Genomic DNA, 489,586 nt, shown 5'->3' on the forward strand with positions numbered 1-489,586 from the left:
CAAAGGAAAAATGGTCAATAACAACATAGGCAATTAACAAAAGGGAACCTAAAAGATAACAAGCAAATGAAGCTCAACTTTACTAGATTTTAAAGAAATGCAAATTAAAGCAGATTTGCAAATAGTAGAAGGTTGGTCAATATCAAGTGCTTGTGGGGAATATGGACATCTTCACTCCTAGTAAGAGGCTAACCTGTAATGGCAATTTGGCAGAGTAATCTTGCACTTCAGCACTCACATATGTCCACTGATTTCTATCTGTGTTCATCGATACCTTGTTTGAGATAGCAAGGAATTGGTGACAACCTAGATATCGCTCACTAAGGAATGATAGAAAGTGACAGAATACCATGCAGGTAAAAAAAATGGTCTAAATGTGTATATACCAATGCAGAATGCTTGCACAAACTTAGTGTCATGTGAAAAAGAAAGAAATATAATAACTTTTATAGCTCAATAAAGTTATATATATTAAACACAAGCATACAGACAGTTTCAGTCTACTGTCAAGATACATATACATACACAAGCATATGAACTGTGCAGGCACATTGCTCAGCCTCAGGGTTAAAATTCACACAGTTTTCCATGCAAATGGTGCCCTCTGGGGAAAGATGCCAGAATACAACATGAAAGGTGCCCCCTGAGGGTATGCAATATGGCAGGCTTGACTACTGAAGGTTGTAGATTAATGTCAGAATAGGTGCCTATGATGAGAGCAAGGAGGGAAAAGGGAGTGGGAATGGGAGCTGCCATGTTGTACACTGTGTGCTGCTTACACTCCAGGTATGAGTGTGACTAGTGCAGAGTGTGCAACATGGCAGCCTTGAATATATAAGATGGTTTGGAAGGTTGTAGATTAATGCATTGGAATAGGTGCCTATCATAAGAGCAAGGAGGGAAATGGGAGTGGGAATGGAGAGGAAGGAGAACATGAAGTAAAGTGAATATAGAAAAGGGTACATGCATAAAAAGGAGGATGATAGTGTGCCCGAAATGAAGAAATAGAATCAACTCAATTCCGTGGTCTTAAGTGGAGGAGGCTGGACCCAAAAGAGGGATCTTGAGCTGGAAAACCAACACCTTCTCAATCCTGCTAAGAAATGTGGATTTTATCTTGAAAGCTATGGGAAATCCTAGAAGTGTCTGAAACAGGAAAGATTTGCATGGGAATGGATGAGAAGGGGAGAGGCTGGGGGGCAACAGGCCTTCAAAGCAACCCATGCAAGGTCTCCATGAGCACAATGGGGTCAATGTGGCCAAAGATGCACTGAGCCAGGTGTGCATACCTAATGCCACACACAAAGATCCTTGGAAAGCCTGGCACTCCCTCCTTCAACTCCTCCCTCATTCTTATGTACCCAGAGGCTCAAACAGAAACAAGGCCTGTTAAAAGTGCTAGGAACAGCTCCCACCAGCACGGCCATGGTTGATACCACCTTCCAGATATGAGTGTGATTAGCACACAGCCGTCTTCCCATTTTCACAATGGAAATTTCACAGATTGTCATAATCAAATCTTCTCTTTTCAAGATATTAAGAACAACCTCAAGCGTGTATCATATGTAGAAAGAAATTCCTAGAAAAATCTAAACTTAATTACAGATTCCTTATAAACAACTTGGTTTATGTGTTTATTTTGATGTAATTTTTGATAGAGGTTGGTATGGAGAAGTACAAAATCAAATATGTTTTATGGCATCACTTTCTAAGAATAGCCTTTTCCGCTAGACTCAAGATGAAAAAGATCATGAATATTTTCTTTTTATAACTCTGATTCAATTTGTTATCTCCTTAGTCCTGCTTATATAGAGTTTCTGTCCCTTCCGTTCTCAGATCATTGACCAATTCTGATATGAGATAAAATTCTATTAATATTACCTTAAGCAAGTACTCAGAGAAGGAAAAAACAAAATGGGAAGGAGAGAAAACACCACACCCTCTTGACTAACACTTCTGACCCACCGGCCCACCCTTGCTGTTGTAAGAACATTTTAAGTCAGTGATTGTCAGCTTTGGCTTCCTGAGGCAACAAAGAATTAATTAGTACATTTTGATTAAAATATTTTCCTAACAAAATATAATACCTAATGAAAGTTAAGCGGTAGTGAAACAGGCACGCTCATGCATAGCTGATTGTAATTAGAACAAATCTTTTGAAAAGCAATTTGGCAGTATCAAGCCTCTAAATGTGTGTACTCTGACCTGGGAATTCTCTTTCTGGAAACCTATCTTATTGTGGGGAGGGTGGGAATCTAATTAGGTAAACAGATACATGCACAAAGAAACTTATTATGGTGTTATTTTATAACAATAAAAAAAAGTATGAGAAACAAACTGATAACATGCCCAGTTCTGTAAACTATGGTATATCCACCAATTTGGGTGGATCTGTTTAGAGGGAGTCTGTCAAAACCTGAGTATAAACATGTATATACAATCTTATCAAAATTATATATTTTTAAATACAGAAGCAAATATGAAATCTGCACAATTCAAAAGGTTTGGAAGTAAATATACTAATCTTGGTAGTGACAGGTTTTTGGTACAGAGATTTAGAGTGACTTTTCTTGCCTTTTTATTTATGTTATTTTCAGGTTCATCATAAGGACTATAGTGTACACAACTTTTCTAATCAGAAAAAAATAAACACACTTTATAAGGAAATAAACAAACATAGAGATGCCATATGGAATCTTTTGGTTTGAGAGATGGCTGAGACTGGGATAACTCAGATCAAAAATACAATAAATTATCTCAATTCCAAAAAAAAAAAAAGGTGGGGCTGGCTGGTAAGGGACCTACATTTCATACCCTTCTTAAGTTTGCTGGTTTCTGCCCAGGATTTCCATTAGGACTGGAGAATAGGAGCTGAGTTAATTTTCCCAGGGGCCCTGAAATCCTGATATTGGTACATTCCCTGTCATGCATTTACTCTCCTTCTTAGGGCCATGGTGACCATAAATGTGAATGAAAATTTAAAGTATTTAGCATTTATTAAGCACTTCCTATGCACAGGCACTGCTTTTTATAACTGTATTTCACCTTTCTCAGGCTTACAAAAGCTCTTAGTAAAAAGAACCATTGTCTCCTTCCTCCTCACTCCCCCACGCCAGCGTGTTCTACACACTCCTTTCTTCTACTCACCAAGAGAGCCTTTTAGGAATATAATTGATCTGGATAAGAGAAAAAAAATGGGCCAACTAGGCTGCCATTTGTTATCAATAAAGCCTCACAGCTGTCTGAACAGCTGACTAAAGAAGCACCTTCAAATGGTCAAGACAGGGAAGGTTCTAGAAATAGGGCACCAGAAAATCCCACAGGCCTTCTCCTTGTGATGTGGCTTGTTTGCTTTACAGGTGTCAAGCATATTTGCTGACGTCAGCAGCCCATCAAAGTTTAAAATAATAATAGTGAAAAGGAAAACAGCCCCTTTCTGCCAGGCAGTCCTGTTCTGCCAGCTTCTGCGTTCTTTTTGAGTTAATAAACGTCCAAGAATCACCTCTCCTACCACCCTGAGTGGGAAAAACAGCACAATAATTTTAAAACCACCAGGTCAGCCCATTGTCAGCATAAACCATTCAGACAAGTAGCATTTTGTCACACTCTAATGAGGATTTTACCTCTGCCTCAAAACGAAAGCTATCATTAGGTTTCGTGTTTATGGGATCAAATGATTGTCTGGGGATGGTGGGTTTCTTTCAGTCCCTTCCTCATTTTAATCACGTTCAAGACCAAATGCATAGACATTTCCTGCATCAGATGAAACTAAAAAACCATAGCTATGCCAGCTAATGTCTTTTGAAAACATCAATTAAGAAAATGGCCTTTAAATTCCCATTTTTACTTGAAAATCTGCGAACAGGTACACAAGTTTTAATACCAGGGCAGTGGTGGTGGCAGTGAGGGGCGGGTGGGGGGTGCTGTCTCTAAAAAGGAGACAGCACAAACAGTGGTTTGAGGAGGTCAGAAGGGCAGGCTCCCATTGGCAACAAGCAGATAGAGAATCTCTGCAAGGGAAGGAACTTCTGTATAAAGCAAAGGCCTCTTAAGTTATCTTCACATGTAGTGTTGAAACTGGAGCCAGCCCCTCAAGAGTAGGTTGATAAGAGGTTTCTGCACCATGCTGGTACCACACACAGGACCCATTGTTAATACCTCCTGAGGACAGATTAGATCCCACATTCCTCAGAAGTACTGAGCTGCAGAGGGAAATCGGCCAGCAGGCTCCTTCCGCAGGGCCAACCACTAGCTACAACTGATAAGTTTTAATTGAAATAACTGGAACAATTACATGGAGTCCCCACCACTTCTGTCGCCAGCTACTGAGATGGTGGTGTACTTGCATCTCCTGGCATGTGCATAGGCGTGTGCCAGAAAAGAGTAATTCAAGTTCTTAACTCATTTTTTATCTTTTTTTCCATGGCTATGTGCCATCGTTAATCAAATTGTTCACCCAAGGAGTACTATGAGATTGTTTTGTTTTATTTTTTCTTTTCTGGCCTTATCTAGGAAACCCTGATATTTACTCTATCTGAGTTTGAACAAGTAACTAATTAATCTCTGACAAAAGATACTGAAGTTAGACAAGTTTGGGTAAAATCCGTTGAGGTCATGGTTGGTTTTAATCACATAGCTCAATTTAAAAGCTGAACACTAACATACCTTTGCTTTCAAAGAGTGCTTGTTAAACAGCAAGTTTTGTTGTGCGTAACTTGAATTCTGCCACTTCCTTTTATTTTTTTCTGAAATAACAGTGATTGAGTCAATGAAGTGGCAATATGAATTAAAGGACAACACACCTGCCTTTGCAGGGACAGACCCCAAAGGGCCCAGATTAAATTTTAACCAGGATTATGTTTGCCAGGATTTTATATCTCAAATGATTATGTTTGGCTTTTGTAATAATAAAAGGTTATTTTGGGAAAAGAATTCCCTTTTAACATCTACTCTGTTTACTAGGAGGAAATACAGAGTTAGACTTCGATACAGTTTAGCCTTTGAAAGAAAATAAAAGACAAATGATTTAGCAGATGGGTAATTCCCAAATCTGCAGAAATGTAAACAGCCAGGATTTTGGTGCCTATGGGTTTTATCAAAGATGTAAGAAAGGCTGAGACCGACACCAGTGTGTCCTCTTTGGCTAGTTTTAACACGTTTACAGTCACAATTAACATTCAAGGAATTTCCTTTTCATCCAAGTGTTTCTTTTAAAAGCACTTCATACCACACACTAAAGTTCTAGCTGCCATCAGTCCTTCCCATACAGAAGAGTAGTGAAATCTCCATAATACTTCCTTACTTTGAAAATGGGCTCGGACCACGTCAATTTCCTTGGGGTGTTTGTTTTCCAATATAGGTGGTTCTCGCCTCCTCCCTCCTTCCCTCTCTTTAAAGAACTTGTACTGGGGACCCTACTTCTTCGTCTCCCACCCTCCTCCGCACTCACCCCGGAGCCAGATGAGCGCGAGGCTGGGCAGGCGTCCTAAGCCCTCCCCCGGCCCAACAGCCTGGTTTCAAGTCCCTGAGCCGGCCGGCCCACTGCATTCTGCAAGAAAAAAGAGATCCCTGTTTCCCCCTCTCCCCCGCTACCCCTAGACAAGGGATTCGCACATAGGCACGGAGTCCGAGTCTTGGCTATGCATAGAGCTCAGCCCCGTATCCGAGTCTTCGTCGTTGCCAGGACCGCTCTTGGCCAGTCCACGGGCCTGGTCCACCCACATGTCGGCGCAGGCTTGAGGCCCGGGTTCCCGCGAGGGACCGCCGGAGCCAGGAGCCCCATCCGGCACCACTGTCAGCTCCAAAGTGTGCAAAGTTTGCAGAAGGCCCTGTAGCTCGCGTTCCTTGCTGTCCCATTGCTGCTGGCTGTAATCCAAGTCCGACTTGACGGCCTCCAGGTCCGTGTTGAGCCGGAGCCCGATGTAAAGGCTAGTACTGAGCTGCGTCCTGACCCGTTCCTGCTCCAGCAGCAGCTCGCCCTCGGGGCCTCCATCGGGCTCCGGGGGCTCCTCCCGCGCCGCCAGCTCCTCCTGGCGCCGCCGCATCCACCTCTGGTTGAGTTCCTCCTGAATCTCGGCTGAAAGGCGCTCCAGCAACTCCTCCTGCTGAACCCGTTGCTCCTGAAGCCTCAGTAAGTCGTCGCAGCGCCGGGCCAGCTCCTCCAGCGCCGCCGCCTGCGCCTCGCCGTCTAGAGGGGGCGGCGCCGCCGCCGCCGCCGCCTCTGCCTCCGCCGCCACCTCTTCTGGCTCCTCTCCTGGGCTGGACCCGTCGAGCTCGATGCCTGCCCCAACCAAGTAAGTGTCCTGCACGTAGTTGACCCCGTGACGCCGCATGCGGTCCAGGTGCACCTTGGCCTCGTAGCGGTCGATCTCGCGGTCCAGCTCGTGGAGCCGCTGCACCTGCTGGCGAATGGTGTGGTCCTGGGAGAGCACCAGATGCACCAGCGTCTCCATGCGCTCCACCGACGCGCTCTCGTGGGCCCGCGGCGACGAAGAGCAGGACGAGGCAGTGGACGACGAAGTGGACGAACAGGACGACGGAGGCTGCTGCTGGCGCCGCCGGTTAAGCTTGGCCAGTTTGCGAAAGGCCTTGCGCACCACTCGCCGCTGTTTCTCCTGGGTCATGGCCAGGCTGGGCCGCGCGGGGGCCCCGCGGGCCGGACAGGGGCGCTCTCGGCTGAGCACTACGCGCGCCTCGGCGCTGCGGGGGCCGGCGTTAGGCAGCGATGCCTCGCTGCGCACTAGCACGAAGCGCACATTCTCTTGCTCTTCGCCCCAGGCAGCCCAGAGGCGCAAGATGCGAGTCTTGTTAGGGAGGATGCGCTCAAAGCCGCGCCACTTCTCCACGATGCAATAGCACTGCGGGGGCCCACACAGCATGCCCTGCGGCAGCGCCTCGTCGTCCTCGTCGTCCTCGTCTGGAGGTTCGGGAAGCTCTCCCGGGCCAGGCGGGTCGCCGGCCGACCCCCGCCGCCGGCTCCGCCGCTGTCTCCGTCGCCGCCGGCAGCCGTCCTCCAAAAGCACTCGCACAACGTCCGAGCAAGTAGTGCGGCGGGAGAGACCGGACACCAGCTTCTCTTCCTGGCAGATCCACACCGATATCTTCTTTTCCGAAGGATCCATGGCGCAACCAGGGCGCAGGTGGCAGGTCCGGCCGGGCTCTGCTGGGGCAGAAAGGACAGCAAGGGCAGCCCAGTAGCTCTAGGATGGGAGAGGAGCCCGTGCCCCCTCCTGCGGCTGCACTAGCCCTGCTTCCCCACTGCGCACCGAAGGCAGGCTGGAAAGCGACTGCGGCTGTGGTCGCGGTTGCAGCTGCGCTCTGCCCGGACGACGGGCGCTCCCGGGGCAACGCGCCCGGGACCGGCTCCCGCCGCTCTGGCTCTACCCAAGGTGCCCGGGACCTCCGGGTTTTGCTCCTCCCCATGTGGCTCCACCCCTTCCCGCCCCCAGCGCCCAGAGCTGTGGCTGGAAGTACAGGAGGCTCAGGGCCCAGGCCCGCCCCTTGCAGCCTTGCCGCGCGGCGTGCGCCCCGTCCGCCCCTCGCTCGCGTTGCGGGCATCCTGAGTCTGGGCCTTTTTCGCCAAATCGCTGCTCTGCCGCGCGCCTACGCAAGGGAAGATTCAAGGGCCCCTCCACTTCAGGGAGTGGAGCCCGCGCCTTGGCACGGATCAGCTGTGCGTCTCCCTTGGCCTACTGGCTCTTCTCCTTGTGTCTATAGCTAGCCGGACGCATCTTGACTTTTATCTTCTCATCTTTCCTGGCGCCTCCAGACGCATTTCCTGGTCCCTCAAGGCAGCGGTGCTTGGGGAGTGCACTTTGCACAGACAGGGAAACCGAGGCACTCAGCGGTCTCCAATGGAGACGCTCTAATCACATTCCACGTCCAGCTAGCGCTATGAAGAGCTGCCTCTAACGCGGAAGGCCTCCCAGTCTTCCTCGACAGGAAGCAGTATTTGCATATCTAAGGAGAACAAGATTCAGCAATGTGCTCCGGGAGCAAGTGCAGGCATGGAACGGTCTGGGCTGGAGGGGGACAGACGTTCAGAGGCGGCTGCCGGTTTTCTGTAGTGTCACGTAAGTGGGTCTCCACGTCATCTTCACCTCAGCTTCCCACAGCCTTCTTGGGAGAGGGGCTTCTCATTCTAGTGGGAGTTCAGGGCCCAGACCCGAGTCACAAGCTATTTTTATGCTTTCCACATCCATAAGGGGAAACCGTGAAGGCTTCTGGCATTTTCTAATATTCAGACGTGGTCCAGAAGAGATAACAGCCAAGCTTTACAGCGCAAGAAACCCAAGGCCACAATGCAAGTGAACTTGTTTCATCCTTAACTGCTGATGAGGATAGTCTATTGCGTGCAAGCCTCGCACTTAGCTTGTCCTTGTGAGCACAGGTCTAATAATAAGCTCACTCCCTTTCTTCAAGACCTTGGATGGCTCCCCATTGCCTCTTGGCTAAAGCACTTTTGTTCATTCAATGATTCACTCAGCAAATATTTATTGAGTACCTACTGTGCTCCAGGTCCTATCGCTAGGGCTTTGACAATGAATGAATCGCCAGTTCTGGCTTGCAAGGAGTTCACAATTTAGTGGGAGAGCACAGCCAAGTAAACATTTCCAACACAATGTCTTGTGTCCTCTGATAAGGGAGAGCATGAGGTTTTGGGGGAACCTGGAGTGGCATCCAACCCATCTTGGAGGGGCAAGGAAGGCTTTCCCCCAGAGGAGGTGTCTTAAGCAAGACCCAAAGGACCATTAGAGTCTGCCAAAAGGAAAGTAGATGGAGGGGAGGGACAAGCAGTATTCTAGAAGGAATTGTAGTGCAGTCAGGAATCAAGAGCGTGTTAGTTACTGGGGCTGTCAGGAATTTGAGAGGAGTGTCTAAAATTGAGGTTGAATGATTGAACAGGAACAGGATCAGGAAGGGCCTTTAATTCCATGCTTATGTATTTGGATTTGTCATTAAGACAGTGAGAACCCATAGGGTGCAAATCTGGAGTGAGAACAGTCAAGTAAAAATCTCAGCAGCACTTACTAGCTCTATAACCTTAGGAAAAGTATTAATCTCTCTGAGCTTCAGTTTTCTTATCTGTGAAATGTTGATAATAAAAAAAATACCTCCCTAATAGAACTGGTGTAAGGATTAACTGCCTGGGCCTGGTAAATCCCCAATAGTTTTATTGGGGGGTTGGAAAGCTGGGAGGTATATTAGTTTTCTATTGCTGTGTAACAAATTATCACAAACTTAGTGACTTAAAACAACACCCATCTATTACTCTACTGTTCTGTAGATCACAAGTCCAAGTTGGCATGGCTGCTGCATACTTTGCTCAGGATGTCCCAGGCAAAAGGCAAGGTATAGGCTGGTTCAAGTTCCTGTCTGAAGGCTCTGGGGGAATACCCACTTCCAAATCCATTCAGGTTGTTTGCATGATCTGGTTCCTCTCAGTTGTAGGTCTGAGGTCCCCATTCTCCTGTTGGCTGTCCTCCAGGGTCACTCTCAGCTCCTACAGGACTCTCTCAGATCCTTTCTATAGGATATCCACCCCCCTCCCTGCAACTTAAAAGTCAGCAACCACATGTCAAATCCATCCATTCCTCCTTTGCTTTTAATCAATCTACCATCCTCTTCTGCCACTAGCTAGAGAAAACTCTCTGCTTTTAAAGTGCTTGATTAGTCAAACCCACCTGGATAATTTCTCTGTCTTAAGGTTGACTGATTAATAACCTTAACTATATCTGAAAAACCCCTTTTGCTGTGTACTGTAATATAATCACCAAAGTCGCCCCCAGGGAGATGGAGATTATGGGGCTGTCTTAGAATTCTGCCTACCATAGGGCATAACATGAACAGATTTTGATTTTTTAAAGATCAGTCTGTTTGCATTGAGGACAATGGGTGGGGGTGGGGGGTGAGAGGCAAGAAAGCCTTTTAGAACACTATCACATTCATTCGAGGAAGAGATGATGACCTATGCTGAGAATAGTGGGGGTGAGAAGACTGGACACAATTGACAGCTATCAAGGAGGTGGGAGAGGCAGGATGTGGTGATAGATTGACGAAGGATTTCTTTCTCCCTAGAATGGCGTCAAAGGTCTCTTGCAATCTGGACCAGCCCACTTCTCCAACTTCTCACTTACATGTGGGCTATCCCTTCTTCCTTTCCTCTCACATAGGATTGCTAGCTTTGTAGTCAACTGCCATCCCTGCTGGATTCTAAGCTCCACAAGGGTAGGGATCATATATCTGTTTTGCTCACTTTTGAATCCTTTACATTTAGTGCAATCCCTACCACATTCTAGGTTTACTCAGTAGCTGTCGAATACATTGATGAATCAATGAAGGAATCCTACATTTTAGCAATCCAACACCTCATCCATCCAAAAGAACTCCTGCATCTTATGTATCCACACTTTTGTACATGCTTTTCCCACAATTAAGATTCCTCTTAAACAACTGGAGAACTTCTACTCACTCTTCAGAAGCTCAGATACAGGTCACCTGCTCTGGGAGTCCTTTCTTTCCTCCTCCAGAAAGAACTGGTTCCCCGCTCTTCTTCTGCGTCTATTAATGCAGAGATTACATTGTGCTGTGATGTGTTTTTTATGTCTGTTTACTCCCACAAGAATAGAGCTTTTCAAAAGAAAAAAGATTGTCCTATTTACAGTTTAGTCCTTAGTGCCTAGGGTGCCTGGCACATGGCAGGTTCTCCATCTTCTCCTATGTTTTAAGGAACACCCAGATAAATAATGTCTAAGATATTGTGCTACCCTCAAGATAACTTCTTTCTAGAAGCAGACAAATACATGGAATCCCTGTTGTAGTAATGATATATATGAAATTTGTGTCGGACTAATTAAAGGATAGAGTGATTGTATGGGTGCTAGGAAGGATGCAGAAGGCAGGCTTCAACAAATGCGGAGGAGGGGTTGAGAGCATTCTTGGTGGGAGAAGATACATTAGTTATAATGCTAAAATGAGTATGCATGTGGTCATGTACCAGTGTTTCAGAGTGTGTGTTTTGGAGTTACCCTGCCTCATTTCAAATACCAGCTATAAGCTTTCCAACCCTCAGTCTTCTCACCAGGAACAAAGTATAATAGTGGAACCTTCCTTATAGAGTTGTCATTACATGAAATGAAATAATGCACAATATATAAAAGATCTAGCACAGTGTCTGGCACATAAAACATGCTCAATAAAACCCAGCTAGCATTGTCAAGAAATTGTATTAAGTACCTACTGCATGCTATGTCCTGGGCTATGTGTTGAGGATCCGTGAAATAACTGGACAGACATGGTCCCTGACCTTAGAGATGTCACGGCCAGGATTAGTGTGGTTTAGCAATGGATTTCTCAAGTTAGGCTAGGCTGTAGTAACAAACAGGGCCAAATGTGTATAGTGGCTCAAAAGTAACAAAGGTTTATTTTTCACTCAGATAATAGTCAAAAGAAGATGTCCTGGTTGGGAGGTGACCTTATTCCAGATAAAGATACAGAAACCCTGGTTCCTTCCATCTCGTGACTCCAAAATCCTCTAGACTTCATCATCATGTACATAGAGCCAGAGGAAGAGGAGAGAGTATGGAGGGTCACACCCTCTTCTTCAAGGCGTTGGCTGGAAATTGAGCTCATACCCCTTTGACTAGAACCCAGTCATGGCCACTGGTAATGGCAAGGAAGCTAGAAACTGCAATGAGTGCCTCAGAAGAGGAAATGGGTTATCATGAACAGCTAGCTGCCTACCATAAAAATATTTATTTGAAAAGTAAGACAAGAGGCATAGAAAGAAGTTCCAAAAGTATAGGAATTGCAAACTGGTGGCCTACCAGCCAAATCTTGCTGCCTTAGACAGAATATACTCTTTCTGTTTAGCCACAAAAACAACACTCTATTTAACATATGTCCCAATTCACATATATTCATGACTCACCTGAGTCCTGTAATCATTTGAGTTGTAACTCTTGCTTCCATACATCCTCCCAGGGTTATCTCATTCACTCCCAGGAATTTTATACAATTGATACGCCATGGCTCCCACATCTATTCCAGAATTCTCCAAATATGCATATCCAACAGCTTGCTGGGTAGTTCCACTTGAGTATCCGCCAAACATCCAAACCTTTGCCAAATAGATAAAGTTGAACCAATCATTTCTCCCCAAGCCTGTTCTGCCTCTTGGAATGTCTGTTTCAGAAAATGGTCCCATCATTCACCAAGCAAGACCTGAAACTTGAGGATCACCCTTGTTCATCACCATCCACCTCCTTTCCCCACAGGATGTTGAAGTTCTGTGAGGGCAGAGGGTTTTGCGTGCTTTTTTTCCTACTTAACCTCCAGTACCTGAGACATCAATTCTCACACAGTAGACAATAAGTATTCGTAGAGTGAATTAATTAATGAACGCATGCATTGCCTTAGCTTAGGCCCTCATTTATTTTTAACCTGGATCTTGCACTTTCCTTCAAACTAGTTTCCTTGCCTCAAATCCTGCCTCTCCCCCATACTCTCTACTGCATATGTTTGATGACTCCATTATCTTCAGAATCCATTTCAAGTTCTCAGCAGGACCTATACATCTCTGTAGGATCTGAGGTCTGCTTGACTCTCAGCCTGTACACTGCAGCCACATCCTCAATCACACAGTTCCCTCTGACCTCTGGCTAATTGCTGCCCACCTTCCAAGTTTCCGCTTAACTTCACCTCCTCCTAAAAGTCTTCTTTGGCAGCAACATCCTCTCCAGGAAAGAATCCAAACAAAACTGCTTTAGGAAGATTAGTCTACATCAGTAGGTGGGATCAATTGAAGTTATAATACACTTGTGTTAGGAGAACAAAGGATAGGGGGAGGGTGAAGGATGTACTAAAAATTCAGACTGGTTGCTTAATCACTTTCATATAAATAGAGAAGATGCCTTTCAGCACATCATAGATCTTTTGCAATCTTAATCCTTAGGGCTGCTCTGTCCAATACAGTAGCCACTAGGCAAATGGGGCTGTTGAATACTTGAAATGTGGCTCTCTGAATTGATATGGGCTTTGAGCAGAAATACACAGCAAATGTCAAAGACTTCATACAAAAAAAGGAATGTAAAATATGTTATTAATATGTAATCTTGATTACATGTTGAAGTGATACTATTTTGGATATATTGGGTTAAACCATTAAAATTAGTTTACCTATTTCTTTTTACTTATTTTTTAATGTGGCTACTAGAAGTCTTAAAATACTTATGCAGCTTGAGTTATATTTCCATTACACAGTGCTGCCGGTGGGAAGGCCCAGTAAGTTGTAGCAGATCATTTGAACCTTCTCAAGTGTGGACTTACCCTAAATATCCTAAGATAATAAATCCATCTGGGTTTTGGCTATCTCCAAAGAAAGTCATTCCATACCTTTTCTGGATTTGTGGTTTAAATGTTTCTGTTTGATGATGGCCCTCAAAAGCTTCTTGCTACAGCCTAAGCCAGTCCCCTTAGGCTGCCTAAGAATCATAGTCCTGAGGACCACCCTGCAGCTGAATCCAATTGAAAGTTAAAGTATAAATGGTTGCTCCCCAGACAGGATGTCAGTTGACTTGCTCATGCAGCAGCCCTGAGCCTGATAGAAGGTACGTAGATTCATGCTGTGCCCTGGCCAGAAGAATACATGGGCTTCATGATAGAAAAAATATGTTTATGACCTGGGGATAGAGGAGGCATTCATAGACAGAACATATATTAAAATTCATAAAAGAAAAGCTCAATAGTATATGATCATATCAAAATTAGAAACTTCTATTTGAAAACACACACGCACACACACACAGAGAGAGAGAGAGAGAGAGAGAGAGAGAGAAATACACTATAATGTTAAGATGTCAAGTAATCCAGGAGAAAATAGATCCTAAAAGGTTAAGATTCAGGATGAATAAAGAACTCCAAAAATTTAGCAAGAAAAAAAAGCCGTGCAACACTATGGAAAACTGGTAAAAAGTAGATAAAAGAAGAAACATAAAGAGCCAACAAACATATAAAATAATGCCCAACCTCACCAGTAATCAGGAAAATGTAAATTTAAGTGAAAGATCATGCTCTTTTTTGCCAGCAGATTGGCAACTGTTTTTTAAATTGATGGTATATCAATATTGGCCAAGAAAACAGGCAAAATATCCTCTCAGACACCACTGGTGTAAATACATGTATCTATTTTGGAGACAATTCTACTAAAAAATAAAACTGGGCATACCTGCATACCATGAAGCGATCCAACTTCATGGAATCTACTTTAGAAAGACACATGTGCACAAAGAGGTGTGTATGGGGTGTTCACTACATTTGTTTTAGCAAACAATGAGAATAATCAAAATGTCCACCAATAAGAGAATGACTGAGTAAGCTGGGGATACTCAAAGCTTGGAAGCTTCAGCAGCAGTTAAATCAAGTGAAGTAGAGTGACATGTACAGGTAATAACAAATCCTCCAGAGGTATTGTTCAGTGCAAAAGGCAAGTTGCAGAGTGATGTATATGATGTGGTTCCATTTCTACTTTAAAAACACATACACAGAACATGGGTACATATGCATAAAATCACTCCATAGGTTTTCCAGGGGTACAGATGTGCGTGCATAACACAAGGTCTTTAAAATATTCAGCAAACCTAAAGCAGTGAATCCTCCTGGAAGAATGTGGACATTTACAGAAGGAGAGACAAAGAGGAATTTAACTCCATCTTGGATGAATTTGCAAGAGGAATTGAGTCACATGTTACTTCATTATGCAATTACAACGTGTAACTTTTTAAAAGTGAAAGGGCTTGGGTTGGGATCCCTAAATCTTGGTTCTCCCTTAGACCAGCGGCCCCCATTTTTGACATCAGGGACTGGTTTCATGGAAGACAATTTTTCAATGAACTGGGTGGAGGGGTGGTCCCAGATGCTTCAAGCGTGTTACATTTATTGTGCACTTTATTTCTATTATTATTTCATTGTAACATATAATAAAATAATCATACAACTCACCATGATGTGGAATCAGTGGGAGTGCTGAGTTTGTTTTCCTGCAACTAGACAGTTCCATCTGGGGGTGATAGGAGGCAGTGACAAATCATCTGGCATTAGATTCTCATAAGGAGCACGCAAGCTAGGTCCCTCGCATGCGCAGTTCATTATAGGGTTCACACTCCCATGAGAATCTAAAGCCATCACTGATCTGATGGGAGGTGGAGCTCAGCTTCAGTCACCCACCTGCTGCTCACCTCCTGCCATGTGGCCCAGTTCCTAACAGGCCGTAGACCCATATCAGTCCGCAGCCCGGGGATTGGAGACCCCTGCTCTAGACCTTTCATTTACCTGCCTGTGTCTCTTTTCTGTGGACCAAGCCCCAGGGTAACATTTGCAAATCTCTGTTCCCTGTACCCTGGTGGAACTTAAGTAATCCACTACTGTATCCCAAGGGGTTATGAAGATTAAGGAGGAATCTAATGGGGCATCTGGTTCAAAGTATGTGCTTTACACTGGATTCTTTCTTTCTCTTCCAGATAAGATTTTTAGAAGACAGCAGTTTTTACCGTGGTGGCAGAGCCCTCTGCTAAATCCTCATATTGGATCTCAAAGGTGGCATGTCATTCGACCCAATGGTTTTTTTAGTCATTTATCTTCCTAACACCTATGAGAGGTAAGACGTAGCTCCCTTACCCATGAGCAAACTGAGGCCAAGGAAAAGGAATTGGCCAGTTTCCCAGCTCACAAAGCTCCGAGGGAGCTGGTGTTTTGTTTGGAACTTCTGCCTGTCCAATCTGTCAGTCACGGTTCATGGCCACCATGGAACACCCAACACAGGAACTTCCGCCCTTAATTATATTGAGCCATGAAAAAGTGTGACTAAAACCTACTGTCTGAATCAGATCCTTGTAATGATTAACCCCAGAAAATGGATCTGCAAAATGTATTTACAGAAACATGCAGCTGCTCTCAAACACACTGGAGGAAATTTGGGAACTGCTGCTCTTGTCCAAGGGCACTAACCCATCCCTGATGAGACTGAGCTCCAGGCTGGGGCAGAGATGCTGGGCTGTCATACTCAGAGACATGGCTTCTCAAAGTGAGGTCAAGAGGTCACCTATCCAGAAGTGCCTGTGGTGCTTATTAAAATGCAGATTCCTGGGTCTCATCCTAGAACTAGTAAATCAGAATCCCCGGGAGTGGTCCAGGAATCTGCATTTAAAGCAGGGAGATTCTTATGCACACTAAAGGTTGGCCCTAACTATGAGGAGGGAAGAACCAGAGACAAGAATGCTCATAGCACAAATGCTCTTTAGCCATCTTGACCCCATAGATGGCAGTGATACATATATCATATGTGTACACAAGAGGATAATGCCAACATATGACAGGTGAGAAAGAGTTGCCCCTGGGAGGAAGGAGAAAGAAACACAGGGCAGAGTTGAGAAGGAGCTACTCAGTCATTATCGTCCTTAGAATCTTGTAACTTTGGTGGAAGCATAGGTTACTAAGATGATAATGCAGAAATGTTTACGTAAGAGAGTCTAAGGTAGCAGTGACTTCAGTCTCCTGAAAGACATTCTGCAAGATATTTAGCATTCTTAGTTTTTTTTTTTTTTTTTTTTTTTGAGAGGGAGTCTCGCTTTGTCACCCAGGCTGGAGTGCAGTGGCGCAATCTCAGCTCACTGCAACCTCTGCCTCCTGGGTTCAAGTGATTCTCACTGCCTCAGCCCCCCAAGTAGTTGGGATTACAGGCATGCACCACCACACTCAGCTAATTTTTTTTTTTTTTTTTTTTTTTTTAAGTAGAGACAGGGTTTCACCATGTTGGCCAGCCTGGTCTCAAACTCCAGGGCGCAAGTGATCTGCCCGCCTCAGCCTCCCAAAGTGCTGGGATTACAGGCATGAGCCATGTCTTTGTTTCAGCAAAACCAACCTAGTCCCTGATTCACAAATCATCCTGGGAGTGTATAGCACTTACAGCCAGAAAGAAGTCTCTGGAGCAAAAAGCATTGCGTATTCAATGGTCTATGACATCACCATTGAAGACTCTGTCAAAAGGGGTTTTGTTTGATTAATTTTCATTATCTGTTGTTACCCAACTAATGAAAGGTGATACTATTAATGAGTGTGTGAACGAGACAGTGTCTTCGTTACCACCTCTGAAGCATTCCCAGCTTTTTCAGGGACGAATAGCCCTGACCCAAAGTGTGTCTTTTCTTCATTGTAGGGAGATAGAAACTCTGTCTCTCCAAGTACTCCAACACCAGTTATTGTGTGTCACAACCAGAACACAATATGAGGCTTGTGCTTGAGTTATTGCTGTTTTATGTGCCAAAAAAAATGCTAGCTTTCTTTTTTCACTGAAGTTGGTAAGAGTTGGAAGACGTTTTAATACCACATTTATTGGTTTGAAAGCATGATTGTTTTAGTAGCTGGTGCAAACTTCAAGGAACACATAACTCCCTTTAAGAAATTTTGTTTCTAAGAAATTACATTTGACTAAATTTGGAAGCTTTAATGCAAATAACTTTCAAACAATGAAACCATATTCACAAGGAGATGCTTTTATTTTCTCCACTGAGGAAGAAATGGAGACATGTTTCCTATTGTCGTTATGTCCATCTGGACAGAAAAGAAAGTCTGTGGGCTAGACAAGTGAAAATCGGTTACATCTGGGTAGCCCAGCAGTCTCTCCCTGACTGCTGAAGAAGCTCCTCTTTGTTTCATTCCTGAAGCACCGTGTTGTTTTCTTGGACCCGTGCATCAAGTTAAACCTGAGTTAGACTATGGATCCCTTACACTTGATTTTATGATTGTAAGACTTACACAAATGCAAGCCTACAACACAATCGCACTCTTATTTGCTTACATCTCCATGAACAGGAAAGAAGCCACTTGATCTTATAAAAGTTCTGCCTGGTTGCTTTCTCTTTTATACCTATTGTTAAGCTATAAAATGAAATCACCAAATTATCAATCTGCGAGTATTTGCTACTTCACAATATATATTTAAGAATTTTACAAAACAAAACTGTGCCATAAAAAGTATTTCATCCATATGATCTTGCAGTTCCACTTCTAAGAATGCATATACCCAAAAGAATTGAAGGCAAGATCTCAGAGATATTTGTATACCTGTGTTCATAGCAGATTATCCACAACAGCTAAAGGTGGAAGCAACCCAAGCGCCCATCCATGTATGAATGGATAAATACAACGTGGTATATACAAACAATGAATTGTCATTCAGCCTTCAAAAGGAAGGATCTTCTGGGCTAGTGGCTCAAGCCTGTAATCTTAGCACTTTGGGAGGCCGATAGAAGTGGATTGCCTGAAGTCAGGAGTTCAAGACCAGCCTGACCAACGTGGTGAAACCCTGTCTCTACTAAAAATACCAAAAAAAAAAAAAAAAAAGTAGCCAGGTGTGGTGGCAGGCACCTGTAATCCCAGCTACTCAGGTGGCTGAGGCCAGAGAATCGCTTGAACCTGGAAGGTGGAGGTTGCAGCAAGCCAAGATTGCACCACTGCACTTTAGTCTGGGTGACAGAGCAAGACTCTGCCTCAAAAAAAAAAAAAAAAAAAAAAAAAAGACAGAAAGAAAAAAATGAAAGAGGGAGATTCTGACACATGCTGTAACATGTATGAACCTCGAGGACATTATGGTAAGTGAAATAACCCATTCAAAAATAGACAAAATCTATATGACTCTACTTATATGAGATATCTAGATCAAATTCAAGAGACAGAAAGTAGAATGATGGTAATCGGGGCTGGAGGGAAGGAGGAATGTTACTGTTTAATGGCATAAAGTTTCAGTTTTGTGAGGTGAAAAGAGTTCTAGAGATGGACTGTGGTATTGGTTGCACAGCAATGTAAACATACTTAATGCCATTGAAAGTGTCACTTAAAAAATAGTTAAGATGGTAAGTTTTATGTTATTTGTATTTTACCATAATTTAAAATAATAATTTTTGAAAGTATTTCAAATTTTATGCCAAAGTTCTTATTAAGGGAACTTTCAATTTTTTCAAAAAAGTTTAAAATGCTTTCCACCTAACTTTCAAAGTAAATACAATATTTAATTAATTCCCTGGGACTTTCAGAAAACCAAACTTCTGATCACTGTTTATTTGAAGAAAGACTTCCTTTTTCTCTCTCCTTTCACATAATTTTTCCCTAGTGCTGTATGCTAGTCAGCTTTGTTAGCTATTTGTGCTAGTCTGTGGCTTTATTGCTCTGGTCTTTATCAGAAACTTAGGTAAATATTTGCAACTTGACAAATGATGCTTGGATACTGATAAGTCTTTACATTAAAAAGGATATTCTTAATAAAATTAATGTTCTACTTAGTTCACAAAGCTGTACACAGGATAAATAGCACAAAGCCTGCCAAAGTGCCTGGAGACAGAAGACATGAACACACGTTGTCTTAGTAGATATTTGCTTATCAAGCAATAGCAAACAATAGAGCTGGAGGGACCCAAAGAGAGCCTAATCCCTGTCCTCTAAAGCACTAGGTTTCTAAGCAGATCATTTAAAAGTGAGAGAAGACATGGCTATAAACCCCCATTTCTGTATCAGCTAGTAAAGCATTTGCACGTATTTATATATTGGGACTCTGTTCACCCCAAAAAAGATTTAAATCCCATTGACCATGAAAATTGGTTGCTTATGACTTCAAACTATACTACAGGGCTACAGTAACCAAAATGGCATGGCATTGGTACATAAACAGACACACAGACCAATGGAACAGAATAGAGAACCCAGAAGTAAGACTGCACACCAACAACTATCTGATCTTTGACAAACCTAATGAAAACAAGCAATGGAGAAAGGTTCAACAAATGGTGCTGGGATAACTGGATACCCATATACAAAAGATTTAAACTGGACCTTTTCCTTAACCTTATACAAAAATTACTTCAAGGTGGATTAAGGACTTAAACGTAAAACTCAAAACTATAAAAACCTGGAAGACAACCTAGGCAATACCATTCAGGACATAGACACAGACAAAGATTTCATGACAAAAATGCCAAAACCATTGCAACAAAAGCAAAAATTGACAAATGGAACCTAATTAAACTAAAGAGCTTCTGCACAGCAAAAGAAATTATCAACAGAGTAAACAGACAACCTACAGAATGGGAGAAATTTTTTGCAAGCTCTGCATTGACAAAGGTCTAATATCTAGCGTCTATAAAGAACTTAAACAAACTTGCAAGAAAAAAACAAATCACCCTATCAAAAAGTGGGCAAAGGACAGGACATGAACAGACACTTTTCAAAAGAAGACATACATGTGGCCCACAATCATATGAAAAAAGCTCAGCATCACTGATCATTAGAGAAATGCAAATCAAGCCACAATGAGATAACATCTCACACCAGTCAGAATGGCTATTATGAAAAAGTCCAAAAATGACAGATGCTGGTGAGGTTGTGGAGAAAAGGGAACACTTATACACTGTTGGTGGGAGTGTAAATTAGTTCAACCATTGTGGAAGACAGTGTGGTGATTCTTCAAAGACCTAAATATAGAAATACCATTCAACTCAGCAATCCCATTACTGGGTAATATACCCAAAGGAATATAAATCATTCTATCATAAAGATGTGTGTGTGCATGTTCACTGAAGCACTATTCACAATAGCAAAGACATGGAATTGACCTAAATGCCCATCAGTGGTAGACTGGATGAAGAAAATGTGGTACATACACACTATGGAGTACTATGCAGTCATAAAAAAGAACAAGATCATGTACTTTGCAGGGGCATTGACGGAGCTGGAGGCCATATCCTTAGCAAGCTAATTCAGGAACAGAAAACCAAATATTACATGTTCTCACTTATAAGTGGGAGTCAAATGATGAGAACACATAGAGGGAAACAACACATACTGAGGCCTACTGGAGGGTAGAGGGTGGGAGGAGGGAGAGGATCAGGAAAAAGAACTAATGGGTACTGGGCTTAAATAACTGGGTGATGAAATAATCTGTACAACAAACCCCCATGACATGAGTTTACCTATATAACAAACCTGCACATATACCCTTGAACTTAAAATAAAAATTTTAAAAAAGAAAGAAAGAAAATGGGTTGCTCGACTCTGCACCTTTCCTTCTCTCCTTCTCACTTCCCAACCGTCCTAATTTTGTATGGGAATCCATGCATTTATGGAGAATCCACCTTCAGCAATGGGAATGAACCTATGACCACATGACCTAGGGTGGATCAATCATCACATTCTATCCCCGACCCAGTGATTGGTTCAGGGATGGACATGTGACCTAAGAAGGTGTGGTTAGAGTAAACTTCGGGACTTCTGCTGATAACATTGGCAAAAAAGTTTTTTTTTTTTTTTTTTTTTTTTTAATGAATGAGGGCATGTAACCTCACAGAACAGCTGGAAGCCATTTTGCAACCAGGGAGATCTGCCAAAGTCTCCTTAATGAAGAAACACTGAGATAGCAGAGCCAGGAAATAGTGAGGGGAATGTTGGTCCCTGATCAAGTTGTTTGAGCTAGCCCTGAAGTTTTTTGAATCTCTGTGGGCTTTTCAATTACATGAGCTAGTAATTTCCCTTTATTACTTAAGCCAATATGAACCAGCTTTTCTGTCACTTAGAACCAAAAACATTCTGCTTACACCAGTGATCCATGTCAAACACTTCCTTCACTTTACAGAAGAAAAGACTAAGTCTTGCGCATGCTACGTGACTAGTTAGGAGGAATTGCCTTCCCAGTTCCAGGCCTTTCTCCTTTTACTATTCTAGCCACTTGTGATGGGTTTGGTAACAATGAGTAAAATGTGCATTATCCTTATTTCTAACCACAGATTGGATATGTTCGGAAATATTAAAACTGATTTTCCTCAAGTGTATCTTCTGGCAATTAATGTCATTGCTTTATAGCCACTCTCTGTACTACGGGCCCTTGTGATTTATTAGAAAAAACAAAGGATCAAATAGTTAGAGATGGTGTAAGGATCTCATTTAAGAATTTTTATTTAATTACAGCTAGTTTACCAGCAACTTAGGCTCAACCATGTATGCTGCTTTGCTATTTTCTTTGAAACTTGTCATGCACTTTCATTTCTTGGTAATCACCCTTCATTACCATTTCTTATATTTCAAAAACACAGCCTCACCACACTGTATTCTTACCTTTGGTGCCTCCCTCTACAGCTAGAATTTCCAGTTTCTGTGGGCTTTTCCTCTGTAAACTCTAAAAATTCTTCCATTTTTATCTATACATAGTATTTCCCCCACTCTAATGGATCTTATCTATCCCCGACCCTAAAATTACGTAACAAAATGCTCGTCACATCTTCAAGGAAATGTCCCACAGCGGGAGAAAAGAGAAAGGAACCTGTGTTTATTGTGCTAGGAAGATACTAGATACTTTACAGACATTAACTCATTTAATTTTCACAACCACACCATGGTAAGTAGGTAGTAGTATCTCAGTCTAAAAATAAGGAAACTGAGGTTGGGTGAGTCATAGGGTTGAATTCCAAACATAGGTGTGTACAGTTCTTTTTTTTTTTTTTTTTTTTGAGACGGAGTCTTGCTCTGTCACCCAGGCTGGAGTGCAGTGGCCGGATCTCAGCTCACTGCAAGCTCCTCCTCTCGGGTTCACGCCATTCTCCTGCCTCAGCCTCCCAAGTAGCTGGGACTACAGGCACCCGCCACTTCGCCCGGCTAGTTTTTTGTATTTTTTAGTAGAGACGGGGTTTCACCGTATTAGCCAGGATGGTCTCGATCTCCTGACCTCATGATCCGCCCGTCTCGGCCTCCCAAAGTGCTGGGATTACAGGCTTGAGCCACCGCGCCCGGCAGGTGTGTACAGTTCTAAAGATACTTTCTTCCACTGCTTCTGTTGGACAATAGGTTTTGCCCCTGTTGTACTGGCTCCAAAGGATAGTGACCACTTGGATCTCATGTTGAGAAGACTGAAGCCTCATCCAGGTTGACAGGGAAAGACAAAAGAGATGTCTTGCCGAAGCTTGCCAAAGGGGAAAGTGGGAATCCACACACCACTTATTTCACATTTCTTCAGGCCTTTGCCTCAGGCAGTTCTAGAGGTTTCCCTGGAGAAGGACAGGTGCACCAGGGAGTCTGGCTATAAAATTTGTACACTAGAATCTGTTGGCAGATTCTGTTGCTTAAAGTGGAGTTTGCATTCGTACTTTATATCTGGAGAAATGGGAAGTCAGGGAGTTAACCACTGTCTATTGGGAGGTGATTCATGAATCAGAGCAGGTGAGAATGTCAGGCTCTGAAATGACCAGCAGACTTGTGTATGGAATGTGCTGGGGCAGCATAACTGCATTCTTTCTCAGAGCAATGTTGACACACTTAAATTTGTGAATAAGGCCTTCTTGTTTTGTTTAGGAAGAACCAGTTCGCATGCTGGTATCTAGTCTGACTCCTAGGGGCTTTTTGTCAAAGCATACAGTGTGGTATATAAACAAGCAGTGAGAAATCATCAGTGTTCTCTCTCTGAAGAGAGAGACACCAGGAAAGAGAGAGGGTAGCAAGTGAACAGGCATGGAAAGCTGCCGCTTTGCAGATGGGTTCATCAGGCATAAACCTTAGCTGGATGTTAGACAGTACCAGAAGTTGCATGGGGACTTGTCTGATGGTTGCAAAGATATTGATCCTCATGTGGGATTATTCGAGATATTCAGAAGGGAAGAGGCTGAATCTGGTTACAAAAGGTGTTCCTTAAATACGTAATGAATGAATGAATAATTCAATGGAAATTGGGGCAAATTAAGGATTCAGTAGACGTGAGCTGTATTTGTCTCATGTCCTCATCTGATGAACATCTGCCATATTCAGTTGTCTGGGGAGGACTCTTTTAGTGTAGCAACCAAGGAGGCAGATTTGGGGTTCATTTAGAGATGGGGTATTTGGGTTTGGGGGGAAGCCAGCATATGAATGATGGGCTTCACCAGAAGACAAAGGGCACTTGTCTAAGGATGGATGCTGAGGGTGGACCTGGGAGGCTGAGCAGGTAAAACTCTTCCATTGGAGCAGACTGTGGGTTTATCTGGGTTTAAGAAAAGGAGATCATTCTCAAGAATGAATAACAGTGGATTTTAGACTTTGAAATTAACAAATCAAAGACACCAGATCTCTGTGGAGAACTTAGTATGATCTCTAGATTCTGAAGCTCCAATTCTCAGCCCTGGCTGCACCCTAGAATCCCCTGGGAGCTTTTCAACCCTACCATTGCCAGGGTTTCTCCCCCAGAGATTTGGATTCAAGCAGTTCAGAGTGAGGTCTTGGAATCAATATTTTCAAAAAGACCTCCAAGTGACTCTAAGAACGTCACTGCAGTTGAGACTCTCCACTCTAGACATAACTCAATGCAGGCAAATTTTCAGGATACCATGGCTAGACCATGACATGTCCAAGAACCTCAAGAGAGACATTTTAGGATTATTGATTCACACTGTGTGCATTCTTGGTTTCTCACTAGCCCCTGTTCTTAAAGCCTGGCAGATTCCCAGGTGACTTCCATCCATGAGAGTGTCCCTAGAAGGGCCACTGGGAAACACACTTATGGAGAGTTTGGATTATGATCCCAAAAGACATATTCCTGAACGCCATCATCCCCGAGGTTGAAATCCTGAAAGACCAAACTTTCTAAAGACTAAACCCCTAAAATCCTGAAAATCACAATCATAGGATAGTTGCAACATGTTAGGTGAAACTATTACCTTGTTGTGGTCTACGTTTGGAAATTAAGTATGGTTTAAGGAGATGCATATAGGTGCCAGGTTGACAGGGATGGATTTGTTGACTTAATTTGAGGTGTCAACTTGACTGATTAAGGAATGCCTGAAACCCTGGTAAAGCATTACTTTGGGTGCGTGTGAAGGTGTTTCCAGAGGACTGAGTGGACTTGGTGAGGAAGATCTCCCCTTGATATTGGTGGACACCATTCAGTTGGCCAAGGAACTGGAGATAACAAATATAGAAGGCCAATTGGTCTCTCTCTGAGAGCTGAGACAGACTTTTCTTCTGCTGCCTTGGACATCAGAACTCCAGGCTCACCAGCCTTTGCACTCCAGTACTTAACACCAGTGGCCCCCTGGGTCCTGAGGACTTTTGGCCTCAGAGTAACACCATGGGCTGCCCTGGTTCTCAATATAAAAATATTGAAACCTCCTCAATAAATGAAGGTATTTCCTTTTTGTATATCTGCATTTGTGTAAGACAAAATTTCTTGAGATCTTGCCTTTTTGGGCAACTGCATATGCAGTTGTGATCTTTAGAGGTTTTTGATTGATCTTGTCAAAAGACAGGTTGTCGGTCATGGTATTTCAGATGACTGCAGTTATAAAGCTGGGTGCACACAACTACCAACCATAATGATATGCATTTATACACTTTGTTTTTGGCCTGTTGCCTTATGAATACAGTTCTTCTGCTTGTAATTGTTATAACCATGTGACTTGTTAGAATAGCTGAGTGCTTATGTTTGCAAAGATATATATGTTATTATTACCTATTTTACTGTGTAAATTGGCCTCTGAAGTGCTCTGTCATGTTTTTATATGGTTTTCAAATAAATCTCCCTTTAAAAATGTAAATAAATGTTTTAAAGATAATTTCTTCTTATTTTTCCAGAATTATACTTTTGGGGTTTTGATCTTTCAGGATTTCAATATTTGGGATGGGTCTTTCAAGATTATGATCGACCCCCTACATGGAACCATTCTGGGGAAACTATGACCAAGAATAAAATCTCAGAAGCCTGGGATTTTGACGTTGGAGGCAAAGGAAAATCACATCAGAGGGCCCTGCTCAGTGGAAAGAGCACTAGGCCAGGTGCTGGAAGTCCTGACTTTCACTCATGACTGCAGCTGCCCCACTGTGATCCTGGGGAGGTGACCTCACCACTGTGGGTTTGAGTACTGTCATCTCTTCACTTCCATGTCCTTCCACTACTGTGACTGTGGGCCTAACTCTATTTCTTTTTTGTTTGTTTGTTTGTTTTTGTTTGAGACGGAGTCTCATTCTGTCGCCCAGGCTGGAGTGCAGTAGTGCGATCTCGGCTCACTGCAACCTCCGCCTCCTGGGTTCAAGCAATTCTCCTGCCTCAGCCTCCTGAGTAGCTGGGACTACAGGTGCACACCACCACACCTGGCTAATTTTTGTGTTTTTAGTAGAGACAGGATTTCACCATGTTGGCCAGGCTAGTCTTGAATTCCTGACTTCAGGTGATCCACCTCGCCTTTGGCCCCCCACAGTGCTGGGATTATAGGCATGAGCCACTGCACCCGGTCACCTAACTCTATTTCTAACAGCCCTGCCAGTTGGAGACTTCTCTAGGCCACTGGAGTTTCTGGCTTTGGGGGACAGGGAGGGAAGGAAGGGGAAGCTGTGTTATTAGAAGAAAGTAAAAAAAGTAAGCATAAATTATTTGAGCTTTTAAGAGACATTGACAAGGTACTATACTGAGGGTATTAAAAGCACTAAAATTTATTTGGCTCTGGATAGAGAAGCTACTGAAATTGAAGAAGAAAAGATGGGACTGAATGAGCACTCCTTGGGTTGGAGGAAAAAACAACATTATCATTATATAATCATCATCATAATAATGATAATGGGCATTTGTGTAGCACTTGGCAGTTTACAAGGTACTTTTATATAATAATAATTACTGCTATATGATACATTACAGTAACAAATACTTTTTAGGGCTTTACCCCATGCCACTGTAAAAGTTGGTATTAGTGGAAGATGTAAATGGACTATCTACATGATTGTTAAGGAACTAAGAGGGGTGGAGGTTCAATACCAGCAGTTGGACAGCAAACGTCTTAGAAGACCAGGCACATCTTCAGCCACACCCTTGGGTTCAACCTTGTGGTCTCCTGGTTGGGGTCAGGAGCAGAAGTGGGGCCGTGGCCTCCACTTCCCTTCCTGGGTAATGTGCCTTTCTTTCATCACCATGGAGTCCTTGCCTTTGTTTTGTTTCTCCTTGTCATTTATTTACATTAACATGCAGTGGTTTTGTCCTTTCTCTTCCCGACTGTCACTTTCCTCACCTAGATGGAGAAGAACCTCACCTAGCGCACTAGTCTGTATCAGGCTTAAATGAGGTGATATATGTAAAAAGGTTTTGAGATATTAAAAAGCACAGTTCAAAAAGACCTGAAAGCATGTAAGCTGTTATGATTTGGGGGCTTAGCAGGACCAGGAATTTGATCTCATTGCCTCCAGGTTGTATTGTGACCCTCTAGGGTCCCTCCTCCCTGTCACACAGCCCTCTATGGGCACATTGATCCCAGGATTTCCAGAGTACATCAGGGCTGAGCCGACCTTATGGCCACTCCTGGATCGTCTCTGATATGGTTTGGCTCTGCGTCCCTACCCAAATCTCATCTTGAATTATAATCCCCATGTGTTAGGGAGGGACCTGGTGGGAGGTGTCTCAATCATGGTGCAGTTTGCCCCATGCTGTTCTCGTGATGATGAGTGAGTTCTCATGAGATCTGATGGCTTAAAAGTGTTGCACTTCCTACCTCACTCTCTCTCTCTCCTGCTGCATTGTGAAGAAACTGCTTGGTTCCCTTTCACCCTCTACCATGATTGTAAGTTTCCTGAGGCCTCCCCAACCATGCGGAACTGTGAGTTAATTAAACCTCCTTTCTTTATAAACTACCCCGTATCAGGTAGTTTGTTTTTTTTTGTTTTTTTTGTTTTTTTTGTTTTTTTTTGAGACAGAGTCTCACTCTGTTGCCCAGGCTGGAGTGCAGCGGCGCGATCTCAGTGTACTGCAACCTCCGCCTTCTGAGTTCAAGTGATTCTCCTGCCTCAGCCTCCCAAGGAGCTGGGATTACAGGCGCCTGCCACCACGCCCAGCTAATTTTTGTATTTTTAGTAGAGATGGGGTTTCACCAGTTTGGCCAGGCTGGTCTCCAATTCCTGACCTCAGGTGGTCCACCTGCCTCAGCCTCCCAAAGTAATGAGATTACAGGCATAAGCCAACATGACTGGCCCTCAGGTAGACCTTTATAGCTGTGTGAAAACGGATTAATACGGTCTCCCTGGTTTCCCACAGTTTTCTTCCGTTTCATTGCTCTGCCCTTGTCTCACCTGAGTTGGGTATTTCCTCAGAGAATATTAAATATTTTTGCTGTCAATCTAGAATTGCAATTAGAAAGATAAGTTGGCAGCCAAAAGAAAAGAAACTTCATGTATTATAAAGCCTAATATTAAATGAATTTTTTGAACATTTGGTAAAGTTTATATCTTGTCTGGCTTCTTTGTTCCTTTCTCAAAACAATGATTTTCTCTTTCAAATATCTTATTCTCTGTTAAATTTTCATTTACAACTCAAAATGTGGCTTTTCTTCCTAGTCTGAGAGTCCTGACATCATCTTAACTAGGGAGTCTGTGGTTATTTGTAGCCAAGGACTAATGATCAACAACAACAAAATGTCAGAAGTACTTAGAAGATGAAACAGATTATTAAATTCTATTTTGTTACTAGAATGTCCATAAATTAATCTACCACCAATTTTAGCCATACATTGAAAGTCGGTAACCTTGTCAAATCCATGTAACTGAGTTTTCCAGAGAAAAAGATAGTGTTTAATAAATCAATCACTGTTATTTATTTATTTATTTTAGGCCAGATGCAGTGCCTCAAGCCTGTAATCCCAGCACTTTGGGAGGCCAAGGAGGGAGGATTGCTTGAGATAAGGAGTTCGAGACCAGCCTGGGCAATACAGAGAAAAAAAGACAAAAGACACAAAATCCGAAAAGTAATTGTGTTCATTTCCAGGTGACAGTCACAGTATCTGTCTCTGGGTGATGTGATTATCAGTCTTGTCTGAACATTTAATTAAAGTCCCATCTGAATGTTCTGTGATCTAGAGGCTAAATTTTAATTTTGTATACAATGTTTATATCAATAGTATTTACCTTAGTGAAAAATAAGAAACAAATCAAGTATGAGGCAATGAAAAACAGGACATTGGCTCATACAGACCTGGTTTAGATCAAATAGCACCACAGATATTAAACTTGAGTGTGTGTCTTCAATACTGTAAACCTCAGCTCTTGAATGTGCAAATTGGAGTCACAATTCCTATCTCACAGAGAAATTGAAGAGTATTCTGCTGAATGGAATTATGCCTGTGAAGTACTTAAGAAAGTCCTCAGTCAAGGGTAGCTTTGGCTGGCTAGTAAAGTTGCTGGTCAAAGAATGTCAAAAGAGCTTCCCAGACAAGGGGATTCTTGAGCCCCTCAGCAGGTGTGGAAATGAAGAAAGCACTTTTAACCCAGTTGACCGTCCCCATCTTCCTCCAGACTTTCTTCATTTGGCCTTTGATGTTTTGCTCTACTAAAGACTATATGTTAAAGTTAAGTTAACCACCACCAATGCGTAAATAAATTGTAAATCATAAATAATTGTACGATAAATACAATAAATATTTATCGTAAATAATTGTAAATCATAAGGAAAGGAAGAAATAAAAAGAAGGCATAAGTATGTGTGTAATAATACATGTGTAAATAACACGTAAGGAAAAAACCATGCATAGTTTTTAACAGTCCTTGTTTCTGTAACTGATCACCAGCAAAGTTGATATTTATAACTTCCTTCCTCTGCTACTCTTTCCACATTTCCTTCCTTTGTCCTCTGCCAGGACGTCAGCTGATGTGGGTTCTTTACCTGGCAGAATGATCACAGCTTTCACTTCTAAAGGGTTGGGGTCTTTCGGATTCTGCCTGTTTTTCCGTTAAGTATTACTGTTGGACATGGAAGTACTAACAGGCATCCCTAAGCATCCCCTGGGTTCCAGACAGTCCTCCATGCCCTCCTTGTATGACAGCAATCCAATTTCTCCTTGGTAATCAAAACTAACCACCCCAGCAGGTAGAATAACTTCCTTCTTTGCCTTTTAATTTAGTGGCCTGAGGAGGCCATAATGTTTCAGTTGAATGGGTTGTGTCCCCTGGTGGAAGCATTCTTCCTTTGGGTACTCAGACCACCAAGACATCAGAACAAAGTTCTATAAGTGAGTTATTAGGTCAATAAGTGAGAGGAGCCATTTCTGCTTTTACCCCTTGATACTTGGACCTCTGCATTTTGTCTATGGGTAAAACAGCAACATACATCATATGCTGATTCAAAGTGTATACTGCATCCTGTAAAATAGCACCCTGAATTTTCACAGCATTGTCTCTCAGCTGGTGCCACGAATAGGTCTTCAGCGGGCTGTTCCATTCCACCATTCTATCTGGCCCACTGCTTCTTACAAGATTAAGAGAGCAGATCCCATGGGTATGGGTGAGACCCATTGCCTCACTTATTTTGCTGTGAAACGTGTTCCTTGATCAGAAGTAGTGTTAAGAAAACCATGATGGTCAATAATGTATTTTGCAATTTCATGGAACTGAGACAATAACCTAGTATAGGGCATAATTTGCATCATCTGGAAGGGATTAGCACCCCTAGGCATGAAAGGACAAGGGGAAGAAAGATTGTTTCTGGGCCAAGTAAGAGCTAGAGACTCAGAGGAGGTACCTCCCTCCCACCAACCCTGGCAGGAGCTATGGCTAGCAGGGACACAAATATTGCCTGAGACATGGCACGGAAGCAGAGAGGAATCAAGAAAGAAGAAATACTTCAATCTCCTTCTCCTGCTGCCCTTTGATCTCTAGCTAGTGCCTCACTTTGTCTGAACCCAAAGGGAACCAGCGGGCAAAAAAGCTGTGGTGATGCTTCAGAGGGGCCAGGCTCCTAGAGCACAGAGTAGAGCAAAGGAAGGCAGGGAGTGGACATGGGTAGGGGTGGGGACCAACCTGCAAAAGAATTATTCAGGCAAATGAGATCTGGAAGGACTTCCTGGTAACTGTGAAGTCCTAAGTAGAAAACTGAAGGGGTTAGGGTTTCAATTAATATGCTCATTTCTTCTTTGTTGGAAAGTGGACTGGAGCCAGGAGTGAATGACTGGCTGCACAGTTAATGTGGAAACCAAAGATCTGAAGGGGCCCTGTCACCCTTTGGACAAACACCTGCAGACAGGCGTGCATGTCTCCCTAGGACAAGGGGCATGACTGGGAGTGATGTGCCAATCTGCAGTAAGGTGATCGCATTCTAGGAATAAAACTAAATTTAAACAATATTTACATTGGCAACTTGTCATTTTCGAAAGGGCTCAAGATCCAGAGTCAGAAATTTCTGTAATAAATAAGGAGCCTTATGTTTCCAAGATGGAGAAGGGATGGTGAGAAAGGTAATACCTACTTTGCAGGAATGGCAGAGGGATGACATGAACATACTCTGACATGAAGCTAGTACTCAAGAATTGGTGGTTGTTAGTAATAAAACTGCATTTCAAGCAAAGTGAAGACATATCCAGATAAAATACAAAAATGATGATATGAAGCAACACTAGGGTTCTAAAGGGCTATGTCTCTGTTTTCTTTATCTCAGCATCATTGGCACTGAGCCTAGGCCCTAACAAGGAGCAACCACTCACAGCTGACAAATGAATGAAAATGACACAAAAACCATTCCAATGGGGATGAGGCCCCAAGGTCTGAAGCAGATGACCACATGTGGGATGGAGTTAACAAACAAGCTAAACTTGGAGTGTTAATTTAAGGATGCAAATATGATCTCATTCACATCTTTGGGATCTGGAGGAATGGGATTGAAGCTTAATATCATTAGGGAAGTCTGAGATTGTGCACAGAAAAACAGTTCATGAAGGAGATGGACATAGAGGCCATATATTTGAAGGTCTAAACACTTGTGAATCTAAGAGTGAGTACCCAGGTGGAGAGTAATGTAAGATAAGAACATTATAGGACTGTATGGGAGCACCCCTGGGGCCACTGGCCCAGGGAGTCTGTGAACTGTTATCAACATAGTAATTGCTAGCATTTATTAAATGCTCACTACCCGCCAAGTGCTTAATGTAAATCATGTTTTTAGGTTCAACATCAACCCCGTCAGGTCAATCCTATCATTCAGATTTTACAGATGTGGAAATCAGGGCTCAGAGAGGTTAAGTAACTTACCTGTGGTCCACCAGCAAATAAGTGATGGAACCAAAATTTGAGCCCGGGTCTTGTGAATTTTGAGTGATGATCCTGGCCTCTTGGTATTCACACCACGTGGTCTCCCACCCCATTGTTTGTTGGACCAATCGAACATGGTAAAATTGACAACACGGCACTTCTAAATCTAGGTCCTGAAAGACATGATGGTTCCTGCCTGTCTCTCTTGGGTCACTCTCTCTGGAGAAGATGACTGCCCTGTCATGAGAAAAGTCCTAATTGGTAAGGGACTTGCTTCCAGCCAACAGCCAAGCAAGGAACTGAGGTCTCTTGCTAAGCCACATTAGTGAGCTTAGAATTGGATCCTCTAGTACCAGTCAAGCCTTTAGATGACTGCAGTTCCTGCTGTTATTCCACTTAAAACTTCATGGGATACTGTAAGCCAGCACCACCAGCTAAACCACTCCCAAATTCCGGACCTACAGAAACTGTGAGCTAATAAATGTTTGTTGTTTTAAGCCACTAAATTTTTATGCAACTCATTATATTGAAATAGATAAGCAATACAATATTACAATAGCAACACAATCCCAGAAGCCTAATGTGTTTCTCAAAGTTCCAAAGTTTCTAATCTGGGCCTTGAAGGCTGAATAGGAGCTCATCTAGAAAGAAGAGCAAAGGACATAATTGCAACAACTAGAGACTGCAGTTCAGCATTTGAGACCCTTTAAATAGAGTGCTTCAGCTGTGAGAAGAGTATCTGCAGGAGGCAGAAAGAAACGAGTAGACAGGTGTTGCTTATGTCATGTTAAGATGTTTGGACCCTGTACTGTAGGTAATAAGGAGCTGCTGACCAACATAATAATAAGCCAAGACAGTGAAGAGGATAGACTTAAAAAAAAAACCCATATAAAAGCACAGAGATGAATGCTTGTTAGGAGGCTGATGGCACTAGTGGGAGATGTTGAAAGTGTGGATAGGGATGGTAGGGGCAGAGAGGAGGGGGACAATACATGGAATAGAATGGGCAGAAATACAGTGGGTTCAACACAGAGCAGAAGCCAGGCACAGTGGCTCAGGCCTGTAGTTCCAGCGCTTTGGGAGGCCGAGATGGGAGGATTGCTGGAGCCCAGGAGTTTAAAACCATCTTAGGCAACATAGTGAGACCCTGTCTTTACAAAAAAAGAAAAAATTAGCTGGGTGTGGTGGCACACACCTGTAGTCCCAGCTACTTGGGAGGCTGAGGCAGGAGGATCACTTGAGCCCAGGGAGTTGAGGCTGCAGTGAGCTGTGACAGAGCCAATGCACTCCACCTGGGTGACAGAGACCCTGTCTCAAAACAAAACAAGCAAAACAAAACACAGAGGGCGTGGGGAAGACATGTGAGAGAGACAACAGAGACAGGGACAGACAGAGGTGTGGCAGAGATCGAGAGAAGTCCTTCACAAGGGACACTGATTTGTTGGTATTTTTATTCTCAAACTGTAGACCAAGACCTGGAATTAACACATCGAAAGATTCTATGAGGAGATCCATTTAAAAACAGGATCCACTTTTTTCTTTTCTGCACAGGGAGAAAGTTTAAGCTCTCCTCACTATGAGTTTTCAAGTATAAAAGACTTTTTCTTCCACGATGTTAGAACAACTGTGGACTGCTGTGACCAGGACACCAGGGAAGCTTGCAGCATGAGAACTCCAGGTTGGATTCATGCTTGGCACCCCAAAGGCTGCCAGCCAGAGAGGAGGAGGAGCAATCACTCCTGCAGTTTCTGAACACTACACAGACGCCAGGTGGCTTCTCCAGGAGAACAGCCCTCTGAGGAGGCAGGAAGAGGAGGCTTCTCTTTCAGCATCTGGAGCTGTTGAGATCTCTGGGCAGATTAAGCTCTCTCTAATGGTTGGGCTCCAACCTGGCACACTCAGCGGAGAGGGATCCACTCATCCGTCATCAACATAATGTGGTCCTCCCTGCACTTCACAGCATCCTCTTGCTATTGAAAAGGCTTTTTTGCCTTCTCAAGTTTCTTTGTCAACAGTCTACAGGAAGAAGCTCAGGCTACCACCGGCAGAGGTGAATGCAAGCTCACGTTTTATTTCTGACTGCTTAATCACTGCCTCGATCACTGCTCAAGCTCTGCCTTTGTTTCCAAAGGTTACATGTGGGAAAACTTCTTTTTCTATGCTGAAATTAATAGGGAGGCTAAGATGAGTCCACTGATAGGCAGACCCTTAAAACTCACATAGAGAAAGAACTTTGCTGGAGTGTGTGTGAGTGAACCACTAAGGAATCAGATAGTGTGATGGCAGTTATCAGTGCAGGTTAAGACATTTCTACAAATATTTCAACACCTCTATATACTCACTCCTCCCTCCCTGAGTCAACAGACTCAGCTACCAAGAGAGGAAGCTCAAAAAAAAAAAAAAAAAAAAAAAAAACCAGAAGCTTAAAACAAACAAATAAAAAAAACTGTGGGTTCCTCAGAGGTGGGAAGACAGAAACATGGGAGGAGCAGCTGGGCGTGGTGGCTCAAGCCTGTAATCCCAGCACTTTGGTAGGCCGAGGTGGGTGGATCACCTGAGGTCAGGAGTTTGAGACCAGCCTGGCCAACATGGTGAAACCCCGTCTCTACTAAAAATACAAAAAAGTAGCCCAGTGTGGTGGTGCGCACCTGTAATCCCAGCTGTTCAGGAGGCTGAGGCAGGAGAATTGCTTGAACCCAGGAGGCAGAAGTTGCAATGAGCTGAGATCGCGCCATTGCACTCCAGCCTAGACAACAAGACCAAAACTCCATCTCAAAAACAAAAAACAAAAAACAAAAAACAAACAAACAAAAAAAACACGGGGGAAGCAATAAAAAGGAATCCATGCTTTGATTTTTTTTTAAATGAGAGGAAGGGAGGGCTGCTCCCTCTTACTTCTCCCTGTTTTGTTGTTCTTTTAAGTAGCATGTATCACTCTGCATATATCCTGTCCATGTGTTTTCTTTTATTATTATTTGTCCATTTACCTAGAATGAAAACTCCATAGGAGCATGGCTATAGTGTCTTGTTTACTGCTGCCTCTCCAGGGCCTGAAACAGAAGTAGGTAGACAGAGCCTAAAAAAAGTAGGCAGTCCATACACTTTGCTGAAGGAATGAGTGAATGAATGAAGACCCCAAGGATGGACCTCAGGAAGGTGAGCCTGGGCAAAGGTTTTCAGTCCTAGTCCATCATGACCACATAGCTGGAATACATTTATTTCACTTTGTCACAAGAATTAGAGATTCATTTGGGGAAACAAGCATCCTTTAGAGTTACAGACATCTCTGAGGGGTAAATGGCTGTTCATATCTTACATCTTACCCTGATCCTCACTCTATTTGCTTTCCAAGAACATGGAGCTAAGATCCCAGCACTGAGAAGATGGGCATTCAGAGCAGGGGGGCATTTAGGTGTAGACAGCCTCAGTGACTCCGGGGTTTAGGATCAGTGAGATAATCTCCAGTATCTACAATGGGCAGGTGGAAGAGTGTCTGATGCAAACTGTATCTATTCAGAAGCTTTCCAGACAGCTGGGCTTGTGCCTTGGAAATACAGTAATATTTTGTTTCTCCTCCTTCCTCTTCACTCCTTGGCCTCGTGTTCTGCGGTACTGGAACTTGTGTCAGATTTAGCTACCTCATTCATTCATTTATGAATTCATTTAGCCAGTGATTATGGAGCACAAATTTGTGCTGGAAACTGTGCCTCGGTGTCCTCAAGAGGTTCTGACCTGTGAATTCCAAAAGCTTTTGTGATCTACTGGGTAAAACATTGTTTTCTAAGGAAAATGACATTCTGATTGCTGAACAGCATATTCTAATTACCTTGTGGAACCTGGGCCATTCTTAAATTGGGTTTTGTCTGTATTGCTTTAGACTGTTAATGAATTGTTTCCCAGTCTGATTGAATGCTCCTTGAAGACAGACCCGGGTCCAACCACTGCAGTAAATATTGCTAACTTGGGGGTCTAATTCTGCTGCTTTTGTGGTTGCTGCTTTGCTTATTTTTTTTTTATGTCTGCTGTTTCCTGTGAGATTGTTTCTATGTGTGTTTCACAGTTTTGGTGTGTGGGTTGATGTTCGATGAGGTTTATGGAATTTCTGTGCAGCTTGGGTTAAGAGTATCTCTTCAAAAAGGTTTTCTCATTTGCTTCTGCTAACCTTGTTATCAGCTCAAGTTGTTTCTTATGTTGAATTATTGGGGATGACCTCCCCCACACTCAAGTAATATAAATTAGAACCTCCCTGGGTGTGGTGGCTCATGGCTGTAATCCCAACACCTTGGGAGGCCAAGGTGGGCAGATCACTTGAATCCAGGAGTTCGAGACCAGCCTGGGCAACATGGCAAAACCTTGTCTCTAGAAAAATTGCAAAAAATAGCCAGGCATGATGGCACATGCTTGTAGTCCCAGCTATTCGGGAAGCTGAGGTAGGAGGATTGCTTGAGCCCAGGAGGAGGAGGTTGCAGTGAGCTTTGATTGTGCCACTGCACTCCAGTCTGGGCAATAGAGACTCTGTCCCCCAGAATATTTTTTGAACCTCAAACCCTTATGGTATAAGACCCGCTGTGGGTATAATCCTTTAGTTACAATTGGATGTTTGCTATGATTTTTCAGAAGGAAAACATTTTTTCCTACCCAGAGCCCTTTACAGCAAAGCAGAATTTCCCCAAATGTGCCTTTGAAAGGTATTGGCTTATGCAGGCTTCTCAGTTTGAGGTCTTGTTCCTGAATGAGCAATGAAACCCCAAATGGACAACCTTGCCCCCAAGGACAGCCGAAATATCAGATACTCCTTGCAACTCCTTTTATCAGCTCACGCTCCATTTGTGGACACGGAGCATTTCCTTCCTTTTTTCTTTTCCTTTTGCAAATCCAGTTATGCATTTAAAAGGATACAATGTACCCATTATTTCTAGGTGTTTTGTGGCACTAATGTATATGGCAGAAATGGGTGTTCTCTAATTGTTCATAATTCAAGGTAATTATAGACATATTGTTTCAAAATTAAATCAATAGATTTTCAAGCCATGCTATGTATAAAGCTCCATGTGGGACACGAAAAGGGAAAAAACGCTATGTACCATGCACCTTAAGCAATTTCACACATGCTATCTTATCTGATTTTCACAACAGTCTTTTGAGGTACTTATTATCCCCATTTTATAGATGAGGAAGCTGAGGCTGCATAAATGGCTTGCTCAAAGTCACATATCTAATCGATAAGACAGCTGGCATACAACCCATATCTCACTCCAAAGTCTGTGCTTTCCCACTGCACAGGTTCATGACATAGCCCAAAGGAGAAGACATAGCTGACAAAAGGATCAATAGCAGTATAAGAGTAGGAAAATAAAACAATAAGGACTACATTGCAAGAGATGTTATGAAGAGGGATGGACATGACTCATTGCTAGTGAATATAGGCCAAAGGGCTGTAACTTCAGAGTAGGCAGAGATTTGTGGGCCACAGTGGGCAAGATGGAGGAGAAAGTTAGCTTGGGCCTTGAAGATATTGTCTCAGTGAATGAAGGGGAGAAGAGCATGCCCGGCGGTGGAGAGAGCAGAAGAGGAAGGTGGGAAAGGGTGTGCAGGTTGTGGGCTCCGTGCGTAGATAGGTCATGGCTATATACAAGTATGCTGGGAGATAAGAAGGGAAAGTTTGAGTCCAAGTATGGAGGGCCTTGATTGGTAATGACTATGAATTTTATCTGGTAGTCAATAAAGAACCCTGGAAGACTTTTGCCTGAAGAATGATGTAGCCAGGGCAGTACTTTAAAAAAATGTGTATGGAAAACCATGTACAAATTAGACTGTCGGGAGAGAAAGAAGGAAAGGAGAGAACTTGGATTAAGGGGAAGCAGTGAAAATCAGATGGAACAGATGGATACCTAGATATTTCTCATACTAAGGGTGCCAAGGCCAATTGTTCTTAATTAAGCACCAACCTGGTTAATTCCATGGGAATTTGAGATGTCATCAAGGTATATTGCTATCGTCATCTTCCACGGACTGAGCACCAGTCAGGCCACTGGGTCTGAGTCTGTGGGGCTGGAGCAGGTACAGTGGGCAATTTGTTAAAAGTTACCAGGAGAAGAAGGGTGAATGCAGGCCAATCCTGGGAAACACACACTGAACGTCAGTGCTGGAGAATTCTGAGTTCTACCTCTAAGCTCATGGATGAGCATAATACAAGGAAGAGAAGGCAAAAATAAAAGTAGAAAGACAAGTACTGAAGTATTGTAAATGAATGGGTCCGGTATTTGTGAATGGAACCCAAGACTTGTTTTAATTAGCTTTAAGGTGTTTAGTACATTGTGGGTCAGCTTAGCTTAAAGATATAGGACTAAGGCGAGCAGCTTTAACATCTGAGCTGAAAGGGATATAAAGATGACATACCGTCTTCTAAACTTCCGTGACTCTACCACAGCACTTATCATAATGCATTATGATTATCAAGTTTTATATCTGTCTTCTCACTAGACTGTGTACGCTCTGTGGGCAGGGACTGTGTCCTGTTTATCTACATTCCTGGCATCTGGCACAAAGCCCAGCACAGGGTAGATGCCCAGCTAAGAGTTAATGATGGCTTAGACCAGGGTGATATAGTAGTAGGAGTGGTGAGAATTGATCAGTCTTTAAATACATTTTGAAGATAAAGCCAAATGCGTTTCCTAATGGAATGGCCATGGAGTACGTAAGCAAGAGAGGCGTGAAGAATGAGGCAAGGATTTGGTTTTGAGGAATTAGAAGGTAAAGTTGCAATCATCTAAGATGGAGAAGGCTGCAAGCAGAACAGGTTTTAGAGAAAAGACCGTAGGTTCACATTTGAACATGCTGATGCTGGGTGTCTATTATGTTCAAGTGGAGATGGCAAGTGGCAGCTGTTTCTTACATTTGAAATCTGAGAGAGAGGTTTGGGCCAAAGACACAAGTTTGGGAGTCATCCGCATAAAGATGATATTAAAGAGTTCTAAACTGGGTGCTATCACCAAGGGAGTCAGTGTAGACAAAGAAGAGGGCCAAGTCCTGGAATATTACAACGCTAAGAATCTATGAGAAAGGAAACACCATCAAATAAGACTGATAAAGAGCAACCAAGGAGATAGGAAAGAAACTAAGAGAAAGGGGAAGTCCTAGAAGCCAAGTGAAGAGAAAATATAGCAAGGAGAAAGGGGATCAACTGTGTCAAATGCCACTGATACTCAAGTAAGATGAGGAGTGGGAGTTACCCATTAGATTTAGTGTGTGAAGATCCTTGATGTCCATGATAAGACCTGGGTGTGTGGTGGGGGCAAAAGCCTGAGTGGGGTGAGTTTAAGAGAAAATAGGACAGGCATTGGAGACAAGCAGTACAGACAACTCATAGGAGCGCTGCAATGAGAAGCATCTAAATGGGGTGGAAGCTGGTGGGAAAAGTGGGATTGAGAGAAGCCATTTGTTCATTTAGATGGAAGAAACATCAGCATGTTTGTATTCTGATCCAGTGCATTGAAAAGGCTAAGAGCTTAGACCTGCCTAAGCTCACATACTCAGGCTTCCGTCTTCTAGTTATGACTCCTATTGTGAGTTCATTGAGGATGAGGGCTAAATGTCAACCCTTAACTCTTGACATAAGATACATAGAAGATGCTTAGTAAATATTTATCAAATAAATGACTATGCATAAAATATTTTGCAAACTCTCTGAGCCACAGTTTCCTCTGTTAAATGAAATATCACCTACCTCAGATAATTAAATAAGATAAAGTACATACAGTATATAGCAAAGAGCTTAGTACTTAGTATATGCTCAGTAAATGGTTAGTTTTATTGTTAGTTCAATGCTTTCATTTTACAGATAAGGTGTAGAAAATACACCTTATTTTCTACACCTTATCTGTATTTTATACACCTTATCTTGCTCAAGATTGCACAGTTAATGACAGAGCTAATAGTTTCCTAGACTCTTATTCCTTAACTTTTCCCACATAACCAGAGAAATTACCTAAAATTCCCAGGCAACACAGATGTGGGTGTGTTCAGGCCTCTGTAAATTGACTAAGTTGGTGAGAAACCTGGATATTAGTAATTAATGGCAGATCTGAAATCTCTCTAGAACCTTCCTTTATGGCCAACATATGTCTTCCTGTCTAATTTGTCAGGATACTCTGCAAATCCAGTCCTGGCAAAATGATCCATATTCTTCTTGAAGCTTTTTCCTGTTTTACCAGAATTCTGGTTTTAATTTTTTGAGTAGCAGTCCATGTTACTCTTTACAAACCCAAGTCAAGGGACAAAGCTAGGCCACATGCTTGCTTTGTTCATTATTCAATATTGTGTAAGTCTAGATGACTGACTCCATTAATTCAACTCCAGGTAACAATGTATAGATCCAAAATACATTTCTGGACAATATTAATAGAAATTTTTATGACCTTGGAACACACCCTCCCTCACTGTACTTGCAATAGATGAATAACCTGCTCTTGCTGGGATGAGTGAAGAATGTTTACCTTTGTCAACATTTATTAGTGGAGTACTATATGTAGCTATTCCTTTAATAAAACAGTAAATCTTCAGCAGAGTTTATAGGTTGTCTTTCATCCAAAGACCTCAAAGAAACTTTGCTAACACTGTGTCATTATTAATCATACAACTTGCCAAGGGAGGCAAGTGGTGATTGTTTCAAAGAGAGAAACTGAGCTTCCAGGAAGGTTTCTGTGACTTCTAAGGGTCATGAACAGGGGGGAAAAAAAAGAGAGAGAAAGAGAGAGAGATCTGGGCACTGAGCCCAAATTCCTGTTGCTCAGGCCAAAGACCCAGCCCTCCTCCTAGAGCTCTCTAAACACTTCTTTCTGATAGAAAATACAATTTACTACCTTGATCTGTTAAGCAGAAATGAACTCTGAACCTGTCTTCAATGACAGAGAAAGCCAACCTTTATTTCTGAAGTTACTTCAAGTCATAAAATGCTTGATTCACTGTATTAAATAATACTGTATTAAAATAAGTAAATAGCTTTGTAGTTATAATAATAGCTTGGATTTAAATGGTGCTTGTGCTCTGAAAAGCAGTGTAGTTCACAGGCTTCTGCAGACCTTTGGTCTCATTTGGCTACCCTTCTTCCTCATTTATTTTTTTTCAGATGAAGTCTCGCTCTTGTCCCCCAGGCTGGAGTGTGATGGTGTGATCTCAGCTCACTGCAACCTCTGCCTCCCAGGTTCAAGCAATTCTCCTGCCTCAGCTTCCTAAGTAGCTGGGATTACAGGCGCCTGCCACCACGCCTGGCTAATTTTTGTATTTTTAGTAGAGACAGGGTTTCACCATATTGGCCAGGCTGGTCTCAAACTCCTGACCTCAGGTGATCCACCCTCCTCGACCTTCCAGTGGCTACCCTTCTTCTTGACTTCAAGTATCCCTTTCCTTCTCACAGGTCTTTACTTGAGCAACCTGCTTTCTTCACTCGCACCCTTATCCTTTATTCAATTATTTTTTCCTATGCACTAGGAGCTCTCAAGTTAAAAGAAACTCCCTGTGTTAGCTGTGTATGAAAAAAGACCTCCAGGCCTTCTGGAAGAGCTGTGGAAGGCCATCCCATGTGAATCCTCCAAGAGGCTCTTACAGGAATGAGTTACGATCCCGTCTTGTTTGGAGGTAAATGATCATAGAACTCATCAAACATTAAGTGTTCTTCTAAATTTCTCAGCCCCTCTTCTATTTAGATCTGGGACTTATAACTAGTTCTGGCCAATAAAAGGAAAGGCAGTTGAGAATTATATTCTTCCTGTATCTCCCTCTTAACTTGCTACAGTGACCCTGGAGGTCACATCTTCCAAGACAGTATAGCTACAAGATGGAGGATGGTTGCCCACCCGACTTCTGACTTTGCATGAGCAGTAAACAAACTGTCATCCGCTTACCTGGAGATCAAAACCCCTGAGATCTTGATTGTAGCAGCTGCTGTCAATTATCCTGACTAACAGCAGGAGTGAAATATTGCAATAGTTTTAAAAAATCTAAGAGATGTGGCATTAGCTTACCAGTTAGGCTGGATAGATGGAAATCCATGATATGCAGTGGCAAAAAGTTTAATGAAGTAAGACTGGTGATAACTTGGAAGGCAGACCATGAGCCAACTGAGTTTATACATTTAACACAGAGGCCAGCCAACTTTTCCATAAAAAGCCAGATAATGAATATTTTCAGCTTTATTGGACATACAGACTCTTTTGCAACTACTCGACTCTACCATTGTAGCATGAAAACAGCCATAAACAATATGTAAACAAATGAACATGGTTGTGTTCAAATAAAACTTTATTTACAAAAACAGATAGTACTCTGGATTTGGTCTGTTGGCTATTTGCTGACCCCTAGTCTAGGGGAAGAGTTTAGATAATATGTTGCCATTGGCTGCATTTGACAAGGAATTAAAGTCAAGAGATGAGTTTAGAAAGCATTGGTTGGCTTGCAGGCAGAAATTGAAGAGAGAAATCAGGAATTTGGATTCTCAACTTTCCACAGCTGTAAGTAGTCTAAAAATGCTGTACAGACCCCAATATCCACTTAGATGGGGAGAAGGAGGATAAATGCACAAAAAGAAACCTCCTGGTGAGCAGAGCAGACACGGAGGAGCATGAATGTAGGGGGAGCAGGTTAATATTTGAACAAAGACCTGAAAAAAGTAAGGGACAAGCCAGGTGACTATATAGGGAAAGAGCAGAATTATAGCAAGTGCAAAGGCCCTGGGGCAGCAGTGCACCTAACACCTGCAAGGAACCACAAGGATGCCAGTATTGCTGGAACCGTGGCACAAAGGGTGGGAAGGGAGGCAGTAGGAAAAGGTAATATCAGAGGAAGGGCAGATGGGCATGGGGCAGTCTCCAAAGGTAAATCATACAGGGCCTTGTAGGTCATTTTGAAGATGTTGGCTCTTATTCTGAATTAGTGGGAAAACCATAGAGGTTATTGAGGTGAACAGGGACACACTCTGACTTATATTCTTGAAAAGATAATTCTATAATATGGCAAAACCCCATCTCTACAAAAAAAAAAAAAAAAAGGAAATACAAAAATTAGCCAGGCATGATGGTTCATGCTACTTGGGAGGCTGGGGTGAGAGGATCATTTGAGCCCAAGGAGGTCAAGACTGTGGTGAGCCATGATCACACTGAACTGTAGCCTTGGTGACAGAGTGAGACTCTGTCTCAAAAAGAAAAAAAGTCATTCTGGTTGCTGGACTGAGACAAAACAAAGTGGGTGAAGAGTAAGCAGTAAGACCAGCCAAAAGTCTTTTGCAGTAATCCAAGTGAGAAATAATCATTCATTTATACATTCATTTATTTACACTACAAGCATTTGTTGGCCACCTCCTAAGAAGACATTACCAAGAATAGTGTTTCTCACATCACAAAGTTGATGTGGGTTACTTTCCTCAAACAAAAGTGCTCCACATGGCTGGGGAGGCCTCTGGAAACTTACAATTGTGGCAGAAGGTGAAGGGGAAGCAAGATATGTCTTATATGGTGGCAAGAGAGAGAAAGAGAGAAGCGGGGACCCGACAAACACTTTTAAAACCATCAGATCTCATGAGAACTCCCACACTATTATGAGAACAGCATGGGGGAAACTGCCCTCATGATCCAATCACCTCCCACCAGGTCCTTCTCTCAACACATGGGGATTACAATTTGAGATGAGATTTAGGTGGGGACACAGAGCCAAACCATATCAACTTTTGAGGACATTTTTAATTGAAAACTTTGCCTTATAAATTTTGGGAATGATGAATAATATATTTAAGATCAGATGACATCTTTCTGATGTTACTTGCTGTATTATATAGTAAGAAATTTTAAGTGTAAATCTCTCTTCTCTACCATGAAGTTTAAGCTGTTAACAAAATGCAATGTGTAATTCTGGATTGAACCCCGAACTGGAAAAAAAAAAAACCCATAAAAGATACTATTGAAATAATTGGTAATATTGAAATACGGACTGTAGATAATAATAGTGTATCAATGTCAAATTTCCTGGATTTTATAAGTGTAGTATATTTATATAAGATAATATCCTTGAGCTTAGGAAACATACACCAACATAGTAAAAATAAAGGGGCACATATGCTTAGAGAAGGGGCATGATGTATGTAAGTTATCCTTGAACGGTTCAGAAAAAAACATGTACAATATGTACATATGTGTGTATATGTACATGATTTTATTTTTAATGTATATGTATGCATGTGTATATGGAGAGATACCTATGTATACGTGTGTGTGTATATAAGGGGTCTTCAAAAAGTTCATGGAAAATCCATATTATGAAAAAACTATGCATGAAGTTCAAAACGTTTTTGCATCACAATAAACTCATATTAGCTTGTTATGACATGTCTGAACAGGATCTAGTTTAAGGCACTGAAAAGGATAAGATACCAGTTTGGGCTGGGCACAGTGGCTCACGCCTGTAGTCCCAGCACTTTGGGAGGCCAAGACGGGGAGATCACAAGGTCAGGAGATTGAGACCATCCTGGCTAACACCGTGAAACCCCGTCTCTACTAAAAACACAAAAAATTAGCCAGGCATGGTGGTGGGCGCCTGTAGTCCCAGCTACTCAGGAGGCTGAGGCAGGAGAATGGCCTGAACCCAGGAGGCGGAGCTTGCAGTGAGCTGAGATTGCACTATTGCACTCCAGCCTGGGTGACAGAGCAAGACTCTATCTCAAAAAAAAAAAAAAAAAGATATCAGTTTGAAAAAGAGCCTATCAGAGCAACATGAATTTTGCTAAAATTGAAGCAAGAACCAACATCAAATGTATGGTGAAGCTTGGGTGAAGGAATGGTGAAATTATTGATGCTTTATGAAAAGTTTATGGGGCCAATGTCCCGAAGAAATCAGCAGTTTACAAATAGATAACTTGTTTTAAGAAGAGACAAGATGATGTTGAAAATGAAGCCTGCAGAGGGAGACCACCTACATCAATTTGCAAGGAAAATATTCATCTTGTTTGGGCCTAGTTGAAGAGGACCAACAATTAACAGCACAAATAATAGCCAGCACCATAAACATCTCAATTGGTTCAATTTACACAATTTTTTTTTTCTTTTTGAGATGGAGTCTCGCTCTGTCACCCAGGCTGGAGTGCAGTGGTGTGATCTCAGCTCACTGCCACCTCCACCTCCTGGGTTCAAGTGATTCTCCTGCCTCAGCCTCCTGAGTGGCTGGGACTACAGGTGCACACCACCACACAAGGCTAATTTTTTGTATTTTTGGTCGAGACAGGGTTTCACCGTGTTGGTCAGGCTGGTCTTGAACTCCTGACCTCAAATTATCTGCCAGCCTCAGCCTCCCAAAGTGCTGGGATTACACTGGTGAGCAACCACGCCCAGCCCAGTTTACATAATTTTAACTGAAAAATCAAAATTGAGCAACTTTTCCCATCAATGGGTGCCAAACAACTGTGCCCAGATGAGCTTGTTTCAAAAACAAGTGGGGTCAAGATCTTAATAATTTCTTTGAAAAATTGTGACAGGAGATGAAACATGGCTTTTCCAATACAATCCTGACAATAGAGCACACTCAAAGCAGTGGCTACCAAGAGGTCAAAGTGGTCCGGTTGAAGCCAAAGCAGACAATCAAGAGCAAAGGTCATTGCAACACTATTTTGGAATGCTCACGGCATTTTGTTTGTTGATTTTCTGAAGGGCCAAAGAATGATAGCATCTGCTAATTATTAGAGTGTTTTGAGAAAGTTAGCCAAAACTTTAGTAGAAAAATGTTTGAGAAAGCTTTACCAGTGAGTCCTTCTTCATTACCACAGTGTTTTTGTTCATTCCTCTCCTCAAACAAGAGCAATTTTCCAGAGGTTCAACAGAAAATCATTGGGCATCCACCTTAAAGTCCTGATTTTAGTGACTTCTGACTTCTTTTTGTTTGTTTCCTAATTTTAAAAAGTCTTTAAAGGACACCCATTTTTCTTAGTTAGTAATGTTAAAAAGGCTGCATTGACATGGTTAAGTTCCCAGGACTTTCAGTTCTTTAGGGATGGACTAAATGGCTGGTATCATTGCTTACAAAACTGCCTTGAACTTAATGAACTTATATTGAGAAATAAAGCTTATATTTTTTATTTTTATCTTTAATTCAATTTTTCCATGAACTTTTTAAAGTCCCCTTATATATGTGTGTGCATATACATAGAGATATTATATATGTGAATGTATGTACTTATTTATAGAAATATATATCACCATTTTCATAGGAAGGAGGATTCTGAGCCTTCTCTGCTTGAACACTTTCTTTTCCAAGCAGAAGATGATAACCCTTCTTCTATTCCCAGAGTCTCTGAATCATCTCAACCATTTTGCATCTAGTTCTCAACTACTCGCAACTAGTTCTAAAACTTGGCTGCACATTAGAATCACTTGAGAACTGTGAAGATGACTGCTCCTAGGGTTCTACCTCGAGAGATTCTGGTTTCTTGAGTATAGACCTTGGCTGGGGTGGGGTTGGAGTAGATATTGTGTGGCCCGGCATCAGGATTTTTAAAGCTCCCCAGGTGATTTTCTTGTGCAACCCATTTGGAGAACCTCTGATCTATATAATAACCCTCTTTGAGCTGAGCTCAGAGCCTGATGGGGTTCCCAGTGTTCAATAATCTTCCAGGTCTCTGGCCTCATTTTTTGACTGCAGGGAGCATCTTCCCTCTATTGACAGCTTTGCAGTCCCCCTCTGGGGTGCAAGAGACTACAGAGTGCTTGGAAGTGTCCATCCTGGAGACATCATCAAAACCACCTACTCATTTTGGGGATTTTTCCAACTTTTAGTTTAGGTTCGAGGGTACATGTGGAGGTTTGTTACATGGGTAAATTGGACATTGTGGGGGTTTAATGTACAGATTATTTCATCACCCAGTAATCACTATAGTACTTGATAGGTGGTTTTTCTATCTTCACCCTCCTTCCATCCTCCACCCTCCTTCCATCCTCCACCCTCAAGTAGGCCCTGGTGTCTGTTTTTCCTTTCTTTGTGTCCATGTGTACTCAATGTTTAACTCCCACTAATAAGTGAGAATATGTGATATTTGGTTTTATGTTCACTGTGATGTGTTTAGGATAATGGCTTCCAGCTCCACCCATGTTGCTGCAAAAGACATGGTCTCATCCTTTTTTATGGATGCACAATATTCCATGGTGAATATGTACAACATTTTGTTTATCAAGTCCACCGTTGATAGGCATTTAGGTTGATTCCATGTCTTTACTATTGTGAATAGTGCTGTGATGAACATATGTGTGTGTGTGTTTTTAGGGTAGCATGATTTATGTTCCTTTGGGCATATACCCAGTAATGGAATTGCTGGGTCAAATGGTTGTTCTGTTGTACGTTCTTTGAGAAATCTCCAGACTGCTTTCCATAGTGGCTGAACTAATTTTTCTAATGAACTAATTACATTCCCACCAGCAGGGTATAGGGATTTCCTTTTCTCTGCAGCCTCACCAGCATCTGTTAGTGTTTGGCTTTTTAATAATAGCCATTCTGACTGGTATGAGATAGTATCTCATTGTGGTTTTGATTTGCATTTCTCTAATGATTAGTGATATTGAGCAATTTTTTATATTCTTCTTGGCCACATATATATCTTCTTTTGAGAAGTAGAAATATCTATTTTTTCCACAGTTTCTATAGCTTAGCTTAACACTAGGGAAGTGGGTGGGGACTGCTGGGTGTGCTGTGGGAAGGTGACCTTCCATAAAAAAGAGTAGGGTGGAAAAGGCCCTGTGTTTTCAGAATATATATATATATTTATATATATTCTGAAAATATATTTATATATATTCTGAAAACACACACACACACATATATATATTTTTATTTTATATATATATAATATTATATATATATATATTTTTTTTTTTTTTAGTCGACATCCTTGTTCTATCCCAAAAGCCTAGGCCTGTTTCTCTAGCAGCCTGGAAAATCCAAATATAGCAAGAAACACTTGTCTGCATCTGAAACTGGCCATCAGAGAACAGGTCCCTGACTCACAAGCACAGAGTGATCTTTCCTACAGTTCAGACATGCCCTTTGCTCCTTCCCCCTGTAAGTCACCCTCCTTCTATGTTTTCCTAAAGAAAGTTATTTTTACCCACTTGGAATGCCAGTTCGGAACAGCCTCTGGCATCTCGGAAGGCAATGTACAGGTACTTTCCATCTCTAATTGCTCCTGCTTCTCCGTTTAAAAGAAACATTTTCAAAGCAATGGGAGCAAGTTACTCATTCAAATGCTGTTAACAAATAACAGGACTTAAGTGTGTAATCTGAAGTTGCTCAGCTTTGAAAAGTTGCCCTGAGGAGTTAAAATTTCTGCTTCACTGGAAATTAGAAGGGAGGATGGTGGGGGGATGTCCGTATGTGAGGAATTTTCAGCCCCTGGAATTTTATGTCTGATCTCCCTCACATCTGAGCTGGAACGTGAGATCCAGCGCAAGATTGCAGGAGGGGGCGGGCTGGGGACAGTTCTGGGGCCCGCAGGTGTTCTGTTTCTGTGCCAGCCAACAAGGGGCTGCTCCCCCTGCGCCAGCAAACACCCGCCAGTAGGCCCTGGTGTCTGTTTTTCCTTGTCAGTGGAGTCAGCTTATAAATTACTCGGGATCATCATTCCGTGTTGGATCGAATCATAGAGGGTGGAGTGTAGAGGTGCTGCAGCCTGGGCTTCAGTTGGAGGGCTTTCTGGAGGAACTCCACAAGCAAAGGCTGACAACGCAGCCATGACAAGCCACAGCCTCCCAGCGAACTCAGCCCCAAGCCTACACCTTCTCTCGCGCCTCAAGAGCAACTGAGCCAAAAGCTGGGAGCCTGGGCCCCTTCTCCCATTTCTGTTTTAATTACTGCTTTTTCTTTTAATATCTATTTCCCGGCATCCTGTGCCATGAGAAGTAGGGACAGCAATGCCCTCCAGGAGGCTGCACATAGTGAGTGTTCACTATAGTTGGGTGTGAATAAATGTCAGTTCCCTTCTGTGGTTTAAGAAAATATGCAGGCCCCAGGGTGGTATGGAAGACATGTGACCAGTGAGTCCTAACATGGGGTCAGTAATAAGGGAAGGAAAATGTTAAGGAGGTCAAGACTCCTCATTAGGGAAGAAAAGGGACTTCACCTGTGCTTGCCAATCACCAAGAACTCTCAGGCTTGGCTCTTCTGTGGACAGGTCCAAGCTTAAAAGAGGACTCATGGTGTAGGAATTCTGAAAATATTTATTAAGGAGAGAAAGGATGATTCAATGAGAGGTGGGAGGGAGGGGCCATGACTGAAGGAGGAGACAGAAGAAAAGGACTTCAAGTTTCCACTTGAAGGTGGCTCCTGATCCTGTTGGCAGAGTTCTGAGGAGGAAAAGGTATATATGGAATGCCACTTACTCCCCTTTGGAACTTCAAAGAGGGTGTGGGGAGGCAGAAGGAAAAGAGGCTGAAGGAGAAAGAACAGGAAGGGAAGAGTCAAGGGTGAAGTGCTCAAGTTCTCCCATTCTGTACTAAGAATAGCAGGCTCTCTTCAGGGGAAATTCAGTCCCTCTTCCCACCATGGACTTGACCTCATCAGGCTCTCCAGCCTGCCCCAGACCATCCACCAACAGGGACTCATGATGGTAGTTTGAGAGTGAATACATTCAAGGCCCAACCCCAGTACTTTACATATCTCCTCTCCAAATCTAGAAACCAATGCCTTGGCTCCCTATGATCCTACAACTTGGCTTTTTCTGCATAAATCCCCTTTCAAAGTTCTTGTCTTAGATCTAGTTGATACTGATCAACACTTATATTTTAATTAAATTTGCATTTACTTATTGATTTTCATACCCAGCCTCATTCCAAAAAGGATTGGAAGCAGCTTCTAACATTTCAACGTGATAATCACTTTGATAAATCTGCCTTACCACCCCTGTTCACAAACACCTGTATCCACACCCACGAAATATAGATGATCTTCATAGTTTAATTGTAAAACAACACACAAAACACCTTTGAAACCTGGCTCCAAGTTTTAAAATAGGTGCATTGTACTTTGTATGCTAAGAAGTTTCAGACAGGATTGGGTGTCCTGGCCCCAGAAATATAGTCTTATGGGAGACCCCCAGTTTGGATTCAGAGTTTGGGAAGCCAGAAGTATAACTGCTTTGATTTTCTTTCCTTGTTTGGTCTAGAGAAAAAGAGGTACACAGGTTGTGTTGAAGAGCAGCGTTTCGTCCAAACCAGGTATTTGGAGCATTGGAGGAGAGAAATAATTTTCCTCCCTTCCAGGAGCCCCTGCAGCATCCCAGATCTTGCCAACCCAGGCCCTTTCGCAGACAAACTTGCCTCTCATCCCTCAGGGAGCGAATTGATCTCAGCTGGAACTGTCATCCTTTACTAAAAGGCCTCTTGGCTGAAGCCCAGCTCAGCAGGGAAGGGTTCAGCTTTGTCCTTGGGGGGCTTCTGCAGGAGGTCCCATTCTTGGGGACTCTGACACTGTGGGAATCTGGCAGGTGCCCCTTCCCACATTCACAGAGGTTGCTTTGGGGGGTTGCAACAGGACTTGCTTCTCTGGTGTTTATTTCAGTGAAATTCAAGGAAGTTCATGTGCAGTTTCACCCTGGGATAAAGGAGGGTCTTCTCTTCCTACCAGCAATTCCAGGCAAGATCCTCTCCTCAGCCCAAAGGGCTAAAGAGAAAGCAAAGGAAACAAAGGAAAGCCATTTTACTCATTGCTGTTGTTGAACTTAAAATGTAATTATCTTCTGAAAACATCTGAAGGGCTTATGTAAAGCATGACACAGGAGAAGGTACTTAAACATGAAACAAAGCAGCGTCTTTTACCGGAGCAGAATATTTGCTTTCCAAACTCCAAATTTGGAGGAGGAGAATAGCACGACGGCCTCCAAGTGTGAGTCCTGTCAACACTTAGCATCCACCTTCCCATTCACTTTTCACAACACTGTATGGTAAACCATTTCACAGATAAAGAAATGGAGGCTCAGAGAACTGGAGTAAATTGCCCAGAGATGTACAGCTACTAAGTGGTAGAACCTGAATTTGAACCTAGGCTGGGTAATTCTAGAGCCCTCAGCCTTAGCCACTACACTGTGCTCCTTCCCATACTGTCACTACCCATAGTCATTCAGCCATGCATTCCCTGGCCACTAAGGCAAAGCAAAAGATGCATGGGCTCGATGAACCTCACCCCTCACATGGGCTAAGTCTCACGGCACTTTTGTTTTCATTGTGAATGCCCATCAGCGAGGCACATACTGCCTGTTACAGCTGATCTGCTTCGCGCATTTGTAAGTTTTGCCTGACCCTGGTGTGCATTTGAGTTTGCGACTCCAGGACTACAACATTTCTAATAGGAAAAATGTCAGCTCTGTCTTATTTTGATATTGATATGCTTTGGGGATAGCTAGGAAGCCTTCTAAGTAGCTTTGAATTTAACACATTTCTATAGAACTGTTACAAGCTGTTCGGGAACGTGGAAGCATGCTCACCAAAGATGGTTTTCGTTAGGCTCAAATCAATGATGAGCTTTTCCTTAGAACTTGAGGCTTTAGGAGACAGTAGCATGGGCCGTTGGATTATTATAACAACAACAACAAAAATATTTTAACACATTTTTCTCTCATTGTTTTGCCTGATGACAGATGCAATCCCAAATCACAGGCATTTGGTGCATGAGAGCTTTTCTGTTTACAGGAGTCCACTGTGCCTTGGAAAGGGCTGGGGCACCGCCCTAGGGATTGTTATTTCAGACAAGAATTTCACCCTACAAAGTAAAGGCAAAACAAACTGTCATTGTCCTTTTTATCTGTCACAGAGGCACATTGGACTTGTAGAAGGAGCATGCCTTTTAGACACTAGGTGGACTAGTGAAAACCTGGATTTGAATCCAGCTTTTTCTACTTCACAGTTGTAGGACCTAGGACAAGGAACATCAAGTTACATTTTTGAGTCCAGTTTCCTCATCAGGAAAATGCAGGCAAAAATACAGACTTAGTTGGGGTACCGTAAGGATTAGAGGCGGTATGTGGAAGACCCCATGCAGGCCCCTGGAAGGCTCTTTGTAGTAGGTCTAGCTATCATCAGGAGCAGCGTGGGGCATGTGGCACTGCACACGCTGGCCGCTGGCTTGCACAGCAGGTCCTCAAATAATGTCTTTTTTTTTTTGAGACAGGGTCTCGCTCTGTCACCCAGGCTGGAGTGCAGTGACACAGTCCTGGCTCAACCTCCTGGGCTCAAGAGATCCTCCCACTTCAGCCTCCTGAGTAGCTGGGATCACAGGCACACACCACCACACCCAGCTAATTTTTAAATTTTTTGTGGAGATGGGGGTCTCACTACATTGTCCAGGCTACACCATTCCATTGGAACATGGATGAGAAAAAAACAAAATCCATGCCTGCTGGGCTCACAGTCTGTGTGGAGTCTGCACTCTCTCCATGTCTGCACAGGTTTTCTCCAGGCACTACCACTTCCTCCCACATCCCAGCAAAGTGCACGTTAGGTGAACTGGTGTGTCTACATCGTCCCAGTCTGAGCGAGCGTGGGTGTGGTTGAGTGTGCCCTGTGAGAGAATGGCATCCTATCCAGGACTGGGTCCCACCTTATGCCCTGAGCTGCCAGGAAAGGCTCCGACCACTCATGACCCTGAACTGGAATCACTAAGTAAATAATGATCTTACTTGTTTTTAATAATCAAATGCACGTATAGCTCACATTTATTTCAGTGTTCAATATTAGAAGTGTTTTCAGTCTTTACCTAGAAGTTTGCTGATGTTTTTGTGACCTGAAATATACTGTAGGAACTCAACTCTTGCTTATAGCCATTAGCCTATGGTAAAATTGGTTTCCCTTTAAGCTGCAGTTCCCAAGACCCTATGGACAACGGTAACTTACTGTACTGTCAAGGTCAAAGGAACTGCTCTATTTCAAAATGGATGGTTAGACCTCACAAGGGTAGAAAATGCCACACAGCACGTCGCCCGAAGTGGTGCTCAGAGTGTCGGGTTTCTGGTTTTCAATTATTAAAAACACGCAAACAACTAACACCACCCTCCTCCCACCCCTCTCACCTCACGTTGACAAAGCCAGCTTCAAACCCCTGGGTCGTCCTGGGTGAGAAGCCCTCAAATGGCAGTTTGCTGCCCTCTGCTGTCCATATCGAGAAGTCCTGGGGAGGATGCTCTGGGCAGCAGCACCGCCAGCCTTCACAATCCGAGGAGCTTGGGCGCCCCCAGAGGGAGGGAGGGCCGGAAAAGCCACATAATTGGAGGGGTGTGGTGAAAAATGAAATGTGGGACAACGTCTTAAAAACAGTGAGAATTTCAAGACAGCGAACAGAGTATTAAGCTAAGCTGTGGACATTTTTGAGGGTGGGACCTGTGCCACCATGTCCCACACTCTGAAGCTGGCCTCATTATTACCTGCTCCTGACATTACACTTCAGGGCTATGACAGTCTCGGTGGTTCCCTGAAAGAATCTAAGTTTAGGAGAATATGTGGGGAGAGGAGTTGCAGGTAAGGTTCTCCCTAATACGCCAGGCTGAGGGGAATCAGTTTCTCTTAGCTATGATGCAGTGGTATTGAAAGTCTAATTTGGTTTTTTTGTTTTTTTGGGTTTTTTTTTTTTTGAGATGGAGTTTCACTCTGTGGCCCAGGCTGGAGTGCAGTGGTGCGATCTCTGCTCACTGCAAGCTCCGCTTCTCGGGTTCACGCCATTCTCCTGCCTCAGCCTCCCGAGTAGCTGGGACTACAGGCACCCGCCACCACGCCCGGCTAATTTTTTGTATTTTTAATAGAGACGGGGTTTCACCGTGTTAGCCAGGATGGTCTAGATCTCCTGACCTCGTGATCCGCCTGCCTTGGCCTCCCAAAGTGCTGGGATTACAGGCGTGAGCCACCGCACCTGGCTGAAAGTCTAATCTTTTTTCCATTTCCTTGCTATTGGAGTTTGAGAAAGAAAAAAAAAACACAAAAAACAAACAAAAAAACAGGACTCCTTGTTCCAGCCTCAGGAACCAATTCAGACTCTGGAGTTAGACAGATGGAGATTGAAACATCACCTGCATTACAGAACAGACTACCCTGGAGGACAGAGCTTGGCAATGATGAGAGTGCTAAAATGCACTCCCCAGTTCCACCAGGAGAGATCCATGCAGATGAGAGTGTGGGCCGAATGCTGTCACCCACTAGGCAGGTAACTCAGCACACTTTCATAGGGAGAATGGAATGTACTTAATGCCACTTAAAAATGGTCAAGATGGTAAATTTTACATTATGTGTATTGTACCACAATTTTTTTTACAAGATCTCAAGTTGGATGTTAAAATGCCAGGCAGTTAAAAGTATTTATGTTTAAAACTTAATTTAAAAAATAATTGACAAATACATTCTAAAATTTGTATGAGAAGGCAGAGGACCTAGAATAGCAAAAATACTCTTAAGAAAGGAAAACAAGGTTGGAAGGACTTAAACTACCTGAATTCAAGACTTACCATTAAGACACAATAATCACAACTGTGTTATTGGCATAAAGATAGACCATATAAGATCAATGGAACAAAATAAAAACTTTAAAACGTACCAATACTTACATGGTCAATTGATCTTCACCAATGATGCCAAGGTAATTTAATGGGGAAAAGATAGTCTTTTCAAGAAAAAGTGTTAGAACAACTGGATATAAATATAAATATATATATCTCCATTATATATATATACACACACACTCATATATACATCACATACATGTATATATCATATATATGTATGTATATAGCCTCAACTCATATCATATACAAATATTTGAATTGATTATAGACCTAAATGAAGGAGCTAAAGCTATTAAACTTTTAGAAAACAGCATAAAAGAATTTCCCTCCTTCCTTCCATCTTGTCTTGTCTTGTAACAGAGTCTCACTCTGTCACTCAGGCTGGAGTGCAGTGGCGTGATCTCAGCTCACTGAAGTCTCAATTACCTGGGCTCAAGTCATCCTCTTGCCTCAGCCTCCTGAGTAGTTTGGACTAGAGGTGTGCACCACCACACTTGGCTAATTTTAGTTTTGGGGTTTTTTTGTTTGTTTGTTTTGTTTTGTTTTTTGTTGTTGTTTTGTAGAGACAAAGTTTCATTATGTTACCCAGGCTGGTCTCAAACTTCTGGACTCAAGTAATCCTCTCTCCTTGGCCTGTAATTATTTCTTAAACAGGACACAAAAAGCACAAATCACATAAGAAAAAAAGATAAAACAGACTTCATCAAGATTTAAAGCTTTTCCTCCTCAAATAACGAGTTGAGAAAATAAAAAGACAAGCCACAGATTGGGAGAAAACATTGGCAAAACAGCTATTAAAAAAGGCTTCTATCCAGATTATATAAAGTACTCTTAAAACTCAGTAATAAAAAGAAATACATAGCAAGTAATGGGCAAATGATTTGAACAATCACTTTATAAAAGTAGATAAATGAATAGCCAGCAAACACATAAAAAATGCTTAACATGACAAGTTATTCAAGGAAGTGCAAATTAAAATAATAATAAAATACTGGCCTAGGCAACATGGTGAAACCCTGTCTTTATAAAAAATACAAAAATTAGCCTGGAGCACACATACAGTCCCAGCTACTCAGGAGGCTGAGGTGGGAGGATCGCTTGAGCCTTGGGAGGCAAGTCTGCAGTGAGCTTAGATCATGCCACTGCACTCCAGCCTGGGTGACAGAGCAAGACATTGTCAAAAAGAAAAAAAAAAAGAAAACACCCAAAAGAATAAAAATGTGAGAAACTCTCACACATTTACACATTGCTGAAGGCAATGCAAAGTGGTGCAGTCAGGCTGGAAAACAGAGTGGCAAAGCCCTATAAGGGAGTGGTCCCAACCTTTTGGGCACCAGGGACCAGTTTCATAGGAGACAATTTTTCCATGGACAGTGGGAGAGGGGGATGGTTTTAGGATGATCTAAGCTCATTATATTTACTGTGCACTTTATTTCTATTATTATTACATTGTAATATATAATGAAGTAATTATACATCTCACCATAATGTAGAATCAGTAGGAGCCCTGAGCTTGTTCTCCTGCAACTAGATGATCTCATCTGGGGGTGATGTGAAACAGTGACAGATCATGAGGCATTAGATTCTCATAAGGAACACACAATCTGGATCCCTCGCATGCGTAGTTCACAATAGGGTTCGTGCTCCTACGATAATCTAATGCCTTCGCTGATCTGACAGGAGGCAGAGCTCAGGCAGTAATGCGATTGATGGCAGGTGGCTGTAAAGACAGATGATGCTTCATTCACTTTCCTGCTGCACAACTGCTGTTGTGGTACTGGTCCAATAAAGTGAAAAATGTCATTACCAGTAACCCAACAATCCCCGCTCCTAGAGAAATGGAAATACATGTTTTCACAAAGACAAGTATACAAATGCACATAGCAGCATTATTCATTGTAGCCAAAATTTGAAAATAACCCAGATGTCCATCAACTGGTGAATAGATTCATTGTGGTACATCTATACTAGGGGATACTACTCAGCACTAAAAGGGAATGAACTATTGATACACAATACATTATAGATGAATTTCAAACACATTATGCTAAGTGAAAGGAATCAAATACAAAAGACTACATGCTGTATGACTAAATTTATATGAAATTTTAGAAAAGGCAATGTTACAGGGAAGGGAAGCAGATCAGCGCATACCCGAGGCTGTGAGCCAGGTGAAGGGTGGGTTGCAAAGAGATATGAGAGGCTTTTAGCAAGTGATGGCTGTGTTCTGTATCTTGATTGTGGTGATGTTTACATGACTGTATACAATTACCCAAAGCCATTAAATTATACAATTAAAATACATGAATTTTACTGTATTGTAAATTATACCTCAATACAGCTGGAGAAAAAGTCAACAACAAACACAAAATCACAGCCAATGGGCTCTTCTCCATGGCTGAAAGATACTGGGTCCACATATTCCAGAGTCCCTTGTACTCATATCATGGTCCATTATATAAATAAATCATAATTTATTTTTAAAGTTAACCATTGCTGAACATTTGTAATGTTTATAATTTCTTTCTTTTTTGAGTAGACCAATGGAGGGGTGTAACATTCTTGTATTGGTCCCTGGAGAACTTCTGCAAGTAATTCTACATATAAAATGTATTGGGTTGTAGATTATAAATGTACTTATCTTTCTTTTTCATATGATTTTATTCTTTTTTAGAATTTCATATAAATAGAATCCTACCTTATGTAGTCTTTCTTATTAATACATAACAGTATATATTTGGGGGTTACGTCTGTTATACTGATACTTTCATATAACGTGTAATGGTAAAATCACCATAATTGGGATATCCATCACCTTGGACATTTATCTTTTCTTTATGCTAGGAACATTTGAATTATTCTCTTTTAGTCACATATTTATCTTTTATGCTGGGAACATTTGAATTATTATCTTCTAGTTATTGTGAAATATGCAATAGATGTATTATTAATTGTAGTCACCCTACTGATCTATTGAACAGGTCTTATTTCTTCTACCTAACTGTATTTTGGTACCCATTAATCAACCTCTCTTTATATCCCCCTCCCTTCCACAGTTCCTGGCCTCTAGGAACCACCAATCTACTCTCCATCTTCATGAGATTCACTTTATTAGCTCCCACGTATGAGTGATAACATGTGGTATTTGTCTTTCTGTGCCAGGCTTGTTTCACTTAAGACAATGACCACTTTGTTGAAAGTGACAGGATTTCATTCTTTTCTTTGATTGAATAATATTCCATTGTGTATATATACCACGTTTTCTTTATCCAATCATCCATTGATGGATACTTAGGTTGGTTCCATATTTTGGCTATTGTGAGTAGTTCTGCAATAAACATAGGATTTCAGTTATCTTTTCAATATATTGATTTACTTTTTTTTGGATATATACCCAGTAGTAGGATTGCTGGATCAAATGGTAGTCCTATTTTTAAATTTTGGAGGAACCTCCATACTGTTTTCCATAGTGGCTGTACTAACTTACATACCCATCAACAGTGTACAAGTGTTCCCTTTTTCCCCACACCCTTGCCAACATCCAATATTCCCTATTTTTTAAATAAAAGCCATTTTAACTTGGATGAAATCTCATTATGGTTTTGATTTGCATTTCTCTGATGATTGGTGATGATGAGCATTTTTTTCATATACCTATTAAATATTTGTATGTCTTGAGAAATGTCTATTCAGATATTTTGTCCATTTTTATTGGGTTATGTTTTTTTGCTATTGAATTGTTTGAGTTCCTTATGTATTCTAGCTATTGATCCCTTGTCAGATGGAGAGTTTACAAATATTTTCACTCATTCTGTGGGTTGTAGCTTTACTTTATTGATTGTTTCTTTTGCTGTGCAGAAGCTTTTTAGTTTGACATAATTCTGTTTGTCTAATTTTTCTTTTGGTGCCTGTGCTTTTGAGGTCTTACTCAAAAAATCTTTGCACAGACCAATGTCCTACAGCATTTCTCCAGTATTTTCTTCTAGTAGTTTCATAGTTTCAGGACTTACAATTAAGTATTTATTTATTTATTTAGAGATGGAGTCTCACTGTGCCGCCCAGGCTGGAGTACAGTGGCACAATATCATCTCACTGCAACCTCTGCCTCCTGGGTTCAAGCGATTCTCCTCCCTCAGCCTACTGAGTAACTGGGATTACTGGTGCACACCACCACACCCATTGTTTGTATTTTAGTAGACACAGGGTTTCACCATGTTGGCCAGGCTGGTCTCGAACTCCTGACCTCAAGTAATCCACCTGCCTTGGCCTCCCAAAGCTGGGATTATAGGTGTGAGCCACTGCACCTGGCCACATTTAAGTCTTTAATCCATTTTGGGTTGATTTGTTTTCATATGGTGAGAGAGAGGTGTCTAGTTTTATTCTTCTGCATATGGTTATCCAGTTTTCCCAGCACTATTTATTGAAGAGATTGTCCTTTCCCCGTTGTATATTCTTGTCACCTTTGTTAAAAATGTGTTGGCTGTAAATGTGTGAATTGATTTCTAGGTTCTCTATTCAGTTCCATTGGTCTATGTATCTGTTTGTATATCAGTATCGTGCTACTTAGGTTACTGTGGCTTTGTAGTATATTGTGAAGACAGGGTGGTGTGATGCTTCCAGTTTTGTTTTGCTCTGGATTGCTTTGGTTATTTGAGTCTTTTGTGGTTCCATATACATTTTAACATCGTTCTTTTCTATTTCTGTGAAGAATGTAATTGGAAAATTCATTGTGAAAGGGATTGCATTGAATCTGTAAGTAGCTTTGGGTAGCATTGACATTTTAACAATATTATTTCAATCCATGAGCATGGAATAGTTTTTCAATTTTTGTGTGTTCTCTTCAATTTCTTTCATCAGTGTTTTATAGATTTCCTTATGGAGATCTTTCACTTCTTTGGTTAAATTTATTCGTAGGTCTTGTATGTTTTTGGTAGCTATTGTAAATGGGATTGCTTTCTTGATTTCTTTTTCAGATTGTTCACTGCCAGCATATGTAAATAATACTAATTTTTGTGTGCTAATTTTGTATCTTGCAATTTTACTAAATTCATTTATCAATTTTAACCATTTTTGGTGGAGTCATCAGGTTTTTCACATTATAAGATTATGTCATTTGCAAACAAAGATACTTTGAAATTTTTCTCTCCAATTTTTCCGTCTCTTACTCTTGCCTAATTGCTCTGGCTAGGACTTCCAGTGTTACGTTGAAAAAAAGTGGTGAAAGTGGGCATCCTTGTCTTGTTCCAGATCTTTGAGGAAAGACTTTCGATTTTTTTCTCATTTGGTATAATGCTATCTGTGGATTTGTCATATATGGCCTTTATTGTTTGAGGGATATTCCTTCTACACCCAGTTTGTGGAAAGTTTTTATCATAAAAGGATATTGAATTTTCTCAAATGCTTTTTCAGCATCTATTGAAATGATCATATGGATTTTGTCCTCGATTTTATTAATGTGATATATTATATTACTGATTTGTGAATGCTGAACCAGCCTTGCATCGCTGGGATGAAACCCACTGGATGATGGCAAATTATCTTTTTAATGTGCTGTTGAATTCAGTTTGCTAGTATTCTGTTAAGGATTTTTGCATCTGTGTTCATCAGGGATATTGGCCTGTATCTTTCTTTTTGTTGTGTCCTTGTCTGGTTTTGGCATCAGGGTAATGCTGGCCTTTTAGAATGAGGTTGGTCCTTACTCCTCAATTTTTTTGAATAGTTGGAATAGAATTGGTATTACTTCTTCTTTAAATATATGCTAGAATTCAACAGTGAAGCCATCAAGTTCTGGATTTTCTTTGGTGGAAAACTTTCTATCGTGGCTTTGATCTCATTATTCATTATTGGTTTGTTCAGGTCTTCCATTTCTTTATGGTTTAATCTTGGAAGATTGCATGTGTTCAGAAATGTATTCTTCTGTTTTCCAGTTTGTTGGTGTATAGTTGTTCATAATAGTCTCTGATTCTTTGCATTTCTGTGCTGCCTGTAATTATGTCTTCATTTCCCTTTCTAATTTTATTTGGGCCTTCTATGATTTTTTTCTTAGTGTAGCTAAAAGTTTGTCAATTTTGTTTATCTTTTCAAATAACCAATTTTTAATTTCATTGATTTTTTGTATTTTTTTAGTCTCAATTTCATTTGTTTCTGTTCTGGTCTTTATTATCTCTTTCCTGCTAATAATTTTGGGTTTGGTTTGTTTTTGCTTTTCTAGTTCCTTGAGGTACATCATTAGGCTGTTTATTTGGAATCTTTTTTTTTTATACATACGCATTTATTATTATAAACTTCCTCTTAGTCTTGCTTTTGCTGTATCCCATAGATTTTGGTATGTTGTATTTCCATTTTTATTTGTTTCAATAAATTTTTAAACCACTTTCCTAATTTTGTCATCGACCCATTGATTGTTCAGGAGTATGTTGTTTAATTTCCATGCGTTTGTGTGGTTTCCAGGTTACTCTTGTTTTTGGTTTCTAGTTTTATTCCACTGCAATCAGAAAATATATTTAATATAATTTCAACATTTTTGAATTTGCTGAGACTTGTTTTGTGGCCTAAGATATGGTCTATTCTGGACAATGCTCTGAAGAGAAGAATGTATGTTCTGCAGCAGTTGAGTGAAATGTTCTGTAAATGTCAGATAGGCCTATTTGGTCTAGTGTGTAGTTTAACCCCAATGTTTCTTTCTTCAATGATCTATCCATTACTGAGAGTCGGATGTTGAAGTCTCCCACTATTATTATATTGCAGTCTCTCTCTTTAAATCTATTAGTGTTTGCTTCATACACTTGGGTGCTCCAGTATTGAGTGTATAGATATTTATAACTGTAATATTGTCTTGCTGAGCTGACCCCTTTGTCATTATATAGTTACCTTGTCTCTTTTTACAGTTTTTAACTTGTAGTCTATTTTAACTAAGTATAGCTAATCTTGCAATTTTTTGGTCTCTATTTGCATGGAATATCTTTTTCCATCCCCTATTTCAGTCTATGTGTGTCTTTGTAGGTGAAGTAGGTTTTTTTATAGGCAGCACATAGTTGGATGTTTATTTATTCAGCCTCTGTATGTCCTTTACTTGGAGAATTTAGTCCATTTACTTTTTTTTTATTATTATACTTTAAGTTCTAGGGTACATGTGCACAATGTGCAGGTTTGTTACATATATATACATGTGCCATGTTGGTGTGCTGCACCCATTAACTCATCATTTACATTAGGTATATCTCCTAATGCTATCCCTCCCCCCTACCCTCTCCCCACAATAGGACCCAGTGTGTGATGCTCCCCTTCCTGTGTCCAAGTGATCTTATTGTTCAATTCCCACCTATGAGTGAGAACATGCGGTATTTGGTTTTCTGTTCTTGTGATAGTTTGCTGAGAATTATGGTTTCCAGCTGCATCCATGTCCCTATAAAGGACACAAACTCATCCTTTTTTATGGCTGCATAGTATTCCATGGTGTATATGTGCCACATTTTCTTAATCCAGTCTGTCACTGATGAACATTTGGGTTGATTCCACGTCTTTGCTATTGTGAATAGTGCCACAATAAACATATGTGTGCATGTGTCTTTATAGCAGCATGACTTATAATCCTTTGGATATATCCCCAGTAATGGGATGGCTGCGTTGAATGGTATTTCTAGTTCTAGATCCTTGAGTAATCGCCACACTGTTTTCCACAATGGTTGAACTAGTTTCCAGTCCCACCAACAGTGTAAAAGTGTTCCTGTTTCTCCACATCCTCTCCAGCACCTGTTGTTTCCTGATTTTTTAATGATTGCCATTCTAACTGGTGTGAGATGGTATCTCATTGTGGTTTTGATTTGCATTTCTCTGATGGCAAGTGATGATGAGCATTTTTTCATGTGTCTGTTGGCTGTATGAATGTCTTCTTTTGAGAAGTGTCTGTTCATATCCTTTGCCCACTTTTTGATGGGGTTGTTTGTTTTTTTCTTGTAAATTTGATTGAGTTCTTTATAGGTTCTGGATATTAGCCCTTTGTCAGATGAGTAGATTGCAAAAATTTTCTCCCATTCTGTAGGTTGCCTGTTCACTCTGATGGTAGTTTCTTTTGCTGTGCAGAAGCTCTTTAGTTTAATTAGATCCCATTTGTCAATTTTGGCTTTTGTTGCCGTTGCTTTTGGTGTTTTAGACATGAAGTCCTTGCCCATGCCTAGGTCCTGAATGGTGTTACCTAGGTTTTCTTTAGAGTTTTTATGGTTTTAGGTCTAACATTTAAGTCTCTAATCCATCTTGAATTAATTTTCGTATAAGGAGTAAGGAAAGGATCCAGTTTCAGCTTTCTACTTATGGCTAGCCAGTTTTCCCAGCACCATTTATTAAATAGGGAATCCTTTCCCCATTTCTTGTTTTTGTCAGGTTTGTCAAAGATCAGATGGCTGTAGATGTGTGGTATTATTTCTGAGGGCTCTGTTCTGTTCCATTGGTCTGTATCTCTGTTTTGGTACCAGTATCATGCTGTTTTGGTTACTGTAGCCTTGTAGTATAGTTTGAAGTCAGGTAGCGTGATGCCTCCAGTTTTGTTCTTTTGGCTTAGGATTGTCTTGGCAATGCGGGGTCTTTTTTGGTTCCATATGAACTTTAAAGCAGTTTTTTTCAATTCTGTGAAGAAAGTCATTGGTAGCTTAATGGGGATGGCATTGAATCTATAAATAACCTTGGGCAGTATGGCCATTTTCACAATATTGATTCTTCCTATCCATGAGCATGGTATGTTCTTCCATTTGTTTGTGTCCTCTTTTATTTCACTGAGCAGTGGTTTGTAGTTCTCCTTGAAGAGGTCCTTTACATCCCTTGTAAGTTGGATTCCCTAGGTATCTTATTCTCTTTGAAGCTATTGTGAATGGGAGTTCATTCATGATTTGGCTCTCTGTCTGCTACTGGTGTATAAGAATGCTTGTGATTTTTGCACATTGATTTTGTATCCTGAGACTTTGCTGAAGTTGCTTATCAGCTTAAGGTGATTTTGGGCTGAGATGATGGGGTTTTCTAAATATACGATCATGTCATCTGCAAACAGGGACAATTTGACTTCTTCTTTTCCTAACTGAATACCCTTTATTTCTTTCTCTTGCCTGATTGCCCTAGCCAGAACTTCCAACACTATGTTGAATAGGAGTGGTGAGAGAGGGCATCCCTGTCTTATGCCAGTTTTCAAAGGGAATGCTTCCAGTTTTTGCCCATTCAGTATGATATTGGCTGTGGGTTTGTCATAAATAGCTGTTATTATTTTGAGATACATTCCATCAATACCGAATTTATTGAGAGTTTTTAGCATGAAGGGCTGTTGAATTTTGTCGAAGGCCTTTTCTGCATCTATTGAGATAATCATGTGGTTTTTGTCTTTGGTTCTGTTTATATGCTGGATTACGTTTATTGATTTGCATAAGATGAACCAGTCTTGCATCCCAGGGATGAAGCCCACTTGATCATGGTGGATAAGTTTTTTGATGTGCTGCTGGATTCGGTTTGCCAGTATTTTATTGAGGATTTTTGCACTGATGTTCACCAGGGATATTGGTCTAAAATTCTCTTTTTTTGTTGTATCTCTGTCAGGCTTTGGTATCAGGATGATGTTGGCCTCGTAAAATGAGTTAGGGAGGATTCCCTCTTTTTCTATTGATTGGAATAGTTTCAGAAGGAATGGTACCAGCTCCTCCTTGTACCTCTGGTAGAATTCGGCTGTGAATCCATCTGGTCCTGGACTTTTTTTGGTTAGTAGGCTACTAATTATTGCTTCAATTTCAGAGCCTGCTATTGGTCTATTCAGGGATTCAACTTCTTCCTTGTTTAGTCTCGGGAGAGTGTAAGTGTTCAGGAAATTATCCATTTCTTCTAGGTTTTCTAGTTTATTTGCGTAGAGGTGTTTATAGTATTCTCTGATGATAGTTTGTATTTCTGTGGGGTCGGTGGTGATATCCCCTTTATCATTTTTTATTGTGTCTATTTGATTCTTCTCTCTTTTCTTCTTTATTAGTCTTGCTAGTGGTCTATCAATTTTGTTGATCTTTTCAAAAAACCAGCTCCTGGATTCATTGATTTTTTTGGAGGGTTTTTTGTGTCTCTAACTCCTTCAGTTCTGCTCTGATCTTAGTTATTTCTTGCCTTCTGCTAGCTTTTGAATGTGTTTGCTCTTGCTTCTCTAGTTCTTTTAATTGTGATGTTAGAGTGTCAATTTTAGATCTTTCCTGCTTTCTCTTGTAGGCATTTAGTGCTATAAATTGCCCTCTACACACTGCTTTAAATGTGTCCCAGAGATTCTGGTATGTTGTATCTTTGTTCTCATTGGTTTCAAAGAACATCTTTATTTCTGTCTTCATTTTGTTATGTACCCAGTAGTCATTCAGGAGTAGGTTGTTTAGTTTCCATGTAGTTGAGCGGTTTTGATTGAGTTTCTTAGTCCTGAGTTCTAGTTTAATTGCACTGTGGTCTGAGAGACAGTTTGTTATAATTTCTGTTCTTTTACATTTGCTGAGGAGTGCTTTACTTCCAACTATGTGGTCCATTTTGGAATAAGTGCGATGTGGTGCTGAGAAGAATGTATGTTCTGTTGATTTGGGGTGGAGATTTCTGTAGATGCCTATTAGGTCCGCTTGGTGCAGAGTTGAGTTCAATTCCTGGATATCCTTGTTAACTTTCTGTCTCATTGATCCATCTAATGTTGACAGTGGGGTGGTTAAAGTTTCCCATTATTATTGTATGGGAGTCTAAGTCTCTTTGTAAGTCTCTAAGGACTTGCTTTATGAATCTGTGTGCTCCTGTATTGGGTACATATATATTTAGGATAGTTAGCTCTTCCTGTTGAATTCATCCCTTTATAATTATGTAATGGCCTTCTTTGTCTCTTTTGATCTTTGATGGTTTAAAGTCTGTTTCATCAGAGACTAGGATTGCAACCCCTGTTTTTTTTTGTTTTCCATTTGCTTGGTAGATCTTCCTCCATCCCTTTATTTTGAGCCTATGTGTGCTCTGCATGTGAGATGGGTCTCCTGAATACAGCAAACTGATGGGTCTTGACTCTTTATCCAATTTGCCAGTCTGTCTTTTAATTGGACCATTTAGTCCATTTACATTTAAGATTAATATTGTTATGTGTGAACTTGATCCTGTCATTATGATATTAGCTGGTCATTTTGCTCGCTAGTTGATGCAGTTTCTTCCTAGCATCAATGGACTTTACATTTTGACATGTTTTTGCAATGGCTAGTACCTGTTGTTCCTTTCCATGTTTAGTGCTTCCTTCAGGATCTCTTGTAGGGCAGGCCTGGTGGTGACAAAATCTCTAAGCATTTGCTTGTCTGTAAAGGATTTTATTTCTCCTTCACTTATGAAACTTAGTTTGGCTGGATATTAAATTCTGGGTTAAAAATTCTTTTCTTTAAGAATGTTGAATGTTGGCCCCCATTCTCTTCTGGCTTGGAGAGTTTCTGCTGAGAGATCCGCTGTTATTCTGATGGGCTTCCCTTTTTGTGTAACCAGACCTTTCTCTCTGGCTGCCCTTAACATTTTTTCCTTCATTTCAACTTTGGTGAATCTGACAATTACGTGTCTTGGAGTTGCTCTTCTCAAGGAGTATCTTTGTGGTGTTCTCTGTATTTCCTGAATTTGAATGTTGGCCTGCCTTACTAGGTTGGGGAAGTTCTCCTGGATGATATCCTGCAGAGTGTTTTCCAACTTGGTTCCATTTTCCCCGTCACTTTCAGGCACACTAATCAGATGTAGATTTGATCTTTTCACATAATCCCATACTTCTTGGAGGTTTTATTCATTTCTTTTTACTCTTTTTTCTCCACACTTCTCTTCTCGCTTCATTTCATTCATTTGATCTTCAATCGCTGATACTCTTTCTTCCAGTTGATCGAGTCGGTTACTGAAGCTTATGCATTTGTCACATATTTCTCGTGTTATGGTTTTCATCTCTATCAGTTCTTTTAAGGTCTTCTCTGCATTGATTATTCTAGTTATCCATTCATCCATTCTTTTTTCAAGGTTTTTAGTTTCTTTGCGCTGGTTATGTAGTTCCTCCTTTAGCTCTGAGAAGTTTGATCGACTGCAGCGTTCTTCTCTCAACTCATCAAAGTCATTCTCCATCCAGCTTTGTTCCGTTGCTGGTGATGAGCTGCGTTCTTTTGGAGGGGGAGATGTGCTCTGATTTTTTGTATTTCCAGCTTTTCTGCACTGCTTTTTCCCCATCTTTGTGGTTTTATCTGCCTTTGGTCTTTGATGATGGTGACGTACTGATGGGGTTTTGGTGTGGGTGTCCTTTCTGTTTGTTAGTTTTCCTTCTAACAGTCAGGACCCTCAGCTGTAGGTCTGTTGGAGTTTGCTTGAGGTCCACTCCAGACCCTGCTTGCCTGGGTATCAGCAGCAGAGGCTGCAGAAGATAGAATATTGCTGCACAGCGAGTGTTGCTGTCTGATTCTTGCTCTGGAAGCTTCGTCTCAGGGGTGTACCCTGCCGTGTGAGGTGTGAGGTGTCAGTCTGCACCTAGTGGGGGATGTCTCCCAGTTAGGCTACTCAGGGGTCAGCGACCCACTTGAGCAGGCAATCTGTCGGTTGTCAGATCTCAACCTCCATGCTGGGAGATCCACTGCTCTCTTCAAAGCTATCAGACAGGGGCATTTACCTCTACCAAGGTTTCTGCTGCTTTTTGTTTAGCTATGCCCTGTCCCCAGAGGAGGAGTCTACAGAGACAAGCCATCCTCCTTAAGCTGCGGTGGGCTCCACCCAATTCGAGCTTCCTGGTGGCTTTGTTTACCCACTTAAGCCTCAGCAATGGCGGGCGCCCCTCCCCCACCCTGGCTGCTGCCTTGCGGTTAGATCTCAGACTGCTGTGCTAGAAATGAGGGAGGCTTCGTGGGCGTGGGATCCTCTGGGCCAGGTGTGGGATATAATCTCCTGGTGTGTCCTTTTGCTAAGACCCTTGGTAAAGCACAGTATTAGGGTGGGAGTTACCTGATTTTCCAGGTGTTGTGTCTCAGTTTCCCTTGGCTAGGAAGAGGGATTCCCTTCCCCCGTGCGCTTCCCAGGTGAGGCAATGCCTCGCCCTGCTTCGACTCTCACTGGTCAGGTTGCACCAGCTGACCAGCACCAATTGTCCGGCACTCCCCAGTGAGATGAACCCAGTACCTCAGTTGAAAATGCAGAAATCACCCGTCTTCTGTGTCACTCACGCTTGGAACTGGAGGCTGGAGCTGTTCCTATTCGGCCATCTTGGGTGCGCCCCCCAGTCCATTTACTTTTTGTGTTATTATTGATAGGGAAGGACTTACTACTGCCATTTTGTTACTTGTTTTCTAGTTGTTTTGTAACTCCTCTCTTCCTTTCTAACTGTTGTCCCGTGTTGTTAAGTGATTTTCTATTGTAGTATGTTTTAATTTGTTGTTTTTTAGTCAATCTATTACAGGTTTTTGCTTTGTGGTTACCATGAGGCTTAGAAAAAACCATTGTATTACTACTAAAAGTTATTTAAACAGATGACAACTTATCTTTGATCATAAAAAATGTACAAAGGAAAAACTGAAAAAAAAATCTACACTTTATCACTACTCCCACCCTGCCCCATTTTAACATTTGGATTTTCTACATAAAGAAGTTTATCATCTAAGAATAATGACAGATTGAATTTCCATCTTTATGTAGTTTCTTTTTCTTGCCTTACTACACTGTTTATAACCTTGGTATGTTGAGTAGATGTCTTAATCTGGCATTCTTGTCTCATTCGCAACATCAAAAGAAATGTTTTTATTGTAAGCTGATTTAGATACTCTTTATCAGTTCGGAAAGGTTTCTTTTAGTCCTAATTTGCTAAGAAGTTTTTTAAAATCATGAATGGACATAAACAACATTTATTTCTCACAATTCTGAAGGCTGAGAGATTCAGGATCAAGGTGCTGACAGATTCTGTGTCTTGTGAGCACCATTTTCTGAGTTTGAAAATGGCCTCCTTCTCGCCGTATCCTCATATGGTGAACAGAAAGGGAGGGCTCTAGCCTTTTCTTCTTATAAGGGCACTAATCCTATCATAGGGTCCTTAACCCCATGACCTCATCTAACCTTAATTACCTCCCAGAGACTCCACCTCCAAATAGCACATTGGGATTTAGAGATTCAACATATGAATTTGGGAAAGGAAGGACACAAATATTAATTCCACAGCAGACATTGAATTTTATCAGGTGCATGTGTCTTCATCTATTGAAATGATCTATGATTTTTCTTTCATCTTTTAATGTGAATTACATGGGTTGATTTTCTAATGTTAAATTAACCTTGCATTCTTAAAATGAACCCCATTTTTGCCATCATTCATTATGCTTTACATTGTTACTCTTAAATTGCTAATATTTTGTCAATTTCTATTATGCATGAGATTAGCCTATAATTTTCCTTTTTCATATTGTCCTTGTTGGTATTTCAGCTTTATCAAATAAATGGGAAAGCATATTTAGAAACACACTTTGTGTACCTTCAAAGATTCCCTTAATTGCCTCCCTCTTTCCTTCCCTTGGTTGGCACCCCACACATGCCAGGTTTCCCCTTCATTTTTGAACTTTAATAAAACACCACCATCATAGTACATGGATCTCAATTCCTGAACAGCTGCTAAGTCGGGATGATGCAACACAGATGAAACGGCAGTAATATCCGTGTTGGGTAAATGTTACTCAATGAGAACTGGGAGATGGGAGCTTACCTGACAGGAAGATTACGCCCTTTTCTCTCTTCCACTGACTACTCCAAGATATTGTTCCTCCTTGCAACCTTTCCAAAAACATCCACATTCCAAGAATCTCACATACTGAGTAACATAACATGTCCATTTTGACTTACTATGAAGAGGTAGTCAATATAGTAATGCATCACACCACATTTCATTGGATTTCCCTTGCTTTGTTTCTACTTTTCTCTCATTCATACTGTGCTGAATTTGCATTTCCCAAATAAAATATTAGCATCTTTTTCAAGATGGAGTCTCACTCTGTCGTTCAGGCTGGAGTGCAGTGGCGTGGTATCAGTTCATTGCAACCTCTGCCTCCCGGCTTCAAGTGATTCTCCTGCCTCAGCCTCCTGAGTAGCTGGGATTACAGGCAAGCACCACCACACCCAGCTAATTTTTGTATATTTAGTAGAGATGGGGTTTCACCACGTTGGTCAGGCTGGTCTCAAACTCCTGACTTCAAGTGATCTGCCCACCTCGGCCTCCCAACGTGCTGGAATTACAGTCATGAGCCACTGCACCTGGCCAAATATTAGCATCTTAATCCTTGCCTCAGGCTCTGTTTTCTAGAAGACCTAAACTAAGACAAAAATTGTCTCCTTTGTTCTATGCACTGGAGTATTTATTTTATGTAAGATTCCACAATTTTGTTCCTTTAAAGTTTGATAGAGCTTATAAACCATCTAGGCTTGGGTTTTTCTGTGTGGAAATATTGGGAAGTACTGTTATTTTTAATGATTTTAAGACTATTGAGTTTTTCTACATCTTCATGAGACAATTTTCATAAGTTATAGTAGTTAAGGAATTCACTCTTTTATCTATACTTACAAATTTATTGGCATAAAGTTTATAGTATACTTTTATTACCTATTTTATTACACTTTTATTAATCTTTATATGACCTGTAGGAATGCTCATATTTTCATTCTTATCGTTTTGCTTCTCTCTGATCTTTCAGTCTTGCCAGGGTTTCATATATTTTATGAGTATTTTTGAAGAACCAGCTGCTGACTTTGTTGATCTCTATTGTTTTCTACTTTCGAGGTTGCTCTTACCTTTAGTAGTTCCCTTTTGTTGTTGTTCCTTTTGTTATTGTTTAACTTCATGTTTTGAATGACTCATTTTAGTCTCTCTTTCCTAATATGCACATTTCTAGGCATGTCTGCCTATATGTTCTCTAAATACTGCTCTAGCTGCATTCCACATATTTTAATAGGACTTGACAGTTTTAAATAATTTCCATGACTTTTTCCCATGACTAATTAGAAATGTTTATTAATTCTCAAATATATGGAGCTTTCCTAAAGATGCCTTTTATACTGATTTCTATCTTAAATCCATTGTGGTCAGAGAATACTGTGTGTATTGTAGCAATTCCTTGAAATACATTGAGACTTGCTTAATTTGCAAGTACAAGGTTTTCATATTTTTCCATATGTGATTGGAAAAATACTGATAATTTGGGGATATAGTATACACACAGTGCACACAAACATGTATTTCCAGTACTTCAAAATTTCTACATATTTCCTGGTATTTGTCTGCTTGCTTCATTAATTACTGAGTGATGTATGATTTTGAATTGCACTTTCTTTTGTTGCTCATTTTTCTTTCATATCCTTATGGCGATTGTTTTAAGTGCATACCAATTTAAAATTATTTCACCTTCATGAATAACCTTTTATTACACAAAGTGATATTTTCTATTAATGCTCCTAAATAAACTTTACACTTGAGTCCTTTTTTAGGGTCTGCTTCTTGGGGGAAATCTAAACTACGACAGTTTATCTCCCCTGGTATGTTGTAGCACCACAAAGCTAAGACTCCCACGTGTGGTAAAGTATTATTGGGCCCATGAGGAAGGGGATACACTCACTTACGTAATCTCTAGAATGATAGAGAGATGGGGTGGTGTTAATTATAAGGATTGTGGAATGGGTTGGTTGCTGCTAAGTGCAATCAGTGCAAGGATGGAAGGCAACATCAGGCTCAACTTAGGGCATGGTGTCAAAGGATTCCCTGGCATCTAAAGTGATCCTCAGCTCATGCAGCTAGAGGAGACTGCTAAAAACCAAGCTAGAAGTTACAAATAATACTGAATTGACAGCCCTCACAAGTATCCTGTTAAAGTCAGGCACTAATAGTTAAGGGGTGGGATCCTAGACATGGGGAGGGAACATCTGGATAGAAATGCTGAGAACTCTGAACTTCATATACTTCTGAACCCTCTGAGTTAGTGGTCCACTCCCTCCTGCAGATGGATAACAGGCTTCCTTGCTTGGAGACCATGTCAAGGCCTCAAATGAAATGAATGCCCCCCAAGATGAAGTGCTTTCCTCCTCCAAGGCCTGCCCCACCTCCTGTTGTTGCATCTAGACCAATTACTAGGGTAAAGCCTCAGCATGGTCCAACTGTGGAGCTGGGTCCTTGCTTCAGGAGGAAAGGGATCATCATCAAGACAGCTGCAGGATTTGGCTACTCTTCTCAGCAGGAATTGGGAGAACATGCCTGGGAATGAATCTTGAGGACATGACACTAGACTAGATTAGGGATGGTTTATCAGTATGTGGGATACTCTTCTACAATTCAGGATTTAACGTCCCAGCAGAAACCTGAAGCTGATACTAACATGCTGCTGGATAGCTCCTTGAAGTTTGGAGGGAATAATGGTCTACAGTAAATGAGGTGGAGATGCTGGAACTGCCCTGCAGAACAGAGGCAGGGCTCAGAAAGTTCAAAGTGGCAACGCTCCTGAGATGGATTTCTAATTTCTGACCAGAACACCCACTACCTATGTGCCAAAGACATTTCCTTCACTAAAACCAGAGTGAATGCACTAGTGAGTGGGCTGTGCTGTTGGGAAACAGAGTTGAAAGGTTTCCCTTGTGTGAATGGACGACAGGAGTCTGGAACAGCAGAGGCCAGGTGACAGCACTTAGCTGTCAGAGGCAAGATAGTTATTACCATAATAGGTAGCAGGGAATGGCAACCAAGGATGCAATCCCACAGGGATCTGTGGAGATGACAAGATAGGGATAAGGTAGATGGGCAGCTTGACTGTTCTAATAAAATATTAAGATCAGGTGAGATGTTAGCTGTCAGCTGCTGCAGCAAACATATATATATATATAAAATCACCATTTCTCATTCATCCTTTCAAGATCTAAGCCTATTCTCGGACCCACAGACCACGATCAAAGGAGAGGCTGGGGCACTTGAAGAATGATACTAGGATGCCACATGAGGGTATTAAAGGGATCTTTAACCATTTGCCAGTGTCTATACACTGAAGAAAGGGAATCATGAGTATCTTTTTAGGACTACTGGATGTAGAACCTTGCTTTTTGGCTTAAGATGGGAACTTTTTTCTGTAAAGGTACAGATAGTAACTATTTTAGGTTTTGTGAGTTATAGGATTTTTCTGCAAAAAAAAAATCCACTGTGCCATTGTCATGTGACAGCAGCCACAGACAATAAGTAAACAAATGGCTGTGTTCCAATAAAACTTCATTTACAAAAATAGGCAATGGGCAAGATTTGGCCCATGGGCCATAGTTTCCTGGCCTTTGGCCTTGGACATGATCAATTTTTATAACAATTCTGTATGCACTTGAAAATAATGGAGTCTCCAATTTCAGGGTTCGTTACTTTGTATTTTGTATTAGAACAGCACATTAAATTATGCTGTTCAAATTCTCTTGGGGTCTGCTTTATCTGTAAGTAACTGAATGAGTTTAGAAAACTCCCACTATGGTCATTTGTCAAATTTTGCTTTATATAATTTGAAGCTATGTTATTAGGTGCCTACAAGTTTAACATCTTTATTCTTCCTGGTCAACTGAAACCTGTGTCTTCTTGAAGTAATCTTCATTAACTCTAGTAGTAATTTTTCCCTTGAGCTATACTAGTTTGAGGTTAATATGGCTACATCAGCTTTATTTTGGTGTTTTGATAGTATACATTTTTCATTCTTTCATTCTGTGCCTTTATATTTTAGTTAGTTCGTTATTAATAGCACAGGGCACAAATTAAAAATCTGAGCTTCTTGGAAACCTAAGCAATTGGGAAAATATTTGCTGAAAAGATGCAGTCAGATAATCAGCAGCCTATCTGCTACTTGTGATAACCTACTTAAAATCAGGTGTATGGGGCGTTATGGGGCATCACACGGTACAATGGAGGCTTTGAAGGCAATTTTACCCACTAACACCCCAGAGGCTCACACATTATTGGAATTTTATCAGTTGCTCACACTGATTACTTTATATCTATATGGCTTCCAATAAGTAGTAGCTATTTATATTAGTACCCTGAAGCAATAAGGCAGGAAGAATTCAATAGTACCCTGGAACATATTAGTACCCTGAAGCAATATGGCAGGAAGAAATGACTAGGGGTTTCCAGCAAAGTTGCTTGTTCCTTGATCATACCAGAACCTTCTTGTTTGCTCCTCTAGTCTCTTTACTCAATGATGTTGTTTTACCTAACGGGTCCCTCTCTCTGCTGAACTCAAGGTGACTGGAATCCTAGGCACTAACAAAGGATGTTTTTGAGGTATTAAAGTACCCTGTTTTAGGGGAGGAGGTAGAAAGGTGTCATGAGCAGCTGCACCAGAACTGCAAGGAAGGAGGTGCTTTCACCTCTAAATTCTTGCCACTTACCAGCTTGTATGACCTTAACAAGGGTCTCTAAGGCTTCAATTTCCTTATGGAAAAATTAGAAATGATTCCTCTTTTCAAGAGTATTTGCGTTAAAGAAAACGGTGAAGATGCTTGGCATAGGACTTCAACAAAATGCTAAATAATTTCCTTCCCTCTGCTCTGAGCAATTCACTGGACCATGGCATTCCTCTCAAATGGTGGCTTGCTGAAAATCATCCCTTTTCAAAGGGGCAGGCAAGTTATTTCTCTGTTCATGTTCCCCTCCAGAGCATGCTTCTTGGGATTTCAGGCAGGCTTTGCCTCAGACTTCAAGGAAATAAGGAGAAGCAAGACTTTCTGAGATCTAGTTCACATAAATGAAGGATCCCAAGGCACATTTGAGTCTCACTATCAGAAGTCCAAGATAATCATTGTTTAAGAAAGTTCTTTGCCCCCAAGCCAGATTTCTCCTCTAGTCTTGAGCTGCTTCCACAGTGCAGTGAGCCAAGATGCAGGGGCCAAGAGTGCAGGCTGAACTATCAGAGTGACCTTCTTTAAGGCTCCACAACATACTAGTCATGACTTTTAATAAGCTATCCTTTCCTTCCTGGGCCTCAGTTTGGGGGAATGATGTCACTGGAACTATAGCGAGAATTTTAAAGTACAATGTATATATACATTGTACCAACACACTTGGCATAGAGCCCAGCATACAGTAAACACTTGGGGAATCCAAAGTTTTGTTAGGCACCTGTGCTGCATACCCCTGAATCATGAACCCCATGGTGATGCTGAGGACAGGGGTCGGGAGGAGTTATTGCTCAATATGCAATCCAACTCCTGAGAATTTAAGTACTGTGTGGGAAAGAGCCATGCTGTACAGAGATGTACAGCCATCTCTGTACCCCATCCTCTGCTCTATCCCTCATTCCTGGCATGTGCCCAACAAGTTGGGTTAACAACGACAAAAAACACTCTGGTTGGGCTGGTGTGCTGAGGCCCATGGGACTTGGCTTCTCAGGGTAAGTCTGGGATCCACAGACAAGCCATTCTGCAAAACTTATGTCAATTTTAATGAAGCACTAAAGAGTGAGACAGGCAGGGGGATTGATTGACTTGTGGGTATTTTTTAAGAAACCCTGTTAGATATAACACCTAAAGTTCCAATTATCAAGCTTGGTGGACACCTTCAAAAGGATGAAAGCTGCAACCTCCTTTACTCTGTCCTTCATATCATCACTCAAAATACATAAAGCACATTTCATTCCTAACAACATACACTTTGGCAGATAAAAAAGGTGACCCACACTTTCATTTTCTTTATTTTTCATTGATACCGTATGAATACAAAGTTTCTAGAAAGCTACAAAATGTCTACCACTTTATCAAGAAGGCATCAAAATGTGTCACTTTGCAAAGACATGAAAACACCTGCAGGAACTGACACAAAAATAGCATTTTTAGAGTGATGAAATAATTGCACTTAACTGTCATGGGTATTAAAGTTATCACACATATGTACCGCAAAAGCTAGAATACATTTTTTTTTTTACAAAGCACTTTATAAAAAAATTCTCTGCACACAAATCCTATAATTTTCATATAACTATCATACTAAAGATAAATTCACTTTAAAGCCAACACTTAGAACATTTTAAAACAAAAAGGTACCAGTACCTAAACACAGACGTTAACAAATACGAGAATACTGTACTGCCAAGAGGTTTAATCAAATGCCTTTTGAAAGTTTCTGCAAATAGGTTAAGAAAACATGTGTGAGAATTTGCCCACGCCCACCCCCATCTCTCCAATCTACCCATGAGGAACCCGGTTACCCGAAGGCAGGTTCCACAGCCCACTCCCAGCAGCAGTACAATATCAAAGGAACCACTGACCAGATGAAACGCTTACGTCACAAGCCCATTTTATACACGTGACACGAAGACACAGACCGTGAGAATCCCATTAAGTCACTTAGAATGTGAACAAACACACGTGGCAAAAACCGATTTACATAAAATTTAAGTGTATTATTAAAGAATTAAAGGCTATTCAGGTTTCTTTTTTAAATGTTACAAATTTTTTTTTTTTGTCATTTTCAGGCACGTACTGTTTTTTACTTTTTTTTTTTTCTTGTCTGCAGTCATGAGCCTATTGAAAAAGGCCTACAGAAGTAAATCTTTCAAGGAGGTAATAGGGAGATGTATTTTTTTTTAAGAAGTGCAGTTGATATCTAATTTACACAGTAAAACTAATGGCAGAAAATGACTAATGAAAAAAAAATCAGAGACTGGTTTCCAACTGATTGACACCTAGATCTGTCAGCCTCTCTTAGAGAAAGGGGAAGGAGAAAAAATCTCATCATGGAAGGCAGACAAGAGTCCACCTGACAGAGGTGGAATCTGATGGAATCTGACCCCATTTCATGATAAACGAGAGGAAACATAAATGCCATCTCAAATACTAAAGCGATGTAGTGTAGCATGAGTGACTCAATGCAAATTCACAGAGTAAAAGAAGTTACGGCTTAGGAAGTAGGACAATAAATACAAATATTTCATCTTATTTAACGGTGCATGACTTCAGTGAAACTACCCTTTGCAATGCAATAAATTTTAAACACAAACCTTCATTCTTAACAATATAAGCAATGACTTTAAGAGAGAAAACTACTGTCAAACAAAGCACAGTAACAGTTGAAAAGAGAAGCAGGAAAACAAGCATTTGACTAATCTCTTCCACACTGTGGTATAGTGCTGGCAGGGAGGAGTTGAGAATTCCAGCAGCTAACTATAACTTAGATTGAGTACATTTTCTTTTCGTTTGATAGTTTTTGTTTGTTTGCACAAATTTCTATAAATACTCACAACTTGGAGTGGATAAGAATCACTCCTAAAATTTCAGAGCCCAGAGAGGATATTCTTAAAGACACCAGGTAGAGACACACAGAACATATGTATGAAGAGTTTCGAGGCTAATTTTCAAAGATGTCTGATGTTATTTTTACATCTATATTAGCAAAGAAAAATCTTTTTTTCCTGGCTTCTTTTTGGCTGGTGTTTGGCCTTGTCCTTTTCACTCATCTTTCTTACCTCTATCAGCTTTCCCAATTTCTACAAGGTTTGATAAAAGCCAACAAGGACTTTAAAGAGTTGCCCCTTTGAGGGCTGGAACATGCTTTGAAAATGCCAAATTGTGAATGGTGCTCTTTGGAAGTTCCTCGTAGCACATTCATACACACTACTCGGAGTCAACATGTTTGCCCTAAGAAGAACACTTCAATTGTAACGACCCTAACTCACTTTTGTTTTGTTCTGCACTGTCGTCTCAGTTTGAGGCTTCCAACTTTCAAAATGGTATCATTGTGTAAACCAGATAAGTGCGCACTGTCATTTGAATGGAAAAGAAAGTCTCCACAGAGACTGAACACGAACACAAGGAGGAGGAGAAAGCTGTAATATCTGTCCACCGGCCAAGATTCTGTCGTTTGTGCGGAAGTCCCCTCATCCGGACGCAGGGCTGGGTGACGAGGTGAAATGACACACTGGGTCATCAGCATACACAAACACAACAGTTTCTGGGGTCCTTCCGCTGCAGTGTGCTATGGATGTTGGAAGGCCCCCACTGGCAGACAGACTAGCAGCAGGCGGGGACCACGTCGTGCTCTTGTGAACAGAGGCCTGTGGTTGGTTACTCATCCCCGTAAACCAAAGGCATTATGGTGATCTCAAAATATTTTTGGTCTCTCTACAAATTATCGTTATTATGGCAGCACTTTTCTAAGCTGGAATCTCAAACCAAAGGCACTTTCATGCTAGAGTGCAGAAGATTCACAAATAGCTAAGTATTTGGTCATAAATTTAAAAGGCAACATTAAAAAGTACAATTTGCTTTTCATAGTAAACTATGAAGTTGCAACCTTTTGTTTTGGTATATACATTTGAGAGTGTGGTGAAAGAACTGACTTGTGTCCAGTTTCAGATTTTAGACCAACTAGTCAGTTTCCTATAGAACTGGAGAAAAAATGGGCTTACAAACAAAAATGAAGACAATTTTTGCTTGTTTTGTTTCCAATATTGGGCCAATTAGTAAATGAACATTAGGAATCGGTGTAAGAAAAGGCTGGCGGCATGACTAAGGTATTACTAAGGCACTGCTTACGGGAACGCTTTGGCAGCTCTGAATTGAAAACTTCCTACAAAAGTAACAGTAGTAAGAGAAATGCTTCCAGCTTACAAAAGGGCTCACAGTTCCGAGGCAGCCTTTTGCACTGCATACCCTACATGCAACATCTTAAAGATTTAAGGCTTTTCAGAAATGCCATGTGCAGGGCTTTGCCACAGAAACACCAACATAAAGAAATAAGCAATGCAGACATATCCTCCTAATGTCACAGGTGTGAACACCGACAAACAGAATTAGTTCTACCCTTCGTTAGTTCAGGTATAGTGTACCAGAGCATATACAAAATTATACAAATTAATATGTACCTGGTTTGTAAAATTGACTGTCATCTCATATGATTTAAATAATTTATAGTTGCACAAAAACAACTGCTAAAGCCACCACAGTACTGAAACCTTAAGAAGACTTGGGTTTAAAAGTCATTCGGGGACTTTTGACACCAAGTACTTGGAACGGGGGCTGTTTTTTGGCTGGTCTGAGTGCAGGACTTTGCTGCTAGGATGCTTACCAAATAGAAATTTGACTCAGAGCCTGAGGCTGGGGAATTGTTCTCAGGAAGTAAAATGGCTCACCAGCTCTCCTACCTGCTTGTGGATGCCTCAGACAGCAACAGTCAGACAGGACACTTCAGTGTGGGAAGCAGCATCCTGTGAGGCTGTGCTCCAGCACAGGGAGATCCTCAATCTCCCAGTCTCTTCTAAGCTGACCTGTCCACACACTCTGAGGGCTTGTTTAAGCTTAGAGCAGCGAAGAAAAGCAGCCTCTCCCAGGAGAGGCCAAGGATCAAACTGGCAGGAACCCTAGACAAGTCTCACCCTTTTTCTGTCACTAACCAGCTGGGTGACTCTAAACATGTCACCTCCCCTCTGGGCCTCAACTTTCTCATTGACAAAATGAAGGAGAGTAGACTGTGCTTTCAGCTCGAGAGAGAAAATTTCTCTAAGTCCTCTTCCTCCATCTCTAAAGGTGAAATGTTCCAGAGGTTTCAATAAATTTACAAAACAGCATTGATTGTAAGGCAGAAACTGGAAGAAGCCCAGAGGAAATATGCTGAAGTAAAGGTTTGATAATGAGATCCATGAGAAATAATGAAAATTGCTGAGACCTTTTTTTTTTTTTAACCCCAGTAAACTAAGGATGAGGGTCAAATCAGAAACACTCTTTAAACAGGTGTGAGGTGATTAAAGGGATGATGGTGACCAGCTGTCACCAACTTCCCCACTGCTGAGTGAAAGAATACTTGTAGCGAGAGAAATTGTTGGGAAACAAAAGTTTTGAAACAGGAAGAAATATGGACACAATGTCACTTAATAGTCCTACCTGCCTCTTGCAAGGCTCTGGGAGAGATGCTTTCACGGGGTAAAATGGAAGGGAAAACAATTTCAAATGTGGTCATTGTGACCTGTAACATCTTAGGCAACAGGTCTTGACTGGGGATCATTTTGTACCTGATGGGATATTTGGCAATGTCTGAAGACACGCTGAGTGGGGAAGAGGTGTTAATGGTACTACTGGGTAGAGGCCAGGGATATTAGTAAATCTCCTACAGTGGAAAGGACAGCTCTGCAGAACAAAGAATTACCCAGTCCAAAATGTCAATGGTGTCAAGGTTGAGAAACCCTGGTCTCAGGTAGCTTGCACATTCTGAGGTTCTAGGACATGTGTAAAGAAGTCCTTGTTTTATTCTCAGCCTCTCTCTATGATGGAAATGAACACCCACAGACCAGACCCCCATTCTGCAGCTCCTCCCTGTTTAGGCTGTGGAAAACTGGCCTCCAAACTCTGCAGTGAAAGAAAGCACAAGATGGCCGTGAAGCAAGCCTGGCACCAGAGGGTCTTGAGGGGATAGAGCATCTGGAAGAGAAGTGAGACAGGGATCTGCGAAGGCTTCTTTAGTATGCTTTAGAAAGCTTTTATAAACAAAGGGAGACTGCCATACAGAATGAAGGACAAAAGACAGACTCAGATTAGATGTTGTGATGCCAATCTCACCCAAAGGTCTAATCTGAGAGAGACAAAGAGAAGCCCACTGGGGTGACTGGACCAGTGGTTAAGATAGGGAAAATATCTGTCCTGGAGAAGGCTTTAGAAGACGACGACAAGAAGTAAACTTTTAAAAATCTTTAGAAATGTTGTAAGAGCAAGGAGTAAACCTCAAGGTCAACCACAGAAACCCAGAAAACTCAAATGCAAAGGCATTCTGAGCAAGAGGATGCAGGTGGTGAAGCACCAGGGGCCCCGCTGACCCTGTTAGGTCAGCAGACTGGGCTGTGTCCGTCTCTGCGCCAACAGAGTTGTCCTCTAGCTGGTCTTCCTGGGTCCCAGTATTTTTGTGCTTTGGAAAGTAAATCCCAAGAGCCCTCCTGGCTGCAATGAAAAGTCCCATTCCTGGGTAGAATATGAAACAGATATCTCTCCCACTGAGGTTCTAGGATAGCTTGGCTTTTAGCCATTTGTGCTCACCTGGTCATATACTCCTGGTCCTGGGAGAGGATGGGGCTTCCCTTAAGGAAAGATGCAGGAAATAAGAGCAAAAGAAACATCCCTAAGAGGAGTGTTCAACAGAAGTCATTGTAAATGTGGCGACCGTGAAAGGGGACACCTGGCACAATCCTTCACAGGCCAGCCTGGAATCAGGGAACCAACAGTAGTCTCTTTATGAAGGGCAGAGTAGCACTGTCCAACTGGTTTCTAGAAGGAATGGGCATTCCAAATGGGGACAGTTTTGCACTTTCTCCTCTTGTCTTCCCAATGACCAGGGATGCATTTGGGAGAGGTCAGTGTTTTGCTGTTTCCCACAAGCCAGCCACACCCTCATGTTTGGAACCACGAGATGCTGACCGATGTATTAATACAAGCAGGGTCAAAGCAGGTGTTGACACAGGGAAGGGGGCATGTAAGTTAACTGGATGTGGTAGAACTAAGTTTATTTTCTAGCTTGGTGAAAAAATCTTGACAAGTTTTACAAGTTAAAAAACTTGTTTCATGTTCTATTGTGTGCACATGTTCCTACCACTTATAAAAACATATTTCTTTGGGAAGTTGGAGGAGTACTCCTTGTTCTCTCCCAGTGAAACACTTATGGGAAATAACTCAAAACATCTGGCCACATCAAACCAACTCTGCCTGGGCAATGCTCTGGAATTCTTAGACCGGAAAGTTGAATTTCTCCTGGCAAGAGAATCTCCCAAATGAGCCTATTTGAAAAGGTCAGAGATAGGTAGCTGGGCCTCTTAAACCTAGGCCAAACAAGAACTGTAACTTACTGAGAGAGGCTAAGGAAATGGATGTGCTTCGAGAGGATGTATCTAAGTCTACAGACACATTAAGATATACATACGTATCAGCACCTAGCAAACTGAGTGACACTAAACAAGTGTTCACTAAATGTGTTGAGTAATTCTATATGTGCATTTGTGTTTATGTATACACATACATACACATATAGCTCTAGTTATAGGTTAATATGCATATTGGGTCATTAGAAATAATGTGTCCACAGGCTGCTGAGGATGCTTACAATTTTCTGGGGAGCAGAGATGCTAAAACTGATGAGCCTTTTACTTGTCTGTTTGATGAAATTTTCTCCCAGCCACAGGATTCTGTATACTTTGCATCGCACAGTGCAGTATTCAGTATTGACGCCAATTTAAAAATTTTGTTATTAAAATTCAGTGGTTCAAATATTTACTCATCTTAATAAAAAATTTGGTTGTCCATATAAAATATAACTGCACAAACAAGACTATAAACATTGTAAGTTTAGATTTTTCAGTATCTACTTATTGCAAAAAGAGCCATCTTTTCTTTTTCATTAAATAATCAATCATCACATTAGTACAATACAATTGTATATTTTTTAAATATACTATATATGTTAAGGATAAGGGGTGAAGTTTTCTTCCTTTGTAATACCTGTTCAAGAGTTTAATGGATTAGGAGATTAGTGTTAACCTTGAGGAAAAAAGTACAAATTTGTCTCATTAGGACACTTCTACCAAGCATTTCTTAAGGCTATAGTTTAACATTTGGTTTCAGAAAGAAAAAAAAGGTTTCATTTAAAAAATAATTTAGTGAATTACATTCTTTCATAACTTCCACCCTAATTAGTTACAAAGATAAGTCTAAAGATTCTTAGTTTTGTGTACTAATTTACATTTATATTTAAAGATTAATTTTACTTGTATCTTAAAACAAGAATTTTATGTTGGAAAAAAGAGAACTAAATACATTTGTATAAAGGCTGTAAATGTCCCATGGCAAATGCTCTGTCTCAATATTTTCTACCACAATTAGAAACAGGGCTCTGCAGAGAGAGACTTGGGTTGTTCAGGTTCACCTTTCCCGAGGAATTGTGGGCTGCACATCTGAAGAACATATAGAAACAACTCAATTTCTCTTTTTACAACTGTACCAGAACTTCACAGCTACAATGATAGTATGAACACATGAAAAAATGACTTCACTCAAACAAGATTTAGAAAAGTTGGGGTGACCTCGGGGCCAGGGCACCACCCTGTGTGGTGAGGTTTACAGTCAGTCGTTTGATAATGGAGAGAGAGTGTGTGTGTGTACATATGTGTGTGTGTATATACAGATATCTATATATATAAATAACCATGTTCAGTCCTTTACAAGCCTGTAAATATGATGTTGTGCTCCGTGTTCACTATTTGAAACTTCAAACACACAGGCCATGCAGAGGAGAGTTTCTTGTGTATCCCTGTTTGTTACCACCTGTTAAAATAAAAAAAAGGTATGTAAGTGTAGTACTACACGGATGAAAACATATTTGGACTATGGATGACTATGACTTAATTGGAGAAGAACGAGTCTTAAGTCCAACAGAGATTTGTTCAGCCTCGCTCTGTGTCCTCTAACACAAATTGTATTTTATTTGAATTTTTTAAATTGACGAGTAATAATTCCAGTCCCTACTTAAAAGAATAAAGTCTTGCAGTACATACATTTATAGGCTACAATGTGATGATAGATGTATATACATTGCGGAACGATTACATTAGGCTAACTGACATACCAAGCACTTCATATACTTCTTTGTGATGAGAACATTTAAAATCTACTTTTTCCCATCCTAGTCTTAAACTTGCGCTAAATCTTGTTTCACAATAGTCAATAACAGACAGAAACTGCAGAAGTGCCTCCCTCACCACCATATTAACTAGCAGTGCCTGGACCCAGCAAAGTATCTGCTGAATCAAGGAACAGTGGGATAGGGAGAATCCTGTGGAATGACATTCTTTCCATGGACACGGGCTTTGTCTCTCAAAATGTACTGTGAAATACTCACGTTTCCCCTCGAGTCTCCTGAATCCCTCTAATTCTCCTTCAGATTTTGAGTTCTCCAGCCCAAATCATTGCAGCTTCCTCCACACCAGACAGACCCTGACTCCTTCCTGTCCTCACTCTGGTCTCAATTCCCCATGCTATTCTCAGAAGGAACTTTCTAAGAGCAAATCTAATCAAGTACAAACACCACCAAACGCTTCAGTGACTGTTACTTTTGTACTTGATTACACCAAAGCATTGTTTGAATGAAAACATTCTGAACTTGAGAGCCTCATCCAGTTTGTCATAGGCCTAATTTCCCTCTAAGTATCAGGCTGCTTCACCTGTTTAGTTTCCCTTGCCCTTAAAGGCATCCTTGCTTCCTCCAGTCCCTACCTAAAGAATAAAGTCTTGCAGTACATCTCATTTTCCCATCACAGCATGCTATACAGTTGGTAAACACATATAGGTGTGAACAATTTTTTTTCTAATGTCCATCTCATCCAGCGGAATATAAGTTCCTAAGGAACAGGGGCCCTGTTTCCCAGCAACTAGTTTGAAGACATGGCACACAACAGTCATTTAATAAATATCTGCTGGGCTGGGCGTGGTGGCTCATGCCTGTAATCCCAGCCCTTCGGGAGCTCGAGGTGGGTGGATCACAAGGTCAGGAGTTCGAGACCCACCTGGCCAACACAGTGAAAACCCGTCTCTACTGAAAATATAAAAATTGGCTGGGCACAGTGGTGGGAGCCTGTAATCCCAGCTACTCAGGAGGGTGAGGCAGGAGAATCACTTGAGTCTGGGAGGCAGAGGTTGCAGTGAGCCGAGATTGCACCACTGCACTTTAGCCTGGACAACAGAGCAAGACTCTACCTCAAAAATAAATGAGTAAATAATTGATGAATGAATGAAAATTCACATCAGAATAGCCAACAAATATTGACTGCTTACTATCCATCTACTCAGTATCAAATGCTTTACACAGATTGTCTCATATGATATTATAATACCTCTAGGAGTAGGTGCTCTTTGACAGGGAAGGAGCTGAGAGGTTTGTTTGGTCATGGTTGTGTATTCACCATGCAGATAGCTCTCAATTGTTTCTTCCTCAGGAAGCCTTACTCAGCTTCCTCCTGAACTAGGTCAAATTCTCCTGTTCTATAAATGCCCCGTGTCCCTCTGCCAGGTAGCAAGAGCTACAGTTTTCATTTATTTTGTGATGACTTGATGCATGCCTGCCTCCTGCATCAGACCCCAGGATGGCAGCCAACCTGCCTAATTCACCACAGCACCCCAGCCCTGGCACCTAAGTATGCACCCATGGGATACCCCTATTCTTAGTAATCAGAAAGATGTCTGCTTATCTATCGAGGCAACATCCCTGAGAAGCCCTACCTCATCACTCTGCACTTGAGAGGTACCTGTTTCATGAGTACACTACAGCCATCATTTCCTTGCAATGGTTTATTTACCTGCCTCTTTCGTCCTGAAGCACCATGAATTACTATATGACAAGTACTGGGTTTTATTTGCATTGTATCCCAGAAGGCGGTACCATCTGTCATAGCTTAGCTGAATTAAAATATTTCAATGATAACCTTTGAGGTAGAAAGTGCAGACTTGAGTGTTCTGTTTATAAATGAAGGTGAAACTGATGTCTGAAGATTAAGTGACCAAGGCCATAAAGTCTTAAACTCAAGTCTTTTCATTTCATGACCATAAGATACCTTGCAAAGTCTTTTCTATCCATTCAAGTCTTAATTTATTTCTATCACTGGCTCTGTGACCTTGGGGTGGCCTGACATTCTTTATCCATAAAATGAGAATAAAAATGACCTCATAGTCTGAAAGTGAGATTTGCATAACATTTACAAAGGGTCTAGCACAGCACCTGGCACTTCTACAATCTATGCAAACTTCTTGCAAGCTTTCTATAAAAGAATACAGTTGGCCCTCCCTATCTGCGATTCCACACTTGCAGATCCAATCAGTATCAGACTGAAAACACTTGGGGAGGAAAAAAGACATAATAAAAATAATATAACAATAAAAAGAATAAAAATTTTAGATAAAACAACTATTTATATAGCATTTACATTGTATTTGGTATTATAAGTAATCTAGAGATGATTTAAAGTATAAGAGACGATTTGTATAAGTTATCTGCAAATACTATGTCATTTTATATAAGGTACAATTTCTCCTGTTCATCAATTAGATGATTTTATTTTCATAATCCAAGAGTGCTGGCTTAATTTCAGTTTTTCTAAAACTAAACTATTAATTCTAACATATACTTATTGATAGGTATTAATTCTCCATATTAAAGGAATTTATTTAGTTGCTTAATGACACATTTTGAAATTAACCTGCTAAGTTATCTGGATGGCTGTATTGGTTGAAGTCATTTGTTTCAAGAGAGCGTTAATGATATATAGTGACGAGTTGTTTAACAATGAGGACACTTTCTAATGTGTAATCAGGTGGTTTTGTCATGCGAACCAACAGCATAGAGTGTACCTACTCCGACCTAGATAGTACAGCCTACTACGACACCTAGGCTATATGGTGTAGCCTATTGCTCCTAGGTTACAAATCTGTATAGCATGTTACTGTACTGATTACTGTAGGCTATTACAACACAATGGTAAGTATTTTTGTATCTAAACATACCTACACATAAAGTACAGTAAAAATATGGTGTAAAAGGTAAAAAGTGGTTCACCTATATAGGGCACTTACCACGAATGGAGCTTACAGGCCTGAAATTTGCTCTAGGCGAGTCAGTAAGTGATGAGTGAATGGGAAGGCCTAGGGCATTACTGTACACTACTGTAAACGTTTGTACTGTACACTTAGGGCTAAGCTAAATTTATTTTTTTAAATAATTATGCTATATTATATAATAGCTGCATCATCACTAGGTGACAGGAATTTTTCAGCTCCATTATAATCTTATGGGAGCACTATCATACGTGCGGTCTGTTCTTCACGCTGCTATGCAGTGCACAACTGTAGTCAGGTTCTATGGGTAACAGGGGCTTTAACACTTTTCCAGGCCACATTTATCTTAGCTGTGCTCTCTGAGGTAGAGTTTTAGGGACTGAGGACATGCATCCTTAGCATGCATAAACAGAATTAGAAGTGATTTTTAATAAACAGTTAAGACTCCCCCCAGGAGAGGCAGGGAAGCCATTCATTCAGGGTTTTTGTTAATTCCTGAGGCTACCTGAGATCCTCAACATATGTCACACTCACCTTCTACTCATCTGACTGCTAAAGTGATGCATCTATTCTTAGATAGCAACAGGGAGCACCTATATGGCAAGCACCTACTACCTGCCAGTCCTGCAAACCTTGAACTGCTCTATTTTCACCAAAGGGCCATTAAAGAAAGGAATACTGATCAATGTTATTGAAGAGCATGTATTCCAAACTTCCCCTGAGTGCTGGCTTCTATGTTTTAGAGGGACATGAGCACATCTGAGAATCCATTAAGATTCTCTTCTTGATACAAACAAAAATTATATACAAAATTATCTGTTTGGTAGTTGTATGCCAATCATGTGTCTGTGAACTCTGAGAGTCCTTGCGGCTCATTTCCCAATCTCTTACAGCAATGGGTCTCTACCTGGTTGCACACTACAACTACATGCAGAGCTTTAAAAATAAACAAACAAAAACCAGGATGCTGGGCCCCATCTCCAGGGATTCATTTTATTCATCTGGGGTGGGGCCTAGGCCTTAGATGTTTTAAAGCTTCCTGGATGAATCTAATATGCACAGGGTTTTTTATTTTTAAATGTTACTTTTTTTTTTTTTTTTTTTACAATGGTGTACAGAAGCTGGCTCCTACTGGCTCATAGAAGTTATTGTTAAATATTAAGAAATTTGATGAGCTGAATAGCTATCAGGAACTTCAAATTGCCCATGGAGAGCATATTTACACCACAGATATAGGCAAAAGGTATAAACTAGGGTTTTGGGAAATTGGGAAAGAGCCTTTAAAAAAAAAAAGAACACTGCTGATTGAAAGCCACTGTCCCAATGGAACCAAAAACACCAAGTAAAGAATTCCTGCTCTATGTATTCTTCTTAATCCTAGTAACAAAAAGGAATAAAGTAGGCTTTCAGAGGAGTATTTGGTCACAGTATAGCCTTGTTGCCCCTCTTTTGCTAAGATTGTTTCCATCAAGTTTTGTTTTGGCATTTTCCCTTTAATCAAGTAATGTTATTTTTTTTAATGAGTCTTATGAAACCTATTACTGAATATTTTCTATTTTGAGCATGACACTGTTCCTAATAGCTTCCGAAGTCCCCAAATAAAGCTCCCAGAAGAAATTTGTTTTAAAGTTCAGTATTAGGGGAAAACACAGAACCATCCAGGGGCACTGTGAGTTTTCCCATCATGGACCTTGAGCACTATTTTCCCTTTCCTTTAGCTGCCCATTAAGTTTGTTTTGTCTGTTTTGAGATGGGGTGTCACTATGTCACCCAGGCTGGTCTCGAACTCCTGGGCTCGGGGGACCCTCCCACCTTGGCCTCCCAAAGTGTTGAGATTAGAGGCCTAAGTCACTGCACTCAGCCTAGCCAGATTTTTTAGCCTATGAAGAACATTTTCCTCCTCCTGGTCATTGCATTCCATGCATTCTATTCTAATCTCTATTTCTTCTGGTACTGAGAGCTTCTATTTTCTTGCTTTAATGCATGTAACTTCTTAGAAGGCCTTGGAAGTCCATCATGGAAATGTGTCAAGGTATGTCTGAAGTACAAACCTACCAACTCAGCTTTTGTCTGATTTGCATACCATGTTGCTGTTGAGACTAAAACTTGGCTAACGTTGAAATTACCTGTGGAACTTAAAAAAATACACATGCCTGGGTCCCATTCTCAGAGATCCTGATTTAATTGATCTAGGATACAGCCTGAGTATCTGGATTTTTAAAAGTTCTCTAGGCCTTTCTACTCTGCAGCCACAGATAAAAACACATCACTTTTTATTACCCAACTGAATTCCAGTTCTGTGAACCTTAGAAACCCCAGCCACATAAAACCCCTTCTCTTCTACAGACTCAAGCCCAAGTTTTCCCTATGGATGCTGCAAATTCAACTGCTGACTGACCACCAGGAGCCCAATCCAACAGCCTGGTCAGTTCCCTCGGCACAGGCCCAGCACCTCCCAGGACCACCTTCCTCACTTCTGTCAAGCCTCGTGGCAGCATCTGCCCACACAGGAAAGAGATAAAACCATTACCAATAAAATTGTGAAGTTTTCCAAAACACTGTTCATCATATATTTCTCTGGTAAGTGTTTGAGCTTGTGGATGAAGTTGATCATATATTCACACATTGGGGAGCGGTTTATTCGGTATACAAATCGGCCATTCTCAAACCTTGCATACTCCGTCTGTGAGGAAAAAAAGATTTGAGTATTTTTACACTTTTGACTTCAAAACACATGAAACAGATATTACTGCCTATAAAAAAGCCTTTTTTCAACATGAATCATCTTCTATATGCTATACTACTTACGTAATTTACTTAATTAAAAAGAAAACTATCTCCAAATTTACTGCTATACATAGAATCCATTATTTTTCTGAAAGTTTAAAAAAAAATTAGTTGGAAAGATGATAGCTTTAAGAAGAGTTGATAGATCCTTTTAGCAAAGGTCAGAAAAAAATATAACTGCCTAATTATGATGCATTACCTGGAGGAGATCTGTAAAAGCAGGCACCAGCTAGTTACAATTCTTCAAAGAAAATCTCTCTTTATTGTGATAAAGCCTCACAGGTTAACAACCAATACAGCTAATCTCTCTACTTTAGAAAAAACTGATTATTTCTCACAGATCATGAGCCCCTGAATGTCAGCTGTTTATGAAAGGAAGAAATTAAGAAAATACTAGTATATATGCTGTTTCAAGAACTCAGAAATAAGAAACAAGGTTTCCTAGATAACCTTGGATCAAAAGGAATTAAGAAAATTACAAACTAAAGAGCAATGAAAAGGGAGATATTTTACATCAAAACGTATCAGCCACGATGAAGCTGCACTTGAAGGAAACTTAATGAAGCAGCCTCATATGTCTTCATCATTAAAGATAAAAATTTACAGAATAAAATACACATCCTTAAAAAATAAAAAATAAAAAAACCCAAACCACAAAGAAATCAAAGGAAGCCAGGAAAAGGAAATTAATAAAGATAAAAGCTCAAATCAATGAAATAGAAATGTAAAATGTAGACAGAATTAAAAACTGGTCCTTTAGACAGACAAAATAAACTCTTCACATAAGTAAAAAGGAGAAAAAAGAAGTGGCAAAACCACAATTACAGTAAAAATTACAAGATACATAAAAGATTTCACATAACCCTAAAGCAGACACACACACACACACACACACACACACACACACACACACACACACACGGCGAAGCAAAGAAAACCCAGCGGATAGACATGCTTTCCCAGAAAAATAAAAATATAACTTGCTAACACTGAATCAAAAAGAATGGGAAATTGTCAACAAATAGATCAGTCATTGTGGAAATGACCACAACTAACAAGTTTAGCTATTTACCATTGAAAAAAGGGGAAGCCACAATGGATATAAAATTTCAATTAGGAGAAATAAGCTCGAGATATCTACTGTACAACAAGGTGACTATAGTTAATACCAAAAATTTATTCTCAAAATTTTATTCTCAAAAATTGCTAAGAGAAGATTTAAGTGCTCTCACCACAAAAAATTGGTAAGCTATGTGAGGTAATATATATGTTAATTAGCTCGATTCAACCATTCTACTGTGTATACAGATTTCAAAACATCATGTTATATACCATAAATGTATAAAATTTTTATTTATCAATTAAAAATAAATAATTAAAAGTAGATGCTAAAAAACATATGAAGACCAAACAGTTTCAGGCCTAAGTTTTATGTAATCTTAAAAGAATAGTTATTTCCAGTGTTAATCTTTTTATGAAACTAGTGTACATTCAAGACTGAAATTTGGCAAAGAGGTTATTGAAAAAAGTATGTAACTGGGTATTGGCAGCTCATGCCTTTAATCCTAGCACTTTGGTAGGCTGAGGTAGGCAGATCGCTTGAGCCCAGGAGTTTGAGACCAGCGAAACCACATTTCTACAAAACAATACAAAAAATTAGCCAGGCATGGTGGCATATGCCTGTAGTTCCAGCTACTCAGGAGGCTGAGATGGGAGGATTGCTCGAGACCAGTGAGGCTGAGGCTGCAGTGAGCCAAGATCATGCCACTGCACTCCAGTGTGGGTGACAGAGTGAGACCCCATCTCAAAAGAAAAAGAAAAAAAGAAAAAGTATAGACGAATATTACTTATGAAATGTAATGTGAAAATTCTGTGTAAAATACCAGCAAATAGAATCCAACCATACATCCAAAGTAGGACTGTTTCAGGAATGCTGTGGTTGTTTCATATACATTGAGGAAATGTATTAACTTGTTATGTCAACAACTTGGAAGAAAAATCATATAGCAACAGTTGCTGAAAAGCATCTGATAATGTATTGCAGCTGTAACTAATAAAAATCCTAAGTAAAACAGGAATAAAAAGAAAACACTTAAATTAGTAATAAATACCATTAATAAAAGCCTACAGTAAATATAATCCTAAAGGGCAAAACACCAAAACTTTTTCAACTAACATCAGTTAACTATACAAGGGTAACCCAGGAATCCGGGGGAAAAACTAAAGTAAAGTATGAGAATTTGCTAAAATGGCCATATTGAAGACAGAGATGCAAAACTAAGAGCTTTTCTCTATTCTATTAATTCAAATCTAGAAATAGCAAATTACAACATATTATATAATATTTAGAAATATATTTAACGAGAAAGACAAATCTGTATGATGAAAATGATAAAATCTTATTGAAATATATAAAATGAAATGAGAATGCAAATACGTTCTTGATTGGAAAGATTTAGTATCAAATTCTCCCAAAAGGACATCTAAATCTGATGCAATTACAATTAGATTGCTCAAACAAGGTTTTCTTCTTTATATGTTTTAAGTGATTGAATTAATTGGAAGAATAAATGTTGGTTACTAGCTTAGAAAATATATGCAAAAGAAGAACAGTGAGACTGACTTGCCTCATCAAATATCAGAATATACTATAAAGCCACTGTAATCAAATCAACATAGTACTGGGATACGTAGAGACAAATAGTGGGTGGAATAGAACAGTGGGACTCCAGGAAGAGCTCTCAGAATATATGGTAATTTAAAGCGGGCAGATCTGTTTAACTGGAAAAGAATGAATCATTTCATAAGTGGTTTTGATACAAATGCCTATTTGGAAGAAAATATTAAGTGGACTACTACTTCACACCAAATGCAGACATACATTCTAAATAGATAAAAGGCTTAAGTGTAAAACCCCACCTACCACACACACCACCTTCTCCATAAAAATTCCTAATCTTTCCCTGCTCCCTGAATTTGCAAAGAGCTTTGGATGTATCATCTGAGGACACCAGTAATTTGACATTTGGGAAACTGAGTAAGCTGTCTGGTTCATCTTTTCTCAAATGCACCTGTCCAGGCAGGGAATTCCAACTACAGAGAACATCCCTGACAACTTAGCTATTGACTAACATTGCCTAACACACATCTTCCACACTCCCAATCACCCACAGGTAATTTTGCTTCCTCCTTCTTAGAGGAGAGGAGGTCATCTGGTTCCAGGTGTCCCAGCCATGTTTCATGATACAGCCACCTTCTCACCTCCTGGGCTTTCCAGACACTATGTTGAGCCAATTCCCCTCCTCCCAACTCATTTTTGTCCTCTGCTCTTCTGTTTATGTCTCCCTCTACTTATCCTAGGGCTGGTGGCTGCTCCCCAAATTTAATCCTCATTCCTGTGCCCTTTCTATTCCCTCTCTGCAGCTAGGTCTCCATTCCTAATCCTTAATGCTCAGGATTCCCAATTCATATTTCCAGTCTTTACCTGTCATCCAAGTTCTAGCCTTGCATCTATAATCATTACCTATACCCTCTTGAACACCTTATTTCCTTATCTCTACTAGTGGCAGTACCATCCTTCCAAGCATAAAATGTGAGTGTGACTTTTGACTCTTCCTCCTCGTTAACATCCAGTTAGTTTCTAAGTTCCATTCAAAACGTCTTACTGGATTCCCACTGCCACCACCGTGGGAAATCTCATGACCCCTAAGCTTAAATTGTCCATCTAAGTCAACTCCCCTGGATCCTCTTCTGCCAGCATAACCTTTCTTCAACCACATTCTCATAAGGCCTGTCCAGTGCTCAGGGGGTTGGTGCTATTGCTATGAGGGCCTGCAGCATACCAAATCCTCATTGCTTAGCCCAGGGTCTTAAGAAATAAACCCTTCTCCCTCTCTCCCTCCTTAGCACAAAGCCTTTGTACAGCTAAGGTGGGCTCTTGTACCTGAAAGGTCCAGGGCCACTGGCTTACTGAACATGGATCAATTAATTGGGTGATGGGTAGAAGACACTAAAAAACACAACCTTTAAGAAATGCCAACAACAAACATTATTCTACAGAGCAACTCACCCTGATCAAACAAATATACATCTTTTTAAAGGGAGGAAGGTATGAAACATAAAAGCCGTAAAAAGATATTGGATCCTAATATATAATAAACTCTATCTAAAACAATTAAAAGCAAAGGCAGTGGAAATGGCAAAAGCAACAATATCCAACTCAAGCTGTCATGGTTTCAGAGGGCAGGTGCCAATCAGCTGAGGACCACCTTGGCGTCTATCTACAATGCCTGGGAGTGTCCTTGGACCTAGGGGTTGGGTGTAGAGAGGGCATCATTCTGAGTGGCAGGGCCTATCTCCACCCAGCTTTCATGCCAGGCTACCCCACAAGGCCTCACGCAGAGGTGCACAGCACTGGCTCAGCAGGGCACAGCCGACTTCAGACACAGAGGACTGGCACGGGACCTCCTATTTGCTTCCTTTCAGGTGCTTCCAAATCACTTTACCTTTTTAGAAGTAACAGGAGAAAGAAGTGGGAGAAAGGAGGAGAGTGATATGGTTTGGCTGCGTCCCCAACCGAATCTCACCTCAAATTGTAATCCCCACATGTCAGAGCAGGGGCCTGGTGCCAGGTGATTGGATCATAGGGGCAGTTTCTCCCATGCTGTTCCTGTGATACTGTGGGAGTTCTCACCAGATCTGATGGGTTAAAAGTGTGTGGTGGTTCCCACCCACCTTTCTCCTGCCGCCATGAGAAGATATGCCTTGCTTTCCCTTCACCTTCTGCCACCATGATTCTAAGTTTCCTAAGACCCCCAAATCATGCTTCCTGTTAAGCCTGTGGAACTGTGAGTCAATGAAACCTCTTTTCTTCATAAATTACCCATTTGCAAGTAGTTCTTCATAGTAGTGTGAGGTAATACAGAAGGTAAGAAGGAGACATCCAAAAAAGTACAACTCTCTGCCCCAAGGAAGGCTTAAAGGAAGGCAACAGTCTGCCCTTGAATGAAGTTTCCAGTATACAGAGGCCAACTTACCTCTACTTTTTCTACTACTTGCTTCCCAAAGGAGCAAACTTTGGTGGAACAGGTGACTGTCATATTTTCAGAACTCTCGTACTGACTGGTTACACCATAAAAAGCCCCAGCATCATCTTGAATATTGCAGTTTAAATCAGCCTGTTGGAAAGGAAATGGAGGTGTGGGTTATTCTCTCATCCCAGGAGTCACGGCACCGAGCAGTAACTTTCAGGGTAAGACATCCGCTTGGCTGAATGAAGCCGGCTGGCTTGGGAAGGTGATGCTCATCTAGAAACAAGTTCAATACTCATCTGTCATTTTTTAAAGAGGTTGCTGATTTGGGCAGTCCTCTCTTGAAATGACAAGCTACATGTATCAATTTTGTTTTACTTTCTTGCATTCAGTATCAGAATAACACTATGTCCTTGCAATAAAAGATCCACAAGGTCTTTGAAATATGCACAGAAAGCAGGATATTAATTGGATTCATATTCACTCATCTTTAAAGATATTAAAAAAAACCAGGAGACTGCAGCTGACTAGCCATTTGTCATACATGTACAAACAGAAACTTTCTTAAAAATTAGAATATCTGGAGGGGAAATGGTTCCTATTAAAGATTGACTTACAAAGATGTTAAATAATGAGCATAAGTTGCCATTCATTTAACACATTTTTATTAAGTACCTACATGAGAGGTTCATGCTAGACAATGTACAGGTTTTGCCTATAACTGGTTACATAAAATAACTATCATTCAGATAGAAAATAAGTATCATGTCAAAGGTACTTAGAGTTCCAGCAATGGAAGGTATGACTTTCCACAGGGGGTCTCAGGTCCATTGGAGAGGAGAAACTGGCTGCTGCAGCGTTTGATCACTGCAGTGGTCTGAATGTGCCCCCACTAAATTCATGCATTGGAAACTTAATCCCCAGTGCAAGAGTGTTGGGAGGTGAGGCCTTTTGGGATGGGTTTAGGTGTTGAGCCTCTGCTCTTGCATATGGGTTAATGCTGCTATAAGTAGGGCTTTCAGAAGTAAGCTGGCTCTCTTTGGCCCTTCATCTGCCTTCCTCCACCAGATGCTGCAGACTTGCTCTTGGACTTCCCAGCCTCCAGAAATGTGAGAAATTAATTTCTGTTCTTTATAAATTACCCCAGGCTGTGGCATTCTGTTGTAGCAGCACAAAACAGGCCAAAGACAGCCACAGAGTAATAGCTGCCTTCCCTCAAATATCTACCAACCCCCTGCTCCGCATCAGGCACAATGCTCAGAGCTGGGGATAGAACAAGCAAAATCTGAGCCAGGACCTGCTCTCGTGAGCTTACAATTAAGCGAGGAACACACCACACAGAGCTAAGCACCAGGAAGAGAGGTACGGGGGGACATGAGCACAAATGGTGAGGAGTGGGCTCCCAGGGTCAGAGGCGCCTCTAATGATGATGCAGCTCAGATCCCAAGAAGAAGACGAGGCTTAGGCAAGAGAAGCATTCCATAAGAGAGAAGAGGGTGTTCAAAGGGCACACAGCCAGAAAGAAGGACTAAAGAGAAAGCAAGAGACAGAGGATGGCAGGAGAGCTGGAGAGGTGGGAGGGCTTGGGTCTAATATCCTGAGACCAAAGGACACAGTGAGCAGACAGTCCTGGAACAGTGACAGGGCACAACCAGCTCTGCTTTCCAAGAAGGCACCTCTGACCACAGCTCGAAGAAGACTCCAGAAGAGAGCAGAGAGGATGTATATATATACTAGGAGGCCATTATAGCAGTCCAAGCGAGAGATGATAAATGTGGGCTGCTGTGGTGGGTGTTGAAGCAGAGGTGCGTGGATCTGACACTCAAATGAGATTTTATATTTTGTGAGGTTTGGCACTATTTTTTTTTTTTTTTTTTTTTTTTTTGAGACAAGGTCTGGCTCTGTCACCTAGGCTGGAATGCAGTGGTGCGAGGCTCACTGCAACCTCCGCCTCCCAGGTTCAATGGATTCTCCCGCCTCAGCCTCCCGAGTAGCTGAGATTACAGGCATGTGCCACCACGCCCAACTAATTTCTGTATGTCTAGTAGTGACAGGGTTTTGCCTTGGTGCCCAGGCTGGTCTCGAACTCCTGGCCTCAAGTGATCTGCCCACCTCAGCCACTCTAAGTGCTGAGATTACAGGTGTGAGGCACCATATCGCACCAGATTTGGCAGATTCTGACTGGCTAATTTTTATACCTTGACAGGCACTAACCACTAAGACCTGAGTCATCATATACTTAAAAATAAATATCTACATTTAAATTTCCTTTTTGAATTGGTTATTAGGAAAATGTCCATCTCCTTAGGCAAAACTTCCTACTTTCTGTCTACAAATAAAGAGAACCATGTACTCCACATTCCCCTTTTCACCTTATGTGCCAAGAAATTCAAAGCTAAATTCAGAGTTCAACTACAGTAATTAACTTGCCTCAGGTGCTTCTAATAGCTACTAACAGTCAAGGTACAGCTCCTTTTACTGGTTTCCAACCTGCTTTAACTTGTACTTATCCGGTTTTACGTTACCCATAAATGTAGTGAGCTTTCTCACATTCTGCTTTTTGTATTTTATGGGATATAAATCATAAATAAATAAAAATACCCAGGTGTGCATTTTTCTCACATTCAAAGGTTTTAACATTTGGCTCCACAAAAGAGCAGCTCAGCAAGAAATCATGCATGTCTTTCCCTAACTGAGATCAGCATCTGAACTCCCAAGGCTGAAGGGGCCCCTGGGTCTAACTGAGCTCCAGCCTCCAGGGAAGAAGGGCTACCATACACCTCAGGCACACAGGGGCTCTGAACACTGGAATTCCCATCGAGCTTTCAACATGGTGGTGTTACCTTTAAGAACTGCCACTGGCTTGCTTTGCTACCACCTCAGAATACTTTGCTGTGAAAAGCAGCTCAGGTGCTTTATGGTGGCAGGATTAACGCTGTTACTATTATGATGGAGCTTGTGCCAAAACGTTCCAGATTTTTTTTTTTTTTTTGAGATGGAGTTCTGCTCTTGTTGCACAGGCTGGAGTGCAGTGGCGCGATCTCGGCTCACTGCAACCACTGCCTCCTGGGTTCAAGCGACTCTCCTGCCTCAGCCTCCTGAGTAGCTAGGATTACAGGCAGGCACCACCGTGCCCAGCTAATTTTTTTGTATTTTTAGTAGAGACAGGGTTTCTCCATGTTGGTCAGGCTGGTCTCGAACTCCCATTCTCAGGTGATCCGCCCACCTTGGCCTCCCAAAGTGCTGGGATTACAGGCGTAAGCCACCGGCCTGGCCCAGCATTTTTTTAAAAAGTAAAAACATGCATGTGGTAAAGAGGGGGGAAAAATAAAACTATAAAATGGGCATGAACCCAAAAATTTGCCAACCTCCCTAAGGGTAACCAACGTTATCCCTTTCTCAAGTATCCTTTCAGAGACATTCAGCACTTAGGCATTCAAGCATTCCAATTCCTCCTTTATCACACAAATAGTAGCACATTATATTAATTTTTCTAAAACCTGGCATTAAACATATATACCTAGGCATCTTAGAACTCATATAGTACTAATATGGAATTTCAGTATTATAAAGTACAGCCATTTAAAATAATGAACAGCCACACTTTCTAGTGGCTGTGCATACTGTTCTATGGCACAGATACACCATAATTTAATACACGCTCTACTGATGAATATCTACGATGCTTCCCAATGATGCTGCAGTAAGTTTATGTTGAGCAGAAAAGGTGTATTCAAAATTATTATTTTTCTTTCCTTCAACTTTAAATTCCCAGCTTTGAAAAAGAGTCTTCATGTGCTATAAATACACTGTGAGCTAATGTTGTACTAGTTGATTTTGATTAATCAAGTTGTTCTGAAAGACTAGTAAATAATCAAATGTAGTCTAGCAAGCTGGGTGTGGCAGAATACCTGTAGTCCCAATTACTCGGGAGGCTGAGGCAGGAGGCTTGCTTAAGCCCAGGAGTTTGAGACCAACCTGGGCAACATAGCAAGACCCTATCTCTAAGCAGGGGGGAAAGCAGCCTAGTGGTTTTGGTGTACAGAGTGGACTATGGAAGGGAACACAGTGAAATAAGCCATTGTGTGTGGGGGACGGGGGGGTCACTGGGAGAGTAAATAGATTTTTTAAAACTGTCAACCTTAACTTAAAACATACAAAATAATCTGTCAATATATGTAATTTTAAAATGTTAACTAAGTTTAGAATGGTATTATTCACCATGATGTTAGTAAAACTGCTGAATACGTTCACAACTGTTACGGTTCTGTCTGTGTGAGGTTCCATGCTTAAGTAATGCTGGTGAAGGCAGCTGTCCCACAGCAGCGGCACACCTAGCAGATCTGACACATTTTTAAGACTGCCTACCTTTATTTGACAAATGATTTTCAATAATAACCAGCACTCTACTTCAGCTATTTAAAATTTTAAACATAAAATTTTTAAACATAAAAATTCCCACAGAGACTGAGGGAAGGGAAAAAAAAGTTCTGTTTCCTCATCTTCATAATCATTCTACTATTGTTGCTCATTGACAAATCTGTTTAACTACTGGAACAAGTAGCACCATGGGGACTGTGGACTCAGACTGCACCCGAAATGAGTACAAGGCTGGGTCCGCATGTGTTACTAAAGGAGAATATAATGGATAATGTGCATGGTAATTTGAAGCATATAGATGTTTTATATATAAAATAAAAATTCACCATTATATATGTTGTATACGTACATATATAAAAAATAAAAATTCAGCTGGGTACCGTGGTTCACACCTATAATCCCAGCACTTTCAGAGGTTGAGGCAGTAGGATCGCTTGAGCCCAGGAGTTCAAGACCAGCCTGGGCAACATAGGGAGATGCCATCTCTACAAATAATTTTTTTTTTTAATTAGTCGGGCATGGTGGCATGTGCTGGTAGTCCCAGCTACCTGGGAGGCTACAAAAGGAAGCTTCCTAGAGCCCAGGGGTTTGAGGCTGCAGTGAGCCACATGATTTGTACCACCGCACTCCAGCCTGGGCAATAGAACTAGATGCTGTCTCAAAAAAAAAAAATTAATTAAAAAAATTGAACACTAACTTTCACCAATTATTTAGGACTCAGGCCAACAAAGGAGGTTTTGTCGGTTAATATGGTGATAATAAAAAGAAAACTGATTTTTTAGACGGTTTTGTCACTGTCGTAAATTCCTTACAGCCAAGCAACGTCCTTATTGTTTGCAGCTGGGGCAGACCGTGCCTACCACCTCACCATTGGTTTACCATTATCTCTTAGAACTCCCCAAACGACTTTAATATAGCTTTCATTTGGAATGGATGATCTGTAGTTACAATGACAGAATTATTCAAAACAAAGTTATTAAAGAATACCCAACCTACCCTCAGAAACCATCCCAACAAATTACGTGTTTTAAAGTCGTCAAAGTTACTATTTTTACATAAAATTAAAACATAACATACATTCAGAGAAGTAAACAAATTGGAAGTTTACAGCTCGATTAATTTTCATCAAGTGATCCAGCACCCAGATGAAGAAATGGAAGTCCCTCTCTCCCCCAAATATCCTTCCTTCCAGGCACAATAATCCATACACCTTGCCAGTGTAACCATGATCCTGAAACATTACACATTAGTTTTGTCTGCTTTCTGAACTTTAAGCAAGTGGAACTAAACAGGGTTTACGCTTGTGTTTAGTTTGTTTACTCAGCATTTGATTTGTGAGATTCAACCACATTGCTGTATATAGTTCATTTATCCTCATTACTGCAGAATATTCCACTGAATGAAAAATGCCACAATCTATCCACCCTATTACTTAGGGACATCTGCAAGGCTTCCAAATGGACCTATTACGAAGAGTGCTACTATGAACGTTCTTGAATATGCTTTTGATGAACATACGGATGTGCTTCTATTGGGTGTTCCTAGGAGTACAATTGCTCAGTCATAGAGTCTATGTGCATTTTATCCTTCATTTAGATAAGTAAGGAGAAACAGTCTGAGAAAATTCTCTATTTAATTATTAGTGTAAATTTAAGAGATTAGATTTTTTTTTTTTTTTTTTTTTTTTGAGACGGAGTCTTGCTCTGTCACCCAGGCTGGAGTGCAGTGGCCGGATCTCAGCTCACTGCAAGCTCCTCCTTCTCGGGTTCACGCCATTCTCCTGCCTCTGCCTCCCGAGTAGCTGGGACTACAGGCACCCGCCACTTCGCCCGGCTAGTTTTTTGTATTTTTAATAGAGACGGGGTTTCACCTATGTTAACCAGGATGGTCTCGATCTCCTGACCTCGTGATCCGCCCGTCTCGGCCTCCCAAAGTGCTGGGATTACAGGCTTGAGCCACCGCGCCCGGCCAAGAGATTAGATTTTAAAAGGCTTCCCAACTAACAGTAAATAACCAATTTGCCATTATAACTGCTTTGTAATTACCCTTGAACATAGAAAATAATTATGTAGCTATCCAACCATATCACAAATGCTCCTCAGGAATTTTCTAGGAGGAAGTAATGATGTAAAATATAATTATCTGTCAGCTGATAGTGTTACGGCTATTCCAGAAAGAAATGCAGTCACTGAACTCCCATGAAGCAAAGACTAATATCAAAGAATGTTAGCATTAAGTCAACAACAAAGGAGTCTGGGATTTGCAGAGTTCATTATCTACCCTACTGACACGTCCCCCTCCCAAATGAAAATCACTTCAGGTGGAAAGCAAACCTATTTCATGTAGTTCTGAAAGCAAGAAAATGAGTTTAAAAAAATGTACCACTATCAGAGATACAAACTATTTCTGCCTAAGCAGCTTTTACCTAACCACAGGATATTTTCTAAAAGTAAATAAAAACAAAAATCCAAGAAGCAGTTGAAAACTAGTAAAACTTATCTTTCCAATAAATTCCAAAGTCAAACCATATCCCATCTTCTGGGCACAAGCTGGCCAAAAAGGCTGGTCACGGGCCAGGTTCTGCAGTGTTAAAAAACAACACTTAAAAATATGGCTGGGGAAGTCCAGGCAAATGAGCGCTTCTAAGAAATCTTCTTCCTGTTTGCTCTAGAAACAGAGACCCTAAACTCTAAGCTGAAACTTAGTTCAGAGGTCAACTCTCTCCTACTTCCAAAAGCAGAAATCCTTTCCACAGCATCCTGATCTGCACTGCCTTAAAGCTAAATACTGTCAGACACAGGAAAACCACTTCAATAACGCTGCTGGGCCAGGCACAGTGGCCACTTACGCCCAGGAGTTTGAGACCAGCCTGGGCAACATAGCAAGACCCCATCTCTATTTATAAATAATTTTTTTTCTATTTATAAATAATAATAATAATAATGTTGCTGGACAGTCTTAACTGTTAGATAATTCTTTTTTCTGTTATATTAATTTTCTCTGCTACAAATTATCACAAATTTAGTTGCTTAAAACAAGACAAGCTAATTATTTTATATTCCTGTAGGTCAGAAATTTAATTCAGCTCTCAGCCAGCTAAGATCAAGAACTAGAAGGGATGCAACTCCTTACTAGACAGAGGCTCTGAAGAGGGTTCTGTTTCCTTGCCTCTTCCAGCTTCTGAGACCACCCACATTCCTTGTCCAGGAGCCCCTTGCTCCATTTTCAAAGCTGGAAACACCAGCCGAATCCTTCTCACATGTCAACTGTCATCTCTCTGGATGTCTTCTTTTGTCTCCCTCTTCTGCTTTTAAGGGACCTTGGGACCACACTAGGCCCACTTAGATAATCCAAGATATTCTATCTGCTAATTAACAACTTTTAATTCCCCTTTGCCATGTAATGTACCATTATCCACAGATTCCATGGCTACAGATGAGGCATCTCTGGGGATCCATGATGCTGCCTATTACATCTCTTAAGTTGAAATGAGCTCCTCTGTAACTTCCATCCAGAACTTCAGGTACCACAGACCTAAGAACACTTCTGTAACAATTCTGCAGTTCTCTTTCCTTTCCTCCTTAACTTCACCATTCCTCTCCTCCTCCTCACCCACATAGTTCTTCAGGTTCTGTTTGCTTCCCAAGATTCAAGTTTTACATTTACTTTTTTAAACTCTGCCCAAAGTTCAGTCCTCCATTCATCCCATCCAGTCTGACACTGGTCCAGGCGTCTGTGAATGCTGCCTCTCATCTGTCATCTCATCTCAGACACTGGACTGACAGCACAGGCAGCAGAAGTGAGGGATTTGGAATCACTTTTTGGGTCTCGCTTTTCTCATCTTTAACCACAGGGAAGATGACCTGTTTCCAAAGGCCATGGTGGTAATATGAGGAGATAATGCATATGAAATTCATCTGCAATCTATAATGTACTATAAAAATTACAGTCATTAACAATACCTATAATCACTCCTGTTCACTTGTCAATTTGAAATATTGACCACGATAGAGATGAAGACAGAGCCTCAAGTCACATCTACAGATACCTTACCTCAACGAGACAAGAGTTTGTGATCAATAAACACAATAAAGACTGTCACCACGGAGCCAGTCTTGGCCCCAACCCACATTTGTCGGGTGTGTGGCACAGATGCAACACTGGCTTTTTCCAAACAGAAAAATTAGGACTTTTTCTAGTTTGTGTTTATGATGGGTCTTATGTATTGAGTACAACAGCTCAAACAGGTACAAAATTATCTTTCTCACAAAGGCATGATTAGACATGTTATAGAATTCTTTCTGGGAATAAAAAAGGCACCATTAACACGTGTGTTGAATGAATTAAAGACTTTAAGGTCTATTTGTGGGCAAGTCCTGAAAAACAACAAAAAGTCGAAGCAGAAGCAGGTTTGAATGATGGGCAGAGGAAGCGGACAGCAACAGAAAACAAAAATACACCCCATCAAAAGCTTCCAAATTCTTTCCCAAATCATCCTTCTCTTACACCCATTACTTCCATAACTGAAACAGTTTAAGTCCCCAGATAAGAGTCTGGATTGGTTTCTCCTCTATCACCTCTTACTCAGTAAGCCCATTTATTCATATATCTGTTCTTTTTTTTTTTTGAGACGGAGTCTCACTGTGCTGTCCAGGCTGGAGTGCAGTGGCACAATGTCGGCTCACTGCAACCTCGACCTTCAGGGTTCAAGTGATTCTACTGCCTCAGCCTCCCAAGTAGCTGGGATTACAGATGCACGTCACCATACTAATTTTTGTATCTTTTAGTAGAGAATGGGTTTCACTATGTTGGCCAGGCTGGTCTCGAACTCCTGACATGAAGTGATCCACCTGCCTCGGCCTCCCAAAGTGCTGGGATTATAGGTGTGGGCCACCATGCCCAGTCATCCTGGAGCTGTTTGGTTTAATTTCATGTTTTTGTCTTTTGGGAGTAAATATGAAAAATGCAACACTCTCCAAAGATTGACCCTTCCCATTTCAAGGGTAAGGAAGAATGAGGCCTCGCCCAAGTATGTGGGACCTGAAGTCCTTGGAGGCGGGTGTTAGGCCAAGGGACAGAGTGGATCATCCCTGCAAAACCTCTGTCCTCTGGAGACCTGGTTGTGGGGGCAGAAGGATTAGGAAGTGAAGGCTGCTTCTGCCCAGTGAAGAATGGGAGTGAGCAGCTCACACGGCAGCAGCATTTGGCAGATGACAACAACTTTGTCACAAGCTTCACTGGGGAAAAGCCTGTTGGAACAAAGGCAAAGAGATAACCTCTAAGGCATGAGGCCGGGGCACAGCAGGGGCACAGGGTCAGGAGAAGGCTGTGGACCTTCCTTTCCTATCCAGAGGGCTTGGAAGAGCTGCAGAGAATGACATGATTGCAAAAATGAAAACATCAAGAGGACGGTCCCCAACCAGAGACAGTCTAATAGGCACTGATGGTTGCAACAAGACGCTGGCATTTTAAAACACTACTTTGAACCTCTCCTCTTCATCCTCTCTGAGCAATGATCAAAGAACCAAGATTTCAAATTGTGAAGCAATTTTTTCCAATGGTAGCATCTGGCTCCTTGGCAGGCAGTGCTGGGAGCTGGGCCCTGTGATGGGCAGCCGTCCAGGCCTGCCACATGGTGAGGCTCGACCAGGCAGGGCATGCAGTGCGGCATTGCAGCTGCTCCCACAGGCACCAAAGGACAATCACTCTGCACTGGGCCTGGAGCTGTGGGGCAAAAGTGCCCCTAGAGGCAGCACTGTCATGCGGGGGTCTGGAGAAAGCTGGCTGCTCTCAAAGGCTCCTCACCCTCTCATTTGCATGCATCTGCATCCTGGCTAAGATGCTTGAAGTCCGTCCCATTGACATTCAGAGGCTTGGGGTGGGTAGGGAAGCTGGGCCAACTGTGAGACAGCTCCCCAGCAAGGAAGCCTGCATTTAGGGGGAGTGAAGGAGCTGCCCTCAGAAAAGAGAGTCTTTGAGTGTGTTCACTTCGGCCCTTATGCCCTGCCCAACCCAATGATGAGACAGCAGCTGTAGCCTGCCTGCCACAGCTGTTTTAAATAAGAATAATAGGAATAAACTCAGCCGCGGCTCTTCAAGTTACTTCCCGCTAATTATGGCATATATTTACATCTACAAAATAGAAGATTTTTAAAAACACCACCAAGGCCCCCTTTATTGTGCAGATTGGCACCCCTATTTGAATTTCATAAACATTTAGTACTTCAAAGAATCTTAAAAGCTTGCTCTAATTATGATATGCAGTAGTTGAAAGGCTGCCTGTCTGCACTGCAAATTCCTACAAATACCAGCATTCGGTTTTTCAAAAATTCAATTAATATCACCCACACAACTTCAGGTGACCGCCAGTGGCAACTTCACATAGTGGCTAGGATGAAAGAGTCGGGTCTCAGCTCCAACTACAAAGCAGCTACACGGGCCAGTTCTTTCCAATAGAGGCAAGTAATGAGTTCTGGGTGCCCAGCTGAGCTGGCCCGAAACCCTTCTCATTCATCAGGTGTGTGAACACTGGCCCAGACACCACCTTTCCCAGGAAACAGGACCTTTTTATGGTTTCAAGGTTTTGTGCATGAAAAGTTTTTCATAGAAAAACAATAACAACTCCAAACCAATGATACGTAAGTGAACTAACAAGTGCAGAGTTGCCAGATAAAATAGGGAACCCAGTTCACTCGCATCTCAAATGAACAGCTAATACTTTTTCAGTACATATGAACATATATGCCAAATATTCTATAGGACATGCACACCAAAAAAGTATTCATTGTTTACTTGAAATGCAAAGTTAACTGGGCAACCTGCTAAATCTGACAACTCTACTATCAAGAAACCTTTACTACGAAGAATAAAAACTGAGACTTACCCTCAAATTTTCATTGCTGTAAAAGGCATCATATGTCCAAGATACTTTAGGTAGGGAAAATGAAGTTGCAGGAAACACTTGGAGCATAATCCTTTTTTAGTAAAAACAAGTGATGTATATGTGTATGTATAATGTTTGTAGAAACATATGTAAAAGTCTAAAAGGATGCGTTCCAAATTTTGGGATCTGGCTGACCACAGGCATGCATGTGTGCAAGGAGGATCTCACTTTTTATTCTATATTCCTTTCAACTGCTCAAACTATTCATAACAAACCTACATTACATTTTTAATTTAAGAAGTAAATTAAAATGGGGTGGACTTGGGGGTAGGAGGTACCGTGGATCTTCACCTGCACACGGAGAGGTGATCTCTCACACCACCAAGGGCCTAGGTTCAGTTTTATGCAACTGACTGAGATCCCTGAAGTGTCCAGTTAATTCAACTATGCCTTGCAAAACTGGGTCTGAAAATATGCAGCTACCCCGACTATGCCACATCAATTCTTTCCTTCTCAGGTTTTTCTTGAGGTGAAATGGTAACAGTGACAGCATGAATCAAGCTAATCATGGCAGCAGCTCAGGTGGGATCGTGGCTTAGCATCTCAGTCTGTAGTCACAGAAGGGAGTGGAATTAAATGGCCCCAGAAGGAAGGGACAGACCCCTGACCTGGGCTTTCTTAGCAACCACAGAGCCGAAGGACCCAGGACAGAAAGTCTCGTAGGAATAGCTATTGGAATGAATTCCTCCACGAGGTCACGACAACTCCCGATGCAAGAGATTCTGCCCAGAAGCCCTGAAGATTTAAGAGTTGAAGGTTGAAAAAAAAGAAGGTTCTGTGGTTTATCAGAAGAGGATGGGAGGAAAAGTAATGTAAGCTTTTGTGCTCATTTTCCAAGCTATCCTATCCTGTGAAATCCATGATTTCATTCCTACCATGTTTTAGGCTTTCAGAGGATTCAGGTATGGTCTTTTGAAGTGAATCCCCCATGACCAGTGTTTCCACCCACATCTCTCCCTATTCTCCAAGTTCGGTAAGCCCCAGTGGCCATGGGGACCCCTCACCACCTCCCAGTAAGACTCCTTGTCTGTACATGAGTATTCACTGCCCTGAAAACTCCTTCTCACTCCCCTTGCATTGACCAAATTCTATCAAGATTCTGTTTAAATGCCATGTCTTTGTGAGCCTTTCCAGAATGTTCTCAGGGAAAAAGGGTTCCACCTCTGTGCTTCCACAGCAACTTCTGCCCACTTCCACTACAGCTGCTACCCCTCGGTGCTGTCGTTTACCTGCCCACATGTCTGCCATCCCTCACCAGACCCTGAGCCATGAAATCAGAACTTCTCAATCACATCTGCTTCTCAGTTTTCCAGAAGCAAAGTCGAGACTGGCAAATGTTTGTTGAATGACTTTCTGGCAATGAAGTGGCCCAGAAAAGCTTTCGAGTGAGTCTCCTGAGGTCTCCTCCTCCTCCTACGAATTGCTTGCGGATGATTCTTCACAAACTCTCAGGTGGTAATGTGAGCTGGCAATGTGGCAGAGTGCCCTGTGCACAGCAATTGCTTTAGGACCATTTACTGACTGAAATAAAATCACTTTCCAGGTAACTTAAAAAAAAAAACCTTGAAAATCTATTATACACATTGCAGCACTGAACAAAGGCCACAGACAGGGTACACTCCCTTGGAAAGGCCTACAAAGAAGTTTGGCATCCAGGGCTCGGGAACCAGGAAGGAACAATCCTAAGCAGCAGTCAACACAGAAAGTGCTCACAAGCTCCAGATATTTTTCTTATGAAAACAAACCAAAATGGGCAGATACACAAATGTATTGATTTCCCTATTCCTGTACTTACAATAGCAGGGCCTGCTTACCAAGAGATTAAAAAAAAAAAAAAAAAAAGCTCATATAACTACAGTCTAGCCCCCAAGTACCTCTAAATATCATGATACTTCTCACTAATCTTTCTTCTACTTAAATCATTTCATAACTTAATATTCAGTTAACTTTAAAACTTAACACATTTTGAGATGAGACAGAAGTAGAGAGAAATGGAAAACTTATTGAGCTGAAAGGCCCCTCCTTCCTGATAGCAGTTCAAAACATGTGGAAAGCAAACGATTTCATATTGTTAACTTCCTCTTCCATGAATAGCAACAAAACGTTTGGTTCCAAATGACAGACTCAGGTCTACAATTCCAACCTAAACCATGCAGAATACAATTAGAAACAGGCTGAGACTCCAATGGGGGCAGGGTCTGTTTTGCTGGGTTACTGTTTCTTCTCTTTAAATAAAACCTGGTTTTATGCAGAGTGACTGTCATTTTGTTGAACAAACGTGATTTCATTTCTACCAAGACAAAAGAATCTTCTGAAGGCTGTCCTCTTTCCAGGTAACTTGCTTCCCCTTTTTTTTTTGGAGACGGAGTCTTGGTCTGTCACCCAGGCTGGAGTGCAGTGGCCGGATCTCAGCTCACTGCAAGCTCCGCCTCCTGGGTTTATGCCATTCTCCTGCCTCAGCCTCCCGAGTAGCTGGGACTACAGGCGCCCGCCACCTCACCCGGCTAGTTTTTTTTTGTATTTTTAGTAGAGACGGGGTTTCACTGTGTTAGCCAGGATGGTCTCGATCTCCTGACCTCGTGATCCGCCCGTCTCGGCCTCCCAACGTGCTGGGATTACAGGCTTGAGCCACCGTGCCCGGCCTCCCTTTTTTTGTTTTATAAAATATTCTCACATCTGCTATCGTTAGTAAAAGTAGGCTTGCTTTTTCTTCCTTTAAAAATAATAGATTAAGAAAGTAAATTGGCCAGGCACGGTGGTTCATGCCTATAATCCCAGCACTTTGGGAGGCCAAGGCGGGTGGATCACCTGAGGTCAGGAGTTCGAGACCAGCCTGGCCAACATGGCAAAACTCCATCTCTACCAAAAATACAAAAATTAGCTGGGTGCAGTGGCAGGCACCTGTAATCCCAGTTACTCAGAAGGCTGAGGCAGGACAATCACTTGAACCCAAGAGGCAGAGGTTGCAGTGAGCTGAGATTGTACCACTGCACTCCAGCCTGGGGGACAGAGCGAGACTCCATCTCAGAAAAAAAAAAAAGAAGGAAAGTAAATTAAGTAACTATGCAGACAGTATTGTCTACACTGAATGATCATAATTCCAAGAATTTTAAAATACAAAACATTTTTAAATAAGTATAGGGTAACATCATATATCCTGGTTTCTAGATATGACTAATTTGATAATGATTAGAGAGAAAGAATTATATTAAATGTGTATTTAAAAATTTGTTATAACCTGGCAACATGATACAAATCCATAAGATTTCACTTTTATATTGCTTTCTTCTTTATTATTCCAATCAAAGTTTAAGACTAAGCCTTTATCGTACTAATTATTATTATGAATGGTTTTGGGTTGTAACGTTTATGAATAGAATGTTAAAAGCATATAGCTTTCTTTAGACCAGTGTTTCCAATCTTGACGCCCTTGAGCATTAGGACAGGGAATAGAGTTCTGAGGCCCCTCCAAAGGTATTAGTCTCAACTGCATGTCTTACTTTGCAAAAAACATAATTTTATTTCCTTAAGTAAACTTCATGTAGCTGGAAATTAACTGCTTTTGACAGTCAGCTGTGAGCTACACTTGGGTTTTTGGCCTTCAGGATGCATGACTGAATCATACGTCCTCTAGTTCTGGGAATTCAATCTATGATCAATTCCCAAGGCTGTTGACATTTTCTTACATTAATTGCACTGTCTGCCACGTCACTGGCAATCCATCTGCCTGAATCTCAATGCTGCAGTGAAGCACAGCTTCATCCACTTGGGGGTGGACAGCCTTCTTTCCTAGAGCCTACACAGCACCTGATCATGTTTTGCAAGGAAAAAAGAAGTATGATTATCTGCCAGTGACAAGTGTTTGCCTCACGTATAACAAAGCTGGTTCCAAAACTCCTCTTGAACCATAATAACAATTTCAATGCCACATCAATGTGTAATTTTCTGAGATGGTTTAATTAGGGATTTAAATTTAAGCTAAAATTGAACTGCTATGGTCCTATAAAGTGCAAATAACTCAACTAAGGTGTCCATGGAATGGCAAGATGTCTTCTACGCTGGCCAGGGTCAGGTGATAATAACCAATCACAACCTATTCCTCTGCCTAGGGGTGGAGAAGATGCTTTTTTTGTTTATTTGTTTAATTCTACTTCAATTTCTGGGATACACGTGCAGAATGTGCTGGTTTGTTACATAGGAATACGTGTGCCATGGTGGTTTGTGGCACCTACTGACCTGTCCGCTAAGTTCCCTCCGCTCACCCACTACCCCGCAATAGGCCCTGGTGTGTGTTGTTCCCCTCCCTGTGTCCCCATGTTCTCACTGTTCAACTCCCACTTATGAGTGAGAACATGTCACCGGTGTTTGGTTTTCTGTTCCTGTATTAGTTTGCTGAGGATGATGGCTTCCAGCTTCATCCATGTCCCTGCAAAGGACATGATCTCATTCCTCCCTATGGCTGCATAGTATTCAATAATAGACTGGATATAAAGAAAATGTGGCAAAGCACTTTGGACATCAACTGACAGAAGCATCCCAACTTTAGAACTGTTGAAATGGGAACAAGTCCATGTCTTAGAATTGAAGAAATACGGTGCTTCAACCTTAATAGTAATAATTGCTTCTACAGAGGATGAGGAAGAATCAAAGACTTTTGAATAAGAAGAAAAAATGAAAGCAGATGTAGAGGAACTCAAATAACAAGTGACAATAGAAGATTGCTTTTTGTTTTGTTTTAAATTCCGCCAGGCAAGGCTGATGAAGATGCCTGGTCTACTCATGCATGGCCTGAGAGAGTAACTGCTACAACTATTTTAGAAAGCAACATGGTTATTTACACACATAACCATGTGTGTAAATCACACCACTGCACTTCAGCCTGGGCAGCAGCACAACACTGTCTCAAAAAAAAAAAAAGATAATTTGAAGTATAATGACATATGGCTAACATGATATTTCATAAAGAATAAAAGTGGAGTGTCAGATTGCACATATTCCTTGATCAAAACTACATAAACACGCATCACATTAGGTTATATTCATGATGCATTTAGGACTGAATTAAAAATTATATATTCCCAACTGTCTAGAATGTTATACCTTCATAATCATAATATAAAAACAATGCTGCTTTCTCCTTCTAATGGTAGTTGCAGGATCTCACTGACTTGTCTAGTAAGACTTAGACTTGAACTTGAATTTCCTGGTAATGGTAGTTGATTCACCTTACGTTTTGTATTCTTTTACGTGACGGTCAGTCAGGTGCGGCCACAGGACAAAGGAGGAGTTCAGGAAAAAAATTTACTACACTCAAAGGTCCCCAAGACAGGAAACATGGCAGGCTATGAAGGGCCACATGGAAAGATACTGGGGTGGTCAGGAGGCAGAAAACAAGGGGCTAGCTTAGACCAGAGCCTTTCCTGAGCTTTCCATGGACATGGCAGGGGAAACAGAGTGACCAATTAAGGACTGACTAGTTTGAATAACTCCAGCTGGCTCTAAGCTGCAGAGGTGGTCCCTAGCTGTCTGGTACCATTCCAGGGAATGATTAGGGCAGAGGAACACTGCATCTTGGGGTTGGACCAGATAGAGGAGGTCTGGTTCTGGACTGGTTCATGTGCATTTGAAAAGCAGGCTCCTGGACTATCCTGTTGGACAGAATCATTTTCCTACTCTAAGAAGTGGCTAGACCCAGAAAGGCCAGTCTTTTCCCAGCAAGAAAGGCTTTTTTAAAAAAATCAGAACATAGTAATATACAGAATACGTATATGAAAATACACCTTAGCTCCCATGTAAACATACACCAGAGCATCCCATAATGACAGGACTTCAGACAGAAACTACCAAGGCTGCTATCCTTCAGCAATTACCATTGGCTTCCATTTAAGTGAAGCTGTGTTGGGATGGTTTCTAGTGACAGAACTGTGCTCCCTGAAGAGGCCATACGCAGGTTTACAGAAAGAGCATGGATTCTGGACTCTAGCAGATCTGGCATTTACTAGCAATACGATGTCACAGAAGTCACTTTGCCTTTGTATGATTCGGTTTCTTCATGTGTAAAGTGGGACTCATCACATGTTCTCATAAGGATTAAATAATATCAAGTATGTGCTTAGCCCTGGCACAGTGCTTGGCTTAAAGAAGGTACCAGTTAAGCGTCAGGTTCAGGTACTGCTGAAAAAGAGAGGCACCTCTTCCCTTCCCTTCCATTCCTGCAAAATCACCTTTTCTCTCTTTGTAATTAAGTATGTTGTAGAATTAAAACACGTAGGAGTAAATAAAAAGAAGGCAAAAGAAATAGAAAGAAATGAATAAGAAGCTGTCATGAAAAGGAAAACATAATAAAACTAGAAAAGGCAAACTGCAGAGTCTGTAACACTCAGTAAAAAGAATCCCATTACTCTCTTGACTGAAAAATTGTTAAAACACCGACTATTCCCTACTGCTGCCACAACTAAATTCTGATTCCTTCTCTTTCCAAATTTTTCTACCCACCTATCTTTCCATTACCAGTGAAGACTCAGCTGCAACACACCTCAATGCACCTGAAACATACGTTACACACATCCTGTCTCAGTGCCTTTGCTTACCAGCCCATCTAAGATGTCCCCTGTAATCTGTACCCCAATACTCGCAGACATAATGGCTGAAGGAGAGGCACCCCTAAGATCTTACTGGTGAGAATATAAAATGGTACAACCACATAAAAAAGAAGTTTAGCAGTATCTTAAAATGTTAAACATAGAGTCACCATAGGACCCAGCAATTCCACTCCTAGGTAGCTCCCCAAGAAAGATGAAACAGTATATCCACACAGAATTGTCTACAAAGACTCCATAGCAATTACTCATAATAGCCTGAAGTGGAAATGATCCACATGCCTATCAACCAGTGAATGAACAAAGCAAAATGTGGTATATACATCTGATGGGACACTAATTCTACAATAAAAAGGATGCACCTCAAACACAACACAAGTAAAATGAGCCAGCTGCGAAAGATAATACACTGAATGATTTCATTCATATGAAATGTCTAGAAAAGACAAACCGATCTAGACAGAAAGTGGATCCATAGTTACCTGGGGCTGGGGGTGGAAATAAGAACTGACTACAAATGGGCACAGGAGATCCTTGTGGGGTGACAGACAAATTCCAACACTGGATTTTAGTATGATTACACAACTCTGTAAATTTTTCTAAAAATCACTAAATTGTACTTTCTCTTTTTTTTTTTTTCTTTTTCTTTTCTTTTTTTTTTTTTTTGAGAACGTGTCTCACTCTGTCGCCCAGGCTGGAGTGCAATGGCGCGATCTTGGCTCACTGCAAGCTCCGCCTCCCAGGTTCACACCATTCTCTTGCCTCAGCCTCCCGAGTAGCTGGGACTACAGGCGCCCGCCGCCACACCCAGCGAATTTTTTGTATTTTTAGTAGAGATAGGGTTTAACCATGTTAGCCAGGATGGTCTTGATCTCCTGACCTCATGATCTGCCTGCCTCGGCCTCCCAAAGTGCTGGGATTACAGGTGTGAGCCACCGTGCCCAGCCTAAACTGTACATTTAACATGAGTGATTTTTATAGTATGTAAATTATACCTCAATAAGGCTCTTAAAAAAGATCTTAACAGATAAACAGCCATTCACAGGGGCTTTTAAGGGGTCCCACACCATGAAGGCATGGACAATGTAAAGCTTATATGGTAGAGGGGTGCTCATGCTGGCATCCTTGACTCTGTTATTCATTTATGCTTTGGGGCCTGGGATGCCAGTAGAGTCTTCCACCCTAAAATCAGTGGAGTGACTGCTACTTGGCTCATCGCCATCCCATTTGCCTCAAAGTGTCAACTGGCAGAGCTGAAGTGCCTGCATCTGGGGCTTAAGTGCAGGTACTTTAGGTAACACATAGTATTTTTCCATAGCAAACCCCTCACATGGTCTAGCCTGACCAAGCCCAGGTTGGACGTAGCAGACATTCTGAAAACCGAATTCAGGAACAACCAAATGAACAAGTAAGAGTCAGGCTGATACTGACAGCCTAGAGACTTTAGGCCATTTGAAAAAGAGAGAAAAAAAGGACTAGGTATAGAGCCTCTGTTGTAACAAAAATAAGCACATCTGCTAAGCATACTGCTAAAAGATATTTTGAAGGGGGTGTGAAACGTACTTCAGAAACACCCACTGGAAGCACCTACTGATATCCAATGATAGATATTCTAAATGAAATTCATTCTTACTGAGTCATTAGAGGAAGCCAATGACATTTCAAATTGCAAACCAAATTTAAATTGCCTTCCCTCCTTCATTTTACCATAGTTATGACTGAATTTCTTTATGAAGGTTAAGTGTTCCTAACAACTGTACTGAAGGAGTGATGTTTTCTATCACATTCATGGAAGTTCTCCACTTTAATTCTACAAATCTTAACAAACAAGTATCTGATCTCAGAGTAATTGTTTCTAAATTTGCACATCTCCCATCAGCTACCATACGCTAAACATCTGCAATCTAGACTTCATTATTTGAGGATTTATGACTGAAGGGCTCCACCATGGAAAATATTTATTAAAATCATCCACTGGGTAAAATAAGGGCAATTTTGGAGGCAAAACCAAAAAACACTTTCTAAGCACTCTCTATACTACTTTATATTCAAACAATATGCTAATTATCAGAAATCTTACTTAAAAACAGTTTAATTTGAAATTACTGAAAATGGTTTCTTTTCATAACATTCTATAATTTCTAATTAGCTTTCATTCACATGGATAAACAACCTCTTTTTATACCCTTTAAAATAGTGGCTCTCAAACTTTTTGATCACAGGACCCCCTTAAACTCATAAATAAATTATTGATGCACCAGACAGCCTGACCCTGACCCAAAGTAAATTCCCAGGAGTCGTCTTTCCTGGGTTTTGAATTTGCCGTAACAGGCGTAAACATTCTAGCAGCAGTTTGGTGATCATGTATGATACTGCAAACAGGACCAAAAAAATTATTGAGGACCTCAAAGACCTTTGCTTACTGTAGGTTACACCTATATTTTCTTTATTGGAAATTAAAACTGAGAAAATTTTAAAATATTACTTCATTTTAAGAAATAATAAGCTAACAGGCCGGCGCAGTTGCTCACACCTGTAATTCCCAGCACTTTGGGAGGCTGAGACAGGTGGGTCACCTGAGGTCAGGAGTTCGAGACCAGCCTCGCCAACATGTTGAAACCCCGTCTCTATGAAAAATACAAAAATTAGCTGGGCATGTAATCCCAGCTACTTGGGAGGCTGAGGCAAGAGAATCATTTGAACCCGGGAGGTGGAGGTTGCAGTGAGCTGAGATCGTGCCATCGCACTCCAGCCTAGGGGACAAGAGTGAGACTTCATCTCAAACAAAAAAAAGAAATAATAAGCTAATTACATGTTGATACACATTTTAAAAAAACATTTAACATGCCTGTATTTTTAAAAAATTAATGAGACAGGTAGTTCTGCTTTACATTATGTGACAGACTCCTCAGATAATAGTGGTCATTTTCCTTTGATACTACATCAAAAGTCAACAAGGAGTAGTAGTTTCTTAATAGTAGGCTGGAATGTGGAATCTGAAACCATCTCAATGAATTTTTCCAACTCTGTTACATTTAAATCCATTGCTCTAACACTGTATCAGATTACATTTGTCAATATCATGGTGGATCTTATCAGAAAAGTATTTAAATATTGAGAAGTTCACTAAGGTAGACACAAATTTCCCAATATTCTAATTTTCATTTGAAAGCCCAAATTTTATGCCAGGCGCGGTGGCTCAAGCCTGTAATCCCAGCACTTTGGGAGGCCAAGACGGGCGGATCACAAGGTCAGGAGATCGAGACCATCCTGGCTAACAGGGTGAAACCCCGTTTCTACTAAAAATTACAAAAAACTAGCCGGGTGAGGTGGCGGGCGCCTGTAGTCCCATCTACTCGGGAGGCTGAGGCAGGAGAATGGCGTAAACCCGGGAGGCGGAGCTCGCAGTGAGCTGAGATCCAGCCACTGCACTCCAGCCTGGGAGACAGAGCAAGACTCCGTCTCAAAAAAAAAAAAAAAAAAAAAAAGAAAGCCCAAATTTTATCTTTAGCAACAAATAATGTCATTTGTTTTCCTTGATGTGATAGACTCATGTGTTCATTTTCAATGTGTACTCTAGGTTGTAATAAAATTCATGAAGGACTTTTTTTTTCAACTGCATGAATTTTAGCAGCAGAGCCACTGCTCTGATTCATACTAAAGCAGTTCTATCCCACTGCTTTTGTATCATCAGTGTGAATATAAGCAGAATGCAAAAGGCAAATCATGTTTTGGTATTACAACAAAAATAGTTTTGACCTTGTCAACCCATTAAAATGATATCAAGGAACTCCCTAGGGGTTCACAGGCCACATTTTGAAAGCTACTCTGTTACCATATAACTGATCTCCAACCACCAGCCAAATTACTAGAAGGCAGCCACCAATTCAGAAAAGGAAAATGTGACTGTGATCGCTTTTTCAGGTTGTCCATGTGTATTACTGACCCAACATCCATTATTATAAGTAGAAGGCTACATCTACTATCCAAATTTATTTTTTTGGAACAGGGTCTTGCTCTGTTACTTACGCGGGAGTGCAGGGGCACAATCATAGCTCAGTGCAGCCTCGACTTCCTGGGCTCAAGCTTTCCTCCCACCTCAGCCTCCTGAGTAGCTCAGACTACAGGTGTGCACCACCACATCTGGCTAATTTTGTATTTTTCATAGACAGGGTTTTGCTATTTGGCGCAGGCTGGTCTCAAACTCCTGAGCTCATGTAATAACCCTGCCTCAGCCTCCCAAAGTGCTGGGATTACAGGCGTGAGCTACTGTGCCTGGCCTACTAACCAAATTTCAATATGGAAGCACAAAATGATAAAAGATACAAAACAAGCTAATTTAATATGCAAATTTCCTTCCAAGGAACCTAAAACATAAATTTTTCTTTAATTCATCCATTTGTTCTCACATCTGTTGGGCTTTTTTGTGTAGGGTTCTTGCTTGGTATAGAGATACGAAGAGGCTTAGGTTGACAGATCAAGGGATTAAGCAACAAGGAAAGAGAGCAGGGACACTGAAGTCACATAGATCTGATGTCAAGCTCCAGGTACCCAACCCACAAGCCTGTCTCTGGTGATCTGTGAGCCTTTTTTCCTAGGTGGAGCTGAGGCAAATTCCACCTAAACCTTGGAGGATGAAATGAAATGCACGTAAAGCATTCAGCACAGCTCCTAGCACAAAGCAAGCATATAAATGGAAGCCACTATATGAATAAGGCCCCCTGTGGCAGAGTCCAGAGGAAGGGGGACACATCCAAACAATCATGACACAGCGTGGGAAGTGATGACCAAATGCAATGGGAGTAGAAGAGAAATCAATGGTCTGCTTACATGGGGAAGGTTCTATTATAGTGGAGCTATTGTCTCACGGAAGAGAAGGAGCTGGCCCAGTGGTACAGGCAGAAAGGAGCAGAAAGTCCATCTAGACAAACAGAAGGCGGAGCATAGACTGGGCAGGTGGGGCAGCAGGGGTTTGGCAGGATACAAGAGGAAGCTACCCTGGAACCATGTCGCTAAGGGCCTTTAATGCCATGCTAAGGAGCACAAACATTTACAATAGTTTAAAAAAAAAATGTGTGTAAAGGCTGAGGAATCATAAACTCGCAGTGCTAGCAGGTTATCTGGTCTACTGGTGCGCCTAATGCCTCAGCACACACACATTATCCTTATGCCCATTCTGACCCATTAGCATTCCCCTGGCCCAAGCCTCACTAGTGCCGAAGGAGTGGCAAAGCTCCTCTCAGAGGCTCTGGAACATCAGCAAAGCTGCAGCAGCCAGGGGAATTTGCCCATCATTTTAAAGCACAAATAAAGTATACACTGGGCAAAGCAATTCTATTTCCTCTCTGATGCTTACAAAATCTTGAAGCGTGTAACTTTATCTTCATCCCAGCTCCGGGTCCTGCACACCAATGGAATTTATAGATTGCTCTGATTAATGGAGAAGAAACAGAAAGAGGGTACAGTGCCTCACATTTTCAATTATTACTCCAGCCATCTGTGAGTAAGTGAAGTCCAAAGAGGCTGCTTGTCCCTCCTGCCCTTTGGCAGGGACAGAGAATGTCACCCAGGTGTGCCATGTGGATGCACAAGGCCAGCATGAGGACCATTCACAGGTGTGAGTCCATGCTCCCGTGGCAATTGTGCAGAAGCACATGAAGGTGCACTCAGTGTAAATCCACAGCCAGCTGTGCTGCACTGTGCTCACTTAAGAGATGTGACCATTCAGACAAAAACCACGGAAATCACAGCAATGTCTTACTCACCCAGAATTTTACGAGGAAGAAGGCATTTTGAGGGCCCTTTCCAAACAGTTCCTTTAAGCCACCTTTCTTTTCAGGAAATTTGTCATAAATCTGACGAATGTCCACTGATTCAAGCAACGGGTCACTGTAAGAATGGTTGGCATGCCCAATGTGCACGAAGAGGTGTTTGTTGTACTGTAAGAAATCAAAAGAAACATTCCCATTACAAACTCTTTGATCAACCTGGGACTCATCCATCTTGAACTGGATAAAGAGCAGTAGTACCAAAATTCTGGAATTAGGCTTTTGAGCCTAGGATCAATGCTTCTGAAATGATGAGCATGTTTAGAAAAGCGATTATAGCTTAGGGTGGAGACAATCATTGTTTTTTACTGACAAGGACATGTATTTTCTGAAATACCTAAAAAAGGCTTTTTTTGCAGACACATTAATTACAACAGCTTAAGTTACCCAGCTATCAAACCAAGAAACAATTATATTACCCAATTTCACCTGACAAAACTGAAAATGACAGTGATACTCTTTGGAGTCCAATAAGAAATCTGTGTGCAGTTAGCTCATGTCATAACCCAGAATGCACTTCTTGTCTCAGCTCTCCTGGAACAGCGTGGATACAGTGATCTTAGCAATGGTACCCACTTCCTTCTTCCAGTAGGAGTAAGAGTGCTGAGCCTCTTTGTCACCAGTCCCCTTAGTAACCAATCCAAAACTTCTGCATAAGGACTGCTCAATATGTCACTGTCAGTGCAAAGTTAGGATTGGGGTATAGATCACAGAGAAAATCTACGAGGCCATACATGGCTGATGAAAAAGAACATAGGTCACTCATTCATGACAAAACAAACAAAAACCTCTAAACCACGTTAAGTCATTTCACTCACAAAGTGAACCCTTTTCTTCCCCTTGCTTTGGGATAAGACATGGTAACTGGACCACAAAGGAGTGTGTCCAAACCAATGGGTCTCAACCCAGGCTACATCAGAATAACCAAGGAGCATTTAAACATCACAAAGGCCTGAGCACAATCTAGATTAAACTGGAATGTCTGAGAATGAGGTCAAACATCAGTAATTTTTAAAGCTTCTTCAGCGAATTCCAATATACAGCCAAATTTGAGAACCACTGGTCTAGACGCTATACTCCAGAGACCCTTCAGGCATGCCTCTCCCACTGCATAGGCAGTAACACCAACATAATGTGACACAGACCAAGAAACCTGGGGATGCAAGGGCTCCATGGGCCTCAGAACCAAAGAGATTTCAATGAGAAACTCCATCTGCCTTCTTTATCTAGCAGTCCAAGTCCGCTCACATTCCAAATTAAACTGGCAATTCTCCAACTACTATACCGAGTACTAATCTATTCCACAGGAGGTCCCAAGTAACAGAAGGCTTGGGCAAAGCTGAGTATTATACATGGGTTAAGAATATACAGTCCCTGGAACCTAATCATCGGGGCCTGCTTTAAAAAAAACAACAAAACAAGATTGTGTGGTAGACTCATCCTGCTCAAGTACAAAACACTGTGCCTAAGGCAAATTAGCTATGATACTGGGCAAGTGCCTCTCAAGTCTCTAAAATGGGGACCGTGATAGCATTCACTTCACTGGATTGTTACAGGGTTTAAATAAGACACTCCACAGACTTCACCAGGGATCCTAGATCTAACAAGAATAAGCACTCAATAAAATCTAGCTATTATTGTTTTAATAAGACTTCTCCTCTTAGAGATTCAAAGTAAATATTAGAGTATTAAAAGCAGTGCCACTGACTGGGCGTGGTGGCTCATGCCTTTAATATCAGCACCTTGGAAGGCCAAGGAGGGAGAATCATTTGAGCTCAAGAGTTCGAGAACAGCCTGGACAACACAGTGAGACCTCAGCTCTACCAGAAAAAAAAAAAAAAAATTCACCAGGTGTGGCAGTGCATGCCTGTAGTCCCAGCTACTTGGAGGCTAAGGCAGGAGGATCACTTGAGCCTGGAAAATCAAAGGTGCAATGGAGCTATGATCATGCCACTGCACTTCAGCCTGGGCAACAGAGTAAGACCTTATCTCTTAAAAAGGCACTTCCATAAAAAAACATTTCTAAACATATAATCTAGAGTTTCTCAAACTCGGTCACAAAATCCTGTGAAATATATCCTGAAGGAGTACTGGTTTAAATCTATAACCTGCTACCCACATTTGGATCTCTGGCCACCATGCCAAAAGACAGGAGGCTGGACACTCCATCTGATGCCAGTGTTGCATATAGAGGCAGTGCAACTGGGGCCAGTATCTTTTGGAAGAGGACCAGGTCCCTCTCCTATTCAACATCAGAGTGGTATCTTTTCCAAAGCTTCAAAAATCCTAAAAGATATCAAGTGAAGTGAAAAAGAGGACCCTATCAAGCTCTGACATGGATGCAGCTGCATGGACTAGCTGCCTGGCATTAAGACAGAAGCTGGGAGATACTATAAAACAATAGTGTATGCCTGAGAAGTAAGAAAATATTTTTAAAAAGGTTAAAAGTAAAAGTGGGAAGAAATTATTTTTAAACAGGTTAAAAGTAAAAGCTACTATGTTAGGGAAGTGAGACTTGGGGGTGGGAAGAGGTGAGATTATAAGGGTAGGAGGGAATATCTTTGAGCTTTTTATACATTTTCTCAAATGTTGCCACATCACTTTTTCCAATTATAAACAACAGCTCATGGAAATGTATGCGGCACAGTCATAGCTGCTAAGAAACTTCTGGTCTTTCCAGTCTCAGTGGGCAAAAGTGAAAAAAGAAAAAAAAAAAACACACAGGCAAAGGTGTGGGCATAGACACTGGTATAAAGGCAATCAGAAACACAAAGTGGAACGTGGAGTACACAGCAAAAGGCACTGTTTCTTTATTACCTAGACAACTGGCTATGTATCCATCCATCCAACCCTGATTTATAACTTCTGCTTACAGCTAGCTCTCAGACCTCCCCAGTTCTGGAAGGCACCGTTTCTGTCTATTCTAGTGCCTTCTGCAGGGAGTGAATTTACGGGAGGCATGAGACACAAGCCTTGGGGACCCACTGAGCTGAATCTGAGTCTCCCTTCAGGCTCCTCACTCCTAGCTGTTCTGCCTCACTAGCTGCCCCAGGCCAAGTCAGAGCTGGGATAAAGTTGAGAAGCTGGGAAACTTGAAGTCTTTGCGCTTAACATCAAAATGTCCCTTGCACTGCACTGCACTGCTGGAAATGGGGACCATGGCCCTGACATCCACAGGTCAAGAAGGTGAATGGGGGTAAAATCTACCACATACTGATGGGGACCATGAAGGTGCACCTGAAAAGCAAGATGCTGAGTGTAAAGCACAAAAGCCTTGGAGCCAGACACAAACCTGAAACCTCAGACTTCTCATCTGTGCAATGGGGACATAATAGCTGAAAGTGCTCGGCATAGGACCTGGCATATAAGAAATGTTTGACAGGGGCTGGGATTGGTGGCTCACACCTCTAATCCCAGAACTTGGGAGGCCGAGGAAGGTGGATCACTTGAGGTCAGGAGTTCGAGACCAGCCTGGCCAACATGGAGAAACCTCGTCTCTACTAAAAATACAAAAATTAGCTGAGTGTGGTGGCACGCACCTGTAATCCCAGCTACTTGGGAGGCTGAGGCAGGAGAATTGCTTGAACCCAGGAGGCAGAGACTGCAGTGAGCCAAGATCACACCACTACACTCCAGCCTGAGCATAAGAGAGAGACTCCATCTCAAAACAAAATAAAACAAAAAAAAGAAGCGTTCATGTTCAATAAATTATAGCTAAAATGACCATTGTTATAGTTTATTATCATGTGAGATTCACTAGATCCTGAGGTAGAAGCAAAAGAACTTTCCTGCTTTTGCTATCCCTCCTGCCTAGTAAAAAAAAAAAAAAAAAGAAAGAAACACAAATAAGCCAAGAGCTGGGAACAAGCAGTGAAGCCAAGTGACTGTTCAAATCCCTGATCATGGCCGCCTCATAACCAGCTGCTCAGGGTGTGGGCCTCTCACCTGTGCCTGAAGGAAGGCAGAGAACTTGTGTCCACTGGGCACTGTGAGCAATGGTGTTGCTTATAGATGTGATCTCAGGTAATCTTTGCCTCATGATGCTGCTGGAGGTGGATTTAATTTAAATCATTTCACAGACAAGGAAATAGAAGCTTAGAGATGAACTGACTTGCCTGAGGTCATACATCCAGGAATAGTCCTGGAGTTAATAAAACTTGGATCTGTCAACACCACAGCCCTTGCGTTTGCTGCAAACATCAATCACACTGTCCCCCAGAAGAAAATGTCTAAGCCTTTCCAACACCATTAAACCAACGTTTTTTGAAAGTTGATTTGGGAAAGGAACAACAACAAAAAAACTAAACCATGTTTTAAAGCTTCTATGAAGTTAAATTGGAATTATGGACAAACATGATTCACAAACGCATCAGACAGAGTCCACAAAGGTTTCTATTTTGACGAATTTACCTCTGTGTTCAAGGCTGAAATGAACAGAGAAGGGCAGGCTGTCTTTGCCAAAGGAAATTGGGCACTGTCTCTACAAGGCTGGTGACTTGAAACCAAACTCTGACCATTGGCATCTGAGTGGCTTCACTGCTGCCAAGAGGTGGTGACTCTGTTTCTAAGAATACAAAGTACTACAGAAGGTGCCCTGGAGACCACAGCATTGAAACAAACAGACCACCCTCTCTACTTCATTCAACCTGGGTAGGTCAGGAATCCTTCTGTCCCCAAATCCAGAAGGCTGAAAGGAAGATATCTATATGTTGGGTTCAAGTTTTAATGAAATTAACCTAAAAATCATTTGGTGAGGCTCTATTTCCAGTCTTGCCAGTTGTCCTTATAAGGGAAGTGTGCTAAGGTGGATTATTTATTTGCTTCCCTCCTTCCCAAATAAATCCCATTTCTTCTCCAGCAATGGTGGTTTCCCCAAAAGTGAAGGTGGCACATAAAACAAAAAAGGGCAATTCTGTTCTATAGGGCACAAAACAAACACTCATAAAAGAAAACAGGCATTTGGAAGCAAGATATGAGCAGAAAAAAGGTGAATGTCAATGACTCACATATACAAGGCCCAAGACTAGATTTCCTCAATATCCAAAGCAGAGGCTAATTTTGACTTCTTCTCCAAAAGAGTCCCCTAGTCACTCAGTAGAGGCACAACTGATAATCAACATCTCGAGGTCAACGATGGAAAAGGTACTCACTCTGCCTGTTTCTTCTACAGATTTTAGTAGAATGAACCAGCACACCTATCATCCATCATATATGCCAGGCACTGTGCTAGGCACCAGGCATCCATGAGCTAACAACGAAGTGCTCATCTTCGTAGAACCTAGAGTGATTGTACAGAGCAAGCTTATTGCCTCTAAGAATTGTATCTTTCCCAAATAAATATATGTTCTCATAAATTCCTACAGAGAAGATGGGGATAATAAATACAGTCAATACCACTTCTACATATCACATTAACTAAATCAGCATTTATCTGCTCTTTTTATACGAATGACCTTATTCTCCAACATTAAACATACAGTATTGTTCATTAGCAAGGAGAAAACATATGGAAATCACCTAGAAAACATGAATAAAGTTTCACAAGTCCAAGGCAAAAACCGTAATGAACACCAAGTTACCCACTGTACACGAAAGCAGAACACTCTTTCAGATATTTAAGGTATCAGAAAACTGACCTTCCTTGCAACTTGTTCCCAGGGAGCTAGAGAAGGATATGTTCTACAAAATGAGGGAATAAATTTTAAAAAGAGATGGGGCCTAACATAGAAGAAAGGTGAAGAAACCAGCCAGGTCAGCAACCAGTCCAGAGTGGATCCATGCAGCTGAGAACTCCTGGCAGGATGTCACCAAGAGAATAGACCTGATTTATATCTCACCATCTGGAGAAGAACATAAGAGTTCTCCTGGAAACTTTGAGGATGAATTGGTGTAGGTATGTAAAACTGAACAATTTTTTTAAAAGACAACCATATACCCCAGGAAAAAAAAAAAAAAGTTTTACAATTAAGAAAATGGTTCCAATATATAACATTAACCACGCTGTGTGCAAAATTTATATGGGTTTGTAAAATTAACTGAATGTTAATTTTTTTTAACGTGATATAAGTACATAAGGGGACTGAAAGGAAGATGGGTGGGGGGGCATATACTAAATTTGGAGAACTAAATCGTAGTCTTCTATGTTAAGAAGTCAATAGATGAGGCCTAAAATCAATGGAATAAGATATACAATATAAGCATGTTATTTAGAAAGGTGGAGGTAAATATATTAATACAAAGACATGGCTGAAAAAGCTGCAAACAATGGTCCCCAAAAAGTAGAACTGGGAGGGGAGGAGTCATGAAGCAGCAGAATACTGCTTTTCCTATGGGCCACATGCACTTCAATTTGGCTTACACAATTATTTTATTAAATAAACCACCAATCAAAAACTATCTTGAAAGATTATGGAGTTTTTCTGAGGAAGGGAAAGAACCGTAAAAGGAAGCAAAAAACACTACTTCAGGATGTTTATTCTGTGTTGGCCACAAGTTCCTTGGGCTCTAAAGGAGCTCGGGTCAGCCTGCAAAGCTTTCCTACAGCTCAAATGCTCAGGACAGCTGGACAGGAGCTGGGATGCTTATCTGCTGGTAGGGTCCACCAAAAGGACAGATGTTGCACCAGTAAAACCCTACATGGATCAAGGATGCCATGCGGTACCTGATGCCATCTGAATATGTGGATTTCTATTTTGACTTGGAGAAATGTCCATTTTCTCTTTCTATTGCCATCATCCCTCCAGTTACTCTTCATAGCAGTTGCAAACAAAAATAAAGGTGAATGCAACCCTCGAAACTCAACCATTCACTTGCAAAGGGCTTCTGAGATACCCTGGGGGTTTAATAAAGGACTTCGTCTTCCTTCAAAGCTGCTCTATGACGTCACTTTGTTTTCTGGTCCTTGCTGTTCTTTGCTGCTTAGTGAGCCTGCAGTGAGGAGTGATGAGCACCTGGACTGTGGAGTCAGGAGGGATCTGGGTTTGAATTCAAACAGTGGCACCACTTCCCAACTGAGTCATCCAGGGCAAGTGATTATAGCCCTCTCTGCTGCAGTTTCCACATCCATAGTGGAAATACGTATACTTAGTAGAAATATAATGCAGGAATAATAATAGTACCTACTGTATCAGAGTGTCAAGAATATTAAATGAGATAATGCAAGGAACACATAACACCATACATAGCACATAATTTGTTGTTGTTACTTTCTGGAAGAATCATGATGTTTCTTTACTTTGGACGAAATAATGTGAAATTAATACTGTCCCTCTGATAACAAAAAAACTGGACATATTAAAACTTAAAGCAGAAATGAAGAGAGGGAAAGTTTCAGACACATTAAGGCGATTCCTACTGTTCTGATGTTACCATCGGTGCTAGGGTGAAGGGTAGCGGCAGTGCAGGGAAGTCTTGTGGGGTCTGGCCCCCGCATTTCCCTCAGGCACACAGTACCCTTTCCAGATACCTGCTTCCTACCTTCCTCTAAGGCATGCAAAGTCTGTTCCCAAAAGTGGCGTGGGGGCAGCCTAGGAGGTTGCCCATCACTGTAGATGAAACAAATCACAACGTACAACTTCCAACAGTGGTCACTGGGGCTTTTTTCTCTTTTTAAAAGGACTGCCAATACATTCTAGCGATCTCTGATGAAGGCAGTTCAATCTTTGTGGAAAAGGAAGAAAAAGCCCTACACTACAAACCTGCTAGTTCTCAGCATCCGCGAGGTGCCCTCAGACACACTGGGCCCTGCACTGCACCGTCCAACCTGAAGATGGCAGTCTTTTCCTAAACTTGTTCCAAAAATTCTAAGTATTTAAAGAACGTAGTGAAACCTTGAAAAATGACTGCTGTCAAATAATACCAAGAGAAAAATTATAATCCACTTAGGAATTTAAAGAAATCAAGACAAATAACTCATGTCAAGGGATGCTAATGTACAAGCTGGAACAGAACAAGGACAAATCGCCTACATTTACTTCTTGTCACGGTCCTGCCGGGAATGTCTGTACAGCTACCCCCAAGGCAGGCTGGGCAGCCTGCGGTGGCCCCTGGGGGGATAAGGAACGGCTGCGGAGCCAAGCCAAGAAAGGTTCCCGCACATTCAGCCCAGGAGCTTGCCTATCTGTGCTCAAGGTTCCTGCCCAGGAGAAAGTGATTCTGAAGTGAGTTCTCTCCTCAGCTCACTGTTCAGGGCACCAGCCCTGTTCTGGCCACCTGGCCCTGACATGCCACTTCATCCTATGCCCCTCGCTCTTTCCAGAGAGAAACATGAGAAACAAGCAACAAGTGAATCTCTCCTTCCAGGATCTCACACCAAGATGCATCCTTCCCACCTCCCACTCCCAGCACCATCTCCACAGAGGGGCTACTGCTTCCTTAGACAAGAGTATGTCTTCCCCACAGAAGTGCAGCTGAAAGGCCCACCAGCTGAGTGAGCAACCAGGAAGGCAGGTGCATGGGGTGCCGACCTGCCAAAGAAAGCAGAGGGGGCCTGGCTGGGGCCTCTGCAAAATGTCTATAGAACCCGGATTTTCAGATGCTTTCAGTGGCCTCCTTCCCAAAGGGTAATGAAGAAAGAGAGGGAGTGGCCAGAGCATCTCAGAAACACTGTGTACAAAGCACCAGCAGACAGGCTGCCGCCACAAGAGGGTGTGCCCTGGGCCTGGAGGGGCTCACAGGTGGCTCGGCAAGGGCTCAGGTTTGTGAGGGGCACCGGGGAGCTCCACACTGAGCCATCGTCCCCTTCCCCGGGAGACACTCCATCTCCTATGTCCTACTGGAAAACCAGGCTTAGAAAAACATGAGAAAAACCTGAGATAAATTCAAGGACTGAGCACAGCCAACTGTCAGACCAGCTGCAGCCTTCCTCCCCAAACCTGGAAGGACAAATGTACTTTCCAATCACTTATTCCAAAGCATGAGATGGGCACATTAATGACACCTGGGTTAGAATATCTAGGCTCTGCTATTTTTGAGCTGAGTGGCTTGAGGCAAGTTGCTTAACCTTTCTGGGCCTTGGCTTCCTCATCTGAGCAGTGATGAACCCTAGCCTGTATCCAAGATCAAATGAAACAGTCAATGTGAAAGTTCTGCCCAGGCCACACAGAGTCGCATAGATGCTGGTGACCTGGCTTACTGGCATGAGATCACTTCCAAGCCCTGAACTACGGGAGAGAAGGAGCCTCTTTTCTGAAGGACCAGAAACCAGATTTGTTCAAACAGCCGTTCTCCACACCAAGATGGAGCAACTGCCTCGGCAGCCACTATAAAACTAGGAAGCTTCTCCAGGGACACCGGTGCCCTTCTCCGTCCTGCCCAGGATAAAGGCAAGAACCCTCCTGGCAACCGGAAATTGAAACCTTGCTGCTGCTTCTTTTTTATTTATTTATATTTTAGAGACAGAGTCTCTTCTGTCACCCACGCTGGAGTGCAATGGCACGATCTCAGCTCACTGCAACCTCTTCCTCCCACGTTCAAGCGAATCTCCCACCTCAGCCTCTGCCATCATGCCCAGCTAAGTTTTGTATTTCTGTAGAAGCGGGGGGTTTCACCATGTTGGCCAGGCTGGTCTTGAACTCCTGACCTCAGGTGACCCACACACCTTGGCCTCCCAAAGTGCTGGGATTACAGGCAAGAACCACCGAGCCCAGCCAAAACCTTGTTTCTTATCTTGTGTCTCCAACCTAACCCCCATGCACAGTCATCCCCTCTTCTTTCTTCCACAGGCCTCATCAATGTCATATGTCTTTAGAGCTGTCCTGATCACATTTTCCAAACCAAGACAGGATCTGTGTTCTGACAAAGGAATTTTAGTTATCTGTGAATTTAGGCCATTGAAAGAAGTATACAAATGTGAAATTAAATCATCCTTGGGCTCACATTTGACCAACTGCCTTTAGGAAAAAGAATCATGTTATCTGCAGGATATATCTGCAGACCTTCCATGCGGGCTCCACCACAGGCCTGCCAGTCCCCCAGAGGGGAGATCTTGGGCTCCCTCTGACTATGAAGACTGCTAACTCCCACCTCCACATCCAGGAGGTCCAGCCCCTTAGAAATAAAGGTAAGGGCCAGGACACCAGGCAGCAACACTCACTTCCTTCTGGCTGAGGGGGCTGCCATCACTAAGCCCAGTGCCCCTTCAGGAACTCTCTCCTCTCCTGGAGCCCAAATGAAATGTCCATCTGTGGATGGAGAACCATCCCTGCCCTTCCCATTTTCCGTTTTCCAGATAATGGGGTGTCACTTTCTCATACACTGTGAAATTCAGACAAAGTTCAAATAGTCAACCCTGCCATCTATTAGCCAGGTCCCAGGTGAAGTTACTTAAACTCTCTGAGCTTTCCTGTCTCCAATACATATTTCAACAAGCTTATTTTGAGAATGAAAGGCAAAAGCGTTATTACCAAGTCAGTTCTTAGCAGTCCTGCTTCCTACTCTGTTGCAGGACTCTTGAAATTATATCGGCATCCTTGGTCTCAAACACCCAGTCATTACCATTTATCCTCCTCTTCTCACAGCTCATTAATCCACAAGGCTTTTTAATTTTATCTCCGTAACATCTCTCCCCTCTGCCATTTCCTCAGCCACGGTCCCTGCCCTGGTTTGGTCCTCATCAGCCACCAGCTGGCCAACAGTACAGTTTCCTCCAGCCCTGGCTCTCTCCTGAAGCACAAATCAGATCACATCCTCGCTTTAAAAAGCAGGGTGAGGTAGGAGAATACATATTCATCTTAGACTGTATGTGCATTAAAATCTACAAAGCCTCATAAGAGAATAGTAACAGTGGCTATCTACTTAAGGGTAGGATAGGAATGAGAAGGAAGAGACGTCTCCCTTCCATTCTCTTATGCTTGGAGATTTTTTGACCACATAAATTTACTACCTCTATGAAAAGTTTAATTGATTTTAAAAATTAACTGAGGCCGTGCATGGTGGTTCACACCTGTAATCCCAGCACTTTGGGAGGCTGAGGCAGGCAAATCACTTGAGGTCAGGAGTTTGAGACCAGTCTGGACAATATGACAAAACCTTGTCTCTACTAAAAGTTCAAAAATTAGCCAGGCATGGTGCCTCACGCCTGTAATCCCAGCTACTTGGGAGGCTGAGGCAGGGGAATTGCTTGAACCCGAGAGGTGGAGGTTGCAGTGAGTCATGGTTGCGCCACTGCACTCCAGCCTGGGTGACAGAGCAAGACTCCTTCTCAAAAGTAATTGAAAAATATTGACTCCTGTTAGAATTTCAGTAGAGTCCAAAGCACCTAGTGAGCACATTCTCGCAAGCTTGATCCCTGTCCAGATCTCTGGCTCAATTTCCTTTCACATTACTGTAAGACATTCAGGTTCAGAAGCATTTGTGGAGTGCTCAGTATGTTCAGAGATATTACTAAATGTAATTATCACAGTGAGCGTGGCAGCGATCCTGTTATGTCCACTTAAGACAGACTGGAAACTGAGGCTGAGCTGTGAGGTAATTTGCCCCAAATCTCAAACAGCTGCTAAGAATTCTAGTATCAGTCACCTCTTTGCTGCAACTAGAGCATGATGAAAGATAGGCTCTAAAGCAGCGGTCCCCAGCCTTTTTGGCACCAGAGACTGGTTTTGTGGAAGACAATTTTCTATGGGTTGGAAAAGGAACTCAGAGGAAACCCAGAGTAACCATCTACCCAGTGTGGAAGGCCCTCAGAGGTCTGGCCTTGCTTGGGGAGCTCCTACTTTACAGACAGCTATTTTTAACTTTCGAACTTTGTCTTTATTTCTTCAAAAGTACAGTGATGTGGTTAAGAATACAGAGTGGTGGTAAACCTTGGCACAGTCACTGTTCTTGGAGATAGATCTTGATAACTTTATTTAGCGTTTCTGAGCTACGGTTCCTTTATGTATAGACTGGACATAATGCTCAGCATACTAAAACAGAGCTCATAAATGCTGGTGATCATTATTGACATAATATATAAATAAGTTTCTTGGTTGGGTATGGTGGCTCACACCTGTAATCCCAGCACTTTGGGAGGCTGACGTGGGTGGATCGCTTGAGCCCAGGAGTTCAAGACCAGCTTGGGCAACATGGTAAAACCCCATCTCTACTAAAAATACAGAAATCAGCTGGGCGTGGTGGCGCATGCCTATAGTCCCAGCTACTTGGGAGGCTGAGATGGGACGATCCCTTGAGCCTGGGAGGTCGAGGCTGCAGTCAGCTGTGATTGTGCCACTACATTCAAGCCTGAGCAATGCAGTGAGACCCTGTCTCAATTAAAACAATAAAAATAAAAATAAATCAGTTTCATATGTTGAGCGAATGTGTGCCTTCCCTGATTGGGTTTGTTCCTGTACTGTGTCACGGAACTTCTCTTCTGCAAGGCAGTGAGTGCTTCCTCAAAATCGAAAGAGAACAATCTCTTTGCCTCGTTCTCCACCCCCAACTCTTCCCTCCTCTGGTTGTGTAACTCCGCCTAAGTAAATCCCTTCTGTGCTCCCTTCCTGGCTCCTGCTCACTGTGGCATCCAGACCAAAACAGACAGGAGACACATAGCCTGGTGCCCGGGCAGTTTGAGCAGGCAGGGCTTTGCCAGCTGCTGCCCTGTGGAGGGCTGGAGGAACCCACCGTGCCCCAGAATTGAGGTGGAGGAATCACTCCAGGCTTTATCAGGAAAACCACTCCCTATGTACTTTCAGGATTTAGCTGACAGCTCAGCCAGGCCAGGTTTTCATCTACCTAACTTGGCCTCCAGAAACTGGACCCTGATTTCAGGGAGGCCCCTTTTAAATAGCCCACCCTGGGTGGAGGATATCACACTTAACACTTGAGGTCCTTTGATATGCAACACTGAAATCATGTAGAAAGTGTATTTCCAACTCAAATAGTCTCTGTTTTTTACACTCTGCCTTCCTTTCTTCACCCTCTGCTGTTTTTCTCTTAGCTTCTAGTAGAGCCAAAGGTAACAGAGGGACTGATTCGCTGGTTCTCCTCCAACATAAACCACCACCAACTTGGGGAAGCTGCTGTCTGGTTTACACACAACACGGAGCCAGCAGGGGGCGATCATCCCCCTAATTATTCTCCCATTGGCTCCTTATAGCCCTGGACTACAAAAACAGACTACTCATCAGATACAAATGGACCGTACAGCCTTTTGGTCACAATCTCAGGATGTGGAGACCTGGATCTAAATCCTATTTCCCATGTCAGTTGACTGTCTAACACTGGGCAAGCTACTTCATAAGGATTACATAAGATAATGCATAGTGTTGGCACACAGAAAATATTTAGTAAATGTTGGCCATCACTATTGCTAGGAGTGGAGGGGTTGTGAAGAAGTCTTCAGTGTTGGCAAGGGTGACATATGTGGTGAGCCAACAAGTAAATTTCAGAAAACGCTGGTTCTAAGGCCACTTCAGACTAAAGAGGAGACAAACTAAGGTTCTTCTCTTGGCTTTGCTGGTACCAAAGTGTGCAACCATGTCTTTTTTTGAGACGGAGTTTCACTCTTGTCACCCAGGCTGGAGTGCAGTGGCGCAATCTCAGCTCACTGCAACCTCCGCCTTTTGAGTTCAAGCGATTCTCCTGCCTCAGACTCCCGAGTAGCTGGGATTATAGGTACCCTCCACCATGCCCAGCCAATTTTTGTATTTTTAGTAGAGATAGGGTTTCACCATGTTGGCCAGGCTGGTCTTAAACTTCTGACCTCAAGTGATCCACCCACCTTGGCCTCCCAAAGTGCTGGGATTACAGGCATAAGCCATCGCACCCGGCCAGGAATCATGTCTTATCTTCTCTTAAGAGATGGTACAGGCAGGCTGGGGTGCAAAGCTGGCTATTATAAGGCAGCATCTCTCTAAGCCTCTTCCATAGAAAGGAATAGAATAACCTACCTCACAGAGCTCAGTAAACATGAAAGAAGTCACTAATGACAAATAGCATGGAACCTGGCTACATAGTTTCTTTTTTTGCCAGCAATACCTATCAGTTCTCTTCTCTACTAAAAATACTTTATAACCCCTTGGGTCTAATGAGCCTAAGCCATTACATGGAAGTAGGGGGAAACCTATGTACATGTCTGTCTGTAACAAAGATCTAGAGAATCCAAATGCAAAGTTTAACTTGTTTAGGGCCCTTTAATTATTGGTCACTTTGTTTGCTTCCTTATCAAATTAATGTGGTTAATGTTGGATGTTAAATTTTAAGTACTGTATGCCCAAATTTGTTAAAATGTATCAGCTGAGTTTATTTTAGATGGCCTTAATGTTTCTGTTGTTGGAGTAAAAATATAGCAAAATTAAAGTCTGAGAAGTCACAAAAACTCTAAGAGCCAAAGAAACTATCTACATGATACAAATTTTTCAGCGTAACCTTAGCCCTGAAGTACCATTATACCTTGATTGTAATAGCACCTTGTGTTTGTCCAACAAAGCACACAGTATTTAACTTGAGAGGCTGGTACTTAAGATACTGTCAAATGCTTTAAATAATTTTATTAATTCTCCATCATTTCAACTGGTCAGCCACCACTTTTTCCCTCTAGCACAAGAACCAACCTTCGGGCCCTCACATGTCCACTAAAATCAAATATAGATACTATTCACAATCTGCCACATTCATTTGCACACATTAAATCACTTGTGTTCAACTGCAGAATGAGTGTTTGTAACATGGGAATATCAGAAGCAACACCAACAATAGCGACTGAGGTTAGGCAAAATAATTTCACAGCAGTGATAGAGCTCTGGTTGGTAATGTCTAATGCACATCACTTAGTACATAATACAAGCCAGAAACATCAACATATCTATTGGGGGAATTATTTTCTGAAATTATACACTTTTAATCCAAAAAGCAAGTAACTTTCAATTGTGAAGAAGGCTGGGGCATGGCAGTGCATAACTGTAGTCCCAGCTACTCGGGAGCCTGAGGCATGAGGATCACTTCAGCCCAGGAGTTTAGGCCAGCCTGGGGAACACAGTAAGACCCTATCTCAAAAAAAAAAAAAAAAAAATCAGTTGTGACAAAGGACCATTATTCCACATAAGCAGTTAGCATCCCCTGACATACTGAGTATTTATTTGCTTGGGTAGTTCTTGTGTTCTCCACCCAAGTGTGGGCTCCATGAGAAAAAGAACTTTGTTTTGTTCACTACCGAATTTCTAACACCTGAAACAGTGGCTGGCATGCAGTTGGTGCTCAAAAAGTACTTGTTAAATAAATTCTAATTTCTCTCAGTCCCCAATTCATATCCCCTAAAATATAACTATCTTTCTCAAAGGGCCCAAGGGTGTTACACCAGGCCTGCCTTCATTTCAGGGCCTTTTAAGTCACGTGTTGGAGTCTATATAAGTCAAGCTTTTTTATTCAACAGCAGGCCAGATCCAGTTTACCCATTCAGATTATTATGTGTATTCTGAATGTACCTAAAACACTTATCTCTGACCTCTACTCTAGTGACTTAGTGGGTCCTGACTTTCCTACAATAGTCACCGATTTAATATACTGCCACATACACTTCAGCTTCATCACCTCTGGAATATTCTGCTCCCTTATTCTCTCCCTGTCCAATCCTCCATCTCTCAGCTTAAGGGCTACTTCCACAAGGAAGCTTGCCCTGTTTCCTGTTACTTACAGCGTTCAGTATTCTTCCTTCCTAGAAGTCACAGCACGTTGCAATGATCTCTCAGATAATCATCTGTTTCGTGTCTGTCTCCCCTACTAGGCATTCTACTCCCCAGGGGCTGAGGCTGTGGCTGTCTGGGTAGCAATGAGCCCCTCTCCTGTGCAGCTTCTTGCACATGAATGTTTGTAGAATGGTCTGAATGATTCAAAATATTTAGCCCAACAAATACAACAAAAAAAGGCAATCAAGCCTTCTGGGCCCTAAGAGGTCCATAACTGGAGAGTACAGTTAACAATGAGGGAGCTACTACAATATTTTAATTTCTTTTAAAAAGAGAGAATTTTTATAAATGATTCCACAGTATTTTAACCAGGGAAGCAAAAATCACGTGGGGACTTTTGCCTTCCAGTGCCTTGGAGCTGTTTCCTAAAAAAAAAAAAAAAAAAAACGGTCATATGCAAAGAGAAATTTGCTCACACAGGAGATATTCAGACTGAAAAGACAATTCAAGAGACCCTCAAAATTGGGAGGTGGTCTTTTACGATAGTGAAAAGGGGGCATTGAAATGCAAGATTTGGGCTCCTGGTACCCTCTGTTTACTGACTAGATATCTTGAGTAAGTCATTTAGTATGTCTGGGCCTCAGTTTCTTTATCCATAAAATGGGGAAACAGAACCTATCACAGGAAAAACAGAACCTATCTGATGGGATACTATGAGGACGGAATGAAATACTCAACCACAAAGTACTCCGTAAACAACAAAGTGTCATGGAAACATGAGTTACAAGAGGCAGAAGCAGTATCTGGGCCAAAGCCCAGCCTTCAACCAAAGAACTAAGTCAGCTTCCCAGAAAGAACCAGCAGTACAGAGTAACGCAGGGCATCTTTCAGTCTGTCTTAATGCCTTCCACTTAGATGGATGGAACCCTCACCATCACTCTTCCTGTTAGCCACTCAGCTGCTTGGAAGGAGTCATCCAATTGGCCTTCACTTCTCCTTCCTGGTCCCAATAGCCCCATTTGCTTGTAACTGTCCTGATGGGCCCAATTTACATTCCTTCCCTCATTTTTTCCCCCTAATTTGGAAGCAGCTCTATTTTTCCACCAGCTCCCAAAGTTCACAATTTGTGGACAAAGACATCAGTGGGCCACATATGGGTTCTCCACTCTGGTGATGGCTGGTCAAGCCCCTCTGCCCCACGGGAGGCCTTTCCTCAAGCTGAAGTGCACACACTCCCGTGAGAGGTCACCTCCAGTTGTTCAGCATCTCAGTTATCTACCACAGGCTCTTAACTCATTCCTGACACTTTCTCCCGATAATAGAAATGACAGTAAGGCAGGCAACACACAGAGAGCCTGGGACTTAAGAGATGGGAAGGATGGGGTGAGATAGAGAATGTGGTGAGAGTTGGTGAGGATCTCAGAGACAAACTAAGGATTGGGCTCACCCACACACAGATGCAATGCTCATACTCACAGCCAAGGAGTGGGTGTGAAGAAAGGGTACGGGGCTTGTTGGGTGGGGAAGAAGGGAGGATCACATATGTATGGGAAATGCCTGGCTGAGAAACAATGGGACGATGGGTACAAGATAGGGGTGGGGGAGGTAGGAAAGAAGAAAGTGACAAATAGAGTCCAGATGCCAATGTTACTGGTATTTATGATATTATAATGTGCTGCACTCTATGGCAAACTGTTAAAGTGCCATTTTGTTACTTCTTCTTTTTTTTATTTTTTTGAGATGGAGTCTCGCTCTGTTGCCAGGCTGGAGTGCAGTGGCGCGATCTTGGCTCACCACAACCTCCGCCTCCTGGGTTCAACCAATTATCCTGCCTCGGCCTCCCGAGTAGCTGGGACTACATGAGCATGGCCATGTATTTTTAGTAGAGACGGGGTTTCACCATTTTGGTCAAGATGGTCTTGATCTCCTGACCTTGTGATCCGCCCGCCTCAGCCTCCCAAAGTGCTGGCCACTTAGAGAACAACTTGCTATCTTGAGAAAACAGAGTTGGAAAGAGAGTATGGAATAACAGCTAAATGTTTAGGCTTTAGAGTTTTCAGGACCTGAGCTTGAATCTCTAATCCATCAGAGATTAACTGTGTGACTTTGGGAAAGTTATACTGTTTCCTTATTTGTCAGTCAGTACCTAGCTTCCTAGGGTTTTTATGAGGATGAATTGTGATCACATATCTAAATAAACTGTGTGACTTTGGGAAAGTTACACTGTTTCCTTATCTGTCAGTCAGTATCTAGCTTCCTAGGGTTTTTATGAGGATGAATTGTGATCATATATCTAAATAACTCTGCATGGGACCAGGCATACGGCAAGGCTCAATAAATGTTACTTCTTGTTAAATTTTACAAAACATAAGAGCTTGCAAATGTCCCGCTCTCTGACTCAAGTATTCCCTACAGCACCTTGGGGTCCAGGACAATTATACACCTCTAGCTCTGCTGTTTTCTACAAATCTGCCAATAGGAATCCCTTTTTACTTAATCAAAAGGCTATTCTTTACTAGGCCTGTTTTCACACAGGATATTTGTCAGGCATGGAGCAGCGGTAAAGGAGGAAAGAAAGAGAAGCAAGAAGGTGAACAGTAAAAGGAAAGAAATCCTGGATTCAAGACACACCTCTCTGGGCACACTCACCGAGTCTGGGTCTCGCTGCTGCTCGAGAAAAGCTGAAAATTCCACCAGGCGAAGCTTGGTTGTGCCAATGGAGCGACCTTGCCAGGCAGGGACCGAGGGAGCTGGGGCTGATGCAGGCTCAAACCCTGAAAGAGCAATTGTCACCTTTGATGGTGGTCACTCACCTCCCCTTGGGCCTCAGGCAAATACTGGAATAGGGCTCTACAGATGACCCAGAAGGAAACGCCATCAGCCCCCTCTCCACCAGGTCTGGCGGGGAGAACTCAGGTGATGATAGATGCTGGCTGGGGACCCCAGTGATGGTGAACAGTCAGATAAGCACAAAGCACGTGTTCCTCATTAAGCCAACTTCAGCTAAAGTTAAGGGCTGCAGCATGAGGACATCCATCCTGGACCGAGGGGTCTACTTGGGGACCAAGCCAAGAATGATGGGATAATGAGAAGTGAATGCTTCCAAAGACTTCCTGTAAGACTCGGACATGCTGCGCACTTCTTGTGTTTGTCCATCTTCCTGAAGACTGTGGTCACTAGCACTACAGAATATTCTCTCTGAATGCTCCATGGTACTGGGGAACAGGGCAATATGTGAAAGCATTTTCAGTTTGGGGAATCCGTAAGGCAGAGCAGTGACTTTTATACTGTATACCTCGAGTAGTGCAAAGGAGTAATTCCACCAAGCCTCGTGCCAGTTCAGTGGGACACGCTGCAAAGACAGCCTCAATTCCTTGTGCTGTGACATCTACCTTTGAACCTCTGAGGTCAAGCAGTCACCACTTCTAGGCAAAGTGTGGGACATGCTTTAGGCTCTCCTTCTCTAGGCCAAACAGTGCAAGGTTTTTCACATGCATACGGGGGGATTGGGGGTACGCTTTGTGGGGAAGGAGACAGGTAGGCTGGACAGATTCATGTTTTCTACTTTGAGCTTCCATGTACTCTCTCCTTTGAAGAAAGGTAGCGGCACCAAAATCTACTTATCTAAGAAAGGGTGAATGAAACCCTATCTACCCTCAAGACTTAGACTGCCTAATTTGGTCAGTTTTTATTGAGGAATATGCTGCAGCAACTTCACCTTCTGAGGATAATCACGATGAGGCTTCCTGTTTCTTATACCATCTGAAAAGCTCTTGGGAGATGACTGAAGGGAATCGGGACCTGGCAGAGGTCACCCCTGTGGCCCTCCTGAGCTCCAGGCTACCCAAGGATCCTGCAAGTCAGGGGCAATGTGCAGCTGTGGCAAAGTTGAGCATCTCTTGACTCAGGGAACAAAGTGCCAGACCCAGCTGTCAGCTGTGTGGGGCTGTGCTCCCAAAAGGGAGTTTCAGGGAGACTCACCTGGAATGGGGGCTGTGACTGCTGGCTGGATGGGGTAGGCCTGCTGCACAAAAGGCTTGACGCTGGGAACAGAGAGATGGCAGACAGAGTCAGAGATCACATCTGCAGCAGGGGCTATTATCCAGGTCCCACCATGACCTCCCAGTGGGAGGTCCTTCACTGCTGTGGTCCCTGCCTGCAGGTGGTAGCCTCTGCCTTTGCCCAGGCAGAGGCAGTTGTTCCATAAACCAACAGAGACCAGCAGCCAGCTAGGGATCAAACCACCAAGCCTCATGCCAGTTCAGTGGGACACGCTGGAAAGACAGCCTTAATTCCTTGTGCTGTGACATCTGCCTTTGAACCTCTGAGGTCAAGCAGTCACCGCTTCTAGGCAAAGTGTGGGACATGCTTCAGGCTCTCCTTCTCTAGGCCAAACAGTGCAAGGTTTTTTACAGCATACAGGCAGGATTTCCTTTCTTTTATCCCAAAATAGCCCTTATTTTCCAGTTTACTGATCTTTCTTTTCTTGCCCCCAAGGCATCAGTAGGATTTGTCTACTAGCCACCCTACCACAGGGCCAGCCAGAATGAAATGGGCTAGAGGAATACCTGTGCCGCCCTTTCTCAGGCAAGGAAGACCACAGCTCAGCCTTCAATACCATGAAGGAAGAGGGGTTCACTTCTTGATTCCAGCTGGACGACTGCTAATACTTAAGGTGGCAGTGAGGTGCTTCCACCTCTCCCAGATCTGAAAAGCCAGTCTCTTTTCTGCTAGGGGCCTCAGTAGACAATAAGGAGGGGATGCCTTCTGGGACTTCAGTGTAATGCTCCTTTCTCCTCCAGGCCCTGAGACAGTATGGCCCAGGAAAAGCTCTCCCCAGGTGGGCAGGGACCAGCCCCTAGTTGTCAGTGCCCACCCCTCAAGACTTACTCTTGTGAGGATCCTGGCTGCCCTGTTTGAATCATTCCCGGCCAGAACTGGAAGGCAAAATGCAGAGGCCTCAGACTTACGAGTTTACTTCAAAGCACAGTTTAGGATGCCTACGCATCGCAACCCCTGCTAAAAGACAGCAGGTTTGATCACCCAACAGAATCGCCTTGCCAGAGTGCAAATGCAGTCACCACTTGCACAAGACCACAACCTATATTCTTGGCCTGGCAACCCAGAGCTCCCTCTAGCTCCTCCTTCCTGAAAATCCCCCCAAGGGCAGAGGCAGGCAGCAGCTCCTCAGTGTTTTCCTTACACCTAAGCAAAGATCTGGGTGTGCTGCAGGGTGCTTACAAATATTTTAACTGATTGATTTATCCATGTACCCTCCCTCCATTCTGAAACATTCCCTGCATAATATTCTGCCTCAATAGCACTGAAGGCCCAGCAAGGCAGAGGACAAAGCTTGAACAAGGCCAGGAGCTCCAAGAGGCAATGCAGGCAGCATCTCCGCAGAGAGCTTCCCTGCAGCGATTGGTGTGGGCTGGAGACGCAGCATGACATAGAGGAGGGAAAGAGCAGCCTCAGGAGTCAAGCAGCCCTGGGGCTGATTCTTGACATCACTATCCATTCCACTAGGATCCCAGCTATCCAAACTCTTTGTTTTGCTACTGAATAACCTCAGCTTTTTCATCTGCAAAATGGCAATGACAATAAGAAGCATTTAAGATTACCTGGAGGATTGAGATTACAACATAATGCTACGCTTCTCAGCCTTTGGTAGGTGTCAAAATTGTAAATGTTAATAGAATACCTTGTCCCTTTAGGGGCTAGCTGCCCCTGAAGACAGAGGGACAGAGACCAAGGGCCAGGAAAAAGATAAAGAGAGAAGAGGCCTGAGCCCAACCCAGAAAGGCACATTTAATTCCATGTCTTCAGGGACTCAGAATTCCTTCTCTTCTGATTTTCTCCCTCTTCCTTTTCATTTTTTCTTTTCTTCTTCTTCTCCTCCTCCTTCTCCTATCCCTCTCTTTCTCTCTAGCTCTCTGCCTCCCTTCCCTCCTTACTTTCACCATTTAGACTCAATTATCAGTTGACAAGGTAGCCTTTGCCCTCTCATATACCTGACCCACGTGACAAGAAATGGAGGTGGGAGGCTTAACACTGGCCCATGCCAACCCCAACCCCAGCAGCTGTCATTACTGGACTGAGCTCATGACTTACCCCTGGCGCCCCTGGGAAGGTCGGGCGTGGAATCCCAGGCAGCCCCAGCTTGTTGTGAATGGCAGTGGCCGAGACGATCTGGGCTGAGGACATGGCTGCCATGTGCTGAAGGGCCTTATCCTTTGCAGTCTGATCCTTGAAGGTGACAGTGACACACCGACTTAATACATAACGCATGGCTACCAGGTAGGTTACACAGGCACAGCCACGAGCACATGGACTAAAATACAGAGCCACAAAATAGGCCAAAAAAGCAAACATGCATGGATAAATAACACAGCCAGAAGGCTAAACCACACTCAACCTACCATACCTCTCAACATTTACTGGGAAGACCCAATGGGGCAACGCTTTTTTGTAGGGATTAAATCCATTTTCCAACAGAATGTGAAGCCTCTCAGAAGAGTGGACAATGTGTTTATTTAGCTTTTCAGCTTCCAGAAGGAGATTTCTCCAATTACTTAAAACATTTAAGGTAGAAAAAAAAAATAAAGGACCTGCTTTTAAGCACACGGATGGCAGGAGGGGTGAGCGAAGACATGTAGCTGTGGACTGGGGTAGGACCGTCCAGAGCTCGAGGAGCCCTATCTGTGTGTCCTGGCTGTCACAGGACCACGGTCCCAGGAGCTGCTGGGGTCATGCAAGGCCTGGAAGCCCTGCAGACACCTGGTTGGGGAGGCTCAGAAGCAGCAGGGGGTGGGGTAACAGGGCCAAGCAGCATGCTGGCGGGGCGCATGCTTTCTCAGGTATCCCCGCCGTGGGGCTAAGGCTACATGGGTTCGTACTAAAGCCAGGAGCCTAGGGGATGCTACAGGTACGTGGTTTCTCCTTTTCCTAAACAGATCTTTTCTAGGAAAGCCAAGGCTAATAACACAAAGCTAGCCAAAAAAGTCTGCCAAGCACAGCTAAAATACAGAATACTCAGTTTGGTGAAAATACTTACCATGCTTGTTACCTGGATACAATAATAAACAATTTGTTAAAAGGATTGCATACAAAGGGATGTTTTCTTTTCTTCTTTGGTTAAAAAAAAAATATATATATATATATATATATATATATGTATGTACATATGTACACAAACATATAATAATTGGAAACAATAAAATGCATAGGGGTGTGGGCCTTCTCACATTTTAGGAAGAATCAGTGATCCAGATGGCTATCTAGAAAGGCAATGATTGAGAAGGGCACCCAACAACAGCAATAATAAAAAACTACCCCCCAACTCCTTTGCACTGGTTCTATGGCTTCCCCAGGACAGAAGGAGAAACAGTCAGCCTCCTGATATGAGACAGGTCCAGCGGGCACAGGCAGGGCTTTGAGCCTTGTAGGCATATAAAGGCTCCCGGTGCCAATAGAGGGTCTATACTCCAGGCCCAAATGCCATCAAAGCAAAAACAAAATGGTGACATCAAAATAAAAAGAGTGCTTTCCACCTCCAGGGAACGTCAAAGGGAGCTTCAGGCTAAGACACCAAGTACCAGCAGAGAGGGTGCTAGAATGCTTACTGATATAAACAAAGGTGATGAAAAAAACACATCAAGGCGTCACAAGCAAGGCCAAAGGAGTTTTTTTAAAAATCAAAGCCCATAAACAACTGTTAGGGGCTTCTAAGAAAGATCTGCTAGGTGTTCCCAGGGTGTAGATACTACTTTGCCCTATAACTGTCGGGAAGACCATGTGAATTTGCAAAAAGCTTACATTAACCTTTGAAAAACAGCCAATAAAGAAAAAGGGAAAGAGGAAGGGCCAGGCGTGGTGGCTCACACCTATAATCCCATCACTTTGCGAGGCTGAGGTGGGAGGATTACTCCGGCCCAGGAGTTCAAGACTAGCCTGGGCTACATAGAGAGACCCTGTCTACACAAAAAATAAAATTAGCCAGGTGTGGTGGTGCACTTCTGTGGTTCCGGCTACTCAAAAGGCTGAGGTGGGAGGATTGCTTGAACCTGGGAGGTCAAGGCTGCAGTGAGCTGTGTTCATCAAGCCACTGCACTCAAGCCTGCGCAATAGAGCAAGACCCCATCAGAAAGAAAAGAAGGAAGGAAGACAGGGAGGGTGGGAGGGAGAAAAGGAGGGAAGACAGGGAGGGTGGGAGGGAGAAAAGGAGGGAAGACAGGGAGGGTGGGAGGGAGAAAAGGAGGGAAGACAGGGAGGGTGGGAGGGAGAAAAGGAGGGAAGACAGGGAGGGTGGGAGGGAGAAAAGGAGGGAAGACAGGGAGGGTGGGAGGGAGAAAAGGAGGGAAGACAGGGAGGGTGGGAGGGAGAAAAGGAGGGAAGACAGGGAGGGTGGGAGGGAGAAAAGGAGGGAAGACAGGGAGGGTGGGAGGGAGAAAAGGAGGGAAGACAGGGAGGGTGGGAGGGAGAAAAGGAGGGAAGACAGGGAGGGTGGGAGGGAGAAAAGGAGGGAAGACAGGGAGGGTGGGAGGGAGAAAAGGAGGGAAGACAGGGAGGGTGGGAGGGAGAAAAGGAGGGAAGACAGGGAGGGTGGGAGGGAGAAAAGGAGGGAAGACAGGGAGGGTGGGAGGGAGAAAAGGAGGGAAGACAGGGAGGGTGGGAGGGAGAAAAGGAGGGAAGACAGGGAGGGTGGGAGGGAGAAAAGGAGGGAAGACAGGGAGGGTGGGAGGGAGAAAAGGAGGGAAGACAGGGAGGGTGGGAGGGAGAAAAGGAGGGAAGACAGGGAGGGTGGGAGGGAGAAAAGGAGGGAAGACAGGGAGGGTGGGAGGGAGAAAAGGAGGGAAGACAGGGAGGGTGGGAGGGAGAAAAGGAGGGAAGACAGGGAGGGTGGGAGGGAGAAAAGGAGGGAAGACAGGGAGGGTGGGAGGGAGAAAAGGAGGGAAGACAGGGAGGGTGGGAGGGAGAAAAGGAGGGAAGACAGGGAGGGTGGGAGGGAGAAAAGGAAGGAAGAAAGGGAGGGTGGCAGGGAGAAAAGGAAGGAAGAAAGGGAGGGTGGCAGGGAGAAAAGGAAGGAAGAAAGGGAGGGTGGCAGGGAGAAAAGGAAGGAAGAAAGGGAGGGTGGCAGGGAGAAAAGGAAGGAAGAAAGGGAGGATGGGAGGGAGAAAGGGGGAAGGAGGAAGGGAGGAAAAAAGGAAAGGGAGGGGAGGGGAGGGGAGGGGAGGGGAGAAAAGAAAACAGAGCCTAACACTTCCATTAATTTCTTTTTTTTTGTTTTTTTTGAGACGGAGTTTCACTCTTGTTGCCCGGGCTGGAGTGCAGTGGCACGATCTCAATTCACTGCAACCTCCGCTTCCCAAGCTCAAGCGATTCTCCTGCCTCAGCGTCCTGAGTAGCTGGGATTACAAGCATGTGCCACCACGCCCGGCTAATTTTTGTATTTGTCTTTTTAGTAGAGACGGGGTTTCACCATGTTGGTCAGGCTGGTCGTGAACTCTCGACCTCAGATGATCCACCCGCCTTGGCCTCCCAAAGTGCTGGGATTACAGACGTGAGCCACTGTGCCCAGCTACATTAATTTTTTATGTCTTATATATTACTCTGGCTGTGACTGAAAAACTAAGGAGCCTCAAATAACAGCTTTTCATGGATGCACAAGGTCATTATGAACATCTGTAATGACACCTCCCATGGCCGAGTGACACTCCAAGGGCCCTGCAAGCTGACAGGATTCTTGGGTCTCAATAGAATGGCCAAAGTGACTCAGAATGATCCTTTCGCTGATGTTATCTCCTTCTCATCAAATGGCATTCTTCGACTTGGGGCTCCATTTGCTAATCTGTCAAACGTTCTAACCTAAAGCTAGCTTCCTCAGCTCACCTTTTAAGATTTGAAACATTTCAGATACTGAGGATGCCAAGAAAAGGGCAAATCTTGAAGTGGACGGGATTTTATGATAAACTGACAAACTGGGCCCACACATGCAGACTTCAGTGTCAGGCGATCTACTGTTGGCTATTCTGTGGCTTCACCTGCTCCACGCTGGTCCACTCCCTCAGAGGGTAGCCCGTGAACAGAAACCATAGCTCTAGTCACACCTACTCCATTCCCCATCGCCACCACCCTGACATCAATACAAATCCATTGGTTTCTCTTTGACCAGTCACTTTGGACTCCAGCCCCCACGCCACTCAATCCCTAACGAGGGGGTTATAAATGCTCTCAAGGCGGATTTCTGAAACTGAGGTAATGGCACAGGTATGACCACAGGTGCCTTCCTCAGCACAGAATAAGCCTTACAACTTCTCTGGGGCCCAGGCTAGGGGGATTGGAAAATGGCAGCACAGATGTCTTGCCTGCCGTCATGACACGTCTGACCCATAACTACAAAAAAACTTGAGGGCTTGGCTCCATTCCAGAACATCGTGGAGCCTCTCACAGACCCGAAGAGTTCCACGTGTTTGAAGTGCTGCAGACAAAGGCAGTTCTGCTTGTCCAAATACAGAATCTGTTTGTGCACACTTGGGTGGGGCAGCTCAGGAATTCTAAGTCCAGGTCCAAATGGAAATGAGTTTCCTGCATCTCCACATCCCGCTTTACTGAGCTGCTTGACATCTGCCAGGTTATTCAAAATCATTTGAAATCTTCATCCAAGTTTGATACTCTTTTTGAAACGGGGAACTCAGTGTGGAAAAGGAGAAAAGCACCTATCTTTGCTGTTTGTCACACAGCTTCAGAACATGATCTGTTTCTTCTGTTAAAAACAAAGTAAGGTTTGACTCTCTCATTACCCAGCATCCTACCAGGTACCTAAATGAAAACAGGAGTTCAAGAGCAGGAGAACAAATCAATTGCTTTTATCGCATCAACTTGCTCCAAGACTCTAAAAGGTGTACCCACTGGGGTGTCCGGAGACCTGGCTCCAAACTTGTCCCTGCCTGACATTAATGAGCTGCATTATGTGGATCAAGTCATTTAACGACTTCTAAGTTCTTTATTTACAAAATTAAAAGTTGCACATTTATGTGTAATGTCCTTCCAGGTTTAAAGGTACTTGTAGCTATGAGGGTAAATTCCATTATAAACAAATACTTTTTAATGCATATAGTCAAGGAAACTACTAGTGAGAAGATGGCAGGATGTTAAAATTTGGGCAGCTCTTGGCTGCTGTCCTAATAGAAAGCTAAGTGTGGAAAGGAAATTTTATCTCAAGTAGAGGTTCTTTCTGCACTTGACCTACCTATTTGAGAATAGGCAATTTTCTGCAAATGGACTAAAATGCCCATACCAGTGATTTCCTACCTTTTGTGGCTGATCTACTCTGACTACTCATTTAATTTTTATAACATCTCCCCTTTATCTACAATATATATTGAAAATTAAAAGGATTAAAATGTTTTGTTTAAAATCTAATATGACCCTGGAAGTAATAAGCACCACCAGGATATCTTGAAATCAGAACCAACGGTCTGACTAGAGACCCACTTATCCTGAAATGGGAATTCAAAAGGATGCCAAGCTAAGAGATTTCAATGGAAGGATCTCTAAATTGTCATTTTCAGCCCAAAGATACCTGCCTGGCTTTGAAAAAATCACTCTAAGTGTCAGACTTGAGCGAATTGCTCCTCTGTGTCACTCTAGTCTAATATCCCAGACTTTGAAGCATTCGACTCTATCCTCACTACTCATCCCCGCTCTAAAGAGGAGGCGGCTAACCTATCCAAACAAGTGAAGCTGGGCAAATTCAAAAACATGCTACATTTGTACACCACACTAATTTTAAGATGTTTTCACACCAATATTTCTGAGATGTGGATGATATTTACAGGATGAGCACATTGTTTGATCCTGGAAAACTGTTAGGTTAACACTGAATTATGCTCTATGAAGTCTTAGGTTACAGGAAATATTCTGAGAGACAGAGACGGGGCGGGCGGGTGGGCGGGGAGAGAGAGCACACACATGCATATGAGCAAGAATAAGAAAATTGCATCCTAGAAAAGTTTGGACAAGTTCACACTGACTCCTTATTACTGATTTTCTGTCCCTCTATCCCTAAGATTACAAAGAATGAGGCCATAAAAAGCCAAATGTCTGGGGAGTGGAGAAAGAAAAGGGAAATCTCCCTTTTCCAACTGAACCCCAATCCAAGCCCATGACCTGCAATGCAGAAAACACGCATGGAGCAGAAACCATGGGTCTATGGACTTTGTATGGGGAAGACGATGGGTTCTAAGAACAAATGGTCCAACTGACCTGAGACTCGGGATGCCTGTCTCATCATCTACCCTACTTTTGTCATTATCCAATTTCCAGCACACCATACTCAATGGTCGTGCTGCCTCTGCTACATGGTCCAGCAGGCTGTGTCATGCATAAACTCATCAGCCTGAAGCCTTACAAATTGTTATTGTTCCTAAGTAAAAACAGGCTTTCATATTTCATGAAGCAGAGCAAGGTTATTGCTGCTATAGCTCTCTGTTCTGCTGACTGCCTCCTTTTTATGGTTGAAATGGACACAACGTTTGGAAAATATCTACATGTAATATACATGACAGGAGGGCAAGCAGTATCATAAATGCACATGGCTGGAGTGCTGTACTCTTAAAACTCGAGGACATCTCATGGATCATTCTGGATATCAGAGGAGTCTTGTTCCCTTCTCTTCCTTCTGCTTCCCAGTTTTTGATTATTCTGCAAAATCAATTATCTCATACTCTATAGGCATTACCATGAACAAATTTTAAAGATAATATAAAAAGGTTACATGCTTGCATATACAATATGTGATAGCTGGCATATATGGAATTTTAATGAACAGCATAATCAATACCTTCCAAACAGTTTATTCATGGGCCATAATTTCAGAATTTAAAGATAGGATTCCACTCTAATTTATTCATATAGAAGTCCATCAACTACATTAGAAAAAAATAGTAAAGTCAAAAAACAACCATGGATTCAAAAACTCTTGACAGTTATTAAATGTTTTTTCTCCAAATGTGCTTTAACCAGCAACATAACATAGTGCAAGGGAGGAAGGACAGCAATTTGCTTACAAAATCACTTTTTCAGAAAAAGACAAAACATAAAATACTTTCCTAATAAGTAATTTTGCAGATGTTATTTCTAATCTTGTACTGTGTGGATTCACATGACCTCTGCAGTTACTAGCCATACCCCTTGAGCAGATAAACATCACAGAACTGTATTATGGTTTTGGAGAAAGGATGGAGGGCACTTTATTTTTTTTTCTAGCTATGATCTCTAATTTGCTTATCATTAGAAAAGGCAGGACTAAATACAAAAGGAGGCTATTTCGGTCAGGTAACAGCTACTGCAGAGGACAGAAGGCACATTCACACTTCTCCTGACTTACTGCCTAATAAGTAGCAATTAATTCATCTTATTGTATTTCCAAATGCCAAAGACTCCATTCACATCCAAGGAAAAATGTTCAAGGCTTTTACTATTGTTCATTTTTAAATATATTCAGCTATATTTGGTATTTTATAATTGTCAACAGCATTTCCTTTAACTCTGATGTGGGGCTTCACATCATAAAGGATTGTAGATGAGAATTATAGATGAGCAAACTCATAGGTGTGCCTCATGACTCTCTCCCAGGAAGCCTGGGATTTAGGACAGCTTCATGCCAGATCCAGGTGTCTGGGAGAAGGCACCCTTCTGACCTTAGCCCACTTTTCTCTAGGAGGTGACAGCAAGGAGCCAGAGGAACCCAAACTGGCTCCAGGCTCAAGTTAAGTCCCAGAGTGAGTCCTTGCTCCCATTGTTTATCTTCTGTTTCCTTCAAACATACAGACACAATGAGGAGGGCTCAGTGGAGGGAGACAATACAAAGCATCCCAAGTCAGGAAAATGAACCTCATCCTGGACTAGTACTCTCTGGGAAGGCAGCAGGACATCCTGCGAAGAGCTTGGCTTTTGGCATCAGATATCCCTGGATTAACTTCAGACTTGTGACTCTAAGCAAGTCAGTTAACTATTCCAAGCCTCTGCGTCCTAATTTATAAATCGAAGATAAAAACACTTCCCTTCAGGACTGCTTCAAGTACTTAGCATGGTGCTTGCAGCCTTGGCCCTGGGTGAGCCTGCAGTCTACAGGGCCCAGGTGACGGACTGGCTTTCCAGGCTGGATCCTGCTCGGGACCTGAAATGCTCAGGAGCCCTAGTCCTCACTAGATAATCTTTCGGATTGATGTCACTCTAGGGCATTATCTAAGTTGGAGGCCAATTAACAATGGGTTTTCTCTATGAAGAGATAAAAATGTAGAATGAGGCTGTTTCTGTTGCCCTTAAAAAGAAAATCCAAACCTGGCTCAGTTCACACAGAATTATCTTTATCTACATATTCAGTGCTCTGGCTCCCATCGTTAATTTCTCCATCACCACACTGTTGGTAAGTGGTTCTAACTGAAGCCTGAGAAATTGTCTCCAATCTTAGTTTTTGTTCAGTTAAATTAAAAACAAGGTAATAAAAATATCTTTGAGGAGAAAGGGTACATGTCATAAATGCAAAAGAACTCCCCCTGAAGACTGGGAAATGCCAGGAAAGATTGTATCATTTCCCAAATCCTGTGACAAGGCCAAGTGTCTTGGTGCGGACGCAGACAAATGAGGTTGTTGCTCAGGCTTTCCTTGCCTCCTGCACTGCTAACAGCCACGTCCTGAAGGAGCAGAGTGGCTCAGGGGGCTTCACCGGGCACCACAGAGTGAAGTGAAGCATGTCTGCCTTCCCTGTGGACAGGCCCATTCCTGGATGGAATCAGTGATGATACAAACATGATTCAGCAGTGTGGACTTTAGCAATGCCCCAGTGAAGTTCTTGAACTCAAAAGAATTAAATCAACAATTTGAACTTTAAGCTCTCTGCTTATTGGAAGGAACAGCAGATTGGAAAGAATGGCCTGTTCAGAAATCAAATCACAAAGGCCACCAGGGTGAGAACAAGAAAACGGCCCCGGGGGAGCACATGTAGCTCATAAATTAGTCACCAGCGACTGGACATAATCAGAGGGGCTCAGGTCTTTTTCTGCTCTACTGGGATGATGCAATGTCAGCAAGTACAGGTTTTTCTTCGGTACACATCCAGAGCCTGGCATGAATACATCTACCGCATAAGATGTATTCCTGCTGAGGGGAGGGCATGGCGAACACTTCCTTTCCTCTTAGTTTTGTCCCGAGTCATACACTCACCCAAACACACTCGAGAAGTGAACCAGAGGTGGTCCATCTTCATGGGAAGATGGAGATGGCCCACAGTGTGGTGGTGCTTCCCAGACCTTGGCTGTGGCTGCCACAGCTTCTGAAAACAGCAAGAAAGGATTGCCTTTTTGCTGCTAATGGGGAAAGAAGGACTCTGAGCGGGGTCTGAACAACTTCCTAGGGCGACTGAACATACAGAGAAAGAGACTCAGGCACGGAACTCTATAAAGAAACTCTGAGTAGGAAAAAGACTGCTTAACACATAGAGAACGCTTCTGCATTCTTTCTACATGCTAGGATAATAAATCCCTAGAGCTTACAAGAACAGTTAATGACTTTTTGATGAATTAATGGTGAGTGAAACAATTCGAAGTAGAGAATAATTTCTAAGGCTGTGAGCTAATCCTCAGACATGCTGCTGCTTCTCACTACTCCACTGGAGATGCCAGTAGGGGCTAAACTAAGGGAAAGGGCGAGATGGAAGACAACAGGTAAAGCTGGTGTTGGTGACCTTGCTGTCTCTGCAGCTGGTGACGCAAGGTCCAAGGGAGACCTCTAACTCAGCATCCTCGGGTCCTTAAATGGATATTCCATAGGCCTAGAAGCCTCTTTTACACTGCAACTGCACGGATTCATCTTATACTTTAGAATTAGACTCAGGCCCAGCTACGGGCTGTGGGTCATCTATAAAACCTACCCTCTTGAGAGCAGTGGGTCAAAAGGGTTTTGTCTGAGTAGGAGGCAAACACACAGCACTCCCATCACTAAGAAACAACTCCTTCAAAGCTAAGCTCTCTTCTAGGCCTGTAGTTAGTACTCTAGCTTCTGTCCTAGACATATATATATATATATATATATATATATATATATATATATTTTTTTTTTTTTTTTTTTTTTTTTGGAGACAGTCTCTCGCTCTGTCACCCAGGCTGGAGTGCAGCAGTGCAATCTCGGCTCACTGCAACCTCCACCTCCCAGGTTCAAGCAATCCTCCTGCCTCAGCCTCCTAAGTAGCTATAATTACAGGTGCACACTGCCATAACCTGTCTAATTTTTTGTATTTTAGTAGAGACAGGGTTTCACTGTGTTGCCCAGGCTGGTTTCTAACTCCTGGGCTCAGGCAATCTGCCCATCTCGGCCTCCCAAAGTGCTAGGATTACAAGTGTGAGCCACCGTGCCCAGCCTTGTCCTAGACATTTTGAAAATGCCCCAACCTCACTGCGGGGGGGGGGACCGGGGAGAGAAAATCCCCACAACTCTGCATGTATAAATTTAATTTCCAAAATTACTATGCTCTGGCCACAAATGCCTTTTTTTTTCCTTTCTGTTCTCCATCTTACCAAGCTCTTGAATCTCAGCTTCAATCTACTGGCGCCTTGTCTCTACTATCCCAGCTTCTCTGCTCCTGGTTCACTGTCTCCTCGCATTACTCCCTTTCTAGTTCAACCATTCCCTATATTTCCTGGACCTCGTATCTCTCCTTTGCAGTCATGGTCTGTATCCAAGGTAATCAAATTGTTGGCCGAGTCTATCTTAACTTAAGCTGCTAAAAATTCCAGAAGAAAAGTCTCATGTTGGTGCCAATGGCTATTGCACAAATTCATGGTAGACAATTGGGCAAAAATCGGCTGGGCACAGTGGCTCACATCAGTAATCCCAGCACTTTGGGAAGCTGAGGCAGGCAGATCACTTGAGGTCAGGAGTTCGAGACCAGCCTGGCCAACATGGTGAAACCCCGTCTCTACTAAAAATACAAAAATTAGCTGGGTGTCATGGCAGGTGTCTGTAATCTCAGCTACTTGGGAAGCTGAGGCAGGAGAATCACTTGAACCTGGGAGGCGGAGGTTGCAATGAGCCGAGATGGCGCCACTGTACCCAGCCCAGGTGATGGAGTGAGATTCTGTTTCAAAAAAAAAAAAAGGACAATGGGCAAAAATCTAGGAGCAAAAAGAGAAGAGAGTTTTCACTGCATTTGATTTTCTAAGGGAAATAAATGGCAAGGAAAGACACTGTGGGTGGTAGGAAAGAAAGATTAATTTTAGTTGAAGAAGGAGGGTAGGTAGAGGAAAAAGTACTGAATAATGTTTGCCACTTGATTTTTCATTTAAAAAAAAACTTACATAATGAAAATGATCAATTCCAGATAGTATAAACATGAGTGTTTAATATGATATTCTCTGTACTGTTTAAATTTTGTATATTTAAGATTTTGCAACAAAAACTTCATAGTTAATTTTGACGCACACTCCTAGTTAATTACTATTAAGAAAACCCAACTTTTAATAAGTTAATTTTTAAATGCTGCTATTGAAAATCTTTCTGAAAAATTCTGGCACACAATACTTTTCAGACTTCATAAGGACAGAACTTACAATTTATTCTTTAAATACAAAGAGTAGAAAAGACTACAGAGCGGGCAGAGAGCACTTTTCAGACTTCATAAGGACAGAACTTAAAATTTATTCTTTAAATACAAAGAGTAGAAAAGACTACAGAGCAGGCAGAGAGCACTGAAGCGGGGGAGCCAGCCAAGGATGAGTGCTAAGTGCCACGGAGCAGCCCCGAGGGTGTGGGTTGGCCCTTGGTCCTGGCCTGCGACTCTCTTCCCCACTCTTAAAGCAGTCCAGGAATTAGCCTCCCTGACTCCGCTTGGCCTCCCTCTTATTAGCTATCCTGCAAAACCCGGCTGGTGAGGTCTTTTCAGAGTGTTAATTTGTATGAGCCCTGTGTACGCCCTGAGGCCCACAGATGAATCCCTGCTCCTCAGTGGGATGATCAAGGGCCCTTCCCTTAGGCTCCTCCAGTCTTACCTCCCTCCGTATGCCCCTAACTACACAATGTTCTTCATCGTCCCCCAGATAGTCCCAACTTTATGGAAATTCTCTGACTTCAACTATGTTTAGTTCTAACGACACTTCTCCATGAAGCTTTCTTTAATTCCCTCACTCTCAGAATGAATCACTCTTTTCACTTGGTCAGCCTCTGCACTATCCTGTTTAATTTCTACTGCAGAGCCCCCTAGCTGTGGATACCCACTGGAAAAAATAACAGAAAATTTCAGCGTTCCTCAAGAACACAAACTCAGGATTCAATTCTACTGCCCAACATCTACAAAAGGACCTAGAACACACTTGGGTTCTCAATGAAAACCACTGGACTGAATTCAGTAATCATTCCTATGCCTTTCAAGTTCAAATCTATGTAGAAATCTTAGACTTTCACTAGAATGATTTTTTTCTTTACTAAAATTTAAGTCTACACATTTTGGGGGTGATCTAGTACACAAACAGCACATTGAGAACAACTGCCAATTAGCAGAGGCATAAAGCTGACCTTTAGAATTTATTGTAACAGATTTCCAGAAGAGTAACTTTTGTAGCTAGGATGACTTATCTATCAATGTGACATCAAAATGACCACTCTCTCCTGGAGTCTGTTTTCTTCCAAGGAACATGGCAGAACTTAGAAACTACAGAACTTAAAAACATGGACTTTAAGCCGGGCGCGGTGGCTCACGCCTGTAATCCCAGCACTTTGGGAGGCCGAGGCGGGCGGATCACAAGGTCAGGAGATCGAGACCACGGTGAAACCCCGTCTCTACTAAAAATACAAAAAATTAGCCAGGCGCGGTTGTGGGCGCCTGTAGTCCCAGCTACTCGGGAGGCTGAGGCAGGAGAATGGCGTGAACCCAGGAGGCGGAGCTTGCAGTGAGCTGAGATCCGGCCACTGCACTCCAGCCTGGGCGACAGAGCGAGACTCCGTCTCAAAAAAAAAAAACATGGACTTTAAATGGGACACAGGAGCTGTCTGTAAAGGCTGGAAGGGACAGCATAGGAGGTAGACACCTCCTTTTCCTTCTGCCTATAACAGGTGGTTTTTCAAACCTGATTCAATGGAGTAGCCCAAGAGGCCATTACTAAGGATTTGAGAGAGAAAGTTTCAATTAGAAACATGAGTTTTGCTACTTTAAAAAGGCTAGAAAACACCAGCCCAAAGAACTCTGCTACATCCTTCCCTGGAGTAAAGAGAAGCTTATAAGCAACAAGGTTCACAAGGAAGACACACCTGGCAGTGGCCTCCATTGTGGGTAAGCCACTTTTCCAATTCCACAGAGGGACAGACAAATGCAAGCCTGGCTTTGGTCTTCAAATGAGAAGCACAGACCTTTGTCTACCCCTTCCATGTCTGAGTTTGTGGAGAAGTGGTGACCAGCCTGGCTACGGCAGTGCCTGCAAGGGTAGTTACTGGGATGGTCAGCCACCAGCCACCTGCTCCAGGAGGCCTTTCTACATCTTCCCAGGCAAAGCACAGTGTCTATTTTAAGCTTGGATACTTCCTGCCACTACCCCCTGCTCCCCACCCACCCAGAAGCTATCCTCGTTGTCTTTTGGGATGACCTCAATTTTCTGTAGCGAGTTTATCTCATTAGCTAGCATGTGAGGCCAAAAAGACCATGGCTATCAGCCTGACCCCATGATGACCTTGGTAAAGATGCTTGTCCCTGCCTCCTCACAAATGTGCTATTAGACTCCAGAGCTGAACAAGGGGGTATGGATGGAGGTGGGACACCAACAGAGTTGAGCCCATATCCTGGTAATGGCTGGTTAGGAAGGCTAAGTATGTGGTCTTTGAGATAAAATGTTCATGGAGGGAGTGAAAGCAGCACCAACTCCTGCAAGCAGGTGACAGCCAGCCTCCCTCTCTGTGACTGTCCTAATGCCCTGAGAGTAGTGACAAGCAGTTCTGTCTCCAGGACCATATCATCCCCCCAGTTACTGATGACCCTCACAGCACCAACCCAAATTAAGTCCACATTTTGACCAAGGGCTCAAAGTTAAAATGTGGATGCCAAGTGAAGGGCTGGTAGCAAAGGCTGAATGCCCAGCCCCAAAGACTGTGAGGGATGACAGGTTAGGTACAGTGTGCTGGCGTGAAGCCCTCTGCTTGAAAACATTTGCCCACCTCCACTAGATAAAATTTTATCTTAAAAAAAAAATTCGTTTAGGGTACAAAAAGATCTGAGTTCAAATCCTGGCTTCACCACTTACTAGGAAGGCTGTGTGACTAGTCAATTATACTCTCTCAGCCCCCGTTTCCTCAATATCATGCCCCAAAAACAGAATACTGTAGTGAGCTTAAATGAGGGAGCACGCATTAGGCTGTCTTTCCTGTTTCAATTCCCAAAAGTAACAGTACACTCCCCAGGAAGCTCATCCCTGCACCCCACATTTCATTTCGGCTGTTCCTGCTAACACTTACCCAAAGTGCTCCTCTAGTTTACATTCCCATTTACATGGCCAGCTCCCTGAATAGGAGATTGGCTGTTAACTGCCCATCACAGTGAGCACCATGCCTGGAACACTCAGTTGGTATTAGCAGATGGAAAAACAAAGGACTCCATTTTTCCAAGAACAATATGGTAGGAAAGAAGGGAAGAAACTACAAGAAGACGGAGGTGGTTCTTGGAGCTTAAATGCTGAGCCAGTTGCTATCCTACTGCTTCTGTTTCTGTCTCTTCCTTGTGCCTGCCCCAAAAGAGAGTGGCCCAGAGCTGAAAGTCAAGGGAATGTTTCTTTTTTATTACTGTTAATTTCTTTTAGAAACAAACATCAATACAGCTGTGTATTTTTACATATGTACATGTATAAAGCAACAGAAAAACTGTTTCTATGGAAGAAAACTCTAAAATTCACCAAGTGAGAAAAAGACTGCTTCCTATATCCCATGGGAATCCCTTCTGAACAGAAGAGCTTTATTCATCACCTATAGGGCTTTCAGTCTACGGCTGTGTGCCTAGTAAGTCCACAGGAACCACACAGACGGTGCAGAAATACAGCAATTCATATCATCACAGATGGAAACAACATTGTTATCTGTAAACTTCTTTGTACATCATTAATTCATTAGCTCAGAGAAACTAGAAACAGAGTCAGAACTTGAGCAAAAACTGGGGTAGTTACATCCATATAGAGAGTATTGCACCTTTGGTTAAAAAGCAGGATCTATAAAGTTATCTTAGTCTTCCAACTGCTCAGCCAGTGCAGCTAAAAGCCAGCCACCATCAGCCACACGTGCGAGCGAGCCAGCATGCTGCCCACTGCAGAGGGCACACCAAATGCTCCTTCCTAATCACTTGTCCTGTTCCACAGCCAGCCTTGTTTGCATAAAAAAAAGTAGAAGGACTTTGGGAAGAGTCCCAGTGTTCACCACTCAAGTGTTGTGAAACTGTACTGTTTTGTAGTTCAGAACAAAACCACAAATTTAATTACTGTATAGAAAAATATCAGAACAGAACCAAAAAAGGCACATGGGAAAGTTATCAATATGGGCCAAAATCAATTTTTATTATAAACGAAGGCTCCTCCTTGCAAACTATAATCCCTTCGCATTTCTAAAATAGGGCACTATAGAAAAATAAAAGTCAGGTATGTTTTATTGTAAATTTTATAAAGGGAAAAAGAAAGAAGCTGTATATAAAAAATTATCAATGCCCCCATTTTTCCTATAAAATATATTTTGAGACTGAAAAATGAGGTACAAGTAAAAAAAAAAAAACATGTAAGTAAACTCAAGTACAAATGAAACTGCAAATGGGTTTGATCAAGAGCTTTTCCATCTCTAAGATCTATCTTTTTTTTAAAGGCCACTCCTCAGATTTCTCTCTTAATAAGAGTGCCGTTCACTTAAAAAACAGTAGTAAGCAATGTGGAAGAAATCTCGCTGAAAATACTCTGCAGGAAGAGACATGCATGAAAAAGACGTATTTTTTATAAGTCTTCTTAAAAATACATCAAAAGCATGAGTTAAAATAATTTCTAAATTTTTTAAAAAGGTAATTTCATGACCACTTTGGAAATGATTCTAAAGAATTTCTACTCAATTTTGCATCTCTGGACTTTTCTTTTTTTAAGTTTTTCTAGCCCAGGGCTGCTTGGTGGGCATCTGAAAGTTAAAAAAAAAAAATCACGTTTCTGTGCTGAAAAGTTATCAAGAAGAGCTCTCTGCTGCATTTGCATTGTTATTAGGAACACACACACACACACACACGCAAACACACGCACGCGCTCGCACACACTGAGTTTAATGTGAGGCTAGTACAGAAACAGAGAGATTAAACACAAAGAAATGTAAACAGCTCTCACATGCAAGGAAACTAGGTTACGAGAATCCCAGCACCAGGCATTCACCAGTCACCATGGAAAACAGGAAGTGAGATGCATAGCAACCACAAGCCAAAAAGCAGAAAAGCGCATACCTTTAGCTTGGAATGAAAATCACGAGATTTCCTTCTGGCAAGAACCTGAATGTGACTAGACACCTGCAGGGTAGGGGAAGGGAGGAAAACAAAGGAAAAGCCTGTAACCATGGAGATGAAAAGCCCCCTACAAGTGGGCAAGCCAGACGTACCTTAATGGCGGCTTGAATTTCTCGAACTTTCTTTCTTGCTAAGACCTGTATATGACTAGACACCTACATTGTTCGGGTTTATGAGGGGAAACAAAACAAAACAAAACAAAACAAAAAAAGGAAATCAAATATAAAATCGCTACTCTTTGGGAGGGTTTTGGGGTGGGGTTGGGGGGGGTGGTTATTTGCATCTCAACAAAGCTCTGCAGTTAGGAATACACAGTCCCAGCCAGACACAAGCCCCCAGCGCTGCTCTAAGCTTTTCATACTGGGTCATCACTGCAGTGACTTGATTCAGGATGAAAATTAAGACTCATCTTAGTTTTCCCATCCGAGAGAAATCATGGGCACTGGGAAAAACTAATTTTGGGAGGGATGAGAGGGGCTGTTTTCATTCTAAAATTAAAAAGGTGGGGGTAAAGGTAAATGAAAATATTTATAGCTTCTCAGTATCAGGAGGGAAAATCCCTTTTTCTCAATTTAGAAGAGACTATCCATAAATTAGCACATTCTGCAGAATCAAAAAGCTGAAGCTGTCAGTTGTATTCTGATCTCATTAAGAGCTCTGGATTCTGTAGCAAATGTTAAAATAATACTGACATGTAAATTAGATCTCAAAGAGAAATGGAAAGACCCAGTTAGCAGAGCTGCTTTTTTTTTTTTTTTTTTTTTTTTTTGCCCTTATAAATATCTTTAATCCTTCAACTCTTTTGGGTATTGACTGGGCGCCAAGTGGATTTGCATATTGTTACAAAGCGAAATGTGTGAATACAGCCAGCCAGCCATCCTGTTAAAAATCTGGGTTGAAAACCACATGGATTTGCTGAACAACAAATTCACATTGGAGAGGTATCACCAACTGCTGCCTAAAAACATCCCCAGGACGCCGGGGCGTGGAAATGTAGCCAAGCCCAGCTTCTGAAACACAATGATTCCACTGAAATTTGCATCTCTTTCAGTGGGACTTGGTTAAATTTAGAAGAGTCCCTCAGTGAAGGGTCACCGGGCAAATGACCAGAGCTCACAGACCAGCAGACAGCCCAGGTCCCGCACTGTCAGTATATAGGTGATTAGATCCACTGGTTTCTGAAATTTAGAACCTTCCATTTAAAAGTTCAGCAACTCAGACTGTGTGGTGATTACCCCATTTCCAACTCTCCAGCGGCTCTAAAACAGGATTTATAATAAACGGTCCTTTTATCTTTAACTTTGTCTTTGAGCTTAAATTATTCAATTTTTTTTTTCCAATTTGCTTTGGTACTTTTCTTTTTTTAAGTACAGAGAAGCAGAAACTCCCCCATCCTCTTCACCCCTCCATCTGGCTCCTGCTGTTACTTGTTTTCACCCGAATTTTGTTCTTCTGTGATTCTCTGACTTGATGAGGGCCACTAGCATCCCCCAAACAGACAATGCGCTGCCTCTGTGTGCTGGCAGGGGGCCACTTCTCTTTGTGCTGACTCAGCAGCCAGGCTCCCAGGCTGTGGCACAAGTAGCATTCCTGGGGAAGAGCCTCTCCCCGTTATAAACACTCATGAAAACAATTCCTCACTGGGAAGAGAACTGAAATCTGCTGCTCAATCTTAATGAGACCACAGTTTAGCTGGCTTTTTGGTCTGATTACAGTTTTTAAGGTTCATGCCGTATCATTCAGCATAAATCAACATTAAAAAATAATTATTTTCTGTTAACAACTCACCCATGAGGTTTTTGGGTTTTTTCCCCCCTCTTTTCTTTTTTTGGTTTTAAACACTAATTTCTCATCCGTTCCAATTCTAAACTGGCTCATGTCAGAGATTTGGGCTGTTTTACATCTGAAAGAACGAGGGAAGGCAGAACTCTGACAAAGGGCAGAGAATTCCTGATACTGCTCTGCACAGAGGTATTGAAGTTGTAACTTCATTTCAGTCACAGCAGCTACTGACAAAAAGCCATCGCTTAAAAAGCAACAGTTCCCTGGACTCACATCATTTAGCATTACATTAAGGCCAGTACTCAAGGCTGCTGGTGTTACTTTTTCATTGAAATTATGACTAATATATAATCGTTCCAGGATTTTACAATGCACAAAATCTCAAAATTTCATGACCTGCAAGTGCATTTGCACCTGCAGTTTTTGCAATGTTCGCAGGCACACATTTTGGGAAAGAAATGTTAGCTTTGAAATACCACACAGGAGCAGTTCACACACTGTCCTTAGCAGTGACACTTTCCCACATGAGTATAAAAGGAACTTGTAAGACCACATAATAAAGGGTCACTGAAATGATGAACAGTGAAAACTGAGCCAATTTAAAATACCTCCAACACTGACGTCCTTACAGGGAACTCAAATTGGGGGCTCCTAGGAGCCAAAGCATAGCCAGCCACTGCAGCCAAAATGCCTTTGTGGGCCATTCGCTGACATGCACAATTTCCAGGTGGGTTATTTTACCTGTTTTCTGGTCCTCGTCTTGCCTGTCCTGAGTTTGATGTATCTGGCTATCAATTCATTCCTACCTGAAAGATAGAAGAATTTACCATGAGGTGGGTTACCAAAAAGCCAAACCAACAAAGCCCCTGAAAGCAAGAAACAGAATTCAGAATCAAGAATTTTAAAATTACAACTATGTGTTTACTAATGCTAGAAAAATAAAACAGCACAATTGTCTGCAAAAATGTTTACCAGGAAAAATTAAGATGAAAGGCATTTAAATTTAAACTTAGACCAGCATCTGAGAATAGAAATTTATATTTTCTTTTTTTTTTTCTTTTAAGACGGAGTTTCACTCTTGTCACCCAGGATGGAGTGCAATGGCACGATCTTGGCTCACGGCAACCTCCGCCTCCCAAGTTCAAGTGATTCTCCTGCCTCAGCCTCCTGAGTAGCTGGAATTACAGGCATGTAATCCTGCGCCTGGCTAATTTTGTATTTTTAGTAGAGACGAGGTGTCTCCATGTTGGTCAGGCTGGTCTCGAACTCCCGGCCTCACGTGATCTGCCCACCTCGGCCTCCTTAAGTGCTGGGATTATAGGCGTGAGCCACCACGCCCAGCCGAAATTTATCTTTTTAAGATGTGCCTTTTTATCTGTTTGTATGCTGATACCGAAATGGGTGGTGGCTCACTCAAATAAGCAACAAATACAAACAAGGATTAGTCTGGGAATAAACCCAGTTCTCTTCTAGTCTTTGATTTTTCATATTCACGTTCATATTCCTTTTCCTTCTCATTCAAGTTTCTACTCATAGTTAACTCCAGCTAGAATCACAGTCACAAGAGAATGAATGAGCTGCTGTGGCCATGGAAGCCCTACAATGACAAGAAGCTAACCGTACGAAAGCAGACATCCCCTAAAGGTAGTCAGTGAAAAAATGACTCAATCTCCTCCAAGTTATATAACCTTCTGGGGAAAGAACGATGCCCAAAAGTATAAACAAAAACCTTTTATCCGTATCCCACAAGGAAACTGAGAAGTCTTAGATAACCTGACTTCAGAAAACCATAATATAATAGGAAAAAATATCCCCAGAAGCTAAGCAGAGAAATGTATTACTAAGATACCACGTGAAATAAAAATCACTCATCAAGACATGGGTTCTTCTGAGCAGCTCCTATTTACGACTTCAACTTGTTCTAAATACCAGGAACTGAAATTATTTCTACATACTCTATACAGTAAACGGAAAACCACCATTTCATAGCACTACTGTTGGCTGGTTTTGTATCAGCTCAGCTCCATCCTTGTGAAAAATTCCTTTGGTCAAGAACAAGTCTGAAGCCCGCTGCTGTGGCATTCACTCAAGTGCTTTACCAGCCTGAGACAATTGTGCTAAATGCTACTTCTCCTTCAAGGCCTCACTTGGATGTCACTTCTTTGGGGAAGTCTTTTCTAATTGCCCAACTAGGTTTGGTTGTCTTGCTCTACACCCCCATGGTGGCACAAACTGCACTTCTCCTTCCTAGGATGTACCCAAACTGTAACAGTATTTATAACTTTATAGCTAGTTGTAAAATTTGTGTTTGCTGCCTCACTTCTTCCCAGGTATACTGCATACTTGAAGAGGGGAAGAACTCTGTCTTCTTCCTCAAAGTACCCCTAGCACCTAGCACACCGCTGGGCACAGAGAAAAGAATGAATAAGGAAATAACACAGCCTCTGCTGAAAGGAAGTGACCATATCCCCCAGATCTTCCCTAGCAGACTGAAGAACTGGAAACACTGAAGACCAACATCAAAATGTCCTTAGGGAAATCTTGTCTGAGAATTCCAAAGACTCTCTCATCACTGCCTAGAATGTCCTATAGTCATGGCTCTGTCCACCACCTGCCAGTATTGGGACTGTGCAGGACATGGTCACCACTGGAAGGCAAAGGAATCATGAAATCTTGGGGCTAGAAAGTATCCCTGGGTCATCCATTCCCATTCCTGAAAGTCTAAGTCCTCATAAGCCTAAGTCAGCACTTCTAAAATTGAGGAAGTAGCCCATTCTATCTTAGAACATATTTACGAATAAGAAGACCCTTCTTCTTTGGGGGGTCTGCTTTAACTTTCATCCCAGATCCTTCCTGTTCCTCTTAACAAGAAGTCCAGTCCCTTATTTATATAACTGCCTTTCAGATATTACCGGCAGCTCTCAGGTCCTCCTAGAGTTGTACACAAGCTAAACCTTCTGTGTTCCTTTGTTATCTGACAAGCTTTGGAACATCCCACACACCATCCTGTGACCATCCTTTGTCTGTTTTCCTTTCAAAGCTCAAAGTCCAGAAGTGTGGCAGTGCTCCTGCTACAGCATCAGAGTGAGTTTATGACCTCTCTCATCCTAAATACTCTACCTCTGTTAATGCAGCCAAACACTGCATTAAATTTTTAAGGAGCACAATAAATTATCAATATATGCCAACTTAAACTCCTAGATCTTTTTCATATGGGTTCCTCTTTGGATAGTCCCTACCCCTGTTTCCAGTCTTTTTAATGCATAGCTGAGATTTTCAGACCTCAAAACAGAACTTTACATTTTTTCTACTCCATTTCATCCCCTTAGATTCAGTCTATCATTCCTGCCTGCAAGATCTTCTCAGATCCTGCTTCTGTGACTGAACCTTTTTACCACAGGAAAAGGACCTCTAAATTCAGTTTTGAGGATTGCTTTTCCAAGCATTCTCTTTCAAACTTTTGAGAACTACCAATATCTCCTGTAGTGTCATTGCATCTACTTCTCCATCTCTCAGATGGTTGTACAGATTTTGCAATTTGTCTCGAAGGCTTGCTGACAGCAGAGCCCAGCTAGGAGTACCTAATTACCAGAAGCCAGAGCTAAATGACAATGTCTGCAGACAAGCCAAGCATCCTCTAGCCTGGGGCCTCACTGTGCATCCTGTTCAGGGCTATTTGAGTGGCCAAGGTGAAATAGATCCACCACTCTGTATTACATACAATTTCGTCAGAACTTTGTCCAGATGACAAAAATGTCGCCTACCCTCAAACTTGCTTATTTTCTGGGAAAACAGACAGAATAGCTTGATGGGTGTGACACAAAACCTATAGAACTAATTTTCAATTTCTTGCAGCACTTGGGGTTGAAAGAATAAAATCAATATCCAAGACAGCCCTATTTGACTCTGTACCACAGCCTATACAAATGGCACCCCTTAAAGTTAAACAGTGTCAACTCATACTTTGACTGAAGTACAATCACATACCACATAATGACATTTTGGTCAACAATGAGCTGCATACATGATGGTGGTCCTATAAAATTATAACGGCATGTTTGTACTGTATCTTTTCTATGTTGAGATACTCAAATACTTACCATTGTGTTACAATGGCCTACAGTATTCAGTACGGTAACACCACACAGGTTTGCAGCCTAGGTGTGTAGTTGGCTATTCCATCTAGGTTTACGTAAGCACACTTGATGATTTTCTAACAATGACTAAAATCACCTGATGATGTATTTCTCAGAACGTATCCTGTTGTTCAGTGACTTCTAAAAATTATGACTTCAACAGGTCCTTACTGAGTACTGTGGCCTGGGCATTATGCTGCAGTCATTATTTCATTAAAAGCTCGTCTTAACTCTCATGTCCTTGCTTTTCAAAAACCCATGTTCTTTCTTTCATCTATATTTCAAGCCATGAATAGTAATTATTTCTTTTAAATATTAGAACTACCTGCTTTAAATTATAAAATCTTCCCTGAAACAAGTCTTAGAAACCTAATAAATTCTCTTAAATGCACTAAAATATTGCTTATAAAACTAGTACAATTTCAACCTTCCCCCAAATCAAATGTCTAAATCAGCTAATTCATTGTACATTTTAATTCTGAAATACAGGCTGATCTGTTACCTAGGCCAAATTATTTTTTTTAATTACTTGAAATATCAAATATACATAAATCCTTTAAATCAAAAACATTAACACTATGGCTTTAATTCTATTAACATTTTCTATGTTTAATTCTAAATGTTTCCAGAATTAAACTATACTTACCCATTTAAGGAAGTATGCCATTCCAAACAATTCTGGAAGATCTTTTTGGCTGTTTGGGATTGTATATGCATGGTTGATATCAACTAGGTTCTGAAGAGAGTCTTGTCAGTGGCCCTGACATGACATCCTAAGCCCTACCTATATTTCCTTCTTTTTTTATTTTTTTGAGACAGGGTCTCACTTTATCACCCAGGCTGGAGTGCAGTGGCACGAACTCAGCTCACTGCAGCCTCAACCTCTCAGGTTCAAGCGATCCTCCTGCCTTAGCTCCCCAAGTAGCATGGGACTGTGGTAGCTCATGGGACTACAGGCTTGCTCCACCACACCAGACCAACTTTTGTATTTTTTTGTAGAGACAGGATTTCATTATGTTGCCCAGGCTGGTCTCGAACTCCTAAACTCAAGCGATCCGCCCATCTTGGCCTCCTAAAGTGCTAAAATTATAAGCATGAGCCACTGCACTGGCCCTTATGTATATTTCTACAGCCCTGCCCTCCAAAGGGGTGAGCTTACAGATTCCACAGCCCTGGATTTTAATCATGTTACTAAGATGCAGCATTTCCTAAGGGCCAGAAGATAAGCAGCACCATCACTGATGTAACTGAAAGTGGTTCTCCAAGCTACACAGCATAGTCCTGTTGCAGCCATGATCTTCACACACACACACACACACACACACACACACACACACACACACACACACAGAGTGGTGCTTGATTCAGTAAACCTGATGCTACAAAAATGACTCTCAATAAAGTTAACTTTAATTATTATTTTCCTAAAACAATCCTGCAGTCACCTGGGGACCGTCTTCCTTTGTGCCTTACACCACACCTCTCTAATGTGTTAGAGAGAGATATAAAGCTTCTCTGTAACACAAAAATTCCTTTAGAAATGCACAGTATGTCACCTCTTTAAGCCTCAGATGCTGTAGTTGTAGCTGCCCTTGTTTTTCCCACTGGCTGCACATAAGCAGCAAGGACAAACACAGCCTGACCTGTCACTTTTACACTGTGATCCTCTCCAGGCACTGTAATCTAGTTTTTATTTCATTTTATTTTATTTTTCCCTAAATAATATAACACAGTTCGAAGTGAGCCCATCACTGGCTTCTCTTGCATCTTGGATTGCCATGGAAATTCTTGCTAAAGGGGCAATACAGAGAGAGATCCCAGCAGAAAGGCATGGAGTTTGCACTGTGCTTGCCTTACCAGATAGAAGACTGGTTAACGTTGTTGTGGGCTGTATATATAATGGGATGTGGCCTCAAGGTCATGTTTGAGGCACAGCAAATGAAGGTCTGTGGCTAGAAATTGTAGCCCAGAGACACTCAAGCTTTAACAGTGTAAGAGCCACTTTGTAATTGAATGGAGTCAGGGAGCCACCAAGAAAGAAGCAACAAATGCAATGCTCCTCTTCCCGGGCCATGGCCAGTCCTAAGGCAAACTCACACCCATGCAGGACTGGACTGCCCTGGGCCTAGGAAGGAGCTCTAGCTTGGCTTCTCTAAGGAAACATCTGCTGGCCCTTTCCCTTCACCGGGAGGGATGTGTGAGGGTTCTCCACCCCCTTCTTCCATATTAAAACAATGAAAATCAGAAAGAAAACTTATTTCCCTCGAATGCTAGACCAAAGCTACATCAAACAAGGGTCTTCCACATATCCCCCACCCCACAAACCCTAACTCAGTCCAGTAGTACTACTAGATTATCGAATGTTTCCTGTGAACACCTTGAACTTTGTACATGGGTGCACAACTGCTGTCATGGCCTGTACTGTCCTTGCCCATTTCTGCATGTCTGGTTTCTGCCTATCTTCCCAAGGCCTCATCCTTCATGAGCCTTCCAGCTGGTGGAGGCCTCCCCTTTCCCTACACATTCAAAGCCTTTAACCTGGGCTTCTTTGCTGGTAACGCGTATCTTTTTCTGCCCTACGTGATATCATTTCAGCACGTGTCATGATTGCAATCAGGTCATAAAGTCCTTGGCAACAAGAACTAATGACAGGAATCTCTTCTCTGCCTCCCTTTCCCAGGTGGCTCAACATTTACGGATCGAGTCATTCTTCAGGTCAGAAAAGAGGCTCCTACATCCCTGTAGTCCCAGTTTGGCACCAGATCATCAACGTAAAGTTAAAAAAAAAAAAAAGAAAGAAAAAGATAACCCAGTGGAAAGAAGCAAAGAACAATGTCTTCCACAGGGGACCCACGCCGGCATCAGCACAAAGCATGGGGAGAGTGCTTTCCAAAGAAACTTCTCAGGCAAGATTCTACAAGACAGTGTTAAACTGCCTTCTAGTCATATGCCCCCACCACTCCTTTCTTTTTTTTTTTTTTTTTTTTTAATAAGGTCTAGCTCTGCTGCCCAGGCTAGAGTGCAGTGGCATGATCATGGTTCACTATAGCCTTGACCCCCCAGGCTCAAGTGATCCTCCCACCTCAGCCTCCCAAGTAGCTGGGACCACAGGCAGGTACACCATGCCTGGCTAATTCTTAAATTTTTTTTGTAGAGACAGAGGTCTCACTATGTTGCCCAGGCTAGTCTCAAACTCCTGGTCTCAAGTGATCCTCCTCCTGCCTTGGCCTTCCACAGTGCTGGGATTACAGTTGTGAACCACTGTGCCCAGCCCATGGAGTCCATTTTTATCAGCTGGGGTTCATCAAAAGGAAAAAAATATTTTAGGATATGAAAGCCAATACTTGGCCAGGCGCGGTGGCTCATGCCTGGAATCTCAGCACTTTGGGAGGCCAAGATGGGCAGATCACGAGGTCAAGAGATCAAGACCAGCCTGGCCAACATGGTAAAACCCCGTCTTTACTAAAAATACAAAAATTAGCTGGGCATGGTGGCACATGTCTGTAATCCCAGCTACTTGGGAGGCTGAGGCAGGAGAGTTGCTTGAACTAGGGAGTCAGAGGTCGCAGTGAGCTGAGATCACGCCACAGCACTCTAGCCTGGTGACAGAGCGAGACTCTGTCTAAAAAAAAAGAAAAGAAAGAAAGAAAAAGAAAGCCAACAACTAAAAAGTATAGATGAAGGGGACACTAAGGGAACCACATGTCACTGTCTTGGGAGAGGTCCACAGAATGGGGGTGTTTTATCTCCCCATCCATCCTCCTGAAGATCTAGGAGGTATGTATCTGTGGATACTGCCAGAGGAAGCAGTAAAGAACATTTATTAACCTGTGAGGAGCTACTAATTAACCATTTCTTCTACACTGATGCCATAGCAACTTGTCCCAGCAACAGTAGAAAAGAAAGGAGGCCTACAGAAGCTGGCCAGTCATCCACTGGTCACACATGGACTGTGTGTGAATGGAACACAAACAACATGCTAAAATTATGGGGGTAAGAAGATGCCATCTCAAACTGGGTGGAGTGGCTCACGCCTGTAATCCCAGCACTTTGGGAGGCTGATGCAGGAGGATAACTTGAGCCCAGGAGTTTGAGACCAGCCTGGCTGAGAGTGAGACCCTATCTCTTTAAAAAAAAAAAAAAATCAGCCAGGTATGGTGGCATCTGCCTATGGTCCCAGGTACTCAGGAGGCTAAAGCAGGAGGATCGCTTGAACCTAGGGGTTCAAGCATGCAGTGCGCCAAGATCACACCACTGTACTCCAGTCTGGACAACAGAGTGAGACCCTGTCTAAAAAAAGAAAGAAAAAGAAAATATGCCATCTCTGCCTTGGAGGTGCTTATGTCTTGTTTGGAAGAACTCTAACCCATGAGAACTGGTCAGATCACCCTAACATGCGCTCTCACAGGACCCTACGCCTCTCGCTCACAGCATGCAGTAGAGCTACTATGTTCCATTTATCTGAATGACTACCAGATGAACATGTGCCCATCCCTCTACTACCAGACAGAGAAGTCTACAGGAGCCCAGAGCACAAACTGGGTTTTGCTCATCACTGTGCACCCAGTGCTGAGAACATGGCAGGTCCTCAGTGGGTACATACTGATGGAGTAAATGACGGAGTGAGAGGGACGGAGAGCCAGGGAGGGAGAAGGGGCACAGGCTAAGATTAGGTGTAAGGACAGGCTCATGAAAAACAGCCTCTGAACCAGTCTCACAGCATGTCCAATGAGGAAGTTCAGACAGCAAGGTCTCGGTTAATCCCCAATATAAATCATTGACCAGAAATCAGCACCAATGTGGAAAATCACCAGAAATGGCCAGGCCGCCCATTCAGGGTTGCCAGGGGCTGGTACTACTTGTTCCCAAACTAGAAGTTCACCAAAGGACTGACGGCCCTCAGGTGGTAAACAATAGCAATCCCTGGAGAAAATATGTGTCTGCATTCACCCAGGGGCTTATAAAAAACAGCTTTCAGAGAAAGAACATGCAGAGAAAGGCTGTGTTAACTCCTGGTTACTCAGAACTTCTATCTCATATCCCTGCAAGTGTCTGGCGATAACTCAAGTCCCACCTTCTCAGGAGTTTGTATCAGTCAACAGCAGCTGATAACATTATCACGTGCTGACTCCATAGAACTCCTGCATCTTAGAGGAACTGCTTACAAACTACACATTTGCATTGGGTTACAAGAGTCTGAAAGAGATGAGCAAGTAAAAATGTCTAAGGCTGTGTAGTGAATACAACACTGCTATGTTAGATAGAAGTTATTTCTGTTGTTAACTATTTCTAGATGAAACATAAATATGAATGAAGTTTTCTTAGTGGCTCACTCTCTACGAGGCAATAAAGATACACCACATAATCACTTTCTTAATCCTCTAATGAATAGTTTGACTAGCCTTGATACTGTAACTATGCCTCTGATCATTTTTCTTTTCTTTTTTTTTTTTAGACGGAGTCTCGCTCTGTGGCGCAGGCTGGAGTGCAGTGGCAAGATCTTGGCTCACGGCAAGCTCCGCCTCCCGGGCTCACACCATTCTCCTGCCTCAGTCTCTGGAGCAGCTGGGACTACAGGGGCCCGCCAACACGCCCAGCTAATTTTTTTGTATTTTTAGTAGAGACGAGGTTTCACCGTGTTCGCCAGGATGGTCTCGATCTCCTGACCTCGTGATCTGCCTGCCTCGGCCTCCCAAAGTGCTAGGATTACAGGTGTGAGCCATTGCGCCCAACCAATCATTTTTCTTTCTAATCCATCCTCTACACAGCTACCTAAAACACCACTCTCAGTTATAAGAACTTCCATGGCTCCTACTGCCCACATCTAAAGGAATAAACTGCTTTAGTCTGATGTTCAGTATTGTCCCCACCATCTGGCCCCTAACTATTTTTCATGACACACCACCACCACCTTAATTCATTTTACCACCATTAAAATACATACCAAGCTTCCAGTTCCCTGAATCCATCCTGCCATGCTAAGGTATTACAGCTGCGATACCCCTTAAGACCACCAAGGAAAATCTTTCCAGGTCTAGCTCAGATGTCTCCTCCACGAAATCTCACCTGACACGTGCCTGAAACATGTGCTAGACGTGAAGTGTATGGAGAGGGGTAAGCCAGGCAGCCAGGTGCCCAGAGCTCACTTTACCAGACCAGTGACTGGGAAACACCGTAATATTATAAAGTGACACAAAACGTGCTATGAGTTAAAAACAAATCACTTAGTATACGAGGGGAATGATGGCTTGACTCTTAACTAGGCAAGCAGCATGAGATTCACCATTCTTTCCTGGTCTCATAGTTCCTTGCTTCATGTGTCAGGGCACCGCCCACAATCAGACTCTGCTGAGTTCCCTGTGTAACAGACTACAAGCTTCTTCAAGGTACAGTCCATGCCTTCTACATCTTGGTATCCCATACACTTAAAGTGTAGATGAGATTTAATGGAGGACAGGCATGGTGGCTCACGCCTGTAATCAATCCCAGCACCTTGGGAGGCCAAGGCGGGCGGGTCATTTGAGGCCAGGAGTTCGAGACCAGCCTGGCCAACATGGTGAAACCCCATCTCTATTAAAAATACAAAAATTCATTGGACATGTGGCACACACCTGTAATCCCAGCTACTAGGGAGGCTGAGGCAGGAAAACTGCTTGAACCAAGGGGGCAAAGGTTGCAGTGAGCCAAGATTGCGCCACTGCACTCCAGCCTGGGCAATAGAGTGAGACTCTGTCTTAAAAAAAAAACAAAGAAAGAAAGAAAAAAGATGAGATTTAATGGAACCTGAACTTGCTGCCCCCAACTGTGACCTAAATAGACTGCTACCCACAGGCTCTCAGCGGCCCAACATTTCCTGCCACTCATTTTGCAGGCATTTACCTTTTCTTTCACCTCCACATCTAGTTATGTTGCCTTCCTATACCAACAGGTCCTCAATCCACTACAAGCAAAACACAAACTCCTTAGCCTGGTACCTAAAGCTAAGAGCTCACACCTGTATAGGGCTCCTCTATTCTAGTATGTGGATCTTCACAGAGTTCCCAGACCACTGTCATTCTTTTCCAAAGATACCTCCATGCCTTTGTGGAACCACCTATCCTTACATGTTCTTTCTCTTCTCTTTTGCCTGCAAACTCCTATTCGTCCCCGTAAGCCCCACCTGGAACACTTTCTCCCCGATGTCTGCTGGGAGCCATCCAAACTGAGTTAGTCATTTCCTGCTTTGTAACCTCAAGTACTGAGCATGCACCCCTGCTACTGCTGCACTGCCATTACTTATCTACAGACTATTCACCCACCTCCTAGGATAGTGACTGCTCCATGGTAAAGCACCTGTCTGGTTCTCTGTGACCCCAGATCTGGTAGCTATTAAGTACGTGCTCAATACATAGTTTTTTTGTTTTGTTTTTTTCCTTTTTATGGAGATGGAGTCTTGCTCTGTCACCCAGTCTCAAGTGCAGTGGCACAATCTCGGCTCACTGCAACCTCTGCCTCCTAGGTTCAAGTGATTCTCCTGCCTCAGCCTCCCAAGCAGCTGGAACTATAGTTGCCCGCCACCATGCCTGGTTAACTTTTTGTATTTTTAGTAGAGATGGGGTTTCACCATGTTGGTCAGGCTGTTCTCAAACTCCTGACCTCAGGTAATCTGCCTGCCTCAGCCTCCCAAAGTGCTGCGATTACAGGCATGAGCTACCGTGCCCGGCCATTTTTTTTCTTTTTAAAATAAATTTTATTGCATATATTTGAAGTTTACAAAATGATATTATGAAATACATATGGATAATAAAATGGCTACTATAGTGAAGCAGATTAACATAGCTATCATCGCATAGTTATTTTTTGTGTGTGACAAGAATAGCTAAAATCCTCCTAAAAGTGCCAGTATAATTCTACTAACTATATAGTCCTTATGTTGTATATTAGATCTTTAGACTTGGTCATTCCACATATCTGCTACTTTGTATCTTGACCTACATATCCATTTCCTCTCTCCTCTTCTGGTTCTTAGTATCCTCGCTGTTGTCTTTCCTCTACTCTGTATATATATGACTTTTTTTAAAGATTCCACATATAAGTGAGATCATGAAATACTTTTTCTTTCCGTGTCTTGCTCAATAAATGGTTTTAATAAACAAATGAATGAGCTCACCTCTTTTGCATAAAGAAAATCCGAAGAAAAGATCTAGAAAAAGATTATGAAAATTAGACAGCACTGCCAGTATCACCTGAAATGTGTAAATCCTTTTAAAGTTGCAACTATTTCAGTGAGAAGTGGCACAATTTTCCAGACCTTTGTTCTGGTCTCTTATGGCCAACGCATGCTCATTGCTTCTTCATGCTCTACACCCATGCCCCTGCCACTTCCCCAAGCCACAGTCATAGGGAACTGGTCCAAAAAAAAGCTAATCTTAACATTAACCCAAGAAAGTCTTGTTAATGAAAAACTTTGCTAAGAGCCTCTATTTATTAATTATTTGGCCTTAGAGAAGTGTGAAATCCACACATTTGAAGTGCTAAACACTGCTAGTCTCTAATGAAGAATCTTTAATGATACAATGCTGCCGATTTCTGGTTCTTTGACTCAGAGGTATGACTGTCTAGATTTTTCTGAGGAAAATGGACTTATGATTTGTGTGAACTTGGGAAACTTGCTCAACTCCTCTAGACCTCTATTTCCTTACCTGTAAAACGGAAATAATAGCTCCTACTCTGGAGGGCTGCTATATGCGTTAGTAACAGAAAATGGGAAGCCTCCGGCACCTTCAGGGGCTCTAAAATGGTCCTTTAACTATTTTCCAGACAGAGTTTCGCTCTTGTTGCCCAGGCTGGAGTGCAAAGGCACGATCTCGGCTCACTGCAGCCTCCGCCTCCTGGGTTCAAGCTGTTCTCCTGCCTCAGCCTCCTAAGTAGCTGGGATTACAGGCATGAGCCTCCACCCGGCTAATCTTTTGTTATTTAGTAGAGACAGGGTTTCACCATGTTGGTCATGCTGGTCTCGAACTCCTGACCTCAGGTGATACACACACCTTGGCCTCCCAAAGTGCTGGGATTATAGCCCTGTGTCACCGCACCTGGCCCAGTTCTTTAACTGTAATGTAATGTCACTGCACCGGGCTTATATGTCTTCATTGCTTGAACTGATATATAAGGTCCTAAAAGGGGTTAAAAAAAAAAGGCTTCCTGTTCAGGACACCATACTACATGGCATCTGGTATAAACCCATGATGCTTCTATTGTTATAATGTTGTTGAAATTGAACATCTTTTCCAATCTTTACATCCTCTTCAGTTTTCAAACTGTTATGGTCCTAAAAATTGTTCCCAAGTAAACAGAGCATTTATTGTGATATCTTAACATCAAGAGGGCACTATGCAAGCTACATGCTTGCTACAGTCATCTTTTAATTTGAAATAGATTCTTCAGTGAATAAATAGCAGGAATGAGGTTTTTGCCAGAGGGTAAGTATAGCCAAAATTCTTAAAATTTGTGACAGACTGTAAATTAAAGCCTATGAATAGGTTGTAGGCATTGCATTAAACAGCATGTCCCTCACTGGACGTCCAGTATTTAGTTCTTGTTGTAAAAACATAACTATCACCAGAAGAATTGTATCAACTTCCGAAGCTGCTATAACAATAGCTACACAAAGGTAAGTCATGCAACCATTAAGTCAAAATGGCATGCTCAGGGACGACTTGCTGCTTAGAAAACATGCTGAAGATACTCCTTTTAAATGTCTAGACACTCAGTAATCTAATAATAATATGGAAAGTATGATGAGAAGAAATGACATTTTTAAAATGCCCTCAATCTGAAGAAATTGAAATTTGAGGAATAAGCTAAATGAAACACTAGTGCAGGGTTTAGAGATGGTGCAAGGCTATAGAAAGTTGGGCAAAAGCAGGGCATGGTGGCTCACACCTGTAATTCCAGCACTTTTGGAAGGTCAAGGCAGGGGGATCACTTGAGGTCAGGAGTTCGAGACCAGCCTGGCCAACATGGCGAAATCCCATCTCTGCTAAAAACACAAAAAATTAGCTGGGCCTGGTGGCATGCGCTTGTAATCTCAGCTAGTCAGGAGGCTGAGGCAGGAGAATCGCTTGAACCCAAGAGGCGGAGATTGCAGTGAGCCCAGAGAGCACCACTGCACTCCAGCCTGGGCAACAGAGCGAGATTCCATCTCAAAATAAAAAGAAAGAAAAAAAAAAACAAAGTTGGGCAATTACATGCACTGCATATCTACTATGCATAACTATGCAAAGCACTGTGGGTTTTTTTGTTGTTGTTTTTTGAGGCGGGGTCTCACTGTGTTGCCCAGGCTGCAGTACAGTAGTGCGAGCATGACTCAGTGCCACCTAGACCTCCTGGTTTCAAGCAGTTCTCCCACCTCAGTCTCCCGGGTAGCTGGGACTACAGACGTGTGCCACTATACGCAGCTAATTTTTTATTATTATTATTATTTGTAGAGATGGGGGGGTCTCACTGTGTTGTCCATACTGGTTTTGAACTACTAGCCTCAAGCAATCCTCCTGCTTCAGCCTCACAAAGTACTGGGATTACAGGCATAAGCCACTGCACCCGGCCAAAGCACTGTGCTTATCTACCACAAATTTAACCTTCACATCCACCTAATTCTACCTAGCTCAGCATTTTATACATGCTGAAAAACTGCAGTTCAAAGAAGTTAAGAAACTTGCCCAAGTTCCCAAACTAGTTAAGCAGTACAGTCGGGATTTGAATCCAGCTTTGTCTTCCAAGTTCCTTATTCCTTAACATTAGACCAACTGTTAAGCATTTAATGAGAACAAAATCTTAGATGGGGGCAGAATTCAGCCATGAAATGGACTGAATTGTACACACATCACTTTAAAGTTCTCTAATTTCTCATGCACAATACAGAATAAGGCCTCAACTCTAAGCATCCAAGGCCTATATAATCTGGCCCCAAGGCACTCCCCTCTCCCATTCAATAAAATTCATAGAATATTTTCTATATAAAAGGAATTGTGCTAGGCTCTAGAAGAGAAACACGCTGGAATAATACACACTCTCTGCCCTCAGGGAGTTTATGGTCTAGAAAGAGAAAGGAGGCTAGAAGCCAAACAATGGTAATCAAAGACAGAACGATTACATGGATAGGAGATGTACTGAGGAAGGGCCTGAGACAGGTGTCCAGAGATGTTTCCTCCTAGGGCTGCCATGCTCTGGGTCATTGTCCCCACTGCCCTAGCCACATCTGACCTATCTCAAAACTAGCAGCAGCCAGAGGTAACCCCATATCAGCCAGTGACTACAGAGAAAGCAGTGGCCTAAGATACAGGCCTCCCACTGGAGTTGATGACCAAGCAAACCAAGAAAATCACCTTTCTCGGTTGAGCTTTAGATTCAGGATAGTCACCTCGTTTTTCCCCTCCTTTTAAATTTCCAGGCTAGGCATGGTGGCTCACACCTATAATCCTAGCACCTTGGGAGGCCAAGATAGGAGGAATGCTTGAGGCCAGGAGTTCAAGAACAACCTGGTCAACATAGCAAGACCCCGTCTCTAAAAACTAAACTAAACTAAAATAAAATAAATTTCTAATGATCTTGGTAACACATAAACACATTCTGTCCGTGAAATCTTAAAATGTTACATGGGCAAACCAGTTTTTGTCTTTTCTCCTGCCACTCTCTACACACACTTCTGTCTCTAAAAATCCTTATTCCTATCATGTTGGGTGCTATTTCCTTTGTGTGAAATGGCCACCGCCCCCACCCCCACCCCACCAAATAAACTGAACAATGATTCCTGAGCTGCCAGGCCTCTGCAGCTGGCACTTCCTCCACTCACTCCCCAGAAGTGGGCTGGGTCTGCCCCTCCCGCTCACCATACTTGGTGCGCACTGCTAGCACAAGCTTGCTACACTGTATTCTGCCTGTTTTTGCTTTTTCCTTGGCAGATTGTGAGCTCTGTGAAGGCAAGACCCACATCCTACTCCCATCTACTCCATCCTCCCAACCTCTGGCCCTGTATGAAGAATGTGCTACCTAATGATATTGCCACTGCTGACTTGAGTCTCTTCCTGAAAGAAAAAATATCTGAATAAGTGACATCATGGCTCATGGGAGGCAGTGACTGTCTTCTTTGAATGGGCAGGCAGAAAGGGAGGGGGAAGCCACAGGAAGACAGAGAAAGCATTGTGCTGGCAGGCACTGGGGATGCAAAGAAGAATGCAACAGGGGTCCTGCCTTCAAGGAGCTCACAATCGTGTTGGATGCTTATGGAATGCAGAAATACCCATGAATCTTTCCTCTTCTTAAGCTCCAAGAAATCAAAGAGGAACCCATAAGCACAGCTGAGACAGAGTGGCAACGAAAGAGGGTATGTGGCTGTTTTGTTCCCTAGCAGAATGAACCTGGAAAGCTTAAAGTCCTTCTTACTTCAAAATTAGCTCAATCTTCCCTGTTTTCAATTCTTGTGATCTTCATCAATTTCAGATTTAGTATCCTGCTTCAATCAGCCACTGAGAAGAGAGGGTAACATTCAGTATTTAATTGAGAAAAACAAATTTTCTAAGAAACACCTCAACTTGTTTACAGGCAGAATAGGTAAGAATGAACCGGACAAATGGAAGACAGATAAGCTAACTCAGGGCCTTATTCTCAGTACCCACAATATCTTCTACAGACAGAAGTAATATATACAGTCAACGTAGCTTTATCTGCAAGCTCATCTGCCACACAGAAGTTTGACTTCCAAAAAAAAAAAAAAAAAAAGGCAGAACCCAAACTACTCATGTGGCTTGGGCTCTGAATGTTGCTTTGTAAAGATATCTCAGAGTGAAATTATCCAGCAAACCCTTGTGTGGATAGAAGGTTCCACAAGTCAACAACCGCTTAAGCAGTTTAAACCAACAAGCAAGATGCCCTCTATTTAAATGCTATGAGTGAATCTATTTTAAGCCTTTAAAAATCCTTTGGGCAGGTGTTTAAGCTGTGCACAGACTGAGCCTGTGGAGGCTCTGGGGGGTGGGGGAGGGCGGGCTCCACTCTCCATGCCGGCAACATTTTGTTCAGACAATCTTCCTGCAGCAGGTCATGTGACAAAGGCCAAATAAACAGCATCTGGGGATTTTCAATTACAGACCTTCGCCCAGCATGCCTGCACTGTAATCTCTACCAGATGAGGCTCAGGCCTCCCTATTTTCAATAATTCACACACTGTGTACACATAACATGACAATAAGGGCATTCATGGTGTGGCCTGATTCGCAGATCAAAGCTAGCAAAGGGCCAGCTGTAAGCATGCTCGGCTGCTGGATGATTCGTGCCTTTCACAGGCTTGGAAAGGCGCTCCACAGGACCTGGCAGGCCGGCCTCTTTCCTGTGTGGTATGCTGAGCAAACTCTGAACATGAGCGAGGCACAGCCCCCTGGGGCAGCCAGAGAGGCGACCAATTCTATGTGCATTTGGGAGTACTGGGAAAGATTCAAACGTCAACCTACTCCACAAGCTGCCTCTTGGATAGACTTCTCTTGGCTAGTGCACGATGCATGCAAAAGGCCACCACTAAAAGGGGCAGGTAGTTCTTGAGACGAAACCTGTTCTACAAAGACAGTATGGTTTCCATACTTAATAAACCCTTAGCCAGGTGCAGGTGCTCGAGTTCACAAATCCACTGGCTGTGCAGTTCCCATTTAGCCATCACACACATGCACACAGGCGCAGACACAAACTACGTGGAGGTACATTGTTAATGCATGCTACAGAGCTTTGGATCTGGGAAACGAAAGAGGACACTGTTGTTATTACTGAATTCCCTACACATTAACTCAATTAACTCCTGTGCTGGACTAACACTTCTAGCTACTGTGTGTGTGTGTTTGCACACACACACAATAGTGCTTTGAAAGCATTCCGAATTCTCAAGTCCACAACATTCCAAATGTCTCTTTCCCTGAAGAGAGAGCTGCAACTAGAGAAAATAAGGACACCACTTCCTCATATAAAAATTTCAAGCCCAGCGCAGTGGTTCATGTCTGTAATCCCAGCACTTTCAGACGCCAAGGAGGGTGGATCACTTGAGGTCAGGAGTTCAATATCAGCCTGGCCAAGATGGTGAAACCCCGTGTCTACTAAAAATACAAAAATTAGCCAGGCATGGTGGTGGGTGTCTGTAGTCCCAGCTACTCGGGAGGCTGAGGCAGAGAACTGCTTGAACCTGGGAGGCGGAGGTTGCAGTGAGCCGAGATCGTGCCACTGCCCTTCAGCCTGGGTGACGGGCGAGACTCTGTCTCAAAAAAAAAAAAAAGATTTCATACCCGTCCATCAGGGCAGGAACCAGGAGAAAGCCGTAATGGTGACTTTCTTGGAGCCAACACATGCTGCTCACCAGCTGTGGGCTGTGTGTCCTTACCCCCTTTTCTTGCTCATTCAGAACGGTTTCCTCTTAATCACAATAATCCCAAAAGTGCTAAAACATATCAATCGTTGGGTAAGCCCGGCCTACAAAGGGCCAGCCGGCTGGCTTTTATGGTCTTGTCCAACAGCAGCTGATACTTCATTCAGTGACAAATCCAATTTAGCAGTTACAAGAGGTTTAGCATCCCTGAAAAAAATATTGGGGTTGATCTGGCACTCTGAAGTCAGCAAATGCTCCACTGCCATATTGTTGCAGAGATTTTTCTGCCGTCATATTTGGATGTCTATAACCAACTGTCTCACACCTTCCCTACCCCTGCCCTCCAATGATTTGATGCTGGTGGTGACAACAATTTAATCCCTGGATAAAAAAATATAGGCAACAAATCACATGTGGAAACTGACTGAATAATGTGATTTTACCATCATCCCCTCAAACATAAAAAGGGGGAGGAACTGGCTCTCCTTTTCAAACAGGAATTTCTAACACGTTGAAAGAAAAAGCTATGAGGAAAAGGTGATTTCACTCTAACCTCTGGACTCTTAGTTCTTAAGAATAAAAAGAGATAAGCAAATGTGTTTTTAGCCTTGGATTAAATTTTGTCTTATTAAAAACAATGGCGGGACTACCATAAAGACCTTGTAACTAAATTATTTACATTTATTTAAACATTAAAACACTAAAACAAAAAAAGTTTAAGTCACGATGGGTGAAAGAAACTGGCATAAAGAAAAGTTTTTGAATATTTAATATACATTCTTTACAGATTATATAAATTCAAGTTAAAAGAATTTCCAAAGAAAATAACTTGAATAATTTAGCTATAAAAGGACTTCACAACCAACAAAATGTCATTAATTTATATGGTAAAACAAAACGGAAATGATCTAATAGGAACATGGGCTGATTATTCCTTTAATATTAGGCTTTGTTGTCAATAGTTGATTATTTACCCCGGCTCCAGTTTTAATGATACCAAAAAAGTGACCACAGAAACATCTGATTTTAAAAAAGAACAAGTTTTCAGTGCCATAAATGAGATGTATGCAATTATGGCTGGCAAGACATCAACAATGAAATATTCATACATGGAGTTATTTCATGTGGTTTTAAAACATTATTCTTTTCTCTAGATTTTTTAAAACACAAACTGAAAAGTAAAACAAAATCAACAACCAAACCCTGCAGATTTGAAAAGACATTTAGCTTTTGTTAATAACAATCCATTAGATTAATATTTTGTCAATGTCACTTGTCACAACAAAAGCAGCAGCATTTATAATTTACTCTAAGACTGGTTTAATTAAAATTCAAAAAACCATGACAAAGCTATGTTGAATTTCATTTCCCACATTGTAATTACTTACTTTGTACCTGATTATAAACAGTATTTTATTACATCCACAAAAACGCATTTAAAAGCTAACAGTAATTCATAGACACTGGAAGAACTGAGAGAACAAGTCCTGTCACTTCTACTTTGAATAGAGAGCTACTTCCTACTTCAATGTGACATAAGAAATGAGGATGCATGATCTTTTCCAACCTGAGGGGATCTATGGATCTGCCAACATTACTTTCCCTAAGAGCTGGGCTCAGACTCCTTGTGAACACAGATTTGGCAGAGCCAGATCTATGTGCACCCTCCCAAGACCAATAGAAAGGGTCTGACTTGGCTCAAACCCAACAATGAGACAATAGAGGCTGCCAGGCATGATGGATGACTTAAAGGACTTAAAACCACCATTTGCATCCTCCCAGATAAACAATTAGCTAGAAAAAAAAAAAAATTTGTTTTTTTCCTGGAAGCAACTTCCAATGCTGTTAATCTGCCCAGCAGAAGAGAAGTAGTTTAGTAAAATTAGAATAAAATTTGAAAATGTCTCAGACAAATGTTCTTAAAATATCTCACTGGAATTAGAAGAAATAAACCATTCATTTTACATTTTTTAAGTTTAGAATTTTAAAAGTTAGAAAAGGCTTTGATGCTTATAACTCTCTTAAAGTCAGTGTCAGAAGGTTTTCAATATATTTACTTAGTTCATTTTTCTATTCCCTCGTCCTTCATTTGAAATCCATGTAATTCTTAAGGGCAGCATAATAAAAAAAAAATTCACTTATTGAACAAGGCAGACAGGCATAAACACGATTTAAGCATGAAAAAAAGGAAACGGCCTTCAGACATGCTTGCTAGATAAAAATCAGCGGTTCTGAAACGCATACAAGCAATTTTCTGGAGCTCATGAAGACCCAGGAGAGAATGCTTGAGAAACGACAGAGAAATCTCTTAAAAGTCACCCTGCATTTCTCTAGAATGAATTTACAGGACAGGCTAAGAGTATCTCCGGAAGTTCACCAAGCCTCCATTAATAAATGAGGCAGCAGTGTGGTTTCCGTGGCAACAGACTCCTGACTCCAGTAAGCTTAGTGCACAACTGCCAAAGATTTCTCCTCAAATCTCAACTTCCTGTTTCCAGGTACTGACAAAACCAAACATACTTTTAAGCCCAGGGAAACAGCAACAGCGTAGGGGTTTTCAATAGGGATTCTCGTAACGGTGGTTTAGTCAAAAGTGAGGTGGAAGTATTGCAAGACTAGGCAGCTCGATCTTGCTGCAGAGGCTTGGAGAACGCTTTTAAAGGGAGCTAAGAGCCCCCTGAGAATGTTCAGTGAGTTAAATATATTTGCTGTAATATTATAATGTGTTATGACAAGCTATATATCATTATAATAGGTTCCCATGATTCACATTTGCCTGTTTTTTCCCCCCCCCTTTGCTCTGTGGAAATGATTTGGGGGTTTGGGTCAGCTTGATTCAGAATTCGGCACATGAAGAAAGCTAACTACATTTCTTTAACATATGTAACCTTGAGGTTTATAGGAGAGGTCATGATACATTTTAAAAGAGACCTTCCCAGACTCCTTCATATGAACGGTGAAGTATGGAAAAGTACAGACGCTAGGACTCTGCCATTAGCAGTCACTGACTTTAGGGAAAGTTATTAGCCTTTGTGAGCCTCAGTTTCCCCAAAGGTCTCCTACCCTATGATGCTATGATACCATGATAAGCCCTAGCTACTTTTACATTCCTTCCAAACACATGCAGAGAACACCAGAAAGCACTGGTGTGCTTCGATTCTCCATCTCCCGTTTCCCTCTAAACACTGAAGGAGCTGAGTTACCAGGGTGCAAACCGAAGGAAGATAGCATATTTCCCAATAAATGCAAGTAGCTGAAAGAAGGGCAGCTACCATGACAGCAGCCTGGAGGAGGCATGTGGAGGGATTCTCAGAAAAGAGAGAATTCTAAACCAATCCCTCCAAGATCAGCGTGAAACCAATGTTCCCCATAGAGTTTCCCTTGGAAAAAAATAATCGAGGAAAACTGTACTTATTCTTTATGCTAAGGCAGCGAACACACTTCCTAATCAGCATCCATCCCCACCATCTCAGGAGCTGCGCTCAGAGCAGAAAGAAAGTCTCTTAAGCCAGTGGCTTGCTAAGCACCGATTATAGGCATGGCTTGGTGGGGACAGCTAAGAAGACCAAAGGAGGGAAAAAAGGCAGCTCTTCTGTACCCACTGAGCTTATACTCTATCTACCCCATGGTGTATAAGAGACGCAGGTAGGAAAAGAGGCAGAGCCACAGCGGCTATACATTTTTCAGGATTTCCCTTTTAAATTCTGTTCCTTTTCCCCTTTCACCTATGAATAAATCTGAGTCTATGTGCCTCTCTGCATCCATAAAATAATGTAACTTCCCACATGACTCACAGATGCACCGCCCTTAGCGTATTTTCATGTTAAAAGGCTTTAGCAGACAGTAACAAATTCCTGACAGCTACAACTGATAACCTGAGACAAGAAAAGGTATTCCATTTCAATTTTCAGACAGGTCTGGCTTGGGAACAAACCAGCTGAGGGACAGGGAGGGTAAATTTCCAGTACAACTCTCCCTGTAAAAGCAATCAAGTTACTACCAATGGAGAACAATCAAATACCCACCAGAACTCTGCAAGCCACTGGGTATCTCATCCCATTCCACTCACAAGGGCCCACGCAGAAAGTCACCACTTGCATATAAACTTCCCTATGAAGTCTATGCCTTAGTTTTCTACCTCAGAGAAAAATGAGAGGCTTCTGATAGGAATGGGGCCCCTCAAGCCTCGAGAGAAGATCTGCAGAGAGTTGGGAATATCTATTAACACAGACGGCACTTCCAAACTGCAGAAGAGCCCACAGTCGAACCCTGGACCCAGGCTAAGACATGGCCATTTATTTCGTGAAAGTGAAAACGAGTAAAAGTTAAGTGAAAGACTATTACGCAGGAACGATCATCCCCAGTATATGCATTTGGACTGACCTCTCTATAATTTAATTGTAGGAGGTTTTATTTACCACCGCAACACTGGCTATGGCCTCTTAACTCTCACAAGCTTCTCATGGCTTCTTCTGACTCCCCATCCTTACACAATCATTCCACTGCAAAAACATCCATCTCTCAGACTCATTCACCTTCCACCCTTCTTGCCTTGGCCCTATTTCGTTTCTGGTCTTTTAAAGCCGCCTCCGAACTGTTTTCCTTACTTTCCATCTGCTCCCACTCTCACCCTTCCTTAAGGCTACAACCAGAAGGATCTTTCTCAGATTAATGAGTCTTATCACATTACCCTGAATGTGGGCTTTCTATCATATAGTCCCCCACACCTAGAATGCAAACTCTTGTTGCTGCCTGCAAATTTCTATTCATCTTTTAATATCCAACTGAAACAAAACCCTCCATTACACAAAGTTAGTGATTCCCTGGTTGTGCTCCTTACGTTCTGAACCAGCTCTGATAGTCCCCGCCACGTTCTGGCACCACTTCTTTCCCAACCAACGTCTCTACTACTCCCTAAAGTACTACTACGTGGCAGGAGCTTTTTCCTGTAATTTCTGTTACCTCAGTCCCCAGGACACAGCCTAGCACCTGGGACATAATAATTGTTAACTGAATGGATGGGCCAGAAGCATGTGGACAGAGTGGATGCAGTATTTCAATCAGAAGCTCGTGATCTTTGAAGACTTTTGTTTTTGTTTGTTTGTTTTGTTTTCAGATGGAGTTTGTTTGTTTTGTTTTCAGATGGAGTTTGTTTGTTTGTTTGTTTTGTTTTCACTCTGTCACCCAGGCTGGAGTGCTGTGTCACGCTCTTGACTCACTGCAGCCTCCACCTCCAGGGTTCAAGCAATTCTCCTGTCTCAGCCTCCCGAGTAGCTGGGACTACAGGCATGCATTACCACACCTAGCTAATTTTTGTATTTTTAGTAGAGATGGGGTTTCACTACGTTGGCCAGGCTGATCTCAAACTCCTGACCTCAGGTGATCCACTGGCCTCTGCCTCCCAAAGTGCTGGGATTACGGGCGTAAGCCACCATGCCCGGCCCCCAATTTCTTTTTTAATAAGTTGGAATGAAAAATATTATTTTGAGGAAAAAAAATATTTGGGAATTGTCCCAAGTCTATGAAAAACAATGCTCAGAGTTCTTTCCTAAGTTGCTTGTGTGGTGACATGTCTTTTGTCAAAAGAAATTTGTAAGTCTGTTTCCCCAGTTTGAGCTACACAGATTTTCTGTTGAGAAACCATTTTATGTCATGTGTGTGGTTTCTCATCTATCCAAGCTTCCTAACTGCAAAAATATTATCACTCTATAACCAACAAGCAAACAATGAAAATATTTTTAACTGCACTGCCTGGGCTTAGAGAAACTCTCTTACAGACTTTAGTATTAGTGAATCAGAAATGTTTGGCTCTAGAAGACACTTTAGAGATAATTTCATCTAACAGTTTCAATTTTGCAGGTGACAAAATGAAAGCAAAAAGCAGTCAAAAGACATGTACAAGGCCACAACACTTGTGGGTTTACTAAGAATCTCCTGACTCTGAAGCAGTGCTCATTTTAAAACTAATATATAATAAACTTTTGTTTTACATGAACGTTTTACTTAAAATGTTACAATTTATCTTTAAAGTAATCCCATCATTAACATTTAGTAAACACATGAGGCCAGGCGCGGTGGCTCAAGCCTGTAATCCCAGCACTTTGGGAGGCCGAGACGGGCGGATCACGAGGTCAGAAGATCGAGACCATCCTGGCTAACACGGTGAAACCCGGTCTCTACTAAAAAATGCAAAAAACTAGCCGGGCGAGGTGGCGGGCGCCTATAGTCCCAGCTACTCGGGAGGCTGAGGCAGGAGAATGGCGTAAGCCCGGGAGGCAGAGCTTGCAGTGAGCTGAGATCCAGCCACTGTACTCCAGCCTGGGCGACAGAGCGAGATTCCGTCTCAAAAAAAAAAAAAAAAAAATGAAACATGTCTTTAATTTGCTGCCAATATGATTTGAAACCAAAAGTATTCTTAATTAGAAAAAACCAATTCAGATATAATTGGAATTTATATCTCAGAGGCTATTCTGATCACAATTACATAATCAAAACGTAAAGGTTGATTTTCTCCCTTAAAGGATCAGGGGCCTAGAAATATTCTTGGATGCCATGTAGCACCATCTATATTAAGTATTACCCAAGGACAATACAGTGCTCCAAATGCCCCTAAAAACTAGAATCCTATTTGTCATACATTTCTCCTGAGTGTATTACAAGTTTCACAAAAGGAAGTCCCGTATTAACACAGAACCCAGAACTTCTGTTATTAGGATTCATGAGGATGTGTTGTAAGTCATTAAGTGACAGTACTGTCTTCAAAATCTCATAGATTAGGCTGGGCACGGTGGCTCACAACTGTAATCCCAGCACTCTGGGAGTCCCAGGAGGGCAGATCATCTGAGGTCAGGAGCTCGAGACCAGCCTGGCCAACATGGTGACACCCCGTCTCTACTAAAAAAAACACAAAAAAATTAGTGGGGTTGGTGGTGGGCGCCTATAATCCAGCTACTTGGGAGGCTGAGGCAGGAGAATCACTTGAACTCTGGAGGCAGAGGTTTCACTGAGCTGAGATCACGCCATTGCACTCCAGCCTGGGCAACAAGAGCAAAACTCCGTCTCAGAAGAAAGAAGAAAGAAGGAAGAAGAAGGAAGAAAGAAGAAAGAAGAAGAAGAAGGAGAAGGAAGAGGAGGAGGAGGAGGAGGAGGAGGAGGAAAGAGGAAAGAAAAAAGGAAGAAGGAAGAAAGAAGGAAGAAGAAGAAAGGAGGAAAGAGGAAGAAGGAAGAAGAGAAAGAGACAGTAGAGATGCATGAACACAGAGGAAAGGCCGTGTGAGGACACAATGAGAAGACGGCCATCTACAAGCCAACGAGAGAGGCCCCAGGAGTAACTAAACCTGATAATACTTTGATCTCTTGGGCTTCCAGGCTGCAGAACCGGGAGAAAATAAATTTCTGTTGTTTAATCCACCCAGTATTCTATTATGGCAGCCCTACTAGACTAGTATAACCTATCTGTAGCTTCCAAAGAGACTCTAATCTCATTGAGGACAGTAGCCAAAACTGCCCTGTCCATTACTAAGGACCCGATGCCTGGCCCAGGGCAGGGGCTCAATGAAAAAATAACAGAAAGCCCTTTTCTTGAGTGTTTGCAGAAATTAATATAATAATAATTTTAAGCACACAGCCTAAGAGTATGATGGGAGTGGCTACTTTTCATATTAATAGCTAAGCGGGCAAGAAAGGAAAAGGGTAACCAATTATACCGTCCCTTCTACTCTAAACAGATTTTTAAATATGCTTGTAGTGTAAACTTTTGGACATTATAAGTAGTTAATTTCAAGATAATTATGGATGAAGAGTAAGTTAATTAAGTTGTTTGCTTTTATATACTAGGGTATATATGAGTTCGCCAGGCTTGAGAAAAAGTCACTGTGGGATCATTAATCAACTGGCGCTTAGATCCTGAACATTAAAAAAGGACACATCAAAGCTGAGTTAGTGGTATTTAACTCTGCATTTCATAATGCAACACTTTCCAAAGGTGATCTTTGCCAAAGAAAAACAGATCCATTTCTTCTTATGACAAATGTACCATTACTCTCCACCTTTTACCCTGCTAAGTCTGCGATGTGGTGAAAGTTTATCAAAATAACCTCTAAGGCAGATAAACTAGTCGGTGGAGTAGCCAGCACAAGAATGAGTGGTTTTCCAAGGACTGAAATCAGAAATTGAAAGGTGGCATAAAAATAAATACATTCTGGAGCTTTAATATACAGCAAGTTGACTATAATTAGCAATCCTGTAGCATATATTTGAAATTCACTAAGGTTCTACCCCTAAAGTTTACTAGGTTCCAAAATTACCAAACCCGCTCTCTCCTCCAAGCTAAAGTCTCATGCTAGTAACATAACGATTCCAGTTTGGGGTTAGGAGGAAGCAGTCTAGTTGAATTCATCCACACAACACTAAGTGACCCCTTTATTCATCATTGCAGGAAAGGCAACAATTGAAAGGTTTTTGTTTTTCTTTTTGTTTTTTTTTTTTTGAGACAGGGTTTCACTCTGTCACCCAGGCTGGAGCGCAGTGGCGTGGTCTTGGCTCACTGCAAGCTCCGCCTCCCGGGTTCACGCCATTCTCCTGCCTCAGCCTCCTGAGTAGCTGGGACTACAGTCACCCGTCATCACACCAGGCTAATTTTTTTGTATTTTTAGTAGAGATGGGGTTTCACCGTGTTAGCTGGGATGGTCTCGATCTCCTGACCTCATGATCCACCCGCCTTGGCCTCCCAAAGTGCTGGGATTACAGACGTGAGCCCCCGCGCCCGGCCCAAAAGATTTTTTTTTAATTTTGCTTCTAACTGACAGATAAATTTGTGATATCATATGATGTTATCATATATGTACACATTGCAGAATCATTAAATCAGGCTAATTAACATATCTACCACCGCATATTCATAAGAATGATAACATTTCTTTGTGACGAGAACATTTAAAACCTAGTCTTTTGGTAATTTTGAAATATACAACACATTATTATTAACTATAGTCACTATGCTGTGCAAGGGAGATCACTAGAACTTATTCCTCCTAACTGAAACTTTGTACTCATTGACTAAGACCTCTCCTTTCTCCATCCACCCCAAAAAAGAAAATACTAATGCTTTCAAATAAAACTCCAAATAGCAGCATTAAGACATTCAGAATCCCTGAGTTTGCCTCTTTGAATAGAAGTTCTCTTCTTCTATATCTCTACCTGTAGATTATGAAAAAGTAACACATTCTTCCAGGTCAGCTGTAAGTTAGAAAGAAACCAGAGTTTGTTTACATAAGTGTTACCATTTAAAAACCTCAGAGCCACCAGGTACAGTGGCTCACGCCTATATTCCCAACCCTTTGGGAGGCCGAAGCAGGTGGATCACATGAGGCCAGGAGTTGAGACCAGCCTGGTCAACATGGCGAAACCCCTTTTCTACTAAAAATCCAAAAAAAATTAGCCAGGTGTGCGGGCATGAGCCAATAATTCCACCTACTTGGGAGGCTGAAGTTGCAGTTACTGAGACTGCGCGACTGCACTCCAGCCTGGGTGACAGAGCGAGACTCCTTTCCAAACAAACAAACAAACCTCAGAGCCAAATAAATTTATTCTCCCACAAATATGCAAATGTTCTGCAAGAATAAATTCTAGACCTACATTGGGTAATAAACTATCAGCATCACCAGGAATCTATCCCAAACCAGTAAAAATCAAATCCTATCACAGTGGCCGATCTGCTGCTTTGTAGTTAAGAAAACAAACCAACAAGGTTTGATATTACACATACTCACTGCTGGTTTTGGTGCATTAGCTTCCAATCTCCCTCTGCAACTTCCTGAGCTATAACAAGAAGCTCTGAACCCCATGGAAGTGACATATACTGTCACAGAGACAAGGTCAGCCTCGTGCAACTAGAAGCAATATAAAAATCACAAAACTGTAAAGCATTTTCTCTATATACACAATTGTACTTACCCTCTGCCTTTCAGAACTCTCAGGGAAAAAAAAAGAGTCAAAACTTATCTTTAATTGCTCTGTAATCTCAGCACTTTGGGAGGCCAAGGCAGGAGGATAGCTTGAGGCCAGGAATTTGAGACCAGCCTGGGCAACACAGCAAGATCCCATCTCTACAAACAAACTTAAAATTAAGATAAAAAAAAAAAAAAGAGTGGGCACAGAGGTTCACACCTATAATCCCAATACTTTGGGAGACTGAGGCAGGATGATCGCTTGAGCCCAGGAGTTCAAGACCAACCTGGGCAACACTGTGAGACCCCATCCCTACAAGAAAACAACACACAAAAAAACAAACAAAAAATATCTTTAACTGGTAACAAGTACTATTTATTAAGTGTCTATTGTATACCACCAGGCATTGTGCAACACACTTCCCATACATCTCTCTCCACAATTACAAAAGTCGAGAGAGGCTGTTATTATTTTCATTTTACTGATGAGGAAACAGCCCCAGACCAATTAAGGAGCTCACTCAAAACACACATCTAATAAATGGTAGCAATGGGACTTCAGCCCAGGTCTGTCAGATTGCACTGCCCTTAAAAGGAGGTCATGTCAGATGTTCACAAGTCCAAAGCTTCCATGGATATCTGTTACAGTCACTGTCTAGCCTATGTGACCAGTGATTTAGAAAGAATTAATAGTCTAAGTAAATAAAACACCAGAAAATCTATTCCACATAACTCATAATTCACCCTCCCCTCTCCAAAAGTCAACTAATTTATCTTCCACACCTCAAATTGTTTGTTTTACACCAAATTATAATTATTCCCCAGGGCTGGTCATCAGTCACTTATTCACATTGGAAGTACAGGTTGCTTGACATCTAGTTTGATCCAAGTCATCTCTCTCAGATTCAAATCTTAAATTCTCATTCCTCAAGATGTAACAGTTGCAACTCAATTCCATAAACATTTATTAAATCCTTACATAACTGCATGTGTCAAGCAAACAGACACAGCCCATGCCCAAGGCAAGCTCAAGGTCTAGTTGGGGAAATAAGCAACCAAATGAGTAAACACAAGGAGGGGGCAACTAATTTGGTTTGAGAAATTTGGGAGGCACCTAAGGGATTCTTGAAGAATGAGTGGGAATCTATAAAATGGCTAATGAAAGAAAGCATACTAAGTACAAAAAAGGAACAAAATGGTACCATAACTTGGAAATATTGAGTAATTCTGTGTGACCAAATGGGAAGGGAGAATAAATGGCGGAGGCAGGTTGTGAAAATTGTTATATATGAAAACTTTATCCTGTAGGAAAAAGGGAACCAACACTTTTTTCAGTAGCATGGCAACAGAAATAAATGTAACTAACGTTCTGGCTCTCTCAGCAAGCAGGAGGTGATGCAAATTCCACATTTTCAGATTTTACATGCCCAGTCTGCTGGGTCACTAATGATGAATGTCAAAAGAAAAACAAAGCTACTTATAGTTCTCCTTTTTCATTATGTTAGTTCAGGTACAGCCCTCTTCTGCTTGGCATATGTTAGATTCATGTTGTACCCTGCATTAAAACATTCAGCACAAGGAGGCCAAGGAGAAGGCAGACCTGCATTTCAGCACATCTCTGCAAGCTGCAACTCAATGTTCATAATTAAGATGACCTGAATTCCCCCCAAATCTTCTTTTTCCAACTCATTGATTAAAGTCTTGATTAAAAATACAGACATTTTGTCATCCTTACTACATTTATCTCACCTCAAAACTCTCCTGACTGGGTGAAAGAAAATGCTGCCTTCTCTGGTCAATTATTGCATGGACACAAGGGACCAATTAATGCCATCCATAAAAGCCCGAATCATTCTGTCAATTAACAAGAACTAACTATGTCATCAGATATATTACTGGTGAGCAAGTCTATTTGGTTGCAATATGTCTTGAAGGAGAGCAGTATCAAATGAATCACAATTGACTTGGACAACTGCTAGCATAATTTCGGAAGATGAAAAGACAGATGTGGTAGTTATTAGTGGTCCCCTGAGGAATTACAGCCAAGCAATTGTAATGTGCTAAGACTGCACTAGCAGGTGCCTGCAGTACAAATCAGACAGAGGGTTAAATCAATATTTTCAATTTCTTAGGATCAATCTGGTGTTTGAACGAGATGGAAACTTGTTAGCAATTGGCAGGATGTGTAAATGAAAAGTCAAACTTCTTATTATTTGTTAAAAAGGAATGAGTGTACTGCATCATGCCCTTGGCACAAGGTAATGCTTTCATGATCCAGTAGCTGGGGCATTCACTGAGAATCAAACGGTTCTTAAATTTTAATAGAGTGCAAAAGGTTAGCTTCATAAAGGTTGAACATTCAAGATCTTTAAAAATGATTGAAGTGTCAATAGGGAAGTTTTGAGCTGTGACAACAGTATAGTTATTAATGATTAGTTCAAGAAGCAGAAGGAAACCTTAAACTTAATGGAAAGAGGAGAAAAATAAGGTCTTACCAAGAACGTAAAGATTAAATATGGTCTTGGGAACATTATGCCTTTTCTTACTTTGCTAAGGAACGGTTTAGCTTTGAGGACTATTTATCAAAAACTTGGATTTTTTCCCCCTAGTCTTCTATGCCACATTTATAACCCTTGTTGAATGCTTGGATTAACTGAACAACTGTCTCTGACAATGTTCGATCTCATTTTTTGTTAGTTTGCTTGCTTTGAATTTAGGGATAAACAATCCTTCATAGGCCCCCAAATTACGAAAATCTAATACAAATGAACAGAGCTCAGAAGCTTAGAATTGTAAACAAAAAATTTGTAACCTAATATATTTTGTGTGTACATAGTAATCATTTTAATCACCATGAGGGTTGGTGGTGGGGGAACAGTGTGGTTTACTGGGAGTCAGAGACATGGTGTGAATCTGAGGTCTGCCACTTACTCACCAGGGCACTAGGATCAGTTCCACCGTGCTAAGAAACTGGGGGGGGGGGGGGGGCGCGCAGCTTTCCCACGTCTTAATACCTGTTGAGAGCAGTAAATCTCCTGCCTGGCATATCAATTAAAAGTGCAAGTATCTGCATGTTACATGCTATTTAAAAACAAGTGGCATATTTCAGTAAGTAAAAAAATAAATAAATGCATTATAGTGCAATGTAAGTATTACAGGCAAACTGAGACCCTACTTTTTTTTTTTTTTTTTTTTGGAGACAGAGTCTCACTCTGTCACCCAGGCTAGAGTAGAGCAGCATGATGATCTCGGCTCGTTGCAACCTCTGTCACCCAGGCTCAAGTAATCCTCCCACCTCAGCCTCCTAAGTAGCTGGGACTACAGGCACACATCACCACACTTGGCTAATTTTTAAAATTTTTGTAGAGACAAGGTCTCACTACATAGGCCAGGCTGAATATTTTCCTTTGGCAAAAAAAAAAAAAAAAAAACACAATACCACTATCTCTAAAACCTATTTTAAAAAACCATTTCAAATAATAATTTACTGACTATACAAGAGCAAGATTTTTAAGACACAAAGATAATAAGGCAGACCATCTACCCTCAAGGAGTTTGGGGGAAATATGTACCCCTCAATTAATGGCAAACAAGGCAGATCTAAGATCACCTCAGGCAACTGGGGGAATTCAGGAAAAGAAGAAAGCCCTCAGCTGGCAGAGGGGGCAGGAGAAGGACAAGTTCTATAGGAAAGAATTCATGGAATAAACAAAATTTGAGATGGGCTCTGAAGAAGGGTAAGATTTAGACAGGGCTGGGGAGAGTTAGAAGGAAGAAAACCAGACAAGGAAGGTTTCCTGGAGGAGGAACCATGGAGTGGTGGAATGGGAACCAAAGAAAGAAGGAAGGAATTCCAGGCAGAGAAAGCTTCATCTGCCAAAGAGGTTGCTTCAGTGGAACTGAACAGCTGGAACCAGCCTTCACAAGAGCAGAGAACGAGAGAGAAGTAGGGTCATCGGCTCACCATCACCAGCACTGAGGTCCTGCAGCAGATGAAGGGCAAGAGGGAGAAGGGCCTGTCCATAAACCCAGCCAGAGGGAGGACAGAAAAGGGAAGAGAACCAGCAGATGGGGACAGGGAGGGGTATCTCCCTCTCCCTACACCTTTTGCTTGTTTTTTCCCTTTAAAAAACTGGCTCATTTTTCCCTTTAAATAGGAATTATAGTGTGTGTGTGTGTGTGTGTGTGTGTGTCTGCAAATATAACTGACACAAAATATAATTTATATACAATTAGTGTATGTACATAGATTTATATGTACTATATACACATTAACCAGGATAACAGATTTTTTTAAAGAATGAGTACATTCTAGATTTTGTTTATTAAGCTCACGTGAGCAACAGACACTAAAGAACAAAAGGGCTGTGCTGTGTGGGGAGGCTGCAGTCTCCCAGACAAGAGGAGGCCCTGAGAGCCTGGGCACCACTCCCTGCCTGCTTCTAAAACAGAAGGTCTCTGCGGCCAGATGTAACTGGGTGAAGCCCCTTCCCTTCAGCAGCTGGTAGGAGAGGCCAAGTCTCAAGCTGCCTAAAGAGGTGGCCAGTTTTGGGTTGAGTCTTCCTTAAGGCCCAGGACTCCTTAAGTCTTCCTACTTCTGGGCCCCTTGCTTCATCACAACATTGTCCACTGGGATGCCCCCACTGCCAGCCTTTGTGGATCTTTGTAGGTCAGGTATCCTCTGACCTCACCTGCCAGGTGAGATATGGTCTTGCCCCCTCCCCAAGATGCTCTCTTCCTTTGTTTATTTGGTCTTTGAAACCTCAGTCACTCATGGCTCTCTGAACTCTCTCCTCTTAGCAAGGCTAAGCTCCTCTATTTCCCAGTGGCTCAGGGACTTTCCCACAGCCCCAGGGGTCCTTTGTCTGATGCCTTTCTGGCCTCTGTGTCCATGTACCTGTTCTCCCTCTATCTCTCCACTCCCAAGGCCCAGCTCAGCAAAATCACCTCATCAAACCCCTTTCTGACCTTCTCAGAAATGTCCCTGCCCTGCTCTATGGACAGCTACAAACTCCTACCCTACCCAGCCCATCCATGTAAATGTCTTGTGCTGGGTGTTACAGAGAAATAAAGATGGCCTCAACACTCAGGTATTCCTGTCTCAAGAATTATATAAAAGTAAAGCACCAGATACAGTCTTCAGGATACAGTAATTGCTCAATTGCTCAATCTTGTAAACACCTGAGTTCACTGGGCCTACTTCTCTACAACTGGACAGTAAAAGGCTAGTAGAAGCACACACCACGTCTTCTCCACCTCTCATGCTAACAGTGGAGAGCTCAATAAATACACGGATAAAGGAAGAAAAATGTTTAGCCAGAGGATCAGTATGAGCATTATCAATGTTCCAAGTCAGCGAGAATAAAAAACAAATTCAAGGTCCTTTCCTTCGGTTTGGATTTTACTTCTAAAGGCAAACATTACAGTAAGCTACATTTTCTGCATTAGTCTCAGTTGACACTAACTGGTCAGGAGAAACCAGTTGCTCTGAGGCATACTCTGGGGTCCTGGGTGAGCACAGGATATGTCAAGGCCGCCTGGGTTGGGGGAGTTTAAGGGATGCTTACACAGAGTGAGGGAGAGGTTTGGTGGGCAAGGTCATTTGTTTATTCATTCTCTCGCATATGTTTTGAACAACTGCCTTGGGCCAGTCACCACGGAAGGCTCTGAGAATTCAATGGTATGGTAAATATGAGCCTCTGTCATGCAGCTTCTTTAGGGTCTACTGGGTCAAAATCCGCTGAATAAAAATTCTACCTGCTGCACTTTTGTCTTGGAGAGTTCCTCTGGATCAGAGCCTCTGCTTCCACCATTACTACCTCAATCTGCAATAACAAACAGATGGCTCTTAAGGGCCAGGGGGCTAAAATCACAGAAAAGGAGATGGAAAGAGGAAGCAGGAAATTTTCTTTCCAATATTTAAAAATCTTCACAAGATTAGAACAGTGAATCTATGTTTCACAAACATTATCATCTGCAGAAATATACACAACAGAATTTAACTAATTTATTTAAACTCTTAACTTGTCCCCAAAACAGGCAGGTTTCAAGAAATATGGGGTAAAAAAAAAAATCAGGACAAAAGAGTCAGGAGTAAGGTTATACAGAAAAAAAATGAAATGCAAATCAATAAGAAACAAGGACTCCATGCTGACACCAGTTAAGAAAAAGTGAGTTAAGAAATCATTCGCTTGGATTTCTTGGTTAATAGGTACTATTTTTTAAAAAATCATTCAGTTTAAAAAAAAAAAACAAAAACAAAAACCACACTCCCAAGGGCTATGCATATTGCCTGACTTCAGTTTTGTGAAAACAAAAGCTATATCTTTAAGAAATTCAACTCACAAACATCAGCTTTTGAAACCAAGGTTCAGCAAAGAAGAGCCAATAAAAATGCTGTAACTTGAAACCAACCCACACAGCACAAAAAGAAAGAAGAGAGGTCTGCCCGGGTCGCCCTCGACACACCCTTCTAACTTGGTTCTAGAACAGCAGTGCCCAGTTTGCAAGACAAGAAGCTAATTGACTTGAATGTCTGCTGCATAAGCTATAAAATAAGTACATAAAGAACAATATGAACATACAGCGCCATCAGTTACATAAAAAGGCCTGACTGTCCGACGCCACACTGTGCACCAAACAAGCACAGCAATTGTTTCAGCGGGCTGTACGGAGGAAGAATGAATAATTAGCGTCCTTGTGAATCAAGTGTCCACCAGGAAGAGAGCTCTATCCTGCAGCAGTGGCACGGCAGCACCCTCGGCCCGCCAGAGTCAAGCTGGGGTTTTTAAAGGTCTTTATTGACAATCAGGATGCCGGCAAACATACTCTTCAGCCAAGTAAACCGACAACTAGCTCCACTGTGGCCACTGCTCATTCGCTGGAACGCGCACTTCTTGTCTAAAGTCTCACCAACTGCTACTTCCCATTTCCAGGAAATGTCATTTTCCCTCACTTGTTTATTTTTGCATTGGCTAGGAACACAACAACTTCTGCTAAAGGTGGAGGGGTTGTGACAAAAGCATCCATTTGAGCTGTCCTGGCACAATGAACACAACATAAGAAGTCCCTAAACATTTCTTTCCAGAGAGTTTGAGTGGAGGGAAGCAAGGAGTAAATACCTTTGATTCTAGGATTTTTCTCCTTCTCCCATATCACCAGTGTCAAAAAACATTTCACTTCCTCCTGCAAATCTGAGAATAAGAGAGCAGGATGTGTGGACTGTCACTAGGACAAAAACCCACTGAACTGGAAGTGTCTGATGCGTGTGACAGTCTGCAACACAGGCAACATAAAGCAAAGGAATGACCATAGGACCTAGAATCAGTAGATGGGATTCAAAGGTCTGCTCTCTCTCAAGGGCTGTATCATTTTTAGCAAGTCATTAACTTATCTGGGTCTTACTTTTCCTACTTATAAAATAGGGATATTAAGTGTTCTCATGCACACCGACACACCTATCCCAAAGCCTAGGGTTGCTGAGAGAATGAAATGAGATTATGCACAGAAACTTCCTTTGACATGAATATGATTCTATAACTTCATCTATTTGGAAACTCAGAAAATGCTGGGCACGATCCCAGTATCTCATGAATATTTATTATTTGCTTAGCACTGAGAAAGGCCCCTAGGAGATGCAGAGAATTAAAAGGTACAGTTCCTGACTATGAAGAACTCATGGACTAGTAGAGTCAGGATACGTAAGTTCAGGTCTAACAAAAACTCAGGCATAGCCCACTGCTGATAATTACTCTCAATGCTTTTCCCTCATCTCACTTAATTCTTCAGTACTTAGGAAAATCCACTGGGTTCTATCCAGAAGGCTTACAGCCCTAAAAACAATAACAACAGAATTGATAAGTGGCATCTCTCCAGCACCCAGAGGTATTCTCAGAGACAGAGAGTTGAGAGGAATTCCCTATTGCCCTTGAGTTACTCTATGAATTCAAACCATGGGAGTACAAGAGCCCCAAAGGAAATCATGTCTGGAGTGACAAAAAGAATTTGCTGCCAATCTTTCAATTAAAATGTATTTTTTTAAAAGATAAGACTCTACATGCAATGCCTAGGAAAACCTAGTTCAGGAACCTCTAGAGTCTGAGCCCTAAGCTCACAGGTCTGAAATCCAAACTGTAATATTACTTAATAATGGGTTCCTATATGCTAGGCACAAAGCACTAAACATTTACACACACTTTTTCATTTGATGCTCAAAGCAACCCTAAGGGAAAAGGAATTTTCTTATCTCTATTTTGCAGATGAAGTGAAGGATTTGATGGAGTTAAGTAACTGACCCAAGGTTTGCATAACCGGTAAGAGGTGAACCATGATTTGAACCCAAGTAAGTAGATTTCAAATCCTATGCTAATTCTTATCACACCCTGATTGTTACATTAGTCTGACTTGTGTCTGTTTCCCCACTCTGCTGTTCATTTCTGGAAAACTACTTAGACACACAGTTTTCTTTGCAAGACAAAAACCACTATGGATTCCCTACTATGGAGGACCCAGAGTTGAGGGAAAAGTGTAATCCAAGGTACAAAGTCCTACAACTTTATGCTCTTCTCCAAGGAAGTATATTTTCTCCTGAAAGATTTGGTGGTTTTGAAGATGTGACAGAGACCTACAAGAGCCCAGAAAGTGGTAATATTTTTGAGTGGTTAGTAAGTAAAAATATGTTCAACCTAACTAGGAACAAGAGAATATAGTTAAATAATGTGCTCACTTTTCACTCATTTTCGCCCACTGAATGAGCCAGCAAACCTTCTCCAAAGTAATTTGACATGCTGTGCTTCCAGTTTCATATCTAAGAACTCTTTGCCTAACTCAAGGTCATGAAGGCTTTTTACTATGTTTTCTGCTAGAATATTTAGCTTAACCTTCTATACTTTAGCCTAGGATCCATTTTGAGTTAATTTCTGTGTACCATGTGAGGCCAGGATTTAAATTTACCTTTTTTCACATGTGGATATCCAATTGTCCTAGCACTATACATTGAAAAGACTATTGAATTGAATTGCTTTTGAATTGCTTTGGTACCTTTGTAGAAAAATCAGTTGACAATAATGTAATGGTTTATTTCTAGACTCTCAATTCTGTACCATTATCTATGCTTACACCACTGTCTATCCTTACACCAGTAACACACTGATTTGATTAGTATAGCTTTGTAGTAAGTTTTGAAACTAGGAAATATAATCTTTTTCTTCCCTCTCCGAATTGTTTATTCTAGGTCATCTACATTTCTGTAGTGTTAATAACAGTTTGACAATTCTTATAAAAAAAAAAATGCATACTGAAATTTTATAAGGACTGCACTGAATCTATAAATCATTTTAGGAAGATTTAACAATATTGAGTCTTCCAATCCATGAACATGGGATATCTCTCCATTTATTTAGCAATAAACTAGTCTTGCACTGATTTTATTAAATTTATTCCTAAGAATTGTGTTCATAATGTGGTTTTCAGATTGCCTGGTGCTAGTATATACAAATACAATTGATTTTTGTATATTGATCTTTTATCCTGTAAGGTTGCTGAACTCATTAGTTGGTTCATACTTTGGGGGAATGGGGATTGGACGTGTGTTCCTTTAGGTTTTCTAGTAGAGGCTCAATTGATCTGAAAACAAAGACAGTTTTATTTCTTTCTTCCCAATCCAGATGCCTTTGATTTCTGAACCTGCAGTATAATTTAAAATACAAGTAGCAAAAGTGGACATCTCTGCCTGGTTCCAGATCTTAAGAGGAAGCCACATTCATAATCTGCATGAAGAAGCAGTCTACCCAAGCTATTATCTTTCTTGAAGACTTTACAAAACAGAACTGACTAAATATTTTCTTATACTGATGAACCATGATCACATACAAATAAAAAAGTACCTAGAAACTTTTAAAAATGAGTGTGTGTTTTAAGTTAAGAATAGAATCAAAAATGTCCTCTAATAGATGAAACATAAAATTCTCGTAACAAATATATGAAAAAGCAGTACCATCTCACGTAATGAAAGGTCGAAGTAGAGAGAAGGAAACAGAAGGGAGGGCAAACAAGGGCAGCAACAGTTCGGGAGAGGCTGCGATCACTGCCAGCTTCCGAACAGGCTCCAGGTCAGCATGGTTCTGCGAGGCCAGGAGTTCAGCCCCATCAACCCTCTCTACCTTCTACTCACCCCAGAGTTCAGGACTGGGAGGAACTGGTGGGAATGGGGCTCTAGCAATCTGGCCCCAACCCTCACCCCCATCACCCAGCTAGAAGTAAACTGGTAAGGGCCTGGAAGACAAGGAGCCTCCAGTGGGAGCTCTCACTCAGCAATTTTCACACAACAGTCTCTTATCTTAACAAAGCAGCCGGACTTCTTTGAAAACTTGGTTCCCGGATGGAAACAATCGGGCAGTATCCAACACTGTTTGAAAGAACACACTGGTTCCAAAGACCTTGTTTTCTCTAAAAGGTGAAAGTTTCGATGCCCCAGCAAGAGGCACAGCTGGGTGTTCAGAATTTGACTGCGGGAGGAAACTGCCAGCCCTGAGGCACCCTCTCTCTCTATCCTATACACAATTTCCAGCCTGGAGCACAGCACCTGCCTAGAATAACTTCTGTGCAAACACTTAGGCAAGTCTGCAGACAACAGTTGAATATTTACTATATGCAGAGCCCAGTGTCCAGAGTGTAGTTATTTTTAATTTCATATATTCCATTATACTGTGCAATAAATCTGATAAGGAAGGATGAGTGGAGGAGTAAACAAAGTAGACATTACAATTGGGGATTTCACAGAAAATACTGTTTAAAAAAATGACTTCCTCAAGGGATTTAAAATCTAGTGAGAAAGAAAACAATGAAGAAGTTGGAAATGCAGACCGAACTAGAGTTCATATTCCTAATTTTACAGACGTTCTCATTTTTTGGTGTCTCAGAGAAGTGAACAGCCCCAATCACTTAGTGTCCCCCAAAATTAGAATAAATATCTCCCTGGGGAACGGTAGGTGAACCTCTGTGAACATTCTACCACATTTTATGAGGGTAACTCTTCAGTTTACATCCCTACCTGTCACATCCACTGTATCCCTCAACAACTGTCACTCTTGCCTCTGTAATCCCTGTGCCTGGGATGTTAATAGTTGCCAAGGAAATGTATCTTCTTCCTTTCCTCTGCTAATGGGATTGTGGACAAAAAAAAATCTGACACTGGACATATCCCCAACATAACTCCAGTGATGTAACACTAGTATATGTCCCAGCCTTGCACCTTTTCCCATCCAAAGGTTGCTGCACTATCAGAATGATCTGAAGGAAGAATAAATTACCAACATCAAGGAAGCACCTGCTCTCCCTTTCCTCCTGCATATCCCAACTAGAGAAAGCATCTCTAGTGCTAGATGGAAAGAAAAAGAGGCCAGGATGTCTGAGAAGGTCCCCAACATGCCCACCTGTACAGCAGCCTGGGAAGCCTCAGTATCCGACCTGCCCTGGGAAATGACTTCTGAACGCCTTCCAGGGACTAGGCACTTCTCACAGGTAGGTACCTCACTGAGGCCTCACTGACAACCTTGTGAATCAACCACTACCTGTGAAGCTGGAACATTTTAAAGGCAAGAAATCAGAGCTCAGAAGTCAAGTAACTTACTCAAGATCACACAGCTAGCAAGTGTTGGCCACTTTGGTTTGCCATTTAGAAAAGACCCTGAAGCTCCACACACAAGTCCTACAAGGTCTTATTTGTCATTATACATTCCCTAAAGAGCTCAGGGGGATGGCCTGATTAGCAAGGTGAAGGAGAACCAGGACAGCTGCTCTCTCTTCTTCACTGCTACAAGCAAAGATGAGATGTGCTGGGGGAATGGAAACTGCAAGACAAGTACAAATTGAAAAAACAAAACCAAATACTAGACAATTATCTACTAAAACTGTTGTCTTGGGATGTAAAAATTATAAATTAAATTGGAGCTAGGTTTGAATTGCTTTTTAAGTTCACTTATTATATGGTCTGTACAACATGTAATCAGGACATACTCCAAAGATTACCCTGATAAGCTGTGAAAAGAGCACAGTCATTAAATAAAATCATGAGATAACTGCATGGTTCTCTGGGTTGGGCTTACTAATATGGATGCTAATTTTATCTGTGGTACCACGGAGTGAAGGCGCTCTTGAAACTGAAGTTCCTTTAGCTGAGCTCTACAGCACGTTATCCTTTGAGCTGCATGACGGGGGAAAGTTCTCTGGCTTCTGCTTAGCTTATAGGAGTGCAAGAGACCACCTCCCAGCCCCCGGCCCTGGAAAAAGCACTGGCGCTCTCCAGCTACATGCCTTCTTTGTCTTTCTTCCAGTTAAGGCTCCACAGGCAAGGCCTCTGCCCCCCATCTTCCACTGTACTCCTGTGCAGAAGCTGAGGATGGGACGCTTAGAATAAATTAGGTGAGCCCTCACCCTGGCAGAAGTGACAGGGTGGACATCACACACTATCCCATCTCCCCCCCAAAGACTTTATCTGGCAGTACCTGTATCACGTATACAATGGTTCCTTCAAAATAATTATTTCAGTCACCGTATCTGCATCTGTGAGAGATGATCTATATTGCAGATGACAGAGGACCAGTATTTGAGAAATTAGACCTCTAGTTTCTCTACAGTTGCAGCACAACAGTTAAGGAAAAGAAAAAAAGGGAGAGAGAGTGTAGGAAAAGAAGAAAGAGAAAAGGGGAGGGAGAAGGTCTAAGGGAGAGAGGAGGCAGATAGAGGAGGAGGTAGGTAAAGTGAGGGAACGAGTTGACAAGTGTGTTCCGTGAAATGCCTTATCAATGCTCTACTGACAAAAGCATTCATATCAATGCTAACAATGGTTAATTCATATCCGGCCATAGGTTCCACACAGGTTGACCAATAGTTTACAAATACATGAAATTGGATCTGGGCATTTTTTATAAACCCATTTTTCATTTTTTCCATAATGTTTAATTAAGATGTTCCTACACTATAGAGTCAAAAAATAAAAGTCACAGTCCTCCAGAAGAGGTCACAGTTTCTGACTGTGTGCTCAGGGAACCCCCAGTGAAGGTCTCATTTGTATTCCCACTTAATAGATAAAAAGGCTGAGAAACGAAGCTCTGACAAAGGTTAACTCTCCATGTCCACATTATGACACAATTATGAACAAAAATATTCTCCCACAGTGCTATCCATTTCTAAATGCTTTCACCTGTATCATTTCATGAGATCCAATTACATATTTTTAAAGATTAAGACTCAGAAAGGTTTTGGGAGTAGAACAAGATCACAGGGCAAGAAAGTGATGGAGCTGGGGCCAGAATTCAAAACTCTGAACTTCTCGTTTTCATACAAGAAATGGCAAATCACTGATGCAAAAGAATCAAGTGCTACTAAAGGAGCATCTCAGACATTTCTACTCAACAACATACCATTCAGGGGCCCTTGAAAAGCCAAGTATCCCACAGAAGATCTGGCTCTGGACAGCAACAGAGCAGTGGACAAACTGAATGGGGCTCTGCTGCTTGAAGGCCTGGACAGCAGCTGGATCCACCTTCCCCAGTTTAAGGGCAGACAGGCTGGTGAACAGGCCAAGGCAAAGACTAAACAAGCATGCAGAGAGGCATAGCACCCCCCAAGTGCTGCAAACACTTCCCTTGCCTTAAAATTAAAGCCCTTTGTCATCAGCAGCAGCTCCTGAAGTTACAGCAGACTGGGGTGTACAATATGCCTTCTTTCTGGGGTCCTAGGTTTTTCTCCAGACTTAACTCTTGTCATCTTAAAATTGTTCATCTTGATTTACGTTAATGTGCATCAATGGCACAACAAAATCATGACAATAATAAAGATAGTTTAATTTGGGGAAACAGCACTCACAACCCCACAGCCTTCACAGGCCAAGGGTTTTTATTCGTCCGGGTTCCCTTCCAGTCCTGTCCCCTGAAACAGTAGCCATGATCACAGAATAAGCACTACTTTCTATTCTACTTTTTTTCGTATAATCACATTTCCTCTCTCAACCCAACTATGTCTAATGACCCTGGCAAGTTTCTACTCCAAAGTCTTCTTTTAGGGTGTTAAAATTTCATCATTAACATAGACAACTGATCTCAAACAGGCTCCGTGACATGTCTGACTTGTAACTCCTAAGGTCTGAGATCATGGTTTGGGTGAGAAGGAGAACACTTTGGGGATGAGAGAAGAAAGGAAAAACAACTTTGCTTTTCTTCTCAGGAGACAAAGTGCTATCAGAGACTAAAACTGTGGATGCCACCGTGGGTGGGTGGGGTGGGAGCTGCCTATGACTTTGAGGCTACACAGCCATGATGCTGCCATATGGATGAAACCACTCTCCACTTCCTCACGGCAACAGTGTCTAGCGGGGTTGAAAAAAATTACTGTATGGCAAGAGTCCGGAGTATACATTATTCAAACCAGATCATGTCCCACTCCCCATACACACTTATCCACTTCAAACCTTTGCTGTGTGGCTCTGCACTGATGGAGAGGTTTATATTCCACAGCATGGTACTCAGTGCCCCCCATGACCTGCCACCACCTCCCCTTCACCTTCCCACCCTCCCTTTCCAACTCCCTCGCCCAGTCCCTGAGCTCTAACCACCCAGTTCCTGACCACCCAGCCCATTCTGTTCCTCCACCTCTAATCCCAGGAGGTGTGAGAAACTGTCCCTGCCCTCCAAAAGCTCACTCACAATTGGGTGAAAAGAAAAAGGCTCTGAGTGTACGTTTATCATGAAAATCAGGAAGCCATTTTGTTATCTATGAAATAACATCTTTTAAATGCATTACTGCAAATGGTTTAAAACTGGCCAAACTGGCCAACATATTACAGAATAAGACTGCCTTTAAAACTTTGTTACCATGAAACACAACACACACACATAGAAGTGCAGAAGGCATAAATGGACTATTTAAATGAAGGGGTTACCAAGTGAATATTTATATAGATAACTAATTTTTTTAATTAAAAGAATCATTTAAAGCCTTTAAGACAGCAAAGTGTTAAAAAAAAAAAAATCACCTCTGCACAAGCACCAGTGATAATGGTGCCACCTTGGAGTCACTTGGTCACCAGTACAAGAGGAAGATGCTTAAATGCAAAGCTTTCTCTTAATTGGCCCATCATCTGCATCACACTCAATATCCCACTGTCTGGATCTCAGTCAATATGTGTTCCAGATTTTCCAGGACAATCCCAATTCTAAAGTTTAGGTTCTCTGGTCCCCATAAACCATTAAAGGTAATTCAAATTCCTATAGATCTCCCAGACTTCCTGTTGAACCAGAAAACAAAAAATAAAGAACTAAATATATGAGTCCTAATTTGAGACTCCAAATACATTTACTGTTACTCTAGCCTATGTTTTGTGTCTGCTTTCTATTTGTAGTTCCCTTGCAAAACCTAAGAGGATTCAGTTGCTTCATATTGGTCCCAAGTCAGTACTAAGCTGACTCACATAGATTTTCTCATTTCCACCACTAAGCAAGATAAAGGTTACAAGTATTTCCGGTGCAATTATAAATTGCATCTGCACACCCCAGCTTGTAAGTACCTGTGGACAATTTCACACTAATGTGGTTCAATGTCTCCCTGCTGCCCTCTAAGCTTGAGAAACCCATTGATATTGAACCTCCTCTGACAGCAAAGGCAATTGAGAGTTCCACGTGGGGAAAGAGGGGAGGATGTCCAAGGAAGACACAGACAGAAAGGCAGTTTGGAGGAGCTGGACTTGACTGGTCCTCTCTGACTTAATGACCTTTCATCTCCCAAGGAGCCGGATGCCTGACTCTGGGCCATCAGCACCACCAATGATCTCCAAACCAGACATGTCCCCAGGGAGGCCCCAGAGCCTTACTTCCTCAACTTTATTTTTCAACTCTGAAAAAAAAATCCCTTGATGAGATCTGGCCTCAACTTTATTTTTCGACCCTGAAAAAAATCCCTTGATGAGATTGGGCCACATGAGAACTGTTCAAAACATATTTATAAACTCTTTATAAAAATAGTAACAGTGGTTCTGTAAGATAATGTTGGTGACACCAAATTTCATGGAGGCAGGATGTAGAGCCTAGAGAAAGGGATTTTGAGAGACACATTAAAAAGATTAAGTCAAGGTACACTCTGGGCATACCAGCTGTATAACGTCATATAGATGAAAAGCAAGCATGCAATTTCATTCTCTCAAGAGTTTGGGACAAAGGTAAAAAATAAAAGGTGTCTAATGGCTATTGGCTGCAACCACCCACATACATGAAAAGTAATGAGAGCATGTCTCCCAATTTCCTATAGGTTGTCTGCCAAATTCCTGCCTCCTTCCTAAGAAGACAGAATCTGCAGTGTTTTCTTTGCCATCCAGATATACCCCATGTCATTATAAACAAACGCCGCTTTCTTTGCAGCTAATAACCACAATGTGTGGGTAAGAAACCTCTCCAGTATAAATCCGTGGGGACAAAGCTGCATTGTGGGCATTAAATAATTATAACAATCTGACATGAGTCAGAGGATTGTTTTTCAATGGCCCTGTTGCACTTCAAACTTTAAAGTCAACCCCAAACTCCCTTTCCTGGCACTCTGTCCATGTGCTGGGCTATTGTGAAACAATTCTCATTCTTTATAGTCTGGTCCCATTGCAAGGAGCTGGCAATGTGGGCACTCATGAAATATTAACACGTTAACATTGATTTTTTTTTCATAAGTGTGGCCAACAGTGGATCAATTATATTACTATGAAAAGCTTTTCATAATTCATTTGGGGAGCATCAAGATCTCATTTCTGGACAGCACATGGATGATGAAGTCGACAATTTTGAAGAGGTCAGCACTCACAGGCACTGAATACATTAAATGTGATAGATGGTGTAAACACTCCGTTCACAAAAAAGGGAAAATGTTTACATCTGACAAAATAATTAAAATAGGGTACAACAGATCAACAAGTTGGGAATTAGGTTCATGCCAGTCTCTCTCCATAAACAGGAACAAGAAAATCTCAAATGCTAGCCATTTATTCTCCTGGCTGACCACTAAATGTTTATTCCCACCTCCTTCAAAAGTAAAATTGGCTACTTTCTAGGTGTTAGAAGAATTATTTCAAGCTATGCATGCTCTGAAGTGCCTTTATTCCAAGAACATTAGTAGTTTATTATAAATTCTGGTTTTGAAGGGGTGAGATAATAGTATCAACATGGCAGAGTCCAATTCAATCCAAGCAGCGCAAGGCCTGAAGAAACAAAGTCCTCCTAGCTAGCGTGAGCCCAAGGAGTGCCCGCGTGAGGTTCTGCTGATCCAGCAGTGAGTGAACATGAGACACATTTCAATTGTGCAGTGTGAATAAACCTCACCTCGGCTTTGAGGGAACCCTGCATCACACATGGAAAGAAACACTATTCCAAACCGGCAGGCCTCTGGCCATGCTGCCCTGGTAGCCAGAGAGGGCATCTTGAGGAATAGAGAGGGGTGCAGCCATTATAGGTTCTCTACATTCTCACTGTAATGCCGTCATGACCTGTGTCCCACTTTGTCCCCTCCACTAAACCGTGAGCATCTTAAGAGCAGGAACCAGGTATTATTCATCTTGAGATCCTTTTCCCTAGCACTGGAGATTCGCACAAAAGATGTGCTAAATAAATAGCCATAGGGTGTAAATTATCCCTCTCACTCTGGAAGTCTTGTACCTGCCTTGTGTGTAGCAACTAAACTCACCCTCCTCCTTGCACCAGTCCACTGCATCACCAGGAGAAAAAAGTCACCCAAAGAAAACGTCTTCCTGATCTCCAGGGATTAGAGCCCCAATGTGGAAATGCCCTTAATAAGCCAACAAATGTTTTCAGTTACTTGGGGCGTGTAAGCCACTACAAATACCAAAAAGGGGGTGGGGTAAGTTAAACTGTCGAACCTACCCTGAAACCCCCTGGAAAAAGACTGTGCAGAAGAAAGGCAGCTCCTGGGGCAAATGACCAACAATTTTGGCTCAAGTGTCCTGACAACAAGAGCGTGTACAAGAGAACCATTCTTAGAATGCTTTTCCAAAACCCTACAGGGGATTTCCAGAGGGCCTAGTGAGAATATGGGCAGAGACACTGGAATGAAAGAGGGTGGCGGCAAGGCAGGCAGCTTGACTTCATCCAGCCTCAAGTGGGACATGGGTGCAACAGTACTGGGTTGATAAAAAAAATCACCTGAGTGCAGGCACAGTGCAAAGTGGGAAGGCTCACAAGCCACCTGGCATCAGCCCCTCTGTGACTGCCCAACAGAAGAGAGAACAGGGCAGTCCCCAGCTTGCTCAGCCTTAACAGAGGCCCTGCCTAGGTTCGTAAGAATTCTCAGTCTTCTGAAAACCTAAAAGGACCTCAGTCCTGGGCAAATCAAAACCTGAAGTGCTATAACATGTAATTTAAAAGGATTAGGTCTATGTCATGTATATGACCTTTACTTGCTACCTCTTCCTTCTTTCCCCTGAGCCATGAAGTAACAGTAAAGAATGCATTGATCTGTACCACAGGCAACAGCTTATATGTGTTGGTGTGGCCGACACCCGCTCTCTCATGCATCCCAGTGCTGAAAACACAGAAAATTTGTCCTTTGGCCCCATCTATGTCCTGAAGAACACATCAGTAACACATACACATGTATCACAAATGCCCTTAAAACTGCTGAATTTCTATACTTCTGCCTAGATTACAATTTAGTCCAATCGTCATCACCCAATCATTGAAGCTACTTATTACTTGGTTACATCTAGTTGAAACACCTGTTACCAGGGGCATGCCATCATGTCATGTCCAGTTTTAACTAAGAGGGAAGCTCCACACACACATGGTTACACACTGTGTTTTGTATTTTTGCAGTTTGGGTCCATTACAGTTTTGTGAACTCTTCTCCAGATTCCTCTACTTAATATTCATATTTTCCAAATTACTTTAAATATCCCACAATCAAGTACGAATAAAATATGTGAAGAACAAAAACCAAACAGAAACAGTTGGGGCAAGCAGAGCATTATTTATGTTATATTATAAATGAGGGCAGTGGCTAGCTATCTGGGAAGGGAGGGAGGGAAGAAGAAAAGGGAAAAGGAAGGAAGGGAGGATGGGAGGGAGGGAAGCTTCCGAGTCCCAGCAGGCCTGTCTTCTAGCCCACTGGGGGAGATAAACACAGTTTCTGTTTAAAACTGCCCCCCTCTGGGATTTAGGGACAGGGGCTCTGGAGCCCACAGAATGAAACCTACCCTTATCTATAAACAAAACCCGGCTTTGATGTTGGCCAGTTTGCCTGCGTCTTTCCCTTTTCAACTGAGGCTTATCAGCAGCAACATCTCCATTAAGCACTTAGTCAGCAACCATTACAGGCCCGTTCTGCACTGGATGCCTGTTCCTGAGAATAATGAAAGAAAAACGCATATGCCTTGCCCACGTGGAGGCAGCATTCACTGATGGGTGCATGAGCTCTGGGACGCACGCGCGTGCACACACACACACACACTCTCTCTCACACACACACACAGAGCTCTGGGATGGTCAAGGGTGGCTAGACTTGAGATTAGAATTCCTGGTTCTCTCACTTACGGTGTGACAAGCTTCCTAACATGTCTAAGCCTCTTACCCTTGCTGCTGTTAGGGGATTAAATGAGATGACATGCGCAAAGACTCTCAAGTGCTGTCATGCTCTTCATGTATTCGGTTTCTGAATCCCTTCCAATCCCGTCTCTCCCTCCATGGCACTAGGCAGAGCCCTGGCAGCCAGGACAGGGACAAGACCCTCAAGCTTCCTAAAGCCAAAGGTGCCTTCCCTTGACCAGCAATAAAGGTCCCCTTCCAGGCAGAGCTCTCTAGTAAGGCCAGCGGGGGCCTGAGGGGGTCAAAGATCCCTCACACACTCTGGTTCCTACAACTTTGTTTCAAAGGGAACAAACTCTGCTGTCAAGAACCAGAGTGGAAGCAGCACCCAGCCACAGCCCCAGTAGCCCAGGACTCCATCACTGAGGACAGAGGCTCGCATGCACTCCCCCGGCGCCCAGGCCCCCTGAGTGTGGTCTCTGGCCTCAGTCTGACATGCTCCTTCGAGAGAGAGCAAACAATGACATCCACTTGCAGTGAGACCACTCTCCATTCCTCCCCACACAACAGCCCTGGTGACCAGTCAGCATAGCGGGCAGCAAGCAGGAGATGAAGGGGAACAAGACACAGCTGCCAGAACAGCTTGCTTGTGTCCAGCTGTCGAGAACCTGGATGCTGTACCAATGGGGAAAGAAACACCCTCCTTGTAGCACTTCTTTTCAGGGCCTCAGACTTGTGGTCAGCACCTCCCAACCATGTCCAAGAGAGAGCTGGACCCAGGCTGCACCCCATCCTCTCTCATCCACCTTGGCTGATGACTCAAGGTATAGAAGCAGAGGACACACCCCAGCTAAATCCAAACACAACCAGGAGATCCCAGATGAACTTGCAGTTCAGCACGTCACCCCTGGCACCACTGCCACCCCTGCAGACGGGCAAGAAAGCTGACGAGGACTAAGTACCCACTATGAGCCAAGTGTGTCATGGTTAGCATCTCAATGAATCCTTATACAGCCCTGCAAAGAAGGCGCACACTGAGGTTCGGAGAAATTAAGTAGCTCACACAAAGTCACATAGCTCTTATCTCAAAGAGAAGCCTCTGGGCTTTCCATTTCCAGAAATGGAAATCACAGTTCTTGCCTTTGATGTTACACTGCTTATCAAAAGCACGACTGTAAAAAACGAAACATACACACACAAACTATGGGAAATGTTATTTTCCCAGGCCCACATTTGGGATGTCCAGCCCACAAAGACTGCCAGAAGGGCAGAAGATGATCCATGGTGCTCATCCCACCTCAGCAGCTTTTCTGTCCTGGCGATCCCTTAATTTAGTTCACTTGAGGCGCTCCTAAAGGTGGCTCTCTTGATGGTTGATTGGAAGATGGCACTACCGTAACTTCACAGAGAAAAGAAACCCAAACAATTTGCCTGGCATCCTTCCACCTCCAATTCCCAAGTATCCAAAGTGGTGGAAGCTACTTCCAGGGCTCTCAGGGAGCCCCCAGTTTGCCCATCTGCCTCTACAGCTCCACCTCCCTCAGCACAGTATCCTGACCTAAGACTGAACTCCTCCCTTCCAGCTCCAAGCTGGCTGGACTGTCTGGCTTGCCCTCCCGGGCCACATCTGCTCACTGATAAAAGTTCACTAGGAGTATCTGGACACAAGCTACTCTGCTCACAGACACTCTCCCTGCTCAGACAGACACTACAGTCACTAACCACAGCCCCTCGCCTTTGTGCCAGGAGGCTGCTACCACATTAGCTCCTCTTAACAGTCTAGCTAGTACCTTAGAAAGGTATTGTTCTATTGAATTCTTGCTGTATTAGAAATCTCACTGGCTGCAGAGAGGACCATTGGGGTGATTTACTCTGGCTCAGTGTTCCTGAACCAGAAGAGCACTGAGCCACAACTTCCCAAAAGGGAATGATTCAGTGAAGATGCATGGCCTGATTCTGGATGTCGTGGATTCACACGTACCAAGAGGGATTTGAGGAAAATCTATGGGCTTCCAGCATCTCCTGTATTAAGCCTTCTCTTGATAAATTTTATAGGTTTTATATTACTCTATTTGGAAGACGATGAATACCAGTAATATTCTGGGGGGAAAAGTTTTACTTTTAAATCTTTATTTTTTAAAAATTTGTGTCAGTGTGAATCTGTCCCTCTACCATCCCCTATGATATTTATTACATATCTGTTGTCTATTTTAGGCTCTGAGCTCTTGCAGGATAAGGACAAACATGTTCAGTGTTTCCATCTCTCCAGTGATCAGCAAATAGTTACGTACTCTTTTAACCATCACCTTTTTGGGATTCTAATAATGATAATACCACACAGGGATCAGTCATGCATGGTATTATGTACTCTTCCAATGAACTCCTGAAATCCTTTCAGTCATATCCATCTCCAAGCATCACCCCAGGAAGCCATCACTGAATAAGTGGTGGCAAGAGGGTCATTTCCCCTATCATAACTTATAAACCCAGGAAGCAATCTTCTCAGTCCACAACCACAAGCCACGAGCTCAAAAGCCCATGTATATCATAAAGACAGTGTTTCTGAGCTCCACCCCGGCCCTGAGGTTAGCTACGGATGGTGTGAGATGGTAACACTGTGTGAGACGATCCATCCAATCGTAGGTGTGTGTCAGTATAGGCAACTAAACAGTGGCTTTCAGGGGCTCTTTTCAGCATAAGAGACAGGAACACCATAAAGCAAAATAGGAAGAGACTATGTTCTACTGGTGTAGCTGAACCTGTGTAGGAGAAGTTCAATCTACAACACCACCCCAGACATGATAGAACTTGGACACACCACCCTACCCCCACCCTACCCAGATACACACATACAGTCTATGATAACCAAAGGCCTGCACCTCCACCCTGGGATCCTCAGTGGATTCGGGGCCACTCCACTGTGGGCACGGCCACTCCCCTAAGACCTCTCACAGACCTATTCCAACCCATAGATCTACTCCAACCCACTGTTCCTCTCTGATTCCCTGGACTTCTGGGTCCCACCTCAAGCTGCCTTGCCCCAGAGACCACAGACTCCCCTCTCCAGCCCTGACTCCTGTTTTTGTTCTGCCTTAGCATGAGGATCCCTGGCTCCCCAGATGCTGACGCTGAGCCCTCATACGGGCCTTGGAGAAGACCTTGCAGGAAAAGTCCTCAACAAATTCACAAGGTCTGCATATCAGGTCACTATGTTCCAAGAAACAATGATCAAACTGGCTTTTAAGCAATGGAGGGGCTTAGTGGCTTATTTAACTAAGAAGTCTTGTTCCAACAGCTCAGAGGGCATCATTACCAATCTGCCTCCCAGTAGGTTACTCAGTGGTTCCAACCAGTGACCAGTCCTGCACATGTGTGGGATTCTTATGAAAGAAAACTGCTACCATATAGAACTCACGTCCTCGCACTACACCGTCCACAGGATGTGTGATTCTCTTCTGAAAGCTTCAGTGAAAGAAAGCTTTCCTTTCCCAGCAGCCCCAGAAAGATACCTCTTCTATCTCTCTGGCTCCGATTGGTCAGGCATCATCCCTCAATCAGTTACCAGGACATAGCTGTTTTAGGCTTACGTCAATCACGGTCTACTTCCAGAGCTGCCAGTGACGTCAATCCCACCTGAATCATACAGTGAGCCAGTGAGAGGGCTGGCCTCTATGCACTTGGTAAGAAAAACAGAATGGATGCTGAATGTCCTCTATAGCCGTGGAGCATTCAAGTAGCTTCTGGCCACCTCCATCCAAATGGCTCCCAGTCTCACAGGCTGAGATGAAAGCAACCATCTCACCAGCCTAGGAAAAGGACTATTAACTGCCAGCAGCCACTAAAGGAAGAAGAGTCAGCAGCCCAAAGGAATTTATCTCAGGGCCAGGGAGGAGGAGGTACAGCACTAAAGACCAAGACCTCTATGGCCACAGAAGGAACTCCCCCACAATGACATCAGCCACCGTGCTCATCAGCATGAAAGACCTAGTGCTGGGCAGCATCCCACCACTGGGGACACTGCCAGACCCAGAGGTGCAGCACTGCTCCCAATCATAGCAGAAAGACCAGAACCTTCAAGTCACTAGAAATCCCGAGTCTAAATCGACACTCCGAAGACTAAGGTGGGAAGTTCAGAGGGAGGACGTAGCTCAGCAAGAGAGGGGAAGAAAAAAGCTTCTTGGCTGTCCTGTGGGCAAGGAGCCCAGAGTTCTCCCAGCACACCCCTAGTTTAAGAAAATGGGAGAATGCCTCTGAGTAGAATCAGGCCATTTTCCCAGGCTTAGACCCCCATGGAGAAAATGCTCTGGCGTCCATGCATCTGTACACTTCCCAACTTCCCAAGCTCCCTTACACCTAAAACAGCTCAGACCTGTTACTAGGTAATTAAGAATGGGGAAAGAGGCCGGGCACAGTGGCTCAAGCCTGTAATCCCAGCATTTTGGGAGGCCGAGGTGGGTGGATCACAAGGTCAAGAGTTCGAGACCAGCCTGACCAATATAGTGAAACCCTGCCTCTACTAAAAATACAAAAATTAGCCAGGCGTGGTGGTGCACACCTGTAGTCCCAACTACTCGGGAGGCTGAGTCAGGAGAACTGCTTGAACCCAGGAGGCGGAGCTTGCAGTGAGCCGAGACTATACAACTGCACTCCAGCCTGGGCAACAAAGCAAGGCTCCATCTCAAAAAAAAAAAATGGGGAAAGAGTTTTCTTTCTTTCCTCCTCCACACCTCCTCACCCACTCCCCCATCGGTTGGTCCAGAAAAGCCTCCTTCATGCCTCAGGAACATTTCCATAACCATGTGGCAGACTTGCCAGGCACAACGCTTGGAGTGTGCAAGGTAAAGCCTGGATCCTCTGGCCGGAGCTAAAGCCAAGGGTTTCATCAACCTCTCCTGCAAAGAGAAGTTTCCACAGACCTTAACAGCGGCCCAGGCAGCCCCCAGTGGTGAAGTACAGGATGCTGCGTTTTGCCCCCTCCTTTAGATTTGAGGGGCAGCACTGTCATTTTATGCCTCCTTCTAAAAAGGACACTACCAGGGAGGTGAAGAAAGGCTGGGCCCCACGTCCTGGCTGTGTCTCAGGGGTGGAGAGTTCCTATGGCTAGACCAAGAAGCATGGTCTTTGATCTGGGGGTGTGCACACAGAAACATCAATTTCATCAGTGACAGTCTTCCAAACTGGTATTTCTTGAATGTTTACAAGATACAAGTCCAGATTCAGAAACGGGGGCCCAGCAATGAGTGAAATGCAGCACCTTACCCTTAACATGCTCCCTGTCAATGGGGACAGCAATGGGTTTGAATCTTTCAAATGCAATATGCCTCCATGTGGAGTAGAAATAAAGGCTCTATTACTGTGTAAAAGGAATGGTCAGGAATTCACCAGGAACAAAACCAGGAAGCTGATCTACGGGATCTGGTGGGGTCAGAGCTAGACCGTGAGAGGCCCCGTCACTGTCCACTGCTCTCCCTTCAAAGCCTGCCGCTCTGGTGTCCTCGGGGTCTGCGGACATGTTCACACTTGCCATACAGGGAAAGGCTTAACTCTAATAATGACCACACTCATTATGAAAGAAAACCAGTGCTTGTGCCATATTCAGAAAGAACATTTTTGGTTTCTACTTTGGGATGGGCCTCATTCCTTTCCTTAACACCGGCTCAGGATGAAAATTCCCAATTCAAAACAGGATTTCACAGTTCCCCTCCTCCCCTTCCAGGGATTCCAACTGCATTTGTGAGAATGTCACCTATATTCTCACAATCTCATTACCACCTTATGGAATGGGAGCTATTCTTCTCCCCATTTTACAGACAAGAAAACTGAAACTCAAAGGTTGTTTTCAACACCAAAAATGAGAAAGAAAACATAACTGACAACTTTAAATTATGTTTATGGTTATGAGTAAAGGCAGAGAAACTGCAGCTGTACCTATTCAGGAAATTCTGTGAATCATACTGGTTGCTTTTTCCCTACTGTCTCAAAGAAGACAGGCTTGGTGACCAGCAAAATCATCCACCTATCCACAAATAGAGGGCAGTGGGGAGGAGTGGCAGGTGGAGTGCTGGCACTGTCCAGGCAGTTGCTAGGTGCCTCTGATTTCATTCTCAGAGACCCTCTGCACGTTGGACGCTACTGTATCAATTTTTGCAAGGGAAAAAAACAAAACAACAACAACAACAACAACAACAAAAACTGAGGCTTAGGGAAGAGGAAGGCACAGAGAAGTGCTTTCACTCTGGGCTGCTAGAAACTAAGTAGTTGGTCAGACCCTTACATCATGGTGGTGCATTTGGGCCCCCAATGGAGAAGGCTCAAGGGTAGAGCTGAGAACACAGGAATGGCGCCTGGTGGAAAGTCTGCTGCCCTGTTCCACATCCCATCCCAAGTTCATTCTAAGCATTATTTTATGAGCCTACTATGACCTGTAATTTCCCTGTCTATATTTGAAGCCAGTATTTGATTATTCCCAAGGAAGACTATTTAAGCATAAATCACTAAAAATAATGATAGCCACAAGTTACTTGGAAAGTGAAATGAATAGTGCATTTAGAAATAAAAATAATTTTCCTTCTCATCTTTTCCCCATATTTTCTGAGGCTGTGTACTGTATTCATTTAGAAACAAAACTTCTCATTTTTCCTTCATCCTCTTATGTTTTATACCCAAAGAAGAAAAACCATACCCTTCAAAAACACTTTGTGGATAAGCAACGAGTCACATCGAGGACTCGGGCGACTTAGGACTCTTCAGAGATGAGTAAGGACTACCATCTGCCACCTAGGACGGAAGGCGGGGACACAGCAACCACAGGGCCCAGTGCAACTCTCAGTACCTGCCCAGGTCTGGCCACTGCCAAGCACTTCAAAGCACGACCTACTTCACCTTAATAGGTAAACTCCAGGAGAAGGCCATCATCCACAGTGGAATTTTCCATGCAGCCCTCTGGAGTTTACAGAGGTTCCCGTGGAGAGGTTCTCTTACCACAAAATGTTACCTTTCTATAAACCCGTAGGCCTTCCTTACACAAGTGAGCTAATAGTAATTAATAGTTTGCATTTATTGAATGTTAACTATGTGCTAAGCCCTTAACCTATATTTTTCAATCCTCACACCTACCTTTTAACAAAGGCACTATTATTCAACCCACTTTACTGATGAGAAAACTGAAACTTAGAGAAGGTTAAGTAACTCGCTCAAGGTTACGCAAGCAACCAGAAGTGGCAGAGCCAGGAGCAAAAAGCAGGACTGTGATTTCAGGACCTACATATCCACACTAACCTATTAAACATACTGCCTCCTACCCTGTGTTACAACACAAAGACATTTTAAGGTATCCTACGGAGAATTCATTTCCCAAAATACTGTATTTGAGCTGACAGAAACAGAACTATATCCGGTGGCAAAGAAAACACTAAAGGTTGACCAGCTGCACTTTCCTTGAAAACCTCATGGGATAAAAAATCAGTATACTCTGATCAACTCAACTATGCACACAAACATTATTGCTTCCAAATACCTTTGCAAAAAGGGAGAGCTTTCACATTTGGGGATTTTATTGTGAAAACTGGTGTAAAATATGTCTGTGCTGTGATGCTCTGTATTTTCACATCATTTTTTAAAATAAAACAAAGTGCAATGCAATTTGCTTCCCCAGAAAATTGTATTACATTTGATTCTTATTGCAACCCACTTATTACTAGCTACATTTTGTAATTTTTTTCCCCCAAACAGCCTCAAGATTTTGCCTATGGAAGCCAACCTACCAATTCGTTTGATTGTTTAGCACAACTGCAATTCCTACAGGCAATTTCACAGTTGCAGGGATTTCAAATATGACAGAATTCAAACCTGACCTGACAATGATCAACTACTTCACTTATTTTTTACTCAACTCTCAGGCTATGTTGATGTTTAGATAATTTATGAGGTTAAATGGCAAAGCATTTAGGCCAACCCAACTACTTGGTTGAAACTACTCAGCTTCAAGCTCTAAAATATGAAAGGCTGTTGGAAGTTAGTCATTCTTCTATCCATATTCTGTACAGAGGGCTCAACTTGGGCCCTACACTTTAGAGGGTCTCCTCCTCCTCCTCCTCTTCCCCCCCCCCCACCCCCACCATCCTCAGGGCGAGAAGCCTTTGAGGATCAAGAGGACACTTCACCTAACACCCTCACCTTTTAGACCATCGACCAACGACCCGAGACTCCAGAATTCTCAGTCCAAGAACCCCTTTCTACTTCCAAGGTCTGTGCAGGCCACTTCCCTGAGTCTGTTGTCAAAAGGGCAGATTGTGTCACTGGTGTGAGTATGCTTCAGTGCAAGGAGTGGCCCAGGAGCAGCTGTTAGCAGGAGGAAGGAAAAGAGGGTTTGCTTGTACAATCTACAGCATCCATATGAACATGTTACAAGATGTAGCTGGAGTGGGAAGAGAAGGGGGCAGGCCTCTAAATTTGAACCTGGGTTCCAAGTTACTATGCAACTAAATTTGTCAAAGTAGGAAGTGAGAAAATTTTATTTAACAGTGTATTAACTCGAATTATAACCTTTAAATATTTCAACATATAGTACATGAGCTTCCACTGACACTCTTTGCCTCAGGCTCCATAAATATTAGGGACAGGTGTGTCTACATTCAAACATGAAAGTGCCGCCACTGTAAATGTACTAATGAGAAGATCACACGGACCCCCAACACTGATAAACCAGTCTGTCAATTCAGGCATTAAAAATACTCAGCAAAATTCCTAGTGAAAAAAATAAAAGAAACATCATAAAACCACCTAATAATCTAGAGAAGCAACAAACGGAGCTGCAAAACTAACTTGATTTAAATAGATCAATTCTTTGGAAGGTACAAGGTGTATCAATCAATGCTTCAACTAGTTTCTGTACCTACTAATCTTTATTTAATCACACACATGATTCTGTAGACACAGACACAATTTCTAAAACTCCATAGGTTGTCTTAAAACTATGATGCCTAACTATCAAAAGCAAAAAGATCACTATTATGTCTATCACTCATAGCAATCTGGGATCAAGCATTTTGCAAATAAAAAGGGCAAACTCAATATGGGTATACCTAAGGCCCTAATTTTAGTGGTTCTACATCAGAGATCATTTTTATAATAATATTGCTTTAATACTGGCTAGGATATGTCACATGATCTTTACTTCTAGGTGGGAATTAGACATCCACAATATATAATTATGACATCATAACCACAGTGAATTGAACCTGTGTTGTGATTCTGAAGACTTCCTGTGGTTAAAATTGCCCATCTCACAAACTATAGTTACAAATGTTCTAACATCTCTAAATTGATCATATTTAGCTGCCCCCAAAAGAGATTAAAAAAATATATAAAGTAGGAATGTTAATTGTGATATACATCTTCCTTCATTACTAGCATGTATCTTGCAGGCAGACGGCATGCCTGCTCACTTATACAATTTTTATGACTGGAAATTTTAAAGGAGATTCATTATATTGCTGACCTTCACAGTAAGCCATCAAATGGTCTTTTGATCCCTGCTTCAATACTTCTCACCATATCCTAAAGCAGAAGCCCAATCCACCTTTGCAGGACTGTTAAGAATATATTTTTTATAATTGAGCCAAAATGTGACTGCCTTTTAAGATTATAAGTAGAGTCTACTGGACAAACGTGCTGCTTCTTCACCCAGGAGCATCTTTTGGATATTTTAAAACAACTCATGCCTTTGCAGAGTCTTTTCTAAGTCAGGGCAAATACTACCACCCCCACACCCACTCCATCCTTTGAACGATTTTGTGTGACATGTGGTTTCTTCTCTTTACCATCTGGGTGATACGAGGTTTCTGAAGAAACCCTAGTTTTTACGTTCTTTTTTTTTTTTTTTGAGACGGAGTCTCACTCTGTCGCCCAGGCTGGAGTGCAGTGGCCGGATCTCAGCTCACTACAAGCTCCGCCTCCCGGGCTTACGCCATTCTCCTGCCTCAGCCTCCCGAGTAGTTGGGACTACAGGCGCCCGCCACCTCGCCCGGCTAGTTTTTTGTATTTTTTTAGTAGAGACGGGGTTTCACCGTGTTAGCCAGGCTGGTCTTGATCTCCTGACCTCGTGATCCGCCCGTCTCGGCCTCCCAAAGTGCTGGGATTACAGGCGTGAGCCACTGCGCCCGGCCATTTTTACGTTCTCTCTCTCTTTTGTCCACCTTTGCATCCCAACACGTAGAAAGGTACCTGGCATACAGTATAGTGGAGAGAGTGAGGAAGCAAAGAAAGGAAAACAGAACCCCTGGCTCCAAGTGTGTTCTAATATGGTATGCATCCTCCTCTATCTGCACAGCCCGAGGTAACACTCGCTTCTGCAGAAGCCACATCATGAACTTACTGTGATCGCACAGTCCACAAAAATCACATAGTACTGACCTGCCATTACAACACCTGTTTGTCACCCTTAGGTATTAACTAAGGTGCAGTTCAGACCACAGTTCTTGCATTCAGCTCAGACTATGCCTCTGTTTTTGACAAAGTAGATAAAATTAAAAAGCAGATCAAAGTTCTCATTTATGCATTATATCAACTATAGTTTTCTGCTTAATACAGTTTTCAAAGAAAGAAAAGAAGCTAGCCTGGGGTGACTTGTTCTTAGTGAACCCATGCTAGGTCGAAGTGATCACCACTAGGGAAAAGCCATACTTCTCCGCCCATATTAAGGGGAGTTAAATGCTCAAGCATGGTCTGCTGAATGCATTCAAAGCCGTATTTTGCAAGCTGGGAAAACATTTTCCCCCATAAAGTTTCCTTAAAAAGGTCTGAAGAATGGAAACATCACAAGGCACAGTCTTTCCAAGTTAATACTTCAAAGAGAATTACATTTGTTTGGGTATATAAGCTCTGGCACACACACCTCAAAATTAAATTCTACTATTTTATCACTGGACCTAAGCTTCATGATTTCCTGAGACATACTTAGGGATTTGATTACACATGTACACCACCAAATTCTAACTAACCTCCTTGGCAAAAGTCTCCCAGAGCCCTGCATTCAGTGATACACACCACCTAACTCCACCACAAAATCCGTAACACTGCTCCAAGACAAGTGTTGGTGCCCTGTAAACCAACAGGTCTAGATTAGAATTCCACAACCTTGGGCAGGCAACGACTCCATGGAACCCCAGTTTCCCATCTTTAAAATACGTAATAGGGCCTCATTAGCAGGTTTGCTGTGAAGGATACAGGAGACTTCATTTTATGAAAGTCTGGCTCAGCGACTGAAATGTGGTAGGCATTCAGGAAACGCAGTCTTCTTTCCCATCTGCCTCCCGTCTTCCCATTGCAGATGTGAGCTAAAAGATCCTAAGCGTCCCAGCACAGAGGGCCACACAGCTAGCACGGAGAGCCACACAGCCTGCACTCAATCAATGAAAGCTATGAAAATTATCTTCATTGTGTGACCTATAAAAAAGCTATAGTTTCCCTTCCTATTTTACCAACAAGCCACCTGAAGTTGCCTTTCTCACAAATCATGAACTTAAACCAAGAAAGAGAAGCTCTTCCTCATTACGCCTAAAGACAAAGCTGCTCTGACTAATTCACATTCAGACTCATAATCCTTCACCCAAGGGCCTTCGGAAATGCCAAGACCCTCAGGGAAGCAAAATTTCCTCGAATGTACAGGGGCTGAGAACACTTGGGGTTTTGAGATGACTAATCATGGAAATGTACTATAAACAGGGAATATTAAAAAGCTTAGAAAGCCTCTCCAGGAAAGGGGGAAAAAATCCTCACAATTCAGGGCTCAGTGGAGAGAACAACAGTTTTACAGCAAAAAAAAAAAAAAACAGGTGAAAATGTTAGGCAGGCGCAACTTCTGTTTTCCCAGAATCCAGCACCTGGGTCAGGCTGGGTAGGGAGAAGTCTCCTCCGCTTCTTGCTACCATGGTGTTTTTTTCTATCTTGACAATTCACTTCCCCAACAGGCATGCCGCCAACTCAAATGAGACTCAGAGCAGTGAAAAGCCCTTCAGGTAAACAGTGTGATAAGCTAAACTGAAAAACTAGACAATGTTTTTGGACTGTGAGGGTGTTGCTATGGAGACAGTTGCTAATTAACTGCTTTCAACCAGGAGAACAAAGGGCTCGGGGCAGGCAGGCCTCGGTATCTCCGAGTGAGCAATGCTTCCAGCCTTGCACAATCGGCACATCGCTCATATCTGGAATACCTGAGACCCGGTCAGGTTGGCTACATGCCTGAAGAAATGACAAAAGTGCGTTTTCTTCATCTTGACCTGGATTCGTAACACCTGGCCACCAGTACCTCTCAGGGAAGGAAGCAGCTGGCAAGGGGAATGCAGATTCCAGGAAGCAAGGCCCCACACCACCAGCCAGGCACTTTCCTAAATGGCGTCTTCATCCCAGTCTGGAGACAAAACACTCTGAAGGCTCAGGCGGCAGTGGGGTAGGAGGAACATGTAATTCTTTTAAACTATATATTTTACTTTACGGGCTTTAAGCTCAAAGGGCAGAGATAAATCTCCCCTTCTTAAGGATTCATCTTCCTCAGGTTAAGAAAAAAAAGTGACTGGATTTTTCTCAAAAAGAAATAATAAAACTCATCATTATTCCATATTTCCAAGTCCTACACATTGTGGTCACTCAAAAAATAATAACAAAAAAGTTAATTGTGATCTGACTTATCACATGAATTTTTCTCCTCCAATCTTATCCCAGGCTGACTTGGCTGGTTCAGATGTGGTCTCATCTTAGAGGCTAAGCTGGTGCTCTGAGGCTGAAATGCTCTGTTCTGAATGGGTAACCTTTGAGCTGTATCTAGTTCAAACCAAAGATCTATATTCCCCTCACAAATATTTAAACTCGAGTGTGAAAAGTGAACAGGGCTTCGCATAACCACCTCAAGTGACCCAAAAGTCGAGTGAGGGCTCTGTCTCACTCCGCAGTGACCTGAAAGTGCCCTTTCAGCCCTCAGCCTAATTTCAAGTTACATTAAACATATCTACATTAAGCCAAACTCAACCAAGCTATTGAGTGATACATTCTGCCTAGAACAAAATCAAGTGGTTTCCATTTTTTACACTCTTAAGAATCACCAATCAATACAGCCTATGGGCAACCCACCTTCACAATCTGAGGCATCATCTGCATTAAGCATGTTATGATTCTGAATGAAATAAATACAACAATACAATTCTTGGTTTGACTCTGTGGCAACAACGCATATAAACATCTTCAGGAAAGTCCAACCATCTTCTGGCATCGCTGAAAATCCACCCAAGAGCATGGGCTTTGGAAGTAGACACGCTCAGGTTCAAACCAAGGCTCCAACTCAGTATTGCACTATCTGTGAAATACTGACCCCTTTGAGCTTCAGTTTGTGCATCTGCAAAACAGGCATACTAATATCTATTTCACAGAGTTACTGACATTATTCAGTGAATTAAAGTGTTCCCTACAGCCCTTAGCCTGTAGTAAGTACTCAACAGATCATAGCAATTAATTAAAGCCTCCAATAATTTACTACTTTTAAGGTGAGGTAAAACTGCTGTTAGTTCTAGTTTCTACATCTGCAGCCAAGCTCATGCTGAGAGAAAAGCGGATTTTTAGTCTGAGCTGTGGCCCTCTCCACCCCAACCTAGCGCCCTCCTCTGTCCACAATAGCCCATCAAGACCAATCACCGTGTATAACTGGAAAAGCTTTTACTGTGGTGAAAATTGCAGAATTGGGGCTAATTTTCAAATCCAGCCCCAATTTCTAGGTTACATTTACTCCTTTCTTGTGAAACCAAGGAGTTAAATTCTTGCTTTGCAGATGGCAGCTTTTTAATAAGGCTTTCAGCCCAAGCCCCTCCCTGCCTGGGTTAAAATTTCATCAGCCATTGCCCAGGGACATCTCACTCTTCTCCTTTCAATCCCTCCTTCCTCTGCTCCTTCCAGGCTGTGCTTCCAGCAATCCCCATCCATCCATGCATTCAACAGAATTTTTAAACCACCCATTCTGTGCCAGGCATGGTGCTGACATTGAGAACACAAAGATGCAACCAACCCCATTCACAAGGGGTACTTAGGCTAGTGCCAGAGATAAAGACAGCTACATAGGACTCTTACAAATCTATGAGATTAGCCTTGTGCTAGGAAAAAGACATGGTGCTTGGGGGCAGAGACGGGAGCAAAGGAAGATGAGTGGCCCCACCATAGTATTCCCAGAATGAAGACAACTCCAACCCCAGAGGAGAAAACCATGGCTCCTGCCTCGAGGCTCTTTTTCATTTTTTTTGTCACCATTCACTTTCATTGCATTCCCTACAGTCCCCTCTACATGCTAAGTATAGGGGTCAGGAGGAGGGAAGCTGACCTTGAATCAGCACCTTAGTAGAATTCCCTGATTGATGTGCTTTGCCTCCCCCTCCCTAATCAGCCCTCTGAACATATCTCTAACACAGCAGGAACCATCGCTGTGTTTCCTGTCAGTCTCCCCAGCTGGTATGAGAACTATCCAACAGCAGAAGCCTTATCTAATTTGTATTTCTCTCCAGAGCACCTACCACAGTACCTGGCACATAGCTGTTTGATAAAAGCTTGCTACATTGAACTAAACTGTAGTCCAGAGCCTTTGGATAATTTATGCAAGATCACAAAGCTAAGAGGTAAAACCGGCTCTGGACCCAGAGCTCTGACTCATTCATTCTCCTGCACTGGTGACTGTTGATTTTGCCTAGAGGAGACTAGCTCTGGAGGTGCAAGTAGTCATCATCTGCGGACATTTTTGTATGCTGGCACGACAAATGGGCTCTCTAACTTCTAATCTCTCCTCAAAGCCTTCTCTCACCCAACTTTCTAAGCCTGTGCAGCTAAAACTGAGAACACTCTCTTACTGGAAACTGTATTTAATTATTACCATTATGTACTTATTCCCCTGGACTCCAAAAATACCAAGAAAAGCGCTACAAAATTTTTACTCTTTTGCTGTCAAAGAAAAATAGAAACAAAATATTTCTTGTGACATCTGATAATCTCCTCTCTTTCAAAAAAACTGCATTATCAACCCCCCTACTTTCACATCTTCTACCATACAGGCTTAGGATATAAGTTTAAAAAAAAATACATCATTTTGACAGAGGTTAGAAAAACAAAGAATTTCAAGAAAAACAGACTATAGGATTTCCCAATTTACAAGCAGCATAACAGCTTGGAAGAGCAAAGGATTAAGAGGACTTGGGTTCAAATTCCAATGTACTAATCACATTAGGATATGTTCAGTCTCTTAACCTCTCTAAGCCACTTACTTCATTTGTTAAATGGAAATAAATAATAACTCTTCTTACCAGCATTGCTGGACTAAGGAAGATAATATCTGAAAAAGCAATTATAAACTGTAAAGCGCTGTAGGAGATTTCTTTTTAGTGGGTGTTAAAAATGCTGACACACACACACTCATCTTCTGCCAATTTCAGAGGGAAATATAAGCACAGCCATGGTCATAAAAAGAAACCAGAATGATTTATAGAAATAAAAGCCATAGAACTAGACATCTAATTGGGAATAATAGACATTTAGTTACCTGAATAATTATTGGAAGCCAAGAAATAGGAAAAAGATTGCATGTGACTATTAACAAGCACCATCAGAGCTCTGTGCCCAGATTCCTTATCTGTGAAGTGGGATAATGAAAGTATACCACCCAATTCTCAGGGTGGTTATGAAATTTAAATTAAACTAGTTAATATTTGCAAAACACTGAGATAAACGCCTGGCACTTTTCTAATTTGATAGGTAGGTAAATAAACAAACAAATGATGATAAACATGTATTTCTCATGTTTCCACAACACCTATTCAACGAGATTTTCAAGGGTCTATAGACAAAAAGCCCAGTAGGACATCTCAAACTTCACCTGAGTGAGTGAACAGATACCAAGTGTTCTAATCTTTTTATTCTAACAGGGTGCCAGCAGGCAGAATGCCAGGGGTTTTTTGTTGATGTTGCTTTTGTTTTGTTTTGTTTTGTTTTCCAGGTGGCAGAGTTGGGAAAGGAGGAAAGGCAAACCAATTCACAGCTGAACCTAGAACAGCGCTGCTTCCCTCATGAGTAGGATGGCACCGCCTAAAGGCATCCAACATTAATCACCACCTCCACAGAAATGCATGCTCCTTTTATGGAAACGCAGCATTCAGAGTTTTACAACATTTGTACCACAGAAGGAAAGACCAGTGTTGATTTGGTGCCAAACTCAACTGTAAATACAAGGTGTTTTTTTCATTGGTAATTACAGATGAGAACTTCACTTCTGGCATACACACCATAAGGCATTCTTGGTTTACACATTTAAATAAACATACTCACCATGGGTTCTAATTTCCTTCAAGCATTTACTTGACCACAGACACTGAGTTCCGACTGGGTGCAGGAGTGCCTTGTTGTGGGGGTAGAAAAAGAGAAATCAACTCCCAGACCTTGAAGATGGCAGTTTAACACCAATGGAGCCCTGTCTTTAGGGAGCTTCTGATCTAACTGAGGAAATGGAACACCAGCATATTATACATTAAAAATCAATATAAGTGAAATCAAAACAGAGTTCAAGAAGAGATGTTAGAAAAGATAAGTACTCTTCCAGTCAAAAGGAAAGAGTGAGAAATAAGGCAAGATGGAGTGGTCAGGAAAGAACTAATGGGGGTGGAACTGGAAGCTCCAAAGACAGGAAAAGCACAGACTGTCTAGAGGATGAATACACATCACCTTCAATCAGCAGTCAGCAATGGGGGCCAACCACAGAGCATGTGCGCAGAAGGCAACCATGGGAAAGGTAAAAACAATAGCGTAGCTGGAGCTGAGGTCACCAGGGCAGTACTGCAAGATAAAAGTGGAAATACAGGTAGAGTTGATATGTTATACAAAGGCCTTTAATAAAAAGTTTAATTTCCATTGCAGGGATAAGAAGCATAGCTAGAGACTCATCCAGGTATCAGGCAATTAGAGTTTGGAAAATGAGAATTATCCAAAGGAGAAATGAACATATGAAAGATGTCCCAAAGGAGAATGGAAGAGTAAGGGACTGATCAGTCCCTACAGGGTAAATCAAATAGGAGGTTTCAAAGACAAGGGGGTTTTGAAAAATAGTAGATAGGATACACTGACACAAAAAAGCAAGCCAGAAAACAAACAAGAGAAATTGGAGAATTCCATTTTCAATGTATGGGATGTTTTGCTGACGAAGGGACAATCATTTGGAAGAGAAATGGTGATCCTCTGCACAGATAGGATAGTAAAACTGGCAGAGTGGAGGAAACCTTTACAAAAAAGAGGGGGTAAATAAAACCTTAAAGATAACCACTATTTAGTGGAGTAAGGAAGAGGAAGAAAGGTTTTAAAAAAAAAAAAAAAAAAGAGGGAGAGCATGCACATCTAAGACTTAAGGGCTATACCATGGATTTTCAGGATGGGATGTGGTGGGTGGCACACCAGAGGGTACAAAAGCACAAACATCAAGAAGTCCAGGAATGAGAAAAGGACACTAGAACTGTCACTGGATAGGGTGCCAACTGTCTGTGAAAGCCCTAGTCTGAGGACCGAATGCATGCTACATCAAGACCCCAGATTGAAATGAGCCCCTTCTCCACACTCTGTGATTGTCTAAAAGATCAGCTAAGAGGAGAAGGACTGATGGGACAGAGTTTGAGGGAACAGTAGGGCAAGATGGTTTGAACACAATCACCATCCTTCTTCAAATCTATCTTGAAAAATTAAAAGTTAAGAGGTCACCATCTAGGATACTAGCTCTTCCCCTCACCACAAAACCTACAGCAGAAAATACATCTGTAGGTATTAAGGGCTGCTCCCACTTTATTCTCAAAACTTCCAATAACTACTCCATGTTTATTAATATAACAAGAATTGCTTTTTTTTTTTTTTTTTTTTTTTTTTGGAGGCAGGATCTAGCTCTGCTGCCCAGGCTGCAGTGCAGTGGTGTGATCATGGCTCACTGAAGCCTCAACCTCCCTGGGCTCAGGTGATCCTCCCACCTCAGCCTCCCAAGTAGCTGAGACTACAGGTGTGTGACATCACACCCAGCTAATTTTTGTATTTTTTGTGGAGACGGGTTTCACCACATTGCCCAGGCTGGTTTCAAACTCCTAAGCTCAAGTGATCTGCCCACCTCAGCCTCCCAAAGTGCTGGGATTACAAGCATAAGCCATCCCATGCAGCCTAAGAATTGCTAAACATCGAGAGTGTCTGTGCAGTCTTCTGCAACTCTTCCGTGTACCCCAAAGTAACACAATAGCATCTCTATAAATGATATGTTTCAGTGAGACCAACAATGCTGATTTCCTATGGTTTTTGTTATTCAATTTAATTCAACAAGCACTGACTGCCCACTATATGCTATCTCCATACCACCTTTCATGTTCTCCCAAGCTCCTGGGCTAGACAAATAGGATGCTACCCCACACTTAGTATCTGTAAGAGGTAAAGTCAGAAAAAAAATGCAGTGTGGTCTCCTTTGCTATATAATATTCTGTCTTCTCTGAAATAAATTCCTCACAGTAGCCCCCCTCCAGGACCAGTTTCTGCACTACTGTGGAAATAAAAAGAAAAGCCTGTGCAAAAAGAATTCTCAATCTCAGTACTGAGGTCTGGATATTCCAGAAATGAGCACACAGTGCTCATTTCTCCAGCCCCACAGTGATCCTCAACTTGTACTGTGAATCAGAATAATCTGGGCAGCTTTTAAACAATATAAACGTCGGCACCTCATCAGAGATCCGATTCAATGGCGTGGGGTAAGGCTGTCATCGCTGTTATTTGCGTTTTGTCTTTTACTGTTCTCAAGCAATCTAACATGCAATCAGGACTGAAAAGCAGCATATACCAATTCACGTGCTTCATCTACCTGACTGCACACCCAAATCACCTGGGGATCTTGTTAAAAATAGGTGTGTGGTGGGGGAGACGCTGCATTTCCAAAAAAGCTCTCAGGTGATGTTGATGCTGCCAGTTGGTCCATGGACCACAGGTGGAGGAGCAAGGGTATAAAGCCTGGGCCCCAGTGTTTCTTATCAGCCCTCCAGGTGATTCTGACACACCAAAGTTTAGTAGAAAGAGAACTGGCTTTGGACAGGCTGGCCTGAGTTCCAATCCTGATCCCAACACTTCCTAATTGTGACCACATCCAAATTACTGATCTTCTTTAAACCTGTACCCTTGTATACAACATGAGGGTTATGGGTTGAATTGCATGCCCCAAAAAGGTTTGTTGAAGTGTTAACCCTCAGTATACCTCAAATTTGACCTTATTGAGAAATGGTGTCATTGAAGCTGTGATCAGTCAAGGTCATATTGGAGTAGGGTGATCCCTTAGTTCAATATGACAATTGTCCTTACAAGAAGATAATGCAACGACAACCTTAGAAGAGAAACCATGAGACAACAAAGTTAGAGACTGAAGTTCAAAGCTGTAAGATAAGGAAAACCAAGCACTGATGGCGACACTATAGCCTTTAAGAAAAAGGCACAGAACAGATCCTGCTCTAAAGACTTGAGAAAACATGGCCCTGCCAACACTTCAACCTCCAGCTTCTCACCTCCAGAACTGTGAGAAAATATATGCCTGTTGTTTTAAGTCACCCAGTTTACACTATTGTGTTATGGCAGCCCTAGGAAACTAAGACAATTAGATACTAGCAACTCCCTTGCTGAGCTGCGTGAGACTGAATCCAGTGAAGGTGCTCACCCTGCTGATCAGGGCAGGATGGATTCCCTTTCCTTGTCAGAGGTACTAAGGATAAGCACCAGGGAGTGAGCATCCCCCTTAAAGGAAAAGTAGCTGCTGAGAGATGTGTCCAGGCATCTGGCCTCTTGGAGGGCATTCACAGGCTGCAGCCACAGCAGCCAGGCCCATTATGTGCATGCACACCCACTCAGGTGCTCCCGCTGGGTCGCAGGAGCAGCTCTGCTCATTACGAGCGGGAACAGGTATAGGCCCAGCTCGCCCCAGAGGCCCATTCTGGCCCAGGAGGCTCTGACAGGAAGGCCTCCAGCCGCACTGTGTTAGGAGATGATGTGAAAGCTCAGGGGGCCTCCTGGAGAGGAATAATCAGAACCATCATTGTGGCCCTGGCCCTCACCTAGAGAGGCTGTCACATGTCGAAAAGAGAGGGGCATTCCAAATCTACCTTGATTACCCAAAATCTATCAACACCATGAGGGTTGTTTTTGGTTTTTTTCTTAAACAATAAATAATACACAGAGAAAGTTTATTCTCACTCTTCAGAATGTACCTGCTCTTATTTAAGCTGTTACACTCGGCCCCATTCATTTGGTCATCAAGTAATCTCAAAGAGACTATCACGCTAATGAGGATAGAGATGAACATGACATAGACCAGACCTCGTGAGAAGAGAAAAAATAATTAACGAGTATGTACTGAGTGCTTAGGTCATGCCACATGGATTGCATGAAACCTAAAAAACGGAGATAAGTAACCTGTGCAGGGTCACACAGCTCATACCTAGAAGTGGTACTAGGGTTTGAAATACGGGCTCTAAGCCCTATTCCCTTCCTACTCTCCCATAACTATTTCCTATCAGAGTTAGCCAAAGCAAGCAAAATTTAAGACAGTTTTGGGGCAGACCAAAGATCACGGCCATTTTACTCCAGAGCCGTAAGAATGAAATAGCTGCTTCCATTATCCACTTTAGTGTTCCAAAACCAATTCTTCAAAGTAATGCATTTCACATATACTCTCAAGGGATATCCCATGCTCTGACTTCTACCAGTAAGGAATGGCTTTTGAACAACTGGAGTCAGATCACAATGAGAAAGTGAGTTCTGGACAGCCAGCACTCAGTGAGATCCCCACCAATTCCACTCCCTCACAGACAATCACTGGGCTTAACAACAAAGAGATCACCCAGAATAGTTCTCTTTTGACTCATGTTCCATATCCTACACGCCTTTTTCCTAACAATGTCCTTACTTCACCACGTCAGTGGGTTATCTAAAAATGGTGGGTTTTTTGAATGAATGAAATGCCAAACTTGAGGTATCTGCAACAAAAGTGAAAACAGTCAATGTCCTACAAACTAATAAGACAGACAATACTCTAAAGGAAAAACTGTATTGTATGAAAGAAACACAGTACATAATAAAATATACCATTATTTAAGTTCAGCTGTTATCAGAAATAAAAATCAAATAAACTATAAGATATTTTCTACCTCTAAAATAGCAAAGATATTTAAAAACCTAAATATTCAGCATAGATCACAGACTGAGGAAATGACCATTCTCACCACTTTTTTAGTGGAGCGGACATTGGTATTTGGAAATATTATCATAGCTCTTAAAGAAAATAATCTATCCTTTAACTGTGCCATTCCACTTCTTGGAATTGGTCCTAAAGAAATAATTATGTATCTCACTCAAGGACACTCACTGTAGTTACTTGTAGTAGGGAAAACCCACTTTCATTGCTCTAAAAGAGGCAACCAGTTGAATAAAGTATATTTATAAATTTAAAAAAACAACTTCATAGATTTTCAATGATATGCAAAAATCTGTTTTTTTTTTTTTTAAAGGAACAAAGTCTCACTATGTTGCCCAAGCTGGAATGCAGTGGCTATTCACAGGTATGAGCATGGCATACTGCAGCCCCAAACTCCTGGCTCAAGCAATCCTCCTGCCTCAGCCTCTGAGTAGCTGACTACAGTCATGAGCCATCATTCCCAGTTAATTTTTTTATTTTTTGTAGAGATGGGGTCTTGCTATGTTGCCCAGGCTGGTCTCAAACTCTTGGCATCAAACAATCCTCTTGTCTCAGCCACCCAAACCACTGGGATTACAGGTATGCGTCACCATGCCCGGCTCATTTTATAACACTTTGGGACCTGGCCCATAACCAATGTTTTTTGGCTAGCTTTACTATGTATCTCATGCCATCCTCATAGCACCCATACAGGCGTTCAGTGTAACTGTCCTTATTTTGAAGCTGAACAGAGGTTGGGGAACTTGCATAGAGTTGCTCATCCAAAAGCTAGGCTGTACATATCCAGACCTTATGTTCTAAAACCAAGACTTCTACTAACAGGACAATGCAGCAGAGTCCTGAGAACAATTTCACATTTAAGTGTCAGCGGTTATCATACAGACATGAATAAACAGACTTATATCAAAGAAGGCAAACTAAAGAGAAAAGCAACAAGATTTCAGAGTTGCCTATATTTTTATATCTAGGTCAAAACTTTCTTCTTGGAACTATATAGGACTTTTTTTTTTCTTTTTACTATTTTCCCTTTACTTTCCTTTCTTGATACTTTTATATTATCTTTACCCTTCTCACCCCCAAGCATTTGCGAGGTCACTGACAGTGGCCTAGAGAGAAAATATCCCAGAACGGAGAGTTATTATTTATCTACCAAACAGAGCTTGAGGGAAATCTCCCTTAAAAACACTTGCTCATTTTTGTCCTATTTTGGTATTCACCAAACAACTTTCTAATCAGGGAGGTGATCTCAAATAGTCTCCATGTGCCTCAAGGAGTGTCCCAAGCACATGCCCAATGTCCATCACCCTGCAGCCTGACCTCCCATCCCAGAAGCACTTCTAAGTGCCCACCTATCTTTAGTTCCAGGGAAGATTAGTATCCATTTCTAGTTCATTTGTTCCTTTGTTATTGTTATTCCTGGATCTTTCAGATTTCTGTAATCATATACCATGGTGCATTTAGATGTTTTGGTTTAGCTTGTTTTGCATATAATAAACATTGCACCTATGTTCTACAAATAAACAGGGCTGCTTCCTTGGGCTTTTCATGGCCTTCCTATGGCCACCTAGTCTTACTCTGCCCATTAAGTGTGCATTTTCCCCCTATTCCCTTATCACTTACTTATAGGAAGAGCTTATAACTCAAATGCAAGAAAATATAAGAGAACTGACTTAAATTGGCCCCAAATCTCAATCAAGAAATCCTCTCCCTGACACTGATGCTCTCTGACGCCTAAACTTTGTAGACAACTCAAAGATGTTCCATCCCCACACGCACCCACCTGCAACCCATCACTAGTTACAGCCAGGAAAAAAAGCCTGCTATCAGGTACCTTAGTCATAAAACCGTCTATACGAAGGACCTGCCCACCCCAGAAACTGACAAGGCCCTTATCAGTGCATTCTAGAGACATCCCAATACTGCCAGAATCTTCCCTCAGATCAGGAATTAATCTTCAAAAGTCTGAAATGTTGAGAGTAACTCACATCATAACAAGAAGGGGTCCTTCCCAGCTGACTACAAGGAACGCAGAAGAGCAAAGTCTGGAAAACACCAGATTACTTTAGGTTGATAAAGGTTTCTACAGAAGCCCTGCAAGAGACTCCTGAATTTCCTTAAACATAGACCAAACTTACGCTGTTCTCTGAAAGAGAGGCCAAAAGTTTGGCATTTCCTATGCACGAACACCATATAAGAAGACAAACACGAGAATAGCTACCCCTGGAAATCTCCTCTATAGGGCATCCTAACATCCAATCCATAACAGAGACCAGGGCATTCAGATGCACATATAAAAATAATGCTATTGTGAGTATGTGCATACAAGTCTTTGTGTGGACATATGTTTTCATTTCTCTTGGGTAAATACCTAGAAATAGAATTGCTCTATGTTTAACATTTTGAGGAACTGCCAGGCTGCTTTCCAAAGAGGCTGCACTATTTTACATTCCCATCAGCAATGCATGAGGCTTCCCATTTTTCACCCCCCTCACCAACACGTTTTGTCTTTCTGACCATAGTCACCTGAGGGTATGATGTGGTATTTCACTGGGGTTTTCATTTGCATTTCCCTAATGGCTAATGTTAAGTATCTTTTCATGTGCTTCTTGACTATTTGTATACTTTTTTTATATAGAAGATGCCTTAAATAGAGATGTCTATTTAGATCAATTGGCGAAGCTAGTAAAAGTTTGGATCAGTAAATAAAGATACACAAATGAACTCCTTTTTAAATCCCCATTCGTCTGAGATTCTTTAATACTGGGGATATAGGAGACGAACCTGGGGAAATACAAGGGTTCCTTCACTTTATTCCCATTTGTCAAAGTTTAATAGAATTATATTCATTGTCTCTGCCTAGTACAACTTAGGGATAAGGGTCCTATCATCCCCATTTTACAAATTTAAGCTATCATTTACTGAGTACCTACTGTGTCCAAGGAATATGGAGATAAAGATGACATGTTAATCACCCTTGAAAAGTTCACCACTTTTCCTATTAACAGAGGAAATGAACCCCAAGAGGTAAACTGACTTGCCCAAGGCTCACTTAAACAAAGTGACAGAGCCCACCTCTCCTTGATGTCCATGTCCAAGTATCACAGTCCCATCAGGCTGGGAGAAAACAAAACCTTAGGCTCTGGCCCTGCTGCAGACAGGTCCTCTGAAGGGCAGGTAGCAGGCACTGTAGGTTGCAGAGCCCCACTCGCCACGCAGGCTCAGCAACACCCAATAGAGAGTTTAGGGCTGGTGCCTCAGTCTGTATGGCTGGCCTTTCCCCCAACCAACAGCCTTACAGAGGTAATGAGCTGAAACCTGTAGCATACACGCTGCCACTGCTTAGGCAGAAAGCTGTCACCAACGAGTGATAGATTTAAATAGCGGAGCAAGGACTCAGGCAGCCCTGGCCTGACAGAAGCTGCAAAGCAGCTGGAAGCAGCAGCTCCCCCACCAAGGTAGGTCTGTTTCGCTGAGCCCCCTGGGCAGGTCCTCGGCTGCAGGGCAGTGTCTGTGCACCAGCTGAGACTCAGGCAGGCCCAACTCGGAGCAATGCCTCCACAGGCCCAGCTGAGCCCAGCCGTACAACCCAACTGAGCTCGGGCTTCCACATGCTGCATGCTTCTCTCCATACATATCCGTGCTGGAGACATGCAGCCCAGGAGACTCTCAGCTTGCATTTGTTGATGCTAATTATCAACCTGGATGAACAGCCATCTGGAGGGAGATGTCGGGTGTAAAGGCACACTCACCAGGACTCTGGGTTCCCACCGCCTACCTTTTCTGAGCCACACTCTTTCTTGTCTGCTCCCTCTCTCAAGGTATTCAAAAGATGCTAGCTGCACACACAAAACTTGAACTTGGATGGCTTTGGAAATCATTAGCTAACATAAACTGTATGGTCTCACTCAGGTCACTGTACTTTCTTAAAAAGTATTTCATTTTTGCTTTTCAAATAGATTTTATGAATATAGCAAAAATAATAAATAATAAAAGCAAAGTCAATAAGAATGACACAGGTGCTGAGAGCTTACCATGTGTCAGGTACTGTCTAAGGAACCAATTCAGGTTACCTCATCTAACTGGCACAACCAGTCCTCGGGGTAGGTTTCATTGTCCCCATTTTACAGAGGAGACTTATTAAAAGCAAAGTCATACAGCTAGAGGTAGTAATGTTACATCTTTCTAACCCTCAAGTGCACAGACTTTTACAATGTTAATTCCAAACTGAGATGACAAAAGTCTCAATTTATTCCGTGTGTAGGAGTCTCAATTACATTAAGACAGTTTTGGGTCAGGTGCAGGGGCTCAAGTCTATAGTCCCAGCATTTTGGGAGGCCAAGGCAGGAAGATCACTTGAGGCCAGGGGCTTGAGACCAGCCTGGGCAACACAACCAGGCCCCATCTCTAAAAACAAAACAAAACCTCCAGTTTAAATTGGTTTCTAATCCCTGCTTAAGAAAACAACTAAAATCTCTAGTCTAAAATAACTTTAAACTGAAATGCCTGCCTTTTAAATTAGACAAATATAGTTGCATTTTAGCACACATTGCATTCTACTCAGTATTTGTTACAGAGATCATCCCTGTAATTCCAAATTCTCAGTGCCCAAGGGCATGATGTTGTGTACAAGACAGTCACTTTAGAAAGTATGCTTTGTTCTTACTTTAAATATTGACTACATTTTACATGCTTCACAACTCTGGTGAAGTAGTACATTTTCATATTTGGAATGTGTACATTATACTTTTTTTAAAAAGGTTTCATTTTTGCTTCTTTTTGAATGAATTTTGTGGATATACCAAAAATTTACGAATCTGTTAATAATAATTACCAAAGCTAATTTACCAGAATACTAAGTCAAAAGGCTTGTCAAAGATATTTAGTAAAAGGTGAAAGATCTGGCCAGGCGCGGTGGCTCACACCTGTAATCTCAGCACTTTGGGAGGCCGAGGCAGGAAGATCACCTGAGGTCAGGAGTTCAAGACTGGCCTGGCCAACATGACAAAACCCCGTCTCTACTAAAAATACAAAATTACGCTGGGCACGGTGGCTCACGCCTGTAGTCCCAGCTACTAGGGAGGCTGAGACAGGAAAATTGCTTGAACCCAGGAGGCAGAGGTTGCAGTGAGCCAAAGTCGTGCCACTGCACTACAGCCTGTGTGACAGAACAAGAGTCCGTCTCAAAAAAAAAATTACAAAATTAGTGAGGCATGGTGGTGAGCACCTGTAATCCCAGCTACTCAGGAGGCTGAAGCAGGAGAATCGCCTGAACCTGGGAGGCAGAGGTCGCAGTGAGCCAAGATTGCATCACTGCACTCCAGCCTGGGTGACAAGTGCAAAACTCCATCTCAAAAAAAAAAAAAAAAAAAGTGAAAGATTTATACAGTCTGAATATAAACCACAGTATCATTTCAAAGATATCTAGAAAATATTTGCCACTCATTAGAGTTATAGCTCTCATCATCAAAACTGGCGACATTTTAAATAATTTTATTTACTTACAAGCCAAGATTTTATAGCCTCAGTATTTTTCTCCAAAAAACATAATTTTATGAAATGCATAGTTTTTATAATCTTAAACTATTAATGTGAAATATGTTGGCTTTAAGTTTTTAAATCAGACTGCTTTGGTAAAGTAAAGCCGAGAAAGTTCTATATTATATAGCCAGCTCACTCCTCTCTACTTTTCAAAGATTAGAAAATAAGGAAATGCTTTCAAGCTCTTTAGCTCTCATAAACAATTTAAATTTAATCTGTCCAAAGAAAAACAACTTCCTTCAACACCAACCAAAAAATGATGTATTTTTACTGAATTAGCTTCTCAGAAGGCTTTAAAGCTCCAGGTATGTCATACCCACCACATCACTACTCTTTCTCCAAAGCTTAATAGGAAGCATTAGGGAACTGTACCTTAAACCAGGAGCATCACACAATGGTTAGCAAACAAAGGGGTAGATAACTGCAACATATCCATCCCTTTCTTGGTAGGAATGTGTCTCTTAAATGAGGAAGAAAAAGGCAAAAAGAAATCAAAGATCCTGCAAGGTGATCCTGTGTCCAGGTGGCATGCCCTTTTATTCCAAATGGCAAGCAGGTCTCAAATCCCATGGCCCAGCCCTGAGGATAGGGTGAGAGACCTGGGCCCACGCTTGCTTTCAGTCTTTCACTACCTAGCAGCCAGTGATCCTTTCAAAACCTAATCAGATCACACTCCTGCTCAGAGTGAAAGCCCACATCCTTACAGAGGGCTATGTAAGGCTCTGCAAGATCCGAGCTGTGACCTCCGTGCTGGCTCCTCTTCCCTGCTGACTCCACTCAAGCCACGGAGGCCCACCAGTCCTCAAACACATCAGGCACAACCAGGCTTTAATGCCTATGGTGCTCTCTGCCTAGAATACTCTTCTGCAAATGTCTGTCTGGCTTATCTCCTCAATCCCTCATCTTCTGCAGGTATGAACCCTCCCCATCTTCCTTCCCTGCTTTATTTTCCTCCTTATCACTTCCACCACCTAACTTACTTACATATCTTCCTTATTGTCTATCGCCCCCACTAGAATGTAAGCTCCACGAGTTCATGAACTCTTGTCTGTTGTTGCTCACTGCAATATCTCCAGTGCCTAGAGTAGCATCTGACATATCCTTGGCACTCAATAAGCATCTACTGAATTAAAGAGGCACTGTGAAACCATGCCCCAGAGGTAAGCAAAATCAGTCCAGTCCTTACTAAGTAGGGTTGCTATATAAAATACAACCACGACATGGGATATACTCATACTAAAAAATTATTTTTTGTTTATCTGCCATTCCAATTTAACTGGGCCTCCTGTACTTCTATTCGCCAGGTCTGGCAATCCTACTCCTAACTCCAGTGAGAGAATGGGCAAATCCAGACCACTCTGGTCAGCTGGGAGAGGTAGAGGTCCAAGGACACAGCCAGAAGACCCAGTGAAGAAGCATTTCCTCTCTTCTTTGTCATTGAGGATCCATGGTGGTCTGGGTTCTGCCAGCTTTAGATAGAAAAATAAGCCAGTGCAGTCCGAGAAAGTGACCAGGCACAGCATTCATCTCCACCTCCTCTACTCTCAAAAAAGAACACCTTCTCTGCCTAAATCTTCATTTGGCTTGGTCTCAGCGAAGCCCAGCTGCTTATGTCCCCTCTCACCCTCTGCTGTGACTATGGACACCTGGGAGACAAGTAACTATGCCCTGCTCCATCACACACCTGTCAGGAGCCCAGGGCCTTGGCTCCCCTCCACCTCCAAGGCAGAAGACTGCATGGCTGAGTTGCTAAGCTCTGTCTGGGGCTACAGGCTTGCAGACTAGGATGCTTCTCTCATGATTTGTATGTTACCAGCATGCCATCTTATGCTACATGCAAGAGACAAATGTATGTTGGGAAAAAAAAAAAAAAAAAAAAACTAAGTTAGTAAATTACGACATACCCACCCTAGCCACTGAAAACCAAAGTTCCTGGATCTAGGTTCTGAATAGTCATGGATCATCAGAGATATGTTCACCATGTTATTCCCAGGTTTCCCATCTCCTGGACCCTCCAACATGGGAGATCCCTGAGGTTTCTAACCTCTAGATACCAAGATCCACAGAGCAAATCTCCAAAGACCAAGATCTGTAAGTTCCCACAACCTAAAGTCATGTGGGCCATAGGACCAGGAGGGTAGGGGATGAGGGAATATCACCTGGGATAGGAATAAGAATTGAACCAAAAGTGAAGGCACAGGAAGGAAGATTATATATCCTGGTTTGTCTAAGGTTTATTTCTGTATTCCTGGTGTCATTGTTAACATTGCCCCCACTTATTCTCCAAAGTGTCTTAGTCTGAACATTAAATGATATGGTCATTCTAGGCACCAGCCAAACTGGGAACAAACTCTGTGCCCTGGAACCCAGGACCTGTGGCACAGGAGGCAAGAGCCACGCAGGAGCAGCTGCAACCAAGCTGGGCCAACTCGCCCTCAGAACTGGAACCGGGAAAAGGGCATCTCTGGGCAGCAGCTTCCAATCTGAAAACTGAGGAGGCTGGGCTGATCTCTCCAGATCCCACCAGCTCTGTGTCTAAGAGAGCAGCTGGGAAAGTACTTGTTCTCCTCTCCTACCCCCACTTACCCAGAGCACATGCAGGCCCACACGTTCCCCACGGCTCCCCGGCACAGGCCACGAGGAGCCTGGGGCCTGGCTCAGAAACATCCTCACATTAGAGTGTCAAATGACTGAAGAGTCAGTCTTTGATCTTACACAGAGAGAGGGCAGGGCTTGCTGCATCTGGCAGGTCATGCCTACCGTCTCTGGGTTTTCTCCAGTCTTCTCCACACTCATGCTGACCCCAAGAGAGCAAGCTGGAGCAGATTTCAAAAGGAAGCTGATTCTCCAGGCTCCCCTCACCCTGCACTTCTCAGTGCACTTCTCAGCAACAGGAGCTACAGCTAACATGGGTGGATAAATGGCTAAAGCCTTGCAACCGAAACTCCAAACGGAGCTCAGCAACACTCCCAGGGATGCTGGGAAGAAAGAGATCACACCTGGAGCCCAGGCCAGCTTTGACTCAAGGAAAAGGAAGGAGGAACTAGGATCCTGGACTGATCCATTAACTCACCCTAGGGAGCCACAGAAAGGAATATGCCAAGACATTTAGCACCCCTGGAACGTGCAAGAAAGTCATTTGCTTCCATCAACACACCACCAGGAGACAAACACTTCAGCACACTTAGTAAACATACGTGAATTCAGACTCCCCTGCTTCTGCATTTGCAAGGTTTCGTATGACATGGAAGATGCTTACTCAAGACAACGACTCTTAATGCTTCCAACGGATTCTCTCCTAGCCTTTCTTCCTTTCTGTCCTTTCCCTCTGTCTCCTAGACAAGCTTATCCACTTCCAGGGTCTCAACTCCAAACCCTGTGATGTTGTTTTCCAAACTGTTCCTCAAATCCAGAATGCTGAATTGCCCAGTGCCTGCTGGCCCCTTCCCCATGAAGTGCCCCAAAGCACTGCAAACTCCATACAACTCACTCATTACCCCAACTCTGGTCCTTACAACTTGTCTCCCCTGCTGTACACCTGTGTCTATAAATGGCACTGCCATCCATGCAGATGAAAAACTTTCATCTTTTCCCTCATCAGAAAACCCTGCAGAGCCCTCTCATCTCTAATACACCTAAATACCTAATCTCTCATATACTGATATAAAATGTCCTTCCCATCCATCCCCTCCTTGTCACTCTCATAGCCTCTGACCTAGTTCAAGCCCTCCTCATTGCCTACCAGGAGTGTTGCAGTGTAAGTTTTCTTATGGGAGACAGAGCCTCCAGAATAATTCTCCTTAAATACTTGTTGAATATCCTAAAAGCAAGGGCTCCCATCCCCCTTCCTGTGTATATGCTACATACACAGAAAAGTTGAGAGCCTCTAATCTTACTGTTTGAACGTCCTTGCCTGGCACTTCACTCCCATAACCTCTCAGCTTACAAGCCACTCCACACTCCACCCACCCTTCTAGACATCCCACATGCTTACCAGCCTCCTTACTACTCCTGAAAACACTGTATTTTCACATGTCTCTGCCTTCGGCCTTCTCTCTCTTCCACTTTGTCCATCCCTAAGGGACAATTCAGCCTAGTGGTTAAGACTGTGAACTGTCTTAGCAGTCAGACATGGAAGGTTTTTTGGAATCACAGCTCCACCACTCAGTAGCCTTTCTACCTTGAGTGTCAGTGTGTGACCTAAACATCTGAGAAGTAGCTCACTAGGTTTTCCCCAAAACTGAAATGGGAAATTCCCTCCACAGGTATATCCTTGAAAAAAACACTGTGAGAGGTGTTTACAAATAAATGCATCTTAGCAGAGAACCTTCCTCCCTACTGGCACATGTCTTCCAAGTTCTAAAGGAGGAATCACTGTTAAATAGCACAGGGCATCGACAGCGCCAACTGCAAAGCTTTTACCAGCAGTAACTTCCAGAGCACGAGGGCTGGGCTCTAGCCATCTCCTGTAGGGAGGCTCAAACACTCAGGCCCAAAGGCACCCTGCAAAAAGCAAAGCTGGTCAGCCATGGGCTGACTGTGGGAAGAAAGTTCCCCAGACAGTGCCTTTAAAAAAAAAATAAAGAGGCACAAAAACTAAAACTCTGGCCTTTGTCATACAGTGATTTAAAAAGAAAACACACACACACACACACACACACACACACACACACACACAGACACACATACACACACGCGCGCGCACACACCCTACCTGGTTTAGCGACTTCTAGACACAAAAACTCTGGCTTTTATCACCCTGACAGTGATTACTCTTTTGTGAAGAAGATACTGTTTAGTGACATCTGGATCCTGAGACCCAAGTTCAACCACATTTTAAGGGTAACTAGATTCAGGTTTACTAGACACTTTTGGGGTATCAGGCTCTTGCACCACATAACTTCATTCATCTTCTCCAAAAGCAGCACTCAGCTCCTACCATGCTGCTGCCACAGATTCACCTTCTCCCTCACCTGGTATCTGAGTTAACTGGTATGTTCATCTACTCTCTCAGCATCTTCCTCTCTTTCCATCTTTGCTAGTATGAAAGTACTCTGCACATGAAGTCAGAGAGTTATTATTACAATGGTAGCTAACATTTGCCACCCAATTTATCAAGGCCAGGCATGATGCTAAGCATATACAGATACTAGCTTTATTTTGATGTCATTCATATTTCATACAGCTCACCCATTTTAAGTGTACAATTCAATAGGTTTTAGTACATTCACAGAGTTGTGTGAGCATTACCATAACTAGTTTTAGAACATCTTAATCACCCCAGAAAGAACTCCATACCCATTAGCAGTTACTCCCTATTTTCTCTCAGATCCTCCAGTCTGGGGTAACCACTAATCTGCTTCCTGTTTCTGTAGATTGACCTATTCCGGGCATTTCATATGATTCCATGTATAAATGAAATCATACAATATGTGGTCTTTCATCAATCTTCTTTCATTTAGCACAATGTTTTCAAGTGTCATCCATATTGTGGTATGTATTATGACTTCATTCCTTTTTATTGCCAAATAATATTCCATTGTACAGGTATTACCACATTTTATTTATGCAGTCATCAGCTGATAAACATTTGGGTTGTTTACACTTTCTGATTATTAGAAATAATGCTGCTATAAATACCATGTACAAGCTTGTTTGTTTTTAGAGACAGGCTGAAGTGCAGTGGGGAGATCACTGCTTACTGCAACCTCCACCGCTGGGGCTCAGGCGATCCTCCCACCTCAGCCACCTGAGTAGCTGGGACTACAGGTGTGCACCACCACGCTCGGCTTTTTTTTTTTTTTGTAGAGATGGGGATTCACCATGTTGCCCAGGCTGGATTCAAACTCCTAGATCCACATGATCTGCCCACCTACACCTCTCAAAGTGCTGGGAGCCAACACACCTAACCTAATGTACAAGTGTTTGTATGGACATCTGTTTTCATTTCTCTTGGGTCATATAATAACTCTATGCTGAGCCTCTTAAAGAACTACCAGACTGTTTCCAGAGTGGCTATGCCATCTTTATAATCCCCACCAGTGACCTATGGGGGTTCCCATTTCTCTACATTCTCCCTAACACTTGTTGTCTGTTTTTTGGGGGTTTTTTGTTTTTTTTTAATGATAGCCATCCTAAGAGATATAAAGGATATAGCAGTGTAGTTTTAATTTGCATTTCCATGCTAGCTAATGGTTTTGACCATCTTTGATGCGTTTTACAATGTATGTCTTCTTTAAGGAAAGGTCTAGTCAGATCCTCTGTCCATTCTTTAATTGGATAGTTATCTTTTTATTAATGGCAAAAGTCCTTTATATATTCTAGATACCAGTTGCTTACTAGATTTACGATTTGAAAACATTTTCTCCTGTTCTCTGGGTTGCCTTTTCACTTCCTTGATGATATCCTTTGAAGCAGGAAAGTTTTTTAATTTTCACGAGGTACCAATTTCTCTATTTTTACTTTACTACTTATACTTTTGTTGTCACATCTAAGGCTTTGCCTAATCCAAAATCAGAAAGACTCATTCCTATATTTCCTTTTAGAGTTTCATAATCATAGCTTTTACATCTATGATCATTTTCTAGTTCATTATGATATATGATATGTGAGGAAGGGATCTGACTTCACTCTTCGCATGTCTCAGCATCATTTGTTGCAAAGTCTATTATTTCCTATTGAATTGTCTTGGTACATCTGTTGAAAATCAACTGACAATAAACGTAAGGGTTTATTTCTGGACTTGTGATTCTACTCCATTGATGTATATGTCTAATTTATCCCAGTACCCCACGGTCTTGATTCAGACTGTAGCTCTGTAGTAAGTTTTGAAATCACAAAGTGTGAGTCTTTCAACTTTTTTTCTTCTTTTTCAAGACTGTTTTGGCTATTCTGGGTCCTGAATTTCCATATGAATTTTAGAATCAATTTGTCAAAGAAGTCATGGGATTCTGGGATTCTGATAAGGATTTCACTGAATCTGTAGATCAATTTGTAGGTACTGCTGTCTTAGCAATGTTGTCTTCCAACCCATGAACATAGAATGTCTTTCAATTTATTTAGTTATTTATTTAAACAATATTTTGTAGTTTTGGAGGTAAATGTATAGCTCTTTTGTACATTCATTCCTGTGTATGTTGTTCTTTTTCATACTATGATGAATAAAATTGCTTTATTTCATTTTCAGGTTGTTTGTTGTTAAGTATGAAAATACAATTGAGTGGCCAGGTGCAGTGGCTCACACCTATAATCCCCACCTGTAATCCCACACCTGCAATCACACTTTGGGAGGCTGAGGCAGGCAGATTACCTGAGGTCAGGAGTTCAAGACCAGTCTGGCCAATGTGGTGAAACCACGTCTCTACTAAAAATATAAAAATTAGCCAGGCATGGTGGCAGGTGCCTGTAATCCCAGCTACTCGAGAGGCTGAGCCAGAAGAATCGCTTGAACCTGGGAGGCGGAGATTGTAGTGAGCCAAGATTGCACCACTGCAGTCCAGCCTAGGTGACAAGAGCAAAACTCCGTCTCAAAAAAAATAAAAAATTTAAAAATTTTTAAAAAAAGAAATAATTTACAATTGAGTTTTATATTTTTATGTATTTATCTTGTATCCAGAAACCTTACTACAATTGTTTATGAACTTTAATAGTGTTGTGTTTTACTTTTTAAAGTATATATAAGATTGAATAGAGATAGTTTGACTTCTCCCTTCATAATCTGAGTAATTTTTATTTCATTTCCTTGTCCAATTGCTCTTACTCCAGAATAATATTGAATGGAAGGAGTAAAAGCAGACATCCTTGTCACGCTCCTGATCTTAGAAGGAAAGCATTCAGTCTTTTACTATTACATATATTTGCTTCTATTTTTCATAGATGCCCTTTAGCAGGTGAGAGGTCCTCTTCTAATCCTAGTTTGCTTATTGTTTACATCATGAAGGATTTTGTGAACTCTTTTTACTGTATCTGTTGAGATAAAAATGTGGTTTTTTCTTCATTCTATTGATATGGTGTATTACATTGATTTTCGGATGTCAAACCAACCTTGCATTCCTGGGATAAATCCCACTTGGTCACTATTAACCTCTTTTTATATGTTGCTGAATGGGTTCATATTTTTTGGAGGAGTTTTACATCTATATTCATAAGAGATATTAGTTATTTTCTCATGATATCTTTGTCTGATTTTGCTGTCACGGTAACACTGTTCTCAAAGAATGAACTGGGTATTCTAAGTATTTTAATGTATTACCTAATTTAATCTTTACACTGAAGTTGTGAGATACAGTGCCAATATTGGTCCCCTTGACCAGATGAGGACATAGAGGTTTAGGAATATTAGTCATGGTTACACAGCCAGTGAAATGGCAAAGTCAGGATTTAAACCCCAACAACCCTTACTCCCAACCCCGGGCCCTTTACCACCAATGAAGAACTTACTCCCATAGGCTAATAAGCCCCTTATAAATCAGCCAATGAGCTAACCAGATTTTGTATCCTGGAAACTCACCCTAACTCAACACCCTGCTGAACTCTACAGTGAGAGCTTACTTAGTTCATTGCTCCCAGTAACTGTATCATTCAAGATCAACAATGTCATCTTGGAATAATCAGTGGTGGAAGTGATTTTCAGACAACTAAAACTAAACCCACAGTCAATCTGAAAAAAGTAACATTTACACACACACACACACACACACCCCTACCACTTAGAAACATCTCAAATAAGCTTACAAACATATTATGTCCAGTATATACCAGGGAAAAGAAATGGTCAAGCACTAACTTTCTAGGATTATGCTTTACTACTGTGAATAAATTACTCTAGTTCACAGCATCTCAGGTGTAAGATCAAAATGGTTACAATGGAAAAGTGTAAATAGGGAAGTGGGGTCTTGTAAATGAGTTAATTCTCCTAAGTTTTGTTTCACCAGGTGGTTTCTCAAGATAAAACAATCTAACAGAAAACATCCTGGTCTCTGTGCTTCAGTTTCTTATTTATGAAATCAAAATTCTTGCCCTTGTTGCTTCATTAGAATGTTGTAAATGTCATAAAAATGCCAAGAATGTAGGAAAGAAAACTTTTGAGAGGCACAAGATGGAATTTTATTACCAACAACTTTCACTAATTCAAACATTTTTTTTGAGGGCCTACTGTGTGCCAGCGACCATACTGGAGGCTGAGCAGCACTGGCTCTTGAAGAGTGCTCAGTGGGTACAGACCCACAGAAAGAGACCCTGACAGTGCTTACCACAGTTTTAAAAAAAGAGTCTGATGAGGCCTTTAACGGACAGTTAAAAGTCATGTGCTACGGAAACATAAGAGAGGGAAAAATCAGTTCTGTCTGTGGAGATTAAGGAAGGCTTCAGAGAGGATGGAGTGCTTTTTTAACGACCAGTAGGAGTTTACCAAGCAAAAAACAGGATGAACGGTATCCCAGACACTAGGAAAGTCCATTTTTTCTTTTCTACTGTCTACCTGGAACCAAAACTCTCTTCCACCCTAGCTAGGCAGCAGGGAGAACATCCAGGACTGGAGTCAGGATATGAACCCTAGAGCCTGAGCTCTTAACCACTACTTTCATGATTAAATATAATTAACGATTACAATCAAATGAGAATCTGACCCTGGGCAACTTACTAAACCTCTCTAGGCCTTGGTTTCCTCATCTGTAATGGGAGAATAATAGTAGCTATTCATAAGACTTGTTAGAAGGTTTAAATGGGTTAATGCTAAGTGTTCCGAACAGTACCTAGCACATTGCAAGCATAAATATTCATTATCGCAAAAATTCATTGCAAGGATAAATATTCATTATTATTGAGTCCCTGTCACATCACCTGCTCTGGTCAGTCCAGGCCTTACTAAGATTCATACATTTCAAAAGGTCCCTATCACAACGCATGTGTTCAACCCATTTGACAATTCCCTTCACCTAACAACTGTTTGTGGTTGCTGTCTAAGGACATATGGGGACTGAGAGAATGCTTCCTAATACACATGGTTTACCATCCAAGTAACCTAAATAGCATCTTTCATAATCAGGATCATATCACCATTGCATTTTGTGTGTTGCTGTGAGACAGAAAATACAACGGCACATCTTAGTACAGAGATTGCAATAACAGTTGAATAAACATGCAATCCGATACCTCACATCTGGCATGTCATCATCCCCAATATTTTACTGACAATCAAATATGTTTAAGGCTGTGGCTACTTTATAGGTACAAATGTCTTTATCAGGACATTAACGTGCACCAAACCTCTCTCAATAAAAGCAGTCATAACCAACAATCTCTTCTAAGCTGTCATGGAAGCTACTGTGTTTGTAATAGAACCATTCATCTAAGAGACAGTTGCCAAAGCCCATCTCAACAAAATATCAGGCAAGTCACAGAGCACAGAGGCAGATCCAGGGAAGAGGGTAGGCATAGAGTGAGCAACTGGGAACTTTGTAAATAGCCGAAAAAACTCAGCTTATTAACATGCTAAATATTACCCCAGAAGCTGTAAAGCTTTGGGGTGATAAATTATATTTCCCCCAAAGCATTCTCTTTTGGGTAGCCTAAAAGTTCCTCTGGCTTTTGCAAAAGGAACAAAGCCCTATGGAAATTTTCAGTTAATTACCAGTTTCACTGCCTGGGGGCCGGGGGGAAGGAGCAGGGGGTGGAGACTACAATGCAATAAAGAAAAAAATTGTTTTAAATAAATTAAGTGTCCTAGGCAGCAGGTTTCACTATCACACCTTTAAGACTGTGTTCTAAAAGGCTAAAAGGGAGAGGAGAGTATATTGATACAATAACAAACTTGAAAAAAAAAAAATAAGGCTGGGTGTGGTGGTTCATGCCTGTAATCCCAGTACTTTGCCAAGGCAGGAGGATCACCTGAGGTCGGGAGTTCGACACCAGCCTGGCCAACATGGTGAAACCCCATCTCTACTAAAATACAAAATTAGCCGAGCATGGTGGTGCATGCCTGTAATCCCAGCTACTGGGGGCGCTGAGGCAGAAGAATCACTTGAACCCAGGAGGCGGAGATTGCAGTGAGATGGTGCCATTGCACTCCAGCCTGAGCAACAAGAGCGAAACTCCATCTCAAAAATAATAATAATAATAATAATAATATCCAAATGGGCTTTGAAAAACAAATTTGATTTTATTATTTAGCTGGAACTGAAACATGTGAGGAAAGGGAAGGTAGGTGGGCAGAATAATCTGCAGGGTATGCATAGCAGGTCAATATCAAGCCAATCAAACACATTCGTGATGAAATATAATTAACAATTATAATCAAATGAGAATCTGTAGCACACTGTAAAGTACCCAGAGTGTTTTTGTTCTCTAAAATCTACCCACCTCTGTCCAATGGCAGTACAAATACAAGATTACTTGCCAGGAATCTATTACAAAGGATAACATGGCCATCAAAAACATTACTGGCAGAGAGAAGCCCCCAAGCCTCTAGGAATAAACCACATCTACTCTCACGTACAAGCTGAACGAAAAACACTCAGCAGAGATGTGGATCCTGTTCATTCTATTTGTGGTGTGAGCCTATAGACATTCGAAGAATGGATGTGGACGTCTTCCCCTCTCTCTCCCATCACCATCTTACCATAATACATGAATGTTGGAATTATGCGTCTCTGAGCTGGGCCAGCTGACTGACACACCCAAGTGGCCAGGGTACCTGTTGAAGTCCTGGACCAATGTCCTAAAACCTATAGTAAAAATGTCCTGTTCCCCTCCTCCGTCTCTGACCACCTGTCCCCTGAGCTCAACCTCAGTCACCCACAGGTGGAAGGGAGAGATGCTCTCTAAACACCCCTGCACTCCTCCCTGCCCACTGTGACCCCACCATGACTCCCCTGAGTGAACCCCCAGTAAACACCACACCACAGTGGACCCAGGCAATATGGTTTGCTTTCTAACTCTTGCTATTTTCCACATTTTTCTTTAATGAATATCCTTTACTCAGAACCAGAGGAAAAAATAAACTTGACACAATTATCTTTTTTCTTCTAGTTCCAAAAGTAACGTATGTTTGTGATTGAAAAAATCCCATTAATACAGAAACATAATAGAAACCGAGTCTCCTATAATCCCATCTCCCTGTGGCAACCACTATTAGTAGACTGTAAATTCCTCCAGATTTTTTTCTAGGATCCTCCCCAAGAACACACTTCTATATTTAAATTTATCATGTTGAACAGTCTCTAAAACAGCACCTTTACTGAGAGACCAACAGAACACCACCACCAATAATGATCATTTATTTTAAAAAGACCACTTTAAACACATACTATCGCTGGAATGGGATAAAATAGATAACAACAATAATAAATCAGAAACACATTTTCACGTAAAATGGAAGGTCACAGCAGCAGATGAGTGAGGAACTGAAGCTCTAGAGATGGGGGTCTGGTGGGGAGGAGAACAGAGAAACAGCGTTGAATCCAGGCCTGTGCTGCTAAGAACACAAATGTCCACCCACTCTCTACTTCCCTCTGATGCTGCAGAGGGCCACTATGAGGGAGGCCTGATGAACCTCTGCCTAGCGACAGGCTCTCTTTGGTCCCTTCCATCATTTGTGGCTCTGATCTCTGAAAGTCTGCCCTGGAGCTCCCCCATCCCCCTGTCCTTCGGCAGAAACCCTAAGAAAGGAGGGCTCAGCTCAATTTCTCCCTTAACCAAACAGCCCTCTAACTGAGCTAGGGATGCTTAACTCTGCCTTGATGGTTCCAACGTGTTCTTTCCTACTTTTCCAACAAGTCCTGAACAGGCTTAACTTCTAAAAGCATTAATTTTTTAAAAAATATGATGTAACTTCTTTTTTTTTTTTTTACTTTTAAGTTTGGGGTACATGTGCAGGTTTGTTATATGGGTAAAATCGTGTTATGGAAGTTTGTTGCACAGATTATTTTGTTGCCCAGGTATTAAGCCTGGTACCCATTCGTTATTTTTCCCAATCCTCTCCCTCCTCCCACCCTCCATCAGGCCCCATGTCTACTGCTCTCCTCTATGTGTCTGTTCATGTATTCTCCTTATTTAGCTCCCTCTTACAAGTGAGAACATGCAATATTTGGTTTTCTGTTTAAATTAATTAAACCATTAATTTTAAGAATTCAAAGAACTTCTTCATACATAATTACATTTTCTCTCAACACTGTTGAGAGGTAGAAAGAAACATGCTGACTTACTGGCCCCATTCTATTGGTGATGGCAACAAGGCTCAAAGAGCTTGTACGGCTGGCCCATATAACGATAACTATATATCACAAATAGGTATAGTTTTGCACCAACCAAAGAATTTGGGAGGAAGATGGTAGAAATGTTGACATTTTCTTCTGATCTTGATGTTCCTCCTGTCCCACTATTCTGCTCTCTGCTTTTTACTAGATAGATACCACTTATACTCTATCAACATCTTTCCATTCATATCCATGGGGCCATGTACTCCTCAAAGAAATCCCTCAGCATCTGGTTTACTTTGGTACCTTCTTTAAAAATTCACGCTTTACCACTGTGAAGTCCAGCATCTAAGTGATTAATCAACTCACTGTGGATGAGCCTCACAGTGCCTTGCTTCCTCATCTCACATGCCCATCGCCCACATTCACATCAGTTGACCATATTTGTGACCACACCTTGAAACTCATCCCCTGAAATCTCTCCATCTCTAATCTCAGTGCTGCCTCTCCCACGCATGACCAGAGCCTCCTGTCCTGCCTCCTCTCCTACATGCAGCAGGGCCTCTGAACAGCATGCCCCATGGCCGACCAGCCCCTCCAGCTTCACCTTGCCCCTTTCCCAACTTAGACTCCTACGACCAAGCCATAACAACTGTCAAAATATGAATAAACCCAATAATCTTGTAAAGAAAAAAATTACATAATCATGCCAATTGTTCCCTCACAAGTAATATGCATCATAGACCTACATTTAAAACACACAACTATAAAACTCCTAGAACAAGACACAGGAGAAAATGTTCAGGACCTAGGGCTAGGCAATGAGTTCTCAGACTCAACACCAAAAGCACGACTCACAAAAGGAAAAACTAATAAATAAGACCTCATCAAAATTAAAACTTTCACTGTTAAAAGTTTTGCTATGCTAAAAGTTCTTTCTTTTGCTTAGCCCATGTGAACAAGATGAAAAGATACGCTACAGGATAAGGAGAAAATCTTTGCAAACCCCATATCCAAAAAAGGGAGTTGTATTTAGAAAAAAGAATTCCAAAAACACAACAGTAAAAACATAAACCCTCCAATTAGAAAATGAACAAAACACATGAACAGACATCTCACTGAAGAGGATATACGGATGGCAAATAAGCATATGAAAAGATGTTCAACATCGTTAGTCTTTAAGAAAATGCAAATTAAAACCACATGAGGTATCAATACACACCTATCACAATGAAAATAATAAATGGTGATGACACCAAATGCTGGTGAGGATGCAGAGAAATTAGATTGCAGGTGAGAATGTAAAGTGGTACAGCTACTCTGGAAAACACTTGGGTAGTTTAAAAGAAAAAAAAATACTAAATGTACAAATACCATATGAGCCAGCAAATTACACTCGTGGGCATTTATCCCATGTAAGTGAAAACTTAGTTTCAGACAAAGACCTATACGTGTATGTTCATAGTGGATTTGAAACGCCCAAACACTGGAATCAGCCCAGATGCCCTTGAACAGCAGAATGGTTAAATAAACTGTGGTACATACATACCAGAGAATACTACTCAATGATAAAAAGGAACAAACTTGATACACACAACCTGGATGAATCTCCAGGGAATTAAGTTGAGTTGAAAAAAAGTCAATCCCAAGAGGTTCATGTAGTCTAATTCCATTTACATACCATGCTTGAAATGACAAAATTTTAGAAACAGGACAGATCAGTGGTTGCCAGCAGTTAGGGAGAAGGGCAACCTGGGTCCTGTGGTGTTGGAGCTGTTCTGTATTCTGACTGTGGTGATGGAGACATGAGCTTGCACAAGACTAACACACAACAAGTAGTGTATACAACTTAGTACACACATACAAACAAGTTCAAGTAAAACTGGGAAAATCTGAGTCATATCACTGGGTTGTATCGATGCCAATATACCACTTGTTGTGACATTACACTCCAGTTTTGCAAAATGTAACCATATTGAGGGGAAATGGGCAACATGCATAAAGGATTCCTTCGTGTATTATTTCTCATAATTGCATGTGAATCTACAATATCTCAATAAAAAATTTTAAATAAAAAAAGAAAGTAATACTCTCCAACTTCTCTTGGGCCTTTCACTCCTGAGTAGTTCTTTTACTCATCCCTGTCTGTCAATGATAACATCTATACTACATTTGCTCTACTTTTCAAAAGCCCACAATAACCTTCATCTGAGAAAAGCAATGAGGCCCCTTCTCGGCCCTCCCACCGTCCTCTTCCATTCTGCATCAGAGGAAAAGAGGCTCCTTTCCCTTTAAAGTCCCTTCTGGGTTTTGCTCTATCAAAAACATCCTCAACTCATAAATTCTTCTCCCCAACTAACCAAATGGCCAAGCGTCTCCCCTGTCCTAGAATAAGTCTTCTCTTAATTTGTTCTGTCCTTCAGGATATCATGTCTCCTTCTGTGCATGGTCAAACTCTCTGAAGACTGGGTCATGGTAATGTTCCCTCTCTGTAGAAAGGTAACATAAACTGAAAAACGAAACTAGCCTCATTCATTTCCTGCACCAAAACCTCATAAGGACTGCTTCAAATGTTAGCCTCATTCTCTGCTCACTTGTTTCTTTTATCAACTCTAAAAATGTGGGCCTGTCTTCTTGGACCCAGACTGCAGCTAGCCCAGCAGCTCTCAAACCTGGCTGATCACCCAAATGACCCAGGGAGCATTTAGAAATACAGTTTCCCAGGCCATACTCCCAGATATTCTTAGTCAGTAGTTGTTTTGTCTTTTAAGCTCTTTGAGTGTTTCTGTTGATAGTGAGGCTTGGGAACCACTAATCTGTCTTCTCTTTTCTGAAAAAGGCAATCACTTTACTCTCCCAGTGCTACACACATTCCATTTAAAATCCATGCCAGTTTTGCCCTTGATAAATTGTGAGCCTGGGCATCACAGGCCATTATCACATCACTTCTCTGATGATGAGACTCCAAACTAACCCTGCAACTTCAATCTGACTGAGCTCTAAGCAGGAATTTCCAACTCCTTACAGATTATCTCCATCTGAATGGTCACCCAGTACATCAAGCATATGACAAAACTTAACTCCTCATTCCTCTCCTCTCTACAAACCTGCTTCTCCTGCCTCCACTCCTCATCTCACTTAACAGTACCACCATCCTCCCCATGACCCAGAAGTGGAACCTGAAAACAAACTCCTCCTTCTTTTTCACAAATCGCATCCCATCAGCCAGTTCTGTTGGTTTTATCTCTGAAACTCCTTCCTCCCACCAGCACTGCCTGCATTCCAGTGCAGGCCTCATGCTCTCCTATCGGACTACTGTAATAGCCATCTAACTTGTCTTCACGCCTTCAGACCTCGTTTTGTCAAACACAGGCTGAGACATGTCATCTCTCCTGAAAAAAATGTAATGGCTTCCATCTGCCCCCAGGATGAGTGCCAGGCACCTTGGCGTGGCACTCGGACCCACAACGACACAACGCTGGCTCCTGTACTCCTCTCCCAGGAGATATTTTCATTTCTAAGCACATCAGGGCTGTGCCCTTCCAGGCCTCCATGCCTTTATCGCATGTTCCTTCAGCCAGAATGCCCTTCCCATCTCCTTTTCCCAACAAGGGCAAGTCTTCAGAATTTGCCTGAAGTTATATGCAACAGTCCTGAGACTACATACAAATACGTGATTTTTCTGGGGGAAAGGATCCATAGCTTTCTACAGATTCTCCAAGGGATCTATAATCCAAAATAAGTTTAAAAACCGCTTCGTGATTTTTTTCCCAAAGTTCAAAGTTAGCTAAGTCTGTCTCATGCTCTCTTTCATTCTCAAACATATACAAGTGCATTCCCCCATCATAAATAATCACACTTTGTGCTGCTCCACCGGGCATATCTCTAGTACAGAATATACTTCCTTCCATATCAATACTAGAGTCATTTGTATTGACTGGCTTAGTTGTCAACGTCAGCTCCACAGCTTATTTACTATGTGACCTCAAGCAAATAACTTGACCTTGCTGGACCTCACTTTCCTCAGCAGCAAAATGGGCATAATTACAGTACCTATATTATTGGGTTGTTTTTGAGGAATAATCAAGAGAGCACATCCTATAACAATGGGAAAGTGCCTGGTATGTTAACTGCTCACACAAGTCAGCTTTTTAAGTTATTTTCTGTCTGTTGTCCCCACCACACTCAAAGCACACTGCAGGCCCTCAAAAAATGATTTATAAATCCACATCTTCCTGAATCCCAGGGCTCATCACTGCCACAGCAAAGCTGTTGGAAAGCATAACTTGGTAATACTTTCACATTCTTTTCTTTCTACCTCCCATATGACCAATTCGTGAGCCATCTTTAATTAGCTATTTTGTACCCGGATTGCACAAGAGCTCACACCTTGTGCATACACCTTTGCATACCCCACACACATTAAGCTTCCCAATCAAAATGCTGATGACGCTGGCCTTGCTATTCTCACAGGAACCAAACTATTTCAAAAATTCCCCATTACTCTATCTGTTCTGAGTATTCCAGAATTAACCCTTGCTCTGCTATTGTCCATATTTTGTGCAGAAATCTTTTCTATCTCTTCAACTAACATTTGCCAACACAAAAAACAGGGGTTCTTCTTTCTCAATCTAAGATCATTAAATAAACATCTTCCTCTTTTTTTCCTTCTTTCTCTCTTTCTAGCCAGTTCCTCCCACAGGAGAGGCCCTCAGGGCTTACAGGCTTAATCACCTACATTCTCTGTTTGAACCATAATTCATCTCCCATAAGTATTTATTCAGCAAACATTACTGACATCTTCTATATTCCAGGCCTTGAAATACATCCTGTGATCGGTGGGGTCCCGGCTTTGGGAGCTTCTAGCCTGTTCTACCACATAGCTGTTTGTTTCATACTTCTAACCAATTAACTTGAAATAACACCCTGAATCAGAGGTCTGAAAGAGGAAATCAAAGATGCCACATGATATTCAGATGGATCACCGAGAAGAACACTTTGCCAAGGCCTGGAGACCCTCCAGAGCTGAGAGTCTGGCCATTTCCACACCAGGGCTCTGGGGTCTCCACTGACAAAGCCTACCTCCCTGATCCTCAAAGAGCTGTTGTGAGAACATAATATCTTGTAAAAGGATCATTTTGCAATTTTTTGACCAGTCCTCTGCATCCAGAGGAGTGTAGTGACCACAGATTTCAGTCTCTTTGCTGTACTAATCAAGACATACTCTCACTTGCTTGCACGCACTCTCATTCTGACATCCCCTTGTCAGTTCTGCCACTAACTCATTTAAAAAGCCCCCTTTCCTCTTCTGACTTCTGCTCCTATGAGGTAAAGAAAGAAGAAATCCTAAGTCCTATGCTACCCTGGTGGGCAGGGCACAGGTCAGCAGCGGGGGAGGACTGACTAGAGACACCCTCCCCCTCATCTTCGCTGGTCCTCACAATTTAGGTCTCTGGGGCTGACCAGTAGTCCTGGTATCCCAGTAAGAAAGGGTCCTTCCTTGAAGCTGACCTAAGCAAGGATCCTGAAGACATCTGCTTGCAAAAGGAGAAAGTCAATAGTGGCCGGGAAGATGTCTGGAAGCAATAGCTCTGCCCAGACTGCCTGTAGGATCCTAGGGCACTAGAACCTTCCAGACATCCTCCTGGCCACTACCGAGGCCAGCCTTGTGATCTGGGATCCTCTCCGTTATGTTATTTGAGATGATTTCTTCCTGCCAGCATCAGGCCAGGTGCCCTGGACCTTGGTAGCCAAGAATAGGCTTCAAAAGGCTAAGTGGAAGGTGACCATCTTCAAAGGGCTCTCAGACTTCTCAGAAAGCTTTGGCACACAGTCCTGACCTCAGGTCAGTTTCCTGCAAATGAACTTGAGATAGCTCCATGAGGGAAGGGACCATGTCTGTCTGGTTCACCACAGTATCACTGACAACCCCTAGCACAGGGCTGGAATACATCTGCCCTGGTGCTCAATACTGATTGACTGGATTTATGTATAACTGTCTCTACCAAGGAAGGAACAAATGCTCAGTAGAAAGAGTCCAAGATGTAGAGTCAGACAGCCCTGAATTTGAAACCTGCTAGCTACACCATTTACATCGGCCATGTGCAAGCCACTTTACCCCTCTCAGACTCAGCTTCCTGTCTATACAGTGAGGATAATACCAGCTTCAAAGCATTGTTAAGAGCATTAGACAGAATTGTATGTGAAGCCTTTAGCACAGTGCTTGGGAGACAGCACTTCTTTGTTTTCAGTTCATAAGCACTTACATACCTCTCACTATATGCTAGATACAGTTCAAACACTGCAGGGGGTGGTGGTGTTCCAGGTAACAATTAGTTCATTTAATTCTTCTAACAACCCTACACAGTAAGATCTATGTAATCCTCTTTTTCAGTTGAGGAAATTGAGACAGAGAAGTAAGGTAACTCGATCAAAGCCTGATATCTAGAAGTGCAGGGCCAGGATTCATATTATTTACAGAGTCCAGACTGTTAAGTGCTATACTTCTCTGCCTCTACAGCAAGCAACAAGTGAAGGTTAGTTCCTGTCCCTGCCCTATTTGATTATGGGGTATATCTGACTGGGGTTTTCAGTGCAAAAGAAACATATTCAGGTGTTCCTGTGGTTTGCTATTTATTTTGCTTTGTTTTAAACTACGGCCTGCTCCTCTGAAATCCAATTTTGGATAAGTTTGTTGATAAAGAACTTCCATCTCATCTTGTCCTCTTGCAATCTCCTCTCCCATGATCTACCAGGAAAAGAGACACACACAGCTATGTAAAAACAAAAAATGAAAAAGACAAGCACAGAGAAAGAGAGAGCCCAAGAGAATGAGCACACACACCCTTAGGAACCAGGTCTAAGGACGTCTCATACCCGTTCTAGTAATCCATAAAAACGACTGCCTACACATAAGGGTGCCCACAGCAGAAGCCACCTATCCACATGGAGCCCAAACACATAAAGTTTCAGCTCCCCAAAGACTAAGTTAGCAGAAAGCGAATGAAGCCATCTCTTCCAGTGGCCAAAACCTCATCATAAAGAGAGTTTTCCTTTTATCTCCTTTATAAGACTGCATTTGCCCTACTGCCAACCACGAAGGAAATTTCATTACCAAAATAAATCACTTGACCTTGCTTCTCCAATGGCTCAGGATTAGTGACATCACAAAACACTCTACAAATGCTCTGAAATATTGGAATAACCCTTTCAAGTAAAAAACACTTGGTATTTCACTAAAAGACTAAATCATTTTTATTTTACTGCACGGAATTCAAAAATGCTTTAAATGCTTTCATTTTCAAAATCCTAAGAGAAAAAGTACGCTCTTTAAGGCCTTAAGAAACCCTGACTCCTGGTCTGGTTTTTGTCCCAATTCATGTATGGTAAGATGGGGAACAGGCCGAAAGTCCAGGACAGTACTCTGGCCCCACACTACTCATATGATTCAATTCTCGAGTGGCTGGGGCCTCACCGTGAAGGCTCCCAAGTCAACTTTCTCTCATCCTCCAAGTCACAGGCAGGTCAGAGGCAGCTCCCAAGCAGTTCTTCTTAAGGGGTTCAGTCTCCACCACCAATAGCCCCATTAACCACCATGGTTCCCTTCCAAGGTAGCAGTAGAAGCAAAGCTCCTCATGTCGACCAGAGAGACAGAGTTCAGGGCGGATGTTTCCTCCCCAAGGAAGCTGCCTGGAACTGGGGGTGGCTGCAGCACAGTGCAGCCAATGCATCTTCTGAGCCCCAATTAGGATACACACTCCCCCAGGCTGTATACTCCACTTGCTGAAAAATCCACAACCAGTAAGTCTGTTCTTTCCAAATGAGTTAAAATTCCTAATGCTGCTTGCTCAAAAGGAATGTCCCATTTTAAATCAGGTTAGCCACCAACACAGTCACTAAATGTGCTGCTGAGTTAAGGTGAAAAGAATCCATACATCAAAACCATGCACACTCAGGAAGCACTCAGAATTTAAGTTATGCTGGGTACTCAAGACAGGCTAGGCTCCCAAGCTGCACCATATGGTTCAAAACTGACCCTCTTGCTCAGTGACAAGAAACAAAACCATGGCATCACAAAATGCAAGAGTCCAAAGGACCCACGGACATCATCAACTACTTTACCATCTTATTTTACACAGGAGAAAACTGAGACCAAGACCAAGGGTAAAATGTTCAAGTTCACTGTTGATACAACTACTCACATCCAAAGCTGCTCTTTGTTCTTCCTAGCCTGCTGCCTCTGAGACCCAATTACCAACAAGAGCTCTTATACAATTATTTTCACATAAAAATATTTTTATAATTGAATTATAGGCAAATTGGTTAAATCCACCAGGGCTGTTGTCTATAAAGTAAAATCTCAATGGAGAACAAAACAAAACTGGAGGTGACAAAAGTTAACGTGGGGTTCTCAGCCCCAAAACCTTAATCCTGAAAGGACAGGACCTTTCCCAGTATTTCCTGTGGGAAATGAAGTACAGTAGTTATGCCCAACTGGGATTTCTAATACTATGCCTTTGTTTGAAATTGAAACAATTTTTGGGTAAGCAAATGAGAGTTGTACAAGGTCCCAAAGTTACCCTTTACTACCCATAATAATTCATCTTCAAAGAAGCTTCAAAGATTCAAATGCTTTTCTCTGCCTTTAAGAAAGGGAGGAGCTACATTTTCAGGTATGAAAACAAGACCACAAAGCAAATAGCCAGGCTGAGGAAGAAGACACCAGGAAAGATCCAGACATACAGAAAATCTAGGGCCCTGAAACTCTCTTCCCATAGTAGCATTTCACCAGCTACGAAGAGGCTTCCCTGGCTACAAAGGATATTATGGGAACATAAAACAAATGCTGAAGGCTTGGGTCTCCTCCTCCCCTGTGTGTGACAGGCTGAGACTCCAATGCTGCAGAAAGCAAAATTTTCCTTTTTTCCATTACATCATCCAAGTTGGAGAGGAGGAGGGCGGGGTGGGGGCACAGCTGGTGGCAGCTGCACCACCATCTGCTTTCTCCTTAGCAGTGTGTGCTGGTTGAAGCCACAGTCTCTTACAGCTCCTGATAGAGGAAGTACAGTATTAAAGGTACAACACACCATTATGAAAAAGACTTCAAATTGTTTAGAAATAATCACTCCCATGATACGTTAACAACTTCAGGTAGACTACTGAGCCAGTTCTCTTTGAGTTTAGGTTATCTGTGTTTGCATCTTTTTAGACTCAGCTACAGTGCGAATTCTGTCAACTCAACGTGCTCAATTAGACAATCAGAATGTTCAAGCAGCCACACCTGCCATCTGCTTCCCAAAAGGTAAGCAGCCAAAAAGTATAGGTCTGCAGCTGGAAGCATTTATGGAAGGAAGTTAGGGGGTGCCCAAACCCAGCAGGCAAGACCCAGACCGGCAGGTGGATCCTTACTGCCGCCCCTGGCATCCCGAGCCAACTAGTCAACAGGTCTCTCTCTCCTGAGCACTCTTGGTGTTTCCTTCAGAATGCCCTTCAAGGCAACCCCCAAAGCAGGGGAGATGGTGAGAGTGACAGGGGTGCTAATGCCTTGCCTGATCATTCAACTGTAAACTGGCAGCAAAGCAGCAAATTGGTGGTTCAGAGGCTGATCAAGCCCATGCACATGCTTTCTCTGGCCTGTACAGAGTTGCTTTAAAAAAAAATGCTGGCTTTTTAAAAAGAGTAGACTTCATATAAGCATCTAGAGGGCTGGCTCTTCTTCAAGGAGGCTGGGGGGCAATCAAAGGATTCGGCAGCACCAGGCCCCCATTCCTAGTGGCATCAGTTATCTAGAGGTAAGCGGCAGTGCTTCCTTGCGATCTGGTCTGCGTTCCAAAGACCTCCTCCCCACCATCTGGTGTCTGTACATGCCATTGCAACTATTTATGCTCCTGCCTGGACCCCTAGAGCTTCTGACGTAATGCTGCTACACATGTAGAAGAAGAAGAAAAGCCCAGGGGGTGATTTCCCAAAGGTCCTTTATTGACTCTCCTTTTTCATTGAGGGTTAGTCCTTTTGGATGACCCACTAAAATTCTACAAATATCATTCAACCCCATACAATGAATGGCTCTTGCTGGAAGACCAGCTACAATCTATCCCCTACCACAACAGCAGGTTGTAGTATTTCAAAGGAGTGTTCCAGGCCACTTACCATACATTTTGCCTTCGTCTGATAAGATGATTTTTCTCCTCCCACATGGCGGATAGATAGCCAGGGCCTCCTGAAAGCTTTGCTCAATGTCAGGGCTCCAGACCCCTTCTGCATCATTGTCAATTGGCTTATCTGCAGAGTCACTCATCCTTTCCATGTTTTCGGCAGGGCTCTCGCTGCCGCTCCAGCTGCTGGGCTCAATTTTGGCGGTGGGATTTTCCAAGCCGAAGCCTGGAGCCTTTTCAAGAAAATAAACCTAGAAGAGAAAACAAAAAACAGTGTAAGGATATGGTAACCACAAACATAATGCTCTTGCTAGCTCTAGTGCAAGTTCTTCAGTCACCAGCTTTTTTTATTTCATTTTATTATTTCAGTCGTTTTGGGGGTACAGGTAGTTTTGTGTTACATGGTTAAGTTCTTTAGTGGTGATTTCTGAGATTTTGGTTCAGTCACCAGCTTTGCTTGGAGAACTCCTAGTGGAGAATACGGAATTTTGAGATCCAAGTGGCTTTATTATCTAAGTATCATGTTAAGCACCCACACGGAAATGCAACAGTGGGCAGAAGCTGGATAATCTTCACAGTCAAGAGGAAATTTATATGGAAGAATAGTACTCACTCGGAGTTCCAAGTTTGCAGTGATTCATACAAAAACCATTTACTGAGTGCCCACTATCTACCAGGGGCACTATGCTAAATGATCATCAAATCTCCAAAGCAGAACAAGTTATTTATAAGAAAATAAAGTTTTTAAAATGTCCACTTCACCATGGCAACTGGCATTATAACTTGGAAACTGTTAGTTTCACTATCCCAATATGAGATCATCAAGATACAAGATGGTGGCAGGATCAAGGAGGGAAAGATTATTTTGGTATCACACATACTCATTCTACCGAGACAGCAACGCCGACTGATCTGGACCTATGTCATTTATCTCTGAGGCTTTTACCTTGTAGAATCAGGCCACTTTGCCTCTCTCAGCTCCTAGACTGTAACCTTGAAGCAGGGACCAAGCTGTCCCCAGTCCTGACTTCCCTGCAACATCTATCACAAGTGCCTAGCACATCTATGGAAATATTCTCTATTGACATGGAGCACTCCCTGTCGTAGCCTATGCTGAACTCCTGATCACATGAAAACTGTGGGGGAGTACTTCATTTTTTTTTCTGTAGCACTGAAAATTATAGTACCAAAAAGAAAACCTCCCAAAGATCTATTCCCCTCAAAGTATGCATATAACCTATGGTCATAAAGGGATAAGCTTTCCAAACAAATGTCAAACTGGCATAACACCAATGTGAAAATGATCTAATCCAGTGCTCCCTACTGTCTGGCACACTAACATATCAATATTCCTTTGTTGAAAAGGCACAGGATCATTCATTGAAAGGCCTTCCAAAATTGGGGGAGAAAGGCTTGATCGAAAAGAGGAGGCCGAGGGCCTGAGTAGGGAGGGCTTCATGTGGCCACAGTTCACCCCCTTCTCACCCCATCAAGTCCAGGCAGTATTACATACGGACACCCAGGAGGGAAGCAGGTGCTGGTGGTCCCACCTGGCACCAGGGACTGCTCCCTGTTCCAGGGCCGTTCCCTGACAGCAAGCAACCTGTCTTCTTCCCCGCCCTCTCCCAACTGTATCCTGTGCCCCTGTCCTCCCCGACCTGTGTATATCAACAGATGCTAGGTGCAGAAACTCTGAGGCACATGAATATTATACAATTAATGGTATAACTATAACTAGTGGGCACTTCTGGCTTCTTCCCTTCCAGCTTTGTAGACCTGGCAGCACCTGGATTAAACACACACACACACACACACACACACACACACACACACACACACACACAAAACCCTCTGGTTGTCTGCCTTTAAATGCTGCTACTGAGCCATCATTCAAAGAACTTGCCAGCAAAATAATTACTGCCTCTTACCAATATATGTACATTTACACAGGACTTTCAAAATTGCCAAATGTGAAGGTATAAATTATGCCACAAGAAAGCATTTTGTGATTGACCTCCGGATGAACCTGACGATGCCTACAGTGTGGGCCTTTTGAATTCCAACTATTACCATTTTTGTTAGGATCCAAGAGTCTTATAAAATTCAAACTGAACTATACTCTAGAGTCTGTTCTAGCTCCAAAGTAGTTTATTAAATAAATTATGAGAATAAGAAGGAATTCTTTGAGCAGTGGCTAGCCCACCTTCTTCCTCTCCACCCTACCCGCCAAAAAACAAACAAACAAAAAGACAAAAACAGACCAAAACAACACACACGTACAAAACCACAGGCCAGTCCTTGAGCTCTGGGCAGTTCACAACAGTATGAATTTACTCCAAGGAGCCGCACTTTAAGATAAATAATAGGTATGCCCAGTGCTCAGTCAGGATGGCAGGGAATGGGACCCAGGGGATAGGTGAAGGGACTGAGGGACCTTCAATTGCCTAAAAAGAACATTCTCATATAACTGTAAGCCCCAGAGTCTCCAGACCAAAACACACCAACTACGCCCATTCAGTGCTTGAAGTCCCCTCAAAATCTACTCAACTGGTCACAGTCTACCCTTGAACACCACCAACAGCAGGGAACGCATTACCTTCTCAGTACTACCCCACTTCATACTGACAAGTTGAAATTCTTCCATTTATCAGGCGAAACCCCATCTCCTGGTTAACATCTACACATCCATTCCTTGAGAGTATACCCCATCCTTCGGGGGAGCAAATCTCTCCTAAGACACCCATTTAGGTATGACAGGAGCAGCCCCCAGGATCCTAATTGTCTTCCAGACTAGAAACCATCATCCCTCCGCCCACCACATGAATGCATGTTATGGCCCCCAATAAATGGCACTCAGAGGTGGACTTACTTTCCATTAAACTTCTAAGCTCATGCCCCTCAGAGGTTGCCCCTGAATCCTGACTTTTGTGCAACTGGTGTCAGAGCTAAAAGCAGGAGTTTATATTTATTCCTATTAAATTCTATCATTTTTAGCCTCAGCCCACAGCCCAAAGATGGGAAGATTCTTCTGATTCATAACTGCACACTTAGTGTCCTAAGACACTAAACAATCTCTGAAGAGCTGTCTGTCACATGGGAAGGATGTAGATCCACTGTGGGGAAGTTCCAAAGAACATTCTGACTCAACGTAAGAAAAAAATTTCTGCTACTTGAACTGCTCCACAAGGGGCAGGCTGTTCTAGCTGACAGGCAGCAGGGTCTTGCAGACAACATCTTCTCATTACTTCTGTAGGTATGAATCACAAGTTCCCGGTTATTTGGGGGAATGCAGTATTAACTAGCATTAATTGATCTATCTACTTAGTAAGTACAGCCAGTTTTAAATGCTCACATATTTTTATTCATTTACTGCAAAGGAAAAGACCCTCTGTGTCCAGGTCTTGCAATTTTTGGTCAACTAGAGTTCAGCAGGATGGAATTACCTAATCTAGCAATGGGCCAGGACACAGCCCCAGAAACTACCAGATACACAATCCACAGAGTTATACAGGCCTTTGGTTTTACAACCCCATAGTAAGATGAAGACTTTACATATGGGCAAAGAATTTCCTATCACAACACTGCGGCTGGCTGAGAAAAGCTCCCCATACTGGATACCAAAATAACTACTCTGGCACTCCATCTCTCAGGTTCCTTCCAGTCCAGTCCAAACTCCACCTTATCCTGGAAACTGGCCTTGTATCTACAGACTCTGAGAGTATCAACCACACTTTAGGAGAACCCTAAAAATGTGTGGAATTGGCTAACTGCCATGCAATCTACCTCGATTCTCAATCTATAGCAATAAGCAACTGATTATAATCAACATTAAAATCTAAACGAGTGAATTATGCACACAATGTCTGTACCTGCAGAGCTGATATCTTTACCTCCCCATACATATAAATCCTTTAAGTGAAGGAGTCAGCTTTCACTAAATTCAGTAAATAAAGAACACAGTGTTGGGGCAAGAGGTGGGAGAGGAAGGGAAGGGAGTTTATGAAGACTCCAACAGATCTGGGTTCCAAACCTACTCGCCCTCAAGCCATGGAGCTTAAACTACCGCAATTACTGTTGCGGCCAACCTAATAACTCTGTCAGAAGCTCAGGTTTTCATTTGTTAAATACAGATAACAAAATCCATCCCAATACAGAAAAATGATTAAGGGATGGAGGGACTCTATTCCACAGGGTTGCCATAAAGACAGTAAGATCATGAGTGAAGGTGCTCTGTCATCTGTAAAACCATGAACAGACATTCGCTTATGTCCGAGTCCATCCTCTCTAGACAATGTTGTGTACCTTGTGATGGATGGTGAAGAAAGAGCTTCCTCTAACGGTTCACTTTGGGAAACTGATTTACAAAGGATCTCTTCTTCAAGGTCTTCAAATGACTGCATAGAAAATGTAAATTGGTAACAACACCTTTATTTCTAACACTCTTCTAAATCTGAATTTATTCACGGGTTCAACAGCTTTCAGATTCTTACGGGCAGTGTGGTTCAGGGTAGTAACCCTTTCCACAGAATGCCTTCAAGGAAAGAGAAGAGAAAAGTCTTGTTTGTTGGAAATTTTTTTTTTTTTTTTTGAGATGGAGTCTCACTCTATTGCCCAGGCTGGAGTGCAGTGGCACAATCTCAGCTCACTGCAACCTCCTCCTCCTGGGTTCAAGCACTTCTCCTGCCTCAGCCTCCCGAGTAGCTGGGATTACAGGTGTGCACCACCGCGCTCAGCTAATTTTTGTCTTTTTTAGTAGACACAGGGTTTCACCATGTTGGCCAGGCTGGTCTCGAACTCCCGACCTCATGATCCGCCCGCCTCGGACTCCCAAAGTGCTGGGATTACAGGTGTGAGCCACCGCGCCCAGCCGGAAATACTTTTAAAAATATGTAGCCCCCATGTGCCTCAGTTTCCATCATAAACACTTTTCTGAAAGATCCTTTATTCCTTAAATTTTTCCCAAATGCACTCTAATAAACTCCAAAAACAAACTCTTACTACTATCCAAATATCCTAGTAACTGCCACAACAACCACATTCCCTAAATGGGTAATTCCTTCATCATAACCTACTGAGGCTTCAAAAAGAGTAACATGAGTACAGTGGAGATATCACATGTGCATTCAACCAATACACATTTTATTATAAAAGCCTGGGGGATGACCAGGATAAGATGGTCCAATGCAGGTGCTCTGACACCAACTCTATCCAAACAAGCGATGAGATAGGACACAGGAATTTGCTGCTCCCTTGATCTTAATTCCTGTGGGTCTCTCTTAATGTCAGTTTCTCACCCATCTTCAGATTACTTAAAGGCTCTTAAGTAAAAGGGTTGATTTTAAGCAATCCTCATAATTAATAAAATGCCACTGAACACAAGGATCACCAAAAAAAAAAATCTATATGGCTTGCTTTTGCCAGTGTCTCAATATTCTATGAGGCCACAGGAAAAGAGCTGGGATGAAGTTAGGGCTCTGTCCCCCTGAGTAACCCAGGACCACACAGCACCTGTAGCTCCAGTATGCCTCAGTTTCCACCATTAACCCTGGAGGAAACCAACTTATTCCTTCATCACCATGTGATCCCACAGACTTTACCTATAACAGAACTTGGTAAGCTGGGGCCTGTAATCCCAGCACTTTGGGAGGCTGAGGCGGGTGGAGTCAGGAGTTTGAGACCAGCCTGGTCAACATGGTGAAACCTTGTCTCTATTAAAAAAAACAGCTGGGTGCGGTGGCTCACGCCTATAATCCCAGCATTTTGGGAGGCCAAGGCGGGCAGATCACAAGGTTAGGAGATCAAGACCATCCTGGCTAACATGATGAAACTCATCTCTACTAAAAACACAAAAACAAAATTAGCCAGGCATGGTGGCAGGCGCTTGTAGTCCCAGCTACTCGGGAGGCCGAGGTAGGAGAATGGCGTGAACCCAGGAGGAGGAGCTTGCAGTGAGCTGAGATTGCGCCACTGCACTCCAGCCTGGGCACAAAGCGAGGCTTCATCACAAAAAAAAAAGTTAAAAAAAAAAAAAAAAACTTAGTGAGTCAGTTTGTCATTGCTCCTCCCACTTGCACCCCAGTGTCCCTCCCTGAGGGCCGAGACTATATAACATTTACAGTGTCCCTAGCGCCAGTATCATACCTGACATATAAATGGTCAATGAAAGAAAGAATGAACCTCCGGGCGCGGCAGTTCACACCTGTAATCCCTAGCACTTTGGGAGGCCAAAGTGGGCAGATCACCTGAGGTCAGGAGTTCAAGACCAGCCTGGCCAACATAGTGAAACTCCGTCTCTACTAAAAATACAAAAATTAGTCAGGCATGGTGGCAGGCGCCTGTAATCCCAGTTACTTGGGAGGCTGAGGCAGGAGATTCGCTTGAACTCGGGAGGCAGAGATAGCAGTGAACCGAGATCGGGCCACTGACCTCTAGCCTGAGTGACAGAGCAAGACTCTGAATAAAAAAAAAGAAAGAAAGAAAAGAGGAGAGGGGAAGAGAGGGAGAGGGAGAGGGAGAGGGAGAGGGAGAGGGAGAGGAAAGAAAAAAGAAAAGAGAAAAGAAAAGAAAAGAAAAGAAAAGAAAAGAAAAAAGAAAAGAAAAGAAAAGAAAAGAAAAGGCAAAGCAACAACCAGACGACACAAATATTCTTTGATAACAACATGACTGAGTGTATCATCCAAAGTTTCCACAAGAAAAGGAAGTGTTTCAGCTACTTTCACATTCCTGACTCTGGCCAAGGTTCCAATGAGTAGTAAGAGACCCAGAGGAAATCGCCAAATTAGGAGGACACAAGGAGACAGACTTTAAGCCAGGCACAGTGTAAACAACGAAGAGTTGGCTGGCTGATCCAATTTCTTAATCACAATTATTGGCAACTAATAGTCCTTCTGTGTTAGAGGGACAAGTAAGATTTGGGTCCTTTAAGAGGTAATCTTTTATCATGAGCAAATCTCATTTTGAGGAGAATGGTAATTTTTGAGATAATATATAATTTTGCCTTCTCCATTTCTCTTTCCCTTTTGATGACTGGAGAAGAAAATTACCAAAAGGTGACAGCCACAGGGAAAGAGATAAGGGAGGCAGAGTGGCCAGGGTGTAAAAACCAGAAGCCAGGGAGGTGGCCAAGGAAGAAATTCGAAAAGGTGACAAATGGTAAAGCAAATCTGAGTGAGCAGGAGAGCAAAGGGCAGCACCCAGACAGTGGTAACGGGATGAGCACTAAGAGAAAAGATTTCTCACAGCCCAGGAGGAGAGAGAAGTCAGTACAAGTGAGGACCACTTCAGGGTTTCTAGAAAGAGAATCACATGGTTGGAATATTTATAGTGGACAACTCAACCAAACATTTGATGGTCCGAAGGTCACTGTAATCTTAGTCAACGTCCAAATTTCTCTCATAGGAGAAAAGCTGCCCTCCAACAAAAAGACTGGGGGGAAAAATGATGCTTTACTTCCAAAGTGAACTGGTACCTCAAATCCAAGTTCAGCCTTCTCCCAGAACTAGGTATCAGGCACAATGCCAGCAGTTTCTGCCTGGAGGATCTTATTTAATTGCTGCACTTCCCCCTTCAGTATTATCCCCACTTTGTGAGGTTCAGAGACCTAAATCAATTGTCCGAAGTCCTATGCTTCACAGAGATTGAATCTAGGAGTAATTTTCCAGACAGAATGCACATTCCGTGGGAATATCAGACACACTGTACCCTCACTAGACAGCAGGATGTAGGCAGTGCTGAATTCTTAGCTCTGTCCGTGAGTGACATCATCAAGGACAGTCTAATTAATTCCTAATGAATAGTGATGATCCTGACTCACCGCTCTGGGCAGCTGAGAGGAATGTCAGACACTAATAATGGTTAATTGCTTTTGCATATGTAAAGTGGGTTGTATTATTATTTTCCTACCATTTAAGACACTAGCCAACCTTGCTAACAAGTGGCCTGAGGAAAATATAGGTGAAGATCGGCAGCCTGGATTTTGTAGGCAACCACAAAAGAGACGGAAGCACAGAAAGTATGTCATTGTCAGAGACAGGGCAGAATTCTCAGGGAATGGGAATGCTGATGCTGAGAATTGAGGCAACATCTGCCACGACGACAGTAGCAGCCAGTGAGCCTTGGTGCCAACGCCAACAGGTTCCCTCTAATTTCAGCAGGGAGGAGTGGATAATTACTCCTTCTCGTTTTCAAAAATCACTTCCGTGTCAACAGAATCCCATCAACAAGCCAATATCTCTTCACCAAGCCCCAATGCTGAGCATCCCATTAGAGGACTTAGCATTACCCTCCTGAGAATCCCTGATTAATTCTCCGCTCCATCAGCCCTAAGTACTTGCCCAGGTGACAGCTCAAGAAAAGCTCTGATTGATTTCATGCTATGCAGCTCTGATGGGACCACTCTGCATTACCAGCCTTTAGGGTAATCGCCCACCCCATCCCCTTAATGAATCTGTTAGCCATTGAGAACAGAAATCCTGCCCCTTCCTTTCTCCCGTCACTACCACCAGTCAAGCTGATCACTGTTGTTCTTCATCAGCAGACTCCTTCAAAAGGACAAGGCCACAGCCCCAATTTCAGGCAGTCTATCCTATCTGACCATTCCAAAGCAAAGACCTGATACGAAGACAGTGCATGCGCAAAGTGAGCGTGAGCCAGAGGACATGACTCGGAGCCCAAGTCGCTCTCACCCTGGGAACTGGACAACTTAACCTCGGGAAACACATTTCAAACCCAGAAACAGAAGCTTCTTTCCTGTTTTAAGAGAGCAAACGTCCCATCTGTTAGCAGTAAGGAGCTGTCAGTATTTCAAAAGGAAAACTCGTAAGCCTTTTCCCAGGAGTAACAGTCAAAAAAAACCTTAAGAATAACTCCCCAATTCCAGTACGCCTGCAGAGTGAACATACACTTGGGGTAGACTAACCAACCATAAAGCTTACTAAAAATAAAGAAAACACCAGGAAAACAATACTCCTTAGCCACTAACCTATGGATCACATCACTTTCTCAGTCGGTAAGATTCACCATCCGATTATTATAGCTCAGTATTTTAAATGACAATGAGCATAAAGTAAAAATCAAAAGCAGAAGTAAAAAGACATCAACATACAAGATAAAATATAAGTATATACACCATTTCAAGAAGTTCCCTCAGCTGCATGACTGATGGAATGCCTAGAAATGGGTCCTATGCCATTAGAAATGGCTCCCTAAGAGGCAAGTCTATGGGTAAATGCCTGGGGAGTCATCCCTGCTTACTAAAGGCCAGGCAAGACTCACCCAATGTTACACAGTCTGTTGACAGCCAACTTAAATGGTATGTTGGCATTGGCCTCACTCCAAGTCCCAGCAGCAACCGGCCCAGATGTGACCCCCCTGGCTGATTCAGAATTCTAATTGTGCCGCATCAGAAATGGCCCTCCCTACTTTGCATGCAAAAATAGTCCAGGGCCTTCTCCACCAGCTTCTATGACTTTGGATGCTTCTCTCATTCTGGCCATGCCCTATCTATCCTAAATTATTGAGACAGGCATTCTGGGGGTTGGGAAGAGAAGCAATAGGGAAATCCACACTTCACTCCTGATTGAGTCATAAGCCAATCAACAAGGAAAATCTGAATCAAGATGGCATTTTAAAGAGCTGAACTGCGAAGGCCAAGCCCTGCTCTGGTCCTTCAACCACAGCTCCTGACATTCCATGCTCTCAAGATCTAATGGATCCAAGTGGATCTCATCAGCACTCACATCAGGATCCAAAATCTAGGCTCTAACATGCCCAAAAGGAAAAAACTCTTTCCCGTCAACCTAAGAAACCAAAACCACAATTCATCACATTGTTTTCCTTCCCATCCTCTAGACTATCAGAAATCAGGCTGTCACTTTCTCTTGTGTGGGTGTCAGATCTGGTCTATCTGCCTTTACCCATTTCTAATGGATTTGAGCATACAGATCCTCATAGCGTACCCAAATCATACATGGATATTTCTAAGTCCCAAAACATGATCATAAAACTCCTCTGGGGCAGAGGCAGAGCGTGTGTGACCTCTACAACCTAGGACAGTGTCAAATAACATTTGGATGCTGGATAAAAGTGAGACAGCATAAAACAACAAATAAAACGAACCTGCTTGAATAAATGCAGCTCTTGTGCAATCCTGAAGAACAAAACCAAAGTTGAATAACTTAAACTGCCCAATACGAAACCTCAATGCAAAGCTTAGTCATTAATAGTATAGTACTGGCACAAAAATAAAGAAAATAACCCAAGGGCTCAGAATACAGAGTCTAGAAACAAACTCATACACATATGTTCATTTGATTTGTAACAAAAGTGACACTGCATTACCCTGAGTAAAGAAATTTTTTTCCCAATAAATGAGCAAGGTTGATTGATATCCATACAAAAAAAAATTAAAATTGACATCACCACACACAATAGTCTACAATCCATCTGAAATAGACTTTAGATCTGAAAGTAAAAAACCAATAAAGAATTTAGAAGAAAACTTAGCAGATTACCTACAGGGCCATAAAGCAGTCGAGGATCACTTTAAAGGAACACAAAAGCACTAATCAGGAGGGAAAAACATGATAAACTGGACCATATCACAACTCAGAACTCGCTTTCTTGAAAGAACCATTAAGAAAATCAAAGCACGCCACAAAGTAGATACTTGCAATACATTTATTCAACAGAGACTCATATCCTTCATCCTACAGGAACTCCAAAAAATAAGAAATCAGACAACCCAATAGAAAAAAAAGGAAAAAGCTAATGTTACGAAACCCAAGCAAATGGCCCATAAACATAAAGCAATGTAATACGTCTATCCAGCCACTAGAAGAGCTAAAATAAAGAGACTAACACTAAGGGTTTTCAAGGATATGGAGTAAATGGAACTCTCAAAGAACTGGTGAGAGCGTAAATTGGTACAATCATTCTGGAAAATTCTTTGGTAATATCTACATACCAAAACTGATTATATGCATACCTTCTGACTCAGCAATGCCAAATCCCAGGTACAGATGCTAAAGAAATGCATGCTTATGTTCACCAAAAGATGGGTATAGGAATGTTTATATTTTCATTGTTTGTAACAGTCAGAACAGAAACAGCCACATTTTTATTAACAATAGGACATATAAACTATAGCATAATCAGGCTGGGCGCTGTGGAATACATCTGCAATCCCAGCATTTTGGGAAGCCGAGGCGGGCGGGTTGCTTGAGCACAGGAGTTGAGAGCAGCCTGGGCAACATAGTGAGACCCCATCTCTACAATAAAAATACAAAAAATTAGCTGGGTGTTGGTGGCACATGCCTGTAGTCCCAGCTACCCCAGAGGCTGAAGTAGGAGGATCACCTGAGCCCAGGCAGTCAAGCTGCAGTGAGCTGTGATCACACCACTGCACTCTGGCCTGGGAGAGACACACCTTGTCTTAAAAAAAAACAAAAAACTGTAGCATATTCATAAAATAGAACCGTATACAGCTGCACTGTCCAACGCAGTAGGCACTAGACACATTTGTGAATTTAAATGTAAATTAATAAGATTAAAAATTCAGTTGTCCAGTCATACTACCCGTATCTCACGAGCTCAATATTTACAAGTGGCTAATGGCTACTGTGTCATATACAGCACAGCCAAAAATCATTTCACAGCCACAGAAAGTTCTATGGGACAGCAATGAGAATATAAATAAATGACAACTACAAGTAACAACATGGGTGAATTGTACCAATGCAATATTGAGAAAAAAAAATAGATACAAACAAATATATACTACACTGTCTCCCTCCATTCATACCAAATTCAAACATTAACAAAATTCAGCTATGTTATTAGAAGTCAGGGTAGTAACCACCCTTTAGGGTTGGGAGTACTGACTGGAAGGCAGCATGGGGAGGCTTAGGAGGTTCTCGCCATGTTAGTGCAGATCGCAGATCAATGGCTCTGGATGTCAATACATTCAAATGGAAAAACACAAGGGACTCAATATTGATGATGTGTGTGCCCTTTTCTGTAAGTTAGACTTCAATAAAAATTATTTTAAAAAGTAAAATAAAGAAATGAAAAAACCACACTGCCCTGTTTCAGGGCCTTTCTGATTCCACAGTTACTTTAGAGAAAGATTATTCCAGGAGCCCTGAAAACATTTGCTTTTATTGAATTATGCTTTGATGTGCTGCCATCAGCATATGAAGGGTTATTAGAAGAAACAGCCTATGGGATTTGTCTCTAGATTGACTGCAAGGATGTGGAAGATGCTGCTCATCATGTCACACAGACTGATCTTTACAAAGATCCCAAAGGAAAGTGCTAAGGAAACAAAACGCAATGTGTTTTTTAGCTCATGGTCAAGCCATTGGCCTTTCCTTTACTCACTAGCCGCCAAAGTGCAGAGCCGCACTGAGCCACACTGGCAGGCCCCTTGGAGAGCGCTCAGAGGTGGTTTTGGTCAGCAAGTTTGGTTTCATTCCTAGGTCCACTTTCAGTCTTCACCTCTATCCTCTTCTTTTTCTCCCTTCTTTCTCCCACCTTCTATTTATGCTATTTTACAGTCTTGCATACTGCCTTAAAAAGATTCTGAAACATGATGGAAAAACACGTTTTTCATAAACATGAAAGGGAAAGTTTCTGTTTTCTAATTATCTGTTTTAATTTAATGTGGTAAAGCATTTACTGAAAGCCCCTCCCACCTCCGTCTCCTCACCCATATGTGCCAAGCACTGGATATGGAGATAAAGATACCACACTCCCTGTCCTCAACAAGCACCCTCTCTGGCAGGGAGACAAATAAGTACATATACCTGCAAGACTTCAAGCCCCTCCACTGGGAAGCCTGACCTGACCTTTCCCCACTCCTCTGTGTTCCTACAGGTAGCACCTTTGCCAGCCAGTACAAATGAACTGAACTCACTCACCGTATAGGAATGATGTGTCTCTCACCTTAGAGGGCTTGTGAGATCTTTAAGGGTTAGGCCTGTGCCTTTTGTCGTTTTTCTTTTTTTTTTTTTTTTTTTTTTTTTTTTTTGGAGTCAGGTTGGGAGTACATACAGTGGCATAATCACAGCTCACTGCAGCCTCAGCCTCCAGGGCTCAAGCCATCCTCCTGCCTCAGCCTCGCAAGTAGTTGAGATCACAGGCACATGCTACCATGCCCAGCTAATTATTTTGGTTTTTTGTAAAGACGGGGCCTCACTATGTTGCCCAGGCTCGTTTCAAACTCTGGGCCTCAAGCGATTCTCCTGCCTCAGTTTCCCAAAGTGCTGGGACTACACACGTGGACCACCTCACCCAGCCTAGTCATTTTTCTATGTTTGGCATTCAGCAGAATGCCTAGCACATGGCAACTGCTCCCCAAAAAAGAAGACTGAATGGTTGCCAGAAATAGTGAGTCAATGGGTGAACACATGAATGAACAGGTGAATAAATATGTCACCTGATGCAATGGAGGAATCAACAGACTGCTGTTGGAGGAGTTTATTCTGTCTCTCGGATCAATGAATTTCTCGGGGGGTGGCATTTACGCTGGTCTGAAAGGCTGAACCGGACTCATAGGCCAAGTATTAGTGGAGGAGATGTGGGGAAGAGAGAGCCAAGCGAGAAAGTAGAAAGGCTAGAGCAGAGGTTGAAAATGTAAGCTGAGCCAATCACAGGGGGCCTCACAGGCCATGACGGAAGGTGGACTGTTTCATACAAAAAGCAGGAAAACACCAGAAACACCAGGAGTGTGTGAGCAACTCCTGAAGATTTACGTGTGTGTATATCTGTCTACTTGGGAAGATAAAGGGTGAAGAACAGAGAATGTTATGTATCTGGAATCAGCATTTTTAAATCAAAAGTATTTTCAGTATGGTCCAAGGCCAGAACAGTTCTCTAGATAAACTGAAATATTACAATGTGACGTCTCCCTTAAGTGTTCCAAGTTTATAAAGGTGTGTTTGTTTAAACAACCCAGAGCCATGGGATTAACTCTGCTCAGTACCTGATCACTCAGCCCGTCTAATGAATGTTCATCAGACTTTGTCTTCAAGCACTCAGCATACTCCCCTCGTCCCTAAAGAGAGGCTGTGAGCTGACAGCAGGGTCACACTCAAGCCCAGCATGGGAACCAGGCTGCTCGCTTACACAGAGACACACGTCTGCATCTGGCCAATGTGCAAACACCAACTAATGCCGACACGAGCTAATGCATGAATTTAACCCAAAATACGCAACACTGCTGGCTCACAAATGTCAACTGGGTCCCCAATGATCAACCAACACAAGCAAGTCCCCACCCTTCAAACGAGAAATACAATCTGCCATTTAATGATGACATAGTGATGGCGCAGCTGCAAAACAGGTCTCACATTGAGAGATGCAAATACAGGGGCCAATTAAAGCCCCACCCGCACCCCATCCCAATCCTCAAAATGTAAACCTGGTCCTTGTTTTACATCCAGTTCAAGTTCAGCAAGAGAAAGAATCTTGGCACTTTAGTTGAAGACTGGCTGAGGCAGGATAAGTGAGTAACTACTGTCCCCCCCTCAGACAGGCCACTCATTCAAATGAACAAATATTACTGGAGCACCTGCTGTGGGCACACCACCAGCTCTGAGCCGTTCACAAGCACTGCAAGGGCATTCAGTGGGGGCAAGATGCCCAGCCCAACAGAGGTGCGGACAGAAAGTCTGATGCACTCACGTCTGACATCAGGCCTGCCTTCTCCTGCCTTCACTTCCCCATGGCTCAGGGTGCTGTGAGCCCTCTCCAGTCAGCAGTCTCCTCCCGCTCCCCTCTGACAAACCCCAGCAAATGAGTCCGCTGAATTCAGTAAAATATGCAAAGGTCACAACTTCATTCAATCCACATTTTCTAAGGCTCCCCAGCACACATGCACAATTTCTTTAGGGAAAAAGGTGGGCGGGGTGTCCAGTGGGGGAGGGGGAGTATTATATTTCCTTCCAAGACTACATCCTTCTACAGATTCTATTAACCCTGGCAGAGGAACAAGATGAGCTCTCAGCCCCTTAGATTTAATTAAAATGTAATCCATTTCCGATTACACCTACAAATGGCCACTAAAGCCTTCCTTCCCGGGGAGACTTCCAGGTGCAGATTCCCTCTCAGTCCAACTGCCTAATGGTGACTTTAGGTAGGGGATGTGACTTCAGAGGCCAAAAGTCCCCCACAGGCAAAGCAAACCAGTGCAAATCCTCATACACACACACACACACACACACACACACACACACACACACACACACAGTTCTGGCACACTGGGTCCTGACACCTTCAACGTCACATTGCTGATTAAGGATCTATCTGTAAAAGTCCCCATGAAAATCCAAAAGAACTCCCAAGTCCTGGGAGAAATAACCCAATCCCACAGCCTCCTCTCAGAGATGATGTTTCTCAGGTAAACTGGCTGGAGCAGCACCCAAAGGGAGGGCCATTATCCTAGGTTCCCCTCCTCCCCTCCTGATCTAAATGATCACCAAGAACGTCCACTTGACCCCCAGTCCCCCAGCCTCTCCCGGATCCCCTCTGCTCCTCTCTACCCCACTAACTTTGCTCCTGTCTCAAGGAAAGGACCGCACCATTTCTGCCTCAGCACTCTGCCAGAGCTGAGCTGTCCCCCACCTCCCCACACTCTCACCACTGCCAACAACCTGGTCTCCAAGCCTGGTTATACAGGATGACATAGGTGGCTTCTTAAACATAGAGATTCCCAGCTTTATGCCAGAAATACTGAATCAGAATCCCAGGAGACACATTTTTAGCAAGTCTCTCCTATGCTATCCTGCAGTCAGAAAGGTTTTCCTAAAATGCAGATAGGACTTTTATCATACACTCACTTGAAGTCATTCAGCAGATCCCCACTCACTCAGGACTCAACTGCATTATGAGACCCCTGGCCTTTCATACCTGTTCTCAGCCTCCTCCTCCAGCCACCCATCCAGGACCCCAACATTCTAGCTACACGTGCACTCCAAGATGCTCGGACACAGCCGACCACCTACTCCACTCCTTCCGGTGCCTGGGGCTCTCCCAATACCTGACAGATTGTTGGAGCTCACAAAACTTTTGCTAATAATATCCTTGGTAGGTACCTCTAAGAATTGCAGGGATTAGACCAGGCACAGTGGCTCACGCCCCCCAGCACTTTGGGAGGCAGAGGTGGGTGGATCACCTGAGGTCAGTAGTTCGAGACCAGCCGGGCCAATATGGTGAAACTTCATCACTACTAAGAATACAAAAATTAGCCGGGCGTGGTGGCAGGCACCTGTAGTCCCAGCTACTTGGGAGGCTGAAGCAGGAGAATCACTTGAACCCAGGAGGTGGAGGTTGCAGTGAGCCAAGATCGTGCCACTGCACTCCAGCCTGGGCAACAGAGCAAGACTACGTCTCAAAAAAAAAAAAAAAAGAGAATTGCAGGGATCACCTTGGACATCTGGAGAATCCATATGGCAGAGTAGTTATATATACTAATATATACTAATAGGCCAGGCGTGGTGGCTCACGCCTGTAATAAGGTGGAGTTGCAATGAGCCAAGATTGTGCCACTGCACTCCAGCCTGGATGACACAGCGAGACTCTGTCTCAAAAAATAAAAAAAAAAAAATTTTAATTAAAAAATAATAATTAATAATTACTGCTTATATATCCACCTTCTTCCCTGCTATACTGCAAATTTTCAAAGGCAGGTACTATTTCCCATTCAATTCTGTACCCCACTCCAGCCCCCTAGCCCAGCTCAACAAATAACCATTTGCTTTATTTTAACCTAAAATGTTAATACAATTTTGATGATTCTTAAGAAATTCATCCTTTTTTTTTTTTTTTGAGACGGAGTCTCGCTCTGTCGCCCAGGCTGGAGAGCTGTGGCCGGATCTCAGCTCACTGCAAGCTCCGCCTCCCGGGTTCATGCCATTCTCCTGCCTCAGCCTCCCGAGTAGCTGGGACTACAGGCGCCCGCACCTCGCCCGGCTAGTTTTTTGTATTTTTTAGTAGAGACGGGGTTTCACCGTGTTAGCCAGGATGGTCTTGATCTTGTGACCTCGTGATCCGCCCGTCTCGGCCTCCCAAAGTACTGGGATTACAGGCTTGAGCCACCGCGCCCGGCCAGAAATTCATCCTTGTCTAAGGAATTACAAGGACGGCCTCAGGCATACCTTAGACTAGAACCACAGAGTGAGATAAAAGAGATTCACTGGCCTCAAAATCTTCCTCAGGTTTCCAAACACACTGACTACCTGGTCTGTAGCCTCAACGACCAACTCCACCTTGCTTTAACCTCAGGCAGGGCTTGCTACCTGCTGAGCCCCACAATCTGAGGTCTTCACTGGTGACCCTCCAGCCCCCTGGTCTGTGGCATCCCGGCCCCTGCTGCAGCCTGCCCGCAGCCCTCAGCCCAGCCTGCTTCAGCAGCAGCTCATCCTGGGAGAATGCAGCCTGGCTCTCAGCCAGCTCACCTCCCACAGGGGCCAGGGGGCTGCCCTGGGCCCAAAGTGTCAGGTTACCACAAAAATAACAGTGGGCCTGCCTAAGCCACGCATGCGGGCCAAGTGTAGGAGGGAAGTGTCCCAGAGGTGAGAAAGAGAAGCTCAGGAGAAGAAAAAAAAGGAAGACCTTTGAACATGTGTCAAAGAGGACTTGGTTTTTAAGAAATGACCATTAAATTCATAACTACACTCAATATCGCCATTACAGCCTCTTCAGTAACTCATTTAGTAACTGATCAAGGTAACATATTTATATTATACTTAACTCTGAATGTGTTTTTAAACATATTATTTTAGGACAAGACGGGGATGAAGTTTTCTTTAGTTTGCTTATTTAATACCATTTATAAAAGTCAGATTTGGGTCAATGAAGGTTTAAACAAGTATTCCCACTCAACAAATTCCTAATATTACTCAGCTTTAATTTTCTCAAAACTAAATCCAAACATGTCGAAGCTAATTAGGTTTATTGTAGAAGAGGTAGGACTTCAAGGGGAGGGAAAAGGCTATTAAAAAGCATTTATTCATTATTTTTTCTTCTTCCCTAAAATGAAATCAAAGTTCACTCCCGTGCTACTCTCGTGCAAGAATGCTGCTAGCTTGATGTGGTCTGGCCCAGCCTGAATATTTCAAATAAAGTTAACTTCAATCACTGTAGGGAGTTAGAAGGGTATTGATTCTCCATCCATTGTTCTTTCATCTTGGTTTACTCCACACACAATGTCTCTTTAATTTGCTCCTAGCAACTGTTTTATGAGTGGGTGGGTATAGGGCCAGCTACAAGAAAAGATGCACTTCTTTAAGTCAGGCAGGTAAGCCTCAAGACCAGGCTATCCACTGGGTGGAATGGGTTTCCCATTGTAATCCCGTACGTGCAAAAGAAGCTATGAATGCCTTGGCAGGAGAAGACAGAGCCAACTCTAATAGGCACATTTAGATTCCCAACCTGAAGGTGGTGAAAGGTAGACGGACAAAAAAATTCTAAGCGGAAAAATATGGGCTAAGTTTTTTGAAAAAACAATTAATTTTGATGGGGAAAAGGTTCTCAATTGTCACATCATTTTGTAGATATTGATTTACGTTTCATTTTACAATATCAGGGCTGCACGTATTATAAGACACAGTCGTATTCTGAACAAGACTATTGCAAACAGTCACACCAAAAAAAAAAAAACACTTAAAATCACAATGTTAGAGGCAGCCAGACCAGCAGTTGACATGCAAACAGGCGGCGATTCTGTGTTTTTAAATTTTTTTTAGCTTTTCAGAAATAGCCCTCTCCCAATCAAATCAATCAAAAACTTCATAGAAGAACCTATCATCAATGGAGTCTGAGTCCTGAAAAGTTAAAAGAATACCAAATAAGTAGTGAAATTCACTGTAGTTTCATTCTGTCTTTAAAAGCAGCCAAAGTCTAGTTCCCAGTAGAGAGGATCTCATTCACCTTGCTACTCCTAGTGTGGTCAGAATTAACACAGTTCATGCAGGGCACATCACACCGTGCAATTATCAACCAGCAATGACACTGCTAAAAGATCTTTAATAATCCTGGTTTTTACCATAAAAGCTCTCATTACTATCCCAGCTCTCTCTGCGTGTTCAGCGTGCCTGGTCACTTACATGAGGATGAGAAAAACCCGTAGACTTGACTCATCTTTCCCCAGCAGCGTCTCCCACGGAGCTGTTCGTGTCTCTGCAGAGCAATGCCACCACACTCCCCGACCAGGTTTAAAATTAGCCGAGCCCTGGAGAGCCGTGGGTAACCTTCTGACAAGGTTAGCCAGCAGAGCAGAGCACTGCTCAGGGAGGGACATTAATAAGAAGCCAAGTAGAGCCTTTCAACAAGCCCATTAGGGCCTCTCAGAACCCGTGCAGTCTGGAAGCCTAGGGGAGCTGGGTGCCTCAACATGAGGAGGCTGATCTAGGCCTCTTATTTTTATCCCACCGAGTCAGCAGTTTTCTTTACACGAGATAAATACAACCTCCAAATGTGCTTCTCCAAGTTTAAATCCAAAATGTTCACCCACTCACTAATTATACAATAATTTTTAAATTTTTAATTGGGTTTTTTAAAATATTTCTGGAACACCTCGTTATAAAATTAATACCCATAGATGACAAAAAAAAAAGGAACATATAGAAACATCCATAAAGAAAATTAACTTTACCCATATTGCACCATCAAATAATACTCAGTGCTAACCAGGCATTTTGAAGTCCTTTCTTACACTAATTATTCCTTATAGCTTTAGGTTTTTATTGCCCACCTAACATTTCACAGTCAGAATTAGTTCCTGAGTCCTGAAAACGTCTTCGTATCTGTGATTTTTAGAGGTACATAATATTCTGGGTGGTGGACATGCTATGATTTAGCTCTTTTCCCATGCTTGGATTTTGCCCCACTTTTCACTGTTGTAGTAAACATCCTTGTAATCATTTCTCAAGGACAGATTCCTAGCCTATAGTCAAAGAGCAGAACAATTTCAAGGCCACCAATGGACTGGGGACCTCATGAAGACAGGGGCTGTGTGCCTCTCACACCGTATACACAGTATTTTCTGAATAAAAGGACATGTCCCAGTGCTGTCTAAACAGACAGCCCTAAATCCTAAAGTGACACTGCCCAAGCACCTTTGGGGATAATCTGGCCTAGCGCAACTAAAGTTTTCTCAGCAATGAATTAAAGATGACAAGTGAAGAATCTATCAACACCTTTGAACACCTGCCAATTTCAGACACTCTCCCACACCACCTCCAGTACCCGACTGGTACAGCTATACTGGTTGTTTAAAATACTGAAATACTTCCATAACAGCGTGTAGAGAGTCAGTGCCCCAAGCTCCCCTGAATGCTCTGTCCCCCTCATAGTGCCCCAAGGTCTCCTCACTATTCAACAAGGATAGGTGTCTGGCAAATCCAGGGGCCTGCAGTAGTTTCTACTGTGTCAATACCCTTCTAGACTGGTTGTTAAATATTTTCAATACCACCCCTGTTCATGGGTAACCTTTTCCCCCCACCTTAAATCTATTTCATTTGTCATACAGGCAACTTTTAAAATCTTAATTACCATCACTTCAACACTATTTCTTAAATTCACCAGACTCCCTAATATTTTAGTCATAAAACCAAAAATTAACAGTTATTAGGAAGCAATTGCCAAGATGCCTAGCAGGGGGCTGTTTCTGCTAAGTTATTCTCTACAAAGCATAGTGAGATGGGTTGGACAAAGATGAACTCCATAATCTTAAGATTCATGAACCTAGTGCTAATACTAATTATATTGGTTCCCCAAGGATAAAAGCTATCTGCTTAAATCACAGGAGACTTTCAGCTCATTAATCAGATTCTCAGCAAAAATACTGAAGTACTAAAGTCTGGAGATAAGAGAAGAGTTAGGCCCTGCCTACCCTATGCCCAGGTCACCCTTGTATTGGCTTACCTGTAATACTAATAAAAACAATATTTATTGAGTGCTGTCAATGAGCTCGACATATATTGCTATGAATTTAGAAGTATGAACTCTACCTTTACCTCTTTTTGCTAAAGTAAACCCTTTACTTTACTTGTGGAGGGCAACAGATTACTAGTATGTGGATCAGAGTTTCATTTCTTCTAAACGTTTTTATCTATTTTCTATTGGGGATGCCAAGGCAAGAACACCAGCCAAGAAAGAGAAGGACAAACAAGAGGTCTCTGTAATCGGACTTTGAAAACCGAGAAGGTGCTAGCCTGGACGTATTACAGCACTGCCCAGTCCCACCGCTGGACCACGGCCCACTCTGGAATCAGCTCAAAGACAATACCCTCCCACATCTCCATTACAGAAGAATATACTCCAAATTCCAGGCCACTATAAGAGCTGGAGGCTGAGCTATGGCTTCTTTGCCAAATCACCGAGATTCTAATAGACGGTAAAAGTTTAAGGAAATACACCTTGTAACAGTGAATAAAATTTACATTCACAACTAAATTTATTTGACACGATGTGAGGAATAGGGGTCAAGACTTTCCTTTTTTAAAGTTTTATTTTTGATTGACAAATAATAGTTGTATATGTTTATGGAGTACAATGTGATATTTCCATACATGTATACATTGTGGAATGATCCAATCTGATGAATTAACATATCTATCACCTCCAACAGGTATCATTTCTTTGTGATAAGAATATTTAAATTCTTTTTGCTATTTTGAAATATATCATAATTATTATTAACTACAGTCACCACGTTATGCACCAGAATTTATTCCTCCTAAGATAAACTTTTCTCACTTTGACCAAGCTCCCCTTTCCCTACCCACCCTCTCACCCCCAAAACCTCTGGTAACTACCATTCTACTCTCTACTTTTATGAGTTTGACTTCTTTAGAGTCCAGAACTTAACTTTTGTTATTTCACTTAATCCTCATCACAATTATAAGAGGTAGAAATGTAGTATTACTATCTCTGTTATTCAGATAAATAAAATAAAGTTTAGAAATACTATTTGTCCAGAATCGTGCCACTAGTCAGTAGTCAAGCTGAAATTCAAACCCAGGTTCATCTCACCTTGAGCTCAAGGTCTAAATGTATTTGTGAGACAGTAAACCTCCCATCACTAGAGGTAATCCAAGAATAGCTTCAAGACCTCTTAAAACAGTGATGCCGTAAAGGGACAGGAGGCAGATGAAGATATCAAAAAAGGTGCATTCCAACCTCTGATCTATGGTGGGTGAAAACAAATTTCCTACTGTGTGCTGGCTCTGTATCAGGTGCTTGTGGGATATGAAGAGCAGGCCAGGCCCTCTAAACAAAGTGTACACACAGTTAGAGCTGAGATAACAGCCAGCCACATGATTTTCCTGCTGAAAAGCAAGGCAGCTGAAAAACAAGGCTGTTGGAGAGCCCAGACTCTGGCCACAGTGATCCCACGAGCACTGGCATGCGGCAAAAGCTTGTGTTTCTTTCTGCCTTCCCAGAACCACAACTACAAGGATAAGAGCCTTGTTACTGCAAGGCAGGGGGAAAAAAGACTTTTTGACCTCCTCTTTAATATCCTGCACCTGCATTTTTCTCCAACACAGAACCAACAAGGTAAATAAACAATACAGATCTATACTGGAAAATATCAAGAACACAACCAGAAAGGGGAGATGAATAGACAATTACAGAGGAGAATAAGCATATGGGAAAATACGCATGATCACTAGGAGGGAGAAAAATTGCAAATTCAAGCAAACTCAAGGGGTTATTTTAAACCTCTTAATCAGCAAGAATTTAAAGACTATAATCACATCTCTAGTGAATATGACATAGAAAATATGCTGCTGGTGGTGTAGATGTGAAGATTCAATTAGGTACCTTTATTGGGAGTCTCAAAAGGCTTAAATCCTTTGACCTAGCAATCCTAACCCTAGAAATTTATCAAAAAGAGAAAATACATTAGAAGATAAAAATTATGAGCACAAACATGTAGATTATAAAACTACAATACGATGAAAAAGAGAATGACTTACAAAAAGGTACATGAATGCAAAGGAAAGTTGAGCATTCATTTATAAGAATAATCAAAATGAACTAAAACATAAGGGAAAATTTATCATAGAATATGAATTTTTAAAAGCAAAGCAAAATTATATAATGACTATAACTAGTTTTATGCATATAGCTACACAAAGTGAAAATAAAAAGGAAATAGTTACTAAGGACAGTGATATTGCAGTTTTTTGTCTTATACTTTTTTCAATGTTCCTTTGTTTTTGCAATTTTTAAGAAAGGATTACAATATTTTTAAAAAGAAAATTTAATAGACTGGATTAAGAAAATGTGGCACATATACACCATGGAATACTATGCAGCCATAAAAAAGAATGAGTTCATGTCCTTTGTAGGGACACGGATGAAGCTGGAAACTATCATTCTCAGCAAACTATCGCAAGAACAAAAAAACCAAAAACCAAACACCGCATGTTCTCACTCATAGGTGGGAATTGAATAATGAGATCACTTGGACACAGGAAGGGGAATATCACACACCAGGGCCTGTCATGGGGTCGGGGGAGAGGGGAGGGATAGCATTAGGAGATATATCTAATGTAAATGACAAGTTAATGGGTGCAGCCCACCGACACGGCACATGTATACATATGTAACAAACCTGCACGTTGTGCGCATGTATTCTAGAACTTAACAAGAATAAAAAAAAAATTTTAAGTAAACATCAGACACAAGTTCAGATATTCAAGCACTGTAATGCAAGAAGAAAGCTTAGAAGTCACAGATATGGGGATACTTGAATCCTTTATCATCAGGATCTGCCGAGGCAATCTCCAACTGATATGGTTTGGCTGTGTCCCCATCCAAATCTCATCTTGAATTGTAGTTCCCATGACCCCCATGTGTCGTGGGAAGGACCCGGTGAGAGCTAACTGAATCATGGGGCAGGGTGCAGTTACCCTCATGATGTTCTCGTGATAGTGACTGAGATCTCACAAGATCCGATGGTTTTATAAGGGGCTTCCCCCTTTGCTCAGCACTCACTTCTCTCTCCTGCCGCCATGTAAGACATATCTGTTTTGTCTTCCACCATGATTATAAGTTTCCTGAGGCCTCCCAAACCATGCAAAACTGTGAGACAATTAAACCTCTTTACTTTATAAATTACCCAGGTTCAGGTATGTCTTCACAGCACTGTGAAAACAGACTAATACACCAACTTTACGTCTAGTGACAATTTGCACATACACACATTATATCCTATTTTAGGTAGACCAAATGACTTGATATTCCCTCAAACATTACACAAGCAATAATCAATCACAGTAGCTACCACTTAGAGTAGATATTCTGTACCTGACCCTGTTCTAAGCACTTTGTATGTCTTGACTCATTTAATACCCATAACAATACTACGAGAAAAGTATAACTGTTATTCCTATTTTAGAGATGAGGAAACTAAGGCACAAAAAGAAAACAAATTGCCTCATCACTCAGAGAAGTGGAAGAGCCAAGATTTAAATCTAGACAGTCTGACTCCAGAGTTTAATTGATAACTACCACATAAGACTGCCTATGTGTACAGACAAGACTCCCAAGCCACTGTTATGCTGTTCCTCTTGTCTAAAATGCCTTTCCTCACCACCTACAAAGCTCCCACAAATACTTCAGAGGCCGATTCAATTGCTACCTCTTTGGTAAAGCCTTATTTGGTTTTCCCATGCAGCTTCTGTTTGTGTTACCTGTTAAGTCCCAGAGTACTACATATATACAACTACACTTTCACTAATACTGTTTAATAATTCATTGGGCTTCTCTCCCTGATGTATTTGGGGTGGGGAGTAGATACAGGTGTTCTTTGTATTTGCAGCAACTAACGCGATGTCTGGCACCCAACATGTAATCAATAACAGAGGGAGAAAGGGACAAATGCATGAATGACTTATCAGTAAAGGGAATAGAGAGCTCATTAATGTGTTGATCAGTTAATATTTCACATATGCTTGAGGTTTTAATAAAATGGCACCTTGAATATTATTCAGCCTTGAAAAGGAAGGCAATTCTGACACCCATGACAAGAATAAATCTTGTGGAGATTATGCTAAGTGAAATAAGCCAGTCACAAAAGGACAAATACAGTAGGATTCCACTCATATGAGGTACCTAGAGTAGCCACAGAGACAGAAAGTAGAATGGTGGCTGACAAGGGCTAGGAGGAGGAGGAGGAAATGGAGAGCTTTGTTTAATAGACATTTTCAGTTTTGCAGATAAGAAGAGTTCTGTGCATGAATGGTGGTGATGATAGCAAAACAATGTCAAGGTACTTAACACCACTAAACTGTACACTTAAAAATGAAGATGGTAAATTTTATGTGTACTTTATCACAATTAAAAAGATAGATTATAGATAGATGACAGACAGAGACAGATGACTGACTGACAGACAGACAGAAAGACAGATAGAATGAGACCTCAAAGGAAAGCAATCAGACCAAGTCAGATTATACTCACAGTGTAATCTAAACTAACTCTCGGTGCTGGAGCACTCATATTCCAATAGATGCTTCACACATACACAGAGTCACCCCTTGTATCTTTCCAAGCATTTCCTCATCTCAACAGAGCTATCACTTCCTCCATGGAGCCTTCCTGGATACCTAAGTCAGGCTGAGTGGCCCTGTGCCTGTTTCCACAGTACCATGCCCTTAAATCAGATCAACTCTGCTGCCCATCAACAAGTCTATCTCCCCAATGTCAAACTCCATGAAGGCAGCAACCTTGTCTTACTGGGGTGTGTCTTTAGGACCTGGTTTGGCACACATCACCTTTAATGAATATAGAATTAATTCATTAATTGATGAAAAGGGAGGGGCTGGAATACTGCTCTGATTTTCAGAGCTCACATGCCAGGCTGTCTTAAGGAGTGGTTAGTAAGGCAAGTAAATACAAAAACTTCAGATTTTTTTCATCTGAAACTGAAAGGAAAAGCATCCAACTACAGATGAGTCCCAGGAAGATTCTCGCCACCTCCTCTATTAGAAAAAGGGAGATCTATTTGTGGGCAAGGTGATTTGCAGAATCAACACATCTACAGAGTTAAAGCTCTGTGCCTGTCTTCTGATATCCTGGGGCTAAGATTCAGGTGTCAGGCATGGTCCAGCGGCTGAGACATGTCACGTCTTCAAATTCTCTAGATATCAAAGGAGTATTTTCCTCTTTACAGGAACATAAGTTTAAATTGAAATTTGATCAATTTGTCAGACCCCTATTCTTTGGGCTAAAATTAGAAAACATTCTTCAAGGCTGCTAAATCTTTATTGACGCTAAATTTTTATTGACGCTAAATTTTTATCAATACTTAGGGGTCAGCTCAGAAGGTACGGGGTGGTAATTGCTTTTCTTCCCCTACTCCATTTTCCATGCTTTAAGGCAGCTGGTACATGCCTAGGATTTCTTATTCTATGTATTTCTGCCATATAAATTACTTAACCATCTGATATGGTTTGGCTGTGTCCCCACCCAAATCTCATCTTGAATTGTAGCTCCCATAATTCCCACATGTTGTGGGAGGGACCCAGAGGGAGATAAGTGAATCATGGGAGCAGTTCCCCCCAGTACTGTTCTTGTGGTAGTGAATGTCTCATGAGAGCTGATGGTTTTATATAAGGGGTTTTCCCTTTTGCTTAGCTCTCCTTCTCTCTTGCCTGCCGCCATGTAAGACATGCCCTTCGTCTTCTGATATGATTGTGAGGCTTCCCCAACCACATGGAACTTTGAGTTCATTAAGCCTCTTTTTCTTTATTACCCAAGTCTCGGGTATGCCTTTATCAGTAGCGTAAAAATGGACTAATACATCATCCTTACAATGCTTCTCTATATATACCTCTACCTTTACTCTTGGTTTATGTTTCACATAAGAGAAAAGAATTTTTGATTTGCTACTGAGCAAAATGTTTCCTCTTTTTTTCCCTCCAATTACCAAGCAAATGGTAAGAGTGACACTAAAAGGCACACACAAGCTAGGCACATCCAGACTTGAGCACCACAAGCTGTAAGCTGCCAGAGTATAGAGCTGCAACTGAAAAGCACAAATGACTGCCAACATGACTTAAATTTAGCTTTAGGGCAAACCCAATGCAGAACAGCTCCAAACAGGTAATGCTGAAATGATAAGGGATGGTTGTAAGTAAAGGACACACACTTGCTTGTGAGCTGTCTGGGAATTCTCCATCAGTAAGCAAAGTCCTCGCACAAACCTAAGGTCTTGAGTCTTATTCATTCACCAAGAAATACCATAGGTAAAGGATATCTGAGGACCTGAGATAGAGGAGCTAAGACTCAGAGTGCATTTTTAAATTCAGATGATTACTTTTTTTTTTTTTTTTTTGCTTAGTCTTCCACTGATTTTAGTCAAACCATCCTTATTAAGGACTCATGTGAACTGCAAAGATAGGGATGTATAAACACACAGTCTGACTCTGAGGAGTTTAACTTCTGCTAGTTAAGATAAGATACAACAATAACATAACTTTGAGCAATTCCTTTTTTTCCCCCTACCTAGGCCTCCGTCTCCTCATCTAAAAACAAGAGAGCTGAAACATGACTTTTTTAGATAGCTCTCAAAGTGTAATATTCTATTTCTACTCCATTCACCTGTCCAACAGAACAAGTAGATTTCTGCCTTACAGCTGGACTGCCCAAGAGTTAAATTTTTCTTCAAGTCCCATAAAGTATTATTGACTATATTTAATACATACACATAGATACAAATGTTCTAACACCATTTTTGTTTCTAAAGAAGCAGACTATTTCTAACAAAATAATAAAAGACGGTAATTACAATTCTGTCCAACTATTTTAAAAGGCACTTTGCCGGGCATGGTGGCTCACGCCTGTAATCCCAGCACTTTGGGAAGCTGAGGCGGGTGGATCACAAGGTCAGGAGATCGAGACCATCCTGGCTAACACGGTGAAACCCAGTCTCTACCGAAAATACAAAAAATTAGCCGGGTGTGGTGGTGGGCACCTGTAGTCCCAGCTACTCAGAAGGCTGAGGCAAGAGAATGGCGTGAACCCGGGAGGCGGAGCTTGCAGTGAGCCAAGATCGCGCTACTGCACTCCAGCCTGGACAACAAAGCAAGACTCCGTCTCCAAAAAAAAAAAAAAAAAAAAAAAGGCACTTTTCAAAAGGACATCCTATAAAAAAATTATAGGTAAATTTTTAAAGTAAAAAGAGAGATTCATTTGGCCATTTCAAAGAAACATTCTCTGTTTTTTAAATTTCTGCTTTACCTACATTTCTTTGTGAATGGGTAAGAATCAAAAGCTTAGGTTCCAGCTGGAGCCTACTGCACTCCATAAGACCATCAAGTTTCATATAAATCCTAAATTTAATTAATATATTCAAGCATCATTCACAAGCATTGAGGATTACGCCTGCATGTGAAACTTAGAATACAATAAATATTTATAGACGCACATTTTTTAGGTTTAAAGACAATCACTAACAAATTGCATCTTCAAAGGAGGAGAGGTGATTATTTCTTTCCCACCTTACAATAACTTTTTGAATTTAGCAAAATATCTAAAAGCTTAAATGCAAATAACATTTTAAATCCCTATTTTTTCTTTAAAAAACTGAATTCATTTTTATTTTAAGATATACTACTACTGTGCAAATCTATCTTTCCTGAAGTTTGTTCTAGGTAGGGCAATGACAAAAACAAAACAAAACAAAAAGCTAGAAAACGTGAAGTCTTTGGTCTTAAAAGGCTGTATACATGTCCACACATTCCAGTTTTGAATAGAAATAGTAAATGAGAGGAAGAGAAAAGGACACATTTGGAATTTCAGGACATCATGGGCAGATTCACAGAGAGGAATTCAAGAGGCAAACTACTTGCCAGAGTAAACAATTATCACAATCATATTAACGTTTTAATGAAAGTTTTTCTTCCCAATTCACACATATTAATGAAGCACTTGAAGGCTTATCTACTTTTCTAGATGTCTAGCTGGAGGATAAAACATGGCCTATTATATACTAGTTCAGTAGGACCAATTGAGACACAGAAGTGTTACGTACCTGGACTGCTCACAATTGAGTTGTGTCATAAAAGGCATGCAAGCATTCGTTCAATTAGCCTTAGACAAGCATGCAGCCAACTTCAATCAGGGCTCTGTGATGGGGAGATGAAGAAAAGTAACTAACTCCTCCCTCAAAAGATTTCACAGTCCAGTGAGAGAAGCAGATACACCAAGGATAACTCTAATGCAACCCAGTAACTGTTGTGATAGAAAGAGACAGGTACAGAAATTGTGGGGAGCAGAGTGGTGGTGGGACCAGAGGATGCATGCCTCATGGTTAACATATGTCAAGCAGACGTCTGCCTTGGTCACAGCTATAACCCCGGAATCCAGAACAGTACATAGCACACAGCAAGCACTCAAAAAAAACTCGAAGCAGGAAAGGAGACAAGGAGGGCAGGCAGAGATCAGCCCAAAGAGTTGGGAGTTTGGTAGTGAGCATGACACAGAGGTCTGGTTGGAATGCACATTCCACCACTTTGTAGCTGTGTGATTCTGCCAAGGACAGGAACCAGGGATGACAAAGAACCACAGCAGTGGGATAAGATTTTTTTTTTTCCCACTTATTCCTTGCCCTTCTCCAATCCTCCAGGAAGCCCTTCCCCTAATACTTATTCAGATGAGACTCAGAGTGAATGAACCAAAAAGGAACTGTAGGAAAGGAGAGAGGAGAGAGAATCCACTGGCTAGCTATTGAAAAAGCAGAAGATCCTTTTCATCCTTCAGAATGGAAATCCTCAGTATTTCTAACCTGGAAAAACATTTTTAAAGTCCTGGGCCAGACATCTCAAAGGTTTCAACTTCTGCCTGACCATAATGCTTTTCTGGACTGCCCCAGATTCTTGTCAATTAGGCATACTCACATTTTCCTCACATCCCCATTTTAATTTCCTTTACTAAATTAATTACAGCACAGTAACATTTGATCAACACGAAAGTAGACTAAACTACCTTTAATATAATCTTAGATCTTTCAAATTCTTTAAAAACACATATGGTGGTGTGTTTGTGTGTTTCTGTATAAGTGGTTGTGAATGCACAGGTGTTTATGTTACTTAACAAAATATGTTGTCAGTCAATTTCGTCGTCGTACATCAACATCACAGAGCACACTTACACAAACCTACGCGGTATATCCTACTACACATCTAGGCTATTTGGTATAGTTATAGCCTATTGTTTCTAGGATACAGATCTGTACAGCATGTTACTATACTGAATACTGTAGGCAATTGTAACTCAATGGTAAGTATTTGTATATCTAAACATAGCTACACATAGAAAAGGTACAGTAAAAATATGGTATAAAAGATTAAAATGGTACACTGGCATAGGGCACTTCCCATAAATGAAGCTTGCAGAACTGGAAGCTGCTCTGGGTGAGTCAATGAGTGAGTGGTGAGTGAATGTGAAGGCCTAGGATATTACTGTACACTACTGTAGACTTTATAAACATTGTATTCTTATGCCACACTAAACTTATTTTTAATTTTTTTCTTTTTTCAATAAAATAATCTTAGCTCACTGCAACTTTACAAACTTTTTAATTTTTAACTTTTGACTCATTTGTAATAACACTTAGCTTAAAAACACAAACATACTGTGCAGCTATACAAAAATATTTTCTTTGTGTCTTTTTCTATAAGCTTTCTATTTAAAATTTTTTTTCTTTCCTTATTTTTTACTTTTCAAAAACAAAGACATAGCTGGGCACAGTGGCTCACAATGTAATCCCAGCTACTCGGGAAGCCTAGGCAAAAGGATCTCTTGAGTCCAGCAGTTCAAGGCCAGCCTGGGCAACATAGCAAGATCCTATCTCCACAAAAAACTTAAAAATTAGGTATGGTGGTGCATGCCAGTAGTCCCAGCTACTTGGGAGGTTGAAGCAGGAGGATCACTTGAGCCTAGGAGTTCAAGGCTGCAATAAGCTATTATCACATGATCACACTCCAGCCTGGTCAACAGAGCAAGACCCTGTTCCTAGAGGGGGCAGCGGGGGGGAACCCACACACACACAAAGACACAAGCAAACACATTAGCCTAGGCCTACACAGTCAGGATCATTAGATGTCACTAGACAATAGGAATTTTTCACCTCCATTATAAAGCAACCACTATTGTATATATGATGTATCATTGACCAAAACATCATTATATGGCACAAGATTATATGTACATACATTCACACATACACGTTATTTAAATAAGTATGCAAAAGGGCAAGCATCTATATAGAAATACAAACTCGCCTTCTCGTGGCTGAGGGAAATGTGACAGATACCACCACGCACACACACACAGGCAGGAGGCAGGAGAGGTCAACTGAGTGTCTACCTCAGAACCCTGTAAGCTCACTTTTCACAAATAACCAAGGTTCCACCAATGAAGAGGCTGTTAAATTTCCAAGGCCACTGGGACAGGGCTCGAGGTGTTCAAATTCCCTGTGGCTGGACCTGGGCCACTAAGAAACCTTCTTCCCTTCCTCAAGAAAAACTTCCCTTTCAGTTAATCAGAAAGCTGGAACCGCTGGCGGGTAGGAAGCAGAGGCCCCAGAGCTGCTGCATGCCTGGAAATCCACAGCCATACCAGGGACCCAGAACACTCAGGCTCCTGCTCTTGAACTTCTAAGGCTAGGAAATGCTGCAAAGTTCACTGTCACCCAACTCAACAGGCCTTTACCTATGGGCCGCTGGGTCCAAAGCCTACCCCTCAGACCTTACTTCTCCTAATACTGTCTTACGTGTGTTTCACAACAACCCAAAAAGGTAAGTGGGTAGTACCACTCTCCTTTTACAGGTGAGGGATCTGAGACTCCAAAGTGCTGATGAAGCCCAAGGCAGGCCCCCATGTGGGTCAATGGAGGTGCTATCCTGCTGCCTTCATACCATGAATCTGGCTTAAAGGTACTCACAGAGTGAGAAGAATCAGAGCTCTTGGGTTCTGGTTTCAGTTCATCCTCTGATCTAAGAGTAATCAGTCCTGAGTAGGTATTAGCTTTGCAAGCCTTAAGCTCAATAAACGTAAAAAGAAAAAGAGAGGGTAATCCTTTTTCTACATCTCACAGAAAAGAAGCAGATAAGACCATTCTATGCAATCACTATTCAACACAATTCTCAAAAGCTGGGTGGCCGGTTTCTGGTCAACTCTCCCAGCAAACATCATCTCCTTTTCCACCCCTAGTCCCAACTCTGATTTTTCACAGCCTTGGGCATTCACCAACTGTCCACTGAGGAATCCCTCCACTGTCTGCCTTTCTGGAGGGCATCAAAATGCATCTGAAGAATCAGCTCAAGCCCCCTGTCAACTGAGTACCCTCAGAGGAGTACTGAAATTTGTCTACTACATCCATTACCCATGGTCTGACCAGTTTTTTGTCTCTTCATCCTCACTGTAAGCTCCTCAAGAGACCCAAGCCTAGACTTCTCTATATTCTTCATCACTGTGATACCACCACCACCACCAAGCCCTCATCCCCGGAGTTAAATCAAAACAAATATTCACATGGCAACATTTCCTGAGTACCCGCCTGTGTGACAATATGGAAGTAGGAACTAGTTTTTAAAGAGAATTAATAGGATATGGTCTGGGCCTCAGAAAATTTACAATCCAGTAAGGAAGACAGAGATAGAAATGATTGCTGGGATTTGCTGAATCATTTGACACTGGAATTTGCCTGTGACTGAGAGCTGGAAGGGATAGTGACTATGAAGGATGATAGAGTTTATTCCTGATACTATCTCAAAGGATATAATGACGAGCTGACTTTAATAAGGTCAAAATTTAATAAGGCTAGATGTCAAGTCATGCACTTAGGGCTGAAAAAAAATCAACTCACAAGTATAGGATGGAGAAGATCATATGAGAGACTTAAGGGATTGGGTTGCCCACAAGCTTAATGACTCAGTGTGACAAGGCCCTGTAAAAGTTAATGCACTATCAGGCTGTTCTGATTAGAAATGTGGCATTCAGGGTAAGGAAAGGATCTCCAATCTGGATCCCAGAGACTGCAGAGAGATAAATGGTTTAAAGTGAGCACATTTTAAGACAGTAAATGAGTACAAAGTCACATCCTAAGAGAAATGGGGACAGTGAGGCTAGAGAATGAATAAGAGGGCCATGGAGCTATTTTCAAGCTGGAGTCTTAGGCTTTACTTTTTTATTTCTAGGAATAAGTAACGGAAACAGTTTACCTAGACTTACAGTCTAGGTAAAAAAGTCTAAGGCAGAAATTAACCTATGAGGATATTTATTACAGCATGGTTTATAACTGCCAAAAAATGAGAAGGAACCAACAAAATATCTCACAAGCGGGAATAAATTATATATCCTATTTTAAAATTGTTATTAATTGCAGTATTTATTGATAATAAAAATATTAATAAAATTCCACCTACCAGAAAATTACAAAATATTATCCCCAAATAGTATGGTTTAGTTTTCTTAAAAAAATATATACAAAAAAATATACACACCCACATCAAAAACTACTGAAAATAGTTTGGAAGACTAAGTAGTAGTGTGATACTAATAATCTATGAGTGGTGAAATTATGGATAGTTCTAAATTTAAGTTTTTGCTTCTCTGTATTTTGCTTCTCTACATTTTCTCATTGTTTCATATTGGACATATATTGCAAATCTGATAAGAAAAATTATTTTAGATTTTTCAAAAGAAAAAACCTAAACGCGTTAGCATGTGAAAAGCAGAATTAGGCTTGTGGTGTATGGTTCCAGCAGAGACAGGGAATTCAGATTAATGGATAAAGATTCTAGGAGACCCTATCTAAGTTCAACATATATATATATATGTTGTGAATATATGGTGTATATATAGAATATGTATATACATAGTGAAATAAACAGCCCTTTGCTGTAGTAAGCTCCTCATCAAAAGATCTGTGCCCCCAGGATGCATTAGAACTATGTAGGAAAGGGGCTGGGCATGGTGGCTTATGTCTGTAATCCCAGCACTTTGGGAGGCCGAGGCGGGTGGATCACTTGAGGCCAGGAGTTCGAGACCAGCCTGGCCAACGTGGTGAAACCCCATCTCTACTAAAAAATACTAAAATTAGCTGGGCATGGTGGTGCACACCTGTAGTTCCAGCTGCTTGGGAGGCTGAGGCATGAGAATCACTTGAAACTGGAAGGTGGAGGTTGCAGTGAGCCAACACTGTACCAGTGCACTCCAGCCTGGGCAACAGGGCAAGAATCTATCTCAAAAAAAGAAACAAAGAAAGAAAGAAAAAAAAAGCTATGTAGCAAAGCACTGTAGCGAAGCCTCCATAAAGTCATGGAGTACAGGGTTAGCTCCTCCTGAATGACCTTTAAAGTTCCCTCTAATCTACATACTCCAATTCTTTCAGCACTGCTTGAGCCATCCCTGCTCCAGAAACCACAACACCTCTATTTCTCTCATACAAGTTCAATTCTCCATCAAGTTTTTAAGACCTACCTCTCTCAGTTCTCTCACCAAATCGGAGTCAAATGGAATACAGTTATTTAAAAAAAAAAAAAAAAACTCAACTGGGAATCAAAAGTTTCAAATCCCAATGGTACCACTGGAAAGAATATACCCTTAAACAAGTCACTTTAATCTCCAGAAGCCTTGGTTTCCTCAATTGTGAAATGGCAGTAAAATTTATACAACCTCACAAGGTTCTGCTGACAATTCAAGATAAAGCCTGGGAGAGTGCTTTGTAAACAATAAAGTGCTATACAAGCAAGAGACAATTTACTCCTCTGTGCACACCCCTAAACAGTGACTGGCACATCATGGCTGCTTAATAACTGTTTTATGAGTGATAAATCAGTCCTGTATTAACTTAGTATGATGAACCACCTGATACAGGCTTGCTAACATGTATTAATAAGTACTAATAAAACAGGAGGGAAGTTGTGGTCACCCATGTTGGACCCAGTTATCTTAGGTAACACAAAGTTAAACTGGCTGTCTTAGTGTCAGGCATTGCAAAGCCTTTAATATGCTGCACTGTGAATCTGCAGTATGTGGATGGAATAGGCATCACACGTGGGCATTATTCACCCAGGCAAACCCTTTCCTCAGGGCATCCCACAAGATATGAGGAGAGCAACATGCCTTGAGAATTAGGGACCCAGTGCAATCTCTATCATGAGGGCATTTCAGCAGAATTTGGATAGCCAACCATCCGGGAGGCTTAGAGATCATGCAGGGTTGGAAGCAGACACAACTTTAATTCCAGCGTCTCATGATTCTCATGATTCCAAGCACCATCTCCACAAGAAGGTCCTTCATTCCTCTCTGTAGCTTTCTCCTGACCATTTATCATATCACACAATATAATGAATGGATTTTCTCCAGTTTATAAGGATGAGTCTTGATTTTTCACCATGATTACAAATTTTTTTAACAAGAGAACCAAGGTCCATCTTTCTCCACAATCCCTAGTGCAACACTGAATACCTACTAAACACTTACTGATGATCTCACTGAACCCTAACAGAGCCGTGCTACTTCAAGTGTATCCCATAGACCAGCATGGTATCGCCTGGGACTTTCCTAGAAATGCAGATTCTTAGACCCTGTCCCAGATCCACTGAATGAGAATCTGCATGCTTAACAAGACACCCAGGATTCAGAAACACTAACAAGGTGATGTTGACACTGCTGTTGCACAGACTGCCCTTAAACAGCAAGGGGAAGGCCTGGGGAATCTTGTCCACATGATCTGAAAGCCCAGGAAAGCACTCCAGTCATTCACTCATTCACTTACTTATTCAGTTATTCACTCATTCAAGAACTATATATGAAGTTCCTACATTGCACGAGGTACTTTTCCAGGCACCAAGTCCTGTTCTAGCAAGTGTCACTGAATGGCAAGGCTCCTCTAATATTAGAGAGAATCACTCATTACAGCTGCCTGCCCTCAGAATTCAGCTAAAAACAATACAAGCACCTCTAAATTCCAGCTCCACCAGCTTTGCAGGTGTCAGGGCTGATACCTCTTCACTAAACATCCAAGAAACCACCCACACAATAGCCACAGTCCAATGGTTTGGGCACAACCCCTTTATATTTCTGCAGGTGCTACATTCCAAAAAATGTTTTTCCTTATAAAGCATGGCAAGAATTCTACACTTAGGGGAAAAAAGAGGTTAAAGAAGGACCTTATTTTTCCCTGGGGAGAGAAGAGACTAAAACCTCTTTCAGAAAGGTTTACATTTTTAAAATGTATTTATTTTATCAACCACATGCTTGCAAGTCAAACATCTCCTCAAAGACATTTTGCAGACAGAGATATTCTGGGAACACACTGGAGGCAGCTTATTTATCTGCCGCTATTACAAGACTAGCCTGAAGGGATGAGTATCAGATGCTATCTCACACTGAAATGACTGTCTGCCTGCCTGCCAACTCTATGCCAGGTCACAGCTACCTTATACCCCTCAGATACCCCCTGCTCAGTGCTGCCAAACTGTCTCTGCCCCACTGGTCCTCTGAGAGCCTTCCAACTAACTGGGGTCACTCTCTATCAGGGAGGGCTATCTGTGTGCTACACCTTTGAAGTACATACACCAGCAATGAAAAGGGTAACTAATATACAGGTGCAACATTAATATTGAACATTGCCACAGTGTTAGAGACCCCTGGGGACTGGCAGGATCCTATGCAAACTCAGACCCACAGTCTCACTGACCAAAAGAGAATCACAACAGAGTGCACTCCAGGCAGCTACAACAGTCCCTTAGCTCCCTCCTTTGCTGTCTTTAACTCAGTCATCCTTTAAGTCACAAAGTTTAGCAGTCAGGAACGCTCTCCAGGTCTCCCACAGTCCTCAGGCTCACCTCTACTATGGCCTGGTCACACTGCATTCTGTCTCATTCCCAACAGTGAGCACCTTGAGGGCAGGGGCTGTGTCCTGCCCATCATTGTCCTACCAGCCCAGCAGATGCCTGACACCCCCAGGTTTTCAGGAAACAGTGGTATGACGGCAATTCATTCAAGCATTTAACGAGTGTGGAGTTTCAGGAATACCATATGAAATACTTGAAGACAAAAAAAAAAAAAAAGATACGGATATTCCTTGTTGGCCTTTTGAGACTAAACAAAACAAGGAACAAGGACTATGAAAGCCTGGATACAAACTCCCATGTAAGGGTGAGGGAATTCCTGGAGTAGAGCAAGCCAAGTGCAACAGAAAAGGAATTTTCTTATCTACAGCATCTCACACAGATCCACTCCTACTCTGTAATTCATTCTGTGCTGAATGCATTTCCCACACTTCAAACTTCTATTTTATAACTGGCCAGGTTTCTTGTCTGTCTTTTGAACTATTGGTACACAGTATGGAGTATGGCATATGTGGCCTTAATCCCAAATTTTTATTACAAAGAGAACCAGCGCTCACAATGGCTTCATACGTAATATTTTTTAAAAATGCTTTTCCTAGGCATTCTGACTTTATCCTCCATGCCCACTGTGGGATGGGTGTTAGTTAAGGGGATGTCAGAAACAAGGCAGCGAGGTTCAGAGATGCGAAGCACCTACCACAGACTATGCCCCAGGGCCCGCAGGACCCGATTCACAGCTCTTCACTCTAAAACCCCCTCACACCACCAATGGAGCTTCCTCTCCTGGGTCAGTATCCCCACTCACAGAACTATAATGTGAACCACAGGCATCATTTTACAGTTTCTAGTAGACTCGTTTTTTGTTGTTTTTGTTTTTGTCGCCAGGCTGGGGTGCAGTAGCGCGATCTCAGCTCACTGAAACCTCCGCCTCCTGGGTTCAAGCAATTCTCCTGCCTCAGCTTCCTGAGGGACTACAGGCATGCAGCACCACGCCCAGCTAATTTTTGTATTTTTAGTAGAGACAGGGTTTCACCATGTTGGCCAGGCTGGTCTTGAACTCCTGACCTCAAGTGATCTGCCCACCTTGGCCTCCCAAAGTGCTGGGATAACAGTTGTGAGGCACCACAGCCCACCGACTCATTTTCAAACGTAAAAAGAAACAGGTGAAATTAATTTCAATAACTTATTTTATTAACTCAACACATCCAAAAATTATCCAACTTATAATCAATATAATCAAAATTATATGTTTGTTTTTTAAAACAGTCTCACTCTGTCACCCAGCCTGGAGTACAGTGGTGCAATCTCAGCTCACTGCAGCCTCGACCTCCCAAGTAGCTGGGACTACAGGCGCGTCCCACCACGCCTGGCTAATTTTTGTATTTTTTGTAGAGACGAGGTTTCACCATGTTGCCCCTGCTGGGCTCAAGCAATTGGCCAGCCTCAGCCTCCCAAAGAGCTGGAATTACAGGCATGAGGCCCCGTGCCCAGCCCAAAATTGTTAATGATGTGTTTTACCTTTTTTCCCCCCATACTAAGTCTTTGAAATTCACTGGTCATTGTTTACTTATGACACATCCCAACCCAGATCAGCCACCTTCCTAGTGCTGAATAGCACACAAGGCTGGTGACTCCCCCAACACACAGCACAGGCCTAGAGCAACCACTTCTTACATGCATTTAAGTCTCAGGGCCTAGTATCTGTGGTCTCCAAGCACATACAACCTTTTACCAACTTCAGCTGGATTTGAGAATTACGACGTCCCAATTTTCAGCCAACACAGGCTCTCCATTTTTAGAATGACATTCAGCAACATCCTTCAAGTCTCAACAGTACCACTCTTTCAAGGAAACCTTCCCTAACTACCTTCTCCCACTCCAATAGTTATGTGCCCCACCTATGTGCCTCAAGCTACCCTGACTTCACTCATCACAGCCCTTACCACACCATGCTCATTCCTGCTCAGCCATGTCATCTGCTACTGTATGTTCCTTGAAGACGGGACTGTGCCTGTTTCATTCACAGCCTAAGCCTTATCTCCCAGCCCAAAACTGGCTCAATAAATATTTGTTGGATGCATGGATGGATGGTTGGATAAATGAATGGAATTCTTCCCAACACAAAATATCTCACTCTAGGCCATAGTTTTCTCATTTGTAAAATCTCCATGGTTCCTCCTGGCTCTGAAATTCAATAAGATCATGCACAGTGATTTGTGTTGCTTACACCTGGGTGACAGGACTGACTGGGACATTTGCACTTAGCCTTCCTGTACAACCAGCTCAACGAGGCATCTGACACAGGAAGGAAAACTTCTTAGACTACACTTCAGGGTTTCTTTCTCAGACCACTGCAAACATTTTGCTTTTAAGTCTCCAGAAAGTATCCTGTGAATTTCCTGTTATTCTACTGAACTACAGAAAACTGTATATTCACTCACATATTTTCTAATTTTTTTAACTGATACCTAATACTTTACATATTTATGAGGTGCATGTGATATTTTGTTACATGCATGGAATATGTAATGACCAAGTCAGGGAATTTAAGGTATCCATCACATTGAGCATTTATCATTATTATGTGTTGGGAACAATTCAAGTCCTTTCTTCTAGTTACTTTGAAATACACAATACATTGTTGTTAACCATAGTCACTCTAGTCTGCTGTCCAACACATAACTCTTGAAGACAATTTATAAATTTCTTATGCAAAAAAATTTCATTTTGTCCTTAATGAATGAATGTTATAAAGAAATTGTAAGCTCAGGTTTTAGACTCTAAAGTCCAAGGTTTTGTCACCACTACCTTTCCACCAGCTAGCTGCTTGATCATGGACATGTTATTTAACCTCTGTGCACCTGGATTTCCTCATCCATAAAGTGGGGTAACAATATATCCAATTCAGAGTTCTTTTAATGCCAGAAAGCCTTACACACTGTAAAGGGCCAAACCAACTTTAGTTACTGTGTAAACTATTTCTTCTGAGGCATATCAACAGAGTGACATCACAGCCACCACCAAGCCTAGGCCTGGGGAACTCAAGCGAAGGCCAGAGGAATCCCATGTATACTCCCAGGCTAAAATCAACCAGGTCCCAGAATCCACAGCCTCATAAAGCAAAGCCCCAGGGCACTGCCCAGGATGGAGGTTAGGGAGCAGCCCGGAAGCACAGGCCTCGCCAGGTGAACCGGGCACCTGGTCTGGCAGGTGGGGAAGGTTGCCTACCGGAGCACAAAAGACCAGCACAAAGGAGCCAGCCTTCCAAGGAAAGGAGGGGCAAGGAAAAGAGGCCAGGGAGAGGATGGGAATTCCCATGCCAGGATAGGGCTCCCACTGAGCAGGAGGTCCCGCCCTCAAGACAGACCAGGGAGTTGGAGAAACAGCCTCACTTGACTGTTCTTTTCCCTGCAGTGTTTCAGAGGCACCTGAACTTTCCCAAATGGGTTTTGTCCACTTCAAACAGGAACTAGGCTTGCGTGTGCGCACGCATTTTATGATTTCAGAAGAAAGCACTCGCATTCAGAGGATGAGTCATCAGCGCTACTTGTCAATTTGCCAGCGGCCTGCCCCTCTTCATTACAAACATAAAGATAAAAGCTCTCGCACTACATTAGCTGGCACACGCCTCCACAGACAGTACAAATAAATTAATTGTGCCTCATCTCAAACAGCCCGAGAGGTGTGCGGGAAGGGAAAATGTGCTCCATCTTGTTTCATTAACAAATTAAATTGAAATCGAGCCTCGACCATTCTCTTTCATGTACATAGACCCAGCTATTCTGCCAATATCGGATTCTCCTATGCGCATGATGGGGCAGCATTACTCAGAGAGCCCACGAGCTCAATAAATTATGTGCACACCCAAGAGAGTGTGTGTCCTTTAGTCCTTTCTCAGTGTGTGTTGGGGAGGGGACAGTGTGGCCGCAGGGGCCGCTGCAAGGCTAGACGTAGGCTTGGCATCACCATGAGGGAGCCTGGGGAATAAGAATCATCTATCAAATGCTGAGTGCCACTGCAAAGGGGAGTGTGTTGCAATCATTTACCCCAGGCAAATAAACAAACCAGTTCAGTGGCCATGGTATGTACAGGAGAGTAAAAGAGTTTGTCATCAAGCGAACTCTGTCATACTGAGGATGGCGAGCATTCCAGAAAGAACAAACTTATTCAAGACCAACTGGAAAAACAAGTTGGGCTCGCTTGCACCACAAGCCAAGATTACACCCTCAAACACACCTTTCTAAGATTTCGTGGGAGACGTTTGCTTTTGCAAAGCAGTTACAGGCAATTTGTTACAATACTGTGATTTTCTTTATCCTCACTTTGTACTACATAATTTAGGCAACCTACATTTTATAAGTTGAAGGAGCATGACTAAAAGCTGATCCTTTTATGTTTTATCTCCAAAAAGACAAAAACAGGGCTTACAGGGGAGGAGGGAAACAGGAAATGGGGGGATGGTAGAGGGAAAGAACAAAGGAGAATCAAAGGAGAAGAGGAAAAGCCCCCCCTACTCTCCAAATACCGCTCTATTAACTTATGACCTATAAGGAAGTTAAGATCACGAACAGTTAATCCAACCACAAAATATGTCCAAAGTATTTACTTTACAGATGAATTCTGGGTTTGGTTTTTGTTAGTTTGGTTTGTTTTTTCGCTGTAAAATTCAAGAGCCTGAAAAGCTCTACACAGAAAATCTGACCTCAATCACAGCTAGGTTCTGACTATTAAAAAAAAAAATACTAAGTAAAATCTCAAAACATAATAAGTAAAGCCATAGTCAACCTTGTCATAATCCAAGAAATATCAATTAAACGATGATGCACCATTGAGCCAAACCTTTGTAAAAATTATACTATCTAGCACAAGCCAAGATGTTGAAATTGGTACCTTCATGCACTGCTGGTGGCATTATAAACTGGTACAACCCTTTTGGAAAGCAATTTAGCAATATCCATTGAGAGCCAAAAAAATAATTGCGCCCTTTAACCCAGAAATCCTGCTCCCGGGAATTCGCCCTACGGAAAAAATCCATAATAAGCATGAGGCCATATCCCAAAGTATTACTTATAACAGCACAGAACTACAGAAAAAAAAAATCTAAATGTCCATCAGTAGATGAATGGTTACGTAAATTCAGCCTGTGAGATGATAGATTTTAAGATCATTAAAAATCATCCTGAAGACTACGTAACCATTTGGAAAGCATTTATTTAAGGTTTACTGAAAAGAGCAGAATACAAAATTGAGCCTACATATGATTACAGATATAGAGAAATATGCCTGCATACAGACAAGGCTAAAAGTTAAAATGAAAACAGTTGTGTTAGGGCACTGAGCTAGTTCTGGATGAATTTTTTCCCTCTTTTGTTTGACTGTCTTTTGTGTGGTTATAGTATATTTTTGTGGGGAAAAAAAAGAGAGAAATCACAGGGTATATATGCAGAGACTCAACTCACATTCAAATAAGCCATCAGGAATTTGGGAAACCAATTTGTATGTTATTTTTTAGCATGGACCAAAACCTACCCCTAAAGTCTCTATCTTATACTCTGCCTGGGTCTTTCCAATCATATCTCTCAGCATTACCCACCTAGCAAGGCAGGCTGATGAGGAAAGGGATGCTACCAGATGACCTATCCAAGGTTTCTTGAGGAAGAACAAGTGCAGAAGCACCTGGCTCAGTGCATGGTGTGCACTCAGGAAGGAGACTTCCCCTCTTGCATTCTTCTTCCCTCCCATATAGGAACAGTAGGAACAGCATCCATTTACTGATGAGATGACCAGGTTCAGGAGATGGTGGAGACAGGAAGAGATCCCAGATCTGTTCTGTTCAAAAGTCCTGGCCCATCTTGTCCACTGTAGCTTCTAATTTCGGAGCCCCTCCGCTCCCTGGGAAATAGTTTCCTCCTTAAAATGAAGAGGTTAAACTTTCTTCCAGCCTGGTATGAATATGACACTGTTTCATCTATGTATGGTTCACAGACCACCTGCAACCAATTCACCTGCGCTGCAGGCTAAAAGCTCAGACAACCGGCACCAACCCAGACCCAGTGAATCAGAATATTTGGGAGTGAGGCACCTGAATCTGAATTTAAACAGACTCCCAGGAAACTCTTACGCACAGGGATGTTTGAGAAGCACTGATCTAAGAATCACACAAACATCTGCCAAACACTCAAACTCATACGTCCACTGTCCTACCAACAGGAAAACCTGCTGAAGAGTGGGGCAGGGGGCTTGAGGGGTGGGTATATTTAGAAGCTTGTACTTGGTCAAATGAGTATTTAACCCTAAAGAGTTAGGATGTTCAAAAGGGAAGAACACAAGAGAGTGATCTGTGTTTTCCAGACTTTTTTTTTCTGGTGAAATAATTCTTGGGCTAACAGATGTTATCCACTTTCACAAGTCCATGCTTAGCATACTGCTGGGAATGTAACGTGTATTTAGAACTGTTTGTTGAAATAATGGGTGAATGAATGAATGAGTGAGCGAGCTGATAGAGAGTGTCTACATCCAACTATACATAGCATTTATTTTCTTTGTTTGCTTATTAACCTGCCCCTCTTCTCTTCCCCACTACAGTGTCAGCTCCAGGATGCTGGGGATAGGGGTGTGTGCAGATCATCCTTCTTACTCCACACAGTAACCCTAGCTGCTAAAACAGGGACTGGAGAGACTGTGCCCTCATACACAGTGGTTGCAAAAATGAACGGTAGGCACTCGCAAGAGCCAGAAAAAACGCGGTGCTCCTGAATCTGGTCATCTCATTAGTAAATGGATGCTGTTCCTACAGGGGAGGGAACAAGAACGCAAGAAGGTAAGCTTCCTTCCTGAGTACACACCATGCACTGAGCCAGGTGCTTCTACACTCGCTCGTCCTCAAAAAAACCTCACAACTACACTGCATGGGAGACTAGTAACTAGCAACCATTGAATCGTTTGCCCAATACACCAGGCAGTAAGTGAGAGTCTGGACTCAAAACCACATTCTTTTGTCTAAACACAGGGTAGTCAAATATGAAAAATAAAAGCATACAAGAAAGTATAACCCATAAAGAATACATGGTCCAAAGGAAATCCAAGGTACACACAAGACTGAAGGTGTTGGATGAGTTAACTTTTGAGAAGTTGCCCAGAGGAAGTGCCGGGGCTGACCTCAGACAAACCATGGTCAGAGAGTCCCATTTCCTGAGGACTGTCCCTTCAGCCTGGGAATGCTGGGAGAGGGTCTCGGCTTGGCACCTTGGGGCCCATATCTGTTCCTTAAAGCAATAATGGCAGTGCGGATGCCACTCTTCAAATTATCAGCAGCTACAAACACTTCAGAAGCAAATGGGCTTTAAACTCAGACCACTTGCAGAGCTCTGCTGGTTATAATTATTGGGGACCTTCCAAAGCACCTCAATCTAGTCAACAGTTGACTCTGAAATGAAACTGGCTAGGATTCAAATCCTGCCTTCACCATGAGACCTTCACCTCCCAAGCCTCAGTTTCCTTATTTATACAGGCGGATAATAACGCTTACCTCATAGAGTTGTTCTGATAATTAAATAATACATTTAAAGTAATGACCAGGGGCCTGGCATAGAGTAAAGCTGCAGTAAATGATATCTGTTGCAGCAGTTACTATAAGCATTGTAAAATTTGAGCTGAACACCAGAATTTTCCCCAAATCACAAGCATGCAGACTATCTATGTATCTATATGTTCTGCATTCTCTACTAATTTCTTCTCAGTCCACATTTAAAAACTTCATGTATTAACACAGGGCCTATAATTGTTATTTTTAATACTCAGAGTAAGTGCCTATTCCTCTCTCTAGAGATCCAACTTTTTAATGATTTCCACATTAGATTTAACATTAAATTCAAATTGATCCATAAAGTAGTCTAATTGGAAATTAAACATGCCATAGACATTATCCCTGACTTAATTAGCAGAGCAACATTATATAATGAGATATGCCCCTCACTACCAGGAGAGGCCAAGGCCAGAGCTCCACCTCAGCAGATTACTGGTTATGAGATCTACAAAGCACTTAGCCTGGCTGGGTCCCCACCAAAAAAAAAAAAAAGGTTAGATTTCCAAACACACCCCGGTTTGCAAAGTTGAATTTTCATTACAGATCATGCTACCTGGACTATGTTCCTCCTACTCAGCCTTCCCCTCTTTCAGAAGGCTACGCCATCAATGTTTTCTCACAAACCACAATTTTCAAGTCAGAGTTTCATAGCTATTAGCTCAAGATTGTATACCTGGCCAAGTTCCTCGCAGTTTGAACCAGTATCCCAATACCCCTACCCCATGTCCAACCCACGGCTTCACCCAGATCAAATTCTGAAAAAGCTGCCAAGATTTACCTCAGCCTTGGTTGTCTTTTTCAATGCAAAACAAATCCCTGCCCCTAGCCTGACTTTTTGACACAGCCCCCACCAGCTCCCCTTCCCCCCCACCAAAAAAAAAGGACTGGAAGGAGAAAAGGGAGAGTTAGAAATGTGCTAGAAAGTCATCTGGAATTAAGCAAGGAGCACAGCATAAGAGGTAGAGAGCCGCAATGTGTGGTTAGGGACTGCGGCTGGGCTGCCTGCACTCAGCAAGGCATGAGGTAGAGCAAAAGCGGCATCTCTCTCAGGAAGCTCGTGTGACAGAATCTCACCCTTGTTAACGTAAGCATATGGAAGCCACTTTCCCTGCTCCCATTGTGAGACAAGAGCATTCCTCCAAAGGACACAATCACTTCCACAGGATGCAGCCACCACAGTCCCTCATCCACTAGGCAGAGTCAAAGGTCTCCAGGTACTTTCTATCACCTCCCCAAACTGCTCTCATGTTTAACTCTGGTCAGAGTCAGCTAAACACGGGCTGCAGAGGAGGGGGCTTGGGAATGACCCAGGCCAGGATGTGAGTCCTGTCCTGATTCCTGGAAATGTCACCATCAAAGAGACAGCTTCCCAATCCCTGGGAATCCCAGAAACCAACCACATTTGCAAACTCATTGTTCAGAAGACACTCGGACTCCTAAAAAAAAAAAAAAAAAAAACACCCAGAGCAAAGTTTTCAAGCTTTTAAGTTAGATTTAATTATTATGTCCTTAAAGAATTATGATGATATACACAAATCATCAGAAAGTAAAATTTATACCACTCAACCCAAGTTAGGGTACAGGAAGAGATTTAAGAAGGTAACATTAGGATGAAAGTTGTTGGGATTTGATGAAAATTTTCCTTTTAAAAAAAGCCTGGGTCACAGACAATCCAATTTTTAAAAGCCATCTGAATACGGCTAGACTGGCCTTGGACTGTACTTGAGAACACTACAGGGATAAGAGTGTAATTAAAGAAAAAAGAAAAGGAAAGAACTGGGTTCAGAAATAACACCCTTATACAAAATCAGCATATTATTCTTATACAACTTCAAACTTGAATTACATCAATAATTTCACCCAAAAAAAAAAGCAGGGGTCCATCAAAATGTCTTTATGGAAGAACCAGGATTCTGTGAATATTGTATCAAAACCCCTGCCCCACAGAAGCTGGAGGAAGGAAACCCAGAGACCAGGGGAATGCAAGAACATAATGAAGAAGACGATGCCAACAGCTGCAATCACACCTTCCCTCTGAGGGGAACTTGACAGTTTGCAAAGCACTTTCACTTTCATTATCTTGTCATGCCCCCAAGACAATCCTGTGAGGGGTGTGGGGACACCTGATTATCTCTATTTCATGCTCTGAGAGGCTAGAGGCCTGCCAGAGGTCCCACAGCCAGCAAGTGACAGGTGTAGCATAAGAACTTTGGGTTGTGGCTGGGCCAAGCATCCTCCATGAACCACTACTCACAAAGAATGCCTGGGGCACGTCCCTGCGGATGTTCACGTGTCTCAGTATGACATGGAGGGAGGAGACAGGGTTATAAGCAGATTCTGAATGATGACTACCAGAGCTGTGCTTAGCCTCACAGCATGAGGTTAGAGGCTAAGAAAGCCACTCTTCCTCCTCCACCTTCACCACCACCACCACAACCACAAGGAAGATTCACGTGCTGCTCACTATGAGCCAGACATGGTTCTAAGCCCTTCATATCCATTAACTCATTTCACTCTTACAACAGTCCTATGAGAAAGGTACTCCTATTAATACCCCCATTGTACAACCCAGCAAATGGCAAGGTGAAGTAATTTGCCCAAAGGCAGAGGTGAAAAACAGTGGGCCAGGAGCCAGGCAGTCTGAGCCCAGATGCTGTCCTGCAGACCGCTAAGCCATGCTACCTTACCTGAGGACTAGAATTAGTGAACTCAAACCTGCCAGGGGCCTGGGGTGAGCGGTGGGGTACAGAGCCCTACTAGCTCTCTGTTAACACCACACAAAGCTTCCTTGACTTCCAGATGCTTCCCACTTTCAGAAATAAGCAGGTCACCACATTCCCCTCCTCCCTCCCTTCCACTTCCATTATTGGGTTACTGCAGGAGGATTGTGTATTAAGGCAAACACTACTTTGACATAACCTAATAACCACCCATCTCCCAGCATGTGGCAAGAATGAATGCTACAGGGCACACATGCAAACTTGATTCTCCATCCAGGAGTGATTTCTGTGGAGGTGTAATTCCACTGTCCGCCTTACACAGCACATCTTCTATCCATAAAACACAAAACCTCCATCAGTCAAGACAAACAGGAATGGAAGACCCTGCCTCCTGACTCGTGTTTCAGGTGCAGCTAGACCCCACCAGTGACAGAAAGTCAAATCCAATCGATCCTTTCACTTAAAAACACACAATACCAAGCACCCACACAGCTGTACGCAGAAGGTAGCATTATACCAGAGGCATACAACTGCCCCGCATTCAATTCTGCTGGCTACTTATTTATTAGTCCCAAATCACTCTGGATATTATAGTCTATGATCATTATAACTACATTCATTATATTCTATGGCCAGACTTGATCGTTTATGGCTCATTCTCTGAAGATCTACAAATCCATGCAGGAATCGTTTTCTGTACAGCAAACTATGGTATGTGAGTTGGTACCCGTATCGTGGGCAGCTGAGAGGCCAAGTCCACTACTTCGGATCCTGGCTCAGTCAGTCACCTGGGAGCAGCAGAAGCTGTGACCTCAGGGCAAGAAGCTATTCAGGGTCTACGTGGGGAACACAGAGCCAGGCTTCTGATCTGTTATGTTCTCTGCTGATGACTTAAAAGAAGGCTGGCAAAACATGGCTCACAGGGCATATCTGGTCTGCCATCTGTTTTTGCATGGCCCATGAAGGAAGAATGGTTTTTACATTCCTTAATGGTTGAAAAACAATCAAAGGAATAATAAACTACATGGAGTTCACATTTGTGTCCATAAATAAGACTTTACTGGAACACAGCCACATCCACTGGTTTTCATGTTGTCTATGGCTGCTTTCAAGCCACAACAGCAGAGCTAAGTGATGGTGGCAGAGACCAGGTGACCTGTAAAGTCAAAAATATTTACCATCTGACCTATACCAGAAAAAGTTTTCTGAGCCCTGACTAAGAAGCAAGTGCCAGGACACTGCTAAAAATGGGACCTCAAAAATCTACACATTGCCTGGGAGGAAAAGAAAAAGGATTACTTCTTGATCACGGGTTCAGGTCTAGGGATTCAGCAAGGATTCAAATCCTGCCTTCACCATTTTCTGACAATGAGACCTTCACCTCCCAAGCCTCAGTTTCCTTATTTATACAGGGGGATAATAATGCTCACCTCATAGAATTGTTCTGCTAATTAAATAATACATTTAAAGTATTCACCTGGGGCCTGGCATACAGTAAAGTTGCAGTAATTGGTATCTGTTGCAGCAGTTACTATAAGCTGCCTCAATGGAGGGGGAACCATTTTCAGCAGAAAATGGGTGCTCTCCAAGCGCTGCAGGAACCCCCAGTGAACTCCTAGTCACACTATCCGCTGCACCCCCTTGCAGACACCTGACTGTTCTTAGATGAGGCTGGATTGGGGCACAGCAATTCTGCTTGTCCAGTGGCCCCAATGCAAAAGAAAAGGAGGGCAGGGAAGAGAGTTCGCCAGAGCTTCCACTAGTGTTCAGACTGCTCCCTGCTCACCGCCCCCATCCCTCGGCCGGAAGTCAACAGACAAAGAGCCCGCACAGGACAGGAAGCCCATCCTAAGTCACCAGGCTATGACCTCTCTGTGAGGTCTGTTCATGTAAAGGGGGCAAATGACAGTCTCAGTCTTGGGGGGAGGGTGGGGAGGGTGAGCTAGGAAGTGATTCCTTGGCCAAGCTTTTTATTGTAAAAAAATGAATTATGATTATTCTTGCTGGCCTTTCCCCCATCTTCCATTACCACCTGTTAATCTGGGAATCCCTAGAGCTGAGATTGCTAGATTCAGGAAATAAAAATGGTATGCCCCCTTAAATGTGAATGCCAGAAAAATGACATTCAAATTAATTTATTAGTATAAATTTTCCCCAAATATTGCATATCTGAAATTTGAATCATGGGACATAGACTGATTATCTGATATTCAAATTTAACTGGGCATCTTTTTTTTTTTAATCTGGTAAGCCCATCTAGAACCCATATCATTCAGGAAGTGACTCCCTGGTCCCAACCCCTTCTGGCAAAGCCCCCCATGCCACTAGGCCTGTCTCCATCATCCTGGTCTGCAACACGCACAGCTCCCCAGAGAGAGGGCCAGCCTGCTGCCGCTTCCAGAAACAAGTTTCCCCAGGAGCAGAACACCTGGGCCCCGCACCCAACTGAAACGAAGGCAACCAGCCCTTGGCTAAAGAAAACTGACCCCAGCCTCTCCTTGCCCAGCCATCCCCTGGACCCAAGACCCATACCCTCTCCTCCTCCCCAGTCCCCAGGCTCCATCTGTTTCTCAGATCCCTCAAGGAGTCCTGCTCAACTGGAAAGGATCTCCTGTCCCTGACACCTGTTCTGCTGGTTACACTGGGTCACAAAGCGTTTCCACCCCCGGGTTTTGTCTCTGGTGGAGGAACAGTCTCAGGGCATGCAATTTACAGGAATAAGGAATTTGAAGGAGAGGAGGGTGCTAAAATCATACTAAGTTAGGTGGGTCCCAAACAGAAACTGAAAGCAGTGACTGAGGACCACTAAACTCCCTGACGCCATGGTATGCTCCATCGGGGTAGAGACTTTTGTGTTTTATTCACAGTTACATTCCTAGAGGGCAGTGACTGGCACATATTGACACTCGATAGAGAACTGTTTTGGAATTGTTATGGGCTGAACTGTGCCTCCCCCTCAAAAAAATCATATGTTGAACCCCTAATACCCAGCACCTCAGGATGTGACAGCATTTGGAGACACAGCCTTTTAAAGAGGTGATTAAGAAGGTGGGCCCTAACCCAATGTGACTGGTGTCCTTACAAGAGGAGACTGGGACATAGAGACACCAGGGGCACACACACACACAGAGGAGAGGTCACCCAAGGACACAGCAAGAAGACCATTACTGCAGGCCAACAAGAGGGGCCTCGGAAGAAATCAAACCAAGATCAAGGTCCTTGATCTTGGACCTCCAGCCTCCAGATCCGTGAGCAAATACATTTCTGTTGCTTAAATCCCCAGCCTATGGTGCTTTGTTATAGCAGCCCCGGGAAACTACTACTGGAATGAATGACCAAATAAATGAATGAAAGAGCGATGAGTCCATGCCTATTTGTCCTTCACTATATCTTCAGTGCCTAGGCCAAGACACAGTGGGCTCTCATTTAACAAGGCCAAAAGAACATGGCGATATCCTGTCTCTATAAAAACTACAAAAATTAGCCAGGTGTGGTCCACCACTGCACTCCAGCCTGGGCAACAGAATGAGACTCTGTCTCCAAAAAAAAAAAAAAAAAAAAGTCAAAAGCAGCATTTGTAGTCTCTCCCCGGAGCACTATACAGAGGATGAATGGCCCAGAGCTGCTGGGGACAGGGACAGGGTGCAGATCCTATCATCCCACTCTAACACCTTTCCACTTCTCCTTGCGCTTTGGGCCAGGAGACTCCCTGGGGCCACTGCTTGGGAGGTTTCTGCCTCTTCGCCAAAGAGCAGCCCTGGATGTGACTGCTTGGGAGTCTTCTCCCAGCTACCACCCTGCTTAACTGCCTGGCAGCCTACTGAGTTCCTGTCTGCCCAGATATTCTTGCCTACCCAAATACTCCACCCCACCTTTCTTGAAGGCAGAATCCAGATTCAATCTACACGTTCCCTCTTCCACTGGGATCCCTGACCTGGGTGTGGGAATTCCACTCCCTGGGCCCTGTTTCATCTAGGGATGTGATATTAGGCCATTCATCAAAGTGAGACATGAGGGAAAGTCTGAAGGCTGGCCAGTAATTGGAAAGCTTTCCTTACTGAGAGAAGCAAGGCCAGGAACAAATATATTGGGGCATCAGTGTGGAGATGTAATGCCTGGAGCTGCTGCAGCCATTTGCTGAACATGAGAGCAGGGAGCTGACACGCAAAGGACAGCGGAGTAGAAAAGGGGAACAACCAGGTCCTATGAGGTCACTGAGTTGCTGATCTCACCAACCCTAGCATCACTGTACCTCTGGACTTTCTGTCCTATGAGATATAAGATCGCCTTATTACACAGCCATTTTAATTGGGTTGTACCCTCCAGCTAGAATGCTGCCAGGATCTGCTTCTGGTTTTATTAGGCAAATTCTGTGGTTTCTGACTTTTTCAAGTTTGGGAACCCCTTCTAACACCAAAATGTTCTACAGGCCACCCACATAATATAAGTCCTACTTTTAATATCTAATGACTAAGAGCCAACAAACTAATACAATGTTCAGTAATGTTTTGAATAAATTTGCATTTTAGACATCTGAAAACACTCAGGCATAATCATAAACATGCAGCACATTAAATAAATCTGCAGACAATCCTCAATGCTGGCACGGGTTTGAGGAGCCTCCCATTAAATGCACAGCCCCAGGCCAGGCACAATGGCTCATGCCTATAATCCCAGCACTTTGGGAGGCTGAGGCAGGAAAATCACTTGAGCCCAAGTGTTTGAGACCAGCCTGGGTAACATGATGAGACCCCACCTCTACAAAAAATAAAAATATTAGCCAGGCATGGTGGCACATGCTTGTAGTCTCAGCTACTTAGGAGGCTGAGGTGGGAGGATCACTTGAGCCCCAAAGATCAAGGCTGCAGCAAGCCATGATCATGCCACTGCACTCCAGCCTGGGTAATGGAGAAAGACTGTCTCAAAATAAACAAACAAACAAACAAACAAACAAATGAATGCACAGGCCCTACCCTGTTCACCTGAGAAGTACCTGGCCACCAACCCAAGAACCCTCCTACTAGACAGAAGGCTAAAGACCTTTCCAACTCAGCTTGGGTCTAAATTTGATGCCTCTTCTTTATCAATTCAGGCCCAAGTACTATTTAAGACTCACTTATCCCTAATGAAGTCTTCCCACAGGCTCCCCCAACAAATGTCAATTCAAAATTGCCCCATAATGCTTGCACATCAATCCCAAAGATACTGGATTTGATTTATTCTCACCCAGATAAAAGTCTGGTCTCTCATTTTATTCCCTATTACTCTCACATGATTGATATATTTCCCAAGGGCAGAAAGAATGGTAGTGATAGCAGCAATACTAATAGTAGTGATGGTGGTGGTGGTGGTAATAACATTTAAGTACTTAATCTGTTCCAGCCAATGTGCCAAGTACTTCACATGCATTATTTAACTTAATCTGCAAAGCAACTTTTCAAATAAGTACATTATCATTCCCATTTTACCAACTGAGGGCTGCAACAGAGTTTAGGGAACTTGCCTGAGGCCACACAGCAAGATAAATTGCAGAGCTGGGATGGCGGTCATCATGCACAGAGAGCAGCTCACAGATAGCAGGTGAAGCTGTGTAGGTGGCACATAAAATGTCAGTGGGTCTCATAGGAAGAGGCAATGCCAGCAAAGTTTCCAGAGGCAACATGGTCAGAGTGGTAGGAAGAAAACTGAGAGTCCCTTAGCACTTTATTTTTATATCCTGAGTACTAAGAACAGTGATTTGCTCTAATAAGAAGCTCAAATTATTGGATGGATGCATGGATGCATGGATGCATGGATGGATGGATGGATGGATGGATGGATGGATGGATGGACGGACGGACGGACGGACGGACGGACGGACAAGTGGGAGATATTTGAGGACAAGGGTGATTCCATGAAGAAATACTTCAAAAAGACTGCCCCATAAGGCTGGGGACTATTATGGAGAATGTCCCTCAAAAGATGCAAATTATCCAAGTGGGCCCAGAAATGGACCCTCCCTGAGTATCTAGGACCGGACTGAAGAGCTTTCATGAAGAAAGAGGTGCAGAGGACCTGGAGAAGGGGAGTAGAGAAGAGAGAGGCAGGCCCTGCACATTCAACCCTGAAAAATAACAGAAGAGATCAGGAAGCTTGATACAGCCTAACCAAGAGTCAGGGACCAGCAATCAGGACAGTGACTTTGCAAGAGGAGTAGAACCTCCTGAGCAACCCCACACTTGCTTCATTGCTACAGCTGTTAACTTGTTACCTTGCTATCTTTGCTACTTGGCCTTTATTACATCAGTCACCTTACACCTTACCTTGCTTCTTTAGCCGTTTCCTTTTATTGATTCTTGGTAAAAACCCCCAGAGGGTAAAGGGCCTGTTTACTAGTCTTTAGGGAACAAGAAAGGAGATGGGAAACTGCATCTCACTGCATTCCCAGATGCAGGGGAGGGAACACAAAAGGACTAACAATGTTGACAGCAATAAAGAGAGGACTTGGCCCAGTCTTCAGGCCTTCACCAACCAGGGACCTCTGGGGAAAGGGTCTCTGAGGTTCCAGGGAGGTTTGCAGTATGCAAGATCTCAAACAACAGGGAGATGCCGAACTGAGAAAAGACCAGGGTTTGACCTCAGGACATCACTGGTGACTACTAAGAGGACATCTTGAAGTGGCATTAGACAAACTTGGATTCAAATGAACAAATATGAATTATGTTATTATTACCTCAATCTCTTTCAACTCCTGCTCTAGCCAGGATTTCTATGGCTTATAATCACCTAGTCCTGCAGATTCTAGTCCTGCACATTCTTATTTCTTCATTCCACCTCTCTTCCACAGCCTGATCACCTCTTCCTGAGCTGCTGCAGTGGCCTCCCCAGTGACCACTCTGACTCGTCTTTCTCTTTCAATCCAGTCTCAGAGTCAGAGGAAACTTCCTAAACCACCAGTCCAATCATATCTCTTCCCAGTTTAAAGTCCAGCAGGCCAGCCAGTCACCAACAGATCAATCCAGGCTCCTAAACATGGCATTCACGGTACAGTCCTAAAAACACCATCCCCAACTTGCTGTACACCCAAAATGGCAGGGGCCTCCCAGATATCCTATGTCTGTGCCTTTGTTCCAGCTTGGGCCTCCCAGATATCCTATGTCTGTGCCTTTGTTCCAGCTGGGTCCTCTGCCTGCAATGCCATTTCCATCTCTTCCATCTCCTTCCAGGAGACGCTAGCACTCACTCTCTCCTCCTTTACATACCATCATTCCTCCTCCCGAAGGGCTACTCTCCCTAACTCATTTGTCACAACCCCTCACCTGGCATTATTCTCCTCTTTCTCTTCACACCGGTCACACTCTTCATGACATGTCTATTTCTCTTGCTGAACAGAAGCTCCATGAGAACAGGATCTTACCTGCTTGTTCACTGCTGTCCCAGTGCCTACAACAGTGTCTGGCCAGTGCTTGCTCTTGATTAAATAAATGAATTACCAGCACCACTCTATTCTCACTGTGTCTACTGTACCGCCCTCCATTTGCACCTACCACCCGGTTTAACCATCAATTACTGGTATAGCTGCACTCCTGACTTCACTGTGAACTCTGAAGAACAGGAACCACATCTTATTCATCCTTGTACCCCCGGCACACAGTTGATGCCCAGTGATATCTGTCGCATTATTTTCATAAAGAACACATATACAATTCATGGGTTTTTTTTAAATTTTGAGACAGGGTCCCACTCTGTCACCCAGGCTTTAGTGCAGTGGTGCGATCATGGCTCACTGCAGCCTTGACCTCTCAGGTTCAAGCAATCCTCCTGCCTCAGCCTCCCAAAAAGCTGGGACCACAGGTGTGTACCATCACGCCTAGCTAATTTTATTTTTTGTAGAGACAAGAACTCGCTATGTTGCCCAGGCTGGTCTCAAACTCCTGGGCTCAAATGACCCTCCTACTTCAGCCTTCCAAAGTGCTACGATTACAGGTGTGAGCCATAGTGCCTAGCCTACAATTCCATTTTTTGTTTTGTTTTGTTTTGTTTTGTTTTTGAGACGGAGTCTCGCTCTGTTGCCCAGGCTGGAGTGCAGTGGCCGGATCTCAGCTCACTGCAAGCTCCGCCTCCCGGGTTTCCGCCATTCTCCTGCCTCAGCCTCCCAAGTAGCTGGGACTACAGGCGCCCACCACCTCACCCGGCCAGTTTTTTGTATATTTTAGTAGAGACGGGGTTTCACCGGGTTAGCCAGGATGGTCTCGATCTCCTGACCTCGTGATCCGCCCATCTCGGCCTCCCAAAGTGCTGGGATTACAGGCTTGAGCCACCGCGCCTGGCTAATTCCATTTTTTTTTAAAAAAACAATTTGTTAAGGCTTCATTATTTCTTTTCACATTACTGTTTAGGTAAACAAGAAAAAGATGTTGTAGACTTTTAAAAGGTCGAAGAGTCCTTTTTAAGAAATGAAATCTGAAAAGTTCCAGTAAGTCAAAGAACTAAAAGACATAAAAAGGGCCCCATGCTGATCAGCTTTCTAAAAAGAAACTATCAGGGCTGGGCACGGTAACTCACAGCTGCAATCCCAGCACTGTGTGAGGCTGAGTCAGGAGGATTACTCGGGTTAAAGACCAGGAGTTCAAGACCACCCTGAGCAACACAGCAAGACCCTATCCCTACACAACAAATAAAAATTTAAAAACTAGCCAGGCGTGGTGGCACGCACCTGTAGTTCTAGCTACTTGGGGGGCTGAGGATAACTTAAGCCTATGAGTTCAAGGACACAGTGGGCTATGATCACACCACTGCACTCCTACCTGGACGATAAAGCAAGACCCTCATCTCTAAAACAAATAAGTAGAAAAAGAAACTATCATCAGCTACTCAGGAAGTTGAGACAGGAGAATCACTTGAGCCCAGAAGTTCAAGTGTAGCCTGAGTGAAATAGCAAGACCGCATCTTTAAAAAAAAATAAAATTAAAAAAAAGAAACAAAACTATAAAAAGTAAACATCAAATTATTCTGGTTGCTTTTTTATTTTTTTGAGACAGAATCTTGCTCTATCATCTGGAGTGCAATAGTGCAACCTCAGCTCACTGCAACCTCCACCTCCTGGGTTCAAGCAATTCTCCCACCTCAGCCTCCCAAGTAGTTAGGACCACAAGCGCACACCATCAAGTCCAACTAATTTTTGTATTTTTAGTAGCGACAGGGTTTCACCATGTTGGTCAGGCTGGTCTCAAACACCTGACCTCAAGATATCTACCCCCCCTGGCCTCCCAAAGTGCTGGGATTACAGGCGTGAGCCACCACGCCCGGCCCAAATTATTGTGGTTTTACCTTTATAAATAGTTCAAACAATACAGAGCAGTAGGAAGTAGAAAATAAGAGTTTTTACATAATCACTATTAGCATTTGATGATCACTATTAGCACTTGATATTCCTTCTCCCAAAATTAATGCATATAAACCATTACATAACATGCACTCATTAATACACACATATATATTGAAAATAGGATCACACTGTTCACACTGATTTGTGACTTTTGTACATAATTTGTCATCATTCCGTAATAGTACAAAAAAATTGACCCCATCTTCTTCAGCAGCTTATAATATTCCACTGTATGGTTTTACTGGAATTTATCTAACTTCCCCTTTATTAATAAAGCCCCAGGTGATGGCAATACTAAACACTATGGTGAGGAGGAACATCCGTTTGTGTATACTTGTACATCTTTCCTTAGGATAAATTCTGTGAAGTGAAAATGTCCAGTCACAGTGTATGCACATTTGACTCGTTAATCCCCACTGCCAAAATGCCCTCCAGAAAAGCTATACAGTTTAGACTCCTGCCAATCGCATATGAAATTTCCCCACAGTCCCATCCCAATTAAGGCTGTTTTTGACCAAAAGAGTTAACTCCTGCAGCAGGATAAAGTCTCTGACCCACAAAACTTTCCTCGGCACTAATCCATACTCACCTCACCAACTGTGTCTCTTCACAAGTGACGGTTATTGTTACATTCTTGCCCACAGTTTGAAAGCCTTACCAGACACCGCACTACAGGCATACACAACTGCACAGGCCTCAAGCAGAGATGGCTATTCCACAAAGAGGTCCTCAGCCCTAGCTCCTGGCCATCAAGCAAGGCACTCACAGGCAGCATCTCCCAGCAGTATATAGAGAGAAGCTACAGGCTCAACAAGACCCAATTCTTCCACCAAGACACCTGTGAGTGAGCAGCTGCTAGAACTGAGATTTATATCCCCACTCATCATTCTTGTCCTGTAAGGGACTTTGGGAACTGCCAAAGCAGAGCCAGCTCCAACAGCACAGATATTAACAATAGAAAAGAAAGTTCTATAAAATAAAAACCACTGCCACCAGTCAATGTAGCACGAGATTTCATGCTGCAGTATCTGCAGGGAAAAAACTGTTATTCATTCATATACTTTAGTCCAAAAACTAATCAGCACTTCAATCATCAAAAATTTTCATTTAATTTTTTAGTATTTCTAACAATCTTCCTGTTTCCTTAAACAGAGTTTACTAGACACAAGGATGATGCTTTGTAAACATCACAATCATACTGTGCCCAGTGTCCTACTGTGCCAGACGATAGTACTGACCTTCCAAAAAAAGAAAGGCAATTAGGGCTAAAGAGCCCAGTTCAATATGCCTTTTAAATGTGCCAACTATAGTGTTTATCTTTTCCTGTCTTATCAGCTATCACCCTCTCTCTCTCTAGCAGACACCCTCTTCCCTACTTTCTAGCAGTTTATGCTGCAAGAAACAGAAATTAAAAGGTTAGAATTGCAAAGGCATGAAGAATAAATAGGCAGAGCCTTGAGAGAATCACCTAGGAATGATGTCACCAAGTTTCAGAAGGTGGCCTGAGAGTGAGGTAGTTATTTCTGGTGCACAGACTTTGTGAAAACTAATTCAAATGCCACCATTAAACGTGAATACGTGCCTTAAAATGGCTTACAGATAGCTCTATCATGTCCTTGGGTGGGGAGATCTTGTTTTTGACACACAGAGGCAGGCAGCTGGCTGACGGCCAAAGCAAACAGCATGAGGAGGGGTGGAAGGGTGATCCCAGGTCTCGGGTCTAGTGTTTTTAAAAGAACACATCAACTGCGTTCCTGTATAGAAAGTGAGATAAACACCAGCCGCACAAGTATAGCACCACAAGTAAATAAGTCTTCTGCTGGCATTATGCTTCTGCAAAAAAACAAAAAAACCAAAAAAGTGCCACAAGTACTATTTCTTTCCCTTACTTAAGCCTTCCGAAAAATCTCCAACTGGCTATCAATTTGGAGAGAGTTTTACAAACTGGAACTCCTCCTAGGCACAGCAACTGAGACATACGAGTGTAAAACAGCATGGTGAAAAGAGGTCAAGGTCAGGAGATGCCCTTGGGCCTATCATGTGCCCTTTGTCGGCTTGGTTTTCTCTTCATTGTAAAATGGGGATAACACCTGCTCTTGCCTGGAAGAAGAGGCCCATTATGGAGATGGTGAAAGGATATGACTATTACCACCACTGCCAAGCTGACCCTCCCGCTCAAGCTTGGAACACTCATGAACCGCAGAAGCACATGTGCATCAGCGCTAGCCCATCTGGCCCGGCCACACCAGAGGATCTTGACTCCTAGAAGGAGCCAGGTAAGAAAAGGGCTCAGAGACAAGTTTCCAATTTAACCACAGCAGGTTGCACCTTGGAGCTCCACTGTTAGCCAGAAATATCAAGGGCAATGCCTTTAAACAACTTTAGCAGCAGAAATCACCCTCTGTCAGAGGAAACCTTATATATAACCACAATATACAAAACAGATAATTTATCTGAATTATGTAAATTACAGTATGTTCTCAAGAACATAGTTTAAATCAAAAATGAAGTCTCTAGTATGTTTCTCTTTCATTGTGCGTACACAATATTCAAAACATTCTGATTCACAGATAAATAGTTGCAAATGGTACCTATTTAACCTTCCACTTGCAGCTTCAGGAATCCATTCAATTAAACTAACCCAGAAACCTGAAGACGTGCAATAGGAAATTTCTCTTTTAAAGTAGAATATTTCTCATCAGGAAATACTTGACTTGAAGGGAATGGAAAAGGGGTTTCTTCAACCAGTTCAAAAACACTGTTAAAATGTATCTTATAATTCAATGTTCAGTGAGGTCAGCTCTAAAAATCCCCAGATACTTGGTGCCAGGCTCCGGAACATATTTACGCAATATTTCAAACGAGTCAAATTTATTTTGTTTTGCATATCAAGTTCAAACTAAGTTTCAATTTCATCATTGATACTCTAACAGCCCTTGTAAGCATGGTAAGAAAACAGCCTGTACTGCTTAATGGAACTCCTTCTATTTATACTTTAAAATTGAGCAAGACACACAAACAAGGGTACGCACATTATATTTGAAAGATTTAGAAGAATGGAGTTTCTGTGTCAGACAATTAAAAAAAACAACAGTAATTTATCACCTCATTTGAAATATTTGTAGTTCAACCTTTCCTTGAGTGGTCAACAAACTGTGATGTGAACTAAGAATTATTATCCACATTACAAAAAACTCACAAAAGTAAAAAGACAACATGGTAATATAATGTACACTTTGAATACTACATGTATAGCACCGAACTAAAAGGCCACCTACAATAAAGCAAAGTTTGTATATGCAACACACAACTTTTGTTAATAGCTTGTACACAAACCATCATTCCTGCAATCTTACCTGCCATTGTGTTCACAATGTAAGATAGTATTTTCTTCACCTCTCTCTGTGTCAAGTGTTTGAAGGAATTGGTTTTACTCATGTTTGCCTGGCATAAACTCACACAAATGCAACCAGAATGGTGACAGGTGCCACACCCACACTCCTATCAAGGTGGATGGTAAGAGCATGTGGGATCCAGACTTGGGACTTTCATTCTCCAGGTGAAGCATCCCAGGCCCCTTTCTGCACTGCATCACTCTACAATGACACCAACTATTTTCACAGCAGGTTTTGAGGTGAGAACTTGCATGCTACAAGTGTATTTTCCTTTAGGCTGTAACTTGGTGGCAAAATTCTAGGATTCTGAAGAATAAGGTAAAAGCTTGTGGTCTAGAAAAATGGGAGATGGTACCGAAGACCTCTTGGTTCCCTAAAACAGAAATCAAGAGAGAAATGCAAATTCCCTGAGTGCTTCTGTCAGCTTAGCTCCTGCCTCATCCCTCCTTCCAGCCAAGCAACAAGTTCAGCTTTAAGAGTAGTATGGCTGTCAATCCCATTCCATTCTTCTTTCCTTCCCAGAGGATGGAGTCTCTTTCCATTCAATCAACTACTCACTTATTCATTAATCCAGTCATTCCAGAGATAGCCATTGAATGTGCAAAGCATAGAGTTGGGCATACACATGGCGTATGTTTTCATTAGCATAAATTTCACTGTATTTTATTTTTGACAGTGTAGCAATACCCTTCCAGGTAATCTGAAGATGCCAAAAATGAATAAGCAATACCAGAACCAAGACCCAGTTCTATGAATAAAACATCACAGCACTTGGTAAACGTTATCATCATCCCATCCCAATTCTCTGACTTGTGCAAGCACACTTTGAGAGCCAAGCAGGATACAAAGATAAAATCCAGTTCCTCCCCTCAAAAGGCTCAGAGAGAGACAACAGGGTAAATCCAACAGGCAGAAGACTAGATGGTTAATGCCAACACAGAGCAGCAGTATGGAGGACTAAGGGAATAAAAGGAAGGCTTGGTTTTATTATGCTGTTGGAGTTGGGAAGGTTTCTGTAAAATGATGTACATTCCTCTCTTTAGAAAGAAGCAAGAGCTGGACAACAGTTGGGGAATGTCAGGAGTGGCATGCCAGGCAGATGCCAGTGGAAGCAAAGGCACAGAGGCAGAAGAGGCTGCTGCAAGTGGCTGAGACAGAAGAACATGGTTGACTGGCCAGGAGGCTGGAAGAGAGAACCAAGACTTTCTCATCTGTACAGTTACTATGACTGGGGTCAACTGGCCTCAGACACTTCAACTCTAACTTCTCAGAAGGAAAACAGTGGCCCCTCCAGCAAATTTCACATACCAAACTGAATGACTAAGATGCATTCTTCCTGTGCTTGGCAGAAGGCTTGTCTAATATATTTATCATCTTCCTCTAGTCTAGGTACATAGAGGGGAGCTCCCAACACAAACCAAACACAATGCCAACTCAGCCATAAAAAGAAAATAAACATAACCATAAAAATAAATATAATATGTATCTCTGACTTGGTAGGAGTCAAGTTCTTCTAACATAACTTTTTCCATGTTCTCAAATCCATGCTGGTTTTAAAAGCACACCCAGGGGCATTCTGCTTCTAGGGAATTTAGGGTTTTAGCCAATTTGCTTAGAAGATGGTTGTGCAAATTTACACTACCCCATGAGACTCTGTGTTATAAAAAGAGGTGAGGGGGGATCTCCAACTATAGCAGGGAAGAATTTAATACAAAGTAGAGCGCAACAGCACACACAATAGATGGCTGCTCCTGCAGGTCAATTCACGCTGGGCACCACTCACCAAGCTTTCCAAGGGATGCAATAATTGAATTCCAGTGGCCCCAAATTCACTCACTCCAATGGATATATCCTGAGGGTCTATTATAAACAAAGCACTGAGAATATAAAGATATCCAAGTCACAGCCTGTATCCTGCAAGGGCTCAGAGTTTAGGAGGAAGGAGGACAACAACGAAGGATAAAATATGCTGGATGGTCAAAGTGGCTTTAAGACACTTATGGGCTAAAGAAAGCTAAGACTCCCTCCTGGTAAAGGAGGGAGGAACTCCAAGACAACTTCCTAAAAGAGGCTCTTTAAGAAAAAATAGGGAGGCTTGGGCAGGCAAAACCAATGGAAAAGATCCTCCCCATTTTTGAGCACTTGCTATGCGTCACTCAAATCTCACAACCAACCAGTGTTATGATAATACTTCCGCGCACCGGGCAGGGGAGTCCAGCTAGGGGAGGTGGACTGACTCATCCTATGTTACATGTATTGTCAGTGGCAGAGCCAAGAACCAAAGCCCCCATCCTCTGCTAAGGGAAGCATTTTTGGGAGAGAGAATGGTATGACTAGGGCAGCACATTTGGGAAGCGACAAGGATTCAATTTGTGGGACTGCTATGCTTGCCCAATACTGAGACCACACTGCAGGAGGTCTCAAGCACCAGGCTAAGGGGAATGTGCTCATTGGTTGGGTGATGAAGCAGGTAGGGAGGAGGCTTTGAGAATGGGAGCCCCAGGATAAGATGTAGTGGCTCAGAACAAGCACCCTGGTGCTGGCAGGCCTGGGCTTGAATCTCAGCTGTAGCCCCTAAAACAGCTGTGTAATTTTGGACAAGGTACTTCTCTGTGCCTCTACTTCCTCATTAAATGAGGCTGATATTACTACCTCCTTCACAGAATTATTGTGAATATTAAATGAATTGCAAAGCAATAAGAACAGTGCCAGTTCACAAGAATGGCTATGTAAGTACACTATCAGATAATGACGGTGATGATGATGCAGCAAATTAATTAACCTGCTGAGACACAATGGCACTGGAAGATTATCTGAGAGGCTGCCAGAGTAATCCAGACAAGAGAAGGATGGAAGTAGCTTCCAGGGAATGGGAAGGAAGTAACTGATTTGGAAGAACATGGAAGGGAAGGGGAAATGTTTCACGGAGGCCTGCGGCCTGGAGAAAGGCAGTGCTGCTGGAGGAGCTGCTCAGCCACAAATGCACTCAGGGAAGACTGAAATGCACACCCAGATGCATTTCTCTGAGCCTCAATTCTTCTATCTCTAAAACGGGGCTAACAATTCTTACCCTTCTACTCTTGGCATTGTCGTGAGGCTCAACATGAACTTGGCTACAATATATTTAAGACATAAAGCATTCTACAGATGGAAGCCGTGAAGCTATAAAGAGGGAGTGGTGTTGAGGGACTGGTCTGGACAGTGAGCCAGAGAGAAAAACTCCACTTAACCTTGTCCATGAGTTCTCAGATAGTAACACACAGGGTCAATTTCCAACATTCTTACCCTGCACCACTGCAGCCTGATACCAGCTTAGGACCACTGACTTGCCATGGCACCAAGGGTTGAATGCAGACAGGATCTGGTCCAAGGGACAGCCCCTGAGTGCTGAGAGGGAAAGTGACCATTTCTGGGCACACCATGGATAAAGGGAATACACAGAAAAGTAACATCAGTTGGCTCTATCTCCTTCAGCTCTCTATTTATACAGTCTGTGAGCAGATCAAAGGGCCCTGGAGCCAGCCAGAGAGGGCTGGGGATGAAATAAGCAGCCTGTGACTGCTGTAGCAGGCAGCTCTGCACCAGTTTGCCTTCGGCTGTAACCAAATGACTATATTTCCTGCATAATCTTCCCATTCCTTGGATAGAACTTCTAATAGAAAGTCATCTTTTTTATGTCCAGTGTAGTCCAGGAGATCATAACGACCAGCAGCTTCTATTCCCTATATAATTTTTATTTATTTTAGCTTCAAAAGGAACTCAGGACTCCTAGTTCTAAGTATTTATCTTAAAGTCTCTTATCTGGTGGGCCCCACACCTCCTGTACATCACTCACCACTGTAGACTGGAGCGGCCCCCTTAACACAACCCTCTCTTCCCATTAGCCTAGAGTTTTTCTTCTCTGAATCCCCACCACCCAACACAGACACTTGCAAACAATGAACTGAACATTCACAGCATCTTTTGGAACCTAAAGACAGTAAAAACCCACAGGCATGACCCTTCCGATTACTCAACTTTCCCCTTCACTCAGGAAAGACTTCAAGATAACAGCATCTCCTTTAATTAAGCCTACCCTGCTTGGTTTTCCAAAACTCCAATTTCCAAGATCAAAAGAAAGGCGAAACTTAGGCTTGACGTCTAAGTTTTTGTTTTGTTTTGTTTGCTACAGGTTCTAGAAAAGTAAAAGCCCTAATCACCCCCAACACATAGTTACTAAAATTTAAGACATTCCAAAATAGTGCCTTTTCCCTTCAACCAACTTTTCTGGCTGACTTTCAATAGTTTTAAAGCTGATAAACCAGAGGAAGCCTTTATTTAAAGAAAGAAAAAAAAAATCTAAGTAAACAGTTCCCAGTGTTCTCTAAGAAATTAGACTCTAAGAACACAATCTGTCCACACAAGGATAAATGCAGTTTTATTAAAGAAAACATAACGGTCTTACAAACACTCTCCAAATATTGTACACTGTACACATGAAGAATCAAACACAAAATTCAAAGGGGTCCCAGAGGGGTCTGCTACAGCTCTGCTCAAAATCTCAACTCTACGGCATGACTGTGCTAGAGCAGAGGACACTGCTTTGTCTTTCCCCAAAGTTCTCTCTCTCACCAACCATCACAGCAAGCTAAGGGGAGGACCATAAAATCTGCAGTGGAGCGACTGTCATCGTTCTCAAAATAATTTTTATTGAAGAAGCAGTCAACTAAACTACTTATAATCTACAAAATCAAGTCACTTGGCACCAGATGCATTAAAGGCCTCAAATATTAGGGGAGTTTCATTTTATACCAAATATAAAACTGAAATAAATTAGGAAGCAAAAGCAACAGTATTACAAATAGCTGACCAACTCCATCCAAATATCCCGCACGTCTCATACCACGGTGAGGGAAAATAAATGAGAGTTAAGAAACATAATTTCTAGAAATCCTCCCATCATAGAAAAAAAAGTTTCCAAGATCAGTGTGGCTTTTAAAAAGGTAGATCAGTGTGGCTTTTAAAATACAAGCAAAACTTACTTCCACTGCACCCCACAGATATAACATCATTTTTTAATTTATAATTTTAGAATGTATTGTATGTTTATGATTTGGTTTCTCTTATTAAACCTTTTTTGAGTACCTGGTTAAGAGTTATAAAAATGAATGAAGAGTCTATTCCTGTCCATAAGGAGCACACAGGTTGGGTATTTGTGCCTAAAACAAAAGGGCTTAAATGGGTGATGCTAATTTATCCAAGGGATCTCTAATTATAGAAAAAAAGCTCCAAAGTTCTTTGCAGAAATATTTTATTTTTCCTAATTAAAAGAAAAATTAATACCAGAACGATCTAAAAGGGGGATGCTGCTGAATCAAAGTGGTGAGATTTGATTCACAGCATTATTTTCCAAATAACCTGTGGGTTGACAACGCCTGTGCTGGGTCATCAGTCTCCACTTTCACAATGAATTCACACCAATTGTCAAGTCTCATAGATCAAAACATTTCCAGTTCCATCCTCAATTCAATGGCAGAGAAGGAACGCTTCCCCCAAAAGATTGCAAAATAATCTCAAAAGGTGCACTGAACTCAAACTGGGATCCAAATCCAAACAATCCGACATGTTATCGATCTTCAAGTGCAGGGCCAGAGTCTCTGGTTACCAAAATTTCATTCATTCAACAAATATGTATTGGGCATCCATGTACCAGAGATTTTCTAGATACTGAGCAATTACACTGGTAAATAAAGAGAAATGGAACCTTCCCTTGTGAGGCTTATAATCTAGTGAGTTAATCAGATAATAAACTAGTTTTATTGAGAGAAATAAACAGGATGCAGTGATACAGAATAAATGGAAAGTCTCTCTGAATATAAAACCCCACAGAAGATGTAAGTTTCAAACTATCCATTGCAAAGGCTGGCATGACTGTTACTGAAAAATGTTCTGAAGTACTACTGGTATATAGAATTTAGAAAAGGCAAAACTATTTAAAAAAAACAGAATGAGGTAAACTATTCCACAAATGTAATACCACTCCAATAAAAACAGCTTCTGGAATTGTTTTAAATCAGACAAGCAGTTTCTACAATTCATTAAATAAACCGATGAGAAAAGCTAGGGAAAAAAAAATTTTTTTTAAGAAGAGTAATAAGAAATAGGTAGGTATACACATTATAGAGCTACAGTAATTAACTCAACATGTGGATAATAAAACATATATGAATTAGTGTATGGATCCACGAAGAAACCAATGAAAAAAAAAGGTGAAAGATACAGTGTTGAGACAAGTGACCAGCCACTGGGACTAGATTCCTACCTTGCTCCTTACAGTCCAAACAAATTCGAGACGTATCCAGTTATATAAAATATACCATGATTTCATTTTTTAAAGTGGAAGACTTTTTTCCAGTAATTTTAGAATAGGCAAGCCTTTCGTATGCAAATAAAAAACACAGAAACTATAAAGGAAGTACTGATAAATCTGACTTAGAACTAATTTCTGCATGAAAAAGTTGCGTAAGGTAAGTCAAAAGGCAAATAACAAAACTGGAAAGAGTATGTGAAATTACCCCAGCTACAGTCCCTAAAGTTTCCCTGAAGCATTTTATAGCAATGCTTCTCAAAACTTAATGTGCATGCCCTAATCACCTGGAATTTTATTAAAATGCAGATTCTAATTCAGCAGGTCTGGGATGGGATCTTATATAATGCATTTCTAACAAGCTCCCAGGACATACCAAGACCTAAATTCTATAAAACTTTTGTAGTTCAAGAGATACAGGACTGGCCGGGCACGGTGGCTCACTCCTGTAATCCCAGCACTTTGGGAGGCCAAGGCGAGCAGATCACGAGGTCAGGAGATCGAGACCATCCTGAAACCCCTGTCTCTACTAAAAAAATACAAAAAATTAGCCGGGCGTGGTGGCGGGCGCCTGTAGTCCCAGCTACTCAGGAGGCTAAGGCAGGAGAATAGCGTCAACCCGGGAGGCAGAGGTTGCAGTGAGCCGAGATCACGCCACTACACTCCAACCTGGGTGACAAAAAAAAAAAAAAGAGAGACACGGGGCTAGAATTGAGTGGGACTCAGATACCTCCTAAGGATCACCTGGTAAGGTTTCAGAGCACTCAATCACCCAAGCTTCACCATGAGTGATTAAGATTTAGAAGATCCAGGATGAACAGCAGGAATCAATATTAAAAACAAACAAACAAACAAAAAAACCTTTTTAAGTGACAAAGATATTCACTGGTCTGAAAACCACATCTGAGTCCCTTCCTGCTCTGCCTGTGCTCTGAATACTGCAGAGAGACCCATCTGCTCTGGTAGTATAAACAATTCCTTTACCATCTCCAGACCCCACCTGCCCTCCCTCCTCCACCCCCACTTCATCTTTCCCCTAGCTTGTCCTAACACATAATCCTCCCACAAAAAAAAAAAAAAACAGTGCAGCAAGGAAGTCGCAGCTATGACAGGAGGCATTTCAGCCATGGCTTCACTGTAAGGCTCCTCACCTCCCGGTCCCCGCTTCCTCACTTGCACAAACCAAGTTGTGAGGGATCAAAGAGTTACTCTACTGAAAAAGCTTTGTCAACTCTAAAGCACCATATGAACATGTTATTTTTTATTAGATCTATGATGACCAGAAGAAACACACTTGTAAAAGTCTAAACCCCTCAGGTCCCTGTTCTGAGGGTTGTGTGTGTGGTTTTTTGTTTTTTGTTTTTTTTTTTGAGACGGAGTTTCACTCTGTTGCTCAGGCTGGAGTGCAGTGGCGTGATCTTGGCTCACTGTAACCTCCGCCTCCTGGGTTTAAGTGATTCTCCCACCTCAGCCTCCCAACTAGCTGGGATTACAGGCGCATGCCACCATGCCTGGTTAATTTTTGCATTTTTAGTAGAGACGGGGTTTCACCATGTTGGTCAGGCTGGTCTCGAACTCCACAGCTCAAGTGATCCGCCCGCCTCGTCCTCTCAAGTGTTAGATTACAGGAATGAGCCACCACGCCCGGCCCTCTGTTCTGAGAACTTTCTATATCCCCCGCCTCCTTCACTGTGCTCCTCTCAATTTAAAGCACAAAGTCTCCATATTTCCACTTCCTAAATATACAAACTAAACTTCACCAACAAAACAGGTAAAATATGTTACAATGAGCCTCAAGTTAAAATGGCTTCAAATTTGTAGAAGGTGCCAACAAACCATACTGCATGTATGTACATCTGCTAATGTGCTTGTAGGGGTTTTCCTCCCCCCAAAAATCTATCCTCTATCCTCTTAAATAATTTGTACTCTGTTACCTAAAATTCTCAAGTCTCATCTAAATTTGCTCCCTGCTTATTGACACTGCTACCACACTCCCTTCTGGGCAGGCTTTTATTCTGACACCACCCCTATGGGTCCCCAACCATACTGGTCTCCTTGAGAAAGGCATCTGCTATATAATCCATTTGCTAATAAAATCCTCTGATTTCTGAAGATTCCCTGACAGAGGAAGTACTCACCTGTGCACTTTTTATTTTTCAGATTTATCACAGGGAAGCACTTGCCAAAGGCCACTGAGAGCATGCCTTCCACATTGCTCAGGGATGGGAGGGGAAGAAGGGAGGGGTGGTACCACCAGGCAGGACACTCAGGTCTAATGACACACCTGGCTTGCTTTCCACGTGCTCAGCCAACCAGAACTCTTCAGTGCCCCCAGGCACGACTGGGAAAATTCCTCACCTGCCATGCTTGAACCTAGCACCACACAGCGTAAATCCACAGGGCACACCAGGCAGCAGAAAGGACTAAGTCAAGCCTTGAAATGTTCCAGTCTGAGACAGGGTGGAAGTGGGTAACCCTTGTTGTTCCCCAGTTAGCTAGACAGTCCAGGAACCAGAATGATGTTCCCTCAAACCCAATACACAGGAGAGCACGGGGTCCAGGACAGCTCTATCTGCTGAGGGGAGCAGCCCTGCAGGGCAGACAAAGCAGAAGGCACGTACAACCAAATGGAGTTGCCTTTGCTGAACAGGGCCACCCTAGAACACCACACAGGGTGTGTTTCCCAACAAACTAGTCGGCCAAAACACCATTTGGTTTCAATTAACAGAAACCCACTCCCACTAACCTAAGGTAGGAAAAAAAGGTAAGAGAATACGAGTTCATTATAAGGCCAAGGTGTCCATCAAAAGACCCCTGAATCAGAAACTGCAGCCAACTCTCAGGAGAGATGAAAACCAGGAAACAGAAAACCATCAGGAAATGAGACTATTCCCCTGGTCTCTCGTCTCATCCTCAGCACAACTGTGCTTCCTTGTCTCTCTGCAAAGTGGCTTTATTCCACACTTCTCTACACCCATGAGTCCGACATCTACTGCCTAGTTAAGGTCTCCCTGAACTACAGTGTGAGCATCAAAGACAAACTAGGATTGCTATCTCAATCCCAAAATAGGCAGGAGACAGATTTTAACTCAACTTGGCTCAGATATCCCCACTTCGATCCAAACAGAGAAAAGGTAGGTGAGCTGGTCCTACTATAGAAAGCATCTTCCTGTCCAACACAATTACAAAACAAAAACAAAACAAAAAACACACACAAATGACAGCCGCTGAATGAACTCCGACCTTTGTTAAATCCACAAAGTTTTTCAAAAGTATCATCTTGTCTTCTTACCACTCTAAGGAGGCACAGCTGTACAGTCAGAGCCTCAAATAATAAGCAACTGTCTTCTTTGCAGCTTGCTTGGGTTGGAGGAAAAAAGCACTTTGTTGCTATCAAATAGGAACGTATTTCTGGTTCCTCCTTTTTTCTTTAGAGTTCTTAGCAGTAATCTCACCTGAAAGGGGGCAGAACCTGGCTAAAATATGACAAGGTCCTGGACAGCATGAATGCCAAGGGCTGGGGAGACGCAGGCACAGTAGAAACTCACACAACACACAAACAGAACTCAAGCCTTCTGGGGCAGGCTCAGAAAACAAAATAATCTGCCATCTATAGGAAATATCTGCTCAGTGTAAAGGTTAAGTGAGGCCCCCTTCCTTACAAAAGCCACTGGGTTTTTCATAAAGTAACCCTAAAGAGTCCATCAGTCTGGATCCATTTCACCTAAGGCAACAAACATTCCTCACAGATCATGGGCTGTGCTCTGTGTGGCTGCTAATAGGATAATCTGTTACGGGAGGCTTACAAATCCATTTACATTGATTTTAATTAATGAATCAATCCCTGGCCCTGAACAACTCGGTCCAGAGACGATAAGCAATTCACGATTCAGTCTCTAATCCCAGTCTGAAATCTACATGAAAAAGAAGTTAACTCTCAGATCAGTGAAGGACAAATAAAAATAATTGGATTTGTATCTCTCTCAACATAAGGAAAAATCTCTTCCAAGTTTAGACAGTGACTATTAACATGTTAATAAGAGTAATAAATTTTCACAGTGATTTCCAAAGAAACTCACCTAAGACTAAGGAGCTTTTGTACCAGCCTGAAATCTGGAGAATCACAGCCAGAAATTATGACTCCCAGTCAAGCCTCTAAAATCAAAATGAGTCTGACTTTCTCAACAGCTTATCAGAACCTTTCAGTGAGGCCTGAAGTTGAACAGAAAATTACCCAAACACAAATACAAACGACAAGAAGGAAGTGGCACTCGCCAGCCTGGCTGTGCGCTGAATGAGCCACACTTGATTAAAAAGCCAGGCAAAGTTTTGCATTTGCTTTTATTTTACTCTTTACAAAGGCTGAAACAGAATTTGACCTTTCTGAGCTATTGCCAGCTATGAATTGGAAATAAGCTCAATTTAAAAGGCAGCATCAATACCTAACTGCTCATCATCTCAAATTCTTTTCCATCTTTCTCAGTGTCTTTTCACAGGGTTGGTCTACCCATGCTATTTTTAGACTTCTATCAGAACTTCCAATGACTCCACATAAACCTACAGTAGGGGGAGAAAGGGTCTCATTTCAGTCCCATTTTCTCAAATCCCACAGCTAGCTAACACCAATTAGCGTAGAAAAAGAATGTAAGAATTGATAAATGAAAATGAGTCACACTCAATTTCAATTTTTTTCAAGATTGAAAAAGCTCATAAATTCACAAGTAAAGCATAAAGCAACAGTGAGTCCCAACCTCACATAGAACGACCAGCCCGACTCTGTTCTGACTTGGGTACATACACACAGTAGGCACTGCTCATAAAGGAGAAAAATAAATACAAGTCACAGCAGACCCAATGTTGGGAGACAACTTCATGTTTCTCCCTTACTCTTTAAAATATTTAATAAAACAGTTATAAAACTGATTCTGAAGTCAGGAAGACTGGCCTGAAACACAGCAAAAGGAACCCCAAAAAAGAAAAAAAGAAAAAAAAAAGGACCCTGTATATAAGGAAGTAAATTGCAAGTCAAAGCAAGAGACAGGCCAGAGCTTGGCAGGCTGGCAAATGTGTTAGCTTGTTCTCTCCCTTCTCTCTCTTTTTTCTCTCCTTTTTCTCAAATGGAGAACAAACAAAGAGTTGATACTTCAACTATACATATGGAATCCAGAGCTTTCTGCCTAGTGTCCGCTTGCATGTCCCCAAGTTTTAGGATTCACTGGAACACTAAAGCCCCTTGAAATACTTGCCATGTGTTTGCTGGGGCACTTCCCCGGACTCAGCCTGCCGCTTTTCCTGGCTGAGTTGTGCCGGGCCGCACAGCAGAGCAGGGTGTGCCAATGCAGCCTGACATTCAGATCAAGACCACAAATTATAAACAGTTTCAGTAAATTGACTCAAGTGCCTTTGTTCCTCAGACATACATCTTCCTACCGCTTACAAAGGCAGGCAGCAGAACCTAACCACCAACGCGGCTATAGCCAGGACTGGGAAAGGAAGTTATTGAAGCCTGGATTTCCTGCCTTTGCTTGTAGCCAAGAACTATGAGGCTTGTAGTGGTTTCAGGAACTGACTCATCTCATGATTCATGGATAAGATACTGCTTTTAATATGTTTCTGACCCTAAGATTCAGGAACATCAAAACCAATCTGAACCTATGCTTCACTCTTATTTGCAAATGAATATTCACAGCAAAATAAACAGGAGGACAACGGTCACTGAAACAATGAAAACATCACGCCAATGGCAGGAAAAGTGGAATGCAGGCATCACATGGGAAGCCGTCATCAAAGCTTAATCCATGGGCTGCGACTTAACAGCGTTTCAACTTCCCAAAAGTGGATAACAGGTGGGATAAGGTTTATTTTTAGATGTCATTCCCCTAGATGTAAAAATAGATTTAGCACAGCAATATTTTAATTCAGGCCCATCTGGGGTTGTGACTCTAAATATCCAGGATGTACAGAAGCATGCAGCTTAAGACTTAACTGTTCCAGTTGCAAACCAGAGTTCAGAGTGAGCTGACCAATGAGTAATGGGTAATAAAGGACTCGCACTGGAACTCATTCTCTTAAATCATCCTCTGCTGGAAGGCTGATATTCTGTATTTCCACCCATGTGCTGACTGGGCTTCTCTCTCCTTTACTGTGCGCGTGCACACACGCATGGACACACATGCACACAGCCCAGGACTTAAAAGCAAAGCTCTTTGAAAGTACTAAGCACCAGGGGTCGCACCTCTGGCTGCTTTCCATGATGTTCCCCGTGGATTTATTCATCACAAAGAGGTCGCCACTAGAAAAAAGTTTTAAAGCCTCCCTCATTCATGAATCGTTGGATTCTCCCCACTCTCCCCACACAAGACATTAAGCACAGGACCAGTAGGGGTGGTTTTCAAAAGCCTTTATGGGTTTCGACACAGCCCAGTTGCACAGAAGGAAAAGGGGAAAAAGAACACAAAAAACACAGGCTGTTCTGTGGGGTGGGGGTGGAGGAAGCAGTAAGAACAGTTGACCAGGCAAGGCCAAAGTGCAGGGGCCGGCTGGCAGGCGCTGCATGGCTGGGCTCCTCCAGCAGATTTACTGACATGACGTCAGTGGCTCCAGTCCAGCTTTTTCTTTGGTAGCTTTTACCACTTGCCTCCTGAAGCCTCCACTATGTTAGGGAGCCACAGGACCATAATGAAAATTCCCTTTGTGAAACTGAGTTTACCGCGGGGCACAGAGGCCTGCCTTGTGAATTACGGGGCTCTTCCCCCTACTCTCAGTGCCCACGGAGGAAGGGGGGGAATAAACCCCTACAATACTGTACTTTCCTTTAATACAGAGGAACCATTAAATTAAGCTTGGGGCTTTAAAGAGAAAAAAAAGCCAGGGTGGTGGGTGAGGGGCATTAAATGTGTATCCAAAATTTCCCAGGCCGGGATGCTGGTTAATTTCTCAGTGGTGTGGAGAATGATGATAATTTCAGGACTATTCACTTGTGCTGTTGTGAGACTGTGTTGGCTGCACTGTGAACGCATACGGCTTTGTTTCACCAACAAAACAAAAAAGTATTACCGAAGCTAAAACTGCAGGTCTGAATGGAACCTCTGAAGAAAGCATTAGAGCTTGTCTTTAAAATGAGCCCTGCTTCGCTGGGGCGACTCGGGGGGCTAGCCTAAGTGCATAGTCTATGATGCACCAACACAGGTATAAAACAATTTCCAAGAAGCAAAGACAGAAATTACAATACTAAAAATAAGTTTAATAGCAGACTTGTTAAATAAAAAACACTCATCTTAGACTTACAGGCCTACTACTGTACGCCCGCAGCAGTAAAACAATAGCTATGTTACAACTAGGGGTCCAAGGCATAAATATATGTAAAACTACAAATCTTCAACTTATTTAAGCTTATGAAAATAATAGACTAGTGATAAATTCTTCAAATGACTAGGACATTAAATACATTCTATTTTAAACACTTTGGAGAAGAAGTACAAAGTTTAATTCAACAAAAATTTATTGAAACAGATGAGTACAAACGCACCCAACAATATCATCGAAATACAGCTTGCAGCCTGAATGGCTCACAAAGGTAATAAGATAAGGAATCTCTCATGTCCTGGTTATGTACACAAGGATACAACAAACTATCAGGTAGACATGATGAAGGCAATGACTAAAGACTTCTGTGAAGCCTACATTAACATGAGTTTTGGCCTTCAGGAGGCAAGTCAAACCACATACCATCCATGGTAATTCTTCAGCTTGGTCTTTTTCTTAAGGGAGGAAAGGACAAGATGACAAGCACAAGCATGAAAGCGGTGAACGAGAGCCAAAGAGGCCAGGCATGAGCAAGTGTGCAAGGAAAGCTTTTACCACAATTAGAGTTGACAGGGGAGGCAGGATCCATTTCCAAAGGTGAGCAGATTATTCAACTGAAGGAGTAGGAGGAGAAAAAAGCAGAGAACCTAGCATACACATCATAGCCTGGAAATTCCATTTCTCAAGAAAAGAAACCCAAACTCTACAGAAATGGTTCATTCTATCTCCCAGAATATACAAGAGATTGGACAGCAAGGAAACTATAAAAGACTATTATTAGGGTCACATCAAAAGGCCACAGGAGCCAACTAAAGAAATTCCCTCTGGCCAAAGACGAAACAATGTGAGCATCAGTAAGAGGAGGAACTGCAATCGACTGAAATGCATTCGATAATTTAAAATCAGTGATTGCCTAATGATATGCAAACAAAAAAACTATCTTTCCTTTACAAACTATATGCAAGGTTAACCATATAGTTGATAAAAGAAACCTTCTCCATAAAAGAAGGAATGGGTTGGGTGGGATGGCTCATGCCTGTAATCTCAGCAATTTGGGAAGCCGAGGTGAGCAGATCGCTTGAGCCCAGGAATTCCAGACCAGACTGGGTTATGAAACCTCATCTCTACAAAAAACTAAAAAACTAGCCAGGCATGGTGGCGCACTGACAGTCCCAGCTATTTAGTAGGCTGAGGTGAGAGGATCACCTGAGCTCAGGAAGTCAAGGCTACGGCAAGCCGAGATCGCACCACTGTACTCTAATCTGGGTGACAGAGTGAGACCTGTCTCCAAAAAGAGAACTAGAGTACCAGAGTACCATCCGTTTGCAAAAACTACATGAAATAATAGATAGAGGCAGAGATCATCAATCAATGGCACTAACATTACAGAAAAAGTGACACTGTACGTTGTGTGCCTCCTGGTAGAATACTAACTATGAAATATTTGCATAAAAAATGTTTTTAAAAAACCTGAATTAGATCAAATGTCGACATCTAAATTTCCGTTTATAGGAAATACACAGGATAAGAGAATAAAATACACAGCACAATGGAGATACAACTACAAAATCCAGAACGAGGAAGTCTAGAAGAGAAACACAGGGGCTTTTGTAACAAATCAATTACAAGAAAGGTGGGGATGAGATTTAAAGAGTTTTAAGAAATACAGCAACCAAATATAACCTGTTGATCTGGTTTTGGACCCTCATCTGAACAAGCGAACTGTGAAAAAACATTTATGAGACAATCAAAGAAATCCAAACAGTGACTAGATAATTGACATTAAGGACTTATTATTTTTTTTTATTTTTATTTTTATTTTTTGAGATGAAGTCTCACTCTGTTGCCCAGGCTGGAGTGCAGTGGCGCGATCTCAGTTCACTGCAAGTTACGCCTCCTGAGTTCACACCATTCTCCTGCCTCAGCCTCCCGAGTAGCTGGGACTACAGGCGCCCACCACCACGCCCGGCTAATTTTTTGTATTTTTTAGTAGAGACGGGGTTTCACCATGTTAGCAAGGATGGTCTCGATCTCCTGACCTCGTGATCTGCCCACCTCGGCCTCCCAAAGTGCTGGGATTACAAGCATGAGCCACCATGCCCGGCCGACATTAAGGAATGATTAAAGTGCTGGTGTGATCATGGTATCATAGTTGGTTGTTTTTTTAAAAATAGAGTCATATTTTTAAAATACGTACTAATTTACAGATGAAATGGTATGACAACTAAGATAGCTTCCAAATAATCTAGTGGGAGAGGAGCCAGGAGTTTACAAGAATAGCCATGAGGTGATGATTGCTGCTGGGTGATAATGGGTGCACAGGGGTTCATTGCCCTCTACTGTACTAAACTTTCCCAAAGCAAAGACACTGAAAATCTAAAATAAAAATAAGATTCTGCTCCTGACCCCCTCCTTCAAAAAGAGAGACAGATGCTACGGAAGAGGTACTTGGCACTCTACTTCACAGATGCTGGATGATGGTGGTCACAATCATAAACAGCAGCGGCAGCTAATATTTATGAGACACTTCTCTGCGAGTCAGCACTGTGCTCACCCTCACTGAACCTGCACTGTAACCCATAAGGAAGACACTACTATGTCCATTTCAGGGGTTAGGAAACTGTGGTGCAGAAGGATAAAGAGGTTGCCCAAGGTCCAACAGATAAGTGAAGGAAACCTGTGTCATTCCACAAGTTCATAAGCGTAATGAGAATGAGTTACATTATTCCAAAATAGTAACAACTCTCAAGAGTGCTGGGAACTCTATAAGCCAACAGATTCAATCCAGTGTTAAAGAGAACAGAAGTGGTGCTTTTCTGATGACCATTTTTGGTGAAATGCAGTGAACTGCAGGGTAGAGTCTCTGAGATCTTAAAGTGATAAGAGCAGAGGAGAGAGGGTGAAAAGTGGACGGGGGAAGGGTGGATGGGTGTTTTCCAGGGAGGAGGGAGAGACAACAGAAAATATGAAAACTAAAGGGAAACAGCCTGACAAACCAAAAATTTAAAAACAAAACAAAAAAACAGAAAAATGACAAAGCAGGAAATCCAGCAAGAGGGGAAGCTGGGGCAAAGCTTAAAACTAAACCCGAAGGAGGAAGATGAAAAGGCAAATAAATGACCCCCAGTCAGACCAGCCCATGTTAGCTGGGAGGAAAACCTCAGGACTCTGAACAGAGAACTGGAGAGCGGAAGAAGCAGGAGAATTCTCAGTGGGCTGGGGGAACCAATAGAGAGGCTGGCAGTGGGTCATTTGCTATATTTCATTTAAACTCACTATTATTTTCTCCACTTTGCAGAGGAGGAAACAAGAAGCCCAGAGAGAGTTAATCACTTACTCAAAATCACACAGCCAATAGGCAGAACTGGAGCTGCAACCAAGATCTGACCTCCAAGCCATGCTTTCAGCCTACTTTGCTAAATACACCAAGCACTAGTGAGAACTGCACAGAGTTAGGGCAACACCAAAACAGCCAACAGAAGTACCTAGGAAGAATTTAAGAAATGCATGAAGACTAAGAAGGTACAAGCAAGTTGGGAAGAGGGGAAAGACATGAGCACAGATACCTAAAAATTGGCAATCAGTGATCACGCACCTTTTGGCCGAGAGACACCAGAAATAGGTAGACAGGAGGAAGAGATTGTATCAACCAGCCCCACTGCCTCCCACCAAAAACCCACCAAGGTGTCAAAGATGGATATCAACCCTGTAAACAACCCCATTTCAAAGTCCCAGTGTCTTTTTCAGAGGCCTGATTATGAAGGGCTCTGGGCAAGCACAGTTAACTCTCTTCTGCCAGCTGCACCATCACTGCCCATCACCTATCACAGGCTAAGCTGGTCACCTGGGTGGGAGGAGAGAAATTCACCCCATCTCAGCAGGCTCCCAAGCACTCCCGTTATCAAAAAGTGAAGTCAAGGTCATCTACCTAAACTGTATCCCCAGCATAAGGCCATTTCCATACCCAGGCCTTCAGGGTGCTGGAGGGGGCTAACTTATTCTGCCTGCCTGCCAACACAGCACATTCCAAAGCAAAACCAGATATACTGGCAGGTCCAGTTCCAAGCTTCCAAACTACAGCAGTCCCCCCCTACCCACTACACCCGCCTAGAGAGCAGTTTGGATTAGCCTGGCCCCAAGGAGTCCTGCCCCCTCTCTCTCAATGGTGAGTATAACCAGTCACGGGGTGGGGGTGAGGGGTACTGGTCCCCAAAGTCCTGGAGGACTGAAACCACAGGAGAGAGGTGAACGAGGTAGGATAAGTAACCTCTGAGAGGCTCAACTGAGACACACCCAACTTTCCAAGACCTTAGCCATAAGTTTGTATTGAAGAGGGAGTAAAATGGGCCACCAAGAAAACAAAAGTATTGTGTCCTCGTTTTTTTGGGCAAATACACTAAATGAGAAGACTACCTTTGTTTCAATGTCACAATCTATCTTAACTCCCTTCAAATGTCACAAGAAAACCTGACAGGTGACTTGATGTGCAGTCCTTTGTTAGCCTGACAGCTGTGGAGTCACACAGATAAAGAACTGGTTTCAGAGTGTAGCTGTGTGATGCTGGGGAGCTCAACTGCCCTGAGCTTCAGCTTCTTCAACTACAACTGGAACTCATATGGGCTTAAGACAGAACCTGGCCTGTCAGCCTTCCCTTCCCATCCGAGAAGCCCAGGAATTAGCACAACTAAAAGTGAACTCAGCAGTACTGCTCCTCCTCCACAAAACCTGTCTTTGAGGGTTATGGATGGTATGATAAGATAACAGTTCTCCAGGACTTTTCTGCCTAAGGGCTCACACATTTTCTCTCTTTAATCAAAAGCCCAGCACAAAAACAGCTAGAGGGGCAAGAGGCAGTACAGCATCATCTTCCCAGAAAAATAAACCAAAGATTTTCAAGTGACTTACCTAAGGTCACAGGAAGAGTCATAGCAGAGCACTCCCAACCAAGACTTCCTTCCACACCAGCTAGAAGTGGAGAGACCAAGATCCAGCACTTGCAGGACCCTCAAATGCCTTCTCTCAAGTGAACCACCCCAACAAGGTAACAATTCTCTAGCAGAGTTCTCAACAGCAAAGTCTAGACGCCATTGTTTTGGCCAGAGCTGAACACTGGACTGAACACCTCCACTCCTGCCCGAAGTCACTGCCTAAGGCACACCACAAAATAACTAAACAGTGGTGTCAAAAGAACCACCAGGAACTGAGCAGTGTCCTTCCAATTACTTTTGGTTTTAGGCAAAGTTCTAAAAGTACAAAAATTTATTTTAAAATTTCTAAAATTCCACTCAATGTGCTCTGGCTTATCTATTTAGGTGCATCATAGAACATCATCACACAGTCTCCCAAAGAACACAGGTAAGTGAGTTTGAAACCTAAGAATGTCAAGAGTGCCAAGACCACAGGTTCTAAATTATAATCTGAAATCCTCCATTTTCATACAGTACAAACCAACCTTTCAGAATACCACTGAAAAAAAACTTCTTTCTAAATTAAACTTTGTTGGTCTAAAAGGAAATGAACCAATGCTGAATCATTCCTATGAATGAGAATTATTTTTTTAAAAATACTTACAAATGCATCCACAGAAAAGAACAAGGTTTGAAACAATTTGGTTGAAATAGCACAGATTTGAAGGGAAAGTTGTTTCCTGAAATTCCCCTCTATTGTAGCTCTGGCCTCAGAAATGGCCTGGGACAATCCTTCAAAAGTAATACTGTTATGAGCTCAATACCAAGACACCACAAAGCCCTCCTGCCCGGGATTTTCTCTCCATTTTAGAGAAGTCTAGTCTGCCAGTTTCCCTGACAGTTTCCTATTAGTACAATAGGCATATAATTTATCATCCAAACTGGGACATTCTGATAGTAAAAGAGGGTTCTTTAAGGATTATGCCAAGACAAGCAACATAAACCAGGACTATACCAGGCAAACAGGTACACAGCCATGGGGAACCATAAAGGGCAGCCCTGTAGAAAATACAAACGGGCAAAACTGCCACAACAGTAACCACAAGGAAGGCAGCCAAGATCTGGTGGGTGGACACAGGAACAAGGAAGACCAAGTTAAAATTAAGAAAAAAGCTAGGTAGAGCAAAGCCTGAAACTTGAGGTACACGTTAACCTGATTCTGGGTCCGTTTTTTCCCATTCTTAAGTCAATCTGTAAATCAGATTCAATGACTGATTTGTGGCCTCCCATGCCTTCCAGGTGTCTCCTCTTCATGATCTCCCACTTTATCCTTTATGACTTAGTTCCTGGATTGTTTAAAAGTATAATCCATAAGGATGGGTTAACATGGTAAACATTTATCATTAAGGAGCACATCATTCCACATTATTGAAACTGAATCTTCCTGAAGTAAAAAATCTTTCATTTTAAATATTACTACTGTTTATCTTTGAAAGGAACTGTATGTTTTTTCCTGGCTGCCCTCTAAAACAAACTGGTAGAAATGTAAACTCTTCTTATTAGGTCTGATTATCAATTCTTAATCACTTGACCACCTAAAAACAGGACAGCCAGAGTGCTGGGGACACCATGGTGGGCATGACAAGATGCTGTTCTGTGTGGTGACTAGATCCAGGGTTTTATTTCTTTATGAGATATGATTCACATACTATAAAGTTCACCCTTTTAAAGTATGTAATTCAGTACTTTTAGTAGACTCCCAGGGTTGTGAATAAGTGCTCTTAAACCTATTTTTCTCCCCTTATCCACTATCAGCCTGCTTGAATCTAAGTCTCTCTCCTTAACCAGACTACTCTCCTCCCTCAAAAATTGTTAAATTTTTTTAAAGACTGGGAAACCAGATTAATTAACACACACGTCTATACATTGCTTAAGAGACAATAGGAAAAGATGTCAATAAAATGCAGGTGGTCCCTGGCCCAGGCTCACACAAAGCAATCTTAACTGCTCAGACCAGTCACCGGGAGTGGCCCAGATCTAAAAACACAGGGACACTGACACACCCAGAAGTGTAGCTGGGAATGTGAGCAGAGCAAGACCAGCTTAAGGCAGCTGACTGAAAACACAAGGTTCTATCAACAGCTTCCAGAAGGAACTCAGCTCATCTACCCAGGAAGTACCTGGAGTTAGGCACTGGAATTCACAAACATCATTGGCTAAAGAGATGGGCAACCATTCATTCACATGAGTGTGAATAATTTGAGTCACATTTAAGGCCCAGAGGAAGCGAGTCTTAGGAGAGCGGCAAAGATTTATCTCTGGAGCCTGGAGTACTGGGAGAAACGAATGGCCTGGGTTTTAACAGCAGCCACACCTGCAGCTCTAGCCTACTGAGCCAGCAGTTACCTAATCTAAACTTTACTCCAACTCTTCCAAGTAGATAACATCATTCCCATTTTCCAGATGGGGAAAGTGCGGGCACAGAGAAGCTTAGCCCTGAGCAGGTATTAACAGGTGTAATGAGGGCAGCAAAAGTACCTTTCTTCTCCGCACCTGAAGCTGGATGCCCTCTGCACCCCAGGGGGGATTATGCAATGGTTTTACAAGAAGGCCCGAGACCCTAAGCTTGTTTCCCTATGAAAAGATGAGTTCCATTCAACCACTTATAAAAGAACTTTTACAACCCAACCCTTGCAATGTTAGGAGTGTGACTTTCAAGCAAGAAGCTAAAGAGGTTTTCTTTTAGACAGATGAAGTTGCACCATGCCATCCAGTTTTTGAAGTATTTCCATTTAATTCATACTGGGTAAGGAATGACCTCAAATATTATGTATTTACTGATGGATTTCCTCCACTTTATGAATAAGGGAAGTGTGGTTCAAAGTGATTAATGGTCAAGGGCTTTACGGGCTTGCCTCAGCCTCTCCTAGATTTCTATCTGTTTGCCTGAGACCAGGAATCCAGCTCTTCTAAGTAAATGCCTCAGCCTTGGGTGTTCCTCAAGGTTCACTGTCCAGGGTGACTTGGCAGAAAATCCTTCAAGATCTGTTATGCAACATAACATTTTAAGTTGCTATTTACTGAGCATTTACCAAACCATGTGTCTGGTATATAGTGGGCACAATCGAAATTTATAGACAGGAACACCAAGGCTTGCAGAGAACAAGTAAATTGTCCAAGGCCATACTAGCAAGTAGCTGAGCCAAGGTATGTCCAATTCCAAATCTGTAATTTTGAACCCACATTATCCTGTCTTTTTCCAAACCAAAATCAGGAAACGGCCCACTGTTCATGTCAATCAGTTCCCCCCCCCTACTCCTTTCAATTAATTCCTCATAGCCAAGTTTCAAATCTGTAGTAGCCCATTATTGGCAACAAACCTATCGATATGCGAGGGTTAAGTTCATTACTCAGGAGAATATTTCACAAGGTTTGTTTATTTTCTAACAACCTACTCCCAACTCACCCTACAAAATGGCATCTGGAAAAAAATTCCCCCCGTTCCTTCAAAGCCCAACTCCAACATCACTTCCTCCAAAAGCCCTCCTCAGTTCCTACCACAAGAAACACAGCTCTTTGGATATACCATGAGGGCTTACCCCAGTGAGTGTGTTTCCCCTTTATTCTGATGTTACACAAGGAAATTCAAGCTCCTAAAAAATATAAACATGTAAAAAACCCCACTCCCTCAAAGCAACTCTCAAGGCAACAACCATCCATAATGTATAACCTCCCAGATCCTTAGGACTAGAGATGCAAACGTGTTGTTTCAACATTTCACTAACCCTAAGACACCACTGCCAGTAAGATGTAGCAGGATTTTATTTCAGAGGTACTACTGTGAAACAAATTATGTCACAATGCTTATCACTTAGAAATACTATTTTATACATGTTGAAACTTTTTACTATCAATCTTGTGCATACATAAAAAGGAAAATATAAGCTAAATAAATCAGGTTAACATAAGCTAAAGTAACTTCTCAGAGTGATCAGTGTCCATACAATATCACCCTCCGTAACAAGGGTATTCTTAGGAATGCTCACCACTGACTCTGGGATTTTCTTCCTGTCCACTACATTCACTCCACAGGCTTTGGTGAGCGTATCCAACATCAAGGGTCATTACCACCACCTGGCCAATCATGATTGTCAAACACATCCCAATTTCAAAAACGTTCAAGCATGTTAAAAATGTGCACCTTGGAACTCACAAAATACCATACACACAACTTTCCTACTGGATTACCATGACCTCTTTACATGCCTGCTTTCCTTGCTAAACTGTAAACTCTGCCAGGCAGGTGAGTTTTACTGATCGCTGTTCATTAGCCACCTTTTCCTAATCACTAAACCCCTGGCACACAGTAGCACCCATAAACGTTTAAATGCTCAGTGGCAAGTATAGCTGCATGAAAACCAGGAGCATCTGGATTTCAAAGTGCCCAAGGTGAAGGGAAGAGACACGGAAGGAAAGAATGAAAAGCATGGTGGTTTATCCACAGTTCATCTCCAGAAAGAAAGCCATCAGGATCACCCTTCCTATCCCCTCATTTTCCAAAACCAGGCATACCACCCAAGGACCTCTAGGAGCATCCCTGCTACTGAGAAAGCAAAACCTCTACAAGCAGCCAGACAGAACTCCATTCTCAAGCCCCTCACCAGTAAGCATGACACACACCTCTACAATCACATCTGGAAACAAGTGCTACACTCCCAAGAAGTAACAGATGAATGCCGAGCAGAGAAGGTGGTTCTGGTTCATTTTATTGCTTCCCCTGAATAGAGAGGTAAGACCTCAGTTTTGTGCAGGCTTATCTTTAAAACCAATGATGAACATCTTAGTCAATTCCATAAAGATTCAGCCTATGTTCCTAGGTACACCGCCTCACAAATATAGAGGGAAGAAAATCACATTCAGAATTGGAAGTGGTCAAATTTAACCTGATTCTATCTGCAGATAAAAATTAGAATATCTAGATCAATGGTTCCCAGCCTGGAGCGGATACTATGATGGGGCCTTTCAGAAATACAGACACACTGCACCTACCACAACCCTCCTAAGCCTTCACAGGTGGTGCCCAGGCTGTAAAAGCTCCATGGAGGCTGCAGTGCACACGCTAAGGTGGGAACCACTGATGTGGCAGAAGCTTCCTGGAGCAGGAACAGAAAGAGGCTGACCTGGGTTTCAGTCAAAACCATCCTGAATTAGCCATGTAAATGGATCCATGTGCCCTGAATTGCAAACCCAAAAGGCAAAATGTGAGAAAAGGTGCAGGGCCTGGAAAGGTGAATGAGAACATGCAGGCAGCCTCGCCCTAGCTGCCCCCATGCCTGCCACATATCAGGGACACAAGTATTTGGTGAATGAGGGTCACACAGGTGATGAGCACATGGTCATGCACACCATCACACTTCCACTGAGCCACTTACTAAGTGCAGATTCCCTGAGCTGGCTCCAGCTGAGGCACCAGTTCCCCTACCAATTCATGAGTAGAGGAGATTTTAGTTTTGCTTCAGCTTCACTGGACACTTGAGTGGTGTTCTGGAAGCATTTTTTCCACTTTCACAATTTCTAGGCATGAAGGAAGCCGCTTCTTGCCTCCAAATTACAAACAGCACATTCCCTGATTTCAAGTTATATAAATGGTAATAATGTTTGCATTTTACAGCTAAGGTAAAATCTAAAGGTGAAAGGAAATTAGGGAGTATTCTGAATGCATAACAAAAGTAGAAACCTTTCATCAAAATTAGAAAACAGTATCAAACTTACTCCAATATTTAAAGCAAAAGCAACTTTGAATTAAGAGAATTTCTTGGCTGGGACAATATGAAATGCTATTAAGTATCTGTTTTCTGTTTTTCTCTCAATGACAATACATGACAAGGTCTTCTAAGTGCCCAGCATTTCAAGATGGGGCTGATGGTTCCTTCAGCTAATGGAGCTCTAACTCTAACCAGCACTGTCTCTCAAAGGCTTTGAGATGAAAAGGCAGCCAGGGAGAAAGGATTGAAAGAGATTCCACCAAAGGAAGCATCCGCTCACAATGGTTTCAGAATCAGTTAGCCCCCAAGACACCCCCAGCCACAGTAATGGGTGATCTGAAAATGAAGCATATCAAAATGCTATTGATAAGCTAAATTACCAGACAGCTTATCTGAGGCCCACATCCGCCATATGGTGCCCCAAGTTCTGCCGCCTGTTGCTGCCATAACAATAGGCACGCCTACCCAGAAAGCACCATCGGACAGAAACCCAGCAGCGGCGGCATGTGGGGCAGCTACTGTGTTTACATTTTATTTTGTGCCATTAGCTTTGTTCCTCCCCCTATCCCAGTAGGGATTTGAAAGACACACATACTTAATGTCACAAATCCCTGTTACCTGCAGAATGCATGCGTGCACACTGCATGTGAGCGCGTGTACGGGGACAGATCAGGTGAACAGAGAGAAAACCAGATGTCAACTTCAGAAATGGAGCTGCCCGGTGGGGAAGGGCGAGCCAGGCAGGCTCCCAGCTAGAGCTGCAAGCAGACAATGCGCTTTTCTCAACAGGCTCGGGCGGGCGGGCCTCGGGGAGTGGCTATTTAAAACACTTGGCTCCTTTTATTTCACCACCACGGAAGTGAATTCGGTTCTTAAGTGCCAGAGCAAATGAAGTCATTTGGTTTCCACGGGCTCTCTGCATTTCAGCAGAAGGAGTCAGGCTGGACGAAAGTCGGAAGGCCCATCTAAGTTCTTCTTTCTTACAATTAAAATTGATTCCCGGAGGATTTGGCGCTTGGGCTTCATTTAGTTTTTTTTATTTGAAAAGCTATTAAAGTCAGAGAAAAATTAAAGGATACAGACACTGGGATGAACGCTGTCAAAGATGACTCCCTTCACAAAACGCCATCAAGTCACAGAGTAAAGAAGGAGCAGATAACGCAATTACCTTCTAAAGGCTTGGCTGGTATAAAAGATTAACAGTGATTTCTGTCAAATAAATTCATAACAATTTTGTATTTCTACTCTCTTAAAAGACTTTCCCATTTTTGCAGATGGTAATAAAATATTCATTTATTTAGTTTACTATCTATTAGAAAAACACTGGTTTTCAAAGAGAACTCAGCAGTGTGTAGCATCAGTTTATACAAAAATGCTTGGATAGAAAGCAAAGCAAAAAAAATCTCTTTCTTAATACTCAGATCTATTGAACTATTACAGAAAGGCACTCATTTCATTCCCCTAGATTTACTCACACCTAAGCAGACAACATTCTTGGATGAACTTTTCAAATTTTCTTCAACATTCCAAGTTTAAAAAAAAAAAATCCCCTTTCAAGTTAAATTGAGATTGCACTTGAACACCATCCAAGAGCAGAGCTGAACTGAATTATGATAATTAGAAAGCTGTGCCTATTAAAAAAAAAAAAAGCAGTACAGTTGATGCATTTTTTTAAAAAAGTTCATGCCAGAGAATATAAGTTCAATATGTTCTCACATAATTAACATTTCCCACCATTAGCGGCAGTTTTTCAGTTTACGTATCAGTAAGAACAACAGTGTTGTATATTCCCAGTCAAGGGTGTTTCAGTCACTTTACACATACATTTAAACCTGAGAGATGCCTAAAAGCAACCAGAATTTCCCACTAGAGATGACGGATGCTTAACTTACTCATCAATAAGCCAGCTTTCTCTTTTAAACCCCTTTTCCAGGGTCCCATGCCTGCAAATTAAAACTACTAATGAAATCCTAGGACACAGCCTTCAAAACAAATGTGAATCATGAAAAAGGATAAAGAGCATTGCATTCGGGTAGTAAAGACCAGTTTTAAAGACGAGTGGGGTGGGCATAGCGCGTACAACACACCCTTCCCTTGGCCACAAACACAGAAAAAAGATAGCTTTTTATGAGGACCTTCCCCCTACTCACCACCACCACCACCACCACCACCAGCACCACCACCACCACCACCACCATTGTCCAATTAAGAAGAGGAAACGAGTGAGTTTCACAGTTAGCCAAGACTCCTGGACTATTAGAAACTATTTTTTTGAGAATCCTCTCAACTATGCAAAAAGTCAGTGGACCAAAGGAGAATTTAAAAGCTAAGAGTAACCTACCCTTGTAAGAAACATCATCCTGAAAATGCACCCACCAGGACAACCCATTTTTACTTTGACTAAAATAAAATACATATTTCAAAGCTACCCTATTCTGTACCACTACAAAACTGGAATGTATTTGAAAAAACAGTCAAATTTCAACTCCAAATTCAAATATGAACCACGAAGCTCATAATGAGAATCTTACAGACTGAGGACACTCAAGAGTTCACAGTTTTGAAACGAAAAATAAAAACCCACAGAAAAACACTCCAACTATTTAGATCCAAATACACTAGCATTCCACAAACTATCCCAAGAAGAGGGAAGCCCCAGAACTTCCGATTTCAGAGGTACACATTAATTGCAATACAACAATGTCTAAATAAGGTGTCTGTCAAAAAGCTCAACCCTGAAATATGAAGTGCTTAGGATAGACTTGAATTACCTCATTTCATCACTTTTATGAATATGAAAGAATAAAATATATCACTGATATGGTTTAAACACAACTCTAGATGCAACTTAAACATTAATACTACAAGGTAATCTATGACTTATTATAAAATAAAAAGCACCATGTAGCTATAAAAGATTATGCCAGCCATCAATCGGTCCCCAAGCAGCCCAGCAGCAGCACAGCCTAGGTTTGTCAAAGGGCAATAAGCTTACAATATATTTTTCTGGCTGAGTTCAAAAGTTGGACATTAGCAGTTTGCAGTTCCAGTCACTGAACTCCAAAGGGGAAGCTGTAATGCTCACATTTAAAAACAGCAAGGTTGGCTTGGATTTTCTTGCAGTTCTACAGAGAAATCTGGATACTTGTTTTGGCCACATTCTTCAGTCTTTGGAGAAAACAGACCCTAAAGTTTTACCACTAAACAGATTCAGCCTCTAAACACAGCTTTCATATTTATTTATTTATTTTCCCTTTCACAATCTCTTTACTGGGTACAAGAAAAAGTGCCTAAAATGGAGCTTAAAAGTGTTATCCAACTACTGTATGTGAATATGATGATTTTTAAGTCCACCAGATCATACATACAGTTATTTGCACCAATCTTGAGTGATAAGACACCACAATTTTCATTTGCAGGCAGCATAATTATGCTCATAATTAACACATAACACATGGGATTAGAGAGAAAAGTACTTCTACAAATGCCCAGGCTCTTGTATGACCACCATGTATGAGAGATCAATCCATTTCTGAAGCAACCAACCTTAACCAACCTTAAAATAGTGTTAATGTTACAGTTCATTTCTTCAAAAGTCTATTTAACATTTGGGATCTACGTGCTTTAAACTGTTCCTATTACATACTTTTCTGCTGAATATGTAACAACAAATATGATCTAAACACCGATGATAAAAGTATATTCTTCCCAAATGTTCCCATTAAGAAATGCCCTCATAATTGCTGCTCTGTATTCTAAGAACCAACAAAACACAAAATTGTTTATAAATTGCTGAAGCTCAAGCAGGGAAAAAAAACTCGAACATTTTTTTCCTTATGACTTATTTGTTCTTTTTCTAAATAAAAGGGGACTCCAATCTCCCAAGTGAGTACACCAATATATAATTCCTGCTGTATCAAGTAAGTGGGGGGAGAGAGGAAATGGGAAAGGGAGGAGGAAGCCGACTCCCCCAAGGCTGCCCTCCCAAACCCGCCCTTATGTGTAATTAGTTTGCTGCTGGGGCCCGGGCACACATTGTACCACAAGGCAAGAAAAAGCCTCTCAGTGAGAAATTCCTATCAGTCTGGCTCAAACTAAATTGGGATGTCCTCCCCCTTTAAATTAAATTTCATTAAGTGTATGTCATGGTGAGTCCTGGTTTTTGTTTTGGGAAAAGAAAAGAAAAAAAACCCTCCAACCTTCCAATAATCTCTCTCATGCATGTTCCCCGGGTTCATTACTTTATAAAGGATCACACAGAGGAGGAATTTACACAAAGATTCTTTCCTATAATTTTCTTTACCCCTATTGTCAAGGTAAAGTGTCATACTGGTTTTGTTTCAAGCTTGTTTTTAAAAAAAAGTTCTAATAGTCCCCTAAAACTGCAGCTCAAATAATATTTACCATTAAAGTAAAAATAAAATAGTCTACCTTGGCACTTTGATACCATCAGCAAGAACCCGTAATGGATATAGCTTATCAGTTCATTTTTTTATACCAACAATAAATAAAACAATTGTTAACTGTTTAAAACCTGAAACCTGAGAGTTCAACACAGAGTTGCACATACAAAGAAACACTAAACAAAAATATCTGTGCCCATTTATGGAAACAGTGAGATTAGAAAAATAAGCCTTTCCCCAAAAATACAACAATTCAAAACCTCACCACTGACAAAGGTTCAACGAATCCATTTGTCTTTCCTGAGTCACTCTGTAATTAGTTCTACTATTTCCTTCTAAAAAGGAAAAGATTCGTAAAGAAGTTGGATTTAAGTCTAGTCCTTATAAGCATTCAGATATGCTTGGGCCCAAAGACCCTGCTGTTTACAGAAGGGGGGCACAAACCCAACAGTGAAAGGGTGAAGCACCGGGCATAGCCTGAAGACTGTTCCCCAGTCTGTGCCTCAGAGAAGCCCCTATCCCTAGGAGACCAGCAAGATTCACTGCAGCCTGCAGAAAAAGGAGACCACTCGCGGCTGTGACTATACAGTGGATCACATCTCCCCGAAGGGAGGGATGTGTCTACTCAGGTAACCACTGCAGGCACCCAGCGCACCCCAAGCCATCAGATCACCCGAACTTCCAAAAACAATCAAGGTGGAAAGCGGGGAGAAAGAAACCTGTGGTTGTTGTGAACTGATAATGTTCTGCTCCTTTGCAATACGTGTAGTGTTTTTAATATTTCTTTTTACTATTTTGAAATGTGGCAGGCTTAACAGACCTTTCTGTCCCAAGACCTGGGCTCCTTCCAAGGCACTGTTTTTAAACATGGCCTTTTTACATTCCCTGCTCCTGGAACATCATCTGTCTCTTAGTTTCCAGGGCTCACTGAGGTCAATTTTCATTTCTGCAAATCACAGGAAGCCACTTGCTTCTGAGAAGTTAACAAGCCTCCTGAGAAACGCTGGTGGCTGGTATTTCATTGTTTTATAAATATTTTTATATAGTGACACTATCCAACTTTAAATAAATCTTTTAAAAAAGGCAATTTAAAAGCAAAGAAAATTCTGATCTGGATTTCATTTATTTTCATGAGAAGAGAGGGGAGGTGTGAGCCCTCATTGTTTTCAACTCATTAAAAATATTGCTTTTTTAAAAAAATACAAACTTTATTTTTTTAAAAAAGGAAAGTCACAGAAGTTGAACTTTATTTAAAGCGGGACTCTAGACTTTTGAAAACAAGTGTTGATGTTACGAACAAAGACTAGAAGTATACCCAGATTTTCTCCCCTCCTGGGGATCATTTCTTTTCCAATAAACAAACAAATCCCCCAGTATTTCCTACCGAAAGGGAAGGGAAGTTTTCCAGGGAGAGTCTCCTCCTGGGTTTGGTGGTAACTGCGACTCAGTCTTTTTTGGACACAATGTTTCTGCTGACTCCTGAAAATTTTCCACTTGAATGTGCAATGAAGCGGCGGCGGCGGCGGCAGCACCAGTCCTGGAGAAGCGGCAAAGACGAACGTGCCCTTTTTCATCTTTGAGAAGGAGCGAACCCCCCGCCAGCAGCACAAGTCGGCGCAGACCCGGGCCGGCCTCGGGGGTCCCCGGCGCCGGGGAAAGGCGGCGAAAGCAGGGGGGTCCGGGCCGGCTCCTGGCTCCGAGGCGGCGCCGGCGGCGGCGGCTCTGCCCGCCCGCGCTCGCTCCGAACTTCTGGCTCCCCAGCGCACCCCGTGCAAGGCGCCCGAGGGTGTGTTCGTGTGTGCGCGTGCAGGCGGCAGGAGAGGGGGCGCGCGGGGGGCGCGGCGCGGCCGGCCGGGCGCCTCCAGGGCCGCCGCCGGGGGCCGCCTGTTGCCGCGCGGGCTCCCAGCGCGCGGCCCAACTTGGCGTCCTGGCAAGTCGCGCGGCGGCGCCCGGCCGCTCACCTCGGAGGGGGCGCGGGCAGGCGGGTGTGGGGGCCCGGCCGCGGCCCTCCGCGTGCCCGCCCGCCGTCGCACACAAAGCAGAGCCCGCAAAGAAAAGAGCGGCCCGCGAGGGACGCGCCGCCGGTCCCCCGCCGCCCCGTGCGCCCCCCGAACCCCAGCATCCGCCCCGCGCGCCAACTTACCTCGGCCCAGGGAGCCGCCGCAGCGCCCGGCGAGTCCGAGGCAAACTTCGGCGCCGCTTCCCCCGCCCTCTGCTCGGTGCCCGGCTCCCTCCCCGGCTCCCGGTCCCCGGGCCCGGCCACCCCACCCCTGCCTAGCACCGCTCCTGCCCCGGGGCCGGCTGGGCGCGCTGGGCTGCTGCCCGCGCTCCGGGCAAAGGTGGAGGGGTGGGGGGGCGTCACTGCATGGCCTGTCCCTGGACGCGGCCGCCCCGGGCCCGGGCCCCGCCGCGCGGAATGGCCCGCAGGGTGGAAGCGAGTCTGCAAAGTGCTTGGTGGGCGCCCGCGGCGGGCGGCGGGGCCGCGGCGGCGGCAGCAGAGGCTCGGCTCGGCTCGGGCGGCGCGGCGCAGCGCGAGCGATGCTAAGAATGTTCGGAATGAGGACAGGAATGAAATGAACGCCAGGACCGAACTCGCTCCGGAGGGGTGGGGCCTCGGTGACGTCATGCGGCCTGCCGCCCGGGGCCGGAGGCGGGGCTTGCCGCCGCCGGTGACGTCATGGGGAATCGGGGCGGGCCGGCGCGGCCGCTTCGCCGTTGGAGCGCGGGCTCTCGGCAGCTGGGCGGAGTCTCGCGCCCACGGGGGAGCGTGGCTCGCGCGGGAACCGCCCTCCGTCTCCCGGCGCGGGCTCCGGGCTTTGTCCCGAGCCGGGGCGGGGCGGGGCGGACGGGAGTACCGCGGCTTGCAAGTCCCTGCGCTCGCGCGAGGAACTCTGGAAGCCTGGGCTCCTTCCAGGGGGCAGGCGCCGAGGCCGGAGTTGCGCGCGGCTTGCCTGCTGTGCCTCAGTTTCCCTAGTCCGGGACGCGGAAACGCGGGTTGCTGCCTTGAGTGCTCCCGGACTCGCGGAAGTCTGCAAGTGTGGGGAAGAGAAGTTTCCTTGCTGGCGATTCAGATTGTTGCTCTCGAGCGCGGTGGACGCGGTCTGGTCTCCGGGCCAGATTCCCAGCCTGCCATTTCTTCTCCTCTTCCCTTTCACTTTTATAAAAGTTCACAGATCTCACTAAAGTCGAAATTTCCTTTTCCTGTTGGGAAAGGAAAACCTTTAGCCTAGCAAAGAAGGATAATTACAGAGTTCATAATAAACCTCCCCTGCTAGCACGGTCTTCTGCAAGTCACTTAAAAAACTAAGTTCACTCATCTCTGCCGGTTGTACTTTTCAAAAGTAACTTCCTAAACTTTAAAACGCTGCATCCGGCGACTTTAAGTTAGCCCTTTATTGAGAAACTTCATTTCAATAATAAAGGAATAATTTTAACCCTGCCATTGGAGGTAGTGACGCAAAAGTGACAGAGACCCAGTCAGTAAGTCAGAAAAGGGGTGAAGTCGACCCACTGGGGACAGAAAGCGTCTAAAGTTTCGGGTGATTGTTACAATTATTTATCAAGAAGCTGCAAAGCAATTCCTGTACAGTGGCCTCATTCCTTCTAGGCACTTGGTTCTCTCTTCCAGCTGAGGCCTCCGGATTAAATAACAACGTATTTTGTGCCCAAGGAATCCCTGTATCCCTATATATGGGTAACTGAGGAGACTGGACAGTGACTTACTGCAACGCATTTCTACAAAACATAACTTTTACTAATACATTGTTTTCCTTCTTTTTCTTTTTTTCTTTATTTTTATTTTTATTATTTATTTAATTTTATTTTTGGAGACAGGATCTTGCTCTGTCGCCCAGGCTGGAGTGCAATCTGGGCTCACTGAAGCCTCGACTCCCTGGAATCAAGCCATCCTCCCTTCTCAGCCTCCCAACTAGCTGGAACTACAGGCACGCACCACCACGCTAGCTAATTTTTAAAATTTTTTTGTAGAGATGGAGTTTCACCATGCTGCCCAGGCTGGTCTCAGACTCCCGGGCTCAAGCTATCCTCCTGCCTCAGCTTCCTGAAGTGCTGGGATTACAAAAGTGAGCCACAGAACCCAGTCTTATTAATACATTTTTAATTGCAACTCTTGAAGTAATCGGAGTAAGAGGCAGTTGTAAAAAATAATAATAATAATAAATCATTTGTTCACTTTGCCCAGTTCTCCCCACTGGTAATGTCTTCCAAAACTCTAATACAGTATCACAATTGGGATATTGACATTGATACAATCCACCCATCTTATTCAGATTTCCCTGGTCTTACCTGTACGTATTCGTACGTGCCTGTATTTAGGTCTATGCAATTTGCTGACTTGTGTAGGTACCACCACAGTCAAGTACAAGTGCATTTTATTTCTAATTCATAGGCAATGATAAGGTAATACAGTGAGGTTCACAATAATGAACCTAACCACCTTGGCACTGGTTTTTGGAAATGTGTTAGAAAACACATAATTAATTTGGCATTAAAACTGTACTAGGCATATCTCTCTCCAAATCTCATCTTCTAAAAGCACCAGATAAATTTTGATGGCAGTGCCAACCAGTTAGTAGGGTTTCTAAACCACTCTTTGTTGGCCCAGTATGCCTGAGCACCTTTCAGATTAGTTCCTGTCTTATAGCCACTTTGCAATACAATATCTCCCCGTTCCATACTGAATTAAGGAAAAATTCCTTGACCTAGGATCCAAAGTACTTTACGACATGATGTGACTTTTTGACCAGATTTTCTCCAACTTCTATGTGTATATTTTTTGAGACTCACCTTAAAAACCTCTTCCTCCGGGAAGACTGCTAAACTGAATATTTCCTCTCTAGGATCCTTGAAGCTCCTTGCCCCAGATATGCTTCTTGTATTCTGTTGGTTACCAGCATATGTGTGTTACTGGTGATGCCTACCTATCTGAGCCCCTGGAGAGTGGTCTGGGTCTCATGCAGCTAAGTATGCCGTGCCCAGGACATACACACAAATGGGAAGTGACTCTCATTGTCATTGTCATCTCTCCACTCTTCCAAATGTTTTCACTCTTCTCAGCCACCTTGATCAATGCATAGGACCAGTGCATGGATTTAGGGCCCCAGCATCTAAGGGCAAGAACATTAACTGCAACCTGCTAAAATGACAACAGATACAATATACTGCAACCATGCTTAGCACTTGGCGTTTTGCATTGACCATCTCAATTAGTTCTCACAGCACCTGTGTAAACTAGTAATTAGTACCCCCGGTTTACACAAGGGAAAAACTGAGATGTTAGGGAGGTTATATGACTTGTCCATGGTCACATAGCCAGAAGAGAGTAGAGTCAGAACCCGAATTCATTCTGACTCATGTTTATAACCTGTATTCATAACCCCTGACCTCTACTGTCACCAAAGCTGAAATGAATATAAATCAAAGCAGTGGAATGCCAGGCACTTATCTAAGTACTTTCCGGGTATTACCTCATTTGATCCCCACAGCCACCCTATGAGGTAGGTACTGTTATTAGTCTCATTTTATAGATGAACGAGCCAAGGACTGGAGAGAGGAAATAACTAGATCAGGGTCACATATTTAATAAGTGCAAAGCAAAGATTCAAACTTGGGCAGTCCAGCTCCAGATTTCATGCTCTTAGCCTCCCACTGAGCTGCCCACTACAGTGAAGGCGGAAGATCCACGTCCACAGGGGTGACCTACCTGGAGATGTAACAATCATGTCTATCACTAATGATACAAAAGGCTTTATTTCCCCCGACCAGTTCTTACCAAGAAAGAAACTGAAACAGTGGTCCACTTAGTGTTAACAAATCATGCTGAGACAAACTCCGAGTCAGCCTGAAGCTACAAAGGAGAGCCAGAGCCAATGGGTTAGAGTTTACCCTGAAGTTGTATCTGGCTCCAGAAGATACTGCTTTGGAAGACAAGGAGAGATGTATTAATGATGATACAAGTCACCTCATTTCTAATTAGATTGAGCATCTTTTCCTGTAGAAGTATAAATTGGTACAATCACTCATTCTGTGACTTAGAAGTTCCACTCTTAATAATATACCAAAGAGAGACTCAGATGCATGTGCACCAGGACACATGTGCAAGAATATTCTTTGGACATTTTTGTAATAACCTGAAACAGGAAACAACTGCAATGTCCACTAGTGCTAGAAAGGATAAACGAATTGTTATATAATCGTACAATGGAATTCTATACAGTGATGAAAATGAATGAACAACAGCTACATGCAATGACATGGGTGAATCCTTAAAATATACTGGGTAAAAAGTATGAATAAAAGAACCCATATAGTATAATTGTTTTTATATGAAGATCAAAAACAAGGAACATTTAACAGCATTGTTTAGAGATACATATTTAGAAAGAAGAAAGAAGTTCAATAGAAGAACAAGAAGAATGACCAACAAATCTGAGGTAGTTGTTATCACTAGAAGAAAGGTGTTGTGATGAAGAAGGAAGACACAGGAAGGGGGCTTCTGGACTGCCGGCAAAGTTTATTTTTGCCTGGTTGCATCACGAATGCTCACTGTAATGGTTCATGAAGCTATGTATTTATTTTAAACACTCTTTTCTACTATTGTATTAATATTTCACAATTTTGGGGGGGGAGACAGGGTCTCATTGTGTCAACCAAGATGAAGTGCAGTGGCGCCATCTTGGCTCACTGCAGCCTCCACCTCCCAGGCTCAAGTAAGCCTCCCACCTTACCCTCCTGTTTAGCTGGGACTACAGGCATGCGCCACCATGCCTGGCCAATTTCGTGTGTGTGTGTGTGTGTTTTCCCCTACGGGTTTTGAACTTCTAGGCTCGAATGATCCTTTCGTCTGAGCCTCCCATAGTACTGGGATTACAGACATCGGCCCCCGTGCCCAGCCACCATTTTTCTTCAAAGTGAAAAATACATGCTAAAGAGAACTATCAATAGTCACATACCTCCCATGCGCCAAGGACTTCACTTGGTTGTGAGTCCTACCCGTTCTCACATTTTCATAGTCCTTTCTGTACACATTATTCCTCTCTCTTCCAGATCTTCAGCTTCACTCTATACTGGATCCTTTTCATCAGCATTTAAACAAATCTCTTTCCCCTCTTAAATACAACAAAAAATAACCTCTGTTTTTCTAGCCTCATGCCCAGCTACTGTCCTCTCTCTTCCCTTTCATAGCGAAACTTCTGAGAGGAATTGTCTAGCCTCATTGCCTCCATTTATTTACCTCCTACTTATTTCTCAGCCCTCTCCAATTGAGCTTCTGCACCCATCAGGAATTGCATTCAAACAGCAGTCGTTCTAGTCTTTCATGAGTCTAGCTAGTTAGGTAGGCCTTTCATCTACCATCTTACTTGGATTATTTGACATTATTAACCACCACCTCCCTGAGACAATCTGTTCATTTAATTCCTGCTTCTCTGGCTGCTCTCTCTCATTTTGATTAGCTGACCTGGTCTCTAGCAAGCCATGAATTTTGTGGTCCTGGATCTTAGGCTTTCTTCTAGTTTCACTTTATATCCTGTCTCCAGCTGAGCTCATTCATTCCATTGGTTTCAATTATTATTTTTTCGCTGTTGTCTTCCAAACATGCATATGTGATCCGTCTCTCTCTCTGGAACTCCGGATGTATATATCTGATCGCTTACATGATACCACCATCTGGGTATCTCAAAAGTATCTTAAGCAACCTATCCAAAACCATGATCTTCCACTCTAAACTTGGTCCTCATCCAGTGTTTCCGTCTCTGGGGAATCAGCAGAAACCTAGAATGTAAGCCTTGATACCTCCCTACCTGATGAATACCCTTCAAGAGTGTTCTGTCATGTTTAGAAAAAAAGTCCTTTCTAAGGCCCGTAATGATCTAACTCTCCCCTACCTCTGACACCTTTTCAAGCATCTTGCACCTCTCCCTCCCAACCCTGTGTTCTTCCCAAACTAGATAACTCCTAATTTCTCGAATTTATCAATTGCCCGCAGGGCCGTTGTTTGTGTTGATATAGCTCCTTAGAATACTTCTCCCTCTTCTTGAGCTAATTAATTCCTCTCCTCCTGTTATAAGTTCAAAGGTTATTTCATCAAGAAAGTCTTTACTGATCCCTCAGACTTTATCTCCTGGTTTTCTATTGTGTTGTCTAATGCTGGGTAACAAATCTCTTTAAAACTTAATGTCTTAAAACAGTAATAATCATGTATTATTTCTCACAGTTTCTGCATTTGGGAATGGCATGGCTAAGTGGTTCTGGCTTGTGGTCTCTCCTGAGATTGCAGAGGTCAGCCAGGAATGCATTATCTGAAGGTCTGATTGAGACTGGAGTTTCCACTTAAAGACTGCTCACTCATGTGGCTGGCACGTTGGTGTTGGCTGTTGTTGAGAAGCCTCAGTTCTTCTCTACATAGGACTCTCCTTATTTCCTAGGCTTCCTCATAACATGTTGACTTGATCTCAAAGTTAAGCATTGAGAGAGAGAGAGAGAGAGAGAGCAAGTGAGTGCACAGAGGACAGCTGTATCCTTCTGTATGAATTAGCCTCAGAAGCCACATGGCACCACTTCTGCCACATTCTATTTTTCAAAAGTGAGTCACTAAGACTGGCTCATATCTAATCAGAGAGGAATTAGATTCTACCTAATTCTAAAAAGAGGGAGAGGAAGAGCATCAAAAAATATGCAGGTATACTTTAAAAATCACCTCACCTTTACTCTCCTTTCCTGAACTTATCACAGTCTGTAATTTTACATAGCATATCATTGTATTATAAAGATATAGTATATACTCATATGATTATTTGATGAATGTTTATCTTCCTGCTATGGTTTGAATGTGATTTGTCCCCGCCAAAACTCATGCTGAAATTTAATTGCAAAGGTAACAATGTTGGGAGGTGAAACCTTTAAGAGGTGGGGCTTAATGGGAGGTGTTTAGGTAATGGGGACAGATCTCTCATAAATGGCTTGCTGCTGTTCTCGCAATAATGAGTTCTTGCTCTCATTAGACTTGATCCATTCCTGCAAGAGCAACTTGTTTATAAAGCGAGGACACCTTGCATGTTGGGCCCCTTCAAATTTGACTCACCCTTTGAACTGCTACTATTACGACAGCAGGAAAGCCTTCACCAGAATCCGGCACCATGCTCTTGAACTTCCCAGCCCACAGAACTGTGGACCAAATGAACCTCTTTCCTTTGTAAATTACCCAGCCACAGGTATTCTGTTATAGCAACACAAAATGAATGAAGAAACTTCCCATACTAGAACATATGCTTTTTTGGAACAAGACTCCTATCTGCTTTGCCCACAATTTTATCCCCAATATTTAACATATTACCTGGTATTAATACATTCATGTGTAATAAATATAAATAAGTTATTAATTATGTATAACACCCAGAACAGTCGTTTTAGGTAGGTATTGTTCTTTCCATTTTACACATGTCAAATGCAAAGCCAAAATGGTTAGATAACTTGTTTCTGGGCCAAAATTTGAATCCAAGTCTCTCTGATTCTAAGCCAGGATAATTTCAATGACTCCAGACTTCCTCTCTAAGACCACAAAAGAAGAACTGGAGCTGCTTTGGCCTTGGTGAAATGGTCTCCTGTGTTTCCATATTTCCTCACCAAACATCCTTGGGAGCTAATTCTGCTTTGCAGATGTGTGGATTTAAGGACAGGACTGTCCTTAAGATGAGAGAATACTCAGAATCTAGTTATGGAAAAAAAAAAATTCTCCAAAACCGTCTCCTCGTGAACAAACTCACAAAGATGGCAAAGAGAAGAGAGTGTGGAGTTTCTGAAACTACAAACTTACTCTTCTAAGAGTTCACCAGAGTAGTCACTAGGAAAGCTAGTGCCTCTCCACAGCAAAATTTTCTGTGTGGCCTCATGCATCCTTCACTCCTGTAGAAGTTCTTATCTCCTTTCTCACTAAGGAGAAAGAGACCATTCAAGAGCTGTTCTACTATTGAATGTGGCCATTGGTCTCTTGTGGATATTTAAATTTAAAATAATTAAAATTAAATAAAACTTAAAAATTCATGTCCTCAGTTACACTAGCCGCACTTAAAGTGCTCAAAAGCCACATGTAGCTAGTAGCTACCATATTGGCAAGTGCAAATACAGAACATTTCTATCATCACAGAAAATTCTACTGGATGGTGCTGCCAAAGAACCGAGGTAATCCTAGCCCCTGGAAATTTCAGTGTCATGAAGGAAGGCAAAACAAAGAACTGGAGAGTCACTGTCTTCTCTATGAATGTAAGGGACTTATCCACCCCACACACACAAAAAAGAAAACCCAGCTCACTTGTTAAAAATGGTCCCTTAGGGGTTCTGGATATGAATTCACTTCTGCAACTATGTGCTGTCTCATCAAGATTTCTGCCTCTTTTCCATCTGTCCTCTGAGCAATCAATCACACTTTATTTATTTATGAGACAGAGTCTCACTCTGTTGCCCAGGCTGGAATGCAATGGCGTGATCTTGGCTCACTATAATCTCTTGAACTGCCTCATGGGTTGAAGTGATTCTCCTGCCTTAGCCTCCCAAGTAGCTAGGACTACAGGCATGCGCCACCATTCCTGGCTAATTTTTGTACTTTTAGTAGGGAGGGTTTCACCATGTTGGCCAGGCTGGTCTCTAACTCCTGACCTCAAGTGATCCTCTAGCCTCAGCCTCCGAAAGTGCTGGGATTACAGATGTGAGCCACCACGCCCAGCCAATCAATCTCACTTTAAATAATTACCATCATTCTCTAAACCAGACTATTCATCACCTCCTGTCCTGAACTCACTGAGCCTTGCCTAGCCCAGAACCAGGACAACACATCATCTACCCTCCTCCCTGCTTCTGACCAGTCCATCCCTACCCTTAGGCCAGGCTCCATTTCTCTTGTCTCAGAGTATGTGATTTCCCTCCTTCTCAAAGGAATTATCCTCCCAACTTCTCCATCAACATATGTGTTCTGGATTCTATGCCCTCTTCACTTCATTGGAAAATGCTTCACTATTCTCTCTCTCCCTGTCTATCATCTTCCATCTTTCTCTCTCCATTAGGACTGTCTCTTCCTTCAAGTATGCATAACTTTGTTGCACAACATAACTCCCCAATATTGTTTGTAACTTTAATTGACCTTTTAGGGCCACCGTCCCATTTCTTCTTCTTTTCCCTTCAATTGGCTCTGGGGAGTTTTCTATAAAAAGACTCTAAATCCTCACTTCCCACCTAGAACCTGGCTCTCATCAGACTAAGTTTCATCCCATTTAATAAAATGTGTTCTGGATGTACACTCAGGGTTCTTCACAACATGCCCTGGGTCTGACGTCATCGTTGTCGTCATCGTCGTCATCTTCTTCTTCGTCTCCTCCTCCTCCTTCTCCTTCTCCTCCTTTTCTTCTCCTCCTCCTCCTTCTTCTTTCTTCTTCTTCTTTCTTCCTCTTCCTCTTCCTCTTCTTCTTTTTTTTTTTTTTGAGACAGAGTCTCACTCTGTCACCCAGCCCTCTTCCTCTTCTTATTCCTCTTCTTCTTATTCTTATTCTCCTCCTCCTTCTTCTCTTTCTCCTTCTCCTTATTTCTTCCCCTTCTTTCTTCTTCTTCTTCTTTTTTTTTTTTTTTGGATACAGGATCTTTCTCTGTTGCCCAGAGTGGTGTGCATTCACATGATCGTTGCTCACTACAACTTCAATCTCCTGGGCTCAAGCAATCCTCCTACCTCAGCCTGAGTAGGACTACAGGCATGCACCTCCACACCTTATTATTATTATTTTTTTTTATAGAGACTGGGTCTCACTATGTTGTCCAGGCTGGTCTCAAACTCCTGGTCTCAAGTAATTCTCCTGTGTCACCCTCCCAAAGCACTGAGATTACAAATGTGAGCCATCATGCCCAACCTGGTGAAACTTCTTATCCATGTTTCTCTTTATCACCTTCTACCTACCTCATCTCTTCACTTTCTACCACACAAATCTGAAGCATTCCGGTCCTGGCATCTTTATTTTATTTTATTTTATTTTTTATTTTTTATTTTTTTTTGAGACGAAGTCTCGCTCTGTCGCCCAGGCTGGAGTGCAGTGGCCAGATCTCAGCTCACTGCAAGCTCCGCCTCCCGGGTTTACACCATTCTCCTGCCTCAGCCTCCGGAGTAGCTGGGACTACAGGTGCCCACCACCTTGCCCGGCTAGTTTTTTGTATTTTTTAGTAGAGACGGGGTTTCACCGTGTTAGCCGGGATGGTCTCGATCTCCTGACCTCGTGATCCACCCGTCTCGGCCTCCCAAAGTGCTGGGATTACAGGCTTGAGCCACCGCGCCCGGCCTATTATTGGCACTTTGGGAGGCCGAGACGGGCGGATCACGAGGTCAGGAGATCGAGACCATCCTGGCTAACACGGTGAAACCCCGTCTCTACTAAAAAAATACAAAAAAACTAGCCGGGCGAGGTGGCGGGCACCTGTAGTCCCAGCTACTCCGGAGGCTGAGGCAGGAGAATGGCGTGAACCCGGGAAGCGGAGCTTGCAGTGAGCTGAGATCTGGCCACTGCACTCCAGCCTGGGCGACAGAGCGAGACTCTGTCTCTTTTTTTTTTTTTTTTTTTTGAGACGGAGTCTTGCTCTGTTGCCCAGGCTGGACTGCAGTGGCCGGATCTCAGCTCACTGCAAGCTCCGCCTCCCGGGTTTACGCCATTCTCCTGCCTCAGCCTCCCGAGCAGCTGGGACTACAGGCGCCCGCCACCTCGCCCTGCTAGATTTTTGTATTTTTTAGTAGAGACGGGGTTTCACCGTGTTAGCCAGGATGGTCTCGATCTCCTGACCTCGTGATCCGCCCGTCTCGGCCTCCCAAAGTGCTGGGATTACAGGCTTGAGCCACCGCGCCCGGCCTGAGACTCTGTCTCTTAAAAAAATAAATAAATAAAAAATAAAAATAAAATAAAATAAAATAATTTATTTTGCCAGAAATCCTTGCTCCATGTACATTCCATCCATCATTGCAGGATGAGCTCAAGTCCCTACTTCTCAATGAAGTCTTTCTGATGATAAAGCCCATCATGCTCTCTGCTTCCCATGGCTACCACCACTGAGTACAGACTGCCTGCTGCTACTGTGTGTTGCTAAATGTATATTTATATTCTCTCCCGAGCTGAATTTCAGAGTGCTTCCTGCAAGAAATTAGTATTCACATCTCTGCACTCCCAAGAGATTTGAGATGCAGAATTTTGTGCAGAGTGGATATTCAAATATTGAATGATTGAATATCCCAACATCTGACATGAAGTTTGACATATCCCAACATCACTGACATATCCCAACATCACTGACATATCCCAACATCACTTTCAAAGGGGCCAGTGGTAAACTATATAGCACTATTTTAAATAAACCTCTTAAATAAATGCTATAAAATAGAGACTGCCACCACCATTAGCTATGTAAGTGCCATATGGATGAAGGTGGTGCATTAAAAACAGTACACCTCTAGCTGGGCATGGTGGTTCACACCTGTAATCCCAGCCCTTTGGGAGGCTGATAGGGATGGTTCACCTGAGGTGAGGAATTCAAGACCAGCCTGGCCAAACACAGTGAAACACCATCTCTACTAAAAATACAAAAAGTAGCCAGATGTGGTGGCACATGCCTGTAATCCCAGCTACTTAGGAGGTTGAGGCAGGAGAATTGCTTGAACCCAGAAGGCGGAGGTTGCAATGAGCTGAGATTGGCCCATTGCACTGCAGCCTGGACAACAGAGCAAGGCTCCATCTCGGGATTAAAAAAAAAAAAAAAAAAAGTACACTTCTTTGGAAGATCCTGAGAAGACCAGTGTGAATGGGTGCTGGGAACTGCAAAGAGCTGCACAGGTGGCAAGCATCATTGCTGTTATTTATACATTTTGATGGGTGAGGGGGATAAAAATCTATGCTTTTTTTTTTTTTTTTCCTGCTTTAGGAGGAAGAGTAGGGCAGGGAGCAAGAGTAAAGGCTTTGGAGCTCAGCAAGACGGGGTTGAATCTCAGCCTCATTGTTTACTTGATGTGTAAAAGCAGGTAAGTAATTTATTTTTATATTGTAGAAAAATATTGTTTATGGGCATTTAAAATAAAAATATGACTAATAGTCTGTTTATATATATTTTAAGTATGTGTCAATATACAGTGTATGTATGTGTGTGTGTGTATATGTATGTGTGTGTGTGTGTATATATACATATGCACAGAAAAAGGACCAGAAAGCTATATGCCAACATATTGACAGGTAATTAGATAATAGGTGATTTTTAATGTTTTCTTTGTTCTTTTCTGTGTTTCTCAAGTTTAAAGCATCATGAGCCAAGTGTGGTGGCACATGCCTGTAATCCCAACATTTTGGGAAGCCAAGGCAGGTGGATCACTTGAGGTCAGGAGTGGCAACATGGTGAAAACCCATCTCTACTGAAAATACAAAAAATTATCTGGGCATGGTGGCATGTGCCTGTGGTTCCAGCCACTTGAGAGGCTGAGGTGGGAGAATCACCTGAGCCCAGGAAGTCAAGGCTGCAGTGAGCCATTGTCACACGGCTGCACTCCAGCCTGGGTGACAGAGGAGACCTTGTCTAAAATAAATAAAGAAAGAAATATAAAGCATTGTGACTTTTTTTTTTTTTTTGAGACAGAGTCTTCCTCTGTCGCCCAGGCTGGAGTGCGGTGGCCGCCTCCCAGGTTTACGCCATTCTCCTGCCTCAGCCTCCCGAGTAGCTGGAACTACAGGCGCCCGCCACCATGCCCGGCTAGTTTTTTTTTGTATTTTTTTTAGTAGAGACGGGGTTTCACCATATTAGCCAGGATGGTCTCGATCTCCTGACCTCGTGATCCGCCCGTCTCAGCCTCCCAAGGTGCTGGGATTACAGGCTTGAGCCACCGCGCCCAGCCAGCATTGTGACTTTTATAGGGAAGATCAGCTAAGAAACGATCTGCATTAAATAACTGCACTATAAAACCCCTAAGTATCTATGCTTTAAACACGTTTTTTGTTTGTTTGTTTGCTTGGTTGTTTAGTTTGGTTTGGTTTGGGTTTTTTTGAGACAGAGTCTCGCTCTGTCACCCAGGCTGGAGTGCAGTGGCGCTATCTCGGCTCACTGCAAACTCCACCTTCCAGGCTCAAGTGATTCTCCCTCGTCAGCCTCTCCAGTAGTTGGGACTGTAGGCACGTGCCACCATGCCCAGCTAATTTTTTTTGGTATTTTGGTAGAGATGGGGTTTCACCATGTTGCCCAGGCTGCTCTCAAACTCCTGAGCTCAGGCAATCCACCCACCTAAGCCTTTCAAAGTGGTGGGATTATAGACGTGAGCCACCGTGCCCAGCCTGTTTTAAGCAAAATCAAAAGCAGAATTCTGGGGGAAGCCAGGCATTATATCATGACACTCAGACAGCTCTGTGGAGAAGCCCACCCGGAGATAAACCAGAGCCTCCCATCCTCCGTCAGCATTGACTTGCAAGCCATGTGACAGCTACCTTGGAAGTGGATCCAGCAACCTCAAGAGAGGTTGCACCCCACCCTCCAGCTCATGTACTCCCAGATTCCTGACCCATAGAAACCGTGAAAGAGAATAAATATTGGTTTAATCCATGAAGTTTTGAGGTCATTTTACTTGGCAATTGCTAACAAATACAGGCTTGTCTTCTTCCCACTGACTGCATTCAAGTTCCTCATGTTTGCCAGGCATGTTGCTGTAATGATACTGTGTTCTTCTGATCACCTTCTATCATGTCCTGCATGATTTCAACTTGTCACAGTATTGGTGATGTTAAATTTGATCACTTGATTAAAGTGATATGTGTCATGCTGTGGAGTTGGAAAGTTACTCTATTTCTATGTATGTAATTAATAAGCAATTCATGACGAAATACACTGACACTGTATAACTGTTCTGTGTCTTATCAAATTTTCGCTATATTCACTTTTTTTGAGACAGGGCTTCACTCTGTCACCCAGGCTGGAGTGAAGTGGTGTGATCACATCTCCCTGTAACCTTGTACTCCTGGGTTCAAGCAATCCTCCTGCCTCAGCTTCCCAAGTAGCTAAGACCACAGGTATGCAACACTATGCCCAGGTAATTTTTAAATTTTTTATAGAGGCAGGGTTTCACTATATTGGCCTGGCTGGTCTTAAACTCCTATACTCAAGTGATCCTCCTGCCTCAGCCTTCCAAAGTGCTGGAATTAAAGGCACGAGCCACCTTGCCCGACCTATTCTTTGTTTTATATCTGTATAAATGTTTGGACTCATATTTTATTCAATGGGTTATAATCCATCAGTATCATTATTTATTTTTATAATCAAATCATGTCATATTTGGCCGCTTTTTTCTCTATACATCCGTATATATCAACAGCCTTAAATTTATATTGGTACCTCCAATTCGGCCAAACCTTGGATTCATTCTAGTTGTCTCTAATTCTCTTCTCCAACAGTGAACAAACTGGCTCCCATTGTTCTTTTTTTTCTCATAAGTTATCGGGGTACAGGTGGTATTTCGTTACATGAGTGAGCTCTTTAGTGTTGATTTGTGAGATTTTGGTGCACCCATCACCTGAGCAGTATACACTGCACCCTATTTGCAGTCTTTTATCCCAGCACCCTTCACCCCAATTCCCCAAAGTCCATTGTATTATTCTTATGCCTTTGTGTCCTCATAGCTTAGCTCCCACATATCAGTGAGAACACATGATGTTTGATTTTCCATTCCTGAGTTACTTCACTTAGAATAATAGTCTCCAATCTCATCCAGGTCACTGCAAATGCCATTAATTAATTCCTTTTTATGGCTGAGTAGTATTCCATCATATAAATATACCACAGTTTCTTTATCCACTCGTTGATTGATGGGTATTTGGGTTGATTCCATGATTTTGCCATTAGCAAGATTAACCAAGAAAAAAGAGAAAATCCAAATAATCTCGTTAAGAAACAAAACAGGAGATATTACAACTGACACTACTGAAATACAAAAGATCATCCAAGGTTACTATGAACACCTTTATTAACATAAGCTAGAAAACCTAGAAGAAATGGATAAATTCCTGGAAAAATACAACCCTCCTAGCTTAAACCAGGAAGAATTAGATACTCCGAATGGACCTATTAATAACAAGCAGAGAGATTGAAATGGTAATTTAAAAATTACCAACAAAAAAAGTCCAGGACCAAATGGATTCACAGCAGAATTCTACTAGACATTCAAAGAAGAATTGGTACCAATCATTTTGACACTCTTCCACAAGATAGAAAAAGAAGGAACTCTCCCTAATTAATTCTATGAAGCCAGCATCACCCTAATACCAAAACCAGGAAAGAACATAACCAAAAAAGAAAACTACAGACCAATATCCTTGATGAACATAGATGCTAAAATCCTTAACAAAATGCTAGCAAACCAAATCCAACAACATATGAAAAAGATAATCCACCATGATCAAGTGGGTTTCATACCAGGGATGAAGGGATGGTTTAACATATGCAAGTCAATAATGTGATACACCACATAAACAGAATTAAAAGCAAAATCATATGATCATCTCAATAGATGCAGAAAAAGCATTTGACAAAATCCAGCATTCCTTTATGATTAAAACTTCCATTATTCTTTTTTTGTTTGTTTTGTTTTGAGACAGAGTCTAGCTCTGCTGCCCAGGCTGGAGTGCAGTGGCGCGATCTCAGCTCACAGCAACCTCTGCCTCCTGGGCTCAAGCCATCTTCCCACCTCAGCCTCCCAAGTAACTAGGACTACAGGCATATGCTACCACAACTGGTTAATTTTTGTATTTTTTTGTACAGATGAGGTTTCACCATGATGCCCAGGCTGGTCTTGAACTCCTGAGCTCAATGATCTGCCCACCTTAGCCTCTCAAAATGCTAGGACTACAGGCATGAGCCACTGTGCCAGCCTCATTATTCTTAATGTGTATTTTATAAATTTCTTTATCACAAGCAATTTCTCTTCACCACACCCTGCCCTGTTTCCCCTACAAGGATGCCATCATTACCCCTCTTCAGTTCTGATATCCACACTGGGGACATCCTTTTCCAGCAATATGGGAGGATACATATGGCAATGACCCTTTGTATCAGTTTCCATTGATGTGTGACCAACCACCCCAAAACTTAGTGGCTTAAAACAATAATGATTTATTATTTCTCACAATTCTGTGAGTTGGCTGGGAGGTTCTGCTTCTCTCACTTGAGTTCCTTCATGGAGCTACATTCAGTTAACAGATTACAGGGAGAATGGCCATTTTCGGATGTCCTCACTCCCATGTCTGAGCTCTCAGCTGGGATGGCTGGGATGGCTCAGCCTTGCTCCTCTAGACTGTGGTCTTTCATCTAGGACTTGTTCATATGATGTTGGAAGTTTTCAAGAAAAGCAAAAACAAAGTGGAAAGGCTTCTTAAGTCATACAGTGTCTCTTATACCACATTCTACTGGTCAAAATAAGCCAAAGGTCAGCCCTGATTCAAGGGGTGGAGAAAATTGTCCACACCTCTGGATGATAAGAGCTGTAACATCCAAGTCACATTACAAAGGAGCACTGACATAGGGAAACATAATTCACTGGGGACTATTAGTGTAATAATTTACCATATTTCCCAGCTGAGCAATAAAAATGCAACTTTAAATATATTTTTTAAAAACACATATCATTTTAATTATTTCTCTGAACTAGAATAACTATAAGCAATCTACAGAGCCATAAATGATGTGAAAGCATGAACCCTGAGAGATGAGCAGCTCCTAGAAAACCCTGCCAAATACTAGAGAACTGGGGCTCCTGCTTTCATAGCCATGTGATGCATGGAGAATAGAAAGCAAAGCTGAAGGCCGCTAAAAGCAAGAAATCAAACCTGAGACCCTTATGTAAAGCTGGAACCCCACTCTAAGGGCAAGGTGAATGAGAAAAACAAACTCTTGTGGAAAAAAGGAGACAACATTAGCTGGGTGTAGTGGCACGTGCCTGTAATCCCACCTACTCAGAGGCTGAGGCAGGAGAATCGCTTCAACCTGGGAGGCAGAGGTTGCGGTGAGCTGAGATCGTGCCACTGCACTCCAGCCTGGGTGACAAAGTGGGACCCTGTCTCAACAAAAAGGAGACAAAAAAAGAAACAAAAACTTGTATACATGTCTTGACCTTGGTGTTGGGTGTCAGGGAAAATAATCATCTGAAAATTTGTAACCACAAATCATCAAATGATTTTACAATGGTTGCACAAAAAAAAAAGAAGAAAAAAAAAAGAAAACTGATGATACTGTTGAAAGTGGTTGCTTGTTAGGCTGCTAGTTGACTGAGAGACATAAATATAAATCCTCTCTGGAATAATGCATATTCAATCCAGGCCTCAAAGAACTCCCACAGATCAAGTTCCAACAAAAATGAGTAACTCACTATAAAACAAAATCACAAAACATACTAAGAAGCAAGGCATCATTCACAGGAAGCAGCAGAAAAAACAGAAGACAGAAGTAGGAACTTTACAGCTATAGATACTGGAATATAAGACATGGACAATGAAGTAATTAAATTTAATATGTGCTATGGACCGAATTGCATCTCTCCAAAACTTATATATCGAAGCCCCCATCCTTAACCTGACTGTTTTTGGAGTGAGGAAGTAATTGAGGTTAAATGAGGTTATAAGGATAGAGCCCCGGTCTGAAAGGATCAGTGTCCTTCTAAGAAGAGACACTAGAGATCTCACTCTGTCCCTCTGCCAAATGAAGACAGAGTGAGAAGGTTTCTCCTGCAAGCCAAGAAGAGAGGCCTCATCACAAACCCAGCAATGCTGGCACCCTGATCTTAGAATTCCAGCCTTCGGGCTCTGGGAAAATATATGTATGTTGTTTTGAGCCACCCAGTCTATGGTGTTTGTTACGGCAGTCTGAACTGACTAATACAATATAATTAAATAAATATAAGACTAACTTAAAGTATGAGCATGGAATAACCAGGCAGAATTGAAATACAATTCCCATTGAAAATACAAAACCCATTTGAAGAAAGTCAGGTTATACCACTGAAGATATAATTAGTGAAGTGGATGATAGATTGAATTTTTGAAGGAATGATGAACAAATATATTTGTAAATATGTCACAAACTCTAAACAAACATGGTATAAAATGTAAAAAATAATGTCCAGTTTGTGGAGGAATCCTGGCCTAGAATTAAAATACTAGACGACAACATTACACAAGGTAGGGGATGAGTCCATGGAGCCTAGGGTCCTTTATTGCTGGTCTCCCAACAGCCAATTCACCCCTTCTGGTATCCACTCCGATTAAATCATGCTGTTATTTTGCACTAATGTAATCAGATCCATTCTAACCTTCTCCCTTTATCTTCTGTATTCCAAACCCCCAACCCAGCACCCCCAGCATCATACTTTCCTCCATAACCTAGTTGCTACTGGTGGATGTCTGTGAATGACTAACAAGGCCTATTTGGTCAGTTTTTTCTTTAAGTATTAAAAAGCTTAAACAGGCTCCTGCAAGGATCAGGTTCTTAAAATCATCCTCATTCCAAACAGTTATTTTTAATTTTAGAATGCTATTTTCCTTTTTGATTATAAAATAAAATGTGTTAATTATATTAAAATTTAGAAAAGTAAGAGTATAAGGAAGAAAATTATTAGCACCCATTGTGCTATATCATAAAACTAACCACCTAATATTTTTAAAAATGTTAAACTGTCTACAAAATACAACTAGATTAATAAAACAGTTGTATTTCCACTATAAAATACAATAACTAGATTAACAAAACAGTTGTATTTCCACTACTCAGAACTGAAAATTGCTAACATTTTGTCATAGTTATTTCTGGACTGTTGCTTACATTTTCAGAGCTTAAGATATCTTTCTGTTTGTATGAAAAATAATCATTATCACAAAATGTATTATAAAATATTTCAAATTCATCATATTAATTACTGCTGTCACTTACAAATGATGATTCTCTCTGTCCCATAAAATATTATTATCATGTAATAATGTAATGGTAAATGAAAAGAGTTGTGCATATTTTAAAAATGCACTTGAGAGCTTTATCCTTATTTTATTATTTTTAAAATAAAATACTTGCGAGAATTTGTGATTATGTAAAAAAGTTTAAAGTTCAGAGCTGACGAGAGACGACTGTTTCCTAGATCTAGATCTAAGGGTGATACTGTTTTCTTGTTTATCTTCTAAATGAAGGAAACAAAAGATTACTGACCAATTCAGAACTCTCTTTGACCCCTTCTTACAATTTTATCCTCCCTTCTACTTCCTCAAAAGCCACCACAATCATGAATTTCAAATGTATAGTTGCAGTTATTTTTATACTTTTATTATATATATGATCTATTAATATATAATGGTCATATATATATATCTGATCTATTTCACTATTGATGTACATTAGTGTGCCTTCCAATTTGGGAATATAATGAATAAACCTGTTTTGAATATTCTTGGCCAGATTTTTGATAAATATAAGCAATCATTTCTGTTTGGTATATTTTCAGGGATTCAAGGTCATAAAGCATAAATTTGTTCAGGTTTTATAGATACTTTCAAACAGTTTTTATAGTAATTATACAAATGAAATTTCCTCTATAATAATATATGAGCATTCCGATGAGCATTCCAGTTGCTCCACATTAGCATCAACACTTGATATTGCCAGTCCTTTCAGAGAGCAGTATAGGCGCAGTCCTATCTGATTGTGGTTTTACTTTGCATTTGCCAGATTTTCTATAATACTGTGTAAATTTTCATTCAGTTATTGGTGATCCTTTTTTGTGATGTGTTTGTTTACATCTTTAGCCCATTTTTGTGAAGGTCATCTAACTTTTCTTTAGTGTTTTGCCAAAACATTTTATGTTCTGTATAGGGTTCCACTGATGGATATGTACATCAAAAATATATTTTCCATGCCTGTGGCTTACATTTTCACTCTCTTAATTGAACATATTTAATGTTAATGAATTCCAGTTTATTAAATTTTCCTTGTGAGTGATTATAGTTAACATTATGTTTTTCATTTCAGTTTCTACTTGTTCATTTCTAGTGTATAGAAATAAAAATGATTTTTGTGTATTGATTTTCTGTCCTGGGGCTTTGCTGAAATCATTGATTAATTTTAGGAGACTAGTTTGGTTGTTGTTGTTGTTGTTGGGTTTTTTTTTTTTTTTTTTTGAGATGGAGTTTCACTCTTGTTGCCCAGGTGCCCAGGCTCGAGTGCAATGGTGTGATCTCAGCTCACCACAACCTCCACCTCCCAGATTCAAGTGATTCTCCTGCCTCAGCCTCCCTCCCAAGTAACTGGGATTACAGGCATGCGCCACCACGCCTGGCTAATTTTGTATTTTTAGTAGAGACAGGGTTTCTCCATGTTAGTCAGGCTGGTCTCAAACTCCCAACCTCAGGTGATCTGCCCGCCTTGGCCTCCCAAAGTACTGGAATTACAGGCATGAGCCACTGCGCCCTGTCTGTTTGTTTGTTTTTTAAAGATTTCGTAGCCTGGGCAACAGGGTGAAACCCCATCTCTACAAAAAAATAGTAAGTACAAAAATTAGCCACATGTAATGGTGTGTGCCTGTAGGCCTAGCTACTTAGGGGGCTAAGGTAGAAGGATTGCTTGAGCCCAGGAGATCAAGGCTACAGTGAGCCATGTTTGTACTATTGCACTCCATCCTGGGTAACAAATTGAGACCTTGTCTCAAAATAAAAAATGAAAAAGATCCCTTGAGATTATTATTATTATTATTATTATTTTTAGATGCAGTCTTGCTCTGTCGCCCACGCTGGAGTGCAGTGGTGTAATCTCGGCTCATTGCAAGCTCTGCCTCCCGGGTTCATGCCATCCTCCTGCCTCAGCCTCCCAAGTAGCTGGGACTACAGGCGCCCACCACCATGCCTGGCTAATTTTTTTGTATTTTTAGTAGAGATGGGGTTTCACCGTGTTAAGCAGGATGGTCTCAATCTCCTGACCTTGTGATCTGCCCGCCTCAGCCTCCCAAAGTGCTGGGATTACAGGCCTGAGCCACTGCGCCTGGCCGAGATTATTTAATGTAGATAGTTATGTCATTTGTAAATAGGGACAGTTATTTTTTTTTCCCTCAATTTATATGCCTTTTATTTCATTTTCTTATTTTATCATGCTGGCTAGGCCTTCCAGTGCTATGTCAAACCAAAGTGATGACAGCTAATATACTTGTGTTGTTCTGGAATTTAGAGGGAACACATTCAGTCTTTAATCATTAAGTGGGATATTAGCTTTATGGTGTTTTTGCAGATGCTCTTCATCAAGGTAAGTAAGGGCCCCCTTTTTCCAGTTTTCTGAGTGTTTTTATCACAAACAGAAAATAAATTTTGTCAAGCACATTTTCTTTTTGTATCGGTTGATATGGTCATATAGCTTTTCTTCTTTGGCCTATTAATATGGTGGATCACATTGATTTTTGAATACTGACTCTTTATTTGTGTCTTCCTAAATTTCTCTTAGAAATACTTGGTAGTTTTCAATTTAAAGATCTTAAACATTTTTCATTAGATTTATATTCATGTATTTAATACTTTTTGTTTGTAAATGAAATTATTTCCTTAATTTTATTTTATAAGTGTTATTAGTATGTAGAAATAAAATTGCTTATGTATTGACTTTGTACCCAACAAACTTGCTAAATTACTTAAGTATTTCAATAGTCATTGTTATTTCTTATGTACTTAATCATATTCCTGCAAATAAGGACAGTTTTAGTTCTTTCATTTTTTCTATTCTTTATTTTTATTTATTTTTCTTGCCATGTTGTATGAGCTAAGATCTCCAGCACAAAACATAATAAAACTGGTGACAGTGAATATCCTATCTTATATGAAATCAGTGGGAATATTCAATACTTTGCCTTTGTGTAGGATTTCAGCTATAGAATATTGTAGGCTTTTATTTTGTTTTACATGTGCAAAATTCAGAACTAATTTTTTAAAAAACATCCTTTAGCCCAGGGGTCTCCAACCCCCAGGCCACAGACAGGTACATGGCCTGTTAGGAATGAGCCGCACAGCAGGAGGTGAGCAGTGAGCCAATGAGTGAAGCATCATCTATATTTACAGCTGTTCCCCATCACTTGCATGACGGCATGAGCTCCACCTCCTGTCAGATCAGTGGCAGCATTAGATTCTCATAGGAGTGCGAACCCTATTGTGAACTGTGTATGTGAAGGATCTAGGTTGCATGCTTCTTAGGAGAATCTAATGCCTGATGATCTGCCACTGTCTCCCATCACCCCCGGATGGGACCATCTAGTTTCAAGAAAACAAGTTCAGGGCTCCCACTGATTCTACATTATGGTGTTTATAATTATTTTATTATATATTGCAATGTAAAATAATAGAAATAAAGTGCACAATAAATGTAATGTGCTTGAATTATCCCAAAACTATCCCTCTACCTCAGTCTGTGGAAAAAATGTTTTCCACAAAACAGGTCCCTGGTGCCAAAAAGGTTGAGGACCACTGCTTTAGCCCCACATAAGTTATTAAGACTTGGTACTGTGAACTCAGAGGCAGGTTGTAAAGTATAATTAACAAAGAACAAACAAAGTAACCTGCTTTTGAATAAGGAATTGAGAAGGTAGCAAATGTTTAAATAAAAATTTTGAAGAGTTTTAAATCTAGGTAAAATTTACATATGTAAAAATAAACAGATATTATGAACTTTAATATATCCTTGTAACCAGTAACTCAATCAACATACAAAACATTTCTACATTCTCCCAAATTTTATCTGCTTCCTTCCAGTCACTACTCACACCACATACACAAACATTATTCTGATTTCTGTTAATGTTTTTGTTTTGCTGTTCTAAAATTTCACATACATGGAATCATAAAGCATGAATTCTTTTGTGTTTGGCTTCTTTGCTGAGCAAAATATTTTTAGCATGACATAAATTTTTATTCACTCTCCTATGTGATGAACATTTAAGCTGTTTCTAGTTTGGGGCTATTATAAATAAAGCTGTTATAAATATTTCCATCCAAGTCCTTTTGTGAACTTAAGTTTTAATTTCTCTTGGGTTGATCCCTAGGATAGGAACTGTCGGGTCATAGATTAAGTCTGTTTAACTTTATAAGAAACTTCAAAAGTTTATTATAATGATAGTGCTGTTTTCTATTACTACAAGCAATATATGAATACCAAATGTTTTATATTCTCCACAACATTTGTTGTTAGCCTTTTTAAATTTTAGCTTTTTTTTTTTTTGTAACAACCTTTTTAGAAGATTAAGAAAGTTCTGCTCTATTTCTAATCTACTGTAAGACTTTATTGTTTATGAGAGTTAAATGTTATTAAATACTTTTTCTGCATCTCGTAAGACACTTGTAAGACTTTCATTTATTTTGTTCATGTGGTGAATTATGCTGATTGATGTTTTAACAAATTTATTGAAGCATGTTTTACACATCTTAAATTCACCAATTTCAAGTGTACAGTTTGATGAGTTTTTGTAAATTTATCCTGTTGTGCAATCACTATCACAAGCTACACCCCAAAACTTTCCTCATTATTCCCCTTTGCAGTTCATTGCTCTTATTTTTCCAATCCCCAGGCAATCTCTGAAATGTTTTCTGTTTGTTCTGTTTGTATAATTTTGTCATTTCTAGAAATTCTATGTAAATAAAATCATAAAATATACATCCTTTCCCACATGTCAAGCAACTGAAGCCTCCTGCCAACAGCCATGTAAGTAAGCCATCTTGGGAGCAAAACTATCTGGTTCTCCTCAGACCTTCAGATGACTGCTGCCTCAGCTGACATCTTAACTGCAACCTCACGAGACACCCTGAGAGCCAAATCTACCTTTCTGAGCAACTCTCAAACTTCTGACCCACAGGAACTATGAGATAATAAATATTTTTTGTTTAAACCATGAAAAATTGAAGTGCCGGGCGCGGTGGATCACGCCTGTAATCCCAGCACTTTGGGAGGGTGAGGCAGGCAGATCACGAGGTCAAGAAATCGAGACCATCCTGGCCAATATGGTGAAACCCCATGTCTACTAAAACTACAAAAGTTTAGCTGGGCATGGTGATGCGTGCCTGTAGTCCCAGCTACTAGGGAGGCTGAGGCAAGAGAATCACTTGAACCCAGGAGGCAGAGGTTGCAGTGAGCCGAGATGGCGCCACCGCACTGTAGCCTGGGTGACAGAGTGAGCCTCCATCTCAAAAAAAAGAAAAAAAAGAAAAAAAAAGAAGTAATTTATTATGCAGTAATACATAATGAATATACTTGCATTAGTGGAAAAAGCCCATTGGTCATTATATATTACTCTTTTTACATAACCCCAGATTTTTAAATATAGAATTACTGTGTTTAGGTTCATGAGGATGGTAATCTATAATTTTCCTTTCTTAGAATGTCCTCTTTGAGTTTTGGTATTAAGATTAGGCTAGCTCATAAAATGAATTGGGAAATACTGTCAAATTTTTATGATTTCAAAGAGCTTCTGTAAAATTAAGAATTTTTAAATTATGTATTTAGAAGAGCTAAAGAGTGAGAACATTTAAGTTTGAGGGTTTCTCTGGAGAAAGTTTATAAATGACAAATGTAACTTATAGATATGGAACTATTGAGAATTTGTATTTTTTATTTCAATATTGTTAACTTTTATTTGTGCAATAATTTGTTTTATTTTAGCACAACTGTCAAAATCATTACCCAAATTATTTAATAATATCATTTTATCTTTTTATCTGTAGAATTCTTGAAATTCATAATTTGTACTCTCTCCATTATTTTCATCAATTTTTCTATGTATTTATTGATTTTAATAATATTTTCAAAGAGCCACTCTAGGCTTTGTTTGTTAAGTTTCTGTATTGTATATTCGCTTTCTCTTTCATTGTTTTCAGATCTTATCTATCCTACTTTATTTGAGTTGTTTCCTGTTGTGTTTTTAGCCTAAATTGGAGACTTTCATAATTTATTTTCAATCATTCTCTTTTTTCTCATACATACATTTAACATTTTACATTTCTCTCTTGGCACTGCTGTAACTGCTTCTTACACATTTTTATATGTAGTAAATTTTTTGCTCTTTGTTCAGTTTAAAGTATTTTCTGATATTCATTGTGATTAACTCTTTTCTTTTTTTGAGACAGAGTCTCGCTCTGTCACCCAGGCTGGAGTGCAGTGGCGTGATCTCAGCTCACTGCAAGCTCCACCTTCTGGGTTCATGCCATTCTCCCGCCTCAACGTCCCGAGTAGCTGGGACTACAGGTGCCCGCCACCATGCCCGGCTAATTGTTTGTAGAGATGGAGTTTCACCATGTTTGCCAGGATGGTCTTTATCTCCTGACCTCATGATCTACCTGCCTCGGCCTCCCAAACTGCTGGGATTACAGGTGTGAGCCACTGCGCCCGGCCTTCATTGTGATTAATTCTATGACCCATGGGCTATTCAAAAATAAGTGTCCAATCTCAAAATATCTAAGGATTCTAGGAATCTTTTAAAAATTTATTTATAGTTGAAATCTACTATGTTCAACAAATATAGTCTATATTTTTGCTATTCAAAGTACTTGTTAAAATTTCCATGTTTAAAAGTTGTTAAATCTTCCAATTTCTTTTTATTATATGAAATCTCTTTAACTGTAGTAATATTTCTTTCATTAGTGTCTTATGTTGTTTTTTATATATGTATGAACATATATATACACACTTATGTATATATATATATACATTTATGCACTTAATGACAGTATCAAAATATAAAAGCAAAAATTAATAAAACTAAAAGGAGAACTGTGTAAATCAGCAATTACAGTGGAAAACTTTGGTATCAGCTCTTATAGGAAACGATAGAACAAGCAGATTAAAAACTCACTAAGGATATAAAAGGTTTGAAAAGTACAATTAATCAACTTGACTTAATAGACATTTATAAAACAGTACAGCCAACTACTGCATGATGCATATTATTTTCAAGTGTATAGGGAACATACACCAAAATACAATGTTTCTTCTTTTTTTTTTTCTCTCAATATATCTTAACTTTATACTTAAAAGGGTTTTTTCCCCCTGGGGTATATAAACAGTTTTTTTTTCTTTTCTTTCTTTCTTTCTTTCTTTATTTTTTTTGAGATGGAGTCTCACTCTGTTGCCCAGGCTGGAGTGCAGTGGCACAATCTTGGCTCACTGCAACCTCCGCCTCCCAAGTTCAAGCAATTCTCCTGACTCAGCCTCCTGAGTAGCTGGGATTACAGGTGCCCACCACCATGCCCAGCTAATTTTTTGTATTTTTAGTGGAAACAGGGTTTCACCATTTTGGCTGGGCTGGTCTCGAACTCCTGACCTCAGGCGATCCGTCCCCCTCAGCCTCCCAAAGTGCTGGGATTACAGGCATGAGCCATCATGCCAGGTCCATATAAACAGCTTATAGTTGACCTTTAAAAAATTATAAATATATATTTTTTGAGACAGAGTCTGGCTCTGTCACCCAGGTTAGAGTGCAGTGGCTGGATCATGGCTCACTGCACCCTTGACCTCCTTGGCTCTGACTATCCTTCCGCCTTAGCTTTCCAAATAGCTGGGACTACAGGCATGTGCCACCACACCCAGCTAATTTTTTTTTTCCATGTTTTAAGAGACAGGGTCTTGCTGTGCTGCCCAGGCTGGTCTTGATTTCCTGACCTCCAGTGATCTTCCCACCTCAGAGTATTTATCTTTTAATTGCAGTGATTCACCCATTTGTATTTAATGTTTATACTCAATGATACAATTGAGTTTGGGTCTGCTGTCCTGTTTATTTTCTATTTCTATTTCTATTTCTATTTCTATTTCTATTTCTATTCCTGTTCATTCTATTCCTTTGTTTCTTCCTTGCTCCTCCCTTACTCTTTTTTGGATTAACAAAATATTTTTCTTATAACCTTCTGTTTTGATCTTTGAGTAATGTATACTTTTATTAATCTTTTAGTGGTTACTAAATAAATGACAACATATTCCTTGATTTATTAAAGCCTACCTTAAATGAATACTTTTGCCACTTTCTGAACCATGCCAAAAATTTACAAGTTGGCCTGGCACAGTGCCTCGCGCCTGTAATCCCAGCACTTTGGGAGGCCGAGTCAGGCAGATCGCCTGAGGTCAGGAGTTTGAGACCAACCTGGCCAACATGGTGAAACCCTATCTCTGCTAGAAATACAAAAATTAGCTGGGCGTGGTGGTGGGCACCTGTAATCCCAGCTACTCAGGAGGCTGAGACAGGAGAATTGCTTGAACCTGGGAGGTGGAGGTTGCAGTGAGCCAAGATTGTGCCACTGCACTCCAGCCTGGGTGACAGAGCGAGACTCCATCTCAAAAAAAAAAAAAAAAATTTACAAGTTTGGTTCCATTTATATCCCTCTCACACTTTATGTTACTGTCACATTTTATTACTACCTATGTTTTAATCTCTACATGGCATTGTTACTAGTGTTTTTAAACAGTAAAAATTTATTTATTTTATCTACATATTTATAGTTCAATGCTTCTGACTGGGGTCATTTCCATTTAGTATGAAGAATTCCCTTGAGTATTTCTTACAGTACAAGGCTCTGGTGACATATTTTCTCAGCTTTTGTCTGAAAAGTTTTTACTTTAATTTTAAAATATAAAATTCTAGGCCGGGTGTGGTAGCTCACGCCTGTAATCCCAGCACTTTGGGAGGCCGAGGCTGGTGGATCATGAGGTTTCACTGTGGTCTCCATCTCCTGACCTCATGATCTGCCCGCCTCGGCCTCCCAAAGTCCTGGGAATACAGGCGTGAGCCACCGTGCCTGGCCTATTGCATTTTATTTTAAAAAATTGTTTGATTTCCCTAGGTTATTGGGGAACAGGTGGTATTTGGTTACATGAGTAAGTTCTTTAGTGGTGATTTGTGAGATTTTTGGTGCACCCATCACCCAAGCACCCAATTTGTAGCAAGCTTTTAGTACAAGCTTTTAGCATGCATCAAACTAGAAGGTAATAAAATGTTTTTCTTTTGTTTTTGAGACGGAGCCTCGCTCTGTGGCCCAGGCTGGAGTGCAGTGGCTTCATCTCGGCTTACTGCAAGCTCCGCCTCCCGAGTTCACGCCATTCTCCTGCCTTAGCCTCTAGAGTAGCTGGGACTACAGGCACCTGCCACCACGCCCAGCTAATGTTTTGTATTTTTTAGTAGAGACGGGGTTTCCCCGTGTTAGCCAGGATGGTCTCCATCTCCTGACCTCGTGATCCGCCCACCTCGGCCTCCCAAAGTGCTGGGATTATAGGCGTGAGCCACCACGCCCGGCCAATAAAATGGTTTTTAAAATATATTAATATGGTACATTAACTGACAGGCATTTTAATATAAAAACTATCCATGTATCCTTGGATAAGTCAAAATTAAGCATACTATTGTCTTTTTAATACATTCCTTTATTCAATTTACCAATATTTTGTTTAGGACTTTTGGTTCTAGCTTTTTTGAAGAGATGTGTCTGTAATTTTCTTTTTCTGTACCCTCCTTGCCTAGTTTAGGCATCGATATTTTGTTAAACTCATAAAAGAAATTTATCATCTTTTCTCTTTCTCTATCATCTATCATCTTTTTCTGAAAAGTTTATATAAAAGAAAGTTGTCGGCCGGGAGCGGTGGCTCACGCCTGTAATCCCAGCACTTTGGGAGGCTGAGGTGGGCGAAACACGAGATCAGGAGATCGAGACCATCCTGGCTAACACGGTGAAACCCCGACTCTACTAAAAACACAAAAAATTAACTGGGCATGGTGGCGGGCACCTGTAGTCCCAGCTACTCGGGAGGCTGAGGCAGAATGTCGTGAACCTGGGAGGTGGAGCTTGCAGGGAGCCGAGATCTTGCCACTGCACTCCAACCTGGGTGACAGAGGGAAACTCCGTCTTTAAAAAAAAAAAAAAAAAAAAAAAAAAGTTGTCCCTTTTTTTTAAGATTTAGCAAACCCCACTCATAAAACTGGTCCCAGTTCCTTTGTGTGTAGAGGGGCAGGGGACGTATACTAGACTATTAATATAAGTAGTTATTAGCCTGTTTCAGTTTTCTGCTTCTTTTGGAGTCAATCTTAGTATTAGGGTTTGTAAAAACCATATTACAACATTACCAAGAAATAATAGAGGAAATGGTAATACGAATTGCAAATGTGATTTAAATTTTATTCACACAACCTTGTTTATCATTTTCTCCTATGATTAAAAAATTTCTACTGAAAATAATACTTTATTTGTTTCTAGTTTCTGCTGATAAATAGTACACAATAAGTAATATACATCAGTCCTATTGCTGTTTTGTGTAACTTGTCTTTTCTTACTGATCGACTTTGCAATTTTTTTCTGTCTTTGGTTTTGTTCTATTTCATTACAATGTGTCTAAGTGTACACTTATATTTACTTTTTCACTTATTAAGGTTATTTAATATGAGAATTCATGTTATTCATTAATTCTGAAAAATTATCTACCATTATTCCATTGAATATTGCCTCCCTTGCATTCTCTGTATTTTTTCATCTGGAATATATATTGAACATGTTGGAGCCCCTCATTGTGTCCTCTTTATCTCTATCCTCCCACTAATATTTTCTCTACTTTTTTTTTTTTTTTTTTTTGAGACAAGGTCTCGTTCTGTCACCCAGGCTGGAGTGCAGTGGTGTGATCATGGTGCACTGCAGCCTTGACCTCTAAGGCTCGATTGATCCTCCCACCTCAGCCTCCCAAGTAGCTGGGACTACAGGCATGAGCCACCATGCCCAGCTACCTTTTTTTTGTATTTTATGTAGCGATCGGGTTTTGTCATGTTGCCCAGGCTGGCCTCAGGTGTTTGAGACAGTCCACCTACCCAGGCCTCTCAAAGTGTTGGAATTACAGGTCTGAGCCACTGCCCCAGGCCCAATTCTTCTTTTTAATACTTCATTCCTTTTACAGTCTTAGCCTTGTCTTCCAGCTTGGTGGTATCTAATATGATCTTTAGGCAGCACACTATATTTTGTGTTTTTAATTTCAGGGACTGTTTTGTATTTTTAGAAATTATATAAAGGTATTTTTTGAATTTGAATTAAAAATAGTATCTTGCTATTATTTGATTCCTTTTCACAATGTCTCTATTAATATAATTGAATCTTCCTATTCATGAACATGGAATCTCTCTCCATTTATTTACCTTCTTTCATCAGAGTTTTGTAACTTTTCTCATATCATACACAACATGTATATGAAAGAACTTGCAGTTTTTTTTGGTCAGGCACTGTGACTTATACCTGTAATCCCAGCACTTTGGGAGGCTGAGGCGGGTGGATCACTTGAGGTCAGGAGTTTGAGACCAGCCTGGCCAACATGGAGAAACTCTATCTCTACAAAATACAAAAAATTTAGCTGGGCATGGTGGCACACGCCTGTAATCCCAGCTACTTGGGAGGCTGAGACAGGAGAATCACTTGAACCCAGGAGGCAGAGGTAGAAAAAGCCAAGATTGTGCCATTGCACTCCAGCCTGGGTGACAGATCAAGACTTCATCTCAAAAGAAAAAAAAAAAAAAAAAAGAAAGAAAGAAAAGAAAAGGAAAAAAATTTGCAGTTTTTGCCATTAAAAGTAATTGCAAAAACCACAATTACCTTTGCACTATCCTAAATACATATTTTGTTAGATTTATGCCTCAGTACTTCATTGCTTTTGGTTCCAAGGTAAATGGTACTGTATTTTTACTTTCAAATCCCACTTGTTTATTGCCGGTATATATAAAAAGTGATTGACTTTTGTATATTAACCTTGTGTCCTATAACACTGCTATGTTCACTTATTATTTCCAGTTATTAAATGAATTTTTCAGATTTTCTACATAGATAATCATGTTTTCTTTCTTTGTCCTTTGTCCTTTCATGTCCTTTGTTTTCTTTCTTTCTTCCCTATCTGTAAACCTTTTATTTTGTTTTTGTTTTTGTTTTTTTTAAATCTTGTTGTATTGACTGAAACTTCCAGTGCAATATTCAAAATTAATGATGAGAGGAGACATTCTTGCCATATTTCTGATCTTATTCAGAAAATTTTAAGTTACTTACCATTAAGTATGCTGTGGACTACAGTAATTTTTTGTAAATACTCTTCAGTAAGGTGGGAAGTTTCCTTCTTAGTCCATTTAGTGTTGCTATAAAGGAATACCTGAGGCTGGGTGACTTATAAATAAATGAGGTTTATTTGCATCACAGTTCTTCATGCTGTAAAGTAAGCATAGCATTAGCACTGGCTTCTGGTGAGGGATTCAGGCTCTTCAACTCATGGCAGAAGGTGAAGGAAAGCCAATGTGTTCAGCAGTCATATGGTGAGAGAGGAAGCAAGAGAAAGAGGGAAAATGCCAGTTTTGTTTTGTTTTGTTTTAATAATCAGTTCTTATGGCAACTAATAGTGCAAGAACTCACTCACTGATTCCACTCCTTCCCTCACCAAAGGAGGGCATTAATCTGTTCATTACAGGCCCACCCCCATGACCCATCCACCTCCTATTAGGCTCTACCTGTCAATACCACCAGACTGGGGATCAAATTTGAACATAAGATTTGAAGGGGACAAACATCCAAACTGTGGCACCCTCTATTCCTAGTGAACTGAGAGTATTTATTGTGAATGGGTGTTGGATTTTGTCAGACGGTTTTTCTGCATCTCTTGATGTAATCATATGATTTTTCTTCTTTAACCTAATGATATGATGGATTATATTAATTGGTTTTTGAATACTGAATCTGTCTTAAATACCGTTAATAAATCCCACTAGGTCTTGAGGTATAATTCTTTTTATAAATTTTTAAATTTAATTTGCTAATATTTTGTTGAAAATTTTTGCTTTTATAGTCATGAGAAGCATTGATCTATGAGTTTTTTAACTTTAGTAATGTCTTTGTCTGTTTTTGGAATTGAGCAATACTGGCCTCATAGAATGAGGGAAGCTAGGGAATATTCCCTCTGCTTCTATCTTCTGAATGAGATTGTAGAGAGTTGGAAGGATTTCTTCCTTAAATGTTTGGTAGAATTAACCAGTGAACCCATCTCAGCTGGGCCCTTTCTGTTTTGGAAAGCTATTGATTCCATTTATTTAATAGATATAGGCCTATTGAGATTGTCAATTTACTCTTGTATGAGTTCAGAAGATTGTATTTCAAGAAATTAGTCTATTTCATCTAGGTTATCAAATTTGTTAGCATAGAGTTGTTTATAGTATTTTAAAAATTATTCTTTTAATGTTTATAGTGATGTTCCCTCTTCTGTTTCTGATATTAACAATTTGTATTTTCTCTCTCTCTCTCTCTCTCTCTCTCTTTTAAATTAGCTTGCATGGCTAGAGACTTACTGGTTTTGTGGATCTTTTCAAAGAAACAGCTTTTGATTTTATCAGTTTTCTCTATTGATTTCTAATTTCAATTTCATTGATCTCTGGTCAAATTTTTTTTTTTTTTTTTTTTTTTTTTTTTTGAGACGGAGTCTCGCTCTGTCACCCAGGCTGGAGTGCAGTGGCCGGATCTCAGCTCACTGCAAGCTCCGCCTCCCGGGTTCACGCCATTCTCCTGCCTCAGCCTCCCGAGTAGCTGGGACTACAGGTGCCCGCCACCTCGCCCGGCTAGTTTTTTCTATTTTTTAGTAGAGATGGGGTTTCACCGTGTTAGCCAGGATGGTCTCGATCTCCTGACCTCGTGATCCGCCCGTCTCGGCCTCCCAAAGTGCTGGGATTACAGGCTTGAGCCACCGCGCCCGGCCTAATTTTTTTTTTTTGAAATGAAGTTTCACTCTGTTGCCCAGGCTGGAGCGCAATGGCACAAACTCAGTTCACTGCAAACTCCGCCTCCCAGGTTCAAGCGATTCTCCTGCCTCGGCCTTCAGAGTAACTGGGATTACAGGCGCCCGCCACCTCGCCCGGCTAGTTTTTTCTATTTTTTAGTAGAGACAGGGTTTCACCATGTTGGTCAGGCTGGTCTTGAACTCCTGACCTCAGGTGATCCAACTGCCTCGGCCTCCCAAAGTGCTGGGATTAAAGGCGTGAGCCATTGCGCCCAGCCAATATCTATCATTTAAAAAACTGTTTTCCATTGTTGCCCTTGTTCTATGTTCTATTTTTGTCTTTTTTCTTCCTTTTGTAGTTTTAAGAGAGCATTTTCTATAATTTCATTTTTTCTCCTTTCTTACAGTATCAATAATACTTCTTTTTATTTTCTTGCCCCTCTGCTTCTTTTCTAGTGTTTGTAATTTACATTCATAACTATTCCATGTTCGCTTTCAAACAACACTATACCACTTCATGGGTAGTGTGAGTATCTTATAACAAAATAATCCCAATTCCTTCCTCCCGTACCTTGTATCATTGCTGTCATTCATTCACTTATACATAAGCATATTGGTGGAAAAATATATATAATTAAATACATTGTTGCTATTATTAAACAAACTTATCTATTAGATCAATTAAGAATTAGAAAAATGAAAGTTTTTTTTTTATCTTCACGTATGACTTCTCTTCTTTCTTTGTTTATATAGATTCACGTTTCTCACGTATATCATTTCCCTTCTCTCTAAAGAAATTCTTGTAACATTTTTTGAAACTCAAGTCTACTGGTAACGAATTCCTTCAATTTTTTTTTTTTTGTCTGCAAGCCTTTATTTCTCCTTCATTTTTGAAAGATAATTTTTCAGGGTGCAGCATTCTAGGTTGATGGTATTTTACTTTCAACACTTTAAGTATTTCACTCCGCTCTCTTTTTGCTTGCATGTTTTCTGAGGAGAAGTTGGATGTAATTCTTATCTTTGCTTCTATGTAGATAAGGTGTTCATTTTCTCTACCTTTTTTTTTTTTTTGGATCAGGGTTTCTCTGTCGCCCAGGCTGAAGTGCAGTGGCACGATCTTGGCTCATTGAAACCTCTGTCTCCCAGTTTCAAGCAATTCTCCTGCCTCAGCCTCCCAAGCAGCTGGGATTACAGGCGCATGCCACCATGACTGGCTAATTATTTTTGTATTTTTTGTAGAGATGAGGTTTCTCCATGTTGGCCGGGCTGGTCTTGAACTCCTGGCCTCAAGTGAGCCACCGGTCTCGGCCTCCCAAAGTGCTGGGATTACAGGAATGAGCCGCCATGCCTGGCCATTTTCTCTACTTCTTCCAGGATCTTTTTCTTTATCTTCAGTTTTCTTTGGTTTAAATATGATATTCCTAGGTGTAGGTTTTTGACATTTATGATGCTTGTTCTCTGAGTTTCCTGTATCTGTGGTTTGGTGTGAGACATTAATTTGAAGAAATTCTCAGTCATTATTTTTTCAAATATTTAAAATAATTACTCTTTTAAAAATAATTTTTTGTTCCTTTTTTCTTCTCCTTCTGGTATTCTCATTATGTATATTTACACCTTTTGTAATTGTCTCAGTTTTTAGATATTCTGTTCTGTTTTTTTCTAGTCTTTTTTTTCTATTTGATTTCAACTTTGGAGGTTTCTACTGAGATATCCTTAAGCACAGTGACTCTTTCCTCACCTGTGTCCAGTCTACTAATAACCCCACCAAAGCAGTCTTCATTTCTCTTCTGTTGTTTTTGATCTCTAGCAGTTTTTTCTTTGAATTTCCACCTCTCTACTTACATTGCCCATCTGTTACTGTGTTCTGCCAACGTTATCCATTAGAGCCCTTAGCATATTAATGATATTTGTTTTAAATTCCTAGTCTGATGTCTCCTGGCTCTGATGCTTGCTTTGTTTCTTCAAACTGTGTTCTTTGTTTTATAGTATGCCTCATAATTTCTTCATGATGGCTGGATATGGTGTTCTGGGTAAAAAGAACCGCCCTAAACAGGCCTTCAGTAATGTGGTGGTAAGGTATTGTGGGGCGGAGAAATGTTCTACAGGCCCATAGGAGCCTGTGCCTCTGGACTGTGAACTTCACATGTGCTTCTCAGCACCTCGCAGCCCAGGTGGAGCAGAATAGCAAGAGTGGGCTGGAGTTAGTCATTTCCCTTCTCTCACATGGAAGTCTAGAAGGGGCTAGAGTTAGGTAGTTTTCTTCCTTCACGTGGAAAGCTGGAACCAGTCGTAATAGATTTGGGTATTTCCCTTCCTCCATATTAGTTAGGTGCCGATAAAACTCCAGCTGGTTAGGCTCCAGTTAACTACTTTCTCCTGAGGGCAGACCTTGTTAAGAAGAATAAAATGCACTTGTGTACCTCAAAATGGTTCCCTTTTCTCCTCTCTTCTGCTAGAAGCACAAGGAGATTTTTCCCCCAAATCACCGTGAGACTCTGTGGATTCTAGCAGGCAGAACTCAAAAAAGTGTAGGTTCCCTAATGACTGGGACCCCATGGAATTTTTATCTCCAGCAATTTATCGGCTACAGTTCAGATTTCTGTACCACAGCATTGGTTCCGAGGAAGTTTCCGCATGTGGTTTCTGCTGTGGTAAGTTGTGATTCTCTGTACTCACCGGTGGGTCTTTCCAATTTGGGGGGCAGAGGTTTGCATCTTAACCTCACTTCTTTCTCGGATCTAAGAAGAGCAGGTTTTTCAGTGTGCTTAGTTACAACGAAATGGCGACTTCCAAGCTTCTTACATGCCAGACTGGAAACTGCAAGTCACCAGTGAAATTTTTACCTTTTACTTTTGGATGTATGTGTGGTGTGCAGTCAGCTATCACAGGGCAGGCAGTTTACATTTTTATTCCAGATTCAGCCGAGGACTCGTAACTTGGAAGTTTCCTCTCTGATTGCTCCTGAGAGAGGAAGCACAGTCTTCTAGGCTGCCAGGGCTGAGTGTGATTTTATTTTTAAGCTTGGCTTCTTAGGAGATGCCTCTTGGGGCAGAGTAGCTTATTGTTCACTTAGTGTTTTGTCAGATGTTCTGTTTAAGTTCCTTTTTCCAGTAAAGCTTCACCTTGTATTGATGAGTCTGTGAGGCTTGGGGAATGCTTTCAAGTCGTCCCCCATGTCTGCTCCAATTGCTCCTGTGTGGGGGCAGCCTTGCACATGCACACAACCCTTTTGACCGCTAGGGTTGACTGTGATCCTACGAGGCCTCTTTTTGGCTGTCTCTTTCCCTCATTCTATTAAACTTCTGTTCTGCTGTTTTGCTTGTATAACGGAGCTACCAGCCTCCTCTTAATTATTCTCCACCTGATCTTTATGGTTTTCCACAGTGTTGGTTTTTTTTTTGTTTTTGTTTTGTTTTGTTTTGTTTTTACACAGGGGCTTGCTGTGTTGCCCTGGCTGGAGTGCAGTGTGCAGGAGCATGATCACTGCTCACTGCAGCCTTGACCTCCCAGACTCAGGTGATCCTCCCACCTCAGTCTCCTGAGTAGCTGGGATTGCAGGCACGCACCACCACACAGGTTAATTTTTTTTTTTTAATTTTTTTGTAGAGCTGGGGTTTCCCCATGTTGTCCATGACCCACAGCATTCTTAGGCCTGGAGTTCTCCACTCTGTGTTCCAAATGCTGGTCCCCTCAGGCAGAGCCACAGAACTCTTCATGTCATGGCCTGCCTCTCCCCTGGGCAGAGACCCTGTGCTATGCACCAGAGTTGGAGGTCGAGACCCACTTCTCGATGTGACACCCATGCTCTATGAATAGGGTTGGGGTGGGTGGATGGCAATCCCTTGTCTACTTGGCTTGACCTTCCTGGCATGGAAACTCTCCTAAGAACACATGGAATGTGGACAGAGGGCTATTGGACTACCAGTGTTTGCAGCTTGCCATCCTGAGGTAGTTTCTATCCTATGAGGGCTGGGTGGAGAAAGAGTACCCTGGTCATCTCAGATGTGCCTGCCTAGAATACAGCTTCCACGATCCAGGGGTGGTGGTGGTAGGGGCGTATGTGGAGGTGGTGGGGGGGGATGTGGAGGTGGTGGTGGGGGGATGTGGAGGTGGTAGGGGGGATGTGGAGGTGGTGAGGGGGATGTGGTGGTGGTGGGGGGGGGATGTGGTGGTGGGGGTGATGTGGTGGGGGATGTGTTGGTGGGGGATGTGGTGGTAGTGGGGGGATGTGGTGGTGGTGGGGGGATGTGGTGGGGAGGATGTGGTGGTGGTGGGGTGGTGGGGGGATGTGGTGGAGGTGGTGGGGGGGATGTGGTGGTGGTGAGGGGGATGTGGTGGTGGGGGGTATGTGGTGGTGGGGGGATGTGGTAGTGGGGAGATGTGGTGGTGGGGGGAATGTGGAGGTGGTGGGGGGATGTGGTTGTTGTGGAGAGATGCGGTGGGGGGGATGTGGGGAGCATGTGTTGGGGGCATGTGGTGGTAGCAGGGGGATGTGGGGGGAGATGGCGGTGGGGAGTATGTGGTGATGGGGGAGATGGTGGTGGCTATTCTGGAAGTTTTACCCCAAAAATAATCTTTAAAAAAATGGAAATTTGCTCTGAAGCTATTCTTCCTCTCTAACTAAAAGCAATTTAATGATTCCCTATTGATTTTTAGAATGAAATCTAAAATTCCTACTCTGGCCAACCTATATAATCTAAGCCTACATCTGCAGCCTCATTTTGAACCAATTTCATTCTTAGTCTTCTACTGGGCACAAAAGTTATCTCACAGTTCCTCAAACATGGCAAGCTCTGTTTTTCCTCAGGACCTACTCACTTCCTTTTCTTTACATGGCTCATTGCTACTCATTGCCCAGAACTCAGCTTTAGCATCAGTATTCAGCGAAGCCCACGCTTTGCCTCTTGACTTGAGTAAATCCAATGCTCCATTGAAACTGAGATCTTCCCTTTCCACATCTATAATAATTTAATTATTTCAAGTTCCTTATTATTATTATTATTTTGGAGACTGGGTCTTGCTCTGTTGCCCAGGCTGGGCAAGAGAGTGAGCAAGATGACAGCTCACTGCAGCCTTGACTTCTCAAGCTCAAGCGATTCTTCTACCTCAGCCTCCCTATTAGCTGAAACCACAGGTGCACGCCATGGTGCCCAACTAATTTTTAAATCATTTGTAAACAGTCTCCCTATGTTGCTTAGGCTGGTCTTGAATTCCTGGGCTCAGGTGATCCTTCTACTCAAGTGATCACTTTGAGATTAAGTGATCTCAAAGTGTTGGGATTACAGGTGTGAGCCACTGTGCCCTGCCTTGTTTCTTATTTAGTAACATCTACTTCCCTATTTGATTGTAAGCTCCCTGAGGGATAGTTTTCTATTGTGCATTTCCAAGGAGCTCAACAAAGACTTGACTGACAGCCTGATGGATTCACCATAGAGCCTTTACATTGGGTGAGCAATGCCGGATTATCCTGCAGTATAAAGTGGGGAAGAACACAATGGTTGTTAATACTTATTTTTTACTTTTCTTTTGAGAATTTATGCAATTATTCTAAAACAATTATGTTTTGGTCAAGGTGTACACATTATTTTGGATCTACATTTGGAGGTATATATAGTTTGGCTGCCCAGATCAGGCATCCTTAACTCACAGAGGCAGCGGTAGGTGTTGCTTCTGGTACCTCTGACACCAATAGGGAAGGTCAATCTTTCCTCCCTTACCTAGATCTTTCTCTGAGATCAAACGAGACATCCTAGATGACAGGAACTTATGGAGGCCAACACAGAATATGCTGACTCAGATCTCCCCCCATTACCTCCTTTCTTTTGTCTCTTGTAGAATTATGAAAATATCTGTCTTGTTTATTGGCACAAGTAGATACTTAATAAATTCATCTTTTCTTTTCCAGTACACAGTTAATTGTTTTAGTTCAGTTACACACCTGTGAGCTTCTAAAGTTCCTTCCATTGTTTTGTAGCTCTTGTCTAGTTATCTCTGGAAAACTCCTCAATAACAATATCACAGCCCCCCAGATGGCCATACTCATGCCTTCAGTGTGTAAATATTGTTGGTATTAGACCTGTATTGAGGAAGAGAGAACAGTACATTCAGAAGAGAAATCACATGTAATTTAGTTGCATTACTCTGTGAGTACCTTGAGATGTCCAGAACACCCTTTTAGAATCCCTGCAGATATTGTCAACGTTTTTCCTTCTTTTCTAAATAAACCCAATACATGGTTTTTGAATGAATGAATAAATGAACAATATCTGCTTATCCTCAAGGACCAGCAAAATAAGTAACAATTTCCTTATTAACTTGTATTGCTTTCCTGTGTTGTTTAATCATTCCAACTGTGGCCACAGAATACCTCATAATATTCAGTGGCAAATGTACAGCATGTTAGCTTCAGTATGGATTTCTCTCTTTGCTGGATTTTCAGGGTGTAGGGAGGAGTCACCTCTATATGTACCATTGTTTCTGACTGTGGGAAAGAAGATCTGTGTTCCAAGCAGATCAGATCATATAAAGTGGGATGTAACTTTGAATTTCAAAACTACCTACACAACACTCAGACATCAGAGAGGGGTAATTCTAGGGGACTTTCTGAGTTTTACTTGACCTTCCTGTTCTATTTCCATTTTAAATTATCCATTTAATGAAATGTAAAAACCAACTCCACTATTGTGAGTCTAGTTTTCTGTCACCCATGGTTCACATTGAACCTGTTATTTGAATCACATTGTTAAAGTGATTACCCCAGAGCATGCAATTACTAAATGAATGAGTGAATGAATGCCACACAGAGTACAGTTGAAGGGGTTGGAAATTTTACACTGGAGAATATTCAGATAAAACTTGATGGTTTCTTTAAATATTTGAAAGACAGTATTTTGAAAGATTCAAAAGGTTCATGAGGCAGGACTAGGCAGAAGCAAGACCAATGCACAAAGTTTAGTTCAGTCCAACAAACACAGCATGCCTACTGGGCACCATGTTTGCCCTTTGGGATATGGAATCGTTAAACAGTATAATCCTGCTCTGAGGCTTTGGGGTGGGTAAGGGCCTGTGGTAGGAATGGATTTCTATAGAAGGAACAATCTTATTGGAAATCAGTGGCTGGGAATTTGGGAATTAGTTTAATTGTAACGTAAGTTGTATGTTGATGTGGAGAGACTGCAGTGGGTAACTGGTGGTGGTTAATGGGGGTGTGGGGGAAATCATTTCAGTGGAACCACCTCTTGGCACCATCACTTGTATGGGTTAGTATCTAATCGTCTGTGAACTCACTCACTCCCTGAAGGCCCTCACTTCTTTTTTTTTTTTTTGAGACGGAGTCTCACTCTGTCACCCAGACTGGAGTACAGTGGCACGATCTCAGATCTTGGCTCACTGCAACCTCCGCCCCTTGGGTTCAAGTGATTCTCCTGCCTCAGCCTCCCGAGTAGCTGGGATTACAGGGACCTGTCACTGCCCCCAACTAATTTTTTGTATTTTTAGTAGAGATAGGGTTTCATCATCTTGGCCAGGCTGGTCTTGAACTCCTGATCTTGTGATCTACCCACCTCGGCTTCCCAAAGTGCTGGGATTATAGGCGTGAGCCACTGCAGCTGGCCAAGGCCTTCACCTCTTAAGGCAACATGGATGACTTTGCTTATTAGGTGAAAGTCAGGGAGTTTCAGGAAAGAAAAAGATTAATATTGGGGGGTATTTTCCTTATATCTTATTTGTAAATGATCTTCCCCACATAAAAGCAGTCTGTTAAATAATTCCTTACCTTTATGAGAATTTTCTAAAATAGTACAATCAGAGATACCCCTATTTTGTTAGACATTTTGATTGGGTTGGTTTAGACAATGTGGTCACTACTATATGTGTGGATTTGGAAGGGACTGCCTTATAGCCATTGTCTTGAGAAAAGCCTTTGCTAAGGGGCTCTGGTGTACCTTGGCCCCAAATGTTCGAATTAACTAGAGGCGTAGGAAACAGGCTCTTTTCCTTCTTCTGTTAATTCCCCAAGGTCCCAGGGAAGGCCTGTGATCCATAGGAAAGGGAGACCAGAGGCTGTCATGGGGCTGGAAGTAGGGTGGGCAAGACAAGGGCCATGGGAAGGCTGTGAGAATGTCCAGGGCAGGACTGGAAGGGGAATGTCAGAGAAGAGGGCAGGATGCTGACTGCTTAGCAACACGAGACTGGGACTGGGCAGAAAGGAGGCCTGAAGCTTAAATAATATCACATGAACTCTCTTGGTTTGAAGTTTTATCGAAGAGGCCTTTGAGACCTGGAGAATTCCAAACCTCCTGGAAGGGGAAGTTCACAGGCCTGTGATCTTGCTTCAGGAGACTTTCACCCCTCCCAGTCAAGACCCTGGGCTCTTGCCACTCGGCCATTCATAGGCCCATCCCGATTGTACCTCACAGTGTGCCTGGGGAATGTGAGCCAAGGAAATGCATGTGTAATAAGATTTGCACCCACATTTTCCACACCCTGTCTGGGGACACCAGGTCTGACAACCATGCATGTGCTTTTGGGGTTATGACCAGAATATGTATGATCAGAGCTATCCCAGAAATTTGGCATCCATGTGGCCAAAGCTTTGAGCATTGGATCCCAGCTTCTGTGATTCTCACAAGCTTAGCAGCTACCTTTTCTTAAGTTATTGTCCAAGCTAGGTTCATTTCAGGTGACAGGCAGGTGACAGTGGGAATCTGCGATGATGCTGGAGGCCCTAAGGAGTCTCTATTGAATAATCACGTCTTGGTGCAATCCCAACATCAGGTAGCTAAGTTGGGATTGAGAAAATTCCCAAGTTGGGATTGGGAAGAATCTCTCAATTCTTGATGAGAATGGTCCTCCAAAGCAATGTTGCTAGTATAAGGCCATTTTTGTCTTTTGGCAACTTTTTTTTTTCTTTTTCTTTTTTGCAACAGGGTCTTGCTTGGTTGGTCAGGCTGGAGTACCGTGGCACTATCAAGGCTCACTGAAGCCTCAACCTCCTGGGCTTAAGTAATGCTCCCTCCTCAGCCTCCTTAGTAGCTGGGACTACAAGTACACGCCACCATGACTGGCTAATTTTTTTAGTTTGTGAAGACGGGATCTTGCTTTGTTGCCCAGCCAGGTCTTGAATTCCTGGCCTCAAGTAGTCCTCCCACCTTGGCCTCCCAAAGTGCTGGGATTGCAGGTGTAAGCTACCATACTCAGCACAACTTTTTTTTTTTTTTTTTTTTTTAATGATAATATTCACTTTGGTGAAGGGTGGGGTTGAGATAGATACTACAAGTAGGAATATATGTTAATGAAAGTTTTTTGTAAAATACATTTGTGGCTGCACATGGTGGCTCACACCAGCACTTTGGGAGGCCAAGGTGGGCAAATCACCTGAAGTCAGGAGTTTGAGACCAGTCTGGCCAACATGGTGAAATGCTGTCTCTACTACAAATGCAAAAAATTAGCCGGGCATGGTGGCGGGCACCTGTAGTCCCAGCTACTTGGGAGACGGAGGCAGGAGAATTGCTTGAACCTGGGAGGCGGAGGCTGCAGTGAGCTGAGATCACGCGACTGCACTCCAGCCTTGGCAACAAGAGTGAAACTCTATCTCAAAACAAAACAAAAAACAAACAAAAGACATTTACTAGTCTGTACAAAGAGCCTTAAGAAATTAGACAGATTTCAAGACAGCTCTGATTACACATATTCTGTTTTATAATGCACTTTTGCCTACTAATTCTCTTTATAGTAATCCCTTTTCAGGAAATGATCAGATATATGGAGAAAGAATTGTGATGTTTATGCCAGTATTGCTCATATCAAAATGTGGAAATTTACTTCAGTGTCTGATAATAAGAGAATAGTTAAATTAGTCACATTAAACTTCTTTGGTGAAGTATTAGGCCTCTGTGAAAAAATGACAGAGAAAATACATACACAGTTCACAGAAAATACTAATTTGCTTTTTTTTTTTTTTTTTTTTTTTTTGAGATGGAGTCTCTCTTTGTCACCTAGGCTGGAGTGCAGTGGCGTGATCTCGGCTCATTGCAACCTCTGCCTCACGGGTTCAAGTGATTCTCCTGCTTCAGCCTCCCGAGTAGCTGGATTACAGGCGCATGCCACCATGCCTGGCTAAATTTTGTATTTTTAGTGGAGACGGGGTTTCACCATGTTAGTCAGGCTGGTCTTGAACTCCTGATTTCATGATCTGCTCGCCTCAGCCTCCCAAAGTGTTGGGATTACAGGTATGAGCCACTGTGCCAGGCTAATTTTCTTAAATATATGAAAAAGTGCTCAACCTCACTCCAAATAAGAGAGATGCATATTAAAGCAACATGAGATACCATTATCACTAGTGAAAGAGTAAAATGGTTGGTAACTTGTGTTTTTGAGGGAGAGAACTGGAACTCTCATACACTGTATTAGTTACCTATTGCAATATCACAAACTCTTTTTTTTTTTTTGAGACGGAGTCTTGCTCTGTCACCCAGGCTGGAGTGCAGTGGTGCAATCTCGGCTCGCTGCAAGCTCCACCTCCCGGGTTCATGCCATTCTTCTGCCTCAGCCTCCCATGTAGCTGGGACTACAGGCGCCCACCACCGCACCCGGCTAATTTTTTGTATTTTTAGTAGAGACGGGGTTTCACCGTGTTAGCCAGGATGGTCTCGATCTCCTGACCTCGTGATCCGCCTGTCTCGGCCTCCCAAAGTGCTGGGATTACAGGCGTGAGCCACCGCACCCGGCATCACAAACTCTTAAACTTAGTAGTTTATGACAACAAGAAACATTTGTCACGTCTCCTAGTTTCTGTGTGTAAGTGATTTTGGAGCATCTTAGTGGGTCTTTCTGGCTTGGGGTGTTTCATGAGATTGCCCTCAGCTGAAAGCTCAACTGCATCGCCCAGTTCCCTTCCAAAATGCCTCACTCACATGGCTGGCAAGGCGATTCTAGTTGGTGGTGGGAGGTCTCAGTTTCTCCCCACAGGGACCTCTCCTCAGGGCTTTCTCATGACATGTGTTGTCATGACGTGGTGGCTCTTTCCTGAATAATCTAAGGAAACAGATTTTAGCTGCAAGACCTTTTATAATCGAGCCCCAGAAGTCACACACTATCTCCACCACACTCTATGCATCACATAGACAAGCTCTGATTCAGTGTGGGAGGAGAGCACTTGGGGACATGAACCAGATGAAGATTATCTGGGCCATCTTGGAGTCCCACATACTCTGGAAGTGGGAAGATATTTGGCAATATCTATTGAAATTTAAAATGCGCAAACCCTTTGACCCAGGAATTTAACTTTTAGGAATTTATACTGCAGGATTTGCATTTGTGTCTAATGATATCTATAAATATATACAAGGAGAGTTATTACAATATTGCTTTAATGCAAAAGCTGGAAGTGCCCTAAATGTCTACCAATAGGGCATTGGGTACATAGTATGGGACAGCTTTCAATGTAACATACTATACAGTTGTTCAAAACAACGAGATCATTCATTCCACTCATGTACTTCTGTGGAACTATATCCTAAATATATTAAATGGAATGTGGGTGTGTGTGTAAATTGATAAGCTATATTAGGAAGGACATACAAAATCCTGTTATAACTGGTGGCCCATTAGGGGAGCAGGAACAAAGGGAAAAATTATTCACTTTATGTTCTTTCATGTTTTTCAAATTTTGTACCATGTGGACATATTACCTATTCATAAATTAATAAGTGAAATGATTTTAAAAGTAAAGAAGTAGAAATACATCTTAAAATGATTGGAAATGCTCATACTATACAAATAATTTAAAAATACCACAGCAAGCCATATTTGTGATATAATTTAATTTGTTTTAAAAACACTGTACATAGGCCAGGCACAGTCGCTCACATCTGTAATACCAGCACTTTGGGAGGCCAAGGTGGGAGAATTGCTTGAGCTCAGGAGAGTGAGACCAGCCCAGGCAACATGGCAAACCCCATCTCCACCAAAAAATACAAAAATCAGCCCAGCACGGTGGCACGTGCTTATAGTCCCAGCTACTTGGGAGGCTGGTGTAGGAGGATTGTTTGAGCCCTGGAGGTAGAGGTTGTAGTGAGCCAAGATCACACCCTGCACTCCAACCTGGGCAATAGAGCCAGACCCTGTTTCAAAACAAAAATGTACATAAGAAAAGACTGAAAAGATCATACCAGAAGTGACAGTCAGTGATAGAGAAAGTGTTTCCCTTAATTTTATCTTCTAGATTTTCTACAATGACTATCTTATTTCTGTAATCAGAACAAAAAAACAGACAACTTACTTCTGGTTAATGAGATGAAGGGAAACTTATTTTCTTCTTCATTCTTTTTAGTATTTTTCTCAAATGATTTTGCATTACTTGTAAACATGAAATAAAAAAGATTTAAAACCTGCAATCCAGGGTTCTGGATCAGAGTTTCCAAAACTATGCTTGGGGGATCTGAGCAGTGCCCTGAACAGTGAGAAGCATGTGTTCCTGGACTTGCTCTGGCCAGGCTGGGCTGGACCCCACGGTGCCCATCTGCTGGCCCTGGAGAGCAGGGGAGAGAGCTGCTTTTCTTTCCCGGGGATGGTTAGCACTGTTCACAACCAAAGACTTCAGATTGTTGAAGCACCCACATTTGCTGCTGCAGAGGCACCCTAGGATGGAGGAGAAGTAGAGTGGGAAGTTGGGATCAGCCAGAAAGACAGAGGCCAAGGGAGAAATCCAAGCACAGAGTGGGTTTAGGCTGCAACCATTTGGGAAACAGTGTTCTAGATTGCTTAGAACACTTTCTGAGTCTAAGCTCTTTTACTCTCCAAGGCCACCACATGAGTATCTCCCACACAGGAAGTCTTTGCCTCTTCTTTCTCCCCAGGACTTTGCTTGACTGTGAGTGCCTACATCTGTGAAATTCCTGCCAGAGGCCCCTGGTCCCTTCCACACACACACAAAAAGCACTCATAAATGTAGTCTGTTAAATTCAATAGTGTAAAAAAAGACAGAGGAAAGACAATTCCTGGATGTTGAGCTGAGATGGCTGCCATATACTGCTGAGACAGCTACCATGGACTGTTGTCTAGGTTGTATACTGCCACATCTAGTAGGACATCCTTCATGAAATAGACATTAATTTGTATATTTATTATAACATTTCTGGATGATGGTTGTAAATTGTTTTAACAAAATTAGTATATTATGATTTTCAGACATAGAAGAAAGGTGTTTTGAGAAGGGACACCTTTTTCTAGTTGGTTAATATGGGTCAGTAGCATCTGTGGATTTTAATTCAGTACTTAATTTAGTATTGAATTTTAATCTTAGTTCAGAGTTAATTTTAATACCTTGCCCTTGTGTACAAACCTAGCCTAGTCTGTCATGAGACTCCTGGAGGTGGGCAGAAATACTGGACAGTACTGAAAAGACAATTTCAGGTAAGAACGAAAAGTAGAACGGGAAGTTGGGAGCAGCCAGGAAGATGGAGGCCAAGGAGGAAATTCAAGCACAGAGAAGGTTCCAGGCTGCAGGCATTTGGGAAACAGTGTTCTGGATGCTGGAAATGAGGCAGATAATGGAAAGCAGGCAGAACCATGGACCTTCCTTGCATCTCAGATGTGCATAAGAGATGCTGTCAGTTCTGACCTCACACTTGGATTTTTGGCTTCTCCAGTTATGAAAAACTGTATGCTGCTGTGTGTGGATTTTGAAGCAATTATTGAGATCTAGGGGCTCTGTTAAGGGCAGAAACTGCTGCCCCATGAGGCAGGCTTCAGTGACTTTGTCACCATGGTGTTTAATCCTGACTCATGGGCCCACATGGTCTTTCTCAGGTTGTGGAGTATAGATTCTGTGATTCATTGCATGTGACTGCTCACATCCTTTGCACTGTGTGTGGTGTGTGTGTGTGTGTAAGTGTCCATGCAAGCTTGCTCGTGTATAATTGCACACTGGCTTCCCTCCAAAATTCTTGCTGTTACAAATTACTTTTGGCTAGGTTCAGGTTCAAGGTGGGAAAATCCAAGAGACAAATATAGTTGAAATGTGTCAACAGCCTCAGGCTGCCATGTTTGGGGAAGTATTATAGTAATGAGAGTCCTCAAGTCTGAGAATGGCCCCATGGTCTACCACAAAGTGCCTCTTTCTCTCTTTCTTCCCTCTTTGCTCTCTATCTCCTCAACTAAGCTATTTGGGCAGAAAGAGCAGGGAGTCACTGAAATGCCTGGAGCCCCTGACTGTTCCTTTCTGGAGATACCTGAGACTCCCTTTTCCCATAAGGCCCTTCTAGAAGTCACTCCTAATGTTCTGTCTGAGCAACCCAGATCCCCTTGTTGAATTCTAGACCTGCATATTTGGCTGGACATGAATATCTAGGAGGAAAAGATGTATCAAACTCAATATATGCCCAAAGTCAACACATCAGTCACCTTCCCTGTTTACCACTACTGTGTCCTCCTCCCATATTCCCTATCTTGGTGTGTTGCCTCTGAGAGTGTGCCTAGCAGAACTCCAGCCACAGGGAGTATCATTAACCAAGGACACATCTTCTGTACCCCAAAATCTATCACTGTGTTTGCCCTGGGACCGTGCTTTCCACAGGCTGCTCCCAGCAATAATTAAGTCTAGCACAAGATACCAAGGCAGATCTGTTGCTGAGAGGCATGGGACAATTTTGACAACTGACTTTGGCTCAAGGACTTCCTGATGGCCTTGCGGAATCTTCCATAGGCTGCACGGCAGTCTAGGATGTTTTTATTCAACCTTTCTTCTGTCACTCCAATACTTGGGATCCCCTAGACTTATAGTCTGATGCCTCTCCTAGATTTTTGCAACTCTTTACCCATTTTCTTAAAATCTTTGCACATTTAGTTCCATCTTGGCATGTGTCTCAAGGACCCAGACTAACAAAAGTAGCATTGCGAATGGGATAGTAGTGCTACTGGTCCTATTCCATCTTGAAAGGACCAGCAGTTTGTCCTCACAAGGAGAGAGACCTCTTCTGAGTACAAGTTTGTCTTTCCTGTGTTTAGATGGCGTGGTATGGGATATCATCAGGGACTCACTCTTGCCAGGGGACACAGCAGGAGTCCTACTGAACTACAGGACATTGTCATTAAGACCCTCTTTCATCAAAAGATACCATTGAGAGACTGAAAAATCAAGTTTATACAAGGGAAAAAAACATTTCCGATACACACATCTAACATGACTTGTGTACAGAACATATGAATTCTTCCAAGGCAGATAGCCTAATAGACAAATGGGCAAAGGACGTAAACAGGCACTTCAAAAAAAAGAATACCCACATGTCCAATAAACATTTTAAAAGTGTTAAATTCCGCTAGTTACTTGGGAAATGTAAATTAAGACCTCAATGTGATGCCACGAGAAATGGCTAAAGTGAAAGCACAAGACAATACCAAATGTTGACAAGTAATTGGAATTAAGCAACTAGAATTCTCACACTGACACTGGAAGTGTGTATGGGAATAACTATTTTGGAAAACTGACAGTATCTACTAACCTGTACATATATATTTCCTATAGTCAGCAATTTCACATGTACATATGTTCAACAAAAAACAGGACAAGAATATATCTAGCAGCCCTATTCATAATGTCAAAAATGAATAATGACAAATGTACATTTATAGGAGAATGGATAAATGTTCATACACTAGAAGATAATAAGGATGAATGAACTATGATTACATACAATAACATTGATAACTCTCACAGACAATGGTGAATGAAGAAAGATAGGCACAGAGCATATGAGGTGATTCATTTGTGAAATGCCTAAAAATAAACAAAACTCGTCCAGGCTGTTAGAAACCAGGATGGTGGTTATCTTTAGGCTGTGAGTAGTGACTGGAACTGGGCAAAAGGGTGGCTTGTGGAGTGCTGGTAAGGGTTCTGTTTCATCATCTGGGTACTAATCACTCATGTGTGTTTATCAAAATCTGTGAAGCTATTCTAGAATTCTTGACTTTTCTGCATGTATGTTTTTCATTAATAAAATTTACCCAAAAGTTTACTTTTTTCTCAATATTTTCATTATCAAAAATTTAGAAAATACAGAGCAGAAAAATTGCAACAAGGCTAACCTACTTTTAATATTTTAATGATTATCCTTTTGATTTTTTCTCTATGAACTCAAATGTTGTCCTCTGCAACAGTCTCCTTCAAATAAAATCAGGACCATGTTCTAGATGCCATTTTGTAAGTATCTTTTAACACTTTAACTGTATATTCAACTATACACATTGTAAACCATTTTCCACATCATGAACATTTGTTTACCACATTTAAAAGGGCTGCAAGTCATCCACTGAATTGGGAGTTCCACTGTCTGTATAAGAACTCATTTTTCATGTCTAGTTTGTTTCCAGTTTTTCAGTATTGTAAACAATGTGATCATCAGTCTTGTAGCTAAATCTTTGCCCTACATCTTTGGTTATTTCTTCTTTCTACTAAGTCTTAGAAGTTGTGTTTGGGTATAAAGAATGTGTATACTCTTGAAGTTTATACATCTCATAGTTAATTTTTTAACAAGTAACAATTTCAAAGAGAGCGTGATTTGACCTGGGTTCCTATCTGGTTGTTCGGGGCATTCTAAGAGCAACAACAATGATGACAATGCTAATAGGTACTATGGTGCCTATTATTTATTTCCCACTAACAACCTGGTTAGGTGAATTTCAGTAGATACTTTTACAAATGAGAAAAGAGGTTCAGATATGTGAAGGACCTCATTTAAGTTCTTTCAGAATAAAGCTGCATCCAAAGCCAGGCCTGTCCAAAACCAAAGCCCATAGCTACTATGATGTCTCCCCAGAGAATGGGAAATCCTATTATCAAGTTGTCCCAGGAAGCCCAACTGAATTAGTGATTCCTTTAAGTTATATCGAAAGTTCATAATTATAGTGAGAGTTAATGCTCAGTTAATACTAATAGAGATCCAAAAAGAAGGATTGAGACAGGAGAAGGTAATTCATCTGGAAGGGTGGGTGCTTACGGAGTCTGCTGGAACTTAGCAGAAGATAAGAAATTGAAATCCTGTATTAACCCACTTGCTGATGGCATGTCACAAACTGTACGAGCCTTTTTAGCCATCAGGGTACCAGGTTGTTTGGCCTCATTCCCAAGATCGATAAGCACATTCCATTGAGACCAGATGTAGCTGGGAAAGGCAAAAGCCAAATAGTTTCCAAGAAGACCCAGAGAGGGTAAAGAGGTTTTTGCAAGCCTTTTGGATGTGTCTTGGAGTTTTTGTGAAAAGCCAATGAGGTGAGATTGGGGGGATATTTCAGTGAAACTCTGGATCAAGCTGCATCCATTTTTTCCATGAGGGTATGAGTGCCAGTTACTCAGAAGTGGCAAGAACACTGTGTGTGTGTACACATGTGAGCGTGGGTAACATCCATGAAGAAAAGGCTGGGATTGGCAAGTGTTCAGGGAAACTGGATAGGTATGTCTATCGATAAGTTGCCTCAGTCCCTCTCCTTGCTGACTTAACATTTCAATTGATAGGGTGAGTAGCTCAGACAGGTATAGAGAAGAAAGAGGCAACATGGAGAAGTGGAAGAGAAGGCTTTGGTAGGCCATGGATCTAGCCTCTAATTTCAATTTAGCCAGTGGTTAGTTCCTCATAAGACTAACACTAGCTAACATTCATTGAGCATCATATGTATTTTAGAATCTGTGCTAAGTGCATATTCTCTATCCCATTTAATCTTCAAAACCACTCCATAATTCCATTTAGTCTCCTATTGTCCCATCTCATAGATGAAGAACTGATATTCAGAAGCTTAGGACACTTACTGGAGATCTCAAAGGATTTGTTGAGAGTCACATTTGAACTCGGGTCCGTCAAAGTCCAATGTCCCTACCTTCAAAGGCATGACTTGGAGGGAATTTTTAAAACTGAGGTTTCAGTTTCCTTTCCTTTAAAATAGAAATAAACAGGCCAGCCATGGTGGCTCGTGCCTGTAATTCCAGCACTTTGGGAGGCTGAGATGGGCAGATCACTTGAGGCCAGGAGTTTGAGACCAGCCTGGCCAACATGGTGAAACACCATCTCTACTAAAAATACAAAAAAATTAGCTGGGCATGGTGGCATGTGCCTGTAGTCCCAGCTACTCAGGAGGCTGAGGCAGGAGAATTGCTTGCACCCGGGAGGCAGGAGGCAGAAGTTACAGTGACCTGAGATCCCACCACTGTACTCCAGCCTGGGCAACAGAGCGAGACTCCATCTCCAAAAAAAAAAAAAAAAAAAAAAAAAAAAAAAAATCCTAGTTTATGGCATTGTCTGGAGGCCTAAATTAACATGGTATTCCAGACCACAGTCTGACATATAATGGGTCCTGAATGAATGTTACTTTGTCTCCCTCCCTGGGACTTTCAGAAAGAGAGAGAGCATGTAAAAAAAACTACACCACACTAAAGAACCAGAAAAACATCTGGTGGCCTGGGTAAGGCTGGATTAGAGAGGGCAATGCTACAAACAAGAAGTAGTTCAGATTCAACTAGGAATACTAACAGTATGAAGGACATGGGGCTCAGAACTTCACGTATACTGACTTCATCACAAGTTTGTGGGAATGATGGTGTATTAGTACGTTCTCGCACTGCTATAAAGAAATACCTGAGACTAGGTAATTTATAAAGAAAAGACGTTTAATTGGCTCATGGTTCCATGGGGCTAACAGGAAGCATCTGCTTTCTGGGGAGGCCTCAGGGAGCTTTCATGGCTGAAGGCAAAGTGAGAGTAGGCGTCTTGCATGACAGGAGCAGGACCAAGAAAGAGAGCAGGGAGGTGCTACACACTTTTAAAAAAATCGTATATTGTAAGAACTCACTCACTATACAGCACCAAGAGGGGATGATGCTAAACCATTTATGAGAAACCACCCTCATGATTCAGTCACCTCCCACCAGGCCCCACCTCCAACATTGGAGATTATAATTTGACATGAGATTTGGGTGGGGACAGAGATCCAAACCATATCAGATGGTATATGTCTAATTGGCAAGTGAAGAAACGATGCCCTAAAAGACTAGTCCGTAAGTTATGTTGCTGGGATTCCATCTGATGGGTGGGAATGCTTTCGTGTTTTTATTATTTTTCAAATTGAGATAGAATGCACAAACTACAAAATTCACTTTTAAAGTATACAATTTAGTGGTTTTTAGTATATTCATAAAGAAGTGTAACCATTACCACTGTATAACTATCTAATTCCATAGTATTTTCATCACCCCAAAGAGAATCTTCATACTCATTAACAGTCATTCCCCATTCCCCCATCCCTCAGCCCCTAGCAACCACTAATCTGCTTTATGTTTTTATGGGTTTGCCTTGTCTGAACATTTCATATAAATAGAATTATAAAATATGTGACCTTTTGTGTCTAGCTTCTTTCACTTACCATAACGTTTCAAAGTTCACCCATTGTAGCATGAATCAGAATTTTATTCCATTTTATGGATCAGTAACATTCCATTATATGAATATATCACATTTTATTTCTCCGTTTATCACCTGATAGAAGTTTTGGTTGTTCTCATGTTTTAGCTATTATGCATAAAGCTGCTATGAACATTTGTGTACATATTTTTGTGTGGACATATGCTTTTAATGTTTGTATATACATTAAGTGAAAGAAGTTAGACATATATACTTGGTAGAATTGCTGAGTCATATGGTAATTATATAGTTAACTTTTTGAGGAATTGTCAAAATGTTTTCCAAAGTGACCACTACATTTTTACGTCAGCAGCAAATATATGGGGGCCCCAATTTCCCTACATCCTCATCAGCACTTGTTGTTATTTGTTTTTTTAATGAAAGCCATCCTAGTGGATGTGAAGTGGTAGCTTGTTGAGATTTTTATTTGCCATAATTTGACAAGTTATGTTGAATGTGTGTTTAGAGAAATGTCTTCTGTTCATTTTTAAATTGGATTACTTGTCTTTTTGTTATTGAGATGTAAGAATTCTTTGCATAGTCTAGATACTAAATGCTTATTAGATATATGACTTATGATATTTTCTCCCATTCTTTGGGTTGTCTTCTCACTTTCTTGATAGTATCTTCTGATACACAAAAATTTTAAATTTTGATAAAGTCAAATTTATTTACTTTTGTTACTTAAGAATTTGGTGTCATTATCTAATAATCTTTTGCCAAATCCAAGATTATGAAGACTTAACCCAGGTTTTCTTCAAGAGTTATAGTTTTAGCATTTTACATTTAGTCTTTCATCTATTTTGAGTTAATTTTTATATATGGTTTGAGGGAAGAACTTAATTCTTTTGCATTTGGATGCCTAGTTGTCCCAGCATCATAAATTGAAGAGACTATTCATTCTACATTAAACAGTCTTAGCACCCTTGTCAGTAATTAATTGGCCACATATATGGATTTATCTGGACTCTCAATTCTATCTCATTAATCTATTTGTCTTTTCTTATGCCAGTACCACACCATTTTTATTATTGTAGTTTTGTGGTAAGTTTTGAAATCAGGAAGTGTGAGTCCTCCTTTGTTCTACTTTTTCAAGATTTGTTTGGCTATTTTCAAGATTATTTACATTTTCATATGAACTTTAGGGTGTTTGTTAATTAAAATACCAGCTGGGATTTTGATAAAGCTTGTGTTGAATCTGTAAACCGTTTTGAGTAGTGTTAGCATATTAACAATATTATATCTTCTTATCCATGAACATGAGATTTCTTTCATTTATTTACTTCTTTTATTTTCCTTAACAATATTTTGTACTTTTCAGTGTACAAGACTTCTTTTTTAAAATTTATTCTTAAGTATGCTATCCAAGAATAGAAGCAGTTTTACTTCTTCCTTTTCAATCTGATAATTTTTATTTCTTTTTCTTGCCTAGTGCCTTGACTAGATTCTCCACTACAATGCTGATTAGATAGAAGGGATGAGATAAACATTCTGGTCTTGTTCCTGACCTTAGGGGCAAAGCTATCAGCTTTCACCATTAAGTATGATGATAGTTCTGGGTTTTTCTTAAATGCCCTTTATCAGATCAAAGAAGTTCCCTTCTATTCCTGCCTTCTTCAGTGTTCTTATCATGAAAGGTTGTTAGATTTTGTCAATGCTTTCTCTGCATCTATTGGCAAAATAATGTGGATTTGTCCTTTAATCTACGTCCTTTACAACGTCCTTTAGTACGTTGACTTTTTTTCATGAGTTGAACCAACCTTGCATTCCTGGGATGAATCACACTTTGTCGTGGTGTATGATCCTTTTTATATGCTGCTGGATTTGATTTGCTAGTATCTTGTTGAAGATATTTCTATATATATATTCATAAGGGATATAGCTTTCTGCAGTTTTCTTGTGAGTTGTCTGGCTTTGGTATCAGGGTAATTCTGGCTTCAAAGAATGAGTTAGGAAGTGTTTCCTTCTATTACTGATGAATTGCCTATTAATACCTTCAAATGTGTCAAGTTCTGCTTCATGCATTTCTGGGCTCTGTTGTTAAGTACATATATGTTTATAATTGTTTTGATGGAGTGACCCTTTTATCATTATAAAATGTCCTCTTTTTCTCTAGTAAGAATTTTTAACTTGAAGTCTCTTTTGTCTATACTGCAACCACTCCAGCTCTTTTGTTTACTCTTTTCATGGTACACATATTTCCATCCTTTAAACCTATTTGTGACTTTGATTCTAAAATGTACCTTTTGTAGACAACATATGTTTGAATCATGCACCCTCCCATCATAATTCTAGTCTTTGTCTTTTAATTAGTGTTTAATCCATTTGTATTTAATATAATAACTGATAAGGTTTACATCTGCTATTTTGTTACTTGTTTTCTATATGTATTATGTCTTGTTTGTTTCTTCATTCTTCCATTACTGCCTTCTTTTGTGTAAAATGGATATTATTTAGTGGGCCATTTTAATTGACCTATTTTACTCTTTTTTTTTTTTTTTTTTTGCAGTTTTTTTTTTTGAGATAGAGTCTCACTCTGACCCCCAGGCTGGAGTGCAGTGGCGCAATCTTGGCTCACTGCAAGCTCCACCTCCTGGGTTCATGCCATTCTCCTGCCTCAGCCCCCCGAGTAGCTGGGACTACAGGCACACACCACCATGCCTGGCTAATTTTTTGTATTTTTAGTAGAGTTGGGGTTTCACCATGTTAGCCAGGATGGTCTTGATCTCCTGACCTCATGATCCGCTCGCCTCGGCCTCCCAAAATGCTGGGATTACAGGCATGAGCCACCGCATCTGGCCACAATTAACATCTTAACTTATAACAGTCTAATTTGCATTAATACAAAGTTGATTACAGCCATATATAAAACTTTTGCTCTTACATAGCTCTAGTACCTACCCTCTTATTTGTGCTGTTATTTTCATATAAATTACCTCATTATACATTGCATGGTCTGATACATGATTGGTACACAGATTCATAATTATTGCTTTATGTAGTTGTCTCTTAAATAATATAGTAGAAAAGAGTTATAAATAACTCTTTTATGTAAATACATTTTGTATTTTATGTAAATGTATTTTATGTAAATACATTTACACTGTCCTTTATATTTAGTTATGTAGTTATCTTTATCAGAGACCTATATTTTTCATGTGGACTCAAGTTATTGTCTAGGATCCTTACATTTAGGCTGGAAGAACTCCATTCTCTGTTTTTGTTTATATTGGAATTACTTAATTTCTCTTTCATTGTTGAAGAACAGTTTTGCTAGATATAGAATTCTTGAGTTTTTCTTTCAGCTCTTTGAATATGCCATCCACTGCCTCCCAGACTGCATAGTTCCTGATGAGAAATAAGTTAATCTTAATGAAGACCACTTGTGCTGTATTGCTTCTCTCTTGCTGTTTTTAAGATTCTCTGTGTTTGTCTTTCAGCAGTTTGACTATGATGTTTCTAGGTATGAAACTCTTTGAGTTTACCCTATTGGAATTTGTTGAGCTTCTTGGAGGTACAGATTCATGTTTTTTTAAATCAAATTTGGGAAGTTTTTGGCCATGGTTTCTTCAAATATTATTTTTTCCCTTTTGTTTCTCTCTTTCTAGGACTCTCATTATGAATATATGGATACACTTGGTGTCCCTAGGTCTCTGAGGCTCTTTTTCTTCTTTTTTTTTTGTTGGTTCCTCAGTCTGAATAGACAGTCAAGTATATAAAAATGACAGAATGGGAGTGAAACAACCTGGAGGGAGGTTTGTAGAAATTGGTTGTGAAATTGTTGTTTCATTGTTTGTGAAAATTCTTTCTCTAGAGAATGTGTCCACAGCCAGGCAAGGCCCTCATAATGCCTGCTTTGAACATGGGGGGTTCAAAGCAAACAGATTCAGAAACAGTTCGCTCTTTTTTCACTTTCCCTGAGCCATCTCCTTAAATTCCTTTGCTCCCCTAGGACCTAAGGGACTCAACATTTCTATTTTCAGCTTGGTCCTTTCTCTTGAACCATAGACTTCTGTGTCCAACATCTGAAATTCAGATCCAGATCACTCTGACTGCAAGGTCTATGAAGTTGGTCTGATTCCTATGTTCCTTTTCTATCACTTTCCTAAACCCTCAACAGGGCCTCTTTCACAGTGACTTAACTCCTTGATGGAGAGGTTTGTGGTAGGGTAAGGTGGGAAATGAGGCAGGTGAGGAGAGCTGCCTGTCTGGAACTGGATCTGGATGAGAAACCAAAGTTAGCTTCATGTCATTGACAATTTGGTTTATGACTATCCTGGCTATGCCACTTCAAGCCTTTTGAAAGGTCTCCTTTGCCTTATGTACTCCTGATTGCCAAACCCAGTCCTAGAACAATGAAGAATGGGTATGAAATATTTACTCTGCTGAAGGGATAATTTGAGACCAACATAACAGGATAATATAGGGGAGGAAGGTCTCTCCTTTCCTGCTGCCCACTTAGGCAACTCTGCAAACTGGGAGTATGGGGAAATAGGAGGATTCTTCTAAAAATCTTAGGATTCAGCCAGTTTTGTAGCCAGCAGGCTGGGAGTCATCTTCAGCCTCTCCTTTCCTCTTTCCTTCCTTCTCCCTTCCTTCTTTCGTTTCCTTTCTTCTTCCTTCCCTCTCTCCTCCTCCATCCCTTTATACATGCAATAAGCCTAATACCTCTTTATTCTCTTTCACCTCCATGCTTTAGTCAAAATCTTATTGCCTTTTCCACCTGGAGAAAACTGAAACTTGTTCTGAATTGGTCTTTAACTCCAATCTTTAATTCCCGTCAACCTTCCACACCAAATCAGAGATAGATTTTTAAAACCCAGATCTAAGTGGATTGGATACCCTCATAATGTAGAGGAGGCACACTGAGTACACAGCCAATCCCACACAGTCAATGCATATTCATTCTGGTTTAAACAGAAAAACCCATCTTGTAGCAACTACTTATAAGGAAATCCCAACATAACCCCCTTTTGTTTGTAGACTAGCTTCTGAACTTCCAGTTGAAACTGCATATCACTCCTTGTTTGAGCTTCATAGATTTTTGTGGGTAAGGATCACAACTTGTTCTCCCATTTCTTCCTCTTGGGGTTAACCCATATATTTCTTGTTTATGACTGTTTCCAGACAGATTTTGTCTCAGTTTCAGCAATGCATATCAAAATGGTTCAAGAACCTCACCTTCTACTTAACTCTTGTCCTACAAATGCTGTTTGTCAAGAGATTTTTCTCTGGGATCTAATTCTAAAATGCATGGGCCAGGCATAGTGGCTCGTGCCTGTCATCCAAGCACTTTGGGAGGCTGAGGTGGGTGGATCATCTGATCCCAGGAGTTCGAGACCAGCCTTGCCAACATGTTGAAATCCCATCTCTACTAAAAATACAAAAATTAGCCAGGCATGGTGGTGCATGCCTGTAGTCCCAGCTACTTGGAAGGGTGAGGCAGAGGAATCGCCGGAACCCTGGAGGCAGAGGTTGCAGTGAGCAGAGATTGTGCCATTGCACTCCAGCCTGGGAGACAGTGAGAGTCCGTCTCATAAATGAATGAATGAATTAATTAATGAACGCATGTGGAGAGTCCAGGCAGTTTAATGTGTTTTGAGTGAGAGAGATGTAAGGCGTGTGCTAGATCACACTGTGAGGTCTTCTTAGACCAGAGTTGAGCTGGGCCTTGAAGTATTGGCAAGACTAGGAATGGTGCAGAAGAGAGGAAGTGTTATTCCAGATTCAGGAAGCAAGGTGAGAGGTTCCCAGCCCTAAGTGGAGATACATGCTGCACATATGTAGCAATAAAGAGGTAACCTGATTAGAGCTGCATTTGGGAAATGTGGAAAGGTAGGAAATCATGGCACAGCAGTTGTAGTACTGGGAATAGTTTCTATATTCATCTAATTAATCATTCCCCATTAAAAAATTAATCCCCTAAGTATTAATAAATATCTCCCAATTTAAAAAATTAGGAGGTCCTATGGTCAAATTCATCTGGTGAATACTGTGTTAAGTCCTCAGGGAAGGATGTCACAAATGTGCATTATGAGTCTCCAAAGCGGATGTATTATCCAAAATTTTCCTACCTTATTGTCCATGGAGTGTTGTTTTCAAGAAAGTTCAAGCAAATATATTAAAACGAGAATGTCCTATGAAATACAGGCTGTAAAATGTTGATCAATCCAACCTTCTTATTTTTTAAATGTTGCCCTGAGGGAAGAAGTGCTTGCTTAAGGTCATTCCTTAAGCTGGAGACTATGCTTGGGCTAGAACCAGGCCTCCTGATTCCAGACATAGATCAATTACAGTGGTCTTGGTTGCCATGGATATTAGTAAGAAAAAACACTAGATGCTGTAACAAACGATGCCCAAATTTCAGTGCTTTGGCTCAACAGAATTTTATTTTTCATTAATGTGGCAGTCTAGTGTGGGAGTTCCTGGCCAGTGGGCAGCTTACTTCCTGTGATTAATCAGACACCCAGGCCCCTACAATTGTGTGGATCTGCAGTCCACTGTGGCCACAGAGTAGACAGAAGAGAACATAGAGAAGCCCCACTTGCTTTTTAAGGGCTCTGGCCCTGGAATTAGATCTTACCCCAATCACTTCTTACTGTGCTTCTCCATCACTGAACTGCTTTTACCCTCAGTTTCTTTATCTATAAAGTGGGGGCAATTATAGAACTACCTCACAGGATTGTTATGCACAGTAACTGAGTTAATATTTGTCAAATACTTATCTATACCTGGTACATAGTATGGGCTTTATAAGTACTTTTTAGATAAAATAATAAAAAAGTTAAAAAAAAAAACTTCTACTCATTTCATTAGCTATACCTGGCTGCAAGGGGAGCTGTTTCCCAGTGCCAACTCCACATTATGGAACTGGGAAGTTCTGAATTTTTGGCAAATAGCTAACTATGTTTGCCAAACATTAGAATTTGTGTCTGAACAGGTGGGTGATGGAAATTTTTGAAGGTTTTGAGAAGAGAAATAAAATATGAATAAGCCACTGCAGATATTTCTCTCCTATCTCAAATCTTTTCTTGTAAAATTTGAGTTATTGAAGATAAAATTACATTATTTTAGACTGTGAACATGTGTGACAGAGAATACGTGATTTTTTTTTTCTCCGCTCGCTACAACCTCTGCCTCCTAGGTTCAAGTGATTCTCCTGCCTCAACCTCCCAAGTAGCTGGGATTGCAGGCACCTGGCACCATGCCCAGCTAATTTTTGAATTTTTAGTAGAGACGGGGTTCCACTATGTTGGCCAGGCTGGTCTTGAACTCCTGATCTCAAGTGATCCACCTATCTCGGCCTCCCAAAGTGCTGAGATTACAGGCATGAGCCAGTGCACCCGGCCTGGAGTATGTGATTTTTTATTTGTCATAAGGATTTAACAATAAAACGGGACATTTGGTGGAATACCAGATAGTAGAAAAATGTCTTATCACATACATTGTATCTGCTTCTAAGCAAAATGAATATATGGCTACTGCCAAAATCATTGAGGATAAAAAACTTAAATTTTCCAGAGACAAAAACCATAATAACAGGAAATTAATTGAATAGAGTCTTTATTGCTAATTTAATGTTTTTAAAAACTAATGCTATCTGATGTGCTGAAGTAATTTATTTTCTTTGAAAATTAAAAAATATTTATAAGAGATGTTAATGGTCCTCAACTTTCCCATAAGGTGGTATGTTTCTCATCTTTAAATTCTCCTGTTATAGAAGCAGGAGCTATTTGGATTGTTCACACATACTCCACTTCTCTGCAGGTACATGGTAGGATAGCATCTCCCTGCCCATTTTTGAAGATAGGCATGGGTCATGTGACTTGTCTTGGCCAAAGAAATGTCAGTGGTCATCATGGATGTCACTTTCAGGCAGAAGATTTAAGTATCATTGTGTGATTTGTCACGTTCCTTCCTTCAACTGTGGGGCTTATGACCCATTATAGCCTTCTTCCATGGAGGTCTGAGTGTCTGAAAAGAATATAGTCCCACTGCCAATCAGAATTGAATATGCAGCGTAAGAAAGAAATAAACTTTTGTTAAGCCAATAAGATCTATATTTTTTGCCTCACCATAATGTAACCAATACCAGCTGACCCAAATAATTTCAGGTTGGGAAAGCGTAACTCTTAACTTTTTCTTTTTTTAAGTGAATTGGATTATGGTGTGCAGCAGAGATGGCTGCAGGCACAGCCTGGAGCTTGGAACATAGGTTAAGTGACAAGGGCCTGAACAAGGCTTAGTCCAGTGGAGACAGAGGGCAATAGAAAAGACAAAACATAACCCAGCCCTTGTTCTTAAACATCGTGCTCTCCTCTGAGCCTCGGTCTGCCTCAGATACAGGAATGACTAAAGCTGCAGTTGACAATCACTGTATCTTCTCAGGAAATGACTTAACTTTGCCTTTTGAAGTATTTTTGAAACTCTAAGGCTAATTATGTTTAATGCATTAGTACTGTTTGGTTATTGGTGTATTGGATATTGTCTCTAATTGACAGTATTTCTTCCTATCTTGCAGACTAAAATCTCCTTAACATGATAATTATTACTAGACAATACTGTATTCAATTTATTCTGAAAGTAATCATGCTATAATATTAGGCATTGCTTTTTGCAATCAATGGAGACCTTTTTTTCATTATAACAGGAAGAAATAGTAATTTTAGGAGTCACAATAGAAAGATAAGGTCCAATGGAGTCATTATTGGTATAGGCAGCTGATTTCAGATCACTAACCAGTATTGTTTGCTGAGTTACAATAGAGTGAGGTTCTGGGGTCATTTGTGTAGATAAAGGTACTGATGTAAAATACACACCTAACCAGAAGGAATTACTGAGTGAGCCAGGCGTTTCCTAGATATCAGCTGAAGTACAGAATTAGTCCCCCTGTCTTGGTCTGTAGATCACAGATGGGACAAAAACCTTTATAGAAAACTAACTCATCTAACATCCACTAAATTTAGTATGTCCTCACTTATTTCCCTGAATCACTAATGGACATGGGAAGGTTTTTGTTCTTTTGATATTTATTATTTTAAAAATTACAAACAGAACTGAGTTACCAAAGTCAATTTAACAAATATTTCCTAAGCACCTACTGCTCTCTCCACTTAACTAAAGCCCTCACTGCAATGGATGTGGCTACTCTGGAAAGTCAGGGGTAGAAAGTGGGAAATATGATTTGAGTGATATCCCTCTCTAGTCCCCCTGTGTACATTAACATTATTAAAATGCTATTTTAAAATTCAATTGCCATATGACTTCATTTATATTTTAAACTATTGATATCTGGGTCTTTAATTTTTCTTTTTTCTCTTTTTTTATTCAATCATATTTGGGGAACAGGTAGTTTTTGGTTGCATGGATAAGTTCTTTAGCGGTAATTTCTGAGAGCTTGGTGCACCCATCACCTGAGCAGTATACACACTACCATTGTGTAGTCTTTTATCCCTTACCCCCACCCCATGCTTTTCCCCAAGTACCCAAAGTCCATTGTATCATTCTTATGCATTTGCATCCTCATAGCTTAGCTCCCACTTGTATTAATAAGTGAGAACATAATATGTTTGGTTTTCCATTCCTGAGTTACTTCACTTAGAATAGTGGTCTCCAACTCCATTCAGGTTGCTGCGAATGCCATTATATCATTCCTTTTTATGGCTGAGTAGTATTCCATGGTGTATATATACATACCACATTTTCTTTATCCACTCATTGGTTGATGGGCATTTAGGCTGGTTTCATATTTTTGTAATTGTGAATTGTGCTGCTATAAACATGCATGTACAAGTATCTTTTTCATATAATGACTTCTTTCCTTATGGGTAAATACCCAGGAGTAGGACTGCTGGATCAAAGGGTAGTTCTACTTTCAGTTCTTTAAGGAATCTCCACACTGTTTTCCATAGTGGTTGTACTAGTTTACATTCCCACCAACAGTGTAAGTGTTCCCTTTTCACTACATCCACACCAACATCTGTTATTTTTTGATTTTTTGATTATGGCCATTCTTGCAGGAGTAAGGTGGTATCATATCATGGTTTTGATTAGTATTTCCCTGATCATTAGTGATGTTGAACATTTTTTTGTATGTTTGTTGGCCATTTGTATATATTCTTTTAAGAATTGTCTATTCATGTCCTTAGCCCACTTTTTGATGGGATTGTTTGTTTTTTCTTGCTGATTTGTTTTAGTTCCTTGAAGATTCCAGATATTAGTACTTTGTTGGATGTATAGATTGCAAAGATTTTCTACCACTCTGTGGGCTGTTTACTCTGCTGATTATTTCTTTTGCTGTGCAGAAGCTTTTTTGTTTAAGTCCCATCAATTTATCTTTGTTTTTGTTGCATTGCTTTTGGGTTCTTGGTCATGAAGCCATTGCCTAGCCAATGTCTAGAAGGGTTTTTCCAATGCTATCTTCTAGAATTTTTATGGTTTTCCAGTCTAAGATTTAAGTATTTGATACATCTTGAGTTGATTTTGTATAAGGTGAGAGATGAGGATCCAGTTTCATTCTTCTACATGTGACTTGCCAATTTCCCAGCACCATTTGTTGAATAGAGTATCCTTTCCCCACTTTGTTTTTGTTTGCTTTGTCAAAGATCAGTTGACTGTAAGCTTTTGGCTTTACTTCTGAGTTCTCTGTTCTGTTCCATTGGCCTACATGCCTGTTTTATACCAGCACCATGCTGTTTTGGTGACTATGGCCTTATAGTATAGTTTGAAGTCAGGTAATGTGATGCCTCCAGATTTGTTCTTTCTGCTTAGTCTCAATTTGACTACACGAACCTTTTTTTTTTCTTTTTTTTTTTTTGGTTCCATATGAATTTTAGTATTGTTTTTTCTAGTTCCATGAAGAATGATGTGGTATTTTGACGGGAATTGCATTGAATTTATAGATTGCTTTTGGCAGTATGGTCATTTTCACAATATTGATTCTACCCATCCATGAGCATGGTATGTGTTTCCATTTGTTTGTGTTGTTTATGATTTCTTTCAGCAGTGTTTTGTAGTTTTCCTGTCGAGATCTTTCACCTCCTTGGTTATGTATATTTCTAAGTATTTTATTTTTATTTTTTGCAGCTGTTGTAAAAGGGGTTGAGTTCTTGATTTGATTCTCTGCTTGGTGGTGGTTGTTGTATAGCAGTGCTATGACTTTTGTACATTGATTTTATATCCTGAAACTTTACTGAATTGATTTATCAGATCTAGGAGCTTTTTGAATAAGTCTTTAGGGTTTTCTAGGTATATGATCACATCAGCAGTGAATAGCAACAGTTTAACTTCCTCTTTACTGATTTGGATGCCTTTTATTTGTTTCTCTTGTCTGATTGCTCTGGCTAGGACTTCCAGTACTGTGTTGAATAGAAGTGGTGAAAGTGGGCATCCTTCTCCTGTTTCATTTCTTAGGGGAAATGCTTTCAACTTTTCCCTGTAACATTGGGTGTAGGTTTATCATAGATGGCTTTTAGTACCTTGAGATATGTCTCTTCCATCCTGATTTTGCATGATAAAAGGATGATGGATTTTGTCAAATGCTTTTTCTGTGTCTGTTGAGATAATCATGATTTTTGTTTTTCATTCTGTTTATGTGATGTATCACATTTATTGACTTGTATATGTTAAACCATCCCTGCATATGATATGAAACCCATATCTTTTTGAGATGCTGTTGGATTCAGTTAGCTAGTATTTTGTTGAAGATTTTTGCATGTATGTTCATCAGGGATATTGATTTGTAGTGTTTTGTTGTTGTTGTTATGTCCTTCCCTGGTTTGGGTGTTACAGTGATACTGGCTTCATAGAATGATCTAGGGAACATTCCCTCTTTCTCTATTTTTTTGAATAGTTTCAGTAGGATTGGTGCTAATTCTTCTAATGTCTTATATAATTCATCTGTGAATCCATCTGGTACTGGATTATTTTTGCTGTTGGCAAATTTTAAATTACTGTTTAATCTCGCTCCTTGTTATTGGTCTGTTCAGTTTCTATTTCTTCCTGATTTAATCTAGGAGGGTTGGATATTTCCAGGTATTTATCCATCTCCTCTAGGTTTTCTAGTTTGTGTTCATAGTAGCCTTGGATGATCTTTTGTATTTCTGTGGTATTGGTTGTAATATCTGCCATTTTGTTTCTAATTGGTTGTAATATCTGCCATTTTGTTTCTAATTGAGCTTATTAGCATCTTCTCTTTCTCTCTCTCTCTTCTTTTCTTGGTTAATCTTGCTAATGGCCTATCAATTTTGTTTATCTTTTCAAAGAACCAGCTTTTTAATTTACCTTTTGCATTTTTTTTTGTTTCAATTTCATTTAGTTCTGCTCTGATCTTTGTTATTTCATTTCTTCTTCTAGGTTTGGGTTTGGTTTGTTCTTGTTTCTCTAGTTCCTTGAGGTGTGACCTTAGATTGTCTATTTGTGCTGTTTCAGACTTTTTGATGTAGGCATTTATTACTATGAACTTTTCTCTTAACACCACTTTTATTGTAACACAGAGATTTTGATAGATTGTGTTACTATTTTCATTCAGTTCAAAGAATTTTTTAATGTGCGTCTTAATTTAATTGTTGACCCAAAGATCATTCAGGGGCAGATTATTTAATTTCCATGTATTTGTATCATTTTGAAGGTTCCTTTAAGAGTTAATTTCCAGTTTCATTCCACTGCGGCCCAAGAGCATATTTGATATAATTCTGATTTTTAAAAATTTATTGGGACTTATTTTGTGGCCTATCATATGGTCTGTCTTGGAGAATGTTCCATGTGTTGATGAAAAAAATGTATATTCTGCAGTTGTTCCGTAGAATGTTATGTAAATATCTGTTCATTCCATTTGTTTTAGGGTATAGTTTTAAGTCCATTATTTCTTTGTTGACTTTCTGTTTTGATGATCTGTCCAGTGCTGTAAGTGGAGTACTGAAGTCCCCCACTATTATTGTGTTGCCTTCTATCTCATTTCTTAGGTCTAGTAGTAATTACTTAATAAATTTGGGAGCTCCAGTGTTAGGCACAGAAATATGTAGAATTATGATATTTTCCTGTTGGACTAATCCTTTTGTAATTATATAATGTTCCTCTTTGTCTTGCTTTAACATCTGTTTTTTTGTCTGATATAAGAATAGCTACTCCTGTTCCCTGTTGGTTTCCGTTTGCATGGAATATCTTTTTCCACTTTTTAACTTAAATTTATTTGAATCCTAATGTGTTAGATGAGTCTCTTGAAGACAGCAACTACTTGGTTGATGGATTTTTATCCATTCTGCCATTCTGAATCTTTTAAGTGGAGTATTTAGGCCATTTACATTCAATGTTAATATTGCAATGTGAGATACTGTTCAATTCATCAAGCTAGTTATTGCCTGAATACCCTCTTTTTTTTTCATTGTGTTATTGTTTTATAGGCCCTGTGAGATTTATGCTTTAAAGAGGTTCTATTTTGCTATATCTTGAGGTTTCATTTCAAGATTTAGAACTCCTTTTAGCATTTCTTGTGGTGCTGGCTTGGTAGTGGTGACTTCTCTCAGCATTTGTTTATTTGAAAAAGACTTTATTTCTCCTTCAGTTATGAAGCTTAGTTTTGCTGGATACAAAATTCTTCTATGATAATTTTATTTGAGGAGGCTAAAGATAGGACCCCAATACCTTCTGGCATTTAGGGTTTCTGCTGAGAAATCTACTGTTAATCTCTTAGGTTTTCCTTTATAGGTTGCATGATGCTTTTGCATCACAGTTCTTAAAATTCTTTCCTTCACCTTGCTTTTAGATAACCTGATGACTACGTGCCTAGGTGATAACCTTTTTGTGATGAATTTCCAAGGTGTTCTTTGAGCTTCTTGTATTTGGATGTCTAGATATCTAGCAAGGCCAGGGAAGTTTTCCTTGATTATTTTCTCAAGTAAGTTTTCCAAACTTTTAGATTCCTCTTCTTTCACAGGAACACTAATTATTCTTAGGTTTGGTCATTTAACATAATCCCAAATGTCTTGGAAGCTTTGTTCACTTTTTAAAAATTCCTTTTTTCTTTGTCTTTGTCAAATTGGGTTAATTCAACAGCCTTGTCTTAGAGCTCTGAAGTTCTTTCTTCTACTTGTTCTACTGTTGAAACTTTCTAGTGTATTTTATATTTCTCTGAGTTTGTCTTTCATTTCCAGAAGTTGTGATTGTTTTTTTCCTTATGGTATCTATTTCTCTGGAAAATTTTTCATCCATATCCTTAATTTTTTTTTTTTTTTTTTTAGTTTCTTTACATTGGTTTCCACCTTTCTCTGATACCTCCTTGAGTAGCTTAATAATCAACCTTCTGAATTTTTTATCTGACAATTCAGGGATTTCTTCTTGGTTTGGATCCATTGCTGGGGAGGTAATCTTTTGGGGGATATGACAGAACCTTATTTTGTCATATCACCAGAATTTTCTGGTTACTTCTCATTTGGGTAGACTATTTCAGTAGAAAGATCTGGAACTCAAGGGCTGCTGTTTAGATTCTTTTGTCCCATGGGGTGATCACTTGATGTAGTACTCTCCCCCTTCCTCTAGGGATAGAGCTTCCCAAGACCCAGACTGTAGTGATTGGTATTGCTCTTCTGGGTCTAACTACCCAGTGGGGCTACCAGGCTCTGGGCTGGTACTGGGGAGTGTCTGCAAAGAATCCTGTGATGTGATCTGTCTTCAGGTCTCATGGCCATGGATACAAGCACCTGCTCTGGAGGAGGTGGCAGGGGAGTGAGGTAGACTCTGTGAGAGTCCTTGGTTGTAGTTTTGTTGAGTGTGCTGGTTTTCTTGAATACTGGTTATGCTAGCAGTGAAGTTGTCGTGTAGGTAGGCTCAGGACCTCTGGTTAGCCACGATGTTACAGGTGGTGGAATTAGCTGTTGTTTTCTCTTTTCTTGGAGCAGGATTATTCTGTCATGAGTTGCTGTAATGGCTTGAGCTGGTTGACCTCCAGCCAGGAGGTGGTACTTTCAAGAGAACACCAGCTGTGGTAGTAGAAGGGGGATATAAACATGCCCTAAGTTGACCAGCACAATTATTTGGGTTTCTTAGGTGATGGGCAGGGCTATAAAGCTCCCAGGGTTTTATGTCTTTTGTGTTCACCTACCGGGGTGGGTAGAGGGATACCATCAGGTGGGGGCAGGGTTAGGCAGGTCTGAGCTCAGACTCTCCTTGGACAGGGCTTGCTGCAGCCACTTTGGGGGATGGGGTTCCAAGGGAGACTTTGGCTGCCTCTGCTACATCATACAGGTTGCCAAGGAAGTGGGGGAACCTGGCAGTGGCAGGCATAACCCAACTTCCATGCAACCAGCAAGGCCAGTCTCACTCCTGTCATGCTCTGCTAACAGCACCAAGTTTCTATCCAGGCATCCCGTGCATGGATTTCAGATGTTGTCCCAGGTTATAAGTTTCCCCACTGAGAAAGCAAGCTTTCAGACCTCCCACCTCTCACCTGCTCACACCATTGGCTGCAACTCCTGCAGCAATTCCTGTTTGCTGCCCCTGATTCTGCTCAATAGAATTTGTGCTTGGTTGAAATTTTTACAAAGTTCAGTTGGAAGCTTCTTTCACCCTGTGACCCCTCTCTAGTTCCGCTGGCTGCCTTCACCAAGGACCCCGGTGAGATAAAGTCAGGGATAGCTTCCCTGGGCTTGAGCTAGGGACTGGGAGTGCCTACAGGGCTCTTCCTGTTGCTTCTTCTACTTTAATATTTCACTGAGCTCCTTAAATCTGTTTAAACTCTAGGTAAGATTAAATCCTCTCCCACGACCTGGATTTTCAGGTTCTCCCATGGGGATGTGTATGCAGAGGCAGGTTTTCCCCTCTCACACTTTGGGAACTCACAGTTTTCCAGCTGTCTCGTGGAGTTTCCAGCAGCAAGCCACTTATTCCACAAGATCTGTGAACTCTTTTCAATTTTCCTGGCATGTACCTGTGGTGGTTCTTGGAGCAGAAGTTCACAGTGTGAGTCTCCATGTGCTGTTCTGTCTGTCCAAGCGGGAGCTGCACGTTAGTCCTGTCTCCTATCTGCTATTTTCCCTAACTAGGTTATTCCTAATTCCTCTTTTTTCTTCTTTTTCAAGTTTCTTTTGGCTTTTCTCAGATTTGCATTTTTATATAAATTTGAGAATCAGCTCGTCAATTTCCATTAATAAGCTATTGACATTTTGGTTAGGTTTGCATGTAACTTATATGAGGATTTGGAGAGAATTGGTATCTTAAAATATTAAGTCTTAATATACATGAAAATGTTCTCTCCTTCCATTTATCGAAATTTCTCATTTCTCTCAATAACATTTTGTGGTTTTCAGTGTAGAGGCCTTAACCATAGTTAAACCAATTTATTGCTAGATGCTTGATGTTTTTTGATCCTACTTGTGGTAGGTTGAAAAATGGCCTGTAACAATGTTGGGTCCTAGTTCCCAAAAACCTATAAATGTTATCTTATTTGGAAAAAAGGTCTCTGCAGATGTGATTACGTTAAGGATCTTGAGGTGAGGAAATCGTCCTGAATTATCTGGGTGGGTCCTAAATGCTATCACAGGTATTCTGTTTTTTCTTGAAAAAAATTTTTTTATTATACTTTAAGTTCTGGGATACATGTGCATAACGTGCAGGTTTGTTACATAGGTCTACACGTGTCATCGTGGTTGGCTGCACCTATCAACCCGTCATCTACATTAGGTATTTCTCTTAATGCTATCCCTCCCCTGTATCTCCAACCCCTGACAGGCCCCGGTGTATGATGTTCCTTTTCCTGTGTCCATGTGTTTTTGGTGCAGTGTCTAGTTTTCTGTTCTTGTGTTAGTTTGCTGAGATTGATGGTTTCCAGTTTCATCCATGTGCCTGCAAAAGACATGAACTCATCCTTTTTTATGGCTGCATAGTATTCCATGGTGTATATGTGCTACATTTTTTTTTTTTATCCAGCCTATCATTGATGGGCATTTGAGTTGGTTCCAAGACTTTGCTATTGTGAACAGTGCTGCAATAAACATACATGTGCATGTGTCTTTATAGCAAAATGATTTATAATCCTTTGGGTATATACCCAGTAATGGGATTGCTGGGTCAAATAGTATTTCTGCTTCTAGATCCTTGAGGAATCGCTGCCCTGTCTTCCACCATGATTGAACTAATTTACACTTCCACCACCAGTGTAAAAACATTCCTATTTCTCCACATCCTCTCCAGCATCTGTTGTTTCCTGAGTTTTTAATGATCATCATCATTCTAACTGGTGTAAGATGGTATCTCATTGTGGTTTTGATTTGCATTTCTCTAATGACCAGTGATGAGCTTTTTTTCATATGTTTGTTGGCAGCATAAATGTCTTCTTGTAAGAAGTGTCTGTTCATATCCTTTGGGCACTTCTTGATGGGGTTGTTTTTTCCTTGTAAATTTCTTTAAGTGCTTTGTAGATTCTGGATATTAAACCTTTGTCAGATGGATAGATTACAAAAATTTTCTCCCATTCTGTAGGTTGCTTGTTCTGTCTGATGATAGTTTCTTTTGCTGTGCAGAAGATCTTTAGTTTAATTCGATCCTAGTTGTCAATTTTGACTTTGTTGCCATTGCTTTTGATGTTTTAGTCATGAAGTCTTTGCCCATGCCTATGTTCTGGATGTTATTGCCTAGGTTTTCTTCTAGGAGGTTTTATGGTTTTAGGTCTTACATTTAAGTCTCTTTTTTTTTTTTGAGACAAAGTCTCACTCTGTCGCCCAGGCTGGAGTGCAGTGGCATGGTCTCAGCTCACTGCGAGCTCCACCTCTCAGGTTCACGCTGTTCTCCGGCCTCAGTCTCCCGAGCAGCTGGGACTACAAGCACCCGCCACCATGCCTGGGTAACTTTTTTTGTATTTTTAGTAGAGATGGGGTTTCACCATGCTAGCTAGGATGGTCTTGATCTGCTGACCTTGTGATCCGCCCGCCTTGGCCTCCCAAAGTGCTGGGATTACAGGCCTGAGCCACATTTAAGTCTTTAATTCATCTTGAGTTAATTTTTGTGTAAGGTGTAAGGAAGGGGTCCAGTTTCAGTTTTCTGCATATGGCTAGCCAGTTTTCCCAACACCATTTATTAAATAGAGAATCTTTTCCCCATTGTTTGTTTTTGTCAGGTTTGTCAAATATCAGATGGTTGTAGATGTGTAGTGTTATTTTTGAGGACTCTGGTATGTTCCATTGGTCTATATATCTGTTTTGGTACCAGTACCATGCTATTTTCATTACTGTAGCCTTGCAGTATAGTTTGAAATCAGGTAGCATGATGCCTCCAGCTTTGTTCTCTTTGCTTAGGATTGTCTTGGCTATGCAGGCTCTTTTTTGGTTCCATATGAAATTTAAAGTAGTTTTTTCTAATTCTGTGAAGAAAGTCAATGGTAGCTTGATGGGGATAGCATTGAATCTATAAGTGAACTTGGGCAGTATGGCCATTTTCAAGATATTGATTCTTCCTATCCATGCACATGGAATGTTTTTCCATTTGTTTGTGTCCTCTCTTATTTCCTTGAGCAATGGTTTGCAGTTCTCCTTGAAGAGGTCCTTCAAATCCCTTGTAAGTTCTATTTCTAGGTATTTTATTCTCTTTGCAGCGATTGTGAATGGGAGTTCACTCATGATTTGGTTGTTTGTCTATTATTGGCATATAGGAATGCTTGCGATTTTGTTCACATTGATTTTGAATCCTGAGACTTTGCAGAAGTTGCTTATCAGCTTAAGGAGATTTTGGGCTGAGACGATGGCGTTTTCTAAATATACAATTGTGTCACAGGCATTCTTATAAGAGAGACAGAGAGAGATTTGACATAGACACACAGGGGAGAAAACCATCTGGAAATGGAGCAGAAAGAGATTTGAAGATGCTGGCCTTGAAGACTGGAGAGAGATGACTATTAACTCGAGAATGCTAACAGCCTCCAGAAGCTGGAAGGAGCAAGGAACAGATTCTCTCCTAGATCCTCTGGAAAGTGCCTTTGATTTTCTTGTTTTTCCCCAGTGAAACTGATTTTGGACTTCTGACCTCCAGAACTATGAAAAAATACATTTTTGTTGTTTTAAGTCATCATGTTTGTAGTAATTTGTTACAGCAGCCTCAAGAAACTGACACTATTGTCAGTGGTATTGTTTTTAAAATTCAGGCTAATTCAGGCATAATTTACAGTCAGTAAAACTCTCCGTTTTTAGGTATAAATTCAATGATATATGACAAATGTATATAGTAATGTAACTACCACTACAAGAGAGATATAGAACATTTTCATCACCACAAAAAAGTTCTCTTGTGCTTGTTTCAAATCAATCTTCTTCTCCTACCTAAGCTCCAAGTAATTACTGATATGGTTTCTGCCTCTGGAGTTTGGCAGATGTCATGTAAATGGAATATACCAATTATAAAGGTTATATGCAATATATAACCTTTAGATTTTGACTACTATTTTGTTGAAGAGTTTTGTGTCTATTTACAAGAGAAATTTTATGCAGTTTTTTTGTATTTTTTTTTCTGGTTTCAATATTAGGAAAACTCTGGCTTTACAAAATATGTTGGGAAGTGTTTCTCTTCTTCTGTATTCTGGAAGATTGTAAATAGAATTGATATTATTTCTTCTTAAAATGCTTGACATTATTTACCAGTAATGCCATCAGGGCCTAGAGTTTTCATTGAGGGAGTGTTTTAAACAACACATTCAATGTAATTAATAGATATAGGACCATTCATGTTATCTATTTCTTCTTGAGTGAGCTATGATAGTTCACAATTTTCAGGAATTTATTTTATCAATGTTATCAAGCATATTGGCATAAAGTTGATCATAGTATACCCTTATTATCCTCTTATGTCTGTAGAATCTATGGTGATGTCCACATCTTTCCTGCCTCTGCAATCTTATTGTTGGTAATGTGTATCTTTAAAATTTTTTTTTCTTCATCAGTCTGGCTGGAGATTTATCAACTATATTGATATTTTCAACTAGCTTTAGATTTCATTACTTTTTTCTCCCTTTGTTTTGTTTTCAATTCTATTGATTTATATTATTTTGCCATAAGGAATTCTGTTTCTTGAACTCCTAATCTCAAGCAATCCTTTTGCCTCAGCCTCCCAAGTTGCTGGGGTTACAGGTGCAAGCCACTGCACCCAGCCTAAGAATTTTGCTTCTGTTTCTATAAAAATTTAATGTCCTTTGGCACTTTAAACATGTCATCCCATTGATTTCTTGCTTTTAGAGCTTCTGTTGAGAAGTTAGCTGCGATTGTTGTGAGGTTTTTTGGTATGAATAATATATTCTCTTTCTCTACCCTGCTTTCAAATTTTTCTTTTTCATTTTTGAAGCGAACACTTCAAAGGAAAAATCCATGCCCAGTTATGAGATTCCCACCTCTGGGCTCACATCCCTTCATCGCCTGGTCAAGTTGGGAGCTCTTCTTTATCTCCCACTTTTTCTAGTTATTTATGGCAAAATATTGGTCTGATATAAGATAGTTTCTCATAAATGGCAGAAGTCCTTTTATGAGTTTTAAAAGTATGTATTTTTAGGTCTTTACTGAAACTGTTAATCTTATCTTTTATCATATTGGCACAAATTATGTTAAAGACTGTTTAATTATGCAATCTTTGGATCTCTGTGAGTCTGTTTCTATTGTCTGTTATTTCTGCTGGGTCTTTTCTGTTGCCTTGCCTTATGGTATGCCAAGTTATTTTAAGATTGTGTGCCAGATCTTATATGTGCAAATTATTTTAGAAATTATGTGAGGACTTGGAAGTTATGTTCTTCCTCTGGAAAGGATTTTACTTTGCTTCTGTGAAGTTTCTGGAGCCACTACCAATTTGGGATAAACTTAATGTAATTTCAACAAGTGAGATAATGTAAAACATGGCTTCAGTTCCTACAAGGGAGTCACCTTCTGATTTGCCTTTACTTCTAAGTCATAGCCCTTGAGGATCCTAACCCAAACATAGCAAGTTTATCATCTTCTATTCCTTGGCAGACCCTGGATACCTCCTGTTGGCCCCCAGGCCTGCAAGGTTATCAAAGGCTGCTAAACATCTTAGATACTTTTTCTGGAATTGATAAGTGTCTCTAAAAGAAGCTCCTAATTCCATGTTAGCTCTGTTGTCTTATGCATCTTGGTCCACCAGTTCTTCACTATCTTTTGGGCCCTTCAGTACTCTAGGCAGTTTTAAACTTTTTAAAAACACAGTTTTTATAGATGTTTCCAACAGAAGAATGGTTCTCTTATCTAGTCCCACATTAATAACCTCATTTGCCATTTCCTTGAGTGTATTACAATTTTTTTTTTTCAAGACAGAGTCTTACTCTGTCACCAGGATGGAGTGCAGTGGCAGGATCTTGGCTCACTGCAACCTTTGCCTCCCGGGTTCAAGCAATTCTCCTGCCTCAGCCTCCTGAGTAGCTGGGACTACAGGCGCATGCCACCATGCCTGGCTAATTTTTGTATTTTTAGTAGAGACAGCGTTTCACCATGTTGGCCAGGATGGTCTCGATCTATTGACCTTGTGATCTGCCTGCCTCAACCTTCCTGGGATTACAGGTGTGAGCCACTACTCCCAGCCATAATTTTAAGTCTATTCATTTCCTGAATTGTTTCTAATTTGTCCGTATCTCTCTCTCTCTTCTCCCCCTTTTTTCCTCTTGTTTTTTTGTTTGTTTGTTTTGTTTTGTTTTGTTTTTTTATTCATCTGTTATAGTAAAAGGCTTTTCTCAAATGTCTGGTAAGCCTTGTGTGGGTGTGTCTTTTTAATGTTTTAAAAACAGGGACTACATGCTGATTGGAGAGGGGGGTGTGTGTGTGAGAGAGAGATCAAAAGAGAGGGAGGTGAGGGGAGAAAAGATGTTAGTGGACTTCACTGATCAGGGCTAACCTTGCTGTTTCCTTAGGCTGGAGGAGTCATTAAAATGTCAGTATATGTGTGTCTTTTTTCTTGAGCAGGGTTATACTCCTAGCTGCCAATGTCCTAGGAAGTCTCACTATTCAGTTTTATGACTTTTATTCAATGCTTTACCACTTCTTTGAGTTGTTCCCTGAGTTCAAATTATCTCCACCAGGGAATAGAATGTGACTACCTAAATTTCCGGTGTTCATCTCAGGCCCAATCAGCTGTGATCAGGGGACTTGGTCACATGGTATAGAGTTGCCACTTTGGCACTGAGGTGAATATATTTTCCCAAGAGGATTTGAATGGGAGGAAATTATGCGCATATTCTTCATAAGGCACATTTTTATATCTTATTTTACTTGAAGCACTTGTGAAAGTTCTGAAATCCTTATATTTTCAAGGAAATCACTCCTCTTGATTTGGGAGAGTGGAAAAATAATCAAGCTATTTTGAGTAGTCAGCTTCCTCTTGTCGGGGACTTAAAAATTGTCATTAGGCCCACTTGGGACACATTCCGGATGACGGGATGTCCATTTCTGCTCAGAGATGGTTAGTACCTTGGCTATTTCAAAACAACATTATCTATGAGATGTGCAGAGGACATAAAACCAGATTAGAAGCTTCCTTCATTCTTTAGATAGAGTCTGTTCTAAATTTATAGGAGGGAAATTTGGGGATAACCAAGGTCCTACTCTCACCTCATATTCCCCATTGCCAACTGGTGTAGTTAAAAAAGAAAGAATAAATTTTATATTCAGACAGACTTCCGTTTGCGCCAGAGCCACTTACTAGCTGTGTGGTTTAGGGCATGTTCTTCAAACTTGGAGGTTCAATCTCCCCCTCTATTTAAAATGGGAATAATAAAGCTTGTTCTGGAGCTTGTTCTCGTCATACTCAATGAAAATAGTAATGCTTATGTGTTAAACACATGTTAAATGTGGTAGTTTTTCTCACGGTCTTATGTCTCACATGATTCAAATTACTCAAAGTCCTATCACAAATGTTTTACCCTATTGAGAAAGCCAGGTTGATTCCTCACTTGTTCTGCCGAGGACATCGCTGGGGCAGGACATAGTGCGTAGGGAGCTTAGATCAATGACAGGTTGGCGTATCATTCATTTAACAGCTGAAATGGGCGGGACTGAGGAAATGACTAGAGAGGTAGCATCTTGGCGAAAAGGCAAATTAAGAGCTAGACGTCAATTTGTCAAGTGTAAGAAGCTCAGTTTTACACAAACTAGACTAAAACTTGAAAAATCAATCATGTATGAAACTTTAAAGTGGGGTTGGGAGGCAGGATCTGGAGAAATTCCCAGAACCACAAGATATGGCTCCTCTGCTCCACGCAGGGTGTGATCTGAGGGCTTAAGATTGCATGATGATTTTTATTATCTTTTATTTTCTACTTATTTTTATATAAATTAAATATCTACATAAGTATAAGGGGGTAAAAAACAAAAGCCCACCTTTCTGTTACCCCTTCTAATCTGTTCCTATGCATTTACACACATACACAAAATACTTTTTAAAAACATAAATGGGATCAATCGTTTTAAAAACATAAATGGGATCAATCTGTACATCTTTTAAATTTAATAATATATTTTGAAGATTCATTCAATAAATATTATGAACTACTTTAGGTAATAGAGATTTCTGTTTTATTCACTTATTCACTATATCTCTAGCTTTTCAATGCTTTTTTTCATACTGACACGTATATTTTTTAACAGTGGCAGAACTATTTTACAGCATAAGAGACGTTGTTTTCTCTCCGTCTGAGTCTTGCCTTTCCATTTTCAAATGATACCTGTCAAACAACAGCTTTTAACTTCGGTTAAGTTCAATGTATCATTCTTTTCCTTTATAAGTAGTGCTTTTTTGTGTCTTATCTAAGAAAATCTTTGCCTATCCCTAGGTTGTGAAGATTTTCTCATGTCTTCTTTTAGAAGTTTAATGGTCTAATCTTTATGTTATATCAATCCCTTAATTAAGGCTTGACCTGGTCTGAATCACCAAGATTGGTCCAGAAACAGACAGTCCCAGGATTTTCACTTGAAAGTTTCTGGGGTGGTCTATTTTGTGAGATAAAAACCTAGAGCTGCTGTTAGCCATTTTTGCTGCCTGAGAATGAAGCTGATGCAGAAGAAAGAGAAAAGAGATGGAAAGAGGCAGGCTCCTGACAACATTATTTGAACACCTGGTTCCTCCCAGACCTGCAGTCAGATGTCCCAGGCCCTTTCAGTTACAAGAGCCAATAAACCCCTATTTTGGCTTTAGGCAGTTTGAGTTGTATTTATTTCAACTACAATAACATTTTAGGTAAATAATGAACATTGTTAAGGATGTGGCATCACTTACTTAATCTGTCCTCTATGGATGGGCATTTATGTTGCTCAAAGTTTTAGCTATTATAAGTCATTCAATCCCTGGAGCTGGTGGAAGGAGGAGATTGGAGGAAGATGTTGGGTAAATTAAAGGGCCAATGTTTTATGAGAGACACAGAGAATTTCATAAGAATAAAGCAGCAAGAGGCTACCTTGAGCCTGCATAGTTAAACCAAAGGAAAGGTTATTGTTTCATCAGACTTTTCATTAGAGGACTGGGAGCTTCTGTTCCATGGGCAAAGGAGTGGCCAGGAAGGAGATAGGGCTGTTCTATAACAGCATCAGCACCAGGCAAGGGGAGAAGGCAAAGGGGCAAGGCTGCTGCCCGCCCGAGCCTCCCGAGATGGGCTCTGCTCAGGCCCTTGTCATGCTTGTGATCACAGTCTTGCCTTCAGCCCTTTCACAGACCTTTTCTCTCTATTCACATACCATGACATAGCCCTTTGCAAAGTGACCTTTAGACCTTGTGTTAATCAGTTTCGGCTCCTACAATAAAGTAACAGACTGGGTGGCTTATAAATGATGGACATTTATTTCTCACAGTTCTGGAGGGTGGAAGTCTGAGATCAAGGTACCTACATGGTCAGGTTCTGATGAGGGCCCTCTTCTGTGTTGCAGACTGCTTGTCTTCTCATTGTGTCTTCACATGGTGAAAAAAAAAAAAAAATAGGTGGTGGGGTTGCCTAGAGAGCTCTCTGAGGTCCCTTTTATAAGGGCACTAATCCCATCCATGAGGGCTCCACTCTTATGACCTAATCACCTCCCAAAGGCCCCGTTTCCTAATACCATTATATTGGGGATTGAGATTTCAACATATGAATTTTGAGACATTCATTCATATGTCATTCAGCTCATTGCAGATCCCAAAACACTTAAAACAAGAAACTTTGAATATAATCATTTGAATAACTTTCAAGTTTGCAAGTAAAAATCTGTTACAAAGGCATTATTATTATTATTACTATTGCTCATTTGAAAACGAGAGTATAGTGGAAATAGAAGAGGGCTTCAGCATACTCTTTGAAGTCAGAAAAATCTGAACAACTGGTAGATTAAAAACCTTGGGTAAGCTACTTTTTATGCCTCAGTTCTTAATCTATAAACTGTACATAGCAAACACTTTGTTCATGTAATTATTGCAAGGATTGAATGAGATAATTTTTGGCAGCATGGCATATGGAAAATAACTGATGAATGGTAACAGACATTATTAAAAAACAAAGGCTCAGGGAAATAGAGACATGTCCAAGTTCTCATAACTAGGGAGGGTCCAGAACAGTCTTGGATCCATCCATGACTTCTGATTCTTGCTCTTTCCACTACACAGTTGTTGTTTTTTTTTTTTTTAGATAGAGTCTTGCTCTGTTGTCCAGGCTGGATGGAGTACAGTGGTATGATCACAGCTCACTGCAGCCTTGAACTCCTGGGCTCAAGTGATTCTCCTGCATCAGCCTTCCAAGTTGCTGGGATTACAGGCATGACCCACGGCACCTGGCTCCACTGCACAGCAAATTGGGCAGTCGGGAAGGCCCAGACTAGTCTCTCAGCCAGTGAAGGAAGAGTATGGAGATCATATATTTTCCAGCTCTTTTTACTTAACTGTTGGACAATTTCCCTTTCTCAAACATCCTCCAAATACTGGTGTATTTAGAATGAGACCCTCCCAGGTGCTGACCTAACACTACCTCAAGGTTTTCTACCACAACTAAGACCTCAACAAGTTGTTCAATTTCCCAGAGCTCCCGGCCCAGGCTCCCCCTGGCGGCCGCTGAGGAGAAGCACCCAGTACCAACTGGGCCAGGGAGCTTCCGCGCTCGTGGAGCAGAGGGGTCAAGAGCACATGGTGGCTGCCATTTGTATTTACTAAGCCCAAGCAGGGCAAACACTTCACGGGACGCACCCAGCTTGTGACACAATCCTTCCCCAGGTGGAGGACGCATTCACATTCTGCTCTAGGGATTCTAGCACCAAGAGGATAAACAGTGGCAGAGGACAGAGCTTAGGTCCTCTGGCAGGAACGTGGCTGAGGAATGGGGTGGAGGAGGCTGAAGCGTTTCATGGCCTCTCTGATGCTTAAGTAGTTGGCTCACATCCCTCAGGGCTGGCGTTATAATGGTACCTGTGGTGCTTAGCCAACTTGGTCTAGGGAACTTTCTCGTCCAATCTGGACTGGGCCCTGAGCTCTGTGCAGCCTGTGTCTATTCTTGGTCACACACTTGAAAACTCCAGTTTTTGACTACCCAGTTTCTAATAGATTTCGATGGAAGCCTGTGCCATTTAATCCCCAGGACGCCCCTGTGAGCTAGATTCTTTTATTATCCTCATCTTGAAGGTGAGGAGACTGCAATACGGAGATCCTGTGTCTCCTGCCAAGGATCACACAGCCGTGCAATAGAAAAGTTGGCATTGAAGCCTAGATCTGAGAGCTTCAAGGGCTGTTTTCCTTCCACCAGGCTATCCTGTACTGAACACCGTAATTATTTGTTACCTATAGACATGACCAATCATAGAACTGAACAGAAAACCTGGAGTCAAAGTCGAAGGGAGAAACCTAATTATTCACAGTTCTACTTGTGTCTTCCTTCCTTACTTCCTATCCATCTCCCTCCCTCCCTTCCTACCTAATTATTCACAGTTCTACTTGTGTCTTCCTTCCTTACTTCCTATCCATCTCCCTCCCTCCCTCCCTATGGTTTGTTCTGCAAGCTTTCCTTTTATCACAGAATCACTGCCAAGCCACAACTTCCTGTGTTTTGTCTATTACCCAGGGAAGAAAGCAGTGTCTGCTGGCTTGATCTGTAATTGGTGCCGTAATTACTTCTGAACTGTTAGGGTTCAGAGGGCTGGCTAAAGATCTCCAAGAAATATCAGAACCTCCTGATTCTGTCATCTCTTGGGTGGAACTTAGAGACGAGTAACGTTATTGGAGTACTATTTAGTATCATATTCTGATTTATAGATAGATATTCTAAGGAGTATGTGTCTCTGTGTATATATACACACACATTGTGTGTACACTTTGGGTCTGGGCTCTTTTGCTCAGCATAACACTTTTGAGATTTATCCATACTGTTGCGTACATCTGGGATTTCTTTTTATTGCTGAGTAGTACTCCATTGTATTGATAGACAAGAATTTATTCAGCATTCCTCCTGATAGACATTTGTGTGGTTTCCAGTTTTGAGCTATTATAAAGAATGCTGCTGTGAACATTTGTGTACAACTCTTTGTTTAGACATATACTTTTATTTTTCTCTCAAATGTTTTTATTTCCTGTGAATGAAATTTCTGGGTTTTATGCAAAGCATATGTTTAACTTTTTAAGAAATTGCCAAACTGTTTTACCAAGTGGTACTATTTTATATTCCTACTATCAGTGTTGGAGTTTCAGTTGTTCTACATCCTCATTAACACTGTTATCAGTGTTTCAAATTTTAACCATTACACAGAAGTTTTAGTTCATGTTGTCTCATAATTTTAATTTACATTTCCCTGAAGATTGGTTATGTTGAACATATTGTCATGTATTTATTAGCTGCCCATAATCCTCTTTTGTGAAATGGATGTTTAAATATTTTGCCTGTTTATCTGTTTCTGAATGAGGTATAGGAGTTCTTTATATATTCTGGATATAAATTCCTTGTCAGGGCTGGGCGCAGTGGCTCACGCCTGTAATCCCAGCACTTTGGGAGGCTGAGGCTGGTGGATTACTTGAGGTCAGGAGTTTGAAACCAGCCTGGCCAACATGGTGAAACCCGGTCTCTACCAAAAATACAAAATTTAGCCAGGCATGGTGACACACACCTGCAATCCCAGCTACTTGGGAGGCTGAGACAGGAGAATTGCTTGAACCCAGGAAGTGGAAGTTGCAGTCAGCCAAGATCACACCATTGCACTGGGTGGCAGAGTTAGACTCTGTCTCAAAAAAAAGAAAAAAAATTCCTTGTCAGATGTGTGTGTCCATGTGTATATATGTATTTACACACATATGTGTTTGTGTGTATATATATATAAGAATGACTATGTAACTATATATTATATACATATGTCTGAAACTTGCCTTTTTAATATTTAAAAATGGTGGCTTTCACAGAGCAGGGGTTTTCAGTTTTGATTAAGTCCAATTTATTAATTTTGTTCTTTTGTGCTTAATGCTTTTTTGTGTCTTTCAGAAAAGAAAATAACAAAAGAGAAAATCACACATGCAAAATCTTTAACCTTAAGTTTGCAAAAATTTTCTCAATGTTTAGAAGTTTAATAGTTTTAGCCTCTTTGTTATACTTACGGTAATTTTAGAGTTAATTTTTGTGTATGTTTGAGGTAAGGTTATTAGTCTGTTTTCACACTGCTATAAAGAACTACCCAAGACTGGGTAATTTATAAAGGAAAGAGGTTTAGTTGATTCACAGTTCCACATGACTGGGGAGGTCTCAGAAACTTACAATCATGGCGGAAGGTGAAGGGAAAGCAAGGCATGCCTTACATGGTGGCAGGAGACAGAGCTAAGGGGAAACTGCCAAACACTTTTAAACCATCAGGTCTTGTGAGAACTCACTCACTATCATGAGAACAGCGTGGTTGATACTGCCCCCATGATCCAATCACCTCCTACCAGGTCCTTCCTTTGAAACATGGGAATTACAATTCGAGGTGAGATTTGGGTGGGGACAGAGAGCCAAACTATATCATAAGGGATGAGGTCAAGTTTTTCCAAATGAATATACAAAGTTGTTTCATCACCATTTGTTAAAAAGACGGAGTTTGTGGTGAACTGAGATCGTGCCACTGCACTCCAGCCTGGGCAACAGAATGAGACTCTGCCTCAAAAAATAAATAATAGATCACATATAGTAGATCTATTTCTGGATTGTCGATACTGTTCCTTTGATTTATATATCTGCCCTTGTAACATCACACTGTCCTGATTGTAATTTTTTTTTTTTTTTTTGAGATGGAGTCTTGCTCTGTCACCCAGGCTGGAGTGCAGTGGCACGATCTCGGCTCATTGCAACCTCTGCCTCCTGAGTTCAAGCGATTCTCTTGCCTCAGCCCCATGAGTAGCTGGGATTACAGACACCCACCACCATGTCTGGCTAATTTTTGTATTTTTTTTTTAGTAGAGACGGGGTTTTGCCATGTTGGCCAGGCTGGTCTCGAACTCCTGACCTCATGATCTGCCCGCCTCAGCCTCGCAAAGTGCTAGAGTTAGAGGTGTGAGCCACTGCGCCTGGCCCTGATTGTTGTAGCTTTATAATCAGGTAATATAAGTCCTCCAACTTAGTTCTTTTTCAAATTGTTTTGGGTATTTGATGTCCTTTGTAAATTTTGGAATAAGCTTATCAATATCTAAAAATAATCTGAGATTTTCATAGGAATTGAGTTAAAGATATAAATTAATTTGGAAAGTATTGATAAATTAACAATATTGAGTTTCCAATCTATGAACATAATATATCCCTCTGTTCATTTAAATTTTCTTTAATTTCTCTTAGCAGTGTTTTAGTTTCCATTTTGCAGATCTTGAATACTTTTTTTAAAATTATACTTTAAGTTCTATGGTACATGTGCACAATGTGCAGGTTTGTTACATAGGTATACATGTGCCATGTTGGTTTGCTGCACACATTAACTCATCATTTACATTAGGTATTTTTCCTAATGCTATCCCTCCCCCTTTCCACCCCCCACGACAGGACCCCGTGTGTGATGTTCCCCACCCTGTGTCCAAGTGTTCTCATTGTTCAGTTCCCACCTATGAGTGAGAACATGCGGTGTTTGGTTTTCTGTCCCTGTGATAGTTTGCTCAGAATAATGGTTTCCAGTTTCATCCATGTCCCTGCAAAGGACATGAACTCATCCTTTTTTATGGCTGCATAGTATTCCATGGTATATATGTGCTACATTTTCTTAATCCAGTCTATCATTGATGGACATTTGGGTTGGTTCCAAGTTTTTGCTATTGTGAATGGTGCTGCAGTAAACATGTGTGTGCATGTGTCTTTATAGTAGCATGATTTATAATCCTTTGGGTATATACCCAGTAATGGGATGGCTAGGTCAAATGGTATTTCTAGTTCTAGATCCTTGATGAGTCGCCACACTATCTTCCACAATGGTTGAACTGGTTTGCACTCCCACCAACAGTGTAAAAGCGTTCCTATTTCTCCACATCCTCTCCAGCACCTGTTGTTTCCTGACTTTTTAATGATTGCCATTCTAACTGGTGTGAGATGGTATCTCATTGTGGTTTTGATTTGCATTTCTCTGATGACCAGTTTGATGAACATTTTTTCATGTGTCTGTTGGCTGCATAAATGTCTTCTTTTGAGAAGTGTCTGTTCATATCCTTTGCCCACTTTTTGATGGAGTTGTTTTTTTCTTGTCAATTTGTTTAAGTTCTTTGTAGATTCTGAATAGTAGCCCTTTGTCAGATGGGTAGATTGCAAAAATTTTCTCCCATTCTGTAGATTGCCTTTTCACTATGATGGTAGTTTCTTTTGCTGTGCAGAAGCTCTTTAGTTTAATTAAGATCTTGAATAACTTTTAAAAATTTATACCTAAGTAGTTCATCTTTTTGAATGCTCTTATAAATTATATTTTAGTTACTTTTCCCATTGTTTGTTGCTAATACATACAGATGCAATTGATTTTTACATGTTAATCTTGTATGCTGAAACAAGGTTAATCTCATTTATTAATTCTAGTAGGAAGACTTTTTAGGATTTTCTAGGTTTACAGTCATGTCACCTGTAATTACAAATAGTTTTATTTCTTTCTTTCCAAATGATATGTCCTTACCTTTTTGTTTTGCCTTTTTACATTAGCTAGGATCTCCAGCATTATATTTCCTTGTTCCAAATTTTATGTAGAAAAATATTCAGTTTTACACCATTCAGTATGATGTTAGATGTAGGTTTTTTGTAGATACCTTTAATCATGTTGAAGAAGTTCTATTCCTAGTTTGCAGAGTTTAGATCATGAATAGATATTAACTGTTGTTAAATACTCTTCCTACATCTATTGAAATGCACCATATTCTGTTACAATGATAATATGATAAACTAACAAACTATAATTAACATTAAATTCTGTTAATAGCTTAATATGATAAATTACATTAATTGATTTATAAATGTAAAGCCAAGATTGTATTCCAGGAATAAACCCCACTTGGTTATGAATTGCTATCCTTTAAAAATATTACTAGATACAATTTGCTAATTGTCTTTGAAGGATTTTTTTAATCCATGTTCATAAAGGACAGTGATCTATAATTTTCTTTTTGTATAATGTTTTTGTCAGGCTTTGTTAACAGGGAATATTGGCCTCATCTTCTATTTTCTGAAAGAGCTTGTGTAGAATTTGTATTTTTTTTTTCTTGAAATGTTTGAATGTTGAATGTAGAGTTCATTAGGAAATATCTGGCCCCAGAGATTTTTGTGTGTGTAAAGGCGATTAATTACAAATTTAATTTATTTAATAGGACATAGGTTTATTCAGATTTTCTATTTCTTCTTGAGTCAGTTTTGGTAAGTTGCATTCTTTTAGGAAATTTGTCCATTTCATCTAAGTTGCCAATTTTTTGGCATTATATTATTGATAATATTTTATCCTTTCGATATCTGAAATATCTGTAGTGATGTTCTCTTTTTCATTCCTGATATTAGCAATTTATATCTATTCTTTTATTCTTTTTTTTTTTTCTGAGACAGGTCTGTCTTTTTTTCTGAGACAGACTGGAGTGCAGTGGTGTGATCATAACTCACTGTAATCTGAAACCGCTGGGTTCAACCAATCCTCCTGCCTCAGCTTCCCTAGTAGCTGGGACCACAGGTGTGCACCATCATGCCCAGCTAATTTCTTTTTTTATTTTTTGTAGAGTAGGTCTTACCATGTTGCCCAGACTGTGTTTGTTTGTTTGTTTGTTTGTTTTGAGGTGGAGTCTTGCTCTGTCGCCCAGGCTGGAGTGCAGTGGCGTGATCTCTGCTCACTGCAACCTCTGCCTCCCTGGTTCAAGTGATTCTTCTGCCTCAGCCTCCTGAGTAGCTAGGATCACAGGTGTGTGCCACCACACCTGGCTGATTTTTGTATTTTTAGTAAAGATGGGGTTTCACCATGTTGGTCAGGCTGGTCTCAAACTCCTGACCTCATGATCTGCCCGCCTCAGCCTCCTAAAGTGCTGAGATTATAGGCGTGAGTCACTGCACCCAGCCCCAGGCTGTATTCTTTTATTTTTGAGAAGTTGATGTAGGGTTTTATTATATTGATTATTTAAGGGAACCAACTTTTGCTTTTGCCCTAACCCTAACCCTAATATCTTTTTTAAAATTTTATTGTTTTCTGTTCTTGGTTATACTATTTCTTTCTACATGTGTTTGGGATATAATTTGCTCTTCTTTTTCTAGCTTCTTAAGGTTACATTATTGACCCATTATCTGCCTATCGATTCAGGGTTTGCATTTTCCCCGCTTGATCTTTTAGAGCCAGTGTTACGTTAAATGCTTTCCTCATTCTTATTCATTCTTTTATTATTTTGGATCATGCCTTTTTTTCTCTAATCTTTTTTTACAGGTAAGACAGATAGAATCATACCTTGTTCTTTGACTTGTGCACAGGTACTAACTTAGTGTTCTGTATATGTTATGTGCTTAATAATTATTTTAAAAATATTTTAGTGTGTTTTCAAGCACCAGATCTATATGAAGAGTGGGGAACAATGCATATAGGAGGAGTGGAGCTTAACATTCCTATTTGGTCATCAAAAGTCAGCTCAGACATCATCTCTTCTTGGAAGGAGTCTCCATAGGCAGAAAGTATTGCTCTCTTTCATTCTATTTTCTTTATCTTGTATACACTCCTCTTGTTGTACTAATGTTGTATTGTAATATTTTAAAAATTAGCTTATAGGTCAGCCTCTCCTACTGTAGTCTTAGTTTTTTGACAACAGGGACGCTGTCTTGTTCCTTGGTGCCTAGCACAATGCCCGACATACAGAAATTATCCATTAAATGTTTGGGTAAATGAAAGAACAAAAAGCCTTTCTGTGCCTCTGAAGTCTGGTGAAACATTCAGAACATATGTAACAATCTGTGCTCTGTTGTTCTATATTTCAGAGAATAAACATGCAGGTCTATTGTGTTTTTGAAATGCATTTGAAATGGAAAAAGTTTCAGCATGTGTTGTAAGTTACTGGCTGTCCCTCAGAGTAGGGTCCGGAATCAATCAATGTCTAGGACCCAAAAGCAAGTGGACACCACCACTATTCACCCCTAACCCTTCAATCTGTCTCAAGAGAAAATGACTGGTTTAAGCCAAACTAACCTCTCCTGCCTTTGTTCTCAGACATGGGGACTGGTTCACAAAGAAAGAGGGTCTGCAGCTCCACTATTTCAGAAATACTGAATTCAGAGCACTTAGATAATGGGAAATGTCCTGAAACTCCAGCCAGATCAATTTGTTCCCCCTCCCTAGGGCTATTGTCACAGTGCCCTTGCCAAAGCTCTCCACAAGTCTTCATAATCTCTTACATGCTTGGTTCTCTGTGGAGTTTTCCAGGCACTTTCCTACCCATTATCTTTTCTAATCGCCACAACAGCTGCTATATACAGTATTCCAGAGGGCACTGAATGAAGGAAAGGGATCCAGCTCTGAAGCTAGACAGCACTCATTGAATTCCTGCTCTGCCACTTACTGATGTGGCAGGGGGCAAATATCTTTATCTCACTAAGCCTCAGTTTTCTCATTTGTAAAATGGGGATGATAATACCTCAGAGGCTTCTTGTGTAACTCAGAGCTAATATGTCTAAGCCATTTAGCATAGGGTTTGGTACCTGGTGGGTGCTGATAAATGGTAGCTATAATTGTTATTATTTTCATGTTGTGTTAATGTAATTACTTTGGTTTCCTGTAGCAATTCAGGGTGAGATTAAGCCAGGTGCCATAGTGCAGCGAAATAGTGCTAATGGCTCATGGACATCATATATATTGTCAATTAACTGACTTATCACACAGTATTTTCTAAAAGCAAGGGTAGAGGGAACTTTAAAAACCTAAAAAAAAAAAAAAAAAAAAAAGTACCAAACCAAATGGAATAAAGGCAAGCCCTGTAGCTTAAATATTGCTGGAGTGCAATTATGTCTGTCCTGGAATCATTGTGGACCTTGTGCTTAAAGTGGCTGCTTTGGATAATTTGGTATTAGTTTATGTGTTCCTATGAACAATTTAACAAAAAATTAAACTGGCATCTATGCAGTGCTGAATGCTAAGTTTAGAGAGAGAAATGAATATATAAACCTTTCATTTGCTGAACAAACTTTTGCTCTTCAACAAAAGACGGTACAAAGAACACAGAGTATGGAGCCTCTAACTCTACCTGAGAGAACTGGGCAGAGGAGAGTTGAAGGATAGGTTGGCTTTTCCTCAGATGGTGTTAACGCTAATGCCGTCTTCAAGCTGTGATGAGGTTTTGTGAAGATCGCTGTGGGAAGTGGTGAAGTGATGATTAGCTTGGCATGATAATCAAATATTTGCTCCATATCTAGGTAGAACTCTGAGTGAGAATCCATGCTCTGTCATTGATGAGCTGGATGAACCTTGGATAAGTTGGTTCAGGTGCTTGTGTTTACCCAACTTAAAATGGAGATGCTAGTAATACCTACTTTGGAAACTTTAAGGGACCAACCAAAAATTTCCTATCTTCCTCATTTAGACTTGGAACTAATTAAAAGGGTAGAAATTAGATAGATGGGTATAAAAATGTCATGTTGCTACTTATAAAACTGTATTGAAAAACTTGGATACTTAGAAATGATGGGCTTCCTAATTCCACACCCCAACAATGAACATAGTCACTAGGCACTGGCAGAAATGGAAATTACAGGCCCCTTTTAGGAGGTAAATCTTCTCCACTAAGCTTACTCAGCAAGCAGATTCGAATGCATTCAGGCCAAAGAGTGGTTTTACACGTGGCTGAGCCAAGTGACACTACTTTCTTCTTCCCAACTAACCAATGGGTTGGCGACTCTCCCAGGGAGAATGAGGGGTAAGCAAGAGGCCAAGAGTTTGCTGTAGTGAAGATCCTTAATTCTACAGGAAAACCTGAAACCTGAGAAAGGGAGGGTGCCCCCAACATCCATATTAGCAAAGAACTGGATTAAATATGAGGTAATATATACAGAGAGCACTCTAAGCATAGTGTTTGGCATGCAGTGAACACTGAAAAAATGTTAGCTTTTATTGTTGTTACCATGGCAGTAGATTAACAGGGCCCAATATATTCTCTGATATTCTCCGCTTAATGTATCCATGAAGATATGCAAAAACTCAAACACTAGATGCTACAGAAAGGACCATATGCCAAAGTCTGAAGGGGAATGTTCTCCAGCTCTACTGTTGATAAATATGTCCATCCTGGATAATACAGTTATGTAGAAACCATGGAACTCCCTTTTGGGAAGCAGGGATGTAAATTGATCCAAAATATTGACAAACCTTATGCAGCAATGTCTCTTCTGCGTTTGGATACTTTTTAGCTTGATAGAAGTCCTAGCCTCTCATTTTCATAATTTTTTTCCACACATAATCAGAAGCTACAACTCACAGAACATGTGATGCATTGCATCTGGAAAGTAGCTATACAAGGAAAAGCATTCTGGTAGAAATGATAGAGTTCTGGGAATAGTGCAGTCGGTAGAGATGGGGTAGTGATGAAGGAAGAGGCAGGAGAAAAAGGATGGGGTCTTTATGCTCTATATAATAAAAGAACCAACAAATGCATCTAGCCTCAAAGTCAGTGAGTTCACCTCAGCCCTGATCAGTCAAGAAGGATAATTGCCTACCCAGCCTAGGACTGGGGGCAATGCCTAAACACTCCTACTTGAAGTCTAAATTTTATAAAAGAATACTTCAGCACCCAAAGCGACAGAGAGAGAAACCAAGGAGATGCCATGGCCTCTACCTGTTGGCAAAAAGTGGTCCTTGTACAAGGATAAGTCAATAAGTTTTTTTAAAGTGCCCTATAAAAATTACTAAAGCATAAAGGAAATGGAAAATTATTCTCTAGGCTCAAAGGGAAATCATAACTCTAAAAATTACTTGCTACAGGAGTCAGAAAATATTTTGGAAAACATTTGCTTGTTATTTTCAATAAAATGCAAAAAGTCATGGTATCTCTGAAAAAGGACAGGTAAACCTGAAACAGAAATGTTGTGAGATGAAAAGAGTTTGATAAATCAATTCCAAAAGCAAGACTAACATTCATGTCAGTTTTAGACATGATTTTATAAAATGAAATTTCCTGAAGAAAAGATTGGAATGAAACAAAAATATCTAAGTTTTAATTAAAAAAAAAAACCTGTTCTTTAGTAGAAGAAAAGGCCAGTGTTTGGAGATTAACATGATTTGGTATTTTCCAGGTGACTTTTATATATTGCTGATGACATTTTTTTTTAATTTTAAGGAAGACAAAAAAAATTATGTAAAAATTCATGCAAAAAAAATCATAAAACACAACCAAAACCACAGCAACACATTATCAAGAAACAAAAATCAGATTTCTCATTGGCAACACTGAATAACTTAAGAAAAAAGAGCAAGTATTGGTCAGAGAAACCAGGCAAGGGATCTGGAAATGAATAGCTGTTCAAGGAAAAACATTCTGGTAGAAATGGTAGAGTTCTGTTTGGTTTTTTTTTTTTTTTTTTTTGAGACGGAGTCTCGCTCTGTCGCCCAGGCTGGAGTACAGTGGCCGGATCTCAGCTCACTGCAAGCTCCGCCTCCCGGGTTCCCGCCATTCTCCTGCCTCAGCCTCCCGAGTAGCTGGGACTACAGGCGCCCGCCACCTCGCCCGGCTAGTTTTTTTTTTTTGTATTTTTTAGTAGAGACAGGGTTTCACCGTGTTAGCCAGGATGGTCTCGATCTCCTGACCTCGTGATCCACCCGTCTCGGCCTCCCAAAGTGCTGGGATTACAGGCTTGAGCCACCGCGCCCGGCCAGAAATGGTAGAGTTCTGTGAACACTAATCTAGAATCTAGATCACTAGATTGAGCAGTAGAATCTAAATTAATTCAAGAATGTTAAAATTGTAGTACAACGCAACAGGTGATATGCATTGAAAATAAGTGAACAGTGTGAACATAAAAACTGTCAGGATCCTGTCAGAAGACAGAAATCATCTAGGTATTTCAATCAGAGGGAATTTAATATAGGCTATTTGTTACTTAGAGGATAGTCTTCCTGAAGACACAAATAGGACATTACTTCTCAAACTTTAATGTCAGCTGGGGTCTTTTAAAAATGCAGATTCAGGCTGAGCATGGTGGCTTGTACGTGTAATCACAGCACTTTGGGAGGCTGAGGCCGGTGGATTACCTAAGGTCAGAAGTTTGAGACCAGCCTGGCCAACATGGTGAAACCCCATCTCTACTAAAAATACAAAAATTAGCCAGGCGTGATGGTGCATGCCTGTAATCCAGCTGCTCGGGAAGCTGAGGTAGGAGAACTGCTTGAACCCAAGAGACGGAGGTTACAGTGCGCCAGGGTTGTGCCACTGCACTCCAGCCTGGGCAACAGAGCAAGACTCCATCTCAAAACAAATAAACAAACACAGATTCAAATTTAATAGATTTGGGATGAGCCCTGAGATTCAGCATTTTAAAGATGCTCCTAGATAAAGCCAATGCTGCTGGTTCCTGAAACACTTTTTGAATAGTAAGGAAATAGGAAAAGTTGAGGAAACCAGAGATTAGCAGTAACAGGAAGACACAACTTTCTTTAGGGTTGAAGAAACACAGGGAGAGGATGGTATTTCAGTGCCACTGAGTGGTAGCTAGCACTGTGGCCAGGGTTTCCTGATGGGAGCTGAGACCAAGATGGGAGGGGCTGGTAGGATCTGAAATCACAGTGGAGATGCAGCTGCTGCTGGAGACCTAGCTGGAGGCAGTGACAAGGGAGTTAAATACCTCCACTAGCCTCTAATCTTCAGCAAGTATTTCCTGTTTGCTGCAACTACCTTCCCCAGTGCAGTATGCAGCCTTGCTGGCTCTCAGCTTCTCCTCTGAGTCAACCTTTAATATGCTGAGCAGTTAATTAAACTTGATCCCAGCCACTACCTCTAAATGTAGACAATCAAATGAATCACAAGGGGCTCTCTAGGTATAGGGTCTACCTCTTAGAGCTAGAGAGATGCAGTAGGGGAGAGTAAGGGGGGAATAACAAGTCGAGTTTACGTTAATAACAACATAGTTTTCCTCTTACGCTTATTGCCCTATGTAGCTTCTTCTCTCAGTGTGTCAACCACACCATGCTCTCTCCCACTTCAAGGCCTAAACAAAGACTGAGGCCTTACCATTGAATGCATTCCCCATACTCTGTGTCTGGTTAACTCCTCATCATTTAGCTCTTAGCTTAAATGTCTCTTACTAACAGAAAACTCCCTAACACCCTAGACTAGATAAGATCTGCCTGAAATAATTTCCTTTTTTTTTTTTTTTTTTGAGATGGAGTCTCACTCTGTGGCCCAGGCTGCAATGCAGTGGCGCGATCTAGGCTCAGGGCAAGCTCTGCCTCCTGGGTTTACGCCATTCTCCCACCTCAGCCTCCCAAGTAGCTGGGACTACAGGCACCCGCCACCACGCCCGGCTAATTTTTTGTATTTTTAGTGGAGATGGGGGTTTTGTTAGCCAGGATGGTCTCAATCTCCTGACCTCATGATCCGCCTGCCTCGGCCTCCTGAAGTGCTGGGATTACAGGCGTGAGCCCCCACGCCCAGCCAAAATAATTTCTTATAACATCTCTTCCTTGCTCTTCCTGGCACTTATAACAATGTGAACTTATATTTGTGTGATTATGTTCTATGTCCCTGTCCCCAACTAGGCTCTGAGTTCCATGAGGGTGAAAATGGTGTCCACTTTGTTAAATATGGTGTTTCCGTGCCTGGATGCACCTCTCCAGGTCATTAGCATAAAAAAGCAGATTGGGTGTTTTGGGGGTCAGAGAACATATTCCTGATGTTAACATTTGAGTGTGAGTATAGAAATGTGATTTCTGGAAGGCATTTTGCTTTGATAACGAGCTGGTCAGTCAGGAGTTGATATTATTCTAAACTTTCAAAACTTGCATCACATTTGTAACCCATAAAAGTGGCATGTAAAAACAGATAATAACAGCCGCCATTTGTTGAAGATTATCCCATGCCAAACACTGTGCTGTTTTACAGATATTATTTATTTAATCCTCACAACCACCTATAAGGTTCCTCCCATTTTACTGATGAGGACACTGAAACTCAGATGGTGAATGATGTCCTATAGTTTGTAAGTAGTGGAGCAAAGATTAGGATTGATGTCTTTCTGTCTTTATTAAGCAATGTAACTATTATAACTTCTTAATAACTAGTTTTAAGTTTAATTCAATAGGCTTTTTTTTTTTTCTTTTTTCTAACTCAAGGGTGAAGACCTAAGCTGTGAATAGCACAAAGTCTTCAGGGAATGTTTCTTCCTGGGCAAAAGGTAAGTAAAGTAGGCACCTGTTTGTGCAGGGGTGTGGCAGCCCCCAAGGAAGCCCAAAGTGGAATATATATCTCTTAGCTGCAAAGAGCCAACAGAGGTCTTTATGGGAAGTTAAGTCCGAATTGGAACCAGGAAGACATTTGGCAGGTCGGAGCCACTGGTGTGCCAGCTCATAAGAGCTGATTGTTAAATTTTCAGGAATTTTGCAAGCTGGTTATTAGATATAGTCATTATTAAACTTTAAATTTTATAAACCTGTAATTTAAAAGTATATTAAAAGCAAAGGTAACAAATACTTAAAACTTATTACTTCCTAATGATTTTATTACATTTTACTATTATTTGTGCTCTTGAGTTATGTCTACTGAAACTGAATGGTAGAAATACTATATAGTGGTATGCTACTGTGCATCTCTTCCCACTGATGTGTTGGGAAGGTAGCTTGAAATTGTCCATTGTCCAATGTTTACACCGTGGAAATTGGCAAGTGCTACATATCAGTCCCCCCATTTCTGAAAGCTGGTTGTTAGACGTTTGTCAGCACACTACTACTGCTTTAATCCCTGGGAAGGGGACCAAGTTCAGAGCCAAATGTCAAAAGCCAAAGAACAGTACAGATTAAAGCTGTGGTTGCCTTTGGTTGCTGCCCTCTATTATTTGGGGTAGTTAGCGTTCAGGGAGTTGGAGAATGGTGTTTTGGGATTTTGTAAATAGAAATGTTTGGTATAGAAAAAAATGGTTTGAATGCTTATGAGAATAAAATTGTGAAATGGAAATTAGATATTATTAATATAAACTCAATTGGTAAACATTTTTTTGAGGTCTAAAAAAACCCCATTAGTATATAAAGTAGTTAGAGGTGAGATACTGGGATTCTTTTTTCTTTTAAACTTGGAGGTGTTGTGTGAGGTGTAATGTGTGTTACAAATTGGATGCTCGTCATACCCTGCCACTGCGCCGCTACTACATGACCACTGCCTTCTCCCTACAAGGCAGTTGTGTACATTTTGGAATGTTTTTGACTCTTGTTATATTTGGAAGAGGCTCTGGGATGTTGTCTAAAGAAGCTGAGAATTATTTATAAGAGGCAAAGGTGAACTGTGAAATGATCTGATGGTGCGACTGTAGTTAGAATTACTGTCAACACCTTACAATTTTGGCTGTGCTTGTAGAATCGGTTTTCCTTAAAGGCTTTAATTATCTTTGAAATCTGATTCTTAGCAACCCAGGCAGTAGGGCAAGGAATATAAAATTTTACAGAAGTGTCCAATTCAAATTATTTGGGTGAAGTTGGCCGTCTCAATACCTGGTGTGTTTTACCTGGCATGCTTTTCCTAGTTGATTAAATGTCTTACTTGTTTTAATTGATTACAAAGTCATATGTGCTTGTTGTAAAAATTCACATAACACAGACTACAAATCTCTTACAGACTCACAACCCCACACGCCAGAGATAATATCCCCTAAGTAAAACAGCTGAGAGTTTTTCTACCTATATGTACTTAACATTTAAATATGAAAATTAAATGAGATCATATTGCTCTGCAACTCTTTTCATTTAAAAAATGTGATATGCTATACCTACAGAAGATTATATAAATGGATGCATATAAATTATAATTAAATGAACACTGGTGCAATCTCTACTTAGGATATGAAACAGAAAATTGCCTGCACCTTTGAAAGTTGCTATGCCCCTTCATAATCACAATTACTTACTACTAGAACATGGGAAACCATGACTTTGACTTTTGTGACAACTGTTGTCTTGCTTTTCTTCATACTTGCACTGCATATCTATGTATTCCTAAATAATCTTTTGTTCAGTTTTGACTATTTTGAACTTTATATGAAAGAAATCATTCTGAATGCATTTTTGTAACTTCTTTCTTTCATTCAGCATTGAGAATGAGATACATTAATTTTGCTGCATGTAGCTGTAGTTCATTCGTTTTTATTGATGTATAATATTTCATTGCAGAGATAGAAATCAATTTGTTTAGCCAGTGGATTGTTGATGAACATTTGTGTCATTTTTAGTTTTTTGATGTTTTTAATGATGCTATTTTAAATACATACACACACATACATGTATCTGGTGTAAGTATATTAAAGTTTTCTTATGATGTATACTTAGGAGAGGGGTTATTGAATCATAGGGTTTGGACATGTTAATCTTTACTAGGTAATGCAAATTGTACTCCAAAGTGGCTTACCAATTTACTTTCTGATCCATGGTGGATGAGAGGGTCCTATTTCTTTAAATGTTTGCTAATACTTGGTATTGCCAGACTTAAAAATGTTTGCCTACATATATTATAGCTTTAATTTGCATTTATGTGATTCCTAATGAAGCTATTTTTTCACATAATTATTGACCATTTTGGTTTTCTCTCTCATGAAGTTCCTGTTAAGTCATTTGTCCATTTTTGGTCTTGAATTGTTTTTTATGTAAGGTATCTTCAGTGTTCTTTATATGCAGTTTTTCATCAAATCTAATATACCATCTATAAAAATGTACCACTGTATTACATTAAGAAAAAAAAAAAATTTTCAATTACGTTGTAACCTGCCAGCGATCATAAGATGCACCCCAATGTCCATGATGGTAAAATGTGGAAAACTGTTTGTCTTAGATACAAAAACTGTGGTGTTCTAAGTAGAAAACCTTTGCCAGTTATATGTGTTGCAAATAGCTTCTCTTGATTTGTTGCTTGGTTTTTCCCTCTTTTTATAGTTCTCTTTGATTAACTGCAGTTCTAACTTTTAAGGAAGTCGAATTTATCTACCTTTTTCTGTTTTTTTTTCTTTTTGCACCTTTTTAAAGAAATCATTTCCAGCTGAGAGAAAATGAAGATATATTAATTTCTAAAAATTACATAGGTTTCTCCTTCTCATTTTACCTTTAATCTAACTAGAGTTGATTTTAGTTATGGTATAAAGTAAGATCCAATGGCATCTTTTACCTTATTGCTTGTGTCTTTCTTTTTCATTTTTGTCAACCTTTGTACCAATACAATACTGAGTTTCTTGTAGCTTAACATCTGTTAGAACAACTTCCTCTCCATTTCTTCTTCTTCAAGGACATTTTTGGTTGTTCTTGGCCCTTGGCACACATTTCACACACTCAAAATCCACTTCCTCCAAACAAAAAACTTGCTAGGACTTTGATTAGGATTGCTTTGACTCTATAGATCAATTTGAGAAATGACATAATAAAATTGAATCTTACAATCTATTAATGTGATTTCTATCTCCATTTTTGGAATCCTTATTGATTTCTCTTGATAATGTTTTATAGTTTTGTGAGTGTCTTGCAGAGTTACTGTAAGATATATTCCTGGGTATTTTAAATGCAATTACAAGCAGTATTTGTAGTTTTGTGTTTTGTTGCGATGTATGAAACTATAATTGAGATTTGTATATTGCCCTTGTATGCAGCAACATTTTGTATTTCAAGTTGATTCTAATAATTCACTTATGGATTAAAAATCACTTATATATATAATCAAAACATCTGTGAGTAATATCAGCTCTGTTTCTGTTGTTTGCCATTATGCTAGGATTTCTAGTATCATAGTATAATAGTATAACAATCTAATACTGAAGAGAGATGATAATAGTGGGCAGTTTTGTCTTACTTTTTTTTTTTTTTTTTTTTTTTGAGACAGAGTCTTGCTCTGTTGCCCAGGCTGGAGTGCAGTGGCATAATCTCAGCTCATGACAACCTCTGCCTCCGGGGTTCAAGCGATTTTCCTGCCTCAGCCTCCCGAGTAGCTGGGACTACAGGCATGTGCCACCACACCTGGCTAATTTTTTGTATTCTTTAGTAGAAACAGGGTTTCACCATGTTGGCCAGGATGGTCTGGATCTCCTGACCTCATGATCCACCTGCCTTGGCCTCCCAAAGTTCTGGGATTACAGGTTTGAGCCACTGTGCCTGCCCCTGTCTTGTCTTACTCTTGATCCCAAAAATAGCATTCCATAGTTCACAGTTTGCTGTTGGGTTTTTATTTCTGAGTTACACAGTACAAGATTAATGAGTTTCCTTGTGTTCAAAACCAAGCTTAATGGCTGAATGATCTTTAACAAGTTTCTTTACTTGTCTGTGAATTAGTTTCCTTATCAGAAAAATGGAATGTCCTACTCTAGATTCTCTAAAATACAAACACTGGGACAAGGATTAAGTGCTAATGCTTTAGGTGAGGGATGTGATCCCAGGGCAGCAAGAATGGATGAAAAGAAAAGGGAGGTGGTAAAGTGTCGGAAGCAACGTAGGGTAAAGCCTTTCTGCACTGGCTACTGTCATGACTACAAACACATAACTGCGTCTCAGCAGGTGAGTCAGTCACTCAGCCATGCACGAAGCCTCCAGACAGGCTGCATGGCCATCTATGTCTCAGCACAGTCAGTGGGCAGGAGGAAGGAGAGATTTTATCCTTCTGCTTCCTGTCTTTTATGAGTCAAATTTTTCCCCACTAGGAGTTAACTTTTCCACACTGTGGGTTGCATTATCAGGCTTTTTGGCAGCTATGGGTAGCCACTTCTGTGGAGTGGCATTTCATCTGGGTCTGGAGATTGTAGTAGGGGCCAGAGACTCCAGGTAAGTGGCTGCTCAGCCTCAAGCAGCAGAAGGGTGTGTCCTTTGGCTGAGATGCTGAGTGAAGCAGAGCAAATGGCTGAGCCCAGGAGACAGGTGAGGCCGAGAGACTATGACGAGGAACAGAAGATAGGTCAAGTTGGTTATGTGGATTAAATACGTTACTTGCTTTTAATCTTAGGTTAAATAAAATGCTCAGAAAAGTGCCTGGGATAAAGTGAGCTCTCAAATACTTTTAACTAAAATGCAATCCAATTTATAATCCTTTTCTCTATAGACATTAATCTTTGTGAAATGCTTAAAATAACCTTTCCCATTGAGCTATTATAAAAGTATCATCCATCTGGGTTTTATTTCGGTATAAGAAGTGAGGTCAGAATCACGCTTTATGTTTTTCCAAATGACTTGACACGGGTCCAAACACCACATATTGAGTATTTCATATTTTCCCCTTCCTTTGAAATTTGCTTTATAAGATATTAAACTTGCATATTTATTTGCTAATTTATTAGCTTTTCATTCTGTTCCATTGATACATCTATAAATTCTATTGGACTGTTGTAAGGATTGTAGCTTTATGATAATATAATACTGTAGGGCGTGTTCCCAGCTCTCACTCTTCTTTTTAAAGATTTTCCTGATTATTTTCATATGTTTATACTTTTAGATAAAGTTAATCATTTTTAAGGTTTCTTCTCTTTTAAAAATCCTGTTGGGATTTTGCTTGCAAATATATTAAATTTACAGTGTAAATTAGGAAATACTTACGATGGTGCAATATACTTTTAAAAAACAAGCTCTCTCCTTTTATTCAAGATTTAACGTTTATTAGTAAAATTTTGTAGTTTCCTATAAGTACCAAACATTTCTGGTTATATTATTTCTAGATACTTTATGAGTTTCTATAGTTGTGAATGGAATGCTTTCTTCTATATTTTACTGATTATTGTTTGTATATTAGGAATCTACTGGCTAATTTTTAACAATCTTATTAAGTTATATTTTGTAGTATTATAAACATTTCAAGTGTTCAGTGATGTCTAGTAACATTTAGTGTGTGGTCCAACTACTACCATAAATTTGTTTTAGAATATTTGCATTCTCCAAAGATATATTTTATATTTATTTATAGTCAATCCCAGCCCCTACCCCCAGGGCAGCACCAGTCTACTTTCTGTCCCTATAGATTTTCTGAACAATTCATGTAAACGAAATCTTGCTATATATAGTTTCTTGTGTCTGGCTTGCTTTCACTTAGCATAAAGTTTTTCAAGGTTCATCTATGATGTAGCGTGTGTCAGTATTTTGTTTTTTACTGCTGGATAATATTTCACTGTATGGTTAAACCACGTTTCCTCTATTCATTTACCAGTGATGGACATTTTAGGTTCTTTCCCGTTTTGGAGCATTATGAATAATGTTACTGTGAACAGTCACATGAAGTCTTTGTGTGGACATGTTTTCATTTCTCTGGGGTAGATACATAGGAGGGGAATTGCTGGGTTATATGGTAATATTATGTTTAACTTTTTGAGAAACTACCAAACTGTTTTCCAAAAGGGTTATACTGTTTTATATTCCTACTAACAATGTATGATGGTTTTCTACTGACTTTAAAATATTTATGCTCTACGTGACTATGGAAAATTGTTTTTATTAACTATTTTTTCTGTTGATACTTGTATTAATATACATTCTTTCTGTTGTTGTTGTTGTTTGTTTGTTTGTTTGTTTTTTTAATGGTAGGGTCTTGCTCTGTAGTCATGGCTGGAGTACAGTGGCACAATTATAGCTCATTGCATCCTCGAACTCCTGGGCTCAACTGACCCCCCCTGCCTCAGCCTCCTGAATAGCTAGGACTACAGGCATGTGCCACTATGCCTGGCTAATTTTTATTCTAAACATTTTTTTTGTGGGGATGATATCTTGTTATGCTTTCCCAGGCTGGTCTCAAGTAATCCTTCCTCCTTGGCCTTCCAAAGTCTTGTGGTTACAGGCGTGAGCCACTGCACCTAGCAGAAAATATACTTAGTTGCAAGTGACAGCATTCCAACTCAAACTAGTTTAAGAAACAAAAAAAAGAAAATGTATTGGTTTATATAATGAAGAAGAACAAATGAAGTGTTGATCATAAACAACTAGAATTCAGGGAGTTAAAAGACAATCAGGTGGGGTCCCTCTCAGCTATACTTCTTAATCTTGAACATCTTGACAGATGATGCTTAATGGTACAGTTTTTCCTTTGATTTCTTTATGTAATATGTTTATCAATCTCTTGCTATTATACCTTTGGATCTCAAAATATACCCCATTTGGTCACATTGTATTATTTTACATCCTTCAGTATTTTTTGCTAATACTTTGATTAAAACTTTTTCTAGATACATGGGTGAGCTTGATCTTCTTTGTTTCATACTATCTTCAAGCAATTTGGTTATTAAAATGCTTTACTAGTAAAATAAGTTCAAGAGGTTTCTATATTTTTATGCAGTCTGGAATAACTTAAACAGTATTATAATAATTTGTCCCATAGCTTAGATAAAGCTCAATTCTAAAATCATTTGGACTTAGTATTACTTTTAAAGGTAGATTTCTTGTCATTTTCTAACAGCTTTTGTAATTGATGTATTCAATTTTTTTTTTTGCTACTTCTTGCATTAATGTTGGTAATTTTTATTTTGTTAGGAAATGATATATTTCCTGTAGGTTTCCAAATGTGTAGCTATAGAATTGCATATGATAGTCTCTTGTAATTATTTTAACCTGTATGATGACTTTGGTTAGGAATTGGTTATACTAATTTATAATTCTACTTAAAATATAAAATGATTCCATTCCTGTTTTCTTACATCATCTTCTACTCTGGATGTTATCACATGACAAAATTTTGCCAAACTGCTGTGTGTATATTTTATCAAACTGACTTCCATTTTCTTGATTATAAATGAAGGTCAATGTACTTTCGTGAGTTTATCAGACATTATGGTTCTCTGCCACTGTCAAATGTATGTTTATAACCTTTGCCTGCCTTAATAATTTATTTGAGACTTCTGGTGCTAGCCAAAATGGACTCACTCCACTATGGCCTATCTTCCCTACAGATTACAATTAATAACTCTGGATAGAATTTAAAAAAAAAACAAAAAAACAAACTACCTGAAGACAAAAATAAACACTAGTTGTCAGATTGGGGAAGAATGTCAAATCTTAAAGAACAAGCAGTATGGGAAGGAGTTTTCTGGGTTTTTTTTCCTTTGTCTTCAGGGTTTGATCCAAGGGTAGCCCCAGTGGCAGAATTGTATAACATGTATGGACAGCAAAACTCAGAGAAGGCCTTCCCCATCTGACCAGAAGACCAAAGGAGGAGACTCCTGCACGCCAGAGAGTCAGGGGGAAAGTCCCAGTTGTTTTTCTTTTATCTTTTTTTTCAGCAACCCCATTTGTGAAGCTCCCTGCTGTAGTGGTGGTGGTAATAGCATAGACACTGAAAACCTTGAGAGAAAACTTATCTCTCTGGTCAGAGAAACTGAAATAAGGGATTCCTGTGGTGTGAGATTCTGGAGCACTCCCTCTGTTTTATCTCATCATTTTACTCTGGGTGTGGCTCCAGCCATGCAAAACTGTGAAAGCACAGAGGCTAATACTCAGAGAGAGAAACATGTATTTCTAGTCAAAGAAACGAAAAAAGGTGGGACCTCAGGACCTGGAAAGTGTGGGAGAAATCCTGGGCAGAAGACAGCTAGAGAAGGGAATCCCCTGATTCTGTATAAACTAATACAAGTCATTCCTCAGCTGCACATGTGTGAAACAGGCCCAGAGAAGCATAGCATGGGATTTGAGGACTGAACTAGAATCAGGGACCTTCATAGGCATTTATATAACAGTGTCTTGTATATTTACCTGTGTAGTTATTATTTCGAGTGTGCTTTCTTTGTGTAGATTCATATTTTTATCTGATATTTCTTTGCTTCTGTCTGAGAGACTTCTTTTAATATTTCTTGTAGTGTGGGTCTGCTCTTGGTGAAATCTTTCAGCTCTTGAATATCTGGAAAACCAATATTACCTTCTCTTTTTGCTTCTTCCTGCCAGCTCCTTGATCTTGAATCACCTCTGTTTTTGAAACATATTTTTGCTGAATATGAAGATTGAGGCTGACAGTTCATTTTTTTCAGCATTTTGAAGATGTTGTCTGTTGTCTTTCCACTGACATCATTTCTGTTGAGTTATCTTTGTTCCCCCACATGTTACCTATTGGTGATTTTTATTATATTTTTTAACCTGGCTGCTTAAAAAAAATTTTTTTTTTTGTAATCATCACTGGTTTTTGACAATTTGATTCTGGTGGGCCTTGGGATGGTTTTCTTCTTATTTCTTTGGCTTAGAGTTTTAGATTCTTAGATCTTGTAGGAGTAAGATTTTTATCAAATTTGTAAAAATTATGGCCATTATTTCTTCAAAAATTTGTTTCTGCTCCTATGTTTTCTCTTCTTTACTGATTCCATTACAAGTATGTTAAGCCACTTGAAGTTTTCCCATAGCTGTCTGTGCTCATTTTTTTAAATTCCCTTTTCTCTCTGGGTTTTTTTTTTTTTTTTTTTTTTTTGCATAGTTTCTATTGTTACATCTTCAGGTTCACTAATTTTTTCTTCTGCAAAATCTAATGTGTCATTAATCCTATCCAATGTATTTGCCATCACGCATTGCAGTTTTCTTCTCTAGAAATTTTACTTGGTTCTTTTTTATATCTTCCATATCTCTACTTAACTTTTTAAACATGTGGCATATAGTTGTAGTAACTTTTAATGGCTATGCTTGCTATTTCTAATATCTATTATCAGTTACGGTTTGTTTTCAATTTATTTTTTTCTCATTACAAGTGATATTTCCCTCCTTTTTTGTATCTAGGAATTTTTTATTGGATGCCAGATACTGTGAATTTTTCCATTATGGTTACTGCATATTTTTGTGTTTCCATAAAATGCTATTGCTCTTTGTTCTGGGACACAGTTAAGTTACTGGAAGCATTTGATCTTTTCAGGTTTTGCTTTTCGGATTATTATGTAAAGCTGGAGCAGTACTCAGTAGAGGACTAATTCTTTTTCACTATGGAGGCAAGACTGTTCTGTGTACTCTGTCTTACATTCTGAGGATCATAAAGTTTTTCAGTCTGGCTGAAGGGGAAAGGCATCATGTCTAGCTGTATGTGAGCACTGGACAATGTTACTTCTAAATCTTTGGTGGTTCCTTCCCCAGCCTTGTCTAGCTTCCCCGCATGCACGTGCTTATTATACTCGCTGAATCCTCAAGGGTACTGTTCCACAGTGAGCAAGTATACGCACACCTACCCCCAAAGGCTAGGGAGCTGATAGGCTGAAGAAAGAGGCTGACAAATTCAGTTTCTCAGAAAGAAACTTTTAATAGGAGCTTGCAAAAAAAAAAGTGGTCTCAGGGAACTGAGAGATGGTAGATTCCTCACACCTGCCCTCCAGAAAATGTCCTTTATGTAGCAGGTTTTTAAGGTAAAGACATGTGCAGATGGTCATGCCTCAAATTTTCCTGCAAAACTTGCAACCACTGGGGAGATCAGATAAGCATCTTTATGAGGGATTATCTATGCTAGAGGCGTTGCTAAAGATCTTACTGCAGAACACCTTGGTATGTGGGGGTCAAACATGGGTCATCATGGCAGTTTCACTTCAAGATGGCATCAGTCTTAGGGTACAACAGGCTGTCTTCCTATAGGCACCCTCTGCAGATTCTCCTTTTCTGTGGTACTGTCTCTTCTCTGATACTCTGTCCTGCAAATGCTAGCTGCCTTGGCTTCTCTAGACTCTCGCTACATCTTCTCAACTTGTCATCCTTTTGTTGAATTGATCCCTTCATCATCATCATCATCATCATCATCATCATCATTCTTATTACTTATCTCTCTTTATCCATGGCAAATTTCTTTGTTCTAAATCTTGATACCACTAATGAGATGATATCCTTTTAAGTACTTTACTCAATGCCCTTGAATTATGAGGGTTTCCATGCTGGCTGGTAGGAATATAAAGTATTCTTGGCTCTGTGTAAGCTTTGGAGATTTTTCCTTGGATTCTTTTTGGTTGATTCTTTCCTCGTCCTTTGGTAGTTTCCTCACATGCTTTCTCTGATCTGTCCTCAGCTGAAGACTCAAGGCTTTGAAGATTCTGGAGCTCTCTCCTAATGTGCCCCTCTCTTCTCTGGTGCTCTGTCCTGTGAGGCCTAGCCACTTTAGCCTCCCTATCTTCCAGCTGTTTCTCCTCAGCTCAAGGAGATTGCTAGCCTCTGCTTAGATTCTCCCTTCTCATGCAGGGACTTGGAAACTCCCTCTAGGCAGTAAGCTAAAATGTTCTGTGTTTTCCCTCTGTGAGATGACACTGTCCGGAACTGCCTGTTCAGCGTCTGAAAATAATTGTTTCATGTGTTTTGTCCTTTTCTCAATTGCTTCAGATGGGAGGGAGCATCCAATCTCTATTACTCCATATTGACCACATGTAGAAGTCCTTATTTTTTTATTTCTTTTTTATTTTTGGCTATAGACACTCTGTTGTGCTATCAAATACTAGATTGTATTCATTCTATCCAACTGTACTTTTATACCCATTAACCATACTCACTTCCACCTCCCACCATCACCATTCCCAGCATCTGATAACTATCATTCTACTCTCTATTTCTGAGTTCAATTGTTTTAATTTTTAGCTTCCATAAATGAGTGAGAACATACAAAGTTGTTTTCTTCTGTGCCTGACTTATTTCACTTACCATGCTATCATCCAGTTCCATCCATGTTGTTGCAAATGACAAGATTTCATTCTTTTTTTAAGGCTGAATAGCACTCCATTGTGCATATGTATCATATTTTCTTTATCTCTTAGTCTGCTGATGGACACTTAGGTTGAATTCAGATCTTGGTTATTGTGAATAGTGCTGCAATAAACATGGGAATGCAGATATCTCTTCACAATTCTGTTTTCCTTTCTTTTGGGTATATACTTAGCAGTGGGATCGCTAGTTTATACGGTAGTTCTATTTTTAGTTTTTTGAAGAACCTCCATATTGTTGTCCATAGTGGTTGTAGTAATTTACATTCCCACCAACAGGTACAAGGGTTCCTTTTCCTCCACATCCTCGCTATCATTCCTTATTGCCTGACTTTTGGATAAAGCCATTTTTACTGGGGTGAGATAATATCTCATTGTAGTTTTAATTTGCGTTTCTCTGATCAATAATGTTAAGCAGCTTTTCATATAGCTGTTTGCCATTGATATGTATCCTTTTGAGAAAAGTCTATTCAGACCTTTTGCCAATTTTTAAATCAGATTATTAGATTTTTTTCCTATGAGTTGTTTGAGCTCCTTATATATTCTCATTATTAATCTGTGTCAGATGGATAGTTTGAAAATGTTTTCTCTCGTTCTGTGGGTTGTCTCTTCACTTTGTTGATTGTTTTCTTTGCTGTGCAGAAGCTTTCTAACTTGATGTGATCTCATTTGTACATTTTTGCTTTGGTTGCCTCTGCTTGTGGCACAGAAACTTTGGTTGCCTGTGCTTGTGGGACAAGAAACTTTGGCCCAGACCAATGTCCTGAAAAGTTTCTCTAATGTTTTATTTCAGTAGTTTCTTAGTTTGAGGTCTTAGATTTAAGGCTTTAATTCATTTTGATTTGATTCTTGTATATGGTGAGAGATAGGGATCTAGCTTCATTCTTCTGAATATGATATATCCAGTTTTCCCAGCAGCATTTGTGTGTCCCTTCTCCAATGTATGTTCTTGACACCTTTGTTAAAAATGAGTTCACTATAGATGTATGGATTTATTTCTGGGTTCTCTATAGACGTCCTCATCTTTAATAACTTTAAAAGTACTTTTAAAGTACTTATTTTATGGATGCAGACTATATCTATGATTCCTGTTGATTACATTTTTTTTTTTTCCTTTCAGAATCCTATGTAGCCTGTGTTGATGCAATGTTCCTCAAGGGTAGTTTTGTGTTTCCTTCTACCAGATTATGTTAATTTCTCAACTTCGCAGAATTTCCACAGATGAAAATCCACTGAAAACAAGCTAACAAACATATATGAAATCATTGTTTTTAGACATTGGACATCTTTGGTATCCTCAGATCACATGGAGAATGTAAATTCAAAGTTGAAACCAATGTATGGTACTGGTCCACATTTTTAAGTTGTTGAGAGTTTTCCTTTCTCAACCTAGAGCCCAAGCAAAGACTAACGAACTTTCTCATAATCCTTGTGATATGGTTTGGCTCCGTGTCCCCATCCAAATCTCATCTCAAATTGTAATCCCCATGTGTTGAGGAAGGGACCTGGTGGGAGGTGACTGGATTATGAAGGTAGTTCCTCTGTGTAATTCTCATGATAGTGAGTGAGTTCTCACAAGATCCGATGGTTTAAAAGTATGGCAGTTCCCCTTTGTGCTCTCTATCTCCTGCCACCATGTAAGACGTGCCTTGCTTCCCCTTCACCTTCTGCCATGATTTTAAGTTTGCTGAGGCTTCCCCAGCCATGTGAAACTGTAAGTCAATTAATCCTCTTTCTTTTTTCTTTTTTTTTTTTCTTTTTTAATAAATTACCCAGTCTCAGGTAGTTCTTTATAGCAGTGTGAAAATGAACTAATATAACTTGCATGCTGATGGATAGTTTTTTCTTCCCTGCAAGATGTCAAGCTTTGTGTAGATATCTCAGTTCCAGCTCCCAGTATCACATGGGACGTTTCTGTCCTCACATGGGTATAGAAACACAAATCCTTACATTATTGAAACAAACATTTCTTCCCTATTCTCTAGGAATTTCAGAATCAGTTCCCATGTTTATTCTGGTTTTTGGATTCCTCTTCATTTGTAGGATGTGAAGATTTCTCTGTATTTCTGATAGCATTAGTTATTAATTTTAAAGTATGCATATATATAAAACTACATATGTATATTTTTATACATAAAAATTATAAAGATATCTGAAAGATTATATATATTTACATAAATAAAATATTTCAGATAACTACATATTTTCTGTGATTACTAGTTGGTGGCAACTTACTGAAGCTTCCAGCCCTCAATAATTTGAAGTTAAAAAAATAAGTACCTGGCCAGGCAAAGTGGCTCATGACTGTAATCTCAACACTTTTGGAGGCCAAGGTGGGAGAATTGCTTGAGCCCAGGAGTTTGAGATCAGCCTAGGCAAGACTGCAAGACCTTATCTCTACAACAAATGAAAAAAATTCCAGGCGTGGTGGCGCACACCTATAGTTCTGTCCCTTAAATGATGCTGCCTCCCTTAGGTATGTGAAATATACTGGATTCTTGTGAGAAAGCAGAATGAGGATAAGATTATTATAGTCTCTTTGAATGAACATTTTATTAGTAATCTTATTGTTATTTTTTAGTAAGAGCGTGCCACCATACATTTATATGTGTGTGTATATGTTACACACACAGAGACATAGCTAAACAGTTTTTAGTGATGATGATTCAGACTACATGTGTTATAACTGTCTGATTTTGTTAGTGAGAATTGGCTGGATACCAGTTCAGGACACTCTTGAGCAGGGTTCAGCAAACATTTTCAGTAAAGGATTAGATAAAGTCTAGTTTTAGCTTTGCAGGCCATATGGTCTCTGTCACAATTACTCAACTCTGCAGTTACAGTGCGAAAGGATCATAAACAATATGTAAATGACTAGGTGTGGCTGTGTCCCAATTAAATTGTATTTATAAAAACAGATTTGGTCCATGGGTTGTGGTTTGCTGGCCGCTGCTCTTGAGTCTATACCATGATAAAATGCTGTAATCACATACGTGTATCCATAAACTAAGGCTTTCATTGTGCGCATGGAATTCCCAGATGCTGTCTGAGTCAGGTGGAGAGAATCTGGGTGGCTCCTCTTGGAACTCCAGTAGAGTAGTGAAAATCAGATGGAACCCTCTGGCATGTACCTCCTCTTCTCTTATCACAGACTGACTGCAGTAAGAAGGTAAACAATGTTGACCGTGGCCAAGGAGCTTTTCATAAGATGAATATACTATTCACTGACTTTTTGAATCATTCTTGTCTTCCCAGAGCCTTGTAGGGCTGGTAGAATGACCAAAGTGAGGTTGAGTTTTTAGATTATGATAATATCAGATGGAGAAGTGTGGAACTTTTAAAGAAAAAAATTCAACAGTTGGGTTTAGTTTTAATAGTTTAGTGATTTTTAAAAATTTATTTTTATTTATTTTTATTTTTTGGAGGCGGAGTCTCGCTCTGTCGCCCAGGCTGGAGTGCAGTGGCGGATCTCAGCTCACTGCAAGCTCCGCCTCCCGGGTTTACGCTATTCTCCTGCCTCAGCCTCCCGAGTAGCTGGGACTACAGGCGCCTGCCACCTCGCTCGGCTAGTTTTTTGTATTTTTAGTAGAGACGGGGTTTCACTGTGTTAGCCAGGATGGTCTTGATCTCCTGACCTCGTGATCCGCCCGTCTCGGCCTCCCAAAGTGCTAGGATTACAGGCTTGAGCCACCGTGCCCGGCCAAAATTTATTTACAAAAAAGGAGATAGAGTCTTGCCGTGCTGCCCAAGCTAGTCTTGAACTTCTGGGCTCAGGCAATCCTCCTTCCTCAGCCTCCCAAAGTGCTGGGATTACAGGCATGAGCCATCACGCCTGGCCTAGTTTAGTAATTTTACAGAAAGACAAGGTGGCTGGTCCAAGTAGTGATTTTTCCCATTGGTTATCTTCCCTATTGAATGCTATTGATCTTAGTTTCATCAAGTGTGTAACAGGCTGGGCTGGATTTAAATAGGCACCCACTGATGTGACTGTATACTGCTCAATAATCTGGAAATCAGGGAATAGGTGAGTTCTGAATGCTATCCCAAGCATCAAGGTTAAATAGATTATCTTTGCATATAGCGTGCCATTTACACAAATCATGATGAAGTTTAGTTTGCTTCCAGTTTGGACAAGGACTTTAGGTATAGCTTTTTATTAATTTTTTTCTCCCTTTCTAGAGCTTGTAATTGCCTTTCTGTGTTTGTGTTGATAAAAGGATAATGTGCTTTCATCTTATAATCAAATCTATCAAGCTTCCATTTTAAAATAAAATTTTCTATTTTTTTTTAAATATGTAATACATTCCCAAGGGTCAACTATCAGGAATTATAAGACAATATCCTTTCCACCTCATTTCTGTATTTGCTCAGTTTCCACTATGGGTGATTACTGGTATAAGTTTCTTAATAATCATTTCATCGAATTTTTAAGCATATGCAAGCCAGTACACATAACTATTTTTCTTTTCACCTTTATATACAAGTGATAGCAAAGATATTATTCTGCATCTTGCTTTTTTGCTTAATAATATATCTTAGTGATCTTTTTGTGTTAATCCAGTTTTTTCAGCATTTTGCAACCGCACAGTTTTCCATTGTATAAATAACCATAGTTTTAAAATCTGTATTTTATCCATAGACTTTCTAATCTCTGGCTATTGCCAACACCATTGCAATGAATAAGCCTGTCTATTCGTTATTTTGCATGTGCCTAAGTATAGGCATACCTCATTTTACTACACTTTGATTTACTGTGCTTTGCAGATGTTGCATTTTTTACAGACTGAAGGTTCATGGCAACCTTGTGTGGAGCAAATTTATAAGCATCATTTTTCCAACACCATGTGCTCACTTTGTGTGTCTGTGTCACATTTTGGTAATTCTAGCAATATTTAAAACTTGTTCATTATTACATCTGTTATGGTGATCTGTGATCAGTGATCTTTGATGTTACTATTGTATTTGTTTTGAGGCACTGTGAATCACTGTGCCCATGTAAGACAGCAAGCTTGATAAATGTGTTTGTTCTGACTGCTCCACTGACCTGCTATTCCCTCATCTCTACCCTGTCCTTGGGCCTCCCTATTCCCTGAGACAAAACAATAGCAAAATGAGGTCAGTTAATAACCTAACAATGGCCTCTAAGTGTTCAAGTGAAAGGAAGAGTTGCACATCTCTCACTTCAAATCAAAAGCTAGAAACTATTAAGCTTAATGAGGAAGACATATTGAAAGCTGAGACAGACTGAAAGCAAGTCCTCTTGCACCCAACTGTTAAGTTGTGAATGTGATGGAAAAGTTATTGAAGGAAATTAAAAGTACTATTTCAGTGAACACACAGTAAGAAAACAAAACAGCCTTATTGCTGATGTAGAGAAAGTTTGAGAAGTCTGGATAGAAGATGAAACCAACCACAACATTCCCTTAAACTGAAGCCTAGTCCAGAGGAGACCCTAACTCTCTTCAATTCTGTGAAGGTTGAGAGAGGCAAGGGAGCTGTAGAAGAAAAGCTGGAAGATAGCAGAAGTTGGTTCATGAGGTTTAAGGAAAGAAGTCATCTCCATAACATAAGAGTGCAAGATGAAGCAGCAAGTGCTGATGATGATAAAGCTGTACCAAGTTATCCAGAAGATTTAGCTAAGATAATTGATGATGGTGGCTACATTAAACAATATATTTTCAATGTAGATAAAACAGTTTTCTATGGAAGAAGATGCCAACTAGGACTTCTGTGGCTAGAGATGAGAGAAGTCAATGCCTAGCTTCAAAGGACAGGCTGATTCTCTTGTTAGGGGCTAATGTAGTTGGTAACTTTCAGTTGAAGCCTACGCTCATTTACCACTTCAAAAATCCTAGAGACCTTAAGAATTATGCTGCACTTCATAAATGGAACAATAAAGCCTAGATAATAACACATCTATTTAGAGCATCGTTTACTAAATGTTTTGAGCCCACTGTTGAGACCTACTGCTCAGAAAAATTCCTTTCAAAATATTACTGCTCTGCCAGGTGTGGTGTCTTACACCTGTAATCCCAGCACTTTGGGGAGGCCAAGATGGGCAGATCCCTTGAGCCCAGGAGTTTGAGACCAACCTGGGCAACATGGTGAAACACATCTCTATAAAAAATGCAAAAACTAGCTTGGCATGGTGGTATGTGCCTATAGCCCTGGTTACTTGAGAGGCTGTAATGGGAGGATTGCTTGAGTCCAGGAGGTGGAGGTTTCAGTGAGCTGAGATTGCACCGTAGCACTCCATCTTGGGTGACAAAGCGAGACTCCATTTTGGGGGAAAAGAAAGTACTGCTCATTGACAATGCACCTGGTCACCTCAGAGTTCTGATGGAGATGTGCAGGAGATTAATACTGTTTTCACGACTGTTAGCACAACATTCATTCTACATTCTAGATCAAGGAGTAATTTTGACTTTCAAGACTTAATTTAAGAAATATATTTTGTAAGGCTATAGCTACCATAGAGAATGATTCCTGTGATGGAGCTGGGCAAAGTAAATGGAAAATCTTCACGAAAGAATTCACCATTCTAGATGCTATTAAGAATAATCATGATTTGTGGGAGGGGGTAAAAATACCACATGAGTAGCAATTTGGAAGAAGTTGATTCCAGTCCTCGTGGATGAGTTTGAGGAGTTCAAGACTTTAGTAGAAGTAACTGCAGATTTGCAGCTAGCAAAGGAACTAGAATTAGAAATGGAGCCTGAAAATATGACTGAATTGCTACGATATCATGATAAAACTTGAATGAATGGGGAATTGCTTCTTTCTTATGGGTGAGCAAAGAAAGTAGTTTCTTGAGATGGGATCTACTCCTGGTGAAGATACTGTGAACATTGTTGAAATGATATCAAAGGATATAGAATATTACATAAATTTAGTTGATAAAACAGTGGTAGGATTTGAGAGGATTGACTCCAATTTTGAAAGAAGTTCTGTGGGTAAAATACTATCAAACAGCATTGCATGCTACAGAGAAATCTTTCATGGAAGAAAGAGTCCATTGAATAGCAAATTTTATTGTCTTATTTTCAGAAATTGCCACAGCCACCTCAATTCAGCAAACCCCACCCACCCTGATCAGTCAGCAGCCATCAACATGGAGGCAAGACCCTTCACCAGCAAAAAGATTACAAATTGCTGAAGGCTCAGATGATCATTAGCATTGTTTGCCAATAAAATATTTTAAAATTAACTATGTATATTTTTAGGCATAGTGCTATTGCACACTTAGACTACAGTGTAGTACAAACATACTTTTTATTTTATTTTGTTTTTTGAAAGACAGGATCTTGCTCTGTTTGCCCAGGCTGGAGTATAGTGGCGTAATCATAGCTCACATAGCTTTGAATTCCTGAGCTCAAGCAATCCTTCCACCTCAGTCTCTTGAATAACTAGGATTACAGGCATGCACTACCATGCCCAGCTAATTTTTAAATTTTTTGTAACAATGAGGTCTCACTATGTTTCCCAGGCTGGTCTTGAACTCCTGGCTTCAAGGAATCCTGCCCCCTCAGCCTCCCAAAATGCTGGGATTACAGGCATGAGCCACTGTGCCTCCCCTAAACATAATTTGTATGTGCAGTAGGAAACCAAAAAAATTGATTCACTTTATTGCAACGTTCGCTTTATTGTGGTATCTGGAACAGAACCCATAGCATCTTTGATGTATGCCTGTATAGGATAAATCCTTAAGATAAATTTCTGGGTAAAAGTTTATACTCACAAGAGGCCGAGAAGAGTTAGGGAGTTGGGGGGTGGGGCAATGAAGAGATGTTGATTAATGGGTCCAAATATATAATTGGATAGAAGAAATAAGGCCTACTGTTCAATAGATTAGTAGGGTGACTACAGTTGACAATATTCTATTGTATATTTCCAAATAGCTAGAAGAGAATAATTCAGATGCTCCTAGTATAAAGAAAAGATAAATATTTAAGGTGATAGATATCTCAGTTACCCTGACTTGATCTTTACACATTATATGAATGTATCAAAATAGCATATATACCCTGAAAATATTTACATCTATTATGTATCAGTAAATAATTTTAAAATTGAAATGCATTTCACAGAAAAAGGCTATATGTGTTTTAATTCTGATAATTATTGACAATTTGTCATCTATAGGGATGGCACCAATTAAAACTCGTGATAGAAATGTATGAAAGGAACCAGGCACGGTGGCTCATGCCTGTAATCACAGCACTTTGGGAGGCTGAGGCAGGCAGATCACCTGAGGTTGGGAGTTCAAGACCAGCCTGGCCAACACGGTGAAACACCATCTCTATTAAAAATACAAAAATTAGCTGAGCATGGTGGTGGGTGCCTGTAATCCCAGCTACTTGGGAGGCAGAGGTGGGAGAATCGCTTGAACCTGGGAGGCAGAGGTTGCAGTGAGCCGAGATCACGCCACTGCACTCCAGCTGAGTGACAAAGCAAGACTCCGTCTCAAAAAAAAAAAAAAAAAAAAGGGTGAAAGAATATACTGCTTCATACCAGCATTATTACATCATTCTGAAATCTTTTGGATTTTTGCCATTATAACTGAGAAATAATACCTAAATATAGCTTTAGTCTGCATTACTCTTATTAAGAATAAAGTCGAGCCTTTTATATGTTTCATGAACTGTTTATATATTTTCTTCTGTGAATTCGTCATATCTTTTGTTCAGTTTTTCTACTGGGTTTTTCACGTGTTTCTTGTCTATGTCCAGGACATTTAACATTCTAGGGAGATTATCCCTCTGCTGTCACACAAATTGCAAATATTTTCCTGACTCATCATTTATCTTTTGCTATTTTAATTATTTGATAAGTTAAATTTGACCTTGGTTGTAGTACTTTTTTTTGCCTTGAAAACATTTTTTTGTTTTTGTTTTTTCACTGCAGTCAGATTTAACAATCTTTATTTGTGGCCTTTAGATTTTATGTTTTAATATAAGTTCTACCCTCATTCCAAGGTTATAAAGAAAGTTCTCCACTATTTTCTCTACTACTTTATGGTTATTTTATTTTGCACTTAAAGATTTAATCTTTTGGAATTTATTCTAGTATACAGTGTGAAATTTGGGTCTAACTACAGTCTGTTCTCATTATTCACATATTCTGTATTTATGAATTCACCTACTTGCTAAAATGTATTTATAACCCCAGAATCTATACTCATAGTATTTTTGCAGTCATTCTTGATACAAGTAGTGGCAACCAATTTCAGTTGTGTGACATGTGCGTGTTCCCAGCTGAGGTCAAACAACTGATGCTCTACCTTCTCTAATACTATAAACAAGTGGGCTTCTTCCAGCCCATTTAGTATGACATTTTCATATTTTTTGTGCTGTTTGTTGGTGCCTAAGTATGGTGCTGAAGTGTTATCTAGTATTCCCAACTGCCTTACAGAGCAAATATATGTGTTAGATTAGCTTTGTTCAGGCATGAGTTCCAGTGCTGTTAGTCATGAGTTCAATGTTAATGAATCAACAATATATATTAACTAAGGTGTTAGAGTTGTGCCTGTTAGGTGAACTGGCATGTCTAAATGGTCCCGGTTTTAAGAATGTGGGTGTGTGTGAGTGAGCTCTGTGATGGGATGATGTCGCCTCCAGGGTTGGCTCCTGTTTTCAACACTAAGCTGCTGGGATAGGCTCTGGCCACCTGTGACCCTGAACTGCAATAAATGGGTTGGAAAAGGAATGAATAAATGAATACCAATTATTGTCAAATAAATATTCGTCAAGTCTACCATAATCATACAAATGCATAACAATAAACAATGCAGCACAAAAAAGCTCTGCGAGCCTGCCATATTTGTGATTGTTGGTTTCGAACGATGTGGTAGGAGGAAGTGTTCCTGACAATTTTTTGCTTTGCAAGCACTTATTTCTTGATTTAACTCATCACCACTACAACCACTGTCATTCGCTGATTTACCAAAAATTGGGTAAACAATTACCTTACTTCTTTTTATTAATCTTTCTTAAGGTATGTATAGCTCACACTTACTTCAGTGTTTACTATTAGAAGTGTTTGGGTCTTTGTTTAGGAGTTTGGTAATGTTTTGGGGACCACAAATATGCTGTAGGAACTGACCTCTTGTTTATATGTGGTAAAATTCGTTTTGTTACATGTTGTTTCAGTTAAACTTGCAGTTTCCAAGAACCTATTGATGAGGTTAAGTGAGGACTTACTGTATTATGGCCCTAAATATTAAAACATCAAGGCGTGAAAATTTGTTACTTGCAGAACAGGTCTGAGACTACTGCGTATTACTTGAGAAGGACTTTATAGTGTTATTGGCTCTGTGGAGAGACCAGAACTGGGTTGGAATATGGTGACAGAAGAGTCACCTTTATGTAAAGAGAGAAAGGGCAAGGGCGGCAGACCACATGGCCTTGAGGAGACCAAAGGATGCATCCTGACCCAGCTGATGGGAAGGACACAGATGGCGCACACAACTGTGATGGGAGGCTATTTCTCTGAGGTTCCCAAAACCTCAGACCTCTGCCAACAGCAGAATGATTGACAAGCAGCTTTGTAAGTGATTTCACCTCTGGGAACCCTCAGAAGCAACCTGAAGAAATTCAGCCTTATTTCTTATCCTGATCAATAAGGAAAGATTAGCTGGTTTAATAGAATTGGGAGGAAGCCATATTATACATAGCTGTAAAGCTATAAAAATGATTTGGTCAAGTGACCCCACCATCTCATTTCATTAGACATGAGAATAGTCAGATGACTACCCTAGAATTCAGGGTGAGAGATTTTAAATAGGTGAAAAATAACATAGATATGATTCTATAGGTTGAAACTGTGGAAAGGAAAAGAATATAGAAAGGTTAAGAAGAGGTGAGGGAGATAACTGACATTAATTATGTGCTGACTGTGTTCTTGGTGCTTTACATAAATGTCATGGCACAGGAATAGACAATTAGGACAATGAAGCTTGATAGAAAGTCTAGAAATAGACTCTTGCATTTATGGATATGTAAAATGCGATAAGCATAGCACATCAGAGAATAGTGATGAGAACACTTGGTCTCATTTTAAAAAGTTAGAGCCCAAGTTACATCTCTAGACAGGTTCCAGATGGAATATGGAGTTTAACATAAAAATAAAATGTTAGAAGGAAAAATGGAATACTTTATCATTGTGGGTGAAAAAGGACACAAAATTCAGAAGCCATGTGTAGAAACTGATGAATTTGACTGTATCTTCTTTTTAACTTTTGAATGACAAAATATATCACAGAAACCTAGATAAAACTTTTGTCACATTTATAATAATGTTCAGTGTTCCAAAAAATAATTAAAAGACAACCCAAAAGAAAAATAATGAGCAAGGAAAATGAGCTGGCAACTCATAGGAAAAATACAAATGGCCAAGAATCAATGGAAAAAAGCTCAATGTCCCAGTTAACCAGGAAATACAAATTAAGTGAACAATAAAATAATTTTTTACCTATGTTTTAAAATTATTTAAAAACTGATAACATATGTTATTGGCAAGGGTGTTTGAGAAGCTGGTGCTGTCAAATACGAATAGAGTGAATTTGAATTGATGTAGCATTTTTTTGGAGTGAAATGTTCTTCCCTTCTAACATAATGTCAATTTCATGATACTCATCCAGATAAAGGAGCACAGTGGTAAGAACCTGGCCTTATGAGCAAGGTTACTTGCTTGTTGAATCCTGCTTGTTAACTTATTCCCTGCTGCTGCAAGTTATTTAGCCTCTGTCTCAGCTTTGTCATCTGAAAAGTGGGAATGATCATAGCTCTGACCTCAGATGGGTGTTGTGAATATTTCAAAAGTTACTACACGTAAAGCACTTAGATTAACAACTGTAACATAGTAAACACTCAATGAGAATTATTTTGGTCATAGAAACACAATGGAGCTGGGATGTTCACAACAGCATTATTTATAGAGATTAAAAAGAAGTAAGTAACCAAAATGATTACTTTAATGGGGAAAAGTTAAATAAATATTATTGAAGACCATGTAGGCATTAGAAGAATTAAGGAGACTGGTCATTTGATTAGCTGAGCCTTTCTTTATTGAATTCCTATAATGTGAGAGGCCCTATCCTGGCACTGGAGATATAGTGGTAGATAGAACAAAATCCTTTATCAAAAAGCAAAATGCTCCAAGAAATGTTAAGAAGGCAATTGCAAAACAGTGTTCTTAGAATGAGTCTATGAATGACAAAAACGAATAGCTTTACCCAAAACTATGGACATGTGAAATGCCAAGAAAAATATTTGAAAGGATACTCAACATACTACTGTACCTCATTTTACCTTTTAACATTTCCAAAACTGGAAGTGATGGCATCTAAGATTGGATAAAGTATGACATTAGCAAAGGTTATCTTGGAGGTAGGATTGATGATTGGGTAAAGATGATAAGGGACTTTTTACTTTATTATTCTTTAGTTACACTTGGACTTCCACCTAAGGCACTTCTGTATTTACTTCTTATTACGTGAAACTTTGCTATGAGAAATATGTATATGACTGACTTGTGTAAGATAGCAACAACAACTAACCCTTCGGGCTTTGTGGAGGAGGGAGGTCCAGACTAGATGTGTACAGTTGCAGTCCCACCCTGATGCCCAGGTAGACAACTTGAGCATACAAACCTTGCCTAGCTTGGCCTGTGGATCTTCCTACACTGCATTAGCCAATATTTTTTTAGTTACAAGTAACAGAAACCCACTTGTATTAGCTTAACTTTAAAAAGTGTGTGTGTGTGTGTGTGTGTGTGTGTGTGTGTGTGGGCGGGGGGGGGGGGGATTTATCATAAGAATAAATGAGTATTGCAGAATCCAGGGGCTGATCCTGTGACCAGACCTGAGCAAGGATGCCCTCCGGAGCCAGGCTTGGGGTCTTTCAGCCTCTCTGGCCCTGTGTGATGTCTCTCTCTGTTTCTGTTCACCTGGTTGGTTCGTTCCTCTCCTCTCTCTGCAGAGGGGCTTTCAGACTTCTCTCTCCACAGGACAGAAGGTGGCCACCCCATGGCTGCCAGATTACATCTTTTCAATTCAAGTAGCCAACAGGGACAACTAGCATATCTGGATCCCAAATCTGAACTCCCGGGAGACAGAATCTGATTTGTTCTGTTTGGGTCGGTCAGGCATCCACGAGTGAGCAATCCTTCAGGGGCAGGGAGTGGGGCATAATACGTACAGGTATTGCTGCCAGGAGCTACTTTTGTGACCAAGGGAACATAGCTACCGAGGAAGGTGAATTATGGGCCAGGCAGAGAACTTCAACTGAATAGCTGAGAAATGTTATTCCCATGACATCTTATTCCCTTTATTCTTTTTGCTCTGGTCCTAAGGGTGTCTAGGATTTTGGTGCCCTGTGGGACCAATAAAACTAAAATCCCCTTTTCTTCCCTAAGAAACTGCTGTTTCTTGCCAGAATGGTCCCTTCCTTATAGCCTTCTCAGCCTAGCTTGCTGGCCTTAGGAGAGACTGCTAGTTTTGCCTTTAAGGGCATTTATTAGGCAGGCCTTCACTAACAAAACTAGTGACTTGCCCATTTATCTTTGCCTTTGTAGATGGAATAGAAATGTATCTTTTTGCAAAAACTAGGGATACGAGGAAACAGAGAACCCCATAGCTTCAAATGACTCTCTTTCCTCCATATTCTAGTCTAATGGCGCTAAAGAAAGCAGTCTTCATAGCCAGAATCACCACAGGGAATGCTTCTAAAATGCCTGTGACTCCCATGTACCATAGTCACCTTAGTGGGAAGGTAAAACAGAACTCAGGGCTCCCTCCTCTGAGTAGGAAGCATTTCTTAGCACGACTAGCACAAGAGATGTTTAGGGGAGACCCAGAAGCCTCTGGTTGGTTGGACAACTCTAGACTTGAGCTTCTTTTTTAATGTGGTGACAAAAAAACTTATAAACTGCTCTTTGGGGGAAAATATGTGAGGATCATGGTTTCTAATTTTAAATGAAAAGTCCACCTTCCACCATATCACCATCATTATTGATCAGATGTAGCCTCTTCTAAAAGCTGGAGGGAGTTGTCATGCAGAATTCAAGTGAGCTCACCTGGTCTCTAGCGGGCATTTTAAAGGACACAACGGAAATAGTTGAAGAAAATGAAAATGCCATTGGGTTCGAGCCCTCCTTGATGGGGAAGGACAAAGACAGGGATGGGAAAGGTAAAAGGAAGAGTGGGGAGAGAAATTCTTCAAGGTAATTTCCTTGAGTATGGGAGAAAAAGGAATGAGTATAAAGATCAGCTGGAGAAATGGAACTCCTTGTTGAGCTTCTTTTAATGGACTCACATCTACAGTAGTCCTGGAAGTGGCCTATGTGATTCCAGGCCTTGGCAATAGTGAGAAAGAACAGGGCAGTGCTGAGTCCTGCCTCTATCATCGATTTGAGCAAGGGCAGGGTCTTTGACGGTGTTCTGCAGAGCATCCTTGGGCCAAAGAGGCTCCATGCATTTTTTCAGGACTTTGGATCGTTTGCAGTTTGCCCCATAACTCCCACACATTTGCCTCTTCATGTCCCAAAGCTCTGGCTGCTGCATCGTTCCCATAGGAATGTGGATGCCTGCCAAGCGACCTCATGTGCATTCCATTCATCTCCTTGGCTGGGAGGCAGCAGGGAAGCAAATTGGCTGCTTGCTTAACTGTTTGGGTCCCACATTCACCCTGAAAGGAATCACCAAGGTTGTAGGACTTTTCCAATAATCATGAAGAAAAAACAGAAGATAAAACAAAAGAGATATTTATTTATTCATATGATCCCATCTGGAAAACAGCTATTTTTAAGGGTAGCCTAATGAAAATCACATCCTTTGGTTTGTTTGAAATCATCTTCCACCAGAAAGGCATTTTGAAGCAATGAGGCTTTGTGAGGTGTGACTCGAAACAATGTGAGTAATTTTTTTTAAGCAATCACACCGAACTGTTAGCCCTTCAATTTCAGGTTGTTGCCTTCCAAGTAATCTCAATGGGCTGTGACCCTGCAATTCCAAGATGCTCCAACCTATGTAAAATTCCTTTAAGGCAATCACTACACTCTTGCTCTGTTCTGCTTTTTGTTTATCATTCAGTCAGCACATATGGACAACTCCTGTGTGCCAAGCACTCTGCAAAGCTCTGGGGATAGAGTAATGGGGGAGGCGCAGTCTTATTGAATGTTTGACCATGCGAAGCCCCCAGGGGCCAGTGGAAAAAGCTAGCCCGACGAGGGTTTGAATCCCGGTTTAGCCTCGTGCAGATTGTGTAATCTCAGGCAACTTTCCTAAACTCTTTGAGTCACAGTGCTGCATTTCCAAAAAGAAGACGGTAAAATCTGCTTGATGGGATGTCTTTGAGGAGAAAATCAGAGGAAAATATGTAGTAAGCAGCCTTAGCACACAAGCTGATATAGAGTAATTGCTCAGAAAATGAGAGCACTTATGATTTTAATTGTCTGAATTACACAGCTAGTTCAACTGCCTTTTTTTTTGGACTAGACTCTTACTGTTTGAAAAATTATTGTGTGAATGAGTAATATGCACAAGGTACCAAATTTAAAGTGTACAAAAATTAGACGATGAGAAGGATATCTTTTCCCTGTCCTTACCCCTGTGCCATTAGTTCTCCTCACTAGAAAGAATACAGCCAAGATCTTGTATATTTCCAGATTTAACTGTATTTCTCGGAGGTTGGTCCATAGCAACACTTAGTGTTCATTCTTTTTTTTCTTTTTTCCAGCTAATTGAGGTATAATTGACAAATATTGTTGTATATATTTAAGGGGAACAATGTGATGATTTGACATACATATATATTGTAAAATGATTACCACAATCAAATTAGTTAATGCATCATCATCTCACATAGTTATCATTTGTGTGTATGTGGTAAGAACACTTATGGCCTACTCTACTTGCAAATTTCAAGTGTACAATACAAAAGTATTAACTGTAGTCACTGTGTTGTACATTAGACCTCCACGATGTATTCATCTTATAATGGAAAGTTTGTACTCTTTGACCAACATCTCCCCATTTCCCCCAACCCCCAGCCTTTGGCAACCATCCTTCTGCTCTGTATGAGTTTGACCTTTTTAGATTTCACATATAAGTGGAATCATACAATGTTTGTCTTTCTGTTTCTGGCTTATTTCACTTAACATAATGCCCTCCAGGTTAATCCACATTGTCATGAACGGCAGAATTTTCTTCTTTATGGCTGGATGATATTTCATTGTCTATATATACCACCTTTTCTTTATCCATTTGTTTCCATGTCTTGGCAATTTGAATAATGCTGCAATGAAAATAGGAGTGCAGAGAGGCACTGATCTAATTTCCTTCAGATATGTACCCAGAAATGGAATTGCTGGATCATATGGTAGTTCTAGTTTTAGTTTTTTGAGGAACTTCCATATTGTTTTCCATAATGGCTGTACTAGTTTACATTCCCACCTACCGTATAAAAGGATTCCTTTTCCTCCACATCCTCACAAACACTTACTTAATCTTTTTGATAATAGCCATCCTAACAGGTGTGAGGTGATGTCTCACTGTGGTTTTGATTTGCACGTCCCTGATGATTAGTGATACTGAGTACCTTTTCATGTACCTGTTAGCCATTTGTATGTCTCCTTTGGAAAACTATCAATTCAAGTTCTTTGTAACACTTTTTAGAAGAGATTATTTGGGATTTCTTTGCTATTGAGTTGTATGAATATTTTGTATATTTTGAGTATTTACCCCTTATCAGATAAATGACTCAAAAATATTTTTTGCTCATTCCCTAGGTTGCCTTTTCATTTTGTTGTTTCCTTTGCTGTGCAGAAATTTTTTTGTTTGATGTAGTCCCACTTATTTGTTTTTGCTTTTTTGTTGCCTTGACTTTTGGTGTCATCTGTAAAAATATCATTACTAAGGCCAATGTCAAGAAGCTTTTTCTCTGTTTTTTTTGTTTTTGTTTTTGTTTTTGTTTTTTTTTCTAGGAGTTTTATCATTTCAGGTCTTATATTGAAGTCTTGAATCCATTTTGGTTAATTTTTGTGCTGGTGTAAGATAAAGATTCTATTTCTTTCTCTTTTTTTTTTGCATGTCAGTATCTAGCTTTCCTAACTTTATTTATGGAAGAGACTTTCCTTTCCCTATTTTGTAATCTTGGTGCCCTTGTCAAATAATAGTTGACCATATATGCTTGAGTTTCTAGTCTCTCTATTCTGTTTCATTCGTCTGTGTCTGCTTTTATGCCAGAACCACACTGATTTGATTGCTATAGCTTTGTTATACAGTTTGAAATCAGGAAGTATGATGCCTCTGATTTTATTCTTCTTTCTTAAGATTACTTTGGCTATTTGGGGTCTTTTATGATTCTATGTGAATATTTGTGTTTGTTTCCTTTTTTTTTTTTTTCTATTTCTGTAAACACCACCATCGGAATTTTGATTAAGGACGGCTTTGAATCTATAAATCACTTTGGGCAATTGATCATTCTTATTGCCTCATACTTTTTAAATGATTATGTGGTATTCCATTAACTGAATGTATCATAATTGATTTTAGCCACTTCCCTATCAATGAATATTTAAGTTTTTTCTAATCTTTCACCATGACAACAATAAAGCAAAGCCCATTCCTGTGCTTAGCTTTGACTACTTCTAGTAAAAGAATGGCAATCCAAAGAAATACAACAGGCTCCTTAAGGCAGCTCCTGGCAATGTCATTGGAACTGGGTGACTGCTTGGAGCAGAAAATGCTGATCTGATTGGATACATTCTGAATGTTTTCTCAAAAAACATCTCATTCTGTTCCTAGAATATTGATACCACCCTCAACTGCTACCTATTTGCAAAGTGAGCCAGGCACAGTGGCTCATCCCTATGATCCCAGCACTTTGAGAGTCGAAGGCAGGAGGATCACTTGAGGTCAGGAGTTCGAGACCAGCTTGGGTACATACTGAGGCCCTGTCTCTACCAAAAAAAAAAAAAAAAAAAAAGAAAGAAAGAAAGAAAGAAAAAAGTGTAGAATCTATGTAATAGTAATACAAAATGGTGACATTTTAGTCCAGACAGGACTGCCGTGAAACCCTTCCAGGACATATAATACATGGACAAATCTCTCTTTGGCTGGCAGAAAAGAGTCAAGGATGCAGAGATTTCATACAGCACTCTAGAAGCAGCTGTTAAGAAGATTCACACTCTAATTTGCTGCCACAGCTTGAAACAGTGAAATGTATTAAAATGTGCCACATCAGTTAACATGGGTTCAATTAGATGGAGGTTGCCAATTTGGAAGGAGGGCAAATGTTCCTTGGTGGCCATCTTTGCTGATGCCCAGGCCTGCACAGGCTGTGTGTGGAGCTGAATCAGAGAGAACTTATACATGAGGTTCTGGCACAATCCAAGCACAAATAAGACCCAGGGATTAGCTTTCCTGGATGAATAATTATTTCTGAATCATGGGAAAGGCACACATGGAAACGAGGCAGGGGGATGGAAGATGGAAGTCTTTCTAAGAAGTCTCCACTGTCAGAGGCACCAGTCCTCAAATGAGCTCCATGCAAATGAAAACCGGTCCCAACAGCATCTTGAGCCAAAGAAAATTCTTGGTTGGGGTTGAAAAAAATGTCAGATAAATAGTTTCTTCTTGCTTCTCAGCAGGCCCCAGCTATCACTGCAATCCAGATCTGGCCTCTAAGCAGTTCTGGCAGGTTTAGCTTGGACCAGCTGCTGTGATGAAATTGCAATAATTCCAGGTTTCCCTCAAATCTGGACTGAGCCAAAGGCAATCTAGGCTTCTAGCATCCGCTTACTTCATTGCCTTCTCTCCTGTCCCTCCTCAACTTTCAAGCTTCTGGTTTTTAAATTTTAACTTAGAGGTGATAGAGGAAACCTGTTCAATGCAACCCAGAAGTCTGGAAAATGTTTATTTCAGGTCAATTTAAGAAACCTATATTGAGTACTCAGTGAGTCTATTTAGGTGAGCTGCGTGGTGTAACTACTTGCTAACATGGATTGTGTATCCAGTGATAATGCCAGGCTTTGTTACAAGCTTCCTACACAGAAGATCTCATTTAATCAACCAACAGCCTATGAGGTAGGAATGATTATTCCTATATATAATACAAAAAAGATAGGTTAAGTCTCTTACCTTCAAATAAACAGCTGGCAAATGGAAGTATCTGGATCTGAACCCAATATAACCTGAATCTCAGGCCTCTACTTGTGCTTGCTATGGCACTGGCCATAAGCAAATGAGTCCTTAATTAGAGGTCAGTAAAAGAGACTCGGACAAGAAAAACTAAAGTGAACAAAGGCAGAAAACTGAGACCCAGGTGGGAGAAGGTAGAAGTAGGCAGATAAAGAGTGTGGAAAAAACAGTAGACGCTAGATTCATGCTCATTCTGAGCCCAACCTCTGAAGACCTCATGGGTCCTGGGAGCCTAGTGGGGAGGTTTCCCCAGAAATCACTTATTTATAAAGAACTTCCAGTAATTAACACAAAGGCTGAAGTATTCTGAGAAGTTGCCCAAAACTCTTTGCTCCCAAGAGAAAGGAGAAACCTCTCTGGGTATAGTCAACATAGAAGTTTTAATGTACTCAGAGGTTCAGGATTTCAGACACTAAGTCCCAGGGCACTAAGAGACTTGCAGTGTGACGCACTGAAGTTTAGGGAGGGATGTTTATTGTATTTCTTTTAATTAAAACAGGCTTCCTAGACCAGATGGGTGGCTCACTGCCCCTACTCCTGACCCCTGCCCCATTATGGGCACCCAGGAGAATGGAAGTGGATCTGTTTCTAGGGAATAAAGCATCTTTAACCCAGAGAGGGAAAAGAACTCTGGGCAGAGTACACCTCAGCAACATCCGGCAGTCTGTGTTGGTGAAGAACAGGGGTATGGGTTCATAGTGGAGCCATGGGATCCGGAACCACATGGCATGTCCAGAAGCACACTTTTGAGCAAAGCTGGCCAACAAATGTCTTTCATTTTTGCCTGTGGCATCTGAGGCCATGTTCTTCGGCTCATCCCGAGGCAGAGGCCCAAAGATACCAGAGGCTGGTGGTAACAAAGGGTTGATACTCAAAATGGTGGAAATGATTCCAGGAATGACTCACCAATGTTTCTGACCTGAGGAGGACTTATTATCAAAAAAGTAAAGAGGGCCGGGCACGGTGGCTCATGCCTGTAATCCCAGCACTTTGGGAGGCCGAGGCAGGCAGATCACAAGGTCAGGAGATCAGGACCATCCTGGCTAACACGATGATAATAAAAAATTAGCCAGGCATGGTGGTGGGTGCCTGCAGTCCCAGCTAGTCCGGAGGCTGAGGCAAGAGAATGGCGTGAATCCAGGAGGCGGAGCTTGCAATGAGCCAAAATTTTGCCACTGTGACACAATCCAGCCTGGGCAACAGCCTGGGTGACAGAGCAAGACTCTGTCGCAAAAAAATAAATAAAAAAGTAAAGAGAGAAGCAGCATCCCACACCCTCTTCCCTGACTGTGGGTTCTCCCTGGCAGCAGGTTCCATCAGGGAAGGGGAGACATAGGATTACTGAATACAATTGGGGTCTGTCAACAAGGAAAATAGGGAAAACTGTTTTGAGGGAGCTTACCGATTATCTCTGGTCCCAGTAGATGCTATTTTCTCTTACAAATAAACTAATCTTCAGAAGAACTAAATAACTCAAATGCTTATCTGTTAGACTAAGCAGCACTGAAATAATTTCTACACATAGGTGATACTCAACAAATCAGCTCAGTTTAATGCAAAAAACATTCAGGGGGTTGCCTACTATATGCCAAGAAGTCTGTAGTGTGCTAGGGGTGAAAAGATAAATGAGACAGAGTCTCTGCCCTTGAGCTTACAATCTGGTACTTTTTGATTATTTTTATATGTTTTGGTCTACATTTTTCTCATTATTACTGAAGTAACTAGCATTTAATTAGCACACATAATGTGCTTGGGATTTTGGAAATATATAACATTCATATCAAGATTCAGGGTAATTATTTGCACTCCATTTGGCAGACAAGAAACTGAGGTGCAGCAGCTCACGCCTGTAATCCCAGCATTTGGGAGGCCGAGGTGGGCAGATCGCTTGAGCTCAGAAGTTCAAGACTAGCCTGGGCAACATGGTGAAACCCTGTCTCTAAAAAAGATACAAAAATTAGCAAGGTGTGGCGGTGCACGCCTGCAGTCCCAGGTAATTGGGAGGCTGAGGTGGAAGGATCACTTGATCTCTGTCTCAGGGGTAAATCTTCATTCTTTCAGATGAATCATCCTGATGACCTCATTGCCTTTGGCTGTGATTAGTTTAGGGGTGGCCATGAGGCTCTGTCCTGGCCAAGGAGACCTGAGAGGATGTCACTGAAGGCTACCAAGAAAGGTCTTGTTGCTTCAAAGAAGAGGAAGAATACACATGGGGGGAAATAGCCCCCAAAACATTCTTCTCTTTTCCACTGGCTATTGTTTGTCTGTGATGGCTGGAACTGGCAGCCATCTTGAGCCCATGTGGAAAACCACACCAATCCCCTGAGGATGGCGGAGCTGAAAGCTGGGAGAACCTGGGTCCTTGATAGCATCTGAGCCACTGATCTAATCAGTGCTGGGATTCTTGTTACATAGATGAATTTTCCTTATGGTTTAGGTCAGTTAAGTCAGAGAAGGCAACCTAGATGAGATACTCCTTCATGAGGTTGTTAAGTTTGGCTCCCCTCATCTCCCCTTCTGGGAGACCATCTGCCAGGAATATTGCAGGAAGGATTCCTGCCTTGTGTGGGAAATGTGGTGGCTCCTTTCAAACTTTGAAATTCTCCGCTTCTGTGTTATTCACAAAGCAACTCTGAAAAGCCATTAGTTGGAGCTTCTTAGGGGAATGAAAGGCAGCATGGAGCCCTGGGAAGCATGCAGGATGTGGAGACAGAAATCCTGAGCTTGATCCTGGAGATTCCATTTTCAGCTCTGCAGCTTGGTCAAATCACATAAGCTCTCATAGCCTCAGTTTTCTTGTCTGTAAAATGGGGATAAAAGTAGTCCCTACCTCAGAATAAGGATTAAATGAGAAAGTGTTGACATGCTTTACAATGTGCGCTCCTATTTACAGACAATGATGCAGAAGAAAACCCCACGTAACTAAACAAGGAGCAGAAAAATAAGGCTTTTATTTATTGTGCTGGAAACACAGAGATGAAATGGATGGATGTTTGTTGGAAAACAAACAATTTGGGGAAAGTGGTGATCTTCTCTAGAAAGGATTTCATGCCCTCTCCTTACCAGCTTTGCAAATAACGCAATTCTTTCTCAGTGGTTCTACAGGGCTGTTGCAGCTGAGAGCAGAGGGGAAAAGCCATGGAGTCCCTTGGACAAGGACCTATAGCTCTGATGTTACCGACTATTAATAGCTTTTAAGTCCTTGGAGTGCAGCCCAAGCCCCTCCCACCTCAGGGACATCAGAGGGTCACAAGGCTGCCTGATATGGTCTGCAGAAAACTGGTGGTCCCCGGAATTCTCCCAATTAGGAATTTTTTCTGGCCTGATGGGTTGGACCTGCCCGGGCCTCTTTCCGCAGAGACCCCAGCCTGAACTGTCAGGTTCACATTCAGCAAGCAGTAATGAACTGTGTTGGCTCCTCAGGCCACTCACTAGCTGTCTTGACGCATCTTATCTCATTGCACCATCACAGTAGTGAGCAGAGCCATTGGACTGAAACAGAACCCAGCTCAGAGAGGGGGTGTGGCCTGTTCAAGGTCACACAGAAAGGACCTTTGGTTTTAGGTCTCAATCCGCCTGTCTCCAAGGCCTGTGCTCTAATATTTGTATTCCATTTTGAACTCTGGGAGACTTCTCGGCCTTCAACAAGGCCATGTAAACCCCTCAATCATGCTGGAAAGAACAGTAAGGAGACTGTGGGATGGGGTGAGTAAGGGAGCAAGGACACAGCTGGCCTCACACTTGCACTCAGGGTCAGAAGGCATTGATGTGTGCATTGGTACAACTCTGGTGGCTAGGGTGTTGCTGAGCACGTCAGTGTGGGCTCCGGGAGCAGGCAGGGCCCTTGGCCCCTTACTGCATGGTCACACCTGATCGTATCACCTCCATGCTTTGTAAAAGCCTTAGAGACCCTCTGTGATTTCCTCTGTGCAGGACAAAGTCAGGTCCCATAGCTTGACACTCGATGTCCTTCATAACCCAACTCCTGTCCTCCTTTCAAAACTCACTCCCACTCTGAGCCTTCTATTCACACACAGATCTAGTTACAATTCCCAGGATAACCATTTTGAAGGCAAGGATCGCGTCTTATGACTTTTCAGACCCCTGGAGCTCAGCACAGCATCTGGAGCAGCCGTGATGTTCAGGGGCTGCAGGAAAAGCTATCACCCTTGTCAACAGGGCCCAGCAAGTGAAATAGGAGGGATGAGGAGTGGGGTGTGAGGGAGGGCTGTCTACAGGAGAGGAGGCTACAGCAGAGGAAGGCCCAGTCTACAAGGCTGAGTTCTGGAGATCCTGGGCCTTGGGTTGCTTGGCTTTTAAAATGGGCCTGGGACCTGGGTGCTGTCTTGGGCATTGGGTCTAGGCTGCTCCAAGGAGAAACCCTTGTACAGTGGGCTTAGCACGAACATTTGACAGTGAGCATCAGTTGTCCTGGGCCTGGATGGCAGTGCACCCCATTGAGGAGTGGCAGCATGAACATTTATAGAGGGCTGAGAAGGGGCCAGGAATCAGGCTGGGAGCTGGTGTCCCAGGAAGCACATCCAGAAAGCAGCAAGTCTACCTGAGATGCCATCTTTTCAGACAAACAATAGGAAGCAGAGAGGGAACCTCTTTGATTGGCCCATTCTGAGTAGGATGGTTATAGTTAGTGTCCACCCAGATACCTGGAGTGCTCTCACGAGGATAAGAGGATTTGCTGGGAATGACTGCTCCCACACTCTGCAATGACAACCTTACGCAGTTTACGCTGCCTTCTAGCACATGGTGTGCGGGGAAGGAGGAGAATTATAAGGGGAGCCAGCTCCTCCCTGGCTCAGGCAGGATTCTCCTTCTTCCAACTCCTGTCATTCCCAGCCTTGGATCTCACTGCTCACCTTTCCCTGGTGCTCCTTCCGTGAGTCTGCAGTGGCTCAGTTTGCTCTGAGTGTAATCTTGGTGAATTCATCACCATGGAGGTCACTTCTGTCAAATCTGTCTGCCCTACTAGTTCCACCACACATCCCCAGATGATTTCTTTCCCCAGAATTTTGGGCCCGGATGCTTGTGTTCTCAATCCCAATGAGCATAAGTTCCCACCTGTTCAGGGTTTGGGGACCATATTAGTCAGAGTTCTCCAGAGAGACAGAAGTAATAGGATATATGTAAAATGAAAGGAGTTTTTTAGGAAGAATTGATTTCACACGATCACAAGGCAAAACCAACGATAGGCCGTCTGCAAACTGGGAAAGAAAGTGACTCAGTCCTAATTCAAAAGAAGGAAAGTCAACAGTGCAGCCTTTAGTCTGTGGCCGAAGGCCTGAGAGCCCCCAGCAAACCACTGGTGTAAGCCCAAGAGTCCAAAGGACCAAGAAGCTGGAGTCTGATGTCCAAGGACAGGAGGAACGGGAGAAAGACGAAAGCCAGAAGACTCAGCAAGCCAAGTGATCCCACCTTCTTCTGCCTGCTTTGTTCTAGCCATGCTGGCAGCAGATTGGCTGGTGCCCTCCCACACTGAGGGTGGGGCTTCCTCTCCCAGTCCACTGACTCAAATGCCAGTCTCCTCTGGGAACCCCTCACAGACACACCCAGAAACAATACTTTACCAGCCACCTAAGCTGGATCCTTCAATACAATCAAGTTGACGCCCAATGTTAACCGTCACAGGGATGATTAGCTTCTTCTCGGCCTTTAATGGAAAGAGGCATTTCCCCATTGTGGCTTCCCTACAGACAGCAGCAGCATCAGAAGGGAAGTGTGGGGCATTCCTGTTTGATCACACCACACTTGTACATACACCCTTTTTTTTTTTTGAGACAGAGTCTCGCTCTGGCTGGAGTGCACCCAGGCTGGAGTGCAGTAGCGCAATCTCAGCTCGCTGCAACCTCTGTCTCCTAGGTTCAAGTGATTATCATGCCTCAGCCTCCTGAGTAGCTGGGATAACAGGTATGCACCACCACGCCAGGCTAATTTTTGTGTTTTTAGTAGAGATGGGGTTTCACCATGTTGGCCAGGCTGGTCTGGAACTCCTGATCTCAAGTGATCCACCTGCCTCCGTCTCCCGAAGTGCTAGGATTACAGGTGTGAGCCACCATGTCCAGCTCACTTTTACATGTTCTTCTATGTGTCCTTTCTGAATCCTCAGGGGGCTCTGAAGTCGGGGTAATGTCATCCCTATTCTGTAGATGAAAGAAGGAGACCCAAGGAGAAGCTGTAACCAGTGGCAGAGCTGGAATGGAATCCGGAACTGCTGGCTCTGCATCCAGGCTCTTTCCTCAGTACCCGATTCACATCCCTCATTGAATGAACAAGGCGCGTGGCCCCTGACTCAGAGGACAGCATGTGCTCGAGGGTTTCCCTACCTGCCTGTCCTAACCACCAGGGCACCTGGAAGCCACTGGATGCCTGTTGAAGTACGTGTTCTTTGAGACATGATGGACCAGCCGCCGTGGGGACCTGGGGCTTTGGCTGGTTCATGCTTTGGAACACGGAGAGTCCTGGTCCACCCTGAGTGTGAGTCATGCCTGGACGTTCACATCAGGTCACTCTGTAGTCTCATGTACTTATCTTACAGCCTGTCTGAGATTCTTGCAGGTCTTCCCCAGTCCTCCTTTGGGGGATAGGTTTCCTCTCCAGAGTCACATAGAATTCACTTGCTTTTTCACTTTGACTTTCACCACTTCATGTTAAGTTTGTGCGATTTCCTTCCATGACCTGTGTCCCTAAGCAAGGAAAGTAAGGAATTCACATGGAATGAGAACCTGCTGTCTGCCAGTACTGGGGTTCATCTTCTGTTTGAATTTGATCTTTATAACAAGTCTGCATATGTGTTAGGGGGGCGTTATTCCCATTTATACAGTTCAGGATATTAAGGCTCAGAAGGATTTAGTACCTTTCCTGGAGGTACACCAAGAATAATAAGTGGCAAAGCCAGAATTTGAATCTGGGTCTTTTAACCACTCCTTTCCAATATGCCCCACTGTCTCCTAAGGACGTTTGTTCCAACTGTGGTGGCCACTTAAACTTGAACTCAAACTTGAACTCTGCTGTCTCTCTGGAATAGGTCTACTGAGCTTCTCCAGGCTTTTCTCTCCTGTCCAGTTTTTCTTTCAGTGATTTTATTTACTGAGAATCCTGGGCACTGAGAGCTGAGAGGAACTTAAGTCATCCAGTTTCCCTTCCCCTGAAGCTTGAACTTCCTGCCCATCCTCATAGCCCCGTAAGAGGTAAGAAGGACAGATACTGTTGCCTCCTTTTATGGGTAAGGAAATGTTTTCAGAGAGGGCATGCTGGGTATTCGTTTGCCCCTGCAGGCCCACTTGGAAACTCTCTCTACCTTCCCTGTGTCCCAGGAGCCTCACCTATGGACAGCGCAGCTGGGCTGCCCTGGCCTCTGGCCTCCTTCTGGTAGGTGCTGGCAGGAGACTGGAGGGCCGAAGGAGGAGGAGGGAGATGTTTACCCTTCTGCTCCCTCCCCGCCTGGCCTCAGTCTCGTAGCAGTGAGTGGATTCCTCTACCTAAAGCCATGGCTCCTGTCCAGTTTTCTCACAGTTATAGATTTTGCTGGGTTCCAGTAATAGCCTCTGTCCCTGGCATGGCACCAACTGCTCACTGCTGCCAGCCCCAGGGCTTTATCAGCCCTTGTTGCTTCCCTTAATCCTACCCCTACCTTTGAAAATAGCTCCTTCCTTATATTCTCATCAATCGTCTCATTGTTAATTTTTTCTCACGCCGTTTGAGTGGTCCATGCATTTCCTTAAGTGACTCGTCCAAAGTCTCTCAGCAACTCAGGAGCAGAGCTGGTTTTCAAACACAGATCTCAGAACTATTTTTCTAGTGATTCACCTCATGGTGCTACCTGGGGCTGGCTCTGTTCCCTAGTCTGCATATTTGTGTCTGAATCTTGTCTCGTTCTGCCCCAGGTCCTCTCCAAGACGGAGCACCTTTACTTTTATCTCTTGCAGCATCCCTGGACATTCCATTGCCCACCCAGATCACTTTTTTGCGATCGCTCACTCTTGGCATTCCTCAGCCACACATTATGGAATGTGAACATCCCAGGGTCAAGAGCCCTCATCTTTTTCCCCTGGTTGGTTTTGCCATCTCCAGGACTGTTGCTGCTGGTCCAGATGCAGTTCCGTCCTTCAACCTAAGACTCAGAGTCCAGCCCTTGAGGCCTCTTCTGTCCTGGTGCTCAGCCTTTCATGCTTCTCTGGAGCTTTGAATCTGTCAAGCGCCTGGTTGCTAGCCAGAACCCCCACTTTCTTCCCGATGTTGGATATTGGACACCATGTCTGCCTATGGGATTATTTCTTCCCAGGTCTGTCCCATCCAAACCTTGTCTGAGCTTCAGGAGCTCAGAAGGAGCGTCACAGGAGCCCTATGGTGCTGTGCCCACGTCTGACCACCCTCTCTCTGTGTTTGGGCTACTGATCCCCAGATCTCTGCTGTCCCCAACACGGCACAGTTCTGGGAACTCGATCCCTTTGAGAAGGAACACAAATGGCCAGATTCTGGAGCATAGATACTGACATCCTTCACTCTAACACCCAGAAAAGAAAGCCAGGGACTGGGCGTGATGTGAAAACCTCAGTCAAGCAGGTTGGCTCCACAAGCAGCAATAATTCCTCTGAGAAACAAGAGTGCCAGGCAAGGAGACCAAGGCAGAGACTCAGGTGTGTTGGGGACTGGGGAGAGGCCACTGCTTAGGGCCGCAGCCCCTTGGGCCTTAGCCACTAGGCTTGAGTAAAATAATGTCATTGGGGCACTGAGGGTCCACAAGTGTGTTCAGAAACTGGATGAGGTGGAAGTTGCAGGTGGAGGCTTTATTAGCTGAGGTCCAGGGGGTCCAGGGATGTGTGCATGTGTGGGCGTGGTACAGCAGCCCACAGGGATGGCAGGTCGGCCCACCTGGTTTCCCGCCCATTTCCATTTCTCACTTATGCAGAGGGAATGCCTCCTTTCCTGTTCTGGCTGCTATGCAATGAGGCTTTTATATTCATAGCTCCCTCATTGTGTGTCATCCTGAGAGATTCCTCCTGCCTCCTCAGTGAGCCACATCTTACATCACAACAATGCTGAATCTTGTGTACAGAGTATGAATGTGACACATTTCTACCACCTTTGGGGACATCCCTGGGGAGCGGCAGGACATTTGGTTTAAATCCTGGCCCTAAAGCTGCGGCATCCCTGGGTTGGAATGTAGAGTAACAGGGCTGCCCTGAGGAATGAGTGGGAACTTTATCTGCCAAAGGAGATGCTCCACACAGGGGCCACACCTGGGCCGCGGCCCGCCAAGGCCTGGGAGTGTGTGCCACCTCCACAGAGGGCCTCCCCGGGGCTCTCTCAGGGGAAGGAACTATGCCCTATGCCCTGCTACCTCTGGTTCTATGCTCAGAGTAGCGGGACATAGGATCCACGCAGGTCTGGGAAGCCTCATAACAATCCAGAGACCCCTTCTTTCCCAAGAGCCAGAGGAAATGTGCCATTGTGCAAAGGATGCGGGCTCGGGAATCACACAGACCTGGGCTGGATCTCACCTCCACCATGTGCAAGCAGTGCAGCCTTGAGCAACTCGCTTACAACTTCTTGGAGCCTGTTTTATCATCTGTAAAAACATGAAGCGAATCACACCTACCTCACAGGGTGCTGTGATGATTAGGGAAAATGCTTACATGTAAATAACATTCAAACATGTCAGCAGTTTTAATATCAGCCCCAAGAATGGAGGGAACGAGGGTCAGAGGTCCCTGGAGCCAGCTTTGCCATCGATGGGCTCTGTGACTCTGGGCAAACTCTCTCCCCTCTGCAGTGGTGGGGCTAGATGTGATTATTTGTAGGTACACTGAGCGTCCCACCTCCCGGATTCTTCTTTCTCTTTTCTTTTCAAGCAGCCCCCGTTCTGGTCCCTGGGTGGCAGGCTCTGAGATGGAGATTTATGAGCAGGTGGCTTACTGGGGAGTGAGCACAGGAACAACATCTGTGACGGAGCAGGAGCATGTGGGGAGAGGAGCTAGGCTGTGATATGCTGTGAGGGTGGCCTCAGCTGCTCCCACCTGGAGCTCTGGGGCTGGAGGGAGGATCTTGGAAGAGCCTCTTCTCTTCAGAGATGTCCAGATGGAAGAAAGTGTGTGCACTGACTGTGTGCACCGACCAGTCCTTGGGTGCCCATGCGAGGGAGTGTCATCTTGGAGACAGGCTCACATCTTTCTTCAGCAGGGCCTATGGTGCAGTGGGAGGCAGCTGGGGGTGTGGAGGGTAGGGAGAGAGGGAAGAATGAGTGCCTTGGCCCTCAGGAGCACCTGGGCATGGGGCACCACAGCATCTACTGCACAAACCCTTCCTGCCTCTAGACTTCTCTAGAGCAGAGATTCAGTCTGCTGGCTTCTCAGTCATGGACCTGGCCTGCCCTGACCTTCCCCAGCCTGGGAGAAATCAGTGTCTGTCCACGAATACTCATCTACTGCCTGCAGCTGCCAGGAATTCTGAAGGCAAAAGCTGAGGAATTCAAAGCATCTATGACTTAGCAGGATTGTTCCCAAACTGCAGACTTCTCCAAAAAGCCTTCTGGATTTAATTGTGACTGCTTCTCACAGTTCTTACAACATAGCCAAGGGCTCCTGGGCCTCATTTTCAGGGCTGTCCTCTGGCTGCTGGGGTCACTGGGCTTTGGTGAGGTTGCCTGGGGAATGCGTGGGTGTTTGGAACCCTTGCCTTCCTGCCTAAAGGTAAGATGCTTGGAAGCTGGAGTCAGACAGTTCTACCCCTTTCTGCAGGGTCATTTTGGCCACTCCACTTAACCTATCTGGGCTTGTTTGCTCATCCCTAGCATGGAGTTGGTACTACCCTCAGAACCTAGGGACGTGGCTTTTCTGGAGGCTAAAAACGGAACATCTTGAGCAGATCCAACATGCTGCCTTCTGGTAAATATTTCCTCTCTAAATATGTGGTTTGAGTGGTAGCTACTATCTTCCTATAGATTTTACCTCCTTCCCCATCTGCAATCATGGCTGATTGGTCCAGGAGTGGGCATTAAGAATTTATTTGGAGCCTTGTATTGGCATCCTAAGCTATAAAATTTGTACAAGGCTACAATGGCAAACAGCTTTCCTTGTAATATTCCTGCCTCTCTCCCACTCCACCACAGACATCGCTAGTCAAAAGGTGATGGGGAGAGTGCTGGGTTGATGCTCACATGATGCTCACATGTCTGCCATAGATATGTGAGGAGCAGAGGAAGCATGGTACTATTTGCCAACCTTGGCCTAAGGCTTGCAGGAATAACAATAGCACTAGGAACCCCTACTGCTATGGAGCTTTCAGGTTTACAGAGTGTCCATAGCCACACTGTTGTTGGGCCTCTCCACCAGCACTGGGTTGTGGAGTGGCCCTCCTCGGTGTGGGATGATTACTCTCAGAGTTGGAGCATAGGTTCAGGAGAGAGGCCTGAAGATGGTGGGGTGGGAGACACTTCTGAGCCAGGCAAAATCAAACCAGGACTCAACAAGTGACAAGCCCCCCTCACATCCTCACTACTGACGGAGAGGCTCAGAGATACAGTGACTTGCCCAGTATCACACAGCTAGCAAATGCCAGGCTTGAACATAGGCCCTTTGCCCCTAAATCAAGTTTTCAGGGGTTCTGGCTCTCCTTATAAAATGTGCTTGTGCTCTCTCCCCTGGGCTTCCCCTGAGTCGAGTCTCAAGCAGTGTAACTTGACTGCAGATTTTCACATTGGGAAAATTCAAGAGAAGAAACTTGCTGCATGTGACTTGTTTTCTCTAAGCCCCTGGAATTCGATTTTGTAAAATGATCTCACAGGCTTATTATAAACATACATTGATGTACATCTTCAACTGTTGAAACAGCCAGTGTGGGTAAACCCGAGTCACGAATGGAGGAAGCAGAGCCTTTCAGTAAAGTCTATTCACATATGGGCACAGGCTGTGCCAGTGGGGCCGTGTGCTTCCAGGCGGGGCTCTGGGCTCAGTTAGACCATAAGTCAGGACTGCTGTCACCTTACCTTTTCAGTCCCCTGTCTCTGGGTCTACTAGTGTTCCCAGCCGCAGTCTTAGGAACCAATCTGCTGATGTGCGGTGTGTGGAGGTAGAAGTTCACAGGCAGTAGTAACTCAGCAGCCCCGGAAAAGTTCTGTTATTAAAGACCTAGAGTCTACCTGGAGCACCTGGACATTGTTTGATGACACCACCCTCCTACCTGGCTCTCCCATCGCTCTCACGGGCCTAAGCTCCTGCCTTCACCTGCCCCGCACAGCAATTGCCCAATGGGACTCAAAAGGCCCACTACTAATTCCAGCTGCTCCCCTGCCTGAGGCTGGCAGACTAGGCCGCCCCTTCTGTGTGGTGCCATCTCCCTTGATCTCAAGCCCTGTTTGCTGCCTGTCACTTAGCCCTACCTGCTGGAATCCTCCTCTCCATGTATACTTGCCTGAACTGTGATCAGCTTGTGTGTTCCTGCCTATGAGACCTCAGCAAGCCTGGCTATTTCCCTGGGCCCAGCATTGGCCAGCAGGGGTGGTGCTGCAGACTCCAGCCTCTGTACCACCCATGCCCTTCCCTCTCCCCACAACTCCAGTCCAGAAGCTGGGAGCTCACCTTACCTCTCTAGCTTTCTACCCAGAGGAGGACAGCCCCCAAGTCCCCACAAGGGCAGAGATAGGCCACTTGTTTGTTGGAGGGAAATGAGGCTTCCTCAGGCATTCATACCTGTGCCTCTTCCCAGAGTACTCCAAATAACCAAGTGTTTGGCAGAAAAAGACACGGAGCATACACTTGAAAGAATACTTCAAGGCTGGGCACAATGGCTTGCACTTGTAATTCTAGCACTTTGGGAGGCTTAGGCCAGGAGTTCAAGACCAGCCTAGCAACATAGACCCCGTCTCTAGAAAATAAAAATAAAAAAGAATTAGCCAAGTGGGGTGGCATGTGCCTCTAGTCCCAGCTGTTTGGGAGGCTGAGGCAGGAGTATTGCTTGAGGCCAAGAATTTGAGGCTGCAGTGAGCTACGCTGTACTATTGCACTCTAGCTTGGGTGATAGAGCAAGACCCTGTCTCTAAAAACAAACAAACAAAAGGAACAGCTTCAGAGTTCTGATAAACCTTTCTTTAATTTCAGAGTTTCCTGCAATCAGTTAAGGAGAGGCCCCACCACTCCCCCTCTGTCAACTAACTAGATAAATACATAAAGTCAAGAGGAAACACAGTATCTGTGATGGAAAGGAATTTTGATTCACAGTTGGAATCAAACCTCATTGACATTGATCATGACCTCACCTCTGGCCTGTGTGGTGTTGGGGAACCAGGGTTAAAGGAATATGGAGGCAGCAGGACATCCTGGAGAGAATGAAAACTTCAGAGTCAGACAGAGCTAGATTTGAACCCAGCTGGTGAATCTGTTTTCTCTTCTGTAAAATGCGTAACTATAGCACCTACTTGACAGGTTGTATCTACATGACAGACAGGTTGCTGTGCGTGGCACATGGCTGGAGTCCAACAATACTTGATTTCAAGTCTTTCTTTTTCCACTGGAGATCATCACTGAGTTGCGGTCTCCTGAGCAGAAAGGAGGTTGGCAGTTATCTTTCCCAAGAGGGAGCATGTGTCTGTCTTGGAACACCCTAGGAACACCCTAGGCTCTGGCAGCCTAGGTTATGCAAGGTGCAACCAGAGGAGGAAGTAACAGGATCCTAGCAGGGACTGTGGTTGGAGAGGGTCAAACTGAGCTAAAGCTCAGAAAGAGATGCAGCCTGGTTCCATCCGGGGTCTGAATCAAGGGTCAGAGGGAAGTGGCAAGGCTTGGAAGTCACTAGAGCATAAGCGCATGTCCGTTTTGTTTGCTGTGGATTCTCCCATGCCTAGCGCAGCATCTGGCATCATAGGTAGCGTTTAAATATTTATTGAACAAATGAAGAATAAATGAATTAGTGACAGCCTTATCAGTTCCCAGCCTGGTTGTTTCAGGAATTCCATTTGAAAACAAGGCAAAGAAGAGCAGCTGCTGGCAGGAAACAAAGGTGGGAACCGCTAAAGGTTCTGAAGATACACCATGTTTAAATGGCTAGGACCTCAACTCTGGAGCCACATGGCCAGGACTCAAAGTTCTGTCATTTACAAGACATGGAACCTGGATCATGTCACTAAAATCTGTTTTTTTTTTTTTTCTTTTGTCTATAACATGGGGATAATAGAACCTACCTCACAGGATTGTTGAAAGAACCAAAAGAGATTATTCATGTAAAGTGTACACTGTAAGTGCTCAATAAACACAACTGTTAGCATTAGTTGAAAGGGGTGTGAAATTAGCTGTGTTTTCAGAAGTTTTCACAGGGAATACACACAGAATGGATTAACTTAAAGAGAAACTTCTCAATATAGTGATAGATGTTAGAGCATAGGAAGAAAAAAATATGGGGAAAAAAACCCCAGAAACTAGTTAAGAGTCATTGCAATATCTGGGCATGAGAGGACGAGGCCTAGATTAGGGGACTAGTTGGGGGACCACAGAGGGAGAGGACCAGCGCAAAACAGGAAGCTGTGTGTGAAGACAAAGTCGAAACGGCTGGCAGTAGAGCCCAGGCTGGACTTTGGGTCGTTGCTGGTCATCTGGAATCTGTGGCATAAAGACAGTGATTTCCTAGCAACAAGTAATACTTTAGAAGAATGACCCCAAGTCTCCATTTGGCTTTAGGGTGAGTTGTGTGATTTTTGTAGCAGCAAATCTGTATGGAAAATGAAGTTGTTGATCCTGGATGGAAACGCTCCCAAAGATTCCATGGCAGCTATGGCTGGGGTCTTTTCTGGGAGAATCTAATTAGGGAACCTCGATGATATCTGATGCTATCTCATCATGCCACTGAATCACCTCAGATGAGCTGCACTTGTCATCCCCACTAAGCTGGGAGAGTGATTTGGGAAGAGACCCTGGACTTTCCTATCCCATTTTGTGCAGAGTGGGGTCGAAGACTGAACAGACATTCCGTAAATATTCCCTGACTTGATGGCATTATGATTGTGAGAGGTTGGGGCCCAGCCCAGGGCACTGACCAGAATTCTTGTCCCGTGGTGTTTGGAGTTCCACTTCGTCAATGTTAGGGCGGGCCTGTGCTGCCATGTGGGAGTTGGAGTCACATGAAAAGAACAGGAGAGAAAGCTCTGTATTTTATTGACAAAGAGCACCAAAGGGATGCCGGTCAGAAAGCCTTTGAATCCGTAAACAAAGACACATGAATGGGCAAATTTTGTAAGTGAAAGCAAAGTGGCAAAAGCCCTTGGTGGTGAGCTTGGTCTCTCCCACAGGCAATGACAGCCTTGGTCATGGGTCTGGACAACACGCAATTCCAATGCAGGCTAGGAGGACATTATGAGAGAGAGCTGGGAGAGTCAATGATGCAGAAAGTACAGACTCAGGAGGGGCACACAGGATGCAACCCTTGTCCCCAAGTGCAGTGGATCAGAGAGCTCAGAACAGAGATGAGGAGCTCATGGCCTCTTGTACCCTAGCCTAGAGCACACTTACTGCTCACGATCTTATTGTCCATCATTTGAAGTCAAACATCCTCAGTTCAGTGAGAGTGTATATTCTCCAATATTACACACATAAGGAAAGATTGGGTAACCTCTAAAGCCTGAATGAGAAAAAGCTTCCAGGAGCTGTTTTTCAGAAACACCAACATCTATTTGCCAAGGGCAGGCACTGTGTTTCTGCAGGCAGGCGGTGAGGCCTTTGACAGGGTTTCCAGGAAGACACATAGCAGCCAGAGAGTTGTGCGGCCCCAACCCTGGCTCCATACAGAGCAAACATGTAACAGATTAAATATTTATCTATTGTCCTGTCTACCTCAATAAAATATCACACTCCTTTAAGCAGTTGCCTTAATGACATTTGTGTGTCTTGGAATGCCGGCCTGTGCTAACAAATTGCATCTGAAGACGTGAAAACATGAAGATCAATAAAAAGAAATGAAAAGTCTGCTTCATTGATAAAACATCATTTATCTTAATAATGGGTACTTCTCTGAATTTCCTAAGTGCCCTTCCAAATGCCAGTATCAAAGCCAGTGCCCACAGGTGTGTAGAAAGTTCAGGAGGGTTCAGGGGAGTTGAGGCAGGAACACAGGCTGCTCAGCTCAGGGGGCCACCGAGGAGAAGCATTATTCTGGGCCAGCCACCCACTGGACTGGTTTCCAATCAAGGAGCTTTCAAGAGGGGATTTCCAAGCATATTTCTGGAATTTCAAAACTTCCAGTGAAAATAATATACAGTTGACCCTTTAACAACAAAGATTTGAACTGAGTGCATCCACTTGTTCATGGATTTTGTTTTGTTTTGTTTTTTTGAGATGGAGTCTTGCTCCGTTGCCCAGGTTGGAGTGCAGTGACGCGATCTCAGCTCACTGCAACCTCCACCTCCCGGGTTCAAGAGATTCTCCTGCCTCAGCCTCCTGAGTAGCTGGGATTACAGGCACATACCACCATGCCTGGCTAATTTTTTGTATTTTTAGTAGAGACAGGGTTTCACCATATGAGCAGGATAGTCTCCATCTCCTGACCTCATGATCTGCCCGTCTCAGCCTCTCAAAGTGCTGGGATTACAGGTATGAGCCACCATGCCCAGCCCATGGATTTTTTTCTGCATCTACCACCCCTCAGACAGCAAGACCAACCCATTCTCCTCCTCCTCCTCCTCAGCCTACTCAATGTGATGACCATGAGGATGAGGACCTTTATAATGACCTGCTTTCACTTAATGAATAGTAAATATATTTTCTCTTGCTTATGTTTTTCTTAGTAACATTTTTTCTCTAGCTTACTTTATGGTAAGGATATAGTATATGATGCACATAATATACAAGGTGTGTGTTAATTGACTGTGTTCAGTAAGGCTATTAGTATTATAGTTACGTTTTGGGGGAGTCAAGTTATATGCAAATTTTCAGCTGCTCAGGGGTCACTGCCCGTATCATTCAAGGATAACTGTACTTTCATATGAAAGTTGTTTCACCAAACATTGTGAAACATTAAGTGACCCCCTTTTGGTAGACTGTATATAATGTGGTGGGCATAGTAGCAGGTATAGCTCATGCTGATTAGTATGAATTTGGAAAATGTATTATTCCACATCCAGGAAGCTTGCTTATAGTTTGTCAAGCCCACAGGCTGGATGGTGGGACTCCTGCTCCTGCCATTGGTAAAACAGGAATCCTCCTCTGAGGTGAGAGGGCTGGAAGTGCTGGTCTCCATGGATCAGCGTTCTGGCCTGGTAGGCCCCTTATTTCCTTCCCTCCACACATGCAGCCTTGTCCGCTCTGTCCAGTTCCCCTAGCTCTTCTCAGGACACATTGTGGAGAGGCTGGGAGTAGTCCAGGAGCTCCTGTCCATCAGCAGCAGCAGGTTAGGAGGAGCTATGGGATGCCCAGAGGTTGCTGAGACCAGATTGGTGTTGGGGTGGGCAGAGGTTTGATCATCTCTCCTGGTCTCCTCCGTTCCCCAGCCAGAACCATGGTATGACATGAGAAGGGCAGTCCCAGACTCTGTATTACTGATGTAGCTTTCCCTAGAGTTTTCCTACACAGTGGGACATTTTAATAGGTAAATGGCAACCTAGTTTTCAAATGAGAAAAATCAGCACTCCCGATGCCTGCGATCGGATCCTTCTTCTCCCTCACTCTGTGTCCTCTAGTCATGCTGGCTTCCCGCAGCTCCTCTCGGAGCCAGGTCTTCTTGTCTGGGGATCCTCCTCCGTGCTGCGCCCTGGAGTGGCCGGCTCCTCACTGGAGTAGCTCCACGACTGAGGGGTTACTTTAAAACGCCGCTTTGCCAGAGACTCCTCATGACCTCAAATCTCCATTAGACCTCTTTCACAGATTTTAGTACTTCTCCATCGCGGTCGTCACAATTTGTAACTAACATCGATTTAGAGTTATTTTTCATCTGTCTCCCCTGCTACACTATAACCTCTCACTCACCCTTTGACATGCTGCACTCAACACGTACTTGCCGAATACATGACTAAATGAAGGCCTGGGTTCAGAGTACTCATTCTAGAAATTTCTCAGGGGACAGACAGGTCCTGTGACCAAACAAGACTGGCACCCATTGTATCCTGTCTTCCCTCACAGAGTCCTAATATGCATTACGTAGGGGGCTCTGAGGTAGGCTCCAACTAGAAAACAAAAAGCCTCAGTAAGCTAACTTTCTTCACCTCATGTTTCCTAAACGTATTTAAATATGACTTTTTTTTTTTTCCATCTAACATTTACTAATATCCTGTAGAATTTTTTTTTTTTTTTTTTTTTGAGACGGAGTCTCGCTCTGCCGCCCAGGCTGGAGTGCAGTGGCCGGATCTCAGCTCACTGCAAGCTCCGCCTCCCGGGTTCACGCCATTCTCCTGCCTCAGCCTCCCGAGTAGCTGGGACTACAGGCGCCCGCCACCGCGCCCGGCTAGTTTTTTGTATTTTTTAGTAGAGACGGGGTTTCACCGTGTTAGCCAGGATGGTCTCGATCTCCTGACCTCGTGATCCGCCCGTCTCGGCCTCCCAAAGTGCTGGGATTACAGGCTTGAGCCACCGCGCCCGGCCAGAATTTATTTTTAAGAGATGCTTTCTGGCAGGATCCTACTGGGAAGCCTGATGTTCTCAAGGTCATCCGGCTTGGTTTGGGGGCTGCTCACCCTGTACTGAGCACCCTCATGGCTGCACTGCTGTCGTCGTGAACACACATGCACATATTCACATATGCAGCCACCACTGTAGTAAAGCATGCTATAAGCACAGTTTGAAGCTAGCCTAGGGTGATAGTTTTCAGGGAGCAGAGAGTAAAAAAACAATTACAACTCTGGTATTTGTAAATGTAGCCTTTGTAGTTATGACAACTCATACTGACTTGTCTTTTGGTAAGTCTCAAATCTGCAAGTATTTGGGAAGCTGATGTGTGAAGGCAGGTCCCACAGGTGGTGAGTCAGTCTACCTACCCTACCCAGCCTTGCAGCTCTGCAGCTCTCTTGTTTTCAGCAGTTGCAGCAGTTCTCTGTGATTTTCTAATAGAGTTAAACAAATTTTTTTGGGGGGGAAATGACATGCCATCTTGGAATTAGTGAAGATTTCAGGACATATCCCTCTTGCATATCTAGGATGTATTATAAAGGCAAGATTCCTGAGGTGGAGCTGTGTTAAAGGCAGGGGACCTCAAATTAGTTTTGATCAGCCTCCACTTAGGCAGGGCAAAACTGCTTCACCCACCGACTCCATCTAGTCTTTTTTTTTTTTTTTTTTTTTTTTTTTGGCGGTGGGCAGTTTATTCCACTTCATGCAGACACTGACCCACGCGCTCACGGAGCTTAAAAATGATACATCAAACCACACGATGTCATCCCCTCCTCCCCCCAGACACAGAAAGACACTTGGCTGAGTGGGATGGGGTCCGAGGGTACAAAAGCCTCCGTCCTGGGAGAAGGCAGCGGTGTGGGCCCAGGTGGGGGGAGGGGCAGTGTCCTTTCTCCCCGGAGGAAAAGTGCAGGACTCCATCTAGTCTTATCTTCCAGTGGAAAAATAAATGAGTGATAATTTGTGGGGAGTGGATTATATATACATTTGTTCTAGCACTGGACTATGGATGATTCCTATTTGAACCACAATGTATACATGTCTTAGAGTCTAGTTATTGAAAAATTACAGCTCCAAAATACTGTTGATGCAAATAAGCTTCAAGTATACTCTGTAGGGTTAACCAAGCAACCCACAACAAAATAAACTGATGATAATGCAAGCTAACAGTAATTCATAATTAAAAAGTACCAATAGCAGCAATTGAAAATTGCAACCAACTCAAGGCAACACTGATGATGTGCTGATAAAGAACCTTTCTCCCAGATCAGGCAATGTCATCTCTGTGCTGCACATGTGAAACTGGAGCCTTCTAATATAGCAGGCGAGCACGGCACTGCTGGCAGCTAGACTTTATAGCACAGAATTATAGGGTATGTAGTAACCTTTGCGATGCTTAGTAGATTACAAATTAGTAGTCCTGGTAATATGTAAAAATGAAGCCTTCACCAATCTGCATACAATTCACCATAATATTCCAAAAGAGGACTTAAACACGTTCAGTTGAAGGCACATGAGGATGCCTCTGATAATGCGCCCCAGCCTCTGGTCCCGCACCCCATAGGTTTTAGTCTCTACTTTTGAAATCATTGTCTGGGCAGCCTTTCCTCCTTCGGCTCGGGCTTTTTTCCTTTCCTAGCTCAAGCAGACTGGAGATACGCATTTGGATTTATGAAGTGCTCAGACTGTTATTTTAAAATGTGAAAGGAGTTCTTTTTAATATCCAGGTAATACAATATCCAAGATATAACATTAAGTGGTAAAAAAGAATGTGT

At 41.9% G+C, this 489,586-nt stretch overlaps 2 protein-coding genes, 3 long non-coding RNA genes and 1 other non-coding gene across 6 annotated transcripts; 4 read left to right on the forward strand and 2 right to left on the reverse strand.

Moving 5' to 3' along the window:
- Nucleotides 1–4,591: 4,591 nt before the first annotated feature.
- On the reverse strand, nucleotides 4,592–7,395 carry RASSF10 (Ras association domain family member 10). Its single transcript, XM_015114818.3, has one exon. The coding sequence runs from the start codon at nucleotides 7,119–7,121 to the stop codon at nucleotides 5,595–5,597; it is 1,527 nt and encodes a 508-aa protein (XP_014970304.3). The 5' UTR covers nucleotides 7,122–7,395; the 3' UTR covers nucleotides 4,592–5,594.
- Nucleotides 7,396–7,474: 79 nt separating this feature from the next.
- On the forward strand, nucleotides 7,475–28,772 carry LOC144334285 (uncharacterized). Its single transcript, XR_013403987.1, has 3 exons — nucleotides 7,475–8,072; nucleotides 15,516–15,652; nucleotides 28,642–28,772. It is a non-coding gene; the product is annotated as an uncharacterized LOC144334285 (long non-coding RNA).
- A 46,514-nt stretch (nucleotides 28,773–75,286) lies between these two features.
- TEAD1 (TEA domain transcription factor 1) lies at nucleotides 75,287–347,095 on the reverse strand. Its single transcript, NM_001435829.1, is given in 13 exon segments — nucleotides 75,287–82,909; nucleotides 88,719–88,871; nucleotides 94,012–94,152; nucleotides 117,693–117,866; nucleotides 136,007–136,131; nucleotides 137,339–137,400; nucleotides 138,248–138,294; nucleotides 139,469–139,603; nucleotides 155,847–155,909; nucleotides 158,430–158,494; nucleotides 255,865–256,120; nucleotides 345,922–346,074; nucleotides 346,681–347,095. Coding segments are annotated over 11 exon segments (1,281 nt in total). The 5' UTR covers nucleotides 256,067–256,120; nucleotides 345,922–346,074; nucleotides 346,681–347,095; the 3' UTR covers nucleotides 75,287–82,795.
- Nucleotides 114,140–114,311, forward strand: LOC114672536 (small Cajal body-specific RNA 16). Its single transcript, XR_003722942.1, has one exon.
- On the forward strand, nucleotides 149,462–151,575 carry LOC144334286 (uncharacterized). Its single transcript, XR_013403988.1, has 2 exons — nucleotides 149,462–149,569; nucleotides 150,476–151,575. It is a non-coding gene; the product is annotated as an uncharacterized LOC144334286 (long non-coding RNA).
- LOC144334287 (uncharacterized) lies at nucleotides 192,612–196,052 on the forward strand. The gene is made up of 2 exons (XR_013403989.1): nucleotides 192,612–194,794; nucleotides 195,817–196,052. It is a non-coding gene; the product is annotated as an uncharacterized LOC144334287 (long non-coding RNA).
- Nucleotides 347,096–489,586: the final 142,491 nt, after the last annotated feature.

The sequence above is a fragment of the Macaca mulatta genome, chromosome 14 (assembly GCF_049350105.2).
Source record: "Macaca mulatta isolate MMU2019108-1 chromosome 14, T2T-MMU8v2.0, whole genome shotgun sequence".
NCBI classification, from domain to species: Eukaryota; Metazoa; Chordata; class Mammalia; order Primates; family Cercopithecidae; genus Macaca; species Macaca mulatta.

Bases quoted from the DNA above. Each gene is read 5' to 3' on its own strand.
- RASSF10 (XM_015114818.3), bottom strand. From the start codon at position 7,121: ATGGATCCTTCGGAAAAGAAGATATCGGTGTGGATCTGCCAGGAAGAG.